The sequence below is a fragment of the Bactrocera oleae genome, chromosome 6, assembly GCF_042242935.1.
Source record: "Bactrocera oleae isolate idBacOlea1 chromosome 6, idBacOlea1, whole genome shotgun sequence".
Classification (NCBI taxonomy): Eukaryota; Metazoa; Arthropoda; class Insecta; order Diptera; family Tephritidae; genus Bactrocera; species Bactrocera oleae.
Window position 1 is genome coordinate 45842072 of NC_091540.1, and position 529328 is coordinate 46371399.

Genomic DNA, 529328 nt, shown 5'->3' on the forward strand with positions numbered 1-529328 from the left:
TGAAAGTGCCTAAGCTAGTGATAAAGCTCGAATAAAGCTCTTCAGTTGGTTCACCGGTAGTTTTAACCTAGTACCTTAGTACGTTAGCCTACGAAAAGCAGTGGCATTTGGTAGCAAGAAGTGAGATGAGATGGGACACACTAGATAATCAAAATTCCGCGGACCAATTAATCAAATGAATGCTCTCCTGTTCCGAACTGAGAGCTTTAGTTGTCCGGAATTTGTTCACAGCTCTAGGAGGATTTACATTCTTGTAAATACTTGAAAAGTGATATCTTTCAGAGCACTACACCTTTTGGAACCAAAAATATCTCCTGTTATTTGAAAATTTGAGAATGTCGGGCTTCATATTTATGGTGTTAGAGTCGGAAATATCAACAGCATTTGTAATAAACTGCAAAATTTCATATTCTTTGAGTGAGGCCTCCTTTGTTTATTAATTTAGTTTATATATATACGAATAAAGTGTACGAAAACCAACAGTAAATATGAGAGGGTTGATAAGAATTCTTACTAAATAACGGTAAATACAAAAGTATGTACACTTATAATTTTCGGAGCTCTTAAATCACCCCACCGATAGAGTTATTGCCGTCAGAATAGCTACTTAAAATGAACAAGAACATTAATCTCAACCGTTGCGTGATGAAAGCGAATAAAATATTATTAGTCTGAAGAATAAATTTTTCGGGTTTTCATAAAAGTGAAACCACTTTTCCCTGCTAAAAATATGAACTCATTTCTAAATTTTGATGATTTTCGACACATTCGTTTGATGGATTATTATGCCTAGCTAAATTCACAAACACGTGAAAAATGTGTAGCAAAATTCCGAGACACGCCATAAAATCCATTTTTAGTTGCGCTTTTGCTGTGAGCCGACATTTGGCGGCGGTGAAATTTCGCTCGCATTCCAGCGTGCAACAGCTAAATATTCAACATGTTGTTAGACGCCACAAGCGGTCTGTGTGCTTCTTAACGCAAATAAAAACTCAACCTCTTGCCGAACTTCACCATACACCGTTGGAGTTACTCGTAATCGATGTGGAATCGCACACGAAGGTAAACAAAATTACCGAATAGAATACGACAATAACGGTAAAATGGAAATATCAGAAAAGACACGTGTTGGGAAATTGCATTATAGAAATGGTATTTTGAGGAGACTTTGTCATTGACTGGTCTCTTCTACTCTCATATTGTTGTGTGTACTTGTATACATATATATATGTTTGTATACGATTAACGTAAAATAAAAGTAGGTAGTTATTGTGGATATGATTACGGTCGCATTATATCAAACATTTATCAAATAACGGAACTTCAGACTTTACCTCCATTGACGAAGAGTGATAAAATGCAATAATGCATTTGTTTAATGTCATCATAAAGTTCGAGATCTTCATTATTTATGTACTTTATTAAATAAGACCCTCGGTAAGATAGACTTCCAAAATCCAACAGGAAAAGTTTAAATTTAGCAAAATCCTTTGAAGTTTCGTTATTATTGCTAGTGCGGTGGCCGAAGAGGTAAAATTGAATTAGCGATGTTTACCGAAGAACGCTACCAACAAAAATGACAGGTTCTCTGAAGATAATGTCGAATTTTCCAGTGACTGTAAGTTATTGAATATGTTTGACAGATGTCATGCTAATCAAACAGAAAAGAATTAAGGCTTGTTCATACCAGTACATCTGGTATATCTTAACAAAAAGTTGCTACTTAAATTTAATAGTTGTTACTATTTACCGTATAATGTCGGAGAGATAATCCAAACAGGTAAGGAAGGAACTAACCTGGAGTATAAAAAATTCAACTTTTTATAATATTATCTCATCTCTGGCTAATCGGAGCGATCAATAAGTTCAGATGTGTTCTCAACACTTCACGTTCCATAAGGTCGTTAATGTAAATCCTGCCTTGAATTATGGCAATACTCACCTAATCCCACTTGGTAAGTATTCAATTGTTACAGGCGAGTACATAAGTTCTCACATAACACGTTTATGACCTCATCAAGGGGTGAAGTTTCTCACAATGTACGTGCACTCGGTACTTATAAATTTAGTATAATAATACGAGTACATATTTTCCTCGAACTTGGAAAAATGCGTGTTTGTGTTTAGATGCGCCACACCGTAGCAAACCAAATGCCAATTAAACTACGCCAAGCCAATTCACAAAGCTACAAACCAAGCACCTGGACAAGTGGGTGACTGTGCGACCAACTATTCAACAAGGCGTACGTACGCCTAATCTCTTGCGCCATATGAAATTTAAATACCTATTCTTCACCCAACTCCGTTTTCGCTCTTCTGCTGGCAGCCGAAGTGGCGGTTGTGGTTAGCCAACTGAATTGACCAACTAATTATTTGTGTGCTGGAAACGCGCGATTTAGTCGATTTCGTGACCACCTGAAGGAGCAGACGTGAACTATTTCATTGTCGTCCAAGGCGCATTTGAATTTTTATTAAGTCAAAGCCAAACTACAAATGTGTTGCTTCTCCTAGTGGAAATTTAGACAATCGACTTAAAAAAAAAATAATAATTAATAAATAAAAATAAAATAAACGAACTGTGATTTCAATAAAGCAAAATAAAATTAAGTTTTAATTCTAAGAGTTTCCTTAGTTTTACTGTAAGAAACTTAAGTAAAAATGGGTTGCGCCAGCAGTACCCCGATGATTGCCACAGCCGGGAGTGATATGTTGAAAGCAGCGACACATGCTGCTTCCGATGCAGCCAAGGGAGCTGAGCATGCAGTGGAAGGTAAACTTGTCCTTTAAAGTGAAACTTTAGGCAATGAGTGCAAGAAAATGTTGAAAATAAAAAACAGTAATAATTCGTTATGCGGTTCCCATTATTTAATGTGACGAGGAATTTAAAAATAATGTTAAACAAAGGAGTGTGTAATGTTTTCAAAAAGTCACTCAAAATTTGTACTCTTCGCGAACAAATTTCAGCTGACCACTTAATATTACTTAAATCCATTCCGTTACGAAAAATATACAAACAGGTTAAACGAAGTCATATATGGAAAAAAATAAGTTCTTCACTTAAGAGCCGCAGCTAGAGGTTCGAAAAAGCTGTGATGAAAGCATAATGAATCGACAGAGAATGTAGGTGTACAAAATTAAACGGTTTTTTAACAGAATATGAGCATGCCTTCAAATTGACAATCAGTAGTACCCGCGTCAATGACTATGCAGTTATTATTATTTGTGTGAAGAACTAGAATTATGTACCACAGTGCTAATATGGACCTAATCAATGTCTCCTTAGGCCGCCGTGGAGTGTTTTGTTAGAGCTGTACACTACCCCAACTTAGAACTAGCGCCAGCCAACGAATTTCGACTAACATTGAAGAACTTGGATAAAGTTAGCGAGTCTTTCTTCATTTGATCATTGGGAGAGTCTTCGCTTCCAGTTTCTGCGTTTGTAGTGAATTTAATTCATGGAAACCCGATTAGAAAGTCATGCCTATTTTGTTGTGATATGATGTGCTGATGCGTCTTTCAATCGTACACTCTGATAACTGTCTTATCGGATCTTACCGCAGTCTTTTTGTTCATCGATAGAGGACTGAAGTCGTTACTTCGAAATGGTCGACATTTAGGAATAGGTCTAGCATCACAGAGTTAGAAAGGACATTTAATTCTACATAATTTAAGAAAGATAGACGGTGCGGTTTTTCGAAGCTGTAGATAATCTGTTTTAAAACCTTAATACCGTTAACAATTACAGTTCGACACTTATTTCATTTTGTTCGTTGAATTTTCACCGTTGAAAAGAGAAAATAGTGAAAAATTCCAATATTCATGGGCTACAGGCAGCAGTCATTGAATATGCGCAAGCAAATAAGGGATGTGTGGACGCGCTCGCGTGACTGGCAGTCGATAAACTACACGTAAATGGTCAAATATTTATGCCGCTGAAAACGCCAATATTATGATGGAACAATTGCGATGGCATATAGCTGCTTGGCCAAGGCGGAGGGATCTTCAGGTGGCACTTGTCTGCACGCGAGTCTGCTGGTGCAACGACGCTGGCAGGGGTGTATAATCGTTGATTAAGCCACTCGTATAATTGATTACTCAGCATGTGCGTGCGTTAAATTTCATTGCAAAAAGTAAAACAAAACACAAGCATAAAGAAATGAGTAAATGGGAAATTCGCAATAATAATAATGGTTAGAAGCATACTTGCACTCATTCCATGAAGCCGTTACATTGCACACAAGCAAACATATGTGTGTGCATAATTGAAATTTAAATTGAAAACTGAAAACTTTTCTCTTTTATCCACAACCACAGAGGTAACCGAAACCGTTGGCAAAACACTGGAGAACGCCAAGGAGACGGTTGGCACCGCAGTCACAGGTATCGCGCACGATCTGGGCAATGTCTTCACCGAGAAGTCAGGCGAATTGGATACAGCGAAAAACCAACTCTTGGAACGACTGCATTTGGGTAACGCCACCAAGGCTCTGGAACACGCCAATGAGTCAGCGGTCAATCATTTGGATACGACAGCTTTGGAGATGGCTGCACGCGCACCCACACCGCCGCCCGATTTGGACAGTTTGAAGACGTCGACACCCGAACCAGAAATAGAACGTGCATTGGCCAATTCGCATGAGGATATGCCGCCAACACCAAAACCGACAATCGCCGAGCTGGAAAAGTTAACAGCGGAAGTAAAGCAGACGACACAGACAACAACTGCGTTAGCGGCGGCCGCCACCAATGTTGTTGCTGAGGCCAAAGATACGACGGAGCTAGCAACTGGAATAACTGCGGCCACTGAACCGGCCGTGGAGTGAGTAGGCGTCCATTTCATTTGTAACTTTATAAGCGTTTTGTGTTGAAGTTCAGCCGTTTGTTCTTTATTGTTTGTTTGTTGTTAATGAGTTGGTTGACATTTTGAGTTGATTAAAGTGTTTTTGTTGGCAGTAAATGCTCTTTTGTGTTAATGTTTTTGTTTTGTTAAATGTACTTTGCAAATGTGTATGTAGTTGTTTATAGTTATATTTATTTAGAAATGAGCATATGTTGAGAGCTAACCTGTATATCTGACTTAAGAGGTATAAGCCTTTCACATTTAATAATTAGTCAAATTTTTTGAGAAATATTCTTTCCTGATTTTGTTATGTTATGTTATTAAGCTATACAGCTCTGATATGCAGCTTCCTACAGCGATATGTATATTAAGTCTGATAGTTGAGCGACTATAATGGCTCTGAGCTCGCTGACTGTGCTTAAATCTACAAGTATTCTTAGTATACAAGCTTCAAGCTTCTTCCGTATTAGGTTCCTTTGTGTGCCCTATCACAGCAGCATCCCCGGAAATACATACATACACGAAATCGCATGGCCGATTACCATACTAGAGAGCCACCCTTACATTTATTCCGATTAGAAGCGAGTCGGTGCGCTGTTGTCCTCTGGCGCTCGACATATGGACCCCGCATTCAAGCGCTGGTCAATAGCCAGAGTTTGTGTGGCTGCGAAATCCTTCTCGTTCAGAGCGAAACGTAACAAGTCCTTTGAACTACTTGTTTTTAGCAAAGTCATCTCGCCGAAATTGTGGGTCTCATGTGTGCACAATGTCTAATTGGAGTTTACACGCCGTGCGGTCAAAAAATTTTTCGGACGCTTTTTGCCCAAGCTTTGTAGAGGAAGACGAGACGGAAGGCACTTTCTCCTATACTGCCCAGCTTTTACCAGCGAGGTTTCCAAGGAGGTTCCTTACATAAAAATGTACCGTATTTTCCCTGCGAGTTATGTTTTGATGTATATTGCTTTGTTAGTGATTTAACCGCAACTTAAGCTTTGATAATTTTGCAAATAGAAGAATAAATAATTTCACTCAATAACTCGTTAAAGATTTGTTGACTTGAGGACCTTGAAAGCTCTGTACCTCTTTACCTCATAAATTTTCGATTTAATTTCATTTTAATTAATTACATTCTCTTATGTTTGTAGTCAGTTTTGTAGAATTTGTAAATTGTAAATAAATAATAAAATACTGTTAACATTCAAGCACCAACTTTTCTTAGTGTTAAACACATAAATAAATAAATATAAATAATTACTTTGAAGTGCAGAATTTAAATTAAGTTAGAAAAGCCATTTATACGTAATTTAATTGTAGTTCAATGTTGACAATGCCTTTACATACTTACCTCTCTACTATACATATATACTACTTACTCGAGTACATATCAATAAAGTGTTATTTTTCGATACTATTTCAACTCTAAATGTAAATATTTGCCTTTTTATTTACGATTACATAAACATTTCGATGGATTTCTTTTCCGATCTATCTATTACGTATGCACTCGTATACGTCAAATAACGGCTTACGAACCGTAAACGAGCAACGTTTTTGTAAAACCGCAACAAACCCTGTAAAAAGTACGTAGTAATTTTGAGATACTCACACTTGCACACTTACGAAGGACTGCAAACTAAAATGGTTGATTATTTTCTGCTTCTTCTTTTTTTCTTCCTTCTTTGCCTCCCATACGCTCTCTTCACAGTATGATTGCATTATTGGCGGCGGAGAAACGACCGGGCACCACCGAGTGGGAGAAACACGCTGATCATCTGTCGAAAACACGCAAAATGAATGAGTTCAAAGGTGGTGGAAAATTTCGACGCTTTGGACCACCAACGCAACCGGCAAACTATCATAAACCCCAACCGGCAAACTATCATAAACCTATAGAAAATCTGAGGCGAACGCTGCTCGAAGATGACAGCTGTTACAGTGACGCTTATTATAATAGTAACAGCAGTCCGCAACATTCGACGGCGTCCGATAGTCCGAGGTTACGACGTGCTCGTTTACCAATCAATGGCGTACTTGCTGTGAACGCTAAGCGTATGCAGCGCGAATTCGCTACTTTTGTTAGTAATCGACGTAATGTAACTAGTGCGTTACGCTCACTAACGGTTTCACCCGCCATTAGTCGTCACTTCGACTATAATCCACAACGTCCACGTATTAGTTCACCTACACCTTCGGTTATTGGTTATACACGTTCTGGCTATTCGACGCCTGTTATTATGAAACCAGAATTACTTCCCAATCCACGAACTGCCAGTTGGAAAAGAGGTGCTTCGAGTTCCGGTTTGCATTCGCCTCCGTCACACATTGGCAAGGCGTTACCGCGTGTAATTGCACCACTAGACCCACAGTTGGCAGCAAATGTCATCTCACAATCGAAGCTAAAATCAACGAAAGCTTTTGCGTCGCTGAGAGGTGAGACGAAAGGACGATCAAGAATATTCGGACAAACACGCTCCGGTTCACCCGTTAATAGAAGAGTATTTGCGAGAAGATCAGGTTCGCCTCCTGCGAGTAAAGGTCGTATTCTATATGCTAGATCCGGTTCGCCGGAAAGAATAAGAGCGCTTATGCAGGATAAGGTGGAGACGAAAAATAAAGTAAAACCCTTAGCGGAAACTCCGACTAAAATCAGATTAGAGCGGAAAGCCAGTATAAAAGAAAGTAAAGAGGTTAATTCAGGAGAGTTGTCTACAAATGGATTTTCGTTAGCGGAAGCTCTATCACCTATTAAAATGGCCGCAGAGTCGCATTCGTTGCCACATTTGAAAAGTGAAGAAAAGACTACAACGCTTGTGGCACATTCCCTGATGGAGGTTGTTGAGCAAGCTGTTGAACGTGCAAAAAATGATGGAGATACCGTAGATGTGAAGAATGGGAAGGAACATGCACATAACGTAGAAGCATTGAAGATCAAGAAAGAGACGCCTGTGAAGCACGAAAGGCAGAAAGAAATCCTTGCAAAGGCTGTGAACACTGAGAAGAAAAACGGGGAAAAGAAAAGTGCTAACGTGAAGAGTGTAAATATTCAAACAGATGTTGAAAATGAGAAATCACTAAACAAAGAGCCTATTAAGAGAGGGAACAAGTCCAATATGTGGCTTGAAAATAAGGATACTTCTAACTCTAATACCAGTTCCAGTCGTAGTGAGAAACCGGTCCCTAGTCCTGTGCGGCGAAACTCAAAGAGTAGCTCAACTGTCGAAAGTAAGGGGAATAATAATGCCATTAAACTTAAAAGTAAACCCTCTCCTTCGAGACAGAAGAGTAATAGTTCACAAAATACTGAAGAATATACGCAAATGGAAAATTTAGCTATTAGAGGTCGTTTCAGCATGAGTCCAAAAAAAAAGTCCCCTGCACATCATGAGAAGACGCATAATTTGTGGGAAAATACCAGCCCCGGTCGAAAAGATCTATCAAGTAGCCATAGTCGAGCGCTAGAAACCAACTTTAGCACAAATGATGGTTCTACTCAAATTACAAGTAGGCTTACAGAAAGCCGTTCTCCCATCAATAATAAAGTCAGGGGAATCAGTGCACGTGGGAATCAATTGAATCAAGAGTCAAAAACCACTATCAATAATGATAGGTATTCTAACAAAAATAATTGGAACAGTTCCCGTAGAAGAAATAGTAAAGGGGAATATACAAATATTAGTAACAGATTTGAATATAATGCAACCTTGAGTTCTCTACCGAAGGAAAAACTTCGAACTCCTAGGAAATATAATACTTCGAGCCCCTATCACGAAAAACAGGGCCCAAAAGAAGTGGAGAAACAAAATTATTTTTCGCAACTCAACGGTGAGGGGAATAATGGGGTAAAAAAAGTAACCGGCAACGAATCTGTTCGAGGCACACAATTTAACCTTAATTATGCCAATAAGGGATACCATGATGAGCAGAGTTCTCTTCTTTTTAAAGAAAATTTAAATAATATTGAAAATATAAAATATCGTTCAGAACGTATAGATGGCCCACGACGGGAAATCCCCATAAACACATCTAGAACCAGTAAGAGTAGTCCAGTTACCAACTCGATAAAAAGCCATGAACAGAACAATGGTGAACATAGGTCTAAACACATAACAAATCATATGCACAATCTAAAAGAAACTCTTAGAGTGAATGACCATCTCAGCACAAATCAAACGAATAATGAAGAAAATGTACAAAATAAAGAAACTCCAACGAACCAATTTACAAACAGTCCAATAAAACAAATTAAGGATACTTCGTATTCTCCGAGTCATAAATCGCATAATAGTTCGCCATCGAAATCGTCAAAGTCTTCCAGCAGCATTGTCATACGCACGAATCTTTCTACACCCGAAACCGAAGACTACGATGAGGAGGCACTGAATCGTGAATTATCGCAAGAGCTCGAACAACTTAAACACTATGACGATGTAACCAGAGATGAACGGAATTTCTCGCGACACGCCAGCATAGAGGAAGATTCACAAACCGATTTGGAAGAATACTCTAGTACCGATCATGAGGAGAGTACTCGTATCGATTATGAAGGAGCTTTACACACCGACGCTGACGTGAGCTCACATGCAGATGTTGATAATTATTCAGCTGCCTCGACGAGTATGGAAGATCTAATTAATACACTATCTCCACAAACTGCCTACCTCAATTTGGATCGTAGCGCCACAATGATGCCGCTAAAAGCCAAAACGTCGATTCTCAAACCACCTTTAACTCTTTTCCACAGCCCGTCACATAGTTCATCCTACCGACGGCATTCGTCGTCGTATGAAAGTGATCAGTTGGAGAAAGTGCTCTTTATAGGCGAGCTTAGCAAGGTGGCGCGTAGTCGGTCCGCGCGTGTCCTGAATCCATACGAAATGAGCGATCGCTGTGATGTGTGCTACAACAAATATGTGATAAAGTAGCTAAACTGCAACAAAAGTCTTAGCGTAAGTGAAGAGATGTATTCAACTAATAAAAAATGGTGTTCATTTTTAAATTCAACACTTCTATATATTGATTCTCTGTGGTCTCCCTTTACTTATGTTAGAAGGAGGTTGACTTCTACAATATTTACATAGTTTGAAAGGTTCACCTGTAGCTTTTATAGATCACTAAAGTTATGAAATGTTTAAAGTTGAAGAAGAATGGTAATCGTTTCTCACGTTAAACGCAACCGAAAAGTACATTTCGATAACTGCATAAATTAAAGACATCAGTGGTCTCTTACAACTACTTTAATAAAGAGTCCATTCCTCAGACACTTGAGAGTTCAAAACTTAACGAAAGGGCCGAAAACCTTTGGACATGTCCGAACTAGTTCAGCTAGGCTAACGATAGTGTTTACTCGCTACCGCTCAGTTCAGTTCTAGAGAATTCACGGCTTAATCCTTATGTTAGTAACCGGGTACCCACCGCGGTGTATTTGTGTGAGTAGCTTAAAAAAATTCAATATTTCATTTTAAGCTCTCAAATCGTCGTTTTTCAACTTAAAAGAAAGCTATTTGTGAGTTCAATTAATTGCTTTATTTTTTATTTATTTTTTTTAAATAGTTTAAACTCTAGCCATCGCCCTATAAGCAACCGGCTACCCGCAGTGGAAAACATAGGAAAAAATTGTATATAATTTCTATTAATGCATGCAACTAAATTTTATTAAAAAAATAAAAAAATATTACACTTTTTTTTATAATTAATGACATTGAACACATTGTACACGATTAACTGAGTGCTCGTCACACACAGGTTGGTGACAATTGGCACAGGCCTTACGTGCCTTTCGCCGTCTTCTTATTGGCAAAGCATTGCAGACATGACAAGATCCTGTTCCGGTTTTATTTTTTGGAGTCTCTACACTAATACACTTTCAATGGCAATTTTCATAATAAATGTTGAGGAACATTGCCATTGGCCATCTCGAAGATCGTCGTTGACTGGTGTATCTCCGCACCATTTGGTCCATTGTGTCAACTCCAGCTTTATATTTATTATAAAAATTTATTATTTCTGGTTTTCGTTTAGCGTCATCACCAACTGATATATCTGAATGCATTGTAGATATCAGAATAACAGCTTTATTTTTTTTAGGAACGTAGGCACGCATGGTAACCTTTTCGTGAAATCCAAAAATCTGTTACATACTAAAAAATGCTCGAATCTAGTGCGCGATAGAAAACAAAGAGATAACCTTGAGTTTTTCTTTCTCTCTCGAACGGCATCTGCTCGGCTACGAACAATAAAAGCCGGCCGACTACCTGGGGTGTCCCAAATAGGTTTCAGATGTCATTCACGATTCTACGATGTTATTTTTTTTCTTTCTTTAAATTGTCACTGACTATTAATATTTAATAAAATAAAAACAAAATTTTTAATACTTTAATTTTACTATTAAAAAATATGTTTTAATTTTTTTAAATATATTTTTATTTGTTTTTATTTGGCATGTGATTAAGTACACAAATTACACAATTTAAATTGCTTTTCCAATAATTTAATCTAATTTGTTGCTTATACGAAATGTACACATTTATAAAATACACACAAATACATACATTCAATAATATTTTAAAGTAAAGTATATTATTGTGAGTGCTCTGCTTTTATAAATTTTTTTTTTTGTATGTTTATTTTCTATAATGAATACAAAGTAGTTCTTCATAAGTACATTGCTTGTGTTATTTGCTTTGAATTATTTGCATTATTTATTTTTTTTGATTTTTTGTTGTTGTTTTTTTTTTTTTTAACTTACATTGTATAGTTTATCCGAGTAATTAGGCAACAATTCACATGAACGAGAAACACCTGTTGAATGACGTGCTTCGAAAACGCTAGTTTCAAAAAAACACACTTATAGTTACGTATTACGTAACACTAAATATCAATGCTTCAATGTTTTCAATTGACACCGATCGCTGATATAACATTGAGATATATTTTTGTATTTGTGGAGATCCCAATTATAGTAAATAAATGTACAAATTCTTTTGTGATGCAGTGTAATGATTGGGAAATATTCGTGGCTCTTTTGTATATTTAATTTAAAAATTTTAATTTTAATTTTTGTTTTTTGATTTTCAAGATTTAATGGAAGTATTTTGATTTTTGATTTCTTTTCATAAAATACATAGTAGACAATAAAATTTACGTTTCAAAATTTTCAAATAAAGAAGTTCTTGATGAGTTGGGGAGAAAAATAGCAAGTTGTGTAGTTCGTTATATTGCGATATGTTCTTAAACTTAAATTTTCAACTACAGATATATAAGCATATACATATACTCGCAATTTAATGAATAAGAAAATTACCCTGATAGTGTCACAGTGGCCATCAACCGATATTATGTCAGCTCATAATCTAATTCTGTTTTCGTAAAAATGCAAGAGCTATATACCAGTATGTATTGTATATAGTAAAATTTCTACTCCACGCTTTTTGTGTGGAATTTGAGAAAGAGAACTAAAGGTTCTTTTTGGCCATTTTACTATACACCAGTTCAACTAACAAAAAAAGGTGTTTTTTGCCAGTTTAAATAATCCGTTGCTTCAATAAGATTATCTGTACTACCTATCACATTCGACCCTTCATATGATCATGGTCCTAATGATGATAAGTTACTTTGTGTATAAACTTATTATTTAACAAATTATACATTTATGAAATTTGAGGTTTTAATGAATTCATACCAATCATTATTTTGATTACAGTTTTCAGTTGATAATATTTGTTTCTACTGAAATTACACGCAAACGGTGTTCATTATACACATCAGTCTTCAATGTAAGTATGGTAATCTTAAGGTAAGTATATTTTTAAATAAAATTTGAATTGGGGTTGGTTAGAATTAATTAAATAGATTTAGAATAGGAAAGTCCGATTAGTTTCAGCACAATTAAATATATTTAGTAAGACAGTAATCTATTAGTTTAAACTTCATTTAAAAAATGGCATGATGTTTTGATATATTCGTTTCATTTTATTAGTTATTTGAGCAAATTGACGGAAATTATTTTTTAATCATAAAAAGATATGTAGACTCTGTTATTTAGATACTACTGGAACACATAAGACTATATAGTTATAGTAGGTTTTATGTTTAATAATTTGTGGAAGCTCGTTTAAGACTTATATACATATATAACTGAATTATTTTAAGATATCATCTCGTTTTTTTATGGAAATAATTCATTATATGAAAATAGAGTTTTTCGTAAAACTTACAACTCAAACGTCAAACCAAAAACTAGACTGCTTGAGACCCCAAAGGTCTTGCTTAGAAACACAAAAAAAGTATATTAACATTATTCGAAATAAAACTTAATTTCATAAAATCTGCAAGACATCTGCACAGCACGTGTCTATCTATGCGAGTGAGTTCGTTCTACAATTCTTGGGTGATTGATAGTTATATTTTATTGTTTCGTTGATGAAACTTCTAATCATTTGCTAACTTAACTATGCATAAGACAGCCATTTAACAACAACAATATTTAAATAACAACAACTTCTGTAAATAATTGTTTCTTAACAAGCTCATAGACCTAGTGTTTATTGCTTGACACTCTCATTAACTGAGTATTTAGAGGGAAGAGAGAGCGCTATAGATCTCTACCCCTATGTATTTATAAGTTAACCAAGAATATATAATATAACGTTAATAAGATAATGCTAAAGTATACAAATATCCTGCTGATTGAGCCACTACCTACGCATAAAATCTGTCAGCAGTGTACTTAATAAATCGATTTTACAGTGGTTCTCAAACTTTTCTCAGAAACTCACTAAATATGTAATACGAACTGATCTAACTGTATACTTACCAAAGAACATCACTACATACATATACTTGTACCGAAATATTTGTCTACAAAATATGTTTTCTGTGCTTTTGGTATAAAATATACTATTTTCTAGAGGTTTCTACACAACTTTTAATGTTTCCTGAACTCAAGAACGCTGACAGTATGTCAGTATTTGATTTATAAATATAACACTTCGATCACTCCATTACGCGATCTCATTTGTCGGTGGTTGGGTTGGTTCACTTTCGATTTCCACGGTGGTCTCATTTTTCAGCTGGGGATGCTTCGCCGCCTCGCTGGGCGTACTCTCTTCCACATCTATCGAATTATTTTGCGCACGCTCTGGTATTTCGGCTAGCAGTGAGAAACTGTTCGCTTTTCGCACATTATACAGTGCAGCTTCACTCTCCGCTCTCAGCAGCGTTGTTCGTCTTTCATTTATAACTTGCACTGAATCGTAGAGCTCATTACTATCGATGCTTTGTCGTTCGCTTGAGGAACGTATGTAGAAGATACTGTCGTCCAGTTCGTTGGGCAGTTGCGGTTTGGGTCTATAGAAAGTGCGCGAGGAGTTGCTGCGACAAAGAGATTTATTAATTTCACTCACTACGGCGGGTTTTGTATTGGTTGCGAGGGAAAGTGTGTCGGGACGTGCTTTCTTCAGAATGCTATTTAATTTCTTTGATCCCGGTGGTGGTGGTAGTTCTTCCATATGATTTGGGGTTGTCATGGATATGGTTTGAATGGCCACGTTTAGCGCATCCGGTGATAAAGCGACCCCATTAATGTTGGTACCCGGTTTTTCGTCCATGTTATCAATGGGTTCTTCGGGAAAACAAGGTTCTAAGCTCGATTGACCGGAAAGATGGTGTATGGGAGCGGGTGGTTCTGAGCAGACGCTTAATTGGCTTCTGAAATAGTGTATGAATTGAGTTAGTACGAGTATGAGAAGGGCGTCTTTTCTTACTTGAACTCTTTTTCTACCGACGGAGTAGCCGATGGTCCAGAGCTATAGCGCTTCGGTGAACGCAGTATGGATTTCGGCAATACTTCAGGGCTATGCAGATCTACTTGTATGCGTCGTGAATCGATGCTTGATGCGCGACTTGCCATGGAAGCGCAGCGTGCCGTCCAGCGGCCACTGTACGATGAGTCTGACATAGTAGAACTTCTGTTGGCGAGAAAATGATACCATTCGAAGTATGCATATATTTGAGTCGGATTTTAGTGATCGAGTAATAAACAAATCTCGCGAAGGGCATGTTATGTAAATCTGAAATGGACTATTTTCATTGGCCACACAATAACCGACTCACCTGCGATTGCCCAGCGGGCTGCTTTTGTCCTCTTCATGTTCGATGGGCTTCTGTCGTGCCAGCACATGACGTTTGGCCGTATCGGAGCGGCGAGACATGTCAGCGATTGTAGCTCTTGAAAGATGCTTCTCCCCACGAAGACCATCGTCGAAAGAGGCAGCATGCCAGTAGAGCTTGTTTGTCGCTGGTGGCTGTAGCAACGCACAAGGACCACCATTTTCACGAGTGTTACGTTGTACCAAACTGTTGCTGATGCGTGGTCCACGCGACTTCAATTGTCGTCCACTGCTGCTCGTGGGTGTTTGGCGATGGTGGTGGTGGTGCCGATGATGGTGGCGATGGTGACGTTTTTGTTCCAACAACAAAAGTGGTTTGTGATTCGGCGAAAGCAAATGTGAGAGGTTAGTGGAGTAAGCGATGGGATGGGGGACATGTGTGGAGAGATTTGGCACAGAACCAGTGTGGGTGAGGCGTCGTAGTTGTGGAGAAAAGCGAGCGGATGCGCTAATGGAATGAAAGCGAAAGCGATTTTTTCTTGATTTTAATGCTAGAGCTGAGAGCTGAGCTAAGTTTGATTTTGGCATAAATGTTTACTTGCGGGAAAGCGGATGCGATTGCATGCAGTTAAATGGTATGTATCATAACATAAAAACATAATATGAGAACTACATTTACCTGAGTGATTTTGAAAATTTGACTAGCTCCGCGGTAAGTGCGTCACGATCGAAAGGCTGCGGTGTGGCTTGCGGAGGCGGCTCAGCTGGGGATGTGCGAAACACGCCAAACTGTTGATCCCAACGTGAGGACTGCAATTGTATGCCTGTAAAATTGTAAGAGATGCTGTTACTTGCAGTCAACGTATTCATCAACAGTCAGGACTCACCAATGGCGCGGCGCTGTGAAGTTGCGCTGCTTTGATTACTACGCACCGTTGTCTTGCTACCACCCGCACCGGCACGAAAACGCGCTGGCACCACTTTTGCCGCCGAGTCGCGCGCCTCAAATGTCATAACACACGAAGCAACCACAATGAAACCTCCGAAACCCATTACAATTGGTCCGACGTAAGAGAGATTGTTGAGATGGAAGCCCTTCAGGTCATTTTTGACTCTCACCGTCGCATTGCCACGCAGCTCAGAGTTCGTAGAAAGGTGGTCCGCATAGTAACCTGGGATAAAAACAAAAGTATTTGTATTTGGAATTGCAGTCAGTCGGATGATTACACCCGAGCACACCCAATTTACCTATCGTAGCCATACCGGCGCCGAGTAGCATCAGTGTCAGACCCAGCACAAGTGCGCGACAAGCATGCCAAAGGCACTTAGATGACATTTTACCACGTACTACTTGCACATTCCATGTGGCACCCGAGGCGGGATGAGCGCGTCGCAAATTTCCAATTGAGTGCTTGCGTCGCACTGTGGCGCCGCCCGACCGTCGCGTAGGCATCACATCGATTTCAACCCGCTCTTTAGGTTATGTTTTCCGTTGTAATTACAGTTACTATTGATTGTTGTTCTTGCGGTTGTTATGGGTTTCAGTTACCGTTCGCTTAAATAAGGACAACTCGTTTTCGTATTCAATTAGTTGACGTCTCCTCTGTCAATTTGTTTGTTATATTTACGCATACTTGTGTGTCTATGTATGGGTTAGCATTGCTTTTGATATGAACTGAGCTAACTGTAAATAGTAAAATGTCAACAATAAAAGCGTATTCAAATAACGAAGGATGCGGTGTGCACGATAGGCTTTTGCGAGCTATCAATAACTGTTCCTAACTAGGTCTTTTGATTATACAGTTAGTTGGCTATTTATACACTCGTAAAATTGATTGCCCATGTGTGTATACATACATATGTAAGACTGTATCTCTATTCATACTAAACGTTCAATTGAATTATGCTTATTGAGAACACGCGTTAACGGCATTTAATAAATGCCAACGCAATTAGCTCTGGACATGCAGTTATGATATATTAAATTAGGTTGAGGTTTATTTTGTTATGCCTGCCTCTGGAATGCATTTCCTTATTCTGCTGGCCTCTAAAGTAGCGTACTTATGCAACTTGTTGGGAATAATCATTTTGTATAGATTTAGATTGAGCCAGATTAGCTGGATTTTATATTATTTCTTTGATTAAATTTTCTTTTGTAAACTAGTATTTGCTAAAAAATATAACTCTTCAAAATCTACTGCTGCAATGAGCACAGAAGGAAAGATTTCTTATGGTAAACATATGAATTTAAGTTTATTGTCCAGTTTTAAAAACTAAACCATCACAACGTAAACACGCGGTTTTCCCTTAAACAGTATCTTAAACCCATTTTAAACACTATTTTGCATTTGGTGTTTATGAAAAAGCAACAACAAAGCTTTGAAGTAATATTTCAGCCTTCTTAAAAAAAACCTAACAGCCTAGAAAGCTAGGTGATAGAACTGAAACTCCATGGATCTCGATGGGCACGAGAAACGAAAATACTCACCCTAGCCACCAAGAGATAGAAATATTTCCCCGATAACAGAAGCCACTATTCATTATTCTGGAATTTTTAAGGGTGTTAGGTTAATAAAAAGGATAGTTGATGTTTTCCCCTCCATTTATAAAAAATCTATTAATTTACTTCCATACTTTCATGTAAAGAAAATATATAATTAGTTTGTGGTATGAAAAATATGAAATGAAAACTCGTGATTGTAAATTATTTAAATATCTTGAGAAAATTGCATCCATGTCGTGCCTTATCTGGTCGTTGAGTTTTTGGGATTAATATTAATTTTTATACCATGAACAGGGTATATTAAGTTTGCCACGAAGTTTGTAATACCCAGAAAGAAACGTTGGAGATTCTATAAAATATATACATAAATGATCAGTATGATGAGCTGAGTTGATTTAGCCGTATCCGTCTGTCTGTCGGTCCGTCTGTATATATACAAACTAGTCTCTCTGTTTTTAAGCTATCGATCTGAAATTTTGCATCTGTCTTTTTCTCACTAAGAAGCTGCTTATTTGTCGGAACGGCCGTTATCGGAGCACTATTGCATATACTTAGCTGCCATACAAACTGAACAATCGGAATCAAGTATTTGTGTGGGAAACTTTTTTATTTGACGAGGTATCTTTACGAAATTTGGCATGGAATATTATTTAAGGCAATTATGCAATCTCCGCAGAAATTGTTCAGATCAGATCACTATATCATATAGCTGCCATACAAACTGAACGATCGGAATCAAGTTCTTGTAAGGAGCCTTTGTATTTGTGAAGGCTGTTATAGCTTCGCTACAACCGAAGTTAACGTTTTTTCTTGTTTTTTAAATTAAATTTACTTTCTAAAAATTGTACTGTTGGTCTTCTTTCAAGGCAAAAATTAATTTAAAATCCCCGTTTAAAATGATTGGAATAGTGTGCAAATCTTCTTCTAATTCTGCTGCACTAGATTGAGCTTATGCCAATAATGCTCTATGTATGAATTTTATTATATCGTTAATTTTTTGGTTCGGAGTGATGATTGCCAACACATTGACATTTACATTACTCCGAATCTGTCGCGTTTTCGTTTGTTTTCCATGTCTCCTTCTGTACGACTGCCCCACCACGCGCGTCATTCCCTCCCTTTTCATTCGATACTGGAATTACAGGCATAATCATAATGAAGTCATGGCATAATCCATTTTTTGGCCTAGAAAATTATTGCTTTTTGACTTTAATCGGCTCGGTTAAGAATTTCTCAGTTGAGCGGAAATGGTTTTATGGTAGAACCTTAATGTCTGCACAACAAAATGAGACTCGACCAAATATTGCATCAAGCTACTTGTGGATGTTAGGCTTTGAATTTACAAATACGCTTAGTAACTGATATTAGGTATTAAATAACTTATGTACTAAACATACATATGTATGTACCAGTTTGCTTCTTTCTTATGACATTCTATATTATAAAGATAACCTTCTTATTTTCACTTATGTTCTGTATATAAAATCGATTTACGAGAAAATGAAGGTAAAATGCGAGCACAATCACTAATTGGAAAACGGAATCAGTAGTTGTAGTCCTTCACACTCGAAATGTGATTGCCATTCGTTTAGTCGCATTGCGTTTCAACTACACCGGCACAGTTTGCCAAGCACATATGTACATACATACAATCATATATAATATAGTATATTTGTATATACTTACAAATATGTGTATGTATATGAGTTATACATAACACTTGTATATTTGCATTATGAAATATTTTTCTAATATTTTCACTTATGTTCAGACACACATACACACAAAATTGACAGTGTGTGCTTAAGATGAAAATTTGATGTTGAAAAATTAAAACATAGATTAACATAACATTATTTTTTTGTCTATTGATTCTGGGCTTTAGAACCGGTGTAAGCCCTGCCGTTCATTTGGCACTTGCCTTATCACTGAAATTCTCCAACTTTTTTATTTGACATCACAGAAATTTTCTGATGCCGGTATGTCAATTTTTATTGAGAACTAGTAAGTAGCCTAATGCGACAACTCTGAGTCTTCAAGCTACCTTATAACCTCATTTCTGTATTAGTATGTCTTAAGAGTACTTCGACATATAATAGGTATTATATAACGAAGATTTACAGTGTGGAGGAAATGGCTAGCAAAAGTAATGTGAGAAGACTAGATGCAATTTTGGATTATAATTTACGGAAAGTAATTGCGACCACAGCCGAGAGTCTAACAACTAAGATGCAGTTATGTATAGGAAATTAAAAGTGTCGTGGTATATACAAAATACTACATTTAATTGAAGTAAAAGGCCTTATGAATTGCTTTCATATTTTTGATAATTTTTTCATAAAGTAGGTAATACAAAGAAGCATATCTGGGCAAAATCAATTCTGGGGTTCCGCTTCTGAAATCTCCATTCATTCTTACTTCACCTCACTCTGAAAATTCGTTACCATTTCATACCGTTCTTTTTTTACTAAATCAATTAAATTAGTAAATTTTTTTGGATATCATATGAAATTTAAATGATGATAAATGGCTCTTCGAAATTATGGTTTTTACCGCGAAAACTTTTCTGACTCACTGTATAAAATATTATGCGTGTATACACATGAAAGTTACCGGTTTACACGGTTACATTCGGTTCACACTGCTGACAAGCAATTGAAAGAGTCCTTGCAAGTAGCGTTTCAACTAGCAGAACAGATGTGACAGCGACAGTGACATTGTTGAGGGTCCAGTGGGTTGAAACAGTTTTCAAAATATTATATAAGTGGGACTTTAAAAATAAATATGACACATGCATACAAACATATGTACATATGTACGTAAAAACATGCCTATTTCTGTCGAGCAATTGCACAAATGCGAAAGTACAGGAGCTGTTTTTCTTTTCCGCCCGCAACCTCTGCGCTCCGCTCTCGTCAAATTGCCTACTTAAATAGTAGTTTAGTAGCAAGTTGCCGGCGCTTAAGTGTTGTGCCACCAGCGCACTCATATTTGTCAGCAGTCAACTTTGCTTTGGTGGCGCTTAACTTAATCCTCGCCAAGTGTCGCGAGACTATTTTTAAAAATTGCGGCTAATGCAAGTGCATGGAAAAATTCTGAGCCTGTGTGTGTGTATGTTTATGTGCCTATGTGAACGCAGAAAGTTTTGTGAAAAACATACAGCGAGGAGTGGGCCAACAACCATTTTCGTTTGTTGCGAAAAATTTGTCAAATTTAAACTTTCAACAGTCGCAAAGCGAAAGCTTCATAAAACAGTTAAGCAGGCAGAAATTATGCGGAATAAAACAAACGGAAACACGCTCGTGTACACATACAGACAGGTACAGGTATGCAGGTAAGGGTGTAGTCGCGGTTGGCAATGTCAGCATTATAAGCTCATTTGACGGTAATACGGAATGCTGACACGGGCTTATGCAAAACAAGCACGTTTATTGTAGAATTGTCAGGATTTGGACGAATAGTAAGCTTTATGTGATGTTTGTAAGTAAATGCTTGGAAATATTATTTTTATTCTTTTCTCTACATAATATCGGCTGTACTGAAGCTAAAATGTTTTAATAGTTCTTTCTAGCGTCGTTGTTTGGTACAAACAATCTTCAGGTCGAATTAAAGTTACTTAAAAAGAAAGATCTTTTAAGAAGATAACTTTGTTCGGTGCTTTTGAAAGGAAGCGGTATGCTACAATATTCTGATCTGAACTTTTTATTCGGAGACTGTAGCATTGCTATTGATAGTAATACTCGTATATGTTCAAGTTTGTCAAACAAAAAAGTTTTCCATAGAAGCACTTGACTTTGATCGGCTAGTTTGTATGACAGCTATATGCCATATTGGTCCGAATAACAAACTTTGAAGACCACATCGCCCATGGGCAGCAAAGCAACCACCCAACTATTTTTCTCGGAAATATATTCACGATATTATTCGTCCGTTGGGGCGTTTTATAAGTTTCAACGCGTCACACTCCTAATCACATCATGGTGGTGGTGGCATTAGACAGACGTCGCCTACAGCGTAACCAGAGTGGCGCAAACGATATTGAGTTCAGGGAAACGTTTAAAAGGCATAATAAGCTCCTGAAGTCTGCGATTACATGCAGCAAAATAAATAGTTTCGAAAAGCTTTGTAGTGAAGCGAACATAGACCCATGGGGAACTGCGTACAAAATTTGCATGTCCAAATTTAAAAAGAAGTCCCAGAAGCCTAATAGCGCATCCTTTATGAGAAGAGTAGTCGGTTCACTATTTCCGACACACCACCCTATATCCTACGCTAAGCCACGAAACAATGCTGCAGAGCCACCGTTGTTGGTCACTGAAGATGAAATATTGACCATAGCTAAAAGAATAAAAACCAACAAAGCGCCTGAAATAGATGGCATACCCAACAGAGCCCTAAGGAAAGTCATGACTATAAATCCCAGTTTGTTTGTAAAAATGTACAATGCGTGTATAATAGAAGAGGTGTTCCCCGACCCCTGGAAGATACAACATTTGGTACTGCTCCCAAAGCCTAAAAAGCCACCGGATGAACCTTCATCTTATCGACCATTGTGCATGCTCGACACGATTGGTAAAGTGTACGAAAGCATTGTAAGAAACCGCTTGGAGTTAGCTATCCAAAAAGCCGGCGGAATATCAGAAAGACAATACGGCTTTACAAAAAAAGGTCCACTATTGACGCACTAAGAGAAGTCGTTGATACTGCGAAATGTGCAGTAAGAGGCAAAAGATGGAAAGGTGGCACAAAAAAATATTGCGCGCTAATTACTCTGGACGTGAAGAATGCGTTCAACTCCGCAAAGTGGGCAAATATAATCAAAGCTCTATACGACATAAGCGCTCCCCAATATCTCGTAAATATTATAACGAGCTATTTTAAAAATCGTATTTTGTTATTCGACACCGACGAGGGCACTCAGAGCTACACTATCTCGGGTGGAGTACCGCAAGGCGCGGTCTTAGGCCCCCTACTATGGAACTTGATGTACGACGGGGTACTAAGAATACATCATCCAAAAAACGTGAAAACAATAGCGTATGCGGATGATCTCATAGTGGTAGCAGTGGCTAAACATTTAGATGACCTCAGGCTCAAATGCAACTATTGCATAAATGGTCTGCGCCAATGGTTTGCTTAGAGCTGGCCGAGCAGAAAATGGAAGTTCTGCTCATAAGCACAAGGAAGGTGGAAGAAAGGCTGTCACTCACCATAGGGGAGTGCGAGATTACTTCACAGCCGCAGATGAAGTATCTGGGAGTAATACTAGACTCCAAATTAAAATTTAAAGAACACCTGGCGCATACTTCCGGTAAAGTGAATAAAATTTATAATATTATAATGTTCTATCGAGAATTTTTAATAGCAAAAGCAATAAGTTCGGTCATATTATAACCACCAATATGGATACAAGCGCTAGACATAAAATCATATGCTAGACAACGCAGTGAATAGGCTTTCTGCAATCCGAATAATAAGTGCTTTCCAAACGATATCAAGTGATGCTGCTAAAGAATTAGCCAGCATGCCGCCTATTGACATTCGCGCGACTGTACCAGCTCTCAGCACCGTCTTCAGGAGTAAAAAAAAGAGGAGAGAACCCAGAGCCTAACAATGTGGCAGCAACGGTTGCAAACCTCATCTAAAGGACGATGGACCCAAAGACTGATTCCGGACATTCATTCGTGGATAGGCAGACGACATGGGGACCTGAATTTCCACCTAACCTAAATACTGAGTGGGCATGGATGTTTTAGAAGGTATTTATTCCAATTTTATCATGATGTTAGTCCGTTTTGTCCGACGTGTACAGAGTGCATAGAAGACTCTGAACACGTATTTTTTCAGTGCCCCCGTTTTTTAAATATTAGAGAAAATCAACATTCGGTAGTCTAACGGTGGAAACCTTGACAGCACATATGTGTCAGTCCTCTGGTAAATGGAAAGCTGTCAGCGAAGCGTCAACTCTAATTATGACAAAACTGAGATATTTACAACAGATTCGAAGTCAGTCAGTCCGTACGGTAGAGGAGACTTAAATGTCCTTTTCTCTCCCATGAAGTAATACTTAATCCGGTGGTTCCGTGGGAGAGATATGAGATGGGAGTAGGTTAGGTTTAGCGGATTCAAGTTCCGCACTTCGGCTTTCGATGCTTCCCCCTACTAAAACAAAACAAACAAAAAAAATGGTGGCATTAAACCTTTCCAGTATTGTTTTGTTGTTCATTGCCGTTTACAACATCGTTGATTTATTTGGACGAAGCATTTTTTCTTTTGAATGGACGATCCAACATCTTTTCGTTTTATCATGTTGCTAATTCAAGTCTGCACAGAACATGATTTCTAAAAAGAGGTTTCCGGTCTTGCTGTCGAATGAAGATATTGCCACAATGGAACTGAAATAACTGCAAGAGTATTTCAGGGATTTTGCTATGTCCAAACTGTAACTGGGAATGTGGCAAAATGCATTCCCCAAAAAGTTTCGAGATATCTAACACATTTGAATTAGCTCTCATGAGCATTATTATGGATATGGAAAGTTTATGGATTTTAGTCAAATTTACTAACAATCTAGCGAATGAGAGGTCAATCATCGAGGAAGAGGGCAATCATCGCTAGATGATTGACTTCGCATTCGCTAGATTGTTAGTAATTAGATACGAAAGTTAGTACGAAGATACAAAACTGAAACAAATATTTTCCACGAACAACTTGGTCGGCCCATCATATCCTCTCAACGGTCAATGGGGAACACTATATGGCAGTTGTTTGCTGTATTTTTGAAGAAATTCATCGTGATCTTTTTTCAAAAATTGCATACTGCTTAAATGTAGACAAACCTTTTAACGAAAACACTATTTTGTTTACCAAACATTAAACATTGCCTACATTTAGGCTGATTGCTAAGGTGCGATGTGACACCCTAAAACACAAAGAAATATTAAAGCTTTTATTTACGCGAAATTGATTTAATATTTCGTTTGACTTTAGTAAGGAGTCCACACACTTTTCCGACACGGTATACAAGGTGAGTATCGAGTTATTAAGAAAACGTCTCCTTTTGTGTTTGTGGGTTGCTTAATCACAGTAAAGTTGGTAGGCGTTATTGTTGTAAGACACACAAGAGATAAAGTCACTTACTAACACACACAAATATCTGTACTTACACACACCTGTTGTTTGACTGCGAACGTTGTTGTATAACGAAATATGTCTGTACGTATGTGTGGCAAATATGAATTATATCTACCGTGCAACATTTAACATTTGCCAACTCGAAAGCTTCGAAAGGGGTCATGTCGCAGACAGTTCGACAATGGATGTAAGCAAATATACAAACAGAAAACAAAAACGTATGAAATAAAACACTTTTGTGTGTGCGTGTATGTGTAGCAAAGGTATGCAGAAAAGAAAAGGTCTCAGCTCGGCTCGCTAAACATTATAGCAAGTGACAGTAACATAAATGGCAGAAAAGTAACATGAGGAGTGAAAACAAAAGCTAAAGCAAAGAAAAACAAGAAACAATAATGCTACAAGTCTACAACAACAAACAAGTGGGAGTGATATTAAATTTTGCAGCAAAGCAGATGGCTCACACACGCAACCACACGCACACAGGGAATATTAATATCCCAAATATCGGTGAAAGTCGTTATGGGAAAATATGCGCAGCTTCTTTGTGGTAGGTAATTGCACTCCATTCCCACAGACACACGCACACATATTCACGCAAGGAGCTCACTGTTTAAAAAACTAAAAAAATTGTATTTTTGTTTGCAAGCTAATACACTCATACACACACTCACACGCACGAACCTTTTTCATTTCGAACAAATGAGAATTTACGCAGTTTAATGTGCTCTTTGTGTGCCATCGATATCCAGGCGAATTGGTATTTATGATTCTTGACTTTAACTAACAAAAGAGTTAACATTGTTGATGGATACACACAAATACACGTACACTCCGACACTGCGCTTAGCACTGTTGTGGTTTTAGTTATGTATTTGCGTGCGTGCAACGATTTTTTAATATGCTTTCAAGGATCTGTTGCATGCTTTTCGGCGTAACCAATACATTGAAGCTGAAGGTAGAAACAAAGCACTTTTTCATCTGCACATACACATACCATATCTTTTATAGCATTGTCTGCTGTCTACGACACTATTCGTGTTAACCGCGCTCACCTGCCCTCTACCGCCGCACAAACTGATTTTCTTCGCATTAAATCGCACTAAGTCCAGTTGTGTGTGTATGTATTTATTCGATTTGCACACATCTAGGCACTCGCAGAAGATTGAGTTTGTTTGAGCACGACACAATCAATACTCATATCAATGCATTGTTAACCGTTTTATAAATTATAGAAGTCCCAGTCAATGCTGGAGGGAAGGAGGAAAAAGCAGAAACGCAACAATTCACAATTTATTTAATGTTTTTTTGCTTTCCACACTTTGCCTTGTTTTGCTTTGCGTTGCACATCCGTCGAATGTGTGCGTACACAACGAGCTTTCCGAGCAATCTGATAAGACAGCATCCTGCCGTATCGGACACATCCTACGCGGTGCTCTCGACACATTGGGATGCTGTTGCTGTTATCAGAGCATGTCTTCAATGACGAGAATGAGGGCGCGAATGTTAAGTGAGTTTTTGACGAGCTTTAGAGCTTCGACGATTTTTGGTGTCGAAAGCTTTGTTTGCGTTTTTAAACCTTTTTGAAACTTTTGAATTGCACTAAAGCTTTACGTTTCTACTATTAAAAGTTTTTGCATTATAGTTTTAGTACTTACAGCGACATCTCTAGGGATATTTGTTCCATTTTATACCTATTCGACTAGTCCTCGCGAATTTCCCACCCTTAAACAAACTGTTATAACTTTCTATATTTATCTTGCTGCGGATATGGAGAAAATATGACCTTTATTTTATGTCCTTTCTTGCTTATTCTTAATTATACAATTACTGAGCACCCTATTCCACTACCATGGTTCTAAACCATTTTCAGATAAGTACTGTAACTGTCTTCGTCTTCGTTTTTTAACCATAATCGAAACTTCTTTATAAGAGCTTTTCAAAGTTTTAAAATGTAATAATTTCAGAGTACTGAAACAAGTTATATATTAAATAACGGGTATCAGCATTTTACTAAGCTATAATTAAGCTAGACGATAAAGAATATAGTCATCAAGACTGATACTCGATTTTAAGAATGAAGACGAGGGTCAATAATGTATGCTAACTTATTATAATTCCTTACCCAGTTTCCTAGTTATATATTTATGGGAATTTAGTAAAATTTACACAAAACCGTGCGCCCGATTTGGTATTAAATTCACTTTAGACTTCCAGTGGATTTGTATAACTTTAACTTTGCGTTCTTCTAATTTCGTTTTGACTTCAGAAGTATCTTTCACCCAGAGTCACCGAGTTATAATCAACATTGAAGGAAGAACCAGTTTCAGTAAATTAACGCATGATATAATTTCTCAATTATTTGTTGTTTCTCCTCTTATGCCAAATGTAAAATGTCTATACGTTGAATGCTTTCCCCGCTTCGCACAACTAGAACGAATATTTAACGAAAACTACAAAGGGTTGTTATGGTGAACACGCAACAGAGATGTGTTGAATATGAAACCACCACACTTCCCTGTGTGGTGTTTTAAGTGAAGCTAAAACTTTTCACCACCACTTGTGGAAAAGTGCCCCTTTTCATGAAGAACAGCTCGAACTAGCTGGTGGAAATGGTATTATCGGAGGTGATTCAGCCCATCCGTAAAGTTACGCCCACACACACCACAGATGAGACTGAGGCAAACACAAAGAGCATATCTGCAAAAGAACATGTGATTGAAAGCTTTGTGCAGAGTACGTCGTGCCAGCAACTAACCTACAAGCGACAATCAACACGCTGCGAACGAAAGAACCACTAACCAAACCGATAAGACGAAAGGACGACGAACGCACGAGGCGAGCCAACAATACGGGACGATGTGTGGACCAGTGCCAAAGCACAACGAACGCGAAAGGATTTTTGAAAAGGCAAAATCAGCGCCAAGATATTTTTGAAATAGTCATAAAGGACAACTAACGGCGTGTTGACGCGCATACCGCAACCGTACCGTGAATGTACATAACTGTGTAATTGTGTGAAACAGCAGCGCGACGCTCGTGTAAACATAACGGATTAACAATTCATACGAATTTTGTGTTGAATGCCGAACGATGGCTTATAATAAAAATAATAATAAGTAGGCGCAGAATGAAGCAATGAGTGCTATGAGTGATTTATCCGATGGCATCAATACCGCCTTTGACGGCAAAGCAAAGCCTGAGGCGAAAAGTCCAAAGTGTCAAACTGAACAAAAGTTGTAATAATTGCAATTTGTTTGAGCGAAGCACTGAGAAGTTGAGAAGGGATAAGAATGAAATGAATGGCATTATGCATTTGATATGCGATTGTTAATGTGGATTTATTTCAAAAGCTGGTAATTGACAGCGATGCGCTGAAGATTAAACAGAATTAATTGCTAGTAAATATAAATATGGTGAAAATATCAAAATATGTAGTGGAAAATATGATTGTTTAACTGAATTCGCGATTGCGAAAGAAATGTGACTAACACAATCCAGGAAAATTATCTCAAATGCACAAAAAAGCTTGCTGATATATATATCTTTTTTTTAATAATTAATACGTTTGGAGAACATATATTTTAAGTACCGTGCAAATATGAAATCATTAAAAAATATTAAAATAATTTAAAATAAATAAAAGCAAATACACAATAATAATAAATTGACAAATAAAAACAATGTTTTGTGAATTCCAGCTATTAGTTTTTTATTAATGCTAATATTTACATTAGTGCGAAAAGTGAACCACACGCACAATGCAAAATAAAAAGACACAGAGAGTTTTGGGTTGAAGGTAAAGGAACCACTACTACATATGACCGTAAACATTGACATTATAAATAATATATTTTTAAATCAACATTATTTCACTTGTTTACTCTACATGTAAATGAAATAACGCAGAATAAATAAATATTGCATACTTTTAGGATTCCATTTTATTTACAGTAACGTAAAAAAGCGTGTTATTTTTGTTTGATTCTAAATTAATACATTAGGCAATTATTCAAAGAAATACAACGACTATGAAAAAACTTTAAAAATATATTTTGCTTTAAAACTTGTTATTTTTTTTTGTTTGTGCAATCATACCTTGTAAATTAAGGCAAATTCTCGTTTAGAAAACACGCTGCATGCAAGTACTACTGATAGCATTTACTCATTTCAGGATGACATAAATGAGAAGTCTTTCTTATAAATATTTGTACTGTGGGAACCAAAGCGGAATTAAATTTAGTGAGCAGTAAGACGTGAATGTTTTTACAAGAACGGCAATTTATTTTATTAAGACCCCATAGGCACATAGTACTCATAATTAAATCTTCATTGAGATATTCAATTCTAATGCTATGAACTTCTAAGTTCAGTTTCACAATTCTATCAAAGGTATTTTTACAGTTGTGTGAGTTTTGTGTATGTAACAAAAATAAGGTAGTACGATTGGAAGGTGAGCATTCATTTGGGTACACTTTTATGTGAATATATATAACAGACAGGCCTTTTTATAAAATTTTGATGTTAATTTATTACCTTTAGCTTTAATCATTGTAGAGTGAATGAGAATTTGGTTAACGTTACAGAAATTTTATATGAAGACAACTTATGCTTCTCTAAGCTTTTTAAACAATATACTCTTTTCTAAATGTGTAAACATTCTGATTTCTCGATATAATATTCAGAAAACATATTTTTTCTTGTGTGTAAGTGTTTTTTGGTCAACTTCTGCTCTGCTTTCAAAATAACTCGATACATAAATGATGGAACAATTAAGACCTTGAAAAGGAAAGTATAGTCTATGCTGAACGGTTAATATTTTGCATGGACACATAAATAATAACGGGTGTTACATGTGACGAATGGTTTTCAGTAGAGTAATATTTTTTTAGATGTAGGTCTTTCTGACTGCTTGATTTATACATACTTGGGTTTGCCATTTTATAATGAACAGACTTACTTCGGAACAACGTTTGCAAATCGAAAAAAACCTCATCAGATTAAGCATTCATATAACCTCACAAACAAAACACGATTGAGGCCTGGGATTTTAATATTTCGCGCGCTGACATATGGCCCCAGCCCTGTCGGCTGGAATTTATTCAAGCTAGTCTGCCATCAGTCTACGATTATTCAACTGCATATTTTCACATAAAAATTATCTATAAAAAATCCATTAGCTAATAGGTAAGCTCTATGATTTTACGTTGAAGCTCTTTGGCTTAAAGTTATTGAAGTAGTATCTAAGTTGCTTAAGTCCACTTAAGTTAAAAGTGACAATTTGTGTTCTTTTGACCATCTAATTAGAGACTCGATGTTAGATTCGATACTTCGACACTACTTTAGAGTCAGACCATTTAAATTACGATATAAAGTAGATAAAGATATATATTTATGAATTTTCTTTCTTATATAATAGCATGTTTCCAACACAATTTTTCTAAAATAATTTGAACATTGTATAAAATAATACTAAAATTTGTTTCTTTACTTTATAAAAATTTGTTTCCCATATTCATTATATATTTATTTTATCTGCTAAAGAAGCTTAAAATATAGTAACCATTACAATTTTCACAAAAATTTTTCAAACATAAATTTGTTTCCAAATTTATTTTAAAAGTACTATTATATATCCGAGTAAGGCTTAGAGTCAGCCCTTTTTAAATTAAATTCTGTAAAAATTTAAAAAGTGTTTGAAATAAATATATAAAATATTTTGAAAAATACAAAATTAAAAGAGCAAACTATTTCAAAATCACACTTACAATATAATTTCAAATACCAAATTCAACGCATAAAACTTCTTACGTAAAAATGCAAAGTATGTTTTTGAAATAAAATGCCACTTCAACGAACCAAAATCAAAGTACATTCGCCTGAATATTCATATTTTGACTTTGTGCAATGTGACACGCGTGGCAATGCACGCACACAATGCACAAATCCCACACGCATTGACCCAGTGCGCTCGTATGCAGCGCAGTGTGAAGCGTAATCCCACAACATGTCGTTAAAAAACGCAAAAATAAAAACGAAAATTTAAAATGCAAAAACGGTAAACTACTGGAGTCGAAATTAAATACTTACAAAACCGAAACCAACCAAAACTGACCAAAAACCAAAATCGAAAAAGTGCAAAATAAAAAAAACCTTGCAACGCTGTAAAGTTGCAGAGAACAAACGAATATTAAAAACTGTATGACCATGAAGTGCGTGGAAAATTTTATGCCACACTGGCAATCGAAGCTGGCAACCAAGCGACAAGAGGACGCACCCACCAATGGGGCAAACAGCGCCCCACAGACGGACCAACAGACACAAAGCTGACTCAGTGACGCACCAACTGACTGCCTCACAGACTCACAAACCGACTGGTTGACTGCCTGACTGCTGAGCCGCCGTAATGTTGTTGAATGTTGAGTGCGAAAATGTGTGTTAAGTGCTGCTACTGCCGCAACAACAAGCCCTTTAAAATACAAGATACAATTTTCAAGCACAACAATAACAAATACATGAACAAAAACAAAAACAAAAAACAATGGCAAAAAGTAGAAATAACAACGAGCAACATGAAAGGAGTGAATAAAAATGAACAAAGTGCCAAATGTAATGTAGCGCGCTTCTAGGCGCATTCCGAGCCATGTAGCCATCTAGCTATCTCGCTATCTAGCAGGTTGACTTGAGTGCCAAAAAATGTGAAAGCTACGCGTCGTGAAGTGTACTGAATTGAGTTGTGACTGCAAGTGAAGAGGGCGGCAGATGCTGCTGAAGAAGTTGCTGACTTCAAGTCAACGTTGCAAGAACACTCCTACGAACGAGTAGGCCACTCAGCGCTTGGAGTAGTAAAGGGTTGTATGCGAGGTGTTAGGGGCTACGTGTATGATATACATTGCTGTGTATGTGAGTGGGTGTGGGCGTCTTGCGCTATGAGGCACTGCGAATGCGAGGCAACTTTTTGGAGAAGTAAGAGAAATCAAATGTAATAAAATTACGCACACATGCACATATATGTTGGAGTGACACATTTTGAAATAAAAATGAAAATCGAATAATATATGGTAAAAGCGACATTTAAATTTATATACAAGATTTGAAGTGCCGCAAGTTCAGTCGAAAGTTTGACTAGCCAAGTTGGCGCGCCTAAAAGTAGACTTGCAGAGCAGTCTACGGGATCAATTTAAAATCGTTCCCATGACAATCGTTTCTGCGCTAGCAAAATGACCCAAATTTACGCTTAAACACACATATATGTATTTGTTGGAATATGCCGACAAGTAGATGAGCGCTGGGGACCATGGACTTACACATTCGGAAATGTGCTGCCGAAATGTAAACTATAAAATTTTTTTTATATTCCCAAATAACTGTAGTTGTAAGTACAATAACAAGAACAGCAAGTATATTGGAATCGATGATGTTAAATACATGTGAACTTGGTGTACGCCTCGGTGAGCGGAAAATCAAGAGCAAAATCAAGTTAGAGTCCGACAGAACTGGGTGAAAATGGCCAAAACGCCGAAGGCTGGCAAACTTTTTTTCAAACTTTTTGTCTGATATTCACCTAATAGCAGGACAGCCATACTAAAAGGCTACTTTTGGCAAACAAGCGCACAGTGCTGCGCTTGATATACTGCAAATAAAGCCAGAGCGAAATTTTCGTACAATATATGCCAAGCACATCGCACACAGCAAGAACAGCCACAACAGTAATATCAATAACAACAACAATAGATCTATCATATCGAAACTATGTTGAAAAAATCGGCTATAAGCTCTCCAGCAATGACATGAATGCTAACAATGCGCATTTTAGCCATGTTAGTGTGTGTGTGCACACATATTTTGGGTGTGCTTGCGAGTGTGTTTGTCGGACTAAACTCAAATATGTAGGCATAACACATGTTTGCGGTAAATTCGAATGATTGATTGTACAAATCGAGTGCAATGACTAAATGTCTGAATGTCGGCGTTTGCGATTGAGCGCCAAAAGAAATAAAGAAATGCGAAAATTAAATGATAATAAAAATACGGCCTTAAACATGTAATCCTTAGAAAAGAAAAAAGTCCACAGCAAAGCAAAAAAGAGACTAATAATGAAGTCTTATCTTGTATCTAAAAGAAACAAGCATTTTTTTTACCCAAGGCATTTTTTGCTTAAAGTAAATTTTAAAATATATAATGGTTAAAAGTTAGGATATTCTTGCAACTCATCTTTGGAGCTAAGAGCAATGTAGGGTAGCTTCAATACTGGTATCGAGATTTCGGAGATCATAATTATAATCTTGCATCCTAGTAGAAAGATGAAAGTCACGGGAGTTTCTGTTGTTGCATCAAAGCTCTTGACTTGTTTAGGAGTTCTACTACGTTACTCCACTTGAAAATTTCGTGATGGTGTCTTTTTTTAGGTAAAAGTTTTTTATTTGCCATCCACTAGGTTGATGGTAGTGTATAAAAGAAAGTACGAGTATGTGGGCGATTGCTTTAACAACTATTACACTACATTAAATTTAATGCTCAGTAGTTTTTTTTTACTTTCATTTCCATTACTAATGTGTATACCAACTGACAACTAATAATTCGGACCCAAGTAGTGGTATTTTTTGATATATAGATCTATCGGTAGATCCAAATAAATAAACTTTTCGATGCCTGTAATAAAATGGATAGTCCACTAGATTTGGTATCTAACGGCGATAATGGTTTCTATTCTGAATCTTGTAGGAAAAATGATGGTTTTCATATTGCTTGCCTTGAATTAAATCACAGTTTTGAATTATGTTATTATTTTAACGCTCCATTTTTGCATCAAAAGCCAACATTTGAAATAACGAATTCTACGGCCTAAATTCTTTCCTTAATAAATTCACAATCAGTACAAATGGCACTTGAGAATTTTTTATAAACTTTTTGAAAAAATGTGTTTGAAAAAAAAACACTTTCAAATTTCTCCGGTCTCCTATTATTTGATTTGTTCCGACTAAAAAGGCCGAGTTGCTCCATTACTTGAATACGGCTAAAGCTTAGAATAATTCGAATTTCGAAAATTCCTTTTGAGGAGTAAGTATTGAATATTTAACTACTAGCAATTCAAAACTGCTACAAACGGCTTTATTCGAGCATGGTAGAGAATCTTTCAAACCTCTCAAAAATGTTACGACAACTCAAAGATGAATCCTACTGAATTCTGAATATATCTTTGTGGTCGGTAAAAAAAATTTTATTGCAGCTGGTACGAAAAAACTTACATACGACATTCTAGGTTATTTATTAAATACAGTAATCACAATCTTCCACATCCTCTGCAGTCGGGTGGTGGGTATAAAAATCGCTCAGCCTCCGAGTTCATCCTCACAGCAGCACGTAAATGTCAGTAGTCAGTGAAGTGTGTACAAATTTAGTTGTTTGCTTTAAAGTGTGTTAGCAGCAGCTCAAATATTAGCACACATACACAAATACATTCAAGTGGGCATATACCTACAAACACACCGTTTGACGGTTAAGGCGAAAATTAACTTAGCTGCCAAGACGTGTTAAAAACAAAGGCAAAAACAATGTTACAAACAGCACACCGGGCAATTGGCAGCGGGGAAGAAAGGGCAACGACAACATAGAAATTACATTTCGCCCAGCACATCGCGTTGGTATTTCAGTATAACTGTACACACAGACACATACATATCCACGAACGAATGAACATATTGACGGTGCTTTTAGTCATAGTTGGTGTTATTGTGCCGCCGTGCCACTACAAACTGTTGTACTTGCTGGTAGCTTGCAGTCAGGCGTGTGTAAAGCAACATGATGGGCTGCGTGTGCGCGCGCCTAAAAATATGCAAAGAATTTTAATGAGCTGCCAATGAACAAGCGAGTAAACAAACTAATTTTCGAATATTTCATCTAAAATGGTTTGTTGTTTTTGGCTGCAAAACAAAAATAAAGTGACAAAGCAAAAATAAAGATTACAAAATTGAGAATGACAATCTTTTGTGAGGATTGTTGCTGGAGCGAAAGGAGTTAGACGATTGCCATTTGGCTGTAAAATAAAATCGTCACATAACAAAGAGAAAATTATTATGCACTTAAGTCGTAAAATAGTTGTGTACAAATATTAACACATATATACATACAAATTGGTTTTAGAAATTTGCGTTAGGAGATAGAAAATTAAAAAAATGCTGAGTGTTCTGGTTGTGGAAGCACTGGTTATACTCATAATTGATTGTGTGAGTTGATTTTCGCACTTAAGTAATCGCGTCAATCAAATTAATTCTGTTCTGTTGTAAACAATAACTAAAAATCAATATATTTATGAGTTCCAGTAGTAAATAATTGCTCATTGGAATAAAACGTGAGCACTTTTTATTGTCGTTATATTAATTACATTATTGCATTGATTCCTCTATTAGATCATACTAAACTCGTTCGGTTTGCCAAGAGATGGCGTAATTTGAATATTATTCCATTCTTCCACTGTTCTGAACATGCGTTGGAAAGTTGCTGTCATTATACAACTTTTCCAATATATGTCATTCAACAAATAAACAACAATAATTATTTTTTCACTCAAATATGTCGAACTTTCCGGGGAGTTCTTCTTCCTTACTTTAATATGAAGAAACCCTCAAGCAAAAGTCATGGTATTTTGGTGGAAGTTTATGATGAACGTGTCAAAAGTGGTGTGTACGAGTTAAATGTGGTGATTTTGGCTTGGAAGAAGAACAACGTCCTGCGCGGCCAAAAAAGCTTGAAGATGAAGAACTGAAAGCATTACTTGATCAAAATTAGAGTTTTCATTTTTTGACTACTATTTGTTTCGGTCAATAGAGAACGGCATCACTGGAATACGGTTCATTCTTGGTTGGCGCAGTTTTATTGGAAAATGTTAGAGAGTCAGATGGGCAATACTTGGTACTTGTTTCTTAAATAAACGTTAAAATTTTGAAACAAAAACCGCACGAGTAAACCTAATTTTTAATATAGATGTAGTGCAGGAGAACATAGTACTCTTTCATGGAATTATTTTATTACATCGCTTTCTCATGACTACTACATGAAGATTTTCTCTGTTATACTATAAATTCAGTTTATTTCTACGATAGCTAATTTTTTCTTCTATAGCATAAACATAAAGTTATACACAAAAACATTTTTTTTCCGTACAAGCTTTAAGCAAAAAATGACTACAACTGGGCCACTATTTTGAATGCACCATGTAAAAAGAGTGATCAACTGCAAAAAATGTTGCCTACATATAGGCTCAACTCGTGCCAATGTTAATTAAGCATTCGTTATTTCGAAACAGATGATGTTCAATTAAAATTGGCGGTTTTTGTAGCTTGTAAATGAGATATATCAAATATTAAAAATAATGTTGCCTACAGTTAGGGACAGTTAAAAAAATATAATTGCTATAAAGGCGTCAATTCCTATAAAATATTTGAAAGTATAGAATTTCACTACCCAAAATAATTTTGTAGAATAGTTTGTAATAAATATTTTAATTCAATAAAAACATTACAATTTTACATTTACATATATTTATTAAGGCAATTATCAATTCTTTAATTTCATTTAGATTGACGTGCTTTAAAAGTTCACGACCTCAAATATGTTTCTGGCTTATTTATTTTGCGTTACCTTGGCGATATAAAGTAAATACAGGAAAATAAATACAAAAGCAGCTAATGCTATGTGTGTATACATATGTATATATGCTCACTTATTTAGGCTAAGACGAATGTTAGGCATTTGATTTTTGTAAGGACGAAAATAATAGAAGTTAGCTAAATAACTATAATCCTGCCCCAAAAATAAAAATAGCGGAGCAACTTTGAGCAAACGCGAAGCAAAAACCATTTTGACAGTTTGAAATTGAATACGAGCACAACGGTATGCAGCAACAACAAACCACGTACATAACAACAGAGCCAAGTAGTTAGCCGCAACGCACACACACACACACACACATGCAACTGCCAGCGAGGCAAATCATTACGCGCTATTTGTCTGAATAAATCGCATCAATGCGGTGCTATGTTACCGTGAGTGCCCTTTGCCACATTGTTTCCTTTCGCTTTTCACTGTGTGTCTTGCGGCATGTCTTGTGCGTATTCATGAGATACACGTATTTACGAGCTCAAACAACAAATCGTGTGTCACAAACAGTTGTAACAAATATGACATTGTAATCTATTAAGTGTATGTCGGCAGACACACGCGTTTACAGCGCACGTTGAATCGAACATATGTGTTGGGGGTCGCGGTTGCTGGTGGGTTGAGTGCTGGGCTTGCGCGTGCAACAACCAAATGGATGTCGTGTTACGCCGTTAGGCGAGCTTGACTAGCTGCGGCAGCAGAAATAGTTTCACAGACGCAGTGAGCGCGCAGAGAGAGTAAGTGTCGGTGAGTGCAATACCGGCAACGGAAGCGGAAGCATAAAACGTGGACTATAAATTTAAGTGTTCCACGTCCTGCGACCTGAGTGAGTCGGTAGCGGGGAATAAAGAAAAGGCAAAGCAAAAGCAAAATGTGCGCAGCAGACGCAGTGGCAGTGGCGGCGGTGGCAACAGCGGTGACTGCTTCGTCGAGGGTGACATAAAACGCTTACAGTTGCATCAGTCTGCACCCCAGCCGAGCTGTACAGCCCCGCAATCACCTGCTACCAGCAGTAGATAACTGCGTATATCTACTGGCGCAATAATACACACATGCGCATATGCACATATATGGCGGTGTGTGCTCGGTGCCCTTTGCCTTTGCTGGCTCATGCATGCCAGCCCATCGCAGTGAATTATGGTCTGAAAGTGAAAGTTATTACCATCCAACAACCGAGCAGGTGACCCACGATATGCGATGCACACAAAAATAAATGCAACAAGTAAGGAAGGGATAAATTCGAGTAACTGAACATTTCGTACTCTTGAAACTTGCAAGGAACAAAGGTGGAGAAACAACAGAAACAAAGTTTTATTCTGATAATTTTATAGATGTTCGATTTATATACTGTAAAGTTAAAGATTCAAAAGGAATTTAAAAAGTTGTTATATGGGAATTAGGAGTGGTTATCATCCGATTCGCTCATTTCTACAGTGCCTAATGTTTGGATAACCTCACAACCCAAATTTGGTTGAAATCGGTTGAGTAGTTCCTGCGATATAGGATTTCACCTAAAGGTGGGCGGTGCCACGCCCCTTGTCCAATGTCCACACCAGATCCTAAAAAACCCCACTGGTTGGGAAATTTAATACTTGTGGCTCATTTATTTAGTGAGTTATAGTACTTTTCAACATAACCGTTATACAGGGAGTGGGCGTGGTTAATATCCGATTTTACTCATTTTCTCAGAATTTAAAGAGGTGATAAAATCACTTCTTCTCAACAAGTTAGGTTGATATATCTGAAGCGTTTTAGAAAATATTTAAATTAGCCATTGTTAACCCACAGATGTCCCTGGCTACTGCGATCTTTTTTATCGTAATTTGCGCTTTAGTTATGGCACTTCAAAAGTTTTCATTTCATGGCGCTTTGTGTTCGTGTAAATGGTACGTTTCCGCCATGAAATGTATGTACCAAATTTCCTCAAGGTATCCATATTTGTCTATAGACAGTCAACTGGATTTCAACTCGTCTTGTCATCAAGATCATTTAAATATATATACCACTAAATCTATCCCGATTAGCTTTAGGTGATACACACACTCGTTGGGCGAACAAAACTATTATACTCTGTAGCAACATGTTGCAAGAGTATAAAAACAGACCCGTATAGAGTGAAAGCTGTAGCATTATTAAAAAGCGCGTACACGCCATGGTGCACATTTTCGACTAACATTTGTGTGTGTGTATGAGTAAGTATCTGTATTGCATTTTTTTGTAGCTAGCGAGTACATGTTGCTAGCATGAGTTTGCTTGTTTTCTTGTTAATGGGTCAATGCGACTGCAGCGTTTTTGTGGCGGCAGCAACGGGATATTACAAATTTAAACCAAAACACCACAAAAAACGGGGAAACTTCAATGGAATTAGTATGAGCATGTAATGGTTATAAAGCGAAAAAAAATGCTGTAAAAGTTGTCCGAAAATACTGAGATTCATTTCAGTGTTACATAGTTAAATTAAAACCTCAGAGAGATCTTTAAAACAGATCTTTTATGAATTTTTGTGATATTGAACGAGTAGTGTATTCTTAAATAATAATAAATACTATTTCTCTTGCTCTAATCTCTATCGTTAGAGAACAACTAACTAAGAAATAGAAATACATAGCGTTCTCGAAGAAATCGGGATATAATCCTCCACTCTAGGAAATCTTAGTTATGGTATATTTATATTAAGTTTAGAATGCTCTTCTTTGTGCTCAACATTATGCGTTATGCGAGGTTAAAAGTTTAAGCAGATGCCTATTTTTGAAGTAGGCGGGAATAAACAAAGGTACAATTGTCTCAGCACTTTCTTCTCAACAGCCTCACTTTGCGAAGCTAATGTTTTAGTAAATTGATTCTCAATTCTTTAGTCAGCCAGAAAAAGCGCTCAGGTTCTTCTGTCTATAGAAACAGATTTACTCCATCGTTAGGAAATTTCAGAGCCACATGCCCATCGGGAATCAGCCTTTAAGTAAACCTAATCTTATCTGGGTTGTTATGTTTCATTCTATCATCTTTATTTAAGGATTTTGAATGTATTTGACTTGTTATTAAAAGTTTCAATGAGATCGTACTAAAATCATGGCAACTTATTAAGGCCAAACTGAATACCTGCCTTAACGTTTAGAACTCATCTGCCTCTGCTTCCGTTTGCAGAATGGTTTTAAACGAGTTTTTCCCACTTTGAATTGCGTCTTGCCCCGACATAACTTTTGGTTTTATCACGGCCGGCGTTTTTTATTTGATTTCTACACAGAAGAGCTCTTGTTATCATATCACCATCAGCAGCCTCATTGCGTTGTTAACCAAAATCACATCTTTTTGCAGTTCATATATCATACCAAAATTCAGTCCAGCCTTTCAAAGCCATGTAAGTACGTCTTTCTGCAAATACGCGAAGTAATCCCTCAGTTTTTTAGATATGTAATGGATCTGAAATTTTCCACACGGTCTTTTCTCCCCTAGAAGCTGCTCATTTATACCAGATATCGCGCAATTATAGCATCTAGCTGCTATACAAACTGAACAATCAAAATCAAGTTAAAGATCTTTTTATACCCTTTTATGCTATAAGAAATGCACCTGTTAAGAGTATTAAAGTTTCAGTGCAGCCGAAGTTAACGTTTTTTCTTGTTCTTTTTTATATTGCTAACCATTATTATTATATAGTACTTCTATCCTCAGTAGATTATTTATTAACATATTTCTCATCTCAGGCTCCTACATACTTTCAAAGATGTGAGGTGAAGAAGTGTTTTCACAGCTGCATGAAGTCGCAATGAATACCAAAATAAATACAACAACGCAGTGTAATTAGTGCAAGCGTAAAGACCGGGGGCTGTTGAAAATGCTTGCCACTGGAAAATCCTTAATAAATTTCCGTGTAACCACCACCTCTTAAATGCACGCTAATAAGCCCAAAAAATGCGATTTCCATTGCGACGCAACGCGAATGTCCTAGACACGCTCCTCACCGAGACTCTGCAAATATTGGTGGTATTCAGCATAATGGGTTGGCCATTTAGTGGCATGCAACAGTGTGAAACCAAGGGCATGAGTGTGGAACGTGTACAACACCAACAATTGAGTAAACAGCAGCAGCTTCAACAACAACAGCAACATCTAGAATTACATTACCTGCACCACTTCCAACAACAACAACAACAAGAGAAAATGCATAAGCTAGCGCCGCACACACTCCAACAACGCACACAAACCATAGGTGGTGAACCTTCGCTAGAATTAGTATTCCGACACGACAAAATGGAATTAATGACCACAACTGTATCTCCTGCTAGATTCTCCCCTCAAACAGCATCCTCGACAATATCCTCGCCACCATCGTCATTATCCTCGTCGGTGCCATCATCATCATCATCATCATTAGACACGCATGACATGCACTACGCTACACCAATAATTACAAAAAATTATCAACACAAAAGGGCGCCCATAAGCGCTGCTGACGGCGACGCGGCGTATATGCAACCCATAACAACGACCGCATTAACGGCTAACGAAGCCACTGCTCGTGTCACTGCTACCGCTCCGATGATAAGTGTTAGCGTTGCAACTGGTGTGGGTGTTGAGCCTACGGACATGCGAATTTATCCAGTGCGAGCCTCCTCCTGGGCCCTGCACGCGCTGCATCGGGTTTCAAAGGACACGCAACATAACGGTGTTTACGCACAGCTTCCGCCTGTCAATAGTGACAGCGCCAACGGTGAGTAGCTGCTTGTTAAACACAATTTTCTTTTGATATTTGTCGAGTTTTTCGTTGTTGTTGTTGCTCTCTTTAGCTATGCCGTCAGCCGGCGGCCACCAATCACTCCCATATATTATGTTGAACTTAAAGAGAAAGTGCGGATGGACCGATGCCAGACATTTGCTTGCGTTTGAGTAGAGGCCCTAACTAACACGTGCGTCCTTAGACCTTGCATGCTTTGTTAGCGCTATCTACTTATATCCGTTTGGCCTGTAATTCTTTAGTTGAATGCCATTTTTTAAAATTATCTAATTTAGCTTTGTGAATAACATCCATAATTGCACGAAATGATGATAAAAACAAAATTGTTTTTAAAATGGTGGCATATATAAAATTTCATAAGCAAAATGTGAGCATATTTCCGAGATGCCGGGTCTTTAATTAAAATTTGGAATATTCCAAGCAGCAATCTTGTGCTTCAGTTGCCAATTAGTGATAATTGAGTACCGGAAAACTGTAGGTTGTCGATTATAGCTCTCCTTTTACCTAAAGATATTTTGAAATGAAAAGGTGAGGGAATATTAAAACGATAATGATACTGACACTGAAAATAAAGCGCTTCGAAAATATGACATACGCGGAATTTTATATGCATCTAAAACTTTTCTATTTATAATTTCGAAACGTTTGGGTTAAGTTTGACAAATAAGTTTTTCTTGTTTCCACAAATAGATAGAAATATTCGAGTAATATCAATTGTTCAGCTGGAGTGCATGGCCGTTTTTATATATATAAAAATATAAATGAAAAATGCCCTAACGAGTATTTAAGATCTCATATATATTCGTCAGTAAAACTAGTTTGTTCTTGATAACTAGTTTGTTCTTGATAATTTTTGAAGTAATATACCCAATAGAATTATAACGATCGATTTCTCATGGGTTCTCCAAGAGATCCCTTGTAACTGTCATCATGAATAAACCTTTGTCGAAGAAAGATTCTGTTGACTTTGGGTCAGTTGCAGAACTTCTTGCCTTAGTTTGCAATAAGGCTTAAGGGGCAGTCTAAACACATTTGGGAATTAAAAAATGTTTAAGGGTATATTTTAAAAGTATATTTGTACTTTTTTTTTAAATACGTAGTAAACATTTTGAAGAAAACAAAGAAAAAGAAAAAAATTAAATAATTTTCGAGTCAATCGAGGGAATCTCCAACGATGCTAAACAAAAAGATCTCCACCGCTGTAGTGTTTTCGAAACCTAAAAATATTATTTCTAGAATATATTATCCGCTCAATGACCTATGGTCGAAAAGGCAAATTGATAAAATGGCGGCGTTTGAAAAAATACCAACTTTACACAAGATTTTTGCCGATTTTGGTCTGCCAAAATACGACTTTCGACCAGAACTGAACAAAACTGCTAGGTCATTGTATGGAACTATATACAGAATCTGCAGAAGAAAATAGTGGTCGGATCATTTGCCCCCGAGTAATCAATCAAGCAAATTTGAAAAATGTAGTATTAAGAAAAACCGGATAAAGGTAAACTGATCTTTAGAAGCTTGTAACTCAAAAACCATTTGAGATATCGATTTAAATAAATTACAATCTGTCGAAATATGAAAAAACACAATCGACCTTTTTCATTTCACAACAGAACTATTATCAGGGAGAGAATTCTCTGCAGTGCACACCTGCTTCAAGGATGAGTGCTGGTTGGAATATTTTATTTATGCCGATCGCTCACTCTCAAAGGCTTATTAAACATCATTTAGTTAATCTATGCTGGGGCCTGAACATGTGAGGTAAAACTGAGTTGAGTTTAAATTTTTCATCAATTCCAATCAAAATGTAGGTAAACAAAAAACTGAAAGCTGCTAGCGTATGAGTAAAGTTGAGTTCAACTCTCCGAGTAATGCGATTGACCGATATGCTTTACCCGAACACACATACACACTACATACATTCAATTAAAAGCTTACGTGCAATTACATATTTATGAAGTTAACTCTTAATTCAGTCTTGACCAATTCCTTTTGATTCAATTAAGAGCAGACCCCGCATCGCAACGGCGGCTTCTTCATTTACTTACTTATTCAGCTGAGGCTGAAGAATCCTGTGGTTGCAACTTACTTGTAAAAGTTTTTGCCAAAGTTAGCATGCTTTAGGTGATTTACTTATTGCCGTTGAACAAATATTCGGAATTTTATGTGCGAGCATGTAAGCCGACGAGTACTCGTGTAAGAGTTCGAGGCAAAACTTTTTCCTGCTAAATCGCAAGTGGAAAAAACAAACATTTAACAGTTTTCAATTAACTTTTGTTGAAATTGAATTGATTGGTGGGCGGTGAGTGATGTGGTATGATGATGTATGTGTTTGTTAGTTGTTGTTGTTTCTATACAGCTTCAACTTTCTTATTTGAGTTTAAAGGGGTGTGAAATTGTTAAAGGAAGAGGTTGTTGACATTATTTGAAAACAGGAAATGTGTCAGCGTTTGAACGTTCACACAGAAGCAGGAAGCTTCGACGTCTTTACGGACGTAAAATATTTTACACTTACATATATACAAACAGTAAATTTAGGATTATATAACCGAGTGTTATTCGCAATTAACCAAAATTTATTCAATGGTAAGGTAACACGCATTAGAGTGTGTCCAAAGTGAACGAAAAGCCGGGTAAAATTTTAAGAAGGGAGGAAAGAGCAAAATATTGAGTGTAAAATATTTTTTAGGGAGTAAAAGCTTATTTTAAAAAATTATTTAAACAAACTCTGACTACATGAAGGGCCTTGGTGTAAAAATAATAATGTGACTAGCAAAATTTTCAATTCCGAATTTGGATTTAAGACCAACTTTGGATTAAAAGATAATTTGAGATATACTTTAAAATACTACTTGTAGTACTATCCTTGAAATAAATTCAAATAAAAAACTTTAAAAAATTTCCTGAAAATCTTTATCAAAAGATAGTACCAGCATACTAAGTAATCAAATTTGACCCGAACTGAGGACCCTAAATTCATCAAACAAGTCAAAGCGCTCCAAAAATTAGCCGAAACCGCTAAAACCAAAATTAGCTGAATGCACTGAAGTCCATCCCAATTTAAGCTTATAACAAGTATTTGGAAAATTAAATTAGGCCTTGCCAATTTAATCAGATGCTATATTGAACACGTAGAGATATCTATAAGAATATAAGATTTTGCTATCCCTAGAATGTCTCAAAATTTTTTTTAAAATTATATTTCAAATCAATCGATATAATTCACCATGGATTGAGTACCCAATTGTGCTATAAAGTCTTACTTCACGAAATTTAACATGCTTGTTCAGGTTTTAGACAAACGTAAAACTTTTTTATCCACGCGCAGAAACTTTGAAGGCCGCAAAAGAGCGTGAATAAGATCATAAAAAGTTGTGCGCCCAAAGCTGCGGCACAATGACGAAAAGTTTAAATGCTATGCGGCGCCTGTAAGCATTATTAATGCCTGCAGACACATACATATGTTCCTACATACTGCTATATTCACGAGCTACTAAATGCTGTGCGGCGTTCACAAATGTGACGCACACCTATAGATGTACATGGATCACAAGATACCCAGCGGGAAAATAGGTAATAAATAAAATATGTATGTATTTGCAAGTAAGAAAAGAAAACTATATATAATGAAAATGTTTTAAGACGAGCTGCAAGACGAAAAAAAAATTACCAGAAAAATAAAATAATATTTTTTATGGCAAAATATCAAAAGTATGGCAACACTATGATAAAACTAATAACTATAACTTTAAATTTATTAAATAATTATTATTAAAAATTAAAAAAAAAATATATATATATATATTATATGTATATATGGTATATTTGAACAAAAGCCACCGAAAGGAACAACGCATCAGTGTCTGATTTCCTATTGGGTTGCTACTAGAGTACTGTTAGTATTCTTGCATTCGTCCAATTTCGAACGAAATCAAGCGCACGAAAACGAACAAATGTGTGCCCTGCAGCCCCGATTACCTCTTGCCTCGTCGACATTGAAATACTCCAAAAGTTTTCCGCCCAACTTCCGCTTCGCACTGTCTTGCGCCTCCGGCACTGGCACCGTCCCACCGTCACCCCAACACACTTATCACTTTGTCGTTGTCATATGCCGCAGCTGCTGACAGACACACACACACATACACATGTAGGCATTGTGTGCAGCGTCGGTATAATCCGCTTCCGCGCGACGATTGCTCGAAATTTTCCGGCGAGCATCGCTTCATTTATTCATATGGCCACTTAGCCGACATGCGTTTGCGCTTGCTGTGTCCATCACACCCATTGCCTCTTGCCTTGTATTTTTGCCGCTTCCGCACACATGTTTATTCATTGTTTCCCCATCAGCCGGTCGTCTCGTCTATCTGTCCGTCCATCTGACATTTATTTGTTTATATGACTGTCCATCTTCAGGCTTTATTCTGTCAGCCATCTCGGGCAGCTGTTTGTGCGCCTACCTATTTTATTTGTTTCTGCGCCCTTATCATTATTAATGCCGACGATTTGGTGCTTCGTCTGTAAAGCGTGTGAATTGTTCTACTGTTGGCTCTCATTTGACTTCGAGTGCTTCATCCCCGCTAATGGCAAATCTCCGCATCATCTTCGTGCTTGTTGTTGTTTATTTCTTTATTTGTATTTCATTTCATTTTTATTTTTGTGGAATGTGTGCGGTTGTGAGTGATGATTGCAACTTTCTTTGATTGTTATTCATTGTCGCCTCTGCATTTGTTTTAGATATCCTACTCCCGCAACGAATTTGCGATAGACAGACATAAAGATTTGTATGCTCGTGTAAATAACATTGCATCAAAAATATATTCACTCAATGTCACGTGTCCCGATTACATACTAGGTATTTAACAAGCTTTATTTTTACAACAACATCTCAGGCTTATTATAAGCAAACTAATTACTTTTCGGTTAATGGTAGGAAAATAAACATCGGAGTGCTATGATTTTTTTCCATTTGTTCTTCTGACTTTTCAGGACGTGTGGAACTCGAAAAACTTATCAAATCTATAATCGGTATGATTTGATGAAATTAGCTAATCTTTGGATTTTTAAGCTGTTTTAGATGCTCTGTATTAGTCGATATTGAAGTACTCTAAAATTATTAATTTGAAAACTTGAAACTTTACTATATTCTATAGCGTAAATCGGTTTCCACAATACAACCGGCATACCGTAGATTAAATACTAATATATTTCCTTGTATATTTGGTTTACAATATATTTTTTCGAGCAGTTTCAAATAATTTTTACTTTAAGACACAGAGAAGTATGTTCAAAGTCGTTGAGCATTGTCACTGATGGGACACGGGACCGGACACAAAGACCATATAGACAGATAGTTTTGTTTCAGATACATATTACTACATCGCGATATTTAATGGTGTTTTCTGTTTAGAGTATTAAAGAGCGAGAAAGTCCAAAGAAACGCATGCTCATGCACATTTTCCTATAATTTTGGGTTATATATCTTATTTGAACAAAACTAAAGTGACTTCAATCAGTCAATCACCACACGACACAAACGCTCATATCAGCCCACCAAACATAAGTAATATTGTTAACGCACCTATCAAATTTCGGCTTTCTTACGTACAGGCCGCTTTTAAGAGCCTTGACGTGAAAAAGTCGGCAGGGCCAGATTACAGGCTTAATGATAATCAATTTACCCACTTGTGCTTTAAGAATTTTACTATTCATTTTTAACGCAATGCTTAGAATTGGTTACTTTCCTACCATCTTGGAAGATTTCTACAATTGTTATGATTCTCAACCCGGGAAAAGACGCTAGTCAAATTACATCATATAGACCTACTGCTTGCTACCAATTTTATCAAAAGTGTTCGAAAAAATTCTTCTCCAAAGTTTAGCTCCCTTCCTTCATAAGCGACAAATAATCCCTGAACATAAGTTTGGATTTCGAGATAATCACGGTACTATTGAACAGGTACACAGAATCGTAACTATCATTAGATCGGCTTTTGAAAAGAAGCAGTATTATTCAGCTTTCTTTATTGACATATTCCAGGCTGATCAGCAAAATAATTAGACTGCTTCCTGAGAACACACACAAACTTCTTAGAAGCTATTTAACTAATAGCTAGACCGACGTCTAACATGGTCCCGTCATACCGAGGCCGAATTAGCGGCCATTAAGCTGAAATCCGCTCAAAAGCGCTAGATTATTGGTTCTAATTCAACACTAGATCTTGAATACAAGGTTCTTCTATACAAGTGCATTATAAAGCCAATATGGATCTACGGAATTCAGCTTTGGAGCAGTACTTGTGCGTCTAATGTCCAGAAATTGCAAAGAAGACAGTCTAGGCTTTTACGACAAATTGTCTGTGCTCCATGGTATATTCGGTACGAAATTATCTATAGAGATCGCACCATTCCAACAATTCATGAAGAAATTAAAAAATACGCCATCGAAAACTGGTAAGGACCTGCTTTTAGTCGAAGGCCAAGGTGAATATAGAAAAATAAGATTATTGTGAGATTTTAATACATAAAAGTTGGCATGCTGGTGCTACATAACTCTAATTCTTAAAACTAGTCTTAAGATTTGAATATATTATTGTAAATTTCTAAAGGAAAGATTCAATAAAAAAGGAGAGAAAAAAATTAAAAAAAACGAGTCAATAACACAGTATGCTACTTCATAAATGATTGCGCTCACAAATCACATTCACATTTGTCTTCTATGACTCTTAGTAATGGCGCTGAAGTGCTGCAAAAAAGTGAGGTAGTATTTGCAGCGTCACCTTACAAATTGAATTCATTACAATAACACAGTTCAATTAATATGCAGCAATTTATTTTCAAATTCAAAACTTACTCTCACGGACACAGCTGAGGCACATGCTAAGCCTTTGCCATGACTAATGCTGCTTTTAGAACTCATTCACATTAAACATTAGCGGGTCACATATGTAGGTAAGCTGATAAGTAAATTTGTGGAGAAGCGTACACATATCTATACTTGTATATACACATTTTCATATATATAAATATATTACGTGGCATATATGGCTCTGAAGGTTGCTTTAATTAGCTGAAATCACTCATTTTTTATTTATAAATCAGGTCGACATTTATAATATGAGGACACTACTGGTAGAACCATGTAGGGCACTATGGAAAAAACTGTGTGCTTAGTACTAAACAGTAATGAATTTATATATTTATATATTATATATTAATGTTTTTTTTTGTATGTGTAGATGCAAAGAATTGAATGTTGTTACATAATTTTTCACTTTCATATTGCATATCTCCAAAAACTCAAACAATTTTTCCATTACCTATTATTTTATACGCTAAATAGGGTATATTAATTTTGCCAGGAAGTTTGTACCACTCAGGAGGAAGCGTCAAAGACATCGAGTTGAGTCAATTTAGCTATGTCTGCCCGTCTGCCCGTCCGATTTGGTTATGAAAAACCAATTACAGAGTATATGAAATTTCGCAAAAGTATTGTATTTCAACTAAAGTGATATATATTTAGTTCGACTCATCTATCTTACCATTTCAATAATTTTCTAAAATTAACTGCTTTTAATCTATTCAGTCAACCAACCCAACCAATCATTATTTTTGTTGAATTTTAAAGTGTGGTGTACCAACCATAGCATACTACCACTGTCAACCAAAAACAAATGCACATTGCAAATAACGGAGAAAAAACGCACAAAACAGCGGCAAACCTAAAACAAAAATTAACGCACGACCAAACAGCCTATAATTTATGCGAATTCTAAAAATTGTGGTGATTTTTCATTGCTGGTTGCCAACGCACCCCCTATGCCCACTATTCACCATAAATGCGGCGGTAAATCAAAAACGTGTACACAGACACTTATCTTGCTGGGCTTTATCGTGTTTGGCTTTGATTTGCTGCCGTGACTGCAATTTTAGTAAAGAATACAGATCCACTAAAACAGCAACAACAAAAAACGGCACCGTCAAGTGTGTTGTCTAGGCCACTTTTGCCGCTTTTGTTTTTGTTTCTTGTGAAATTTCGCATTTCCATTCATTTCGAACAAACGCCTACCATTTATTTGCATTATGCGTGTCTGTTTGTGTGTGCCGTCTTTCAACGCAAAATACGTGTAGGCCCATCATTCAAGCGGCAGCGCTCGTGTGTTTGTGCAGCACTTGAGTTATTATGCGAATTTCATATTTGCCTTTACCTCTCTGCTTCGGCTTTAAAGTGCGCTCATAAATATTTCATGCATTCATTATGTGCAATCATTATTATTGCCGCTGCTTCTCAGCCCCACGCCGCGTCTGAGCCATAACGCACAGCTGCTGCCGCCGCCGCCGTCACCTTCGCCTTCGTCATCGCCTCAGAGCATGTGTTGCGTATACGCAGTGGCGGCCGCAGGTGCACACATGTTCGGCAACCGCAAAACCAGAAAAAAGTTGCAATAATAGAAAAAAACGCAGTTAAATTGTGTACTTAAGCTATGCGAATGTCAGTGCGTGCTCGTTGGTTGTCAAACAACATTGGTGCATGTTACTATGGGGCGAAAAAAACAACAAAAAAGCAGCGAGACAATCACAACAGTAAATTAAAATAATTTGTTACGTGCATAATATCTCCATTGTTTATTGAAAATTGACTGTATTCGCCATTATTTGTATGTTAATTATGTTTGCATCGCTGCATCGTTTGTATGTTGTTGTTGTTTGGTGCTTTTTATAGTTGTCGCTAATTGCTTTGTTGTTTGTTTAGCGCTTTGTTGGATTTCCAAATAATTTGTTTTGGCTGAAAATGTACATATTTGGCAGCACATTGCAAATACTGTTTGCATTGATTGAATTTTTGGATTCGGCACAGGGTTGCATTTCAAGCATGAACTAAACACAAGCATCACGCGCTCACTAAATGTGTTTGTATTGATTTTAATCAACCAATATCGTTAATTTAGTCACATTTATTTGAGCCGCATAGAATTATGTGCTAAATTATATTGCGAAGCCAATTGAGTGAAGTATTAGCAGATGCGAGTGCAAAAAAGTAGGTCATTTTATAATGTATGCGAGGCAATTAATTTTAATTGATATATTTGCTCTTTATAGGCCAACTTATATTAATAATAATTTAATAATTGCTTTTTTTACGCAGAGAAAAAACCTTAATGTTAACAAAATAGAAACGTAGAGAGTAATAATTGCACATTTAATCCAATTTTAATATTTCTGGCAATTAGCTATTCGTCAATGATCAACATAATATATATATAAATAATTATAGCTGCACTTTATGCAAAAACTAAATTTATGCTATTAAGTAGAACTGAAATACTTTTTTTCATATATTCTATGCTTACCTTTTTTTGATTTTATTTAAGTACTGATTTTTTTAAATTTAAATTGTAATTAATTAAGTTAGTTTAACTTTTCTTTTTTAGTTGAAACAACATTTGTTTTTATTTTGTATAAAAAAAATGTTCACTTGACAGCTTGATTCTTAAGAATGTAGCATATTAATTGAGCAAAATTTAATATTTTACATTTATATGAGAATAGGTAGTATTTCTAATGAAAAAGTATTAATTAGTATCACGGAAATTAAAATAATATTGCTTCTTTGTAAAAAGAGTAATTTGATTAAGTAAACTGTCTAAAAAATTTTAAGTCTAAAAAATTGTAAAACAGAATCAATTGAATTGAATAATTAAAAGTCTAGGTGGGTCCTTGTCCTCAGCTACGTTAGCCTATCTCTAAAATTTTTTTTGGTGGCTAATCGTTGAACTTGTCAGGAAGATGGACATCAACATTGTCTTCTTCAACTTTACATCTTACTAGCTATAGTTGAAATCAATCACATTAAGTGATGCGTGATGCTTATTACTCAATTAGCAGGGTATTTAGGGTATTTTTTGATATTTATGATATAAAAAATCTAGTTTATGGTGTTTAGTGGTTTCCAAATAACATCTGCAAACAATTTCACATTATTCCGTTGTTTTCTTTGTTGGAAAGAAATATTTTGCTGTTAGCTTCTTCTTCTGCCACTTACGGCATTTGAGTGTAATTATCTATGCGATGAAAGTCTCTGTAATATAATTGACGCCATATACGAACAGGGTCGCTATCTCTTTGACTAACATTATAAAAATTGCATTTAATTGTCATTTCCAACTGTAAAATTTGTGTTACCATATGGTAAATATTGTAAAAATAATTGTTGCGAAAGGTATATACATATATTGAGATGTATTGGTGGTACTTAACGAAAGTAAAATGCCTCTATCATAAATAAAATTTAATGTCTTTTAAGTAGAGAAATTTATCAAATTGATTTTTAATGCAGAAAAATTTAATATATAGGTATGTAATTTTATAAAATGCCTTACGCAAATTTACTGGACTTTTTAAAGGCTTAATATAATTTTTTTTCAATATAAACGAGCATAATATCTGCTTTTTTTTTTGTTCTTTATATTAGCAATCTCTCCCTAAAGCCACACAATGAGCATCTCGACAGTTATTCCAACTATAAAAACACATTTCGCACAACTGAAACTCGAAACGGTCGGCAATAGATATTCCAAGTTCGAAATGTCACTCAGCCAACAATTTTCTTGTTAACTTCATATGGGCCATTAAGTCAATTACCCTCTAGACAATAATTTCATACTATGAAAAAAACAAAAAGAAAACCAAAAAATAAAAGTGAATGAAAAAACGTGGAAATTACACAAAACATATTGCAAAAGGATAACAGATGTTTTTTTTCCAAACGTAATTGATGCAAAAACAAGCTTGGTAGCGTTGGAAGAAATCGCAGATGGATGACCTCTTTCCCGTTGACAGCTACACACTTTTAGTTAAAAAATGAAGTAGAACTTCTAGAATTCACCATTGTATTTCCCCATTTTCTAAATAATTACATTCGTTATATGTGGCCATAAAAAGTTGTCCTTTTGTGCTAAATTGTGTCTATTTCGCAAATGAGAGATCATTTCAATACTCTGAGTGAGTAAACAAATTAATGTTAGAGGAAAATGTGCGAAAGATAATTATTTGCGGTGCAATTATTGTGTGAGTAGTTGTTTACTTCCGATATTTTCGTAAGACTTGCATGTTGTTTGCATAGATTTGTATAAAAATACAGAAAACAGAATGTTTATATAGTCTGTTTTTTTATTATACAAGTGGTTTAAAAAATTAAGTACACTCTTAGGGTTGCATATAAAAATCATGAGTAAAGGCACGCACCAGTATGGAAGTTTGGTTTGTTTTGAGCCCAAACTTACAAGTATTTATGACAAAAAAATTATTTTATTAGAATAATGGTTAGAAAAATTTTATTTTTGAGATATATTATAACATAAACATAGTTACAGCTTGGAGTTTTGAGAGTTTTGTAGTATTAAACGGTATATATAGCAATATTTATGTTATGCGCAAGTGCATATTTAATTTGAAATAAACGAGTTGCCACCTTTACAAAAACTTGTTGTATAATTTCTTATACTTTTTATATCTGTTCTAAAACTGATGAAGTTTGACATGAACAGTTCACAAATTCTTAATAAAATATTTCCAGATTTTAAAGAAATTTTTTGTGGTCAGAACTGTCAAAGAAATAAAAAAGCGATTGTTTGAAATTAAAATTTGGTTTATATGTACTGTCACTGTTTTTATTACACGAAATAGTTTATCAAAAAAAATTTTGTGATACCAATGATTTTATTATGCAGATTATAAAGAGCAACAACAACAAAATGCAAATGAGCTACCTCTAGATACACTTCACAGTTTTCCTTTGTAATCTGAAGAAGCACACCTCACACACAATTTCTTGCGCACTCCAAATACTTTGCTGTTTTCTTTCAAGCAGCGCTACACAAGGCATTTAGTCCTTCTCATATTTCAAAGGGTTAATTTTATATGGTAATCCGCATACTTTTAACATAAATATTACAATCATTAAATCACCATCAAGATGGTCAGTGAATGTGACACCACTACTGCAGCGCTTGCTCGTTCATGCATGTGTGTGTGAGTGTGGATGAGCTTAGCGCTAGTTAAGTATACGCCACAGCCTTTTCAATGAGGCCCATAAAATCCACACACACTAACACATACTTACATTGTTGGGTGGTTTTCTTTTGGTTTCATTTATGCTGTTGAACATTTCACTCTCATCCGCTTTATTAGCCTTTGGGTGTGTGTGTTGCTGCAGTTTTCTATAGCACTGAAGCCATTTATGTAATTTTGTCCATTGCTGTACTCAGCTTCTCCCCGGCAAGCCTTTCAACCGTTGGTTACTTTGCGCTTATACTAATATTGTAATACTTTCATCTGTATTTTCTCGTTGCTTTGTGGTTTTTATTATTACTATTTTTCTATTTCCTTTTTAGTTTTACTTAGTTTTTCTTTGGCTTGCTCACGTGTTGCACGCAACTCTAAGCCTGCTGAATTTATTCCACACAGATTAAGCCTTTTTTGTGCGATTTTGACCCCGCCACATACACACACACACACATACGTAACGTTATGACCTTCGTTTAATCCATTTGCTGAGCACACAGGCACAAAAGGCTCGGACTGAGTCTCGGAGTGTAACGGTAAACTATTGGATGGGATTAGCCAACTCGACTGCGCTCTACTATGTATGCTTGTGTATGTGTTTCCCGACCTGGCATTCTTTCTTTTCTCTGCAACAAACTATGCGAAAGTAGAAGTTGCGTTTCCACTTGGTTCCTTTGCGCCTGCTGCTGCCTAGTTGACCCTTTAACTTTCGTTGATGACTTTTTAAATATCAGCTATTGAAATCTCGTCGCAGAAGTAGTTTTGCTTCGTGTTCTGCTGGTGCATTGGTGGTTTGCCATCGCTGGGGTCATGGCATCAAATAATATTAAAAGTTCGCTCAGCCAAGTGGTTTGAAATTTATTCATATGTTCGTTACACTTTGTACGCATTTGCCGCAACGCAATTTTCATGCGAGTTTTAAACTTTCCTCTATTTTGCATTAATAAAATGTTTGCAACAACTTTAAATTACGGCATGCCGCAGGCGAGTATAGGAAATTTTATGAAGGTTGAAAAATTACACCGATAAAATCATTTTGTGATCCATTTGAATTATTTTCTGCCAGGTGTGGCATGCATGCGAGAACAATGAGAAGGGACTGCACTAGTGCCTAGTTGAAACAAGTGGCGAGTTTAAAGAAGTGTTTACGTTATTAACCATAGTTTAGTGACGAAACTCGACGCAAGAACTGAAACAATTAGTACCTCGATTCATAGGTTAAAAGCAGCTCTTTTTCTTGAAGAAGTTTTGAGATTTATGAAATTTATGTGGGTTTGCATTTCAATGAAACTTTATCACTTAGGTCTTTCTTATTATACTCGTAGAGTGATCGTTAGCGGGAAACAAGTATATTTTGTTATGGTCTTGAGAAAATTATGTTAAGCGAAAGAGATTACAAAAAAACATGAATCGTTAACTTTGGATGCACCGAAGCTATAATACCCTTCATAGGTGCATTTTTATTAGCATAAAAGGGCATAAAAGATCTTTTTTCTGATTTAAGCTATAATGGTGCGATCTGAATATCTAAACAATATACAAGTATTCGGTAATTGTAGCAATGCCTTGGATAATAATCTACGTCAAAATTTCGTGTAGATACCTTGACAAATAAAAGAGTTTTTCATACATGGACTAGATTTTGATCGATCAGTTTATATGACAACTATACGTTATGGTGGTGCAATATCGACTGTCTCGGCAAATAAGCAGCATTTTGAGAAGAGCAGGACGTGTGAAAAATCAAATCCCTCACGTATATACAAACGGAGAAACAGATCGACTCAGCTCGTTATGCTAGTCATTTATAAATACATTTTATAGGATCTTCGAAGGGTCGATCTGGGTGTTAAAAATTTTGTAGCAAACTTAATATACCCTCTTCAGGGTAAAAAAATTATATAATATATAATTTTATATTTATCTATAAATTGTCGCCGAGTCATTAAGCTAACTAACTGTTATTTTCCCTTCACCTCATTGGGTTGGTCATCCAGGTTTCGTTGAATTTGAGGCTGGGTAGCCCCACACCTTATTAGTTTACTGTCCAGAAGGGCTTTAAGCTTATAAGAAAATAAATAAATAAATAAATAAATTAAAATAAATTAGGAAGTTATGGCTGAAGGACTTTAACCAAACAAATTTACATACATCAGGAAAGCTATAGCCTCATAAATACAAGTTACAGTAACTGTAATAAGAAATTTATTGCTTAACTTGTCTAATAAAATGCTAAAGTAATTTAAAAGCTTGTTACCCATTGCCAAAACATATATTACCTATGCCGCTACATGCCAGCTCAGCTGTGTTGTCGTCCATTTTTCTATACAAGTGCTTACTATTTTACACAACATCAGCTTTTCATCAGCACAAAAGGGTCACAAGTGCGATAAATGTCGAAATGTTGAATGAAAAAATTTAATTTCATTTGCTTGCGCCTCGAGGCAAAGCAGGGACAGTAAGAACGAGTAGTTTGCTACTCAATCTGCTCAACTCAACGGTGTGTATATGCACCTATATATGTATGTAAGATGGACACATTATTCAATTATTGCACCAATCGGCTGTTGCACGTACTTAGGGCGCAAATTTTTTTTCACACTCTTCGTTTTGCCGCTATGAATAAAGGAAAAATCTCATAAATTTGAATTGTAGTTGCATGAAATTCGTAAATTTGGTTTATTTCACAGTCGGTGTATGCCAAGCTCTTTTCGTTACTTCGCAAAAATCAAGTGTGTATTTGGGGTCCCCTACTGCTATGCTCGAATTTCTTTCACTGCTCTTGTTGGCATTTTCTACGGCATGCCATCACACTTCGTCAATTTCATTTCGAATTCGTTGCTTTCACTAAACTGCACATAAATTTTACTATTTCACAAAAATCGACAAGGCACTAAATTAAAAGCTTCCACTGCACAGCGACACACACAAGCAACAGCCATTTTGACGCCTCCCCCAGCGTCTGTCACCACTCACACACATGCAACGAATGTGATGGCCGCAACAGTTACTGTCCCAAAGTGGCGCTGTGGTGTAGGTGTGGCTGAAGGTAGCAGCTGAGTGTGCTAATATTCACACAGCTACACACACATATACACACTTAGATACATTGTATTGTATATACATATTATATACACCTAGGCTTTGTTGCAACATGTAGCCAAGAAATTTTGTTACTTTGCCCCTTCTGCTTCACTTTTGCACATATTCGTATTTTTTTTTGCTCCTGTTTCTTTTGCATGTTGCTTTTTTGGTCTTGCCACAAGCCATGAAGCAAAAAATTAAAAATCATGCACAGCATAAATTGAGCAGTTCAGCTGACGACACAGCTCCACCTGTGCCATCAGTTTTTATATGGTTGTTGCCGTAAAACCCATCGCTGCAGGTGGAGTAAGTCGTCGTCGCTGTTGCACAAGCACATACACATAGATAAGCAAGAGCTTTTACCATTCTCGTTACTCCTGAGCAACCCTGCAGGGATGTATGTTTAATGACTCCGCCAGGTGGCAATCACAAACTCTAGCCTACAACTATAGCGAGCTCATATTATTTTATGAAAAAATGCAACACATGCGTGCATGCTAAGAACTGATTCGATGAGAAGGCTTTTCCTCGGGTATGGCTCACTAACAGATTTCCAGCAGGGTTGATTTTATACGTCGACAAAAATATATTCTGATATTCATTTTATGTCTGCGGTGCACAACAAATTTAAAAAACGAAAAAAACTAACTTGAACCTTTAATATGCCGATGCAAAGCGATCACTCTCCTTGAGGAATAGATGGTTTTTGTGTTTCTCCTAAACAGGTAGGAGTTGATTTAGAAAATTCGTATCTATATCTATGTCAATCAATTTTATTTTGGAATCCATGGTTTCGGTTTTCATAGCGCGAATAGTACAGGTCTATTGTGTGAATTTCTCATATAAGATAGATGATATTTTTTGTTTCATATTTCATTTTTGTCTCTCTCCTCTGCAATTGCAAAAATTTCATTTCTAAAAATATATAGTTTTCATAAAAAAAATCGATTAACAGGTCTCAAGAAGTCTATGCGTTTTTGAAAGTAGCTCCATGAAAATTAAATTTTTTTACGAAATTAAATTTGGTACTGGCTGATTATTGATTACAATATTTTTGATTCCCCAAGGAAATTTTAGACTAACCCTGATTAGCTTTCCGAACTCATCCTTATGCCTCATTTCCCCGTTCCCATATCTGCAAACACTGTTATGGATATAGAAAATGCACCAAATCATGAAAAAAGTCTGATCCACTACTGTCCTTGATTAAAGAAGCGTTCACTGTTTACCGGTTGCCCACCACTGACCTAAATGAAGCGAATATGTAATACAAGTTGCGCATTTCCTGTTTTCGCGATTCGTTCATATGCTGTATCTAATATCGTATAATGGATTGGCTGCCACAATACAATTCTTTTTGCCACACTTTCACTCTTGCTCGCTTCGCGCTACAGAAAAAAATGATCGGAAGTGGCAGAAAGAGGATACTCGTTCGCTGAATTATCTGCTGTGTTTTCGTTTTATTTTTTCACGCCGCGCATTGACTCTGTACCGTTACATTTCTAGCTACTTCTTCTCGTTATGTAAACGGGTATTGTGTGCGGTATCTGCTCTTAGCTTCTTGCCTCATTCCCCACTTTCCGTATTGTGCGCTTGCAGCGCTTGTACAGTTGCCAGGCGCAACTCAAAGTGTCGCTGTCGCTGCATCAATCGAAGTGTTAAGCTGATCCTGTCTTAGCTCGGCTAAGCCGGCGTACAATGTATGCACGTATATGCGCGCTTTAGCCACCACAACATAACTACAAAAGCAAACTTCAGATGTTGTAGACACATGCTTGAATTTTCCACACTTTTCTTCGTTTTTTGTTTCGAGTGCAATTCGTTGTTTCGGCGAATTCAGCAAAATGAAATTGATTTTCGATTTAAATTTTGTTGTTGATTTGAAAGGAGAAATGTTGGGAAATTCTCAAGGAGATGAAAGAGCGAAAGGATTTAACATCAATGCATTGTAACGAATAAATTGTGAGAAAAGCAAAAGCAAACAAGGTCCTTAGATGAAATTAGCAATGAAAAAACTAGAAAATTTAGTTTGCGGCTTGTTACTTGAGAACAAATTGTGGTAAGTAAATGCTTTAAAGATCCAACTTTAAGGTTTTTTTGAGCAAAAATTTGATCGTAAATTTGACCACCGTACATTCAAAAAGTATCATATGATGCATTAATATTATAGCCAAATCGCTAAAATTGCGATACGCGCAGTACGAAACTGTGGGAAGCGTAGGGTCAGCGAATTAAATGCCCGTTGCAGCTTACTTACTTAATTTAAGTTCTTATTCGGAATTCAATAAAGGAGCATAGCTCCAAAAATATATTTTTTTATAGAAACAAAATAAAAGTTTTATAACATATATACACCTAGAAGAAACTGTCTCGTCATTTTATGCATTGTGTGCAACTATTCAGCTTGGGCAAAACAAGGAATCTTTTTGGTTTGTAAGTCATTAAGTCAACTTCAACTTTGAGATTATATCACCAAAGTGGAAATGCATTTCATTATAAAAGATATTAAAATTATTGACCTAAGTGGATTTTAATACTATGCACTTTTCAAATAATGAACTCGTGTTTCTGCGATTTTTAGTTATTATTTTTTTTTTTGAAATAACACTTACTTACTTCGAGATTCTTTCTTTGGTCGTTAATTAAGAACGAATTTAAGTAGACTTATGAATCTTCAAAATATCATGCGAATTTAATTTATTTTGAAATTGCAAAATTTGATCTCTGTTTAATGCGAATGTTTTATGCCTTTAAGGCTAAAAAAATATACAAAAACAAAAGAAAAAGTTTCCCATTGATTCAGAACACTAGGCAGGACTTTAATTAATGCGCAATGCAAAGCACTTATCTCCGAGAATATTCCACTTAAATATGTCTGCGTGCATGTGCGTAGCAAAACAAATAAAATCCTCGTACACGGACAGGGAGAATCTAATCAAATAAATCAAATGTACTGCTCATTTAAGATTCCAAGCTTTCGGTGAAAGCAGAGTTTTTGTTTCAATCAATGCTAGCGCTGACGTGCGTAGGTCCAGTAGAAAATTTGTTAGTTGATACGTTCAGTGTGCACTAAATTACTTAAACTTGATTGCAGGCACAGGCAACGCTACTGGAACAAAAATTCTTAAACTTTATTTTAACTAAACGTTTTTTTAACTAACAAATTTATATTAAAATATTTTTTGAAATTATTTTTGGAATATGGTGGTTTCACATAATAAGCTGTTGTTATTATTTCCCACCCATTTGTTTTTAATAATTTCTTTCATGATTTCAAGAAAATAAGTTACTTAGAACGAAAATTCGTATTTGAGGCATATTAATATTAATAATAAATTTAATATTGTTTTTATGTTTTTAATTATAATTATTTAATTGATCGTTACAATTTTTTATATTCAACTGTTAACAATACATTTTTAATTAAATTTTTTAATTTTAGTTTTACTCTAAAGACATATTTTTCCTACATGGTCAATTCAATTAGGTGTAAAACTCATTTGATAGAAAGGGAGAGCAGTAAAGTAAATCAACTCCAATGGTTAACTCTTAGAAACTAACACACATCACATTGCAGCGTGCACTACTTAGCTGATTAGCAAAGCAGCCTGCAATACAATAAGCGAAGAGCTATTGGAAATGCCTCTGTGGTGAAGTGCCCTGCAATTGTATTAATGTACACTAAACAAAAATTGCAAAACAATTTTCCATTGCGCAAATAGTAGCTATTGAGAACGTACTCGAACGAGTAAAATAGTATTTCCCTATAGCGATTCGATTGCATTAAAAGAAGTAATTAATACTGAGTTTGAACAGATGCATGCCTGCAGGCAGAGTTAGATTCAAAGAAGTTAATGCAGTGGTTTTCGGAAAACGTATTTCGTATCAAAAATAAGAACATTATCGCTTTTAATTAAACACAAATAATTTGCAAAGAGATAAGAGGACTTGGTTTCATACTTCGCTAGGAAGTGTAGAAGCACTTCAAATAAATGATAGTTGTTCATTTATAAATCAAAATTTTTAATTATTTCAAATACTGATCAAAAGATTATAATGGCAAACAAGAAAATATTCAAGAAAATTTGGTACGAATTGAATTCTTTTCGAATGAAATAAATTTTTTTTACAAATACGCTCATATTTTCGAAACTATTTGTCGGATCAGCTTCAAACTTTCGAAGCATTTGCTCGAATATATATACAAGTATATGTACAATCGATACATAAGCAAGATATATTTGAAATTTACTAGTAAATATAACCCCTTAAGTACCATTTTACTAGATGTAATAACTCATATGAGAAGTGTAAGTAATGCTGAACGAATGACTTAGGGAACAAGAAGTCTAAAAGTATGCCAGAGATAATACAGATGGCAGTGAATGTCGATTGTAAGTTTTCGAAAATATTTTGACTCAATTATTTTTTGTAAGTTGTAATATGAAGGCATATTTACTAATTTTTATACACTGAACAGGGAAAATTCAATTTGCCACGAAGTTTCTAACAACTAGAGGGAAACAACTGGGGCCCTACAAAATATATATATTAATGATCTGCATGACGAGTTGTGTCGATTTAGTCATGCCCGTATGTCTGTCCGTATGTATATATACGAACTAGCCATTCAGGTTTTGAGATATCGAATTGAAATTTTGCAACGTTACTTTCTCCCCATGAAGCTGCTTATTTGTCGCAACCGGCGATATCGGACCACTATTTCATATAGCTGTTATACAATTTTTACGATCGGAATCAAGTAGTTGTATGGAAAACTATTTCATTTTACGAGACATCTTCGCAAAATTCGCAAGCAATCTTTTGTATCATTTAAGGGTATTTCAGCATCGGTGCAACTAAAGTAAAAGTTTTGTATACATTCACCAGACCTAATTTTAACGGCATGAAAATCAAGGTATTTCCATATATCTCTATATAATTTACTAGCAGGTCATTGGTCATACCACTTGAATGAAGAGAACCTGATATAGACGATCAGATGTGAGTATCGAACTTTTAATATTAGTTATATTCAATCCCACACACGACCACTTCATTGGAATCCAACTGCGCGAGTAATCCGCACTGCAGTTTATTTTTTGACGTTGACGCCCACATCGTAAATTATTTACATTTTAAGTTTCGTTATATCTTTCGAATGGAATCGAAATGTTATATAAAAAGATTGATAAAGCTTTGAATATAAAGTAATTAATTTTAAGAAGAATTAATACCAATGTACAAATAAAGAGCTTTTACATAGTCGGCCTTAAATTTTTTTTTAAATACATACTTCGTGTCACTTAACTATAGCAGTTAGATATAGGCTGTCGTGTCATTTTTGTATAAAAATTAAACCTTTTAAAATCCGAGAAGTAGTTTCAAAGCCTATTCAATTCAAATAACAAACAATAAAATCTCTGCTCTTTATAATATTAGTATAAATTACTATATACATAGATAAAGACTGTAAAATTTTGAAGAGTATTCTAAGAATTTCGCTTTTGATCTGATAATTTAGCATTCAACAGCTGCAATCATATTTATGTATATTAATGCTGGTTTCGTCACGAACTAAATATCCATAAAAAGCATAAACAAACACAAATTGACCTCTAAGCTACACCCTTTTACTTCCCTTGACCCAGATGCATGAATTTGTTGGCATTCTATTTTATTATATACAATGTTTCTCCTTGTAAATTTGTTGCCAAAATTTCTCAATTTGTTAAACACACAACTTTGTATGTAATTAGTGTTTTCATGTGACTGTGTGTGTTGCGAACGAAATTTAACTCACTAAACTGTGGCCTCAAACGGCAGCTAATTTACACCATTTAAATGGCACTAATGGTTTCCGCCTTTTGCTAGTTCGCCTACTTTCACGCCACTGCATTCCACTGACTTGTGGGTCAACGCTTAGATTTGCTAACCAATTTTGTAGGTCCTGACAACTTTTGGCAGCCAAATTCATAGTGGCACTTTCCACATTCCGTTTTCATTTTCTTCAGTTTCGCTTGCGCTCGCCTCGTACATACTCGTTTATATAAACATACACTGAATGCTATATATATATGTATATGCATATATATTTTTATATATATGTACTTATGTATGTGTCGGTAGGTAAACGAGTTTATTTACAGCATTTTCGTGACCTTTGCGAGTTTTTTATATTGCCTTTTTCGCTTTTTGCGGCTCTTTTTGCAACAAGCCAAATAAACCAAACCGAATTGCAATGAGTAGCACTGTAAAGAAAATGAAATTGAACAAAAAGAATAAAAAAGTACTTGATTCTATGGAAGTGAAGAGTTTATATTTTACGACCATTGCCCATTGCCGTTTAATTATTGGGGCGCGAAGGTCCGACCTTCATCCAGAGCAACTCATCCGCCTATATGTATGCTACCTTCTTCATGCGCTTATGCATTCGCTTGCTCATTTGCTCTGCTCGTACGTTCATCCATTCAAGATTCGCTCATTCATTCCGTTAGTCGTTTGAAAGCACTTCATTCCTGTATCTCGTTGATGTGCTTACCCCTTCTTGCACTTGCACACATATACATATGGTATACGTGTGTGTATGTCAGGGCGAGCATTAGATGTGGCATAAAAAGCACATATATTATATTTAAACATATACCGTTATATTCATTCATATCCATATATAGAGCATGTGCCAAGGTTGAGCTGCTCTTATTTTGTTGTTGCTTTTACAAATGCTTTCGCTGATCTTATTTGTTTTTTGGTTATTTTCGCTAGTTCGGTATTTTATGGTCGCATTCGAGTATCACTAAAAATCTAAAGCGCATAAAATACGAGCTTTCCACATTGGCGGTATCGGTAGTGCCATTGACATGGGTATTTGGCGCGTTGAGAGGTAAATGCTGGAATGCTACAGACAACCTAACGCTATAAAGTACACAAAAATATTTAGGTTTTGATTATTGCAAAATTTTGATATGTTGACCTTTTGAAATTCGACATTTTTCGCCATATTTCAACCCTTTTTATCAAAATACTTATATTTATGCCAAGTCGGCCGAAGCGAAATATACCTCATTTCAATTTTGAAGCTACCGTTTGATCAAATTTGATCCGGACTGACAAACAAAAATATTTTCTCATATTAATGCAAGTATTTATTGTCTTTCAAATAGGCCAATAGCCAATCCAATTTTTCATACACTTGTTATAAGTCTCGGCTGCTATGGCCTTCATTTTCATCGGCGAAGTTTGATTTGGTCGGTTTCGGATACCCTATATATGATATCTTTAAATATATGTAAATTTTTGAAAGTTTTATTTATTTGACTATGATTTTCTATTGAGTGACACTGTGCTGCTTCTCTCCTTTAAATTGCGTATAGTTGTGTGTGTGTGTGCGTTTTTATACACGCCCTTGAAACTGTTTGTTTTTCAACTTGATAGCTATTAAAAACATGCATTTTTTTATTTTTTATTTTTATTTTTTACCCCTAGCTTTACCACTTTTCCTTAAAGTTCTTTTGCTTTAATTGATTGACACTTCAAGTTGATACGCCAGCCACAGTTTCTCTGCTTCGTTTACTCAAGTGGTCCTTGGGGTGACCTTTCAACACACTTGCGGTGGATGCTCCTTTTGACTTACCTTCCCTATGTTTTGCTTGTCCCGAGCACTTTTTATACAATATCTTCTGCCTTTTCTGCACAGTGACCGCATAAACACACGCTAGAGTATAGGCGCTTTATCGTCACTTTCCCGCCTCCATTCATATAATTAATTTCAATTAATGTAATTCCCGCTCACTCTGAGTTCATTTCCAATAAGCCGGAGATGTGGCCAAACCTCATTCGCTCGTTTTTTGCACACTTTTCACACGTTTCTCGCTCTGAGTGAGCGTCCCGCCGGAAGTGGCTTGTCATGCTGCGGTGCGCTCTGCCCGGGTACGTGCCGCCGCGCTCCTTCAGCTTCACACCCGGCTCTGAGCGGCTTCTTGGCTGCTTGCCTACGGACTGCAGCGTCACGAGTCTGAGACTGGCTTGATTTCAGCATTAAATTTAATTTCTGAACCAACAACAAAAGGGTCATTTAATTAAAAACTTTTCGAAACTTTTTTCTTCTACTCGGCCTTTTTTGTTGTTGCTTATTTGTTTATCGGTTAACTTCTTTTTTCGCTTTTTGCGTGTGTTTTGTTTAAGTAATTTCCACTGTTTCAACGTGTACTTATGGTATTATTATTGCTAATGCTACTGTTATTTGAAGTGAAAATACTGCCAGAAGCTGTTTGTTATGCAAATGGTTGAATTGCGAAAAGAGAAAGGAGCGTGATGAGTCGAATTGTGGTAACTCTAATGAACCGCTTCGGCTTGTGTGGTAGATAAACGGTGTACTCTAAATATTGTAATTCTGCACTTAGTCGCTCTTTCTCCCCACAACATTTTTTTATTCCACAATGCTTTTGGGGTTTAAATCTTTTTTTTTACAACTTTCCAATTATAAGAATTGTGTAATGAGTGATGCGAATGAAGTTGTGTGCTGAGTGCAGATATGGAAAGTATGGAATCTACCTTACCTTGAATATACATATATTTTGCCAGATTTTGCAATCTTTAATCTATATTTAGGTAAAATTTATTCCTAAATTGAAAGTTATGCCAACTCTGATTAAATTCAAAGAGTAGAAAAGTGAAGAAGTGGAAACAGAAGCTGTCTACCTTTTTTTTTGTGGTATAAGTTTTAACAAATTTTGAGTTCCGTTTTCTTAATAATCCTTCATCTTTTCATAAAGAATTGTGAGATACCCTATAAAGTATATATATAAATTATCAGCATGATGAGCTGAGTCGATTGAACCAAGTCCGTCTTTCCGTCCGTCTGTCTGTATATATGCGAACTAATCCCTCAGTTATCACAGAGATATCGATCTGATATTTTACACTTGTCCTTTTTTCACCAAAAAGCCGCTCATTTGTCGGAATCGATATCGTCGACGAGATATCTTCACGTTTTGCAAGGGCTGTTGTCCAAGGCCACGGTGCAAGCTAATGCTCAAATCGACTTTAGCATATATCTACCTTGCAAATAGTTCGCTCAAAGTCTTGTGAGGAATTTTTTGTATTTGTGAAGTGTATTACAGCTTCGCTGCATTCAATGTTAAAGTGGTTTCTTGTTTTTTGTTTTTTAGTTTTCAGATTAATCAAGTTTGAAGCATTTTCTTTGAATTATACTTCTCAAAAGGGTTCAATGCGAAACATCTATTTAAATTGTAGACATTTTCAACTTATCTAGCTGTGAGTTATTTTCTCTATTGTCTTTCACGTTTCTAGTTAATTTAGTTTATGGCCGATGGGATACTATTTTGATTTTTTCATATTATCAAGAAGAAGTTTCCCGATACAGTCAGTCATAAAGTCCTAAAACGGTAAGGCAAAATAATACCATTTCTTTCAGAAAAACTTATGATTTTTAGGAAGTATTTTTGATAGGAATATATAACTAGGCATGCTAACGCCTGCATCTCGAGAACGATATTCTCAAATAATTCTTTCTCCACACTAATCTTTATAATTAAAGCTTTTACAATTTTTTACCGCCAAAAGTAATTTCGTATGATTTTCTCATCTCTAAGCTCGCAACCAGATGGCACTGAATGTGCGTTCCGCAAAGAAATTCTATATAAGAGTATGGTTCAGTAGACTGGAGAAACACCTTTTTATGAAAAAACAATATCAGCAACAATCAGTTTTATTTTATATTTGCAATCAGTTATCATAAAATATTGTAGCTTTCCATTAGAAAATAATAAAATAAATATCAACTGGAAAAATAAAAATAATTACGAGTGCGCAAATACTTCAATAAATATCTGTCTGAAAGAATGATATCATCAATACTTAATTCTCGAGTGTATCAAATACTCTACTTCTAAAGCAAAAATTAAAATCCCATCACCTAGATCTTCTTCTATCTTCTATTATGCTTTCCACTTTGAAAACTCCGCTTTGTATTTGGCTGTGTAAAAGTATGCACATTTAGTTAATGGTCGGCGATAATTACTTTCGGGTATTACTAATTTCCAATGAGATCAAGTAATCGTCACGTGTGCTGTAGTGTTGTCTACTGGCGCCAGGCAAGGAGCAACGATAGCAAAAGCAATATACTCGTCTATATTGTAAAATTCTCGACAAAATCCTACACTCATTCAACAGTCATTATCTGTTTTAGCTTTCCGCATCAAATTCGCTCTTTCGCCTCAAATGCTCACCGCGATATCGCCGGTTTAATCTCACATGAGGTTGTATGTGTGGGGATGTATGTGTGTGTATATGTGTGCACTTGTCGGTTGACGCCACAAATTAAGCAGCTGGATGTAGTAAATGCATACTCCATTCAACTGCTCCGACATTCGATATTCGATAGCTCAGCCAAATTGCATACATACATTCAAACACATACATACATATACTTACATACGGATATTTACCAATTTAGCCACCTATTGACACAAATATTCCCTCGTGGATTTGCGGCCTGGCACATGTTCGTGAAATCAGAGCTTACATGCAGGAAATATTATTCATAATAGTAAAGAGGGCTTGCCGGGACAGTTTGGTGTTTAATAAAGGTTATGGGTCATTGTAGGTTTCTTTCATGTGGAAAAATCGCCAACGAAAAATTCACAACAAAAATTTGTAACCATATGCTTGTAACCGTTTGCTTTTTAATCGTTTCGATCCCCTATCGGAGATGTTTCCCAAAATCTAATGCTAAATTCTTCAAAATCCTGGGCTTTGACAAATTTTGCTTGATATTCTTAAAAATTTTTACCAAACCACTCGTACATAACATAATTAATAATCATGACGATTTTTTAAGTTCGGTAATTATTAAAATAAAGTAATTTTTCACTCTGTTTAAAAATATTCTGTTCGAAAACAATAGTAATAGTACTACTCCCAACTTGTAACAAAATGCGCTCTAAAATTTATTTGCCTAAATTATATACATATGTTATATATAACTAGATAAAAGTATTCACTAGTATTGCTTTTTATAATCATTACTTTTTCTCTTAAATAATCATAATATGATTACTATTACTACTATAGCATATGATACTATTAACATGACTACTATTTCAACAAAAAATAATTGTGTCGGTAATTATTACTACTAATAACATTACAATTATTTGTCAAGGGAGTAAACTGTAAGTTGTATAATCTACCTATGTAGTATACTTCAATGACTGGTACGATACTAGGTATATTAATTTCTGCATTGGTGTACAAATTACATTACAATTTAATCAAAATACCAATCCTTAAACATGTTTGCTAGCATTATGCTTGAGTACTCCGACAGGGTGCCAACGTATTTCTGCGTGTTGTTGGGTTTATTGAGTTGGTAATTAAAAATTTTAAGCTGTTGCAACAAAATACTGTGAGAGAAACGTGATGAAAGAAAATTTGATTTCGTATCTCGATGTAATGTGAGCAGAAATGCTGAATCCATCTGTAACCGCCCATGTATGTATGCGTCTCCCCCATGTAAATATTATATGTATGTATGTAGCGGGCCAAATATACCGACATTTCGTACGTGCAATTTGTAAACGCAAGTTTGAGTACCCAATTAAAGTCTAATATGGTCATATATATGAGCACATCTGTATGTATTTCGGGTAACAGCTGAGCCATAGACATATGTACCATGTATATTGCTGGCATAAAAATGTAGATAACATTTATGTGCTCCACGGTATATCATTTTTAAATGGAAAATATTTCCTTTTTTACTTCTCAGTACCGTTCCCTTTTATGTTACTTGTATTTATGAGTCTCCCAGTATTTTTGCATTTCCAGGAATATTTTAGTTACATTTACGCACAGCATTGATTGGTGAGGGTGCGGATTTCTAATATAAAATTAAGTAAATTTCCGAAGCTCTTAAGCCAATCCTTGTCAGATTGATTCTATTGGCTTGGGTATTCGTGGAAGGATGAGAAACTTGGCTAATAAATATTTGAACATGCATGTTTAATAAATTTACTCTTTTCTGACTCTCTCTCACTGAAGTGAATTTCAGAAAAGCGTGAGATATATTTTGTCAATTTCCTGATAGATCTAAGAGGAACTGATAAGAATGAGCTGTTTAAAGTTACTGATGCAGATTGATTACGATATTCTAATGATTTCGTTACTTAAAGTAATCTACTCCCCAGCTATTCTCCTCTAATGGTTGTTGTGTGTATGGAAGAATATGCATATATAATTATTCACTCCATATGCAACTATATATCATTACAAAAATAAAGCATTCAGTTCCATCTTGTACATCTATTAGTGAAACTTCCCAGCTCGGTCATTTGCATTGGCGTCTATATTCTTCGCAAAAGTGGCCAAATAATTTTACTTACTTCGCCCTCTTTTTTGCCGTTAATTTTATGTACAACGTCCACGGCCAAAGTTCAATTAAAAGTAATTTTCGTACGTTTTTTCGCTTTCCCTTTTTTGTTTTTGCTTTGGCATATTGTTGTTGGTCGATGGTGACGCTGCTTTTGGCTCGTAATTCAATTATGTCCCAAAGTTGCTGTAAATATACACATACATATAAAAGTATGTATATTTATTTATGAGTGTGTAGGGTGCTCATGGTGACCTTCATTAAAAGTTTCTTTGTAGCAAGAAGGCTAATTTTCATTGAAGCGTGTATGGAGAGATGAAGGATAAAGTTGGATTTACTTTCCATCTTACTTTCAATTAAAATTTGGTCGTTGTAAAATCTACCAACACATATACATACATATGTTTATACATGTTCATTTGGGAAAATTCTCAAATTATGAAAATGTCAAAAAATATTAATAGGTGTATATGGTATAATAATTGATAGATTCTAAAAAAAAAAGGCTTGGAAAGCGGTTATTTTAGAAAACTTTTAAAAAACTTCGCCCGTGTGTGGGAGTATCAATTGTTGATTCGCAGTTTCAAATTCCAGTCGAGGAATTTTAAAATTTGTATTGTAAAAACAAACAAAAAAAAACATTTTCAATTTGGCTACACCGATGCATTAATATTCTACACAGATGTATTCCTTACAGCATAGAAGAGTACAAAAATATCTTTATCTTGATTTTAATCGGTCAGTTTGTACGACAGCTACACGCTATAGTAGACCGATCCAAACAATATACTCAGATATTATAGCTTGCTATGGACAATAATCTAGATCGAATTTCGTTAAGATATATTGTCAAATAAAAAAGTCTTCCGTACCAGAACTTGATTAATTTGATGGCAGCTATCTGATATAGTAGTCAGATATCAGCGATAACAACCAATGAGTAGCTTCTTATGAAGAAAAGGTTGTGTGAAAAATTTCATATCGCTATCTCAAAAACTGACTGACGCTTATACAGGTACACGGGCGGATAGACAGACGAAGATGTCTAAATCATCTCAGCTCGTCACGCTGATCATTTATTAATACACTTTGACGTTTCCTTCTGAGTGTTATAGATGAAAATTTATTATACTTGGTTTTGTGATATTTTCGTATATATATCTCTGTGATCCAAAAACTAATCAACCAATAAAATATTGAAGAAAAATTAGAGCAAGTTCTGTTAATGCAATTCTGCTAATGAACAGTGTTTCGCTAGATATAAATACATTTGTGTGTGTGCCAGTTTAGTTAAACATTAGTGCATAGCATTAGTAATTTTTGTTGTTTATTTATTTGTGAAAAATACCTTGAGAATTTGTTTTTACTATTTTATGAATACTTCTTTCTGAAAGTTCAAATTGCAATGCAAACAGCGCAGGACTTTGCAAAAGTGACTTCCTACCAAAATATTTTCTGTTTATATATATATAATGGTAAATAAATACTTTCGCTTACACATACGCACACAGTTAGCAGATGAGGTATTTTAAAGCTTTCAAAGTCAAAGCTAAATTGTCACTTTACTACTAAATTTAACATAACGTTTACTCACACATACACACACCTACACAAATAAAAGCAAACATAAACATACATGCATTCATGAATGCACATGCACATGCATGAATGAAAGGACATCTACTCATATTAGTAAAACTAAATTCTTTGAAATTTTTGATGCAATTTTGTGTAAAACCATTTGCTTCCTTACTTATAATGCACACACACACACACCGGCATATATATTTGCATAAGTGCATATGAACTCCAGATGCTTGTTGTACTGCCTCCTTCACATGTTTCAACATTGTGTGTTGTGTATGTGTGTATATATGTTGAGTATATGTGTGTGTGTGGCACAGGTGGTTTCATTTCGTTGACTTCGAATTTTATGGTTCAATGTTTTGAATTTACGGTCGGAAAAATATTGCAAAGAAGAAAAGGAAAATTTGTTGCTATTGTGAAAAAGTTTATATTTTAATACTTGAAAATATTCACCCCTTAAATTTGTTGGCAGCTCCCTCCATTAGCGAAAATGAGTTGCAAGTGCTATGTGAAAGGAATTATATATGGTACAGTCGTTCGCAGGCAGGGCGCCTAAGAATTAAGAGTAGTGGTAATTTTTTTAATCTGAAAATTATTTTGTTTTCCAACGCTTTTAAGTTTAATTAAAGGAGCTGTATATTATTACTTTATCATAAACGAGATATTTTCTCTTTTAACCCAAACAAATTGGTAAGAAAAGTTAATAGAGAAGATTTATATGTGATTTATCATTTACGATCTATAATTTATTATTGAAGATTTATGATTTATTATTTATGATTCCCGATCTTTGATGTATGCTTGATGATTTATGAATTATGATTGATGATATATTATATGATTGATGATTTAAAATTTATGATTCATGATTAAATATTTATGATTTATGATTTATGATTTATGAGTTATAATTTACGATTTATGATTTAGGATTTATAATTCATGACTAATGATTTATGATTTATTGATTATTATTTATTATTGAAGATTTATGATTGATGATTTATGAATTATGATTTATGATTTATAATGTATGATTGATGATTTAGGATTTCTGATTTATGATTAATGATTTATGGCTTATGATTTATGATTCATTTTAAATATAGACTAAACAGGTTCGGGATGATAGATGATTAATCAAAAAGGAAGAAATTAATATATATTTATTGACTGAAAAATTTGAAGTTAATTAATAAAATGTATGAAGTATGAATTAATTTGATTTATTATTAATTACCAAGATTGATTATTCAACATACAGAATTGAGGCAGACTCTTGGACAACAACTTAACGAATTTAATTTAAATGCGCTGTGTGAAAGCAGTTATAAATAACTGTAAAATGATTATCGTCAAAAAAATAAATTATAGCCTTATTTGGTTAGTAATTAATTATGAGGCAATGAGGATTAATTGTCGTGACTTATTGCCATTCATCCCCATTGATTTGCAGCAGACAGTCTGGTGTTTATTTAATTGTTAACATTATTTTTAAACAAAAAGAAAGAAATGTTCGCTTAATTTTCCATTTATTTTCCGACTTTCGGTCTGCAATTCTCCTGAATTTTTTTTGATTCGCCTTTTTATATATATTATATTATTTTCAGCCACTTTTATGTAATTTATGTTAATGCATCAATGAATACCTCGTAATTACTGTTGTTTTCGTCTGATCCATTTTCATTTTTACATGGTCATCAATTTACATTCAATATGTCATTGCAAGGGTTCGGCATAGCTGTGTTTTGTTTGGTCTACAGAAATTAATTTTAGGAGATTGGGATTTAAAAAGGGAGCTATCCGATATGGTAATCAATTACAGTTAACCATTTGTCTCTTGTGTACTACTTATGGAAAGCTTAGTATTTCCAAGTCCGTGTGAGTATGATTTTCATATGCTTAAGCGTTTAAGTGTGATTTGGGTATGTGGATTCGTATGTTAATACGATTTTTCTTCACAAATATGAAAGTATACAAATTTTTTTTGGCATTTTTATGGATGGATATACCACAAAGAAACTCGGGCATCATAAGAAAAAACCAGATTAAAATAAACATATGTTCTTTTATGATTTCCACTCAAACTTTCCTTGTTGTAAACAAAAGTATTTAAATTCCTTTCGATCTCGTAACAATATCAAATACTTACAATTTGAAGGAAGGAAAAGTACTCAGAAAATGAACATTCTTTACATTTTTACTTTTGAATTTGATACTCAAACTTGTAAAGATTATAAATATTTGGGGACAATTGTTTTCTTTCGTTGTTATCAGGATGAAAATGAATGCATTTAGAGTCTGTCTAGCTAAATTTGTAACATTCTGATTGTCAAAAGAGTTTCGCCATTATTACTCTATTATTCTTGTTTGTTATTTTTTTGAAAGCTATAACAGCTTTCATTCAATTCATCTTGAAGGTTTCAGCTTCGATGTATTGCTATTACCAAATTTTCCCAAAAATCTCTCATTTATTCTTCAATTTTGTCAAATTCAATTTTGGGTAGTTTTGTAAAAAAAAACACCTAAAGAAGCGCTAAGTTGGGGCGTAACCGAACCTTTTATACTCTTGCAACTTGCAGGAATCAAAGCAGGGAAAGAACCTTTAGGTATTGGCAATATTAAAATACCAATTTAATTTATATTGAGTGCCAAACCATTAATATAATATTATAACTTAAAAAAAACGTGATCGTTTAATTTTCTTAAAATAGCACACATTTTGACCAACCTAAACAGTTTAAAGTTACGTGGAAAGTCGGAAATCCTTATATAGGGTGTATTGGGGCAGAGAAATGAAAGGGCTGATTGCATAAGTTTTTCACATTATTCAGGTATTCTCGTACTTGGGAACTTAATTTCGAGCAATTTTATAAATATAGTTTTTTATATATAGGTTAAAAAGTTAAAAAAAAAGTAAGGACGAGTTCGCAGATAAGCGAAATGGGACCACTGCCACACCCACAAAAAAAAACCATTGTCCATTGTTCCCATTTCGCTTATCTTCGAACTCGTCCTTACTTTTTTTCTAAGGGTACAAAGTTTCATAACAATATCTACAAATTTTAGTCAAGTACAGCTTGCATAGACAGACGGACGGACAGAATGACATCCTTGTTTCAACGCGTCTCGTCATACTGATCATTTATATACACATAACCCTACACCTAACTCGATTAATTTAAGGTGACACAAGCAACCTTACGATAAGGTCTGAAAAATTTATTTTGTTTATAATTCGAACGCGTTGTTGTCTTATCCAAATAAATGAAACAAACAAAATATTTCTGAAAAAGGCGTGAGCGTGAAAGAGTTAAAGTAATGTTGAGAATATTTGATTCTAAGCTATTATTATATTATATTATATGCTAAAGTACAGCTTAAAGATATGTGCTTAAAGATTAAAGTGACCCACATGCAAAAAAGGAGTCGAATAATATTTTACTAACACCAAACACAAGCACTTAAATGCATTCGGCTCGGTCCCAAAATATTTGTACAAGTCTATGTCCACGCAAATGAGTACATTTTCGGTTCGCTGGAATTGTCAATATTAATTTTTAGACATATATAATGTTAAATGGGTAAATATATGGGAATACACATAGTTTTATATACATAAATGTACATACGTACACATCAATTGATGGCTTCTGCCTAAGCCACTTCGTAAATGCTCCCATGCTTTATTTTTTCCTCACTCAATCACTCACGCACCAACTCACGTTTTAACAGTTTTTCTCATCTACTGTGTGTATTTGCATTTCAGATTCACAAGAGATCGATAATATGGATTACGTCATGTCGGAACATATTGCTTCGCTGGCGCATACGACAGACGACGGCGCAACGAGTGTGAGCGCGAGTGCCGCACCGAGACTCACAGCATACACAAATAGTAATAAAAATCATAGTAATAATAGCAACAACAACAACATAAATATCAACAGCAACAATAGCAGTAGTAGTAATAATCAAACACAGGACGATTTAAGGTCCTTATCGTTGTTAAGCGTAAGCGACCATAATATGGAAATATCGGCCATGGCACAGGAAATGGCGGTGGATGCGTCCTTGACATCTTCCAGTTCAGCCTCAGCAGCAGCACCATCATCATCAGCATCATCATCATCGTCATTGTTTTCGGAGTCCGCGTCACTAACGGCGGCTGATCGAACTGCCAGCGATGCAAGTGGTGCCGGTGAAAGCACAAATACCATTAACAACAATAATAACATGCAACATCTTGGTACCCAGCGCATTGCATTGAAAACGACGGCGAAAACAAAAACAACGCTAGCCACCGAGCATCAGCAAAATGCGGCCAAGTTACAGGCGATTACAACAGCCGCCACCGGTGGCGCGTCCGGGCGTCAGCGCGGCGCAGCGAAAAAGGTGGAGAGCAAATATGTTCTGCCCAAACCGCAGAAGACCGATGCGCCAATGCTTAACTACATTTTCGATACATTTTCGACGGCGAACAAGCATCATCATCACGATCAGAGGTAAGTGCCTAAGTGCATATAAGCGCCTGAAAATATGCTTGTGCACGAGTCATTGGCAAAGCAATCGCATCTGCATTTGCTCTGATGGGCAGGGGCCGAGCGGTGTTTGGTGACGTAGCGGTAATGTGTATGCGGTGCACTTAGCGCAGCAGTTTGTGTTGGACAAAAGTGGTTACTCATGTGGTTGACTGCGGCAACGCCGCTGCGCCATTCCAGCCAACGCTGACGGTCGCGGCGCCTCTGGCACTTTGACTGCGCGCCACATGCACTGCCTCAAGGTGCAATGTAGCAGCTGCCAGGCAGTTGTAATTCAAACTTTGTACTTTTGTAAACCACCATTTGCTTGCATGTATGTGTGTGTGTTCGCAAATGTATTATGTTACAAGTGTATATGGTATACATATATTCAAGAGCACTCTTGCTTAACTGCATTCGCATGAGTACTCACACACACACAACCACACACACACACTACCATACAGCACATTGATGCTTAAAAATACAGGCAAATGCATATATTCATTCACATTGAAATGTTTCCTGTAAATGGAAATCTGTTTGTATATTTCGATTTGTGTCACGGCTAAATGATGCAGACTAACACACATTCACACACCGGCACTCAAGTTTTGAATGAATGAATGCGTGTAAATTCAGCAGCCCTGTAGGAAATGGGCATCCTACGATGCTTCAAAATTTTAACTTTTTACTTTTCACACATTTGTGTTAAACAAATATATGTTTTCGCCCTTTAGTACCATTTAAATTTATTTTATCATGCGGGCGTTTTATCGTTCTCTTTTTTTTTATGTTTTCATCCAGTATTTAATATTTTCCTTTGGGTTATTTCTATAATATTTTTTCTATAATCCCTGCTTGCAATTCCTGCTTTCCTAATTCTGTTCGAAATGGTTCGAGTCCAAGAATTTTTATTTTAGACCGTCGTGAAAACATTTCTTCATTTATGTTTGAATATAATGACTGTATGCTATGAAAAAACTTTTCATACATTTCCGTTTTTCTATTACCGTAGCGATCATTCGACTAATAATTTCCAAAAATATTTGACTCCTAGGAGCTATGAAGAACTATTGAGGGATTTGGCTCTTATCGGAAAAATCAAACTTTCAGCATTTCCTCTCATCATATTTTAGGGCTCAATCATTTCGAGCATGGCACCAATATTTGTGGCAAAATACTTGATTTCAAGGGATTCGTCGGCTAATGAATAGATAACAATAGAAGCAGAGAATATATACGGTTCTTGATAAAACCTCAATAAGTAAGATTTTTACTATTAATTCCATTCGCCATCTAGCAGGAAAAAAATCAGGAATATTTAGCTTCTTATTAGCAACATAAAATTTCGAATTGGAGCAACATCAGTCGAAAGAATGGAGTTTAGAAATATTTCGATCTCAGCGACCTCTACTTGGAATTGTAAATACTATGGGTGCGTTCGAGATAACAATCACGACAGCAGTGTTGCAAATTTGTCAAAGTATCACATTCTGCGTGAATTTTTGGCAACACTTGCAACAGTATCACGTTCTGCTGTCATTTTTTGCACGCAATTTAGGCAAATAATCGGCAACACTAAATTTTTGTCTGCACATTAGCAGAGTATCAGCAAATATGCAACACGTTAGTTGTACTGCTGCAATTATTACTTAGCTCGAACGCACCCTACATTAGTACTTAAATATCACTTGCAATCTCACCGGAATTGGCATAATGGTTACGGAATGTATAAAATCTCACCTGGACCATCAGGACCATCTTGGACTACGCGGAATTTTTATGTGACAGTAAAATCGACACATTTCTTCTGAGAAAGTCAATATGAAGCCGTGTTTAAAACAATAGTAAAGAGTAAAAGCATTGGGTCTTTGTTTTCAGACTAGGAGAAAGTTGAAACCCGTTTTGAAAATTTGGCTTCCTCCTTTGAGCTCTCCTAATGTATTTTGTTTACCATTGTCGTTCGCTAACACTCTATACTTGAGCGTGTTCTTTATAATCTCTATTAAGATGGTATTTCCAGTTGGCGTACTATTAATCGTGCATAAACAGATTTCTATCGATTGTTGGTTTGTGCGCTCGCACTTGTATATATATATTTACATATGTAACTATGTATTTTTACGTGCACTTAAGCAAATCCAATGAGTTACAGCACGCGACCGAAAAGGCGGGGAACGATTTGAACTCGTCAGCTGTGTTGTGGTGTACATATATAATATTGTGCACGTGTACCAACTGTGATGCACATACAAATGAATGTGTGTATGTATGTGTGTGTGTATGCGCATTGCAATGCGGTTTGTAATTGAAAATAAATATACAAAAGAAAAGTTGCAAAAGCATCGTTTGAAATTCTTGTTAAATCCAGTCAAGTGAAAATAAAAAAGTTTTTGTTTTAGGGAAATCCTTGCGTTTGTTTGTATGTGTTTTGGAAATATTCAAATTAGATGAGCTTTATCTCTTGTTTAATTTTCGCTAATAAGATTGAGACGGAGTTCTGCAGGAATCATGGAACTGCTTTAAATACACTCCGGTATTTATTTAGTTATGATCCGCTGTAAATGTATTATGCCAAGAGAAGCGTATTATGTATTAAGAAGAAGAAGAAAACGTCTAACTCTCCCTCAGCTTTTAACAGTATAGCTGAGTCTTGGACCAGAGGCAAGTGCGATTCTCAATGATTCGATAATAAAAGCAAGAACGCTAAGAAGAGTTTCCGTCTACCTTTGTCAACTTTACACAAGGTCTTTCTAGACCATATCTATCTATAAGTTCAGAAGTTCCCTTGAACTCCGAATGTACATCTACTACCTACATACGTTGGTTAGTTCGAATTATAACACGTCAGACTATCTTTCGGTTTATTAGCGCCGAAAACCATATATCTTATATTCCTTATGAAAGACTTAACTGCTTGTGCTTCATCTCTTCTTCTCCTCGGAATTTTGTGATTCGAACATAAAAGTTGGTAAAGTGATTGAAAAAACTTTAGATTACACAAAACTATACAAAATGCTCTGAGGAAATTTAATTATTTTTCCAGTAACCCTAAAATAAAACTGACATTGTTTTTGTAAAACTTAGAAGATGTTTACCCAATTTTACACAAATTTTTGAAGGAACCAACAAGCCAAAAGGCCAACGAGACAATAAAGCAAATACAACACCACACCAACAAAACTTTGACAGTAGCTGTTAAAGAGCCTGGAAGACAGCCAAATAATGAATTATTTATCACCCCTACAAGAAAAAATGCATGAGGGTCATTTTATTTTTCGCTGCGTTGGGTACTTGTATAAATGCCACGAAATTGTGTGCGTAATGTAAATCCGTCACGCAGACAAAACATGCCATCATGGTGAGAGCTCAACTGATTTCGGCCAATTTTTTGGGGTTCGCTGTACCTGGTTGGTTAAAAATAGAAAGAGAGTAGAAAGTTGCTAAGTTTATGATAATTTTAAGTTGAAAAATATATAAGATAAGAAATTGTTTTACAAGGAGTATTAACGAACAAATAACTACTTTAAATATAAAAAAAGTTATATTACTTTTACGTTTCTTTTTGAAGCTGGTTCTACACTGCTCTAAAAATTTAGCGCAAAAGTATAATGAATCAGAAGTTATTTAACTCATTTTGTCTAATTTTATACAACGACTGAACCGAAAATAACTAGTTATTCAAAAGTTTCAAATCAACTGTTTAATAATTACGCTACTGTAGCCACTTCTAATATGACTTTTTATTTTTAGAAAATGAACAATGAAGTCTTGTTTTACAATTAATCTTTAAACAGCTAATTTCCCTACAGAACGCATCTCAACAAAAAGAACAAACGCACACACACACACACACATTTGCTATGTATATTTGCATGCATTTAGGTATTCTTTTCTTTACATTTTGTGGCGAATTCTCTTTTACGCTCCACTTTCTGTTTGTCTTTTAAATATGTGGATATATGTATGTAGGTCATTTTGGCAAATAATTTGCAGGGAAATTGTTTGGTTGCGCGCCAAAGTTCGTTAGCCGGCGATTTGCTTGTATGTTTTGCGGTCGTTCATACCTTCCTGTCCTGCCACGCTGTGTTGCGTATGAGTATTTGCCAAAAATGCTCAACACCACAGCTACACATGACCGCAGCTCGCGTCTTGAGGATATGAAATTAGGCGGTCGCAGAGCGCAAATGTTTGGAAAGCGAACGTTAGCGGGAGAGAGAGTGAGGAAGCGAGATTAGAGCAAGCAGCAGAATACGCAGAGGCAAGTGCCACAACAAATGTGTTGGCATGTTTTTTATGGTGTTTGCCGCTTTGAATATTTACGCTTTTCCAACATTTACTTTTTTCCTGGTTCTTCGCTTTTATTTCAAAGAGATTTACATTTAACGCCAAAAACTGCAATTAGCTAGCTTAAAAGTTGGCACTTGTAATAAACAATTTTTTGTTCGCTCATATTTGGGAATTTTTAATGGAAGTTGAGAGTGAGTGAGTGTGTGTGTGTGTGAATTAGTTTTATAGTTTGCTAGCGCCCCTTTTAGGCGAAATTTGCCAACTATGAGCACAAAAGCAAAACAAAAACAATGCAAATAAACTAAATAGTAATTACAGTAAAATTAAAATGGGAATCTGTAAAAAGCCGCATGTCGAATTTTCTAAACTCCTGCCATGTGTTGCTGGCAGCTGCACAAAAATGTTTAACCAATTTACGGTCGAAAATTATGTTCGAAATATCCCGCTGTGTGTGTTTTCCTCAACATTTGGCTTAAAAGTTAATTAAAATTGAAGTCTCAACAACGAATGCCACGCCTGCCGCCCGCCTTGCCCATTGTTGTTGGCTTTGTGCTGCCACACATTTAAACACACACACACGCTCATAATTCACTGCCAGATTAGGCTTCAGTCCAATGAATAATTCACAAATTATTAATGAAAATTCATTACTTGGCATTTATGAGACTATCTATCAGGCGTATTATTTAATTTATAGCCCACTGAATATGCTGGATTTTGCTTAAACTCGGCCAAATGCCTGTGACCTGAACGTAGTGGCTTTGATTGCAAGATTTGTATGCAATATTAAGTCGCAAAGTTTAGAGGCAGCGAGGGAGTAAATTTGAAAGCTTCCTTTAGTGCCCAGAAATAAAACTATTTATTATGAGCTAAAAATAGAGTGATTTTTCAAAGCTGAGTTTTGGATAATGGAAAACTATTAATTAATGCACAAACATGAGTAATATTATTAGCGTATATATATACACTTAAATATTTTTAACTTCGAAATAACTTTTACTTTGGTTGCCACTTTCGCAAGTTGTTGTTAATGATTAACAATCATTTCAAAAACAATGGAACACGTTAACTTTGGTTGCATCGATGCTATAATACCCTTCACATATACTTAAACTTTGATTTGAAAGCTTGATTTTGATCGGTCAGTTTGTATGGCAGCTATATGGTATAGTGGTCCGATCTAAACAATATATTCGAAAATTGTAGCGTTGCCTTAGAAAATATTATGAGCCAAATTTGGTGAAAATATTTTGTCAAATAAACAAGATTTCCATACAAAAACTTGATTTGATCGATCAGTTTTTTTGACAGCTATATGCTATAGTGGTCCGATGTCGGCGGTTCCGTCAAATGAGCAGCTTTAACAGGAGGAAAAGAGCTGTGAGAATTTCAGAACGATAACTAAAAAACTGTGGACTAGTTCGCGTACATACAGATCAGACAGACAGACAGACATGTCTGACTCAGCTCGTAGCCATGTATATACAAGTATTTTATAGGGTCTACGAAGTTTCCTTTTGTCGGCCAAATGGCCGTCACAACTCCGTTTACGCCAATTTTTAATAAGCAGCACTTCGTCTGAAATTTCGGGTTTAGTGCACTGAATGTTGTCTTCGAGCTGCTCGAGCGTTGTTGGTTAATTTACGTAAACCTTTAATTTAATATACCTGCAGAGAAAATTATTTAGGGGCATTCAATCGCATCATCTTGTCGGCCATTTTACTGGGCCATTTCTAGAAATTAATGCGTCGCTAAACTCTACGCGCAATGTGTCCATATTTAAACGTGAAAAATAGGCTGACGCACCATTTTGTTGGAAATAGAGATCGTCCGCATCGATTTCATCAAATTTCTGTAAAAAAAAAAGTCAGTCAACATCGTGTTGTCCCGCTGCCTCCTCCGCTCAAAACAGTACACTTTGGTCGATGAATTTGCGTTCCGTGAACTACACGAAGATTTGACCTCCCTCAATAGCGACAATTTTGTTCATTGGGGAAGCCATTAGCTCTTATAGTAGCCACCGGAGAACATGATTAGCGTAATAATCTTGGACAATTTCCAAGCATTATACCGAGTGAAACGTGACATGATGAAATAGCAAACCTTGCTGAACACCGACCAAATTCGCTGTAAACAAAAATGATCTCCGTGAGCTGCCAAAATCACGCTTTCCCTTTTAGTAGACGCTTTATGTGGTACATAAAAAAAGTTTTAAAAACTTCTTGATCTCTAATAATTGAACAATTAGGAAAATCGCAGCAATTTAACTTCTCAGCACTATGATGTAATTAACTAATTGCCCAATTAATTTTTAATTTAAAAAATAATAATAATGTAAAATATCCATGCATTCCTGTTGAGTAAGAGTCAGGAAGCCCTCTTTTTAATGAGAAAACCAAAGGCCATGAAAAAGAGAGTGATGAGTTTTGTCTAAGTAAGGAGATAAACCCGAGTAATACTACATAATTTCATGTTACAAAAAGTTACCTTGAAATATTTTTTATTTTATCATGCGCCCAAATATAAGCAACATTTAACGATTATTTTGAAATGTTTATAGAAGCGTGCTGAGCCCAACAAGAAACACAAGCAGCAGACATAATTTTAATTCGTTTTAAAGAATTTTAAAAATTTTTTTTTCTGTTTTTGTTTTATCTATTTTACAAAGTTTTCATAGCATTACTCCCCCAAACGTTTGAAGGTAAGAATCCGCACATATCAACCTCCAGCTTAAAAGTTCATTCGTTTCGCTCGTAATTCTCTGTCACGCTCTGTAAATCCTTTTATCATCGCTGTTTCATTTGTTTGAAGTGTACTTATTTTTGATATCAATTTTTTGGTGGAATTCTCACAAGAGTCACTTTAACTATCACGCTTGCCTTCAACGAATTTTTTGACACAGCATTAAAATTGTGTTAAACTTGCGCTTTTGCTTGCAGCGCCCCTTCGCTCTGCACTTGTGCTGCTAACGAGTGCTAATGTCTGCAATTTGAGTTGCACTCTTCAAGTGTTTGTCCATTTGAGACTTTATGCGAAAGTTCAGCTGCTTATTAGCTGGCGTGAAAAGTTGCCAAAGTGGTAGACATTGTGCCGAGCAGCATTCGTGCAGCGGACTTAAGTCACAACTCGAAATGAGCAAGATAAATACTTAAAAAAAATTAAAAGACAACAAGGAAAACATCCACCAAAAAAGACATAAGATACGAAAGCAAGGCAAAGTTTATTTAAAAAGCGTGTGGAAGAGTTGTAAAAGTTCTGCGGCACAAAGCTTGAAAACATCAAAAAGGAGGAAAGAAAATAAATAACGAATGTAATTTGATTAAAAATTTAATTTTTTTGTGTTAATTTATTAGTTGCTCTTTGCCAACAGACTAAAATAGTCGGTACTTGACTTCCCTGTTAGTTTATATACAGCTTATATTCACTTTTATATACTTGTATGTGGGTAAATATAAAAACTTGTATATTTTGTATATTTCTGTGTTGCGTTGCGTTTACAAATTTTATGAGCGCAAATTAATTACTCCATCAAAAGTTCAGAGTCAAAATATCGAAAACTTTTGAATGAACAGGTAGCACACAGTATTGGATGCATTAGGGTGGAACCACTAAATTCGGTATTTTAAGAGTTTAAATTTATTCTAGTATTTCCTCATACTTGTAGTGTATGTCATTACCTTTTATTAATCCCATGGAGTTCAAGACATATTTAGATGGTTATATAGCCTAGGGAAACTTATTCAAATTAAGTTATTAAAAACTGCATATAGGTATTAGATCTACGTATATATTTTTGCTCTCTTGTTTTTCTAAAGGCACTTAGCGCTCTCAAGTGTTTTATAGATGCCGAATAATCTTTCTAGAAAATATCATTTTAATATATTGTACGCCAATTTTTAAAAAAAGGTGCCTTGCTATATTTTTTTATTCAGGATGGAATTTTTTGTAGTAATGGAAAATGAAACTTCTCCTTAGATCCTAGAAGCTCTGTTTAAACCACAAAACATGTTCAGGTCTAAAGAAAAGTAAATTTAAGTTTTTTCTACCAACCGAAATTGAATATCCCTAATGCGTGCGCATTTAACGCAATTGCTGCAGCTCAAATGACGGCGAAATTTTCGTTTCCTAAATATGGTTACACACCACTTTCATGAACAATGCATCTAACTACCAGTTTATTAAGCGATCAAAAGTTTTTCCCTAAAATTGATACTAGTTCGTTTGTGTGCGCATAGTTTTCGTTCTTTTTCTGCTGGTTTATTAAGTATGCATTATGAAATATTTTCCATATTTTCCAAATTTGACATTGTCGAAATATTTCGCTATTGAAGTTATCCTCATAAATTTATTAGACTCCTTTTGTAAATTGCTCTTTTGTGGTCGGTTGACAAATAAAGCTTGTAAAACTTTTATCACTTCACCATTGTTAAACGCCCGCACACCCACACTCACACACATATACGCGTCTGCTAGTCATACATAACGGTAGAGCTTTGTTAGCAGTGCATCAAAAGTGGCATGTGTGTGTGTGCGTTGTGAAAAGGTAGCAACCACATTTAATGCATTTTGAATTACTGTGAATTACTTCACGCTCCCACACGAGCGGTTAGGTCCTAAATGCAACTTAAGTGGTGTGTGCACTAAAGTTTGGTGCTTGTAATTTATGCTACATTCGTATGTGGGTGGGTGTGTTTGTTCATGTGTGATAGCTATATAGTGGTTGAAAAGTAGTTTCAAAAAAATTGCGCTGGCAATAAATGCTGTTAAGAGTGTGGATAAAAGTTGCAAGGTTTCAATAAAGAATTCCTTTAAACTTGAGCTTTATGAATTGTTGTTAGAATTTTTTTTATATTTCGTTAAAAATGTGTATAGCACTCGTTAACTTAAAAATAAAACAACTGAGAAAGAATTAGACCTTGAAGTAGTAAGAATGCTGAACCTATTTGTGTAGTTTATTATAAATATAACAATTCTGTCATATGTTCTAAACAATACTCAAAAACATCATCTCAAAATGCTTTTAAAAATCATTACGCTAAATTATTTATGATTTAAGTAAACTTCGGCAATAATACTTTTCAATGTGAGAATACCGACCAAAATTATTCATTCACTCATTGTACCTCAATTCTCGCATAACTCGCATATTACTCACACGCCGTGTTGCGCATTTGTACAAATTGTTAAATGGTTTCAAAAATAACTATAGACCAAATGTATATAATTATAATAAATTATAAAAAAAAATTGAATCATAGAAATAAAATTCACTATTCAAATTTTACAAATGAATTTTTTAAGAGCCAAAATTTTAACTTAACGCATTTTCATCACAATAAAAAAAATGATGTCTAAATATTGTGATTATTTAGGTGAAGTACTTCAATAACTGAAAAACTTATATTTTTATGATACGTTGTTAAAATTTCAAACAAACAATATCTAATATTTTAACGAAAGTTTAGCTTTTTAAACAATTTTTAGCTGCATTTTTTAACGAAACATAAAAACAACACAAGAAAAAAAGTCAACTTCTACTACACCGAAGCTATGATACCCTTCACAGATGCATTTTTTACAGCATAAAAGGGTATAAAAAGAATTCTATCTTGATTCTGATAGCTCAGTTTGTATGGCAGCTATATGCAATAGCGGTCAGATCTAATCAATTTGTTCGGAGATTTTAGCGCTGAGTTAGATCATGTATTAGGTAAGTTTCGTGAATATATCTCATCAAATTAAAAAGTTTACACAATGACTTGAGTTTGAGCGCTAAGTTTGTATGACAGCTATATACTAGAGTTGTACGATATCAGCAGGTCCGAGAAATGAGCAGACTCTTGAAGATAATAAATATTTAAATTTTCTGATTGATATCTAAAAACTTGAGGAAGTAGTTTACGTATATACAGACAGACATGGCTAAATCGACTCACCTCGTAACGCTGATCATTCATGCACATACTTTATAGGGTCTCCGATTATTCTTTTTGGGTGTAACAAACTTTGTGGCAAACTTGATATATTCCTTTGTTTGATTGTATTATGTATATATTTTTTTATTAAACAAAATTTATCTTGAAAGTAAGCATAACTTGTACACTATAAATAAAAAGCGTTGGAACTAGTAATTTAATGGAAAAAATAGAATTTGTAGCCACATGAAAATATATTTTATCAATAAAAAATTCTTGTATCAGTGCAATAAAAAACCGTAACCATAGTTTTTTAAGGGCTAAATCAAAGTCTGTGCTTGTAATGGTGATTGTGGTTTCCAAAACATAAAAAATACAAAAAATTTAGTAGTAATAACGTAGTAGTATATCGCAAGCTGTCACTGTAATTTAACAAATCAAATATAATTTTGGACAAAAGCGACTAATTGTAGAGAGATTTGATAACCTAGAATTCCAAAAGTACCTTTTATTAATCTTTCATTAAATTATACATTTTAAAATCTGGTTTGTTTTTTGTTTTCTATTTTAAATCTAAATCAGTAAACCGTTTAATAATAAACTGTTAATTTAGAGGTGCGCGCACTTAACTAATTCAACTATGCTACCTAAATATTATATTAAGTAAAATATTTTAACCGAATAAAAAATTGGATTCCACTTGTTGATAAAAAATGCTCTACAAAAGTCTATACATATGTATATATCTATATATATTTATTGTATATATAGTATATATTTATGCACAAGCAGTTGTGTTCAAAAATAATATATAAATATGTATATATATAATACAAAAATTGTTGAAACAATAGATGCGTTGGCGCGTAAATAAGCTCAGCCGCAGTTTGGTGTTTTAATTGAATATTAAAACGCAAAGTGAAATTGTCGCACATTCCCAAAATAAAAAACCTGCGCTACTATAAGTGTAGTTAAATTTAAAGTAATCGTTCACAATAAAATTTATTTCCATGCACTCAATTGGTGGCACAGCGAACTCAATTAAAATCATTTCAGAGCGTGCGAAGCCATAAACTTGTAAAGAATTGCCACATTCACACCAACATACACACGCACACACACACATGTATCTGCTGAATTTTTAAATGAGTTAATTTCAAACTTTTGTTGCGATTAAACGAATTGGCATAAAAATATTGTGCTTGCGTCGAACGCAGTTGCTCAGTGATTACTTTATTTCAGCTGCAGAAGTAGGTCACTCATACGCCCCTGCGCACCAATTGTGCTGGGTGCATCTGCCGCTATACAAGCTCTTTAATTTGATTTCTATATGTGTGAGCGGGTATGTGGAGAGAGTGTGCGTGACTTGTTTTGTAACGAAAGGTTTGTTCTTTAAATGCACATGACATCAAAAGAATTGTGTAACAGCTGTAATACACTTGTTTTATCCATCGGCAACTGGGATGAGGTTACGTATACGCCATGCTGTGCCACAAGTGGACTAAGAAACTTATTCAAAAATTCAGTTTAATAGTAAATGACTAGCAAATGCTGGAAAGAACTAGAAAACGCTTGTGGTGACTTCAAAATGGCCAAAGGCTATCCTGTCTCTATGATTCTTATATACTTATGCGCAGTGAAACTTGTCACATAAAATGGTAAATTTACTGAATTACTTTACTTTCTCTTTAATACAGGAGTGTTAGAAAAAGAAAAGTTAGAATTGAAATTTTAGGAATGCTTACCATTCGAGATAATTACTTTTTTTTGTTGTTTATTTATGCTATTGGTGAAAATACTACAGAAGTTTAATTAACGAACTGAACACATGTAAAGTAAAGTACACATCCGAATCATTAACATTATCGACCCTCATTAAGTCTTAAGTTAAATTTAGAGTGAAAGGGCTAATGCCTTAAACTAGCTTGTGAATATTTTAAGAATTTGAAATAAAATATGGCGGGAAATATTTATCATCTTATCAAAATTGACCCGGACTGACCAACTAAATACATTTTCACGTATTATTACAAATCTTTATTATCGCCTTCAAAAAATTTTCCTGAGCGAATACAAGCATGCCAATGGTTAATCCAATTTTCCATACACTTGAAACAAGCCTCGGTTGGGATGGCCTTCAGTGCCTTCAACGAGATTTGTTTGTTTCGGCTTCGGTTCAGCGATATTCGCTAGATTGTTGGAGAGTTAGGTTAGGTTAGGAGGTCGATCCCAAGAAAGAGCTCACTTGGAGTGCTTAAAACGCCGGTCTGTTGTGCTACCCAAAATCTCCTATAAGCTGGATCAAAAGACCCTTACATGTCGACAAAACGGTTTGTGCCTAAAACAAATTTGTTAAGACGGCCAATATCCATTGTTGGAGATTTGCTTTGTATTTAAAAGAGGAGGGATAACCATTAAGAATTGTATTAATGGTTTCTGACAGCTGAAGATTTTATTGAACATTTTATAAATCATCAGTAACAACTCTTCTCAAAAATATATTATGTAATTTTTACTAAATCTTTATAACCCCTTGAGTGGCAATGACGAATGACGACCGCAAACATTTTCTGTGACAAGTTTTACATTAACTGTTATGATATTTATACATTATCTTGGCTGTCTTTTTATCTCAAATTTTATTTATTTTGAAATAAATTGTATTCTCTTTTTATTCTTTGAAATCAAGTCGTAAGGCAAGGAGTTGATTAAACAAATAAAGCTTTTAAATAGATTATTTTATTATATTTTTTAAATTATTATACACATGACAAACCATCTCCTAAAATTGATTTGAGTTAAAAGTTTTCTAAAGCCTTTTTAGTTAGATACCCATATTTGTCTATATCAATTTATTCTTAGGTAAATCAGCACAGCCAGATACTGCGGGTGGAATGAGTAAAATACACTAGACAGTGTAAAAATTCAGTGCCAGCACTTTTAAGCTGCAGTCAATAATACAATAATATAAAATCATATTATATTTTTATTGGATACCCTTTTCCCTTCCTTTTGGCTTAGCATTCTTAAAAATGCATAAACTTTCATTTTAGTTGGAGCAAAGGTGAAGTTTGGCAATATCACTACGTCACCGAATAAGATTATGCCATATTTGTGAACATTTGTGCTTAATTCACACACACACACTTATACTTACACAGCTGAAATTTAACTCACTCAACTTGCTGTAATAACAAATAATCAACACATTTTATCGTCTCTTTTCATTGTTATTTGCTGTCATTTACCGCAATTGCTGCAAACTCAACAACTCGATTTGCACCTGCCACATGCAACCTGATTGCCACCACCCGTATGAAACTTTTCCAAATCTATGCACGCATGTGTATGTGTGCGCGCAGATATGGACCGCACTTTGAGGACGTGCAGCGCGTGGGACAGCCAACGAATATGACGGTGCAGGCGGGTAGCAGCATACATTTGAATTGCAGAATTTCGCTGCTGCAAGATAAGACTGTAAGTTGTTCAAGTAGAAATAAGTACGAATATAAGTTTCAGAAATATTTGCAAAAAAATATGTAAAATATTCCATAAAATAAAAAATTCGCGGGAAGTTTAAAAATAACGTTTTTTTATGATACTCATAATACTTATACTCGATAGTGAATTTTCGTCTTATATTCGGGATCCCGTAATCCAGAAAATTTATATTTTTCTTTTATTGAGTGCAGAAACTAAAAAATGTGTGTTTTTAGTAGGTAGTTCATTCTTATTGATATTGATAGATACTGCTATTTATGTGAATATACGCTTTTCATTGAGATTAAATTGAATAATAATAAAAAATTTATTAGTCCCGAAATTTCGGGATTCCCCGAAATATTATGCAACGGAATATATAACTTTTTACCTAAGTTCCCCTACTCACAGCTGCTGTATGTCATTAGTGGTGCCATACCTGTAATATACAAAAAACACCAGCAAAAACAACAAAAAAATTGAGCGTTTGCCAAACAGGTAGCACTCAAAGGCTTCTCCTCGTTGCAAGCGCCACATAAATGAATGAAATTCGCTTTTCTCCCCTCCGCTCTTCTGTTAGCGAGCAAAATAATAGCAGGTCTCAAGTGGCAGGCAGTCACAGTGATGGAAGAACGAAAGCGGCAAAGTTTTTCTTGCCACAAATATTTCATTTTTTAATACCCTCTTAACAGTTTCCACACGCTTCAAGTCCCACCAGTCCTATGTTCTAACGGCGCTTGCACAGCATTAACTAGTTGGAAAATGATGCAATGGAAACAAAAACAACATGACAATGCACATATACCGTTGTCGCACAACGAAGCGATTTAAATTTGATTGGGGAAGTAACTATTTCAATTTGAGTGTTCTACAAGCGAAGATATCAACTTAATTCCAGTATTATGATTTTCTGATACACTAACTTCGCTCTATTTAAATTCTGTATGCAGTTGAAGTTTGCTATAACGGTTTTTACTCTTATTTTCTGATAACGAATGTGGCACTCGCCGGTTTGTTATAAATTATCTGTTTTAAATTTGAGTTATAGTAGCAAATTGTGTTACTTTACAACAATGGAGGAGAATTAGAAGACAAAGTGAAGCTCAAGCATTGAAGTGCATTAATATTTTCCTTCTTCGTTTAGATGATATAATATATATTCTTCAATTAGATCTGTTTAAGTGTTGTAAATGATAGTCAGAAAAACTATATATCTATGCATCTTAAAGTTTCTCGTCGCTCGTTTCTTTTGAAAAGTCCAATGACAAGAAACCCTATCGTCAAACATCAATTGTATATATTCTTACACTGATCGAGATGTTTCCGACTATCAGTAACAGAGCACGTCAATTAACTTTGGAAAATTTCTTTATTTTAGAGTCCGACATTTATTTAAGTGGTTTATTGAACCGATTAGAACTTCTTTTCGTCCTATATGTGTAATAAAAAATTTAAAAAATGCTCCTGCTTAGAAGATTCTACTTTAAGGGGCACATCTAGTGTGAAATTAAAAAAAAAGACTTTTTCATATTTCGATAGGTTAAACTTTTTAAAAAATAAAAATAATATACAAAAACTTTAGGTTGATATATCACATAGTTTTTGAGCTAAAGCCTTCTAAGCCGCTCAGTTCAATCCGCTTAATCAGTTAATCTTTAAACGCGTTTTTCCTTAAACTAGGTTTTTCAAATTTGCTTGAGGGATTACTCAGAGACCTTTTTTAACACGCCACCACTTTATCAATTTTTGAATATTTTTCGACCGTACGTTACTGTACGGACAATATCTTCATTCACGGACAATGTGTACATCATTTCATACCTGATATAATATATGTTTTCTTTACAAATTTGCTGTGTATTCTTTAATAAAAAATATGTTAAAAAGTTTAAAACAATTGATACAGTAGTAATGTAACCGTCTGAGCACTTTCCGTATATTGCCTATATAAAACATTTTTTATAAGAGAAAAGCCTGTTCATACATATACTCGTATGTACAAATAGAACGCATAAATAGGTATTATAGCGAAGCATGAACTCTAAGAACCTTGTGGCTTCTTAGAGATCAGGAACAGCTTCTTCTATTTCAAAAAGGAAAATTATATTTGTATTTGCATAGTCGTAAGCATGAGATTCTTCAATTGTGTAATTTCGAGAAGAAAGCATCGCTTGAGCTTACCATTGTCCCTGGGTAAATAAGTCATCCCACAATCTTATGGCCGTCTGCAGCTCTTTGTGTTGCTGCTGCTCATATAATAAGTCATGTCTTGCAACTTCTTAATTATGCATGCGACAAAGCTCTTCATCAAATACAAACACGAAGTAATAAAGAAAGTGCAAATGTATTAGTGAAGTGTAGTTGTAGTAATGAAATGCACTACTCACACATGGCTTTGAGACTTTTACTTAGCATGTCTTTACTACAACAACACTTGACTTTTTTGCAATTTTTTCTAAGCTCTCAACATTTCTGTGGCTGTTAATCTAATTTTATGTCTTTTATGCTTTACTCACTTGCGTAGGTGTCCTGGGTGCGTCGCAATGCACAGGGCGAAAATGCACTCGACCTGCTGACGGTCGGTCTGCACACATACACGGGCGATAAGCGCTATAAAATGGAGTTTCAATATCCCAACAATTGGCGGCTGAAAATCATGAACGTGAAGAAGGACGACGAAGCGATGTACGAGTGTCAGATATCGACGCATCCGCCGCGAGTGATACAAATTAATCTCTTCGTTAATGGTGAGTGCTTATATGGGGGTGTATGTGTGTATGTGTGGGAGATTATGCAACATTGCGACCCAACGCAATCATTAAATGATCATATAATCAGCCGATGATGTGGTTTTAAGTCTTGCATTGCGTTGTGATGAGTAAAATTCCTCAAAAAGCAAATTTCATTACGTGTTGCACATACAGTGGCGGGCATGCAAATGTGTAGGTTTGCCGAGTATAGATTTTTAACGAGAAAAATTTTAACTAGGGTTAACAAAAAGAAAATGTCGAAGTACGAGTAGCAAAAATTACAGGGTAGCCAAAATACAAATTTTATATTCATATAAATGCATGTAGTTGCTTTCTTTATTGATATTTAATGTATGTAATTCTTAAGAGGAAATTGAAAAATTTCTTAAAGTAGTGGGGTAGTAATACAACAACGTAAGCACACAGAAAAAGCTCATTTTTTACTTTAAGAGTTTTGAGAATGATGAAAGTTTTTAACACCCAGCAGGAAATGTCGAAAATTCTACCATGTATGTAGTATGTATATGAATGATCAGCGTGACGAGCTGAGTCGATTTAAGCATATCCGTTCGTCCGTCTGTCCATACATTTGTTCCTCCATCTTTATATACGCTATTTACTTCTTCATTTTTTGTGAAATAAATCTGAATCTTTGCACATCCTATTTCCTCCCTAAAAAGTTGCTCATTTTTCTAATATTTGTCATATCGGATCACTATAACACAGAGCTCAATACAAACTGATTGGCCAAAATCAGGTCCTTGTACGGACAACATTTTCATTTGACTAGATATCTTCACGAAATTTGCCAAAGATTATTGTCAAAATAAATATATTGTTCGGATCGGACAAATTTAGCATTTAATTGCCATACAAATTGAGCGGTCAAAATCAAGGCCAAGATTTTTTTTATACCCTTTTATGCGATAAGAAATGCAGCCGTTATAGCTTCGGGACAGCCGAACTTAAGGTTTCTTTTTTTTGTTTTATGTAATATTTAGAAAAATCTGATATCTTTAAGCATTCTTTTAACATACTAAATATAAAATATTTATAGCCATTAATTTTAATTAAAATAGTGTTTCTACAATATATCAAATGCAGCTTAGAATAAAAACAGAAATCAAACAAAAGAAAACTTTTTTAAAATATTATATTAAAGCGTAATTATAGACAGAATCGCTTTCCGAGAAAACTAAAATGTCAACAAAATTTCAAAATTTAGGGTTACCATGAATTTTTGAATTATTTATATATATCTATTTTGCTTCTGAAATGAATTATTAAAAAAAAAAACAATTTTAAGTACTCATATTTTGATGTCCGCCACTGTAAACACTTTAATTATTTACAAGTGTGGATGTATGTACATATGTTTGAGTTACGATGTGGCAATGTAATCAGTGTGAAGTGTTGAGAGGTGCATGAGTGCATGACATTACAACACAGCATGTCATTAAAACGCTTGGCTTGAGTTCTTTTCATTTCGTCCTGTTGTTGTTGTACGACTGCTACAACTGTTGTTGGGCATGTTGTAAGTGTTTGAGGTGAACTCAAACAAATAAATGGCAACACGCTGATAAATATACGATTTAATGGCATGCGGTTATAAATCACACAGGCTATATATACAGTTATAGTAACATATATACATATAAACACTTAAGTGAATTCCATTTTTACACGCATATACCCATCACAATGCACACGCACACATATCTACAAGCTTGATAAGTGAATTTAAATTTCACAATTGGTGAAATGAAAATGATCTGTAGGGTATATAATTTATTTACACGTACTTAGATGTAAACGTGTAGATGTGTGTGAGATTGTGTATATGTATTATTGAAAACATTGTTTTTGTTGTCTCTTTAACTATTGCGCTTTACCATTTCTTCCGCATCCGCCAATCCCTTAGCACCGAAAGTGATGATTGTTGATGAGTTCGGTGATCCGCTACAGGAAAAATATTACGAAATCGATTCAACATTGCAGCTGTCATGTGTGGTCCGCAATGTCGCCATGGCCACATCGGTCGTGTACTGGAAGCACGGCGTCGACGTGCTCAACTATGATGTGACGCGCGGCGGCATCAGGTATGTATTCACATGCAACACACACATAAATACCCAAACATACAATCAAACACTAACACAAACATACAAACAGCCAATACATGCACACTAACGGTTAAACATTTGTAGTTGTCAGCGTTGTGCATATCCTGCATATACGCTGCGCCACCCGCGCGCTGTCAGTCTGTCTGTCACACGGCCTGGTGTTTCTCTGCCATGTGCAGTGTTGCATTTTTGCGCACATTCCTCATGGGGCGAGCATTGGCGGCGCAACAACATTTTATTATTAAAATTAAAATTTACAAAGCTCGTCTTAATGAGATGAGTTGTATGTGCGCGCCAGTGGAGGGCTGCTGGGGGAAAACTACCAGCGCACACAACCATTTTTTCGTTTTTTCTTCTGTAGCACTTTGTTCTAGCTTTTTGCTGGATTTCAGTTGAAACCGTCATTGTACTTGTAAATCTGTGTGTAGACGCATATATGCATATGCGCATGTATGAGAAATAGCAATGTAAATGTATGTGTGAAAGGCAGAATACATTATTGCTGCGAGCTCTCCTATTTGCATATAAGCACACTCACACACACAAAAGCAAATGTCGTCGTCGTTGCAATTTAATTTTCTCTTAAGTAGAAAGCGAGAATGAAAAGTAAATCAGCTATAAACCGCTTTATGTTAGCAGACAGCAACAAATTAACACTGTGAAATAAGTTATTAAGCAAGAACAAAAGACCGTTACGCAATTTGTGTTTTTATGAAAAGTTGCAACAGTTGCATGAAAGGCACTGCTGGGTATTGTGGCAGTCTCATATGAACCGAGATTAAGTTTGCGTTGTCGTTTGCTTTGCTCAGTGCACTGAAATAAAATAATTAATATATAATATGTGGGTGGATCAAACAGTTTTCGTCTTAAAAAGTTATATCCCTTTGCAGGTCAGAAAAAACGCCTTTTTTGTGAACTTTTTTGAAGAGGCGTTTTGCGTAATAAATAAATAAAAGTAATGTACCTTAATAATCGGCAATGCATTTTGAAAAATCTTCAGTTCCCTTAATCCCCTAGCTGATCCGAAAAGATCTGCGAAAAAAGTGTTTGGTGGTGACGAAAATTTGTCTGCTTAAAATTATCTCAAATCCAAGAATCGAACACATTTATTATTAATATAGATGAATGCAGGTACTGATTGAAACACTAGGCAATCGCGGCTTCCCCAAAAAAAAGTCGTTTTCGTGAAAAATTTTTTCCTTCAAAGTAACTTAAAATTATTATCAAAAATCTTATTCCTTAGTTCATACCTAACAAATATATCTTAGAAGGTCGTGTGAAATTTTCGAAATTAAATCTTATAATAAATGCTCTGTATTTTCTAACTATTGACTCCTAATGAGTTTCGTTAGCAAAATTTATATTTACAATATCTTTTTGATGTTTGCTTCGAACACATTTTTGTTTGAGTTTGTCAGCAATTCGCCTTATATCCAATTATCCAAAAAATAAAAAAAAAACCATTATAAATATATCCGGAACCGATAATTAATACTTTTATTATAAAGCAGATTCTACTGTTTTAGGAGCTTTTTTTATTATAATAATACCTTTTGCAATCTTGGGACAATTTTTTAATTAACCAGATAAAAATCTTAGCACATCTTTTTTAATAATAAAATATAAAATACACGTACAATAGTCGTAGCTTAAACTGTTTGCTTGCTGGATAAACTCGAGTTTATGGTACGTAAATTCGGAGTTTATAAAAAATGAAGTATTAAATTAAACTCTGAATATATTAAAAACTGAAGAATACTTAAGAATTAATACTACCCTTAAGCTCATGTTTACACCACAACAAGAGCAAGGATCAAAAATAAGTTCAACATATTACGAAGCAATATTTAAACTTCTCTAGCATTTATAAGCTAATATGAATTTATATTCCAATCAAATTTTAGAATAGAGTTTACCGTCTGTAAGTAGTTGTAACAACATATCTTCTTTTCTTAGGATAATAATTTGTTACCCCGAGCGTAATAAAAATGATTATCTTTGGTCCAGCAACTATTTGCTAAATGATATAAAATATAACTCGACCCACTTCTCTTATATATTTAAATCCTCTTCGAAATGGTATAGGAAACTTGTAAAATGTACTGGTCATTATAATGTACGGACTTAAACGCCCTCGAAATAAAAACCAAAAAAGCGAACCTTTTATATGCAAGACTGGCAAGGACTCTCCAAGCATTTTCTCTTTAGACATGATATGAATATAATATGATGCATTCAATTTTATGGCATGCATAAAAAATATCCTTTGAACTCACTACAAATCCTGCCAAATTTATATACTTAAAATGCACAAAAACAAAATAAATGAAATTACACAACGTAAATAGTCTGCTCACAATTTCTAGCCATTTTACTTTGGAAATATTTCATACCCCGAATCATTCAACTTCTTTATAAGTGGAGAAAAAGCAGCAAAAATATATGCTAAACCCTCAAGCTAACTCGCTAATAAAAACTTTAAACAAGATAAGTGCGTCAATTACGAAGAAAAACGTGAATTCACTTTTTACGAGCGTCCAAGCACAAAAACACTATTCATGCAAGTGCTTCTAAGGGCGCCTACTTCTCTGCAACTGAACGGCCTGTAGGAAATTTAAGCTATTTTCGGAAATTTTATACTTGTGTCTACTCTGCGCTGATAATATCTATAAGCTCACAACCTAAGATGAATATTTTCTGAGTTCAAATTGTTAATGGGGCATGAAGTACCTTGAGATGCGGTACAACGTACAAGAGTCCAGACCTTTTAGTTGTATGCGTGAATCGATTTCTATTTCTAGCAGAGTAGTATTGTTGAAAACGTTTTATCACAAGCTATAATTGAGCGTATAAATATGTTATCTATTGCAAAGACCCGGAAAGCCTCCATTTGAGTGGACTTTTGCTTGCTTTTAAAATCATGCTTGCACTTATACCATAAATGATCGAATCAATCACGCTAAAAATCCATTTTCCACTCAGTGCCTCAGACCCTTACTTCTTCGGTTTGGTCTGAACGTCAAGGTTTCTAAAATCCGCATATATTTATAATTATTACAGAGAGATAATTTTAAATTTAAACAATTAAACGTTTTAAAGATATTAAATCAGCAAAGTGTTGGATTAATAATCTGGCCCTTAAATATTGAGGTCTTTCAATATCGAATTTTTTTCATCAGTACGAAGTGCAAACGGTTTTCTTGGGTGCTACCAGATCTTCGATTTCTATAGCTTCAACATGTAGCAAAGATCGAAATATACAGGTTAATGCCTGGTTTCACCATCGAAAAATTAGAAGACCTGGTGTTCCGCAATAGAAGCGGTAATCTAAATGTAAATGAGTCAGGTCTAATAGGCAATTTGTGTTCCAAATCATCCGGTCATTACCGGCCTTATGGTTTAAGAATCAATTTTTTACTTCAAAAATTGAGATGACTAGATGTTAAATTATATTTTTCTCGCAGGGCCTGCAATGCCACTATGTACATAAATCTACATACTTACAGCAACAAATGCATTCGCCTACGAAAAGTGCTACTAACAAGCGCAACCACACCCTCACTACCGCGCCATGTGCAGAGATTTTGATTAACTTTTTTCTCACTTTTACTGTTACTCTTTTGCTGTTGCTCACACTCATGAGCGCATTAAAATGCTCATTAAAATTTAAGTGGCTCAGCATTGGATAAACGTGAGTGCGAACGAGGATTATGTATGAGTCTTACAAAGGCGCAATGTAAAGAGGAGAAATAATTTACGAAAAATATTCCGAAATATGTTAAATATGCCCCTCTTTAGAACTAATTTCACGCAGATGTTTGCATATTAACTTAGTTTGGAATAAACTAAGGACGCATTCGAGCACGCTCTCACCCCCTCACTTACACACTCATTCTTACATACAGCTATTTACTAACGTGTTCTTGTTTTCTTTTTTTCCCCGCTCTTGGCGCCAATTTTCAGCGTCAAGACGGAGCTGATGGACGACGGCGCCAATTCCACACTATCCATAGCGAAAATCAACAAGTCCGACTCCGGCAACTATACGTGCGCAATTAGTGATTTCCAAAACTTCAGCATAGTCGTACACATATTGAATGGTAAGTAGCCTGTAACCAAACATGTTCTCTAAATAAGTGGCAACATTGTGCATACATTTCTATGCAACCATGGAAGGCAACGAAAAACACACAAGGTGAAGCACATTCACACACGTCCATTTGCATGCTCCCAATTATGTGTATGTGTGAGTGTGTGTTCCGTCAAAGGAGCTCAGCCAGGATGTGCCACCTGTTTGTGTTTTTCCTGCTTTCCTGCCTTTTGTGGGCACTCAACATGGTACAGGAAGACACACACTTGCCACCTCTAAGCCGCACCGGCTATTATACAACTACTCTTTCACTTTCTATACACTACACGTTTGTGAACTTACTGCATCGCTCATAACCCACTTACTCTTTGCTTTTGCTTTCGCTGGAGTTTTTTAATTTTTTTTTTTGTTTTTTGTGTTTTCCCCCTTTTCTTTGTTTGATTGTGTGAAATCAGTTGTGCAAATTCAGTTAACGTCACAAGCATTTAACAAACTAATTAAATGGGGAAATGCACACGTTGCTCATTAAGCGAGCACATCCTTTCGGGGCGCACTCTCCGCCCTCTTGGCGTTACTGCGCCGCTACTTCGCTTATCTGCTTCAATGCTCCTGTCAATATTGTGCTCACGTTCATCAGCGTTTTATGGCTGCTGCTCATACATACCCAAACACATAGATTTGTGTGTATGTAATGTGGCTACTGTTATTGACTTTTATTGTGATTATAAGCGATTATAGTGACGATTATGATTTCTTTAATTGCACGAACAAGTGGATTGCTGTTTGGAAGAATATTATTGATATTAATTTTTATATAGATAACCCTGCCCCTGAAAAGTTTATAGTGCATGAAAAGTGAATAAAATTAGCTTTTTTTGTGAAAAGTTTTTATTAAATCTAATGAACTGTTTTGCCATCTTACTTTATCATTATTTTATATTTACCATATCTTCCTGAATTTCGATATAAATCGTAAACCGTTCCTTTTCCCGAACTCAAATCGCAGCTAAATTATTTCTTTAATGTTTGTTATTCTATCTTTCGTTTTCGATGCGTTTCATGCTACTATGATTTTTTTCTTTTCAAAAATTATCTACCCTGTTCTAAAAATACAATTTTTTTCCAGTTTTTATTTAAATTTACTGCATCTTTCAAAAAAAATTTTTTGTGTCCAGCGTTCCTTTTAGGGTTCACTTAATTCTAGATATTTTGGTGTACAGAACCAAATTTCAGTTTAGCGACGATTACTTATTCGATAACCCCATAGTTCCATATACTACAATAACAAAATTGCGCCCAACTCTTCAGACTCTTTTTAACGTCCATCATACGGGCGGTCGAAAAGGGGGTGCGAATTTTAGGCTTTAATAAAATTTAGTCCTCTTATTTATTTCCTCTTTCTTCATTACTATTGCGAGTCCACTTTTTTGAAGTATTGGTAGAGCTTCTATTTTTCACTTCTATCATTAATTTATGACTGCAAAATTTTCTACGATCTAAATCCATTTTTATAGAAAAAGATATCACAAAGTAAATTAAGACTTTGATTTTCTTATCAATTCTAAAACGAACAGAAGTTCATTTGGTGCCTAGAGAGAAAGAGATACTGTGATAAAATACATACATAAATGATCAGCATGATGAGGAGAGTTGATTTAGCCATGTCCGTCTGTCTGTCTGTACATATACAAACTAGCCCCTCAGATTTTTAGCTATCGATCTCGGTACTTTGATAGTAAATTTTAGATTTATTTGATAATACTTCAGTTGGGTGTAAAATAAGACGAAATGGTCCCTTTTTGCTATTATATTTCTTCATTTGATTATATCAGTTTATCCAATTTATGCTAATTGTCTGTTCGATACACCGCTCTCCAAGGTCTGTCAAATCCAAAACAGTTGATCACGCATTGTTTATGTTCGAATTCCCTTTGAAAGTACAATATATTTTAATCTTACGTGTTATAAATTTATCCAGTTTTTCATTTCCTTTTCTTTGCTCTACATTAAGTAAAAATAAAGTGATACAACCGCCAATTCCACTTATTATTTCATACTTCAAGCTATCATCACCCAATCATTCATTCCAAAGTATTGCGTAGCGAAATCCACAAATTCTTACTCAACTTGTATTATCCAACTATCATCTACCAAGTCAGATACTTGCCCATAGATATACTTATACTTCGTTAATTATGTATTTTCATAACTTATTTATAACAAAGCTATTTGCTTTCTTTTTGTTCTTCTTGTTCTGCATCTTCTCACTGTTCTGCATTATCGCATGCTGTTCATGCAACAACCGATTGCGTTGCTGTTGCACCCGCTGTTGCGACGACGATTTAATGCTCATCCGGCACTTCCGGCGCCGCACACACTTCGTGATACTCCGTTACCTCCGCGCTGACATTCGACTGTGTCTAGGTGAAAGTTTCGCCGAACTGCATCACGGCGCCGCAGCACCCACGGTTCCTAGCGCATTCCACCAGCAGCTGGTCGTGCATTGCGCGTTGCTCAGCTTGTTATTGCTGCTCTTGCTGCTGCACGCCCCACACCAGCCATACACACTCGTGCACAGGTAAAAGTTACTCAATTAGCCAAACGGGTTAGTGCAAACGAAGTCCTAACCAACAAGGCAAGTATGCATTGGCGGAAGCGTCAACTGCCTGGCAGGCGGCGGGGGCTGGCGAGCCAACACGAGCAGTGTTATAGTTGAATTTTTATAATTTCACTAATTAAGTAACTTAAGTAAATTAATGTGACATTTAATTGAAGCAATTAGTTAACGAAGCGATAATTAAGACAACTTACATACATATATACATAAATACTTATAGTCATGTTGTATAAGATAGTGGACAAAAAATTGAATTTATAAAGAAAATATGAAAAAAATGTAAAAATTAATTTATATTCATGATCAGTTGTGTGTTTGTGTATGCATCGAGGAGTGGGTGAAACCACAAAGTTCATTTATTATAAATTTGAATCACAATTTTTATAAAAACCAGTAGGCACACATACAAGTATGTATGGTATGTATGCAGATATATGTGCTTGAATATGCAAAGCATAAAATAATAGAAAAAATAACAACAAAAAAGCAAATCAATGACGAGAATTTGCTTTAAAACTCGAATTAAAATCAAAAATCGACTAAATGTTACGCCAAATCCCTGCAGAATCCAAACAATTTAAGTTGTTGCACAAACAGTTCGCCACCGAGCGCTGTCGAGCAGCCAGCCGGGTGAAATATTTTGACAATTTATGCACCCGAAGGGGATTAATGCAAATAATCGTTGCATTATTCAAGTGAAAAAGTCAAATATATGCACTGAATATTCCAACTGGATGGCAGCACTGGAAAAATATCAAAACGAACCAAATAAATAGCAACAAACCAACATGCAACTAATTGCAGCGCGAAAAACTGTAAATAACGGTAAATACGCGCATATGCAGCGCATGTGAAATGCAAAATAATAGAGTAAACAGCAAATTGGTGATGTTATTGTGTGCAAAATGCGAATTTGAATGTGTTATATTAAGTAAATAAAATTTATAATTGTTAAACAATTGTTTTGAGGTTATTTTTTTTATTGGTATTGCAAAAAAAACTGCATGCACATAATTTCCAGCGAATAACAGTTAAATAAATACCGCAAAAGGCAAGCAAATATTATTTATTGCATTATTTCTAAAGCTTAAAACTGAATTTGTTGCAAACGAAAATATTCATATTAGAACCACAGGGTTGAGGTAAAACCAATGCCTAGAAACAACTTGTTATCAGTATGGTACATTTCTACTTATTATATTTCCACTTTCGTTATAGGAACTCTGTTGGCTTCTCAAAAAGCTTGCTAGCTTTCTCAACAAGAAGGTAGCGAGCGGAGAAGAGAAAGAAAAAATTTTTGTCAGAGCGGTGATGTTCAAGGGTAAAAACTTTCGTTTTGTTTGGAAGTGCGTATATAAAATTCTTGAGTTCTAAATCTTAAAAAGCTGTCTGTACAAACTACTTAGAACATCATCATCTTACCAATTTACGAACAGAGAGAGAAGTATTCCATTAAACAAAAAGTATTTTCTGTAAGCTTTAGGTGTGGTAAATTAAAAAAAAAAAATCAACTTATTTTTGGAAAGCCGCCATTTTGTCAAAAATCAAAATTTTGACTAGTTCTTCGATCATTACCTACATTTATCTATAATAACAATAAAATGTTTGCAATTGAGATAATTTTAATCAGAAGAATCTTCCATACCACCAGTCACCTTTTTTTTGCAGGTTGTCCTGTAGATCGGCTGTATAATCAAGGGAACCCAAAGTTTTTGAAAATGAATTGCTGATTATTACAGTAAAATAAATCTTATAAATGTACATTATTTTTATTTATTTATAAATAAAATACCTCTTCAATTTTTTCTGACTTGCAAGTGGATAACCCCTTAAGCACTTTATAGAAGAAACGAGCTTTCGGTGTTTTCTGGTACTAGTTTTAAGACGATACATTATATTGCTGATGATTATTTTACCTCTTCTTCTTCCTTGCAAGACAACCTGGGGTGATCCATTGCCATTTCTTTTTTGAAGAATTCTTATTGTCGCTTAGAGAAATTTATAGGTTTGAATAATGAGATGGATAAAGTAGACGGGCGCAGTCCGTATTAAGCTTTCATTTATAGATATTTCAATTAATCTTGATTCGTGTTAAATATTTGCAGAACTCTAACTCTTGAAGTCTTTAAGAAATTCTTAAATTTTTTAATTGAGCCATCTGTTCGAATAAAAATCGGCTCACAACCTTTGCATTCCAATAAAATGCCACAATTCATAAAAAAGAATGCAAAATCTGGGCAGGTAAATTATTATTGTTAAATTCAGTGAGTAAATGTTATTGCGGTAAATGTGTGCACACATACAAACACAATTCAATTCCATGCAACTGTAGGTAAATTGTAGTTTAAAAACGATTGAGCAGTAAAATATTGCCAATGAAACGAAAATTACAGTTATAACTGTAAGCGAAACTTATGTATACTGACTAAAGAATATATTTTTTATTTATCGATAGGGAAGTTAACACAGACATAGTTAAATATACAAGCATTTATGAACATATGAAACATCACATCCACACATACACAAAAAAAACCGAACTTGCATTTGTATATAACCAACATTGCATGTTGATAAAATTGATAAGAACTCTAGTTATAAAAAGTATGAAATAAAATTTCTCCTCTATAATAAAATACAATATTTAAGCTGAAAATAGTTAAGGCGTAGTGTAAGAGAGAAAGGATGATGCGTTTACAAAACAATAATAAAAGTCGACTTCAAATTAAAGAGATAGCGCAAAGCATCTTAATATAGTGATAAGAAGAACGTTATAGTGGGTTTGAGCTAAGACACAAAGTAAAATAAATTTAAATAAAAACAGCAAAAACCAAAAAATTTCTGTAAAACAAAAATAATAAAAAATGTCAAAAAGATCAGAAAGCAAAATCCATAAATCTGTAAGTGTCTGTAGATATAAACCAAATGATTTGGCAAAATTAATATTTTGTTAAACTAACACAGAAGCAACATCTGCGCATATATACAAACTTAAAAAGTAAATATAATATGAACTGAGGGCATATTTTTTTGACACTTGATGTGACAACGAATTTATGAAAATTATTATGTAAATATATTCAGCCATTTTTGTTTTTATAATTTTACGCAAAGCTGCCACACTTTTAAATTTAAAATATTAAAAATTAAATTCAAACTAAAATGATGCATATGATTTTGCAAATAAGCAGAATTTGTCTTGCTCTCTCTCTCTCTAGTTCCCTCTCACACCCTAAAAATAACGATAAACCGGCAATGAATTTCAACATTTGAAAGCCGTAACGAAAATAATTTACATTAGTGTGTGTGAAATACATAAAATATATAGTTATAAAAATAATGAAATGCATATGTAAACAAAGAAATGGAAAACAAAAGAATTGAATTGAAATAAATCAAAAATAGAGTATAAATTATAAAATAGTAGTTTTACTCATTGTCAAATTTCACGGACTTAACTTTTTTGTTTCTTAAATCATCGTTTTCGAAATCCCAGTTTTGGAACAAAATTGTTTATTATAAATAACAAATGCGTATATTTTGGTAAAGTTCGCGCTTTAACTCCCTAATATTATTCGGTTACGTTTTAATGGATCCAACTGATATTCTTGCAGTAAATCATCAACAGATTAATAACAGGGCTTTAATTTAATCATCAAAATAATTTCAAAAATTTACTGAACCTCATCGAAATTTCGCAGGTTTTAGCTCAGAGCTTAAATCTCAACTTTAAGATATTATAATCATTCAGCTATAGTATGGATACTTTTCTAAATGATTTGATTTTTATTGAAAGTTTTCTATATACCATATTTTAATTTGCGCGTGCCATACGAAGAATGTTTGAACTTCGTATAATTACATCGAAAAACGTGTGAAACTTGTCAAATAATATACCTATAATAAGGGTCTTCTTCACCAAGTAATAATTGAGTAAAAAGTAACCTTCCTATGATCAGATTGCTACGAAAAGTTCACTTTACTTTGCTTAAAGGGTTACAATATATTATCCACTTACAGGTCCGAAATAACCGCGGTTTTTCTGAATTTTTTTGAAAGAGTCAATTTATTTTATACATAAATAAAAAAAAGTACATATACCGAGTTTAATGTATCAGAAAACAAGAAATAACGTTAGCTTAGTTTGCACCGAAGCTATAATACCCTTCACAAACACAAAAAACTCCTCACTTGATTCCGATCGTTCAGTTTGTATGGCAGCTATATGCTACAGTGGTACGATATCGGCGGTTCCCACAAATAAGCAGCTTCTTGGGGGTAAAAAAACGTGTGCAAAATTTCAGATCAAAACTGATTCAAAAACAGAGGAACTAGTTCGCGTATATGCAGACAGACGGACATGGCTAAATCGACTCAGCTCATATATATTTAATATGATCCGCGATGTGTTTTTCTGGATGTGACAAACATCGTGGCAAACTTAATATAACCCGTTCAGGGTATAAAAATATTATTAGATGAGTACACGTAAGGATTGAAGAACTAGTCAAAATTTTGACTTATGACAAAATAACGGTTTTCCAAAAACAAAGTCATGTTATCTAGATAAACTTACACTTCTGATTGGCTTAAAAAATGGAAAGTATTACAAAATGTACTATTTCTTTAATTATTATCTGACAAATATATCTAAAAAGGGAGTGTGAAAATATCAAGTCTTAGAAAAAGGTCACTTGCTGTGAGCTATTTATCCACTACTTGGCAAAAGTATAGCCGAAGGCTTATTTCAGGATTCTAAAGAAATATATATTTCCATAAGTATATCAGATAATTAGATGATCTATTTAAAAGCTATACTTATATTGCTCAGAAGGCACATTACGGTGTAAGACGTACCATGTTTACGTTATATCAATAAAAGTTAACCATGTTCTTTATTAACTGTTACCCTTGACTAAGTGTAAAAAGATATTTAATGTTAAAATTATTAATTTAACGAAAGTTTTAGTTTAGTTTTTAAAAGCAAATTTGGAATTAGCAATTTACTCCACTGTGTCGCTCGTGAAAAATAAAATTGATGTGTCCGCCGAAGAATATTCACCAACCTTATTTTCTGCACAAGAACTTCAAACTCTTATTTAAAGTTAAGCTCTGCCAACCAAGCTATACCGATTAAACTTCTTGATAACCACAGGGAGCAGCTAGCGCTAGTCTGTGCAGAATGCTTTTGCTCACCGATTAAATTCAAAAAAGTATTTTAAGTTCAATAAGTAAGACCAATAACAGTTTATTTGCTAATCTTATTTAAAGAATTTTAAATATTTTGTAAATTCAAATCGATTTCGTAATTACACTTTGTGATTACGAATTTAACAAATTAAAACGCAAACTATTGCAAATTACCTAATTACGTCGGCATTTCGTTTAACTCACAGTGAAGCGACTAATATTCTGTGTGCTCAGTTTGCCATAGCAATTCGCCATGGTAATGCCATTGTGTGAAGCAGAAATTTTCAATCAACCTCATTCAATTATTTTATATGGTATTTTAAAATATTTGCGTAATTGTAGAGTAATTAAATTTTTATTAGTTTATCCATTGGAATAAGCCTATTTGACCAATTAAAGAAAGTAGCGTGTTGTGTAGTCTACATACCCAACAACAAATTAGCAGAGACAATTTGCTATTCCACACATAAAAACACAAAAATAGTTAATAATTATCATGAGTGGATTAAAATTCTGCTCTCATAGCATATGATTTATTCGCTTCACAAAGAGAAAAGAGAAATTCAATTATTCATGAAATACTATAAATGTGAGAAAACGTATGCTTTTGAGAGTTAGTGACATTTCTCAGTCTTTCTATATAACATCTAACCTAATTTGCCAAATTATACGGACAAGTTATAAACCGATTACATTTTCCTCTCTCGAAATCAACAAGACCAAATAGAAGAACATTCAAAGATAAAGTTTGTTCTGTGCCAACAGAGTATAGTACATCATACTTGTATTGGTATAAAAAGAATCAATGCTTCGTAATAGGAATATTAACAAGACCATTAAAAGCCCTACTCTCTAACATTCACACAAGGTATTTGGTTATTATCAGCCATTTATGCTTTTGCGCACATCACTGACATCGCCGAGACCAGCAATTTCCGATTAATCCTCACCGAACCACATTAACAGTATCGAATGGCTTCTCCAAATGAGTCATCACTTTAATATCCGCAGACCTTATTCATTTGATGACAATAATTTCTCCTTGAACTGCACATTAGGTGCGTTGCTCGCTGTAAATGCCATGTATTTCGGTATACGAAATTCGATAATGAACTCCGTACATAAACTACAGGCGAATTAATTTCATTCGAAAGCCGAGCAAATGCTTTGCCTAATGTTTAGTAACGATGTGTTCATGTGCCAGTAACGTGTCAATAGTGCTAACTAAATTGGTGGATGAGTGAGTGCGCGGGTGGGTGGGTATGAATGACGTGTAGGAAAGTGTTGGGTGAAATATGTATAGTAGGTACCAGTTTGCCCTTAATTTACGGTAAATTAGAAAAAATTTTAACTTCGGCAACAGCGAAGCTATTATAAAATATAAACAGTTTTCCAAGGACTTGATTTTGATCGGACAGTTTGAATGACAGTGTAGTGGTCAGATATAGGCATTTGTGACAAATAAGCAGCTATTTAGGGAGAAAAGAAACAAAAAAGGTGTGAAAAATTTCAGATCCATATCGCAAAAACTGAGCGTATAGACAAATGAGCATGGCTAAATCTACTCAGCTCGCCATCATATATCTGATAATTATGGCAAACTTAATATACCCTATTCAGAGTATAAAAAGGTCTTGAATCGCTGCGGCAAGGAGGACCCGCCAGACTTTGAGGTTTATTTCAAAATGCCATGAAAACTTTATTATATTAGAAATATTATATCAAAAGTATGCTTCCAGGACAAATAAAATCTTTCAAAATCTGCTTCATTTTAAAAAAATATTGGAAGAATACGAATGTACTGGATCAGATCATAAATTTGAATGACCGTTAATAATTTGATTCTTTGTATAACTCTATTTGAAATGTCTGTGACTGTTTTCTTCGAAACTGTGTCTAATCCTATTAGGTGAATTTTTTCTTGTCAGTATTCTCTCTCCGCATACGAGGTTCATATTGTATCTGCAAGATTTACCGAATATTGAAACAAAGATTATAGATTATAGGAGCACTAGGAAGTCACAATAAAAATTACCCCTTTTCGAGTCACCAGCTGAGTTGAGTACGTTAATAAGATATCTCAGATTAATTATATAGGGTCAAAATGTAAATATCAGATCAGTTTCTTGTTCATTCACCAGCGGCTAACCCATCCTCTATTTATTCATTTGAGCTACAATTTACGTTGATCAGAGCCGGATCTAGGCTGCAATAATTTCACATCTCTGCATTCATCATCAGCAGGGCTAACTTTGGCAGCAATCAATATAACTTAGCATAACCTACTAAAATACCGAAGAGCCTTTTGATCACATTTCACTCACACCATTCCTACAGGGTTTGCATTAGCAACAAAGCCACGCGCGCACTTAACCGCATTAGAATTCGACAAACGACCGACGACCAAACGCGCTTAATCCATCGGAACGACCGCACACATAGTTACTCCACACACACACACGAGCAGAATACACAAATTCGAACCCACAATTTGCAGCGATGCTTTGTGATCCCCAACGGAATGTTACGAATTGATGAGCAGTACTTAATGCACGCTGGTGAGCACACAGCTAACAACAAAACCAACAAAGCCAGCAGAGCTACCGCAGACATTTACCACAAAAGCGCCGCAAAGGGTCAGACAGTGTACAAGGAGAGAGGGGGTGGAAGTGTGGGTACGTGTGGTGTGGGAAGATATTTCAGGAGCAATGGAAATGGCAGGAGAGCGAAAGAAAAATGGGAATAAAACAAAAACGGAAAGTCTGGAGTAAAACATATTTGCTCTTGTGAATGTATCTGTGATGCTCCGTTACGAATGGGACAGTTGGCTAAAAAGCGAGATATGGAAAACCAGAAACAAAAACCGCGGCTGACCAGAACCGCACAATCATGGTCAGCCGCGGAGTAATAAATCAGCAATGGAGAATATAATGAAAATCAATAAAACTAGCGATTGCAATCGTCAAAGCCACAATGCGTACATAAATGTGTATGTGTAATTGTGTGTGTGTTTATTTGGACATGCACTTGTTCGGTCGCACGCTTCTGCGATAATTGTTCGACGATTGGTGTGCAAAAACAAATACAGAATGTCAATGGTGATGCGGAAATTAAATTAAAATCAAACAAATGGAGCAAATGCAACAACAAAAACCACAAAATCAGCATTTAAATGCTGGTCCATACCACGATCATTCAAAATACATACACACATATGTATAATCAAATTTATTTGGTTAATTAACAACAATTTGGTACATATTCAAAGGCAAAATTTAACCATACAAATATTGTGTGCGTGTGTGTGAGGCGGTATTTAAATTCATTAAATAATATTATTTTGACATTTTTTCGGCTGTTGCGCATAATAACCACAAGTATTCACTTAAAAAATAGAAAAGCGCGCAAAAACGCGTTGCTGAAAGCTTCACACACACACCCACATATGTGCATACGCGCACGTGCATTTTTGCATGCCCACGCAATTTTTTTTAATGGAAACGGTTATGGGTGTGTATAGTATTACATTTACATTGAACGAAAAAACGTATGTACTTACATTGATTTAATAGAAGTCATAAATAAGATTACATAATAATACGTTTGCTTACATATGTATGTACATAATGGATGCATAAACACGCACATAACTACAAACACCACCACACTTTATTTATATCTTATATTATTTGTGAAAAAATCTCCATTGCAAATACGCAAATGTCCGCACGATCTTACTAATATATACTTAACAATCTACTATATATTTATACATATGTCTGTATGTATGTGTATGTAAATGAAAATGTGCCATAAACGACACGTAAGTAAGGTCACTTTGTAGAGTTGAAAGAAATGTGTGGAAAATAAAGAAAATTGCTAAAAATCGAGCATCGCAAGACACGAAAGCACGCCTGGTGGCCAAGTCCATATAAAAGTATGTACAAATGTATGTATGTATAACAACTAATATCTAAATATAACTATGCATTGTAATGCCGCTTAAGCGTCGCCACAAATTCCCAACGTTTAATGATAAGTGGTTCCACAGCGTTGCCATTGCCGCGGGCGAGGCCAGGAAGATACGACAACAGCGTGTGACAATAAACGGTGCTGCACAGTGTCTTAGAATCGCAAAATACTTGGTTAATAAGTAGCAAATACGTCATAGCAGTGCTTTCCCGCACTTCTCCAATAGCCTATATGTATAACCGCCAGAGCGTATGAGTTTGAGATCATCTCCGAGTTGATAAATTCTAATAGAGAATTTTTAATATATTGGAGAAAATAGCTAAAGTTTTTCACCTAAAGAAATTAATACACAATGGGTTTTCATGAATGCTTCCTTACTCCATATTTACCATATACTTGTACATTAAGACCTGAAAGTTTCCGGAAATTGTTGTCCCACAATTCCGGACGTTTACGACGGATGTTTTCGCGCAAACGCCTCAAAACGCTCAAATATTACTTTTTATTGACCGTCTGTCGTTTTTTTTTATTTTTATTGACCGTTCGGACGAGTTCATGATAAACCAAACCGCGAATATAGAAAAAAAAACTATTTCCGGAAGCTTTCTGATTGCTACAGAGATTACTGAAGGATTTTAAAACTAAAAAATCGTTCAATACCATCGCTCAACCACCGTATTCACCGAGCTTGGCCCCATGCGATTATTTTTGGTTTCCAAAACTGAAGTTAACACTCCGTGGAACCTGTTTCGACTCGATTGAGGCCGTTAAAGAAAATGCGCAGAGGGAACTGAAGGCGATCCCGAACCTGGACCTACAAGGCATGTTTCGATGATTGGAAAAAGTGGTGGCATATGTGTATCGCTTCAGAAGGAACATATTTTGAAGGCGACAAAATAAATATTGATGAAGATTAAACATTTTTGGTTTTATTTACAATTTCGGGAAATTTTCTGGTTTTAATGTATGTCCCTTTGGTAGAAAGTGGAACAAAAGGCGCGGTAAACTTCTTAAGTTGGTTTTTGATTTAGTGGAATAAACTGTGGGCGATTTTGGAATCAAGTACACACAGTAATTTGTGTAAAGATTAAAATTTTACATCTATCTGCCCCATTACTCTTTCTCTTTGCCCTTGAATACATAGTCTGGGGAAAAGTGAGAGATTGAATCACACACGAGTAATTTTACATGATACGAATAAGGGCTGATAGCCAATTACGCTCAGTAGTTGTTGATTAACAAATTCTTAGATGTATATTTTAACTACACCCGGCCTCGGATGAGCGTGATTACGCAGATACCTTTTGGTGATATATAGTTCGAATTTTGGAAAAAAACGTTTCTTCTAAGAGTGAAATCAAGGAAATATGATTTTGTAAATTGTTTCAAAATGGTCAAAATTGCATCGAATTTTTATTCCGATTTTATGGGTTTTAAGTGGTTATTTGCATTCATTGAGTAACGGGACACCTTCTTAAGAATTCGATAGTTTTAGAACTTTAAATAATAGAAATCCCCGTTTATAAATTTTTTTTTATACACTTTACAAGTAGCTGTTGGTAAACCTAATTTAAAACACTGTGCATCAATTTATAGTCAACGTGTAACCTACACCAGCTGTATTGAGCACTCAAGGCGCTCTCCTTTGCCCACTGGCTGAGCAAATGTGCGGTTGCTGGTCAGCAAACAACCAAGTAACCCATCGTTATCTTTAGACCAGTGTACCCAGCTGCGTGATATCCACAACCGGAGGAACCACAGGTGCAACCGAAAGTGCTGTCGGCGTCGTCGGACGAAGCGGTGCTAATATTGATGGCATGCTGAAGCCGGTATGCGCTCCCACAAGAATGGGCGTTGTCATGGGGACGGAAGGTGTGGTCCACGTTGTCGCTGAGGTGTGTATTGTTGCAGTTGGCTGTCGCTGATTGAGAGATTTCGGACCGAACATTTGTTTCTGCAGCGTTTTCGTGTGGGCGGCATGTGAGGGCGGTAATAAGTTCTTGTTGTTAGTATTGTTGTTGTTGTTGCTGCTGCTGATATCGCAACTGTTGTTGTTGCTCAAGCAGCTAGCATTCATGTAGTTCAAATATTGTCTTTGCGGCAACAATTGCGGTTGTGCCACTAACTGCGCTTGCTGTTGTTGTTGCGAGCTTGTTATATTTCCTGCGGAGTGCGTTGCTGAAGACGTTAAATAGGCGGCTGGCAATAGTGATGTGGCTGTTGGCAACGCTTGCTCAGGCGTTGCGAAATTTGCAGCTGCAACAACACTCAGCTGCGTTGGTAGCGTACTGGTGTCGTGTATAGCCGCTTGATTAATGCAACTAATTGGATAATTGTTTTGCGGAAGTGCCACGCCGCCAACGGCTGCCAGTGCATCGACGAGCAAGTCATCAGCGGCGACACATTGTTGTGAGTTATTGTCGTCTTCAGCCGCCGCTGGTAATTGTTTTTGCTGCGCTCGTTGTTGCTGTTCCAGTTGCGGTTGTTGTTGCAGATGCTGCGGCTGAAGAAGATGTAGTGCTGTGGTTTGTTTTTCATCCGCCAGCGACATAGCTGGCATCTTGCATACAGATATGGCTGCCTCTGCAGTTGACAGCGCATTTGTTGTTGTATCTGAGGGTGTTGTTGTTGTCGTTACGGCTGTCGTTTGTCTGGCTGACGATAACGATGATGCGGTACAACTTGTCGCTGTCAGTTTTGATACCAACGTCGTTGCATGCCTCAATGTCGGCACATTTGTTGTTGTTGCTATTTCGTTTTCTGCAGCTGATTGTATTTGAGTTGTTGTCATTGATGTTGTATTTGTTTGCGTTAGCTCACTCAATTCCTTAATTTTATTATCATGAGCGGCGGTTGCGTGCATTGTCTGTGGCAAGTCCATATTTTCATCTTGTAAGTGCCACACAGCTTCTTGCGTGCCACCACTTTGCTGTAACTGGTAACTTTCTTGCGCCGCTAGCTGTTTTGTCGTCTGTTTCGCATGCAACGACACATCAGCCATACACATCTCTTTCGGTCTTGCCACCTCAGTGGTAGGCAACTTTGTAGCAAGATTATGCCCGTCATTGTTAATTACATCTGGCATTCGATTAGCAGGCATCTGACTAACAACCGCCACCGTCCCGTCAGCCGCATTTGCATGGAGCACATCCTCTGCCGTCGGCGTCTCCATCGTCTGCAAAAACTCCTGACTCAGCCGCTCCAATACGCCCAGCTTCTGTTTCAGTTGCTCGTTGGACGCGTGCAATTTACTCTCCACGGCGCGTATGTCACAACATTGCAACGTCAACTCGGCATCCAATTTCTCAATTTGCTGCAACACTTCACGTTTGGTTTGGTAGGCACGTTTCACTTGATGTTTTCGTATTTTCGCGTGTAACCTCAGCAGCATCTCCTCCTCACGTTGCAGTTGCTTGTTGAGTGCGTAGATCTTTTCCAGCCACACGAGTTGTGCTTCAACGTCCGTCTCGTTGTCTTGACAGTTGGCGATTGGTTTCTTATTTGTTTCAATCTTGCCGCCTGTCACTGCTGCCCCTTCTCCACCATCTCCACTGAAATCGCCCTTTAATTTCTTTGAGTGTCGCGCATCCGAATTGAAATCTCTTGCTTTGGATGTTTCAATATCCTTTTTATTTGATGTTGTTATTTTTACTGCTGCCACGGTTGTATGCGCCCCAATTTTCCTCGCTGTCCGCTGATACGATTCATCTGCGTACGAAGAAAAGGAAGTGCAATTACTTTGAAGAAAACACAAGTGGAGTGAAGTGTATTAATGAGATTCTATAAATATAATTATATTCGTACCTATGTATTTATGTGTATGTATATATTTGTCATATAAACCAAAATATTACTCAAGCAAAAGCGTTACCCACGAAACGAAAGAAAAACTTTATATGCATATTGTTTTCTCCATACCCTTTTTCTGGTAAGCGAGTTGAAAACAAGCCCAACTGAGATGACATGTTCGTGAAGGTATTTAGTAGCACTGGTAAATCTCAACCGCCAAACATATGGTCTCGTTCATTTTTTCGTATTTTAGGAATTGACAACTATTCCGTATTTAATTTTTCAAAGGATCTCACTTAACTAGGATAAAATAGCCCATACATTTTATCACTTAAAAATTGTTATTGGGCCACTCGGTAAGAAGAGAGCTGGACTTATACAAATTACAAGAGAGAGACTGAAGCTCTTTAATGCTTTGATTTCTGTGTTCCATTTGAAGAACGTTTCTAAATTATGGCGAATTTGATGACCTAGCTCTGACTATGTTTGAGTATAAACAAAGTTGAATATAATGTCTTTGGAACAGATTGTAAGAAATTTGTTGGAAAGCTACCCAGAATGATATAATGTACCCTAGGAACTTCCGCTAACTAAACGAAACCAAAAACCGAACCGAACATCTGCTTTTTTGTTGGTGGAACGAATATAATGTTTTTCAAAGAAACTGTTTCGATGTATACTACGATGATTCCGAACAGTCCAGCCTTTTCGGATATTACTGCAAAGATCACAAAAGATGTGAAAACAAATTTGAATATCATATTCCTTGTGAACCTCCCAAAGTTCACAAACTTTTGTTTACTGGGTAGCAATTGTTTACATGGAAGTTTACGTCTGAGTGGTTTTGTTTGTGTGTACCGTAAGTCAGTTGTATTGGTTTTATTACTTGTAATTACAATAAACACACACAGAATCCGAATCGTATGTAAATAAATGCGCACAACCTGAAAAGGTTGTGCTTACTCGTACGTGTAATTTTTTGCGGTGTTGAAGTTTTTACCCCGCTTTGCCGCTAACCACACATGGCACATTATTAAAAGTGTTTATAAACAAAAAATAAAAATGGTTGCTTAGCAGAAAAAGCGGGAAAATTGGATTACTTGTTGTAAATATGTATGTATGTATTACATATTTATGTGCGTTTTATTTTTATATTTTCTGAATGTTTTCCGAATTTTTAAAGAGATTTAATATAAAATGAAAAAGTAAAGTATAAGACGTATGTTTATTTTATGACCGTTTTATTAATATATCTTTTAATTCCAAATCAGTTGGCAACCTCAAAACTTTTATCAGCAATTCCTTACACTGATTTTATAATAACTTTTTAAATTTAAAATTTTGATATTAAGAAGTATGACAACATGTAAGTCTAAGAAAACATTTACGTTACCATTTAAGTCCTTGTGTTGGTAGTATATTCAAACGAAAACTGAAGACTGTGTTTATATAAGAACGTAATTGACATTTAACTTTGATCTAAAGCAAGTGCGTACGGATTTGCCGAAGAAAATGCATAACTTGTCTGAGCTAAGGCAAGAATTGTTTCTTCTTACAATACAATCAGATTTTATAACGAGAACCAACTACTACTAAAAGTATGTTTTGTAAAATGATTAATTTTCAGTGTATAATGTAAGGCCCTCATCCTCATAATCAATACTTTGAGTGGTTTGTCTTATTCCAGGTATTATTATTTTTATATGGATGGAAGTACTCTCTATATGTATTTTTTAAGAAAATACCGGAAACTCTAACGGTATTTTCCTTGCAATTTATTATTCCTACTTCCTTGACGATAATCCAAAAATGTTTCCGTCCGAATATCTAATCTCTTCAGCATACATCCTTTGCTGGAGCATCTTTGCATAATGATATTTTATAAAGAAAAAAAGAAGATCTTAATATTATATGTAATCAAGAGCTGGTATCTAACGATATGTACCCTCTCTACTGAGTATTTAATTATCTTATTTCGGTACTGGATTAGCAGACTGATCAATGCAAATCAATTGAAAATAGATATCGCAAGCGGCTAAAATAAAAGTTTTAACTTCGCATACATACATATGTATATATGAGTATTTTCTTATTTTTATTCCAACCAAAATGTACTCTTAATGTGTACTCTTAAATAAATGTACTCTTAATGTGTACGTATGTGTTTGTGTGCATTCGCTAATTTTAAAGCGTTGAAAGCATTTGGTGTTTTAATGCAACACACTTGCAACACCACGCCCCGTCATCGCCATAACCGCATTGCGCGCCAGCCCTCGCGGCCATCTTTTTTCGCAATAATCTATGGGAGTGTATGTAGCGGTGTGTGTATGTGTGGCACATACGCATCGTTGCGTTTTATATTAAAATTTCAGTATTTTCGGAGTTTATTAAAATGATTTGCTATACGAACAACTTTTGTTGGCATTCAAATACCCCCCGCGCTTCACATTCCTCACACCAATCCAACAGCTCTACCAGTACAACACCCTGTACACGCATTGCCAGCATATTAGATCGCACAATATGCTTCAATGCATATGTTGAAATGTTTATATAAACACATACACGCATATATATTTGCTCTAGTGGTTTTTATGTGAGCATCCGCCCACATCTTTTTTGTTGCTGCATATTTATATTGAGCTTGTTTGCATTGTTGCGGTATTGAGGTGCGCGCGCGTGCTGCTTTGCATATGTTGACACGTGTGTATGTATGTGTGTGCATGTGGGAGTGTATGCTTGCTGAAGGATTCCGCAAATGTTATTTCAACGTAACGTATTTGAGTCGGCTTCCATTTGCGTGCATATTATTGTATTTCTGTGAGCGTGTATTTGTGGCAAAGCATATCAACGTTCCTTCATTTGTACGTGTGTGTTGCAGCATCATTCGTCGGACGTGTGCACATTTCAGCTATAATTTGTCCCGCGACTTGCCATATAGCTGTCTTTACCGTCACCGAATTTAGTTAGCGATTTATGTTTTCATTTCTCCGAGGTATACTTTACAGAGTCACTGTGTTGTGCGGTGTTGGTAGATCTTTGGTGCTTTAACTAGTAAAAGGATTTTCGCTTTTTCTTATGAAAATTGCGAAAATCGAACTAAATATTTACGATATTAGTTTCCGGAATAGCTGAGTTTATTTTATATATGTAGCTATTGGTTGGTATTTTTTTTTTTTTTTGTATAATTTGCACAGTTGTTCTTATGTTTAAACCAGTTCGGAGATCCCTAACTCCTGTGAACTCATAAAATTTGGAATATATTTTAGTGAGGAACAATTTTCGCTTTTATGGCTACACTTGTATCAAGATAGAAATTGTGGCTGCAGTTTAATTAACATACTTCAAAAATCCTGAGATAAAGGGTACTCGATCTATTTAACCTAATCTAGATAGATAATTAATAATCTAGCTTGCTATTAGCGGGCAGAGTGAAAAAATATATTTACCTTGATTTTAATCTGAAGGTTTATATTGCAACCATATGCTATAGATATAATAACTATAGCGGTCCGATCTCAACAATTTATTCAGAGATTGTAGCGTTGCCTTGGACAATATTTTGTGCCAATATTCATGAAGATATCTTGCCAAATAAAAAATTTTCCATACAAGGACTTGATTTTGATCGATCCGCTTGTATGGGATCTATATTTTATAGTATGGTGATTTGACCTCCATGGCATAATTTATCGAAATCTACATCGTCTCTTTTAACACCCTGAATAGGGTATACAAATTTTTCCACAAAGTTTGTAATACAAAGAAGGAAACGTCGAGGATCACATAAAACATATTGTATGTATATAAATAATGAGCGTGACGAGCTGAGTCTATTTAGCCATGTCTATCTGTCTGTTTGCCTGTCTGAATATACGCGAACAAGCCCCTCAGTTTTTGGGTTTTTGAAGTCATATATTTATAACTGATTAAAGTTATGGAAATGTATGTCTTCCACTAACCACCTTGTTGTTATATGTCATTAATGAAAATCTCAGATGACAATTTGCTTACCATTATACAATAATATGTTAGTAACCCCTATAGCAATATTTAAGTCCAAATCGAACATAATAATGCCTTAAATTTTGGTAATGTTTATTCGAAGGAGCATTGGTTACTCAGTAGGCTAGACTATTCGGAAATTTGAGCAGAAAATCTTGCACACATACTAGAGAGAGAGAGAGAGAGATAGGGAGAGTGATAACAAGAGGTAGAGTGATAACAAGAGAGAGAGAGAAAAAAGAGAGAGAAGAGAGAGCCTTCTCGACTGAAAAAATCAATTATGGTTTAATGTGGGAACAACGTTTAGGTCTTTTAGACAATGATCATGATGGCAGACACTTATGGAGCAGTCTAAAATTATTTTAATAAATAGAGTAAGCTCGTTACTGCTATGCCATTTCGTATATGATTTGAACAATTTTCCTGAAACTGTAAATATTTGTTGGCTTTCACATTTCGTTTTCATGGAGCTGAGCAAAGTTCAAGTGTCTTTGCAAAGCTTGGATCATTTACCGATTTTGTGCTGTTGCGTTTGCAGGTGTGACATAAAAGTCAAATAAAACCAAGTCACCTATTTCAGAACAAAATTTTAAAGATATAAGAGATGGGTTACGAATATGGAAAGGCAGCAGCCCGGCGATAAAAGTAAAATAAAAACAGGTGATTTATTATTCGCTTAGCTGTCACATAGTTAACGTAGACCAAACTTTTGTTATTTGAGTAGTTGATTTTTCTCTGTTCTTGTTTTTGTTGTTGTTATTGAGCGAATGCATAATGAAACCTAGTAGAAGTTGCCACGGTGATATAGAAAAAAAGACATGAACTCATACATATGCAAATAAAGGGCTTTTAGGGCTCACATCTATGCGTTACTGATAAGCACTCAACGCACACACACACAAACACAAACGAATTTTTATACTCTTGCTATTGTTGGTACAGAGTATAATAGTTTTGTTCATTTAACGGTGGTTTGTATCACCTCATACTAGTCGAGATACTTAGATATTGAGTTATATATATGTAAAGGATCAGGATGAAGAGACGAGTTGAAATTCGGGTAACTGTCTGTCCTGCAAGCGACAACTTGATTAAAAATTGAGATATCTTGATGAAACTTGTTACACATATTCCGTGGCACTCAAAGGAGGGTGGTTTTGCGAATCGTAGCATTGACACATCCACAAAACGCCATTAAGTGAAAGCTTTTAAAGTGCCATAACTAAGCGGGAAATTAAGATTCAAAAATGTACTTTGGTATAGGAGATCGCACCTAGAGGCCAAACATTTTTTAAAAGTGGGTGTGACACTTTTACATATCTTCCAAACCGTTTAAGATATATTAACCTAACTTGCTGAGATGAAGTCATTTTATCATCTCTTTAAACTTTGTGATCGGATAATAACCACGATCACTCCCCATATAACGGTTATGTTGAAAACTACTAAAAGTACTATAACTCACTGAATAAATGAGCCAGCGGTATTAAATTTTACAACCATGATGGTAGAGCTAGGCTTTATAGGATATAGTATGAAAATTTGACAAGAGGCGTGGCTCAGCCCACCCTTAGGTGAAATTCTATATCTCATGAACTACCAGACCGATTTCAATCAAATTTAGTGTGTCAGGTTACCCAAACATTCCTATTAGACACTGTAAAAATGGGCGAAATCGGATGACGTTCACTTCTAATTCCAATATAATAAACTTTTCAATATACATTTCTTAAATATATAAAATCACGGCGATACTGGCCTCAGTTTGATATACATTTTGCCAAAACCAGGTGTTCCTCCGCCTTTGTTCCTTGCAAGTTGCAAGATTATGAAATGTTCTTGTAACACCCGAACTTAGCCCTTCCTTACTTCTTATGTATGTATGTATTTAAGTATGCACGTAAGAATAATGAAAATATCTCAGTAATAACTTTCACAGGTGTGCATGTTCATGCGTGTTAAGCATTTTACAACAAAAAACCAACACATACACACGTACAAATGTGTCAGTGGGAGCTGTCAGTCGGGCGCGCACAAAAAATTCATAAATCACCCAGAGGCCAGTACAAAAAAATCAAGCGCCAGACACAAAAAATTCACACATGAGCATTTCAAAAATTTTTTTTTTTTATATTTGCCGAGCAAAATGTTTAAGTACTCCGCTGCAAAAAGTGTGGCAGCGCTGGGCGTGCGCGAGTGCGACGATTTTATTCATTCTTTATACATTATGCATTGAATTCTTGCACGTCTGCAACTGCCAACGATCCCATCTGCGCATGTGAGTGCGCGCGTGTGTGTGTAACGAACTTTATGTTTGACAATTTCATTGCAGATGCAAATTTAAGTCCTCACTAATTTAAATACATTCATATGACAGAAAAAATGCCTTTTTAATAACTCAATGTCAACGTGTTTCCATTTAAAAGTTACGGTGGCGCCACATTCGGTGTCACTACAAAGAGTGACCACTCATGGATGAAATAGGAATGAGGTTCCGTTAAGGCTCAGAGAAGAGTGAGATAAAATACTTTTTAAAACCATAAAAATCTATTTAAAACACAAGGATATTCAGTATTATGAGACAAAAGGGAATATTGGTTTGGCTCTGCCAAACATTAAGTGATGGAAGTGATTCAAATAAATCCGTTATACTCGACATTTATATCACTGAAAAAGTCAGCACTCAATTTACGATATTCCAGAGCTTTTCTTGGCTTTTAGAATAGTTATAAAAGTCATATCAATAAAACCTGACGGTCGTATTAGAAACGCATCGTAGTATATACAACTGTCCACATACAATTCGGTACCGGTTGTTTCGAGAACCTCACTCTTTGTCCCGAAAAATTGTTGTCTGAAAAAAGTTTTTTATTGGATTAAGTTTCGCTAAATTAGGTTAAAATTCGCGAGTTTGCACTCACCTATTTAAAGACCAATGTCAATCCAATAAAAATTTAGACAATGAAAGAAAGTAATGTACTTAAACCAAAGTTACACATAGCTCACCATTATAGAAGGGTGATGAAGTAATGTTATCTTCAGGATATATTTTCAGTGTATACAAATGAGAAGACATCTAGTATAAACTCCTTCCAACTAGAAACCAATAGTTTTAACACCAACTTTTAGAAATCTGTTCATCCTTTAATTCGAACCCATGGTGTTCTCTCATCCTATTATAGATATGTATGTCTATAATAGAAATTTATGTATAATAGATATTAATATATTGATACTCGTCCTTCCGGTTTACTTTACACATAACATATCGGTCAATATGAGAGGCACCTAGTACATATTGTAATTTGGAGACTCAAATGGGCGAAATTAGTTTAAACATTAACTAAAATCTGATGAGTGAAATACTAATCTTTGTTTGTGAATTTGACAAAGCAGATATTTGGGCGATCAACATTTCTAATGAAATTAAGAAGGCGCGTGGTGCATGGAATCTGTTAATATAATATCTTGAATGAGCGGAATCGGTTCATTACATCTTCTGATGATGGTTGATTTTATATGCAAACACTTTTATACACTTGCAACATGTTGCTACAGAGTATAATAGTCTTGTTCAACTAACGGATATTTGTATCACCCAAAACTAATCGAGTTAGATATAAGGTTATATTCTATATATAAATGATGAGGATGAAGAGACAAGTTGAAATCCGGATGACTCTCTGAGATTGAGATATCTTGATGAAACTTGCTACACATGTTTCTGGGCGCCGTTTGACGGCCATTAATCAAAAGCCAATAAATTCACATAACTAAACTCCACAATAATATACAAGACTGTTATTTCGTGCAACGAATCACATTAAGAAGGGGCATCCGCAGTTTATACATTTTTTAAAAGTGGGCGTCACCAAATTCACTCAGGACTGAAGAATAGTAGTCCTCATGACTTCCGTTCTCACAACAGTCGGGTCTAAGTAACCGAAACGGATGCGGTATTTTATCCGGTCAAGGACTGTCAACTCGGCACCGTTCTTCGAAATTACTTCAGGAATATTTTCTACCGCCCCACAACAACAACAGTGTGAAAATGGGTGAAATCGGGTGATAACAACACCCACTCCCCATATAATGGTTTTGATTAAAACTACTGAAAGTGCGACAATTCATTCAACAAACAAGTCAAATACGTTGAATTTTACACAGAGTATGGTACTATTAAGCTTTATAGGAGCCAAAACAAAAATTTTACAATGAGCGTGGCACCGCCCACCTTTAGGAAACCCCCATATCTCGAGACCTGCTCGAGCGATTTCAACTTAATTCGGTCTTCGGACATTCCTATGTTACAGTGTGAAAATTTGCGAAATCGGACAACAACCACGCCTTTTTCCCATGTAACACAATTTTAATTTCCATCTGATGCTCTAACTTTCTAGAATGTAAATCAAGCAACAATGATTGTATCGAGACAAAACTTTGCACTAATAATGATTTTAAAGTATACCCCCTTATAACCAAAAATTATACCAATCGAAGCAAAACTGTTCAAGCCCCTTTGTACCGAATATGTGTACCCCAGTACATATAGTTGATTTGGTACCCAAAAATCGGTCAATGTGTGAGATAAAATATAATATATATGTCAAAAATGTCTATATGTCAAAAATGGATTGAATTTAATCAATACTTCCCTTAGCCCCCAATACCTAATATAAAGTTTTTCGAGCTTCCGGGTGATATATGTGAAATATCTCACAGAAAATTAGAGAGCGTGTTTTAATCAGTGTATCCGGTGTGTATTCTTTGTGTCTAAATAATGTATCTTTGTGTCTAAAATGGATAAAATTAAGCGAAAACTTGACCTGGCTCCCATATAACTAATATAGGGATTTTCGAACATCCGACTGACTTGGTGATAGTATGTGAGGTACCTTAATGAAACCCTGGAAGCATTTTATTAGTCTGTGGTATGCTAGTAGTATGTGGAATTGGCAAAAATTCATAAAATCGGGTCAGTACTACCCCAACTCCCATATACTACTTATGCTAATTTTCGTTATTTTAACAAGTTATATGCTAAATATGTCGGTCAGTGAGTATTATTTATATACCTATATATCGCTTCAAAATATGTTCTCTGGTATATATAAACCTCATATCACTAATATAATGAATCCCGATCTTCCGGTTGACGTTTCCCACATCAACTCAATATATAATATTTATCCGGTTCTGTCGAATTAATATCACATAGATATACCTCATTTGTAGATGTTTTAATAGAATTTTAGCTGACGTGAACTAATATATAGCAATAAAACTAAGTCTAGGATTATGGCCTCAAGCATAAGTCAAGAAGATAACAAATTAGATTGTAATTTATTAATGATTTCTTCGAATAATGAATGTTGAATTCTTTCGCAATATTTTTGGAAATAAAATTTTGCCAGCACCTGAAGGAATTTTCCGGGCTTTGATTCTTGCAAGTTGCAAGAGTATAATTGTTCGGTTAAAACCGAACTTAGCAACTCCTTACTTGTTACAATATTATATCTTATGTTCGGCATCGTCCACACTCAGCCCTACCGCACTTAAGTTAAATGTTTCCAAACCCTTACAACCAATTGTCCAACTTTCCACAAAAGTGACAATACCCGGCACCGACTTAAGCCAAATGAATTTTCGCCTCAGCACACCCGCATTTAAGCATTTAAATCTACGCACTTCCAAAATCAAAGCAAATAAAAAATTGCGAAAACGAACTCACCAATATATATCTCCACGTCAGCATCACCATCACGGCCAACGCCATCTGCGGCGCCAGCACCAACGCCATCACCGTAATGAACGAGGCCGGTATCAGCAACGCGAACATCATTGAATTCATTAAGCGGACTATCGGCCAATGTCACATCGGTGCACGCCTCCAAATCGGGCTCAGCGTGCGCCTCATCCAGGCCATTCAGGTACGTTTCGAGTAGATAATTTTTACCCAATTCACGCTCGCGTACGCGATGCTTCTCCTCCTCAATTTTCGAAATTTGTCGCTCCTTTTCTCTGTGTGTGTAGGATGTGTGTTTTTAGCGAGCGTAAAAAGAGCAGAAAAGTGGAGGGGATGAGAAACAGTGAATGAGTAAACAAGGCAAAAGTAAACAAAATATGCAACAGCATACAGAAATGTGTTTAATAGCAAATACATATAGGAACTGCCGTTACTTACAAGAGTGTTCAGGAAAAGAGTAAATTTTTTTATTCTTTTTAACAAGTCTGGATGCATTGGACACCCTATACCCTTTTCTTGTGTTAGATCTCATAGTGACTTTCACGTCTCTAGTTTTAAATATTTGTGAGATCATCACCATTTGTCATCATTATTATTAAGGAGCTTTGAAACTCTACACATAATCTCAAGGTCGACCATTAGGAAAGTGACAATAACTATAAGTTAGAAATTTAGGCGAATTTCCTTTGATATTTGTGGATATTAACAAAAAAATCAGTGAAATAAAGCGGACAATCTAATGTCGAATATCGCTTTAGATTTTACTTCGACAGTAATTTGAACCCACAACCTCCGTAGGAATGTCATGCCACTTGACTATGTCGGGCGTTCTTTAAATTACCGCTGCTTAGATTAGATCAGATCTATGACAGCTTAGGATAATACATTTAAGAGTAAACATTATATTTCCATGGAGAAAATGCAGAAAAGTAGTTATGACAGAGATGCTCGAACAACCCCTCTACTTCTGTCCGGACTTTTCTAGAACTCGCCTTAGATATCTAAGAGCTTCGCAGTTCAAGAGACTAGATGAACTATAATAATTAGATATCAAGTCTCTTATAAACATTCCAAAAAAAACTTCAGCACGTATTAAACTAAACCTCCATATGGCATTACAAAGGGCCTGTAGATCTATGTATGTCATGTGTCGTGACGGCCAGCTAGTATAACCTAACGTAACCTATATCTTCAATGGACATAACGGATAACTATTGAAAAAAAAATAACACGCTAAATCTGTCGATTCCATTACATTTTCCCGCCTTTAAAATGTTCATCGTTTTTGGCCAGCACCTGCTAAATACTTTTCCTACGCACATTTTTGTAAGTGACTGTTTGACTAGGGTTACATGAGCTTACCTTAAAAGGGCCAACTGTCGATGAATGGTTTCGTCCTGCGCTAGAATAATTTTCAGTAGCCGCTCATTTGCACTTACGCCCCCTTCACCTCCATCGCCGCCTCCTCCTAAGCCATCCAGCGCATCCGCGGCCACATCATCCTCCTCGCCCATTCCACAGTCGATGACGGCGATATGCTTGCCACCACCTTTACTCTCCTGTGCGTTGTTCAGCGCGTTGCCGAGTCCGCTGAAAGCGGCCACAGCTCGTTGTGAGACGCGTGGATGCAACGTATTCGCCTGTGCCAACCAACTGACCGTAGCGGCTGATTTGTACTTGCGGCGACGTAACCGTGCACTACGCGAACTCCCCACCGGACTGCCCATGCCACTGTCCTTGTCTGTGGAGAGCAACGAGGAGACCTGTGTATTCAGATTGAGCGAAGGTGAGCTGGGGCGGTGCAGTGCATTAGGTAATGCTGTGAAAGTCCCATTATTGCTGTTCCCACTGCAGTTGTTGTGGCTATTGGCGGCAGTAAGGCGACGCAATAGCAATTCGCACTGGTGGATTAAATGGATGGTCGAAACAAGTCGTGTTCGTCATTGATGAGGTCGCAGTTAGAGTGTGGTCATATACGGTTGTTGCAGTTGAGGGGAGTATGCAACGGTGTTGGTGGATGTTGCCACAGTGCGTGCGTGCGTGCGTGCATACATGCATTTCATTCGTTGTTGTTGTTGTGGTTGTGGTGGTTGCGTTGCGTTATCGTTGTGTTGGTGTTGGTATTTTTCGTTGGAATTTTTTTCGTTGTCATGCAAGAAATAAAGAAAGTGGAACGGAAATATTGGCTTTGAGAAATTGCATGGTTTCTTGCGAAAGTGAAAAGTAAAAATTTTGCGTGACTCAACACTTAACACTAAAACGGAATTGCATGTCTTACAAATCGCAAATTGCGCTCACCGACAACGGGCAGCAGCAACAGCAACATCAGCAATAACAATAACCATAAGTAGGTGTATACACATGAAAGGAATGAACGCGGGCGCCCGTCAAGTGTTGTTGCTGCCGCAGGAAATTTTCAAACAAACTTTCTGCACAAAAGTTGAACATTTCGCAAAATGCCAACGAGAAAAGTGTGAAATGAAATGTGAATAGTGAGTTGTGAGCTGTGCGAGCGATTTAAAAAATTTTCGACATCCTGTCGGCAACAAAAAGGCAGCTCGCAACAATCAAGGATATGCTAACTACATATAAATATCGTTCGTCTTTTCTCCTCGCTACCCGCCCTTGCCTCAGCCGCTCCGGTAATTCTACATTTTTCTGTCTTCACGAATGGCAAGTAACCTCATCAGTTGTGGTACCTGCCGTAGGCCAACCAGTAGTTAGGCTATTAGCTGTTGTTGTTGTTTTTGTTATCGTAAGTCGTTGAGTAGGCATAGCGTGACTTGTTTGCTCGTCCGACAGCTACAACGCATTTGTTGCGAAAATCTTTCGCACCGCGCCAACAACTGTCCTTGCCACAGTCGTTTCATTTTGCGCGTAACTGTTACCAACTGTTTTTTGGAGTTGGAGCTCAACATCGACAACACTTTGCCAATTCACACCGATTTATTGGTGTGTGTATCACTGCAACACATCATTGTTCTCGAGTCAGCGTGCCTTAGTGAAGCGCAGGAAACGTGGGTGAAGGGTGTATGTTAAGCATGTGTATTTGAAAAGAAACAAGTAAGGAAGAGCTAAGTTCGGGTGTAACCGAACATTTCATACTCTTTCAACTTGCAAGGATCAAAGCCAAGGAATTACCTTCGGGTGTTGGCAAAACTTTATATTAAGAAATTTTGCGAATTTCTCAATTTTATTTAAAAAAAAACTCCCACATTGGCCGATATATGTGGTATATTTTATTTATTAGTTCAACAAATTTTCGACATAAGGGTGTATTATTGTCAAAGGAACATTTTTCCCGAATTTCAGTAATATACATATTTCATAGATTGACCGATATTATCGGTAAAAAGTCAGCTATAGGCTCTGGGTGTACATTTCCGGTATCTGGGTAGTTCCGAGAGTATGTTCCGAGAAATGTGATTTCACCTGAGTGAGTGCGGTGCCACGCCCATTCTCCAATTTTGACACCTGTTCTTTCAAAGCCATTTTATGTCATCTCGGATGTAAAATTTAAGCCTCTGCTGCATTTCGTTAGCTTGAATAAATTAAAAATTACGGTTTTGTATTTTAATTTTGGCTTACTATTGTATATTAGTCGTGGCAATTTGTACGTTTTCGACTAATATCGTTTTGTGGGCGTGGAACTGTCGATTACGCCCATCTACGAACTCTTCCTCACTTTTTTGCTAAGAAACGCTAGCACGGACGGAGGGACGGTCAGACAGACAGACAGTCACTCAAATTTCTAGTCGTCTCATCATCCTGATCATTATTTATATATATAACCCAATGTCTAACTGGATTTTTGTCAGTTGATAAAAACAACCATTAGGTAAACAAAACTATTATATTCTGTAGCAACATGTTGCAAGAGTATAAAAATAATTACGTTAAAAACTCCTGCTTTGTATTGTCACTGAGAAATCATATTTATATTGAAAGTTTACAATTTTCGAAATATTTTAAATGACTTACGTAAAACTTCAAAGATTGTAGTGTTGCCAAAGCTTCTGACGATTCACTTAAATAATGTAGCTTATTCACATGGACTAAGTTTATTTGGCCCAACTGAATAATCCCGTTTATCTGAGACACTAAAAAAGACTCTACCTATCGGCAGATGCGGAAAGTCTATTTGAAATATAACACGGAACTAGAACTAACGCAGTTAGTTAACGAAAAGAGAAACATAGTAGCACTTATAATAAACCTTCACTCCATCTTCAGTTTTAAGAAGGTATTTGCTTCAGAAGCAAATAAAACCAGACATAATTTTTTTCAGGACAAGCCTAAAGTCTGTTTAGGATTGCTGGTAGTCCTAATTTGACTTTTTCTCAAACTCACATTCGAGAGCTGGTTTAACAGTTGTTCATCTGAAAACTGCCATGCTTCCAAAAAAATTGATAGTAAATGAAGTTTTCCCCACTACTGATCTGGATCTGGATAATCGGCAGGCCATAGATTTTTATCGAGCTTGTAATTTCAACAGCATTCCCCAAACTATATACGGAAATGCTCTATTACAATGACAATGAAGTTACCTAAAACCAATTTTAAAGGGCCGGCAATCTTCGAACGCGTGATGTATACTTTCAGGTTTATTAGGAATTGCCAACTACCAACAATATATCCCATCAAAAGCCTTTAACTAGAGGCTTTCAAAAAAAGTTTCTCAACTCGCGGCAGTAATAATAATAAGCTTGCCATGATTATCTACAACATCTTACTACATGACAGCTCTTACCTCCTTCCTTGACGGGCCATCCTGCACCGGCATCACATCGAATACCTTCGCATTGCCATCCAAGTACTCTTCACAGTGGCGATGCTGCTTAACAATAACGTACTCAGTGGCGTTAGTCAGCCGGTTGCCACACAGAGGTGCGCCACCACTGGTCGCCGGCACAGTTAGCGCCATCGACACAGCAGCTGTCATGGGAAGGCAATCGCCAATAGTTAATTCACCGCTCGCAGCGAGCGATGGATAGCAATTTTCTTTGGTATGCGTTGATGTTTTTATTAACGCTGATTGATTGATGGCTGGATTTGGCGTGCTGTTGTTGCTGCCGGTGGTGCCTACGATGTTATTATTGTTGTTCTTGCCACTGTTGACATTAAACATATGCTGTTGTGGCTGATGCTGCTGCTGGTAGTGTTTTTCCTGCAATTGCTGTGCGTTTTGATAATTGAGCAACGCGCCAATCAAATCCGCACACGTCGTACTCGCATCTACACCCGCCACCCAGTGCTTCTCGCCGTCCACCCAAACAGCCACATTGTCCGACAACGTCTCCATCGAACCGAACGAGTCGCTCTCATCATCGTCCACATCAACGTCCACAGAGTCTAGCATAATGCCGCCCGTCGTCACACCTGTGCGCGTGTCAACGGGAAAATTAACATCACCAACAGCCGCGGCAGCTGCAGCAGCCGTGGCGGCGACACTATCTCTACGTTTATACGCATTGCCGTTGCTATCGACATTGGCCTCATCGTCATCAACAACGGCGATATCAACACATGCGGCAACTCGGGTCGGCCTGAACACTTCATTACATTGGTGCGCCCTTTCATGTATTATTCCACCATCGCCCGCATGCTGGGGCTCCGTCTGCGCGTGTGTGTAGCCAGCAAAACCAATATTTATCGCTCTGCCCATCGTTGTTTGCACTGTTGTTGTTGTTGCCGGTATTGTATTCACCAAAGCTGATGGATGCGAGTAAAGGGGCTGCCGCATTACATGGTGGTGGCTGGTGGTGTTGGTGCCGGTGATGTTGGCGTTGGTTCGCGTCAATTGATTTGTATCTTTGGCCGCCATGGTCGCTGTCATCGTTGCTGTCGCCACCGTTGCTCGGCGCTAGCTCCTGCTGGTCTAACTGTCTCAGTGCCTGTCGCCTGCCAATTTTTGCTGAAAATATAGCAGAAGAGGTGAAGAATAGGCAATGAATTACAAAAGCGATTCAGAAATGGATATAAACTCACATAAAATATAAATACAGGGTTACCCAAGTGCACGCCGAGTGGAAAAAAATATTTTTATTAGTGAGAAATAACCTCTGGGCTTCACGTAGTTCAACGGTCGTTAGACTAATACTAATAGATGTAAAATATCAATGGATCTGGGGCTAAGCGTCATCATAACTTCAGAAGGTCGGATAACGTAAGTGCAATTATGATGACATCGACCGACGCTCTGAGTTGTACCTAGCACAGTTCAATTCCTAGTTAATAAAATTTTCCCCATCAACGAACTTATTTTGCTTTTATTTAGGCATTTTAAGATGTGGGATCTTTCATCACTTCCTCAACATCAGATTGATTATGTAAACGTGCGCCTCTTGAAACTGAGGTTAGAGCGGGGTCCTATATCCATTGAAAAACCTGTAGAGCGTCTTTGTATGCATACTAAACCGAACAGAAATAGTTCTAATTCATTATAATGATGTGATTTAAAAAAAAAAAACTTCCAATGTGTTGTGTTTTAAATAAAGATTATAGTTCGTAAGTTCGTTTGAATAAGCAACCCGTGGAACCCTAAATATATGTTGCCAAGCTAAGTCTAGCGCCCTCAGAAACTAACCTTTTATAACGCGTATTTTTGGAAGTTTGGCCCTTTTAAATCGTGCAAAAGATGGCACCAATCCCGATTTTTATAAAAAATAGAGCCATGATTACTGATTTTTTCGTGCCTGAATTGGAGGATGTTGATGTGACCGACTTTTGGTTCCAACAAGCCGGCTACATGCCATACAGCTAACAACACAATCAATTTATGGAAGAAACTTTTTATGAGCGCATTATCTCGCGTCGTGAGCCTGTGGCGTGGCCTCTAATTGTATGCCTATTAACACCGCTGAATCATTTTTTGTGGGGTTATGTCAAATCGCTTGTCAACGCAGACAAGCACTAGACGATTTACGCCTTGGAAGAAAAATTCGGCGCGAGCCGGCGCGGAGGTCATTTGCCCGAAATCATTTTTAAAACATAATAACAAGCCCTTTTCTCTATAATAAAGCTAAATTCTAGATCATAACATTAAATTAAATGCATTTTATTCATTCCTAAAAACCATATGTCTAAAAAACATCCTTTACTAACTTAAAGGAAAACTCTCGAAAATGTGAGAAAATAGTTTCCACAGATTTTCTAATTCATGCCATCTAATATTCTGAAACTGTTAAAAGTGTACAAACCGATTAACCCTGTATATACTATCAAACACAACAAGGGCGTCATAAATCGCCTAGTGAATATACATAACAAAAAAAAAAAAACTCGAAAAAAATTAGAGGCGTTCACATGAATTGATTTATTTTGGCGTATTAACTAGAAATGTGAGCATGAACGGCCAAATGATGTGATGTCTGATTTGATTAGTGTATTGAAAGCTTGAACACCCGCTTACACGTTGCAACCACACGGACATATGCACACAGCGATACAACCATTTACCGGCAGACTCGCGACGGAGCTCGCCAACCAAATAACCAACAATAGAAAATCCGATTAATGGATGCTGAAGCTGGCGTTGTTGTTGTAATCACTGCTTGTTACAGGAAAACACACACACACACATACATTCAAATGTATTAAATTATATCGCCTTCAAATAGATTACTTACAAATTTTGATTGTAATATTGTGCTCGAATATGTTGTTGTTTTTGTTGGCGGGGGTATAAAATTGATTGGCTCTGTCGTTAGTAGTATCATTCTTAGTAAAATTCAAATTGGCTAGTGATTTCTTGTGTTGATGATGTGCTGAAATATCAGAGCATAATAAATCTAGAGCCTGTTCATTTCCATTGAGCGTGTCATAAAAGAGAGTGTAAAGAGACCATAACACTTAAGTGAGTTATATGGAGACACTTTCTCGGTAACAGTGATACTTTTGTGTTTTAATAATAATAAAGTCGACTTAAATTGATTAATATATACACTAAAACGCTTTTTTGCTAGAAACTGATTTATTTCTGTGAAAATTTACTTGAATGTGATAAATATCAATTTCATCTTCCGAATATTTTCTATATTCAATAAATAAAAGCTGCATAATTTTAATTATTTTTATTTGATCTGGCATATAACTGAAGGAGAAACTCAAAATATGCCGGTTTCCCTGATACTTAATCAAAGACGTTTTTCCTTAAACTTTAATTTCTAAATCCGCAAACAATATGTCATTCGAAGTACTCAATTCAAATTACATACATTTTTATGCCCCTAGGTATCATAAAACTCTGCTATCCATTTTTCATGAAAAAAAATATACACATCATTTTCCATATTTTGAACTAGTATGACCCTCGTAAATTACTGGCCGAAACTTAGTATTTTTTATTATTGTAAGGCCCGATAAATATTTCTTGAATAATATTGAAGAATTGTGTCGAGCTGACAGAGTTTGGCCGGATAAAATTGTGAGCCCGATCCAATTCCATAGAGAATGGAAGAACTTGTTGATCGGTACAGATTACAAATTGCGCTATTTGCGGATAGGTTTATAGTCATTTTAAATGAAAAACTAACCTTATGAAAAATAGCATAACATCGGCTAACTCGTTTGCTTTTGAAATTTCTCGTGATCTATTGCTACACAATTTAAACTTTTTAATTGACTAAAAATATTTTAAAATACTTTAGTCAAACCAAAAGTGATCGATTTACAGAGCCTTTTCCTCTCGTGCTTTATCTTTAGGTCCTCAGCAATTAAATAAGTGCCCATGTGACGGTCTGTTTCCACTATTTCCATGATTTTATCGCAATTTTCGGCGACAGGCCTCCCGACGCGTGGTGCTTTTTTTACATCAAAATTACCGGAACGGAACCTAGCAAACCACTTTTGTGCTATACGTTCGTTTACGATATCGGGCCTATAAACTAAATTAATTTTTTTAGCCGCTTTGGCTGCTTTTTCGCCTTGATCGAAGAAAAATTTTAAAATATAGCGAATTTTCTCTTTGCTGGTGTCCATCTTTGACGAGCGCTCACAACGTATTGAGTCAATCAATCGAAAAACTGTCAAATACAAACTTTTAGCTCAAATACAAACTTTTTCAGTGCCGTATAGTATGACATGATGCGACACGTAACACTAGTACTATGGACAATAACGCCATCTCTTAGATAAAAACCGTACGAATATTTATACCCTGAAGATGGTATATTAAGTTTTAAATTTGTAACACCCAGAAAAAAACGTCGAAAACCCTATAAAATATACCATATATATATAAAGAGTGTTGCAAAATTAACGCAAGAATTAAATTTCCCGGCATTTATGTTGTAAAAACCCTAAAAAACAACAGCTGATAATTTAGGCTTATTAAATTTTTTTTAGTTTCATTTAGTTTAGGTTTTTAATGGATTATTAAGCGTCAATGAAAGGATGCTGAATTTTCAAGCGAAATCATCCTAAGCGATCAAGCACATTTTCACCTGGATGGGTTTGTTAATCGCCAAAATTGCGCTATTGGAGTTCTAAGAACCCATATGTGATTGTCGAAAAACAAATGCATACACAACTTGTCACTGTTTGGTGTGGATTTTAGGCTAGAGGCGTAAATGGACCATATTATTTTTGAAAAAATTGGACGATAATAATGTGACCATCCCTCTGTATATACGTAAACTAGTTCCTCAGTTTTTGAGACATTGATCTGAAATTTTGCACACGTCCTTTCCTCCCCAAGATGTAGCATATAGCTGTCATCCAAACTGAACTAACGGAATAAGTTCTTGTAAGAAATCGTTTGTATTTGTGAAGGGTATTATACAAGTAGGTTTGATGCAACCAAAGTTAATATTTTTTTTTTTTTTAAGAATAGATCATCGACCCAAGCAACACAGAGCTAGTTTTTTTGCACCAATTGGTAATATACTCATAAACAACAGAAAATATATGTATATACGCAAACAAATAGTTATATTCGCAATTTTTTTTTTTTTTTAAATATAGTAATTAATTGCACAGTCCACAACAAAATTTATCGCCACCTATTAATTAGCCAAATTAGCTCAATTTTGAGGCGACTTGTGTTTTAGAGATTCAGATTCGGCAATAATTTTAAACACAAACTCCAACAATCTCTCAACAATTACCGCTACTTTTGTTTTAAGCACATTAACTAATGGGTGTAATTGGAAGAAATATGAGTTATATATATATGAATATTATATAACTATATAGTAAGCAAAAGTTGTAAAACTTTATTAAAATCTGATATATCGCGTTATAATTGAACAATTACTTATGAACATTAATCACCGTTAATTACAGTTAAATATGACTTTCCTGGGCGTTTACCATTATAGTTGTATTTAATTCAATAAAATACGAAAATTCAGAAGAAATGTCAAATAAGCGAACACTTTGCGTGTCTCGCTGGCATTATGCAGCTTAAGAGCATATTTCGAGAAATTCATCAAACGAAGCTAAATTTCATGAACTAAACAAATTGGTTTGCATGTGATATGCTTGGAATGTGCGCACACCAACACATGCACATAGCGAACGCATAACTTCTTACACCACAGGACATTCAATCATGTCCTTGCTCCATTGTAATGTGCGCACTTTACATACACGCATGCAATAGAGTGTAATATGTTCACATGTGTATGAGTGTGTATGTGTGTGTGTGAGCACTCACTGACAGCCTTATTATTATGAGGGAATAAACGCTGTTAATAAATTTCAAAATTCCCCTAAAAGGCACTCGACACTCAAAGAGCTATTCACTGGCCCACACACACACACAAATACAAACGTGAATACATGCATGTATGTATGAGTGTATCCATCAACACAACCGATGAAGTTTAATTTATTTTATTTAATTTCCCTGCACATACACATGTTCGCATATTTAAGTGCAGATGTTGTATTTGCACCTTAAACTTATCAATTGAACGACTCTTTAATGTCACGAGTGCTATTCACATTAATTTTTCCAATAAATTGTGTGCACTTGTGATAATTACATAATCCGAGCATTCTATAAATGATAGAAGAGCAAATTGATTTACTCTGTAAATTGTATATTCAAAAGTTTTCAAAATTAATTTAAATAAATCTCTCAAACAAAAGAGTTCAAGGTCATAATTTGAAGTTAAATTGTGAATTTTGAGGTTAGAGTTTTTCATGACTGTTTTTAGCTCAGTTTTTCATCATTTTTTTTATCAAATATTATAAAAGCTAAAAGTTTGATTATATTTAATGAATTTTTAAAAATTGTGGTTTCTAGCTCCTAGGAAATTCTAAAAAAATCTATAGACGAAAAGAATCTCAGATCCAGATTTATTTAAGAAGCGATAGAACCTTTGACTTATAGTGTCGTTGCAACTTGGCACGCTTGGTTTTAACTTTTCAAACGCCTTTTTTTCGAAACTGTTTTTTTCAAATCGATACCCACGTTTTCTCAGGTTCGACTTGACTGATTTACTTGAAATTTTAAGAGAGTCTTTTTTATAGACTCATCTATGTCTGGAACAAAATATATCACCACACTTCAATTCTTACTATTTTTAAAAAATTCGAAACAGTCAAAAAAAGTGGTAAAAATTGTTTTTTTTCAGGCAATCGCAATTTCATGAATATTTTTTTTAACTTTTCCGTAGGTCCAGACATCTGGACATGATTTTAGATTAATATTATTATTATTTTTTTGGTTTCAGATTACTAGAAGAGTTGAAATCGTATGTACTTCATGAGTTGCTAATTTTTAAAACTTTTAATTTATTTTATTTTTTGATTTTTTCCTGTATGTTAGTAGTACTGATAAAAAACCAATCAAAAAATGGATATAATAATAATATTAATTTAGTTTTATTACGAGTCTTCAAAAATTGCCTGAAATTCATGCCTCTATACTTAGCAGACCATTCGTTCCGGGACAGTCCGGATTCCGAGTTAACCGTCCCGTGCTTAGAAATTAAAAAATAAAAATATTTCTGAACAAAAGGGACCACAATTATAACAATTTAGATGGCCACCCTGTATGTTCTATTTCTATATTCTACATTCGGTTCATATGTATTGAATTCTGTGGTAGATTTTTGCGCGAACGTCGTTCGCTGTTCACTGAGAGCTCATTACTTTCATTCAACATTCAAAGTGAAACATACGATAATTTTGTGAATTTGAAGCATAATTATTTAATAAATAAATATTACTCTATGAAATGTCGAAACGAAAGTGTGTTTTCAGCAATTTTAAGAAAAAATATCCTTTTTTGAGAATCACTTATAACGATTCCAACGTTCGCTGCGACAAATGTAATGCAACTTTTTCGGTTGCTGCTGGTGGCGGCAATGATATTGAAAACCATTTGAAGATAAAAAAGCACAAAGTGGCAGCAAATGCTTCTCTTTAAACTTCAATCATATCAGATTGTTTCAACGGAGAGAAACCAGATTTGAATCTTTTGACGATGAAAGGCGTGTGGGCGTACCACATAATTGATGAGAATCACAGTTTCAAATTTATTATTCAAAAAATAATTTAAAAAACAGCAGTTATCGTCCTATTCAAATTTTTTAAAATTTTTTGCAATATTGCAGATTTAAGGACTGCGCAACCAAAATATTTCATAATATTCTTATGAAAAAGGTGAAACGTCTGATATGATTTTTTCATTGATTAAAAGAGTCTTGAAAAATTTTGATTTGACTGATAAATTGATCGCTTACTATGGTGACAATGCGCCAATTAATTTCGGTCGCGTTGATCGGAAAAGCGAAGGAAATGTTTTTGCAAAATTAAAGAAATTTAAATCGAACATAGTTGGTGTAGGTGGTGCTGCGCATATCGTGCATAATACGATTCGCAACGCATGTAATGCACTTGATGTTGAAATAGAGAGCATTGTTGTTCAGATCTCCACACATTTTTACATCCACACCATTCGCACATAAGCGTCTCGCTTGTCTCGCTTCAATCTGCGAGATTTTTGAAGACGAATACGATCAACTGCAAACTCGGTTCATTGGATTGAGAGAAGCTTTGCGGAAAATCATTCGAATGTTCCAATCTTTTTTCAGTAATCCACTATCGAAGCTTTGATTAATTTTTGTTCATGAACAGGTGAAAATATATTTTTATTAAATGAAATTTTTTCAAAATCGAGAAATTATTTAATTATTATCTCATTTATTTTAGGCCATGATTTTCGAAGAAACAATAAAGAAAAGTGAAGGCGATGATATTTCAGCACTTGCAATTTACCAACACGTGCAACATTTAATGAACTAATTGCAAACATTCAACCAACACAATTACTTTCCGTTGCAAGTAAAAGCGGACATGGAGAACCTGAAGAAAGAAAACTATGACTTGAGAAATTTGAAGTAGAGGCGAACAATTTCGAAGTATATATTTCATTTTACACCTCAATTTTCGTTTTCTCATGTTCAATTGTCTTCAATATGTCAATCAGGTGATTGCTACGAATATCTTGAGGCATGGACACAACAGTTTGCTCATGTAAAACTATTTAACTACGCTACGCACTGATAAACTCGAGTGGTAAAAAATTGAGAAAACGTTTATTTTCCTCACAGAAAATAATATTTTAAATCATCAGACACTACTTCAAATAAGTTGTTCGAACAATACACTTATATTTCTCAGTATATACAAGGTGACAAGCGAATTGATGAATGAAGCAAAGAGCAGACATCCGTTGACAAACGTTGGGTTCAATGTTTTACTTTTCTGTTGAAGCAAAACAATCCATTCGTTGAAATTTCAGAGGTCGTTGAATATGCTCTAACACTACCAGGAACGCCGGCACTAGGGGAACGCATATTTTCCACCATTAACAGATTGTTGACATACGAAAAAACCCACCTTCAAGTCAACACCCTGAAATCGATGTTATTTGCGAAGAATAATTTAAAATTTTCTCGTTTGGAATTTTTATAGCAATATGAATAGTTTAGGTCCACCATTTTTAGTTGCATGTTAGTTAGATGATGGAGGTTTTTCTTTTGAAATAAGTTCTTTCTAAAATTTTCATAAATTTATAAAGAAAATATTTTTAAATCATTCTACTATTTTATGGATTGGTTTCATTATCGTAAAATTTTCAGGGTCTACATAAGTCTTTGTGGGAATCTTTATTATGCCAGAAAGGCATTACAAGGTTATGGAATCGACTATTGAACTACTAGTTTGTAATTTAATTACTAAAGCCCAACAACAACAAGGTTGAGTTTCGAGCATGGGCGCACCATGTCATAGTTACGTGCCTAAAACTCGTGCAGAATCACTTACAGATCAGGAGGAATATTCTTTAACGTGGAATAATTTATGTTAATCAATGTGTGTACTACATGTACGTATATATCATGATTATATGTATGCTTTATGTATTTACGTATTGCATATATCATATGTATGTGCATAAATATATACGCATCTGCACATACATACATCTGATTTGACCTTTTCAGTATATTTACATGCGCTTGCCTTTTCGCTGTAAGCTTTTTAATCAACGCTTCAACAGAAATTGTAATTACAATTGCTCACACACATATGTATGTATATTACAACAACAACCAACTCTATAATAACGCTGAAACCTTACGTTTGCGTAATGTGGCCACTTAAATATGCAGCAACGTATAGTATTCATAAGGATATGTAATTTATGTATAAGTGTGTGTATGTGAAACATACATATTCTATATTTAAATTAAATTTCTTGCTCACAATCATTACGATCGACAGCTGCTAAAGTGTCCGGTGCAGCAACACAGCTTAACAACAACAAAAGAAACAGCAAACCGCTGTCAGCATTTAAGCACTTAAAATATTCCCCTTTTGCCAAACAGTTAAAACTCCATTAAATTTGAAAACGAATGCAATTTAAGCGAACTCAATTCTTATCTCTGCTCCGTTTCCCATTCGGCTGTGTGTGCGTGTCGCTCGGTATTTTTGTTCGCTTTCAGCGCATTTTCGTGTTTTTACAGCTTTTTATTTTTACTGCCATCGCAGCTCTACCGGTGACGATAAGCGAACACAGCGATCACTGATATGGAAAGATTGGGGGCACAAAATTGTTCGAACAGTAAATAACCCTTCGTATTTATCAGTCAGTCGTTCGGTCTCACAACTAGTCGGTCAAGATGGTCTGTCATTTACTTAGTTAGTCAATTGGAACATACCACAAATCAACCTGTACGAACTGTATAAAAATACAAACGCACACATATACAAGATATCACATATCCATACAGTCATACACATGGCATTATAAGCCTTTCTGACCAAATCGTTAAAATTGTAACGGTATGCCTTTAAACTTTAACCGTTTGAGATTTCTCCCCCGCAAATTGTAACACTCAACAAACTCTGCAAACAGCACACGGGAAATGGTATTGGCGGTAGTTAATGGTCTTTGGCTGGTTGGTCAAGGAAGAATCGTAACCATTTGTCGATGATGAATTTCCTCTTAAATATGCTGAACTCTGAAAAGGAAGGTGACGTTTTTCTTGTTTTATTGATGAAACCTCAAGGCTGGTGAGAACGGATGATAGATTTGGTAAATAATATTTTATTTATTCCGAATGATGTGAACAGTTTTCTAAGCTTTGATAGTTTAGATTACCTTAGATGACGAAGAACCAGAAAAAACTTTAACTTCGACTGCACCGAAGCTATAATACCCTTCACAGATGCATTTCTTATAGAATAAAAATTATAAAAATAATTTTATCTCGATTTTGACTGATTAGTTTGTAAGGCAACTATATGCTATAGTGGTCCGTATACCCAGATAAAGTCTTAAGGGATAGGAGCACCGAATCTTCAGTAATTCTATTATAAGAGAATTCAGAAGTAGTAATCTGTCAAAGTAATTTAAAATCCATTCTCAGAAAACGATTAGCAACAAAAGAAGTTCTACTTCTACTACTACTGACTGAAACACATTGTACATATCGAACATTCCTTCTAGAACTCAAGGTATCCAAATTCAATTTGAATCACTTTACTTAATATATCATATTTTAAAAATCCTGACCTCTCGAAAAACCGGGAGAGATAAAAAATATAAAAATCATTCCAAATATCGTGATGTGTCTTTTATGGCACTAAACAATTGTTCTCATGATATTCTACATTCAAATGACAGGAAGTGGTGTCAGCTACTAACACTTAGAAATCAAATAAGAAAACTTCACTTGAGTAAATTTTCCACCACTGCATTGGATTCCGAAGCGTTTTGTTGCAGCTATAAACTTAAAGTATTCGGCATTAAAGTGAAAGGCGATACGCATTTGACGCATTTAACGGTACGGTGCCATGCCAATGAAATTAAGATCAACATGCGGAATCGAAAATCAAAAGTTTAAACGCCACCAACGCCACAAAACTGTCAACAATGCTTGGTGGCTAAACAAAGGCGCTTGTGTATTTATAGCAACGGCTCATGTCATTGAAGAACAATTGCTGAAAACCTGCATGTGTGCGTGGATATGTGTGTATGTGGGTTGAGAAACGTAACACCATAGCAATGACATTAACAAATGCAATAGCAGCAACAACAACAACAACAAAAATGATAACATCAACGTCAACAAAGTCGAAAACCGATAGCGCGGGAAAGCGGGTGAGTGAGAAAGCCATCGTGGAAGTCAATGACGGTGGCGATGAAATTGCTTCGGTGCTTCCGCACACACTTAGCGCGAGCTAAACGAGTATTTATTCGTAAATACTCGCTTATACGGTGCGATTGCATGGGTGTGTGTATGTGTGTGTGTGACTATTTTCGACTGCGTTTGGGATTGATGTCGGTCATGAAGAGATATGATATGGTTTCAGTCTTTTTATAGCAGCTTTTATTTCCACTACATGTATGGGTGTGTGTGTGTGTGTGTTGGAATCACTCATCACTATTTTCTTATGGCGCGCTGACATTGTTTCTCTTAGCAATTTTTAACAACCTTTTCGGTCTTCACTTCGACTTGATTTCCTTTTGTTTGCGTATTACTTGCTTGAATTTCATTCTTCTTCTTATTTTTTATTTAACTATTGTGTGGCACAACCATGAAAAAGGGTAAATGCCCGGAAGTATGAAGCACTGCCTGACAATGATGAGCGGAAGTGAGTATACAAGTACATATATTAAGAAAAGTCAAAGAGCAGCGAGGAGTTGGAATAATGTGAATAGCGAATGAAGAATAGTTTAATGCTTAGATTTAGCACTACACTTTGCTACACTTTAACTTCATCACAGTGGTGTCTTCTTTGAACGCTTTGAACATTTTTGTGCGTCCTATTTACTAAAAATCATAAAATTTTAGAGGTTGCTGTTTCATCAAAGGAAGTTACTCATTTCTCTCACTGATATATTGAAGACCTTATTAAGAGGAGAGATGCCATCAGATAGACATAGGATTTTTCAGAACTTATTAACAATTATCTCATTAAAGTTAAAGTTAAATTTAAAGCCAATCTGTTCTACGTAAAAATTATATTTTTAAAGACGCTATTTGTGACGTCTAAGGAAAGCGTGCGCATCGATAGTTCCAGTATGAGACACTCCGAAATTTTTGGGGATCAATTGAGCCATAAACATTATCATCAATTGAGCCATAAACATTATAGAACCTCAAGTTTGGATACTTGTAGCGTATGAGTAGACAGTCGTTAAGGAAGCGGTTGGTCTGATATTTCATAACGTCGCCGCGGTCACTTCGAGAACAGGAAAATTATATAATGCTATCTCATAGCTTACTTCCTTACATTTCATTAATACCAAACTGTAAGCAGATGAAATTCACCTCGTGCTTCCGCTTGTAATTTGCACACTTTTTAAACCAAAGTAAAATACTGTGCATTGATTCGATCGCCTTGCTATTTGTCCAAAGGCTTGTACCACGTCTGTCCTTCTGAGCGTTTGTTCATTCGCTTATTTGTTTGTTTATTCGTTTGTTTGGTCGGTTGGCTGCACAGTTGTGTTGACCATCAAGTCAGCCATCCATCCGATGCAATAGCAGCATATACCATCCACATACATGCATACATATTATATATCCATACATATCGATACAATCGAGTGGGAAAAAATTTAGTGCAAAATGCTAAGCAACGATTTATTCTTTTTCTGCTAGTTCCACTGTTGCTGCCACTGCTGCTGCTTCAAGGAAATGTGAGAATGTCATGTGGACAAAACTGTATCTAAGTATCTGCGTCAGCGACCAAACAAGCACTTCACCGCACATCAATACACGGATACACTTATGCAAACGTCTATATCCCGATAAGGCCATCTGCACAGTCCAGTTGCGTTTTAGCTCGTCGACGCTTGCTGCTGTGAGTTGTAAGTACGCATTCGCTAAATGTTGCTACAACAAACACACGCCAATACCAAAGCGCTCGAAACCATTTGCGCGCCTGCTAGAAGATTTGGTCAAGCATGTCCATATGTTTGCATAGGGTGATCCACTTCGAGATTCCCTACTTTAAGATAAAAACATAGAAAATTCAAATTTCACGTGGAATGATTATTATCTTTCGAAAGAACATTCTTTGGCATTTATTTTTTGAAGATTATCTCTTTCAAATGTTGGCCGCGACTACGTCGACTCGTTCGAGCATTTCGACTGGTAACTGGACAATGACACGTGTGAAGTTTTGCTCCAAGGCCTAAATCGAAGCAGTAGTATCCGTATAGACTTTAGATTACACATATCCCCACAGGAAAAAATCTAACGATGTGATAACACACGATCTTGGTGACCAACCGAACGGCCCAAAACGTGATATTATCTGCTGACCGAAGTGTTCTCTCAATAAATCCAATTATTGGTGCGATCATTCCACAAACTCCATCAAATTATTTTTTTTTTCTGGATGAAATGACAGCTCTTGAATCTCTTCAGGTTGTTTTTCGTCCCAAATGCGGCAATTTTGCTTTTTTTCATTTTAATTGAGCCAGAAATAGGTCTCATCGTTGAACAAAATTTGGATCTTCTTGGAACTTTTCACAAGCGGATAAAGTGGAAGCGATGTCGCTTGGGAAGGTTAAGCGGCTACAGTTCTTGCGCAAGCTGTATTTTGTACTCTCGACGTAAAATGCGCCAAATTGTTCTATAGGTCAGTCCGAGTTGCTGGGAACGTCGCCGAATCGACTCTCCGCGGTCTTCGTGTACACTCTCAGCTACGGCCGCTATATTTTCTTCACTGCGTGCTGGACGTGGTCTATTCGGTCGAATATTATCCAATAATGAATGCTGGGTATCAAGATGGTTGATAGTGTGGCGAATAGTACGCTCAGTATGCCGATTGTCTTGACCATAAGTTGAGCGAAGTAAATACTACAATACTAAATAAAACAAGTAAGGAAGGGCTAAGTTCGAATGTAACCGAACATTTTATACTCTCGCAAAGTCAAATGGTATACTCGTTTGAGATTTCTTTGTGGATTGACTGATATTTTCGGTAGAAGGTCAACTATAGGCACTGGGGTCCACATATTTAGTACTTAGGGGCTTGAACAGTTTTGGTTCGATTTAGACAATTTTTGGTCACAAGGTGGCATACTTCAAACGTATTATTCACGCAAAGTTTTACCCCGATATAATCATTGTTGCTTGATATGCATAGTGGAAAGTGAAAGAATCAGATGGAATTGAAAATGGTGTTTCATGGGAAGTAGGCGTGGTTGTAGTCTGATTTCGCCCATTTTCGCACTATGACATAGAAACATGAAAAGAACGTTACGCACCGAATTTGGTTGAAATCGGTTAAGCAGATCTCAAGATATGGGTTTTCACCTAAAAGTGGGCTGTGCCACGCCCACTGTCTAATTTTGAACGCGGTTCCTATAAAGTCATCTTATACCATGTTAGAGATAAAAATTTAATGTCTCTGGCGTGTTTAGTGCTTGATTTATCGCGCTTTTAGTAGTTTTTAACAGTACCGTTATATGGGGAGTGGGCGGAGTTGCCACCCGATTTCAACTATTTTCACACCGTCAATAGAAGTGCTAAAAACATTTGCTTCCAGTGAATTTTGTTATTATAGCATTAGCGGTTTAGGAGATATGCACATTAAACCTATTAGAGGCGGGACCACGCCCACTTTTTAAAAAAAAGTTTTAACTGCAGATGCCCCTCCCTAATGTGATCCTGTGTACCAAATAACAGTCTTGTATCTTATTGCGGAGCTTAGTTATGGCAAGTTATTTGTTTTTGATTAATGGCGTTTTGTGGGCGTGGCAGTGGTCCGATTACGCCCATCTGCAATACCAACCGTCTCACGGTACCAAGAAACATGTCTACCAAGTTTCATAAAGATATCTCAATTTTTACTCAAGTTAGAGCTTGCACGGACGGACGGACGGACAGACGGACGGACGGACAGACAGTCACCCGGATTTCAACTCGTCTCTTCATCCTGATCATTTATATATATATAACCCTATATCTAACTCGATTAGTTTTAGGTGATACAAACAACCGTTAGGTGAACAAAACTATTATACTCTGTAGCAACAGGTTGCGAGAGTATAAAAATCATGACAGCTTAACTCGACTCTACATGTATCACCCGTTATATGTGCATGCACTACATTTCTTTAAAGCCAAAGCAAAGCTGATTGGAGAAGAGCAAGAAGCGTTCACCGAAGTCGATAGCTTAGAAATGTATGAGCACAATGTTGTTGATAGAAATAATTTTAAGAAGAGGAAGAAAACACACGAAAACTGCTTGTCATGTTTGTAGTGTGAAACGAAAAGAAGAAATGGAGCGAGTGACCGGTGGAAATAAAAAGTATACAGAGAGTGGGGCGCGAAGTGTGGATGCACATATGATTTCTACTATGTGGACCTAGTTAGACATAGGCGGATCTAAACACTGATCAAGGAGGAGAGTTACCAAAAAACCTTTGAGTATCCAACATTACAGCTATAAGATAGCGCTGGTCCGAACATACCAATGACCCTCCAGGGGGTTTGAGATACATTCTACTTAAAAAACCTGTGTAAATCAAGAACCCAACGATTCAGAGTCGGTTCGTTACTTTAAAGCGATCAAAAATTAGCATATATATATTATATATCATGTATTTTTAGATCAGAGACCACTGTGACCACCATAGAAATATGGTATATAAATTTTCGGCGAAATAACTTCTTAACTTGACCTTAAAAATTGTACAATCTAAAGAAGAATTACAGCCCCAAACCATTTTTTATCTAAACTCCCAACTCCGCCCTTGTCTGCAACCTAAATTTTTACACATCTACGTATGCATGTACTCAGCTGCCGATGCACGTAACGGCGCTGTGCGTACAAACGGAGTGTAACGTTGCATTGTCGTCGATGCATTTATGAATGAACAGGAAGTTGCCATCCAACAATGGCTATAACAACCCGAGTGCCAACATTGACAAAAAGGTAACGGCCACAAAGGCATACTAGAAGTGTTTGCAAGAGGAAGCAGCGAAGGCAGCTCTTTGTATATTGGAATATACATAAAATACACCCTCACAAGTGCGCAAACACTGTATTGTCAAAAAAACTGTGAACAATAGTGAACGAAATCGAAAGGCGGAAATGTTTTTGATATAAGATATTGCTTTTCGCTAAAACTATACTATGTAAAAATATATTTGTCCACTGTTTTTTTTTTTGTTTTTTTTTTTATAAATTTTTTGGTAAAAGAATATTTAGTATTATTGACATTATCATTTCAACATACTTTCGAAGCACACCGTATAAAAAAAGTTGCAAAAACACGAAACTTTACTGTTAAATTTGGCCTTTTGTGTACTTCAAACTTATTGGTGAATCATATTTTTCCTTGCAAATATTTTTGCGACCTAGATCGGCAAAGTCAGTAAGTTCAATTGCTCATTCACTAGGAATCGAGATGACAGTATTTTAGATGTTGCAAGAATGAGGTTTAAAGAAAGATTTTAGACATATTGAAACTGCGTACATGACACTTTTTATATAATAATTAATAATATTTGAGCTTGTAGAAACTATGCTAAAATTGAAATTCGCAATTCATTTTGTATCTGAGATTACTAGAATGAATTATCGATCAGTCGTCAGTTTGATCTTTGCTTGAAATCAAATATGAGAGCTTGAACTAGCATAGCGAGTTATGAAACTACTGCACACACTAGTCCCACAATTTTTGAAAACTTTCCATAAGTCCTTTCCTCCATAAGAAGCTGCTCATTTGTCGGAATCGCCGATAGCGGACCACTATAGCATATAGCTGCCATTCAAACTGAACAATTGGAATTAAGTGCTTTTATGGAAAACTTTTTTATTTCACGAGATATCTTCATCAAATTTGGCATGGGTTGTTATCGAAGGCAACAATGCAATCTTCGAACAAATGGTTCAGACCGAACGACTATAACATATATGTAGCTGCAATAGAAACTGAGCGCTCAGAATAAAGATCACGTAAGGAAAACTCATGTTTGCCATACAAATCGACCGATCAAAATCAAATTCTTGTACGGAATTTTATTTTTAATTTTTGAGTGTTGTTGTTTTTTTTTTTTATTTTGCAAATGGTAGTATTCACGGTGAATCCGAATTTAATCGGACATTTTGGCAATGCAGAATTTATTATGTTATGTTAGGTAAGGTTCTATGGCTGATATTCGAGATGGGGATCACATTTGAACTATTAAACACAAGTCCTATGTGAAGTTAGAAAACACCTATAATGGGCAATCATTTTGTGTAACAATACTGCAGTACAGGAAGAACTCAAGAAAAAACTTATGAAAAAACATTGGAAAGTGCTTCAAGGGTTGGAAAAGCCATGGGAACACTTTTACTACATACTTATATCTAAGAAGATTGCATTTATACGAAAATGTTATTTGGTAATTACGGTAAATGAGTATGTGCTTTAAGCAGAAACTATTGGTCTCACTACCGTTATGTTGGATAATTGAAATAAATTTTTATCTTAAAAAAAAACGATTTTTAGCGCTTAATTCCATATGCATATGTGTGTCCATAACGGCTTTAAGCGAGAATACAACAACAACAACGACGTTAGTTGGCAATGCAGTCCAGCTTTTGTGCCATTTTCATTGAACTGCTGGGTCTACCGGCCATTAACTCGCCGAACAAAGTCGAAAGTACAACTGCTCATATGCGCAGAATATAAAACGCGAATGTACAAAAATAAAATAAAAATGCTTTTACAAAAAATATGCACGAATGTATGAGCAAAGGTCGCTGGGCGGCGTAAAAGGGGTTATAAAATACTTTTTATTATTGCAACTCATTCATAAACTCGACTTAAATGGCGAAATATGGCAGATACAATAACAATAAAAAGAATATCGTCGCGGAGCGAAAGCAACGACAGCGCAGCACGCACATACATATGTACATACAAATAAATACATACACACAACATTTGCTGCGGCTGCGGTTGCTGCTACGCGCTTTTTTTATATTTGAGCTGCCAACGCTTTTAAGCTCTGTTGCTGTTGTTGTTGCCGTTGACTGCTGATGGCCATAATAATGAAATGAAATGGTTATAAATATGTATATATACACATGTGTGTGTGTGTGTGTTACGATCGCTATTGCTGCAATACCATAAGCAGCTAGTCGAGCGTTCGAGCGTAAGTGTGGATCAGAAGTGCTAACAACTAGAATGAAGCCGCGAACGCCGATTGCAACAGCCACGAAATAATTTTAAACAATTGCGCAACCAGAATGACTGCAAAGAATCAGCAGAAAAAGAAGAAAAAGAATAAGCCACAACTTTAATGAAACTGTAAAGTGACCAATAGCCGTCAGCTCTTGCTGCTCCACTCGCCTCTCACTGAAGCGATTCTGCCGATGTTATTGGTTGACTCTTCATGTTGCTAGCTGCTCTTCTACATCGTTTCACGCCGCACTAGTTTAAACTGAAATGATCGTTTCGTCTTTAACGTCGCCAGTTAGTTTAAGCAGAAGCCCCCGTTTTGCTTTATTGCCTATAATAAATGCATATGTGAATATGGCAGCTTTTAACGTCCAATTCCCCGTGCGACCACACACATTTGTACGTATATCCCCAAACACAAGCCGATTAGTGACCCTTCAGGAAATAAAGCACAATTTTCGCCTTCGAAATAAAGCAAGTCTTGAAATACAAGTATAAATCAAAATATTTGTAAAATATATACATATGTATAGTTCCACTTTAGCTTCCTCAATACCACATATAAGGTCCTATCGAACGTTCTGTGAGATATTAATGCCCACTGTCATCAACCTGTTGCTAGAGAAAATAAAAAGAGCAGTAGAGCTACATATAAAAGGTACAAAATTTTACAAATATATAAAATTCTGGCGTATACCGATGATATGGATATAATTGGCCTCAACAACCGCGTCATTAATTCTGCTTTCTCCAGGCTAGATAAAACAGTGAAGCAAATATGTTTGGTGGTGAACGAGAACAAAACGCAATATCTCTTCTAATGAAAACAGAAACGGTCAGCGCATGCGTTTTTTGGCTCCTACGTCACTGTTGACAGTTATAACTTTGAGTTGTAGACAATTTAGTCTATCTTGGAACCAGAATCAACAACAACAACAATGTCAGCCTTGAAATTCAACACAGAATGTCATTTACCAACAACTGTTACTTCCGACTGAGTGAGATGAAAAGTAAAGGCCTCTGTCGACGAACCAAAACCAAACTCTACAAATCACTCATTATTCGGGTCCTGCGAAATGGTGCTGAAAAATGCGTTGAGACGGCACTATGAGTTTTCGAAAGGAAGGTTTTGCGGAAGATTTGTGCTTTTTTAAACATTGGCAGACGATGGAACGATGAGCTGTTCAAGTTGGCTAGGTCATGTTGTCCGAATGAACGAAAGCACTCAAGCTTTGAAGGTGTTCGATGCAGTATTCGCTGATGGAAGCAAAGGAAGGGGAGGAGCTCCGTTTAGTTAGAAAGATCAGGTAGAGAACAACTTGGTATTTCCAATTGGTGCCAAACACGATATTGTTGACTCGGCTATAATCGCGTAAGCGGTGTCTACGCCAAACCGTAGTAGCAATAGTAACACTGACATAAAAATAATTGTTCCAAATTATTAAATTAATTGTGTTTTTCTTTTACCACTGACAACAACTCAGAACTCCGATATTACTTTGAATTACAAAACTCGGAATCCCGAAAGTAATCATCTTTCTTGAAATATTAAATGTAATAAAATGTATTATTATTTAGGGTATATAAGGTATGGTGTAATAAAGGTATGGTATAAACACGGATTGATTTGGATAAAACGACAAAAATACTAATGAATATAGTATGTTCATAGTATGTAATAAAGTATATATTTAAAACGCTTTTCGTTGAAAAAAAAAATTAACTATGTTTGTTGTTTGAATCTTGTAATTTTTTTCGGGTTGCAATTATTAAAGCTTGCAAAACATTATAAGCATTAAAGCAAATTACATTGAAAATTTACAAACATTTGAAATCGAATTCGTGATCAAATGTGTGCAAAAATGTACAGAGTTTTTGAAAATAACTTTTTTAGGATAATTTGATATTATTAAAAGTAAAATGGTTTCACCATATTTGCAACACATAAAATATTTATATATATAAAATAATATATTGATATTTTTCACCTTAACAGTTAACTTAACCATAACCTGTTAAATCTACAATGTAAGAAATATTGAACTTTTCACTGTCGTGCACTTGAACGTTATTATTTATGTTCAAAAAATGTGGACGAAATTAATTTAAAAGTTTGTTCAATTTCCTTCAGGCACTACCTCATACTCTTACATACACACTTTTATACATAAACATGTTATATGTATTGTATATGAGTGTGTTACTTATAGCTTTTGCTCGCAAGCAACTTTGTTGCCATTTCATACTTTCGTCGAGGTTGAGCGTGAATGATAATGAACAATAAATGTTTAAGTATGAATAAGTGTTAAAGTACAAATATATTTAAAGAGGCAAGTAACAATATAAGTTTCGCCGCGAGTGTGTAAGTGTGTATGCACGTGCATTGCGGCGTCTGCTTTATACATATATGATAATTAATTTTCCACACTGTAATTACGCTCTAGGTTAATGTGGGGAGAAGATAAAGCCGAGATTGATGTGGAAGTGGCTGGGGAAGTGGTGGCGAGTAAAGGCTTTTCGGCGCTGTCGGCAATGCCGGTTTTGCTCCAATTCCCGCGTAAATATAATGTTCGTGCGCTCTTCACGTTTTTATTACATTTCAACTTTATTTATTCACTTTTTTCTTTTAACTAAGAAAAATCTACAAACCAATGTGCAGACATACCTTTATATATAAGTAAAGGTTTATGATTGACTTATGTATGTATGTATGCGTATACTTGACTGTATGTATGTATCTTGGTAAGTTTATGAGCAACAAGTACATGCAGCCAATTACTCCAAAATGTACTATAAACGAGCACATAAGAGCTTTTGTGTCTACATACACATACCCCATTGTATGAGCAACAGCGAAACTCCAGTCCACTGATAAGCAAACTGCGTGCATATCAATATAACGAAACATATTGAATTATATGTTCCATAAAATTAAACAATCTTCTGAATTTTATTGAATCATTTTAAATACATTGTTCGTAGATGTTGTAGAATGTTATATGGCCCCAATCTTTTGAACTTTCCCATATTTATGAGCTTCTTGGTTTAATTTTCGTTTAGATTGTCATTCGAAAAAGATCGGTGCTTACAAAAAACTGATTAGCGTCTCCTTAGTTTTCTCTCAAAGCAACGTTATTTTGTTTTTTTTTTTTGTATATCATATGTATATATTATGCATTCCAAAATAAATGAGTACATACACTATACTTTCGAATTTCATGAACTTAATCTCATTATAAGTATCAGCTAAATAGTAAGCTTTAAAACGGCAAGGACTTTAACATGAACTATTTTACTTTAAGCAAAAATAAGGATTAAAAGTTACAGAAGGAACTTCCAAGTCCAAGACCATCCAGCCAGCACGACAGGTTTAGTTCTTAAGTGTTTCGAAAAACATTAAAGTTTTTCGGATACAGGTGACTTAATCTTTCCTTTGAATTACATAGACAAAGGCGTTGGAATTACAAACGAAAAAAGCTTGTCAATAAATCTTGAATGTTAAACACACAAATGTACCATGAAAAGTTAGTTCGGAAATTATATCGTTGTCTTTGCTAATAATCCATGCCAAATTTCGTAAAGATATCTTAACAAATAAATAACTTTTCCATATATCCTATAGTGGTCTGTTATCGGCGGTTCCAACAAATGAGCAGCTTCTTGGGAGAAAAGGACATGTAGACAATTTCAGATCGATATCTCAAAAATATACAGGGGGACTGACCAACTCACGGCTAAATCGACTTAGCTGATTATTTATTTATACACGTTTCACGTACTTGTAGAACGGACCTGCCACAAAGTAATTATTATCTGTTCCTACCTATAGCAAATTATTTTGCTGGTAACAAAGTTAATTTTAACAGAAGCTTGTGAAAATCGACTGTCCCAGTTTTTTAGCAATAGGAACTTCCAACCACCCTACAGACAATATTCGGTGACTGTGACATAATGAAATTTTGAAGATCAATAGGGTTGTAACACTGGAGTTTCAAGGCTATTATTTTCATACGTGCAACATTAATTTTTAATACACTATTAATCTTCTAGTACCCAGGCTGCATCAGAAATCTTTCTATCAGAGGTTGCCATTAGATTTAAGTATAACGTCCTAACAAGATCCGTGGAATTTTGTAAGAACTTTAAGCCAAAGAACGTCCGAGTAGGACTTCAATAATCATATCCTCACTCGGACATTCTTTGGATTAATGTAGCCACGTGAAAATAAAATAAATTAATTAATGCAATTAAAAACAAGAAAAAACGTCGTTTGATCCCTATCAGAACTTTGATCGGTCAATTTGTATGGCAGCTATATGCCACAGTGACAGTGACAGACCGACGCATGGCTAAATCGACTTAGCTGATTATTTATATATACGCGTTTTCTTTTTGGTGTTACTTCCTGGCAAACTTAGCCCTGTCAAGGGTATGAAAGTCAGTTAAAATATGAATGAATGGTATATCTAGCTAAAAACTTCATTTTAAATAATCTGACAATTCAATATGATTTTAAATGGAATTTCAAAAGCAAGTCAATGAAGTTTATTCTACCGTTGAGTAAATACAAACCTAAGAATGAGCTTATGCACTTGTATTACTCGTATTAGTAAATATTTGTGGGTAACCAAATACAACAATACATGCAATACAATTTGTCCTGACAACTTATATGATAATTAGTAAATAAATTTGAATTTGTCTTTTATTGCATTCCAACTGAAACTTCTACTCTCCCTTCATTTGCTATTCCACACTCAAACGCACACACACATACAGAAACAGATGCATACTGAAAACTTTCTATTTTAATATTTTATAAAAATGCGAAAAAAGTGCCGTATGAATACTGTTGTGGCTGCGGTGGGGCAGGAAACATATGGGCCGCGTCTCACTGTGGGCGCGATGAGCGTGAAAAACAGCAAAAGTACACAGAACTTTTTCATTAAAGCACACACATGTATGTAAGTACTTATGTGTATCGCTGTGTATGTGTGTGTGGTCACACAATCACATAAAGTATGAAAAGCCGCGTGAGTGAGAATTTTTTCCAAATAAAATTTTTATGCTTGACAATTTGTTAATTATACCCTGTCAGGCGGTGTTCACAATATTTACAATTCTTCCACATTTTGAGGTTGCCACAAGCTATAAATACGCATGCATGAGTACATGTGTGTGTGTGTTTGCTGTAGCTCATCAACGTACTTATATATTGTATATGTATGTTTTCATTTGCAGCTCATCAGGAGAATGCATTGGAGTTTGTATGGGTATGAGTGTGTGTGTTTATCTTGTTTTAATTCTTTGTCATATTATTAAATTGCCGATGCTGGTGGCAAATTTGATGTTGTATGTGTTTTGTTGTTGCGCATTGACGATAAAATTGCCACTACTTTTGTTACATTCTCTATGCATGTACTTATAAATGCAATGTACGTATTTATGTATGTTTGTATATTTATGTATTACTAAATTCTTGGTTATTTATAATTCGAACAAATCTGTCAACATTTCCTTTGTCACTAATGGCAACAGTCTGTACTTGAATGTCTGCATTTTACGTCGCTTTTGAGCTTCGATTTTGTTGTTGTGTTTTTTCTTCTGTTTATTACATATTATAATTTTCCACATCGTTGACTAGTATAGCATTCAGTGTGAAGGCACTTATGATTATGATTGCCACTTTTTATTAAACCTTTTCTTGTAAAGTGATTTTTAGGTAGATATTATCGTTGAAAGAGAATGAGGCCAAGTATCTAGACGGTAGAAGGACGCTTACTTTATTTCCTATTCGTACTGCTACTCAACCCCAGAATATCTTTTTACAGTATATACCAGGATCTTACGTAGGTCTAGTAAAAATAAATCCAACAATATTCCAATAGATGGCTTTAAAAATCTCTATTTCGCTTTGTGTAGCTGCACTTGGATTACGATATATATCATTAGAAAGATAAGATATTGCACTAAAAATTGACTCAGCATTGTTTCAGCCTGCGTCAAAGATCGACACTAGCAAAAGGTGTGAGGACGCTTAGGTCCTACGACCATATAGAACAGTCTGAAGGAAGCAATCACCCAGAAGCGGCCAGCTGCAGCAATTGGAGAGGAATTATGTTCTATCAAGACAACGCTAGGTCACACACACAGCGATAATGAAAGTGGTTCTTATGCATCCAACTTATAGTACGGACCTGCCACCAAGTAATTATTATCTGTTTCTACCTATGGCAAATTATTTTGCTGGTAACAAAGTTAATTTTAACAGAGGCTTGTGAAAATCGACTGTCCCAATTTTTTAGCAATAGGGACAAACTTAAGTGTTAGTTGTTTCCAACCACCCTACAGACAATATTCGGTCTGATAACTGTGACATATTGAAATTTTGAGGGTCAATAGTTTTATAATACTGGAGTTTCAAGACTATTACTTTCATATATGCAACATAAATTTTTTATACACTATGAATTTTCTAGCACCCAGGCTGTATCAGAGATCTTTCTATCAGAGGTCGCCAATAGATTCGAATTCATATTTTTATAATTAGACTTTAGTATTGCATTATTGTATATAACGTCCTAGCAAGATCCGTTGAATTTTGTAAGAACTTTAAGCCAAAGAACGTCCGAGTAGGACTTCAATAATCATATCCTCACTCGGACATTCTTTGGATTAATGTAGCTACGTGACATGCTTTCATGTGCTCTTAGGTGATTACGTAGTAATTACTACAGATGCAATAAACTAAATTAATAAAGCAATTAAAAACAATAAATACGTCTTTTGCTCCCTATCAAAACTTAGATCGGTCTGTTTGTATGGCAGCTATATGCTATAGTGATTCGATCTGAAGTATTTCTTCGAAGAATACACTGTCGCACTGGACAATAACCCATGCCAAATTTGCTGAAGATATCTCGTGAAATGAAAAAAATTTCCATACAAGCACTTAATTCCGATCGTTCAGTTTGTATGTCAACTATATGCTATAGAGGTTCGATATCGACGATTCTGACAAATGAGCAGATTCTTGTGAAGGAAAGGACGTATGGAAAATGTTTAAAAACTTCGCGTATATACAGACAGATAGGCAGACGGACATGGCTAAATCGACTCAGCTCATCATGCTGATCATTTATGTATATATTTTATAAGGTCTCTGAAGTTTCGTTTGGTGTGTTTCAAACATCGTGGCAAACTTAATATACCCTGTTCAGGGTATAAAAATCTGAAGTGAAGGGGTAAAAATATATTAAGAACAAATGAACTATTGAAATATTTACGGATGTAGAACTGGAACTAGAACGAATTTTTCAAACGAGTTCTGGGTTACGAATCAGTTTGGTGTAGTTGATTTTTAAAAATTTCCTCTTTGCAAACAAACTGACACAATTTTCAACTTTCCTGTTAAGGACTCAGCTTTGAATGAACAAACGGTACTTCTATTTATAATCTACATAGCTTTCCACTTTATAAGTAAAGGCTCTCTTAAAGTAAAAGAACAATGACTTCTCCCAAAAAATCTTTATTAAATACAGTTTCTTGCACTATCTTAAGGCGATCCCAGACAAAATATCACATCAAAAGAGCTAGTAAATTTTAGATGCTAAACGTGTGCGTTTATAAATGTAAAATTGTCAGCTTTTTGAAAATTGAATTACCTCAACGAGTTTAAATTCCAAAGATAACAGCTAAACTCAAAATTTATTGCCTAGAGATTAGGCATAAACAAAAACAAAAACGTAAACACGCTTTGCAATGAACTCGATATCACAGTTCTCGGCCGAAGACCGAATTGTGTGCCAGTCATATCCGTAAACCCGATGTCCTCCCTACACTCATGTCACACCGGCAGCGAGGTCAGTTTGAGTTACGATCCAAAAACTACCACGTCACACATGTTTTGTTTTTGTTCATTTTTTCGGGCTGAATTTTGCAGCGCATTCAGCTATGAATTCCAAAGCTCACGACTTATTTAGTTGGTTTTTGCCAGCCTTTTCATTTTAATACTGACTGCTGTAGTCCTTTTTCGCCAAAAATCAACAAAAACCAAAAAAAAGCCAACAATAAAGCCATTGTTTTGCTCGTAGACGCTGACAAAAGCGACGGAGCGGTGAAGCGGACAGTAACAATTGCTCCTGTGGCATGACATTTAGAATTGCCGAAGCATGAAATCATATACCACATTTCACATGATTTTTTTTACACACTTTTATTGTTCTAAATTTCCCTCCTCGACATTTTTATTTGTACTCGAAAGAATTATATTAACCAAAGAGTGCAATTGTGCTTGGTGCGAAACTCTGCTCGACTACACTGAACCCATCACCAGCACCGCCACCACAAACAGACCCAGCACATATGACACTTCGGGTGTTTTCACCAGCGGTGGGGCGCTGTCACATACACCTGCTCCGGTGCAGATGTGTGGTAGTTGTATTTGTATGAACATATGCGCTTCATTCTGCTGTTAGGACCACAAAAGTTAGGCGCTTGGTTGACTTTTACTAGTTGCTGCAGAGGTTGCTGTGGCTTTGTGGTGCTTGCGGAACTTGCGGTTCAGTGGTTGGTTGGTTATAAATAGTGCTCTACCTTAAAGTGATTTTCTCACCTGCAGCAATTGGTAGTTTGGTTCGTAGCGCACTTTAAGCCACCAAAAAATATTGAGCGTTGACTCAATTTGAGTTAGTCACACATAGCGGTAAACCAGACACAGTGTGTGCACCTGAGCGTATGACGCACACAGCCTCAAAATATGTAATCAAATGTTTCAGCACGTGTTTGCGGGTGAGCGAAGTGATTGGGCTTCTAGTACACTGTTAAGAATTATTTTTATAACTGAAAAGAAGAGAAAAGCGAAATTTGTGTTTACCCTTTAACGATGTCCTATAAGAACACGAAGATGTTGAGGTGATACAAAAAGCGCTTATCAATCACTTTGGCACTTTTTAGTGGAAAAAGTTCTTTGTTGTCGTGATAGATAGGTAAAGTTATGTTTTGAAATAAAAACTAGTCAATGGCCTGAATAAGCGCTCACAAAAATAATACAAATAATCGTTAATGCCTGGAGTGAGATAATGGTGCTTGTAACAGCTTCTAATCTCTAGATCAGGAGCGGTAAGGTGCTTCATCGACTTGGTAGAACCAAAGCCTTTAGTTAGTTTTCGAAAATATAAAAAAACAACATAAAAACTTTTAAATAAGCAACTCCACTTACGGCGGTCTATTATGTAATACTGAAAGTATTTCCTGCATATTTTTGCGGTACAACAAAAGTAAATGTTATCTTGCACATCTTAATATTTCCCCTTAAGCCTGATGTCAAAAACTTTAGTCAAAGAATAACTCTTTTGATTTAAACTTCGCATGCTCAATACAAACGAAGCTAATTATTTTCTTAAAGATAAAACAAAACAACAACAATTACACAAACTCAACCCACTCCGTGGAAATTTGGATTGTTACTCAACTTTGTGCGCTGTAGGTTTCATTATTTATAACGGAACATTCTTTATCTATTTTTATCTAATAAGACTTTAGTCGAGGACAGTGTATGGTTATTTCGGGAATATTTTAGTTCTAATTTTGGCGACACTCAAAGTCGAACTCATGCAGTGAATATAAGAAATTAGACTATATGTGTATGTGTGTTTATGTACAAATGTTCATAGGTGCAGTGAAACCCATGCAAACAATTTTTTATTTAAACAGTATTTGAATAATCTATTTATAATCTCTGCGGAGGTGCAAGTTTCCAACTATTTACATGTGTTGTAAACATTTAATTTAGAGAAAAAATGTATATACAGAATTTTAATTTTTTTTTGTATTAATATTTTCTACTCAATCATATATGTTATTTAGAGCGACTTTCGGGTTTGTATTCCAAACCGATTTTTTATAATAAAATAAATTTCAAAAAAAAAAACATTGATAAATTGTTAAGACAGTTAAAAAATGTGTTGATTTCTGGCTTATACCATACCTTAGGGTCCTAAACACATTAATCAATTGGTAGAAAAAACAATTTTCTGGTCCAAATCGCTTCATTTTTAAATCGGGAACCGATGGAACTCGGAGACCCACTTTATCATAAACAATTTACTGTCTAATTTTTGGTGAATTTTATTGTGTTTGTTTTTGAGAAAAATTTATGAAAAACTAAAAACCTAAGTACTTTACTCGTTAGCCTTATGTAGATTAATATTCCATTTTTCATTTCGTTTCGGAAATCACGAGTTCCTAGAAGCATAGCCGCCCGTAGAGGCCTTCTACAAAAATTAGTTCCTAAGATTGCTCTCGTAGCAGCCATTTTTTTTAGCGGTATATCAATATACATTTTTTACACATTCAAAGACATGTTTCTGCAAAATTAAAAGTGAGAAACTAAATTCCTCTTTACTCCCAGAATAAGTTATCAAAGTCGAGCCTTTTCCGAGGGTTGTAGAATGACCTAATTTCTTAACAAAGCTTAGAAATGTATACCTGAAGTTTTATTCACCAGAAAAATATAATAAAAACTTTCTTCAAAGAAAACTCTTGACCAAATATTTTTAATAATTTTTATAAAACATTTTAAAATAATACAAAATTAATAATTGCAATATAAATTTTCATATTTTTTTACATTCGACTTTTTTAAAGAAGTAGACCCCCTTACAAAAAACAAGTTAGAAATCTGAACTCGGTCAATTTTACCACAAAGCACTTTTTCTCCCAGTGCATATTTCGAGTTGCGCAATGTTGAAAAATGTAATTGTGGCTTGTCGTAAGCTTAAATTTAATTAGTTGACAACGTTTTGAAAATCTGCCGCGTAAAATCGCGTACTTTATAATTCAACCATCTCACCTACAAACACAGACACACACACACACTTGAAATCAGTCTCCCCTCAAGACGCTGCGCTCATTATCTCGTCAATTCGCTGAGTAAATTTAACTGTGAATTGGTTGATTGCATGCCTATGTGTGTGTTTGGTAGTGTGCATGTGTGCGTTGTTTTCTTAGTCCTACATATGTTTGCACAATAATTCGGGCCTTATTGGGTAGGTGTATGGGTGTGTGTTATAATTGTTTGTGCTGGCAATTGATTTCTAAGTGACAAGCAACATCTACTTCGACAACACCAACAAACGACACAACACAACATAACGGCAACATGAACTGACAACGAAATTACAATTTAATTTAAACCTCCCACCTACCCGCATCGTTACCTCTCCACCTCTGCATATCTTGATCTCCGTGTTATCGAGATGTGGTGGCAATCATTTCATCTGCCAGCTGACATATTGACACATTAGGTTAGATTGTGATTGTGTGAATATGACAGATGCGATAATGTGTACAATTAATTGGAGGCCCAAATACTACACATACATACATGCATTCATTCATATGTGAGACATTTTCGGGAAATCAATAGGTATCAATGTCTGATATGGAAATGTATGAGCTATATATCGGTCAATTTGTGACTTCTAGTATTGAAATTCGGGGAGAATATGTTTGTGCTGACAGGTAAAAAAAATGCCTAAAATAGGTAAAATCGGGTCAATACTTCCCTTAGCCCGCTTATACCTAATATAAATGTTTTCTAACTTCCGGTTGACTTTATTCCGCATCTCTCGTTCAATATGTAAGGAGTCTTAATAAAATTCAGAAAGGAGCAATAGTGTATATTCTGACTGTGAAAGAGAAGAAAAGAAAAATAATGTTATACTTAATTAAAATATAGACGAATTCGTAGTTCTTTGCTATAGAAAAATAATTATAGCAACATTGTAACTTGGAAAATGTTGTTTTAATGGAAAAATAATTATTTCAAAAATATAAAAAAGAAACCAACGTAAAGATCGGAGGTCCGATTATGAATTTTCTGATTTATTATATTTATTATTGAGTAATGTTCGAGAGTGTAACGCCCAGAAACCATTTAAAAATATAAACAATCCCGAAACACCAAAGCATATAAATATGAAAAACAAACATTTAGCAATAGATTACGTTCCTCACATGCGTACATACTCGTACATATGTTATTTCTATTTCTTCAAATTAATAACACGCAATCCCTTTAATATCTAGTTTAACCACAAGTGGCTTATTAATGTATATGTTTGTATAATTTCATCAATACTCATGTCTACGCAATTCCTAGAAGTCGTCATGAATATTGTTAGCTGAAATATTTGAATATACTTATATATGGTCTTAAAGCATGTATGAATATTTCCCAATTTGCTACGCATATGAATTCAGTTGAGATATTTGTTGACGGTTAATGTAACGGCCGTCGAACTGTGTCATAACGGCTGTTATCGCCGTTAATGTTCGTCTCCTGTCAGTTGACAGTTGTTGATTCATTGATTGGTATTTTGAGCCCTCAAAACATGACCGAGATATTGAGAAATCAACTGATAGCTGGCAAAGGCTTATATTTGAAATATGCCTGAGCATGTAATCTCAAAATCAAACTAATTCGTGTGTACTGGCATACATACAAGTATAGCATTTATTCCTACATATTTATTGGCTTATGGGCATATTTTAATGGAAGCTTTGTACCAACATTTGCTTCAACAAGTTCGAGGCATTATTGCACGTGTGCCGAACAAAATACAAATGTATTTGTATGTTTGTTTGTGTGTGCGCTTGCATATGCCATACATGCTGGCTGAAATTATAATAATAATATAATCAATTTCTCTTTATTTGCGAAATTGTAGACGTGTGCTTGGCATGTGGCAGGAGCGAACTGAGTGAAAAGCACTGCGAAATGTACAAAATGCGCAAAACATGTGGCTGCGAGCTACAAAAAAGCGAAATCAAATTCAAATTAAGCAGCACAAATTAAATTTCAATCATTAATATTAATCGCCGATATCATGAACATAAAAACAATACCAACAATTATGACAACGTTAATATTAAGAATAATAATGACCATAATTACTTTAACCAGAATATCAAATGAATCTGACTGAAAAATTAACATCATATTATTTGTGAAAAGCTTAATTTCTTTAATTTAATTATTAAAAAAAAATTACGTGCTTATTATTATATTAAGTTTTAATATTTCATATATTAATAAGAGCACTTAAAATTGAGTAAAATGGCAAAAAATTAGGCTTAGTTCAAAACCGCATAAAGGTGTGATTTATAGAGATATAAAACTTTCATTTCAAATAAACCACAGAAAAGTCAATAAAATTACCAAAATTCTGGCTTTATATTAGCAACAGTTTGAACCGAATTCCATGCACGTTGAAAACGATTCTATTGATTTAAATTCTTACTTCCCAAAAAACGTAGTTCAGCGGTTCTGAATCGCATGCCCAAAGTGAGCAAGTGACGAGGCACATTAATGTAATTCTGAGCGAAAAGTTCATTTAATATCTCTTGCTCGGTCACTTAGCCTTTAGAACTCTAGTACTGACGTGGGGCCCCCCACAATTGCAATTTATTTGTCGGTAGCATTTTCCACAAAAAAAATTTTAATTAAAAAAATATTTGAAAAAATGTCTCTTATCTACATGCTAGTTTAGACAATAATGAGGAAGTGAATGGCGATCGTTACATGAACCATCCAATAATGTTGCATTATCTTAAAGCGAATATTGAGCACATCACTCTGAAGATAAAAAGTATTCACAAGAACTTAAAAAAAGTTTAATTAATAAGTTTCCATGAATAATTGAAAACTTTGACTTTTCATTTTCTAATTTTCTACATAAAGAATTTAATAAATGGGTCTACCAGTTAACCCAAAATTTAATATAGTAATTCCTTATACCCCTAAATGTAGGCAACATTCTCAGTATCAACATTTGTAAAACCCAAAGAGTGAAGTGTTTTCTAACAAAACAACCAACATGAATTTTTCCGTTATATGTACGAGTACATATTCACATATACACATTATTAGAAAGTCTCACACTTCGAGGCGGTCCGTTTAACCAAAAGCAAATTTATTACGAATGTGCAGCATCTCACCTCTAAATACAGCGGAGCACTCATATATATTAATAAATATATAGAAATATATTTGTCTGTATGTATATAAGTACATTGAAGCTGTTTATCCCTAAATGGTAGTATTAATCGCTGGAAATGCCTACAAAAAGTTGTCACGCCAATGATTCCACTTAACGAACTGTAACGGCAGCATTAACCCATGCAACGCCAACAACAACAATAACCAACGTGTATGTTTACAATCAGCTTCACACTGTATAGACTTGTAGTAAGAGCCGAACGCTCGACGCTTAAATCGAGGCGAGACAACTGACATGTGTGGGAAAGACGTGATCAGTCATATTGACAATATGAACATGACAGCGCAGAAGTACGGCAGATAAACGGACACACAAATATGTATATGAGTATGTTTATAAATATGTCATGTAAGTATGAGAAGTATTTATCACCAAGTTTGAGATGAGCAGCGACACAATCAACTGCGAGTAAGCCACCATGGAGCGTGGCTTTCATGTACTCGTATGTATCTATATATATATATGTATGTGGGGCTGTATTTTTGTATAAAACTGCATAAATCTTTAATTGTAGCACAGGCAAAAATATATGAAGATATACATATATGTGTATATGTACATATACATATGCAATGTAAAGAGTTTGTACTGATAATATACAAGTATATGGATATATGTAAGTGTGAGTGTGTAAAACTTGTAAATCATTTCAAATATACATATGTAAGCGTTCATTTGTCCACCTTAATATCAACAAAAGCTTATAAATGGAAAATCGAAAAGATTAAAAAATGAAGAAAATGTGAAAATACTTTTCCATTTTTCATGCCATTTTAACCACACTGGCATGGTGAAAGTTAATAAATAATATGTTTTCTTTCGAGATTTTTCTCATATTTTTCATATTTATTTCACAAAGTGTAAATATGAACTGCCGTTACCTGCTGGCTGACAATTTTTTAATTATACTTTGCACGTTGGTGCGTGTGAGTCTTTCGTTCAAACTGTTGGCCAAGAATTTAAAATTGTCATGTTAAGAGCTTCAGTTGAAGGCTTCTTTAATATCTCAAAAAAATAGAAAAATAAAAGCCTTTTTAAAAGTTATTCTTATATTTTTAAAAATCCCAGCAACTTTTCCCTACAATAAATGCCCTGGTTGTGCTTTAATTCATGAAGCTGATGCTGGAGATGTACTCGGGAAACATATGACCCAAAGTATGTAATCAAAACGTAGGGATCCAATTAAGCGGCTCTGCCAACAAAGTTTTCTTTCTCAGTCTCCGATACACGATTACATCCCGTTCGTGTTTATTTTCTGCCAACGCACACACACACTCTTTTGATAACTATTAAATTTTCGATATTCGCTTCAGTTCACTAGCTTTAAAGAAAGCTTTTATTCAACTTCAGTTTGAACAGGAAATACACACACAATCCAAGCATTGTGCGCTAAATTTTAATGTTACGGCTATAAGGAAATTATGCAAATCGATGGAGGAGCCCATTCACTCACTTCATTTATGTGTTTACACCATAAATTTGCATAAAAACAAAAACATAGCCTTTGGATTATGAGAAAAGAGATTGTTGACTTTTGGCAAATAATGCTTAACGCGCTGCCAAATTTAGCGAATAAATATCTTGAGCAACGCTCCAATGAAGCAGCGGCACTTATCGGTATACAAAAGATAACAGTATTCTTATATAATGACAACAGAGGCGCTCGGAATGAAATCCCACACAGTTGAAAGACCAAAATGTTTTTTGTTTACATCTCAATTTGACATTGAAATAATATTACATAATGTTATTAGAAAAAAAAAATAATCGACAGATCGTTTTAGTGGTTATATGGACGAGTTGAGATGATATGCACTCTTGTACCCAAGATTTTGAAAGCTTTAAACGTTTGGCCAGCCAACTTTCTTATTAACTGAAATCGAATTCCGCTGTAACCATCTCTTAAAAATCTTATAAATGGAAATATCTCCCTTATATTTTACTAGTGGGAGCAGAGACTCAAGGGCGAGGCAAACAATGTTTTGGTATTTTAGACCAACTGTTTCCAGTTCTTCAAAATTCCTGAGAAATATAATATTATTCCTTAACAAGAACTCGAAGGTGTTGGTGACACAACTACGATACTCGTATATTCATTATAACCATTTATGATTATCGAAATATAGAGATTTTTGTGACTTGGAAATGGTCGGAATACTAAAAATTCCACTACTAGCTCACATGTTCTTTAAAATGGTTTTGATTTCTAACTAAAATACAGTAAGCACTGCACTAAGCAGGAAAATAAGACTATACATATCTTATAAAAGTTAAAAACACACAGTTTCGGTGAAGAACTTTTATACAATTTTTACTAAAATGTTCTGTGAGTTTTTGGATATGAGAAATCATCACTTATTTACCATTTATTTCTACCAGAAATGATCATGTTAGAATATTTAATACTTTTTGATTTATTTCCCAATCCAATCCAACCCAATTTTTCCCAACTTCCGTGAATTTAAGATCGGTGTGCTAACAATATCTAACGCCATGCCTTCTGAGTTAACCGAGGCTGTGAACGATGCTTAATGGAACAGGGCTCGCTTTACGAAACCGATTATGAATTGGTAGTATGGGGAAGAGAGAATAAGAAATGTTATGGTGGTTTCGGATTTAAAATTGAAAAGATAGCAATAGAGTTAATTTTTGTTCCCTTCGTTTTTACTAAGCTATGCATCCAAGGAGCTTGTCTCTTTTACACCTTCCGTAAGAAAACATTTTTTCTAGAAGTCAAAGTATTTTTTTATTTAATAGGTTATTGATATTCGCACAACTAACAGAATACGAAATATGGGGATATACAGTTGTCGGGAGCGATCATAAATAATTTGAAAGACAACAATACAGATATTAACAAATAATCTGACTTTGCACGATAAAAATAATTACTTAAGACACTTTTCTAAAGTTCTTTCTATAAAACTCACTAAAAAATAAAAACTAACTTAAATTTAGTAATTTTAGGTATTCCGGAAACTTGTAAAATTATAAAAACAATTAAGTTTTATAAAAAATCTCATCTGAAGTTTCTATAAATTGCATCAAAGTTGAAAGAAAAAAAGTTTTTTTAGAAGTTATACTAATTTATTTTGTCGACATCAAGCAGGCTGACAACTCTTCTATTTCAAACGATGGACACAGATTTAACTCAGCTTTTTTGTGAAAAATCACATCATTAACTTCCATGACCCATATTCTGCAACAACAGATGTGACATTTTAATTAATTTTAAGTAATAAACAAAAAACGCACGCCTCCAGCACGAGTGATTGACTTATTATGCAACAATTTGACAACTTCAATTACCGTAAACTGCAAGCAAGCAGCGACAAGTAGAAAAAACACTTTAACTCAGACACACAGTCTAACACATACACAGATATAATATAATATAAACAAGCCTTTATGTGGGTAGCAACAAAGTATGTTGTGTGTGAGTGTGTGTATGTGAGTGCCAAAGTGTCAAGCAACTGGACCCTTGAAGTGAAACTCAGCAAAATTGCTTGATTTATATGCAGAATAATGCAAGAGCGTGGAAATTAATCAAATAATGTGCAGGGTAAATAGTAGATGAAAAGCAAGAAGTTTAAAGACCAAGAAGTGGCTGGCGAAACAAGTTAGGCAAACAAACAGCCACAAATTTGCCATGCGGCATTCGCAATGCATTGAGCAATCAAAATTCATTGACGCACCGCGCGAAAAAATTACTAACTGCCAGCGGCGCGACGGCCAAGTTGTACAACAAAAAAAAAATTGCAAGAAAAAGAAGCCGTGGCCAGAGAATGAACAAAAATCAAAGAATTGAGCAAACAAAAATGCAAACTACTTATGCATAACTTACGAAAAACCTGCAGAAATGTCTGCCACAAGTAGGAGCGAGTAGCGATTGCGTCAAACAGTCAGCAAACAAACAGCGGCTGCCACTCCCTAGTCTGCGGAGGTGGTGCAATGGACGAAGCGACGCACCGAAGACGCTGCGGGGTTATGGTGGGGGTTGCGGTGGTAGCTGTGGAGGCGGCGCTGGAGCTCTGAGCCAACCAGCTGGTGCAAGAGGATAAGCATGTGCGCCGTACGGCATTAAAATTCTGCAGAAATGCAGAAAAAATACACCAACATATAAAAAACATAAAAACAACAACAACTACAGCAAGTACAGCAAATACACTTGCGTATGTCAACAGAGCGTTTAATGTGAAAATTAATTTTCCTTCATGCGAGCGCGTGCATATGTGTGTGTGTGTATGCGCGCCGTCTAACTGATAAGCATGCAAGTCAGGCACATAATATGCATCCCCCGTTCAGCGCTCCTTCACCGCGCACACATCAGCTGAATAAGTAAATCGTATAAATAAATGCCTTGCGAATACGCAAATAAACACAGCGTTAAAAGGAGCAAAAAATCCTTTTCCAAGCGAAAGTAAAAATTCATAAAAGTCAAGTACATAATGATCGCAGCAGAAAAAACGCTAAGCTAAGGACAGAGCAACGGCGAAGCTGCAAATGCGACGCACTGCAAGACGCTGAAGAGTCCAAGACAATTTGCCGCTACTAGAATATGCATGCAGCGGCAGCAGACCATTTCTGGAGCCATGCTCGGCACATAGAAATCAACACATATATACACATATATGTGAGTGTGTGCGAGTGTGCGTGCGCTTATATGGCCAAGAAATTGAATAGAAATTAAATTTAGTTGGAAAAATACGACGGCGACCACCAACACGACAGCGGCAATGCCAGCGCCTGTCGTCGCAGCCGCAACGCCAACGCCGCGCCGACACTTGCGGTAGCTAGATAAGACAAATGCCGCGCGCCGACAGCTAGACAGCGTAAGACAAGCGGCAAACATGGCATTGGAGCGAGCGTGCTTCATCGCGTCCACATGCTTGTGAGGTGGCGACAACTTTGTGACCAATTGTCGTTGTCGTTGCCACTGTCACTGTCGTCGCTGGATGGTCATGGTTGCGCATAAAGCAGCCAGCAACAACAAAACAGTCTGTTGGTTGTGTCGCCATTACTGGACGCTGGACGCGTGAAAGCATGAATTCATTTAAAATTCTGCGCACACGCATTTGTGCACAGAGCCACAGCAGCCATGGTCGCCGCCGTCGTTGTTGTCTACCTTGCCGCCACTGTTTTGTTGAGCGCTTACAAAGCTTTTGTGTCTGCCTGTGCACTTACTTAGAGTGATTGCACTGTGAGAAACTGAGTCTCTGAGGAGATTATAAACAGTGTTAATTTCACAAATACTATTCTGTACTGTTGCCGATCATCCTGTGGCAGGAATGCACGTTTTTTATAACGTGATTTTTTTTAGTTTCGGGAATCTACTAAATCTTGATAATGGTAATTTTTTTTTTTTAATTTTTGGAATCCACCAAATTTTGGTAATAGTAGGCTCGCGGTTCTCTATGCGAAACAGTAAAACGATTCTGGTTGAAGAGGAACCGAATAATATTTTTCCACTTTTAGTACAAAACATAATATCAGGTCGAGCGTACCCATCTTATTTTGTGAAATTTTCACATAAGCCGGCAAATGTGTACGGAGTCAAAGTGGTCGTAAGACGGTAATCACAATATTGGGCGTGGATGATCTAGACGAAGATATGAGCAGATTTCTCCCAATCACTAACAAGAAAGAACACTAGTGGGGGGCCTCAATTTTCCACCAGAAACTGATAACATCGAGATCTTTATTCTATTCTTATCGAAACTCAATTAGTAAAGAATAAATTATGAATTAGACAATCGATTTGTCAAGAGCTTATAAATAAAATTGAAAGATTGCACAAATAGTTCAAATAGATTGGTAGAGTGCCACCAAACAAATGCTACGTTTGTGAGTGTACATAAACGCAAAAAAAGAAAAACGTAAAATACTTACACGTTTTTCAGCTGCTGTTGTTGTAGTAACTTTTGTTAATTTCATTCAATTTGGTGCTTTAAAGTTTATATTGTAGTTTTTGCACTTTCTGCACTTTCATTAATACAATACGCATTAGCTTATTATTATTGTAATATAATTGTGTATTCTTGTTGTATTATAATTGATTTCTTGTTACCAGATTGCCACCGTTTTCGAACGCAGCTCTCCTGCATTTTGCGGCTATTAACGCTTTTTATTGCGAATTAGTGTTATGATTTATTGTTGTTTTTGTCGCAAACAGTTTTACTGAACTACAAGTATATATACAAACATGTCAAGCATGATTTTATGTACATATATTATCTTTTAAACCTTGTACACAAATTCATTTTCACTGCGCATAAAATTTAATATCACATTTTTTTCTATGCAAATTCATTATTTATTGCTTCACTTTCATTAGTCGGTCTTTAGTTTTGAATTAATTTACAATTAAATACATAAATAATTGCAAAGAAATTGTTTTGGCTTTTATATTTCTTTTTTTGCTTTTTGACATATTCACTATTTTATTGAATTACATTAATTAAAAAGCCATGTATCATGATTACTCGGATAAAATGAAAAACAGCGACTTTATTGAAGTAACACGCGCTCACGCGCATTTACCTTAAAACAACTGCACGAATGCCGACACGCATGTCTTGGCACAGTGTTTTATTTTAGAAACACCATCACACATACTCATGGCTATATGATTTTGTAAAGTACTGTTAGAGAACTCTTTGAATACTCTATAGTGGGCTGTTGGATCCGAACTATAAATTAGAAAAATATATACTCCCCCGAGTTTCAGTCGTACCTTGCTCGATCGGGCTTCTCCTCCAATATAGTATTTCATATGTGCTTTGATTCTACAAGAGTTAAATTGCTTTTAAGAAGATTTTTTCTTGCTAGAAATGCGATGAAGAGTTTGCCACTCTGTACCTTAATTTGTTTTAGAGGAAGCAATTTGGCCAGTTACATTTTCAAATTTAGTTTTATATTTAGTTGCTATAAGAAATATTTCTGTGAGACGTATTATATGGTATATACTTGTATGTAGCTTCGGTATAGTCATAGTGAACGTTTTTTCCTATTTCATAATTTTTTATCTCTGATATATCTTTAGAGTTGATTTCCTACCGACTTTATATTAATTGTTTATTGTCCCGAGTTGTTAGTCCTATTCTAAACAGGTTTACTAGACAAATTTTACCAAGTTTCGTGAACACGTGTTTTCTTCTCTGTAAATTAAAGAATAAAATACTTAAATTGGGTAACTCCAATGGACCATTAGCTTACATATTGATTACAATTGATTGATTGGCTTTTTTAAATGAATTGTTCAGAAAGTTACAACTCGAGAAAAGTTGATAAAAAGTTAAGCGCACTAATAACAATATTATTAAGTAGAAAAATTTTTTTTCGTTTAATTTATTTTTCATTACATTTTAAATTTATTCTTTGGACAAAAATATTGCTTAAGTTACATTTAGTTTTTGTATTACAATTCAAAAAACGGTTGGCCTCAAGGGCCATCCCTGCAACTTCCCGCTAATTTCATACGTTAACGTTCAAATTTCGCTTTTTTCACTGCTTTAGAGCTCTTCGAGCTCAAAAGTTTAATGGGAGTTTAATATAACACTATTTCCCAAATTTCTCAAAGACTAATAAATTTTTTTTTTATTTTTTTTTTATTTTGTAAAAACACCCCTTTGGGGAATTTATTTTATAGCAATCTAGTAAATTAATACTAATAAACTATTTGTTTCTGACTTAAATTTATACGGTTTTAAAATTACAAAATGCTTATCCTATGATATTCATTTCAGATGTTAAACTTATACATATGTATGTATTAGAGTCACTATTTTAGTGAGACCTGAACAATGATTATTTTATTTTATAGTTCATTTTTTTTTTTTTTTTTTTTTTTTTTTGTTTACACAAGTTCGAAAGGTTTTACTCGCTTTAATCTTCTGGTAAGGTGATTTCTTTCGTTAACGATGTCTCGTTTTTAAATTTTTTGTTTTCGATATCTCGCAAGTAAATCAACCGATTTCGACCCGGTTTGCGGCAAACGATGTGTTTTTTCAAGGTTTAGAACTGATTAGTTGGTGTCGATCGATCAAGTCGTTTGGAAGAAATACGAAAAAAACGAGATTTTTGAGATTTCTCGAAATCTACTGGTTCGATTAGGTCCAAACTTACACGTAATTCAAGTGCAACGAAACCCATTGGAATGCCGTTTAGTTTATTCAAATCGGTTGAGCCGTGTAAAAGTTATAAGAGGTTCACATACATCCACACATACATACAGACATACGGGGTGAATCCAATATATTCCCGATTTTTAGAAAATTTTCAATATTCTTAGCGGGAAGTTAAAAAACAATTAACCGAGTGTTCTTTTGCTGCATCATGTTAATCAAGTACCGATGTGATATGTCCACAAAGCATACTCAAGTTTTTAACTAAATTCTAAGTTTTTATTTTTAATATTCAAAACACTGATTAGCTTATGTATGTTTGTATGTTTATTAAATATGAGCATAACATGGTATGTACGTTGGTGTGCGTGTGCTCGTAGTTTTTCATAATGCGAACTGCGCATTTGCGCTGTGTTCGCGTTGGCATTGTCGCCCATTTGCTTAGTTAAATGGAAGTTAAAAGATTTATGGCTTTTGGTGTAGAATTTTTCATTACAACATTCACACATACGTATATATACATATATACATATATCTATGTAGTTGTGTATGAAACTGCAGACTTTTTTACATTTCGCATAACTTCAAAACACTACATCATCTATCGCTGGACACTGGCATACTTACATACTTATATATATACAGTACATATGTAAGTATGTATATAAATGCCATTTTTGTATAAGTTAGTACTAGTTTTTGTTGACTGCGTCACGAACTTGTGCAGCCAATTTCCATGAGTACAACTTTATTTTATTATTGGACATTTGACTTTATTTACTTTAGTTTTTTTAAATGTTTTTTGTAGTATTTATTTCATTGCCAGCGCAAAAAAATGTTGTATGTACATATTGCTTGTTTGCTACTAAGCTACTGTTGCCACGAGTATTCGCCGTTTTTGTTGTAATTAGAAACACTTTGTATTCTCTATTTATTCTATTCGACAGGCTGAGCAGCGCTTTCGAAACGAAAAAGTTTAAAGCAGTCATTTGCGTTTCAAACTTTTTTAAGTTGAGCTTAGTCTTCGGTATTTTTTTCGTCTCCTTCGAAACGCATTACCGCACACGGGCGACTCATTTGCTCGCTCATTAGCGTATTGCTTAACGCTTTGGTGACCGCTTAAAGCTTAGCAGCAGCTTAGTGGCTTAGCGGTGCTGTGTGTTTTGCAAATCGTTGCCGCTTAGGTTGAATGCCTGACCGTTAGACCTCTTGTGGCAACAGTCATACGCATACACATGTGAAGACATACAATCATAAATACCAGCATGGTATATGAATGGCTTTTCAGCACAAACTTTTTCCAACCAAACAAAGACGGACTTACATATGTATATGTCAGTGTTTGTACTAATTTGACCTGCTCTGCCTGCTGTGACTAAGCTAAACGCACTGCTAAGTTGAATAAACCACAAGGCTTTAAGTGCACAAAGTTTCGAAATTGTGTCAATTTTAGTTTAGAAGTCATCATTTGTGTTTTGTGCTCAGAATGCGGTAATTTTAAAGACGTTTTCAGATTTCAGTGTTTCCTAAACAAATTTTTATCCTCTCTAAAACGCAGAGAAGGTCCATCGTTTTCTTCTATACATTAAGCATGCATCAAATCGACAATTTGTTGTACAACACCATTTGGAACTATCTTAATTTACTAACTCTTGCGAACGTTGGAATAAGTACCATCAAATCAAGTCGAGACCCGTTGCGTGTTAGGGGTCTGTGGAACAGAGCCTCGTAAGGGAAACAGGATTATGTGTTTGAACCTACATACTTATACATTTGGTATTTTTTATCAGAATCCGAGCTCCGAACAACGCAATTTTTGTGAATTGTATTCTGTTATTATTATAAACTATTTTCAAAAATGTGGTCGATTTTTCGAAATCCAGTGGTATTTTACTGATCTTAATGAAATTGCTGGCAAGTGATCTAACTGTTTTTATCTGTACTTAGAATATTCTTAGATACCTTCAATTATGGAATATCAGCTGTCTAGCAAGCCCACTAGCCGGGACGACCATTTCTAAAACTTTTCCAATGAATTATAACACAAACCCGAAATGGCTGCTGTGATTTTGAATTGTGTTATCCGCGTTTTATGCAAATGTCAAAGCCGTCACCAATAAATCTGAAGACAGCCAGAGCTATAAATATGCGCACAAAAAAGCGTTCTTACAAACTACAGCAATTCGAAAAGGTGAAAGAACCAGCACAACTCCAAGAAGACACAAATAAAGTAGTAATAAAAGAAAAACAAGTCATAAAACTAGTGATGACAATAATTATCATAATAATAGTCCAGAGAACTAGCGGATTGAAATTACACGCTCACTTAAGTTCAACGTTTAAAAATTATGCCCAAACGTGTCAATGAAGAAATTACTAACGACACATTCCGAGCCAGCACACAAATCTTCAAAAACATGCTAAACAAAATAACAGTAATATAAGTGCCAGCAGTTTTGGTTTGGCAATTGCTTCATAAATAACGGTGAATTAGGTTGCTTTCACACCTGCTGCGAGAATTATTACACGTTGGTGGCGGAAATGTTGTTGTTGTATGTTTATGAGCTTATTACACAATGCCGAAACGTGCTGTTATATCCTTTATACGAGAGGAACCTTAGTTTTTTCCAACAAAGAAAAGAAACTTGCATTTTATACTATTGTGGATCTTTATATGAAACTTTAATACAATACTTCGCAAGTGAAATTTATAAGCATCTCAAAAAAATCAACATTTCGAGAATATTTGTTTATATTTACAGTACAGGGAAATGAATATAGCGACTAGATCACTGTCGAGACTTATTCGAGATGATGTCCACGTCAAAGCCAACCGTCGGTCAACTGGTCATCTTTTATCAACGCGCTTGAAGCAAATTGGCAAATTACACATAAATAAATTTTCCCTTTTGAAGAAGTTTTTAATAATCAAAATGACAAAATCTACGCAGTAACTTCCAAAGACGCAAAAAATGTTATTTCAAGGGGTCAACGTGGTCACCATCTAGTTGCTGTAATAGCTTGGTGGGGAGTCACCTGGAAAGGAGGTACATCTCTTAATTTCTGTGAAAAAAGGGAGTACAACTTAGACAAAAGTGTACAAGCAGGATGTTTTAGAAGCCGTGATAAAGCAGTTAAGCAATACTTTCTTCGATGGAGAGCATTAGATTTACCGAAACCACACAAAAAAGTGGCAAGTGGCTTAAAAGCAATATTTCTGGTTACATAGCTATAGAAGATTGGCCGTCTGAAAGTCCAGATTTGAATTCATTAAACTGAAGTTTATGGTCAGAGTTGGAGAACGTGGTCTGTCGAATACCCCACAGAAATTTGGAGAGTATCAAAAAATCTTTGGTTCGAGCAGAGCCGTTAATGCAATAGAAACTGTGCGTGCTACTGTTCATCAGTGGCCGAATCGTTTGAGGGCTTGTGTGAAAACAAAATACAATTTTGTGCCTCGCGTTTTTTATATACATATGTATTATTAAATAAAATTAACTTTTTTACAAAATATATTATAGTTACATATAACTGCCTGATTTTGTAATAGAACTTATGGCAGGACTAAGTATAACCGACTTAAGTTTGTTCTTAATTTGTGCTTAAAGAAAATACCAATATATCAAAATGAAATTACTTATGAATAAGAATGGAAAATTTTGAAATTGTAACCGAGAACAGATTTGTATGTTTCACCGATAAGACCAAAAAATGATTACCACGAAATGTACGAGTATAAATAGACCATACATGAAGCGCATATGAAAAGGAACATAAAAGGAACATTTATTTATATAATATTATATTTCTGCATTTTATGTTGCTTAACTGTTTACGTAATTGCTTTATATAAATATATATATATAGAATGTGTCTTGCAACTGTTTTGTATTCACTTCATCCATTTCATTGAGCCAAAGATTAATAGTTTTGTGAACAACTTATTCCCACTATTATGACAGATGTGTTGATATGTATGTTATGCCCATATATGTATGTGTGTATGTGTGGTTCTATAAATTATAGAGCAGTATCTGCTGCTTTTACTTATTCCAATGTATTTCGTTTTTATTTAATTTCTACTGTCGCTTTTTCATTGTTTATTGCTTTTGTTACGTGGGTATATACATTATTTTGCGATCTTGATTTGTGAACTTCTCATTCTCGCTGTAGTATATTCATATTTGTTACAGCCAATGTGGTTTATATTGTTGTTGTTGTGGTTTTGTTGTTACTGTTGCACTATTACGGTTTCATAATCGTAGCTTAAAAAGCACTCAACAGCACAGTTATTTAGCTACGGTTATATTGGTCCGTTGCTTGTCACACGCACACACACATGCGCGTTAAGCAAATTACCGCGCTGTAGCTAGGCGGCTATGCGGCCAGCCACACAACACATGGCGCGGCATGACATTTGGCTAAGCGGTGGCCAAGACGCGGCCGCGCCGTTTCTAATCGCGTCGATCAGCACCCGCAAAACATTCACAATAACAATGCCAGTCGATGTCGATGAGGTAAAAACAAAAAATGCAAAAAACCCGAACAATCATAATAACAGCACAAACAATAAAAACAACGACAACAGTCGAACGCCAGCAGCGCTGTTACACCTGTTACGTTTACATTGAAATCGTATGGCGCGGCAACGTGCTTTTTTCCGTGTTGTTATTTTACCTTTTACCTACTCTTTTTACTCTATTTCACTAAGCAGTTCACACACTCACACATGCGCATATGCATTTCCATTTGTAGTACGTTTCAGTTGATATGCATTCTTACACGATTACAGCGCGCGCGCGCCCGAGCACATTTCAATTTGTTCAACACTAATGAGCGCGGAGCGGTTGGGTTGCGAACGCTTTGGATTTGTAATTACGTAAATATATGCAGACATATGCAAACATATTTTTATGCTGTGTATGCTTGTACACACCTTAAAAGCATATGAAGACGTAGAAGCGTCGACAAACACAAATTTGTATTGCAAATGAAGACGGCAGCACTGCCATCCGCGCTGACACACTGTAAGAAACTGAAAAGCCCAACTCGAAGCAAGCGCTTGTGGAGGCCCCATACAGCGATCGCTCTGCTGCGGTCGCTCGCCATTTGCCACTGAGTGCAGAAGTTTGTAGAGCGCAGAGCGGTGGGGTATTGTTGGTGCGACGCGTTGTGGTGTGGTCGCGCTTTGGCCAAAAGCGTTGAAGAGGTTGTAGATTTTGAAGTTGGTTCACATACTCAACTAAGCGCGCCGACAGTTGAACTTAACGCTATAAAATGAAGCACAGCCGGAGCAAAAGCAAAAACAAGCAAGCGTTCAGAAGTTAAGCGAATGAGCGTGTGAGCGCTTGACGCAGCGCATTCGTGCTTACCATGTTGATCGACTTTGTGTGAGCCGGCGCTTGCGCTGCCGTTGTCGCTGACTATGGCGCTGGCATTATAGCTATCGCTGGCAAATGCTAACAGTCGGCAATGAGCGATTTGTAAGTTGCAGGTTATCTGCTGTTGTTTAGCCACCACATTTTTGCTGCTGCCCAAGTCGTTGGTGTTGTTGATGTGTTGATGGCACTATTGTTGGTTGCCATAATATTGTTGTTGTTATGGTTTTATTGTTGACTATTTCATTTTTTTTGTAGTTGTGTCTGTGCTTGGTTTGTCCGTTGTCATTTGTTTCGCTTTATTGAGTTGAAGCTTTTTATGCTTGGAAATTGCACGGCGGTTTATTCGGTTTGCTTTTGGTCTTTGGTTTCTAACAGAAAAGAAATTGAAACTTTCCTACATTAGAGTTGAACGTGCTGCCGCATTTACTGCGAAACTCGCCACACTTAAGTCGCTGAAGGAATTTCAATTTGAAATGAAATGAAAGCGGAAATTATTTGAAATAAAATTAGAGTTGTGAACACCGACCAACACACCCATACATACGTATATTTATACACTGTATAATCGGAGACGCTATAAAACATAGGTATATTTATATGTAGTATGACGAGCTGAGTTGTTTTAGCATTTCCGTCTGTCAACATACACCCGAAGTTTTTTGTGATATCGATGTGAAATTTTGCTCCCCAAAAAGCTGCTCATTTGTCAGGACCGCCGATATCGTACCACGGTAGGTTATATTTGTTATTCAAACGTATCGTTCAAAATCAAGATATTTTCTCTATATACCTTTTTATGCTATAAAAAATGCAACTGTGAAGGGTATTAAAGCTTTGGTGCAGCTGAAGATAACGTTCTTTCGATCTAAATCTGAAGTCAATTTTAGATCATTTATTATTTACTTGAGCGTTGAGACACTTGTCTTTATCTAAACTTTATTATTCTTGTAAATCTAAAAAGTTTGCACACAGAAATTTAATAGAAATCGCCAGCTTTATAAACAGTTGGATGACTTAACGAACATGTTTGTGATTATATGCCCACCTCGAATCATCTTCACTACAGTTACCTAAACCGATTTTGGACTGTCCAATGCAATACTTTAAGGCTACAGTTTCGAAGGTTGTCACCTACTTTAGAGATTTATACAAAAAAATTATAAAATAAATGAACTATACATAAGTTAGCAGTTAAAAATATTTTAACAGAGTTGCCATCTATTTAAAATTGTAATTTTATATAAAATAAATGAACTTTTGCAATATAGATATCAAAATGCAGAGATTTAAAAAAGCTGAAAGTTAAAAAAAAAATTGAGTAGCGTAGTCACCTGGTTAAATTTTTTTATTATACAAGTATAAATTTAATAAAAGTGAAATTAAATATTTTATTACCACTAACCAACTAAGGTTTAAGAAAATTTTCCATTCCAGATTTAGTTGTAAACGTGTTGCCAACTCTTTGAAAATTTGTATTCAACTAAATTAAATACTACAATATTGTTATTAAATGAAAGGAATTTGAAATTACTTCAAAGCACATATCAGCGAACTAGTTTCATATTGTATAAATATATAATATATCCGAGGAGAGATCATTCTTACGGGCTTGACACTTCTAAGAGTATGATTGAACTTTGCTGATCGTTGAAATGAAATAATCAATGGTTTCACCAGAATATGCTTTTGAATATATTTCTAAACTTCATTCGTTGAATTGTTGGAGCTATCCCAGCTATTCTAGTTCTTCACATCTTCAACTTATGCCATATATCTCATTTATTTCTTGTGTGGTATATTAAGACCAACTTTTACTAACTGCAATACTTGAAAACATTTCTCTATCCGAACCTATAATAAGGCTTCATACTAGGCTAAATGTAAAATGCTGATTCTCAGGGATGACTTTTGATAGCTATATGTAGTTCCGCTTACGTCATCATATCGCCTTGTGCCTTGAGAGGGTATTCTGGTTTAGAAATTTAAAAAAATTATTTTTTTTTTCGATTCTATTATTGTAGTATAACCCTCTAAGAATATGTCCCTAAAAAGGTGTTTTGAAATTTCAATTATTTTCGGAGTTACAGCTCATTTTCTGATGCGACGACAAAAACGACTGGCAGCTCGGCGGAGATTTAAAGTCGTTTTTCTTAGATTTATTTTTTTAGAAACGGTGTATATGATATCTCAAGTTCGACTCAATCGCTTTACTTGAAATTTTATACAGAGTTTCTTTATACATTATACTATCGCACTACTAGAAGATTTTTTTATATATTTTTTTTCTAAAACCCTCTCGTAGTGCTATAACTACATTCTTCCTGTTTAAGGATCACTCAACAATTTCGTGTTACTGGGAATCCTGATATCCTGCGCACCAGGACACGTCTTTTTTTTTTAGTCCCCCCTTTGCCAACATGGAATTTTTTGAATTGAATTGTACTCTTTAAATATCAATAAAAAACATTTTAAAAAAATGTGTGGTACAAATATTTTTTTATCGGGTCTAAAAAAGAGCGTAAAATTTGGCTTATAAATCAGAATATCCCCTTAAACACACACTTCAAAAAAAGGTTCTGAAAAGAAAAACGCCTTTTAAGCACTTCTAAGTGTTTTACGATTTTCGCCTTCAAATCCGGTCTTCCTTTAGTGAGTACTGAATGAGTGAAACAAAAACGGAAAAAAAAAATTCTCGAAACATGCAAAGTGCGCAAAATGAATAGTAATTGTGTGCCATTCATGCATTTTTCGCATTCAACTTTTAAGTATCAAACCAAACTTTAACATTTAAATAAGACTTCGCTCTTGTTGTTGTGTCTTTTTTCGTCGTTTTCGAAGTCACAGATGTCAGAACGGCTGCACAAGGGACGGATGAATATGCAGCACGCAGTACAGCACCTGAGCGCATGAATGGCAAAACATATGTAAATACTCGTGGATGTGCGCATGTGTGTATCTATATGCCTTTGGAAGTTGAATGGTGGTGACGGTGCTGCGAGCGGAATAGAGGTGGCAAGCTGTCTCACTATGGCGGGTAGCAGCGATGTCAATGCAAACACGACAGCATGCAACATGCGACAACAACAACGCAACCAGAATAGAGTACAAACGGTTGTGTTTGCATGTATATATGTAAATTGTTGCTAGCGCTTGCTACTTATGCTGCTGTCACAGCGCCACCAACAACAAAGTAGCGCATGCAACAGTTGTGTGCTTTGCTGTGTTTTGACTGCCACCGTGTCTGTGTGTTTGTTTGTGTTTTCCTATTTCGTTTCAGTTTATATTTACTTTCGTTTTATTTGCGCTTGTTGCTTTGTGTTTTTGTTTTGATACTCATTTTTGCCGAACCTCAGAATTTTTTAGGTGTAGCAAAGCGTCTGAATTCTTTTTTGGTTTTTTGACTTGCCACGATGAGAGAGGGCGAGAGGCCATAATCACACAAACAAGAAGTAAACACACCACGCTGTTGCGGACCGGTCTCGGCTTTGGCACAATGTTTGGGCTATCTTCAATGAGTTTTTGTGGTTTCGTTTCGGAGCCCACTTGTTTGGATTTTGTGAGCTTTTTATTGTCAGCTTTATTACAGTTTTGTGGTTTGCAGTGTTGCAATATAACAAATTCGATAAAGCCCCTTTGGCCTTTTGTTAATTTATTGTTGTTCTTTTTATTCTATTTATCGGTTGAAAGAGTTGCTGCTGGTGGCCGAAGGTCGGAGCTTTGTTTGTCTGTGAATACACTTTGTGACTTCTTAGCGGTTCTGCTAATATGACAGTTTCATGATAATAATAAATAAAAGATATCTTCAGTTGGACCAGCCTAAATGTATACCCTTCTGCAATATGTCGCTACTAACCTATTAGATCTAACACTGAACCTAGATATCTCCTGCGCTTAGCACCTTAGTCGAAGACCAGCTTCTGTGCGATTGCGAGATCTTTTTGGCCTAGAGTAGAACGCAGGAAATCTACTTTGCCCTCATTAAAGTTCATCTTACCGCAATCATATGAGTTCTTACTGGACATTGTCCAATAGGCATTCTTGCGGTAAGACTTAAAATCTTGTCGAACGCAAATCGTGAAAGTTGTATGGGTGAAGTTGATGTAGAAATATTCATGCTTTTCCAGCTTTTGCAAGACCGAGGTTGAAACATCTCGGCAGTCATACCTACGGCAAACCAGAAGACATAGCTGAAACGGACATTAGCCGCCTAAACAAATTTGTCGATTTTAAGAGGGCTTTTAATGATCAATTATGTATGAGTTTAAGGTACCACAACGGGCCATCGTTTTAAGCTGTCCAAGGTAAATTTTTTTAGAATCGACGCCTTAACCTAACCTAACCCATGTGAAGTCTAATCACTATAAAAAATATTATTTTTAATGAAAACTATTTTAGCTTTAACTTCCCAATATAACCAAAAATTATTAATTTGGAAAAAATTTTTAATACCTCCATGAGTTATATATTCAACGTTCCTAAAATCTAGAAAATAATCCCTCATTTATAGTATAGGTGAGGGGAGCCGTAACTTTTCGCGTCTCGTTTCCCCATTCCGACCTTAGGAAAACTATTTTGAAATGCTGCTGAGGTGACTTTTTCGTAGATTTCAGATCACATTACTTATCAATTAATTTCATAATCCCGGCTTGGTATTTATTCCGTATGACCGTATTTATTATTGGAGAAACAAAATTAATGTGATCCGTAATATTTTCAATTTTCGAAATCTAAAAACGTAGTACTCAGATGTGCTGAAGGACTTAACTCAGATTGGTACTTATACAATACAAAGCGAACCATTTCGCTTGTTGGATAGTCGGTTCGGATTTCAGTAAATTATATTCAATTAATGATCGCAACACTGATCTGTGATTTGGGGGTCCGCAACTAAAGATCCAATATTTATATAACAGCACTCGATCCCAGAGATATTTCCTCCATACCTGGAGCTTCCGCTTTCTGTTGACTTGATTTAGCAGCAAGTTGAATTCAAATCTAACCTCACGCCCGTTTGGATTAGCCCACCCAATGTGACCTACATACATTCCCCATAAGTAGTCTGCAATAGCATCCTAAGCAATTTACACATGTACACAATGGACAAACGTAACTGTAAATCGAATTAAAGTGAGTAAATCTCACTATGCGATAACAGTCTATTACAACCGGGAACGGCTAAGTGCTATGGTAAATACCATAAAAATTATACACTGCGTGATACTAAGCGCTTCCACGAGCACACCAACAGCCTCACAAAGCCACATACACTCACACACCTGCGCACATGCGATTACTGCCAGTCAATCGCAAATGAATGCCATCAGCGCAACCGCGGTGAGGGAAACGCCAAGCGACTGCGATGGTTGAGAAGCGATTATCCAGCGCCGTGAAGGAGGAGTGAAAGAGGCCAAAATGCGCTTTCGGCGCTTAAACACACACTCGCACACGTGAGCGCTTGCATAAATGCCTGCAGACACTTGTGTCGGCATCACAACAATTCATTGCAGCTGTGACGTAATTGCAACACAATGACGACGCTATTGATGATCATCATGAGCAGCGATGTTGTTGTTGGTTATTGCAGGTACTATTGATGATTACGATGACGGTGGTTAAATGTGCTGTTGGTGTTTTTGTTGTTACCGTCGCAGAGCGCTGAAGTGCCGAGCATGCGCGCCAGTGACTGTCATGATTGTTTAAGTATGTATCTTAAGTGGTATTCGTAGCCAAATTGCAAGAAACGGCAGCAGCAAAAACAATGCCAGACAACAACTCGCCTGCAAGCAATGCAGATAGTCGCGCGTACAAATTACAGTTGCATGTGGCAGGCAGCAAACGGCAAACGGCTCATACGCCAAATCGCTTAATACTCTCATGTCGGTTTGCAGCTTAACACAGCTCAGCTTTCTTGCCTGATCCAATGGTCGGTCGGTCGGTCGGTCGGTCGGTTCGCCCAACTTTGTGGCATTGCAACTAGCAATTGGTGTTTATTTTCCGTCTGAGTTTCGATTTCAGCGCTCGGTTGCCGTCTTCGGTTTCACGCCTGGCCACTCGCCTGCCCGCTTGCGTTCGTCCATCCGAGTTGCGGTGGCATAACAAGCAATTACTACTCGTTGTCCGACGCCGATCAAGCGTTGATCCCCCAAAACCGCCACTTGGCCGCGTCGCAGCGCAGTTTAATTCGTATGCACACAGCTTAAGTAATGCTGCAATCGGCGCACAGTAGCCAAGCAGTCAGCCAGAGCCCGTCACTTGCAGCGCCGCATGTTGCAAGTTATGATTTGAGTGGCAACGGCGCTTTTCCGACTTGAACGTGTTGCTCGTTGCTGTAATTTTAACGCGCTCGCATTTTAATTAAAAGCGAAAAACGCTCATTGCTGCTAGCCACCGGCATCTCGGTGTGGAGTGGCGTGGAGTAGCTGTTCGACTACTTTGGCAGTTGGTAAGTATAGCCGCGGCGAGTGGCAACCTGCCAAGCATATCGAACGTCAAATGATGTGTGTCAACAACAGATTATGCGGGAATGTATGAAAAAATGGAAAAGCCATCGAAAAGTTACATTTATATGCTTCGATCGGCGGTGTTGCAAAGTAATTGAGTACTTTATTTATGAGAAAATGCTAATAGCAGCGACAAAGGCTACACAAATATTATGTTGACTGCATTAAAAATGAAATGAGAAATCAGCAAAAATATACCTATACTTTGTGCTATATAAATGTTTGTGAAATTGAGATCTCAATTTTTTATACCGAACGCGAGCTTCTAAAGAATAGTAACTGGTCAAAGTAAAGTTTTTTTGGAAAACCAAGGAAGCTTAAACAGGTTTTAAAATAGGTTAATCTACTTTTTGATGCATCAAAGTTACAGACTGAGTCCAACTGAGTTAGCACTTCTTTAAAGTTCATACTAGGGTGGAACGAACACAATGCTCCTATCGGCAACGGAAACTTAAGTAAGTTTTTTCGAAACAATCATACACCGAATATATTCCTACATATGAAGCATGACATGAAGCTACATATATTGATTATGTAAAGGGTATAGAAGAACGAGAAGATCAAGGCCATGGGTTAAACGATAATTCAATCGCAATTCAGGCGTTGTAAGACCCCGAAAGCATATATTAAGTAAGAACATGTGCACATGAAGCCTCAAGTATAGCTACTGATGCCTTCCCCAATTCCAGTCATACCAACTCCATATTTTTTTTGTTATTACAGCGGCATAAAACCTCCCTAAAGTTATTTGGAAGAATGTTGCCGAGTTGACAGTTCTTGTACGGATAAAAATCGGGTCGATTCCGGTTACGTAGACGGTTGTGGGAACGGTAGTCCATATTTTTCTTAGTCTACAGCGATACATAAGAAGGTCAGAGAAAGCTTCATGAGCTTGGCAGGCACATTTATTATGCTTTTGTTTTTTAAAGATAATAAGCTACAGAGTCACAGAGACTTATAACTTAGAATGTGACCTTTGGGGCAGAATTTGTCTGCTTACGTTTCTAACTCTACGAATTACATTGCACTCGCTAACAGCAAGTGATCTAGAGTACGGACTAATTGAATGTTTAAAGCTTTTCTGAGCTTCCACTTTTGCAAAAACTTCATAAATTTGTCCATTTCGCTTTTTATTACATAACAATTCAATTGCAATGCAATAATTTGTTGCTCAATGGAATTTTGATGTGGCATTCTAAGTGCCCGCCGAATTAATTAAATACAATAACAACAACTATTGTGCAACAACAACAACAACATTGACGCCATCAACAAGCACAACAAGCCGACAGCAATCTACAAAACTATAACGCATTAAACAGCAATAAGCTAGACATAATCTATCTGTTCGATGGCTGTGTGAGTGCGTGTGTGTCTGTGAGTCGAGTTGTTTGCTATTTGCAACATTGCAGCGAAACATTGCATTTATTGATATGAAAATTGCTATGAAAAGCGAACAAAATAATTTATGACGAGATAACGCTTTGCATTTTAAGTAGTTTTAATAGAGTTTCGCGCAAAAGTGAAAGAGTCCAATCGTCCATTCGTTCAATCGGCCGCTGGCTGGCTCGTTTGTTTGATGGCCTTTAAATGGTGTTGAAAAGCATTTAAGTGAGTTGTTAATCGATCGCCAATGCGAAATTGTTGTCGGGCATAGGTGTCATACATATTTTCATGCTATTATTTATGTTTTTTTTGTGGAGCTGTTTTCGATCCACTTAATCGCAGATTTTAACATACTTTTAACAAAGATATGTGAGAATGTTGGAACGTGAAGTCATTTGAGTGCAATGTTTAACCCAAATGAACATATCATCTATGTATGTGTACATGTGTGTATGTAAATCTATGAACGCTTTAAGCATTCTGTACTTGGCAGATAGATTTCATAGCGCTGGATGTTGGCAAGGGTTCGAATTATTTTCTTCCTTCATCCCTTATAGTTCATGTACAGCTTCTGTCGCCACATAACTATTGATTAGTGACCGCAATATTCATTTTTTAATTAGGTTTTTTCTAACTGAAAGCTTAAGTCTGTCGTGATCTCAGAAACCAATTTGGTGTGTAATTGTTTTAATAGTCACCCTTGGGCTATTTAGGATACTTCAAATGGCATTTTCTTTATTATTATCGAACCACACAGTTTGAAGTGGAATATGAAGTTGAAAACGAGACAATTCTCGACGGAAATCATATCATTGTAGAGTAAATTTTATCTCTTTTGAAGATCACTTTCTTCTTTGATGTTTCAACGATTGCTTCTACTTCAAAATCTGTCAAATGGTTGGTCTGCCCCATAACTCGATGCTAAGGCCTCTTACCCCTTACACTTCCTTCTGAGGAATTCCACCCATTTGGCTTGATGTCTAATACATCGTCATAGATGTGTGAAATATCGAAGCAGTTTAGCACTCAGCCGTTGGCTTATTGCTCCAGCGTTTGTTAGTATAACTAGTACCCTTCTCTAAATGTTGACAGTGTATATGAGGTCAGAGTAAAGGGACCTTACTGGGAAGTAAAAGTCTGAAGGATATTGTACAAAATATGTATTAAATAGCTAAGGTTACCAGAAAATGTATATAATAATATAGAACGATTCCCAAATTAGGCACAATAAAAGTTCAGTTTAGAAAAGTAAATTAGTTCACAATAACGGTACACATACTTGCTATTCCGAGGGGTTATAAACTCTCGGACTCTCTAAAACTGTCTTCTCAAATCTAAAGTCCAAAAAAAAAACCAAAATTATTATTGCAATACTTGAATACAGGTAATGATCTAAGGACTAATGAAATATCGATTTTTCATAAAATGGCGGCTTCTAAAAAAACCGTTATTTTGGGAAAAACTTTACACTTCAAAGTGATTAAAAAATGATCATCGAAAATCATATTTTTTCAATTACTACCTGACAAATATGTATGTCTATGTATGAAGGTCGTGTGAAAATTCCAAGTCGATCGGTTCAGCCATTTTCCGCAGTGACTCTGATAGCATTGTTTCTAACAAATGCGCTCATGCCTTCGAAACTATTTGTTGGAACAACTTAAAATGTTTGAAGAATATTTTAAAATATATGTACATTCGATATACTTCCACTAGTATATGCTGAAAAGTCGATTTTTTGAAATTCACAAGTGGTTATAACACTTTAAGTGCTGAAACTAGCAGTCACACATCCATTCTCTCGATATCTACCTGTAAGTACCTGGTCTTTTAAGTCGTTAAAGGTTTTGAAGCTCAGCTAATATTCCAAATTGCTGAATATTAGGAAAATATCCTCGTTTTATATCACGCTGAGAAGTACATAATTAATCTGTATTACATATAGTATATAAAGTATGGAAAATCGTAACTTCCACAATAAATACTTATTTGTAAATATTTCGGGGTACCGGTCAGTCAAGACTTAGTTTTAAGTTGATTCAAGAAAATTCTTTGTAATTACCATAACTACCAGGCTTATTTTTGTTATAAAACATAACTACATTTATTTTGTTGTTGTAGGCCATTGTTAGAATCATATTTTTTTGTCTTTAAGGCTTCCGCCAACCAATTACGGTGCAATTTGTAGCAGACAAACCAATACATAAATAAATTAAACACTTATTCGACCGCCAGCAAAGACGCCGATGGATGATTTTCGAAAAAATTAGAGCGAAATAAAGAAATCAAGAGTGTGTTAGCTCGAAGATTAATGAACTTGTAGAAAAGCCACAAGTGCATCTAAAAAATATGAATGACTACATACAAACATGCACATATACTTGTACACCTAAAAACATAGAAAAACACACATTTGTAATAACATGGTAATTAGGGGCGTTAGAGCAGTGCTGTGCGCGCGCAGCCCTAATTATGGATGCCTAACAAACCGGAGACGGGTACACGAGCTACAATTTTATATACTCCATTTTCAACATTTTCCACATTTATAATGTTATTTTGCAGTTTCTTTCTCTTTTTGGAGCTATTGCTAATTTTGTTTATTGTTATTATTTTTTTAACTGCTTGGAGGGAAATATTGTTAGACTTGCGCTTCCGCTGCCTCGGCAATTAAGGCAAAAATAATTGAAAATAAAAAATTAAGCAACCAAGAAGACGAAATGGGAGCAAAATAGAAGAATGAAAAAGCACTAAATGGATGGATTTAATTAAACAAGTTTTAATTGCAAAATAGAAATTGAAAATTTTAAATTTTAATTCCAAAATCAGAATTGAAAATTTTATAACATATAAATCATGTGTTGTAATTTTCCGTCCACTGCTCTAGAGTACTGAATATGATGGCTCTGTGTCCGTTCTACTTCAAGATGAAAGAACACAAAGTACGCAAGCGCGAAAAATTGTAGATTCAAAAACAATTTTTTAACATTCAATTATAAACTAGTGATTAACATTTTTTTTTTAATATTTTAATTCGGCATTTGAAATTAGAAATTTGTGAAAATATTTTTAAGTAAGATTTTGGGGATTACAAAAAAAATTGTTTAAATGTTAATTCAATTATTTTTTTTATGCATTATTTGTAACGCTACTTTTATAAATATTTAATTTAATTATTTAATTATTAATTTTCGTTAAATATGTTCGCCTTCAGTCCTTCTAGCGCTGAAGTACGAAATCACATAAATTACCGTGTAATTGTGTTTTAAAAGGAACTTACCTCTAAAAAAGTGTCAAGATAATAGCAATAAAAACTCATTTCTTAAATATAATATATTTTAATTTTTTTTTTTTAATTTCAACATACACATTGACATACAATATTATGAGGAACCTGCTCGCTAAACGCGCAACAAATGTTTACTAAATATTACAATACAAAGTAGAGTATAATTGCTTTGCACTTTATTTAAATACTTTATAATATTATCTCTTATTATTGTGTAAATACATGCGTTGTTTGTGTTTCTAAACTTTATATTTGGTTGTTTTTTGCTTGCTACAAAATTGTTTGGCGTTTTTTCAATATTTGTATTTTACTTTGATTTCGGTTCTGCAGTTTTGCATTACTAATACAAAATAAATTCTATATGTTGCATATATTTGTTGTTTTACGACAGTATTATTGTATTTATTCCTTTTTTTTTTTGCTCTGTGGGGAGTACGGAAAAACATTTTAAGAGGTTGTTAGTTGTTTTTGTAGGGGCTTGCTCGCTGCTGGACTGCTTATGAATTACTAGCATCTTATGTATTTGTATATATATTTATATATATAGTTATATAACGTATAAACATTCCCTAATAAATTTATGTGTACACGTTTGAAAGCTTTTGAATATCGGTGTTTCGGCAAACTATAATCCTACTCGCTTCGACATTATTTATAGTTTGCTCTTGTTTTTGTAATGCATTTGTAAATGCTGGTTTGAATTTTACACACACACACGCATGGAATTTAAATGTGGCTGTCGACTTTCGTGACCGCCGTGTGTATGGCTTGGGCCACATAGTCGACATTGTTCTCATTGAGGCCGCACATATTGATGCGCCCCGACTTCAGCAAATACACATGGAATTCATCGATGAGCACGCGCACTTGTTTCTCTGTAAAATTTTCGGAAATGTTAAGTAATTTGAAAATTACAGTTGGAGAATTCTAATTAACGCACCATTCAAGCCAGTATAAGAGAACATGCCGATTTGCGAGACAATGTGGTCCCATGTGCCAGGTGTTTGCAGCTCGTTCAGACGATCGAATAGCGCCTTGCGCATTTTGATGATGCGACCAGACATCGTTTGGATGCATTCCATCCTGTCGAAGGTATTAAAAATTGGAAATTAGTGTTAATAAAAAGATAATGGCTCTCAAAGATCATGAATTGTTATAAAAACTATAAATTTTTTGAAAAATAAAAAAACGGATCGGACTTATAATTTTCTGTTATACGACTTTTTTTTTATGGAAATAAAGCCGAAATGAGCTATAAATTTCAATAATAACGGCATAGTTTTAAAAATAGATCTCATTTAAAATAAACTTTTCATTTTGCAATTGTAACAGTAAAATACATAAATTCAGGATATTAAAATATGTATTTTCGAACATGATTTCGAATTTCGAAAATAACTCACCATTCCTTACGCAGCTCTGGATTATTCAATACTGTGGCAACAATGCGACTGCCAAACGCCGGTGGATTCGAGTACATGCCACGCACCAGCCAAGTAAATTGTGAGGCAACAGCTTCCGATGAAGCAGCGTTACGTTGCACCACCGTCAAATTACCAACACGTTCACCTATAATGTAAATTACGCACTCATTAAAAATAAAGAAACTCTAAAAAAAAAACTCGAGCGGCTTTCACTCACAATAAAGGCCAAAGTTTTTGGCAAACGATTGTGCGACAAACAACTCGAAACCGCGCTCCACAAAGTAGCGCACAGCCCAGGCATCCTTCTCTGGATCGCCACTGGCGAAACCTTGATATGCTGAATCCAGGAATGGGAAAAGTTTCTTGCGCTCCATCAAGTCGGCAATTTGCTTCCATTGCTCTTGTGTGGGATCACAGCCGGTGGGATTGTGTGCGCATGCGTGCAAGATGATAACAGCACCCTCAGGCGCAGCATCCAAATCAGCCAAGAGACCCTCGAAATCGATAGTACGCTTCTCCTGATCCCAATAGCGGTACGAGCGCAGCGTTTCAAAGCCAGCATCCGCAAACACTTTGTGATGGTTCTCCCAAGTGGGATTTGAGTAGTAGGCAACACGACGATCGAGTATGACGCGCAAAAATTGTGCACCTATACGCAACGCACCGGTGCCGGACAGCGTTTGAATGCCGAACGCCTGAAAGAGTGCAACAATAATGGCATAGTGGTTTTAGTGTTTTTTCGAAACTTAATTAATGTTTACTTACGCGCTTGTCTGCGATAGCGGTCGAGTTATCACCCAACAACAAGCCTGTGGCGGCCTTTGTAAATGCATCATTGCCTTTAATTGAAATAAAACGATGTAAATTAGTCAATGCAACGTGTTGTTTTTGTTTGTATAAAAATTTAGTTGCTTTTGCATTTTTTTTACTCATTTCATATTTATTATAACTCAAAAAGCAATCGGTAACCATTACTTTATAATAATATATGAATGTGAAAATTTAATATATGTACAGACATATGTATGTATATGTGTATGTACATATGTACGCTTATTCCCTTTTTTAACTCACCCAATACTGGTAGATACTCGTGATTGATAGTCTCATCGTTGGTAATTTTGATTTCGGTTTTACGCACCACCGGCAGCACCCAGGGCTTGCCCTCATTAGTGCGGTAGGCTGCAAGTAAAAAATGTAAAAATCATTAATTCATCTATGGTAATTATATCACAATGTTTTTCATTTTAATAAATTACAGTTACAAAAACTGCATGATTTAAATGAAAGATGAGCGACGCAAAGCAATCATTTAGTACACTAATAGGTGAATGAATGTTGTTGTTGTAGTGAGAATAGGTAATTGAATCAAATGTTGCGGTGTCAGTAGTTTCTGCTTCATAGTAACAAAGTCGTTCTGTGTTTTGGAGAGAATTTTACAGAAACACCTATTGTGAAATATAAAAAGTCGACTATTTCTTATTATAATAGGTTATACCTTTAAAAATACCATGCCAACGCTTTTCATATCTTAAATAATTTTTGAGTTACAGCCTTCAAAATTGTAGCCGCTCACTGCAAGCAGCTCCTTCAGTTTATCTTTAAACGCATTTTTCAAATTTGCTCGGAGACAAATGATCCTATCACTATCAAATTTTTCCCGCATGTTCAGTATGAGGTTCTCCATACATTAGCTCACCAGTATTTTTTGAACGATAATCAAATTTTGACGGGTCTAAAAAGGCGAAAGTTTAGAATAAAACAAAAAATTTTTTGTTTTTTTCAACCGTAAGTCATTTGGAAACAATGTTTTTTAGTAGATACTTTTTTTACAGGTTTCATCCACGGTGAAGGCCGGAATCACTGCAGCAATAAAGGACCTACTGTTAGTACCGTCGGCGAGCGCGGGTAACCCGAAAAATATTGAATTTTTTTCTTAACATTTTTTAGTGTATTCTTAAAATATTTATTTTATTCTTAAATATTTACAAATATACCAATATACCTATATACATAAGAACATGAGATATTAAAAAAAAATTTTTTTTATGTCCAAAAATTTTCTTTTTTTCTAATCTACAGAGTTTACCCTTAGGCTAAGCAAAACAAAAAAAAATTTTTGTCGCTCCACCCAGCCACGAACTAAGGTTCAACGTAGTTTCTTAAAATTATTTGGAAAATATTTTACAAACAATAATTACACCGTGAGCCATATGTTAAATTTTCAACTGACTCCGGATTTGTGATTACCTATATGAGTATAATTCCGCTTTCGCTTTCAAGTAACTTGTTTACTCATTAAACCCTGTTTAAACCATGCCTAACCTATGCATTGCATTTTTATTGCAGTAAACAAGAAATAAATATATTCTTACATACTAAGTCTCAAACGTAGCACGACCCATTTCTCAATGGCAATTTGAAGTGCCGCTTAAATATGAATGACAATGAAAAGGTATTCATTTCATTCATAAAAAGAAATGCACAGCTATTAAGCTTGACATGTGATAGCCTTATTTCTGAACGATTTTTAGAGCTGTATTTATTTTTTATTAGCCACATTGACAGATGGCTGACATTAATGAGTTGGATTGTTTGCATGGGTGGCCGAGTGGCAATTCAAACATTGATTACATATGTATTTGAGTATACTTGCCTAGATGAAGGTTGTATGAAATAATACCTGAGCGTATAGAACCCTATAGCAGTCGGTTGCACCGAAGCTATAAAACCCTTCACAAATACAAAAAATTCCTTGCAAGAACTTGTTTTTGATCGGTCACTTTGTATGACAGCTATATACTATAGTCACTTTGTATGACAGCTATATACTATAGTGGTCCGATCTTAAAAGTTTTTTCGGAAATTATAGTATTGTCTGTAATAGTATTCTATGCCAAATTTCGTGAAGATATCTTCAAATGAAAAAGTGATTCGGACCCTTCAGTTAGACGTTTCTTTCTGGGAGTTACAAACTTTGCGGCAAACTTAATATACCCTGTTCAGAGTATGTAAATAATGTATTAATGAAATTGTAGAAAAAATTCACAATTAATAATTTTGATGGAATAAGATTTTTGATAGTAAAAAACAGGTATAATGAAACTTAGAATTTAGAAACACCCTTGTTGTTAAGAGAAAAATCAATAAAACAAATAATACTAATCTTAATAGATTACTTGAATTGGCTACTTCCAGCAACTTGTGTTCATTGGCATGTAGAAAAAAGATACAATGTATAGACGGGCTTATCAAAGTTGTTACCGAGGTATGAACATCAATAATATTAACCGCTGCAATAAATTTATAAACAATACCTATATGTAGTTGCTTTTATTTGTTTCCATCTTTAAAGACCCATATATAGACCCATATATAGACCCATGTATGTAGTTTTGAATGTTTGTATGTATAGAAGAAATCAATGTTGACAGCACTGATATTATTGTTAGATTCGTGTATACACCCATGTATACCTAATCATACATATATCACATATAATATGTATTACGAATGACGTTAATAGAATTATTTGACTGGTTGAGTTCGCATTTTTGCTGATTCCCAATTTAGCGCATAATTGCGTAACTAGCGATGAACATATACGCTCTCTCTTATCAACAAATATTAAAACCAAAAAGGAAAACAGTTCATTACTCAGCCGTAGGATCAAATATAAAATAAAAAAAATAAAAATAGACGCTTTATAATAAATTTATTTAACGGAAGGCTTTTCATAATAATTTAATATACTCGAATTGGTGTCACTGCCACTAGAGCTTTTTATTGGTAAGTGGACCTTGACATTGAATTTTTTTCAAAACACTTGAAACAAAACATAAATATATGAATACATTCATACTATATAAAGGAATGAAACGATAGACATTCAAAAAATTATTTATAATAATAATTGTTCATTGCTCATTTTGAATTATTTTTGTTTAAAATGTATAATTTAAAATGCATATTTTCCACTAAAATCACGTGTTTAGCCTTATTGATATTTATGTACATTTACAATTTTTTACTGTTGTTGCAGTTGTATTTTAATCAACATTTGAAAGATTTTATTCAACGAGCTCGTGATAACACATATTTCGCACTTTCATTGTGTGATTCGCTTGCGTTATTTTTCATGTAGCGTATTTAGAACTATTAAAAACGGTATCCCCAGCAATGAATTTTGAAATTATGAAAAAATCTGCTGAGACACATATACAAACATTGTGTACAAAATATATACATATGTGACAAGAGATTTGATAACCGTTATCCACATACTTCCCGCACTGAGATCGACTTTCCTAGGCGATATATCCTTAATACACGCCTTCACCAATGCAAAAACCTCGATCGAGGCACCTTGCTTGACTTTACTGAAGACAGATTGCTGCATTTGTTTTAATTTTTGTAATTTTTCTGTTGTTTCAAAAGTTAGCACATCAACTAGAAAATTCTAACCGTACTGCAGTAATGCTCCAACTACAATTATAAAATGAGCTAAAGTGCAGAGGAAGACAACCTATTAAATGTAAATACTTGTATTATCAAATATCCAATAAAACAAGTAATTAACAGCGAGTCAAGTACAAAGTGTTCATACCTATAATATACGAGTACAGTACTGTTCATATCAATAGCAGTGCGAGTTAGAAAATGCTTTAATACAAAACATTGACTAGTAGTACTCTAAACTATAATTGAGTTTATAACACAACAGCACGTTATAGAAAATAAATACTTTGGTCATATAATGCTGATCAACCTTTTTGAGTTGTTTATAGTAGTGCTGTCCTTAACGACAATAAATTCGGGTGATAGATACAGCGGTTTAATGAACACCATGCTACGAATATGTGCCGCCAGTATCCGGATTAAAGCCTATTCGACTAAATATAAAATGAAATATTGAGCTATATGTCGTAAGAAATATAGAATAGAAAGTAGTTTACATAAGTACATACGGAGGTATTCGACAGTATTTTAGAAACACGCGTAAGTACTTACATACTTGCTCATCACTGGTTAAGGTGCAGTAAGAGTACTAATAATTAATAGAATTGCGCAGCTACAGAAGATAAACGATACTAGAATATTTTATTCATATTACCGCTTTGAATAAAAATAATGCACAAAAAAATTAAAAAATATTGAGCTGTATATTACCCAAAGACAGGAAGAGCATTTAATAAAATTATTTATGACAAATAATGCAGATAAAAGGATCGCGCATAGAGTTATAATGCAAAGTTGCATTTAAAAGTTTCGAAATTTAAAATTTTAAAGTCAGCTGATCGCCAGAACGATTTTATTTTAATTTTTGCATATTATTTATATGTATGTATATATAAGAACTACATGCGTACATATATAAATGCAATACAATCCCGCTGTAATCAATTTACAAACTTAATTGCAAACTGGCAATGTCGCTGTTGCACCTGTTTATATCCCAGGGCAAGAAGCGCAAACAAGCGAAACACAGCAATAACAGAAATTTTAAATAATACCTACCTCATGAATACCTTAATTTAGATAAAGCGCCAGATGTTTGTTCCAACAGAAAGTAAAAGTTATTTGATTGCGGTTATATAACATACAATAAAAATAATAAAAAGCGACGAAGGAAAACTGAGACAACAAGCGTAATAAAATATCTAATATATTATTTATATTTTTACATTCAAATGATTTTAAAATCGAAAACAGCACTTTAATTTATTTTCCCCTTTACGAAATGAAATGTTTTCATATTTTTGCATTTTAGCTTTCAAGATATCTCTACCGTAAATATTCTTTCGCAAGATCAATGCCAAAAGGTACTAATAAAAGTATTTACTTACACCTACATATGAGTTAGGGTATTTATATATTCTTTCTACTTAACCGTAGCTACGAGTACGTGCACATCTTTACTTATAGATTCAAAAATAGAAAGAAATATTCTGACGACAAAGAGGATGTCACATTTCCACATATAATCATGCATAGAAGTGCAGGACAGATAAAAAGTTATTAAAAGTTATATATACGCATATAAAACATGTATGTACATACATAAGTACATACACATAGATGCGAAACATTTTTAATTTTCTGTTATTTCAATGCATACAAATCGATATTTTATCATAATTTATTCTAGTAAAGTCTGCTATTGAAGTCTACCGTTTTTTAAAATAGTTGCTCATGTAAGTATAGAAAATTTGAAACTGTATATAAACACATATACGATTAGAGGGCTCGTTTATAATTATATTAATAAATGCATAAAAATAATTATTTAAAATTTATTATATTTGCTTTACGATTACGAATAATAAACTTAGCTACAAAGCAAGTAATTATATGCAAATTAAACTAATTTAAAGAACATTGACCCAACCTGTAGTTAGAAAAAATATAAAAACCCCCATTTCAAGCTGAGCAAATTTAACAATATGCGTCAGCATATACTCGTATATATAGAAGTTTTAATTAAATTTTGGTAACTAGTCAGCAAGAAACAGGTTACAATGCGGAATTATTCCGCTACAACAACAACAGGTTACAATGTACATATGTTAACTATCTTAGCATGCCTGCTTATGTAATATTTTAACTCTGTTAGATATGAACTAAAAAATTGCTAGTTTCTATATTTGTATGTAAAAATATATATCTAAAACGTGTTTTTATGAATTTATCTCATGTTCGTATCTCATTAAAAGAATCTACGACATTACAATTGTGATTAAATTAATACTGCCGACAGGAAATTGTTTGTTTTGACTATAATAGCTGGCAAAACTAGCCCCTTTGAAAGCCGGCAATCAAACAAATTCAATCAAATATAAACGTATACAGGGCTACATAAGTGTATGTATGTCACAAGAAATAACAAAATTTAAAAAGGAATTTGTATACACAAAGTGCCAAGGATGTTTTGATAACAAGCTGAGCGAAGCATTAGGCAAATACAGTCTTGTTGGTTTACAGTACATTTGACCTTTGATATGACCTTTTGGCGATTCCATAAAGAACTAAGCAAATAGCAAGCTTCAAAAGCTAGGCGTTAATGCCAAAAAAGTCACGTAAGCAAATGATTTATTTAGACAAGTTTTTTTCGTTAAATCCAGCACTATGCAACTTCACCACTTCGCCAATAAGAAATACCTCATATATGAAGGTGTAAGTTAGTTAAATTGACAAGTTGAAACAATTGTTGCTTCGCGTGCCTATTTATGATTATTTTTACTACTGCACTAACCCATTCCCTGTCGCAACTTACCTCCCACTCCGAGATTAGCCTTTTTCGGTTCCGTATCCTCCAAGAATGCGCGATTTAGGGCGAATACCTCTATGGCTGGTCCCTTTTGAACAGCTTCGAACACAGAATTGGACATATTTATTTCAGTTAGGTAATATGTTCTGATGACGTTTAATAGAAAATCAACCGCGCGGCAGAAATGCTCGAGCAAACTGAAAATATAGTAAAGAAAAACGCTGTGTGAGAGTTGATGCCTCTCGCTTTAAACGTCTTCGTTAGATGACACAACGCGCGCACGAACTTAAAAGATTATCAAATGACTACAAGAACATAGTGAAATTTTCGATATTCCGCCACTTATTTAATAGTGTAAATTTAAAACAGATTACGATAGGAAGACAATATATAAATGCAGTATTTAATAGTACTTTAAAATTCCTATTCCAGGCGGAGTGGAATGTTTAAAAAGTCGCTTTGTGGGGGTTCTTAAATACAAACAAAAAATACACAAAAAATGTCAAATAAATCAAAAATCAGCTGTTTTGCGAATATAATGAAGGAAACGGACAAATTGAGAATAGGCACAAAGAGAACAGATTTTAAACACGATAATGATATTAACACTTTAACGGCCAATGTTCAGTCTAACTTACAATTGCTCTAATCGACATCTTAATTTCGAAATTATATCGAAAATATTATTATAAATTGAGTATGAGTGGGTTTTAAATCTTTTTATATGAAGTTGATTGAGATTCATTCAAAATTGCGAAGAAATTGCTAGTTGGAAAATATAGCGTTCTCTGCATATAGATTTTTTAAATATCTGAACACTGCTTGATTACAGAAAGCAACACTGCGTTATTTAGGTTTGTTGACATTTTACAAACAAAGCGAAAATCACGAAATACAAGGGAATAGCTTATTTTTCTTACGACAAGTGAAAATTAATTCAAGTGTAATTTTAAAAATTACAGATTTATTGCTAAAAAAGGAACAGATTTTGCCAAGAAATGGGAGCCGTTCTAGGACTATGCTCCGCAGCTCAAGTAAGTGTGGTTGCCATGAAAAAAACTGAAATTTCCCATCACCTCAAGAAATTACGTTCTTTCTTCGACGGTGTAAAAAAAACAAAAATCAATATTTGATGTAACAAGCTTAAGATGTAACTATAAATGAATGCGTTCAACATTTCTAAGAAGTTAATTGTATTCCAATTGTTAGTCATCTCTTAATATTCCCGGAAATCTACATTTTGGTTTTCCCATATGGACTTTTTTTCTATTTTTAGTGCGCATTATGTTGCACTGGTACAGCTGCTAGTTGCTGCTGTAGTGCTTGCCCCTCCTGCAAAAACTCAACCTCATCACGTTTTATGTATGCCTTCATGCTACTGGTGGGCACAGTATTGGGTGCAATTGCATTATCGCCGGGTCTTCAGGATACGCTTAAAAAGTTACCTTTCTGTATAAATTCAACTTCCTCAATTAGCAACAAGGCACTCTCTTTTTCTGGAAATCTACAAGTAGACTGTGAATATGCACTTGGTTACATGGCTGTTTATCGCCTTTGTTTTGGACTTGCATGCTTCTTCATGTTGATGGCACTAATCATGTTGGGTGTAAAGAGTTCACGTGATCCACGCTCGCATATACAAAATGAATTTTGGGGATTGAAATTTCTGATTTGCTTTGGAGCTGCAATTGGTGCTATTTTCATACCAGACGGCTCTTTCGGTCCCGCAATGATGTGGGTGGGATTAATAGGCGGCTTAGCCTTCATATTGGTACAATTGGTAATAATTGTGGATTTTGCACACTCTGTGGCAGAGAATTGGATTGGTTAGTGGTACTTAAATTATTAGAACGCTTGTTTAACTAATAATGTCTAATTTCTTCAGAAAATGCGGAAAATAATCGAGGATATTTTTATGCTTTAGTCGGAGTTACACTAGTAAGTTATGCGTTATCTGTGGTAGGCATTTCGTTGCTGTATATTTATTTCACGCAGGTAAGTCATAAGAGCATCAGTTGTGCTATGTTTTGCTCTAAATATTTTTACGTTTTTCTTCACATTCGCAGTCCAGCGGTTGCGGTCTCAACAAATTCTTCATTTCGTTCAATCTTATACTTTGTCTTATTGTAAGCATCATATCGGTTTTGCCAGCTGTTCAGGATCGATTGCCGCACTCAGGCCTATTGCAAAGCTCTTTAGTCACAATCTACACTATTTACTTGACCTGGTCCGCTGTTGCCAATAACCCAGGTTAGGCTGATGAATAACAACTTGCTAAATTTACGCTTTATTGACTTATGTATAATTTCTTTCAGAGAAGGAATGCAATCCCGGCTTGTATGGTGTTATCAGTGGCGTTACAGCTGGGAATACGACCACTGCACCACCAACACACAGCTCCAAAGTTACATTTGACACAACAAATATAATTGGTCTGGTGGTTTGGTTGTTCTGCATTCTCTACAATTGCATTAGTTCGGCTGTCGAGGTTTCGAAAATCAATAATGATGGCGAAAAACGTGGTAAGCGGTTTTCATTTATTATATAACTGAAGATATTCACCTTCTCAATTTACCACCAATCAGCTATGCACATAATATCCATTATCAATTTATTTGAAGCATATAAAACATATTCCTTCTGTAAACCATTAACATTCAAGAGCGTGCACCACTGATTTTACGCTTATTTCGCATACTCACATTACTGTATCACCGACGCATTTCAAATTTTCACACTGTAAAAGTACAATGAAGACTTTAATGCAATTTCCTAACACTCTTATCTTCTTCATTTTATTTCATTATGATTTTCAACTGTCGGTCATCTTTAATGTATGCGAATTAATATGCAACTATGCGAAATGCAACGGTGCAAAAATCGGTGATATGGATTTGGTTCTTTTGGTTCATTTACAATTTTTCATATTTTTGTATGTAATTTGTAATGTTGCATCTCTGCAAATTGTTGTACAAATGCACTAACAAAGTCTTAACAGAAGCTCTCTCAGATTCAGAAGCCGGCAATGGTGATGGCAAGAACGGAACCGATAATGAAAATGAGGGCGTTACCTATTCCTGGTCCATGTTCCATATTGTGTTTGTTTGCGCTTCCCTCTATGTCATGATGACACTCACCAATTGGTACAAGTAAGTATTCGTATGCGTATTTTTTTGTAATTGTGAAATGGTTTGCATTGATTTTCTAGACCTAATTCCGACATTGAGCTTTTCAACGCCAATGCAGCTTCGATGTGGATTAAAATAATATCCAGTTGGCTTGGAGTTTTCATATACGGTTGGAGTCTGGTGGCTCCTATAATACTAACTAACCGTGACTTTAGTTAAAGAGTATGACTTATAGATCTGGGGCAGAGAGTAAGCATTCCAACTCGATGCTGTCATGAATAAATTACTCATTGGCATGATTAGGTTGAAGTCAGTACTAACATTACTTGTCTGTGAGCTACATAAATATTTGAAATATGTCTATTAATGTGATGCATGCAATGATGATTCTCCTTATCAAACAATAATAAACTCTATAAACAGACATTCGTACATATATGCAAATGAATGTTCTTAACCAATACATATTCAAAAATTACAAGTGTACTATTTACATACCATAACTTATTATATACATAATCTAAAGGTATTAGTCTCAAAGCGTGAACGATAAATAATAAAATTTCGATGAACGCCAAGTTAAACACGCATTTGTTTCTCTTAAATAGTAGTTAACTTTTATTTGCAGATTAACAAGAACTATGTTTCTTTGACGGCTTTTGGCGCTTCTGCCGTGCTTGGCACATTTAAAGTGCTTCTAAGACGCTGCAATACAGAGTCCTTCCCAAGTATATCCATCATTTCTGCAACACCTGGACCTTCCTATAATTTGCCCATACATTTGATTAAGCCCGGATTATGGGTTTATTAATTATCTTTAGTATGGAAAACAAATACTTGCCTTCAAACCACTTAAAGCTGAACGGAGTGTCTTCATGAAAACAGCGAGTTTCAGGTGATTTACCTCAGCGAATTCCTTTAAATTTTTATTAAGATTGTCCTTGGTGAATTCCACACCCACTAAACTATCTATCAACGATTGCATTTGATCTAATGAAACACAAATAACTCAAATATGAAAATTCAAAAACAATAATTAATCATGCGCATACCATTCGTTATGTGCTTCAATTTAAAGTCTGCAGGACGAACCCAAAGAAAACTTAGCTTTGATGCAGTCAAATCCTGTATGAATGTCAAACGCATAGCGGCCCATTTTAAGACATTTTCAATGTGTTGGTCGCCCAAATCAAGATTTCGTCTACAAAAAACAAAAAAAAATAATAAATTAACTGTTGGCAGTTTTTACGCAAATTCAAATAACGTACTCATTGGGATAAGCGTGCCGCACCAACACTTGTACGCGTTGCACCAAATGCTCTGTATTAGTCTTGGTTTGCAGCATTTTGAGTATGTGCAAACGGTTGAAGTCGTTTAGCAGATCCGGATTTAAACGGCTAGGATGTGAATTAACGCGCTTAATATCAAACTTTCCTGCTAATTCATCCATCGAATATATTAGTTGCTTTTGTCCTGGTGTATGCTCGAATCCACCGCCAGCGCTGACTACATAGTTCACGAGCGCTTCGGGGAAATATCCCTTTTCGCGGAAATGTCTAATGCCAATATCACCTTGGCGTTTACTCAATTTTGTGCCATCGGAATTGACCAAAAGCGGAAGATGACCGTACAGTGGTGGCTGCCAGCCGAAAGCTCTGTTATCAAGTGAAGTATATTTAATCGAGGCTTTTGTTTTAAATTTAACATACACTCACTTGTAGAGCAATAAATGCTTTGTAGTTGATATTTGCCATTCAACTCCGCGAAATACATGTGTTATACCCATCAAATGGTCGTCTACTACGTTCGCAAAGTGATATGTTGGAAAGTTGTCGGTTTTTATAATAACTGGATCGCCTTCGCTTTCACTAACGTTATGCGATACTGGACCGTAAATTAAGTCTTGCAGTGGTTCTTCATGCGCCGTTAGTTTAAAACGTATGCAATATGGAGTGTTTTTGGCCAATAAAACGGCCACTTGTTGGGGTGTTAGGTAGCGACATTTATTATCGTATCGTGGTATTTGGCGTGTACGTAGTGCTTCCTTACGTAACAGGTCCAAACGTCGTTCGGTGCAGAAGCAACGGTAAGCCGTATCATTTTCTAGCAATGCGCGCACAGCGTTGCTGTAAGATATTATCTAATAATTAGAAGTGTAAGAAAACGAAACTGCTGACTCACTGGTAATATTTCTTGCGTTGACTTTGCACATATGGACCGCGTTCGCCACCAAACTCAGGCCCTTCGTCGATATGCAAACCTGCCCATAATAAATCTTCAACCAAACTTTCTGTTGCACCTGGCACCAGTCTCGTCTGATCTGTGTCCTCTATTCGTAACAGGAATTTGCCATTTTTATTACGTGCATATAAATAATTGTACAATGCTGTGCGAAGTCCTCCTAAGTGCAGGTGACCTTGGTGAACATGTATGTTTTGATTTATTATTATTTTACACAATTATGTCGGTATTCTCAACCACTAACCTGTTGGACTAGGGGCGAAACGCACACGTACTTCATTATGTAGCCATCTCTCGGTACTTCGGAAGCTGTATTGTGTTAATAATGTTACTAATCCGCGTTGGAAATACATTTATTACAAATATTTCATTCAAATCGAATAAAATGTATGTATTTTCTAATTGCCGGCAGTAACTGAAAAAAAATTTACGAACGTCAGCTGTTCCAAAATTCAAAGTTGTAAATTAGATCACAATAGATTCGCAGAATTCAAAGCAAAATAATCTTTGATTCGTAAATAAAAAGCATCTACTCTATTGCGAATTTATTTTATTAATTCACAATAGTTTGGTCTTTTGGCGGAAGCGTCATTTTTGTCTTCGGCGGTTTGGAAAAGGAAGTGAATAAAAGATTAGTTCATAGATAGAATATTAGTTCAAATATATCAAATATTTTACCGAAAACATTAGGTTAGTATTAGAGTTTTTGGTATGAGTTTCTAAAATCCGAAATCCATATATCGAATCATTTTCTGATGCCGTCTCAGCTCAATCTGGTATATAGCAAAATTTTTGTTATCCCAACTTACGGTGTTACCTGGACATTACTTTTACACGAAAGTTTATTTTTATAACCGCACTTAAAAAGTATTAATAATTAAATAATTTTATAACTAGGTTAATTTCATTACAAACTTTTTTTTCCTCAAATCAAAACATAATATTTTGCATATCCTGCCATAGAAAGCTCGTGTTTATTATGCCATACATAAAAATAATATTGCAAATAAATATTGAATCGTGCAAAGTAGCTAAGTATTATCGACTTTCAAAATTAAACCACGTGAAAACCCATAATTTATTCCATTTATTTAATGTTGCAGTTCGCTAATTTGCTGGTCAGTTTTTCTCCTTCGGATGTAAGTAAAAAGTTTTCTTTCCAGACAGCAACACCCTCGGCATTTGTTTTTAAATCCACAGATAGTTTCTCCCAGACCTACAAATACATATAGTAACATAAAATATAATTTGCTAATAAAATATTTAATTTGTACCTTCTTCTTGGGGTTTAATTGTTCATCAGGAGTACCACTGTAACCTTCGAAAGCCAAGCGACTACCAGGTGCAGCACTAGCGGGCACAATGATGGGTTCTACCACAGTATGTTCAGCGCTATATTAATAAATTGGAGTTAGTACATATTTTTAGATTCAAATACTAATTTACATACTTCGATGTGCAGAGCACCATGCCTTCGGATAATATACCACGCATTTTAGACGGTTTGAGATTGCACAGCACAGCTACTAATCTTTGATCTAATTCTTCGATTGTGACGAATTTCACTAATCCACTTATAATGGTACGTGGTTGTGACTCGCCTAAATCGATTTTTAATACGTACAAAGTATCTGCGTCTGGATGACGAGACACTTCGACGACTTTTCCAACACGAATATCCAAGCGGTGGGGACCATCCTCCTCAATAACTGCCGCGTTATTCGCATTATTTCCACCTTTCGTTTTACCTGGTGGTGGATAAGCAGCGGCACTAAGCTTTCTATAATTTGCGTAAAACAAATTTAATTTCAGGATTAATTTAATACGTAAACTTTCAAATACTTACTGTAGCTCCGGGCTATCGAAAGTTTTTCTTATCGGTTCCAAGAGTTTATTAATGTACTTTTCAACAGCAGCTTTTAAATCTCCAGGGTGTAACTCATTGTCGGCAAAACATTTCTCCAAGTCAGCATAGTTAAGGAATGTAACATCACCACCAAATTCCGCAGGACGAGTTATAGAAAAACCTATTTAAAATATATTATTATAAAAGATACATATGTATAAGCATAAAAATCATAGTAGATATGCTTAATCTGTGCTATAAATGAACTAAATTATTTTTTATACACACCTTCTCCTTCCTTAAAAAGTGAAAATAACACATGCTTTACGAATGACAAAAGACCGTTATCCGTAATATTTCCGGGCTCACAAAATGCTTTTTTCAACTTCTTTTTAACATTAGCCGGCGAATCCAATAGATCAATTTTGGAATCCTCTTCGGAAGAAGACATTTTCCCGCCTGCTAAACCGGGAACTATAAATGGCAGACAATTTTTATATATTTTTTGTTCGTTCAACAAATTTCAGATATGTACCTACCCATTGGATTCATGAAATGTATGCGCTTTTCATATCCCAATTGTGGCAGATATTTTTCAGAGAATGTAAATATTTTACGCTGGTCAACGCCACCAAATTGGGCATCCACTTTAAGATACTCTTCATCTAAAGCTTGCAGCCCAGGATAAAGCAACCCCGAAAGCAATGGATATTCTATTTGTTTCACTACTTCTGCACCAGCTTTTCTCGCGTCATGCTGTGTTACAACCGAGCTTAATTTGTATACGTCTAGAGTATATTCTTTCGATAACTGATAGTCGGTACCTTTAACGAACTTCAATTTGTCCAATGGCACACCAATGGAGCTGAGCATTGCCTTTATGACTGCTTCATAATATTGTGTTCGTAATTCGAGTAGTGCCCATGGCGCCTTCATATTATCTAGATAGGCGTGTAAATCAGCAAAAAGTATAGTGACCTGAAAATGAAGTTGAGTTAGTGGTTAAAAAATGCCTGTTTTAAGAGAAAGTTTCCTTACCTCACAGCCGGCCTTCAGAAAATCGGCAATTTTTGACATAGGCACAAAATATGCAACATGTGGCTTGCCTGTGGTAGCAGTGCCCCAGTAAATTTTCAGATCGCGTTCCTTGAGTATTGCATTCAGTTTATCCTCACCCAGCGTCTCCTGCAGGTTGCGGGTGATTAACTGTTTCTTTTCCTCTGGAGTTAGTTCGACCATTTTTAAGAGGCTTTCAAATCCAGGTACTTTTTTCTATTATGCCTATGAGTCAAAGTGTTTGCCACTTTCAGTAGGAGAATTTCGTGAAATAAATACCGATTGCAATGTAGCAACGTGCAAAATAAACGTCATCATATTTTGACAGCAGCTCAGCTGAGGTGCACCTGAACAGAGCTGCCAAGATTACTAATATATTACGATTTATATAACCACAATTGTTAGTTTCAATATTCATATCAATTTAATTAGACACTATATTTGCTTTTTCGCTAACTTAAAATTCTTAATAAAATAATAAGCACTTGAGAATAGAATACTGATGTGGTTGTAATATTTCAGATTTTCATTGTGTTAGTCATCAACAGCCTTGCCAATTGTGAATGGTGTCGTTTAAAATTTCACAAATTGGATGTAAACAAAAAACATCTGATTGGACGCGAAATTTCGCATTTTATTTGTCAGGGGGTGTAGTGGTGTTGCGCTTATTTACGAAATACTTAATAGTAAACAAAACACGTGCATATTAACAGTGCGACTGCAGTACATTCTATTTCACTTGTATTTGAAGTAAGCGAGTAAAAACATCGTTCATATAAAATTGTTTTTAAATATTATTGAGTAAAAATGCCGGTAATAGACCCAAATTCGTTGGTTAAACTGCAAACAGACATCGAGCATGTGCGTAATATCTGCATTTTGGCACATGTCGATCATGGAAAGACCACACTAGCTGACTCACTTGTGGCCAGTAATGGCATCATTTCTCAACGTATGGCAGGAAAGTTACGTTACCTAGACACGCGTCAAGATGAGCAGGAACGTGGCATAACAATGAAGAGCAGCAGCATATCGCTGTATTATAGTGGCAATGCTAAAAATTATGGCAACGAGCAAAATTATCTGGTTAATCTGATCGATTCCCCAGGACATGTCGATTTCTCCAGTGAAGTCTCAACAGCTGTGCGTTTATGCGATGGCGCAATCGTTGTGGTAAGTGAATCAGCTTTTCAAGTGCTGAAAATATTTTAAAATTTTATTCTGTGCACAGGTTGATGTAGTCGAAGGTGTTTGTCCTCAAACGCGCGCATGCTTAGAACAAGTTTACAAAGAACAACTGAAGCCAGTTTTGGTTCTAAATAAAATTGATCGTCTCATAATGGAAATGCAGTTTACGCCATTAGATGCCTACTTTCACATACTCCAAGTTTTAGAGCAGGTAAATGCTGTACTCGGCAGCATATTTGCTTCGGACGTGCTAGCAAAGGAAGATATCACTAATAAGGTGAGTGGAGTGAAAAATGTTAACACTTTTTTTTTTTGAATAAATTGCTTATGCTTGAATATACTTTTATAGGACAACTATGAGTCAGCTTTGGAAGATGTAGATGATTCAAGTTTATATTTCTCTCCAAATGACGGTAATGTTATTTTTTGCTCTGCATATGATGGCTGGGCTTTCTCTGTGAGCGACTTTGCCAGAATCTATGCAGAACGTTTAGAAATATCGCAAACGGACCTGGAACAAGTACTTTGGGGCGACTTTTATTATAATTCTAAAAAGAAATGTGCCATCGCTGGTGCTCAGGAAAAGGCAAAAAAACCCATGTTTGTACAGTTCGTACTAGAGAATATATGGAGTCTCTACGATATTATAGCAGTGCGCAAAGATAAGCAAAAACTGCAAACCATTGCGGAAAAATTAGGGATTAAACTGCAAGCGCGTGATTTACGTGTCACCGATCCCAAAGCTCAAATAAAAACTGTGCTCGGCCAATGGCTGCCCATCGATCGCACCGTCTTGGAGATGGTGGTGCATCATGTACCGGCGCCAAATGTAATTTCCGACGAGCGCGCAGAAAGACTACTCTTTCCACAAAATGTCGAGTTAAATAGTTATTCAGCTGAGACATTGTTGCTAAAAGACGAGTTCAAATGCTGCAACAGCGACAGTGAAAATATCATTGTATTTGTTTCCAAGGTATATTTTTATTTTTAACATTCTGCAAATCGACTTCATCTATCATTATCTTCAGATGGCACCTGTGCATGTCTCACAACTGCCGCAAAATAAGGAGAAGCGCTTGACTGAGGAAGAACTGAGTTCACGAAGAGAAGAAGTGCGTCGGCGCATTGAAGCGCGTAAGCAAGCGGCTGAAAATGCGGACTTAGAAAATCTTACGGCTGGCGTAAAGCAGTTGAGTGTTGCAGAAACCACCGTTGTACCCTCAAGCACCAGTGAATGCCAAGAAGATTCCAAACAAGAAGAGCCTGAAAAGTCTGATTATGTTTTTGTTGCATTTGCGCGCATCTTCAGTGGCACTCTGCGACCGGGCATGCGCTTGTACAACTTAACACCTAAACATGACCCACGAAATAAAGAGTATGTACTTATCACACACACACACATAACTTTTACTGTTAAAAGCTAATTACAAATATTTCAGTCAGTTGAATATGGACTCACCTTACATAAGCGAGGTGACGATCGGTGATTTGTACATGTTTATGGGCGGTGAATTACAATCGCTGAACGAAGTGCCAGCTGGTAACATAGTGGGCATTGGCGGCCTAGACCAGGATATCGTCAAGACAGCAACATTGAGCAGCACCATTAACTGCACATCGTTTAGTGAACTCAACCTAATGGCTACTCCCATATTGCGTGTGGCTATAGAGCCAGTGAATCCGCAGGACTTACCCAAACTCGTAAAGGGTCTTAAATTGCTGAATCAGGTAAAGTCATACCATTTGGAAATTGAATAGTATATATAACCTTTGCTACAAAAATTGTAGGCCGATGCATGTGTACAGGTATCGATGGCGCCCACCGGTGAGCATGTCATAACTACTCTGGGTGAAGTGCATGTAGAGAAGTGTGTGCGCGACCTAGAAGAAAGCTATGCCAAGATAAAAGTCAATGTCTCTGAGCCCATAGTGTCGTTCCGTGAGACCATAGTACCTGAAGCCACAGTGGACATGGTTAATGAAGCTATAGTAAAGACGGCCACCGATAAGGACATAACGAAAAAGATTGTCACCCAGCAAACAGCCAATAAGTTAGGCACACTGCGCATTATAGCGTTGCCGCTGCCACAAAGTGCTGTTAGCTTGCTGGAAAAATATCTCAGCCTCTTTAAGGAGTTGGCGGCGAATAGCAAAGGTGTTGCAGTGTCTGAAAAATATGTCGCGCTCATAGCGCAGCTAAAAACGCAACTAGCTAACGCTTTAACTGAATTCGATCTTAAGGGTCTGTCAGCGCTAACGCCAAACGAGTTGGTGGATCGTATCTGGGCGCTCGGTCCACGCAATTGCGGTTCTAATATACTGTTGAATTTGACCGACTATGAGCAACCGAATTTTTGGCAGTCGTTGACGCTACAAACGGACAATGATGCCGTTACTAAAGTGGCGAGCGACATGCGCAGAGATTATAATAGCTCATTTGTCAATGGCTTTCAGTTGGTAACCGCAGCGGGGCCACTTTGTGAGGAACCCATGCAAGGCGTTGCTTTTGTGGTGCTCGAGTGGTCGGTGGAGGCGGGAGACGATCTGAATTCCAAGTCTTATGGTCCATTTTCTGGTAAGTCAAATTGTTACTGTTATTAGTACGTCCATATAAATCTTAATGCGTTTTCTTCTTCAAGGACAAGTGCTGACTGCAGCGAAGGAATCTTGCCGCATGGCATTCCAGGCGCAACCGCAACGTTTGGTCAGCCCTATGTATAGCTGTAACATTGTGGTGAATGCAGAAGTTTTAGGTAAGTCAAAGTTTAAATTGTCTTTGTATTTCTGCTTAAATTATTTGAGGTTAAGCACGTAGCAGTATAGGAATTTGTGTTATTTTAAAACAAAGTTTGTTTGAAATCATTTCAAATGACGAGCATCACCTTTTTTTCGATACCTCAACCATATATTTTGGCTTTGCGCTCATCAAGTTTGGTGACAAAAATAATTTAAGTCCAAAGAACTGAGTGCGAGTAGCCTGTCTGTTCTTCATTGAGTGGTTTGGTAAGAACTTATTGTAGATAAATATTATGATTATGAGGGGTGCATTCTCTCATTAATATCTTCCATTTGTTCAAAGATCTAGATCTGAAAAGTGATCTCCATCGTCTAGTCGGTAAAAATTCAGAACGTAGGACAATGTATTGCCTAATAATCATATGCTCTTCTGTATGCCACATTTGGTTCTTTACGCTTCCGATTACTAATCCACCACCTGCGCTTGAGTATAATTTTTTTTTTGATTTACTTGGTATTCCAGGCTTTCTAACGTGGTTAACTTTTGCCGTTATAGAACTTATCGGCCTCTTCAGCTATTCTCTTAAGTTTTAATCTAGCTATATGCTAAAATTTCATCATTTATCTGTAATCACATCGAAGTATAGCCTGGTCCAACCTTGAAATTCCTTTGCTGTCTTGAAATCTTGCGATTTCCCGTTATTTAAACAATAAAAGACCGTCAGTTTTAGTTTTAGTAAAAAATAATTTATTACAAAGTACAAGCGGATCGTACAAAATGCAATCGATTGCGTTTCTGTCGTTTCTAAAATTAATTACTAATAAATGCAGCTTAAATGTAATATATAAAATAAATAATATTTGCATAATATAAATACTAAATCATGTTATGTTTAAGTTTTTCGATTTTCGATTTTCGAATTCGTAAACCTTCAAAACCGCAAGTAGTCGGTGTGTGTGTACGTTACAGTTACTGATTTTTCTTTTCTTTCTCATAGTTTTGTATGAAATAAAATAGATGTTTCCTTGGCGTTGCGCACAAATAAAACAAATTCATCGAAGCACTTCAATGAAAAGCGCGAAATGCTTCAATTAATTTGTTATGTGTATGTAATCGATATATTTAAGTAAATAAAAAATATGATAAAATAAAATGCTAAAATATAATCGCGCTAAAAGTAATTTACTGTATCGATAAACGTTTATCGATAGTGGAACTTAATTGGTACGATAAAATTACTTTAAGTTGCTTTTTAAAAATAATAATTTATTAGTACATTGTTGTTTTTTTAGTGTCGCTGAATAGAAACTCTCACGAATTGAAATATTTCTAGGTTAGTCACAAACATTTTAATTTTGGAGAACCATTTGGGAAAAGAATTGTGGATTTTGACTTGTATTGTGGTACACTTCTCACTGATTTGCTCATCAAGTCCCTTTTTTTATGTTTAAAAAATATTTATTTTCTTAAAAATTTAATTTTTTAAGGTTTTACTGAGCAAACACAAATTTTCCGTGTATTTCTAATATCTGTTGTTATACTCATTACGCTATATACTGCCGTTTACTACTGTTGTATGCTGTTATTATATAATATTAAAATTTTTTTTTTAATATTTAAATCATTTTTTAAAATTTTCTTATTTTTCATTCAGTCACAGTAATCGTTTGATTAAGTATTTTTGCTATAAAACTCGCCTCTTTCACTTTAAAGTTTTGTTTCACAAAACCTGAACGCCGCTTAGTACCGCCGGCTCTTACACGCTTACAGCTTTACTTTTATTTATCTGCTCCGTATTTATATATGCGATTTTATGAATTAAAATTTTTTACTTTATTTTATTCCTGCTTCTACCACTGAACTCGAGATCGCACTCGATCATTTCTATACTAAAATTTAAAAAAAATTACTCATACGCCACGTCCTCACCTTTCATCCAAGCTACTGTACGTTCACTTCAGTCCCAAACGATCGTTTGCTGAAACTCCATAACACGATCCCATGGGAACTCGGGTGTATCATCGTCCCAATCGTTAGCCGCTATATCGTTCACCGAACGCCTGGCGCGCAATTGTGCCAACTCTTCGTTTTGCTGCTGCGACGTAGCCGCCGCCAAATCACCGCTCGATGTTGTCTCCTCGATGCCGCCGGCTGCAGCAGCTGCCGTCTCCGCGGACTGTTGTGTGCTCGTATTCACCGACTTGTCCTCATCTTTGGCCGCCTCGATTGGTGTCTCGCCTTTGCGTTCGTTGTTGCGTCCATAGATGCCTGTTTGGAAGTTGTTAATCGAAGTGAGTGTATCCGGTCGATAGTTGCCGACATTAATGGCTGATTGATGTGGGTTAATGTTGTTGATGCCGCTGTTAGTGTCCGGCCGGTTCAAGTATTGATAGCCGCCGGCTTGGCCGTGTTGGCTAGCAAAGCCATTTTCCGAATGGTAATTGTTGCTGCTGCTCGCGGCCTGCGATGCGGCGGCGTACGATGATGAGCTCGGTCGACCATAGGTGTCTTTAGCGCCGTACTGTGGTACGTTGATGTAGGCGCTACTGCTTTGCGTGCCGGGACGGTAGAATGGCTTTTGTAACTGATAGCGCTTGGGTGGCTGTGCGGATGGCTTGCGCACCGAGTAGCCGGGCTTGACGCACATCATGCCAAAGACACGTATGCCGGGTACGCTGGCGTACTTGGGTTGATCGTGTGCCATGGGACCCTCTGCGCGTTCGGGGAAATAATGAAAAGTGTATTAGTTTAATTAAATCGGCATTATCCACAATTATTTCGCAATTTTGCAGCATCAAACATTTTATTGTTGATTGCAGTGCAAAATTGCTTATTAATTGCGCATAATTTTTAATTTTTCTGCATGTTTGCCTTGTTTTCGCTTACCCATTTTGAAGTGATCGGGACACCTGCAGATGATTAGGTAGTGCGACTTGCCAGTGCGTATATTCTGCAGTGCCAATAGAGACCAGTCCTTCGGTGAGCTGCACTCACGCATCTCGGTTGTGGCCTCGCATGTCTTTGCCAAAGTTATTGCCTGCTTGATAAAGGAGAGAGCGGAGTAGAGAAGTACACGCACTTTTTTAGATTGCAACAAAATTAAGGAAATGTAGAAATTAGAAAATTCTATAGAAATTTGCTGCGTGTGGTCTAAAAGTGTTGACTGAAAGACTGTCATATCTGGTCATACCGTTATTTTTCATGTGTGAGTGCAGTTAAAACTTCTGCTACGTCGTGACCCCTGTTTCAAACAGGGGATAAGAAAATGGAACAATTTTCTTTCCCAAACTATGAGTTGTCCAATTTGGTTCTGTGGTGCTTATTGGCGCATAGCGCGTAAACACGTTCCAATTTTTCGAAGATTATTTGATAAATCAGCAAAATGTTATATTTCCCGTGAAAGCAAATTTTCCTGTCGACGATTTCTTTAAAATGCTCACTTTATTTTCGGGTTTTCTATAGGTATACCGCTAAATAAGTATCCTATCTGATCTTCGAATACCATTTAGCTTATAACATACCTTTTTTGATATCGATAGCAGATTTTGTGAGACCCACAACTCGGCATAGTTACTTATATATTGCATATAAATCGCTCAGTCCTCTTTTTATCCGGTTCCGACTTCGAAAAATGCTTAGAAAACGTAGTTGTAATACTGTCGGAATTGGTTGGTCAAGACTTTTATTTGAAATATCATAATTTTTTTGTCACTGTTATTACAGAAATATGTTATTTTGTGATGTCTGACTCTGGTCAAGAAACCTTATCGGTCACCTCTGCGGCTCGGCTATTCGTTAATGTTAGCTGCCTTTGACTGCATAGTTTTAACATAACCCATTATTTTGAAAGTCATAAACTTGTGAACCCAGTTTTTGAAACATTTTACATCTTTCTGAATATTATATTTCTATAGTCCTAAACCCTCCGAGCTAATCTCTAAAACCTTTTATAAGATAGCAATAAAGATCATCTTACTCATATCAGAGATAGTTTTTTTTTTTGCTGCGCTACCAAGTCCAAGTTTCTCATATTTTCACCTGCTAGCCATAAAATATTAACTCTCACCCCTCTTGGCGAGTTTCTCGTTCCGCCAATGAACTTGTGTGGCGCAATGCCTGAAAAACGGGCGCCTTGCCGCGGCAGCACAGCATTAAAACCTCATTTAATGACAAATAAAACCGCTAATCACGATTTTTCCACACACGCTGCCGTGCGGCCGCGAAGAAATTGCCAGCGAGCAAAGCGTACGTCGCAACTAAAATGCATGTTAAAAGGCGAAACACCAGCCAAAACAACAACAAACAAAGTACAATAAATATCTGCACATACACGGCAGACCCAGAGCAAAAGCAAAAGCAACAACAGCAATTACCAAAGTGCAGCAGGGCGAAATGAAATAAAAGAAAACGCTGCAAAAAAGCAATGCTACAGTTCACCCAGCGGCAACAAGCCAGATCGCGCACAGCATGGCTTGCCTGCCGGCGCTTCGCCACTGCAACAACAGCAACAGCTCAACTGGTTGCAGAATAAGTCAATGCGCCGCCAAGCATGACGCTGCGTCGCACTTGGCCCACAGCAACGCGCTGGCTTGCCTTGAGGAGTGAAATAGCGAAACAGGCCAGCAATGTGCCTCGACCGCGCTGCCCGCAAGCATTGCTGCCACTGTGTTTTTTTATTTCCGACTTTGTTGTTGTTGTTTTTTGTGTAGTTTTTTTCTTCTCATTTTCTTGTGGCATCCGTTTTTGCATGTTTTCTGCTGCCTGCTGGCATTTATATATGTATGTATGTATATGACTGCGCTCGTTATTGTTGTTGTTGTTTCGTTGTTGCATTGTCGTGGCTGCAGCCACTTCCAGCTACCATCAAATTGCCGTCTAATTTACGCCAAAGCTGTGAGGCTTTTCTGTCTCACGCGATGCCATGCGATGTTGTTAGAACGGCAGACAACTGCAACACTATCAACAACAATAACAACGAGAGTAGCATCACCATGCTCGGAAGCATTGACAGCAGCGACGTTCGGCGGACACCTGGTGATTTGGGGAGACACACAATAATTTGCTTTATTTATGCAATTAGTGCAGATTCTGTTTGTCTGCCTCTTTGTGGGTTTTGTGCTCACATTTTTATTGCGGTGTCCTATTACTAATGTATTAATGCGTTTAAATTGTCGAAAATGAGATTCTGTAGAAGGCTTGTCATTGCGAGGTTTATAAGTGATACTAATATTTTGTAAGAGGTTGGTATTATCTCCAAATGAAATTCCCTTTGCATCATAAACTGTTTCGAGTTTCGTTTGTGGAGGGGATGTCTAACTAGTTGGTGGGGCTATTATGATAGGGTCAATACGATATTACTGTACTTCATAGTTGTCGAATGTGAATTTGTATTATATAAGCATGTAATGAGAAAGGGATTTTTGAACCATAATATACATATGTACATATTTATAAGCAAAACTATGAATTATTTGCTCCTGCAACAATTTGTGGACAGGAATGGAGAGCGTAAAACAGAAAATGTAAATATTAAAAAAAAAGTTTGACCTTACAATTTAATTAAGTTTTTCGTTTACACTCTGTAACTACAAACAAGCCTTACACCACTACCTTATTGCTGTCAGTGATACCCATTCTTTTGAGATGTATCTGAGTTTACAAATGCTCTGTAAAGAGTTGTCTCAGTATGTGAGCGCTTTATGGTGAAGAAAGTAAGATGCAATTAGTTTGTTTATGATAGATATAAAAATGTTCCCTCATATGTATAAAAGAAACTTAAGGTGACGTAGGTTGATCGATCACCGATCAAGTTTCACCTATTTTTACCATCTGATCAAATATGAACCGGACTGACTGCACTTTCACAAATTTTAATACAAATCTATACTATCGTTTCAAAATAGACTTCTCGGCACAACGTCTAATTCAATTGTCCATACACTTCTTATAAGCCTCGGTTGCGATGGTCTTTAGTGCCCTCAGGGAATTTAGTTTTTTTGATCCTCAGTTAAGCTGTCAAGCATGTCTTTTGCGACCTCTACTCGACGTTGTTTTTGAAAAAGTGTCGATCCATAAGAAGGGTTTCTAAGATATCTCTTTGATGTAACCTTTTCTATGTTGTCTTCGTTAATAGAGGTGCATGGATGACTCGTATGAGGCAAATTTTCGATGACTTCACGACCTTCACTGAATGCTTTTTACCATTGAAATACTTGCGTCCGTGATGACGTCTGTCAAAAACAGCTGATATGAAAATTTGATATTTGGACTTTTCTCCCGAAGAAAGAAAAATTCCTTTAAAGGTTAAAAATGGCATATAATTCCTACACCTATAATAGTTACTTCGTAAACAGCTGCGAGCAAACGGACATCTGCTGCGGTCACAAGCTCAGCGGCTGTGCGAGCAGTATATTGCTTCATATTAGTGACACACCTTTAATCGACTGACAGATTTCCGTTTCTTTGTCATCTTCGCAGCAGCTCTGGTGATTTGCATTGCCTCAACACCAGATGCCACTCAACACAAATTATTTGCATTTAAGTGTGTTCGATGCAAAAGTCTAATCTGAGTGCATTATTGCACTCACACACACACATACACAAACAAATGAAGTAGCAACACAACGAAACTGGAGCCACAAAAGTATATGCTTGGTAGTAGAATATCTCATTATAATCTCATAGACTTGCAACCTGATTGTGCAACACATGTTGCGCGTTCAACTTGAAGCAGATATGAAGCTGTTGAATGCAAAATACTCGCAATTATGCCTAATAAAGCAATTTCAGTCAGACGAAAATGCATTGCAGCGCTAAAATGTGTAGAATGGCTTTACAAGCCACCCTCGGGCTGCACTTATGATATATAATGCAATCATGGTGGAGTATTGCGTTCTACGGCAGCTGGTAATTGAATTGAATGCTCTTAGTGTTTATAATGCGTCCAGCTAGTGCTTTAATGATGTGAAAAGCGGTTAGGGAAAATTATTGAAGAATTGCACATAGAGTCTTGATTTAAACGCTTTAGTTAATAGCTAACGCTGGCAAGCTACTGGAGTCAGGTCATGTCAGCTGTAAATTCTTATACAGTTTTGTGGCTCATTTTATGTGAGTTAATTTTAATCTAATTTTCCTATTCTACAATAATCGGTTTTCAGATTATCCACGGCTTAGCGTGAAGAGATCTGCGGAAAACTGCAATTTTCAGAACGAGCTGACATCCATTTATTAGCATTGAATTGTGCACAAGATAACATTTGAATACATACAAAACCATAATGTATAAATACTCGTATAGAGAAGTTCAATTCAATTTTTATTAAATGTAGCGCAATCAGAGAAGGCTTATTGAAAAAAGTTCACTCTTGTTAAGGCGCTCAAGATCCAGATGAAGAACGTTGTAAAGTTGTGTTTCTATCTCTAATGACTTAGGCATATTTTTGCGTTACACATTTTTGTAACATTTTCTAAGCTGACTTTTTGATATTAAACTAAAAACAAAATCCTGATAAATATGAATGCAAGTCGCTTTGAATTTCCATGCAAAATCCAAAAGATATAGAGGTTGGTTGAAAAGTTTCTGCGCTCGAAATGAAAAAATACTGTTTTTGGTACGAAATATATTTTTTTATTCAATATAATCTCCCTTAACTTCAATACACTTATTTCAATGATCCTCCAATAATTTTATGCCATCCCTATAATGATTTTCCGAAAGCTCTGCAAAATATCCGTTTACGGCTGTAAAAGCTTCTTCATTTGACGACAAACGCTTTCGATGAAGGAATTGTTTCAGGTTTCTGAAGAGGTAGTAGTCGCTGGAAGCCAAATCTGGTGAATACGGTGGATGCTCAAGCAATTCGTACTTTAATTAGTTGAAGTTTGTCATTGTTAGAACACCTTTGTGAGCAGGTGTACTGTCTTAACGAAAAATTGTTTTTTTGTGCTGCAAACCAGGTATTTTCTCACGAATTTTTTCATCCAGCTGAGCCTATAACATTATCAATTTCACGCTTAGTCAAACTTGGATCTTCACTAACAATATTATGAACTTGCTCAATGATTTCTGGTGTGGTTGCGGCTTTTGGTCTTCGCGTGCATCGTCATCAAGCCTAGTACGACCACGTTTAAATTTGCCAGCCCAAAATTCAATTGTGCGTTTTGAAGGTGAGGACTCCTTACACACTTCTAACACGCGTTCATAAATTTCCTTTGCTCTTTCAAAACAAAGAATCTAATCACTGCGCGGTATTAAATTTTTTCCATAATAAAAAAATACTCTAAGACGTAAACTTCAAATGCCTTTTAATGTGTTCTCACGACTGATGTACCAACTCGAGAAAAAAATTTGGAGCTAGTCGTGCTATTTATTGGTGAGAGCAGAAACTTTGCAACCAACCTGTATAAATTTCTAATAATAAATTAACCTTCCAGGATTCATTATAAAACGAAATAGAATAAAAAGAAAGTCGGCAGCTTGTATTCACGGCATTTCACAAATTCAATCCCCAGTTGTAGACCATTTCTGGGTCTTCGTTTTAAAATTTATTTTCCTATTAAATCGTTTGCATTGTTACTTTTATTTTTGAGAATGATTTATATTTTGTATCCTACACTAAAAATAAAGTTGCTGCTACTATTTCGATCAACGCGCCATCCAGCGGAAGCACAAACATGATACTAAAATTATGGACTCGCGAACACCGTCTGTTCTTCTCGTTTTTCACTCGTTTCTTCTATACTTACTTAAGAAAAAAAATTTAAAAAAATCGATTTTTTGAAAATTCTAACTGTATGTAACCCCCTAAAAAATAGTTTAAAATATATATATATATATACAATAAAAAAACAATGTCCCGTATTACTGCTACGCATTTTCCGTCTTGGCCAGTCGTAATTAAGCAGTTAAGAACAGGGACAGAAAATAACAGTTGTTGCATAATTTTTGATTAAAAAAATTATTATGAAGGAAGGTCGGATATAACATATGTGCCACATATGATATAGGAATAGAAATTTTTTGTTTTTTACAAATATGTCAAAAACTTTTTAAATTTGATTTATATTTTTTATTCACAAAATAATCTTTAAATTTTGATTTTTATTTTTCGCTTACTTAATAAGAGTTATTTGATAACACTTTACTTAACTCTTACGCAATAGGAGTTGAAGAGTAAGCTTATTGTTTTGCTTTGACAAATAATAAAAAATAATTAAGTATTTTATATTATTAGAGTTTTTCACATACTTTCCTTAAATTAACTTCTATATGTGCTCTCCTGACTAACTTAATCTCCACTTAAGTCAGCAGAAGTGCAGGTAAATCTTTCGCCTAACTACTTATTTAAAATAATTACACAACAACAATAAAAAAAGAAATAGACTCTAACTGCTTGTAGATTCATCGTTTAATTTCATTTCTCACCGTCTGTTATTGTATTTACGAGCATCGAAAGCCGCAAAACGCAAGCTTACGCCTCGCTTTGCTTCTCCTACCCTTCTACTCTTACCAACTTGCGCTGCCGCCGCGCTTTTAGTAATTCTAACAATTCCTTGTTAGCCTAGTAGTTTTCCAATTTGCTGCTGCACTTCCGCACAACGCCAACACATTTAACCACACACACACACACACATATGTATACAGTTAACTATTAATTCAGCGAACTGCATGCGCCGCCACCCCTGCACCCCACCCACTTACCTTCTTCTTGCTGTCGCCCACCAATTTCGTTGTATGCTGATCGTCCTCATTCAGACTGGCCGAGCAGGGATCACGATATCTGTTGGACCAACATAAAAGTAATGAAACAAGAGAAACAATAAAACAATTGTGAAAACACAATTAAATTGCAAAAGCAAACAAAAAAAGAGCTCAAGCATTCACTTTATAAAATGAAATAATCAATTGTGAAATTATTTAACTCTATTCATGCAACAGCAGCATCGTTGTGGCGTGCACTTGGTGCTGGCATGTGGCATGTTGCTAGTGGCATGTTAGGCAGTGCAACTGAGCTTCCAGCTGCCAGCTTGCAGACGGTTGTATCCATTACACGGCTAGTCAAGCAGCGCCACGCCGCTTCGTTCCGTTCGTTCCGCTCGCGATCGCCTCATTCGGCCGCATCCCGCTTATCGTTCGTTTAGCTGTCAGTTTGTATATTTGATTGTCTGTTGGCTTGTCCATTTAGCCTTCCAAAGCACTGCTTCATGTGTCTATTCAAACCACGGCTTGTTGTTGTCGATTGAATCTTGCCTCACACGCACACACACACACGCGCGCACTCGCACTTACATGGATCCTTGCTAATTTAGGTTGTTCATTGTGGTACTCACCTTGATGGACAGGCGCATAATGGCTGTGTGTAATTCAGACGCACATAGACCGCATTGCAGACCTGCTGTATCGCGCACTCGGGCAGCAAGTAGATATGTTGATTGTGTGGATAGTAGTGATACTTTGTCGGTTTGGCGGTGGCCGATGGTTTCTGCAATGAAACAGCCAACAAAAAAACATAAAGAGAAAATAAGGTAACACACAATCAAATAGGAAAGAGATTAGTAATTTGTTTTACTACTTAAATGAGAAAATAAAACGAATGGCCTGGCTTCGGCGGCATGTATGGCATGGATGGCATGGAATAAATGCGGTGATTGGCTTAGCCACTTTGCATCGCATTGCTTGCATATTTGCTTAACAAATTAATCTCCATTGGAAACTTCTGCGAAATTGAGTGCTTAAATGTTTTTTTTATATACGAGTACACACATACATACTTTTATATATAATTGTTTTAATAAGTTTATTTAAAAAGCAGCAAAAAATCAATTAAGCTTATGTGCATAATATCTCAAAAATTTGCTGCTGTAAAAGAGATGTTAAGCTTGTGAGTAAATAACTTATATAAAGCGTAAATCTTAATTAGTAGACAGGTAGCATAGTGTAAAAGATAATAAGCGTTTAACTACTGTTTTTAGAGCATTTTTGATGGCGTTTGGGTTAGAGGTCCATACTACCGCTGCACACGATCTGCGTTCGATTTCAGTCTCTGCCCAACATAAAAAATGAAATTATATTTTGAGCGTAGGTAGATATAGTATTATATAAAATGCCTTTATTTGCTAAAGGGGTTCTGAAAAATTTTCGTTTTCTATTATGTTTCTACTTGATTATATCAGTATCTATTATTTATGAGAGATGTTTGTTCGGCTCGCCACTTTCCAAGTAGTTAGTATGTCGATATAATAAGATATATAAAAAAATTCTTCTAATTGCTTATTTTTGTCAAGAATCAGGCACAATAGAAAATTATATTAGAAACAATATAGTCCTTATATGTGTATGCATTTATGTAGCTAATATATATGTACATACATACATACTTGTACTCAGTGCGTATCACCACTCGCATCCATTTCATTGTGCAATCAGACAGCAACACTTAATTTGTTGCATCACTGCGGTTTGCAAATATCCGAACGCACTTCATCACACAGTAGTAATAAAATTCGCAAATATTTGCTTGCTTATTGAACGTTAAATGCAAGTGCAAATATTTGCAACGCGATGCATAAAGTGCCAATAATGCCATATAATACGAAAGCGACGCGTTGTAGATTTCCTTACGAAGACAGAGTTAATATTTGAACTTAAACTTGCAACATAGTACCAAATTAAGCATGCACACACATTTATAGACATAAATTAAAAAAAAAAAAAGAAAAAAACTTTACTTCGGTTGCACCGATACTAGACTAAAATAACTTTCACAAATACAATAGGTACCTTAGAAAAACTTGATTCCTATCGTTCAGTTTGTATGGCAACTATATGCTATACTGATTCGATCTGAACAATTTCTTCGGAGATTCTAATATTGCCTTAGATGATGATCCGTTCCGAATTTCGTGAAGATCGTTCAGTTGTTCAGTTTGTATGGCAACTATATGCTATAGTGATCCGATCTGAACTATATCTTCGGAGGTTGTACGATTGGCTGAGGCAATAATTCATGCCAAATTTCATGAAGATCTTGCGTCAAATGAAAGAGTTTTCCATACAAAAACTTGATTCCGATTGTTCAGTTTTTATAGCAGCTATATGCTATAATGGTCCGATATCGGCCATTCTGACAAATGAGCAGCTTCTTGGTAAGAAAAGGCTATATGCTAAATTTAGGATCGATATCTCAAAAACTGAGAGACTAGTTCGCGTATATACAAACGGACGGACAGAGAGGCGGACATGGCTAAATCAACTCAGCTCATCAGTTATGTATATATTTTATAGGGTCTCCAACATTTCCTTCTGGGTGTTGCAAACTTCGTGGTAAACTTAATATACCCTGTTCAAGGTATAAAAAAATGGGTCCACACAGTACTTATACATAGTAATGATGTTTTTTTTTAAATGGTTTGATTTAAAAAATCTGATAATTTTTTTTACGTATTGATGTTAATTACTTTGACTTGTCTGAGATTCTGCTTTTTTTTAGTCGTCGTTTCCAAGTATACCCCAATATCCACAAGTGTTTAACGGCAACATAAGAGCCGTTGACTGATACTTTTATCTCTGGGCTCTTTTTTCGTATTGGGCAGGGTGAACACCTATAGACCTATTAACTAAAATTTTGATCCTTATTCGTCGCTTGAGCTTTAGGCAAATAGTTAGCCACATATTCCAACTACCGAGCCCTCTTCGAAGTGATAAGAGTAAGGAAAAACTTTAAGTTCAACACAACTTTCACAAATTCTCAATTAAGTGCCTGCTTCATAAACAACCTCCTTCGAAATAGCACACTATGTGGAAAAGTCGTCCGCGCTTGTAAGGTGAGAATGATGAGGCTTCTGCTTGTAGTATTTGGCATTTGGGGGAAATGCGAAGTTTTTACTTTAACGCCGTTTGGCATGCCACACTTGAAATGAAGCCTAACGGCGGTGAGTGAGCCAGCTGCCACACATGTGGCACGAACATAACAGCTCATAAATATTTGCAAGCCTATACTTTTACTTCAACGACAGTCGCCGTGGTAAATGTTACGATTTTATAATCAAAAGTACTAGTTGTGTACCACTTCAATGTGACCTAATTCGTAAGTAGTGCAAAACGGATGTAATGTGAATCAGTTCAAGTACTATGGCAAAAGCTGTCAAAATGATTTATGAGATCACAAAACTAGAAGCGAAATGCAATCAATATTTATTTGTAAGCAGGTCAGTACTCAACCGAAAAAAACTAGTGCCACCATTACATGTATATATTTCCATACCATTACATGTATATGAGCATATGTATCTTTCCTTGGCGTGTTGTACAAGTGCTTTATATCAAAGAACGCCTCGAAAGTAGCCAGATTACATTGCAACACGAACTTGTCTAGGACTTGAAGCCGTCGGTTGTTTAGTATTGCTTATATTTACACACATATATAAATGTCTGATAGCGCTTTAGCCTGTCCATCTTCACTCTATCTATCTAATGCACGCATGCATATTATTGCTCGTTCGTCCGCCTGTCTATCTGCCACATCCGACAGTTGTTATCAGTGTGGCATGTGCGCGAGCGCGTGTTGGGCGCATAATTCAATTATTTGTTGCTATTGTTGTTGTGGTGTATTTTTTTCCTAAGTGCCTGCCTGCCTCATGTTGCATAAAAATGAGGTTAATCAAAATCAAGACCTTCACACACGTCTAAATTCACGTTTGCACGCGGACACACACACACACACACAGCTAACGATATTCGACTAGCAAGTTGCAAAGTGCAAATGCACTCATGTGAGTGATTATGTGATGTTGTATGTACATACATACTTTTACGTACTGCAACTGTGGCTCGCTGTATGTTTGCTGTTAAGCAATCACACATACATACATACATTCCTCTATTCATGTCAGTAGAAAAGATAGCAACGCAAGAGTTGAGAGTTGATTGTACACGCAGATGATCACGTGAAATTGCTTGTTTGCACACATACATACATGCATACATATATGTGCATATATGCTTATTGCAAAATGCAACATAACAATTTTTTAATCATATGTACATTCGATTATGCCTCATTGTGGCACACACCACACCACTCTACTTACCGGTATGATGTAGGAAAATACCCATTCTATGGCAACGTTGCACCACCTATTTATATAGAATATTTGTATGCACCGCGATTGTTGTGGTGCACTCACTCGCGTAATTGAATTTTTGCATGTAAACTATCAATCCAGCGAATTTCGAAAAAATTGTTTTTATGTTGTAAAAAGGGTTGTGTGTGTTTGTTGATATGACGAAATTGATGTTTACTCTAGTAATTATTGGCCACGATAATAAGATAATTAATTTTTTTTATTTAATAACAAACATAATTAAGGGGCACCTAGTGTGACAGCTTTAAAATAGGCGATTCGTTGCAATTAAAAAAACACTGTATCAATTCTTTTAAAATTTTAAGGGTATACTTATTATACATATATTTCAAGACAAGACAAGATACACAGTAAAATGCTTCAAGAAAGAAATTAAATATTTTTTGAGGTACACGCGATTTCCGAGTGCGCTAAAAACAAAAGCCCTTCACTGCTGTAGTTAATTTTGGCCTTCCCCTTGGACGAAATCTCTCCAAATCAAAAACTGCCACAATAGCGTCGTTCTACAATAAAAAAATAACCAAAACTTGATCGTTTTTAGCCTGCCTAAATTCGATTTTTGATCAGATCTGAAAGAGCAACTGATATGTCATTGTATGCAGAACAGAACATGCAGAACACTTAATAGAGTTCGAATCATTTGTCGCCGAGTAATGACTCAAGCAAATTTGAAAAATGTGGTTTTAAGAAAAACGCGTTTAAAGATAAGCATTACGCTAAACTGAGCTGTTAACTTAAAAACTATTTGCGATATCGATTTAAGTAATTTTTTTTTAAAGAATAACTTATCGAAGTATGAAACCGAATCGATTGTTTTTAAATTTCATAGCAGTTGTGCCCCTTAACTTCCGGTTTTGAAAGTATACATTTTATTTTCCTTAATAATAGCTTACTCTTTCACTCAAACTAACTACTAATGTTTGAAAGCATTCCATTCCTTCTATAAATCTTAATTAGCGGCGAAAGCTCTTTATAAAAGTTTGGAGTTTTTTTTTCTCAAAATTTTCTCGTAAAAATATTTTATATTTTTTTCATTAATTTTTTCTGAGTACCTCTACCATATTCAAAATTATCATCTTATCTTTGAGATGCCTCACATATGACCCCTATGATATGTATAAGGAAAGAAATCAATATACAATACTTTTATATGAGCTCTGGGGGAGGGTAGGGTCTTATCCCTTTTTCAAAGATATGACATTTACTAGATTCCAGCTTTATTCTTTGAGAAATATTCTGAATTTTAGTAGCTTTAAATAATAATGGCTTAATTGTATGTTATACTCACGACGAACCAGCGTTGCTCCCTTCGTGCCCAAAGTTTGAATGACTAGCCAAAAAGGAACTTTGAGCATTTTATGCTCGTAGCGAATTTCTATATACGTTTAGATATTCGAATCTGCACGGATTTTCACCACCTTCAAAGTTCAAGTGACAGACCTTTTGAATATCAGCTCAAACGCAGCAGCGGAAATGTCGCTTTCTTTTCAATCTCCGCAACAACAATGTTAGCCTGAACTTCAACTGCAACTTGAGTTTAAAAAGCAGCGAACGTGGAGTCAGGAAAAGTCCACAAACAACACAAAAATCAATAGTGAATGACAGAAATATCATCAAAAACGACATGACACGAAAGCGCGCCAAAAGTACTCGAACTGCAGCGCAGAGGAAAAGGCGGTCGTGTAAAACGTGGTCGTGGTCGTAAAAGAAGCAAACGTCGGCACACGGCACACGGCACACGAGCGGTTGAAAAAGCAACGAAATGTAAATAAGCAGCGCATAAAAAGAGTAAAAGTTGCTTGTGGCGCGACAGAATCAAACAGTGCAAATAATGGTTAGCGAACTGCCAACAGGCACCAATACTTCGGCAAGTGTGTGAATTGCTTGTGTATAAGTGGCTGCAACTTGAGGAACGCCAACTGCAATTGAAACTGAATCTGTGTGAATTTGTGATTACACGTTTAAATATACATAAAATATATGTATATCTGCCGAGATACATATATTGCTATATCGCTCCAATATATAGATATTAGTATTCGTTCGTGTTTAAGTTTTCCGCACTGGTTGATAATTGAGAACGCGCGCTGGCTCGTGTTTTGTTGTTTTTGCCATTTCGGTAAATAAAACCAACAACAGTCAGACACGATTTTATCGCTGCCGTGACAACAACAAATCCAACTGCAACACAACTTAACGACAGCAACGTCAATTGCAGCAAAGATTGAGTGTTGTCTGTCGATAAGTAAAATTCAAATAAAAAATAAAAGAAGAAAAGTAATCAATAAATATTGGAGAGCTCGAAAAAATCACAAAAAATTTACCAGAGCCACTGCTTGAACTCTAACCCCGTTTGGTGCGCGCAGCACCACTGAAATGGCATGCCATAAAACTGGCAAAAAACGCTACTAATGAAAAGAGAAAATCGAAACTTCGCACTCGAATGCAAATAAAAAAGCGAAAAGTGTTTGCTGAAGTGCCAGACAGGCGTTCGCAAGCGAGTGGAAGGCGGGCTGTGTGCGAGCGTTGTGTGTCGCTGTGTGGGTTGTGGAAACATTTTAATATGCAATTCGTGCAAATTTGTGGCAAAAGTCGCACTGCGCCATTAGCGACTACTACAAATGTGTATGGGAACATTTCAACGACCAACTCAACACTTTTTGCGCCATTAAGGAATGAGCAGCTCTTCAGTGAAATCAAGGAAGAAGAGTTAAATGTGCTGAGCAATGCGGCTCTTGTTGTGTGCTGTGTTTGAGTTTTATGGACTAGTCGAAAGACAAGCTTAAGTTCATGTTTAATAATAAACTGAAACTTATATATAAACTTAAAAGTCGCTTTGGCAGTGAGTCAGGTCCAATGACAATTTTGGACTTTATTTCCTCCACATGGTTTGCTCAAAATCTTTTTCGCTCTGTTCATTGATCTTAAAATGTCTGCTCGTTTTTGAAAGTATTTTTTTTTTTTTTTTGGAGTTAATATAAATAAGAACTATTAATATCTTTTTAACCAAAAGTAAAAAACTGTTGGAAATACTCACTAAAGCTAGGCACATAGTGAATGATAATATAATATATCAAAATTCTTGAAGTAACTGGTAGGTAGCCTTTCTGGGAGAACCTGGCTCATCTGATCCACTATGGGTTTAAACGAAAATGCTAAAATAGACTTTGAGACAAGAGCTAAAATAGACTTTGAAGTATAATTTTTCCACTTCAGGGATCGTAATTTTGATTGATTGATACGCCTAGTATTGGATCACGTCAACATTTTAGTGTGAGTAACTTGAATTTGTTCAAAACAATTAAATTTTTAAAGCAAAACATGGGTTAACATCCCTCAGAAAATATTAATGGGGATCATCTTAAGTATGCACTTAAAACTTACCTTTATAATATACCCTTATAGAGCAAATTCGTATGTATTTAATAATTGTTAATATTAATATTCAAAAAAATTATGAACTAGTTAGCTGATGCTTGCTGTTTGTCATTAGAATCTGCGATTAAATATTTTGTTTTCAGAAAGTTACGGTCTCCAACACATATATATATAATATAAATATTAAGGCGCCTAAGTGCATGCGGAGCAAGTGGCATGGCTTGAGGTCGTTTGCGTCAATCATTGCAGTAAGTGATTGTTATTGTTCTCTTGTCTCTGCTGAACCGCAGCGGCAAGTATTTTAAAAGCATGGAAAAATACTATAAATCGGACAAGAACCCAACTATTCCACTTAGCTACGAATATATGGTAATTGCAACAACAATGTTGCATTGTATTTCATTTTAGTCTCTGGTAAGTAATTATTGAAGTGCTGCATAATTTTTGCTCACTTGAACTGCGAGCCACCCCACGCTAGGCAACCAGGCGGTTTCTCTTTGATGAACGTTTTTCATGCATATGCATACGTTTTACTGTTGAGAAAAACTATTAGCCACAGTTGCAGCTGCAACATATGTACGCGTGTGTTGCAATTTTATGCTCCATTCATTTTCGCCTACACATATACATACACATAAGTGCGCTTACTAATAAGTAATGGCATATTTGATTGCAAACTTTCTCATTAGGTCTATAACTGAGTCTAACATTGCCATTGGCTCATCAAGAGAATTTATGGCACATCCGCCATTTAAAGTTGTATGTTTGCTACTAAGTAGTTTCGGTTAAAAACTTCGGTAGAGGGAAATATGTGTAGGTTGACTTTCTATATTAATTTTATGTTTTACAAGTAAATTAGAGACAAACATTTGTACTGATAATATTTTTTATGGAAGACGAGGTGATATACATACATGTGCTTAAAGTACGATAAAATTATCAGCTGTATCCATTGCTTACTTTGTCTCATATGTAAGCACTCTCTTTATTAGCGCAATGCACTCAAATAACGCTTTTATAATCAATTTAAACAGTTAAATGCATAAATGTATGCGTTTATGTAGAAATATAAATTTATTCGCAAATAAGTAAAGAGTCATTGCACTGGGTTCAATTTCTCAGGTTAGTTAATTATATGCCTCTTGATTATAGAGCTTTCCTCGGCGATTTTCAGTAATTTTCCCTTTATGTAATGCCTATTATTTACGTAAACAAACCAGAGACTAAAATGAAAGCACATTTAGAAACAAATGAAACTGAGAGGAAAAATTTCTTTCAAAACCTTCGATATAATTTTTATGTAATGCTGCCGCTAAACTATATACTATATCGAAAGGATTTAAAAAAATAAGAAGTAATAATATATAATAATATTGTTGAAATCGATTCTGGAGCGTCTTATTAGACAAAGAAAATGTACTTCCTTTATTGTTAAGTGAAAACTTTTGAAGGTATATCATTAGTTGAGCAAGAAATCTGTATAAATAAAGTCAATAGTAAATATTGCATCCATTTTCGCGTACTGACATATTAAAGTACTAAACCATAAAATCCATAAACAAAAACAATTTAATTGGTATTTACAATTAAAAATAGAGACTACTTTCCTAATCTATTGGTGCAGTGTTTTTCACTTCTTCTTGAAGTTCCTAAAATCTTTGTATATAATTATATGTACTTATGTAAATTATGTATGTATATAAATATCACTTTTTCATTTCATTCAATTGTAAGTGAAAGTGTGAGATATTGAACAATACACATACACCATACATACATACATATGTATATAGATAAATATGTATAATAATTTAATTAACTCCATTCAATCACTTTTCACACGCTGCTGTTGGCTACTATAAACTTTTGTTTTAATTGTTGTTAATTATTGTATATACCGCTTTGATTAAGCGAGCATTTTCAATAACAAAGCATAAACTCAACTTCCTCTGAACCACCCAGCAGGAAAAATTGCTTACAATTTAGTCTGTGGCATTATTGCACAAAAACACACAATCACTCCTTCGACCAACTAACGGGAAAGGAAAGGCACAGGCAAGGCAGGTTTGCTATTAAAATTTCCCACCAGACAGCTGATTAATTTGCTTATACATTGCTAATTATTGCAATATGAGCAATAATCGAGGAACAACAACAATATTGCGGCGTATGGAAAATGTTTCCAATCACACACCGACCTATCGACACACATACATATGTTACATATGTACATATTTATTATATTGTAGTGAAAATGAAATTTTGCACGACCTTACATTACAAAAGTAAACAAATTATTGTTTGTAAACACAAATAACAACAATTGCGATGGGTGTTTGCCTCCCAATACTTTCACACTCATATTTATGCTCCCATGCTTGGCGTAGTGAATGTGCTCCGTTAATTTGGCGTGAAATCTGTCTGAAGAAGAGACAAACTGAGTACAACGAAGCATGACAATCGCGATGAAAATAACTTCGGCTAATAGAAGCCGCATAAAAAAGGATGAAAAGCCTATTTACAGCAGCGAAAAATGATTTTTAATTGAAAGCACAATTACGAACGATATCGATGGCTGAGCACGGAAGAAAGCATGATTGTCTGGGTGCTGTTGTTGCAATACTTCGTTAGTGAGTTTGGGTGAAATTTGTTACTTAAGACCTTGTAGCGAAATTAATATATAATATAATTTTTAAATGAAGACGGTTACAGAAGTTAATTGATCACGGTATACATTTTTATTACAATTGGAGTTTTCTAAATGCTAATTGGTTTGGTTAACTCTTTCTTCAGTAATTTCGACTAATGTGGATTTGGACTATGAGTTTTATTATACATATATAATGAGCATGATGAGCTGAGTTGATTTACCCATATCCGTCTGTCTGTCCGTCTGTATATATGCAAACTAGTCCCTCAGTTTTAAAACTATCGATCTAAAATTTTGCACACGTCCTTTCCTCACTAAGAAGCTGCTCATTTGTCGGAACGGAGTTTATATCGGAGCACTAAAGCATATAGCTGCCATACAAACTGAACAATCGGAATCAAGTACTTATGGGAAACTTTTTTATTTGACGTAATATCTTCACGAAATTTGGCATGAGTTATTTCCTAAGGCAACAATGTAATCTCCGAAGTAATAGTTTAGATCGGATCACTATATCATATAGCTGCCATACAAATTGAACGATTGGAATCTAGTTCTTGAAAGGAACATTTGTATTTGTGAAGGGTATTATAGCTTCCGTGCAACCGAAGTTTTTTTTTATTGTTTTTAATTTGTTTTCGATTAACGATTTTAGTTTTTTAGTTAACTGTGCTTTGTTGATAAATTTTAAATAAATAAATAAAATTTTTCTGATTTGGAAATCAAATCAATTTATATCCTCAATCATCATATTATTTATATTATGTAATCACCGTAATGTGTTTGGTAGCCTATAGTATTTATGAATATAATTTCATTATATTTTTATAAATTTTAGTTTTAATTTATATTGCGTGAATAAAATGTATTGTTAATTTTGTTTTTAATTTATTAACAATTTCTAGTAATCCTTATCAAAAAAATATAAAAAGAAAATGAAATTAAAACAAAAAATTAATTTCTATAAATTATGTAACCTTCATATTATAACCTTCTTAATAGGTAAAAAAAACTATCAACAGCTGTTTGCTTTGCTGGTTAAACATTTCAAACTTATTAAGTTTGTTGGTAAAATAGTTTATTTGCTTCTTCTTAAGATCGCGATGTCAGCGCTTCTGCTTCTATTTATGCGTCAAAAATTCAGAAGTTTGTCGCTTAAGTCTTTTGTTGAGTGAATATCGGTAATGTCTGTATGCTAGGGTGGGTCAAAAAACGAAGTAAATTTCCTACGAAACTGAGTTTTGCAATTTAAAATTATTTTATTTTTCACTGAGTTATAAATTCATAAAAAATAGCTTAAAATAATCAAACTTCAACAGTTAATATCTTTTAAAGCGTAAGAAACAATTTTTTGTAGCATTCAATTTCCTATAAGATCTATGAAACGAGATAATTGTTCAAATTGTTGGAAGCGAGATATAAATTTTTCTATCTAATAGTAAGAAAAAAATAGAAAACTATTAGGCGGAGGACCTTTCCGTTGTACTTAAGAGCTCATACTTGGAGATATTTTCATAGAGGTGTCTAAAAACCTATTTTGTAGAGTATTAAGAGAAAACAAAAATTCGTTTTTTTCACCCACCCTAGTGTATGTCTTTGCTTTTTATCTGTTCTCTAATTAAATACTCTTTAGTCGGGTTTGCGTTGCCAAAAAATAAAGGTTTCTGTTACAATTACCGCTTGCCAAACAATTTACTGTTAAACCGCTTCTTTTTGTTTATTTGTCATATATAAGCTTTCTTATAATGATCTCTCACATTCATCAGCCGTACGTTTTACATAAAAAAAAAAAATTTGCAAAATTGGCAAGATTTGGCACAACGATTGGCATAAATGCGTACCAATTACGTTTTCTAGAGTAGAAATTTGCCGAAATTGTGGTATTTAGCATTGTCCATGATGAAAAATTATAATATATAAATATTTAGCTTAACGCAGCACATATTTTTTGAATTGAAATACATTTTTGAAGGAATTATTATGCATTTATAGCTGTAATGAAAATCATTGTACTTTTTTTTTAGTAAAAATAACATAAAATTATATGCATTCATAGTATGTATGTATGTATGTACTCAATAACCGCTTTCTATATGTAAACTAACTATATAATAAGTGTGGCATCGCCTGCAGCCATAACATTGCCCGCTGCGCTTAAGTGTCGCACGCATTTTCTGCTTGTAGCTATTTGTTTGTGGCATGTAACCGGCCCGCACTGGCTAGGCATGGTGCAAATAGCTACATGTGCAAACAACATATTAAATACCTACAACTAGGTGACCGTTGACAAGCGAGTTTGTCGCAGAAGTAACGTTGTTTTAATGTTGTCACACTTTGCTTATCGTTGTTGTTGTTGCTATGAATGCTGTTGTGCAAATCGTTTTGTGTCATAACAGTACTTGGTGTTGCTGCTGCTATATTTCTGTAGTACCTTATAGGCTATGTGTGTGTGTGCGTGGATGTTGTAAAAAACACGTTCCAAAGTAGTTTGACTCGATTCTTTAGGCAGTCACTTTATTACATCGCCGGGATGTTTTTGTAATATGCAGACACTTTTTTTATTGTACATGCTGCAGATATGTTTAAATACCATAATTGTTGCCATAATTATTATAGCTGCTCTTGCCTTAGTTAAGTGAACATTCTTGGCGGTTATTACTTAACTGAGCATTGCTCCACTAACAACTTGCCTTGTGGCTCGGCGGTATACAAACGCGCAAATGGCTAATTTGTCACTCCAAGTAGGCATTACAAGTCTCACCGTCTCATTTTATAATTCTACAAGATTAGCTAATTTTTATTATGCTTACATCGGTATTCATAACTACTAAATGAGTTACATTTGAAGCTTCGGCTGCGACTTTTCCTTTTGCGTTGTTGAATGCTGTTGCAATTTACACGTTACACGCATCACCGATATGCCATGCACCATTTTTGTACAACTGCGACGCACACGCGCACATGCGCAGAGGACGGGGTTACTATTTTGCCATCAATTCCTCTTCCAGCCAACTGGACTCTGTTGTTTATTTGAAGTGGTTCAAGGTAGTATCTGAAGTCGAATGTCCAGCTTAAAGCACGATTTTTGTATGGCATATTTTTGGCACCGTGTTTATAAAACATAGAGGTTGATCTTAAAAATACATATAGAGTTAGACAAAAGGTTCCAATAATTTTAAAGTGTTGGTTCACATCACTTTAAATTCTCTCTCACACTTTTTAGGTAAGGTTAGGTTGAAAGGTCAATCCAAAAACGGACAGCTGGGAACACCAATCCACTGTGATACCTAAATATTTCTAAGTATTGATCGAAAAGACTTTCAAAAGTCGACAAAGCGCCTTGAGCCTACCACAAATGTGTTGAGGCGCTGATATAAATTCCGGCTATTTTGCCAGGTTCGCTGAAGATATGACTGCCGAGACGTTTGAATTTCAGTCTTGTAAAAGCGCCACAACGGAAGAGAAGCGCCTAAATGGTTCTGCTTAATCTTCGTCCAAACCACTTTGAGAGTTAGCGTCGGACAAAATTTTCAGTCTTATCGCATGCACGTCTATTGGGTATTGAGAAGTGAGAACTCCTACGATTGTGAGATGAACTTTACTGAAAACTAGTGGTTCAGTGGACCTCCTAGGCCAGTGAAATCTCGCAGTCACACAGGATCTGCTTGTTGACCAGTGCCTGCTAAGCTCACGCGTAGTCCAGAGATCCAGCGCTAGAACTCAAGAGGACAATGGAGACCCAACTCGTTCTCAATGTGATGTAATCGATACTAGGGCGCCCACTCCGGCGAGCTCATCTAGCAGCTTCGGGCATTCTTTAACTAACTTTAAGCGCACAGTGAGCAACCTCAGAGCTCTTCTCTCGGAGTGAATGAGCACCTCCTTGAAAATTGTTGCATTTCGGAGCAATACATCGACTATTACTACCTTAATGGCAGCCACCTCTACTTGAAAAACGCTACAGTGATCCGGTAGTCTAAAACTATAATTGGTATGTGAGCAGAGTAAAAGCTGTCAGGAGTATACAGCTCTCTCGAACTTATGACTAATATCAAAGTATAAATAATTATTTATAAAAATTAAAAAAAAATCGTCAACAAAATCCTGCAAAAATACTCGAAAACGTCTGATTTTAGTGAAAAGCGATGTAAATCTTTATAAAAGAAAATTTCATCAGCTTTAATTTGATATATTGAACTTTAAAATTTCTTTGTGAATTGTCGAGAGATTACAAATTTTAAGAATTGTATTTTGTTTTTACATATTTATTTGACGATATCTTCAAAACGACATAAAAAGAAAAGAAAGAATATGTTGAAAGCAAAATTGTTTACTCAAAATATTTTGCAACATGGCAACAATAAAGTATTAACGCCAAATCATTTAGACAAATAAGCAACAATTTTAGCTCGGGTTTGCACTATTTAAAATTAATTACCTATTTGTGGATCACAACAAATCTAAGAAATTGATTGGCTTATCCATTTAAAGCCGCCTAGCCTCAAGAACATTCTTAGATATTTAACCACTATACTAATATTTCTGCTACAGAATAAACTGCGGTTACTTTCGCTTACAACTCTCTAGTCTTGACCTAATTTTATGCAAATCTAGTTGCATATATTATTGAATACAAGTTGTTGTTGTTATTGTTGCTCACTTAAGCCATTTTATACAGCTGTTCGCTTTGTTTATATTCAAAAAAGAAAGTGTTGCCCGAATTCCTTACCAGTTCGACCACTATGAAATCGGTTAATAAAGCAAATTGGTATTCAATTCGACCGACTTGAATAGATTAAAACGATGTTGTGCCATCAAATTCTACAAGCTCACCGCATTTAATTCATGCCAATCATCGGACTTGAGTTTCGGCTTTGTCTTATCACGCGTCATCTTACCTGTAATGAAAAGAAGATAAAAACAAATGGTAAATACTATTGAATTGAGACATGATGACGAGTGTATAATCAATAATCACATAAATTAATTTTTTGTTGTTGCTTAGTTGTTCGGCTACTGCTCGGTAATTGAAAGCAAACAAGTTGTGAGTTTGCTAGACACATCCAGCTATAACTTAATGTAAAAATATATGGTGTTTTATAGTATGCATATGTAAGTATATTTTATGTAGGTACATATATGTAAACAGGCAGAGTTCTACATATGTTGACCTAAAACTAACTTATTTTAATTGGTTAGACGAGAACGCATATGACAAGTCTAGGCTCCGTGAGAGTTAAGGAAGATAGGTAAATATTGGAGCAAAATATGTTTGAAAAAACAACCCTAATTTTAATTTACATGCCATAACGTATGCACAGTGGCTATCATTGTTATTTATATTGAGACATTAATTTTTTTGAATAATATTAATACTGATACACCTCAGATTTTCTAGTGGGCAACATTTAACCAAAGCGTTAAATAAAAATTTTTTTAGCATTCTTAAATTTTGCAACTCATATTGTGAATATCACAATTTGTTGTTTTTTGTCGATTTTACATTTAAACAAAATATTTAAAGTATCAAATATTGCAACTAACTGTATCAAGAGATACTTTAAATACGATTCCACTAAATTTAGCGTTATCGAAATGTATCGTTATCTTTACATCGGAAATCGGGAGATCCTTTTGGTTTCGGAAGTAGTTATTTAGATAAAAAAGAATTGATATATGCACCTTTTTCATTTCTAACCGAATTGTATTACAGAAATAGCCTGAACTAAAAATCTATCGAGTCCGATTCCGAAATATTTTATCATATCGGAACATACTTGATTTCTTCTCATATATTCTTAGTGATATACATTTTTTTTAACACTAATTGAATTTTTAAAGTTTTTTCTTTTTAATCAGATATAATTATTATTTTGTGTTTACGGTTTTGGTGGATTGTGTATAATATTTTGTATGATATTTACAGGGTTTTAATTTTTTTAGCAGAATACCAGAAAACCTAATGTACTGATAATTTATATTTTTATATCAATTCTAAACTTCAAAAGTATCTTTCAAAAATTGATTATTTAATATTTCGCAAGCAAAAGGTTAAAATTCACTAAAGTATAAAAGGCTAAGTCTTATTCAATCTCATTTTATATCGTATCTTCATAGCCAATTGTTTGACTAACAAAAACGAATAAAATTAATCTTCATATTTTTTGGAATAAAATTCCTTCACACTGCCATAGTTACACATTTGATTGATTGAGTCGAGCTAAATAAAAGAAAAGCTTAGAGCGAATTTTGAATGGAAATTCTCAATTAAATTCAACTTAGTCAGTCATCACCGTCATCGCATCGAAATTCGCTTCACCCGCTCCTCTACGAACACACCCAAATCGCTCGTTTTCACTGCGCTTGCAAATTCTATAAAATCCATTTTTGGCGTTGCCAATTTCTCGCACAGCAAAGCCAAAGCCGTCAACGCGCCATCATGTCGAAACGGCTTTTGCTCATTGACTATTGACCATATCTGCATAAAATCATCTGTAATTTTCCTGCAATTGCAACATACACATATGCTGGTAGTTGTGCGTCTGTGTGTGTGTGGTATTTTGTATAAAAAGTGAAAATCACCGCGCTGTCGGCTTTTGTGCGAATATGGAATTCGATTGGGCCTTTGGAGCTGGCACCAGCATTTTGCATTCGCATTGACACTGACATTGCATTATTGGCACCGTTATTGTTGTTGTTGCTGATAGTGGCTTTAGCAAGTCTATAATTTTCGCATCAAAAGCAATCGCGAATGCACAGAGGACAAATGAAATGTTAAATTCTAATTTCAGTTGATTGTCATAGAATTATACCCATCAAACATTTGTGCCACCGAGAAATTTGCAAACGCACAAATGCGAGTAAAACACACTAGAAAGAAACATTTGTATATATTCTATAGACGCTTCGTGAATTTCAAATTTATTTGTAGACATTGTTGTTGCAATATTTGCGATTTTCAGTTGGAGTTCACTGCCTGTAGGGCATACAAACTATTCGCAAATTTACATTGTCACATTTCTCGCTTGCTTTATTTTATTTTCTACATTTTCGCTGTCGCAAAGGCAAGCCCGATGTCAAGCGATGATGGAAAAATTGTTGTAACACGACAAACTTGTCGCGACAAAAATGTATGCAAAAATTGCCAGCTGAAAAAGGGGGTTAAAGTAAGCGCTGCCAGAACACAGAAAAGGAAATCTAAACGCTAGTATTGAGTGTCCGACTCGCGTGCCGCTGCTTGGCTATGAAAGTGCGAAAGACGCATCGAAATTTATGGGCATCGCGCAGCTAACAGCTAACAACTCGTAGTGCACAGCGCACAGATCACAAATCACTTTTCGCATTTCGCGTTTTATTTGCATGCTTTCCAAATATTCCGCTGGTTTTACTCGTATTTTTTATAGAGGTGTGCGAGTGTGTGTGTGTTTATGCTTGTTTATTCGCTTTGCCGATTTTCCTAGCTTGAGTTGAGTCTCAAGCGCTCAGTGCCTTATTCTGCAGAATCTTTTCAATTTGGACTTAAAAAATATTACTGTCTCTTATGACGAAAATGTTGTTTGCATTATGTATTGATATTAAATTAAATTGGAAAGGAACAGACTTAATTTATTGTAGTGCTCTAATTTAGTATAAAATTGTAAAATGCACTATAACATCTATGTTTGTATGCTTTTTACATATTCTTTCGAACACTATATACTTGTATGCTACTGAAAAGCCGTTTATATTGATAGTATTATAATTCTTTAAAAGGAATTATGAATATATCAACAATAATCACAAATGTAAGTTTTATAGATAAAGTGTTTCAAATAATTTGTTTATAATAAAACACAAAACAATTTCGAAAATATTCACCTTGCTTTTAACGCCAAACACTATTGCTCAATAGTGACGTTTGACCATATATGACTAAATGACTATATTCCAAATTATTTGTTAAAATCGGTCCAGCCGCAAGAATCGAACCGTTAAAAATATGAAAATTTGGAAATTTGTATCATCTACGAGGACTACTCTTCTAAGAAGTAGTTTCTCACCTCTCACCAATTTCGGCTTCGAATTAAGATTACTTTACAAGGAGAAAAGATCTTTTAATGAAGGCCTTAATTTTGATTTTAATTAGTCAGTTTGTATTGCAGCTATATGGTATAATGGTCCGAACAATTTGGAGATTGTAGCATTGTCTTGGACAATAATATATGCCAAATTTCGTGAAGATATCTTGTCAAATAAAAACCAAGGACTTGGTTTGAATCGATCTGTTTGTATGGTAGCTATACTTTATAGAAGTTCTATATTAGCGGTTTTAATAAATTATCAGCTTCTTGCTGAGAAAAGGACGTGTGCACAATTTCAGATCGATATCTCAAAAGCTTAATGACTATTTCGCGCTATCACAGATGGAAAATCGGGAAATAATAAATCGATTCAGCTCTTCGCGCGGATCACTTGTATATGTATACATATGTTTTCTTTTGGGTGTCAGGATGTGCATATATAATTCAATTCCGGCGCTATTTAGCGGATGCTTTTCAAAACAAACACTTTCCGGATCTCCATTAAGCGGCTTGAACATTTTATTAAAACCTTTTTATAAATGTGCGATGATTTTACCATAAATATTTTCCAAGATACTCATAAAGAAAATTTATTTTGGATGAGACATGTCAGCTTTTGCTGCTAGCCCTTATTTTCTCACTAACTTGGACATAATTGCATATTAAATTTCAATTAACTAAATTAAATACTTTATCTAATATAAGAAAAGTAAAACAAACTTTTTTTGGGTATGACACACCCCTTTTTTAAGTGATTTTTAATTTTTAAGGTTATAACATATTTGATGTACGAAATTGTTTTCAGCATTTAACCATCCTTGAGATGTTTCTAATGGTATGTTTGGATAAGTTAAGTCAAACAGTTTAGGACTCTCTAACTCTGTATAATCGCTTTAATTATTGGACATTTTTAAATGGTACATAAAACTTTGGATTAAACAAATTCGGTTCCTTATACGAAAAAGCTAAATCACCCATTTTCTGGTTTCTAGTAGATGACGTTAACTAACTGCCATGTTATTCCTTACCTTACTCCCAATCAATGTAAATATGTATGTACAATATGTACCGTATATTATATGCAGGTGTAATTGCGATTCATTTTGTGGCTTTTTAGCTTTTAAGTATGCTCGATTTGTAATTTGTACTCTTTAATTATGATTGATAGCTGTGAAATGGTGCAATGCTTTGGCAGTAGAAACAGCACTAATAACAATAATACAGTTAATACACGAGTGCATACGCACCCGAACTTTTGAATGCAAACACACACATACATACATAAGTATGGGGTCACACGCGTTCACATTTATAGGCGTGAAATAGCGTGTTGCTGTGTTGTTGTTTAGTTGTAGTCGTGGAAAAGTAGTTGAACTAACAGTTCGTTGATTGATTTGTTACGGTAAACTTAATGACTTTTCACCCCGCAACATTACCAAATATACACAGTAATGCGTTTAATTGTGCCGGGGGCCGGGCTTCATTTGCTTTCTTTAATTAAGTCAAAAGCAGTGTTTCTGTGTTCTGTTTTGTTATTTTTTTCGGTTTTTTTGATAGTAATTCAAGGCATTAAGTTGTTTGATGGAAAGCGTTTATGTGCAACAACAGTAAAAAAAGTAGTCTTAACCCTATTACGTAAGTTAATTACCTCTAGTTATCACGTTGTAATGCGTTGTAATGAGGCGATTTATATACATATCTAATACGATTAAAAATCTAATTAAAGCATTTTTGCGCCATGAAAATGCATTTCATATCGGTTATGCTTTCCACCGATATTATTGCTCCCATATTCGTAACAGACCTAATGAACTGTTGTTGTGTAATGGTTTAAATGGGCCGATTATCTAACGTAAAAGTTATGTAATGAATGGCGCCGCGTTGGTAATTAAAAAATTTAGTAAGGATGCGCTATGTTTGGGTAGAACCGGCTGTTAAGAGCTGAAATAGTTGAAGGCATATAAAAAATATTATTATTATTCTTACCAAATTGTAAGGTATATTCATGCAAGTTCAAAAATTACACAGCAACTTTTTTTACAAAAGATTAAATATTTTTGGAGTCACATGTGATTTCTGCCGGCGCTAAAGACAAAGGTCCTCTCTACCCTCAGTGATTGCAGCCTTTTAGTAATTTAAAAATAAAAATAAAAAATAAAGGGTTACAGAAACATTTTTGTACGCGAAAAAATAATTTTTTCAACAAGAAAGAATCTATTCCGCATGCGTCAGAAGACATGTTACTGCCCGCTTGTTTGAGCATGTGGTATATTTTGTTCGATTCGCTGGAGAGTAACGCTTGGCAAATCGAAGACAGCTAATATCGGGTTTCCCAATAGAGACGATATGATTTTTAAGAGTCGCGTAGGCCGTTTTTAATATTTCATGATCTGTAATATTGTATCATTGTATTTAGTAATCTTTACAATTTCATCATAGAAAGATATACGCAAGAACAACGTTTACAAATAATTCAATTTTATTATTAAAATAATCGTTTTCCAATTGCAACTTTTCGTGCGATTTTGGAATTTTATGGTCGTTATGATTGAATAACCATTACATTCACCTAAATTGACAGTTTGGTGTGGTTTTGGACTGGTGGAATCATCGGTCCGTACTTCTTTCGAAATGAAGCGGTATACATCGATGATAACCAACTTTTTATGGCCGCAATTGGAAGAATTTTGTTAACATCTGGTTCCAACAAGACATGCCACACAGCACGTGCAACAACCGAACTATTGCGAGAAAAGTTTGAAGATTCGATAATTTCAAGAAATTGTGACATTAAATGGCTTCCAATAAGTTGTAATTTAACACCATTAGACTACTTCTTGTGGAGTTATTTGAATTTATTGATCTTTAACAATAAACCAGACGCTTTTCAAGCTTTAGAAGTCAATATTTCACATTTTAAAATTTTTATGAGTAATGACTTTTGGTCTTTTCTGAAGATTTTAGCATTGATCGACCACGATGCATTTATGCTTGCATTCTAATGCTGATGAATCCCGAAAAGCTGTGTTCTAGTTAATGCAAATATTATCGCATTACAACGCCAAAGCAACACACACACAATGTTCTAAACATAACGGTACAGTTCATTGTCTTCCTTTAATTTTCTAAATTTTCTTATTGCTGCCGCTCTTCCTAGACCACCAGCATTCCTTTATTATTGCTGTTGCTGCTGCTGCTGAAACTATATTGCAGTTGTTGCTATTCCAGTTATTATGCATAAAGTTTTCGTGCAACATTCAACCGATGCCTACTTGCACTAACAAATGTACATACAAGTATGTATATAGTATGTAGGTATGTATGGTATGTGTGGTGGATATATAGGCATGTATGCTTAGAAACATTCGCTTGCTCATGCAGTTAAGTAGCGAGGAATGCGGGCTGCAAGCAACGGTTTCATAAATTTTATGCTTATTTATGCCACCATTCTTATTGCTGCTACCAACTGCTTTGATTGCCGTACTATTGTTGTTATTGCAGTGTGGAGCGAAGCAACAAGCCGACGTGGTATTTACGAGCATCTGCAGCAAACACACCAAACACATAATAACACCAGGATGTATGTATGTGTGCGCATGTGTGCCTGGAAGCGATTGCTTTGAATCCGCTTTTGGGAAATGATCGTCGGATTTCCGCATATACATACATATGCCTTTAAATTTGTTTGGTGAAGGGCAAATACCTTTATGTTGTAAGCATTTTGGGTTTATTCTAGCCAACGATAATGCTGCGGTTGTTGTTGTAGCCGTTAGGTCAGCACTTCATTCGTGTGCAATTTGTTATTTTAATGAATTCAATTGAAGAGATGTACAGTCATAATCAGGCGCTGAGACTCTGAACTTTGAAGTTTTAAAGGGTTCTAGTAACCGCTATCTTGGCTACCTCAAACTAAAAATATTCCAGGAGGAAACTATATATTTAAAAGAAATTCGTGGATTTGTACTTTTATGTATTTCATGTGGATTTAAACCTCACATCTTAGCTGAAACAAAGGAGTTTGCTTGATTAAAATCATCAATGATCGAGTCTACAGTGGTAATATAATTTATACTAGCTAACCTTAGGTTAATTACATTGTGAACAAAGAAGCACAAAGCGCGTTTTTTTCAACTTCCCCGCTTTGTTCCTTAAATACTGATGACCTTAACCTTACACGGTGCTCAATATGTATGAGAGCTTGAGTATTCCAAGTATTTGACTTTATAACTTTAGCCAGTCAGGTTTTGATTTCTAATGAGTGTAAAATCGATTTTAAAGTAATTTTCACACAACGGTATTTGAATTTGCTACTTCTTGCTTTCGCATGCAATTATTTAACACTACATATGTATGTACTTATGTGTATATTGCAAATAAAAGAATGATGTTCCAGCTATTTTTGCGGAAATTTCAGTGCTATTGAAGTTTTATTTTATGAGATAGATGTTTGATTAATTGTGTGGATACATTGAGTACTTCTTTTTGAACAAGTCGTACGAAATAGGGAAGGTTTTAAAAAAATTATTGGGTTGCATTCTTCAGACATGAGAAAGAATTGGTAGGTATATACAAGGTTTACCGCTTTTCACCAGCATTGCTCCCGGGCCCATTCACAATACTGCACTTAAATTTTAAATTATTACAATTTAAGACGGATATTCTTTTATCGACTCGCGCCCCATTGACAAGTCTTACCGGCTCAAAATATGATTGTTTAAATATGTTTATATGAGAAATTGGAATGAATTATAATTTTTTCTCCCAATATGTCGTTGCTGAGTGTTTTCAGAAAATTCTCGAATTCTTGCTGCGATTTTTATGAAAAAGGGTATATTAAATTTGCCATGGAACTTGTAACACTCAGAAGGAAACGTAGGAGCCCCTATAAAGTATGTATATGTATAAAGTATGTATATGTATAAAGTATGTATGTATATGAGCAGCGTGACGAGTTGAGTCGATTTAGCCATATTGGTCCGTCTGTATATTTGTAATATCGATCCGAAATTTTGATCACGATCTTCTCTTTCCAAGAAGCTACCCATTTGTCGAATTTGCCTGTATCGGACTATTACAGCATATGGATGCCATAAAAATTGACTTCCTTAGTCAAATGTTTGAATGGCAAACCTTTTTATTTGATAAATTATTTTTACAAGATTTGGCATGGATTAATGTCCAATAGACTAGAGAAGAAGAAAAAGAAAGAAACTCATAGCAGGTTGAAACACATTGGAAACGAAAGTTAAAATAGCAAACATTAAAGGAAAAATAGTTTACGGGCGAACTGTGGTCGAGAAAAGGAAGGCGACGGGTGTGTTTGAATATTTAAGGGCTAAAAACGATTTATCTCGATTTCCGGCAAAACTACGAGAGTTATATGGCAATGTTGTAGGTAATGAAAATATCTATAACATTTGTATATAGACTTTTTTCACATAACCTCAAAATGTTTATAAAAAATTCAAATAACCATGTTTTTAGGTTTTTAATTTTTGTCTTGTACAAAAATTCTTATGTACAAGTACTAAACATATCTACTGTATTTTTTTTATTTAAAATATTTATAATATTTGAATACAGCTAAAATTTTTTAACGTACTGCGAGTATATCAACATAATAAAAAAAATTTTGACAATTGAACTCTCCAAAGGCGCGAAATTTTGAATTTTAAGATTCCCTTTATTTTCTGAACACTTCTCTTACTTATAAAAATGCAGTCGAAGTTAAAATTGTTTCTTGTTTCTCGTAACCATCTACTAGTAACTCTCATTTTATAAAGTGGCTCAAGTCAACTGGCAACATTTCCTATAGGAGACACCTTTTAGCACAGAACTATTTGCTGTATAGAAGAAATGTTCGGATTTTATTATTTGAAGCATAGATCGTTTTAATCGCGGAAACGATATTGCCGGTATAAGAATCAAAGGAACTGTACTTGGTATTTTACTGCAAGTTATAATTTTTTTTTTCTTTTGATTTTTAACAATTACCAATACATCTACGATGTATTGATAAAAATGTTGTCTAAAATTGTTGTTATATATTTGTTTGTGGCCTTGATGAATTTTATTATAACATATTTTATTGCTTTTTATTGCTGGCTTTAATGTCTTTATTTGGTTTTACGCTTTTTGCTCTCTCCAATTTGATGAGAATATGCTCACTGCAAGTACTGTTTTTTGTTTTTTTTATTTTGCTTAATGCAAGTTTTTCTTGATGCTAGTGCTATAAAATTACGATTTTAATGTGCATGCTCGGTAAAGGTGATGATTAAATAGCAAAGTACCGTTATAGCATTTACATAAAAATGAAAGTTCAATTGAGGTCAAAGCGCACCAAGTACACGCGAGGAGAGGAAAGGTAAACAAATAACCGTGTTTCTAATGCAACAAAATTACAAAGGCGTTAAGTTAAGCTTCATTGTCATGTTGATGATAACACCGCAGCAACAACAAGAACAACAGCCACAGCAACAGCAATTGTCGTGACCGTGAATAGCGGTGCAAGTGTTTAGCGTTCTTTCGCCAGCATCACTGTTACAGGCCTGCAATTTTCCGCAACGCATACTCATATACATATGTATATAAATACAAGTATATATACCTACACGAAGTGTCGTTTTGTACGCAGCATTGTCGTTAGTTGGCTCATATGAATTATCTACTCCGGCGTTACTGCGTTCGCTGCAATTTGTCTGAGCGAGTGGTAAATTCATTGCGCTTGTGGTTTTTGTTGCTGTTGCTGTTACCTTTCGCCTTTCGAGATTATGTTGCGCGCGAAGCGCCCAACACACATTCTGCCCCGCCTCTAATTTTACTTTACACTTTCCGTGTACTTCTCGTTAGTTGTTGTTGTTGTTGGCAGTTACAAATGAACATAGTTTTTGCACTAAATTATTTGCGAATGCTGTCAGCACCATTCTGCTTCTTCCTCCCTTCTGAAGTTCGGTTTGTTGGAAATTGCAATTACTTGCGCCATTGCTTGTGTGCGTGTGTTTTTGGTTCACATCGCAAATAAAATGCAAACTTTATACTGTTGGCATGCAGTGTTGTTTTATGCTGTTGTTGTTACAAGCACAAACAACGCAGGAAAACTAAGAGTGTAATAATCACCGTCATTGTGCATGACACGCGAATTGTGTAAAACAAATGAAGTAGAAAATTGAGGAACTACGGAAATGAGATTTCACTTTTTATGAGTGCTGTGAATTTTGTTGTTGTTATTGTTATTGTTGTTGCAGTGTTTTTTGCTTGAGAGAAACTGAAAAAGCACATGCCATGCGCATGCATACATCTATGTATCATACATACAAAAGAGGTGCACATAGTTGGGTTCGTAATTTTCTCATCGCCTGAGAACTTCAACGATGAAAGAAAGTATAAACAAAAATTAATGCAGCTTTAATAAAAAAATGAATGGCGATATATTAGATTGAATTAATGAGTCAAAAAATTTATTTACAGCTTTTCCCATCAGCTGCATTGAATAGACTTCATTTGGAGATCACTTTCTATGAGTTTAGAGGAAACTATTTTCCTTTGTGTTTAAGCGTTAAATATTTGTATACCCTGCACAGTTAAAAGGGTATATAAAGTTAGCAACGAAGTCTGTAACACCCAAAAGGAAACGTCGGAGACTGTAAAGCATACCTATAAATGATCAGCGTGACGAGCTGAGTGGATTTAGCCATGTCCGTTTGTATACGAAGTGTCTTGAAAGAAAAGTGAATTTTGCATTTTTTTTTCGAAAAGTATCTATTTTGTAACCTTTTATTTTGTACTCTACCCTTCGGATATAATACACTTGTGCCAACGCTTTTTCCAATCCCCGAAGCACTTCTGAAATGCGCTTTTCGGTATGGCCATCAGATTATTTCTTCGATTCTGACTTGATCTCATCAATTGTGTGGTGGCAAAACGTTTTGCTTTCATTGGTTTCTTCAGTTTTGGGAATAGGAAAAAATCGCAGGACCAGTTGCGTCCCTTTGGGACAGACCCGGATCGTTGTTGATGTTATTCAACAACTCTTAAGCGATACTAATGCGACATTGCCTTTGCTCAAAATTTAGCAATTTCTGAACAAACTTCGCTGCCGCACGTTTCATATCCAAAACATTCGAGAAAATTGAATGGCATGAGCCGATTGATGAGCCAACATCCTCTGCAACTTCCCAAATAGTGATTCGATGATTTTCAAGAACAGTTTTTTTCACTGTTTCGATGTTTTGTTCGCTTGTTGACGTGGTCGCACCGCCAGTATGCTCATAGTCATCAATATCTTTTCGGCCTTCTGTACCACCGCTCGTACCACTTACAAGTATAAACACTTTTTCGAAACAAAGTGTACTCACCGATTGCCACAGTCAAAATTTCAAGTGCCTTGGAGCACTTTGTTCCATTTTTAAGGCAAAATTTAATGCATATTCTTTGATCCATTTCTTTTAAAAGTTAAAAATCTAAGAGCACACAAAAACGTGACTAACCTTTTTGGTTGCCAAAAACAAACTTCTAATCGAAATTGGCTCCTAATTCAAGCACTTGATAGACATATGTGTCCGTTTATAACAAAAACAAAATATCGATAATCGAATGTACACAGCCCGCGAAAATTCAAAATTCGATTTTTCCTTTGAACACACCTCGTATATAGTTTTAGAGACATCGGTATGAAAAGTTGCACACATGTTTTTCTCTTTAAGATGTTGCTCATTGCAAAATCAAGTTCTTATATCGAAAACTGTTTATTTTAAAAAATATCATCACGAAATCTAATCTAACACTACAATCTCCGTACAAGTTGTTTAGATCGGTTACGTGGCTAGAAAGAACTAGCAACACGTTTTCCATTGGATGCAAACCGGCCAACAGGTTACATTTTTAAATTTAGTTATATAAATGGTTGCTATAAGAAATTTATCTGTAAAGGGTATTATAGTTTCGGGAGTTAACGGTCTTTCTTGTTTTGAGTTATAGAAGACACTTTTCTGATGAATAAATAACAGTTCATTTTATCTGTCGTATTATTATGGGTAGCTCAACACTATTTTACTGCATTTATATTCTGAAGTTAAATTATGAGGTGAGTAAGCCACTAGGCCAGAAAAACAACCTTTTTGAGTATATATATTAAAGATTTATATCTTTTCAAAAATGCGCTATGCTATAGTTTATAAATTCGGAAATTTATTGTGCGTATTTATGCAAAAACACATATTTCTGTTGATTTCGTGTAGTATTGTTTCACGATCGAGTGCGACGGATAAAACCAACCAATCCAACTTTTTTTCTAAACCAAGCTCCAATTATGAGTTCTTAGTATAGGTTGATTTTGTTTCTCAGCTTTAAACTAATCAAAAGCTGTTGATATACATACACGTAACATAGAAATGCCAAGTGGAAAAAACAGCTTCGTCCATTCAAAAATATGTTTTAATTAGAAAGGTGAAGAATCTTCCCACTAAAACTATGGAAATCCTTCAAGATAGTAGCCAAAAATGTATCCTTCTATTTAAGAGCTCTCGTCAAAGCTAAGGACGCCTAGGAGGGAATCGCTGCCGCTCCTCATATATGTATACGTAAAAATCTTTGTAAACAACAACCTTACATGGTTAGATCAGAAGTGTAGAGAAGTTACTACAACAAAATTATTCTTGGTATGAGTTTCTTCTGCTCGGCTGGTTGCAATTTAGTGCCAGAAAATAAGCAATCGCCCAAAACAAACGACCTTTTTTCTTCACGCATTTTTTACGCTTTCCAACACTGTCGCCGCAATTGTACTGCATTCCGTGCGGTTTTATACAAAAGTAAATAATTTGAAATGCTAATTTGCGCGCTGCATTTTCTGCATACCAAAAAGCTTGTTTGCAACAACAATAACAATTTCTACATGCATTTCGTCTACGCGCAAAGGCCGCAGCTTTTCTTGTTATCTTAAAAGTAATTATATATACAACTATATCTATTTATATAAGTACTACTTGCATATATATATATATTAAGCATTTTTATGCGGTTTGCAACGCCTGTGTAATTGTGCTGCATATCTTTACAATCTTTGTTTTTGTATATGTATGTTTGTAGTATTTCCATTTGCCACACCATCAGCCATGAATGTGCAATTTCTCTTTTGCATTTTTCATTATGCCAGTGGCTAAGGTCAGATTGGTCGCGTCTGCGCCTCATAAACGCAAACATACAGCGCACTTTGCGTTGCCAAGGAGGGGTCGCAACTGCCCCATATAGCGTATAGAAAACAAAAACAAAAATAAACAGCGCTGCACTCGTCGTCACTCTCGAGAGTCATAGTTAGCGATTGACATACTCAGCGGTGGCCATCACCTAGGACAGTCACTCACCATCACCATCACCATGAACAGCGCCGTCACTGTAACAATTACCGTCAGCCTTATAGTGCTGCGCCGCGGCAACAACGTCACTCGATATGGAGGCGCAGTTACCCATTGTGATTTTTGTAATATTTTCTTTTAGCCACATTTTCATTTCTCTTTAAATTCAACTCATAAATACGAAATTTTATGCTGGCAACAAGCGTTTTAGCATTTCATTGCAACAACAACGAGTGCTTAAGTTTCAGCATATGCAACAAGTGCGCTCGAAAGCGCCACAACAGCATCCCGACTCGGCCCATTTTCGTTGCGCGCTGCGCCGAGCGGCTGATATATGCCATAAAAGTATCTATGGTTGTATGACAGCATTGTCTAGTTGCTTTGCGTTCAGTGTGGTTGCGGTTTCAAATTTGACTTTTTCCATCAATCAAAAGTGACTGTGAAAAATACGCCGATTGACTGTGACCGCCTGTCAGGCGCTGCGCTGTTGTGCCATTGACATTTATGTTTCCACCATGAAAACGCTTTAGAAAAAGTTTTACTAAATTTTTTGCAAATCACTTCGATTTGCGCGGTTGTTAAGCTTAGCTGGTCAACTGGTTATTAAATGGTGTTGAGAAGGCTATCTTCAAGTAAAAAAAAATCGGTTTATCAGGGATTTTTCGTAGTTTCTCCCGTTTAATGTTCAATAATGTTATTGCTGACTTTGAGGTTTTTTTGGTTGTTGTTTTCAAATTTGGCATATCGGGCTTTGTTTTGTAACAATAAGTTACATTCGTTAACTGTTATCTCAGCTAGAAATCATCCTGTTAACAGCTTGTATTTTAATTCATTTATGCTTCTAATTTTTGTTGTACGGCTGGATATTGGATAAATCTTATACTAAAGTATCTTTAATGTTTATAAGCCCACCTTTTTCTGGTTCTGAAATGCTTATGCATTTTAAATATACATATTAACAGTTGGTAAACCTGATTTTTTCAAATTATTTTATAAAGCATTATTAGGTATGTTTACTCAAACAATTTTCACGTTTTATTTCATTTTCCACCCTCTCTCTCACCCTCAGCATTAAAATCACCTGGCTATACAGCAACTAACAACAACAGCTGTTACTCTTACTTTCATTTCGTGTGTCTAAAAAGTAGCCAAAAGCGAAAGGTTACTAACTGCTCGCATAAATATAGTACATTTAACTCTAAGTATTTACATAATTACTTTTGTACGCCCAACTACACTTGTTAGGTTCGCAATTAAAGTGCAATTAGATAATGTTTGGTTATTTAAAGTTGGATTCAGTTGGGTTGGAGATGCTCAGCGAGTTTATTTACCTTTTCACTCACCATACAAATAATAAATCAAGTTAAAAAAAAAGTGTATTACAATACTTTCATTTTTCTTTGTCACAACGCTTAAATACATGTTTAAGTAATCAGTATATACAAAATATCTGACGGAGTGGTTGGATTATTCAAGCGCTGAGCGAAGATAAACCGAAAATGCTTTTTTATAATTGTAGCATATTAAAACGAATCGAGTGTAAATTAAAAACTTATTATTATAATATATATACATATAAGGTCTTTTAGGACTATTATAATTTTATTATAGGAACAAAAGCAGTTAGATCCATTGATAGCAAAAATCGATACTCACTTTCTTTGGGGATCAAAGTGACTACGAATAAACTGTTTTACATACCTGAAAATATAAAAAAAATGCATTTAAGAATTGGGAGAATACATACATATATATATATATAATCTATTTACTTTAATCTTTAGATTATAAAAACGTGGCCTTTCTATTATAAAAGCCAATGCGAAGGAATCAGGAAAGGGTTACAAACACCAGTATTAATTTTTCCAATGAAAAACTAGAAGTAGGAGTTTCAAATCCCATACTCCTTATTCTTGGAAAATTATAATTAATTGATTGGTAAAATAGTTTGTAACTCAGATAATTTTTTATCTGAAAAGTTATAGAAAACTGTAACCCTTGATTTTTTTTTTTAAATCAGTTAATGTTGATCATTTTAAGAGTTCCCTTATTTTTTGTATTCCCGCGAGAATGTATACATATAGCTATGTATGTATGCATTACATTCACTGCTGAATAGTTATTAAGTGCTACTGCATTGCATTCCATCGGCACGAAACCAGCAATTTGGCAGCCAAGTTTATAAATGGTAAAATACAAATACAATTGAAATGATAAATGAGCGCTGCAGGTCATTCAATTCGCTACCAACTGGGCGAGTTCTACACGCGTATTTGCTTTTCATTGTTGCCAAATCGATGCAATGAGCCGGGCGAAGCGGCAGTCAGCTAAAAGCGAAGCTCGTTTTCCGCCTCTGAACATGTGAACGACGCATGGCAATTAAATAACAAAGTGCAACGTGCAGCTTGCAACATGCAACCTCTATAGTGCAAATAGTAAATGCTTGTTGCACGGTGTGTTGGTCAAATTCATTGTCGAACTACAAATCGATTATGCCACTGCTGTGAAATTATAACAGCGCTAACTGATAGGCGCTGCGTCATGTCATGCCACACCTTCTTTCACTTGCCACACATTACTGCAGCGTAGTGTAGAAGCATTAATTGAAGTGCAAACAACAAATGAATGCTTGTACATAAATATATACATGTAAATGTGCTTGAAATGAGTGGGCCGGCAAATGGCAACTGAAAAAAAAAAAATTTTAATTTTGTGTGGAAGATATTTGAACAGGTTAATAATGATTAATGTGATGTACCTTGTTTGTTCATAATATTAATAGCTCAGATTAATAGTTTTACAAAGATTTTTGATGTTTATATGTAGACCGACCACTAGGTTATAAATGGGTATATCAATAAATATATTTGTTGTGTTGTTGATTCTTTTTTTCGATTTTTATACGAGCTATTAGGTCAATGGACTCCAGGAGCATTCTCCGAAGTGGGGGGGAAATCATGTTTTCCTTTCACTGTAATGAATAAGCTTTAGCTGTCTTCGATTCGCCACTTTTCTGCGCGTTCTGTTTGAAATCTCTTGTCAAAGAACTAGAAATATGTATATACACCAGTTGTTTGTTCTATTCGCCGTTGTCTTAAGGTTAGTGAATCGAATACAGCTGCTTCAATGTTTTGTGTGAGTTCAAAAATTGCGGTGAAATCAAGTACTAAAAGCAATATTTTTTATTCGCTAATTAACCCAAAATTAGCTGTTCAACTAAGCATGAGGAGAAAAATCATAAAAAAAAGTTATGACTTTATTTGCTTTCCCAATAACAACAGTAGCTAATCGGTTTGCATCTTTCAGAGTTTCAAGAATATGAAAATCGTACATTAAAGTTTCAGCTGCTGCATTCAATGACCGACCAACTCGGTAGCATTGCACTTTTATGCAATAAAGAATTTAACAGCGTTGTATTTTTTGATCATATTCCCCTGCATTATGCCAAAACAACTGCATAAGTGGTGGCATCGGTAACCGAACCGAAGATTAGAAATGTAAAAAGATTGCGGTAAAAAAAGTGCTTACAAGCTACCTTCTCGGCTTATCTGACATCAAACAACCATGGCTCATTTGCGCTACTCCCAAGCAACGGCAAGAGGCGCATTTGCAGGCCAACAACAGCAAAACGCCATAAAATGCCAATAAATATCTAAGCAATTTCTAGTGGTTGCTTATCGAGCGATAAGCCATCTACACACTCATTTATGAAGAGCGAAATAAAAGCAAAAACAGAAAAACTTGCACGAAAAAAAGCCAAAAAACAGACAAAGTTGTAAAAACCTTAAATCAGCAAAGTACACACACATACAGACAAACTCTGGAAAACACCGACCTAAGTAGCGACTTGACTGAAGTACCGATAGATTGCGAGGGGCAAGAGGGAGAAACATTCCACGTTGTACGCTGTCTGGCCAATGCCGCAATCAGCATGATAAATCTGGCAACTTTGAACTTTGCGTGTGTTTTGCTTTCGTTGTGCCTCGTCTCGGAAGCCGGGCGCAGAGCCTAAAACTAGGCATTCCTGCAGCAAGTAGAGAGTTCAACTAGGGAGTGCATATGTGTATGTGTGTGTGTAAGGTGTGTAAGGTGTGTGTGCTGGAAAGTTTTTTAAGCGAAAGAAAAAAGTTAATTTACAGAGTTACAACAACAGCAAATGCAACAAACTGCAAGTTTGTAATGATGTGAGCGCTGCCTCGGATAGACAAGGAGAAAGAAAACAAACAGAAAATAAAAAAAGCGAAAAAATAAGAAAAATAAGAAATCAAAGCAGCACTATGAGGGTGGAAAAGCTAGCGCTGGGAGAAAGATGTTAGCGTACAGTCTTACAAATCTACAAGACTACGGCCGGCGCTGGGAAAGAGCCGGAGCGCACAAATTAAGATGCAGCGCACTGATTAGGCATGCGTTTTTTTACGGCGCCGCGCCTTTAGAAACCATTTTATATGTTACACATACATTCATACATATGTGCATGTGTATGTGTGTATTATCAAAACAATAATGAGCCTAAGGGTTAAAGGTGTTTTGCCTATTCATTTTCGCTTTTTGCTGTTTTTGGCTGCTGCAAATCATGCACGACAGTTAAAAGCAATTCGAAAACAAAAACAGCAATCAGCCTTTGGTTGCAAGCAGTGAAAGAAGCATACGAAATTGGCTTTTATTAGACGTTAAATGGCAACCGTTTGTAGCTCATGGCATTCAATGAGAAAATCAATGCAGAGAAATCGGTGTTGAGTGCTTCTAAGCTACATTTTTGTTCTTGTTGTTGTCTTTTAACTTTACACACAAGCTCTTGGCTAGATTTTGTAGATTTCGATTACAGCAGGAAGACACGGACGCGGAAAAGTGCCGCTTTAAAGTAAAATAAAATAAAAACAAAATCACCAAATGGCAAGCAAAATAAATAAAATAACGTCAAATGTACGAAAGCCACACAGCAAGTTGCAGCGCGCAAGCAACAGGGTGCCGCCGCTGCTACTGCTGTGTTGTTTTGTCTTTGACTTTTGTTGTTGCTACATTTTTACTATTTTTTACTTTTATATATATATATTTTCTTTCATTACATTTTTTATTATGTTTTGGTTTTGGGTTTCCTTTTTATCTATATGTTGTTGTTGTTGTAGCTTTCGCGCAATTTTCTGCTTTTCAGTATCGCAATCGAAAGGAGCGTCTCTGTGCCTTATTTAGAAAGCAAAATTTATAGACCAGAACTAAAGAGTTTGGCATCGGCAGCAGCGACCGTCACTTTCATTCACTCGTGCGCTTCGCTATCGCGCTTTGTTAGATAAATCCATAAATACTTTATGCGCCTTATAAATAAGTGAGTGAGATAAACTGAGTGGAAAATAAAAACTTTTGCTCTAAATTTTGTGAATAAAATATATATTTAGTTTTTATATCTGTTTATAGCCATATAACTGTGTATATATCTGTAATTCTGCTTGATTTGAAATAATTGTGGATCAAGTAGTTTTTATTAAAGCTAATTAATTTTTTTTATTTTTTTTGCTATCGCTTTGAAACTAGGCTTCTTTTAATAAAAGAACCAATCTTCTAATTTTTATACATTTGTTCTGAGTATCGACCTCCTTTTCATTGGTTCATCGGATTCAGATTTAAGCACAAATGACGGAGAACCAATGTTTCGAATAAGATTTCCAAGCCATAATATATATTTGGAAGCCTTTTTTTTTGGAGACTATACTGGAATTTCCTTTCCAAAAAGATTAGGCATTGTCACTCACAAAGCATCAACCATAAATGTATGTGTTGGTAAGTCTCATTTAGATTTTATTTTTAGTTTGTATATAATGCTAACCCGATGTTATTGGCCTGTTAGCAGAGGTTGATGGTCGACTCTTACAAGTCAAGTTTCATAAAGTCTGACGACTCTCACTAAATGCTGATAAAAGTGATTACCAGAAACACTTTTACCAAGTTTTCATTAATTTCCAGCGGTTTAGGAAATGATTTTTGTATAACATAGCTAGTCTGACGAATATTATGAAATAAAGTATATATAGATATAAAGTTCTTAAAATTGGCAATCTCAGTCAAACATTGATTAGCAGGCGTGTTAAGGAGATCACAATCTAGGAAAGCTTTACCTATTTGAAACTATTACAAGTCTAATTTGATCAGATGCTAATGTGTACATCTATAGAAATCACCATCATTTATGAGCTGATAGAATAAATCGCCCAATTTGTTGAAAATTATGTACAGAAATATTGTTCAAAATTTCAAAAGGATTGGTGCGGTAGGAGTTGTGAAGGTCACTGACTTTAAAAAGGTAAATTGTGGGAAAATGCTTTAAAGTTTTGAACCTTCAAAAAGCGCATGTTTAACGTTTATAAGATACTTTTGCTTCAATAAACTTGAATTATACAATATTTCTGAGTTATTATTAATTCGATTAAAAAGAAAAAACATGAACAAATAAAAACTTAAATATCTTACTTCCCATCGCGCCTTATGATAGGATAGCTATTTCATCAGTATACTCCTAAACACAGAAATAGTCATATGCCCATTATAGAGGATGAAAAGTGGATGAAGAGCCTTCTAACCATATATTTGAATTTGAATTTAGAAATTAGAAACTTTTCATTAAAATAAAAGTTCCAAAAGTACTTTGCTAAGGCCTAGTGTTGGTATCATTTACTTTCTAGTTAAATATTATGAAAAATAGTCAAACATTAACGAAGTTATATTCCTGGCCTTCAATAGCTCAAATAGCAATCTTATATTCATTATTGTTTTAAATATGAAAGGCACACAATCTCAGGCACGCACTACCTACAACATCAATCAGAGACAGCCCACAGAGGAAACGAGTTTAAACACCCACCTAAGAAAAACTTACAATTTGAAAAATCTGCTGAAAGGCCAAAAATTCAAAAGAAGCAAAATACAATCAACAAACAAAAAAAAATATAAGAAATGCATATCTAAAGTTCGACAGAACACTTGTCACTACTTTTACTTAGCGAAAAGTGAAATTAGTATGCAGCGCCGTGGCGTATTTTATGAAAACCCAAGAGCGCATACGAAATCGCTTAAGACGCACTTGGCGGCGGCGGCAACAGCCCCAGCTCAGTTAACGCTGCCCTACAAAGCGTGTTAACATTGGTTGAAAATGAAAATGAAATAGCACGCCGGGTGTTGGAAGCCAAGTGCTCGCGTGGGCATTCGAAACGAAAGACTTAAGCAGCAAACTTTGTTTACTAATTCCCATCTCACACACAATAAGCACACATGGTAAACGCATATTGGGTATCACTTAGCTGCTGAGGCAGTGGAGGCGCGGTAACCAAAGCAATGCAAAACAAATGTAAACAAGATAAATTAGAAAAAGCTGGGAATTAGGAAACAAACCGATTTTATTGTAATTGTAAATTTGGTTAAATTGTATATCACTCATACATGTGTGTGCGTATACGGTAAGGTAACCCAGAAAGTCAAAACGGCGTTAAGCGGTGAGCAAGCGACCTAAAGCGTCTTGTATGGCGACAATCGCCAGCTAAGTCTCATATTCACTCGCTTTCAGCTCCAGCGCCAAGCAGTTATCGCTGTGACTGTTGCTTTGCATGCATAGACGGAAGCAATTCTTTGTCGTTGCAGAGAGGACAAACCAAGCGGTTGACTTTTTCTCAGCTTATATGGTAATCGTTTGGTGGAAATGATTTTAGTCGATCCGCTGCTGGTCGGGCTTATCGGTTTTTGTCCTCCAGCTCTTGTTTTTTTTTTTGGGTTTTAACTGAACTGATTTGTGGTTTCAGTGCACCCATTTGACATATTTTATATATTTTTTTCTTTTGCTTAGAGCGCTTTTGTTTTATCGCGTACCTTAATTTGATTCACCGTTTGTGCAGATCGTTGCATTTGATAGTAGTTGGCTGCCACATACTGTCCCTTTCTCTTCTCTTTCTATTCGTTCTATTGCTTTGAAAGGCTGAGAAGTGATTTGTGTAGAGTTTCAACGATACTTTCATTCTGTTTTCTTTATAAGGTGACATTTAAATGCCGATTTATAAATAAAATCGGAAAATAATGCTAATTTTTGGTTATATATATTGCACAGCTATATACTGCAGAGAAAAAATAAATAAAAGAATATCTTAAGCTCATATGCAAATGTAAACCTTAAGCTAAATTTAAGACACATCATAAAATAATCGATTCGTTCAGAAACCAATGTGTGAGCAAAATAAATTGTTTTATGGAGTTGCCAAATGACTACAAGGGGCACATCTAGTTTGACAGCCCATTTTTGTGTGTTTTTTTTTTTTGTTAACTTTTAGAGTATGTTTATACATATTTTATATTAAAATAAAAAAATAAAAAACAATAATACCCGTACAATACAGTCCAAAAAAAAAGTCAAAAATTTACAAAATGGTAGTGTTTTCAAAAAGGTTGAATTTTACCAAAATTTTTGGTGGCCTTTAACCTGTCAACTTCCATTTTCGATCAGATCAAAAACTGGTAGGTTATTGTATGGTATTGGAACTATATATGGAACATGTAAAAAAAATAGTGATCAGACCATTTGTCTCCGGGTAATCACAGCAGCAAATTCAAAAATTGTTGTTTCGAGAAAAACGCGGACTTGAGCGATTACAGCTTAAAACACTGTAACTCAAGAACTATTTGCGAGATTGATTTAAAACTTAGTAGGCTATTTTTAAAGGTATAACTTATCGAATTATAAACAAAAAATATTTTTTTTTGAATTCAACTCTAGGTATGTACGTTAAATATAAATTGTTAGAAATCACATGGTGATTTGAAAATCAAACTTTTGAGTAGCGTATAAATGATTTGGCTCAGATATAATTTAAATTAAATTAAGATTAAGATTAAATGGATTTATCTAAAAATTGGAAATTTTAAATTTTGTTATGAAATAAAGCATTTTGCTGCCAATCGAATCCATTGAGCATACATACTCGTATCTATAGTTTTACATTTTACAACACATGAAAAAGCTAACGGTTTATTAACTAACTACCACGCTATGAAAAAGCCGCAACAATTAGCAAGCATCATTTGCGCATGCGCAGCTAAAAGCACTCCATTGGCATTTCATTTTATTGGCTTTGACAGTTGCCAGTTAAGTGGAAGTGACATTGCGGCAAAAGCCTCCTTCTGCATTAATGAATCAACTAGTAGTTAGCCCGTTAGAATGTAAGTTTTATTGAACCATTATTTATTTTGCATTAATGCAACGGGACAGAGGAAATTTTCTATAGAAATTAGTACATTGTAGAAAGTCAGTGAGTTGTTGGTTTGTATTTTGATTGGCTGTCGACAGCGTTTGCAAATAATGTTGTTTTTGTTTTAATTCTTGTTCTGAGCATGATTTATTTTTGATTGGCCATTGATTGAGGCGAAAGTTCTACTAAATGGCGGCGACATGCGATCAAACAGTCAACTAACTGTGAGCATACAATTCATGGTGCACACATTCATACTTATCTACATATATATACATACACACATATGTGCCGCTGTGTGCCAAATGTCAAATCGCCATTTTCCATTTTACGAGACATAAAGCTTTGCTTGAAACCGCTATATGTGCGCTAGTGCCCACTCTTTGTTGTAGTTGCTTGTTTCGGCTGACTAACTGTCTAATTGTGCATTGTGCCAATTAAAATTCTATTCACTAGTAGCATTTGTTGTAGCTGCCGCTTATTTGTCCTCGCAATTGCTGAGTTATTTCCAGCCAGAATGTTGTTGCGGTCATTACTGCGCTTCGGTTGTTACGGTGAAAGGACTCGCTTGTTATTTTGCTTGTTAAATGAAGTGGTTAATTTAATTATTTCATTATGCTGAGGTATGCAGCGCTGCAATTCTTCAGCAATTACAAAAAAACTGTAAAATCATACATAACTTTTAGTTTTTAAACAAGAAAAACAGGGTCATTGATTTAATGAATGAGTCCTAGTGTTATGCCGTGCTAGTTTTAAATTAATTTTTTTTCTCAATAAGCTTACATTTATAGTTTATTTGGATATTTTATATGAAGAAGTACAATAGTTTTGAAGCTTGAAATATAATCTGTATCTCGTGTTAAATACGCGATCGGGTTACGCAATATGGCGTTGCAAAGATAAGATGTCGAAACAAATAGTTGTGTGTGAGCACCCGTCAAAGATGGCCACTAGCTAAAAGAAGATATGCCATATTTTACAGCTTTTCTTCGATAAAGGCCAAAAGGCAAGCCATGCGGCTGAAAATGTGAATATTATTTATAGTCCGTTTAAGTTAGCTGCCAATCACGCACAATTCCAATTAGAAGTTCAACTGTTCGCACTATTTACACTGCCAAGGAGCTAAACATCGCACAAAAATCCGGAAAGCGTTTAATATTATATATTTATTTTATTTTATTATATTATATTTTATTTAATTTTTTGTAATTTACACTTCATTCTAAATGCCATATAAATCAGAAAACCGAAAATACTTTCCCTCTCATGACCCTCAGAGCTGTCATTATTTAACACACCTCCTACATTTATAAGTATCTATGAGTTAGTGAACTCTAAATTGATTTTTTCACTATTTCACAACCCATTATGCAAACTACTTTGCAATCGCTCATTTATTAGCTTTATCTATGAATATTCCTTACTTGTGTGTGGGCGACGAACCCAGTCATCAGCAATAATTTGACGCTTTTATCAATCAACCGGGCATAACATAATTCAATATAAATGTATCCAAGCTCACACACACATATGTACATTTGCCGTGCCGAAGTAAAAAGTGCTTTGTCAAATGACACGAAATTGTAAAGAAAGTGAATTTGTTGACACGAAGAATCGAATAAAAACAAAACGATTGCCAGAGTCAAACGAACGGCGCCCACACATACTTGTATTTATTGTTGCTTTCGAGTGATTTCAGCTTGGTGGTCACACAAAAAATTATAATACAAAAATGCCATGCACATTTTCTACAATCTGCGCCCTTTGATCTTTGCGCGCTTGACATTTGCGTGAAGAAGAAACCGAAAAATGTTGAAATCTTAAAATAGTGAAATATGTTAAAGACCCACTAGATGAGTAACTTATTTAATTTTTTACTAAAATCGTTTTCTATTCACTTCTTCTTTTCTCACTCACTATTGTAAAACAGTTACTTCCGAACTGTTAAATACTGTAACTAAAAACTGCTTTGTCTCTGTGGTATTTGGGGCCCTGCAGTGTGCGGGGAGCGGCAGCGCGCTCCAAATACAAAACTCTCCCGGCCATCCAATGTGTTATTTGTAGCCGCACAGCTGGTGACACACTTTTGTTTTACAACACACATATATGTGCGCATCTGTGTGTGTCAGCTTTGACCATAACGGGTAGCTACAACTAAGTCTGCGGTTTCTGTCTACGGCGATCGATCAACGTGAAACTGACACTTTTTCACATTATTATCTTAGGCGCTGATTACTAGCACTAGAACACCGTTATAGCTAACATTATACTGATGATCTTCGCTATGTGGAAGACAGAGTGAAAATCTGTTGAAATATGCAATGCATAAACATAGAGATTAAGGTTAGAATGAAATATGGTGTTATGGCACAAAATGTAGGGTTAGGAAGAAGAACTTTTTTCGCTTCTTTTTAAGCTCTTTTATTGTTACGAGTTAATGTATAACTTTTTATGTCTGTTATTAGGTTTGGCTTGGACTAATATTATTTCATTTCTCTTGTTGATGTTGACGGGTGCCGTTAGCATATTTTAAAATATTTTGATTTCGTTTCCAATATAATTCAATAATAGTGAATTAAAATTATTTCAGATATAGCATCTACTTAAAAGGTGTTGCCTGACTTTAAATTTGATATCTGATTTATAAAAGAACTCGTCCACAATCTTCTCTCTTTAAATTAATGAGAATTGCAAACTACGTAGTTGAAGTGAGTGTACAAAGATATCTATAAACAAGTAACGAAGGGCTAAGTTCGGATGTAACCGAACATTTTATACTCTCGCAAAGTCAAATGGTATACTCGTTTGAGATTTCTTTGTGGATTGACTGATATTTTCGGTAGAAGGTCAACTATAGGCACTGGGGTCCACATATTTAGTACTTAGGGGCTTAAACAGTTTTGGTTCGATTTAGACAATTTTTGGCCACAAGGTGGCATACTTTAATCGCATTATTCACGCAAAGTTTTATCTTGATACAGTCATTGTTGCCTGATTTGCATAGTGGAAAGTGAAAGAATCAGATCGAATTTAAAATGGTGTTATATGGGAAGTAGGCGTGGTTGTAGTCCGATTTCGCACTATGACATAGAAACATGAAAGGAACGTTATGCACCAAATTTGGTTGAAAGCAGATCTCAAGATATGGGTTTTCACCTAAAAGTGGGCTGTGCCACGCCCACTGTCTGATTTTGAACGCGGTTCCTATAAAGTCATCTTATACCATCCAAGAGATAAAATTTAATGTCTCTGGCGTTTTAGTGCTTGATTTATCGCGCTTTTAGTAGTTTTTAACAGTACCGTTATATGGGGAGTGGGCGGAGTTGCCACCCGATTTCAACTAATTTCACACCGTCAATAGAAGTGCTAAAAACATTTGCTTTGTTATTATAGCAATAGCGGTTAAGGAGATATGCACATTAAACCTATTAGAGGCGGGACCACGCCCACTTTAAAAAAAAAAATTTTACTGCAGATGACCCTCCCTAATGTGATCCTGTGCATCAAATAACAGTCTTTTATCTTATTGCGGAGCTTAGTTATGGCAATTTATTTGTTTTTGATTAATGGCGTTTTGTGGGCGTGGCAGTGGTCCGATTACGCCCATCTGCAATACCAACCGTCTCACGGTACCAAGAAACATGCCTACCAAGTTTCATAAAGATATCTCAATTTTTACTCAAGTTAGAGCTTGCACGGACGGACGGACGGACGGACAGACAGTCACACGGATTTCAACTCGTCTCTTCATCCTGATCATTTATATATACATAACCCTATATCTAACTCGATTAGTTTTAGGTGATACAAAAAACCGTTAGGTTAACAAAACTATTATACTCTGTAGCAACAGGTGCCAATTATTGCTCTCAGTGCCCTCAATATAAAACAATAGACTCCAATGAATAGCAAATTAATAACAGTTAGCCGTTTTAATCGGTTTTTGTTATTTTAATTAAGAAATACTTTGGTCTTTGTCTTAAGCGCCGAACAATAAAAACCAAAGAACCGATTATTTTTATTATAATTAAAACATTTTGTTTTGCTTTTTCTTATTTATCACCATAAGATGCTAAAGATTTTTCTTCGCTTTCATCTCTTTTTAGGTAAGTCCAATAAAGACGTTTCTATGTCGGCAATAAACCATAAATATTATTTACTGCCGTTTGGCGGCCGACGAGCCAAGAATGTGGCATAATAAAACAGCTTCTGCCACCGACCAGAAGTTTACAAATGGCACAAGTAGGTGTGTGTAATTATATGTACAAGTACGTAAGTATGTGTGTGGTTTCGAATGGATGGATTGTGAATTGCGAATTGCTGCTGAGTGAGTGTGACTTGTTGACCAACAAAAATAATGCGAATGTCCATGCAATGACAATGGCAACAAGTGTAGGTGAACGTGAGGCATGCCACCATCACATTGACATTTTTATTAATAGTCCATGGTTTGCCACAATTGTGGCGATGTTGTTGCTGCAACAGTTGTCAGTGTTGTTGTTGTTATTGATGTTGCGATTGCATTACAATTGCCAGCGAGAGAATTTTCTATCGAATATCAAACAATGAAACTGCATTGCTGATGATGACGTTGCAGACACACACACTGTCCGCAGATATTGGCACTAATGTCCATTGAAGTGTACGAAGCGAGGAGTTCCACACACACAAAAACAATAATAGTCACAAAAAAATCATCGAAGATGTAGCTGATTTGTACACTACACTCCACACTTTTGTGGTTTTTCGCAGCGGCATTTGGTTTTGTTGCAGGCGCGCAGGCAGAAGACATGCTGGCTGCGGATAATTTATGTGGCAACTCCGCCACCACAAATGCCGTTGGCATTGACCAAGGCGAATGAATTAAATTTATAGGTCAGTAGTAACAAATTGCAAACCACACTTGGATTCGCAAAACAAAAAACATAAAAAACAACAGCAACAGCATATTAATACGCTTGCATAAAAATAGAATGTGCGCTAAACAAAGTGTGCAGTGGCTAATGGAAAGCTGGAAAAAGTCGTTGACGCTCTTTGCAACACCCACTGCGGTTTGCTGGATCGAAATTAGCGATATTTCTTGATTTCTGTCTTTGTTTTAATGTGCGCTGTTAGAGCATGCCAGGTGATTATGATGAGCAATAGCAATGACAGTTATTATAATAAAAGTGTTGCAAAGTAATGGCAGTGGAAGAAAATATTTAATTTTCCGAATTTTTAATAATCTCAACAATGTTTTTATATATACATATTTTATGATACAATATCGCAACATGTAAATTTAAAAAGCGATAACTTGAAAATATGGCAGCATTATGCATCATTTTACACTTTCAACTATAAAAAACTGACTTTGCGCTTCTTTTGTGGTATAGTTTTCCGAAGTACTTTAAACCCATTTTTGTGATAAAATTCTATATTAGGATGTCAGTAGCACTTGAAGTTGTTGAGCCGCAATATAGAACAATGCTCGAAGTCGGAGTTGCAGAAATGTAAAGAACGGATGACGATAAAAACTAGTGGAACGAATATGAAATACAAAAAAAAAGGAAAACTAAAATATTAAAACAATAGTCTCATTTATTACTATTGTTTTAATATTTTAGTATATAAACATGATAATCTAAATCTGCAGGCGATAGCCTTTATGTCAGTGGTCCTTGTCATAACTTTACCTAGGCGAAATTTTAATTTCATTTCATAATGCTCGTTTCAAGGTTTCATAGACTGAAAAGGTTTCAATACATCAAAATCTTCTCCACACGAAGGTCCTTCTGAATTCAGTAGTGAGAAGACAAACAAAAAAGTTTCCATATAAGAACTTGACATTAATTCGTCAGTTTGTATGCTAGCTATATGCTATAGTGGTCCGATATCCGATGTGCACCTTTTTGGTGAGAAAAGAACTTGTGAAAATTTTCAGACCGATATCTTGGACGTCACTAAATCGACCCATCACACTAAAAATTTACGAGTATACGAGTATATATATATACTTTATAGGGTCTCCGACCTTGAGAAACTTCATGACAAGCTTAATATACCTTGTTCAGGGTATCAAAACTTCTGAAATATATCTCTATTATTTATACATAACTCTTTCTCTACATTTCACATTTTGAACTTTTGCAATTTACTACAGGTGCTATACTGAAACACTATTATATCTCTTGGAGAGTTCAAATGTCGTTTCAAATACCATAATGTCACATCGATAAAATTTTCTAATATTTCTTGCCATGGAAATATTTGTATTTATATATATAAAAGTAAGTTATACCGTCTACAGTATGGCATAAACGTCTGATCAACCGTATTTCCACTCTTCTTTAATGCGGCGTACGATTTCTTTTATCATTTTTGTGCGAATTCTTCGCCGTAGACGAGTAGAAGCATATAATCATATAAATATAATATACAGACATACACGAGCGCAACGAGTAGCGAGTACTTGTCCTCAACTGTTTCATTACTGTTGTTTATTGATGTGCTATTATGCTATTTGCTGCAGTTGATATTACAATTGCCGTTAGTTCGCCAGTACAAACTGTGCTTTTATACGTACGTTCATAACAATTGCTTTGGGGCACGATTGCTGTTGTTGTTGGCAATGGCTATGTATGTATATATATACCTATGTACCATACATAAAGAAGTATATATGTATGTATATCCTCTTTTATGACAATCGATTTACTTTGAAAGCAGCAGCAGCATCACAGCGTTGCAATACATACTGTGGCACACACACACACACACACACAAATATGCGGCAAGAATATCTCTTCATAATTTCTACTTTGTTGCTACTTGGCGAGGCAGTGTGACGGTAAGGCCACGAGTTCAGTGCCGAGCAATCACAATCAATTCATACCAATTACAACAACAAATACATTGTTGAATTGAAAATACAGCAATAATAGTCGAATGCAGTTGCAACTATCTCCATAGCATTGGTTGCCTTCAATGTTTTTGTTGCTCATATGTTGTTGTTGGAGTACATGTTGTTGCTTTTGCTGTTGCTAATGTTGTAAAACGGTTTTGTTCGATTGCAACAAGTGGCATTCACCGAAACAATCGTTTGCTTTGCGCTACACGCATTTATTATGTTGCCAATGTTGTTGCCGTTGTTACACATATTTGTTGTATTACTTGACAGACAATCAATACTCGTGATACAGTCGATAGATACTGTTATTACTGGACTCGGGGTTTTAGTTGATCTCATAATTGCAACGAGATGTTTCGAATATAGGTACATACAAATAGGTAGATAAATATACAAGGCACATTGTGGAGTCTGCTGGTTCCTTTGGATATGGGTGCCACATTTTACGATTTTCGGTAAACTTGATTTACGTTAATTGAGCGTTTAATACATTTTTCAAATGGGATCTAGGATTGAAAATCTTCTGATGAAATCGCCGATATCGTACCACTGTAGCATATAGTTGCCATGCAAGCTGAACGATCATTATTTGTCGAAATATCTTCACATATCAGATCGGACCACTAAAGCATATAGCTGTCATACGAACTGAACGGTTAAAATCAAGTCCTTATATGCTATTTGACAAGTTAATGAAATTTGGCATGGCATATTATTCAATTCGAAGATACAATTTCCGAACAAATTGTTTAGGTCGGACTGCTATAGCATATAGCGCCATGCAACCGATCCAACTGATTAAAATTAAGTTCCTGTATGGAAAATTTGTTATTAATGAAGGCTATTTTTCCTTCTTTTTAAAATCAATTAACGATTTTCCATGCAGTTTTAAATTTATCATTAAGTCCTCATCATAAAAGTTTATTTTGAACCGTCTTTTTACCGTTTTTTCAAAGAGAATCAAACGCACTATTTTTTAATAAACAGTAAAAATTCCATAAACTTAGAAAACAAGTATTTGAATAGAATATTGACCCATATACTTTTTATGCTTCTTTTGGTTATGAATATCAGTTTTTTTATTTCAGAATAATTTTTCAAATCGAGAAAATTTTCAAACTTCTCAGAGACATATCGAATACCAAAAAAATTAGTTGTCAGTTAAAAATTCAGATGTTATTTTTTGTTTAGCTTTCATATGTAATTTTTCGGAACCGAGTTTACGGGATAAACTAGTTTGAGCGTCTTCAGTTAATTCAAAAGATCTAAAAGTTTGCGGGAATCGAATGCCGCTTTACATTATAAATAGTTATTATGTCATGTATTAACGGAATATTTTTGCGACCTTTACTAATCGATCTTCTCAAATATTTTCAAAAATGTCACCAATCTCACTAATTTCGTTATTTTATAATATATGTATGTGTAAACCTTCTAGAAAAGAGAGAAATATGAAATATGGAAAATGTACTTAATTTTGAATATTTATACATTTTTTTTCAAATTCACAAGGGTTTTTGACATTATTGCCGCAGTCGCTTTTCCCCACCTAATTTCGAAGCTTTCATTTATCGCGTGAATCGAAAATGAAGTCGCATTAAAAATATAGTTAATTATAATATATCAATTTGCTTAGCAAAAAAAGTATGAAGTATCTGCCATAAATAGTATTTATACCCATTAACGGGTGTGAACCTAATAAGACATACGAGTAGATGTGTGGACTTAGCACAGCCAACTTGACCTATCGCCGTCAGACATCTCAGCGAGTGTCCAATTGCCGCAAAGTGTGACACCATTTCACACATAAACGCGCACGCAACAAGCGGGCGCCGTACCCCTTATCCTCCATTGAAAACGCTGCTAGACCCCTTGCTAAGAGTACTGAACTCACCTTATCCTTGTTGCTGACGCCTTGCTTCTGCTGGTAGAATTCCTCGCGTGCATGATTCAGGCTATCAATTAACGCCGACGTATTCACTTGAGGCTCGTAGTCCATGTCATTATTATTATTATTGGCATTGCCATAGTTGTTGGCTAAGGTTGTAGTGACCGGCGTGGAGGAGTAAGTGGATGCCAGTGAAGCGATAGAGGCCGTTGAAGCTGCGGCGGCGGCAGCAGCAGCGGCTGCGGCAGCTGAAGTCTTATCGTTGGACTGTGTGGCAGGCGGTGACGCAGACACTTTGTGCACTTGGTACATGGGCGAGGAAGCGGACTGTGGCAGCTGCGCGGTTTGGGGTTTCTGATATTGCAGCTGTGGCTGTTTATGCAAATGTTGTTGTTGTGGCTGTTGTTGATGATGATAGGTTTGCAATGGTTGCGTGGTGGTTGTGGCCAATTTCTGCTTATTGCTGGCCGTGTGACGATGCAGGCTAGCAGTGGTGCCAGGTTTCTGGCCACGTTTCGAGGTATGTCCCGTTTTGGTAATACCGCCAGAACCGGGTCTCTTAGTGGCACGCGTTTTTGTCAATTTGCCGCTAGTGGTTAACGTGCGTTGGCTGCCAATTGTGGTAAGACCACCATTCAAGTCCTCCGGTTCTGCTTTGATTGAGGCTGCCGCTATGTTGTTGTTGGAGCGTGCTGCAACGAATTGGTCGTCGGAATCGGTGGCATCGGTGAGTGGATCAATTGTGGTGGTGGGATAATCAACGCCGGCTGCCAGCGCACCTTCAGTGGTATCATCATTCTCATTGCTATCTGTGGCACTCTCCGTTTGTTCGGCATCATCGCTGCTACCATTGTAGTTGTACTCTGTGGTGGTTGGCAGCTCGCGTGCTACCGAAGTTTGTGCAGTGACAGCGGCCTGTGCCGCAGCCAACTCATCCATAGAGGTCTGCAACTGAAGCAATGTAGTTTCATCCAAGACCAAAGTGGGATCTGTCTCGGCTTCTGTATTGATTGCGGCCTCTGTGGTGACATCCAAAGTTTTATCTGCTGCTGCTTCGCTATTAATATCCTCACTATCAACAGGCTTCGTAGAAGCTTTCAGATGTTCGCTTTCATTAATATCCAGCGACTCCTTGAGACGTGCCACACGCTCAACGATACGCTCTAGCATATCCTTTTGCGATTCTGGCAAATTTTTCGTATCCAGCGTCAGTAACTTATTGTATTTTTCGATATTCGCTTTCACCGTCTCGATATCAGCCTGTATTTTGGACGGTGGTGGCGCAAGTGTGGGACTATCGCCAACTGGCGGAATGTAGTGTGTGCGTGCGCGCCGATTGCTATAGCCTACTAGCTCGATAACGCCAGGATAATCGGCATTAGTGCTGCTGCAGAGCTGTAGTAAGCTGGTGAGGCATGTGGCAGCTACCAGCATGGCCAATGAGGATAAATGCGAGGATCTCATTGTAGATATTTGTTATACAATTTTGTTTAAGAACCCGTGGAATGTTATTTTAATTTCTATGCTTCGATAAATTTTGGTTTAGAGCACTCAAAATTTTTGTTTATAATATTTGGGGAAAGAACTTATACAATATTTTAATAAATTTTAAAAAAATTATATATTTTTTCACTCCGTTTTTAATTTATATTTTTATAAATATTTTTAAATTTTTATAAAATTCTTCTTAATTCACACGTTTTTATCTACTCAGCGTCACTAATTCCGTTTGTACTTCGCATTTACTTCGTCTCAATCACCTCTGACGTAGTCCTGCTGCCCAACTCACAGTTCTAACCACCTTTTTGCACAACTCTTTGTCTTTAGCTTCTTTCTGATTATTTTTCCAGCTGCTGTGAGCCAAACAAAAAATGAAAATAAAATAATAAAATCAGCGACAAGCCGTATTAGTGTCAACTAACTGTTCTTGACTTCTTTTCAAGCTTAAGCCTCCACCTTTGTGTTGGTCGGTTACTTCACTTCGCGTGCAATGCCGCAACGGCGTTACGCTTGCCACATCCACTTCAAACAGCCAGTCTCTTTATATATAAGTATGTCTGTAGCATTAACATTTACACACAATTCCCGTTTAATTCTTTTTCTATGTTTTTAAATTACTTTTAAAAATTTCTGGCATTATTTTTTTTAGTTCACTCGTTTAATCGGATTTTTAGCCTTAAAGTACCCGTTTGACCAACAGTCACAAACAAAAACGTTTTACAAAAATGTGTCCAATCAATGTTATGAACCGAGGAAGAAATCAAGTTAGCACACAAGCTTTTAAACACAAAAGAGTATTTAACTTAGAAAAACAAACGCTAAAACAAAAGACTTAAGCGACGAACTCGACGAGCTGTAACTAGTAGCACCGCAGCGGTACAAATGTTCAGCAAACAGATTTTACAGCGTCTTTTAAAATTTCTTTTGGCCCAACCAAACCCATCTGCGACGGCCATCTGCAACCAGAATGCAGCCAGGGAGGCAGCAGTGGCACCAACAGCGCCATCACGACAACAAAACGAAGCAGGCACGCAGCTGCTGAGCGCGCCAGCAAAAGTTGGCTGTGAGAGCGCGCAAAGCAAGAAATCTCTGAAGCAACAAACACGCACACACAAACATACCAAAGATCGTCAGCGTTATTTGTAAGAAAGCATTTTCTCAACTTTTTTGGCCGTGACCGCCAACTGGTCATGGCTAAATCAGCGCGCTCATTTCTACACCATTTCTATCACCGTTGATTGCCAGTTTGAAGCGCACATCGAACTTGTCGCTTCCAAACTATTGTCATATGTTCAGCGCAATATTCTGCATTTCTTTGTTGGTCCGCTTTTTGTGTTGGCTTTTCTTTTGATCTCGCCAAATCTGGGGTTGTGCCATAGCAAGTTATACAGGCTTTTCTCATTTAATGCTCTCCTGCAGAGATTGGCGGCTCTCATTTCCCTATCTTGCGAATGCTGTTGTACTTGTTGCTATCGCTTGGCAACTTTTGCACTTTCTTTTACTCCGACCTTGCGTGCTCTGTGGCGCTCTGAGCGCCAGCACTCGTCACACTTTCTTGCGCGCTCTCAATGAGCTACGAAATCAGTGTTGCAACAGAATATGTGTTTGGTGTTTTTAGCAACATTCGTGCGAGCGCATAGTTGGTTACGTGTATTGCGTTAGATAGGCATGTAGCAGTGCAACATGTTGCAATAAAATATATTTAGGAATTATAATTACAAAAATTGATTTCTTTTGAAATTTTATATTCAAAACAATAATAGAATTTTTGCAAACAAGCGATGTTTAAAGATTTCAGAGCTTTTACTATTAATTGCTTCTTAAATAGAAAGTGCAGCATGTTGCTAACAACATGGTAAATGCTTATAAAATATACTAAATTTATTGGAACAAAGGTACAAAAGAAATTTAAATAGAAAATTTTAGCGGAAAAACGAAATGTTTAAAACATTTTTGGGAGCGTTGCCACCTGTCTCAATTTTTGTTATTTTGAAAAATTTATTTTTAAAAAATGTTACTGATATTTCTATATGATTATTTAAAAAAAGGGAACCATATGTTTTATTTCAAACATTTTTTGTAAGGGCTGCCATATGTTTACTTATGCAATAATGTATTGAGTGGAAACACAATATGGGTATCAAACTAAGTAAGAGAACGAAAGTTTACAAGTTTCTTCTATAATCTACTTTATGGCGATATTTAAAAGCATTTTAGCTTTCCGGACCCGTTGAAAATATACGTATATTCTAATATTTATTGAAATTAATTTAGTTACTCGAAAAAAAACGAATGCTAAATCGATAAGCGTGCTCTATTTAGAAGACTCTACTTTAATTCAAAGACACAAAGCGAATACCGTTATGTGTTACTGACAACGTACCGCTACAAATAGCGCGCACAACCAACAAAAGCATAACTAAGCATTCACATAAATGTATATACATATATGTATGGTAAATAGCATAAAGCAGCAGCAATGACAATCTCGCGCCTCGTTTCATAACTTGGCGCTGCTGCAATATAGCATATCTTAAGTACTATGCTTAGCGCCGCCTCGTGCTCTATATGCCACATATTTAACTAAACTGTATCCGCTGTTGCCGCAGCAACGCTGCTTAATTGATTAGTTGAGTGCCATTGGTTGCACCACACGCAATTAAATGTCACCGTTTGGCCCTGGTGGTGGGAAGCACACTGCATAATGTCCATAAATATGCACACACATACATTCATACATACATTCCTCCACACATATGCGCGCTGCCTTTCTAACAACAATAAATTCAAAGATATATCTGCCCATATAACATATATCTATATCTACATATATTTGTAATAATTTATGAGCGCTCAAACACACACATATGTCTCGTTGTAGTGACATTCACTCATATGCATGTACGTTGAAGTGGCCATATGTGGCCAGCGCTAAATGCTAATGCTGTTTCGGCAGCGAATTCCTAGCATTTCAGCGCCGTTCCACGCCGCCATATTTCTTGGCTCACTTACCGCGCCATTTTTCCATGCTATTAACGCGCAATTTTGTGGTCAACTGCTTGTTCAGCCAACATCGGCGCTGCAGCGCTTCTTCCCTCTACCTTCTCCTCACCTTAGCGGCCATTACTTAAGCGCAAGACGACAATTTTCTTAGCGGCCGCTCGCATTAATCTTGGTCCTGTCGCATTGCTTGCACTTGGAGGCAGCTTCTTAACTTGTTTGCGCCCGTTTTGCGCTTCTTCCGCAGCGCCAACAACAAAGCAATAACAACAACTCTTGTGTGCGCAGCGCGTATGTTTATTAATGAAAATTGCTCGAGGCGAGCCAAATGACCGCATGTAAATATCGAGATGTTAGCACACACACACGCACACTCGCAAACAAACACATGCGGCATGAAATTGGTAATAAATGGCAGGCTTGGAGCGTTGCGCTGCGAAGCATTTCAATTGGGCGTTTGAATTTGTAATTTGTGCTTGGATTTGGTGATATTTGCGTGGGGTTGTTTCAGTTGATAATTGCCGATGCTTTCATAGAGATTAATTCACGATTTTATCTGCATACTTTTGATAATTTTTCCACGATTTTTTTTTTAGTTTATTATTTGATAGTTGATTTTTACCGTTTTTTAATAATAAGTTCATAAATTTTTCACCTTTGCTTTTTGGATATCTTATATTACAGCGTATTCATGGCTTGAGGGATTTCAAGTTGTTATTGTTGCTGCTATAAAAGTAGAAATTTTTTCCAAAAATATCTCGAAAATGTAGCGAGTTGGCAATTCCTGATAAACTCTAAATAAATATACACCATTTCTGGTTACACAGGTTGCTATTTTCACTGCAAGCTGCTATTACGAATTTTTCAAAAAGGAAGACTGCAATGCTAAAGAGGATAAAAATGGTTTTTTATCTTGAACTCTTAATGAGTAGTATAAATAATACTCAATCAATAATAATTCTATGAGATAGTGGGTCAAAAACTTTACACTGGCTTAAAACGGTCTGACATTCTAAAAATAATATGGAACTAGTTTCAGGAGTTGCTGCTCTTGTAATATGAAATTGTGTGCAAACGCGTTCCACATGTTCGTGATAATTTAATACCATGGATATCTTGAAGTTTTTCTAGAAGTAACTACCGTTTACTATTAACTTTAGAAAAACAATTTTTTCGAACTCTGCCAAATTGTAATATATTGTACTATTATTTTTATTGCTGTAGTGAAATAAAATTTTTTAAAAGTGGCAACCCTTTTGTTTGATGGACTGTTACATTTGATGCTGGTCCATTTTAGCAATTTACTCTAATAACAATTATTGACGGGTGGCAACATTGACATCAAATCCGAAACACGAAAATGTAGTTCTCAATTGCGACTTGGTCTCGTCAATAAATTTCAAAAAATTACCACAAAAAAATTCTCAAGATAAAAGTCACCACCCATTCAGAAGCAACAAAAAACTTTTCGATCGCGGACAGTATAAAGTAGACACCCAAAATAGGGGAAGAAGTTCGAACCAGCTGCCACTTTATATACGAGCAGGGTTGCAAGTAATGACAATGTATTAACATTTAAATAGATTTTTTTATTTTGTGATCCCGAAAATCTTACCATAATTAAAAATAATTTTCAAATTTCTTATACCGAATATCAGATTGAAACAAAAATTATTTTTTTTATTCCCAAGTTTATAATTAATAATTTAAGAAAAAATAATAATAATTGTTTTTGAATTTACATTTTTTCCACCATGTTCAATACTTTAGAGCAGTGGTCGGCAAACTTACACATTCAAACAATTTAAATTTAATACATTTTAAATTCATTGATTTTGGATTTAAGAATTATTTTCATTAATTTTTAATTCCAAATTTTTAATAAAAAAATTTGCAACCCTGCATACGTGTACAAGTATGAAAGATGTTTCTCAGCACAATAAATCTAATATTGCAAACTCAATAATAGACTCCATGCAACTGTACAAATTTATATAGTTTCTTAAGAGTAGATAAGCGCGTGAACTCTACTGTAATCAATTTTATAGGTTATCGAACTTCCTCGCTCACCAAGCTCGCACTCAACTACTTGAGAATGTTGTTCACAACAAATTGCTTGTAATTAAAGAAGAAAGAAGTGGCAGCCATAATCTTCCAGAAGCTCGATGTTGATTAAGAAAGCGCGATTGCAGCTAACGCACACACACACACATACACAAATGCTTTTCTGTGAATGGGGGATATTTGCAACGGTGAAGATGGCAATTTGTATTTGTGAATGTGGAGGTAAACCACAGCTTGACGCCGTCTAATTCTTCTATTTAAAATCATCCTCACAAGTTTCTTGCTTTGGCATAATTTCCATGCCAATTTGCCAGCCCATAAACCTCTAATACGAATGCAAGTGATTGGCTGGAAAGCGACAAGCGAGGTGCTGATGAGTGTTGCATGAGCAGAAGGGCTGGCAGCCGCTAAAGTCGAACGTAAGCGTCGATACCTAGCAAAAAATCACATTGTATTTGTATTTGTGTGCGTACGTGCAGTGCGTGAGCCGGTAAAGAGGCGTGTAAGTGGCACAATAATGAGCTAAAAACATGTTTGCATTTAGTTACTCGTATGGAAATTAGAAACATCAACAATATATATGTTTTGCAACACTTCTGCATTAACTTCATGCCGCAAGCATACGCGCGATTGCATCTCTACCGCCTACGGCTGCGGCAAATAAGCACCTCACGCATACGAAATGATGAGTTGCAACACGGCTGTGGAGTAGAAATAAAGCTGCCACCAAGCCATTCATAGTGAAATTGGTCGATCGGCCGGTTGTTGCCACATGGCACATGCTGGTGGGTTGGTTGCGCGGCCTTAGAATTAGTCGCTGTTTTTGGTGTGTGCTGCCGCAAACGCAAGTGGCAAGCCACATGCGAAATTTACCGACAACTGCCAAAGAAAAATTTCCATTTCGCTGACTGCTGATAAGCTACCATAATGACGGCGTCGTGGCAAAAGTTGGACCAACGACTTAATTTCCATATTGCAATGCCTCTTTCAAATTGTAATGGTTGCTTGCAACAAATGACTCGCAATACCAACTTTTCGACTTTCTGCGCATTGTGAACGCGTGCTGATTGCCGATGCGCTGAACGCTGCAACAAACATTCACTGTTTCTTGCTTTAGCAGACTGGTTGTTGTTGTTGCTTGGTAGTTCTTGATGACATAGATCAGCTGCCGCCGCCTGAAACCCGCACGCAGCTAGCGAGCCAGTCGGCCAAGTTGCAAGCTATTGGTCGGTCGGTCATCTCGCTGCTGGTTGATGACGATTATGATCGCTTTGCAATCACCACCAACAGCACCAGCAGCTCGTTGAATCCCCCGTTGTGTTTTTTTTCGCACCAATACGTTCTCGCCGAATGCTGTGGCTATCCACGCTGCAACTGCTGCAAGCGGCAAAAACTGGCGCGCGCACCAAGCATTGCAAGTTGCCGCAAACATCGCAACGCCTGACATGTTGTTGTTATTGTTCGCTTTGTATTTTTTCTCCTCTAAATTTTATTATAATTGTAATTGTAATTTCTGGTGTGGTTGGTTATGACGTTTTTATTGTTGTTGCTACTATCATTCTATCAATTTTGTTGTTGTTACATTGCATGTTGCATTAAGTTGCAGTTTGCAGTCTTTCTACTCGTCTATGCTGTATGTATTGCCACCGCACTCGTACTCAGCCACCTTTGTGGCATCTTCGTCGCGGAGTTAAGAAAGTTTGTAAAAAAGTTGATTATTCAGCTGGTCGGCGGTTGGATTTGTGGCTATAAAACCTGGTTGACTTTTTCAACGTTCTAATCGACCACTTAGCCTGCCTACCAGCTCGACCAGTTGCCTGCTGTTTGGGGCGTAGATGCCAATTGGAAATTGTTCAGAGCTGACAGTAATTAGATTGAATCTGGTAATGAGTGGATGAACTTTTCGTAAAAAGTGTATAACTCTTAGGAACCAAATTTACAGAAATCTAAATTCTTCAGGCAATGATTCTTTAAACGATCTCGAGAGCTATCGAAACTTTCCGAAAATATCAGAACAAACTTTTCACCTCGGACACTATAGCTATCGACGCACTTTGAATTCAGTTGGTTTGAAGATGGGACTAATTAAAGCCTGTTAGAAACTTTTTCATTTTGTCGCTTTCTGCAGAGAAGTGTCTGAAAGAAAATCCATAGCTCCAGTACAGATGACCTTGACTAAGTTACCATATAATACCTTCTGACCAAATTTTACCCGGGCTGATCCATTTAAACTGCGTGCAAACCGCATAAATACATATTTTTTCCAAGATTGTTACAACCTTTTCGTATGTTCATGTGAAGTTTGAAGTGCGAATGTTGCAGAAAAATTTTTTTACTTTATCACGAACACAAGTATTTGAGTAGCACAAAACATTCGGTGAAGGTCATGAAGTCGTCGAAAACTTGACTCAGGCGCGCTGTCTATGCACGTCTTTTAATAACGATGTCAATGAAAAAGTTTAAGAAAGAGTGCTTAAAAATCGTTGTGTTGGCATCAGAGAGATAGTACAGGAACTCAAAATCAAACTACTATAAAATTAAATAAACTTGTGTCAATTTAATTGAGTAATTTCAAAAACATTGCATACAAAATTATTATGGAGAATGTGATTAATTTTAATGGAAAATATGACATGTTAAAATTTTCTGACACTAAACCATTATTATGGCTTGGGAAAACTGGTAGATTGGGAAATCTTTCTTATATTTCCCTTGAGCATTTTCCCATATAATTACGATTTATACATTTTATATATTTGAGATCTTACCAAATGTTAACACGGTTAATCATGCGGTGTGTGAGAATCCTTTCTTGTCAGTATAGATCAGTCAAATTCAAATTGAGTGCATAATTGAAAGCATATATATTACCCTTCTTTTTATGATTTCAGTTCTTCTTCAGTAAAAAGTAATAAAATAATTAACTACAATATATACATATTTATACAGCAGTATAAACCACATTATTCGGCAGGGTTGCATGAGATTTACAATTTCCTGAGGAATGAATAAATCTTTTGCTATAACAGCTGACAATTTTGTCTAAGGTCTAAGCAAAAGAAAACTACATTTCTTATACCGCACCGATGAGGAGGAAAACCTATTTCCAAAAAAAGGAGTGCCTTGCGCTCCAAGTAAACGAGTCAAGTTTACACTATTTTTTCGTCTTTTGCTTCCTTAAGTGCAGGAGCAATGCATTTATTTTTGCAAGAAAGCAAAAAATACCACTCAGCAGAATGCAAACACTTTGTCTGAAGGTGCCGAACCAGGTTTATACTACAGGTCCTTAATGATCGTTTTCGACAGAAGAGCCTTTTGACGTGGAGGATTCAGCTTTAGGTAAACAAACAATGTCTACGTCTAAGTGTCGCCATTAAATATTTGAACATCGGAAAATCTTCAAATATTTGTTAATTTAACCCACAGAGGTGACGCTTATATAGCCTATACACAGCATATTATGACTTGTTTCGCTGACACCAAAGAAGATGTCTTATCTTTCCCGACAATTAGCCAGCCTTGTTGTAGGCAGCCAAGCAGTGAAATATGCGTGTTGGACGCACGATTTGCGCTGCTAATGACGTTACACGACGGCAATTAACTAATAAATAATTAGAAAATGCAGCAAACTCAAAAACAGAGAAAAAGTGCGGAAAAACGATGGAAAAGTAAAGAATGCACATTGTTCTCAGCATGCGTTCGTGCCAGCTTTCCTTGCTGCACAGCGAAATGCAAAATCATTGAGCCATGCATCCTGCTGCCGCTCGTCCGCCATCGCTTTGCTGCAACAAAACTATCGCGGCGACATGCAACACTGGACCCTCGAAGCGTTGCGCACAACTTGTTCATTTTTTTTTTTGTTGCTATTGTTGTTGCAGCTCCGGCGATGTGTGTAATGCGCTTATTGTTTTTGTGTAATTTGTCATAGTTGGTGTTGTCACAAATTTGCGGTGGCCCCCGTTGTTGGCTTTTTGTATGCCCACACTTATCTGTGCTTCGTTTTTGTGTGTGTCTGTATGTGTTAAGTTTTTGTTTCTCCCGTTGCTGTCAACAATTTTTGTCGTTTATGTCACACAATGAGTTATTAGCAGCTACCGATTGGTGGCATGAGTGACAAGTAATTGGTTGTTGTTCTATGCTCTGCTATGTTTTAACTCAATTAACGATACCCTCTTTCTCCCTTGTTATTTGTAGGCTTATGTATTCATGTGGAAATTTCAATTTATTCTGCGCTATGTTCGCATTTGTTGAAAGCGGTTATTTACAGAAAATAAAATTAACTAAACTTTTTAATGTGTAATTTAGGACGCATGGCATATATTATGCTATATTAAAACAAAAAAAATCGATTAAAAGTTTTTAAAAAATTAAAACAAAAAAAATCGATTAAAAGTTTTTAAAAAATCCAACAAAATACATTTTTTAAGATAAAAAAATATAAATTTTTTGTTTTAAATTTTTATTTTTTTTCTTACATATTTTTAATTGAGTAATGGTTACCAATTTGGTTAATTAGGTATTAAACAGTACATACATTTTAAATTTAATTATTATAGTTCCAAATCCTTCATCAACAGATATTTGATATGTAAAGTGGAGACCGTTTGTGTTTTTTTTTTCTAGAAAAAAACATATAGTTATAAATTTGTCTAAACAATATACCTGCGTTTATGGTAGAAATCCAAAAATATAATTGTAGCTATTACTTGTTAAGAAATAATGACCATTTCGTCTTAGAAATACTTAATTTACTGCATGAATCTACGATGATACGATTTTCCAAGTATTCACTAATAGCATCCGATCAAATTTGAGCGAAATATTTAAATACAAATCTTTATTGTCACATTCAGTATAAGGTCCTAATCAAATACAAACATGACAACGCCCAAGCCAATTTTAAATGCATTAGTTATACACCTCGACTGGGTTGACCTTCAGTGACTTCAGTGAATATATATATTTTTTCGTTTTCGTCTCATTTTTGCAGCGCCATTCGCTGAATTGCTGTATAGTTTCGATGTCATAATCATAAATCCATATCGCGTCACCAATAATGATACGTTTGATGAAAATAGGGTCCTTAGTTACGTTGCCAATCATCTCTTTTCCGACCTCTACTCGCCGGCGTTTTTGCAAATGATTCAGGCCAGGTCTTTTGGTGCAAGTCAAGCATTGCCAAGCTACTTACCCAAAACATAAACCAAAATGTCTTGAGTTGAGTGATGTTCAGATCCTCTGCTATCTCTCTAATTTTTAACGGCACTAGAAACACAAAATTTCAGCAAACTCTTTGTTCAATTTATTTTTCTACTGCCAAAATCGCAAGCCAAGCTTCTTGCGTAGAATGGATTCTTGAATGGATACATCGAATTTTTTACTAGTGTTTAATGGTAATTATCAACCTAATTTACTTCATATGCGTGTAAAAGAGATAAATATGGACAGCTTCAGAAGTATCTCCGAAAATTCGACTTATGGCGATTCTTATTCTATATATATATAAATATTTTCCAATACTTAACCTAACATAATTTTAAATAATTATACAAACATATAATATATGTATAATTCGTTATGAATTTGTAAAGACAAACATTGAATTGTTACCGAACTTCTAGTAAATCAATTTATATACATTTTCCAAAGTTCTTTTTAGATTCTTACTATATTTTTTTGCTGCTTCTAAAATCCTTTTATCGAAGACGTGTCATCGAGACATTCTTAAATAAAAGAAACCAAAGTGAATTTGTTAAAGTTGCTAAAAACAAAACTAAAAATTTTAAATCACATCGAAATGTGGTCAACTTCCCGCCGAATCTTCCAGCCCTCGGCATTTACAACAGCATATGTCGATATGTTTACGTTATATTGTTATAGTAATTGGTGTTTTTGTTGTTTGTCATGGTAAAGCACATGAATATGGGCCAGTGGGCTACTTGCTGTTCACACTTCCCTTTTGTTATCAGCAACGGTCAAACGGCCATCAAGCTCTACTCAAAGTCATTAAAATACTCACATAAATGTGTGTGTGTGTGTGTGTGCGCGTGTGAGTATCTGCAAACAATGCGATGCATATTGATGACACACTACCGGCATTCGCCTCGCAGAAATCTGCCAAACAAAATCTTTGTAGGTAACAGTGATTCAAATCAATTTAATTTTATGACATTTTTGTGTGAAAAAGAAAAGAATTCCTATTTCTCGCCATAGTATGTTAGAACATTTATGAGCGTATAATATCTGGGAGTGTGTGTGTGTGCTACCACTTTTGTCTTGTCTTTATCAGCGTGCTTGTTGTTGGTAAGCCAGCAGCACACGAAAAACCACTAAAATGTAAGCTTTGCTATTGCCAATTAGAAATGCGAATTTTATTACTCGCTGTTCGCTCGTAGCTCTTCAGCTTCGGTAGAATGGATGAATGAAAGAATGGACTAGCGTGGAATTAGCGTTAGCTTTGCGTTTTCTGTACGTATGTACGTGCATTTATAACTATGACATAGCGGTTAGTGCGAAATTTTGAAGAACATCGAATATTGTTTAGTTCTGTTGCTATTTGTGTGAAGATTGTTCACCTTTTTTTTCTGCTTTTTACCGCTTCAACTTATAAGTTGACCAACTGTTGGTCATCTTTCGTCCATTGTACTTCCTTCTTTGCTGTTAGCCATTTTTGCTTGCCTTATTTATTTGCCAGGTGAATAATAGCAAAAACAACGCTGTGATCTCATATATCGCTTGAACGCAGCAATTTTCACTAGAACTTGTTTTTGCTCTAACAGTATCTTCAGGTTTTTTTTTTGCCTTTGTGGTTAATGCATTGTCTTATTAGTATCATATTTATTACAATATTATTGGCGCAATAAATTTACATATTACTTTAACTGTACATTGCTCTCTTTGTATTTTAAAATGCAAATTTGTTTGAGATATGCGTGGCAACTTTTAGATTAGACTGCCAAAAAATGAGGTTTAGTGGTATGTGGAGCAGAGTAAAATGAATAAATATTTATTTGAAGCGAAGATGCAATTTTTTGTGGAATATACATATGATTTCGCTGCCAGAAGATTGGAATACAGCAATAATACAGCCCATTCTTAAAAATGGCGATAAACAAATTACAAAAATTACCGCGAATTCCATTTCTCAACACGGTATACAAAATACAATACTTGCGAGGATTGTAAACAGAAGACCCATAAACCATGCAGAAAAATTGAAAAATTTCTCCCTGAACATCAATGCAGATTTATATATGCTATTTATTGGTTTCAAGCAAGCATTCCATAGGATTAATAGGATGACAATCACCGCCATATTTTGGAAATGCAAAATACCAGAAAAAGCTATCAGAATTGCAATGATGTCTTTACGCAAAACCGTATCAAAAGTAATGATACAAGCCAGTAAGTCTAAAGTAATACAAGGAGATACGCTATCATCTACAATATTCAACATAATGCTGTCCTATGCCATTGAGGAAAGTGAGGGCAAAAGAACTGGACACATATTAAATAGAACAACGCAAATATTCGAATACACGGACGACATCGCTATAGTCAACAAAAACATATATGATTTTTCCAAAACGAATTGACCTAAACATCAGAGAAGATAAAACGAAAACATGATGATGCCCAGAAAAAACAAAGCAGCTCCAAGAGTGAAACTTGACCAACACGCATTTGAAACTATAAAAGCAGAATAAAACCAAACTGAAAGTCTTCGAAAGTAAGGTTCTATGAAAAATCTTTGGAGCAATAAAAGATAATGACGAGTGTCGTATCAGGTGGAACGATGAGCTAGAACAGTTCACAAAAGGTGAAAATGCCATACGTTTTGTCAAAGCGCAGCGAGTAAGATTGCTCGGCCACTAAAGCAAGGAAACGACCGCGATTGAGATGAATTGACGAACAAAATTATAAAGAAACACAAATGATGGAGATGTTTGGGGGCACATGTGCAGCAGCCCAAAGCTTACAAGGAGCTTCAGCGGCAACAGATGATGTTGACGTACATGATAGTTTTTTTTCAGATCTTACTGTTTTAATTCCGAATATCTCTTAATTGTCCTTCTTGAATTCGGTCGGCCATTTTCTCATCTGACATCAGGAGAAACTCACTAGAGGCCAAATCAAATAAGTGTGCTATCCAAGTTGCTAACGTTTTTATTGATTCATAACACGATGATATTGATAGAAACTTCTTTTCTCTTCTTCAAATTAGACCGTTTTTCGTGACTTCGTCCTTCAACCATTCCAATATCGCTATAGAATAGTCCCTGTTGTTTTAGACAAGATCTTCTACAATGATTCCTCACCAACGCAAAGATGACGACTAACTTCTTTTGCTACCACCGGTTGTATTAGTTATGCATACACATTCACTCTGTACCACTTCGCCTAGGCTGTATGTTGGTCCTGTCTCTATTATTTTGACATGGTATAAAGTTCGTAACAGCTCGTTTTTCCCTCTTATACCACGTCATAAGATGCTGTTACCCATCCCGGTCACCACAATGTTGCACTTGTTGGAAAAATTTGAAAAAATATTAACGAAATTTCAAATTTATAGTTTGGTTTTATTCACCACAATGTCAGGAGCTGATTAAATTTTCACAGTTCTTAGAGATTTTTAGTTTAATATCTTTGTGGCTTTTCACTGAACTAAAGACACGTAACGTATGTTTCTTGTATTTCTCACAATAAAGTAACGGTTGGTGGGAATAAGTAGCGCGTGATTAAGACATTCATTACTTAATTAAATTCTAAATGCATTATTTCTATGACGCCTAAATATTTAATTTGGGAAATCTTCCCAGTGACATAAACAGTGCCAGAGTTGCTCCAGATTTCTGTTATAAATGTCGCGACTGGCACTTCATTAATCTAATGCCGACTTCTCGCCCTTAATGAGTACGCAAAGCGGCGTCAAATCGTAAAACTACAACAATGAATCATTTTAGAATAAAATTATAACAAGAGCGCAGCAACAGTTAAGAATTTCTAGACACCGTGCTGCCATGTTTGTAGCATAAAAGTGCCGTTAAACATGAGTAGGCATTTTATTTAAATTTATAATGTCTTTGCAAGACTAAAATTGCAAGATATAATCACACATTTTATTACCTCATACTGCTCTCATACATGCATACATATGTATATATTATATATGCGCACTGTTCTTAGTATTTACATGCAACAAATATTCAAGCTCTTATAATTTAAAGCCACATTTGAACACATTTGGCTAGAAGCCTAAAAAGTTATCAATTATTTTACTATCTATAAAAAGACAGTAGGCAGCATTTAGTGGTATCTTTCTATGCACCTTGATTTACCATACTTGCCACATGATGATTTGATGCTCATTACTCACGGCTAGCAGCCGATTGCTGACTTTTAGCACTGCTATTGACTGATTGAACGGCTGACTGTCTGACTGGCTGCTTATGCGTCATTGCACGCTGTCATGAAATTGTTGAGAGAGAAAAATTATGGCAGTCATATAATTAAAATGTGCGCATAAAATGTGCCAACGGCACACGTTGCCGCCAACATGACTGTTCGATGCCCGCTTGCCTGCGCGCGCGCTTGCCTGTAGGGCCTCACTGTCTCATCATCAGCGCCAGCGTGCAACCACAATCATCCGTTCCCATTTGGCTGGCAAATGAAGCTGAACTGCCGACTGCTGCCTCTCAGCTGCTGGGCTGTTGGCCCCTCCTCTGCCCCGCACTCACTTGCTGCTGTGAGCCTAGCTGCCGTCTGCCATCTGCTTATGTCGTGGCAGTGAAAATCACTACAGTTATTACGGCGCATCCGTGCGAGTTGTGAGCGCGCCAGCAGTTGGTGTGCAGATTGCGCCTCTTCAACGCCCCCGTGCGGCGCGCTGCGCATTAGCATCGTTGCGGCACGTTGCCTCAATTTGAATTTCGAATTTGTATGCAACTGCGTGCCGCCATCGGTGGCGCGCTGATGGTGGTGATGAGTTGGCTGTTTTCTTTTCTGTTTTTGGTTTTGTTTCTGTTGTTTTCTGTTATTCTTGTTGCTAATGCACAGCTAAGCTTTACATCAGCATTGTTGCTTTCGGTGACTAGCCATTTTTCTCTTGGCCATGTTGTTGCCGCTGATGTTGCTGTTGGCGTTGGTGTTGGCGGAATGGTGTCGCGCAACCGCAACACATCACCAGCGACTGCTGCATTGCGTCGCCGTGAGAAAATCACAAATGTGCCACGCGGCATTCGTATTTTGTATGTAAATATTTGTGTGTGTGTGTGTGTAGTTGCGTTATTGTTGTTGCAAATTTGTGGTAGGCATTGTTACTGTTTATGTTGCATGCAGCCCTAATTGGGCCAAAGCGCATCATCAATTGTTTTTTGCTTTTCTATGCACATATCTATGTGTGAACTACCACTTACATGCAGACACACACATATACATGTAAAAAAAATCGCTGGAACTTAATCTAAGGTTTTATTGCTTTCTTCAAGCGAATTTCAACAATAGTTGGTGTTTTTTTCGTAGTTTTCTCACCAGTGTTGGTTTATCGCTACGTTCATTATAATACCATGAAATTTTGCCAATAAACTTTAGTCGCGGAAAAGCGAAAGTTTCTATGTCACAGCCATTAGAGTCTATTGATCTTTTCACTAATACCTACAGCTTTATGTTGCATGAAAAAATATGAAGCGTGTTATGCTGAGGACATGTCAGATAATCAATGTACCATTTCGATCTGCCTAAAACCATAGAAAAAATGCTGGAGTTGGGAGGAAGCTCTGTCTAAATCCAAAAAAAGCTAGCTAGAATTATGTTTCAATGGAGCGACATATGTTTCGCTGGTTGTTTTTGGTGATGGCCTACAATTAGGCGTCAAAAAACATTTTTTTCAACGTTTTCCGCAACCTAGTTTGAGTATTGAATTAGGCTACAATTGAATCGGATAAATTTACAAGTCACACAGGGTTGTTAACATTATTTTAGGAACTAGTCTGGGTTTTTACCAGAATGTTTAATAAATTTAACATATATCGTACGCTATGATTTACAATAATTTTAGAGATCAACATGTATCAGCCATCCTATAATTTATTTCGTGCAACCCTGGCTATATAGCTCGACAAATCATTTTTAGATGAAAAGGTGTGAAATTAGGAGGAAGTGTTAGGTTTGATGCTAGGGCTGATCCCTTGGATAGGAGTCGCGTTTAAACTTTTAAATACAAGTCGTTTTATTTAGTGTTAAGATGATTCCATTTCGACTTCTTCCAAAAAACTTCCGGAATGAATATAAACCTTACTTTGAAAAAGTCAATTGGACAATCAAACCCTCTATGACAATCACACTATTTTAATTTTCCCTTAAATGTACATAAATGATTATCATTGAAATCAAAATTTCGCAATAGCTTTCAACTTTCGCTCATGAACAAATAAGTTGCATCAACAATAAAAATCATGAAAGCCTCACTAAGTACACACGCCTGCCTATAAATCACTTTATGGTATTAGATCGGACCGCTACGCTAAAGTTGGCCAATGTATTTTTACTCACGTTCTTAATTACCACAACAAACATCCAACCAACCAAGTCAACAGCCACCAAAAAGTCTGAGGCTAAACGGCTTAACTGTCACCATCACGGTTTGTTTTAAAATATTGCCCACTTAGTCACCGCACTTCACATTTGTCTATCTTCCAAGCTTATCTGCTGCTCTTCATATCCATCTTATCTGCTGTTGCGGTTATTTTCGCCCGTGGCGTCTGTCCAACCTTTCTCATCCGGCGTTAAGAAATGTTTTAAGATTTTTTTTTTTTTTTTTTATTAAACATTGTTTTTTTGTGGAAGGTGTTAATTTTCGACCCATTTAAGCCAGTTTAAATTATAATTACCTACTATGTTCATGTACATAGTGCTCCTTAAGTTTGTAAAGGGTGTCAACATAAAACCTAACGAGCAGAATAATTATAATCTTTAAGCATATGAGAAAAAAATTAATTAAAAACCTTGGTTGGCTGTTAGCTCTTTTATGGTATTTGCGAGCTATAGTCTTGAACAATGACTTGCGTGAATGCACTTAAGCATGTGAATTTAGATTAGCATTTACTTAAGTGATGTTTAGTTCTTTATTTTACCAAGATTTATCTGCGTAAACCGTTTCGAGCAAACACATAAATTCTCCGCTTACTGTTTTTCGCTTTTTAATTAAAAGAATATAAAAATTGTTATATTAAAGGTGTCTCGAAGGGGGGGTTGCACCACTCTCTTAGCAGATAACCTCATTTATGCGTGCTTTTCTAAATGTTGCATATATTTACTGAAAATCTAAGTGCTCAGCTTATTTATGTATGTACATATGTAAACTCTTTAGCAATTCAAATAAATTAGTTACATGTGTATAGTTACGCTCTCAAAACATTTCGAACATTATGTCAGCCGTGCTGTTTTCACCTTCGCGCTGAAATGTAGGCCACGTTTTATACTAGTTTTTGGTTACAGCAGTGGAAGACGAGTATGTTCAGAGAATGTTAATAAATATTCATTAAAATTAATAAATATTCATTAACATTCTCTGGTAAAACTGTTTTAATTACAATAAAAATGATCGATTAAGATAGAGATTAAATAGTTATAACAATGTTAGCTTAAGCGTTTTATTTCTTCTACGTTTTATTAATAAATTAAAAAAAAAAAATTATGAAATATGTTGCAAATAAATGATAAAAATTATGTACTTTAAAAAGAACCTATGTATTGAAAAGATAACTTAGTGCTTCTCCTTCGAGAGAGTCATGTATATAAAAACAGTGCCAATAGATGGCGCAATAGTCAAATTTTTCTGTTTTTATTTTTCAAGAAGTTCATTGTTGACTTGAAGAATGTTTCCAACAACTAACTGCCAGCCTTGGCGGGTATAGTGTCGACTGTCATGTTCAATTTTCCGAACCTCAATTTGACAATTCGTTCGACAATTTTTCAACGAAATTTTCTTAATATGTTGATAACTTTAAAGAGACGCATTTCATTTCATTGTGGAGGTATGACTCTAAGCTTTTATCCAGATTACTAGAAGGAAAGAGCTGTTGAGGTTAAAATAATATTTGATTAAACAAAAATAGTATATGAATCACGCTGAGCTGTCCGTAATTATTATGAAAACGCGAAGACTGACGAATCACAATGAAATTACCCTCCGTTTGAACATATTTTATGGAATTCCGCAATTTATTTTACAGTTACAGGGATAAGAAAGTTTTCAGCATTGTTAAGTATTAATATAAAGCATTTGAATTATTTTTGAGGATTTATATATTATATATTTTTCTACACAACGACTATTATTTCCAGATTACTGACCAGCTTGTCATAAGTAAAGAAAGTGAAATTCCTATCGCTTGTCCACGACTGTACACAAATTTGTCAATAAGTTTTTAAACGCATCACAAAATATTGATTTGCATCAAATATCTTCATAAGACAAATCAAACCTTATATCTAATTATGGCAATAAAATAACGAGCTCTATCATCACACCTCTCACATGTCAGACACATTTCGGCGTAACAAATTAGGAGCGAAGCAAGTCATTAGTATTCGCGCACTCCCATATGCAGTCGTCCACACTTATATGTACATATATTGATTGTTTGTATTTGTGTGTTTGGTGTTATGTGCACGCTCGCCTGATTAAGATTGTAAATTAAATTAACAACTTTCATCCGCTAAAAACTTACACAAACATACACAGATGCTTAATTTTTTGCACTTCCATATCGGGACATACATATATTTGCAAGAAAGTAGATATCTAAAAGAGTAAAACACGTAAAACACAAAATACACAAACTTCAGAAAGGAAAGGTTAATAAGAAAAAAGTGCAAGCTATGCAAACTTCTCTAAATGAAAGTGTAAAATTCTGTCGAAAACTGAACGAAATTCCGTCGTGAAGTGTTAACATGAACATATGGGTGAATGCGTCAGGCATGCCTACACAGCGCGAAAATCTTTTATGCTGCGCTAAAGAATATATAAAGTTACTATTGCCTTAATTTCTTTGAGTAATCATTACAAGTTACTACCGCCTTTAACGAGGAGCTTCAAACATGTCATTTTTAAGCACCCAAAAAAGTGCTTTGATTGTTTCCTTGTTACGCTCAGTACCCACCTACTACATGTAGATGGGTGCATTTTTTCTACATGGTCGGCCGTGACTTATGTATGCTTCCTTGCTGATTTAAGTCGAGCAATATTAAGTACGTTAAAATCCATAACGCTTGATTGTTTATAGTTTTCGACTTCACGCATGCAGATAATATTTTGAGCTTTGTTCTTCTAAAAAGATGCGAGCTTGCCCACACGGATTGCACACACACACCGTCTAAACACTGTTCTTGCCTTGCTCATCCTACAGTTGTCATCCGCTTCTGCTCCTACGGCAGTTGTTATAACTCCTAAGAGGAGGCAAAAGCTCTCACTCGATTTCATTATTGTAAATTTTTATTTGACTTCTGCTGGAGTGGCGGACTCTTATCTCAAGTCGGACAGTACACCCACTCGACTAGGTTACTAGGACCTTTTCTTGTATGTCGGAGAGTTTGTGCGGTAGTAGGTAAATTTTATTTGCAAAGTTCAAATCCTCGTTTTTTCGTGTGAGATTTCATAAGAAGCCTGGTTTGACATAGTCTGGTCGTACCCAACTTAAAAATTAAAAGATCCATAAGTAGGGTGTGATATGGCCGCTTTTCAATGTCTGAGTCGCAAATTGAAAGATTGCTGTTAGCTGGATATGGCATTTTTAAACTGTCGTAAATCATTTTCCCTCGTTATTCGGAATATTATAAACCTTCAACGCTTTTTTTTATGAATGTTGGATTGATTGATAAAAGAGCAACAAATCAACTAATTTTTGAATCTTCGTAAGAATGGAATATTATTTTGTTTTGAAGTTTTGTATTAATACTCATTCTAAAATAAATTTTTCTTTTTAAAAAACCAAGTTCGTCCTAGAGTATGCTTTGATTGAACTTTCGTCTCGTACGAAGTTAAAAAGTGAAACGAACAAGGAACATCTTTCCCGTGTATATACATATGTATCTAGTTAAGCCACGCTGGTGCGTCGGCATTGATAAATTGCGAAATCTCGTGAGAAGTTCAAACCCAACTATTGTGCTAACTTTTCACTATGCTCGTTCAACTAAAATTACAGCAAAGCAAGCGGCTACTTGACCAACTAACTTTACCGCAATGAACTGCTATGTACCTACATATATTTGTGTATTGTATTTATTGTGTATATACATATACATATATGTATGTAGGAATGCCTTAATGTTGGCGCCTAAATAGCAACAGATGTTTCCCGAATTGCCTTGGACACCTTTTCACTTGCTGTTGTTCTCTAATTTTTCACACCAGGGAAAAACCATGAAAAAAGTAAGCAAAAAGGTACAAAAACAATTGCAAAGTAGTTAACCCAAAATTAAATAAAATCTATATATAAAATATATAATAGTATATAAATAGCATACCTCTGTTGGTGGGCCCACTACTGCCTCACTGTTGTTGTTGCAGCTTTTGCTGCGTAATGTCCAAAATATTTATGCAAAACTTTCTACCGCTGCTGCGGCAGACCCGGAGCCGCCCAGTTCACATGCGATTGCCAAAAACAATAAAAATGGGGAAATGGGAAATACGAGAAAAAAAAGCATTCGGACAAACAAAATAGTGGCAAAAGTCGAAAGTAACAGTCAAAATAGATGACGGATATTAAGTATATGCCACACACATACACTCAGAAAGTATATATGTGTGTTTATGCGTATATAGGTGGAGTAAGTAGACGGATATGCGCCATTTAGTCGATATTTTCATGAACACTTTTACTGCCGAAACTGAAATTGACGTCTTTGGCAGCTGGACTCTATGAGCTTTTGCAACATTTGCTTTTCTGATTTTTTACTTTGCCATTTTTCTCACTTTTTTTCTTGGTGATAATGAGTTGGCTTTTGTGGCCCTTCCGTGATGTCAGCAATTGTTTGAAGATCTGTGTGCTGTTAGAAAAAATTGTTGCTCAAAACTAATTAAATATAAATACATGCATACATACACGTACATATGCATATACAAGTGAGTACTTTTGTTTGCTAATCATTAAAGCCGCCTTGTGTACTCGTACAATTTGCAAAAATATCTAGATAAATGAATGTACATACTTACTTACATATGTTGGGCTATTTATGGGTGTGAATAAAGGCCTTTCAAATAGCTCCGAGTGAGAGTTGTTTTATTTTGAGCATCGCTGCTAATGTGTTGTGTAACAAATCTATGTCGAAGACTCAAAAAATATATAACAGTAAAATATTAAATTTGTATGTAAAGGGTTAGTAATTTGCAGCAAAAGTGGAAAAGCATAAAAAAGAATTAAATGAAAATTATTAAATTTCTAAACCATAAAAATACCGCTCGCAATTGTTGGTATAGTTGTGAAACATATTGGATAAGTTCTTGCGGGTATAGTAACATAATTTGGCCGCCAAGCTTCTTCTTTTGACAGAAGTAAAGAACAGAATTCGAAATCCTCTTGCTGCTGTATAAAACGGCACCCATTTTTATTGCGAGGTGTTAGTGTGAAGATAACCTTTGTGAGAGTCTAGAGAAAGCAAATAACCACTAAAAAGTGGTCAGGAAATTACTTCTGATCTTGGACTCTCTTTATAACTTTTAATAACACCACTAAATTGGAAATATAAATAGAATCCAAAATTAATAGATGCATATTATGATCAAATTTGACCCGCACTGGTTTAGGTATATAAACTGCGCGCGCAAACCGAACCGATAAACATTTTCTCGATCGCCATATACCAATTAGTTGTCAGTTCCTTGTTTACGACAATTTTTGTTCGAAAAATTTGTCGGGGGATTTTTACATTAGAAATGTAGAAGTATTTTGGGAAATCTACTTTATCACGAGAACAAGGGATGAGTTGCACGAAGTATTCCGTGAAGGTCGTGAAGACTTGCGTCATGCGAGTCGTCCATTCACCTCCGTTAAAATTAAAGAAACAGTGCTTCAAAATCGTCGTGTTGCCATCAGACAGAATAGAGTATCTAAATATATTTTATGGATCGACCCAACACTATTTGGTTAATTTTTTGGGTATCAAGCATGTAAAAAAGAATATAGCGTGTCGTTAAGGTATCAAAAGACATGAATCTTTTGCATCGTTTCAAATCCGCATTGAAAAAAATGGCGCCATTTTATTGAAAACTGTTGATCATAAAAAATAAGTATGTTATAAAATCATTTTTCCCATCCCTTTATTTTAGTTTTAACATATTCTCACCACCTTTAGCACTTTTAAGTATCTAATTTACATTATTTCCGTTCATTAAGCAGCAATTAGTCGTGGGTACCAACCAAATGCAAAAAACAAAAGCAATACGCGACAGAAACTTGTCGTAAAATGAAATCAATTGCTATAAACAAAGATCGGCGAAACTTTCTTTTATTCATAATTCATTATTGCAAAGTTGCTTGTTGTTGTTGCGCTGCACGAGTTCATAACTTAATGTACCGCACAGTCTTTGCTTCCCAGCAGAGCAACTAATTTGACTTCTGAAATGTAATCATCATTGAATGAAGCTGTTTTATTAGCGTTGATCTCCAAGCGTATTATTTCCGCGTAACTTATTTATTATTTTCCAAAACTGGGGTCACACTTTACTGTTATTGCTCGTAGTTTGAACGGCTTGCGCTTGACGGTGCTGTGATGAATTCAACAAGAAATTTAAGTGTTAGTGAAATTTTGAAACTCTTTTTCATGAAAATCATTATTACCATTTTCTTCGATAAACTGCTTGAAAACGGCTTTTCAGTATTGTATACATTTAATTTTTTCACTAACTATTTCATTCAGCTTAGAAATTTTGTAATGCTCGTCTTTTCTTGCTTTCTTTCACACTGCAATTTGGATTATTGGTGTCGCTCTGGATTTGTCTTCCCAGATTACTTTTGCTACTAGCGATTACCCAATTACCTAAGTGCTGCTGTCACCGTTTCAGCCAATTCGTTTGCCAAATATCTTCTTTAATTCACTTCGGCAACAAGAGATGCGCGAACAGTTGGTGAGAACTTCGCTCAGTTCTGCTCAATTTGCATTTTAAAGCATTAAATATATTTGAGCAGGTTAAACTGTAAAACGCGTCGAGCTTTTGCCACTGCATATCTACCATACTCTAATATAATATTGAAGAAAATAATTGTGAGAATTACTACAAAATACTTAAAGCTTTGAACTAAGAGTAAGTACTTATCAAGATTTTCTAAACAAATCAAATTTAATCTGATTCTAACTAAATCTGTAATATGTTCGTGGGGTTTGCAACGAGATGGCGTCACTTTATTATAATTCCATTGTTCCCATATTCCGAACATGCGTTGGAAAGTTACTGTGCTTGTACGTATTTTTCAGCGCATGTCATTCATTTGAATCAACAATATTTTTTTCACTCAAATATATCGAACTTCGTTCCTGAAAAAGTGCCTAGAGTTTTGGTATTTTAATGGAATGACTACACAATATGATTTTCCATCATGGCCTAATGTTGCAAGATCCTTTAAAAAATATTTGAAAACCAGTTCTCTTCGGATGTAATCTACAAATTGCCAAAATGATTGGAAAATCGTATAGCTTCAGATAGACAATACTTTGAATAATGTCATACATGATTTTCTTAATATTAATAATTTGAAGACAAATTTGGTACACTGGATTTATTTAGTATACTAAAAATTTAAACAGTAGCATAAACTTTTCTAAACAGACAGAACATATTCATGCTTGCTAATCCAAAGCATTTTGAATATTTCGATTTGCTGTTGCTCACTAATTTTCCAAAATAATAATGATTTGGTCTTTAACAAACTAATCATTAAATACACATTGAAATTTTAAAGTAACGGAATTGTGTATTAATTGCAGAGGTAATGAAGTCATCAACTCTGGATAATAAATAACAATATTTGATACACAATTAATAACTGCTCAAGCGGAAAATTTAGTTTCGTGCCTCTGAAGCAGCCCAGCAATCAATAAGTCACTGGCTGACAGTATAATCTGCATAAATATTTAATTAAAAGCCGCAAGTAACACTCACACACACATATATAAAGAGAATAAAGCGCGATGATCACTTTGGACTCGCCAAAGCACTTAATGATTTCCCCAAAAGACGAGGCATTCCTCAGCAATAAGAAAGATTAATGAAGACCAAATTAAAAAGTTGCAATCACAGACGAAATTTCACTTTCAGCAGCACGCCATTGGCGAGTAGCTGGTTGGATTTTACGACTGTTAAGTTAAAAACCACTACTTATATGTAAATAAATAAACACGCTGATTATGATGGCTTAAGGCCACCGCTCCACCGCTCACTTCGAACCCAGCCAAGCGCTATTAGTGAAAATTGGCAGAATTTGAGATTTCACTTCCTGCATATCAAATTTCTATTATTTCAAATTTTACGCCTTAACCCCGCCACTGCAACGCCCCACTGACGCCATGCCGCCGGTATTACAATAACGGCGTAGTGAAAAATCTTTTAACTTCGATCGCATAGAGTTCACGTAGATCAGCGCAGCTTGATAGATAACTTCATACCAACCGACAATGACCCCTGTCTAATTAAAGAAAAAAATCGAGTGGCGATTAAGCTTTAAATATATGCATGCCAGGCTATAATTTACCACGAGATGAGCCACCTTACCTACGAACTTAGCACTCATTCGCTTGCCTGGGTTTACTTCTCCCATGCACTTGTGGCTGGCCTGCCAGTGGCTGCCACAAAGTCAAGTTGAAGTGCCGGAGTGTTGGCGTCACTAAGGTACTAAAGTACTAACCAGCTGATTAACAGGCTGTCTGTCTAGCTCGCTGACTGACATCAACTCTAATTATGCAAATGTGCAAGTGAAGTCACAGCAATCAGCGAAAAAGAAAACAGAAGGAAAACCGACTGAATAGATGAGCAGCTATTAGGTAGTTATGGAGCTGTAGGCTGCTTTGAGTTGAAGTTTAGTGCAGTTAGCAGCTTGCGTAGCGACCTCAAGCATATCCTGCGGAGATCATGAGAAAAGCTATTTGCTCATGCGATTAAGTGATGGCAAAGAACTTAGTTTACTCTTGCTTTGGAGCTTACAGATCTTGAAAAATACAGCATGTGAGCTTGTGCGACTATAATAAACGGAGCATTAAATCCTAACTGGTAATCGGAAAGGAAACCGATTCCCAAACCGATTTTTAAATATACAATTGGAAATATACCTGAATCTATACAAAATAAGTAATCAGAGTTCACAAAACATCTTTCAAAAAACTTTCAAAAATTTAAAGATATCATTACAATTCTAAAATGTTTAAATGCTTCAAGAGTTACGCAACACAGCCATTACCCACCTTAGTTATGTTAGGTAATAAAGTTGCTCGCCCATATAAACCACTCGTGTTTGAAAATCACGCGTGTGCTGTACCTTAGTGTGTGCGTGTATGCATCTATGCATACCTTAATTACAAGGTAAGTGCAGCTAATAATAATTTTAGCTTTGCCAGCCAATAAGGGCGTTTTCAAAAGTGGCCGTAAAGTGGAGTCTATGGGCATATCCTCTTCTCTTTTTCTACGCCCAGCAGTGCTGTAATTTGTATGCTGACAACTGAGTGATTTTATATATACATTAAGCTTATATATTACTATATTAAAGGTACACTTAATTCTACGGGCTCGTTAATTAAACTCAAGCAGCCTTTATTGGCGAAATGAATGGTTGCTTGTAATGAATTCGGCGGGTTTTGGACATAAATGGGGGTTGCAAAGCTGTGTTGATATAACGGAATGTTTTATTCTATACATTTTTTGCTTGATTTAGTCAAGGAAACGGTTATAAGTTTCCTCAAAAGTTGATTTGTGGCGATTTTGCTTGGCATAAAATTGGATTCTACGTTCCTCAAAAAAAAACTCCTGAAAATCGCATCGATCGATGCTTTGTAAATAGGATAAGCCTACTCTCAGCAGCTGTACAATCATTTTCTCAGGGCTTAAAATAGCTCTAGTAAAAAGAGATCCATTATTATTCCAATAGATGGGTTTGGTAATCTGTATTTCGTTTTGGGTTTGGGTGACGCAATATGACGTTAGAAAGATAAGATTTCCTACTAAATGAAAGTCTAAAGCAGTTTTGTAATTGCTTATCTCAGTATTATTTGAGCACGCATCAGAAATTAACACCAGGCAAGAGAAAATGCGCCACATTTTACAGTTTCTTTTTGTTATATCCGAAAATGCAAGCCGGACGGCTGAAAATATAATAGATATTTATAGTACTAATACTGTAATATATATATATAATTTTGGTTTTATAAAAAATCGATACAATAAAAGACATCGTCCGAGCGTAATGTAAGCAATATTTCTATTGCTACTGCTCCCTTACGAACAAACGCTTAACTCGGATCTGTAATGTCAACAATTATACCGCCTGAAGAGAGCACTTGCTCAGTAGCGGCCAGCTGGGCCAATAGGAGAGGAATTGTGTTCCATCAGAACAACGCCAGGTCCCACACATCCATAGCGGCTCGCCAGAAGCTCCTGAAGTTTGGTTGGGATGTTCTTATACATCCAACTCATATTTTAGTCACATCAAGTGATTACTGTTTATGCTTGTCTATGACAAATAATTTTGCTGGTGAAAAACTCGCCTCAAGTGAAGCTTATGAAAATCGACTGTCCCAGTTTTTTGCCAATAGGGACAAGGGTTTATATGAGAGTGATCTTATGGAATTAAATTTGAAATACAACAAGTTATCGAACAAAACGGTGCGAATTAGACTTAATTCAGATCAAAAGACTTAAGAAACAAACACGCTGGTTAGCCAACATTTGTTAACATAATTACTGCATAAGTCAATACATACATTGCAATTATGTACAGATATACATACATGCTACTAAAACCACACAACTAGTTCTATTCTGTTATGATTATTTAAATTTTATTTCAAAACCGATTCACTATTACATAACCAAAGTGTCAGTCAGCAGAAAATATGGCCGCCGCGCATGCCGTTACTTAACATGCAAAGCAGCCAGTATAACAGTATGTTTTAGGCATTAAAAGTCTAAGTGAAAATATTTAATATGTGTGTTTGTTGCAAAAGGGGCGTGAAAAGTTCCGTAAGCGTATTCGTCACACTCTAATTTTGCCCCACATATAAATTTGTATGTTTGTGTGACTTGCCGGTCAACTATAATATTTGTTTTTCACAGACAGGTGTCAATGCCTTCTACACATGTGATGCATGTATAGTTCAAAAGCTGGCCGTCATTGTCGTATATAACACACTCAAACATATTTATATTCTATATACATTATATAAATACTAATGTGTCATAAGTTATGTCTTCGCTCATTTCGCTTGGTCTTGAAGTTTTTAATTAACCATAACTCTGGGGTCATTCCGGTTTAATTTTATTTATTTATATTTGTTTTTGTTGTACTCACAATTACTGTTACTTATGTTTTGATTACTTCATGCTGCTTCATTTAATCGCCGTGACTTCCGAAGCTTCTGGTGTTGGCATTTTATGTCATTCTTGTTTTTATAATTGTTGTGCTTTTTTTTATACTCATATTCTAGTTATGTTACACCGAAGCTTGGAATTAGTGCCACTGTACTCTTTTATGTCTGCGCGGGTTGCTGGTGTGACAAAGCGTGGTTTTTGTTTGTCACCTCACACACATACATATATATAAATATGTAACCTTATAAGAAAGAGAAATGCATGAAGAGCAAATGACATTTTTATTCTTGTTGTTTTTTTTTCTTTTCGCCAGTCATATGTTTTGTATCATAACCTAAAAAAAGAAATGAGAAAAATGTAATAAAAACACGCTTTTATTCACAAATTCCTCGCTAATGAAGGTCTTAACAATCCAGCTTAACTATTACGACTTCGTCATTTCCCATCAATAAAGTATACCAGTTCCCTAAGTATATATGTATGTATGTATGTGATTACTTATGTGCTTCCCATACTATCGTCGGGGCAGAAGATCAGTTACGATCAGCTTTTATTTGAGCTCTAAAGCTTTGTGGCATAAACTTGCTTCCATATACCCTCTCGCATCTACATATGTTGAAAAAAATAAACCACAACCACAACTTGTACGCTATAAACTAAGTATTACGGTAATCATTTCGCTTTACCACTCCAGAATTGATTTGATTTCATTCAATGTTTGTGCTCCCTGCACACATTTGGTTTGCTTCACACACATCCACCCATCGCCATGTCGTATTTACTTATTCACCCGGGCTCTAATTTAATTTGCTTCTATTTGCCTTTGGTGTGGATTTTGTCTTTGAGCCTTCGTTAAGTGGGTCAATGGTGGCTTTAATTGACTGGCGTTTGTTGTGCTTGCCACAGGCGCACTCCTCGTACTTCTTTGAACTGTCGTGCATTCTGACGGTGGTCTTCTTCGATTTCGCTCATCTGCCTACTGACTTGATTTGCTTCAGTTTTTGTCATTTTACTTGTTGTCTGCATTCATTTCGACATTTAGACACAGTGGTAATGGCATACCGGTACAATTTCCTGGCCTATTAATTTTCCTTCACCTCTTTAATGTAAGACAATATATTGTTTTTGTACTTGTGCCTAGTAATGTATGTTAGTCATGTGTTAAGGCAGTTCCCACTATAGCGGGTCTTACCTTATCAGAATAGACCCAGTTTTCATCCATCCTGAGTTTGGAGAGTTACATCTCTCTACGTACCACAGCGACTTTCGCCACTACATTTACAATACTTAGCAAGTTTCTAAAGTGGACAGTGGAGACGACCCGATCGAAGTTATATACAAATAACGCTAGCGGCATACTGATGGAAACATGGTTCATATATGGCTTATAAGAGGAAAAATGATATTAATTTCCATTTTAAACCACCTTTTATTTAAAACAGAGACTAAATACTATAAATACCATAAAAACCAAATTTGCAAAAATCGGACCAGCAGTAATATAATTTTTGTCGAAAATCTGATATTCAGCCCTTATAGCATCTGTCATATAAGTTTGAACGAAAAGTCATAAAAACCATTGAAATTAGAGCAAAACGTGGATGATGCCTCTATTTTTACGTTTTTAGTAACTTACATACAATAACAATTCAAAAATTCGGAAGCGAATATTTAAATTTTAAAGGTTTTAATCGAAAAGCGGAAAAATCACTTATTTTTTTTAAGACTCATTCTCAATATGACGATGAAAACGACAAAAATGTTTTTACTTTGCAAAATTCCTCAGAATGAAGCATGAATTAAGTTAGTTTCGCTCAGCAAACTCGATAGCTCCAAAATACCCGGCACTTAATTAAGCGATTATCAAAATAGTTATATCTATCCATTGTTTCAAAATTACGCTTGATATTTATCAATTTTAATAAATATAGGCAGAATCTTCCCTTAATATACATATATGAAATCCTAGTAAAGTAATCATTTAGGTTTCCATGATTTACAGTAACCTATTTATTTCTATTTTCCTCAAGCTCAAATATTTTTTACATACTCTCATATACCTGCATTTGCAGTCGCCATCCATTTCTTTGCTCACTTCTAGGCACGTTTTATGTTCGCCTCGACGCCGTAAAAGCGGATTGCATCTTTTCTCATAACTACACGAGCCGTTAGATGTTAGATGCTTTGATATGCAAAATGGCATCACAGCTCTGTTGTTATATGTTTGTTTTTACTGGGTGATGCTATGATTTATGAAGCATTGCGCCAACCACAAATCAAGCAATAATCCATCCATCCAGCTAACCATACCCCATTCAGACTCCTCATTCGCTCCAACTTTATTGAGACATCGAAAGCGTGGTGACCACATCATCCCACAGCTCATTTTCTAGCGCATTAACGTATCAGCGGTGTGGATTTTCTTGTCAATTTGCCTGCTTATGTGCTACTTTTCCAAAACCAAAATTGTCAATAATTCCATTATTTCCATCAACATTACTTACCCACCGTGACAGTGGTATTACACATATAGATTTGTAAAATGTACAAGCCATTACAGTATTATTGATGTCACTTGCGGTTGAAGAAATTTTCCCAATGTGCCTCGGCCGTCTAGAAATATCATGTATTCTAATAAAAGGGAAATATGAAAATATTAATTTCAATATGCCTAAAATAGAGTGGCACGCTTTTAGAAGAACATTTCACGCTCATTGACCTTATATCTTTCCTACCGATTGCCATAGCCTGGGCATATTATTTATGAGTGTTGTCAATGTTTGCTGAATTATGAAAATAACTATCTATTTTCTCTAAGTATGCAAATCTCTTTTGACAAATATGAGAACTATTCAGTGTAATATTAAAATGTTTTCCTCTTTAATTTCGGAATCCAGAAATTATAATTTGTTTTCTTTTATTAAAAAAAATAATATTTATTACCGCGATATTACAATACGCTTACACTTTACAAGCGATACAAGTATTTGTAAATCCAGTAAGCCAAAAAAAAAGAGAACAAAAATATCACGTCCACTACAAAAACAAACAAACGCAACAACAACAACCCGTATGAGATGTGTTAATAAAAATTGAAAATGGAAAGCCATAAAAGTTATTTGTGCCTGCGTGTTGCCGAAAATAAAAATATGTGAATGAAGAAAAAAGTGCAAGCAACAGGAAGCCATCGAGAGTGAAATGATTTTTTGATGCCGTTTAGCCGTCGCACAACTGGAAAATTGAAATCACTTCAAAGCTTTTTGAAAACATATATACATGCATATATGCACACATACATACATACAATCCATCCATACAAACAATGCATATGTCATAGGTAAGTGCTTGCACATGCATATATATTTAAATAAATGACGAAGTTCAATAAAGAATATAAAAAGTCATATGCATTATACTTCATGTCTGTACATGTATATTTTTTGCGTAAGCCCGTTGATGTTTTGCAAAGAAATTGAAAGTTGAAGTTTATTGGAATTATTATTTATTGGTATATAACTCGTACAAGTGAAGAGAGCCGGTTATTGTTGTACTCATATATATACATATGTATGAGTATGCCTTTGAAAATTTTTTAGTTGATTTATATACATATCTACGCATATGTGCTAAGTAAATCGACTTTCTGTGTTTAGAATTTATCAAGGCAGTCGAGGCTGTATTGATGGTATAAAGGATTCCCATGTTCTTACATACATACAAACATTATATATATAAAAGTAGTCTGCAAGTTCAGTATTTTATTTAATTTAGTTTATTTATTTAAGCAAATTTTCAAAATAATTAAGATATATACGTGAGATGACTAGAGAAGTTCTTCTACTCAGGGTGAGCAGAATTCATTGCGTAAAGAGAAAAATGTAAAAATTTGTATTTTTAAACGATTATTGTGAACTAGTACATTACTCGGGCTCCAGGTAAGACTACAATAATCCAATTTTATCGAAGAAAATTTCGGCAATATATAATATTTAAATATTACAACATTCGCATTTTCAAAATCATGAACTATTTGTATATTGAAGAAGAAACTAAATATTATTTAATTTGCAATTATATTATATATTTGCAAGAAGCAATTGCCTAATATAGGCTTCATTGAAGATTATTGCTAGGCCATCAAAAGTTGCACATAATCATCCTTCACTTCTAAAGTAAGAGTTAAGTTCTTAATGGCCACGTTAGATCTACATATTTCCAATACTCATTATGGATGCGCGAGAAAAAGTCATTATCGATGATGAACTTAATATTCCTCACGCAACTCTAGTAATATTGTTATAGTTATATGATTGTGATAGATCTAAAGATTTAAGTATCAAGACCTTACAGTGCTGTATTGTGGTTATGATATACTCGTACGTAGATCTAGTAGCAAGAGGTCTATGACGCAAACTAACCAAGCACATGGATGAACTAATCTGATGTTACTTGTACTTAACTATCTGATTCCGACTAATTCTTCGGTTTTCTCCGTGTAGCAGTGCCAGATGTCCATTGTAAATTTTTTTCGTAAAAACATATTTTTTTCTAATACAAAAAATATATACATACATATGTACTTGTACATTTGTCAATCAATGGTGAAGACAAATGCAAGTGAAAGGCCTCATTTGTTATATCTTTTGGTTTTTTGATTTCTTATGAGAAAAGTCTGCTGCCCTGCAATCCTAAAGTGGAGCGGAGTGCAGCAGCGGTATACGAGTGTGGTAATGTTATGCTATGTGATGTTATGTTGTATAGTGCTGAAGTGGAATGCAATGCGGTAGCACTTGAAGTGTTGTTTAAAGCTTAACTGAAGTGTAAGTTGTTCAATGACGTTAAGAAAAAATGCAAACAAAAGTGTAATAAAAGCGAAATTAAGAAGTGAAAATAAAAGTTAAAATTAAATTGTTAACAAATGTGCTTGCAATGAGCATAAGAGAGTATGCGAGAGCGAGGGGAGGGTTTAAAGCGAAGACAGAAATGCACAATCAAGGAAAAAATAATTTACATGCAACATAACTAATTGGTGTACAAATACATATATGTATTTAATATGTGAAAACTTTATAAATTATTATTTTTCAATATTTATGCAAAGATATTTCAAAGTTTGGCAAAACGAATAGCTCACGCGTGTGAAGCATAACTCAAAAATTAAAAAAATAACAAAAATAAATAAACAAAAATAAAAAAATAATTAAAAAATTAAAATATTTTAGTTGTTGCAATTTAATAATGTTATATATTTCATGTAACAATTTCACTCGGGCAACTTTTTCTTATTATATATATTATTATATATTTATTTTGGTTTTAATAAAGAATATTTTTGCAAATTATCTTGCCACTCTTGTCGAAAACTAACGTTATTTAATCGCTAAAAATAAATATAAATAAAATTGTCAAAGCCAAGCAAGCTTAAAAAAATCTCTAATAGAATTTAAAAAGCTGTCATGTAATTTAAGAAAATAATCAAAAAACGTAATACTTCTCTATTTTTATAAAATAATTGAAGAATTTTTTCATATATTAAAATCAACTTAAGTGTTTTAAATACTTTTAAAGCTGCTGGTATGAACCTTTCTGCTTAGACAACAAAGTTTAACTCCTCAATTTGCTTTTAGCACGAACTTTTAGACTAAATCATTACATTTTGAATTTTTTACTTTGTAATTTTTATTTTTTTTTTTGTTTTATCATTACTTGTCAGCTTTGTGGGTATGTGAGTGCGTGTGGGTAGGTAAACTTTTGAACTTTCTCCTCTTCAACCAATACTCGTGCACGGATGGCTGGGTTGTCTATCTGGCTGACCGGCCAATCTGTCGTTACTTTGACCGCGGCTTGTTTGACTTAAAATTGTTGTTTATTTCTTTATTAGTTTTGCTGTTTTGTTGTTGCCGTACCTATAGTTTATATTATTGTTGCCATTCTTAACCTTATAGCCGTCTGCTTAAAGGCTGATTGGAATTTTTCCAAAACCAACTGAGTAAACGTGGACATACGTTTTTGGCGAAAAGCGTGACGGTAAGTGAGTCTTCTGCGATTTGGCGCACGCTTCACTGGCCAAAAGAAGGTGAAAAGAGAATAAATGAAAATAAATGTTAAAACTGCTTACAAACGACAACAAACAAAAGTAGCTACAACAACAACTACTTCATGCTGAAGGTGAAGAAAATTTACTTTTCTTTCCTTGTTTAATTTTATTCCAAATTTTTTTGTTTTGTTTTATTTTGCTCATTTTGTGGCAAGAGTTGTAATTATTTATTTATTTATTATCGTCATTGTGCGCTTTGTGATTAACTTTCTTTGCTGTTTGGCATTCTTTTGTTGTAGTCTTTTTTTGTTGGTGTTTCACACATTTTCCCCCTCCTGGGAGCATAAAGTTACAACAAAGGGTCGCCAGAAAGCATCTCAGCGTCTTCAAGCAGAGTCCAGCAACAGTTCCAAGCGATTAACAAACTGGCTGTAGCGACTCTTACAACAAATTGTAACAATAAGCCCAATAAAGCAAAGCCATTTTCCCGTAAAGCTCCAACAAATGAATTGAGTTGCTCGCCGCCTGCTTGCCCTAAAAAGCAGAGCATGGCATACATGGCACAAGTCTTTGTTATACAGATGCGGCTCCGACTTTTACAGCTTAGCCCTTTTACAAGTAGTTAAATACAAAGTAAATACAACAACAACAAACAAACCATGGTAATAAACTATTTCATAAAGCTTAAGAATCGTAATGGAAAATGCGCACGAGCGCAGCTATCATGTCAATTATATACATAGATCTACGTGTGTGTGTGTACTCACGAGTGTATCATAGCTTTCCGCGCTCTCTCTGCAACTACGGTGAGATCTATTAGTACCTGTCATGTTGGCTTAATTGTGATATTAGTAGATCTCGGGTGCTAGATTAGAGCACAGAACGGCGATTGTTGCCTCGCCAGTCGCCTGGCATAACCCCGCCGCGAAGCAGCCAGGCACCCATCGGCAGCTAACTCCGAGTTACCCTCGCATTCTGTGTGGCAGACCTTTGTGGCAAATGAACCTCACTTGTGTGCGCGCGCAATTAGCCAGGCGTTTAGCGGCCAGTGTTCCTCAATTACTGCAGTGCTCACGGTGCACATTCATAGAGTCATTTATGACGTGCTCAATTCGTCTTTATTATTATGTAATCTTTGCATTTCCCCTCTGCATTCTTTCATTTAGAAAATATTGCATATAAATTGATATTTCAGCGCTTAATTGTTTGACATTTTTTAGGAGCGTTTTTGATGCGTTCTGATGCCCTTTGTGCGTGTTGGCGGTGGGATAATTGATAAACAACAGGTAGAGTTTTTTTAAGAAAGCAGTGCTGTAAAACTTGTTTAAGAAAAAACTTTATTTTTAACATTATTTCAGTAAATTCTCGAAATGTTGTTCGGGTACATAAAGTAGAATAAATCTGCCTACATCTTCTCCAAGCCTCTTGTAGCAAATATGCTGATTTCCATGTATTCGAACATGGAACTAACATTATAGTCTATATTTGAGATAATATGTTAAGTAATGTTATTCATTATATAATACATACAGATGTAGGTATTATGGTGTCTTAATTAACTAAAAAATAATCCTAATTAAAGAAAAAAGAACAGATCAGTTCAGAACTTTCCTTAAAAAACTTCACTGCTTCGAACGATCGATTTATCTAAAAAATCATTTGTGATTATAGAAAACTGAAATATACGAGGTACGTTCCAAAGTAAACAGTAAAAAATTAAATAAGTAAACTCTAGTGGCGCCGTCTACCTTTTCGGAAAAATGCATTTGCCGATGAAAGACAAGCGTTATGCAGACGTGGAGGCCATTCAAAAGGCTTGCACCGGCATACTGGCGGCCATTCCGGGCAACGAGCTAAGACACTCGTTCGACATGTTTTTGGACCGTGCAAAAAGCTGTATTAAAGCAGAAGGAGACTATTTTGAATAAAATTAATTGATTTTGCCGGTAAAACCATTTGTTCTGTCTTTTTTTTTTAAGTTACTTTGGAACGCACCTTTTAAATTTATTATGCGTTTCTTATAACGCACTTCAAATTTTGTAACTAACCCAAAAACAGAATTCACAAGAATGCTCAGCCAAACTCACAAATTTACTCGTTCGGTTAGCAATATGTTTTTATTAGGTGAAAAGGTAGCCCGACAACTTCTTTTCTTTCTGCAGAAATCATTTAGCTAATACTACTAAAAACAGCAATATGACATTGCATATTTGCTTGACAATAAGCTTGGTCCAGCTTCTTCTGTCGTTTTTTTGTGAACTTGAAATGCGCATCCTTGCTGATGGTGGTATACGCTTTGTCAATCGATACTTATTGAATAAGGTGCAATAATTTTAAATGAAATGCCCGAGGGGTTTCAATTCGTCCACAAAAAATCGAAGATTTCGGATGAAACTCTTTCTGAGTCAACGATATCATTTTTTTTTTTAACAATAATCTATATGTTTAAAAAAAATATTCAGTATTGCGCTACTGTTTTTAGATGAAATTTCTATACTTTTCTATTTCACTCACTTTTTACATAAAATATTTTTTTCAATGCACATTTATTTTTCTGCTTTCAGGTATGTATCCGTAATTAAAATCCGAATAACTATCTGAAGTATTATAAAAGTTAACACTGAAAATAATGTTGTAAGTAAATATTTATTATATTATACCAAAACTTGAAACCTCCTTAATATTTGCCACCAGTGTATCAAAGATAAATTTTTAGTTCATTTTCTAGCAGATCACAGAACCGCTGATCGTGTGATTGTATACACAAACAGCAATCAGCATTGCATACTTTTAGGTGCTCATAGTGTACACCAGTTATAATTAGCGGTGCTTTTCCAGTGTTAGCGCAATTGTGCTAAACTTTTTTCTCTGCCCCAACTAATGAGGAACAGAAGTGTAAACTGGCAATCTTTCTGAGTAAAAAAAAAATATATTTTTTTGCAAAAACGAAGCGAAACTAGTAAAGAACTACCCTGCCGAAAGTCTTAAACTGCCAAAAAGAATCTATAGTTCAGAATTAAAACTGGGTATGTCGCTAGAATGGAATTTATTTATTAGCGGGTAGAATATTTCGCAGTGAATTTAAAAAAATAGGGTTTCCTACATTTCAATATTGAAAAATTATATGGAATTTTTGCAGATTTCCTTAAAGCTCACTAAAAATAGCTGCTGAAGAAATTTTCTAAAACCTCTTCATTTTAGTGCCCAGCTTTTAAGCCGGCGGCAGCCTACCACGAAAGTATTCTAATTATGCGATTTTTCAAACCTTATGAGAGTATTTCACAATTTTCTAGATTCATAGTTTTCGAAAAGCAAATTTTTATGTTTTAAGCAATTCGAGTACTATTCAGAGCACTCTTACTTACCTCGCTATTCTCTAGTGGCTAATTCACAACAATTTTGTTTGTTTTCCTCAACTGACTAATGTAGTCAGAAATTATTGTCATCTAGGAAGTAATCTGGCGATCATCGTCGGCTCGGCTAAAAAATGATTGTTTCGACAGGTTTCAGAGATAGCAGTGGCATATAATCCTCAATCATATACGAATATATACATACATATTTTTAATAAAAGCAACGTGTATTATCTTCGATACATTTTTTATTTATTCATATTTTATTTCATAATTTAATAATAATAAATGTTATAAGTTAATCATCATTGGGTATATAATTATGTATAAAATTTCAAATCTCCATATAAATAGGTCTTTATACAAAAACAAAATATAAAAAAATATAATGTACATATGTATATATTAAGGCAATAGAAAGGAAACTCAATCACACCGTAACCTAAAGTAGAGTCTACAGCTAAATTAAATATTAATACACATGTGTGTCTATGAATGTATGTGTGTGTGTGTTACAATTAAAGTTAGCTTTAAATATTTTTAAATTATGCATTTTTGTATTACAAACTACTTTTGGTGCCAATTTAAATGTTTTAGTTTATGTGTGTATGTTTGTATTAAATAATGCTGCGCTCAAATTTTAAGAGGCTTAAAGACTTGTGGAAGCATTTCTGTGGCTAAGTTCTAGCGCGTATCGTAAGTTGCTTATTTTTTGCATTTTTTTTCCTTTTCGTTTTATATAAATGTAATTTAAATTAATCATTTACACATATAAATAGTTGCGTAATTAATAAAAACTAAACGAATAAGTTATTATTTGCTAGAATTGTAGCGTAATGTAGTCGTAGGCACAGTGGAGGCTAAAAAATAAGTATTTGAACTTTTTTAATTTTTTAAGTAAAAAAAGTTTTTAATTAAATATTGTTGTGTTTTTAATAGTTTACAATTTTGTTTTATTTTCCTTTTTTTTTTTGTTTTTGTTTTGAGTTAGGCTTAAACCATTCTTTATTATAAAAGTTATAGCTTGATTTTTATTTAAAAAAAAATTTATATTTACATATTAATATGTTTACTTATTTCATTTAATATTATTTTTTATTTTGCTCAAGTGTATTATTGTTATGGTGAAAACTATTTGCCTGTTACTTTATTATACGCGTTTGCTTATCTTTCGCATTTTGCCTTTAATTTTCCTTTAAAACTGCTTTCAGGTACAATTCAGCTTGTCTTTATGTGTTTTTTCGTTTTTCGAACAGATTTCTCGTTTTGCTTAGTAAGTTACTGAGTACCTGATTTTCATAACTAAATCGAATCACTTAAGACTGCACCCTGTAATTGGCACGCTTGGCCATTGAATAATATTATATATATATATATTTTTTTTTTTAATTTTTATGACTTTTTTAAGCCTTCTTTGTTTTTTTTTTTTTTAGTATTTTTATCAATAATAATTTAACTTTAAGAAACTTGAAATTATTTACAATTTACAAAACTCCACTTTCTCCACACCCTATATGTATATATATACCAACTATGTATGCATGTGTTAAGATATGTACTTTTTGTTGTATTTAGGTGTGTAATTACTAACGACTCGTCGTTTACTTTTCGTAGCTGCGCTTAGTTTACCAATAAAATAGCTTAAATAAATAAATATTAAAATATTCATATTTGTTCGTGTTCATAAATTAATTATAATTTAGCTTAAATATTTTAAGTAAGCAAAACAATTTTTAACACTAATTTGCATTTACTTAATTAGTTAAATTTATTTAAAAAAAGACGAGACTCAACTGGCTCAGTCAACTATTTGTTTTTTCTTTTTGTTTAACATTCTTCTTTTGACTAAATTTCCGCTTGTGGCTGCCTGCAACACGCACTTCTTATATAGGCATATATACCTACGTACACATATATTATATATATATACGTATATATGTATATATGCAAGTGTGTATTTTTATTTTATGTTTAATTTGTATTAAATATTTTTCTTTGTACCCTTACTCTCGCCTTCACTGTAATGCCCACATTTAACTGTATTTGGAATGTGGTCAGCTGCCCAGTTCTAAATTTGCTCTGCTCCAGCGGCTTTGCCTGTGATTGTTGCTTTTTATGTTTTTTGAATTTTTTCTTTCGTTGTTGTCGCCTTTTGCCCATCGGTACCGTGGAAGACCATCAATCGTTGGCCATGCAGTAGCCCGAATAGGTTTGGATATTATCCTCCAAAAAACTCTCGCCGGGTATAACACCCGATTGTGTGTGATGGCTGGGGCAGCGATGCCCTTTCGGGCACTGACATAGCGCATTGATGTTGACTTCGTCGAGGAATTCTTGACGCTTGCGTACCGTGAATAGTTTACAGGGTTGTTTGCGTTGGCAACGAATGCGCTGGAAGCAAAGAAGGAAGTTAAATTATAGGAACTCAAAAAATTAAAGTCTTTTGATTTAAAACTAGAAATGATCAGCGATTTATAGGAAAAAATAGTAAATCCTTATCAATTAACACTTACTGTTATGGGTGAACAAGCAAAGAGGTATGTGTAACCACTCGCACCATCTGTCGCCGGTTCCCTTTTCGTCAAATATGTAACCGAATTCTTCGGGCAACGACAATGCACTATCTGCTCGGTCACATTCAGCTCCGCCGAAGTGGTAAGCGTCCACGTATAATCGCGAAAATGTCTACAAAAAAAAGAAGAAAAATACAATAAATTTATAAAATGCTACAAAACCTTTGTTATTACTTCTTGCATCGCTCTACTTACTTGCAAACAGGCAACTTGTGCACCGGTTGGCACATCTTATAGTGACGTGTCTTATCGGCAATCGTGTGCCCATCCTCCACACCTAAACCACTGGGACAGCCACCAATGAAGTTGATTGGCTCCTTCGCACGATGTCCATTGTGACCCGAGTGCCGCATATGCGTCGTGCTTGGCTCCACGCTGTAGTAATTACGACGCGATGGCATGTGTGGAAAATCATTGTCGCTCAATTCACTCAGCAACTCATCCTCCTGCGAATTCGGCAGTGCATCATTGTCCTCGCCATGTGAAGCTACCGATGCTGCCGCATAATCACTTGGCGGCAGATGTAAATCGTCTTCGTAGACCGCACCCAAACGCTGTATTAGCTTCTTCAAATGCAATTGCTCAAACTTCTTGTCATTGTAATCGCCAACCAGCAGTCGTTTATGTTGCAACAAACGCTCCCGCTCATAGTAACTACGGTATTTGTCGTGCGCGGCGGCAGACGTAACAGTGTGTGACGTCAGTTCACCAGCACTGCCGGCGCTGTGGTGGGCGTGGTGGTGCAGCACGATGTGTGGCTGGCGATTAACTTCCGGGCAGCGACACTGGCGCTCGATCCACGGTGTCTCGTACAAGTCAATCTTGGAACAAACGGCGTTCGGCGCGCAAATGGGCAGATCGTCTTCAGAGTCCTGTTTTGGAGAGAGTGATAAAGATAGTGTAAATTTGTTAACTTTATTGAAAATCATAGTTTTTGCTCCTAAAATGATGATATTTAAATTATTTGACCCTGAGTTATGCACATTATACACACGTAATTTCACTGCATTTTCAAAAGTGGGTAAACCCACGCAAACCACTTGCTGTCATATTTATTTTATTAATAATTTACTGCACTCACTGCTGTCACATTGTTTAAATATAGCTCTGGAATGACCGTTTTTGGCTATCTAAAACGATTTCCTATCTGAAGGCCGCGTTGGCACTCATTAAAATCCAAATATGTACCAGCAAATACCTACATAATTTTTATTATAATATAATTCATATAAATATAGAAATGACCGCTTGCGCCAAAGCAAATTATTTAAAAACCATTTTATTTCACATAAATATCGCTTCATAAGTTTGAGCACGACCAATTCCAATTGTATTACAACAAAAGCGAAATCTGTAGTCACGCCTACTCTATGCATAGAGGTGCATAATAAATGCATAACACGTCGCACTAAATGAAAATATGAAATAAATGAAGGCTTTGCTATTTATAATTCAAAACGAAATCTTTACGAGTTTCTAGCTGTGACTATTAAACAAAGCAGATGTGATCGTGTTTTCACGTTCAACAGCATCACAATTCTTTAGAAGCTTTTTTATGTTTATATATTGCATTTTTATATGAAAAATGTCCAGCTATTTGTCTGAGTAGCACACGTCTGTCCATTTCAAGTCCACTTATTCGTGATGACTCGCTCAAGGCCTCTGAGTTCGCCACTGTTATGCGTCAGGTGTTCTGCTATACATATTTAAAGAATATGTCATAAATTATTTTGAAGAGCAATGTTAAGGCTGTAATTTGGTTAATAGATTTTTTTGTGATATTGAAATGAAGTCCCCTACTGTTATCTTTTTCGAAATGATTTCTTTGTTTGTATATACGCGAACTAGCTCCTCAGTTTTTGAGATATCGAACTGAAATTGTTCACACGTTCTTTTCTCTCAAACTGTTTAGATCAAACAACTATAGCTACCATACAAACTGACCGATCCAAATGAAGAAATGCCCTTTATGCTATAAAAAATTATATCTAAAAATGCTATTATAGCTTCGGTACAGCCGGTAGTTTATTTTTAATATATTTTAATTAAATTTATTTTTATTTTTTTTTAATCCCTTAACCCCCCTAACTTCCTTTTCACCCTGCTTCCCCTTAAATCACTTTTTGTTATTGTTGTTGCACTACGGCATTTCCCACCAGTGAAATATGCTTGGCATGAAATATGCAACTTCGTTGCGTTTTAGAGTTTATTTATTATTTCTTTCATTCATTCAGTCATTCACTCATCCAAGCATGCATTTACTCATTCATTAACGTGGCGAGGGGTTTCCCGTTTGCCGTTTTTGCCCCTCAAACGCCAACCATGTGTTGCAACTGACTCCACTGTTGTTGTTGTAAGTGTTGCTGCAACAACTCAGACCATGTCCATATACGCGCATTTAGTTTAGCTTAAGCTGATATGTGTATTTACGCGAATGGAGATTGTTTGCTTTCAAAGTAAACTGACAAACCAACACACACAAAGCCATAAACTTAAATATTTACAACTGCACGCATGTGTGTGTCTTGTATGTGTGTCTTGTGTATTTACACGTGCTTTTGGGTGCGTTCCCTTAATGGCCCATCACGCGCCTTCTCCGACGCCTTTTTGTTATTGCCGTGATATGCTCGCATGTGTGTTCGTGTATGTGTGTTAAAAAAAACGTTAAGTTTATTTAGAAGTGTACACACCTCCTTCTCACTTCTTAGTTCAGCTCCACTTTTTTTTATTATTCAACTAAACTTATACAATTGCTGCCATTCTATTCATGCTGAAGATGCTTATTTACATATCAAACGAAAAAAAGATATAAAGTGGGCATTGTTGCTGTTGTCGAATGTTATGCTTATCTAATTTTGTTAGCTGTTAGGCCATTGTTGATGTGGCAAGCAAAGAAATGTTAATTGATGAGGAAACACGGCATTTGAATGGAATGTGCCGTACCGGAAGTGAGTTTTCTTTTTTTTCCGAGTGCCAGCTGTTTACTTAGAGGAAGTTGTATTGAAAGTTAGAAATCGCTTTTTTGGTGTTAAAAATCTGTTGAACTAGACTATTTATAATTGATTTAATTGGCTTATCTAAGTGGAGCTCGTTTTGATATGATTTCAAAAAGCTTTTTTAGATGTTAATTTTTATTTGTGAAAACAATTTTAAATTTCTAGTTGGATGAAATGTACGGAATCGACTGAATTAAAACGAAAGATAAATCTGTAAATAATTTTAGTTTATATTATTGATAGTCCGGTCGAAAGTTACATACATTTGCAACAAGCTGAATGTTAGTGAATATGTTCAAAACACGATTAAAAATAACATACTAAAAGTCCTCAACGTTCCGATATGTGAATAATATATATAAAAATATACTTTTTTCCTAAGACCTACCGTTTCTGAGGTATAATAAGATAAAATGATCGTTATAATATGCACATATTTCCGCCCCACCTATGAGCTAATGTACTTAGCACGTTTTTTTACAACTTTTTTAAACAATTTTATGTATATTTTTTTTAATTTTTAATTAAAAAATGCCATAACAGTTACATAGCACGCACCGTATTACAGTCTTCAACTCCAAAACATCGCTGTTCCTCAAAAAAGTCGCATTTCACTAATTTTTTAGAGTTACAAGCAGTTGTTTGCTTGCTTAACTTGCGCGCATCCGAGTTATATCGGTAGGAGCATTAAGACGCCTAACCACACACACATATATTTACGTTCGCCTTGCGCGCGCATTGGCAAAGTGCGCCAGGCATGCGCAGTAAATCATTTCTTTTCAAATCCTCCTTGAGCCAGAATCGTTCAGCTGTTCGTCTTCTTCGAAGAACACTTGTGCCAGTTGGCCGAGAAGCGTGGGAAACTTGTTTTTTTTTCTGGTACACAAATTCTTGCTCTGTATTAAATAAGCATTTCCTGACTGGCGATGACTTTTAGATTTCCGTTTGAAATTTCCAAAAGCAAAATCTTTTTAATGATTTCTTGATTTTTTTTTTCTTCTTATTTCTCCTTACAAACATTTGCCTTTAGTATCATCTGCCCGGCGTCAAACGGTGATTATCAACGCTCGCATTGACAACTGTTGGTGCCGGTACACACCTACATTCCGCATTCCACACTTGTTCCACCTACATACAAATCACATTCGTTTTCTATCTGCTTTTGTTTTTTATTTATTTTCAATTTCAGTTTTAATTTTTTGTGCTTCTTCTTTCTTTTGCTGCTTGTTGCCTGGCACACAGCTGTTCTGACAGTTCCTGTTGTGTTCTTCAGCAGTTTGTTTGTCTCTCTGTTGATTTTGCCTGCAGCAACATTTGCTTAATGCACATGTGCATACACACACACATACCCCTAGCATACAAGTGTCTGTGTCTGTATGTGTGCTTGCATTGAGTTACGCTTGAATGGCAATATGTTCCTTCTACCGATGCATTGTTTTTGCTGTTGCATAGCAGCTCATATATGCATTTGTGTGTGTGCACTTCCAACAGCAGCAGGTCAGCGATTGTTATTGATATCTTTTGAAAATGAATGCTTTGACTGCAACAGGTGTTTTACTTAAATCGAAGTACTTGTTACTGACTACTCTGATTGATTGTTGGTTATCGAATGCAGTTTGCCTTATCCTTGGCTGTAATCGCATATGACATATGTATGTGTGTATGAATGTATATGTATGTAGTTGGTAGGATGGGGGTTTTTATCTCTCGATAAAATGTTTAAAACCATAACTGGTTTGTGGTGAGCATTGTAGATGAGTGTCAAGCCATCGTTTTTGATAAAACGCCGATATTTTTAATGATCAAAACAGTGAAATATTATTTAGGGCTTTAATATCGGTAAATTATAGCTTAGTTACTGCAGTATGGCCCAGAAACCTAGAGAAGACACCACAAACCTGTCAACTATGGGTTGAAGTGGGTTTCTGATCCATTCTTGGCCGAAACTCGCTCGAACAGTTAAAATCAATCTCGCTGAAAACAGTTAAAATCGACAGTTTACGAAAATCGAATGGCCCAAGTGCAGTTTTGACTGTTTTGACATACTTCGATTTAATTGGAGAGACATGAACGGTAGCCACCGTCTCAACGTACCAGTTGAGTCACACCGGATGATTTTTCTTAATAGAAACTAAAATATATTATATTTTCAAGCATGACAATTATTACAACGGTAATTCCCTAACTATGAGTTTTCTAACATTATATTTTAGCACTAGATATTTTTTAAGTTTCTCTATCTTTATTATTCTTTAAAAAATAGTAGCTTACAAATCTTTTGTCTGACATATAAAAAAAATATAAACTCACGGTTTTCGTAGGTGTTAGTTTTAACCGAATTTCCATGTTCTCTCTTTTTGTTATTATTGCCAAATAACTACCAATATTCAATATAAAGCTATCCAAAAGCATCCTTCCGGTTATCGACAGCCACATACATATTTATTAGAGTGAATCTATTTTAAAATGTTCGCGGAAGTAGCAAACTGAACAAGACATATGCATGCAAACAAACACAAGTATGCATTTATCTCTTTATGCTGCTGGCGACTGGCCACTTACAAGATAGCCGGCGACAATTTTCTTCACAGCAGCCAGCAACTCTTCTTCGGCTCACGACGACGACGGCACCGTACCATAAGTCTACTTCCTCGACCAGCGACTTTCCTTTGAGACGACTCGCAGCGCAAACCCACAGACACACACATGTACACATCTACATATGTAAGTATGCGGTTTGGCGTGGCGTCTCTGTGCTGTGGGAAATGCCCGCTCGTCGTACAGTCGTGTGGCCAACACACTTTTTGCCTTTGGTCCAAAGCACACACACTAACACACTATAGAGAAGATTGCTGTTATCTAGAAACGCTGTCTTGTATTAAAATAGGCAGCCGTGGGCAATGAAGAATGCCAGATTCTTTTCACCGCCTAGTCGATTGGCGTGCTTGCTGATAGAATTGCGGTTAGAAATCTACAAACCTTCCGGATGCGTCTCCAGCTTTGCTACATGCTTTAATGTGTGTGTGAGTGTGTGAATAATTGTAGTTGTGCGTGGAACGGAAGTGCGTCGCGGAAGTTATTAAGATGGAGTGAGTTGAAATAATTCTTCGATTTTCTGCTGTCAGAAACGTTTTGTCGATTGGTATTTCTCACGATTTTATTTGTTGTGTCATTGATTGTTTGGTAATTCTGCCTTTTTCTTATTTTTTAATTTTTATATTAAAAATAAATATATACAAATTTATTTTGTATATATTATATAATATACATACACATATATTAATCTAAAGTACTTGTAATTTATAAGAATTATTTCGTATGCTCTCATCCATAAATTACATACATGTTAAACATATTTTTTTAATATTCAGCCGAAATATTTCCGCTTTAAGGAATTAAATTTTCAGAAATATTTATCAATTTTTTTATATTCATATATAATACATATATATTTAATTTTTTTATTCATACTTTTATTTTTTATTTCTTTTTGTTGAAAAAATTATTATGAATTTGGCGCTACGTAGGAAAATTCTAAGTCTAATTCTATATTACCAAAGAGGCTAACACTCAACCAGAAGCTTAGTAAAGAAAAAAACTCAAGGCTCCCAACAAAAAATTTGCATTTGAAAATGAGTAAAAACCAACGAAGAGAGCATTAGTTAAATTCATTGGTGTTACCTCATTATATAATATTCAGTGTTAATTTGATTGTTCGATTCGCCACTCTCCAGATCTCATATACAGGCACATACATATACGATTACATATGTGCATAGGTATGATGAGAGATCATCGATTGTCTAACCATTTCATTGTAGCTAAATAACAAGCTAGTCGTAGCTCCATAAAACCCGTAAAAATTTACCACAGCCCACCAAAACCAACTAAGACGAAATGCATCACAAAAAAGCATAAAAATTGTTGAAATAAAAATAACAACAAGTCGTTCAATAGAACGGAAGAAATTTTGGTCGTTTAGAGCCGCTAAGATTTGGTTCCGGTCTTAAATCAAGCAAGCTGAGAATGGGTGTGGGAAAGGGGGTTCGAAGAATAAAAATCATTTTCTCGTTTCACAAATGACAAATACAACAATAGCAACAAAACGCTATTAAACAATACACACTCGAACAAATGGAAAAAAGCAGTAAAACGGAAAAGCGTTAAAGCAAAAAATGGGCAAAACAACAGTGGCCACCAGAATGCAACAACAAAAACTAGGTATGAGTAAGGCAACAATAAACCAAATCGAAAGAAAAAGCTGTCAAACATCACAGATCGCAGCAGCATGGCGAGGCTGGGGCGAGCGGGTGGCGCGCGGCAACAACAATGCGAAGATAAGTACGACTGTGGATGCTCTTGCCGATCTGGCGTGTTTTACGAGCGAGCAAGCGACTGCCGCGAGCGTGAGCGGGAGGCAGAGGAAAACAACAAAAACAAAGAGGAATTTGTGTTTACGGCGATTGATTGTATGAATGAACGAACGAACATTTTTATGAATGAAATAGTAGTGTTTGTATTTTGGCGTCGGCGTTTGTGTGTGTATGTGTGCAATGGACGATTCAATCTTATGAATGAATTGAAAGTATGTGGCGGTATGGAGGGGTGAAGTGTGTTGGTCGCACATTATTGAGGAATGTGAAGCGCGCTTACAACAACAACAATGCGAACAGCAATAAAATCAACAAAACGAATGGATATTTAAAAAAAATACAATAAATACACATAAAAGCCAACAAAACAATGAAAACGAGACGTGTACGCAGAAAAACTTATAAACGACCAAAGATGGGCCAAGAAGACTACAAAGTAAATTTGGTCTACAAGACATGCACACACATACGGACAGACAGAGCGATGAGCGGACAGACTGAGGAGGTGAATAAATGTTTGAATGAATGGATGATTGAACATTGTTTAGACGAGGAGCCTACGGGCCTATATCCCAATGCGGGTATAAAAGCCCAGTGCGTATGAGAAATGGACCGACAACTTCGGTTTTAATTTGTTCGATATTTTCAAAATATCGCAGCTGTCTGCGCCTCGCGCGTAGCAACTGCTCGTTGCATGTTGCTGCTTCATTCACAAATGTTGTTGCGATTGCTAAAATTTTATATAGTTTCGATGATTTCATTCATTCAGCTTATCTTCCGGGCGTTTTGTAAAGCGCAAAAATGTAAACAGCATACGTTACGTCGGTGCGACAATAAAAAAATAATCAAAAGGGCTTAAAAAACAAAAATTGACACAAATGGGTCAAAAATAAGAATATTTAAATAAAAACATGAAGTTTAATTCAATTAGGTGTGAAATTGAATTAAAAATGGTAAATTGGAGAAATATTTTAATAAACTATCTCTAACAAAAAAAAAATTATTTATATATCGATTTTCCATTAATTTGCAAATAAAATGAAAAATAAATATAATTTATGTGGGTAATAGAAATAATCAAAAAATTGGGAAATTAAATTCATAAAAATTACGATTCAATTTTGGTAAAAACCAGCAAAAAACAGAAAACATAACATTTTTAATACAAAAGCAAACACTACACAAAATTTCATTTATTGTATTCAAATGAAGTTTCAATAAAAAAATAAAACTTATTAAATGATAATTGAACTAAAATAACAAAAACAAAATCAAATCAAATAAAATATATCAAAAATAATAAAAGATAATAAAAACAAAAATAAATATGAAAATATGCAATAGTACGTGCAAAAAACACTTAACTTGCTGCACATTGCTGCAACAAAAAGTTCGTGTATGTCCTTGACTATGAAATCCTTTTTGAGCGATACTTCAATGCCACACCAAGTATGCTCGTATATGGAAAATTCCACCATAAAAAAGTGGCGTGCAAAAGCGGCAGGGACAACAAAAATGCATGTTATTTCGAAAAATTGCCAAAGCCGGAAGCAAAAGCCACTTATGGGAAAAAAATTGCAACACAATAACAACAATATGAGGCGTGTGAATGCAGAAGAAGTGAAACGTGCCGACACAACTGATTTTCAACTCAACTTTTAACTTTATGCAGGTAAGCATAGCATCGCATGTATGTACTCGTATATGTTTGCGTATGTGTGTGCGAAAACAATTAGCTTAAAGGGGCGGCTGTGACATAATCGCCTGCATGTGTGTGTGTGAATGTGCGCTGATGTGCACACATTGAAGGATTACGGCGGTAACGGAAGTTCCAGAGCTTCCCAGAACGTAATCTCACATACACATACACGTGCAGTTATATATATCTGGACAGTGGAGGCATATGCCTATGGGCAGCTTTTATGTGCTTTTCGCAGTGTAATGTCGAAAGCGAAAATATTTGTCTTGTAAAGAATTTCTGTTAAATTAACCCTGCAACCACTGTGCCAAGGTACTGGCGACTCGCTCACTTTAACGGCTATCGGATTCTAAATAAGCATTGTGTGTGCGAAGGAATTCTCACATACATGCAACATATTTATAAAGCTACGTAAAATTCCGCATTTGCTACTTGCAACACGCACCGGAAGTGCTCATCGTAAACGTACAGCAATGTAAAGAAAACCGCACAAAAGCTCATGCACATACATATGTACTGCATATATAGGCGCATATATACACATATCTGTATATAAATATATAAAGTACATCGATGCGTGTGTGTGTTGAGCTGAGCCCGCATTTTGCGGTTAATTTTAGTACAGCAACTAATCTTCAGCTCAACTAACAATCCTCACACATACATATTTACATACATACATGCATTGTGCCATGCTTACTCGGTTATGTTGTCAACTGCAGTGCTTGAAGTCGCTCAAAGTATGCCAGCAATGCAGGCGTTGCACGCACATATACGTATATATATTTTTTAATGCGTCATACATTCGCAAACATCCCCGCTGAACCCCCTCTGCGGTCTTTGGCCGTCCATTATCCATACATGTCCAGTTGTTGCGTCTAATTGCGCTCCAATATTCATAACAAATATATAAATATACATGAATATTGCACTAAATATACATATGTCCATATGTATGCATGCATTACCCACATTGGCAGTTGCTATCATTAGCCGCATTTGAAGTCCAAACTTTGCAACATCAAAAATGGTACACCTCATGACATTATCGTTGCTCTTATGCTCCGCCTCCGCTCTCCCCGCAAACTCTTCGCATGCCATTATCGGCGTTATGTATGTCTTATGTCAATGTCAAACTCAACTGGGGTATGCCACTGATTCACTTAGACGGAAACTTGCCTAACCGAGCAGCTAAAACGACTAATAGGCTGACTAACTAGCCGCCTTACAGGCGCACTGGCTGACGGGCGCGCTGTTTGCCAGTATCTACTTATGCGCCATCCATTCATTCTTTCATCCATTCAAGCCAACTGTTGGTTACTCTCAGACACTTACCGCTATTACACACACACACACACACAATTGCAGGCTTGACGCTTACTGGAAGTTTTGGTTTTAGTGGGAAATTGAAATACGAGCTCCATTATGGACAAACAAGCCAAGTAACAAAGTTTCATACACAGAACACACACACAACCGCACATAGTACATACATACATACATACACACATAATATGCGCATTCTTTTGTGTGTCTTATAGGAAGTAGTTGAACCAAGTTAACCATAGCCAATGTCAGTCTCGGCGTGCCTCTGCTGCACTCACTTACTAAGTCTAGCGAGTTGCTGTTGTTGTTACTGCCTAGTGGCATAAACTTCTTTTGGCTTGACAGAAAATACGCTGACTTCCATTCTGCATACGTCACTTTATCCTGCCTTTATTTTTATTTATAAGGGAGGTCAAAAAGTGCTGGATATATTGTACGATTATTCTTAGCTGTTAGTTGAAATCCAAATTAGATCCCTAAAAATTCTATAACTAGCTCCGATGAATTATTATCAGAGGTGTTTGAGCATTACATCACTAATATCGAAAGCAAATTTAAAATTTTCTAACGCAAATACACAATTCACACGGCATTTTGAGTGCGCATTAAGAGCTGATATTCATTTGCAAGTTAAAAAAAAACGCGTTTTCTGTGATTTTTTATAAATAAATAAATAAAAAATGTACTTTTACAGACATTATTCTTGATGCGCTTGATCACGTAACCGATCTTCAGGAAGACCATCGAAAAAAATGTGTCTCGCTGAGAAAAATTTTTCTGCTTAAAATTATTTCAAATCCAAAAACCACAAAAACTTATCATAACAATAGATGAATACAGGCAAAATTTTGATTTTTGTCCAATTGGCGACTTCCCAAAAAAGCATTTTTTTACTCTCAAAAATCTTACTTTTTCAATCATTATCTGACAAATATTGTACCAAAGAAGGTTGTGTGAAAGTTTCAAGTCATTCGGGCCAGATTGAAAATTATTTTTTGTCAGAATTTGTCGAGCCTATCAAGTTGGGTGTGACCGATAGATCAACCAATTAACACCAAGTATGATTATAACTGAGCAGTTCTTTAAGAAAATCAAGATAAGCAAATTTTAACAAAAATCTCAATTGAAAACCAGTCTTACCTAACTAAACAGATGTGATTGAAAGATTGTTGGAAAATAAAAGAATACATAAAATTTGTTAATCGAAAAGCTAAGGCACGATTTCATGATTTATTGTCACTCATGAGTACAAAAAAAGAGGCATAAGCACTATGTATAATTCATAAATTGTGCATTTAATTCCAAATTCACTCATGAATACTTCAATATATTCTAAGCATAAATTAGCCCCTCACTACAGCTCAATTTTTGAACTCCCCACACGAGCACAGTAAATTTGTCACTTGAAGACACGATAATATGCAGTTAATGAATCAGTTACTATTACTCAAGTTTCTTCTGCAAACACATATGCCACACATATAGAGCTGCTTTATATGAATGAATGAACCAGTTTAGTATATGGTATGTATGTATGTATGCGCAAGTAGTTGGCATATCAAATTCCTTTTACGGTCTCGGTCAGACCAAAAGAATGCAGTTAAAATTCCACAAGAATTTTGCTTTCAATTGCAATGAATATCAGAAGTTGTATTTACATACACACACATACAATTGCTCATAATTACTTGCCACATAAGATTTAAAAGAAGAGGTCTAAGATTATTAATAATTACATATTTGACAGATTAATGTAAAATATTTTGTAAATTAATAATGGAATGTTCGCACTTCAGAGTTTGATTTATGGTAATAGTTGAGGGACTACTTATTAGCACTGAAGCTTTGCAGTTTATCAAAAATTTATATATATATATATATGTGGATATTAATTAATTAACTCCTTATTGTAATTCTAATTTAATTTAAACATATGGCAACCAACAGCTTTCACACCAGCTATTCATTACACACTCATACACATGTACAAGTACATAAGTATTTACTCCTTCACATGGCAGCCAGAGAGGTTTGACTATACAAATATTTACAAGTCAACGATGGAAGACGGCAGACTTTGCACATCCTTCAACTTCAAATTCTTGAAGCAAACACCAGGAGCATATTCTCACGCTTCTTAAGTAGACAGACACTCCTTAAGTATACAATAACTTAATAGTGCTTCGATTAATACCCTGCTGCGCTTTGAAGTTTTCACTTCATGCGAAGAAATCCTTACATGCTTCTTCTACTTTTGCCTTGAAGACAAACAAACAACAATAATTCCAAATCACAGGCTTTCTCCCCTTTCTTATAGTAGTTTCACACAAGCATGTAAGCATACAGGATTATTTTATGTTAATTGCGTAATACTTGTATATAAAATATTAGGGATGCTCAGAATATGGGGATTTTTTAAACTATTCAATCTCCTTTTTGAGCTTTCAAAATTTTCTTGATATAAAAGATATGTGGCAACCCTGTACAAAATATATCTTATTAGAATGATTTATTTTGGACAACATACATAATTATGGTATTGATATTCTTTGCAGAGCTTTCGTATTCAGGCGATCGATCCTATATGGACCAAAGTTGGCTGTAAATCTTTCTCACAGAAACTAGTCCCTCAGTTTTTGTTATATCGATGTGAAATTTTGCACAACTTCTATGCGCACCAAGAAGTTGCTCATTTGTCGGAACCGCCGTATCGGACCACTATATCATATAGCTGACATACAAACTGAATGATCAGATTCAAGTTCTTGTATAGAAAATTTTTTATTTGACGAAATATCTTCATGAAATTTTTGCATGGATTGTTGTCCAAAGAAACGTTACAATTTCCGAACGAATTTTTCAGATCGGGCTGCCAAACAAACTAACCGATTCAAATCAAGTTCTTATATGGAAACTTTTTTTATGAAGATTATAGTTTTTGATTTTCCATTATAATTTTTAAACAAAATAGGGACATCCTTAATGTGTCATTATATAATACATGTGTAACAATCCCCAACTAACGCACGCATGAGCTCTTTCATGTTTGTGTTTAAAAGAATTTCATTATTAATATACAAATTGAAAAAACTCTTGTGAATTTGTCAAACACTTGCGGAAGGGGGAGTCCAAAAGTTCGCTATACTTTGCTTGTGATTCATCCTTGAAAGGAACCCTTCATGTTACGTAACGCTTAAAGAACCGGGAATTCATTATAATGCTGTACATATGTATGTGTTATTTGTTTGTCACAAGAATTGGCTGGCAGGTGTGTCCAACTCTATTGTATTGTAAGTCATGTATGTGTGTATGCGCATATGTAGGTCACCGCTACTCCATGGCGTGAGTAAGATCTATGAAAAAAGGTTGAACTGGCTGGCAGCGCAAGTGAGGGATGCTGTGGCGACGTTCACTATTATTACGTAAAAGAATGTTAATTTGAATGCACAAGTATTTGCTGGTATGTGTGTGCATATTCCTAGTATATAACAGGTGATAAGTATGTAAATACTATTTCCGCTCATTGAGGCAGATAAGGCACTCTATGCATATTTAGCTGCTGTATATAAAGTTGAAAGCCCGAAACATAATTATTTGTAAAAGAAAATATCACTAGAAAATGAAATCAATGAGCGGAAATAGTATTTACAGATTTATCAAGCAGAAAATTGTTATTGATTGATTGCATATAAATGTATATGGACATTAATGCTTAGCAGACTTGTATGTATGATCCTATGCGTTAGAATGAGTTTTTGGGAAAATTAACTAATCTACTTTGAAAACAAGAAAAAGCATTAACTTCGGCTGGTGCATTCCTTATAGCATGCCCTGGGTAATAATCTATTCTAAAGACGTGAAGACATCTAGTCAAATAACAAAGTTTTTCTTACAACTACTTGATTTTGATCGATCAATTAGTAATTAGGACATGGCTAAACCGACTTATCGCTTCACACTGATCAGATATACATATCGTCACCTAAAATGCAAAATAACGTAACATCACTTTTCACAAGTTTAGTAGAGAAGAAAAAACGAACTAGCGAAACGCATACAATTCAAGAAACGTTATTTTAAATTTTGGTTATACTTTCGTTATATCTGTTAGCATGAACTTAAAACTTTCTAAACATATCCATGTAACATTTTATAATGAATCGTAATCACCAAAAAACTCATTTTCGAATTTTTTAATGATACGTTATTTTGCATTTTAGGGGTTTTCAGAGCTTCCTTTTGGGGCAAACAGGGTATACTGTTCTGGGTATAATAACAATATTAATATATTGTATACCATTTCATTCTTTCCAGCATAGCAATTCTGCAAATACAACTCCTAAGCTCTCTAATAAGGTATATACCTACATATATGTACGTGTATGTCTGTATGTATGCAAATACAGAAAGTCATTTGGTTAAAACTACTATTTTCCTGACAATCTCACCTAACTAAAACGGCATAAATCCGGAAGTAATCGTCAACGGTGAATCTCACAAGAAAAATCAAAGAACAAATAAAGAATCGCAGCCAAATAGAAAAGTAATTAATACTGGAACTACAGTTGTGGCTGTTGATGATTCTAAAAGTCACAACAACAACAACAGTAAGAAGAGATCACAACCCAACCGGCGACAGCATTGACATTATGATCGGAAGTGAATGAGATAAAAACCGATTACATGTGTGTAAACCAAATAGGAAGGGGGAAGAGTGGTGAAAGCGGAAGTAGTAAGAAGCAGCGGCGGCAGCAGATCGAAATCTTTATATGCGCTGTACATGCGGAGCTATATATGCATACATATGTGTTTCTAGTATATGCAGCTATGTGTATGTGTGTGCAGCTTTGTGCAGCAAATGATGCTCGCTTATGCCACACAATCCGGAAGTGCGACGCTGCTAAGTAGAAAAAACACTACAACCAATGCACACACTTGTACATATACATATGCATATACAGTTAATAGTCGCGGAACCAAATAAAGAACAACGACATTGCATAGGGACACCTACTGACGAACAGCGGTAAACACTAAGTAGAAGAGAACATATGCATGTGTGTATGTGCGTAAGCAGCAGCCACCAGCCGGACGAACACAGTTCAATCCACTTCCGTACTTCCGGATTCTTGTTCCGTTGTTGTTATTGTTGCTGCTGCTGTCGTCTTCTAATTTTTCTGACACATTCCCAGCGTGCTTATTTGTTCTTTTTGTTTCTCCTGCTTTGTTACTGATTTATTTTATATTTTGTTTCGTGTTTTTTTTGTGTTTATTTGTTTCTTCCTTTTTTTTTTAGAAACCTGTTCGTTTAGCATTCTATCCACACATTTGCTGCTAATCTCCTTTTAAAGTGGCCAAGCGCTTTGTTGTTGCTATTTTTGTTGCACATGTTCTTCCTACTCCGTGCTTCCGGTTATTGTTGAGTATTTTCTGGTTGTTTTTGTTGCCGCGTTTGTGTATCCTTGTTCCGGGTACCTTTATATACATATATACCGCTACTAAAATATAACTCGGATATATATTTTGTAAGCAAGTGTTCTAAGCGTTTACTGCTGTTAGTGTGTTGTATCACTTTTTTGCTGTTTTGTTTGCTTCCTTATATTGAAGAATACATTAAATCACTTCCGGACTTCCGGTTTAACCCAGAAAACCTTTCGCATCGCACACAAGGGTACATGTGTGTGTGCAAGTGGGATTGTGTGTGTGTCTGACGCCGTCTGCCACAGCCAGTTCAGTACGTGGCAGGTGGCTGCAGATCTTCAGATACAAACGCTCATAGTTGTGAATATGTAGGTGTGCATGTGTGTATTAATGAAAAAATAAATATAAGCATGGACAAATAGAAACACAGAACGGAACTGCACTTTGCACTCTGCATTCTGGTACTTAGTTAAGTGTAAAACAACAACAATACCCAAACAATCTGTGAACCGTTTATTGATAGTTCTTGGCTTAGATGATGCTTACGGCACCACCTTGAGGCTAGCGTTCTCCTGGCGCAGTCTTTAAACACTTTGAATTCGAAAGTTAATATAATTTTATGAAATTTATTAAATTGAAATTGCAGTATTCTTGGTTTGGTAGCTTTTATTCCACTTCTAAAGGTATGGGAATGTATAGGTATACAAATATTTATATAATATTTACATACGTTCCCCAATGCACTTCTTTATTCATTTCTCGCTTTCTTAGCCGGCTTTAAACTCACATTTTAACTCCTAACCTCAAAAGGCCTCTTGCTGCGATGCATAGACCGTAAAGTTTCATTGAGACCACTTAAATTTTATTTGAAAAGGGACACTTAAATGCAGCGTGCCCGTAACCATCGACATTTATATAAAGTGCTATTGTAATTGTGCAATAAATATTTAATATCAATAAAAACAGATCTCCGTAGACAATTTGTGAATAGTTAAATGGCCATTTGTAGAGGACCAGCATTCAAATATGTGCACAAGATATTAAAGTTAGCTTGAGAGCGGAAATACATATTAAAAGTATTTAATAGAGGAGATTAAATTGACAAATATTATTTTATATTATGTGGTTAAAATTTAAGGTGATGTAATTATGGGTTTTATTAATTCGATTTCGAAACCTTTCAATATCATATTTAGAAGAAATATAGGTATAATTTTGAAAAAAAGTACTTGCACAGAAAATCGTCAAACATATATTCGGCATTGAAAATTAGTCTCTATTAAATCAGAAATTATTTTAAATTTTCAATTTTGAATTTAATCTCTAAAAAGAGACTTTCTTCAGAGCTAATGTGAAATTAAACAAATGTCCTCCCCAAATTCCGTACATTTTACATAAGAAATCTGCATTTCTGCTTCAATTCAATTGATCTATCACAACATTGAAATGAAATTTACGACCGCTTCGAGAGAATTTCGAGTATTTTCTTAACCCCCATACGTCGGCTAACCAAACAGTTAACGATAATGTGACCGAGGATTGGCCAAGGCTCGCAGCCGGCCTTCATGTGGTAACAGCCACCGCTACAGCTGTCACACCAAAGCACACACATGAGCAGTTACGTTTGCCTCTGTACAAGTATATACTTGTGTGCAGATGTGAGGCAATCAAAAGCGGCTGTTGTTGCATGCTGTGGCTTTTTGCTTGCCTATTTTGTTGTTGTTTCGACGCTTGCTGCTCGCTGGTTGATTTTTGGGGCAACGTGTTTGAACTGAAACGAATTTCGTTTGCTTTTCTTTCTTGGCTTTTCTGTTTTTGTGATTTTTGTTATTGCCTTTATTTTGCTCCGAGTTGTTGCCTTGCGTTGCTGGAGCAAATAATACTGGCTGCTCAGCCGTTCAGCTTGGAATTTTCCTTTACGTTCACATATTTTCTTCTCTTCGGATTTGACTTGTACAAATTTCTGGCCATACGTACCCCTAACCCCTTTTTTCATTACACATCGCTTTTGGTAAAACTGTTTCTGTTGTGTTGCTTTTGTTACTATGGTTACCTTCGTCCGGCATATGTTAATGATGGTCATTAAATCGAGAGCCCGTAACACCGGTAGCTGTTTTTCTTAGAGACTCCAAGTATCTCTCCAGCAGCGCGCGCTTACCTACACACTCACACACATACATGTATGTTAAGCATATGGGAGTAGGAATGTGTGCGCGTGTTTGTGCTGGCAGTTAGCCGTGGATTCATTTGGTAAATATTTGGCTTTCGCCGTGTGTACAGAGGATGTGCAGACACACACACGCACGCACATCTGCACACACATGTATATATAAATGGGCAACGGTTAAGCATGTCCATATGCAAATCTAACTAAACATTAGCATATATGTACATATAATTTTTACTCCAGCCGCTTGCATGCTTGCATGTGTGTGTATGTATGTATGATGTGTGCATTTCGATCCGCTTTTAGCCGTATGGCTCTGTTTACTTTAATTCCGTGAATGGCACTTAAGCGTCTCGGGCATCTTAACTCACACTTACATACACCAACACACACTTGTGAAAATAATAAAATGGACAGTTACTCGCATGTGTGTATACTTTTTTGTGTCTGTGCAGGTATTTGTGCTCGAGGGCACGCCGGTCAAGAATTCCACTCAAATTAAATTATTTCAATTCCACTAAAACAGATTACTTTTCTCCTCACAAGTATCTACATTCTTTCTTCATTTCATTTATTTATTATATTTTGTTTCTTTTTATACTCTTGCAACATGTTGCTACCAAGTATAATTGTTTTGTTCACCTTAACGGATCTTAATGAAACACGTATACCAAGTGTTCTTTGGCAACCTAGGAGGGTTGTTATTGTAAATGGGCGTAATTGGGCCACGCCCACAAAACGCCATTAATCGAAACCATATAAAATACCATAACTAAGCACTTAATTAAGATATAATATATAAAGTAGTATGGGGCACCTGTGGGCTAAAACTTTTAAAAAGTGGGTGTGGCCGCGCCCTCTAAATCTCCGAAACTACTAAAGGTACAATAACCACATTCGCCTGGGACAAATTATGTAAGAGCCCCTAGTACTCAGACAGTGTGAAAATGGATGAAAGCGGATTACAACCCCAACTCCCCTATATAACGGGTTTGTTAAAAACTATTAAAAGCGCGATATATCAATAGCTAAATGCTTCAGAGGTATCAAATTGGGTGATATCATGCCCTATTCTCCATATAACTAATATAAACATTTTCAAACATTTAATTGACTTTACTCCTTATATATGTATTAGTGATGGAATATGAGCCACCTTAATGAATGTAAGTTAGTAAGGTAAAAATTTGATTGTTATCCATTCACGATTTCGTCGATAATGAATGTTGAATTCTTATAAAGTTTTCCCAACAACTGAATGTATTTAGTCGGCTTTGATCCTTACAAGAGTATAAAATGTTCGGATACTCCCGAGCTTAGCGCTTCCTTACTTGTTGTTTTTATAATAGTCACTTCAATGGTAGTTTGTATTTGCATTGTTGTTGTTGTTGTTATTGCTGTTGCCCCGCAGCTCTTAAGTGCCCACTAATGTACCACTTTAGCCAAAGAAGTTTAGTTTTTATTACAATCTCAACATTTTTTATTATATTTTTGATTTGATTTTATTACTTCAACTCGAATTTCGTTCTTGCAAAGGTGTTTCTTCAATTTCCTTGCATCATTAAATCTGTTATTCTTTCTTTGTATTACCTCTATAGTAATTGTAACAGTGGGGGCAGGTGTGAGATAATTATTTTAATTATAGGTTTGAGCAGACTAAAATATTTAGATGCTTTATAGAGTCACTAGGCCTTCGCATAGCATCGCGGGTGCTTTTGATTGCAATATTATTATAAAAAACTAAAATAATGTAAATTTACAGAATTCAATGTACTTTCATAATTGGCGATTCATTTAACAAAAATTTGGACTTGCTTGATCACGCTGCCGATCTCCAGGAGGACCTCCAAAAAAAGATGTTTGACGATGAGAAAGTGATTTCTGCTTAAAATTAACTCAATTCTGAAATCCAAGAAATTGATTATTACAATAGATGAATACAGGAAACTCGACAAAATTACGATTTTTGACAAAAAAAAAATGTTTTTGTTTTGTGGAAAAGTTTACACTTCAGAAAAAAATTTAAATTAATATCAAAAACAAATACATATATCTAAGAAGGTGGACAAGCAAAAATTATTTTTGGTTTAAACTTACATTTATATAAAAATTACCGAAAGTGACAGTTTTTGGCTCAAATTTTTTTTTAAAATTCCAATAATGACCAAAAATTTTTTTTTTAAGTTGATAACTTTTAATTTGCCAGAAAGAGGACTCTCCACAGCTCCACTTATCAAATAAATTTTACAAAATAAAAATTTTAACTCGAAAATTTACTTTAAAACTTAGTAGGCCTCTAGATGTTAAATTTTTTTTTTGTCCAAAAATTTTATTTTTTTATAATCTACAAATTTTACCCTCAGGCTAAGCAAAAAACAATTTTTTTCTCGCTCCACCCTAATATACATACGTATGTAGAACTTATTTCCTCAAATTTTGCAAAAATTGTAAGTGAGTAAGTTGCTGAACTCAAAACTTTTCTATAAAAGGTGTTCAACCATCCTGATTTGCTGGCTTATTAACGGAGTACAAACGCTTGACTTTTCTTTCGCTTCGTTCACTTCACTTTTCCTTCTTGTCCATGTGTATTTTTTCACAACAAACTAACCGATCAATGAGCGGAAACGAATGCGCCACTTAAGTGGTCAAATGAATGGAAATTATGCTAGTGTTATTTCTGTTGTTTTTGTCGTTGCATTCGGTTTTTATTACTATTATTGTTGACACTGTTGCACACTTACTAACACACACACACTCAGTATGTGTGATTGTGGCAAGTGAAAAATTGCAAAAGTGCTCGCCGTTGTTGCAACTTCCACTCGGCCAATTGGAAATATTCAGCTGCTCAACAGCATAACAAAACAAACCGAAAACAACAAAAACAAAGCACCTAAAGGAAGTCAAGTCAAGTCAAGTGACGCACGACGCCAAATGCAACATTGAGGCATTAAAGCAAGCACCGAAGATAACAAAAAGGCGACAATACGCCATGCCACAACAATAACAAAAGCTCTGTCAAGCAGCCCAAAGCGTGATGGTGTCCCAACTGTTGTGTCGATTGTCGTTCGTGTTGTTGTTATTCTTGTTGCAGTCAATGGTTGGCCGTCGTCGCCGTTTTCGCCGTTTTTTAGTGTCGCCAACACCAATTCCAATCATGCAACATAACAAATATACTTGCAAGTCCATGTCGCTGCTTTGTTGCCATAGTGGTTATGTGCACAGCGTTGCGGCCGGTCGCCAGTTAATTCGTGTGGCAATCGGCGACGGAGAAATGGATCATTGATATTTCATTCATAAATGCATTTTTGTGTCGTCGTTTCGATTTTTCTTCTTTATCTTTCATTTTAATACTCTTGCAACATGTTGATACAGAGTATAATAGTTTTGTTCACCTAACAGTTGTTTACTTGTTTGCCTACTCCCCATATAACGGTTCCGTTAGAAGCTACTAAAAGCGCCTTAAATCAATAAATAAATACGCTAGAGACATTGAGAGTTTTTCACCTAGGATGATACAAGAAGACTTTATAGTAGCCGGTCCCAAAATTGGACGATGGGCGTGGCTCCGTCCATATAATACGAATAGTGCCTTTGAGATGCGCGACCTTATTACCAAAAATTGTCTAAATCGTACTAAAACTATTCAACCACCGATAAATGGAATAATTGGAATGGACCCCAGTTTCTACAGCGAACATTTTATCGAAAATATCTGTTAATCTGTGAGATATTTTATAGAAATTCGAAGAGAATCCTTTTCTGATAATAACATGCCTGTATGTCAAAAATGGGTTGTATGGGGTCAATAATTCCTTTAGCCCCCATATACTTAATATAATGATTTTCAACTACCGGCTGATTTCATATTGCAAACATCGTGAAAGAAAGTATAATATTTGATATACTATAGTTTAATGCCGCAAATATGTGAAATTGGATTACAAATTACCCAAACTACATATTATATATTGATTTTCGTTGTTCTACCAAACCTTATGAACCTGAACTTTGATCCTGGCAAGTTGTAAGTATGAAATGTTCGGTTACACACTAACTTAGCGCTTCCTTACTTGTTTGTATATGTCACCGCTTCTGCGCTGCCTTGCGCTCGCCACGCTAAATAGGGCGTCTGGCTGTAAGTTCGGATGACATGTTCAACCGGATAGGAAAAAAATGGTTACGGAAGTTGCGAATTTCCATAGTAAATTGTTGTTGTGGCACGTTGTTGTTTTATTGTTTTAATTTATTGCTGTTTGAATACTAAACTGCTGCATAATACTAAAAGCAGCTCGGAGATATGTTAGGTTATTTTAGAATTAGTTTCGAAATAGTTTTGAAAATGTTTAAAGGTAAAAAATGCTTTGCTATTAACACCAAATTTAAAATCTCTCTTAATCATTTTAAATTAAAAGTGAATAAATGGGCTAGAAACTGACACGAGGTTTTTGGAAGAATTAGATTTCTACATAAATTATAAAACCTAATTTTTCTTATATCTTTGCTGCTTAGCCAAATTTAATTTTCTATATATTTTAAAATATGTATTGCAATTTAATTAAGTCATGAGAGTTTTTGAAAATATGACTTTCCCGGAGTTCTAATTCTTAAAATTGTATATAATTTATACTGCAGCCTACTCAGCTTGTTGTGGCTAACTGGAATTTTTTAAATTAAGTTGTAAACATCGCCGGCATTACCCAGACCTATTTAGTCTAAAACACCGTTAATGTATGAAATATTTTAGGTAATCGCAACAGAGGACACACTAGCGGCCATTTTCGGTCAAACTTAACCTTAGCTTCATATTTCTTTCACATAAAAAACCTAAGAAGATCAAATCTGACTTAAATCCGCCACCTAGTAAAATGAAAAAGATATATTTCTTTCAAGTTTTTTAATCCTCAATTCAGCAAAGTCTAGCTTGAGCTCAACTATATTCCTGAAAGGAAACTGAAGTGTTATTAATTCCAAAGGACAACTCCTTAAATACAATTTATTCAATGCAAAACATTGAAAATCGGAAGATACACCTGCTTATGAACCAATTCAAGCCTTTCAGTCAATGAACAGTCTACACACATACAAGTATGTATAAACAAACATACTCAATCGCACTTTAATATGTTTATACCAAGTTGTTTGCGTTATTTGCTGTCTGCTTAGCCAGTCAAGTCAAAAAAGCATTGAACGCTATCACCAGACTCAGCGCTGATTGTTTTCATATAAACATATGTGTATAAGTATGTTTGTCTTTTAGCCAGCATCAATGGCAGATCAGCCAACTACTTTTATACAAACACACACACATAAATAGTTATACATATGTACAGTTGTTGGCTTTCGATTGCTAGTTGCCTGCCGGTCGTCGCTCGTCGGCGTGGTATCGGCCCACGCTCGTTGAGCGTTAAATACCGTAAACAGCCAGCAATGGAATGTTGTCTAAATAAATCATGAAATAAAACACGATTTGGCCGGCACACACAAACATACGCTCATATGGGCACACATTCACACGTAGCAAAGGTAAATATGCGCATATCTCGTTATTTCCAATATAAATATGCATATTTGTCTGCAGAAATGTTAGTTTCCAACAAATTAGCATAATTATCTCTGGCCTTTAATATATTTTATACTCGATGTTGTAATATTTCATTCGTTTTGACATGCTTGATGATAGCGGGATTTTGAAATTAAAAAACTAATTCTTCAAAAATTTTTTTTTTAATTTATGAGTTGTTGGCCGCAATTTATAGGCCTCAATTGGATCACTGTTATGTTTTCCAACAATTTTTCATGGGTCTTTATATTCACTTATTGATCTTCCTTTCCGCTATTTCTATTGCGGCTCCATTTGTTATTGTAATTGATTGCTGCTGCTGCTTGCAGCTGTTGGCGAAAGCATTGTTTATGACTTGACATTAGATTACTTGACGAAATGCAGCTTGCTACGAGCTTACATAAATATGTGTGTTTTTTTTATTTTTTTATTAATGCATTGCGCTTTGATTTCATAAATGGTTATAAATAACATTGGACGCACACAGATGAACGTATATATGTATGAAGATATAAATAAATAAATAAGTAGATATGTATGTAGAAAGATGTATTTGAACAGCTTGCGGTCTTAAAGTTTAGAGTAGGAAAAGTTGAATGGCTTAAATTCTAGAAACATCTCGAATTGTTTGTGAATGACTCTAAACTACTACTAACTTTGCGTGTGCCAGAGAAAGAATATATAATTATTATTATGAAAAAAGTTTCTATAGCTATTCAAAATTTTTTCTTCGCTAAAAGAAATTTAAAAAAAGAAGCAAAAATATTGCATGTGATTTAAGAACTTTAAACAACTTTTACTTTGTAAACAATTTTTTTTTTTAATATTTTAATTTATTCGAAATTTTTTAAACAAAAATTTTAAAAATTTATTTTACAAAGCAAGGAGGTAATAAAAACTCAATTTTCCTTTATATTGCCTACTTTTAGGGATATATAGGGTTCTATTTAATAAAGGAGAATTCATATTTTTTACCCTTAACAGACTATATTAGGTTTGCCACAAAATTTGTAATATCCAGAAGGAAACGTTGAAGACCCCAGAAAGTAGATATATAAATGATCAATGAAGGACTGAGTCGATTTAGCCATGTCCGTCTGTCTGTGTATAAACGCAAACTAGTCTTTAAATTTTTGAGATTATGTATTTTGTACACGTTCTCCCCGAGAAGCTGCTCATTTATCGAAATGTCCGATATCAGACCCTTATAGAATCTAGCTGCCATACAAACTAATCAATCGAAATATGTCGTTGTATGCAATCCTTTTTTACTTAACGAGATATCAAGACGAAATTTGGCATAGATTATTTTTTTACCATCTCCGAAGAAATTGCCGACATCTGAACCCTACAGCATGTAACTGCTATACAAACTTATCTATTAACATCAAGTTTTTGTATCGAAAGGCTTTGTATTTGACAAATTATAATAAATAAGGTATACATATTGAGTCCTCCACCTTGCTACCAAGTATTAATTTAGTTCTGTCATCTTACCTTACCCCTAACGCGCTTTTTTGTACCCGGCTTCTTTAGTCAGAAAACATTTGGAAAGTTTCCGCTATTTCTTGGAATAAATTCATTCTACACTTTGTATCATTGTGTGTCATCTTGCAATCGTCACTAAAAGTTTTCGAGAAACCCCACAATAAGAAGAAAAATACGCCAGCGGATAGTAAGCACCGATTAAAATCGTTAGAACATAGAAATAAATAAATATGTAGAAAACTTGAACTTTCGACCTCCGTTATAATTGGCCAAAGGTGCCTACGAGAAGAACAGTTGCTCGATTCGTACGTCGTCATATATTAATTGACAGCATTTAATTGAATAACAGAATATAAAAGAAAGAGCACACAAACATATTTACATGCAGACTATAATATGTGTAAATATGTTTGTATGAGTGCATGTGTGTGTGCGCATGTGTATAAATAACGAAATAGAACTTTTAGAAAACAACTTGTTGAGTAATGTTTGAACATATAGTGAGTATATAATATACATTGAGTATAAAATACACACATGTACATATGTATGTGCGTATATAGAAGAATTAAATAAATAATTACTTTGCCATTCTTTTTTTTAATACATTATCTCTTTCTTAAGCAGCAACTGCTACACTTTTTATTTTTCTAAGCTAAAAATAGCTAATATTGTTTTGTCCAAAGTTAAGCGCCCAAGCTCCGCTCTCAGTTAGTGCGTAAATTACGCTTGGGTGGGCAGAGAATTCAAATGCAACGGGCGCAAAGCAATGACACAGTCACTTCGTTCATGTTGAAGATCACTAATTGGGAGCAGACCATTAGGCAATCAAGCAACAACACTAACAACAACACTTTGAATAATAGATAATAAAGTGGAACATTAAAAATAAAGTTACAACAATTAAGAGCGCATAATAGCAAAGGCTCGTTAGCATACTCGTACACAAACACATACATGCAAGTATAAAAAATAGCAAAAAGCATATACACACAATTTAACTTCTATTTCCGACAAATTGGAACGAAGATGCAAGTCAAGGAACAGAGTCAATGGCCAACAAGAGCATCGTAGAACTGTGTTATAGAACTACATATACATTTGTACATATGCATGTATATATCGTCACCTAAAATGCAAAATAACGTATTATTAAAAAATACTAAATTGAGTTTTTTGGTGTTTGCGATTCATCATACTTGTATAATGTTACATACATATATTAAGAAAGTTGTAAGTCCATGCTATCAGATCTATCCAAAGTATAACCAAAACTTAAAATAACATCTCTTCAATTGTATGCGCTTCGCTACTTCATTTTTCCTTTTCCTGTAAACTTGTGAAAAGTGATGTTACGTCATTTTGCATTTTAGGTGGCGATATGTATGTATGTAAGCGTCCATCAAAATGTGAGATCGGAAGAAAGGAAGTAAATACTCATAATGACATACATTGCCGCTAGTAGAATAAGTTCACTGCAGGGTCAACGGGGTCCAAAGTTGGCTTATAATTAATGATAAGCCCATGAGTAATGCTGTGAGTTATTCACGTTTTCGGGCAGAATTTTCGTGTTTGTAGCACTGATCTATTTGAACTCTCTTTCTTACTCGGAAAAAAAGTACAGGAAGTAGAAAATCGAGAAAAAGATATATTTAACAAGATTAAGATTTATATAGTTTAAATGCGGGCTCTATTGTGTAATAGTGGTCTTTTCTTGATCGCAGCGCCATCTTTGAAGAGACTAAATACGTTGTAAAATTTTATAAGCACAGCTCCCTTAAAGTTTCATTGAGATCATGATATATTCGAATACCTTCTAGATCATTTTTGACTATGAATCAATTTTGTTTCCAAAATATTCCAAAAGATTCCCTAGATAAATATCATATAGTTATATAAGAGAAAAAAAGATTTACCAAAATATTCAGCGTTATTTAGACTTAGAGAATAAAGCGCTGAATACCAAAGCGTGTGAAAGTCTGATATGAAGTGGCTACATATGATCGCTAATCGGGCTGTTGTCGTTTCTATATAAATGCTTGCATTAATTACTTATATAAAAACTTTGTTTAATTTATTTTATTTTTTTCTTCAAAAAATACGCTAGAATCACCGCTAAACACTCAATGAATCAATTCAAGGACATTCAGTACGCATATTTCCTCGAAGATATGAGCGAGAGAGCAGTGCTTCTATTTATAGCACGATTAGAGCCTTTTCGTTACCAAAAATTATTTTCTCAAATAGGTCTCAAAAGCATATAAATAATTTATAAAAGAAAAAAAATTTCCTCAAGGATTAACAAGCTACTCTTAGTAGTGACTTACCCCGACTTGATAAAGCACACGAACATCCTGAGCGGCCACACGACCTGCGCCGTGCCTTTGCCTATTATAACTGTTGTTATCCTTTTCGTAAACTGCGAAGGGACTCGAGGTTTTGGAGAGCTTTAGCTGCTGTTGTTGTTGCTGTAACAGCGTTTCACGATGGAAATTGTGCTGCTGATGATCGCGTTGTTGCTGCTCGATGATCTCCAACATCTGACGCGAACGTCGTTGATCCACAACCAGATCGCTCGGTTGCTTCTCTTGTTGCTGCTGTTGTAGTTGCGTGTGTTGGTGTACGGACGGCGCACCTGCAGCCGCATAATGTGAATCCGTTTCAATCGCTTGTGCAAAGGCTTGTGTTGCTGTTGTTGTTGTCGCCGATACCGCCAAAGTTCTGGCTGCTGGTGCTTGCTGTAATATTTTCGCATTCACTGTGGCATATTCCAAATTTCTGTGTCGTGTATCGGTGCTGCTGTCATCGGCCGCGCTGCTGGCGGTTGCTGTCACCGTTGCGCTGGCTGCGGCGGCCGCCGTCAGCTCGTACACCTCGAGCGGCAGGCGTGTCGTCCGGACGGTGCTGAGGTGTTGGCAGCAAAGCAGCAGCGCTAGCAGGATTGTGTGTGGCAACATTTTGTTTGTAAGTTTTTGTAATTTAATTTGATTTGAGGGAAAAGTATATATGTATATATTTTTTTTATTTTTCGACGTTGTTTTTGAGCTGTTGTGGCATCGAATTTATTGTGAATTTCGTTGTTGTTGTTTTTGTTGTTACTTAAGCAACACTTTGCCGTTTGTAATTGACACTTTAACGCTTTACTCGTGCACCTTGAGCGTGTTTTGCACAATTTTGTTTATTTATTGTATTTTTCGTTGTCTTTTTTGTTGTTTGTAATCTAAGTGAGTTTGTGTTTGTTTTATTTGCTTATTTTAAATAGCGTGTATCGGCTGTTTCTAGCAACTAAGGCGCTGTTTGTCTCGCCAACATTTTGTGCAATTACAACGTTCAATTGGTAACTGACTGCCGCTGTGTCGCTGTGCCTCTGTTCAATCACTCATTTACACTCGATTCATAAGCGCTTCAGTTCATAAACGTTTTGCGCGTTTAGTTGGCATCGAAAGCCGTGCTTGACGTGTACATATGTACATACATACCATAAATGGAAAACTATATGTTATATGAGAGAGCTTTAAAGTAGTTTTTATTTGCAAATTTGGCAATTTCCTGCAATTTTCCTTCACAATGCGTTAACTAAAGACGTACTGAGTATTGATTTGCAGCGTAAATTTAAATATTTTTAATTTTTGAGGTATTGTTTTCTTTAAACGTGTTTTCTAGAATGCAAAAAATTTTGAAATTAAAAGTGTTTAGTATATTTTTTATAAACACTGAGTAACGTTTCTGTGTTTGTTGCGTATAATAATTGATGCACATAAATATGTGTGTGCATATGCATAAATTTATGTATGTATTTGTGTATACACTATATGTATGTATGTACATACTTTCATTAAAAATTTACAAAGTTACTTCGCATATTTGTCTTTCAACAAAAATATGTTTATTAAGATGTTCTTTTATTAAAAAGTCTAAATGTTCTATTGTCCATATTCTATTTTTTTATAACACTGATTTTGTTTCCAAATTTGTGTCAATATTTTTATTTGTTGCAATCGTGTAAGAGACTCCTAGAAGTTTTTCTAATCTCTAATTCTTTTTATTTTGAATTTTTTGATATTTTTATTTATCATATTTATATCTTTTTTATTAATTAGATTTAGCACTTTTATAAGTTTCGCATAAAAAAAAAAATTGCTTAAATAAAAATATATAATTTTTTGATGTCAATTTTTTTTTTACTCATTCGAAAAATTCGATTATATTTTGATTGTACATGTTTCAAAACTTTATTTCAATTTAGTATATATTTCCGAAAGATTTTATAAGTGAAAAGAATAATTTTTTTGATTAAATATAAAATTAAAGCAAAATATTACAAAATTTAAATTACTGCAAATCAGACAAACTTTCTGGAAGTAATCTGGCAATCTACAGTCACTTATTTATACAATATATTACATAAATTATAAGCATAAATATATGTTGTTTAATTAACAAACTGAGACGTATTTGATTTAAATATAAAATATTTGTTTTCTTTTGTTATTGTTGGTGACTATTTTAGTTCAGATTATTTATTTTTAATACCATCTCGATATTTTTCTTTTAAATTAGCACGCTCTCAATATACAAAGTCATATTTGTATATTGAATGCTATTATATACATATATATATTTTTGTAAAGTTTTTACAATTTACATTGACCCGTCGCTATTTTTAGTTTTAATGGTTTGTTTATTTTTTACAATTTTAGTTGTAAACAAAAAACCATTTTCAAATGCGTAATTGACTGTTTTTCACCAACGAGTCTTTTTGCAAACTTCCATTCGCCTATAAATGTTGTAATTCGCTTTTATTTTTATTTTTTTACTTAGGTAATTTTTTTCCCAACTTTCGATCGTTTAATTGCCGCGCTAGTTAACTATTTTCCGGCTGATTGACGGCGAAAATTAGTTGAAAATCACGTCATTCTGGCAACTTGTGAATTGAAAATTATTTAGCTATGCAGGCTAGAGAAAAAATACTAAAAAGCATATTTTTACGAGGAGATCTTTTTTATTGCACACAAAGAAATTTTATTTAAACAACATGTAAAACTCAACAGTACTAAAACAAATTTTACAAAAATTATTTTTTTAAATTATTTATTTACACATTGTTTCCTTTGTCCTCCTCATCTTATCGTACATGTACGAGTATGTGTATTATTTTTGTGATTTACAGTTACAGATTTTGCAGTTTCAGTATTCCACAAACACGAATATTCATTTTTAATTTAACAAAGTCAGTCTTAAAATAATTGGCATCAAAAAACACTTGTCCAAATATTCACGTACAAGCACACACATACATATATACAGATGAAAATTCGTTAGATCGAAATCACGCCCGTTAACGTTGTCGTCGGCGCATTTGGTCGCGAGCCGCGTAACTCGAAAAACTAGTCGGTGAAAAAATAACCACTGTAGTTATTACATATACACATACATACATATTGTGCATACACACAAACACATGGCAGTTTATGGGCAAGTATTTATTGAATGAAGTGCGCGCGCGCATTTACAACTTGTTTCCATTCATTCATAAAAAACTTCATTGATCGCGACTACAGCAACAACAACTACATGCATTCATACATACATACTTATGTATGTATGTACAAAATCGGCTGTTGATATGCATACGTAAATTTGTAACTCACTCTAACTGGCTGGTAGAGTTTTGACTCCCTCGTGTACGCGAATACACCAACTTCTCGGCGCACCAACGGCGTTCAATGGGTTTTCTTCAAAAACAGCCAACAAAAAAATGTCACACGAAAAACTTAAAAATTTTCGCCGAATCAAGGCTGCACCATGGAAGAGTCCTTAAAAGTTATGCATCGAACTACAGTTAGGTTTTATCCACATTAGTATATGTATATTTTTTCGTATTTTACTCGTCTTCGTTTTTTCTATATTTTTCTTTTAGTGCCTGTGGCGTTTTTCGTTCAACGCACAAAATATAATTTTCGCTTGCGACTTCGACTTCACTTTTCGAACTGATCAAACAAACTGAAAGATACGAAATCCAGCAACGTTCGCATTTGCTTATCGTTCGTCGCAAAGTGAGTAGTGTGTCTGCCGTCTTATGTCGTCGACGCGAGCAGCACAAGTAGAAGTCGAACGTCGGTCGTCTTGCGGTGTCGCAGTTGCAGTCACAGTCGTCGGTAGTCGTTGTCAATCGTCGATCATCGTTTGCTGGTTGTCGTGGCTGTTCGTGCTTGTGGTTAGCGTAGACGCTCGCCAACGAAACTTGAATGAAAACCAATACAGGCATACAAATGTGGCAGTCGGCAGACGTGCTGTTGCACGCACACAGAGCTGCATTTGTACGTGTGTTCGCTGTTTACCTGTTCGTTGCAATTGCAATGGCACGTATACCCTCCACCACACAGTGGTGGCTTGTGCAATGCTCGTGGTCGGAGCCGTCGCTGTAGTTTCAGGGTTTCAATGTGTGAGTACCTATTGTTGGATGGTCTGCAGGAAAAAGTGAATTGTCGACCATTATTTAATCAGGATCGTGGTGTAGAATTCCAGTTGATGTTACTTTTAAAGTTTATAAGTTTATATGTTTTATAAGATGAAATGGAAAAAGGAATAATTCCGTATTTTTTCTTAGTACAATTTTAACCTTCTTTTGAAATAAAATAAATCTTTAACTCATGATAAAATCGACAAGTCTGCTTTTAAGTATCTCCAAAGACAAAAAAACAACACAAGAACCGTTTTTCGAAAAGTGTAGCTCTAAACCCATCTGCCCCACTTTGCCCATTGAAATGTGAACAGTCTTAAGTAAATTCTACTTTGTCCCTTATTGTTTCCCTTACTTTCGTTTCTAAATAAAAATGCACAAATTGTGGTAAAGTTTCACAGATGAGCCATAGTCGAAGGCCTAGACTTCGATATATAATTTCAAGCATGAAAATCGTAAATATTTCCAACTTTACTAAAGAAAACTTAAATTTAAAATCTTTAATTTTCCTACAGGGACCACTTACTGCAGCATCAGTTTCGCTGCTCACGTACTCACATCACTTTGCGGTTACGTTTCCGCTCGTCTCTGCCACTTGCTTCACGAGCATTTCATGAATGAGTGCTCGAAGGTATGAATGAATCGTAAGCGGTCGCGTTGCTGCTTGCTTGTATCTCATTCGATCGGCACTCCTCTCCCTAAAAATGTACAGGCATTCACACAGCCATATTTCCATTCATACTGACACTGCTTCTGCTGCGGTCGCTGTTGGTGTACAGCATCCAACGCGTCGTCGATGCTCAGCTCATTCTAGAAACAGAGCATTCATTTCTGTATTGTTGTTATTGTTGCTTTTATTTGAATTGAGATTTCTGCTTTTTTTCTAGTTTTTATTTTTAGCCAGCCAGTGGTTGGTGGCTAGAGCTTACTTTTGCGCAGGCGTAAAGTGTACGCGCACAGGGTTGCCGACTGTTTGAGTTAAAAATTAATATACATTTATTTTTTAGAAATACAAATTATATATATATATATATATATATACATAAATATATTTAAAGGTGGTGGGGATTGCTTAATTTTGTCAAGTTGTTGGAGTTGGGATTCAATATGTGTATTATTACACTTTGCGAGGTAGAGCGCAGAAATCATTCATACGCAGATAAACGTTTGATTATACAATTGATCGTATTGATCGCCGCGCTTCACTGTCGAGACGGCAATCCACACTCACTTAACCGTACAGTCTTCGGCGTGCTAACTCAAACTTTCTTACGGCGGATGTCCAACGACTTTGGCTCTTTGGCTGCTGCTGCTGTGGACGAGCTCTTGTCGTGTTGTTTTTGTTATCTTTACTGCTTCGATATTATTGAATCGTCTTCTCTGAAACTACTCTGACTTCTATTTCTTTTTATTGTCATTGTTGTTGTCGTCAATGTTGCTGTTTTTGTGACTTGTTTACTTATCTGTAGTCCATTCATTCGGCGAGTGTCCGTCCACCAGCGACCCGACCCGGTTCGTTTCGGCCGTTGTGCGACTGTTGCTTCTTATTGCCCAACTACCCGTCCGTCGTGGTATTCTACTACTACGCGTTTCCCCATCTTTTTTTTGCTGATGTAACTGTTTTTGTTGCTGTTTTTTGTTAAATTTATGAAATGATTGTGGTTGTTGCTGTGCTGTTGTTCTTTTTGTATTTGTGGCACATTCTTGGCTTGTCATTTTTACTACGACCGGAAACTAGTTCTTTTTGTTGTTGTTTGTTTAGTTTCATCCTTAGCTGGTTCGGTTTGGTTCGCTTGCCGTCTTGTTTACGCGCTTTGCTTGTTGTTGTTATCACTGCTTGGCGATGTTTTGATTTTCTTTTTGTATCAATTTTTTTAACGATTTTTTTAACTACAAGTCATTCGCATGCCGCTCGTTCGATCGACCGCTGCTCGAGCCGTTCATATTGTTGCTGTTGTTGAAGTCTTCTCCATTTCATCTTATTTGCCTTCGATCTGAATGGTATGCTTACCTGTTGCGCCGCTCAGCGCCGCCGCGCTCGCCGACTTTGTCCATTCATGCACTGCGGCCGCGGTCAAGATGTCGCGCGGCAAGTTGGCGCGAGTACCAATCGGCCAAACAACGTCCGGTCCAGCGCCGGTCAACCTGCTTTTACGCTTTCGTCTCACTTTCAAGAATATTCTGACCACTATGCTGGCAGCGCGAAGCCGGCACTCAACATTGCTGGTGTTGTTGCTTTGTCGTATGCCTTCAAATGTACATGTGTGTGTGCGTTTGTCTTTTCTTTAGAGTTATAGCATACCGAGCGCGGTTGTGGTTGTTGTTTTAGCGCGCTCCATTGGCTCATTTGGAGCTTGGCAAAACATCCGAACCCCAGGGCTGGTGTATGTACATACATACCTATGGCAACAGTCCGCTGCTCTTCATCTCCAGCTGCGTTGATTTGTTGTTTGCATTGGCTTTAAATGTGCGCATGCCAAACCGGTCACAATAATAACAATAACCAAAACCACTTGGGATGGTGTATAATGAATGAATGAATGAAAAACAGGAATAGTTTGGTCGTCAAGCGCTTCCTGTCCGCGTGCTTAGACAGTCTCCTGCGTTTTTATTTTTAACGACTGCAAAGTCAGCATTTTCTCGTTCCTAAAAAATATCGACCTGAATTTCGTTAACAGTATTCAGAGATTTTGGTATGGCGATTTTGATTATAAAACACTTTTAATTAAGATTTCTACATGGTTATCGATTAAGTTCAATTTTAATATTTTATTGAAAAACTAATTGTCGAAAATAACAATAAAATAATGGTCTTCGTTGAGTCCGTCCGTCCTGTGGATACAGTTTTGATTGCCCAGCTGCTAAATATTGCAGAAAACTCGTTTGGAAACATTTAAATAAGGCTAGATACTAAAAAAAGATCTAAGTATGGGTACCACACAAGCTAATACAAGAAAGCCTCATGGACCGAATTTCCTTCTGTGAATGCTGGTGATTCCCAAAATAATCACTCAATTGCTGAAGGAATGATGAAAAGTGTGTCACTTACAACAAGGACAAGCGGAAAATGTCATTGTCGAATCGCGTTGGCTCAAACGGTGGCCATAGCAGCAATGACAGTTAAGAAAGGTTTTCTTTGCCGTTGATGGGATTTACAGGTAATCATCTACTATGAGCTGCACCCCTGCGTCCAATCTCTTAATTCTGACCTATATTGTCAACCGTCTGAAGTAAGTAATTGCTCAGAAGCAGCCATCTTTGGGGAGAGGAATTATGATAGGGTCTGGCCAGAAGCTCCAGGATAGCTTATATGAGAGTGGCATTATGATATTACCTTGAACATTGAAACAAGTTATCGAGCAACACGCGGCATATTTGATCTAAATCCGATTATTCTAACTATGCTAAATAAAACCTTAAATTTATTACAAAAAGTATGGATTGCTTTTTACTAGACCTTATCTTTGTATCTGATTAAACTGTAATTAAACCCCCATTTGCGAAAACTTATTTCCAAATCAAATAAGCTTAATGTAAAATATATCACTCAATAATGCCAATTTTTCTCTTCTTTCTCTCTTTATTTCAGGAAAAATGTACGCTGTGATTGGGCGGCGTCATGGCAAAATTCTCTCTGGCGATTTAACACAAGGCAGTGGCAATTTCTCTGTAATGGCTATATTACCAGTTATTGAATCATTCAATTTTTCCCAGGAAATACGAAAGCAAACATCGGGTCTAGCCTATCCACAATTGGTGTTCAGCCACTGGGAGGTAAACGCAAACACATTTTTTTCTTAATAAGTTTATTTGAAAAATCTCACGCCTTCATCTGTCTAACAATGCATCTTTACATTTATCATTTTAAGTTGAGCGCGATTGCAAGTCGAATTCATCTATCTAACAATGCATCGCTACATTTATCATTTTAAGTTGAGCGCGATTGCAAGTCGAATTCAATGCAGAAATCGGGATTCGTTCTGATTTTCTGCTCTTCTCTCGCAGATTGCTGTAATTGCTTTTTAATGCGGATTTATTGACGCAACCAATCATTTATGGCGAATTCTCACAATAAAACAACGCTTCCGTTCGGAAGCTGTTCAATCACGCTATTAACGCGAGTATATCGCATGTCGATTTGCCAATTTTCTCATTTTCCGCAACCAAGTAATAAATTTCCAGTGACTAATTTCTACATGAGTGGTTGTTGGTGCGGCTGTGTTCGGTCACGCTTGATCGATGAAAAGCCATTGACTTCTCCCGGAATAATTAAATCAGCTGTTCAAATAAATTGACCATATGAGCGAGACATCAAATGCTGGACTTATGAAAAAGTGAGCTTTTTTTTATCTAATTTTCTTACTGTCCAATCTCTGGAAACTTAATACCGTGTCGTAATACCATTTACCTTATTTCCTACTAATTATGGAAGGGCTAAAATTGAAAGCAGAACCAATGCTCTAAATCACCGTTGTGACAGTGTGGTGGCACAATCTGTTGTTCCGCCTTTATGCCCTTCTGTCGGTCCGTCGTTTCGAAGCTGGCAGCTGTTTTAATTGCCAGCGTCCTTCCAAGTGATTAACCAAAGGTTCTTAGCTCGCCTTTCGTCGCCCAAAGCCCTCACCTTCGGTATGCCCACTGATGTACGGGTATGTCTGTGTTGCCAAGCGATTTCGTATTGCAAATTAATGGCGCGTTGCTAATATTCTGTGCTTTTTTATGTTTGAAATCTCAGTTTGACGTCTGTAAGCTGCTTGGAGAGTTCTTAATTTCTTCTTATTATTTTCGTATAATATCGGTTAGTCAAACTCATTCCTGTTTGCCGTCTCGACATGAGCCCGATTATAATTATGATGATGTTATTGGTTTTTTTTTGTTTTGTCTTTTTTGTAAAAGTCAATTTTTTTTATTGATTTTATGAATTCTGATTCGTTTTGCTGGTTTGTTGTAGTTATATGAGCAAGACTAGTAACAGCTGTGAAATCTTCAAATTTATCGACTTTTACGGTTTCCCTGATTTGCATGTAGACACATACAAAATTATAGATATTTGAGCATTTACACACACATCTTTCAATAATTTGCATGCTCTAAGGTGTCAAAAGACCAGCCATCACCTGTTGGAAATGTTGGAAGAGGTGTCAGTTACAACTGAGAATATTAAGTTATGTCTATATTGCATACGAGCACCATTTCTTGGCACATGAATCAACGCAAGACCACTAAGGCAGTAAAAAATTCTAAAATGCCCTTTCAAAAACTATTCAAAATGTAAGCTGTATCCCAAGTGGCGACAGAATGGATTGTTGTTCTTAAATTTAACGCAGAGGCTTAGTCCATATGAACCGTGGGAGTCTACCGTGATTTTCCATAAATCCATTCGCGTATTTATCCTTTCCTTCCTGAAATGAAATGACAGATTCTACCGAAAATATACCTCTGTGTCAAGTTTAGAATGCGAAGTTTCCATTACCCATAAGGAAACTTTATGGACCCTATAAAGTATTCTTTTCTCCTCAAACAGCTGCTTATTAGGTAAAATCAAGATAAACATTTTCATTTTTATTTTTTGATTGATTTTTCATTTGGCATAAAATTAACACTTTGGCAGTCATATCAATAGGATATTTTTCTCGGTGTCCTATATACTTATGGTTTATAATTTGAGTTAACCACCAAATCGCTTCCACGCTCAGCCATTGAACTGCCCAGGTTTCATATCCAGCCAAGAACTATCAACTCCGCATCATTCCTCAAATTGTATAACGCTGCAAGTATATCAGAAATGTTGCTTCCAAAAGAGAGTCAAAAGAAAGTTGTACGAGTATACATATATATGTGTATATGAGACAAGTACTTATATACTGCACTCCATATAGACAATTTCTTCTTTCGATATTTCAATATGGTCAAAAGTCATCGGCCGATCATGAACACGTGATTAGAGGAACGCATAGGAAAACTGGTATCACATGTTTCAGAAAGTCGGATGCAACAACAATTATTATGATCTCAAAGCATGGTACACCTTAGACCAGAGAGCTAAAAATATTATCAAAATTACTTCGCAGAATACATTTGTATGTACAAATATAAAATTTTTGCTGCAAAAAGGAACTCGAAAAGTCTCCTCGCATACTCGTTTTTCTTCGTTCGTCCATCTATTGCTTGCAATAAAAATGTCACTTGACAGTGCGACAATCAGCTTGACAATTAAAACCGTTAACCAAAGCCATTTTGTATGCGCGGCAAGTTCATGTCATTATTACAACTGATCTCCTGTTATTATTATTGTTGTTGCTGTTGTTACTCTCCTGATTGCTCACGCTGTCAAGTTGTGAAGTTGTCGCGCTGCTGTTGTTGCTGTTTGCTGCCCGCGCGTAGGTGGAGTTGTCACGTGCGCCGGCCACGATAATTGCATTACCTCGCAAGCAAACATTGCAAGTGGCCGGGCATGCGCCGACATACGAGTGCTTGGCATGCGAGCATGTGATGAAGCCCCGAAGCAATTGCCAGGAGACGGTGTCGTTGTTGAGGCGGAGCTGGCACATGACGTTGCATGTTGCTTTTATTATTGTTATTAATGTTGTTGATTGTTTGCCAACAGAGCTTGTTTACCGCTGCTGCTTCTTTCTCCACGCTTTGGCTTTTTATTTAATTTAATTTCGTTGTTGTTTTTGTTTTTTTACTTCTTAAATATTTATGCTGTCCGCGATGTCGAGGTGATAATGTCGCTGATGTTGATAATGTTGTTTGTATTTGCATTAGCTGTTGTTGTTGTTGGCACATGTGGCACAAGGAAACGACCTCAGTTCGTGCCATACTGCTTTGCAATATGCTATTGTTGTTATATATGTTATTGTTGTTGCTGTTGCCTCATTACACTAGCGTCGTTCAGTTTTACTTATATACAGCCCACCAACAACAACAATAGCAACTGGCTTAAATTACCTGGCAGCAACTTGACTGAGTTTCTTCGCCAGTTGGCCCTGTTGCACGAATGCCATACACACACACACACACTCAGATATGGGTATCTATATGAATGTTTTTAGTATATGGTATATGCAGATAGTACACGTACCTTACTCTTTTCACAAAGTAAGCCAACTGTCGCTTAGTTTGCGCACATTGCATAACCATCACAGTGCCGCTGGGCGAAGTTTGTAAGAATTTACAAATCACTGTCCATCACTCGGCCGAACTGCCATCTGCTTGAGTGGCATTTGAGCTGCAGCTACTGCTTGTCGCGGACTTGAGGGCCAACTTGTATAATTAGAAGAAATGGAAATTTCTTTAAAAAGTAAAGCCTTTGCTTAGGGAGCATCTCTCACTAGTTTAATCACTTACTAGTGAATTTTGAGGTTTACATAATCGCAATCGTACATAATTTAAATATTCTTGTGCCAATTTGCTTGATTGACGCTCTAACCGCCCTGCAGTTTTGGAAGAGTCCCCGAAAGTGCATCGGTAATTTCTTACCTTCGATGGTTGCTTAGTCCGTTGTTATCAAATCCTTGAAGGTTCGATAATTAATGCGCTTTATCAAGTCTTCGGCTCCGCGGAGCTAAACTGGTACGGAGAGAACTCCATTTGTGTGTACTTCATGTGAAGAGTAGTAGTAGTGCTTTCAGATAGCCAAGTATCGAATTATTTTACTCTTTACTGTAGAGCTTTTTTTATATTGTTAAGTTATATACACATAGAACGCGCCTTGAATTTTTCAAAACTGTAATCAATTCGATTCGGGTCCTTTTGTAACCTGGTAAATTTTTCTGCCTGTCGAGGTCGATCAGTTTCAAACTGCTACCGGAAGTTTCGTAATGGAGACTGAGTTTTCCTCAGTAAGATCACTTTCTTTCATTTCGTCGTAGAAACTATTCAAGCAAAATTTTGATATCGGTATACTATATGGACACACGTAGTGATGATAAAAATAATGTACATTAGGGAGAGGTTTAATAATTAATTATGTGAGCTTTGGCGAGACGTAGTGAGCAACAGTACGCGGTGACGTCTATCTTTTTCTTTTCCCACCAGATTCCGAACCTATTGATTTTTATAAAAACCTTATTACTGGCAGAGAAACATTCGAAGGTTCAATTAAATTTTTGGTGATGAAGCTCCACCAATGACCAGTATTGATCGATGGAAATCAGGAAAACCAGCACCGAAGATGGATCACTCTACACCACCACAATTCGAGCTCTTATACATCGACTGAAACAACTGCATGTTTGAGCACTCAAAACATCGATTTGATGTCCTGACCCGGCACCGAATGATATTTTTTTATTCCCGTACGTAAAAAGTTAACTAAGAGGTCAACGTTTCTCGACACCTGAAGAGGCGGTTGATGGGTTCAGAATGCATGTTTTAGTGATACCTCAATCAGAGTGGCTAAAGTGCTTCGACAATTAGTTTAAACGCGTGCAAACGAGTATAAATCTTAATAGAGAATATTTAAAAAAAAAAAACAATAGAGCGTTTTTCAATGGTTAATATTTCTTTTTGTTCTTCAATACCGAAATATAAAAGGCAACAAAGGAAACAATTTTTTCTGTGATTTTATGCGTTTTTTTTCCCAGGATTAAAACTGAAGGCTAGATCGTCGAGGTATCGCAAAAATATTGCTTGACACTATGTTGATAAATCAGATTGAAGAGACGTCGGTAGTAGAACGATGAAAGCATAAAATTAAGGGCTCCAAGAAGCCCGATCGGACCGGATTAATTGACTTTAGATGAAATCAGCGTCTGTGAGTTTAATCTATAGCTAGAGTTCCTTCAAAAATGTTTACGACGTTGAGTTTCTGACTCAATTGAATCTTGGTACAGATCATAGGTCCAATGAGAAGTTTACTCCCAGAAATTGTTTACTCTAGCTGTACTATATGTAGACATCTACGAGTTTCAGTATACCTGCTGTTCGTAGCACGACATCCCGTTCGACGTTATTTACCAACTCTCTAACTTTAGTTTACAGTTTTTGCCTCGGTTCTTGCATTTTTCTGCGATTAATTTAGCATTCACCTTTGTAGGTGGTGAAGCCGAAAAAATCGAAAAAAATATAGGAAACTTTTCAAAAACTAATTTCATGAGTAGACAAGCGAAAGACAACAAACAAAACCGATTTTTTTTCACTGAGCATGCGCTTCATTGTTATTATTATTATGGTTTGCTGTGACAGCTACCGGTGCTTATTTTGAATGCTACTCGCAGATGTGGTTGTTGTTGGTGTTCATGTTGATTATTATGATTATTTTTTATTTCTTTGCTCGTTTGCCACGGCTGCCGGTCTTGCCGCTGTTGACTGTTACCGCTACCGGGCTACGCGCATGCGCGCAACACACGTACGACCGACCGCACTTGCATGCACCTCAAACACTACACACACGCACACATGCATGCAAACATACAAATATGCAGAGATATGAGCATATCACCAACAGCGTGCTTGTTTGTACAGATATTAACACAAAATATGTACACACACACACATATGTACATACATACATGTGGACTTGTGAGTGGATCCTCCGGCTTTGGAGCACAGGTTGCGACTCCACACGGCTTATGCTGCTGTGGTGTTGATTGTTTTAGTTATTGTTATTGTTGTTGTTTTTTGGTTGATGATGCTTCGCGCTGGCGATGATGACTGTCCATTTCGCTGCGCTCAATGCGATTTTCTGCTTTGCTTGTTGCTGCAGTTGTTTGTGTTCCACTTCATCTGCTTTCGGACAGTGTTGATGATGATGCGGCTTCTGCTCTCGCTGTTATTGTTGTCGTTTTTGTTGTCGAATCAGAATAACCGTCGTTTTTTGTTGCTAATGATACCTCTCAATTTTTGTTGTGATTTAACTGCTAGCATTCAGCATCAGACATGTGAATGTGTATGTGCGTATGTATGCATTTGTCATTCGCCTCGTGCGCAACACGAGTTGAAAGTTTGCAAAAGTCTTCAGAAGCATACGAGCCCCGCTAATGAAAGGTTATGTTTGTGCGATTGTAAACATGTAAGCATGGAATGTGGATACCTTAAACAGTACCTGTCATTTATTTTATACAAGTATGTTTCCCTGAACTCATTAACCAACGTGGGTAAAGATGAGCTGAGGCATAATAAATACAATAAGAAATCAAAAATAAGAAAATAGGTCAAAAGTGGACCCTGTTGCTTGTGAAGGATTGAAGGAAGGCTAAAGACTAAGATCAGATTGCATGGACAAATCGAAAAGAATATCATGAATTTAAAAAATATGTGTAGACCAGCATAAGACTGATTAAGATATTATATCCATTTTTGAGTCAGAATTAACGCGTTTCTTTGTATTATTATTATTATTTTTTTTTTTTGTTTTGAGTATAAATAAAATTAATGTACTTTTAGAGAATCAAATGCGCTTTGAAAATATGGATTTCCTTCATTCCGTAGCCGATCTCCAGTACGACCTCAGAAAACAATGTCAGGTGGTGAGGAAAAATGTCTGCTTAAAATTATTTCAAATTCAATAAATATGGTAGATGAATTCAGGCAAAGATCGAAGAACTAGTCAAAATTTTTATTTTTGCAAAAAGTGGCTTTCCAAAAAAAAAGTAGTTTCTTGTACCACTTCACAGAGGATTAAAATTTTAAATTATTATCAAAAATCGTATTGCTTTGTCCGTTCATCATTACTGATAAACATATCTAAAAAGGTCGTGTGGAAATTTCAAGTCGAACGGTGCAGTAAACAACATTTCGAGAAAAACGCGTTTTAAGTTTTGGGACCCGGTTGCATAGAGTTAAAAAAATCTTACAAATATGCTCATATCTTCGAAACTGTTTTCCGGATAAATATTTGAAGAATATTTTCAAATATATGTATATACTTTTATATGCAAAAAAATCGACTTTTGAAATTCACATATGATATAACCCCTTAAATGAGGTCTAAATAGAAAGGATCGGTTAAAGAAAAGCTAAGCAAGTTACCGCAAGTTACCGCAAATTCAGTGGATGATGAGATTCAAATGCCGAAAGAGAGAGAGAGAAAGGATGATACACTATCTGTACGTGAGAGCGGAAATAAGAAAAATTTATCGAGAGTAGTTATAGAGATAAGATAGAGATAGAAATGACGACCTATATAGTATAAGTAAAGTAGAAATAAAGATAAAAATTATCATGAAAATAGTGATAGATAGATAATAAAATTGAGATTGTGTTCGAAAATGGAGATAGGCGCGCAAAGGAAAAATTAGCGATAAAGAAGGAGATAGGGTGGGATTGAATTTTTTGCCAATGATATGCTTTCCCATGTTAAATATGGTTTAGTGGTAAAATGGGTTACCTACAGTCATTATTATTATTAGTGAGGTTAGATATACAAATATATACGAGTATGTTTGTATATAGAAAAAAGCAATAGAAAGGAAATATTTATTGAGGAAGTTGGTTGTTTGACTCAGAACATTGCCTTTCTACGATCTATGAAAGTTATCTAATACTTTGGTGTGATCTTGAAGTTTGTGAGCGCTATTTCCAAGGTAATGTTACGTTAAATTAAATCTTAGCACACGGCAATACTTACATACACAAACGGCTTAACGACTTATGTTAATTAAAATTTAATTTCGAGAAATAGCGATTCCATAATCTTCTAATTAAGATTCAAGTAGATAAAATCAATTTAAATGCAAATCAAGCGGCTGGTAGTGCCACAAAGGAAATGTTCGAAATTTCAGTTTCAATTTCGGTTCACAAAAAATTGGTCATTCCAATGATTTCCTCAAAAAGAAACCTTCACCTCATTGCTTCGCATATCAACAAGTTGGAGCGACTGGCCTAACGCTACGTTGCCGGAGGTTATAAGTGTATTTATGTAAGCATGTGTGTTTTGGTTTTGCTTTCTTGCCTCACGCTTCAAATTCGGTAGCTGCTACACTTCAGTTGACGGTCGGATTGCAATGCTTAGCGCGCTTAATCTCAACAAGAGGCCAACAAAGCAAAAAGACGCTCGTAAAAATCGACAACGGCAACAGCAACAACACCGCAGACGTAAAAAAGTGCGGAATAAAGAATGAAGAATCTGATAAGAAATTATTTGTGTAGCAGCATGTGTTCGACGCGAGGCAGGTAACTGCGTAGCAAAGCGACCGCTGGTTGGCTGCCCGCCGTCTACCTGCTGGCTATACCCAGAAGCGCTCTTTCTCCTTTTAGACATACCTTTTTGGAACCAAGAAATCAGAATTTTTATATTTGTATGCTGATTCATGTATGCTTCAATGTTTGTGTGAATACGTGCGTTGTTGCTTTGGTTGTGTGTATTTCAAAGCGTTGTGCTGGCCATTGTAAGCGGAGCACTAATGCGCTCCACAATCATTTATTATGCTGTAGTAGTAACGGCTTTTATTTAGTTAACAAAAAATCAACAACAACAACAAAAGCAATAACAATATGGAGCATAACTGAAGAGTAATAAAACCTTTCAATACAATTATAAGTGAGATTTGATTTTGTTTTCGTTTTTCCTGTCCATTTAACCACAATGGAGGCGATTGATAATACTCAAGCGATCACAAAACCCATACACATACACTTATGCCCATACATGAGTCGTTGCAACCACATGTGTATGTGTGTATGACGGTTCACGAAGAACAATAATCTGCACAGGTAATGCAGCATATTACATTTGTGTGTCTGCGCATTTGCGCATGTGTGTGTGTGTATCTGCATAGCAGCTGTCGGGCATTAAAATATTTAGATCAGTGCGTCCGAGCGCATTCGCAGTGCCAGCCAGCCAGTCAGGCAGCCACTTGAGCGTCTTCTTAACACCTGTGTGCGTGTTTGTGTTTGTGTACATGCCACCATTTGTTCAATACCCACACACACACATAGCATGCGCGTGCAGTCGTGGCTGTCAAAACGACATTCATGCCGCTCTGATCCGCGCGTGATAATTTCCTTCTAGATCGTGTCTTTGCCTTTGCCAACATTTCAAATCAGACCTACAAACATAATCATACATGCATATATGTGTGTGTGTGTACTTGAGTTTGTACATTCGTTTAGTGCGGCTAGGCCGATTATGATCTCCACGCTCTTGACCGTGCGTAGCCCGGTAGCTAACCACGTAAATTGAGCCTGAAAGCCGGCGGCGGTGGTGGTGGCAGCCCGTATACCGCGCCGGACAGACACATCTTGCGAATGCATATCTTTTACGATCGCTGTAGTTGTACAGATTGGAACACACGTTCTACATACACACACACATATACACAAGCGTCTGTATTATTTTCTCGTGTTTGCAATCCTCTTAATGTTGGTTTTCGTTGTTTGCAGTTGGTTGTTGCTGCACTCGTGAAGGACACACTTGCCTCATCCTCTTAAAGCGTCATACTTATCTATATGCATATATGCTTCAGTTTTTGTTTTAGTTTTTGTTGGACCTGTTGCCGATCCTATCCACATAATCTTCCGCCCGGTCACGTCGTTTATTTGCCGCATCTTCTGCGCTCGGTTGTTGCTCTTATTGTATTTTTAATATGCATACTCCACCTCATTGTGTATGCTTGCTTCCTACGTCAAACACATGTCATGTGTCCAGCGCGTGTGCTCTTAAGACACCACTCGGGTATTTTCGTTTTGCTTTTATTTATTATTTTTTTTAGAAAAATTAGGTTTTATGCAATATTTCACACCCTACTGTAGTAGATAATTGAAAAGTCTCAGTATCCGCTGATAGACGGTTCCAATAATATTCTCATCTTAGGAACGAATACAAATTGAACATATATCCCACCTTGATGCGATCGTGTAGTTTGGAGGAAAAAAATGAGATAATGAAAGCATTTGTTATTCTTACTGTAGTGGCGCAAAACATTTCCAGAATCATTGCTGGGAACACGACAGATATGACAATTCATAATCGTATATGTATATGGTTAATCTGGCTCCATTGCGATTAAGTTGATCCTCTGTCATGGAAACCTCAAGTTATGGCTTCGAATGCTTCACCGATATTTTGGGACCAATCTACAGGCATGATTAAATGGGTACTTTGAATTCTAACGATTTTTGAAGACATGGATATGTCATAGGATTGAAAGAATATAATGGCAGACTAGGGTTCGAAATCCAAATTCTCTTTCTTAGAGTTTTACTTCAAATCTGAAATTTCGAATATTATTCCTTTGCCTAGCTAAGCCCAAAAATGTACAAAAAAAAACCCTAGGTAATTCTTCACAAATGAAGAATGGTAGAACTCGACCTCACCCTAATGCATACAAGTACAAGTATATATGTAAATACTATAGAGGTCCACGTAAATGCGTATTTATGAAATAACTGCTTGGTTCCACTGTTATTGTTTTTGTTGTTAAGGCATTATAATGAAACCTCGTATAACAATCACGACTTGTCGAAATTTATGAATATTTACGAGCCACTTGATCACCTACTCAAGCTCATTTCAATTTCTCCCCTTTGGAATATCCTTTTCGCAACAAACATACGCACATATAAGTATACTAACATGCATGTTTACATGTGTGTGTGTGTATGTGTGCATAATTTTAGTTGAATTACGTGTTATACCAACGCTCGTCATTGTGCGCTGTCACGGTTCATCATTTTCTTGTATGCATCCTCAATTGGCTGATCTCATTGTTGTCGTCGTTGTTGTTGTCGAGTTTATTTTCTTACTTGCATGGCATTTACTACTCCCTTCAGGTGATTTTTGGTGTGATAAACAAGCAAAAGTGTTGGCAGATAATGATCAGTCGCCATGTGATGCCAGCTGGTGGTGGTGCCCGCAAGCAACCAAGTGGGCCCAATGACGGCACACCCGGATGGTACCCCTGTTCGTGAAGGTGTGCTCGAACTTCGACGAAATTGCGCAGCAGTAAAAATTCCACACTCAATTTCACCTGAACTCAAAAGGTTGTCTTTGTTTTGTTGCTTCGCTGCTCTTTTACCTTCTGCTCGCTGATAGGTCGGTAGGGATGTATGAGTGCCTCTATGAATTTGTACGCACTATGTGAGAGATGTCTTATTAGGATAGCCTGGTGTTGATGTCAATCAATTCTTATCTCATATTGATTTGTAGATATGTATGTGTGTGTTTGAGGATTTCAATGCAATGTTTCTCCCTAATTAGTTATTGAATACATAAAGATTTGTAGATTTGGTTCGTTTGACCTTATTTGCTTTTTTAATTCTTGGAAGTTATTTAATAGTTAAATTAGTTAAAGCTTTAGACTTACACTTAGTCTTTAGTTCATAAGATCTGTTACAAGTTCAGGCCGTTATACCAAAATAAACTATAATACAGTTTTAATGAAATTAATTTTATTTAATAATGCATTTAATAAATGAGCGATGTGCAAATTTTGTTCGAAATGGTCACCCTTTGCTTTCGTACTACACTCCTCAAACGATTCGGCCATTAATCAATAGCAGCACGAACAGTTTTCATTGGTATTGACGAAGCTGCTCGAACCAAAGATTTTTTGAGACTCTTCAAAATTTCTGTAGAGTATTCGATAGGCCATGTTCTCTAACCCTGATCCCAAGCTTTAGTCCAAAGGACTCGAATCTATACTTTCAGACGTTCAATAATCTGCAGCTATGAAACCAGGAATATTGCTTTTAAGCCACTGCTGTGTCGTTTTTGCTTCGTGTGTAGGAGATCCAATGCTGTGTGCTGGAATATCCAAAGATCTCTAACGAAGAGAGTATTGCTTAACTGTTTTATTACGTCTTCTGAAACATCCTGCTGGTACAGTTTTGCTCCAGTTTGAACCCCTTTTTCACAGAAGTGAACAGATGTAACGCCTTTACAGAAGACTCCCCAACAAACTATTACAGCCGCTGAATGGTGACCTCGGAATATGATTTTTTGGGTCTTTGGAAGTTATTGCGTATATTTTGTCATTCTGACCTGGCTACTCTTTCTGTCATCAACTCTAGACGTTTGGGAAAAGCAAGCAATTATTAGTGCGGTAAACAAATAAATAACGAAATATTAAGTTTTGGGGTATGCCGATGTTATATGAATTGAAATAGATAGATTATGTTGTACAAGGCTTGGTTTATATCGATTATTCCAATTTCAACACATTTGAGAAACCTTTAAATAAAGCTGACAAAGGAACAAGGTACATTTTTCAGTTTTCTTCCAGTTATTAACCATTCTCACTCTTATCTCATCAACCAACTTTTTTTTCTAACCCAAAAACATAACAAAGTTCAACTGTTTCGAATCTCACCATATTTTGACAACTCGTTTGATTTTTGAAGATTCTTTCAACAATCACATACGAGTATAATATAACAAAAAACATTTCCCGAAAAGTCGATGAGGAATAGTTGTCGTTATTTTCAGAGTACATTTTAATCTAAATCAATCCGTGCGTTTTTGCCCTAAATTAGATCCGATTATCAGTTTAAGCACTATTGGAATTTTCATTGTTATTATATCCTGAATAGGATATATTATATTTAGTTTGCCACAAAGTTTTTAACACCGAGAAGAAAGCTTCGAAAACCCAATAAAATATATATAAATGATCAGCGGGACGAGCTGAGTCGATTTGATCATGTCCGCCTGTCTGTATAAACGCTAGTTCGCTGTTAGTCCCACAGTTTTTGAGATATCGATCTGAAATTCTGAACACATTATTTTCTCTCTCCAAGAAACGGTTCATTTGGAACCGCTGATATCGATCCACTAGCTGCCATACAAACTGAACGATCAAAACCAAAAAAGTCCTTATATGGAAAACAATTTTATTTGACAAATTTTGCATGGATTATTGGCCCAGGCAATGGTGCATTCCCCGAAAAAATTGTTACCGGACCACTATATCGTATAGCTGCCTTACAAACTGACCGATCAAAACCAAGTTAATTTATGGATCAATATGTCTTAATAACTAGGATCCACTAAGGATCTAGTGTTAAGATCGTCTAGAATATCAATGAAATTGTAAAAAAGAAAATCAAAGAAGAAAAAAAAACTAGCTCTTCATCCAGCCAACACACAGCCTACGGTTCTCATTGGCGAAATTTTAATTAAAGAAAACCATTACAGTCACATGTGTCTGTTAAATACCGAATACCATGTTTTCTGGAGAAAGTGGTTTGTCTAAAATACCCTAATTAATTAATGACCTCCATTAAATGATGCTTTCAGTAAACTGCTTTAACGTGTATTAGTACTCTTAAAATGATTATCAAATTCAAGAGGAAAAAAGAGCAACCATACACTTGCTCCTCGTTGAGCGCATTAAGAAGCTGCAGATGAATGTTAAAAATTGTAAACGCTACAATAAAGTTTTTAGCATCTTTTCATTTTTTCTGCTAAGTGAATGACAATCCATTTTCCCTGAGTGCCTGTTTTGCTCTCTTTGATGGATCTCCTGCGGCTACTTGCTGCTGTTGCCTCAATAAGTTCATCAATCAATCGAAAATCACACTTTTATGCCATTCCAGAAAAAAAAGGAAGAATTAAAGTTGATGGCTCCTAAAAGTGCCAACTCACTTGCTTTCATAGATGAATTTATGTTTGCGCTATCACCTAGGCAAACATGCAACCCACGCACATAGAAACCGCTACGGTGCCCATTCATACAAGATAAGCTGTTTATCCTGTCATGTCCTATAGAGAGCAACTGTGAAAATTCGCTCGCTCACCGCGCGACCAACGCAGCTTACTCCATTGAAAGTGTACTTTTGAGATCGGCTATGGTCTATTAACCAACACATAGTCGTCATTCATGTTACACCCACCCGTGCATGCAATTTTGCAAAAATCACAAGAAATTGAATTCGTTTCGGCGTCATAGCTAAGCATTTCCGCACGCAGGACACTTGAAACGCACAAAGGACCTTAACGCCACACACACACACACGCTAGCAGCCAGCGCCGGCGAAATGTAATAAAGGACGACAATGGCAATGTGTCGAAAACAAACGAGCGTGGCGAACGGCACACACAGCTGGTAAGGTGCCAACACAGGGCAAGGTGATGCAGTATCCTTGAAAATTTACGAAAATCACGTAAATTCAATGAAAATTGAAAGACGGACACTTGAAAGCGTCACAGACGGCAATGAAGCTGTCCGCGTGCATATATGTGTGTGTATGTTTGTATTGACACGCAAATTCACACTCTCGCCGGTACTCCGTACACCTAAGCACCCGCAGGAAAAATGCATAAAAGGACACTTGAGCGCTAAGAGCCTTTGACAAAGCAATTCAATGAAGCGTGAAGAGTTCGAACATGAAAATGTGGACGAGAAGTGCCACTTCAGTATGAAAGACACACAAACGCGCATTAGCTTGGCTGCAGCCAAAGGAAATGAGGTTTTGCTGTACGTACAACACGTCACTAGGCGGCCAACATCAACCACTGTTACATCGGCTCGCATTTGCACTGGCACTCTTGCAACATGACTGCAATATTGTTTCCTTTTTTCATTCATTTACCGTTTCGAACATTCTCAACATTACCATTACCATTGCCAATCACCTTTGCGCCACATACCACACAATGCCAAAATCATTGCAAATTTTCACTTAATCCCATTCTCGCTTAGAAACGTTTAATACCAAGCCCACACACACACTCTCAGTTTACATTCAACTCTCGTTTTAGATAATCGACATTGATCCGTTCTGGGTACCGACCACCGAGGAGGAGATTACACATTTTGGCGAAAAGGCAGACTCAGCCAACCGTGCCAAAGCATACATGGACAGCGTACGCCGACGCAAAGGACTCTATGTGGATGAGAAAGTTGTGGAGCATGCAGAGAAGCAGCGCACTTTATCGAAAAATAAATGAGGCTCTCCGAGGATGTCTATGTATTCCATTTGTGTTTGTGTGTTTTTCATATAGATTGTAATTTTTCTTTTCAAATAAAAGTACAGAATATCTAAATTTATCGATCTATCGATGACTGACTACCTCCTTTGGATAGAGGGTTCAAATAGCGTTCTCTGTAAACAAAGAAAAATATTTTTTCAACTTTACATGGGATGGGCGAGGTTTCCCCTAGTTATTTTATTTTAGATAGAACTTGATATTCTTTTGAGGCGGGTCTATAACCTGCAGGTTTCCTCTCAGTTGATTTCGACAAAATATTCCAGGAAAATATTTTTTGCGAAGTAGTTCACTATACTGAGACATATCTTTGTTTAATCGAGGTTTAGGATAAATCAAGAGCCATTTTGCCTCTGCACAGAGCCCTATAGTTTCTGCAACTAGACCTACTAGTTACATGGATCCTACCGGCGCTACCTAATCGTTGACCGGAGTCCGATGCCGATTCTTAGGCCTTCTATTCGATCGGCTACGTCGATGGAGGATGGTAATGTGGGAACAAAAAGTGAAGACAAACTTCAAGACTACGTACCTAGATAGAAAACGTTCAAAATTTGCTAGTTTTCGACCCTCAAGCTATATTTTTTATGAGGCAATTAAACCCATGAAACTTTAATTAACTTATTTTGGGTAATAACACACAGGATAGGGTAATAATTATTCACCGTTTCATGAAGTGTCAGTAGCAATATGCATCAAGTTCTATGTTCTCTCCATAGCTGTTATACGTAGTTACCTTGCGATGTAGCGGTTATTAGTTCCGAAATGTGTATATATTTATTTTACTTCAAACCTCTTTAGCGAAAGGTAAAGACTTTTCTTATATAATAAATTATAACGATTTTAAAATTTGTATTAGCATTACATAAAATTTCCTAAAACAAAGTGTTCGTCCTGTCTTTCATATAGAAGGTCAACTTCTTATTCTTAGTATTACTAATATTATATTGTACTTTATTATTTGAATTCTACGATACTTCTCTCCCTTGTTATTGTTGCTAGTATAACAACATAAGGCCCTATATAAGTATGTAATTTGAAAAAGTTTTTGGCGTGGCAGCTCTTTGTCAGATGTAAATTCGTGTCGTTTCGATTACGCACTCTCGGCATTCGTTGAAATTTTCTTCTCTGCTATATTTGCGCTTATAGCAGGAACTTGAACGGGCTCAACAGCACTGCTGGCATTCTTAGTCGCGGGATTAGCTTTATTCTCATGGATGAGTTGAGATTCCTTTTCGCTAATTTCCGGAACGGCTAGTGATTGTTCACCAAGGATGAGATGAATAGCGCTAAAAATTTGAAAAAAAAAGAAATCGAAGAAATGAAAATATTATAAAAAGAAAAATAATTAAATCGACGTACAGTATCAGTGCGAAGACGGCTAGCTGTGTGGCAATGGTCAGTAAGAAAATACCCTGACCACCCTTGCCATCGTTATTTAAGGTAGCGCGATAGACCTGGGAATAAAAGACACCGCTAATAAACGGTATGGCATTATCGCAGACAGCGAGCAGAGCGAATACCTTGCCACGCTCGGATTGGGGCACAATTTTCGAGGTCATCGCACGAATCATTGGACCCACTATGGGACCCAAACTGCAAATGAGGGCGCCCACATAGAAAAATGTGCCAGTTTGTGCGAAGTAGTAAAAGACACGAGCAATCGCATGCGCCCAAGCACCGATGAAGATGATGGTCTGCAAGAAAAATCGAATAAAAACTTAGATTCTTAAGCAATTTGATCATCACAGGCGCACACACCGTATCTTTCCAATGGAATACTTTATTCATCAAGGGCACTGCCACCAACATGGCCACCACGTAGGCAGTGGACTTGAATGTTTTGAATGTGCTGTACACATCGACATTCCAATTAAATTTGAAGGTGGTGTATAGATATAAGTACTGATTTTCGTCGCGTTGGAATGTATACAAAGCCATAGCGATCAGTAAAATCATGAGAAAAGGACGTCGATGACCAGGTCGTTTTTTGATCAAAACAGTGAAAGAGTCCTTGACATGTTCTTTATCGAAGAAATCCGGAAAGAAACCGCAACAGCCGAGTTCGCGCAGAGAACGCTGCTTAGCGGTAGTTTGCCACTAAAATTGTTCCACTATTACTTAATCCACACTCAACCCCTATAACAGCAACAACTTACCTTCAGTACAAATATGGTGTAAATTATTGCAAGCGCTAATAATGAGGCATTCACGGTAAACATGTCCGCATACGAGTTATTAAATGCATTGTAGAAGAGATATGAACCTGAAAATCCCCTAATATTTGTAAACAAACACTAAATCCTACACCCTAATTTTACAAAAAATCTCACCTAACGCCACACCCGTTGGCATAGCGCTCAAATAACAGATGTCTAGTATGGTTACACGAAGCGTACGGTTCTTCAGCGTTGATATGTCCGAGATGTAGGCAAAGCACGATGCGAATATGGCAACGTCCGCACCCGTTAGCGCCGAAGGCAGTGTGGCTGTGTAAATGACGTACTCCAATGGCCAAGTCTTCATTCGTGCATTCACAACGATCATAACCGAGTAGATGAGTTTGCCGGTCAGGCCCATTAAAAGCGGAAATTTGCGACCGCGTCGATCGGAAAAAGAACCAAGGAAAAGCGCTAATATAATGGGAAAAACATGCGCCGAAATCGCCTCCGCTTGATGGAATTTCGCTGTTGTGATCTGGAAATAAGCGTGTTATAGTGCGTGGTGCTTATTACGTGCAATTTTTATTTTTAAAAAAGTACTGGAATGTAATTTTTTTAACAATTAATTTTGTTTATGTCAGCCGAATCAGTATTTAGATATTTATTTGAAATTCAAACAGTAATTTTATTTACCTTTCATATTTTTAACTTAATCGTATGCTCATTATATTATATTATAATATATAAATTATTATTATACTCTCGCAACCTGTTGCTACAGAGTATAATAGTTTTGTTCACCTAACGGTTGTTTGTATCACCTAAAACTAATCGAGTTAGATATAGGGTTATATATATATAAATGATCAGGATGAAGAGACGAGTTGAAATCTGGGTGACTGTCTGTCCGTCCTTCCGTCCGTGCAAGCTCTAAATTGAGATATCTTTAAGAAACTTGGTAGACAAGTTTCTTGGTACCGTAAGACGGCTTTTATTGCAGATGGGCGTAATCGGACCACTGCCACGCCCACAAAACGCCATTAATCAAAAACAAATAAATTGCCATAACTAAGCTCCGCAATAAGATACAAGACTGCTATTTGGTACACAGGATCACATTAGGGAGGGGCATCTGCAATTAAAATTTTTTTTAAGTGGGCGTGGTCCCGTCCCTAATAGGTTTAATGTGCATATCTCCTAAACCGCTAATGCTATAATAACAAAATTCACTGGAAGCAAATGTTTTTAGAACCTCTACCCACAGTGGGAAAATATATATAAAATTCTCACATTTCTATGTTATAGTGCGAAAATGGGCGAAATCGGACTACAATCACGCCTATTTCCCATATAACACCATTTTCAATTCCATCTGATTCTTTCACTTTCCACTATGCATATCAAGCAACAATGATTATATCGGGGTGAAACTTTGCGTGAATAATACGTTTAAAGTATGCCACCTTGTGACCAAAAATTGTCTAAATATATACTGAAATATGGACCCCAGTGCCTATAGTTGACTTTTTACCGAAAATATCGGTCAACATAGAACAAGGCGACAAGATCCACAAAGAAATCTCAAACGAGTATACCATTTGACTTTGCGAGAGTATAAAATGTTCGGTTACATCCGAACTTAGACCTTCCTTACTTGTTTTTTATCTACATTTTTGTCATATTAGATAAGATTTCATTTAATTTCGAAAACCTTACTTTATTTCCTTTAAATATTATTTGTTATTAATAATTTTTTATCAATTATATACATATATTTATTATATATAGGTATATATTATCTTATTTTTAATTAATTATGTATATTAATGGAAATATTTTTCTATTTTATTACATACATACACATAAGTACATATATATACATACATCTACGCATATTAATTTAATTTTTTTTATTTTTAAAGTATTGGCTAATTTTTCTTTAAAGCATTTTCGGTTGTAATAATACCATAGTGAATTACCTGCACTTGTCTTTTATATATGGCGTTCTCATCCGCCATAATGTTCGAACATATTTCATCGGTAAAATTATTGTTAACCCGACAGGCCTTCTGTACGAAAAAGTCCTGTTCCACCACAGAGGTTATCATGAAGGCAAACATATACAGGAACATTGTGGGCTCCACAGATATCTGTTACACAAATATTTCAAGGGTTAAACGTATTCCCTGCACACATACGAGTATTTACTCACCTTTTCATACCATGGGGACATGCAATTCTTTTTGATTTTTTCCCAACGGCTGTTGGATTGCTCAGTTCGCGCTCTTTCATCCTAAAAGTATACCATCATTTACTATATTGTACACATTAAACAGCTGTTATTTATGTTCCACACATTTGCGTTGCTCTACAAGGCATGCGCAAACAAAATTTACTCGGAGTTGCCATGATTCTGTTTTATAACCATGGTGGTGTGTTAATTTAAACAAAGTGGTACACAAATTTCTATTTGATCGACTTACAAATTGTTGTAACCTCAAATAACTTAAGTTCATAACTTAAAAAAATGTACGTAACCTATAGTTACCTTTAAAGTTCAAACTTTCGTTATAATTACTTGTATAAGAAACTCAAAATTGGTATTATGAAATTTATGAACAAATTTAATAAAAACTATAAGGCAACGTCCATCAGTACATGCTTATCTTAACTCCAAATAGGAGGTCTTTATTCTAAATCGCAGCCATAATATGACATCAACGTGACAGCTATTTAAACCAATAATAACTTTTTATAAAGTTAAACTTATTTAAAGTTTTTCTCTTCAATGCTCGATTTTTACTACTTTAACATTAAATTATAAATTTTTATTTTAAGGACTCACATTATCTGTGTTATCTGTGCTAGTGGGGCTGTATTTCACTCGTGGCCTGTTTGCCATTACATACTAAAAATTTTCGACACTTGGCAGCCCTAATGGCGTGAACACACAACTAGTGCGTCACTAAACAATGTTATAACTTCGTCAAGGAAAATCCACGTAACACAGCAGTTCCGCCACCAATCTCTGGTATAATGAGTGAATCTCCGCTTGATTATAATAAATTTGTAAATGTTAAATTTGAATCAAAATTTCTAAACAGAAATTTTTCACATTGCCGAGCTAATTCACTAGTTTGCCAAACGACTGACAAACTTCAAAGTATTAGATACGAGTATAAACTATTGAAGATGTTATTCGCGCGAATATTCTTCATGAGTGGTTCACTATCACTATCAATATCTATTCAAATATTTCTTCCTAAATCCCGGTATTTCGCAACATTGAATGTTTGTATAAAAGATGCACGCGTACTTGGATCTTCATTATGGCAAATATTTTTGCTTACTTTTTTTTTTTAATGCATAGCTACCTACATACACCACTCAACCAAACACAAGAATTATTATATTTTCACCAATGTGAGTAAATTGAGCGCGGTTCACTCTCTTTCTCTCTCTCTCTCACATTTATACTCACCTCGGTTGTAGTATCCATTTACCGGCAGCTGAAGTCAGCACGTGTGAGTTTTGTTTATTTTGTTGGCTTCAATTTATATAAAATCTGTTATTATGTACAGGGTTGCCGTTTATCTTTATATTTTATGCCGTTTCTTCGCTGAATTATGCCACTGAGAATATTTTCATGTTTTTAATGTTGCATTTACATTTTCCTTATTTCATTTCTTCTCCATACATTTCCTTAACCTACTTATGTTATGGTTAGCTGCTATTTAACTTTCTTGATCTTTTGTAGATTAAATTACAATGTTATTCGCACTATTTCCTAATATAATGAACTTGTAAATTAGAGGCAATAAAAATTTAATTAAAAATTAAAAACATATTTTGTTTCAAAACTATTTACTGCCAGCATAACAAAATTACAATTTTTTTTACAAATAAAACAAAGTTTACAAGAAGTCAGTAGTACTTTAGAGTACTCAGAATTCGAAACTGCTTTGAAGGACTTAATACTCAAATAATCATGACTATGTACTGCGTATCCTGACTGAGGGATCGCACCAGTAAGGGATTTTATCTTATAATATTGTACTAAATATATCCCTAAAAGTTAAGGGATTATGCTATGAACTGGTCCCCCACCAATTGTATTCACCAGATTTGGCCACCATCTACTATTTCCTCTTTCCCAGAGTCAAAAAGTGGCTCTTTAAGGAAAGATTTAACTCAAATGAGGCTGTCAGATAGCAACAAACGCATATTCTGAAAGCTTCGAGTTTCTACTGTGTCGAACCGATATCGAAATGTTGAAAGACCGTCACAAAAAAGCATTACGCCAGATGGTGGTCTAGATTCTCATAGTGTCGAAGGTTAAAGCCATATTTTCATTCAAAGATAGTTCTTTCCCTGAACTTTTTAGTCCTTGAAGGAAACCTCATTTCTTTTTATTACAACTGTATATTTAAAAATAACACAGAGTTGCATTAAAATTGGTAAATTACGCATGTAACGAACGTTTTTAACGGTATGTATGGTACAAATACGACCTGTAGTGTGAACTGTCAACTCTCTAACCGCCTCTAACTTTATTTAAATAAAAGTATTTAGTTTAAATAATAATATACACTTCTCCTTTCACTATTATATTAATTTTTATTTATTTTGAGATTATATTCAAATTATTATTGCATTATCTTAAGGGTACAAATTGTAGTACTTACATATATTGGATTTATATAGTCTATAATTAAAGACACTCTACAGACAAATACATAATTCATAAACAAAGATAACGCCTATAAACAAGCAATATTTGCTGATTGTAGAAGCTATCAGTGAATGATGACTGCTGGGTCGAGGCACTGTGTGATTGAGTCTTACTATTAGAGCTACAATTTTCCCGACATTATTGACATCTGCGATTAGATTACGCGCCTCATTTACACGTCGATAAGAGATAATCAAATTTACGTGCGAAACTCATACATATTAGCGTATGTAGGTAGAGCTTATGGAGGTAAATTATGGAGGCATTTTCCGTGAGTTTTTATACATTTTTAAAAAGAAAACTTAGGTGCAAACTGACAGAAATTTTATCTCCAAATATATAAATGATTTAGTCCAATCATAAGCTATATTTATAACATCTTTTCAGTTTCTCTACAAAAACTTAGCTGAACGCCACGCCTATTTCCAGTATAATGAAATTTTCAAGTAGCAAAATTAAAAGATTAGATAAGATGCACCGCTCTTTTAGTTGCTAATTGACGAGTTATCAAACTAAATGACACTTTCACGTGCATTTCAGCTTATCAGATACGTGATGTCATATTTAAAATACCATAAGCCCATAAACATAAGTATGTGCAAACATGTAAGTGCTTTGATACTACATATATAGTAGAGGGAACTTTGTTGTAAATTAATAAAGAGTTGTGAAGTCGTAAATTATGATTAACAATATCGTAATTATTTGAACAAAGTAGACACAATTGATAACTTAAATAGATTTTGTATCTTTAACGAAACAGGTTTTCATTTGGTCATGTTAAAGGGAGTGCACTGTATTTTAAATATTTTCTTGAAACTTAAATAATTTGAAAAAAAAGAATACAAATTTTGTAAGGAGAAAAAATTATTTTTCCATATTTTTTTATTTTAACACAAAAATAGCCGCTTTTAAAGCTTCGAAGTTCGCCAGAAAAAACTCATTTGAACAAAATATCACTGAAACAGTTTTTGCCGTCAACTCATACATAAAGCCGTTATATACTCGTAATATTAATTTATATTAATTTTGTTGTTTTTATTGTAATTATTCTGCATTATATTTCAACTCCTCTCTTCCGAATTATTTGAATACGCAAGTACAAAAAATGTAGTTATTTTTCTTTATTTATATTTATACTTTTTAGGCAAACGTGTTGAGTTTCCAAACTTAGCAAAACAAAAACAGCAATTGAAATTTTTTTCCCTTGTGCCGATATGCCGCACCGTTCACTACGCTGATCGCATTCCAACTGAACTTAAAATTTTAAATTGCCGCAGAGCGTCGTGTACAGCGATCTCAACAGCGATATTTTCATTCAAGCGATTATTATAAAGCTCTTAACTCTGGAAGTCAATTTATGATTCTCTGATTTCAAACACTTGGCAGCAGACATAAATAAAGTATCGAATGAGCTTCAACAAAATTATATTTACGAGTGATAGCTTTACTTCTGGATGATTTAGAAAACAGTTTCAAAACACAACTTATAGGCAAATTTTCGAATGACGAGTCAAACAAGCAGTCGCTCTTATTTCTCTTAGACCAATTCATAACCAAAGAACAAAAATATGATGGAATGCAAGAAAGGACTGGTCAAGGATCATATTTTTACTGCTTTTTAAAGCAATTCTTACACTGTACAACACTCGACTTAGTATTAGACTAAACAACTATTTTTTGAAAAATTGAGTCATAAGTAAAAACATTAAATCCTCCGTTTTTTGCAGATAGCCTCCATATTTATATTTTGATATCGAGCTTTTTGAAAATACTATTATTATTACTAGTAAGTAAGTTCGTAAAAAATTAAAAACATATATATCGTCCACGTTTTTCTCTTATTTCAAAGGTGTATAAATTTTCGATCAAGCTTATAAAACAAATGCTATAATTGGTTAATATCGGGCCAGTATTTTTGAAATTAAAAATATTTAATAATATAATTATTAAAATTTTACGAGAATGATAGTATACCTAGTTCTCATGGATCAGTTCAAAAATTTTACTATAGGCGGGACTCCGCTAAGTTTAAGGTTCATGTCTCACGAAATAGTTTTCAAATTTGGTATATAATATTCTCTAGTTGGTGTTTCATGCAAATTTAAGAAGATGTAAAATCAGACGAAACCCGCGCTTACTTCCCACAGAACATCAATCCTTTTCAGGTTCATTCATCTGATAATAGACAAATTAATCAATGAAACTTTCGCAAATTATATGTGTATAGCGACATAATCCATAAAGTAGAAATGAAGTACTTGTACATTTTTAATTTATAAAAATATATATTAGTAATCTACAAATGTATTGGTACTTAAAAGTAAATACATTTTAATAGCACTTAATCAGTGCGCGTTTTGAAAATTTAATTAATTTATTTTATTATTTTGCGGCGTTTGGCATTTGAAGTCCGTTCACAGCCGAAGTAAATAGTGATAACGCCAGATAGTAAAATTCGTGTTTTTCTTTTGCAAAAAATGCAATCGAGGTGAGATCGGAATTAAAATACAAATATCCATAAAGTAGAAATGAAGTACTTGTACATTTTTAATTTATAAAAATATATATTAGTAATCTACAATTGTATTGGCACTTAAAAGTAAATACATTTTAACGTTTTGAAAATTTAATGAATTTATTTTATTATTTTGCGGCGTTTGGCATTTGAAGTCCGTTCACAGTCGAAGTAAATAGTGATAACGCCAGATAGTAAAATTCGTGTTTTTCTTTTGCAAAAAATGCAATCGAGGTGAGATCGGAATTTAAATACAAATACACAAATATTAGAATTAAGAGCAGTCGTCGAGACAATTTATTCTCATTTTATTGAAACATACAATTACATTTAGCAATGTGTTGCTAAGTTGTGAATACAGTTAATAATCGATAGTTTTGATATAGTTAATATTAATGACATGGGCGGTAAATTGGACAAAAGCTCAGTTAATCCGCTCATTTCATTGAAAAAATCCCACCGAAGCAATGGTCGATTTAACAGGCTAACATAAATTCAATGTACAAAACTGTTGATTAAGTGCAATCGGTATAACGTCTTCTTCGAATACCTGACAACGATTTTCAAAAATTCAGATGTTGAAGCAACAACAAAGTTATCGTGTTGACTTAATACAAGCTGGTTTAAAGATTCACCATTAATGTGGTATAATCGCTACCTTTGATGCTGCCACGTTTTGTTTTACACATTTTAGGCTAGATTTACTATTACGAATGGTTTGGTTAGATTAAGTTAAGAAGTCGTTCCAAACAGGAGTCTCACTTGGATATCATAGTACGCCGGTCCATTGTGGTACCTAAAACTCCTATATAATATCATAAGACCCTTACAAATCGACAAAGCACTTTTAGCCTATCATAAATTTGTTAAGATGGCCAATGTCAGTTTCGACTATGTCTCCTGGTTCGCCGAAGGTAAGACAGCTGAGATGTTTCAACCTCAGTCTTGCAAAGGCTGGACAATGGAAGAGAAAGTGCTTGAATGTTTCGACCTCACCCTATTCCATACAGCTTTGACAACTTGCGTCTGCCAAAATTTTTAGCCTTACCGTATGAATGCCTATTGGACAATGTAAGAACATCAATGATTACGGCAAGATGAACTTTGCTAAGGGAAAGTAGTTCAGAAGATCGCCTGTGTTGAACTCAAGGCCAAAAGAATCTTGCAGTTGCAAAGCTATTAAATGCATTGCGCGGATTGAGTTGTTCGTTGCATACTGAGCAAAGTTATCTTTCGGCATTTGCCGCAAACTCTTAAATCACTATGCCAACATAGCCAATCGTTTGTTTAGTAATTGATGGGTCGTTGGTTCAAACCAGGTTCGAGGCAAAATGACGAAAATTATCATGTATGTTCCATCTACATGCATTAGCGGTTGCTTTGAGTAGGCAATTTCGCCTACTCCCTTGTCTACCGGACACTTGGAGTAGCCGTTGTATTTTGAGAAATATGTAATTCATGTCAAAACGCTTTTGGCTTTATCCCCAAATAGTATTTATGGCACCCTAAATCTAATAGAGCTGATCTCTTGTAAATCTGTTCTTTCATAATTAGGTCAGTTGCAGCTCGCTCTCTCTAGACTGTCACATTTCCAGCAAATGACTGTTATGTTGAGTGGTTCCAAAAGAGCTGCTTAACAAGCCGTTTGGCATACACAGGTGACAAGTGTGTACAAACAAAGGTATATACTTAGATATCCACATAACAGTTAGAATACCACTCAGGCGTATCTTCAGACTGTGGGATTAGGTGATAGACGTGTGTTTACTGTTGAGCTTTAGCCCAAAGCAAACGACTCAATGATACACACACACTTACTGTGCCTGCAAGCCGTGAACGCAAGTACGTTCGCATATATTTAAATATGTTTTCCACAGATCCGTGTGTTTGCCTCACATGGTACCTAGGCAGCTTCGAAGAAACCCCACAATCAGTTGTTCGCCACGCGCGGTACCAAGCAAACACGCGAGCGCTGCCAGTACACGTTAAACCACTACAAATGAACACTTGACGGACAGGAGTGCATGTGTGTGTGTGAGTCTGCTGTGAAAATTGTGCAAAGTGAAAGTGCGGCAAAAATAAGACAAAACTGATAAATCCCTTAAGGATACAATAAAAATGTCAACAGATAATCTCATCTCAATGGAGCAAACCCGCAGCGTTGATCCGCCACACGCTGACTACACGACGAACGTGAAAACCTGCCCCAACGCCAACAACAACACTATCCACATGGATGCTGCTGAGCAAATTGAGTTGCAGGATGTTGTTGGACTACCGAGCAATGGTAATAATAAGCACAGCAATGATAATGGGCGTGCTAGGAGCAGCAGTGTGAATGGCAACAGCGGCGCCGAGGGAAGTCCTGTTGCGAGTGGCGCCGGCAGTCGAATTGCCATCACCGACATTTCCACCACGCCGCCGCGCACCGCCTCAACGCGCAACAGTTCGGAGCGCAGTTTGCCCCTGCGCAGCTACAGCAAGTGGTCGCCCACCGAGCAGGGTGCCACATTGGTGTGGCGCGACTTGTGCGTCTACACGACGGGCGAGCCGAATGGACCGAGCGGTGGCGGCAATTTAAACAAAATGAAGCGCATCATTAACAACTCGACAGGTGCGGTGCAGCCGGGCAATCTGATGGCGCTAATGGGTTCCAGGTGGGTGGACATATGTATACGCACGAGTAACGGTACTGTTTGTGGCGCGTTAAGTGAGCACCCGTGTGTGTGTTATGGTTTGTGCTGCGCGCAATAAAGGACTCTTAACTTGTCACTGGTGATTCGCACCTTCATCAAGATTGCTTTTTGCGGCTTTTTGGTGACCAATGCGTGCGCTTTATACACCAATGGCCTAGCGGCAATATACGTGAATATGTGAACAGCAGAAAATAATTTTAATCTTCATGAAAATGAAAAAGGTCTAAAATTTCATAATCCTTGAAGTTTGAGTGTTTGTTTTTCCTATCTCCGATCTCACAAATACTTACACATCTGCACTGAATGTGTGAGATAAGCTCATTTGATAATCTAACTAGTTAGCCCTGAGATGTTTTCGCTGTTTGTTTGTTTTGCATCAAATTCCACTAGACAGTCGTATTAGATTATGTATTGTAGAATCAGTGAAGTGAAGAAATCAGTTGACGCTTATGTTGATAAGCGTTTCGCTTGTAATTAAATGCACAAGCAAACGAATTTGCAAATATAGAAAGAAAAAGTGCAAATAAAAGTTATTTAATTTGCTATAGTTTTATGCAAAGTAAGTTTAAAATTTTCCACTAATATTTCAAAATCTTCCGAGCTTCACATATAGTGACAGTCTAAAATAACTCGATTTTTGGGAATTAAAAAAAAATTAATTTTAAGGACATATATTTTAAGAAAGTATATACTTAGGAATACACAGTAAATCTGTTAAAGAAAAAAATTAAATACTTTTCAAAAAAAGGGTGCTCCACAGCTGCAGTGCTCTTGAAAAACAAATTCTCTACTAGAAGATACTGACCATCGTCAACATACGAATCAAATTGCTTGGTCATTGTACGGAGAACTATATAAGAACATGCAAAAATTGTGATCGTGATTGGATCATTTATTTCAGAGTACTCACTCAAGCATATTTGAAATATATCGTTTTGAGAAAAACGCGATTAAAGATAAACTGATCGAGTTGATTGAAGTGAACGGCTATACTTCTGACTGCACTAGAACCCTGGAACTCAAAAACTATTTTAGACATCGATTTATTTAATGCCAGTATGCTATTTTTAAAGCTATTACCTATCGATACACATATTAACGAATTAATACGAATTATTTAATTACATATCAAGTTATTTAAAAAGTAAAGTATTTCACCGTTAACCGCTACTGCCGTTTTCTGTAAGAGAGTTTCTTGACTTCGCACAATTTTCTTCTCCTTTAGCTTTGCATTTGTTGCACAAAATGCGGTCAAGTTTCGAATTACATCTGCACTACTTATTTATATGGCTTCTGGTTAGTCAGCAAAAGAGTTAGCGTTCAAACAAGAAGTCACTGGCTTTTTATGCCGGAAAATAACTGTAGAATAATATATAAAATATAAAAGAGTTTTAAACGTACTCTGTATTCGTTAAGTTTGACAAAAACGAGTTTGATTTTTTTTTGTTAGAAAATAAATTTGAAATAAAACTGCATTGCGAGAGTAAAAATATATTTTATACTTACAATCGAAATAAATCGCCTGAGAGCTTGTTTTTTTAAATATAACATCTGTTAAATAACTGAAGGCTATATTTTGAAAAGCTCTAGTGAATACTAGAACGACTCACAGTATAGCGAGCGCCCGTATTTTGGTCTCATACTGTGACTCCTTTAGAAAAAAAGCAGTAAATATCCAAACCATGCTAGAAAACACTTAAACATTTAATCTGCGTTAAATGAAGAGAATTCTCTAAATGCCATAAACATAAGTTACTTTTTTATTTATGCTCTAACATAAGAGATAACGGTTGTGATAAGCACTGAAAGCAGTTGAAGCATCATAAAAATTAACAACCTGAAAACATGAGTGATGCCAATGAACAGCGAGCGAACGAGCAAGCAAGCAAACAAACTCGAAAAGCAGTTAGATAGTGAATATGCAGCGCTTCTGTGAATGCACCGAAAAGGCCATGCAGCACGAGTGTAATTGTTGTCAAGTGCTCTTCAATGGCGTGCGCCTCCGAGTGTGGCAAATGTTCGTGTATATAAATAAAATTTGTTTTATTTACTTTTTGCATTGCAATATGTGTGTATGTACATATATGCGTGTTTATGTGTGGGAATATATAGAAAGATTTATATATGCGGGTCAATGTATTCTAAGTCTTTTATTATACCCTGAACAGGTTATATTAAGTTGATCACGAAGTTTGTAACATCCAGAGGGAGCCGTTAGAAACTCTATAAAATATATACATAAATGATAAGCATGATGAGCTGAGTTGATTTAGCCATATCCGTCTGTCTGTCCGCCTATCCGTTCGTGTGTATTGTGTATATGCAGTCCCTCAGTTTTTAAGCTATCGAACTGACACTTTGCACCTGTCCCAACTGAACGATTGGAGTAAAGTGCTTGCATGGAAAACTTTTTAATTTGACGAGGTATCTTCACGAAATTACGCACGAGTTATTATATAATGCAATAATATATTATCTGAAGAAATTGTTAAAATCAGATCACTATATCATATAGCTGCCATACAAATTGAACGATCGTAATCAAGTTCTTGTAAAGAACCTTTGTATTTGTGAAGGGTGTTGTTGCACCGAAGCTAACGTTTTACTTGTTTTCATATGATTTTTATTTACACACTCATACTTATATGCACTTCTAAACGGCAATTCAAATACTTCACTAATTACTTACATATACATATTTACAAATGTATAAATATAATTTACTTACATTGACAGTGGCTCTGGTAAGACGACACTGATGTCAACACTCGCCTTCCGTCAACCAGGTTAGTAAATAAATATTATATAAAACACATAGAAAAAATATATTTGAAATCTTTAGGTATTAAATTTTCATTAGGGGTGCCCATTTTGTGGTAAAGTACTTTAACTGTTATATTTAATAGGACCGAATAAAATAAGGCGAACTATCTAAATTAGTTCTAAATTGATTTCTATGAATCAGCCGTACAGAAGTTCTGTTATTTGCGTTATATTGTTATATTTTCGGTCCAAACTCATTGAAATTGTAGAACCCCAAAAACAGATAACCCAATTCCATTGATTATATATAGTGATGGAAACTCAACCATATCCATAATGCCAATGGCAGTTTAAAGTATGCATAATTAATCTATGGAGAACTTAGAGTGGCAGTTCGATGTTCTATCGTTTTTTAAACCCAGTATTCTACAATATAACGATTTTTGCTATTGTAAATCTGGAAAAAACTGTTTTCTGTCATAAATGGGTAGCAAGCAGGGTTGCAAATATTGCAATAAAAAACTAATTGAATTAACATTTGAATTAAATTTAAAAAAAAATAAAATTTAATTTTTAATGCAAAATTATTTAATGAAAAAATTTGCAACCCTGGCAGCATGGCATAATTTTGTATTACAATTGAAAATAAATTTTTTCAACAAACTCTACCCTCAAACCTAAGCGCAAAAATATGTAGTAACAAATTATTAAGAACAGGACACCGCTAACGTTCGAACTTACCATGAACCTCATTTAACTAACGCTGTATATCTTGCATGTTCATGGCTATGTCTAAGATAACACAGATATCGCTTATTTCCGTTTGCATTTAACTTTATCTCACGCATGCTATCTTTAGCCGGCACGATTGTTCAAGGTGATATCTTAATAAACGGCCGTCGCATTGGCCCATTTATGCATCGCATCAGCGGCTATGTGTATCAGGATGATTTATTTATCGACACTTTAACCGTCCTGGAGCACATGACATTCATGGTGAGTAGACGCAGCTTAAATTTATTTAGATATCCGCTTTAACTATTGTGACTCCTACTCCATGCAGGCACATCTCCGTTTGGATCGTCGTGTGAGTCGTCGTGAACGCAAGGAAATTATAAACGATCTATTAGAACGCACCGGTCTTCTGTCCGTTGCACATACACGCATCGGTTCCGGCGATGACAAAAAAATGTTGTCGGGTGGTGAGCGCAAGCGGCTGGCCTTTGCCGTAGAGCTGCTTAATGACCCGGTCATCTTGTTCTGTGACGAGCCCACCACCGGTCTGGATTCGTTTAGCGCTCAGCAATTGGTGCAGACACTTTACGATCTGGCCAAAAAGGGCACCACTATATTGTGCACCATACATCAACCCTCCAGTCAGCTTTTCGATATGTTCAACAACGTTTTACTCTTGGCCGATGGACGTGTGGCCTTCACTGGTTCGCCACAAAATGCGCTCAACTTTTTCGCTGAGAACGGTTATCACTGTCCGGAGGCTTATAATCCGGCGGACTTCTTGATTGGCGTATTGGCCACGGATCCGGGTTATGAACAGGCCTCTCAACGTTCAGCGCAGCATTTATGCGATATGTTTGCGGTTAGCGGCGCGGCTAAACAACGCGATATGTTGGTTAATCTGGAGATTCATATGGCTCAAACGGGTGATTATCCTTTCGATGTGGAGGTAGATGCTTTTCGTTCAGCCGCTTGGTACAAGAAGTTCCATATGATTTGGTATCGTGCTTCGCTGTCGTTGATGCGTGATCCGACTGTGCAACGTATGCGATTTTTCCAAAAAATTGCTATGGCCGTTATTATAGGCGCATGTTTTGCCGGCACTATAACGGTCTCACAGCTGGGAGTGCAAGCCGTGCAGGGTGCACTGTTTGTCATGATTTCCGAAAACACCTATCATCCAATGTATTCCGTTTTAAATGTCTTTCCACAGGGATTCCCACTATTTCTACGCGAAACACGTTCTGGGATGTATTCCACGGCACAATACTATGTGGCCAATATACTCGCAATGGTAAGTGAATAAACCTACTTACCATATATGTCATGCATTGAACTTCGTAAAATATAGAGTGATTTTTCGGTTTTTGTAAGTAAACGTAATTCTGAGAAAAGCGTTTACTAGGTATGTGAGGTTTAACCCTTATAAAAACTTTTTTTCCGGCCTGTTTGTTCAGAAGAAGCCTTTTGAATATTTGTCATCCGTTTTTGGATGAGAGGAGTAAATGATAAAAGCAATACCGATAGTAGCTAAATATCCAATAATTTTAAATGGATCTATATAAGAGATACTCACCTTTGTTGTTTTTAAGCGAAGATATAATGTTGATCCTGAATACCAAACAAAGTTTTATGTATGGATATATCAGAGCTGATCTCAATCCAAATTATACCAGAACTAGTTTGAGCTCATATCGCACAGAATTCCATTTTAACTACAAAACTTAATATTTTCTGAATAATTGTTCCTATTATAGTCACTTAAAAGTGACAGTATAAGCCGACGTTTTGGTCTGTAGACAAATATTATTCTGAAAAGATTAGTCTAGGATATTCTGTCATAGGCACTGAGACACTCTTCTAAAGCATATTCTTATGTTAAATGATTGAGATAGCAATCGACTTTATTCTCTGTAGATTTTACAGCTTTTTAATGGTGTCATAGTTTATTTAACAGTATTCCTTTTGAAGTGGAACGTACTTAATAGTATATAGAGAATTCATGTATAGTTTACCACCTTTCCTTTGGTTTTAGCTACCCGGAATGATCATTGAACCGTTGCTGTTTGTAATAATCTGTTATTGGATAACCGGTTTGCGTGCCACATTCTTCGCCTTCAGTATAACGGCCATATCAATTGTACTGGTTATGAATGTTGCAACAGCCTGCGGTTGCTTCTTTTCTACAGCGTTCAACTCAGTTCCTTTGGCCATGGCTTATTTGGTGCCCGTCGATTACATTTTCATGATAACATCTGGAATTTTCATTAAAATTAGGTGAGTTGCTGTCAGTGCCCAATGTACTTACTTGTCTCGCATACACACACATATATACATTTATTTGGGTTATAGTAACACGTATGCAAATAAATATTTAATGAGGCATGTGTATACATATGTTTGCCGTTAACTTGCAGCACTTTGCCAATGGCGTTTTATTGGACACAATTCCTGTCATGGATGTTATATGCAAATGAAGCTATGACGATTGCACAATGGTCCGGTGTCCAAAACATAAGTGAGTATGAATGTGTATATTAATAAAGTTTACTTTTAAATTAACACCAATAATGCTTGAGTGTATTCATATTTACTTTGAGTTATTTGCATCATATTTGCGCGATATACGAGTATATACATATGTACTTTCTTTACCTCGTAGTAGGGGTGGTATACTTGTATATTTTAATAATTTTCCGCAACAATTTTGGAGATAACTATTTATGAATATAATAATATGAAGATAGGAAAAATTGAGAACGGATAATTTACATTTGCACAAATAAAAACAATATTTGAACATATTAAGGTTTAACTGCCGAACCATCATATTTCGTAGCTCTGAACTAACTTCTTATTTGCGAGAATAATATAACTTTTGGAGTAACACAATTTTGCTTTTTTAAAATTGAAAATTAATTAAAAATTACATAGAACAAGAATTCGAGTGCATTGAGAGTAGCATACTCTTCACAAATACGTACCATACAAGAACTTGATTTTGATCGGTCAGTTCGTATGATAGCTATATGTAATACGAAAATGTTACTAAACGGGATGGCCATTTAATTTCAAAAATATAGTTGCGGTTGATAAAAAAAAACAATATGTAACAAGTAACGAAGGGTTCCGAACATTTTATGCTCTTGCAACTTGCAAGGATCATATCTTGCCATATAAAGTACATACAAGGTTTTAAAATACCTTTACCTTACTTTGTATTGCAGCTATATCTAATAGTGGTGCGATATCGGCTGTGAGGAGTTTCTTGAAAAAAATGAAACGTGTAAAACTTGGCTTAAATCTTATGAGGTCATTGTTCCTTTTGTTTACATTTTATTAGGTTAATAACCCTTTTGTTTACATTTAGCCAAGTCAACAACCTTTGTTTACATTTTCGGTCAATGACCCTTTTGTTTACAGATCATATTGTCAATTACCCCTTTGCCTACATTTTATTGGGGCAATCACTATTTTGTTAACGATTTATGGGGTCGATAAGCCCCTTTATAAATTGTTCCGATCGGATTACTTTAGCATATAGTAGATGATCATTTATATATATATATAATTATGGTATCTTACAAATTGACCGCAACCGGAAGTTAAAAAAATGTATATTAGGTATATCTGAGAACGTGGTAGTGTTGACCCTACTTTATCTATTATTGGCATTACTTATTATAAAATTAGCATTACATATTATAAACCGAAAAGTAAAAAGTCAGCTATAGGCACTGGAGTCCACATCTTCGGTATCTGGGAAGTTGAACAGTTATGGTCCAATTTTGATCATTGTTAGACCTGAGATGGCATACCTTAAAGGCACTATTTGGGTTATTCCGATATATTCATTGGTGCTTGATTCATATACTGGAAAGTGAAAGAACCATATAGAATTTAAAGTAGAGTTATATAAGAAGTAGGCGTTGTTTTTGTTCGATTTCGCCCATTTTTACACTGTCACCTAGGATTGTCAGGATAATGTCACCAACGAGTTTGGATGAAATTAGTTAAGTAGGTCCGGAGATAAGGGTTTTCACCTAAAGGTGAACGGTACCACGCCCCTCGTTCAATTCTGATATCGGCTTCAATAAAGACCTCTTTTACCATATTGGTTATAAAATTTTATGTCCCTGACACATTTCTTTATTAACTTACCACATTTTTAGTAGTTTTTAACAAAATCGAGGAGTGGGTGGGTTTATTATCAGATTTTACCTATTTTCACACTGTCGAATGTGGAAAAGTGTTTAATTATGGAGATATACACATTCGACTTATTAGGAGCTGGCACCACGCCCTCATTTTGCAAAAGTATAAAAATAATATCTGATATACACATACTGTCCTTAGTTCAATCTATTTTTGGGGTTGCCGTATTAATTGGAAAGTACAAAATAAAGAATGGGAATTAATGGAATATATAGGAAAAAAGTGGAAAGTTAAGCTTTCTTACTATAAAAACTTTTTGCAAATAATACATAAATTAAAAATAATTTTAAGTTACTAATATTTTTTAGATGTCAATGACTTAAAGTTTTAATTTCTTTTTGACAATCTATTAATTAATATCGAAGCGTTAAAGCTAATACCATAAGTTGTATAGAATTGCAGACCGTATTAAATTGACTTGAGAATCACCCCAAGAATATACATTCGTCTATACTTATGCAAACACTCTGAAAAAAATTTAAGCTTTCGTATCAAAAATCACTTTCACACATACTTAAAGTTTACCTTCAATTTCTGTACTTGATTTATAACTGAAGTATTATTACCCACTTAGATAAATCCTACTTTAAATCAAATTTCTATTTCTTTAATGGTTTTCATATTTTCATGTTTGGCCAACCTTAATTTGGCTCTCCCTTCCTCACCTCGCTTGCCCTTCAACTTATGTAAAAGTCTTGTTTACCTTCGTCCATAATTTCACCTTAAATTTCAACGTATTTGCCGAAGTTTATATATTTTTTGCCTTTAATATATTCGGCTCGAAGAAGTCGCCACTGGTCCATCATCTGTGCTTGTAATGGCCATTGGTTCTGTGTATTTTTGCCAATTTAAAATTTACTTAAGCTGCTTTGCCTTATTTGCATATAAGCGTTGCCACCCCTACAATTTTACCACACTTTCACTCACACCTGTAGCACCAGCGTCCCTACATTTTTAATTTGTAATTAATTTTCTGTTTAATTTTTTTTCCCTCATTCCACAAATATTTTCTTAACCTGCTTTGCAGCCTGCTTCGAGGAGAGCGAGAACCTGCCGTGCTTCCACACCGGTCAGGATGTGCTGGACAAATACAGTTTTAATGAGTCGAACCTTTACCGAAATTTGCTGGCGATTTTGGCTATTTACTTTGGCTTCCACATTTTGGGTTACTACTGCCTGTGGCGTCGCGCTAAGAAGATTTAATATTTAATGGAGCGTCAACCGCCGAAAGCTCCGTCGCTGCGTCGCTACGGGGCGAAGCTGAACGCAAGACTTGTTGATGTAGGCGCGTGGAATTTCACCCCTTCTATTTTATTGCTTAGCTATCACATACTTTCTACAATAATATTTTTATATTTACATTTTGCGCGTAAACTGTCTCCAATGTGCTTATTGTGCTTATTTAAATGAGATTTATGGCCATCCAAGGTGTGTATTATTTTCCTTTCGCACTTCTGGTTTGGTGATATAATTGTATTCACTTCTTGAAGTTCATGAAGAAGGTCAAACAAATTTGGAAATTATTATGATAAATAAACAAAACATGGAATTCACATTTAAATAACTTCGGATTTTATTATCTAAAACGAAGGTACTGAAAGAGCAAGGTATGGTATTATTGTACTATACTTAAACAACTTACGGGAAAGTTTCCAAAAAGCTATACCTAAAACTATTTCGGAGTTGAAAACAAAAAGTTATACTTTCTCCGACACTTGGTGACCTTACAAATTCAGAGGTCTATAAAACAAACTTCAACAAAATAAAATGAAAACCGTTTGCCTCTCCCAAAGCCATTGAGATCATTCTTGGCAATACAATTGTTAAGGACAATCTTTTGTGATGCGAGAACTGTTTGATTTTTAGTTTAGATAAAGCGTCTTGAACCCATCATCGATCTGCTTCGCGCTGATACACCTAAATAACTGAGGGTGTGACATTTAAGAATATCTGACATGGTCTTGCAAAGAAAAAAATGTTAAAATTATCCTACTTCGTCTCTCTCCAAGCCATTTCTGAAGCAGATTTTCGTTAGCATTTTTAGTCAGACCTCGATTTCATGATCAACAAGCTAAAGGCTAGTAGTGCTGTCCTATTATCGGAGTGGAAAGTCACTTCTCTGAAGAAGGTGCGCTACGGCTCTGCTTGCAAAACATTGAAATGACACGGATACCTAAACACCCAACAATATACTCCTCACCAACGTTGACCCAACCGTAAAACAGCTGACTGGCCCTCTCTTACGCCGGCTTCTTTCCACCAATACTTCTATCGAAAACATAAGAGTAGAGAAAAAACAAACAGAGTTAAGCTCGACGACGCTCCAAGTAATCCGGAATGAAGTCAAAGTGTGCAGCGATTCCGGAGCGTTTAAGCACAACATTATCTAGATGCTCAGCTTCTCTGAGACTGATAGTAACTTTTGCGGCACCAGACATGCTGATGAGAGCCGCTCCCAAGCTCCTCAGCGTGTGTAACTCTATAGCAGACTGCTGAGACTATCGGTTAACATGTTCATCAATAGTGGTGCATCTGTATTTTTCTTCACTAATTAAATTAAACTAAATTTTTTTAAATATTTTAGTTTCTTTATTAATTTGTAAATATTTTTAATTTTTAATTAACAGTACATTTAATCTTAAATTTAAAATTTCTTCATTTATAATACAATAGTACTTAACAGTTAATAAACATTATTGCACAGACATTTATTTATAAAATGATACAAATATAGATAACTTTTATATGAGTTTAAATATTTTCCTTGTATTCTGCACTTAAATTATATAATATAAACATATACACCAATATAACAGTATTATATACATACAGATAAGCTAACATACATATACTATTAATATTATTCTATGAAATATTAATTTATATGAAATATTTGTTTTTGCAAACTTTCATTTGTGTGTCTGCCATATTAATGAAAAATTATTGAAATTCCAAAAAAAATATCTAGAAATATTTTTTAATAATAAAAACAAAGTTATGGGATAAATAATTATTTTTTAAAAGCGCAAATCCGAAATTAATTGCTTTGAGAGTCCTCAACAAATTGTTTTGAAATTTAGATTATTAATTGCTAAGCATTTAAGCTATGCTAAATATCTGTCAGTCATTCGTGAGGAGATTTTTCGGAAAACTCGCTGGAATTGTATTTTATTTATTTGGTTCAGTCATACAAATGCATACCATATTCATACATACATATGTACAATATGTATCATGGAAAAAGCGTGAAATTCTCTAATACAGTTGAAAATCTCAGTGACCAAACATTTATTGCCTGCACATACATACATATGGTATATACAAATACACATACGCACGTACATATGAATACAGATATGTTTGCCTCTCAACTCAGGCATTGTGTGGCCGCAATGTCATAGTGTCCGCTATTCATTTCAATTAGTTTATAAAACACTAATTAAATTCCATTAGCTGCTGGTCACACCTCATAGACATTTCAGCAATATCTAAGTCAGCAGACACTCGACTCGACTCTTGTGCTGCCTGCGAGCGCATAACTCTGTTAATTGAAACTTTTAATGGCCACCAAATATATATTGAAAATTTTTTTATTTATAAAAAAACCTCGCTTTAGCCATCGTAATTTCCAGTGATCGAATTTACATATTGTTTCAGGAAATCTGATACAGCCACCATATGTGTCTTCCAGAAGAAAACTTTACAGTGTTTACTTCTGTGATTTTGTTAAAAAATTTATATAAGAATACATAAAGAATGGTCTCAATCGAAGAATTTCCTCATTGCAAACAGTACCATTCACGGGCCAAGACCTCTTGTTGCTGCTAGCACGGACAAATTGAAAGGTTTCTTTGTAAATTTGTCGGGATAAACAGCATCATTATGATGTGTATGTATTTGTATTTCGAGTTGTAGTTTTGAGCCCTACAGATTTCGTAACTGTTTCTGAACTGGTGCGAAACGGATGTGAAATAGAGCAGGGGCGATCTCTGTATAATTATTTTTCTACGCGACTGAGTGGGTTGAATAGGCGAAACTTAGAAAAGCAGTAAAGTAAGAAAAATGTATTGAATAAGCATTGATAACTTGTCCGGTACTAAATAATACCAATTTTATTCAAATAATTTCAATGGCTTCTTTCAGCAGGTTAATAAAAAATCTAAAGAAAATTCACTTCATGTGTTTGCGCATAAATTTATTTGACTTAACATCGAGGCAATTTTTATTATACTCGTATTCTAGTAAATAAACGCATGTGCACATATGTATATGCTTTATTTATATATATATACTACTGGTACATAGATACAATCACAGTAAGACATTTGGTAATTTAGACATATTTTTTCTATTTTAGGTGCTTTTTTGTACATTAATGCTTCGATAGCGATTTGTTTTGTTGTTGGTGTTTTTTACAACACTGATTACTAGTAATTACATTTACATACATTTATTTGCATAAATTATTTTAATAAACAACTTTTGTTTTTTCGGTTAAGACTTGAATTTGCATAATTCACAATTAATTTGATCAATCAAATCAATTTATGGTCTCGTAAATAAAATAGTCATTTTTAACCAACGCAAAGCTATAAGTGGCATAAATAATGAGTACAGTGTGCGACAGCCAAATAAAAGGTAAAAATATAAACACCAGGAACAAAGTGCTAAGGGTGTAAGAGAACTAATTGAGACAACGGCTTTATTAAGTTTTTATAAGTCATATACTATATTTTGTGTCAAATTGTGTGTTTTGACCAATATGAGTAATAGGTATAATATAAATTAGGTTTAAGCACATACTTCGTAATAAAAAATAAAATAAAATAATATCAAAACAGTTCCAAAAAGCCAACAAAACTCATTTTAAACTTTTCTTATATTTGCGAAATGAAAGAAAAAATTGTTGTTTGAAAAAAGTGTGACATTTATTATCTTGAAAGCTCAGGAACCCACTCACTTCATTATCTCAGAGTTAACTGAAATTCTTATTGCTAAGTTCGGTTTATACGTCATTTTTGGAATTGCGCGAAAAGTTCCGGGAAGAACTTCGACGACAAAGTGTACTTTTACACAAATGTAATAGTACCATCATGGTCTATATGCCTAAAATAAATATGTTAAAAGTATCTCTGCAAATAAAATAGTTTATGAGTTTATTACAAGTAGGACCATGATGTTGGTAAAAGTCGTAAGCAGAAGATTTCAAGCATATTTCGGATCTTGAATCTCTATTAAACAAACAGCCTTCTAAATAATCAATCAGCAATGCAACAATTCCACACAGAGATACACATACCTAATTGTATTTGTGAAGTATTTGTTTCATGTAACCTTTCATTTGACGCACAATGTAATCACTCGTTGAAGAATAGTTGCATAAAAGAATTTCTATTTTCACATTATAATAAATTGGGTGCAGGTATGTATGTGTATATTGATGTAAATAAATGCAATAACCGAGTATATAAAAATTGAATAATATGCATAACATATGTACTTGTATGTTTGTAAGTATATACAATAATTTGTAATTTATTTTGTACACATTTAATTTTACTAAATCTATTTGCACACACAACCGTGCATGTATGTATGTGTGTGCACTCTTTTACTATAAACTTAGATATGTTCTTATGTAAGTAGGTGTATTTATGTTTGTTTCTTGTGGAAATGAACGGTAAATGTTTCGTATACAGCCGCAAATTGACAGAGTTGCATTTTTTCAATATTATTATTTACTTAAATTTGCCTAAAAAGAGCTTAGCTGCCATAAATATTTTAAAGCTAGTTTTAAATAGTTAATGCTTATACTTATTTAACACACATACATACACGTAATTATAAGTATATAGTATAACTGTTTAAATACTTAATGAATGTGGATTTTAATTTAAAAAACTCACTTATTAATGCATTTTCAATTCACTTTTAATACAATTTGTATCCGAATGCTTATTAATACTTTTTGGAAACAATGATTTTCAATCATTCTAATAACAACAACAACAAACAATTAACTACTCAAGAATCACAAAACATTGACTAACTTAAATTAACAGATCTATACTTATAGATATTTATATATATATATATGTATCTGTCGTTTTATTGCAAAACTCTCTTTTTTAGAAATGAAAGCCTTTCATTGGCATCAAAGCATTAAAATACTGATATATGGGTTTCCTGCGTATTATACTGATATTAACTGTATCGAAATTACAAAGATATAATATAATTGAAAAATTTTATCAATATTTGTTATTCAAGATATTACTTAATCAAAAAATAAATTTTGTTTGAATTCCATTACAATTTTGGATATTTTTTTTTCATATAGATTTATTCGATTATTTTATTGTTTAAAGCTTAAGTTTTAATGTTTTGCAAATTCAAAGTAGGTTTGAAACCATTTTGCTTATAAGTTATTATATATACATATGTAAGTATATAATATTTACAGTTAATTTGTTTTTAACTTTTAATGAAAATATAAGATAATATTATTCGATAACAAAATTATAAACTTTTATGGGATATGTGAGTTATACATATTGTATATATTTACAAACACAGACACTGCCATTTTGCATAGAAACTGTTGTCAAATAAACAAATTTAGCTCTATATGTATATTTCGATTTGCTGTACCTATAACTTTGAGGAACCTCAACTACCCTCTTATTAACCATTAAGAAAGGTGCCTTGTGAATAAAGCGCATAAATCAGAATCACGTAATTTAATAATTTTTAGGACTCTCAAACCTTTAACTTTGCATAAAGTTAATAAACTAAGAATTGAAAGCCTACAGAGAAAAATATTGCCATAAAAACACAATTCTGGTCGATTCAACACCGGATCATTCAAAGCTCTGCGGCGCCGAACTACTTTCTGTACAAGAATAGAAGAAAGTATTAGATAAAGCAGTGTCTCTCATAACCTATTCTCTAATTTCTATATTTCTAATATGCAAAAAGACTATTGTTTACTTTTAGATCAGTAATAGCATTTTAACTTTGTATCGTTAAAGCGATTACAACAAATTGGGTGAATACCGATTAACAGCTTTCTTGTCACTAATAAAGACTAAGATCTCGTTTTAGTAACTAATGAGAATTTTTGTTTTTTGAAACCACCAAAATTTTAAAATTCCCGTTATTTTCTGAACAGACCTCGTACATTTGTAAAACGATGCATTAAATAAATAGTCGACGCACTCGTGACTTGGGTCACTTACCACTATGAGATTCATAGTATACTCAAGTCTTTAACAACTTCGTTGATTGTGACACAAACATAAACACCGAAAGCAAAACCGAGATCGAAAACCAATATATTATAGAATAACTTTCCACTATATAGGCAACTATTAAACAAATTTTGCTCTCGATAAATGAAGTCATCTCTTGATTTGGTGCCACCAAGTCTGGTGGTTTTGAATTAGACCAATCTGTGAATCACAGACGATTTCTTAAGTGATTATTTAGCTAACAAAAGGGGAAATATAAGGGAAACTCATAGTAAGTAAAGTAAACTAAGGTACAGTAACATCCAGTTGGCTTTTATGTACATACACAAATATAAATCTTTAACAATATATGGCGCATTTCAGAGTATTTCACCGTATTTCAGAGATCTCTAGTTAACTAACCACTAATGCAGAAGAACATTGACCTATCACTAAGTATGCATGTAAGTATATTTTACATCCTATTCAACTAATGTACCTGCACTTTTCCCTTTGCAATTTGATTACTTTGTTCATTATATATACACGATCGATAATTAGACTACTAACTTAAATAGCATTATACATACTGCATTCTTCTTATTTTACTTAACAGTATTTGAACCACTTCTCTGTACACTAGCTCAAACAATAACATTGACAACAATTACATTTTAAATGCCAACTTTGGAAAATTTACAGCAAATAACAGTAAACTTACAACTTGGTCTATTATTTCTATCACTTCATCACCCTCCAGCTCGGTAGCATTATATCCGTGGCTTAAGTGCTCACGTCCTGCAGCATATAGGCGATCGTGCTGTCGGCGGCCGTGTTGCTGCTCTCACTGCTGGAACTGGCGCCGTCGCTGCTGCTGCTGCCACTGCTACTGAAGACGATCATACTCCGGCTGTTGGGCAGCACGAATACTTCGCTGCCGGTGAGACCGATGGGGCTCATCGACTGTGAACTCCTGATGGGGCTGCGATGTGTGTCGACGCGCTGACGACCCGACCAGTCTTGTGGACGCTGTTGCGGACCATTATGCAACGATTGCTTATTGTCCGTTGAGTGTTCGGCGCTTTTATGGGCGCTACCATTTGTCCACGGAGTATTATTGGAAGTGCCAGTTGCTTTTGTTATTGGCGTTGTCAAAACAGAAGTGATGCATTCGTCAAAACTACGCAGCCGCGTTGTCGTGGCGATCGTTGTAATCGAATTGCGTTGTCGGCCGGCAAGTGTTTCTGTACGGAATGTGACAACGGTTTCCTTTTTCAGTTGTTGTATTTTGGAGTCGCTGGGTCTGAGATTCAATTGTTGCTTATTGCTGAGGTCCGACAGACTTATATTGTTTTTCAATAGAATTTGTAGATTTTCAATGGAGTCCTTGAGCGGCGCCTTGTCGCTGTCATCTTTGTATTCTTCTTTAAGTTCGTCGACGTATGTGCGCGGCTGACTATTGCTCCGTCCATTCGTCGAGTTGGCGGACGTGGCGGTATTTAGGGAGCCGCCCCCCAAATTACCCTCCGTAGAGTTGTCCATGGACGAGGAAGCAGTCTTGGCAATTGCGGGCATTACGGCTATTGTGACCACACTGGAGCTGCTTGACATGGTGGGTGTGAGTGCTGACGTCGAGCTGGTTGTAGCGCCGAAGGAAGATGATATGTTGTGCTGACGACAGAGTGACTTGCGACGCTGCGCCGTGGCACTCTGCATGTAGGAGTTCAACTCCGAGTCGGGTGAAAGATCGTCGCCAGAGTCTGTGCTGGTCTTGTTGGACTGACTTTGTATAACGCTGAGCGGCTCAATCGTTTCGTTGGACTCCTGCACTGTGGGTGGCAGTTCCGGTTTCTTATCAACGAGCTCGGTGTTACTTGTTTCAGTTTTCTCTTGCTGTGGCGAGGTAATTGGTAGACTAGTTGTTGTGTCAATGAGTTTTTTGTTGTTTTCGACACTTTCAGCTTTGGTCTCACTCAGTGTCGTCACTGTATTGAAATTTCTCGTAGTGACTTCCGGTATTTGCGTCGACTTTCCTTTCAGAAAATATGTAATCATAGAGCCTTTACCCTTTACATTGACGCTGCCACGACAGGTGAGCTCAAAGCCACGTCCAACCAATATTTGATACATTTCTTGTGTCACCTGCATGAGAAGCGAGAGGGAGAGTGGCGAAATAATGTTAAATATGAAAGTGTGTAAATTGTGTAAATGTGTTGGAAAGTTGATTGGATCTTTTATACATTAAGTCAACAACAATGATGGGAAAATGTGGGCAGTATTGCAATAAACAATGTCACTCATACATCCCTGGCCCTCTGATGAAATAAATAAATAAGTGGGAGTAAATGAGTTAGCCTCGCTGTGAGTAAATACAGCCGCGCGGGAAAACAATAAGTATGTCGCAGATGGTGCCAGAAAGCAAAAATGTCACGTAAATAACTAATATGACATGTTGACTGTATTGGATTGGTTTCGTCAGCACAAATTGAAACCGAAATGTAAAAGTCTTTATATGTCATAAATATGAAAGTATGTATATACGACAGGCGTGTGAGGATGGTTTACGAAGAGTAATTTAATGATTACTTTAGTTTATATGAAAAAGTGTTCAGCAGAATCATATCACATGATCAATTATGCGGCAGAACATCAAAATCGCTTTTCATAAGATTTTATGAGGAGATATTGTTAAAATTTTAACTCAAAACCCTTTGAATATTAAATGACCACAAATTAGTATTCTATAAACTTTGTTATGAAATTTTTTTGTAGAAAAAAAATTAAAATGGCAAATAAAGGCGCATAATTACATTGTTATTATATCAGATCAGATCATATCTGTAACGGTAAGTCTGATACCGGTAAGTAGTACCGAAGCAAATCTAGTACCGTTCGCAAATTCGATGAATGAAAAACAAGAAACAAAGAAAAAGAAGAGTGCTTTTGGTATTGAAATATAGGCTTCAGAGAAAAGATTTTGCGGGTAAGTAGTTCCGTAAACCCTTTTAACAAGTATATAGAAAATTTGACAGATCGTCTTATATTGCTCAAAGAAGTGAAATACCTATGAGCGCGTTGTAGCCATTACAAAGTTTTTTTTTCAACAATTTGAAACGAATACGAAGATATGCTTCACTTTGACGAGATATATTGCTGGCCTAATTATTTTTCCCAACAAAGCAGTTGAACTTACAGTACATATTTTCTCAAATATTTGTGGGTGTATATATGTACGGGAAATATTAAAGCTTATTTGTTGCCTTAACCAAGAAGTTCTTTGGATGCAGACCACAACAGAATTAATTTATGTGTGTGATTTGTGCTTTGCACTTAAATGGGAATACTTGTACCTTATATACGTTCATACATATATATATATAATGTTGGCAGCTGCAGATAGCCAATTGTATATTATATGATTCATCGTAGTAACTATTTGTTAAGTGTTTGTTTGCATATACGTGTAAGTATATTTCCTTCCTTTCAATTCATTCACTTGTATTGGATACATTTATTATTCACAATAGACAACCGACAAGGGCATTTTCTTTTGTATTATTTTACCTTATTATAAATATTTTATCTTGTTCTAACTATTCAATCCCGCTTTTAAACAAATTTTTGTATATTAATTTTCACGTTGGTGGTGATTAGCTTTCAGACGGAAGTATTTCTATTGTAGTAAAAGGAATCATCACGATATATGTCTTAATTTTCCTTGAAGGATAAGTACGAGTATGTATCAGAGAAATACTATTCAATTCATGTGACTTTTTAAATTCGCCGACGAGCTTTTCGGTGGTCGCTCCTTTGTGTTAATTACACGTAAGTGTATGGAGAAAAGGAAGAAAAAGAGATGTGTGTCAACAACGTTTGATCCCAAAGCGCTTAATATCGATCAAAATAACCGTCTACCATTAGTAGCTATGGAATGACGTAAAGCTGATTTGTTCAAAAGAGTTATAACTTACGATTTACGCAGCTATTAAGAACGTTATGTTAGCAAATGAGTGGCTGGATAGCCCTAAGCTAGTAACATATAAGTAAATTAGGATAAAATTCAGCAATTTTTGAGCAAGTATATGTTCCTGGTTTTACTTTAGACTATAATATCTTAATATTGATTTTGCGTGACCTTTATTATAAAAGGTGATTCAGTTTTAATAATACATTCCTTGTGAAATTTGATATTTTTTGGAAACATTTTTGGAAATCGTTACCTGTATATGATCTGGTAATCCAGTGGAATCCATGCGCGATGCCACATTAACAGCATTACCCCATATATCGTATTGTGGTTTACGAGCGCCAATAACACCGGCAACGACGGGACCGATATTGATACCTGTTGGAAATGAGAGCCAAAGATTTTCATATAAAAGTTCTGTTTATCAATGAGGCTCCTTCCATTTATAAATAATTTACACCATAATATTTTCTTTTAATAAATTTTATACTTTTTTGAATTTTATCGTAATTTATATTTTACAACTATTTAATTAATTTGGAACTCTTCTTACCAATTCGCAAGCGGAAATTATTGAATGAGTGCGTGTTAACCTCCTCGATTTTGTCGAATAACTGCAGCGCATACTCCGCCATAGCGGTAATATGAGCGAAATTCACTTGATCACAGGTGTTCGCCGTTAAACCAGAAGCAGCCATGTATGTTGCGCCCGTACTCTTGATTTTTTCAATATATCTGTATAGAAGGTACGATATGATAGAAAAATATTTTTTTTATTTAAAAAATACATAAAATAAGGTGAATAAATTGTAAAAACAATTATTTATTAATTTATTTAGGTATTTGTAAATAATTTGATATTTGATATTCATTTCGAGGATTAATCACAAAACTTGCGACGTACATGCAAACACCCACCTACTCAGGCCAGACTAAATTAAATTATTCTTAAAAAAATTCACGCACACATATAAATAACTTGATGGTTTATATGTAAGCGTGAATATAATTCTGTGCTTAAAACTCACCGAAAACGCTCCTCACTGAGCAGTTCATCGAAATCGGCGATAATCTCGTTGAGCAAACGTAAGCATTCCACGCCTTCATTGTTGCCCTCGAGCTCCACGTAGAACTCCGAAAAATTCGGAATTGAGGCAAATAGTATACACACACTATCGCACTGCTCGTGATAGAGATCCTGCGCGTCGATTGCGAGTGGGTGTGGCCAATAGTGACAGCCGGTGTCGACAATTGGTGCGATGGCAATGATGGTGGCATTGTGTATATGTATATGATGTGGCGGTGTTAACGGTCCATCAGTGCAGGCAACCGCACACAATACAGAATATGTTGAGCATAGCGGATGTAACCGTGCAGTTGTTGTGGATTATTCGGCATTTGTTGGCGTTAGTGGCGTTCATTGAGTGGCAGCCAAGTGTTGATTGTTGATTTAGTGGTCGCAGCGCCGGTGGTGTTGGTGGAGGCGAACATGGAAGTGTTGTAGCATCATCACACATACACACACATGCACAATGGTTGGCAATTGTTTGTTTGCCAGCGTAGGGGTAAAATGTAAATAAAATAATATTAATATTTATTGTGCTCAGCAACGGAGTGACAGTTATGCCTGAACAATTCGTATGTGTTTTGATTTTATACTTTTCTGCATATAGAAGTACTATATGTTTTATTTGTATGGCAATAAAATTACAACGACGCCAGGAAGATGCAATCGGTAACCTAATTTTGATTATTTGTTGGAGAACACCGGAAATAAAATGGAAATTAATGCAACCACGCAGTATGCCTTTTGCCAGTATTAAATTGAAAGACACTTTGTTTTGTTGGAAAACAAAAGGAAAAGGCTTGGAAATCCGTGCTTTCGTGTGTACCATTAATACTACCTACAATAAAGATTCATGAACATACTCTCTCCTTTATAATTTATTAATACATTGATTCATGGAGCCTTGTCTAAAAAGAATATTTGATGAAAGGACTTCTGATGTTAAATTTCTGAAAGCGCAGTAAGGTAGTAATGTCTCTATAACACTTGGAAAATTAGTTAATATTGAATTGTTATACTTAATTCGTAAAAGTATTGAATTTCCTAACCAAGATAGTACGGAATGACTTTATAGAATCTGTTATAAAAATTGGACAATGGGCGTGACACTATCTACTTTGAAATACTATACCACATGAACTACTACTAGCAATTTCAACAAAATTTTTTATCTAACATTATCCTGACATTTTTATTTTACAGTAAGAAAAGGGTTTTAAGTTCTATCTCTTTTACTTAACAGTATATAATACGAGCCAATGAAGATATCGCAAAAAACATTTGCACAAATAGTGCCTCTTACATAAAAATTGTTGAAATGAGACTCAAAATTTTCAGATATCAATATGGGAATCTCAGTGCGTATGTCTAACTATGGTGTATACCCAAAATATCTTTAAGACATTTTAATGAAACAACATATTTTCCTGATAATACTGTGCGCTTTGTCAACTTTGTTTACGGTAGGGCATTAATGACGTTAAATTTAGTTCCGAGGTGGACGACAGCGAGGTATTTCGAAACGTCTTTTTTATTGTGCTAGCTGAAGGGTATTTTAAAGTTTGGAGCAGAAGTATATAATTCCGTCAAACCATCTCAAAAATTAAAGCCAGTGTAACACTGTGTCTTTTAGCAAAAATATTTATATGCCTTAAGGCGGTTTAATTTGATCTAAAGGATTTATAAAATATTTTTATTATCAACACTGAACTTAGAGATGGCTTGCTCAGCACTGCCACACAATTTTATCAAAAATGTCGCATCACCTTGTGTATTTCCTGTGACCTTTCTTCTATCTGCTAAAATTTATTGTCCCCAAAGAAACAATTTTAACATAAATGCATAGTTTTGGTTATGTAAAAATGGCATTGTGGTGATGGAAAAGGTAACATATATAAATATTTATATGTTGCAAGTACTTACGTCGATATTTTTGTCCCGACTCAAAAAATGTTCCGCCACATGCACAGGCAATATATTCTCCAGCAGCTTGCGATTGTACGCCTGCAAATGTTCCATGTCCTCTTTCTCCTCTAAATAGCATGAGGTTGCAACATCACAGGCGGGTGCAGGGTTTTCCGAAACGTCGACGAAGCATAAAAGAGAAATTTGAAGAAAAATATGAATGAAAATATTTTTGTGTAAATATGAGCGATGGCAAAAAGATCTTAAAAATAAATATAAACGAAGAAATGCTGAAATGCGCACCGCTGCACAATATTCACGCATTTGTACATTTCTTTGTACTTGTATGTATGTTTATATGTTTCAGTTTGCATGTTTGACGCTGTTGCTTGGCTGCATCAGCATTTAAATGTTGCGTCAAGTTGAGCAAATATATTCGCCGTTGTTGTTGTTTGGATCGCCCGAAGGATTCACTGCATTTCAATGTGGGGTACAAGCGAAGGTCGCACGACGCACAAGTATTGGTGAATTGGTGGCTGCATTGATGACATGAATGACGACGACGATGCTGCTGAAGAAATGGCTTACAGCTGTTGCCAACCATGGTTGGTTAGTTACTGTTAGACTGACTCTGTGGCTGACGGTTTGACTGGCTTACTGAGTTGACGGTGGGGTTGGCTGCGTGCATGCAAATTAAATAAGAGTTCTTGTGCTGCAGTTATGCAAAACGAACGTCATAAATAGTTGTCAGAGGGAATGCAATAATGTTGTCGCTGCGACAACTATGAGCGGTGCAACAATAATAAGCGTAACGCACGACAGCTCTTTGATGCGTGGCAGAAGTCGCAAATAATTTCGCGATTCGTTTTCTCATCCAGTGTTTTGCCATGACACTTTTATTTTCAGTGAAATCTTTATTTCTTCGTTTCTTTTTGGTTCGTTGTGACAGTTTGCGGAGCTGTTTTACTAGTTGCTGCTTTGTAGCATGGCGCCCGTAATTGAATTCCAATAAAAAGCGTGAAATAAAATCAACTGTAAACAACGCAGCTTAAACAACAAATGTGCTTCGAGAAAGCGGAGTACACCATGGCGTATACGCGACACCTAAATATTTAATACGATTTGTCTGTAGGTACTGAAAGTTTGTGTAAAATTCAATTGTCGCAACTTTCGCAGTGTTTGTGCTACAATGAAATCTTAATTAGTTAAATGTTGGCATTCTACGTGGCAGTTCAAAATGTTCCCAATGCTTAGAACAAAGTTTTTCGAGCGAGAAATCGCAGTGCCAGAGAGCTTTGATAAATATTTAAAGCAGTGATGTAGAATTTTATGGACAAACGAATATAAGTAAGAGCAATAAGAGTAAGTAGTCTTACTTGCAATAAACTTTAAAATCTGTTGGATTATTTATTTATATACAACGTTGTGTAGACTCAGTCAAAACATATAAAATCAAGGGAAAACGCTTTTCGCTTCTCTAAAATGTTACAATAGTATATGTATTGGAAATTAGTATTGCAGTTGTTTTTAATGTTTTAGAGCTTTCGATTAGCTTCTAGTTGAATATCCTGCGAATAAAAGGAAAAAGCTTCGCCTTACAGACTATTGACCTTTTATTGATGATTTTTAGTTGTATATGTATATATTTCATATTTCAAAATACTTCCAGCGCTTAACTTTTATAGTTTTACACTTGGTCAACCACACTTGCAAGCGTATACCTGATTTATATGCGCAACAACTTTTGGGAAGCGAAGTTTGCAATAACTGTAACATGGAATAGTAAATAGTCAATAACTTTACCACTAGAGTCAACTGTTGCAGCTATTAAAATAGTGTTGGAACTTTCGCTAAATAAACAGTACTTTAATAAGTTACGTGTACGCCTTGTTGTACTATGATATTAACTCAATTTACGTATGCGCCATGCTGCACTATTTTGTGATTTCACCGCTACAACAGAATTTCTTTAAAGTCATTGAACAAACTCTTCAAATAACAAACAACATTCATCAGTAATTTGAAGCAAAATTCCTCGCAAATAATTACTTCCATTTCGCTGTGTGTCTTCGCTTACTCACCAGTGGCTTGTAATTTCCAAATGAAATCAAGACGATAAGTGGCCTCTGTCTGGTGACTGTGAAAAATCAGCGCCAACATAAATGCAAACAGGAAAATGAAATCAATTATATAGCGCAGCAGAGCCTCTTCCATGCTGGTTAAAGACAACGTTTCGACATTGTCAAGTCGTGTGCCAAAGGCAATCCGTTCGTTCAATAAGAATCCAACAGAGTTGTTGGTGATAATTATGGGCATACGGACACGTGCCGTTTTGCGTTGCAGGCAAGATGTTAATTGTTAAGGAGATTACAGCGTTGATAAATAGTAGGATAGCAGATCGCAGGCGAGTGAAATAGTATATGAAGTACATGTGGAAAAGAAAACAGAAGACGGTCAATTATATTATTAAGTTGATTACATGATAAAGGTAATAAGTATTGTAAATGGTGTACGTTGTTAAGAGTAATTTTCTTGTAAAAACTTTTATATCAAAAATTTATTTTAAATATTTGAAATAAATTAATTCTGCGCAAAATTTGAATATATGTCTCTGTCAATTAAAATAAATCATTGAAATTGGTACTCACTCCAGCATGAAGAGCACATCCCTGCGCATATACAAATACAGCGAGAAGCCGGTGTAAAAGGCAGCAACAAGCAGTAACAACAACAACTTCAATACAATTCGCAACACCTGGTAAGTGGCGCAAGTCATCATCGAAAGCAACGTCAGCAGCAAGAAAGTCTGTCAAGTGCGCGTATACAAAAACAACAGAGTCAGAGAGAGGCGACAAAGAGAAAAAAGTTAAATATTAACATATCTCAAGTTGAGAATAGAGAGTAGACAGGAAGCGTCGTCTGAGTGGGGCTTAGGAAACTTATTGAACTACAAAAGGCAATCAATAAATAACGAGCAATAAGCTGCAACAACTTGTTATGGCAATTGACTGTCTTTGACGGACTTCATTGTGTTACAATTTAAACAAATACTTTCGATACACTAAATGGCAAAGTTAATAAGATTCTGAGAAATAGTTTATATTTATTTTTTTAATCTTTACTATTTTTTTTTTTGTTTTTAGTTTATACTTCTTTTGTTCTTTTTTATTTAAGAAATAGTAATTTTGCCCTCAGTAAGGCTAGTCACCTCCTAGTTGTGGGATTCTAACAGACCTCTGTCCTATCGGCATTCATGCTGAAAGCTTGGCAATCTTACCGAACGCTATCTGCAGAAGCTTTATATAAGAATAATGGAAACATATCAACATTTCCTTCTAGATCATTCCGCGTTATCAAGATTTAAACACTTGGAAGTTCATACTTTCAGACTTCCCGCCTAACTGGTGGGCGTAGAAATTAAACGCCTGCGCATATTTGTATGGTCCACTAAGCGCTTTGTTGACTTATAAGATCTGACACATAAGTTCTTTTTTTATCGCTTCACAAAGGACTGAATATTGTAGTCCAAGTATGATCTCTGGATCAGCCACCTAACCTAACCTAACCAATTAAGCACAACTGTTATTTACTTACATTTATAGCTAAAAAATAATCACATTTAAAGTCGTCTACGCCGGGACTAGTTGCTCTCTCAAACGTTTCAAAATTAGTATCGAAAGCAATGACGTCAGCTGCTCTCATTGTAGAATTGCCTAGGAATATGGGTGTATTGGCTTGGCTACTCATTGGCGAAATATCGAAACTAATATTGTAGAAGATTTCATAGGCCTGTAAATAAAATGAAAAGAAATAAAAAGTTAGTATGTAAAGGACAATGGTAAGTCGTTTGTATGGGACACATGCAATGGTGAAGTATATAAAACTTAGAAACAATAAATGAAATGTAATAAATTTAAATGGTCATATTGTACAAAATTTTTTTTTTAAGTCTAGTTGATCTTCTGGGGAACATATAATATTTTTAAGCTTGTAAGAATTTTTGTTATCTTTGATGAGATTCCCAAATCCTCCAGCAGTCAATTCAAACCAAAATAAACCTTAAACCAAATTTTTCCTTTGAAAAAATGTAATTCAACTCTGAGGTATTGATCACCACAAAACGTTTTATCATATTAAAAAAAATAGACAATCTGATCGCAAATTTGATTCTAAGTCGATGTGGACAACGACCTAAGACACTTTTAACTAGCCGTGTGTTTAGCAAAGTCGGAAAGTATAAACCCGAGCGCAATAACTGCAATGAACCTCACGCTAAGTGCAAACACAGTTTTTTATAAATCTTGAGCGGAAATTGTTTGGCCTTACCAAGAAAACATAAATGACAAGAGGAAAACGTCATAGTAATAAAAAACAAAAAGCTTTAACAACAACAGCAAAATAGAGGTTGACCTAGAGGCTGCAAGAGCAAACAAGTTGCCATAATAGAACTTTCATTAAAACTCCATAAAACGGCGATAACAACTATTATGGCGTACTCTTAAGCCATAGGGGTGTCATTGTTGTTGTAAACGAAAGCTATTATGGCTATATGTTTGTAGTAAAGATGGCAAAGTTTGCGTAATTTCTGTTAAAAGCACACAATAATGGGCTCCGCTGACAATTTGTACGTGGTGCGACAAGCAATCCCGTTAAATTACCAATTTGCGTATCGCACTATCGCTCCTCGCCACCCACTCTTGCTGACATTAGCGCCGCTATTAGTAGCTCTGTGTCGCAAATGAAAAAGCGCAAGTCTTCATGAAGGCACTTAACAGTTTTTAGTAGACTTTAAGAGTTAAGGAAGGTTAACCATATTTTTAAAAAAATGCTCGAGATGGGGTTTTAACATCAAAAAAAGTTCTCACTCGTCATTTCTTTACTTTTGGGAGTTTAATAAATACGACTAATGCAATGCAATGCATGTTTCTGTGTGAATTCTATTACAAAGAAAAATATATAGATATATGTGCGTTTAAGTTAAGCTTTAAATTAATTTTCTTTTTATTTTAGCACTACTCATTACATATGTATGTCTTCGATATGATAAACCCACTTATTCGACATTTTGGTTTAGAGACAGAAAGCTTCCTTCATTTTCGATCGGCTGATTGAAATTCATAACAAAGGCAAATCTTCTAGTAGCATAAAAATTTTATAAGTAATTTTTTCAAAATATTACAAATATTATTGCATCATTATTATTATTATTAAATATATATATAGATCATATAAAAAAACTATGATGTAGCGCAAAGAAGTTTCAGCGGATAAAATGCCACAAGCAACGAAAAAGATTTATGTGAATTAACAAAAACATGTCTATATAAAAGTGGGTAATTTGCTTAAGGACTAATACAAATGTCATACGAGTTGTAACAACAAAGAAAATCAAGTGTGTGCGTTAGCTTTGACATAAGTGTTCGTCCCTGCTTCTGACTGTTGCTTTTGATGTGCGATTAAGTGTACATTTCCTTGGAGGAAAGTCAGAGTACATTGTCATTATAACTTGAATATTTTTTCTCAAGATTTTATAACCAAGTAGTCCTTTTCATAAAGAGTACCACCAAAACATTATATAACATAAATATTCAAATATAGCATAGCTGAATCGCAAATGCCTTTCTGGTTACTTAGTAGGCAAGTGAATAAGCACATTTAATTACATGAGTCATAGTTTCTACCTTTTGATTATATTTATATACATCCATGCGCATTTGTCTGTTTCACAGCTGTTGGTCAACAGCCCTGATGGATATTTTTGCTTGACTGTGATTAAGACACCAGCGTCTAAAGGTTAATGTGTGGTCTAACCATTTTGCCACAAAAATAAAAAGAACAAGTAAGGAAGAGCTAAGTTTGGGAGTAACCGAACATTTTATACACTTGCAACTTGCAAAGATTAATGCGGGGATAATACCTTCTGGTGTTAGGAAAGCTTTATATTAAAAAGTTTTGTAAAACAATGCAACATTCATTATTTGATGAAATTGTAAATGTATTAAAATCAAATTTGGCATTTTATTAAGTTTATTATAGGTCATATACTCACTTAGTTTTATTACTATAATTTACTTCCCGTCAGCTGAAATTGTATTAAAATCATTTTCAAATAAGATATATGGGATATAAACTCAACTGAAGAAGCTCAATTTAATAAAATGAGCTGATGTGAAAACATCAACCAGAGGATCGCTATTCATTATTTTTGGGTAATAGGGTTTGGAATTTTAAGAAAACTTGTTGATTTAATTTTATTAAAGTATCACATATTTTGTCGGAAATTATTATACAGGCTATTTTGGGGACAAAGAAAGAGATGGACTAATTGAGTTAATTTTGACATTGCTGATTTATTGAGATTATATTTTCCAACAATTTTTATAAATATATAACTCACACATTGAACGACATGTTTGGCATAAGGTTTGATACCTATAACGAAAATTAATATATGTAGTGGCCGGAAGTTTCAAAATCTGATGCTAGGTATATGAGAGATGGGGGTAGTATTGACCCGATTTTTATCTAAGTATTTTTGGTAATACAGCATACTATTAACAAAATTAAATGCTCTTCGAGTTTCGTTGAAGTACCTCACATACCGTCACCAACATAAATGGACTAAAATCAACCGGATGTTTGAAAATTCTGTGATTAGTTATATGGAGGTGCAAGTTTTCACCCGATTTTATTTTAGGCACAAAGATACAGTGTTATTAGGAAAATACGCTCTCTTGCTTTTATTGAGATAACACGCATATTGGCTGAGATAAGTGGGATAAAATCAACTGGAAGTTCGAAAATCTTTATATTAGGTATATGTGAGCTAAGGGAAATAATTAATCAAGTCATAAATTATAGGCACTGGGGTCCACATATTCGGTAGCTATGGGGTTGAATAGTTTTGGTTCAATTTGGACAATTTTTGATCATAAAGTGACACACTTTAGAGGGACTATTCGTGAAAGAATCAGATGGAATTTAAAATTTTGTTATATGGCAAGTAAGGGCTTCTGCTACGAAATCCTCCATTTTTGCTGTAACATGGGAATATTGTAAGAATGTTATGTAATGAATCCGAATTTCAGCTCGTCTCGTCATCTTCATCATTGATATTTATATAACCCTTTATCAATCTGGATTAGTTTTAGGTGATACAAACAACCGCTAGGAAAACAAAATTATTATACTCTGTAGCAACATGTTGCAAAAGTATAAAACAACAAATGGAAACTATAAACGAAAAATAGGAAAGCAGAAATGAAAAGACACCGTTAGTCATTTGTGTAACATCATTGTGCTTACAAATCAAGTGGAAAAGTGAGAAGAAAAGTTTGACAGCAATGTGTCTACCTCTCGAAGGTTTTTCCACAAATACTTTAGCACACTTTTGGGCGCGCACAAAGCTTTGCGAGTGTGTTGTGTAGATTTGCTAGAGTTATATAGGTATAAAGCCTAGGGCAAAGTGTCTGTTGCCGCGGTGAATGCTTAATGGAAAAACTTTTGCCGCTACATAAAATTTTAACACAGACTTTGTTGTACCTTTTTTTTTGTTTGTTTTCACTTTCTATATGTTTATTTACACAATATGATGACTAAACATACACACATCAAATATATATAGTATAGAATATTTAGTATATTTGTACTGTGTTTCTTTATATCACTTCTTAAACCCGGTGTATAAATATGTTTGTAAAGTAATATTACAGCTTTGACTTTATATTTATATATTTTTGTAACTACTAGGACAAGTAAAGGAACAAATAAATTTTAATTAACGGTAACCCTCTAACAATCAACTCTATCAGGTAGTTTTTATCATTTTCTGGAAAACTTACTAAAACAATTTTGCTAGAAAATTTCAATAAAGTCGTCGAAAGCACATATGCTGCATTGTGAAAATTTGTCAAAGTATATTTTTTAGAAGTGGAAAAGTTACTCTATGTACATAAACCAGTCAAAAGAAATTTTTCAATCGAGCTAATGAGCATTTTTCACATTAAAATTTTGTTATTATTTCCTTTTTAGGATTAAAAAAACCATGAAGTTTTGATTCATTGGAAAAAATGAAAGCATTTTGTTTGCACCGTTTTCCGAAAATATATTCTAAGCACAAAGCGGGTGTGATTCTCCCACATGAATTGAATAATTGGCGCGACCGAGCTCATATGCATGCTAAGGCTATACGCTTAAGGTGTATTAAACATCACTATACATAAATTTAAATATATGTGTATACACTTTAGACCAAAAGCTTCTTTCATACACACACACGCAACGGCCATCATCATCCGAACACAATCACACAAAATATTTGTATGCTTTGTATGATGCACAAATTATAGACATACATTTGTATGTGTGTAAAATTTGAGGTGTTACAAATTGATATATGCTCGTTCGAATTGAGATTCATTCATTTCAGAACTTTCGCATTTGTTTTGCAAAAATGCATAAATATGTGGCAAAGTAGTCGGCAGCACCGAACTTATATAATATATGTAGCACAGCTTACTGTTTTATCTTTCTATTTAAATAAATTTATACATACATTATTTATATACATACAAGTATAAATATATGTATACGAACGCACATTTTTTCACTTATTTGCTTAAGCACAGGCTCGTCTGCCATGTGCGGAAGACACGACTTAAGTCGGCTAAGAATTTTGCTTTCATTCACCGGTAAGCCTCCAACTTCAATTCTGCATGTATTACATATATAGAAGTAAGTCAACAATTTTTGGCACAAAAGCTTTCAATGTCTCAGCTTAAGAGTTTTCTTAGCTTTATTATTTACTTTTAAGATACGAGTAATATACATAGGTATTAAGATAGAATCAAACAGGAAATCTTGCATATAATAAATATATATGTACATACATAATTTGTATTAATATAAGAGAAAACACCAAATAGAGCTGCCCATTATGTGCCTTTATTATATAATATTTTAAGCTTTTTCTAGAATAATTTTTTTTAACTAAAAATCTGAGTAATCACGTATTTTTATTTCACTTAATGCTCTTATTGGCGCAACGGAAAAGCACTTCTTTATTTATTCCTTCCACAATATTACCAAACAACATTTCTCACCTATGTATGTTAATATAGGCATAACTAAATAATTTTTGGATCCGAAAATTTATTGAAACCTGGTATCAATTGTTTTTTTTTCTACGAAGGGCAAGGCCGGGATATTTTGAGCCAATAATTTAGCCAAACTTTGCGACTGATTTTATTTCCCCCCTCAAATTACATGAAGTCCTTGTCTACCGCTCAACTTTATAATTATTCACGTCAAGGACTGGAGTAGATATAAAGGGATAACACAAAAGTGAATAGAGAAATTTAGTGAATATTAGCCACCGCTTAAAGACCAGCCTGCAAAATATATTAATTTTCATTAGTAAATAATATTTTAAACAAACTTGATCAACCTACATTTATTCTTGATACCTAAAAATTTAACTAAATATCTAACTGAAAGTACAATATTTTTGGAACTCAACGGTGCTAAAAGCGAACAAACATTTTTAACACCAGCACATTTTTGAACAAACCAATATTTTTTGGGAAAAAAAACTTAAATTATTTTTACTGTTACACCTTTTCACTCTACCACGAAACATTATTCCAACACATATTCAATTGAAATCACTAACGAAAGGTGGTTCTTCTGTCATGAATTTCAGAAATTGTTTAAAACAAATATCAACAACAAAAATACCAAAAAGTAAGCTAAAAAATATTTACAACAATAAAAACATGCATGCTTAATCAAACATCCCATTGGGGAAAACATACACAGACCATAATCAATGCATATTTGCTACTCACCATTGTCAATATGGTAGTGAGGGCAATCAGCGTAACGGTTAAAAAAGCAAAACACTGCGCCAACAAGCGATCGCTATGAATACGTGAAGAGAATCTCTTGACACCAATCGGTAGCTGCAAGTAAACACAACAACAGAGAATTGTAACGGCTTCAACAATCGCACAATGATTTTTTTATTTTTATATGTAAATGTGTGCGTTACATTGCTTTAGCATGTAACTGTACAAAGGCAGAACTAAGTTGCTGGTATCAAATTGAATAAAACGGTATTTCCAATATAATTTGATTTGCGCACAAATGGTATGGACAAAACAACGGTCTTATGTATGATCGAATGTATGTGCACACAAATATTTATTTAAATGCAGAAGTGTGCTTTAATCTAACAACATCTGATATTGTAAGCGCACTCAGCAAGGTGCGACAGGCTGTATGTATATGAATGTGAATTTTTAATGCCACTTGGCTGCCATGGCGTATACGTACTTTCATATTGATAACATGCGAGGCGACGAGCAGCGAAACCAGCAGCACAACAACAATTGTTCCACATGAAGTGATGACTGTGGGTAAATTCCTGAAATGAAATATTTTTATATAAAAGTAATACCATAAATTTTGGTGTATTAAATATATAAATTTCTGACTTGCAAATATACTATATTATTATTTTTATTTAACTTCTCTAGTTAACTGCATTACTGGTGAATTATTCATATTAAATTAATTAATATGAACCAGAAAAGTTTGGGGAAAACGAATGTAAATATTTCTCTTGAAGTTATTTACTTTAGCTCATAAGTTTCAACACAAAAAAAACATAACTTCTTTGCCCGCGTCAAAACCCCAAGTCCCTCGAAAAGTTACACACGCGCTGAAAAACTGAGTTATCACTCGAAGAAGGGAGCCGAATTCACAATCTTTATGAGCACAACAACAAGTCCATTGGGTGACAGAACTCTAGCAATACCGAATTTTATTTGTTGCTATACACACAATCACTAAGCAATTGATTTCAGAAAATACATTTTTCCTTATGCAAATATATAGAATGTACATATATTTGATAATATTTGTAAGAATTGTTAGCTTGGTGTAATCGGCTCCTAAAATTTTAAGCTGGTCTCTGCGGCTGAACCGACCGTCTGAAATTTACGCACGACTTTCTTAGATTTATTTGTCAGGTAAAAAAAAGCAATAGGATGTTTTAGAATAATTTCGATTTTTTAAGCCACTCTGAAGTATAAATTTTTTCACCAAAATCTAGTTTCCTGAGAAGCCGCCATTTTATCAAGAATCAAAATTTTGACTAGTATTTTGTTCACTACCTATATTAGTCTATTGTAATAATATTTTCTTATTAGGTTTTGGAAAAACTCTGGCACCCTCCATCACCGTTTAACGTATTTAAAAAAAAGTGTACGAATTAATTAATCACTTAAATTACATTTAAAATATGGTAGCTTTAAGCGAGTTTTTCTGTATTTTAAAAATACCAAAACTCTACCACCATCATCATGTTTATTTGTTAACTTGCGGTACACCACAAAGTATATTGCAACTTACGGTTTGAATATGGAAAGTCTTATAAGTGTCGTCGCAACCAGCACAATGAAACTGCAGTAGAAATATACACCCAACATGCGATCCGGCTCCGAACCATACTGAAAATAAAAGCGACAATGAGAAAAACAAAATGATATCTCGCACCTTAAATAAACATAATTTAATTTCATACATATTGTCTAGTCACAAGTGTTTTGTTGTTGTCAGTACACCGACTTACCTTCTTTTCCAGCGCTTCGTCCTTGAAGGACAACAACACCGACTGACAATGTTCCGCACGCAAATGGTCAATGCTACGCGCATCAATCGCACGCATCAGATACTCATTCACCTCGTCTTCCGGATCCTTGGCTCCCTCCGAGCTGTCGCCGAAGCCAAATCTGTAAATTTGTAGATTTTCACACATTCATTACTTGGAACAATTTCCGAATCGAACAAATGCGATTTCACAGAAAAATCGGCGAATAGCAAAGAAAGCAAAAAGGTAAGGGGAATAGGAAAGCTTACAAAGGGCGGTGTATAAAAATGAGCTGCTCGAATGCCAAATCATTCCTATTTCGTATCTAAATATAAGTATATGTATACGTGTGCGTGTACTCACTTGGATGTATTCTTCTGTGCGCTAGCATGTCCCATCATTCGCAGTTCCTTCGAAATATTGCCATTCACCTGCAGTCGGTTGCGTGATTTCTTATGCTGCACACACACATATGCACACCAACAAGCCAATATGAAAATAGAAAATTTTTATAATGTTTTTGTTATAAAATTATTGCGTTCGTGAGAGTGTGTGTCGCTCAGCTCGCCATGTGGCACAGGTGCTTCTCTATTTATATACATATATAATATATATTTGTATGTCTGTATGCGTGGATCTGTTATTGTGCTCGCAGCTTATTTCTTATTATATTTCCGTTGTCATTTTAGGCGTTTATTTCATTGCCTTTTGACGTTTTACATAACTCACCCCCCTCCCCCGCCCCCGCGCTTGCCACCCTGTGTGTCTGTGTGTTTGTGTGCGAACAGTCATGTGAAGTCATAACTTATTTAGCATATACGAGTATTCGGTTGCGCCACTGGAAACACGTACACTTGTGTGCGTGGACGGTCATGCGTGTGCAACACGTGCCTCGTGTCGAGGGGCGGTCGTGTTCACAACTTAGCAATCGTCAAATAACTACTTCTATATTTATTGGTACATTTGTGTGTATTTACACACACACACACACAACTACACTTACCGGTCGATAAATATCACCTGGCACTATGAGATAAGTTTCGATTTGATGATCCTTCAGATATGTGTTGCGCTCCGCACCTTTGCCCTCTTCCACTTCGTAATCGCCATCCAAGCACTTGAGCGTCTCCTTGGTGATGTGCACGCGTCTGTGTGTATGAGTGCCGAGATCGAGTGAAAGTGGAAAAGATGATATGGAAAGTTATGTTAATAAGAAAACTGCCACAAATGAAACAAATTGGATAAAGTCACAAATTTCTACTTGATAACGTACACAATTTTTACACAAAAGTGCATATATACCATATATACGAGTATACGAGTATATATGTAAAATAGGAATTTTACTTGACCTTCTTCACATTTGAGTTCGACCGACTATTACCAAATTATGCTCAACTATTTTAAATTCAAATATTAATATTTATATGTGATGTAATCCAACACATCAGAACAATTTTGCTTGCATATGCGCCAGGAATTGAGAAAAAAAGTTACGATAGATGGCGCTGATATTTAATGAGTTAATCTAGATAATTCTGAATAGTTATTTTAAAACTTTTGATACAAATTCGAAAACTAAAAAATTATCATATAACTGTACAAAATATTTGAATAATTATATAAATTTATGGCACAATCACATTCAACTCTATTCACTACTGGGGAAATAACTAGAAAAGTGCCGAAACTTTATATATTATGAGTTCTCTTCAGATGGTGAAAAGGTTTGGATTTTGAAAACACAATATATATTTCACAAGAAAGATTAATGCAAATCCTTTACTCACTACCTCAATGTGAGACTAACCGAAACTCAATCTTCTACCGTCTTATATGATCCCCTCCGTACTACCGAAAAGTTTTGTTCAGAAGACGGCTTGAGCATCAGGCGTACACTTTATCTTTTTGTATGAAATTTCAGGAACTCTTCTTAAGATCCTCGTCAGTATTTTAAGCACCCAACAACAATTAATTATGTACTTTTAATAGTAAGTAAGTTCTTGTTATACACTGAATTCAATTGATGTCTTATTCGAATATCTCCGACTTCTCTCCTGAAATTTTCAAAAACGTAAGAACATCAACATCTGTTTGTAAAACCCCAGCTGGTAGTCGTTTGGGATGTTTTTGGATACTTTAGAACTTTAATATCATATCAATATGCGTTCGCATATGCAAGCTTGGTTTATCAACACGACGTTGTAGACATTTCAATATACGATAGACTAAGTCTTGAGAAATGATTAAGAAATGTTTTCAAAGTGCCTCCTGTTGTAGACCCTTTAGCCCAAAGCTAAAGATATTCTTATGCCTTTGAAAGACACAGTATGTGGACATCCGAAGTATAGCGGCAATAAGAGAACAATGTGGCAGGGTTAGGTATAAACAAGTAAAAAATTTCTAGTTGTTTTGAAGCACAAAAGCATTTTTCGTTAGAAAAACTGGCTATATAGGTGGCAACACTTCAAGCTGTTAAGCTGCAATTTTTTTAGCTGTGTACATTTGTGTTTTTATATTAAAAAATTCTCGAAGTTTAACTGATTTTTATTACCGTGTTAATACAAATTTTTAGTGATTAAACTCTCAGTTTCATGATAAGTATTTTATGTTCTGTTTTGTGCGGTATTAAAAAGTATTAAAAAGTTTAAACTTTCCAATTTTTGGTGTCGAGTCAGCCTTTCTTTCATTTTGTTTTATTTTATTCTATTTTCTCACTTTGTTTATTTTATTTACTTCTTTATTCACAGCTGTGTTGCGTTTAGTTTTTTATTTGTTACAGTGCTTCTAAAACTGCTCGCTATATTGCTTCTTCAAATTGTCTTGGTTTTAAACTTTGATAAAAAAAAAAAATTGTTCTTAATTGAATTTATTATTATTAATATTTTATTAACACACTAATTTATTATTAATCTATTAAATTTTGTTCTACCTACTCTTTTATTTGATCTTCATTCTTGTGGTTTATTATGTCTTGTAACTTCCCCAATTGTAACATTAAAGGCGAGTCAGATCGCTACGTTTCATGCTGGCTTTGTGATGGGCTTGCCCATATTAAATGTGCTGGACTGACTGGTAGAATCTTAGATTCTATTATCGACTGTAAGGGATTGCGTTGGTCCTGTTTAAATTGTAGATCTATTGAAATCGATCTATTTAAAGTTTATAGGGAGACACGCAATGGCTTTAACGAAATCGGTCGTGATCTTGTAACCCTCACTGAAAAATTTAGGCACTATGAAAAATTGTTCAAATCTTTTAAGTGCCTGAATGATTCACGCGAATCCTCTAAACCTGCTCCTAAGCGTAAACGTCCTTCCGATGAAGTAACACTTAGTTCTTCTGTTCAGAAAAGAACGTCTCCTCCCAATGACCTAATAAATCTCTCTTCTCCTTGCCCTCAAGGTGATAAGCCGTCAACTTCCAAAGAGCTCAATTCCCCAAAAGCTCTATCTAATAGTAATAAGTGTCTCACAATTCCAGAGGCTCCCCCTATTAACTTAGTAGCATCAGTTAATAACTTGATAGTTATTCCACCTAAAAAGTCTATATTTATTTCGAGACTTGCCAAAGATACCTTGGTGGAGGACATTAAATCTTACATTTCGTCACGTTTAAAAATCGATGATATCAATATACGTAAATTTAACTTCAATTATGATAGAAGTATATCATCGTTTAAAATAGACGTATCTCTTGAAACATTCAAAAAGATCTTAGATAGTTCATTCTGGCCACCTGGGACTTTTGTACGCGAATTTAAACCTAAACTTAGAAGTCAAACTGAGGAAAACAGTGTTAAATTACCAAAAGCAACCACCGATATAAAAAACTGATTGGTAGAAATTCGCTAAGCATTTATTATCAAAATGTTAGAGGTCTTAATACAAAATTAACTGACTTGTATTTGAACAGTTCCAATTTTAATTTCCATATAATTGGATTTACAGAAACTTGGTTAAAACCTCACATTTTTGATAATGAGATTTTAAACAGCGAATTTCAAATTTTTAGATGTGATCGACTGAACAGAATCGGTGGAGGTGTTCTATTTGCCGTGCATTCCTCTATCCCATCTGAAAATATTCTTGTTCCAGGGACCGACTCATTTGAATTTAAATGTGTTAGAGTATACGTTAATAGTTGCTTTATTTATTTAACCCTATCTTATATACCACCCCATTCCGACTTATCTGTATACATGCAGCATGCTTCTTTAATAAATAGTGCTACCTCGATGGCAAATAATGCAGATTCAATAATTGTATTAGGTGATTTCAATTTACCGTGTGCTTTGTGGAAACCATTCGATGACTATATCGTGCCGATTTGCAATCGGTCATGTTTTAATGAGTTTTTCGAAAAAATGTCCGAGTTGGGTCTGAACCAAATTAATTTGATTCCGAATAAATTTGGTAAATGCTTAGATTTAGTATACGTTGATACCTCTGCAAAGTGTTCCGTTATTCAGAGTGTCTCTCATTTTAATAATATTATTATGAAATTATTTGAAAAGTATGTTCCAATAGTTATTGTTAACAAAAACAAAAGTATAAGTCCGTGGTTTTCGAAAGAGTTATATAAATTGAAAAACAGAAAAACTCGAGCCTTTAAACATTTTAAAAAAACCGGTTCACTTGTCGACTATTCTAAATATTCGCTATTGCGTCGACAATATTTTGACCTAAACAAAAAATGTTATAATAATTACTTAAATAAAGTTAAAAAAAATATTGTAAGTAATCCAAAATCGTTTTATGATTTCGTCAACTCCAAACGCAGGATTTCCAAATTTCCGTCCGCAATGAAATACAAATCTATCATTTCAAGTGACAATGATATTATATCCAATATGTTTGCAGAATTTTTCAAGTCAAACTACTGTAATAATTCTTCCAAAACTTTTTCTTATCAGCAAGTGCTGTGTTCGAATACTTTAATTAACGCCCCAGTTATTTCAGAAGAAGACGTCCTTTTTAATTTAAATAAGTTAAAACCATCTTTTAGTTATGGCCCAGACATGATACCCTCATGCTTCCTAAAAAATAGTGCCAAATATATTTACTTGCCTTTGACAAGGATATTTAATTCCTCTCTTAAACACGGTATATTTCCTTCAATATGGAAACAGTCATTTATAATCCCTTTGCATAAAAGTGGATTTAGATCGAACATTGAAAACTATAGAGGTATCGCAAAACTATCAGTTATACCTAAACTTTTTGAAGCTATCATCACTGACCATATAACCTTTTCGATTTCTCCGTTAATTTCCCCATCTCAGCATGGATTTCGTAAAGGGAACTCGACTATATCAAACTTACTTGAATTTGTAAACCATGTATCATTGGGTTTTAGGGAACATAAGCATACGGATGTTATATACACAGACTTTAGCAAAGCTTTCGATAAAGTAAATATCTCGATTCTCATACATAAACTTGATCTTCTGGGCTTTCAGCCAAGATTCCTTCAATGGGTATCTTCCTATCTTTATAATAGAACACAACGAGTGATATTTGAGGATACACCTTCAGATACAATTAATGTTTCTTCTGGTGTTCCGCAAGGTAGTCATCTTGGCCCGATTCTGTTCTTGTTGTTTATTAACGATATCTCTTCAGTAATAAAATTCTCAAAAATTTTATTATACGCTGACGATGTAAAGCTTTTTAAATCATACACTTCAACTGAGGAAAGGTGTCTGTTGCAAACAGACTTAAACAATTTGGTTGCATGGTGTGATAGAAATGATTTGCCATTGAATCTCAATAAATGTAAGACGATGTGCTTTTCCCGTAGATCTGTGCACCCCTCTTCTTACGTAATAAAACACCATATTCTAGAGCAAGTTTTAAACTATGTTGATTTGGGAGTTAATATGGACCCTAAGCTTAATTTCAGTCTTCATATTGATACCATGGTCTTGAAAGCAAAAGCTGTCCTCAGTTTTGTTAAACGTTGGTCTAAAGAATTTAGAAATCCGTATATTACTAAAACACTTTATACAACTTTGGTTAGACCTATATTGGAATATGGCTCTGTGGTATGGAACCCTAGCTACCAAATCCATTCTGACAAGTTAGAGTCGGTTCAAAAACAATTTTTACTTTTCGCCTTAGCGCATTTCCGATGGGATGCTAGGGTAAGTCTACCTCCATACACAAGTCGTTTAAAACTTATTAATCTACCTACACTTTCTAGTCGTAGGGAAATGCTTGGCATAATATTCTTAGTGAAACTTTTGAATGGAACTGTTTGCAGTTCTTTTCTCCTGTCTGAAATTAAATTTAATATCCCGGTTCGCCTTTCGAGGCAGTTTAGACCTTTACTGCTAAAATCCTGTAGATCAAATTTTGAACTAAACGAGCCATTCCGCCGTATATGTCATGATTTTAATTCTCATTCCAGCACATTTGACTTATCTGACTCACTTTTCAAAATTAAAAAGACTTTATTGTTTTCTCTTAATAAATGAAAATGTAACAATTTATTATATTGTAACTTTAGATCTTAGCTGTTGAAATTTTTGTTTCTGTAGCTGAGCAGTTTTAGATCTCAACACTTAAAAAACTCTCTTGCCTTTTCTGACTCGGCTAATTCCGCACGTATGCGGATTGCGCCCCTCGCGTCGGTTGGGCGGGAGGAGGGTAATCGTTGGGTTTATTATTATTATTATTATATTTTTGGATACACAATTTTACGACTTTATGAGAAACCGGCTCTATTCATCTGTTCTCCACTGACTATGTAACAGCACTTTTAAGTAGACTCCTCGAGATCAGCAGCATCCACTTTTTTGAAAATTCGCATATCGGTTCCAAAGTGCTGATGCCAGTGAACAGGCAAGGGATACTTTATACTCTTTTATGATTTAAAATATATATTATATTAGAAACAAGCCAAAGTTTACTATCTGCACATAAATTTAAAATTTATATAGTCGTCAATGAAACCACAGCAGAGACAGAGAGAAATGACCAAATGCAATAAACCACAGATTTCAGGGAATAAAAATACGATAGTATGGTCAGCTCAATAACTGCGCCATCTTCTCAGTTAGCCAATGTTAATATAACGGGATTGCTATGCAGCTAAGCACATAAATAAACAGAAGTGACAAAGCAATAACCGCAAAAGTACAATCGCTGGCTGTGAGGCATCTACGAGCTTGACATACATATGTTTCTATCTTAATACATTTAGTAATTTATATATTCTTACTGCTAGTGGATACGGATTTTACATGCAAACATACAATTTACATACAGATGTACAAAAAAGTCGTACATATAATTTTACTCACACAAATAGTTAAAGCGAATGACAAGCTACTGCGTGCTTGAAGTCAACAGGACAGATTTGATCGCAAAGTAAAATATTATTTTTCTTTAAGAATTATTAACTTGTTTGAAAAATTGCTTAACGAATAAATTATCGGACTTTAAATGCGCAAGCTCGTCAATTGTGGCACAGCTAATTTTTTCATAAGTCGCAAACTTTCCACTAAAACGTTTTGAGGCCACGAGATAAAAACGCAAAATTAATTTCAAACTATGCAAAAGAAGAAGGTGAAGCACCCGAAAGTAGTTGTAAAGTCCAATCGAATTGAAATAGCTATCTCTACCATAAATTTTTACTCGAACTTTTTCATTCTAAGCGACGGAGAAAGCAAAAGCAGGTGTATGCTACATATAAGCTCTTAGTGTCACTGTATGTCAGCGAACTTAAAGTCACTGTTATCTGCAATAACGGTTTACGCCACAATCGAACCCACGCACACACACACAAAGAACAGCAGAAAACGAACTTAAAGAAGAATTTAATCGCAGTTGCACCAGTTCCATTACATGGTCGTACTAAAAATCATGGAGGCATTGTTGAACATGGAGTGTGAACGAACGAGGGACAGCGCAACCGGCGAGAACGTTGAGTGAAAACGCGCAAACCCAAGCGGAAGCATAAACAACTTCGAGAGTTCTTCAACTTTTCACATAACAGCGTGACCATGTGGTTGCTGAGCTCGCTTTGCTGCTATTGCTTTTGTTAAGCGGCGTCGTTAAATTGTGTTATATCTCGTCTTTTATACTTTAATGGCCATTAAAGCACTCGAGCGCCCAACAAGGCAAGAAATTGATTTCGTGCCGACAACGCCAACGAATCAAACAGAGTTCGCTGAAGGGCTGGTTGGTGTGCCTGTGTTTTTGATCTGTTTGAATTTTAAGCTACCGAAGTGTGCGTGTCGTGTTCAGTTTGCAAAACTATGCTAGTTTAAAATTAAATTAAGCTAATGAAAGTGAAATCAAACTAGTTTAAGTGATTGCTTAGATTTCTTCACACAGACATGCTATAAAGTCAGCAAGTATGTGATTGTGGTATAACTGTTCTAATTATTTTAAAGTATGCTTGAATTTTCCAAACTAAAAATCGATATTGGCACACGCAAGCCTCCATTCGATGGGAGATAGTCAACGATTACACACTCACACAACAAAGATAGACACTCTGAAATGTTTTGTTGTAGAAATATTGATAACCGTATTGTAGTCGTCTTTATTTGTGTGAACATTAGAAAGACAGGTCAACGACCGGAAAACATAAATTTAATAAGGGAAAAGCCCACTTTACCGTTTATTTTAGTTTTATTAAAAACGAATTATTAAATCTTATTGATTTTAGTAATGAATTAATTTTTTTTTTGTAAAATAGTTCTTTGAATTTTGTTATAACGCTATGGCTTTCAATATTCTTTGCTTTTACATTCAAGCCTCGACGCATTCTTTCTCGAGTTCTCGCTTTGAACTTTACATTCTCACTGGCGTTGATATTTTTTTCAGGTCTATAGACCTTGCATAATGCAAAATGAGACTACCAAATATTGGACTCTTCATTTAAGGGGTTATATCTGCTTGTGAATTTCGAAAACTCAATTATTTGTTTGCATATATAATATATCGAAATTGAATATATTATATTTGAAAATATTCTGCGAAAATTTGAATTTGATCCGACAAACAGTTTCGGACATATGTTCGTATGTATTTGCAATCACCAAATACTAAAGTACATTAAATTATGTAAATGTACATTATTTTTATTTATTTATATAAAATTCCTACCGAACAAAAACACGCGAAAAACGGTTTTTTTTTACTTTCTAATGGGTATAACCCTTCAAGTTATGAGATCAATCCATTAAATGAACATCTTGAGTTTATACTTTTTACAATGCAGCCAGAGATTGCGATTGATATACCATAATGCCTACAGCTAGCTATTCTAGTTAAAGACTTCCATAACGCGGATTTTGTATACCTTGTTTATTCTTTTAACCTCTTAGCTAGAAGTTAGCTTTTGACTCTGTCAGCAATTATGTGTAACATGAACGAGTTAAAGAATTCCGTAATGAAGGCATGACTTGCCAGTATTACTCTCTTGGAACGTCTACGGCAGAGTAAGGTAAGTTACTTAAAATACCAAATAAATTATAATTTAGTTTACCTTAATTACCCATATTAAATTCTTTGTTCTACAAGTATATCAATATATCATAATACCAACTCCTGCCAATAAGTAATTTTATCTGTACACTTTTCCTTAAGTTCTCCCACATGCAATTCTTGAAAAGCGTTTTTTAAACTTTTACAATTTTCAATTATTAAATGTTATATAATTCACGTTTGAAGACCCCACGCATATTTTGTCTATGATAATTCGAAAGTCGTACTCAAAGTTGAAAAGTTTAAAACATAAGTGAAATAATTTTTCGAAGAGTGTGTGCCAAAAACTTTTTCTTTGCACTTCTCGTCTAATACCCAGTCACGGCCGCCAAACTTAGTTCAAATACTACAAAATAATTCAGCTTTCTCTTTGAGGTAATGAAAAGGTCACTTTGCTGATTTCATTTTAGTGGATTTCGGTTTTTATTATTTCTTAAGCAAAGCTGATGGTACCTTTCAATTTCGGCATGATTTTGTTATTTCAACAGTGAAGCGATAAGCCAAGGACTTAACAAATTGGAAAAAGATTAAAAAGGCAACATACTCGCTTGTTGGCTGAGCCTAAAATAACCAACCATAATCAGGATTAAATTTTCTTTGTTGTTGCCAAGTGTTTACAATGCCATTTTTTAGTGTATTTGTGGCCTTTTGTTGTTGTTGCAGCGTTAACCAGTACTAATTTCAGTATTTATGAACATATGTCTGTCGGTTTTATCTTGTTATCGTTACCGTTGTAAACGCCTGTTGCGGTTGAGTTGCTCGACAGCACATTGTAAATCAACAAAAGCACACTTATGCACGTGATTGAACTCATATACACGCATGACCCCGTTACATGCACTCACACACGCAATCGTAAACTCATCTCGCTTCGGCACGTACCACACAATCCATTTGGCCAATACGTTGGCCTTATTTCAGTTTCACGCTTAATAAAACATGAAATTGAGTACTTTATAGTAAATTAGCTGAAATTCATACATATATTCACAGGCACATTCCATTATGGCAAATATTTGAAATGCGGCAGCAAAAGATCCATGTGATCCATGTGAGCATTTTTTACAGCACATGTAGATTAAATACAAGGATATATAAAATTATGTACCATGAGAATACGGATCTTGATGGAATTTAAAATTCATTTGTTTTAAAATTCATTGGAAATGAAAATTAAAGCCGACTTCGTTGCAACCTTAAAGCGGTTTTGGCAAACAAAAGCGCAATTAATCCAATACGTTAATCAAATAAAGCTCAGCGAATGAATAATACAGTCAAGAGTATTTATCTGTAAACAAAAGAAATATATTTGCATATACATTTCCACCTCGTGTCCATGGCAAGAAGACACGCGCATCATGCTGACATTATGCCACTTAATTCACGATTAAAAAATCGCATTTACGTAGCATGTAATCGCCGCCACTAGCACGAGCTGACCAATGAGCTGTAAGCGATTTTCTTTGTGAGCAAAAAGTGAAATTGAAACGGCTTTATTTTTTCAATTTAATAAGAAAGAAATTTAATCGATTTTCATCCGTCAACCGAACATTTTTTTGTTTATCGGCCACGTGACAGCACCCGCATCGTAATATAGTCACACGGCTGTTGCATGACAATGATTTTATTTCACAACTCCACACATTTACAACCATTTGACGAGCGTTACAAAGCAACCTGTGTTAATAAAAAATTATTATGTACGAGCGAGCTTTTTATGCTCATAACGCGTATTAAAAAACGCTGCATTTCACACAACCACCCACCTGTGTGGATATTGAAGCGTTTGTGAAATCACGCGAGCTACATTTTGTTTTGTAGATTCAGTGGAATAATTTAATTCTACCATTGGTGACTTAACATACAGAGTTGTTACTGGTCGATTGCAGGAGATTACGGAAGAAAATCACCAAAATATATTCTTTGTATTATTGAGCGATTATATTATACATATATATAGGTATATATAAATATATACAATATAGATTTATGTAAAACTACACTGGAGAGAGGGAAGGTAGTCTACGGGTGGGCAACAGTTAAATTTAGCTGCACTATTTTAGCCTGAAGATATCTTGCTGCTATCACGAAATCTTCAACAATTTTGCCTTAGGTATCTTCAACCTTGGTTGTAATTTCATATCGCCAGAAAAAAGATAACAAATTATGAAAACTCTTCAAAGTAATGATAAATTTTTCCCTACATATATCTAATATAACAAAACTCCACATCCATTTTCTATCAAAGTAAAACTTCACGTACAATCTTAAACAAATTTTTAAACTCCACTGACCTCTAATCTGAAAAGCAGTTTTTCTTTGAAAATTTACTGTGCTTTGCGAGTAATCGAACTAGATCACCCATTAATCTGTCCATCTGAAGTAAGCAACATTTTCGTACAACAATAAGTTGAGATAGGTGTTACAATTATCTATCTATTTTTCATAGTACAGCTGACAGAAATCGACTGGTGCTAATTGAACTTTCGTGGGTATCTTCGAATCTACAAAAAGTCAAAGAAACACTATTATAGAGTTTCTGAATGCGATCTTGTCAAAAAGCAAACATATTCTCAACTTGATGGAGAGAAAGGTGCGCTGCTCTCAGATATATAGTTGATAATCTCTCGTCGAAATTAGGAACCAAAAATTGTATACGCCAGTTATAGTTGGAATGATAATTTTGAAAATTGAAGTCCTTAGAAGCTTTGCAATATCCATCATTTTGTCCGAAAATGCCATAACATATCATTATTTAATTAATAAAAATTCAGTGCACTGCAAAAAATGTTGCGACCTTTTGGTGTGAATTTGGTGACATAATGGCGTAATCCCCATTATTTGGAATTCTCATTATATAGTTATGCTATAGCATTTTATATTTTTAAATCAGACAGTTATAAAAAAAAACTTATGTAAGTACTTGTTGTCTTCTCCATCCAAATGAGTGAGTGGGAAAATTAGGTGCGAAATTAGTATGAAATTAGCATGAAATTGCTGAATTACAGCGCGTGCACCTGCCACCTCGTCTACGCCAATGCGTCACTCCACGGAAAAGTGTGCTCTACTTTGCACTAAACTGCGAGGCGAGGTATTTTTGCGCCAGTTTATTTTGGTTATTGTGTTCGCTGTCAGTCACACAAGATGGACTGTTGTACATGCGTGATCCGTGCATTTCGCAAAATTCTCTTAAGCATACAAAATAAAACGGTAATTTTATATGAATTGAAAAACTACTTTTTATAAATTAAATGATTGAGATTGATGTCAAAATTTAGCGTTCACTTTCAATATTATATTAAATTTGTTTGCACTTACTAATCAAAGTGCCACCGAACTTCAGTTGCATACATGGGTATATATGTTTTTGTAAGTATATGTACATGTGCTATGTTTATATATACACAGTTATGTTGTTTATTTTGTGCAAATTTCTGGCGTTAAACACTTACCCCGGTATGCCGCCGCTTTCCATGTGGTTGGCCAGTGTCACATCATTCGACCACACATCAAATTGCCACTTGACCAAACCAAGTACACCACAATGTACACGTCCGGTGTGGATGCCGACACGCATATTTACATTGACAGCCATCACTTCGCGAACAAGCCTACGGTTTTGAGTAAATAAAAGCAATGTCGGTCAGAAAAAATGTATACAAAAACTTTAATTTCGACACAAAAAGGAAGAGCTTAGGGCGAAAATATGAAAATTCGAGAAATTGAGACAAAATTTTATATTTTTTGACAAAAAAAAGGTGAATAAAAATCGTTCCTTTTTTTTTGGTAAAACAAAAGCAGTCTACATAATTATAAAATATATAATATTTTGTTCATTAAATTTGCTTTAATATTTCTAAATTTCTTATTTGATAAAAATACTAAAAAATATTCACAGTAAAGCTTGCATGTCGATGGAACCTTTATGGCACTGGTGTACCATATTCAAGTGTCAAAACGTGCTCAAACGCCTAATTGTATGTTACAATTTCAATCATTCTTATAAAATTCTCCCTAATCACATGCACGACTTTCTGTTTCTTTCTTATTTTCTTGGAAGATGTTGATATAAGCAAATTATATTTATAAGCCGCTTTGCACTTACGCTATTGCATCAATCATATCCAAGCCCATTTCTACGGCACAGTGTGCGTGATCCGGTCGCGGCTCCGGTAGTCCAGAGACACAATAATAACAATCGCCCAAAAGTTTAATGCGCAGACAATGATGCTCAGCGGCCAATCGATCAAATCTACATGATTGGGAAATTTAAAAAAAAACGGTTATACTGATAAATAATCGGGTAGTAGAGATATCCAAAATTATAATATACACATATACATTTTAATATACAAAGTGAAGATTCACTATGATTTTTAAGGTAACATGAAAGCTTTGATTTTTAATTTGTATATTTTTGCTGCAGAAATTTTCTCATTCATATTATATAAGAACCATCCTTATGCACTTATTTATGAGTGTACTGAACATTTTGGCCTCTATTGTTGCCTTTTGACAACTTTTCAAATGACTTGTGCATCGTCTCGACACACGTCGAATTATTAATCATTTTGCAATGCCGAAGGTGGCGATTAGACAGCTTAACTCACACAAATGGATTTTTACCTTATGTGTGAGCGACATATGTGACTTATTATTTGTGCGTACACCTGAAACAATTTAAAAGCAAATTATGTTTAATTATTTGTTATCGCGTGTTATTACGGTATAACAATTAATTATTTTGCTTTGTTGATCAAGATAAATCGTTTTGTGTATTTAGGGCTCATGAGTGCTTCAACACACACCTGCCATTAAAAATGTGTGTGTATACGCTGGTAAACATTTAAAGATGGAACTAACAAAATATTTACAATAAATATTATCATTTCTATTGAGGATGAGGCCAAGTAGGATTCTGAGAACTATTTTGAGGTAGATGCAGAGTAAGTTGTCAACAATTTTATAGTGATTATAAAAAAGCGGAGATCGAAAAAAACTGGTCTACAATTAATTAACTGTATATTTATTCACATTTTTTGATCTATCTCCTCTTCCTTTGCCAAGCTGCATTTGCTAATTCTTCGCGTTTGGCTGTATTCCCGAATAAAAAAAAAACTAAATCAATTCCTTATATATGTTATTCCTTATATAAATGTATTTCCAAACCCTTTTATTGAAAATAACAGTATATAATTTTACCTGGCAAATAATTCGTTGAGCAATCGGACCAACTCCTCAGCGGTGCATTGATCAGAGAGACTGGTGAAACCACAAATATCCGCAAAGAGAATGCTATTGCGTAAGAGAAAGAAAAAATCTAAATAATTATTATGTATATTTTAGCAGAATAATGGTCTATGATAGTCTAATATCAATAATCAAAACAGTGGAAAATCTTTATACAGTTATACAGTCCGGGGTTAGGTAGGTAGGTAGTGGCTGTCTGACGACGTACCTTGACCTATAGGAGGCCCATTGTGATACCACCGGGAGTAATTTTCCCTCACTCTATTGTTTTCTATCTGAACCACTCCGTAATTTTTACGATGAAGTTCATCAGTACAAATAGTTTTGTTTGTGCAACTTCTGAAACGTCGTGCAGAAACCCTCGACCGATACTTGAAATTCGGGGTACTATAAGAGTTCTTAAGCAGGATGCACCATCTTAGCTTGGAAGTATACGAGGTGTGTTCAAAGGAAAAGACGAATTTTGATTTTTCGCGGGCTGTATACATTCGATTATTGATATTTTATTATTGTTATAATCGGACACATATGTTTATCATGTACTTGTATGAGAAGCCAATTTCGATTAGTATATTGTTTCGGACAATAGCAAGATTAAGCACGTTTTTGTGTGCTCTTTGATTTTTGACTTTTGAAAGAAATGGATTAAAGAATATGTATTAAACTTTGCGTTAGAAATGGAATAAAGTGCTCCAACGCAATAGAAATGTTGACTGTGGATTCGGTGAGTCCACTTTGTTTTAAAAAAAAGTGTTTATAAGTGGTACAGAAGGCCGAGAAGATGTTGAAACAGTGAAAAAACTGTTCTTGAAAATCATCGAATCACTATTTGGGAAGATGCAGAGGATGTTGGCATATCAATCGGCTCAAGCCATTCAATTTTCTCGAATGTTTTGGACATGAAACGTGTGGCAGCAAAGTTTAATTCGAAATTGCTATATTTTGATAAAAAGCAATGTCGTGTTAGTATCGCTTAGGAGTTGTTGAATGACGTCAACAACGATCGGGGTCGTAATTGGTCCTGCGTTTTTTTCCTATTCCCAAAACTGAATAAAGCAACGAAAGGAAAGTGTTTTTCCACAATTGATGAGATCATGTCAGAATCGAAGAAAGAGCAATACCGAAAAGCGAAGTGCTTCGGGAATTGGAAAAGGCATTGGCATAAGTGTATTATATTCGAGGGGGACTACATTTAAGGGGGAAAATAGATATTGATGAATAAATAAGTGGTTTTCAAAAAAAATTCAAAATTCACCTTTTTCTTTGAACACACCTAGTATATGGTAAAAAATTAATAATTATAAAAAAGCTTATATTTTATCTTTCAGGTATTTTTACTTAATTTAGTCCTTTAAAATTCGTTTCGCCTATTTTCTGAATACAAGGCCAAAGTAGACCTAAGTCTAACTGCGTTGTCTATTACTTTTTCGAACTTCTCAAGCGGTAAGAGAATGATTTAGACACAAATTTTAACCAAATTATCATTTCCGAAGTCATAGGTATATGAAAAATTATATTTGTATATACTTATCCGCGTTAAAATAATTTAAAAATATGCTACGCTAAACTCAAATCAAATTTTTAACAATTTTGATTTCTACATGTTGGGGAAAGAATAATTTTTCCATTGTTTCCTACTTTGCATACACAGCTACATACACACTTCTTGTGTTCTGCCATACAACAACTCTTGGAGTACGTATAATCAATACTTAATTGCTTGGAAAAATCAAGGGTTTGGCTTGGAAATTGAAATAAGTAGCAAATCACCTGAAAGGACATGAGTGGGCCTGGAGCCAGCACGACTGTCTGTATATACTGTGGCGCCAACTATAATTACAAATGACTAAACAAATCAGCGAACATGCTAAATATAACCTAAAGTTATTGGCAATATAATAATGTATGTGTAATATACTCTGTATTTGTGTATTCATGCACACACTGGGCAACAGGACAACTGTGCCACACAAGCCTTTCTAAATATAGGTATTCTTCTAGTTATAGTTTTTGGAATCAAGTTTTGTTAATATAACACGTGCTAAGGCAAATAAATATTTGTTAACTCAGATTCCCACCCATTTGAAGGCTTTTATCATAATATAAAAATCATCGAGCAAACAAAGTCTCTTTAATTTATGGATCGTCCAGCCTTTCGCTAAGAAAAGTATTTGGACTTTAGATTTTGTAATCCTTAAATCACTGAGCTCACTGAGATACCCAGCTTTGAATTATACGTATTGGTTTAAATGTCGACATTTCCCTCCAAACTTCCCTTCTTTCCTACACACATGCAATGAGCTTTCTTTTAATTAGTAATGTAATTAGTGGATGGGCCACTCATAACTAATAAATATTTCGAAACTGAAATATTGAACAGCTTAATAGGTATACATATATGATCCGCATTTTAACGTACAAGATTCGCAGACGTAAATTTATCTCAGGCACTTCTTTTGCGACTACATCTCTCACGAGATTTTTGTTGCTGACACCCACTTATCCACAAATATTCATGAATGCTCATTCTCTTGAGTTGCCTATGGCGTCGAAAGGGCGTCGTTGAAATTACCTATCTACGAACTTATTTGTGTTCTCCCCTCGCGCATATTCAGTTTTCTTCCAAAGTGGCAATTCCGAAAACAGGAAAAGAGCAATTCACATAGTAATCACCTTGACGCGTTTTATTTTGCGCTTTTTTAGGCTCCCCACTTGGCGCCCTTCCCACATGGCGCTGGTAAATAGGCGAAATGTGTGTGCCATGGGTCATATACAGCTTAACTCATAACACTTTTGTTGTTGAAGTCGGAGAGTGTTGCGTGGCAATAGGAAATTGTAAGAAAATTGTTGTTCACGCCACCAAATTGGTAAAAGCGTGTTACGGTACAGATACCTCAGAGGGAGTGTGTACGAGTATGTAATGGCACTATAGATTTGCTACAATTTCTCTATTCAAGGACTGTCTTAGGACTATCACGAAGTTGATGAAATTATTATCAAATTTTTTAAGCTGGAAAAGGACATTTACTGGGACCTCAGGATAACTGTCTCACAAAGTTTCAAATCAACTCGGCTTTTCTCTTTCATGTAAAAAACTATAATCAATCATCTTCTCGAGCGAGAAACAACAAAAAATACAGATTCTTTTGCAACTGTTCATATTTTGGTTTGTATGAATCTGTTCTGGATCATATAAAAGAAGATAATTTGACCAAAAATTTACTATATATAATTTTTTGTTGTTACACCATCGACTCACCTGACATTCTCGTGTCGTTGTATATAGATTTTGTGAAACTGCGTATCACGTGGCTGCCCTGCAATGTCGTCCTTCATTTCCATGGCAACGTGACGCGGCAACACCGACAGCAGCAGACGTTCCTGCGGCAATGCAAAAACAAAAAACAAACTCATGAAATTAAACAGCCTTTGAAACCAAAATAAATTCAATGGAGGTTGAAGAGGGGAAAATCAAATCAAAAAAATAATTTTTGTACAGAAATGCATGTTTCATGAATCATGACAGAAATGTAACAAGTAACGTTTATTAAATATTGAAAGAGTAAAGAAAAGCGTTGTTTTTCTTTGTGAATGCAAACAGATGCTTACATATTACGAAAAGAACAATATATTGACGAAGAAAAATTCACCAGCAAAAGAATGGTGAAACTCTTTTTATAACTTGTTTTACTTTTTGTTGCAGCGACTTTTTAAAGTTTTATTTGCTTTCTGAACTTTTTTACTTATGTACTTATGTGCTTTCGCGGCAACTTGGCGACTTTTGCGTCTTTTGGTACACTTGGCTTCAGGCAAAACTGCTCAGCTTACGCGATCCCATACCCACAAAACCCACACATGTACAAACATTTCTTCATATATCATATACTCGTATACGCTATGCAAGTTACTTTGTATATTCTTTTGCGCTACCTTCTCATTGTTGGTTGAAACCAAATTGCAACACCATCGGCGAACCAGCCGCTACTGCACTTTTGTTTCGTTGAACTGTGACTACTGGTTTCGTTGTAGTATTATAAAAATGGGCTTTCGGGTTACATGTGAAACAAAATATGGCATATCAGGTACTTGCAGCGCCTTCAAATTTGAAAAGTCAAGGCGAAGTGAAGGTCAAGCAAAAATCGCTCACATACATACACACATAAAACTTTGAACACTGAGGTGTATAAATATGAGTCAAAATATGTAAGTGTCATCAACTTATTCTGGGAGTGGTGCAAGTCTTGACTTAAAAATTCGCAAAAAATAAAAAAAAACAGCATATTCTTCTTAATAAAACGGAATGAAGCTACAGGGGACGATTTTTGATCAAACATACTAGAAATAACAAAGTACAAAAAGCCGTATATACTATGACATTGCTCCCTCTTTAGAAGCAGAACAGAGTTAGGCAATATAACCGGGTTTTTAAGGCTTATCAACTTGCTAAACTGTAAAAAACTATTTGGTAAAAATTGACTCCAAAAACAAACACATGACTATAACTCTTTTCCTATACTTAATATACCAAATATGTTCAAAAACTTATTGTTGTTGTTCCTCTTTGGCACTCTACATTATTTTTGCTTTCGAAGAAGCTGACCAACCACCGACAGAGGACTACGAGCAACAGAATTTGAAAATCCAATAAATCACATATATTTATAGTTTTTTCACTCATTTTATTAAAACATATGATAAACATAAACTCTAATAGCAAAAATTTTATTTAAAATTCGTTTATATTACAAAGTTTTATACCAAAATATGTGGAATCAACGATTTGAGTGCGACAACTAATTAGAAACGAAAAAATTTTATTAGCAAAAAATAATAGTACTATATAAATTTGGTTACTTTCAGTTAGTATTTTGTTGCATAACCCTTTTGCTTTAATACTGCTTCACATCGATTGAGCATTGACGTAATAAGACTTTGACAGCGCACCACTGGTGCACCGTGTGCATGGAATCGTTATCTTGTTGGAATTTCCATATAACAGGCAAATTTTCCTCAGCCCACGGCAACATGACCTTTTTTAGGATGTAAACGTATGTCTCCTTGTTTAAAATTTTTATATTTATCAATATAATGTGACTATTCAAATTATATTTTGAAGCGAGCATTAAAAGCTCACTAAATGAATATTTATTACTCGTAAGCTCTAGAAAACTCCTTGACTTCACTTCCTCTGAATGCACATCTCTTGTATATCCTCTTTACGCATCCCTTGCATATCCTCTGCAAATCCTCACCGATAATTTGGTTAGCTGTGTATATGCAATGTGACATAAAAGCCAAAATGGTGGCATGAATAGCTGCAAACATGTGTTAAGCTGCCGGTGAATGATGTGTAGTGGAAAACCGCAGATTTGTGCACTGCGAGGTGTCAACTGTGCGGAACCCGCCCGCACGCCCTGAGGCAGAATGCACAAAAGAAGAATAGAAAGCTAAGCTTTTGAGCAAAAACAAAAGCAAACGCACATATGCGTGTGCGTTGAAAATTCCCACATTTTCACGCCCACACGCACAGATGCTCGTATAATCACCCACGCGCTAGCGATGTGCATTCGTACCTGCTCGCCCAGGGAGCAATGCACTAAAACAATGTGTGGCTGGTGAGTTTACCAACCGGCACCACTGACAACAAACAATGCCGAACGAAAGAGCAAAAAATTGCAATCGACGTGAATGGAACGCAAGAGCTCAGAGCGAATGAGGAAAATTACTCCTAATGAAGGCCTTGCAGAGAAATGTGGATTTAATTTACTAGCTGTTGGCCAGTTTAGAGGAATCGGAAAGAAAAAATAATTTGTTAGGTCAACACTCAAATTTCTCTAATAGTGTAGCTTTATTTACAAAAAAGGCAAACCATTGTGCGGTTAAATATATTCGGTTATACCCAGTATTGGTTTTCAAGGTTCTTACGTTCTTTTTTCATAGGAAATCTAACAATTGAAACGGAAATATTTTTCTCAATTGTCGTAAGATTCCATTACTTTTTCAAACGAAGACTGGTAATATCTATGTAAAATGCTTAGAGAAAAACTATTAAGTATATTATGTTTCAAATGAAGACTGATCTAACTTAAATATACTTTTCGAATTGCTTGGCGTCATAGTCGAATGGTTTAAGAGGTTATATCAACTTGTGAATTTCGAAAAATTGATTTTTGGTTTTACATATATATTGGATATATAAAATTTTTTAAATATTCTCGCAAAATTTGAAATTGATCTGACAAATATTTTTGGAAATAACAGCATAATTGTATGAACTTTTTTAACTAATGTAATCGGCAACCAAAACTTGAAACGCGTTTTTTCAAAACGCTGTTCGGTGAAAATTTCTCCGACCGACTTGAACACGACCTTCTGAAATATATTTGGCAGGTAATGATCGAAGATATAAGATTTTTGATAATAATTTTTAAGCCACTCTGAAGTGTACATTTTTTTCTGAAATAACGACTTTTTTTTGGAAATCAAACATTTGAATAGTCTTTCGATCATTACCTATATTCATTTATTGTTATCACAATTTTTCGTTTTGTGGTTTTTGGGTTTAAGATAATTTTAAGCAGAAACATATTTTCACCGCCAGACACCTTTTTTCGGAGGTCTTCCCAGAGATCGACCACGTTGATCAATCCAAAATTTTACAAAATGCATCAGCGATTATAAAAGTACAATAAATTCTGCAAATACTTTTTTTTTTTGTAAGTTAAATACAATTTTTTTTTATTTTGTTGCACTGGATTCATAACTAATTTTTATAAAATTTGAGAGTTATTTAGTTAAAAAATTTCTACGAGCCACTTTCAGAAGCTCCCCGCAAGCACTATCACTCCTACTGTTTGCATGTTGACAAGTGGCAAACAAATATAACACTCTCACCGTTTTTAAGATGTGAGACCTTTTTGAGTGAATAAGAATTGCGACTACTCACCTGTTGCTGATTCTCGCGCTGCGTACGCAAACGCGCCTCAATGCATTGCCGCGTCTCGATGAACGCCTTTCGTTGCGCCTTCTCCTTCGGCCAATGTGTGTAGATGCCCGTCAGATTAGAGAGGAATAATGCCAAGAGGCTGCAGAACAACTGTTGCACGTTGAGTTGTGACCAAGAAGTGGAAAAGAGAAAATTGTTATAAAGTAAATGAATAAATGGGTGAAAGCATGTGGAAATGTGTGGCAACAAGGAACAATTTATCACGTTTTATTAAGTGTATATATGCAGCTATTATTGCAACTAGGCACACACAGCTCGAGTGTGGCGAAGCATTTAAGAATAGCTTGTAGAGTGCTACTGTGTACACATTTGTAAGTATGTGTGTATACAGACACATGTTTGTGGCAAAGAGAAGCAAACACAATTGCCTTGTGAATGGAAACCATGCATGTGGCATGCCACAAGCAATTGCAATCGCAAGTGAAAGCTTGTGGCGGTGTATTTGTCGCTCTTACACGTGAGTTTAGTCTCTGTGGATGTGTCTACGCCCGTTTTTTGTATCCACAACCAGAGACCTATTAAGTTAGTCTTATGCATGTAAGTGCTTGCAGCATTCTTTACAAGTGCACGGAGCATCTTTGAGTGTATACATTTCTGCTCCACGTAGTCCTCGTTTAACAGATTTTACCGTGCTTATTGTAATTTCCTGTCAGTTTCCATTGTTGTACATCTGTTCTTGCCGCCAACAAATTGTATGTCTCCCCTTCACTTATTATTTTCTCTTGTAGCTTACTTGTATGAGTACTAGAAGATTCACTGCTTTAGTTTTTATATTGGTGTCTTAATGTGTGTGGGCTACTCCATACACTTCAAGTGCGTTTTATGAAAAGAATCGTATCTTCTGTATTTTCATAGTCATTTTAAATGTCTTTAAGGATGAGTATACTTAAGGACCAATGATTGGAGTCGCAACATTTCAATCAATAACACACATCTCTTTATCCACAATTTAGGCAATTTGTACACTGATTTACGTTTTCTCGAAGATGATTAGGTTTTCTGAGTCACACCAGATATAAATCAGAAGTATGAGAACTGAATTCAAAAAATAATCATCTCTTTATCCACAATTTAGGCAATTTGTACACTGATTTACGTTTTCTCGAAGATGTTTAGGTTTTCTGAGTCACACCAGATATAAATCAGAAGTATGAGAACTGAATTCAAAAAATAATCATCGACAGCTGAAGGTTAAATATGGGCAAAAAATTTAAGAGGGATACTCAATCGCGTTACCCAGTGTATGTAATATTCCGGTAGTTCTTAAGTGGAATTACTCTTTTGCGTATATTATATAGTCTAATATATATTGTATACATTCAAACAATATCTACGATTGTGTATACAATTTTAATGGTCAATAATAATTTCGTCTATTAGATTCCTCTTTCAAGACCAATGGTGAATGCAGCCGAAGCAGAAGAATATTTTAATAGTGTGGGCCTAAGCTACCTATACCACTTTTGACACAATATCAGACGTAATTCAGTTTCTGACGATGAAGAATATAAAAACTTCATAAGTATACTAAAGCTGTATTCAATTCGTCAGACATTGAAAAGCTGTGAATCGAACAAACAGTTGGTCGAAATGAATAAGACTCGCATAATATATCAGAGAGAGAAAAGCTGGTAATTATACCCCTTTCATTGAGGTATCCTTTCTTTTCGACGAAAGAATAGAGCTCAAGCATAATGAGTGAGAAGTGACAAGTCAAACACACTTTATAGAGTTAGTCAGAGACATAAAAAACTACAATTTTAAATAATTTTTTTGCCAGTAAATTATTTTATTTTATAAAAATAAAAACATAGCAAATAATTTCAAAAGTATTGGCGGTTTGTGTTGATACAGTTCCAACCGAAGCTCCGTGCGGTGACCATCTTAAACCTTTGAGAATCATCTAAAATCAACCGGACAAAGAAATTAGTTTTGTTAACAGATAATCTAGCGCCTTATCGAACTTGTTTTTTTTTTTTTTGTTAAATTAAAAAAATGGCGGTCTTGGGTAAATCTATTCCAGATTTTCGGGAAAACACAACAATTATTTGTTTATAAAAAATCGAAATTGCATAAAAAAAAATCCCTCGATCATACATTAGCTTTTCATGTTTAAAAAAAACTGTATACATTTCATTGAAATCTACCGAGTGATTTTCAAGTTGCAGTGGTCACCAGTTCGAATGACATAGTTTTGAGAAAAACGAATTTGCAGTTTTACGCTCTAGTTCCTGAGCGCCCGAGAACCCTTTACAAATTATTGAATAATTCGATACTAACATTGAGAACGGTCTCAAATAAAAAAAACAAAAACAAGAAAAAACGATAACTTTGGTTGCACCGAAGCTATAATACACTTAACAAATACAAACACTTCCCTACAAAAACTTGATTCCGATCTTAGAAAGAAAAATACGAGTATAAAATTCCATAACGATATCTCAAAACCTAAGGGGTTAGCTCGCGTATATACAGATAGACAGTCAGACGGGAATGGCTAAATCGACTCAGCTCGTTATGCTGATCATTTATGTATATATTTTATAGGGTATCCGACGTTTTCTTCTTGGTGTTACAAAAAAAAGGTAGTATTTTTTCGAATTAGTATCTAAACGTATACTGTTATTTCTTTTTTCATAATCTTGCAACATGTTGCTACAGTGTATAATACAAGTAGTTTTGCCTCATCTAAAAATATTCAAGCTAGATATCAAGTTATATATATAAATGAATGATCAGGATGACGAGACGAGTGAAAAAGTTAGTGACTGTCTGTCCGTCTGTCCATGAAAGCGATAACTTAAGTAAAAATTGAGATTTCCAGATGAAACTTGGTACACATATTCATTGGCACCCAAGGGAGGCTGATATTGCAAATGGGGGAAATCGGACCATTACCAGTCCATTAAACTGTAATTTGTTATTGGAGATCGCAGTAATCAGAGACACTTGTTGGCTAAAAAATTTTTAAAGTAGGAATGGCTCCGCCCCTAAATGGATAAATGTACATGTCTTGCAAACCGCTTAAAATATATCAACCTTACTTGCTGAGGATAAGTGATTTTATCACCTCTTCAAACTCTGAAAATGGGTAAAATCGGATAATAACCACGCCCACTTCCATATAACGGTTATGTTGAAAGCTACTAAAACTACTACAATTAATACAACAAAAATTAAATTTCACAAGAAGGATGGTAGAGAGAGCCAGATCCTAAGGTGTAAAAATTCGAGGAGCGTGGCACAGACAACCTTTAGAGAAAATCCTATATCTCAGAAACTACTTTACCGATTTCCACCAAATTTAGCGTGTAAGGTTACCCAAATATCCTATGAGACACTGCAGAAATGGGCGACGTAGATGATATCCACGCCTAATTCCTACATAGGAAACTTTTACATTATTTCGGATTCTTTCACTTTACTGTATACAAATCAAACATCAATAAAGTTATCAGAATAAAACCTTGCAAAAATAGTGCCCTCAAAGTATATCACCTAACGTCCAAAGAATCGCAATATAACTTGTACCAAAAATGGGAAAAAGCAGGTCAACACTTCCCTTAGCCCTTATAACTGATATTCATGATTTAGAAACGTTCAGGTAACTTTACTTCATCTACAAGTATATGTTTATATTTATATATTTATAAAATTGCTTGAAATTTAGTTCTAATGTATACCTTAGCAATGTCAAAAATTAATTAATCATCCCTTTCATTTCTCTGCCGCCAATGATTTTAGTATAATTATCACAGACGGAAAGTAGAATATAGTAATAAAACTAAGTGAATCTATGACCTTTAAAATAAGTTAATATAATATCAAATTTGATTGTAATCCATTCAGCATTTCGTCAAACAATGAAGATGAACATTTTCGCTACATTTCTTAATATAAAGTTTTGCCAACACCTGAAGGTATTTCCCCGGCTCTGATCCTTGCATGTTGCAAGAGTATGAAATGTTCGACTACACTCGCATAATAGTCGTTTCTTACTTGTTCAAATATACATTTCAAAAAAGCCATCAAAGATATCTACATTAGGGCGGAGCGAAATTTTTTTTTTATATTTTTGCTTAGCCTGGGGGTAAAATCTGTAGATTATATTTAAAAAAGAAATTTTTTGGACAAAAAAAAATTTTTTTTACATCTAGAGACGGCGCACTCAGTTTTAAAGTAAATTTCGAGTAACAATTTTTTTTGGACAAGAAAAATATATTTTTGATTTAAGCTCTTTATATTTATATAAAAATTACCGAATGTGACGGTTTTTGACTAAAATTTATTTTAACGCTTAAGGAAAGCATGTTGTCGTTTAAGACTTTTTTTTAAACTCCAATAATGACCACAAACATTTTTTTAAGTCTCCACAGCTTCTAGAACACTTATCAAAATTTTTTTACGAAATAAAAATTTTAACTTGAAAATTTACTTTAAAACTGAGTGCCGCCTCTAGATGTTAAAAAAAAAATTTTTTTTGTCCAAAAATTTTTTTTTTTTATAATCTACAGATTTTACCCCCAGGCTAAGCCAAAAATTTTTTTTTTTTTATCGCTCCACCCTAATATACATATATATATACTTATATATACATAGGTAACAGTTTTAAAAATTTAATAATAAATCGCAATTTTTTACTATATTTCTTCATAATCGCCACAGAATCATTTGAAATTCAATTGAGGTACTAACTCGATTCAGGTTTTTAAACATGTTCGCTTTACATGGTTTAACCTTTAACTTCCAATAGTGTTTTTATATTCGAACAAGCACACATTGTTCGCGTGCTAATTCCTACTTATGCAGGCATTATAACAGCATTTCGCAAACAACCGTTAATACCTGCGTTTATAAATACCTCCAATACATAACCTGGAAATGAGTTTAATATGTAATTTTTAATTACATTCACAATTGATTGATTTAAGTCAATACAATTGCAAGGGATCAGAGCATATAGTATATAAATAAAAATATATATATGTACATATGTATAAAAGTATTATATACGAATATATAGATGTACGTATATATTTGTGCACAACTGTTTAAATCAATGAAAAAATAACACTGTTTTTTATTTATGTGTATTTTTTGCGATATTGACTGACTGCGGTTATATCCGTTTATTATTAAAAATGATTTTTAAACTTGTTATTTAATATTTTTACAGTGACAAGCTCATTTATACACGTACAATACTACGAGTATGTGGTGCAAATACATACATGAGCTGGCAAAACTTAAATAGGATGGCTTTTATAGCAATTTTCTCTTAAGTGTATCATATAACGTATTAGTATTAATTCGAATTTCTTTCGAATCAAATCGTAGTAACTGTTATGTAAAAAAAACTTATATTCATTTTCTTTTATATACTGTTCATGTTCTTTTATGTAATAGCTTAATTATAGCCAACATTTATTGACTATATTTAAAATGAAATGTATATTAATTTCGATTAAAAAAAATTTTGTAAAGCAAATATGTCAATAGTAAACAAATTATATTCGAAAAAAATATAATAATCCCCAATTCAAATAAAGCGCTTTACTATTTCAATAATTATAACTTTTTTTACAAAATAATTTTTTGAATATTGGTACAACAAGCAGTAGTTTTTTTGTTAAAGTCCCAAAGTCAACATCAGAATATATCCAAACAATTTTATTGTTCTATAAGTCTACAACTTACTGAATTGAACCACCCTAAGTGAAGTATATTTGAAAATAGTTCCCGTCGAACTAAAATGTACAAAAATTATTAACAAGGAATTTAATTAAATCATATTAAAATTATTATTTTAATTCACGACGCTTTGTACTGATAATAGTGATAAGTTTAAATCAAAAAAGATAGAAAAATAAATTTATACAAACAAGGAAGTTCTGAGTTTGGCTATAACCATACATTTTTTACTCTTGCAGCTTGCAACAAGCAACACCTGCCCTTCAGGTGTTGGTAATACTGTATATTAAAAATGCTTCGAAAGAATTAAACATCCATTATTCGTTGAAATCGTGAATAAATTACAATCCAATTTGGTATATTCTTGACTTATGTTAGAGGCCATAAACTTAGACTTATATATTGTAATTGAGTGCTAAACCACATAATTTTTTAAAAAGAAAAGGTATCCATTTATTTCACTAAAATATCACACGTTTTGACCAATCTAAACGATAACAAGACAAGTGGATAGACAGAAATCATTTTATGGGGTATATTGGCGATAGAGAAAGTTACGGGCTGATTGCATTAATTTTGACATTGTTAAGGTATAATCGAGAACATAAAACTTGTTATAATAACAAAAATCATTATAAGTAGTATATGTAAGTTGAGGGTAGTATTAACCAGAAAATAAAATGCTTCCAGGGTTTCATTAAGGTCCCTCCCATACCCTCACCATATGGAGTAAAGTCAGCCGGATGCTTGAAAAACCTGTTCAAATAGCTTCGAGACTAGTGGTAGTATTGACCCGATTCAACCATTTTTTGACATACAAAAATACTATTATCAGAAGAGGATCCTCTCTTAATTTCAATTATAATGCTCACACATTGACCGATATTTTCAGTTAAAAGTTAACTATAGATTTTGGGGTCCACATTTTCGATATCTAAGGCTTCAACAGTTTTGGTTCGATTTGGGCAATTTTTAGTTATAAGGTGGCATACTTGAAAGACATTATTCGTACAAAGTTGTACGCTGCTGCATACATTAGTGCTAGATTTGCATACTGAAAACTGAAGGAATCAGATGTAATCTAAAATGGTGTTATATAGGAAGTAGGCGTGATTATAATCCGATTACGCCCATTTTCATACTATAATATAGAGATGTCATTTGGTTGAAATCGGTCGAGCAGATCCCGAGATATGTTATTTTCATAAAAAGTGGTGGTCGACGGATTGGTGGACCGGATTTCAACTCGTCTCAACATACTGATCACTTATATATATATTTTTCACCCTGTATTTATCTCGATTCGTTTTAAGTTATAGAAACAACCGTTAGATGAACAAAGCTATTACACTCTTTAGCAACATGTTGCAAGAATTAAATCTTAATCTAAAAATAAAATAAAGAAGGCTGGAGAATACGCTGAACGATAATAAAGATATTATTTTGTTTCCCTCAAATTTTTACTAAACTGTTTCTCTATTTAGAACAAAACCATTCCTTGAAGAATAACTAGATAATATCTTAAGCTAATACCATCTGATTAAATTTGTCTCGGACTGTTCGTCATGGTATCAGATAGCAGGGGACTTATACATCACTTATGATTTGACTTAACATATTTTGGTTAACGTTTTAGGTATAAAGCATGTCAGAGCTAGACTCATACCAAAAGATCTTAATTTTTTTGCAAGAAACGACGTCGAGTGACATATAACATCGAAAACTGTGCAACAATCTAGCGAATGACGCTCCCAAAAATTTGCCGAAAGTGCTTTGAAAATTGGATTAACCGTTGGCATGCTTGTATTGGAACTCATGAACTCATTTTGAAGGCGGTCATAAAGATTTATATTAAAATACGTGAAAATGTAATTTTTTATTTTTCAATCGGGGTCAAATTTGATCACATGGTATAGCATTGCTCTGACCGTGGTTGGAACCATATGAGTTAGGCACAACTTGTTATCATTAAGACTTTTGTAAAATTGGATTGCTGTAAAATAAAAATCTGCTACGATCGGATGACATCTTCTGTTTTAACTCAAACAAGCTAGCAAAGCACTCCCGTTCAATATTTCAAGCATATAATTTGTTACGAATACATTCTGGCATTTTTAACAAAATATTTCTGTATAAAATAGATAAATTTCATTCCTGCAAGCGCCACTCATCACCACCAGCTAAGTTAACCGTAAAGTATATGGTAATAAGCTCTTGTAATCTTATATAAGAATACACTCCACTATAAATATGCTGCAGAGCAGTGAATATCATCAATTTAATTTGTCGTCTTCCAACATATTTTTCTAGCGACAAAAATGCAACGTTCATATATACCGACTAGTCCTGCAGCGATCGCATTACGACATTTCTCAACAGCGACGGAGACAAACAGCCCTAGATGTCATGCAATGTGCAACAAACACACAAAATAACTAAGCCAAAGCAAAGTCAGTGAAATAAGAAGAAGAAGAAGCAACTGTGTGCCAGTTGCCTCCCCGCAGCGAGTGAACTTCATTAAATAGAAAAATTTTCACTCATTGTTCATATACCCACTTCTAGAATGAGGTAACTGCCTGTGAGTGCATGTGTGTGTGTGTGTTGTCGCATTCTTGCGAAATAATAAACTACATCAACAAATTGACTGCACTCACTTCAATACTGCTATATTACTTTATTATTATGATAAGTGTGTATATACCTATAAACATATATAAGTAATGTATGTATGTGCATTGCAACTCACCTCCTGCCAATGAATCGTCGCTTCTGTGTAGCGCAGACTTGTGTAGATGTGCATGCACGACAACACGATGCCGCCAATGAGGGCTTCACGCAGACGCAGCGGCAACATTGTGTATGTCATGTAGATGAAGACAACACAACAGGAACTACCATTGTATGACTTGCTGCAAAACAGAGGGAGAAATGTAAGTAAACACATTCACCCATACTTGTACATACCATAAATATAAAGAAATAAGTGAGATAAATCGAGACTCCTGGGGTAAAGCGCAAGAAGTAATAATTTAATGAGGTATGCTTGTATATGTGTGGAGGAGTGTGTGTGAGTTTATACTTTACAGAGTGAGCATATGCAAGAGCACACATACTCTGATACATGTAATACGAGTATATATAGCCAACAAGCAGCGCATGTTGCGTATACGCCACAGGTGCCTGTGCGTTTGTTATTCGCTTTGGAAATACAATGTGCTTAAGAACGAATTTTTAATAAAAAAAAAAATGTAAACCAAATTTTTTTCGTGCGAGGGATTCTATTTGTTCGTGTTTTTGCTTTGGAACACGAAATCACAGCTATTAATTAGACAAAGCATAAATGTATTATGAAATGCCTAAAATGTAAGTGCAAATAAAATCCGCTAATTAATGTCAACAACATTAATACCCCTCACTAATAGACAAGTTTGCGATAAAAACAATTTTTTCGGAGATTGTAGCACTGCCTTTAAAAGTAATCTATCCCAAATTTCGGTAAAATATCTGATCAAATAAAAAAGTTTTCTATACAAGGACGTGATTTTGACAGTTCAGTTTTGTATGGCAGCTGTATGCTATAGTGGATGGATATCGGCGGCTGAACAGCTTCTTAGGAAGAAAAATTTCCAAAAAACTGAGGAACTATTTCGCCAGTATAACGACTGAAAGACAGAAAGCATGGCTAAGTGGACACAATTCGTGACGCCGATCATTTTTATGTGTATACATATATGCATATATATTGTAGGGCCTGCGACACTTGTTGTGACAAACTTAATATACCCTGTTCACGGTATAATTATAATAAAGCAGATACAAGTGTTCAACATCCATTACTCTTTTTGCAAATGAAAAAGGCAAGCTATGGCATAATATAAATATTTAAAATTGTTTATGTAATAAATTAATTATATTGGAATTTATAAATATTTTTTTCAAATATAAATAATTAATAAGATTTTATGTTTTTTCCTGGAGGCTATTAGCAACACATTACTGTTTTCTAAAAAAAAAATTAAGTAATTTGGTATACTCGTAGAAATGAGGTATTTTAGTAGAGAATTTAAGTTTTTTGCCTCCATTTTTTTATTAATAATTTAATTAAAGTAATTATTTAATTAAAGTAAAATTCAACATCGAAACTCAATCAAATAAGATATTAGTTTTAAAATACGCAAATTCAGCGCACTTAACTGAAATGCATCTAACTTCGTAATATATTTGCATATTGCACCAATTATACACGTATTCTAATGAAGCATTGCATAAATATATGAAATAGCATAGCTGAATTGCAAAGCGCTGCTGCCTATTAACTTTCAATGTGCGTTATAGTTTAAAGTTCTGTAGACAAGCTGCCAAAACTACTAGCAGTGAAGCATATTAAATGCAACCAAGCGCAGTCAGGAGCTTATTATGCGCACAAACTCTGCCCACACTTGATTCGTAGCGAGTACAAAAGTGCTCAGAAGGTGAACACGAATGCACTATTTTTAGCAGCCAAACAAGTCCAACTTATACATAAATCCATACAAATATACATATGCATCCACGATCGACACACATAATGGAAGCATTGTTTACGACAAAGCAATCGATGTTCAATACTCAATATACTCACCTTGGCAACGTCGCATAGCCCACGGCGATTTCGATGCCAACAAATGTGCCTACAATTACGTAAGACACCAGCACCAGGAAGATCTCATTCATTGCCGGTTTCGAGAGTATGCACAATAGTGCTGCAACAGATAGCAAATAGAAATTAAATTGAATTAATTAAATAAATAATATTGTACAATAATATTTTCCATATGATTTAATTGAGTTCACTTGAATTAAGTTAAGGGTTCCGCATGTTGCAAAATGGAAATTAAATTAATTAAATGGCTTCTGGACGGGGATGTGTCGAATTTTCATCGATTTGTACAAATTTTATTAACTTGTATTACATTCAAAACTTTGTGCGGTAATCTTTTACTAATACCGCCCGATTTTTAAATGTGAAAGTAGACGCAATAATTTCCTAATACCGGTTAGTTTATGTAGTGGCTAACCACTAGTACTACTCCAAATACAATATTACTTACTTCAATCAATCTTAAATACAGAAAAGCGTCGGTTATTTTGAGTTCTTTTAAGTTTCTTCGAATATTTTTGAGCCTTTTCGAGTCCTTTCTAGCTCTGATATATATTCAAAATTTCGTAGGATGAGCAACATAAATATAATACGTTCTAATTAACTTAGTATTTATGCTGTGCTACCATGTGATCAAATTTGACTTGGACTGATTCATTTAAATGACGCTAGCAAACCGAACAGATAAAATAAAAACTGGTACACACTTTTAAAATTGGATTGAGAATTGGCAGGATTGAATTGGCTCCGGAGCCTATTTTGAAGGCGATAATAACATTTGCATTAAAATACGATAAAATGTAACATCTTTGCTAATCCGAGTAAAATATGATATCATGGCAATTCTTATTGAGTTTATAGATCGTAAAAAGTATAGTAAATTAATACTCAACCGAAGTCAATCACTTTAAAAATTCAGGGAAGGAGTCAGCCATGTGTGCTTCGGTCGTAATTAAATACCTCACGGTTAAAAGAAACTAAGGTCTACATTTATATTTGCATTTTCTCCTAGAAAAATAATGAACATTTAACTGGCATCAAATAAAAACGAGCAGTAAGTAACAGTAAACCACGCTTTGTGCTAAAAGCAAAAGCTGACATTTTAGAAATTCGCTGCCAACTGATTTGTGACCCTCACAGCCTTCATTGCCACTCTAACCCAACGAGCTAACCACTTTTCACTTCTTACTGGCGATACGCTTATTGATCCTTCGACATATGTACTACAATACTATGTACTCACATGCATAGACCAGCACACAAATTGTCATCACCACAAGAAAGACCAGTACACGTTCATCAATTGCTGACAGCGCTTCGAGCAGCAGACGCAAGTCGGGGTAAGCGCCGTTTCCGGACGCAGCTGTGATTTCTTCCACATCACCGGGCATTGCCAACGGCTCGACTTGCTGCTGTTGCTCTAATGAAGCTTTCGTAGCCAACAGATTTGCCATACGCTTGCCACCGCCATCATTTTCTGGTATAGACCCATCTGCTGTCGCTGTCGCCGCCACAATTGTGTTGGTTGCATTGTACAGCGTGTGCTCATTTATGGTGTCGTGGTGCCCGGTCGTCATCGTCGTTGTCACATTTCCATTGCTGCGCACGTTATAGTCCACTTCATCAACTGTACGTGCCATATGTTGTTTGTAATTGTTGTTGTTATTATTGTTTATATAAATCTTTTCATTATTTTTTCCAGTGTCAAGTGAATCCTCACCAATATTTGTTGTGACTTCCGCTGTCGCTTCACTTATACTAGGTCCTGCTGCCAATTGTTGGTCGTATTTCATGGGCACAGCTAATCGGCTCGTATATCTAGTATATTCGGGCATTGATGGATCCTGTTTCCGCGCAAAACTTCGCACATTCCATGGCATTCGCAGAGCGCTGTCATGATTTCGTTTGCGTCGCATAATTCGCACTCGCCTCCTTTTCGGTCGTCGAGGTTCCAACTCCACACTTGCCGCTGCCTTATGCTCTGCTTGCAGGTTGTTGTCGTAATGTGATGATTTCAATCTGTATTGATCGAGGTTGGAAAGAAAGAGCACCAAGCACGTAAATCAGATTTATATATCATTGTATGTAGGCATGTATGTGTGTATGTAAGGGCATATAAATGAATTACTGCATCATTTGTCATAACATAATAAATAAAATTAATTTCATACATTTATATGGTATACCATGGCATATTTGTTGCAAGAAAAATGCTGAGGAGTATGTTTTACAGAGCAATTACCAATAGCATTGAGTTTACACCTATGGATTTAGATATCACAATGGACCGGCTTTCTCAGATCTCCAAGTTGAAACCGTTTTTGTACCTTTCAACCGAACGTATGCGAACAAAAATCAAGATTATGGAATTTTTGAGAAGCTTGAATGTTTAAAAAACGTCTAAAATAGCTGTTTCTAGGCAATGTTAACGGAACTTCAGTGAGTCATCCATAACCGAAATTTACAAAATCATTACAGTCAGACTTATATAACACAGAACCAAACGCCATAGGAATGAGAATGTTGGGCCAGCATGATTGTTGGTTAATGGTTCTGATATATTACAATAAACTCGGTCATACTATAGAAAATAAAGTTAAGTGAGTGCCGAATAAAATATTAGCTGATTTTCAAATTGTATGACACATCTCTCTCTCTCTCTACCATCCTCATAACTTATTGAAATCATATGTTGATGTTATTAGATCTGATCTCTACTGCGATCGGTGATATTCAGAACAGGATTGAAAGCATGAAAAGAGTACTGCTCAGCTTTCAATTAGAGATTGATACCAAAATAAAATGTCGAACAAATATTGAATATAAGGAAAGATCATAACTTGTTCAAAAGAATAATATGCTAGAACTGGAGATTGGCTTGGAGGGCTCACTAAATAACTTCCATATGAATCATATGAAACCATTCGTTTCTCTGATGCAGTTGGGACGACACTTCCATAAACAATTCTTTTTTGGAAACTTTAAAGTAAGTAAAAGGATGGAGGCACTAATGTTCAGGCGTAGTTTTCCTTTAGACGGAATACATTAAAAGACGCTTTGAGGGAGAATTGACACTGCCTCAATCCACTCCGAATGAATCAATTTCATCAATGTTATAAGCTGTGGCAATCATGTTCAATTAAGACACCTTGATAAATAAATGAACAAAAGTACACAAACATTAGCTGTATTTATTTTTATTTTGAAATTTTAATGAGCTTATGAGCCAGAAAATTGTATTCTATTGAAAATCAAAGCCAAACTAATACCAAATTGAAACTAAATATATGAAGAAAAAATATAATTTTCTATTATCTTTTTTACCCATGCCAGTATTACACAAGCACGTGCCTACAACTATACAAGTACAAGAGACATATCCGTTGTTAGTGGTAACTAATAAGACACAACTCCAAACATGTCGACAAAATACAAAAATATTTGTATCAATTCTCCAATGAACTCTACAACTAGAATTTCCTTACAGATATGAACTAGTTCGAAAAAGACTAGACTATAACTTCATATTATTATTTAATATAGTTAAGGACACAGAAAAATATGAAATAAAATTTATTGTTGTGAATATTTGCTCAAATCATTAAGAAGTCATAATCAAACCATAGATATAGAATCTGAGCAAATAGCCAATGAGTACACTGCCCTACAAAACAAGTATTTTTTCTTTTGCTACCCAAAACTACTACAAATAATATTCCAAAACATGGAGAGCGTCCTGAAGGCATTAATAAATAATTCAGCTTTGTGAAATGATGCCAGATACACAGAAAGCCAAATGTGAAAGCCTAAAAAAGTCTGACACTGAATGTGCTCACTGGCTATTGTAGGAGTTGCTGGAGTTGATGGAGAAAGTGTGCAAAAATAGAAAGCTTGTGATATGTCAGAAAGTTAATTCTCACAAGAAATTATGACCAGTTTAGTTCGCCAACTGACATGCACAACAACAGCAAATACAAATACATGTCTGCCCTTTCTGACCGGCTTAAGATATTAAAGCAAGCCTTTTTGTAACGTTTTGTTGGTTATTTGTATTTATAACATAATGTTAAAGCAAATATACTTGTATGCTGTTTGGACGCTGAGCCTATGCATGTGTTTGATATAGTTGCCTGGGCCATGCACGTAAGCGTCGCACTTCATCTGAATTTTGGCATTTTTAGTGATAACATAAAGGCTTTGACATAATTTTCTGCCTATGGGAGTTGGCTTGCTTTGAAACAGGTTCATTGCCTTTTCATCGATTGGCTAGTCTCAAGTTAAGATATTAAAGGCAAATTACAACTATTATGTGCTTTGTTCTTGCTTGGTTACATTTTATACTCCTTGATGATTAAGCTGAGTAAACTAGTCTCTTTGGGTTGATCAAAATAATCTCACTTTAATATTCAGCTTAGCATAGCTTCCTATACCATTATTTTAAATGCAGAAAAAGTTATATATTTATTCAGCTTTTTGATTTAACCAATTCCATTGAAAATACATTTAACTTTCATTGCCTTATGGTGTTTATATGTCAATAGCGATTTGTAACCCCAACGTAAGGTCATATTTTATACGCATTCTAATTTTTTTTCCTTTTATTCACAGTTATTCAAGTCAAAGTAAATTGAATTATTGTCTGTTCCGTTTTTCATTTTTCACAACATTTCCTATTTGATGCGCCATCATTGCATTTATTCATGTTTTTCACTTTAATTCTTTTTAACGGCCTTAATGTCAACCTTTTCTGGAAGTTGCTTTGCCGCCTAATATTTATTGACGTCTCTGCGGCATTTAGAAACTTATCGCAAAAATTTATGCGCGGGCTCCCACGCTTGATGCTAACTTTTGTTGTTGGTGTAAGAAAGAGAATAGAAAAATAGATTTTTCATATCGCGAAACTCATAAATTTGCTTTAAAAGTCAAATTGTACGCGTAGAAACCCCAATATTTTTGCTTCTCTTTGCAATAAATGGTTAAGCTCATGAAATTCTATATAAAGCAGTGTATTGGTATTTTGAGTGAAATATTTAAAAAGATGTGATGTATTATTTCGTCAGAATCGTTTTGGTCGGCCTAATGGTCTCAGCGCAATCGGTTGTTGCGGTAGTGGGAATTTTTCTATATAGAGCTATATAGAGAGAGTATCTATGTATTTTTATAAGTAGAATTGGAGTTAATAGTTCATGGACTGTTAAGTCAGTGTTTGGTCATAAATCCCATCGTATAGCTCAAAACCGGGAAGTATTTTTGTAAAATTTCAAATAAGAAAACCAAGTTGTAGTTGCTCGTGTTGGTGGTACCTACATCGTACCGCGACCGAACGAGAATTTGGTTAGAAATTTCAAAATTCACTCACTACCACTACGCAGAATAGGCAATGGTTAATCTCCTAGAGTGTTGCTGACAAAAAAAAATTCTCCTACAACCTAGTAGGTATCTGCAGTCGGCTTGAATCTAGTTGATTCCTTCATTATTCGTTAAATCACCACTGCAGCTCACTGAAAAGGGGAGAAGAAACTCGTCCAAGCATACAAATGGGTTGAAAGCACAAATAATATTGTATATACCATAAACAAAGACGAATTCCCAAAAATCTCAGAAATGTTATAAAATAATTGATCCAAATCAAATTCTTTGAAAGAACACTATAAGAAACCAAGCTGACTTAACTTCAAGTACTCCTGAAGTCTCTGAATTGTAACGCCGTATATACTGATAACTCCCTCTTGACAGCTAAAGAGCTAAAGCTACTGAATAATAAGGTTCAATAAATCCTTACAGTGTAAGCTCACTGCATTATACAAGCCAGATAAATCACTTGCTTTGGTTCGTTTTAACAAATTCAAATTAGAAAACTATAAGCAACAATAGTTTCCATTATGCAATCTATAAATGAGTACTCACCTGGAACGCTTGAAGCGATGCAACTTCGGCCAAGGGCTGTGCTGATGGTATTTACGCTTAAGGCGCTTAAAAGCCGCTGGCGCTTGCAGCCACCACTTCGAGCTGCTTCGTCGGTCGATTGCATAAGCAACGCGTTCGCTGAGAGGCAAGGGTGCGATGAAAATTTGCGGATCACGCCAGTCTTGCGCCGCATAGGGTAGGTAAGTTGATGATTTCGTGGTTATAGGCGGTGCAATGGTGGTGGCTGGGCGTAACGACGGCAATGTAACCGATGATAATGTTGGTGGCAATGTTGGAGTTTGCTTGAATGCCGCACTTGCCACAAATTGTTGTGCGCTAATTTCCACCGTCGTGCCTAAGTCGTCAGCAACATCACCAACAATTACATGCCCGAACAGCGGCAGCGTTGAGGACCCGCTCAGCGTAGTGGCAGTCGGGGCCAACTGTCGGCTTAAGAGTTGCGCCTGGTGATTGCCCATTTCCGTTAATGTTAAAATTGAGGTTGCCACCGTTGCGCTGCCATTACTCGCGCCGATAACAACACCACCAACGCCACCGCCACCAGCAACAGTGTGGCTGCCATCATCGTCGCTCATGCTGTTAGCCGCATTATTGCGCGTGTCGTTCGTTGTGGCGAAAATTGTTCCCGTCGTGCTGCGACGCAGCTGCAGTGTGGTAAAGGCGATTTGCGCACTCGACAAAGCCACAATCAACGCCAGCAGCAACGCCAGAATGTGTGTCGTGTTGCTCTGATTCATGCGCAGAAAGTAGCGCTGATAAAGCATTTCCACCTGCAATGAAAGCAAAGTGCACGATGCGGTGAGCTCCATCGGTACATACATACAAAATACGTAAAGTGGAAAAGTTTGAAGCAGAAAAAATGTGTTGCGGAATTAGTAACACGAAAAACATTTCTGGCGGCAGCCCCTCACCCGTCTCTTAAGCCACTGACTGCCAATTGCGTTAAACTTTCGCAATGAAGTTAGACGCTTTTGAAAATATTTACTCTACGGGCTACTTGCAAACTACATAATAGAATAGACAGCTTTGTAGATAAACTATCTGGGAAATTATGTGAAGCGAGGCATAAGTAATTGAATAGCGAAAGGGCTGGCAAAATATTGGAGGGAAGTGAGGCGAAGAAACTTTACGTACCAGTGCAAAAGCCTTTGAAAATAGTAAACACTGAAAAAAATCACAGAAGGACGAAACCCATTGCAAAAGAAAGATGAAATAACAAAAACGGTAGGAAAACTAATTTATGGGCGATCTGACGTCGGGTAGAGGACGGGAGAATTTTCCAATGAAAATTAGCGTACATTTTCGAAAATGATGTGAAAAAAATAACTATTTTATAAAACAAAAAAATGCAATGTGCTTGGAAGATAAAAAGGTAAGACAAATTTCTTTAAAAAAATATTGGACTAAAATAAATCATGAAAAACTTGGTTATTTGAAATTTTCACATACATATTGAGATTATGTGAAAAGGTAAATACAAAAGTTATAGAAAGAAACCGTTTTTATCTCTTAAAACTTCAAACACTCCCTTCCTTTACTCTTCCCAACCTCTGATCGTCCTTAAATTATTTTTCCCTTATTTTTTTTTATTTTACAGGACAAACCTTTTCAAGTACGCTGCAAACAAATTTAGATTCATAAATGATTGCGCTACTAAAATTCACTCATTTCGACACATGTACACTTAGAAAACATTTTTAGCAGTTATGAACAGCTTTGCTCTACACTCAGCCCACAATCTCTACCCTACAATAATCAAATGACAGAAGTAGCTTCGGCTTCTATAATATAATCGAGCGCTCGTTAACGCCCACTTCAGTTGCCCTTAGGCTACTGCTATGTATTCGTGCTAATTTCAGTAACACCATTAATATATGTTTATATGCGTTAAATAGTGCCCGAAAGTCCCACTGGAAAACACATACACATTTGCGGTCGCAAAGGTAAACATGTTGCGGTGCAGGCCTATTATCCTTTCACGGAGCACGTGCTGTGAACACATTAACGAAATGTAATTACATTGGCGAAAGCATAAGCTCAGTGCGGAAATTGGTTTTGCAAAATATTGCCGACGTTAATATATACTTGTATGCAGTATTTGTATTTACATTTGAGCTTGTGTATGTGTGAAAATAGTTGTCAGCCCAAGCTATGCAAATGAGAGTATACCTACTGTACTGAACTCTTGGCTTTATAATTTCTTTTGGGTAGCAGAATTTCTACATTTCTGATAATTTTTCTAAAATTTTTAAGTAACTTTTCATAAATATTTTCTTTTCATATTCCTTCAAAATGCATTTAAGAAACCTTTAACTTTAATATTCTAGTTTGTCGGATCTCCTTCAGACAACAACAATTTATTAACGCTCAATTGCCAACTGCCAATTTGCATGCACATTACCGGCGGCACTTCAACCGTTCCCCCCCGGCCGCGCGGCGTTTCAATTTCGCTCCGTGCGATTTGTTTTACATATTTTTTATGCTAAATAGTCTCGGTTGTGCATGGTAAATAGTTGATTGGTTGGACGAGCAAGCGCGTACCCTATATGCAAACACACGTGCACCGCACACATATGTACATACATGTGTTTGTAAATACGTACCTGTAGATTTTTAAATTGATGTGTTGTACAAAGGCGTAGGATAACACGATTCAAACGAAACCAAAATGAAATCGTCGGACTTAGGCCGCCCACGCCGCCACCGGTGCCATTTGCATTGCTGCCCACCTCCATGTTGCGTCCATCCATCGATTCAGAATCTGTTGAGCGAGAAAGAAGTGGCAACTATACAGACAAGCAAAATAACTAGCAAACATTAGTGGATATAGATATATGTGTGTATGTGTTAACTAAATCTATATTCAGAGCACAAGTACGCCTGTTCGATTATGTATGAGTTGCTATATGTATGGTATATGTTCTTGTACAAACTCTAATGTAAATACGAGTTAACGGTATACTTCAAATTTTCTACTTTCGCGTGTAATTGCATATTTGTATGTTTATATATACGAGAACGCGTATAATTTTAGCCACGAAAGCAATTTGGATCAAATCCAATACGGTTATATGCTTTAGCGACTTCATTTGAAAATCCTAAATGAGATTGAGTTCAACTGTGTTTGGCCATTTCCCTATAGAAAGACTTAGCAATTTTCTCAATGCTTGCAATGAGCTGTGAACGCTTTCGTAATTACGAAGAAACCACACCTAATTTGAAAAATTCTAGTAAAGACAATACAATATATGAAAATCGTAAACAACCAACTTTGAACTAGTTCATGTCAAAGTTTCTTTGAGGATTATTTATTCACTAGCTTTTGCCCGCGGCTTCGCTCGCATCGAATCCATCAAATAAATAACTGATATCATTATAGTAGATATGGATCCATATAAAGAATATATTTTATTGCTTGGCTTGGATTACTAAATGCAATGAATTTTCAAATTTTAAAATATACTTTATTGAATCAATACAACAAAGATATATTTCATTATAACGAAATTACATAATTTAGAAATGGAACAAAATAAGAGTAACTAATAATATTTGTGTTATTTCTCTGATTTACGTTTTTTATACATTTATGTTTTCTTTCATTTTTAATTTTTTCGACAAACAATCATTTCTGCCAAACTTTTTTTTTCAATTTCAAAATTTTCAAATTTATTTTCCAAACATATATAATCTTCCAAAATAATTTTTTTAATAATCCGTAAAAAATTTATAAATTTTGTAATTAAAAGTAGTATCCTATGTTCATTCTGACACCTCTAAGAGTATATGTACGAAATTTCATGATGATCTGTTAAGTGGGTTTTGCGTGAAAGCTTAACAAACAAACGGACTTTCGCATTTATAATATTAGTATAGATTCTTTAATAATTGTTATTCAAAATACTTAAGTAATAACTGAAGATCGCTGCCAACATTTAGGCTGATGTTGTTCTTATTTCCGTGCATGCAAAAACTTGATAATTTACGGTATATTTTTTTAATAATTTCTTACTTCAACAGAAATTTAAAGCAAAAAGTTATCACGTTAACAAGTTATAGTACAATGCAAAAAAATTGCTCACATTCAACCAAATGAAACGTAGATGGGGTTAAAGCCTAATGAGTTCTAGGTTTACTCATTAGGCTTTAAGCCTTTTCTAGAGCACAAAGTGAAAATCTAAAATGAGTAAGAATATTGTCAGGGAACAAATTGGTCTCTCTACTCGAAAACGAAGTAGTTATTACCCAAGAAATACTGTAATAATTTTTTCACAAACACTTACATCTCTGCAACACTCATAGAGCTCCAGAAATACAACCGTAAAAGTATACATACCAGCTTAACAAAAGTAATTTAAAATTCCTCAGAAAGACTATATACATTTAACAGCGCTAATAACCTTCAGGAATTCTTTTGAGTCGTAGCAAACTGGTTTAAGAATTTTACAGTTTTTTTCGAAATCCTCAAAATTATTCTAAAAGAGTACTAACATAATATAAATTATATTTTTTATAGGAACAATTTTTGATAAATAGGTAACACAGCTGTAACACATGATTTTAAATACGAGCTTTTTACAATTTGCCATGTCAGCAGAAACCATAATAGTTTCCTTTTTAATTTCCTCGAGTTATAAGACTTTGATGAAACTCAACACTTTCTTCAAATGCAACAAAATTGCAAGAGTGTAAGAACACTAATGCAAATGGAAAACTGATACTATCACAAATAATAATCCAAGCAAATGCAAAGAGAAAGAGCACATGGAAATATGATTACGTATACGCCCTGTAGGACGGATTACTTCGAACTGCATATGCATACTCTCCAGTAAACTCGAGCAAATGCCAGAAAAACAAACGTGCAAATTTTTGGCAAGCAATGCAGGACAATTTTTGTGTACGATATACACTTGTTTAACATTCGATACTCGAATTTTCCATAGGAGAGTTCCACCACAGCCTAATATTGCACTTACTCCTATAAGTAAAATTTCAGCAGTTCAGCAGCATCGTTGAAAAGGATAATAAACTCTCCCTAAAGCCTCTTGTCACTATTAGCTGTGAGCAATTTTAATTTTCCGAAAACGACCAAACTAATCACTGTAATTTACACTGTACAGCAAGACGAAGTGTGTGTGTGGCTAGCAGCGCTTCCTTTGCAATGGAATTAAGTTTATTAAAATTCAATCATAAATTGCTACCTTAATTTGTTATTAAAACACCAACACAGCAAAAATCCGGCAAACGGTAGATAAACAGAATGGAAACTCATACAAATGCATACTTATATAATATGTTTGTATGTGTGTGGTTTACTGACAGTATACTTTCAGATATATGTACATATATTCTCTATATTCATATGAGGTAAAGCATCTGCCGCCGCAACTACAATAGTTGTCTTGGGAAATATGCTAAACAATGGCATATTGTTATGAGGATACATGTATCCTGTCTGCTACTAAAGTTGTGAATTAGTTCAGGCTGCACATCCTTTAGCTACGCATGCGTGCATAATTTTAATCTGTGGAAATGTGTATGTATGTATGTGCATGTACTCGTTCTAATTCTAGACTTTCATTTTATTTATGCTATATGACGCATTTGTTTAAACTTATTTCCAATTAACCATCTCTGGATTACCAAAATATAAAGATAATTCATAGTTTAGAAGAATTTCAAAAGAATTGAACATACAAGTGTTTAACTATACAAATAATACTTTCTCTTATTTTAATTTTAGTGAGTTATAGGTGAATTTGACAGAATTTAATATACAAAAAGTGTTTGACTATACAAATAATATTTTCTCTTATTATAATTTTTCATCACCAAAATTCAAGTCAGAAAAATATGTTAAACTATTTTTTTGCGGGTAAAAAATTATGAAAAAGCAAATTCAGAGTTACTAATTTTTGATCAAACCAATTAAAAATCATGTGAATATACATATATATGTACACAACGTATGCATTCAATTCATAGAACTAAAACAATAAAAAATCCGACTACAAAAAAGAACGGGCGCGTATGTATGTATGTAGAAATAAAACATACTTCATGCAATATATTCCACAATCAAATTGTTTGAATGTGTTCGCTTACTTTGTTGCAGTAAATGCGCTTCATCGCGCTGATACACCATGGGACTGGGGCACGTGGAGCTAGAGTTGGTGGAATCGATCGATTCGTCTATGTTGCAGCGCGTTATGCCGGCCTGAAAAAAACAAGAAAAAAATATTTCTTTCAATAAGATAAATGTTCAATAAATATTTGCATTCGAATATGGTTTTTAATTTGAATCAAAACAATTGCAAAAACTAGTAGTTATTCTAAACCATTACACACCGGATTAATATTAGTAAATTGCTGCTCAATAAATTTCATAAGTAAATTCCCAACTAAATGTTTTCAAAAGCATATTAATACGCTTGAGCGTGTTAATTTATAAATATTGAACTAAAAATAATTTTAAATAAACTTAAACTTTAAAGGACTTTATCACAAACTCCTAATACTTGTAAAGGAATGAAAAGAGAAAAAATTCTCGAGATTTGTATAACTGTTTAGCGAAGACATAAACTGTCACTTGGCCATAACTACATTTCGTAAATACTTCTGTAGCCTTAAACAAGAAATAATGTGAACTTTGGCTGCAACAAAGCTATAATACCCTTGACAAATGCGTCTTATAACGAAAAAGGTTGTGGCAGCTATATGCTATTGTGTTGCGATATAGTAAATGTGTTCGGGAATTGTATATTTGCGTTCCAAATAATCAATACCAAAAATACGTGGCAAATAGTATACCCTTCTCACGGTAAAAAAAAATAAATATGTAAGAAACAAGCATATGTATTTTCTCAACTACATTATATAAAAGAGTTAGGAGTACCGAATATAAACAAACAATAAAACAATGTTTTTGGATTTTAGAAACCTTAATCCATTGACGGATATTAAATAGCCTGAATCATAAATACACAAATTTTATTACCAGCAATTTCTTGGAAATTAAATCTCCATGAAAAGTTAATCGTATATCAATTCCATGAATCTTTTATCTGTATACCAAAAACAATTGTGTTTTCTTTAAAGATTTCAACAAAAATAGCTATTTTTCTTCTGAACTAGTTGGTTACTCGTGAGAGGGTTATTCAAGTTTCACGTACCACGCCATCATTCCCAGAATGAGAGCTAGTGGATGATTTTACTGAAGCTCCTTGAATGATGTAAAAAGACGATATTATATAAATTTCATTCACTTTAATAAAATTCCGTTACGCTATGAAACCTTAAAAAAATTTCAGCCAAGAAGTTAAGTGTTTATAAAAGATCTTGTGCTCTACAGTAGTCACGTAAATGATTTTTCTGTCCCATTGATCTACGAGCGTGTAAATAAAAAAAAAATACTTACGCGGCTTATCACTAGAATTCTTCAATCTGCTTATAACACATTTTCTTTAAGCTCGAATCCTTCAGACACATTTTCAATCTTCACTTGCCTTCCCAGCATACTATTATTTTAAATTACCCAACAACAACAATTATGAACACCATTATAACCCTTATAAGTTGCTGTTTAGTAGCCAGTTTGCTTCTTGATTGTTTTTGTTGTTGCCTTATTTGAACTGTCGCATAAGTTTAGCAAATTGCTGTCATTAAATTTTAATAAAAGTCAATTTAAATTTGTATAATATGCTCATCGTTCGTTACACCTACTGTCATCTGCGTGTCATCACACAAGCACATAAACATAATTATTTACTGTGTTCACTGGCTCATGGCTGTGTATGTGTATAGAGTCTCGCACACGCCCTTAACCAATCTCAGCACACTTCAATTACTCTGCTCCCGCTGCGCCGGGTAGTTATGACCTTGGGAAATGTCTGTCAAAACTTGTTAAACTTTCGCACAGCTTGCTTAAACTACTAACACATACATATATACATACATATATTGAATTGCTGTGCGTATGACTGTGGAAGCAATATGTGATGTGAAAATAAACAAAACTTGGCAGCTGTTCAACAAGTTGAGACACTTTGCCGACAAACTCTTTCTGTTTTGGGTCAAGCTTTGATTTAGTTGCAAGAAACTGAGATGCTTTCACGGTCTATTTTTTATTTTGTGCATGCAGAGTGAGAGAAGTCAGCTGATCCAATTATTGAACTGATGCACAAGCTTCTCGGAGACAAAAATATTAGTTCTCACTGTAGCTAAAGGAATAGCTTAAAACAAAATAGGTACCCTTGTTTGAACTGCTCTGATAACTAATAAGGCTTCGCCTATTATGTTGTCCGTATACTCTTGGACACCTGAATCTCCCGTATGCTAAGAAAACGACCGGATATCATCTGTACAAGGTTCTTCGAATGGTTGAAGAAATATCTTTGGTAATAAGAACTCTGACTCAGCCTGAACTTCCATTTATACACACGTGATAAGTTCTGAAAATTTTCCGATCTAAGTGGGGAGCTGGAGTCACTTCACTGTTCCCTTAAATTCTAAGCAAAAGTTTAGAATAGTAAAAATTTGCTTTTACAACTATTAATATAAAAATTACATTATTTTATGGTATGCATTTGATTAACCTACTTACCGCTATTAGGCTGCTGCTCACAACCGCCTTGCCGCCTTTGGTGCTGCTCGTATTGAAATGTTCGATTACCTCCCAGTTTGACTTTTTCGGCGTCGCAGCTGAGTTCTGTTGTGACAATTGTTGGTGTGATGTTTGTTGTGATGGCGTTTGAAGTTCCATTGTGGCCTTTGAAGCACTGGCATGCTTCAACGAGGAAGAGCGATTAAAGAATTTGTGCTTGAGCTTCGGTTCCTCGAGAGAATAGATATGAGAATAAAGCAAAAGTTAATTTCTTCGAAAGCTTTCACTTAAAATTTCTACAAATGTAGAAACTTAACTGACAAATCGACATTATTTGCAGACAAGGTCACACAGTGCTTCTACTGTTTGCTTGTCATGAGTCAAGAAGTAAGATAAAAGCGAACGCGAACGTCGCTGTGAAGTGGGAGAGGAATCGACAAGCTCGCCGAACATCGTAAAACATATTATGTGCAGGCTTGTTAATGGTATCTGTGCTTTGGAGTGCACTTTCCATTAAAGCCGATATATAAGTGTATGTGTGTGTGTTTGTATGTAAGTACCTACCTCTTTGCTGATGTTGCTGCTGCCAGCACTGCCACCGCGCCGCATACCGCGCAACGACAAGCGCTTGGACCAATCATTTTTCTGGCTCTCCGATGACAACGAACGAAAGATCTGTGCCGAGGCTGCGGCAGTGGCGGTTGCGGATGTCGTCATGCTGCTGTCAAAATGGGTTGGTCGTATTCACGAACAAGCGCGCCGTCCTGAGAGTAAATGAAAGCGGAAAATTGCAATGAGTGATGGGCCAATGCTATTTTTAGCGATTGAAAGTGAACACTTAATAAAAAGATGAAAGTCGCGGTTGGTTTAGGGAGTGATGCACGGTGGAGCATAACATTAATTCTTTCAATATATTTATGCGTAATTACATGTTTGATCCTAACAAAGCAAGCCTCATAGATTGTGAGCTCTTTTAAGCCGTATGCTTTTGGTTACTTATACGCAGTGTACAACACGAAATTTCTATGATATACTTGTACAGTGATATTCACGTTGCCGGAAAAGTAATATAGTATAGATTTATATATAGATTTATTTAAAAAAAATATTTTACAGCGATTTTAAAGGGATTGGAAATTACAGGTTCCTAATTTTCAAACCGTTTTGGAATACAGCAGAAAGTTGAAGAAAAAGCCCAACGATGTTCGGTACAACAAAGCATTTTAGTCATCAGTTAGATTTTAGAAACTGAAATACAGATGCCTTTAAGCCTTTACGTAATCTTATCCGATCCTACATGTTGCTTATGTAATAAAAAACTCGGCTTGAAACGAAGCCAATGCCTCCGACAATATACGACATTTACATGTTTTGCGCCAATCACCATACCAAATTAAAGAATACAATCGATTTGTGTGTCACATTAATAAACATTAATTACCATTAAATTTATTTTCATTAGCAACATTAATTAAAGTACTCCTGGGCCAAACACACGTAGTATTCGACCAATACACAAATATTCGATTACAGCAGACATCACGATTAACCGTAAATATCAATAAAAGCAAACATAAATTTTCTAAACAGCGATAACGGTATAAATTACTACGCACGAATAAGTAAGGTAATTAAAGTCAATGCCTACGAATGCGAGTGTTATTGCTTTGAGTTCGGAATGCTACACACTGACTCAAAGGTATGTAATATTATACCATATATGTGTTGTTGTGTTTACACGGCACTCAAGAGCTTGTAATCTTGTTGTTCCTACACATGTTTGTGCCGCTTAAGAAGGCTTTCCGCAGTGCAATTGTTGTTGCGCTGGGCCAATTTAACGAACGAGCAGCATACACGCGATTGCCAAAATAATGAGAACACAATGCGAGTATTTGCAATAATCTTAGATAACGTTTTATGCACAGAAAAGGAAAGCAATTGCGTTTATATAGTATGATATTGTATTCAGGGTTGCAAATAATGCAAAACAAAAATATTTAATAGTTATTTTGAAGACATAAAATATAGTTTTTAAACTCTCATGAAGTTGGAAAGCCAATTTATGACGAACTGTGCCTTAATAAAATACGAAAATGCATGCATAAGTATTTGTGTTTTCCACCATTATCCGCTCTGAATATATAAATTTATTTATATGCACACGTGCCTCAGTATGAAACATATTAACTAGTTTTATGCTTTTTAGCCGTGGCTTCAAGCTGATATCATATAAACTAATTGACGTTGGGTATTCGCCCAACTATTCAATTATAAAGCGCACTCACTGTGTACTTAACATACACATATTGAAACTATAATTACATACCCCAGCAGGAGTTTGATGGGGTGTGGAATACGATGGAAAATATTTATAAATAAATTTATGTGTGAATTGTGAAAGTGTAGTGAAATATAATGAAAAGGCGAGAATAAAATTTCAATTTAATGGCAGATTTATGTGATAAATTTATTAAGTATAGTACGATTGGTACTTTTATTAGAAAGTGTCAGTAAGCAATGCAATGTTCGGTAAGGTTTAAGATATTTTAATGCTTTTAATGCCTACATGGATCTTATGTGAATTGCTTTATATTATAAGTAAAGCGACGGATTTAATTTACTATCAGCGCATCAAAAACTTTTAGTCTATCAAAAAAATACAATATGTAGCGTTATTGAATCGGGAAGTGTTTGCATCTTCTCTAATAAACAAAACAAATCGTTGAGACGTACTTTTCTGCTAAAGGTTATATAAGTAGTGCCATAATGACATTCCTGTCCCTTCAATTCCGATAGACCGTTGATGGACTCAAAATTGCATTTTGGAACCATAATTAATTTAACGATAAAAACATATATCCCCAATATTTCATTTGGAACCATGATATCGGTATATCCCTGGAATATGTTAGTATCAGATTACCAAACGACAAGTATTCTAAAAGCATATACGTGGTAAATTTAATTCACGCCTACTACAAGTTATCATCAGTCTAAAAGAACCAGTTTTAAAAAAATTATACCAAAATGTTTTTCTGGCGCCAAATAAAACAATAAACAAATTGAAGATTAGCCAAATGAAATCTTAGGTATTCCTGTTTAAAATACGCGCGTACATTGTCAGTTGATGTCAGAATCACAGTTGTTACATCTGTATTAAATCAACAATTTCTCTTAATTTGTTGCCTACATTTAGGTTTATCACCCCAATAATGTGCTAAAACAGAAAAAATACTCAATGCAATATCTTGTCAAAACGAAGCAAATGTTGGTTTAAGGGGTAAAAAATCGATTATTTTGAATATATTTGATAATGTTCTCCGAAAATATGAAATTAATTCGGCAAAAAGTTTTGAAGATTTGGGCATATTTGTAGAAACTTTATAATAAGAGTAATCGGCTCCTAAAGCTTTAAACACATTTTTCTGGAAACGCTGATTTCAGAGTCGATTATGAAAATTTTCCGAAACAGCTCGATATCAACTCTTAATTTTAGCAAAATTAGATGTAGTGTTAGTCAGGTAATAATGAAATTAAAAAAAATTTTGATATTAATTTCGTTTTTTGAAGTGTAAATTTTTTTCACAAACCCATACTCTTTTGAGAAGCCGACATTTTGTCAAAAATTAAAAATTGTAACTACATCTTCGATCATTACTGGCATTCATTTATAGTTATAAATAAATTTTTTAGGATATTGAGTTTAGGATAATTTTAAGCATAAAGATCTTCCTCAACGCCGAACATCTTTTTTCGGAAGCTCTCTAGGAGATCGGTTCAAGGGAATTCAATTTTTTTTTAATAAATCGCCGACAGTACATTAAATTCTGTAAAAAGAAAGGGAGTATGGATACTGGATATGTATACTTGGATACCATCTTTTTCCATATTTATGTTAAGTACTCATCTGGTGTGATCTTTATTGATGGTCCAATAAAACTACCACGAGTAAATGAAATCTTGTACGGATTACAAAAAAGTTGAATATTTCCAAAAATATATATTTAGGCAGAGCATGTTTACATAACACAGATATGTAAACCATATCATGCCAACAAAGTGAATTGACATAGTTCTATAATAGTTATGCCTATCAAACAGCGGCATATAACCCAGCACTACTACTCAATTTACTTCAAAATATTGTATACCAGCTCGACTATGTGCAATTTTTATTATCCGTAAAGTATGTGTATATAAATATATATGCACATAATATAGGGATATGCACGGCTGTTTGATTGACATTTTAATGGCGCACAAAATTGTTGGCTGTTTATTGGTTTAATATTCAGATAATGTTGATGTAGCTGCTAGACGAACAAAGCGCACATAGTTTGCTAATTCTCGTCAGCAGGTATTGTTTATTATAGTTAACAGCTATGTTGCTTTACTTCTCTCATAGATAGATGTAAATTATTTATTATTACTCTCCCAGACGGCGGCGCAAAGTAGTTAAGAAACGGAAAACTAGTCGAAACAGCAAGTAAAGTAATGAAAGTAATAAATTAAATTATTTTCAAATCGATTCATGTTAATATAATTAGTTCATTATTAGATATACCTAGGTCTCATTCATAATGTTTACTCACTTCAAATATTTGCAATTAATCAGTTTGTTCTTTTCTGCTAGAATTGCATAAATCCATTTGAGCACTTGTGTTTCGTGTGTTTGGGGATATAAAGCTTTTAATATTCTCCGAATTTGTTCCATTAATAAATTAAATATTAAGTTCAGTAAATACTTTCTAAAAGAGCATCACTACGTACATTACAAAAAATATGTACCCTTTTTACAAGTCAATTAACACAAAAAAAAAAATTCCCAGCCACTACGATGTTAGAAACGCCTTAAGCTTCATTACATACTTTGTTGTGCAGAAATCTAAATTCATTGGCAAAATATTACTCTGTCTTGCAATAAATAAATTTTCATTCGCCTTTGATTCACTGAATTTTATTCTCCTTCTCCTTTTACCATTTCCCCCCACCCGATTGATCCTTTTTCATTTACCGCTCTGGCGTGCAGTTCAACCTTCAACCTTCATCTGTTAACTGCTTTTGACTTTTGCAAAAAGCAAGGATATTTCCTCAAAACTGTAAGTACCTTTTCCATTCTATCAAACGGTAAAACAACTAAACGAAACGAGTAAGAAAGGGCTAAGTTCGGGTTTAACCGAACCATTTATACTCTAGCAACTTGCAAGAGTCAAAGCCGGCTAAATATCTTCAGATTTTGGCAAAACTTTATATTAAGAAATGTAGCGAAAATGTTCAAGTTCATTGTTCGACGAAATAGTTAATGGACTACAATCACATTTGGTGTTATATTAACTTATTTTGAAGTTCATAGATTCGCTTATTTTTATAACAATATTTTACTTCCAGTGTGTGAAAATTATACTAAAATCATTGGAGGCTTAGATTATTACATCAATTTTTGAAATTGCTCAAGTATACATAAGAAGTTTTTTCAAGCAATTTTATATATATAAACATATACAATTAGATGAAGTAAAGTTAGCCGGACGTTTCTAAATCATGAATATCAGTTGTATGGGGACTAAGGCAAGTTTCTGTGCGATATTATCCATTTTAGATACACTGTTTTTAGGAAAACATGCTTTCTTAATTTCCTTAAAATAACTAGCACATTGGCAATATACATATGTGGTATAAAGGCAACTGGAACAGGTTGACCTATATTTTCGGCTAAAAGTTAGCCATACGCACTGGTGTCTACATATTTGGCGTCTGGGTTTTTCAAAAGTTTTAGTCCGATTTGGATTATTTTTGGGCGTAAGAAAAAATACCTTTAGAGCACTATTTGTGCAAATTTTTATCCGGATACATTGATTGGTTCTTGATTTATATACTGGAAAATGAAAGAATTAGATGGAATATAAAATTGCGTTACATGGAAAATAGGCGAGTTTTCTCTGATTTCTTCTATTCTCACACTGCAATGTACAAATATCCGAATTTGGTTAAAATCGTTCGAGCAGGTCCGGAGATATGTGATTTCATCTATAAAGTCCTCTCGCGTCATCTTGGGTGTAAAATTGCATATCTCTGAAGCATCTATAACTAATGTATCGCACTTTTGGTAGTTTTTAACAAAACAGTTATATGGGGAGAAAGCGGGACTATAATCAAATTTCATCTATTTTCACACCGTCGGTATAGATTCTTAAAGGATTTGTTCTAAGCGAATTTGATATAGCTTGAATGGTTTCGGAGATATGTACCTAAAACTTATTAAAGGGCGGACCACGCTCACTTTTAAAAAAAATTTTAGCGCACAGGTGCCCCTAGCTGCTGCAATCCCCTGTACCAAATTGCAGTTTGAAATCGTAAGTTTAGTGCTTTTTTATGGTATTCCTATGTTTTCGATTAATGGTGCTATGTGGTCGTGGCAGTGGTCCGATAACGCCCATCTATAAACTCGTTCTAATTTTTTTTTCCAAGGAACGCGTGTGCAAAGTTTCACTACGATATCTAAATTTTTACTTAAGTTACAGCTTGCACGGACAGGCACTCACCCGGATTACGACTGGTCTCGTCATCTTGATCATTTATATAGTATATATAATCCTACAAATATATCTAACTCGATTATTTTTGGGTGATACAAACAACCGTTAGGTGAACAAAACTATTATACTTTGTAGCAATATGTTGCAAGAGTTTAAAAAGGAGCTGATGACGGCGCTATAAAAAGTGTTGACAAGGAGCAGCTAGTGTTGATATCTCTGTACTTGTTTACTGTTGTTATTGCTGTTTTCTACTACTTACTTCTTTCTGTTTTCTACAGTATAAACAAATAAGCATTTTGTTGATTTAATCAGCTATTCGTTGAAAATGTGAAGCTACTTCAGATTTGTTTGCCCAGCAACTCTTAAAGATTTGCACATTCATTGTTACAATTCAACTCAACTTATAGCTCAATTTTACCTGGTGCTAAAATGATAAAGACACATGCTCCTAAAAGATTTTATAAATATATATTTAATAAATACATATCTTATTCTCCCTTCTATAATCCCTACCCTCTTCCCTCCCTTAAATATAAATTCTTGTGTTTATGTGCTTTGTTACTTTGCAGTAATTAGAGAGCCCAGGATTTTAAGTCGTCCAAAGGGCTGATTAATTTTCCCAGAAGCTTCTTCAAGTCAGAAATACAATCTTCTATACTTCATGAAAATTAATAGTTATTGTTTCGGGCGTAATTTTGACTCACTAACTAAGGAATCTTTAGCACGCTGTCAATGCACACAGCTGAACTGGTTGCATTACTTTACCTTTTTAAACAAAATTAACATTTTTAATTCACTTTCCAAATTGTCATATATATATATATATATATATATATACAAGATTTGTTCAAAAAGTATCGCGAGGTTTGTAGTTCCATATATTCGTGGTCTACGTGTATCGCATCTTCACCGATATCTACTTACCTAATATCGTAAGTGTATTATATCTAGAGGTGATATCTTTGATGGGGACAATATATATATTCATGAATAAATAAACACTTTCTTAGGAAACACAAAATTCGAGATTTTGAAAAACCCTCGCACACACCTGACCGATTTCAAAAATTAATCTTCTTATTATACCTGATCACAGCCTCAGAATTGCGGTATTCAGACTACCATTTTAGATAATTCGCTTTAATCTCTTTAATTTGCAATATCGTTTTGTTACTGTTGAGATAAGCTATTAGAGTAGTAGAAGTAGTTGTAGATTCTTTTCAAATCCCATCCTTAAATTTAAGCACCCAACACAAGAGCTGAACAAGATAAATATATTAAAAATCTATTTTTAAATTCTACACGTTTCCGCCTCAATTCACTTGTGAATCATACACCTAAACAACTGACGCTAACACTGCAACCAACGGGACAACAAATATCTACAAAGTGAAAATATTTTCGCGAATATATATGAAACTGCTGACAGGAAACAAAAATATTTCTGCTTTAAGCAAAAAATTTGTTTACAAAAACTACGTGCATACATAAATCATGTAAAGAGATAAAAAAGAACCATTCCACCAGAAACGCTCGCTCATTCAAATAAGCACTAAAATCAATTGTTAGCGGCAAATAATCATAAAAATTCCGAATGGCCAAATGAGAGCGGGCAAAATCGTTCAATGAATTCACACAATGAAAATACAGAATACATTTTCATGCGAAGCGATTTCTTGTGTGTAATAAACTCGTATAAAACCAGTAATTAAAAAAATTATATAAGCATTGAAAAAGAATCCATGTGGAAGAAGAAAAAGTGAATTCCCAAATAACGCCCAACTTCTGGCACAAGGTCAGGTGAGTAGGCGAACTGGCAGTGTTGTAACATGTGGGTTCAAGAAGAAAGAAGATTCCTAAATGAAAATTTTAAGCCGTGGCCGGATGAGCGCGATATAACAAAGCAAAAGGGCTGACGAAAATTCCAGCAACAAATCGTTAAGGATTTTTGAAGATTTTGCTGTCAAAAAGCGGCTTTACAATGAACAAAAATAGAAATACCCAGACGGCTTAGTTTCAGCGCAAGTAAACGAAAAGTTCGCAATACACAAAGAGCTAAATTTAAATATATTTTTACATGTTTATATGCAATGTCTATATTACGCTGTTACTGACACTTTTCGCAACTGCCAATAAAGTTATTCAAGAAATATGTTAGTGTGTTTCTATGTGCATATCTTGTACTATTATATAAGTATGAGTCGAACACGCACTGAAATATTGATAATTTTTGAAGATTACAGTGGATGCTTTTAGCCGATTTGATTTTCGTTGCTCAATTACTAAAATTAATGTGTTAAGAGTTTTGAATGTGAAATAAAGAGTTTACTTTGTAAACGTACTCGTGTTGAAAGAGCAGAAATATACTTTCGGAATTTTTTTTATGAATATTTCACAATTGAAAAGTTAGCAAAATCAAAAGTAATAGCTCTTTACTTTTAAAATTAAAAAAAAAAGTATTTGTTATATTACCTGTTTTATTACACTCTATATGATATTTCTAAAGTTAAGAATCTCACATATACAAGAATGTTTTGTACTTAAATTAAAAATTTCTTGAACCACTAAAAATCAGTTCAATACAAGTCAAAGCCCCCAACATGTCATTTCAATTAAAATTGCTAGGTATACACAGACATTATTCACGTCAAAGTCAAAAACAAAGTGTTTGAACAAGTGTTTGTGAAAGCTTCACAAAAATCAATATTTCTGCTTAATTTAAGGCATTGTTTTTCTTAGCTCATTTACCATAACACTGAGTAGCCGAAGCAAATTGCAACTGGGCGCTGTGCCAAGTGAGCAGCAAGCCAGCACACTTAACATTGAACTTACAGAAGGTGAAAAATTGATCACACACACACAAGAGCACATGCAAAATATACCCAGTTGCACCATTGTAATGGGCGTCAATTCAATATATGATATATGAACTGAAAACAACCGGTAAGGCCTTAAATTGTCCTGACACCTGAACAAAACTGATTAACTTTTGTTGCTGACGCAGCTTTCGACGTCAGCCATTTACCACCACAGATGTGCAATCATATATACATATGACTATAAAGTAGATATATGCGAACATATGAATACATAAACATGCAAGTCGTAAAACAATACAACAACAAGGCAGTTTGTTCGCTTTTTCTGCAACCATCCTTCCGTATACATTCACACTTTCAAGTGAAATTCTCGCTCACTAGCAGACGCTCACTACTTGTTAAGTCATGACCAACAGAGCGTATGAGCAACAAATATACCATAGATGCAGATACGGGTTACACAGGAAGTGAAATCGATATAAAAAGTAATGAATGTGATTTATTGCGCTTATTAATGCAATAGAGAATGATAACACAGCAAAGGCAGATGATTTATGGACTATTGTGGAGTATTTTTATGAGATAATGAACTTAAAAATATTGTAATAGGTCATAGGTTATATAGTTCAATATTTATTAAGAATAGCGGCATAATTAGACATAAATTACTTCTAGTTGAAAATAATTAGTATATTATTGATTCATGTTCTTATAATATATATGACAATTTGTAAAAACGTTTCATCTTGTGATACTCGTTTTACATTTCGGCTTTATAGTTGTCTGCGTCAAAGATGTAAACAACATTGTTTACATTTAGGCATATTTTAGCAAAATCATATACCATACTAATAAAAACATAGTAAGGAAGTTCTAAGTATGGATGTAACCGAACATTTTATACTCTCGCAACTAGCAAGGATCAAAGTCCGGATCAAAGATGGGGCATATGGGAATTAGGCGTGGTTGTAAATCTATTTCGTCCATTTTCACACTACCTTATAGAAATATGAGAAGAATGTTATGCACCGAATTTTATTAAAATCGGTTAAGCAGATCCCGAGATATGGGTTTTCACCTAAAAGTGGGTGGTGCCACGCCCACTATTTAATTTTAATCACGGTTCTTATAAAGTCAATCCAGAGATAAAATTTAATGTCTCTGGCGAGTTTAGTGCTTGATTTATCGTGCTTTTAGTAATTTTTAAGAGTACTGTTATAGTGGGATTGTTCGGGATTGTCACCCGATTTCGCCATTTTCACAGTGTCGATAGAGGTACTAAAAATATTTGTTCTCAGTGAATTAAGTTACTATAGCTTTAGCGGTTTAGGAGGAAGGCACATTAAATCTAATAGGGAGAGGGACCACGACCACTTAAGAAAAAAGTTTTAAACTGCAGATGCCCCTTCCTAATCTGATCCTGTATACTAAATAACAATATTGTAACTTATTGTGGAGCTTAGTTATGGCACTTTTTTTGTTTTTGATTAATGGCGTTTTGTGGGCGTGACAGTGGTCCGATTATGCCCATCTGCAATAACAACCGTCTTACGGTACCAAGTTTCATAAAGATATCTCAATTCTGACTCAAGTTACAGCTTGCACAGACGGACGGATGGACGGACAGTCACCCGGGTATCAACTCGTCTCTTCATCCTGATCATCGATTAGTTTTAGGTGATACAAACAACCGTTATGTGAACAAAACTATTATACTCTGTAGCAACAAGTTGCGAGAGTATAACAAGAAAATCTTTAACTTCGACTGTACCGAAGCTATAATATACTTCACAAGAGCATTTCTTATAGCATAAAAGAATATAAAACTATTTTTATCTAGATTCGGTTAGTTTGTAAGGCAGCAATATGCTATAGCGGTCCAATCTGAACAATATGTTCGGAGATTGTAGCGTTATTTTGGGCAAAACCTGCGCCGAATTTTTCGTACAAGAAGTTGATTTTGATCAATCAGTTTATATGGCAGCTAGGTCCTATAGTGGTCCGATATTGGCGATACCGACAAATGAGCAGCTCCTTGGGAGAAAAAGATGTGTGCTAAATTTCAAAAACTATCTCAAAAACTAAAAAACTAGTTCGCGGACATGGAAATCGGCTAAGTTCGTCAAACTAATCATATATATATATACTTATATATATAAAATGTATATTTAATCCCAGTTAAGCCGCAAACTTATAACTGGTATTAACATATTTTGCATATCCTAAATATTTCATGTATTCTCACTTCAAAGAAAGTTTCTCATATATTTCCATGTAATTTTACCTGCTGAAACCGAATTTAAGCCCTACACCCTAGAATTTTGAAAAAACTGTAAAAAACCGAAAAAACACGAAAATTGGAAGTTTTGGTAATTGAAAAATTTTTATGCTTGTGCCTGTAACCAGGGCCCCTCCAAGTGATGATGGCGGGCAATAGGACCGTCTGGCAGGGTCCCTGGGTGAACGGCTTGTATGTCGTCATGGCAGGCACAAGTAATAAATGTTTTACGATGCAGGAACACGGAATCCCAGTATCGGCATTTTTAGTATTTACTTAGACTTTTAATGGCTAGTGGTCTGAATAAACTTCAGGTAAGTATTGAGCGGATCTAAGAACATGAAAATCATGCTTAGTTTAAATCTAAAAAAAAATTTCAATTACCAAAACCCCCAATTTTTGTGTTTTTTCGGTTTTTTACAATTTTTTCAAAATTCTAGGGTGTAGGGTTCAAACGGGCCTCAAATTCGGTTTCAAATAACATGGGAATATATGTGTCGCATCCCAAGTACAGTAGATTTTATTTTTGTTGTGAGCCGGTGTAATTAAAGCTAATTACACATTTTTTTTCTTCGAATTTCCCTTCCTACATGCCAACAAAACACTCCTACTATTATATTTTTTTCATATCATAAAAGCAATGAGAAAATTCAATCCAATTAACAACACATAATCCATGATTTCATTTATAACAATTCGATTAAATCAATGAGAGAAATTATTGTGAGAATTGTTTTGCAAATGTCCATAGCGGCCAATAATTTTGGCTCGCAAAAAATTTAGCCCAAAGCAAATCATTAAATCTTATAAATAAACAGAAATGAATATTCACACGTACATGCAAACTAAATATCTAGAAACACTAATTTACCAAACGTTTTGGTCATTTTTCTTGCTCTACTCTCCCCTCTTGCCTTTTCCGATTAATTCTATTTTTTCTCACTTTCGATTGAATAAACAACCGCCGGCACATATAAGCATGACTAGTCCTCTGCGAAAGAGAGGAAAAAATAGAATAATTGTTTTGCTTACGCCCAAATGAATTTTTATCGAAATTAATCATTCAACCACTGGTTTTTTCCTTCTCACGCTCTGCTCCTTTTCTTCTAGTTGCCACTTTTTGCCCAAAGCTTAAGAAAAAGTTTATTGCAATTAAACAAATTTTGTTCACACGAGTATTTGTTGACCACTGTTTGGCTTAAGGAAAGAAAATATCTGCTTTATGTCTTCTCTCCAAACGTTTCCTTTTTTCCAAAGTTTGTGGGTAAGCTAATACAGTATGTGTTATTTGTGTAGTCTCAGTAAAGCATTCAGTCTTTTCTTTAGTTGTTGGCGCTATTCTACTTCTGTTTTATAAATCATTTTACCAGAGCCATTTTTCGCAATCTCTCATTCGAAAATCCTTAAGTGCAGGCGGCTTAAATTTGGTTACAGAGTGTTAAGGCTTTGCATAAATATGTTCATTTGTAGGTATGTATGTGCTTATATGTCCATGTTTAGTCTAATGCTCTAAACAAATTTATTTAAATTTCTAACACCAAAATGCTTAAATCAATGCTGTATCTGCATTTTGAATTCTATAATTTCCAAAGCACAAAATGCTTCTATATTTCATGCATTCACTCTTCAATATTTTAAATGCTTAAAATTTTGCGTCAAAAGTTGTTTGCCAATTTTTGAAATTAGATCCGTTTGTGAAATCATTTCATGCTATCAGATGTTAAGCGTTGAAAGCTCGCTTCGCACAAAAATCCTATGATATAGACCTTAGGCTGTCAATGAAACTCAATAATAATAAAAGGAGCTAACATTAAACTTTTACAAGTATTTTCTAAAATATTAAATATAATATACAATAAAGGTATAATTCCTGTACATCACTCTGTTTGGTGTATTAAATCATTCAACATGGAAGCTTGACCGTTATAATAAATATGCATTCTTTGAGAATTAAATTTAATTTAGTTTAATTCAATTCACAAACAATTTATGGCAGTCGCAAGGGAATTAAAGCAAAGAATTTTCATATCCAACAGCAAAAACATGAAACTGTGCAATGCTCGAACCAACTAACAGCGTTGGCAGACAGACAGGCGAGCAAACGAGTATAACTTTCGCAAGTTTATTTCATATCGCCAGTTTGCCCAAAAACAATAAAAAAAACGGCATGTAATAACAATGAAATAATGACACTCACTTTTCACCTTTTATTAAGTGGATGTTTGCAGGTATTTAATGAAAATTTGTGTTTACAACGTAAAACAACAACAACAGTAAAAACACAGCTGTCAGAAAAACATTTTAATCAGCCAGGCATGAGGCGTAAAAGCCAGGCAGAATCACACAGGTGCCACCCCCTTCTATGTACACACACAAAAAAATATATCGGCTTTTGCTGGTATATAATCGGCAGTATTCTCATGCACATTATGAGTGAAACTCACAATCAGCATATATTTTTGATGTATGTGTGCAAGCACAAAAGCTTAACCCCACATTATTTCATCGTAGTAGTTACCACAAAATCCGAGTAAAATTAGAAGTTATGCTTTGTATACATATATAGATATATATGTGTGAATGTATTTATATTTATTTATTAGCATATTTTTTTGTTTGGTTTTTCCGTACTTTTTTACCATAAATTAGGTTATTAATCACTGTCAGCGCACTTTGAGAGCTTGTTTGTTGTTCTCAATAGTTGTAGCTGTGCTCTCGTACATAAATACACACGAAAGCAAAATGTACATAAATACGTCAGCAATTACCGAAAATTCCAAATATGCTTCAGCAAGAACAACAACTACCCGTTCGGAATATTTGAAGTTTACAAAAAATAAATTAATTATATTTATGTTAATTGAAGTTAAACATATTTTAGCGCTATGTTCGACGTGGAAAGTTGCAAGAGCACTGTGATAAAACTGTAATCTAGCCAATTATTTCACTAGCTAAACTTACGTAATTTAAAGGGATGAAAAAATTGGATTCTATCCAGTACGACCCTGAAATGATAATTTTTTTTGCTAGATTACCAAACTTTATCATAACAAATTCTAAATACTATTCTAAACAATACCAGAAAATAGTATACATATTAAGTCTTGCACATATATAAGTGCGAAGTTTGTAACCACAAGAGGAACCGTTGGAGGAGCTAAAAAATATATACACGAATGATCAGCATGACGAGCTAAGTTAATTTAGCTATGTTCGTCTGTTGGCCTGTATATATGCGAATTAGATCCTCAGTTTTTCAGATATCGATCTGAAATTTTGCACACGTCTTTTTCTGCGCAAGAAGCTAATCATTAGTTAGAACCATCAATATCGCACCACTATAGCATATAGCTGACATACAAACTGAACGAAACCAGTTCTTGTTTAGAAAGCTTTTTTATTTAACGAAATATCTTCATCAAATTTGGCACGAATTATTGTTTAAGGTAACAGTACAATCTTTGAAGAAATTGTGCAGATCGGACCACTATAACATATAGCTGCCATACAAAATATATCTACCATGAAGAATGTCTACACGCAGTCAAGCGAACATCACTGAAAGGCAATGAAATGATATAAAATAATTCAAATTGGTGATAAGCAGATTAACTACTTCAATATGGGCAGAAAAGTGAAATGTGAAATGCGACAAACAGGAAGCGCCATAAAATGTTGGGTGGGAGCATATTTCTCAATAAATGGCTGACAGTAAAAATAACAAAGCTAATGACGGCCGATAACATCTAATACATAAATTATATTGCCTAACACTTGACAACAAGACATAGCAACATGAACGCTTCAGCTTCGCAACAAAGTGAATTCCCCGGTTGATACATTAAGAATTTAAAACCAACTGTTAATCGTAGATTAAAGGCACAGGCATTTAAGTCTCCTAGAATTACACAAATCAGATATTTGGCTAATGCTTTGCAGCTGACGTTGAGCCTTTGGAGAGTAGGCACGCCGAAGATGGATTTTTGTGACAGTAAAAATAGCACAAAAATGTATGTGTATATTTTAATAATTCTAAGCTCATTCTGCTCCTTTGCTGCCAATAGTAAAACAGCTGCTTCGTTGACACGCATATACTTACTCACAAAAATTACTTAATTTCAAGAGAGAATTTGTGTTTCCGTCGTTAAAAGCAAATATGTAAATATTTTTGTGGGCCTAGGTATATATATATTTACTTTGCTATTTATGCTCCCACATCTGTCACTTTAACTAATTTGCATGTGGGCGGTCTTTTAAAGTGCCTATCATTTTTTCAGCAGCTATAGTAGGTATGATACTTGCTGAGAAAGGATGTTGCGTAATTTTTTATTCACTTTTGTATTCTTTTTCATCCCTATTTTTTCGCGGAATGTGATCATAAATGTATGCAATTTATTACATACAAAACTAATCATAAAGCATTACAATTGATAGTTTGCCTATAATTAGGCATTTTCGAACTATGGTTACCCAAGTCGCTCACCGAATTATATTGTAGAATTCTAATTTTTTAATGATCTGATTTTTAAAACTCATAATAAAAAAAACATTATGACCAATGAAAGTAAAACCATCTCTTGCAAAACATATCCGTAAAATTATCAACTCCTGTGTGCATTTTGACACACCCTTTATCGCCTTTTAATATTTGCACACAATTTTACATGAGCTGCTGACAAATATTTTCAGGTTAATACACAAGAAATGCTAAAATATTTTCACAAACCCCACACATTAACTTAACAAAAGAAACAGTTAAGTCAAAATAAAGAAAATATTTACATCGCTTTTATAAACATACTCGCATTTCTGGATTGTATTTGCTATAAACCTTTATCAAGTGTGAAATCTGTTGCAAGCATTTCTCAATGGCACCAAATAAGTATGTGATGCCAGCATGGCTTACAGTAGCTAGCATTAAATCTTAATTCGAACATGTCTTCGCATTAAATTTAATTTCATTTTTAAAGGATTTTGAAAAATCTTCTTTTCAGAACTCTAGCAATTTTTCGTCACATAGTTTTTAAAAATAGAAATCTTCAAATGAAGCACACTGAAAATATTAACTGTCATCGAAACAAATATTTTATCAAAAATAATAGTTTTAAATTAATATCTGAATCACTATTAATATGTCAGTTCACTTCTATTACAATTACACTTCGGTTTTCATCAAATCTGGAAATCAAACTAGTCATAAACACAATCCAATATGAATATTTTGGAAATGATCCGAAGGCAACTCAATTACCTCTACAAATCGATGTTTATTAAACTTGTAGAAAAACAAGAAAAAGCCTTGCACCGAAGCTATAATACACTTCACAAATACAAAAGATTCCAAAATAATAAAAAAAACTTTATTGCGATATTTCAGTTTGTTTGGCAGGTCTCCGACGTTTCCTACTGGGTGTTACAAACTTCGTAGCAAACTTATTATACCCAGTTCAGCATATAAAAATACAGTCCACCGACAAATCCACCGAACTGTGGCTTTTCTAGTTACGAAGGAAGCTACCACTTGAATTGACTGCAAGGTATGAGCATTCCTGGCCCAGCACACACACAAAGGTAATATTTCAATTAAATGGCAATTAATTAATTAAAAGCAAAAAAATGAGAATTCATTGAATTTCAATTATCAAACGGAATTTCTAATACTCTAATGAAATAAGTCAGGTTTACTTAAGTAGCAAGCAATTTAAATGACAATTGATTTGTCGCTTTGCTGTTGAATTCGCTCTTTTTTACACAGAAGCATACTCGAATAATTAATTTGAGAAATCATTTCCTAATATTTTTCTCATCCACTTTATTAGGAATTGAAAGTATTTTAACCGCAGTTGATGCTATAGAATATAGTTCATACATACAAATCTGTAGTGTGATTGTATGGCTTAAAATTATTCAATTAATGCCCTGATAGAACGACAGTGCTGTCAAAAAGAATCAAGAACGTATTCTATGTACTATCACATAATCGTTTACTATTTATCAACTAAGGAATACATTCTTCTTCAGACGCTCAGTCGTAGGTACTCAAACGAAGAACTACGAAGTTCTTGCGTCACCTTAGAATTCCGACAAAGAAGATAGATAGAAAAATTTAATTGTTATTATTCTTTACATTGTCGTTGTAAAATTAAATAAAACTTTGAAACCTCTACAAACTGTATCCTTCCAGACATTCCCAACTGTTTACTAAGATTCAAACTTTCAACGTCACGTTGTCGGTAAGGACCTAATGATTTCATCAGAATAGAATTTATGCGTGCTGTTTCAGAATTTTGTACCTCAACTGGTTCTAACACCCTTAGAAAAATGTTTATGCCATCAGTAATATGTATGGTATAGAATATTGCAACTCAAAGGTATTACAACATAACAAACATGCAACTAAAAAAGTATTTATATAAAAATACAATACTCATAGTTTTGAAAAAACAGCAAAACCCTTAAATTTAAATATTTTTTTAAACTCGCAATTTCCACTCAAACAAATTAAAAGGCATTTATATTTAATTCTTTTGTGCCAAATGATAATTTAATGGTAATTTTATGTCTTCATTTGGAAATGATTGTTGGTCGACACCAGAAAAAATCAAGCTCCTGCACAGCTTTTATTACAATACAAGTTTCAATTCGTTTCGCATTAGCATAGAGTCACTCCCGCACATACTCGTACATGTGCCTTTGTAAGCGTGAGTTTGTGTGTGTTTCGCGAAACCTTAAAACACATTTAAATGCGACCGGAAATGTGCGGCGAAAATAAAAATTAGAATTATAAAAAAAAGGAAAAGAAAGATGTTGTTCAATTTGTGTTTTTGTCGTTTTGAGCTTAACAACAATACAAGCACACAAACAAGTAAACATAATTGTGAATATGTGTAAATACTACATTTATATAATATATGCTCAACTGTGTGTATGTGTGTGCGGTCTTAGCAGCCCTATTATTAGCATTTAAGGCGTTTGCATAGAAATTTACTTAACGTTTGTTGTTTTTTTTTGAGGATGAAATTTTTTCCATTTCTTCTTATTTGCGGATTTTGGCGCTTCACCTTCATTTTCCTTACACTTACGTTTTCACTAGCGCTGCGTCAAATTCAAAGCAGGATAAATAGAAAGAGCCGCTTGTACCGTTTTTCATTGTAGTTGTACGTTTCCGCTTATTTTTTGCTTTAATAATAGCAACAACAAAACGTAACACACCCGCTACACTGGCGGGTCAACTGTAGTATTAAAATGAAGCCGTTCATTTAGGATTTTTTCTGGTTGACAGAAGAATGTTTGTAGCGGCGGAAAATGAAGAAACACAAAAACTTGTCACTCGATCCAAAACCAACAAAAAAATCTCCAAAACGAAAACGAAGAAATCAAGAATACGGAAATGTGGTTTTCCTGGCAGATTTTCATCAACTCCCGCATGTATGTGTGTAAGTACTAGTTGTCAGCTGCTGGATAACGAAAAATGCCAACAAAGTGTGAAAAGAAAAAAGTAAACAAAGTGCAGAAGAAGCAACAAGAAACCAAACGAACGCACAGAAAGGCGCGCAAAAACACCGTAGAAGGATTCCAAAAGCAAATAACACACACAAACCAAAAAGGCGATACAAAATCCCAAATAAAAACCAATTATTGCGAATTTTATGATGTTCAGTGGGAACTGGATGCCAACTGTGGCAGATATGGGGTTTCAAAGCTGCTCTCGTGGTGGGATGCCAAGTAAAATTAAAGGCTAAAGGACCTTCAAAAGGTTCAAGTGCGTCGGCAAACGAGGCTGACGGCAATTGAGTTGTTGGATGTCTAGGCAGCAGACAGCAGGCACCAGGCAACAAAGTAAACCCCCCCGTGACAAACTTGTTGTATAATTGCAACAACAACAACACAATACGGGGCCAAGCAACAGTATCTGCGAAATTAATTTTTTTTTTGTATTCTACGCTAGCGCCCCTTTCTTCTGCATGGCGTTGCGTGAAATGAGCAAGCGGTGGAGGATTTCATGAATTGATGGGATTTGTGGTGTCGTTTTTGATGTTTTACATTATTAATTTTTTTGGCGCTGCTACATTTTTAAAATTTTTGTGACATGTCTGTTTTCAATTTGTATTGTACTGCGAGTGATTTTAAGATTTAAGATTTCGGTCAGAGGTGAATGTTTAATAATTGAATTGAATAAAAATTTTAATTTTTTTATATGTTAATATTGGCTATAAAAAGTACGCTGGAACTTTGCAAGTGATATAAAAATATGTAATATATAAGTATAAATATCAGTTTGTATACTAACTAAAAGCTCCAAAGCTCCTTGGTCGTTCGTTTGAAAATTTAAACACAATCTCTGTGAGTCAGAAATTTTTTTTTTAAGTTATCCTGTTTTTCTTTATTAAGATATTTTTTGAGTTTGATATAACTTAGCAAACTAATCTGAAATGTGCTCCAAACAAAGGAATTTAAGCTGTGCACTAGGAAAGATATTGTCCGTTTATGCTATCAACTAAAAAATATATTTTGAAAACGGCTTTTTATAGCCTCACGATTCATTTGAATCACCATCTCTTTAATTTTTTTGTACGGAATTTAACAATATAGATATTTCTACTTTGGCTCAGCAATTTTCCTAAAATTCAGAAATCGCCAGACCCTTTCAGATTCTTCCAGAACAAATCCATTACCAAAGCACAACAATATAAGGAAATTTCGCCAAAAATAATTAAATTATCCACCTTTTAGTGTAATCGATGTATATCTGAGCAATAATAAATTTCGTATGTAAGAACTCATAATGTTTTTATTTCGCTTTAAATGTTTCTACCCACTTAACTTCATTGTGCATACTTAAATCTTTTGTGTCCTTATCCCTGATCCTGTGTCATTGATGCGTCAAGTCAAGTATCACAATGAGGTTAGCTGAAAGCGTCTATGCATAAGCTCATATATTCCACAAATTACCTCAATTCGCCTTCCTAGTCTTCGTGCAGCCCTCCTCCCGCAGCCAATCACAAGCACACATGCGCAAACTCACACACACGCTTCACCTCATAGCCTTTTAGCTCGCTAATGTTGCGGTTATTTGGTTAACCTTGCCATTCAGTTTCAATAGATGCTGGATGCATTTATTGCCACCACCATCCATATGTTTGCGTGTGTGTGTTTGTGTAGTGGTATGTGCTCGCCGTGTGCAAAGTATTCCCTTTTCAATATCTCGTCTGCGTTTTAGTTACAATGTTTTATGGTTAGTGCTTTGTTGGCTTGTGTTTTGCTTATTATTATTATTGTTGCTGTTAGTGTTTATGATAGTGGCTGCGTTACGCTTGCTTTTGCTGCTCTACTAAGAGACAAATTGAGTTTGGTAAGCAATTTAAAATGTAAATTCTAATGTTGTGGCATGTGGTGCTTCGGAGACTCGCTCCTGTGGATGTGGTCGCGAGTTTGTAAAAATAGTGTAATGGCAGCTATAGTGTGGTTACCTTATTTTGCTTGAGTCGTCTTTAGCAAATGTGGAACAGTTAATTTACTTGCATTTATGTTAGTATGTGTTTGTAGTTCGCACGAATATGTGTAAATAATAATTGTAGTGGAAAGTCACTTGGTAAATACTTTTAGTAAACAATGTGTATATTTGTGTTTAATATTATAAGTGTTTGTGTGCTTAAAAATATAGAAATATGTGTATGTATGTGATTTTATGAATTGTCAGAGGGAGCTTCTTCTGCCCATTTTCAAAATAATTTCAAAAATATATGAAACCAACACCGTGGCAAGTATTCAAACAATTCTTTTACTCAAATTACACTGGTTTACAGTGGTTTTATTGCCTTAGATATTAAATCGATTTTGGATATATGTATGTATGTGTGCTCTCAATTCATGAAACTATCAATGATTTAGTAAGATTTGCTCTCCTTCATCATATTTAGATTCTGGTGGAACCCGCACCCTCTAGTCAACACTATTGTTTCCAAAATTATCCGACAACTTATCCAGATGAAAATACCCATGTTTTCTTTTAGGTTTTGTAAATTTTTCAGCATATTTTTCACTATTTCCTCATAATTTGGTGTTTTATAGTTACCGAGGAAATTATCCAGTATCAACACAAAACTTTTTCAAAATTCATTTCTGGTTTAGTCGTAACCTTAAAAAAATCTGTACCTATCAATAATCATCAATGTCATCAAATATTCGACCCTTCAACTTTTCCCTACTAAAATTCGAATTTATACTACTACTGTACTGTAATTAAAACAGTATCATTTCACGTCAAACGGTTTAAAAATTGCTTCATCCTTTCTAACTTGATCACGTATTAAACCACTCAACTAATTTTCAGAAAAGAGCTTTGACGTAGATGTTTCACTCTCCCATTAACTTCCATTGGTAGGCTGATTTGTGGGAAATCGGCGACATCATAGTTTCCGAGGACATGCCAATAACTTTGGAAACGTAAAAGAAGGTTTTCATTGAATAAAAAATGACATTTTGTGGACTGTAAGTTTTCATATCTCGATGTTTGATTTTTATTAAAACCTTAAAACCTTTCGAATAATTTTTAGAATATTTTCGGTAAGAAACCTAAAAGTGGGAATGAAGCTAAGTTGTCGATAATGTAATAAAATATAATATCTGTAATATCATAAAAACAAAAGCACATTCCATACTAAATTCACTGCACATTAATATATTCTTAATCTGGACACTTGGAAACATTAAATTTTGCTAAGATATCCAGGACAACAAAAAAAAATATTTCTCTGTAGAGCTATTTTCTATATATATTTTCAAAAGCCGTTCTTCAATATATTTTTATTCACAGAAACATTATTTGTGAATACTGATAAGATATTTATAGATTAGTTTTCTTTTAACCGCATTCAGCGAAATTACTCATACGCCCAGGTGGTCTCACTTAAACGCAAGCAACGTAAATGGCAGAGATTCAAGCAATAAATTATAGACGAGAGAAAGAAAATCTAAAATAATAAGCAAATATCTACCATATATTGTAAAGTTCTATTGACATTTTCTTATAAATCAAATCAATGGAAAACTGGAATTTTTAAATGACAAATATTTGAGATGAATTTTAAGAAATGATAGCATTAATTTATTATTATGTGTATTTTCTGCTATTAAATATTAGCAGCCAATAAGATTTTATCTACAATGAGAACTAAGAGTACTTTTTCAACGAAATGCGTGTTTGGAGTTTAAATACACTTAGATACATGTATATACTTAGTTTCATATATTATTTTTTTCAATATTAGATTATAGTGAAATTATTATTCATATTTTAAATATAAATTGAAAATATATACATATTCTTATTAATTTTTCATCAATATTTCATTTAAGTGTTTTTCGAAATAAAGGTCGTCGGTTTTCAAGAATATTATATAATATAAAAATCTGACAAATAGGCCGACTGTGTAAATGCCCGCACAATTTAATGCAAATAGCATAAATGCAAAGGAATTCAAAATGTGTATGTATTTAGGTACGTGTGCGTGTACTTTGATGCTGTAATAATTGTATTATCACCGCTCATTTACAACAGTACCACATCCGCTACATACACATAGTCAAGAGACTTTTGTTGCGTATGGTATATGGTATAATTATGTGCCTGTCCTTATATACATATTCATTTACATATCGATCGCGGAGCAATTTCTCCCCGCCTACGGCACATCAAGCCAATTAATTATCAACAACAATAACAAATTAAAACACCAACAAAGGCAAGTCTGCATTTGTGTGTATGTTTGTATGTGCCTAAGCAGTTGGGTATGAGATGGTGTAGAATAATAATGGCGACAGTAGCTTAAAGCAATTGCACATGTTTTCAGCATCAAATACTGAATTTGGTATACAATTGCTACTCATAAACGAATACAAAGACAATTTAATGAAAAGCCTGCAACAATTTCCAATATTCAGTCAGACATTTTCCCCAGAGAAGGGAGGAAGAGATAATGTATTAATTTAATTTTCATACAGACAAGTAAACAAAAACATATATACACCTACTTAAGGTTTTAAATTTCAAAAATATTTACAGATATTAGAGTAATCACGGTTGCTTTTGTCATAGTCGAAACAGCTTGGGTTGTAAAAAAAAAGCGCAAGTCCTCAATAATTCTGCAGATAGTAATTAGCTCTTGAGTTTCCTTTCCGGGTCGCAATAAGCTCTTGGTGGCAAATGAGCCAAAATGTGTTAAGTACATCCACAAAGATTGAATTTCTCCCAATTGTTAGCACGACGATTTTCTATGGCTCTCACTGAATGCTTCATGCCACTTGAATACTTTCAATCTATATAAAGAGAACTTGGTGAAACACTTTTGTAGTATGAGTATTTACACCAAAGCAGTACGTCAAGTGCAAAAACACATGTTCAAAGATGTTTTTAAAAGAAAATATCACCACACACATATTTTTTACTAAATAAATAGCCGTCAGCTCAAACTAATTATCATATTACTTATATATGAAAAGTTGGCACTTTTCTTTAAGTGCCTAGTTTAAACGAACCGATTAGACAAATTCGATTATGCCCTGCACATATTATATCTCTTAAGGCATGCCACTTACTCTATAAGAAGTTTCTTGCATTTCAACGCAAAACGTGCTTGCAAATTTGTATATCTAACCTCACAAAATATTTATATGTATAAGCAAAGGGTTCCATAAATAATAATAAAACAAAGTAGCAGCAAACCGATTGAAAATTGTCGCCTTGATAAAGTTTCTAGTGGCACAAATTCGCCGCCTAACCCTTTGACACACATACGAGCTTTGCCAAAAGAACGAGTAGCTGGTAAGAGAGCGTCAGACGCCATTGTCTGCAAACCGAAGTTAAGAGTTTGTCGCCGAAGCGCTTTGAAATTTACTACAAAATCTTTTGGTAATTTGTAGACAGTTGCAATTACTTTGTGTTGTTGCGCTTGCAATTCTTTAGCCGACACAATAACCCAAATACACAAAGTCGTTGCTGCAAAAGAGGGCAAGCGGAAATGATTGCCAAGCATGTACGAAAGCAGGAAACTAACAGTAAGGTCTACATAAATAAAAAGCCGATGGAGAATGATTATCCCAACCTTACAAATACAAAATATTCTTAGAACTTTGAAGGAGAACTAAACCGTTGTATGTTGGTAGCGCAAATTTAGGGGTCTCTTTCAAAATCAGTGTGAAGATAAAGAAAAGAAATAGATAATATAAAATTGTTAAAGGAGCTAAATTAATTTTTCAAATAAACTTCTAATAGAGTAATAGAATAGTTCATCCGTGCTTGCACAGTTTGCTTTTGTCTAAAACCCCCTGAATTTATACCAATCGGGAGAAGATTTAAAAGATATAGTAAAAATGTCGAAAAACTTCAATTATTTTGAAAAAGTTTTTGTCCTCTGCATCATAACATTTTCGTTATCAAGAGCAATTATTGTTACCTTTCCTTTGCAAACCCCGGCTTTCATATGACAGAAGTATATAATATATGGGACGTCTCCTATTTAAAGCACATTTAGTTTAAAAAATTCAATATTAAGTAAAATCGAATGATGATGTACAGTTACTATTGAGAAAACTGTTGATAATCAGCCCAATAGGCTTAAGTAAGTTATTAACATAATGTTAGTACTAAAGATAATGGTTTATAGTTTGCATTGAGGCCCTCATGCACCAAAGAGCTATTGCTTGTTGTGTTTGAACGATTAACTGGAACACAAAGCACAATGATTGGCAATTCTAAGCCCGATTGTTAGGAGCACATTTAATACACACTCATGCATATGTGGTTGTTGTGAAAGTACTACAACAACAAACACAATAATATTGCTGTAAATTTTGCAAATGTGCAAATAAAGCAAATATGAGCGCTTCGCATTAAAATAAATATTTCACGAAATGTAACAATCAGTGCAACGAAGCAATCAACCAGAAAGCAACCGAGTAATTGTTTTGCATGCACCGACTTCTGACTTAGCGTCAATATATTAGCAATCATTTTCGTATGTATGTATGTATTCGTCTAGCTCGTGTAGCGGAAAGGTAAGAGCATTCATATTTCAGAATATCGAGATTGGAAAATTAAAATCACTAACAGTTGGTGTGAGGATCGAAGCAATCAATATAATGAAAATGAAAATTTGAAGTGATTGTTGAAAGTGGTTGGTTACTGGAGCATACACGCGGAAGCACATGTTAAGAGTGGCGTTCGAATGCACATATGTACAAAATCACGTAGGTGAATATGTTGAACTTGTGTAATATTTCATTTGACTTGACAAAGCCACGGAGTTGAATTTGTTAAATAGGCAATATATACGAATATGGGACAGGATAATGTAGATATATATGTATAACTGCGACAGTGAGACGTGAAATAAAGATATGAAAAGTTACTTCTGATCATATATCGGTACGAGAGATTAATTTTAAATCGCTCAGTATCTCAAAAGAGTTTCAATTTATAGAATCAAGAGATAAATAAAGTTGATTTAATATAAAACTCTGTTTTCTTCCTTTGAATCTGCCTTAAGCTACCTTGTTGAGAAATTTTACATGCATATACAAGTATGTATAATGGGTTTTTGCGAATCAGCCGGTCATAACCATACCTCAGTAACCAACGACATGTTATATAAAATTGGTCGACTGAATGGGTTAGAGAAACTATAAAATACCTTAGCAGTAATTATTTTTATAACACCTTTAAATCTATCTAAAATCATATATTTTCCACGCGGTATGATAAATTTAAAATATGTAAGTAGCTGAAGAATTTAATGTCACTGTCGCATAAAGTAAACTCAGCTAGCTGTATAACAATTTGTATTTGAAATTTTAGTAGAAATACCAATAACTAATTGACCACAGACAAGCGAATCAAATCCAGAGCCGCTAAAGGCAACAGATTCGGCCGAGTGTAAACAACTTTTAAATTAACCTGAAGTAAACGGCACCATAAAGTCACTACATTTTCAAAACAAAATTTTCTTAACAAAGAATAATGTCCCACCATTACACTCGTCATCTGAGTTTTCAACCTATAAAATAAGTCAGTAGCATATAACTAAAACCAAATGCCAAAACATGAAAGCGGCAAGAAGAAAACCAGCAACATAAAGCACATACAAACTCCCACAAACACTGATCACTGCCGTCTAACAAACTATATGTGCGTTAGTGTGTGTGTCTAGTTAACTTATAATGAAGCGGGAGTGCAAGCCGATATAGGCATTGGTATGTGTGTATTTTCCATATGCATTTCAACCTCGAACATGCAGGCGGACAAAGCCGGAAATGTAAGCTGTGAATACCGGAAAAACCGCAAAGCCAAGGCAACACAAAAGGCTGGTTTCGTCAATAATGCACGTGTGGTTGTGCAAGGGAAACAAAAACCAATCAATATAAGCGAACAAATGGCATAAGCAGGAAATCTCAAAGGATATGTTTAAAGAGCGATGCGAATTTGTGGTGTTTCACGGGAAACGCTGGGAGAGGAGCGAGAGCAACGCTTTGTGATATTTATTTATAGAGTTGACGTCGTTTTAATTAACAGCAACAGATAATAACTGTGTAATACCCATGTACAGCGGTAATGTCGTGTTGAAAGAAAACAGCAACAACAACATGATAAGAAATTGGAAGACAAAAGGCGACATGCGAGTGCCTCTTTATTATCGCTTTTGTTGTTTTACGGTTACTTCCTTCTTAACTGCATGAAATATTCAGTTGGTTTTGTGAAAAGGAAAATCAAAGAAAGTTATTGTTTATGAATTTTTGAAATATAAGAAGAAGCGCAACAACAACACGAAATAACGGGTAACGAGAAAACAAAGGGACTAGTCAAGATCACTGCTTAAGATTTTTTAAGAAGAAAATTCAATATACATTTAAATTAATTTGAGAGAGAGAATCCAAAGAAATCCTTTCAAGAATTCTTAAAATGCTTGCCAAAAGTTGCCATTAGAACAAATAAAGTTGGGAAAATGTTTTGGGATCGGTTTTCACCCAAAGTGTTACAATTCGGAAGAGAATATTTTTAAAAACAATATAACATTTACCATAACTGTAGTTTGTTGTGTTGTTGCTTGCGATTTTGTGGTTAAAATCCAGTTACATTGAATCGATTGTTTTGTATTTGATACAAATAATTAAAAAATGATGTGCACTTACACACAAATGCAAGCAGATAGGTTTACATTCGTAGAAAAATGCATAAGTTTGCACGTATGTTGGCATGTAAATTTGTACAAAGATTTTTCGAGCAAAAACCGCATGCATTCATGCATAAAAATATTTCCTGCCTTTCAAAAGAGGTGCAGATGTGTATGCGGAATAAGTTTTTGTGGCAGGCGAGTGTGTATGCCAACACAATGAGATTTTCAATTATGTTTTCTAAATAAACGCAAATAATTAGGAGCAAAGTTTCACATAAATTTGAACAAAAAATTGTTAAGAAAACTAAATAAAGAACCCTCTGCATTTGTATATGTATTTTTGAAAGTTAAACTACGGTTTTAAAAATAGAAAAATATAGTTAGTATATTTTGAAAATAAGTTATATATCAATGAAGAAATCAACGAAAACGCAAATTAGACATTTGTATAAGCAAACTAAAAGCAACGATATTCAAACCATCTAAAAATATACTTCAGAAAGTCAGTTAGAGTTTGGGGTATCTCTTTCTATTTTACCTAGTTTTTAAGCCTATCGACACTGCAGCCTTTCGTATTATTTTTTAATAGCGTTTACAGTTTCTTGCAATTTCCGCACGCTCAGTATATTTTGCATATTTAATACACAAATTGAATATGAAATTAGATTGCAACGTGATACGATGATATGAAGGTCAAAATATACAAATTCTTAATTACTTTATTAGTAACTCTCTAATTGCTTGATGGGGAGTACAGCATTTAATTAAAATTTGATCAATCTCAGATGCATTGAAGCAGCAAAATGGAGGCCAATACATTATTAATGTATGCAACAATTTTTCTATACATTTTCAACAAATTTATTATTTATATATAGGGTACATAGGTAATAAAAGTGCCACGGTGCGTATACGCAAATAAAAATTAATTTAACTTAAAGAATCACACTTCCAACTGCGCTTAAACAAATGACGCAGACTTTTCTTAAAACGGGAAGTTTTGTAAAAATCAGCTCATTTAATTAAATTTAAATTCCATCGGTTTTAGTTAATTTATTAACACTGCATTATACTTCACTGACTAGCTTTATGGAAGCATTCATATTTGTTAGTGCACGATTACATTTTACTAATGCAACAACCGTCATATTTTTTTCTTATTAATTGAAAAAGATTATGTTTGAAAATCCTATTTGATTTAACTAGCTTACTTTTTTAAAACTAATTATGCCAATACTTGCAAAATAATATTTATTAATTTCAAAAAAACAAAAAAATTCAAAATCGCACTAGAACGTCAGGGCGTATACATAACAGTTTTAAGTGTACTTTAAAGTATCGGCAAATCAACTGAACGTTAGTTATGGTAGAAAATCTACTAGTTTCCACAAAACGTACAATAATTACATTATACAACTAATTGGGAAATCCTAAAAATAAATATCAAAATAAATTACTTGATTGCGACAGTGCGTATACGTAACATTTCAATAAAGCTTGTTCAAAGAAAATCAATAACAACAAAATTGTATTTCAATCATTAGAAATTACCATAAAATATAAATACATATTAATCAATTTCGATAGTGTAGCTATAGAAATATGGAAATTTGATTCAAAAGGCAACGCAGAAAATTACCAATTTTAATTTGTGGAGTTACATTAGCATTACTGCAGCAACAAGTGTCGCTTATTGTTATTGCTTAATTGTATATAAGCTATTGAATTTGTGATATCAAAGCAGCATAGGCTTTATGGCTTTAAAAGTCTCATAAATTATTATTTTTTCCAAAAAACTGGATGCCAGCAGATTCAAATCTTCTACCTGGAATGTTAATTGAGTAAATATTGAATTGATCTATTCACACTCCATATGAACCTGCCGCTGAAAAAGTATCCACTTGTTATGAGGAGTTCAGCTATTAGGGGAATTTTTCATAGATTAAGTTCCTTTAAGGGCTTCAATGTATGTGCGTATGTTTGTGCCCATATTAAATATTCATAAATTCACTTTCATGTAAACAAATCAGCATTCACAGACAATTGTCTGTTCGAACTCACTTCAACAAAAACAAAATTGTAGAATTTATAAGCGAACATACACAGCCACTTGTCAGTTCATGCAAACAATTTAAGAATAATGGGCAACGAACCTGAAAGTATGTAAATTTTATTGTAAATAAAAATGTGTTTGCATTAAGGCTATTAGGCAAATCGAATAAAGATTCTATTGCAACATTAATGGCTGCATTAAGTGATTGCAGCAACAAAAAAATAAGAACATTTGAAACTTGAGGGTGAATATAAAACAAATTCGAAATGAAACTCTGAAATTCGATCTTTAATTATATGCATGTTCTCACCTACATTTACACTCGCCTAAAAATTTTAATATTCCAAAAATTTTTTAACAAATTTATTCACTTTCACTGACAGCTGCTTTCATTGCTTATGAATAATCCTGAAGAAACTTGGAAAAATGTTATTTATGACGTTATTTTAAGATTTATTTTGCTTTACACTTTTGCTCTTATAACACTGCTGTTAAGAATCTTACACTTTCATAATTGGTTTTGCTTTTTTTCTCATGAAAATACTGTGAAATATTTTTAGTAGCAAAAAATCAAAAAACTGTATATAGTTTTTCTGCAATGAAATTATTTTTTGGTTAAGATTTTTTTTTAAAATATTTAAAAAAATTGCAAATATATTTAAAAATATACTGAAATTTTTTTTCAAATTTTGCTTTTAATTTTAATCTTTATAAAATATTCAATTTTTAGTGCTCAAAATAAAAAACATAAAACAATTTAGGTTATATATCAATAATATATTATTAATAAAAAGTAAATTGTCTAGAAATGAAATCCAAAGCGCGATATAATAATCATGTAAATAGTATTAAAAAAACTAGTTTTTCGTTATTAAAACTGAAATTAAAATAAATAATTAAACTGAACTAAAAATTTTAAAATTTATTTTTTGGCAGAATTAATAAATTAATTGAAATCATTTCAAATAATTTTCTTATCAAAAACCATGAAACCACAAAGTTTGATATTCTATTTTCTTATAAATATTTTGAAATAAGAAAAAAAAATTTAATAAATTTAAGCAAATTTGGTTACTTTTGTCTAATTTTGTTGAACATTCAAAACTTGATTTTTAATTTTTTTTCAATTAAACTAATGGTGGGCGGTTACTAATTTTCAATTTAATTTATATGTATTTATTTTAAACATTGCACTTAGTTACACGTATGCCCATTAGAATGTAATTACTTTTTTCTTGCTTGCATCAATATATATAAGCACTTTTCACTACTTCATATTTCATATAAATCTATGTATATACGTACATACACACTACATTATTAGCTAAGTAAACACATTTACATTAATTTGCATTAAAGTATGTATGCAGCTGTAAGTATAATATTTGTTTTTGTTATTTATGTTTGACTCTTTTTTTGTTAACACTGCGTCCGTTTACCGTTAGTTAATTTTTCGCACCGTTCCGAACGCTGTAAAATCCGCAACTGAAGTTGCTCCTCGTCGGTGCCTGAATTTATATGCTGTCGGTGAATAAGGAAATTTTGTTTATGTGTGCGAAAAACTGCGCAGTAACGGAAAAGCTCTCACATGTCGTGCGTAGGCTCTTCGACAGTCGGTTAAAGGCGCTCTTATACAATTGTGCCGGCAAATTTTCGCGGTAAAAATTTGTTGATGTATAGTTTGGCATTTGTTATAAATTTAATAGAAATGTAATTCAGAATGAATGGAAATAAATTAATAACAAAATTCTTAAATTCCTTTTTTTTAATTTTTCTCATGTTTCTTTTTTCGTATTGTTCTAATAATAACTTACTCCTTAATATATGCAACAAAAAACGATTTTGTTTTAAAAAAACGTCGTTAAAAAATTGTACATTATGTAATTCTTTTCCCCATTATCATTAAAATATTACAGCGCTTTCTATTTGATAGTAATAATTTTGCCGCCAAAATTTCATTGCAACACACACAAAAGTATTTATATCAACACGCACACCCTTCCCTAGCAAATATCCCTCCAGCCGCCTGTACTTGTATAAGAGAAAATACAACGCTGTGAAAGCGCAACAGCTGTCTGCCAGCAAATGCCGCTAACCAGCGTTGGGAAATTAGGCAAAAACAAATAAAATAGCAAATTCCGAAATTTCGCTTCTCTCTCAGTAAATTCAGAAGCTAAGTAAACAAAATATTGTAATGCCATGTGCTCCTTCGCTATTTGCCGCCTCCAACGCGACCCACTTGTTGATCGACTGCTCAATTATTCAACTATGATATGCTTGACGATAATTTTATACTTGTAAAATGCGCTAAATAAAAGCATTGCATCGGTGGAAATTTTCAAAAATTATTAAAAAGAAAAAGATCAGAATGTTTGGCATTTTATTAAAACTCATGATAGTACAAAAAATCTCCCATGACATCTCATTTTAGGTAAATATTTAAAAACACGAAAACACATTTTCATCATTAAAGTTTATCAGTTAAATTATTTTGAAATTCTTCATAAAAACTTTGCCAAAAAACAATTAGAAATCGCTTTTTCGGCTTTTGCATTTATTTAGTAATTTCGCCCTGATATTAATGTTAAAAATTTTCAAAAAGATACTTTTCCCTCAAACTTTGATCATTTAAATCCACAGTACAATAAGATGTAAAATAATATTTTGAAGCTCTAAGGAGTAATCTAGTCTAGCAGTAAAAAAAATATATATTTTTGTTTACATTTTCAAAGTTAAACTATTGAAGAATATGTCTACAAGAATTTTTGAAATTTCGTATTATTTTCGGAGATATACATAGGTATTTTGCTCATCTGGCATCCAAAATGTTTCGACCGGAACCGAAACTTTAATCGCGTTTTTCTCCAAACTGGCTTTTTCAAAACGATACTCACATTTTCTCATTCTACTGGACCGATTTACCTGAGACAGAGTCTTCTTAATGGTCTGATCTATGTCTGAAATGATCCATATCCGCAAATGTCAAAAATTGTTTCTAACTTTTTCTTACTTCCAGACATTGCAACATTATTCTAGATAATAATTTTTTTATACTCTTGCAACATGTTGCTAGAGAGTATACTAGTTTTGTTCACCTAACGGTTGTTTGTATCACCTAAAACTAATCGAGTTAGATATAGGGTTTTATATATATAAATGATCAGGATGAAGAGACGAGTTGAAATCCGGGTGACTGCCTGTCCGTCCATCCGTCCATGCAAGCTGTAACTTGAGTAAAAATTTATATATCTTTATAAAACTTGGTACACATGTTTTTTGGTACCGTAAGATCGGACCACTGTCAGGCCCACAAAACGCCAATAATCAAAAACAAATAAATCGCCATAACTAAGCTCCACAAAAAGATACCAGACTTTTATTTGGTACATAGGATCAAATTAAGAAGGGGCATCTGCAGTTTAAAATCTTTTTAAAAAGTGGGCATGGTCCCGCTACCTAATAGGTTTAATGAGCATATTTCCTAAACCGCTCAAGCTATAATAACAAAATTCACTAAGAACAAATGTTTTTAAGACCTCAATCGACAGTGTGACAACTCCGCACGGCAGAAACATTAAATTTTATCTCAGGGATGATATGAGATGACTTTATAGGAACCGCGTTCAAAGTTAGACAGTGGGCGTGGCACCGGCCACTTTTAGGTGAAAACCCATAGTTTGAGATCTGCTTAACCGATTTCAACCAAATTTGGTACAGACCATTCTTCTCATATTTGTATGCTATAGTGTGAAAATGGGCGAAATCAGATTTCAACCACGTCTATTTCCCATATAACACTATTTTAAATTCCATCTGATTCTTTCACTTTCCACTATGCAAATCCAACAACAATGATTATACCGGGGTAAAACTTATATATATGTATAAAATGTACGAGTACACCCGAACTTAGAACATCATTACTTATTTTAATATTTTTATCAGATTGTTAGGATGGTTAAAATCGTGTTTTAGTCACGTGCTGTTTTATTTTTTGATTTTTGTTTGTATTCTGGTAATGTTAATAAATAAAAATACCTAAAATACCTAATAAAAAATTCAAAAATTACCTGAAATTCATGCCTCTAAACTAGTATACCCCCTTAATTTTCAATAGTAACCCATCTTTGAGTATTATCATTACAAAATATAATAATAAATAACAAAAACTCACAAAAATCATATGAAGCAACATATCCAAAATAAAATCAACCCAAATTGAGTTAACATCAAAGATTGTAATTTTAATATTCCAACGATTTTCAATTTTTTTTTTTTGATAATTAAAAAGCTTTCACCCAGAGTTTTCGCCTTGCGGCCACAAATGTTGAAAATTAAATTGTGGTACAGTTTCTTTTAATAAAATTTAAACACACAATTTCCACTTTTTCTCTTTTTATGACACATTTTTGACACATGTATGCATTATGCATTATGCACGTTAATTATATAATCATTTTTCACCACCGAATAACTGACCAGTTCGCAATAGCGTCAATAACGACCCTTAAGCGCTCTTTGCGCCATCCTTTTCCGCCAACGCTGCTTATGTGTGATTTTAATTTCATTAAACTTTAAGTTAATTAACAGCAACAACCAGCTGCTACCAGACTGCCATATGAACATGTCAATATATACATACATACATATGCACATTACAAAGCTATGTTTATGATATGACCATATGTATAGTATGTGTATGTATGCATACAAACCTATCGACACGACGGCTTTATGAGCATGTGAAAATATGATTAAAATAACCGACAGTTGTAAAAGTTCCCAGTTTTCGGGGCTGTCAAACTTTAGTAATCATTTCGAGTCGAGATAATCAGCTTTTTAATATGAGTGTGTGTGCGTGCGCATATGTAGTTTTATAGCAATATGTTAAAGTGAAGTAAATCGGCTTAAATTATTAGGAACAATTTAGTTTATTTCGACCAATTTATTGAAGACTCGATATTGCTTTTCAAAATTAAAGAATCTTTATAATCGGTAGCTGCAAACCACAATAAACAAAAACAAATACAGAGATCAATTTTTTTTTAGAACTCATCGTATGTAACTTACCGTAAGCGTACTTAGCTTATTTTAACATATTGACACTAAATTAATTATCATGCTTAAATGGGATATATAATTCATTGAAATATTATGAGATTATTGCTCGTTTGGCTCTGTTACGTAAACATATATTTAATATGCTTTTTGCTATAATTTAAATAAATATAATTATTTTACGCTGCATTACAAACGCCTCATATAAATTTAATTTGTCAACTTGGTCTTAACTCTGAAGCATTTGGTTTTTTTAATTCAACGGCTTTTTAAAAACATACATGGCCATAGTTGCTACCTTCCAACTAACATGAAAGTCGATATTAAGACGAGTCATCAAACATCAAATTTTCTATTCCTACTAAGCCACTGAAAGTTCTCTTTAAAGAATCAAGCATCTTCTTTGGCAAAATAATTGACTTTTTGTTGTAGGTAGGTCTCAGTCTACCTACAATACAATATACAATATATACATATATTTTTAAGGCGATGATAAAGATTTTATACAAATATTTATGTCACTCTAGAAGCATATGCGGAAAAGTAATTGAATATAAAGTCAATTTTGCACATCAAGGATCCCAGACCTGTTTTCGATATTAGTTTATACTGAACAAAAAAGTCAGTATTCAGACCAAGCATATAAGGCAAGCCTGATCAACCGTCAGTTATTGAATTTTATTAGTCTCATCTAATATGCATGCGAGCTTGCTATACATACAAGTATGTACACATCGATGAGCTACAAACCAAATTGAGTCATAAACCCACTGTATAGTAAAATGTTTCTTTTTAGAATATTAAGTAATTTAGATATTAAAAGAAAGCAAATACATTTATTTGTCTTGTAAATATATATTTGTATTTTTCATATATAAGATGAATAACCAATTTCATTAATTAAATATATACGTGTTGGCATGTTTGTTAAAAATGTGTGCTAAAAACAAGTCAATAATTTATGAATAAGAAAAAAAGAGTAAAATAAGGTCGCGACATTTTAATATTCTAATAACTGTCCCTATTTGCTCTAAAACAATCTAACACGTTTGACGACACGATAGTGATAGCCATCATCGAGCAATGTAGCTGTCTCACCATCGGGACCCTCAGCTTCGACCACACCTTCTTCTAGCAGAGGCAAGTAAGCGCGTTCGGGCTCGGCAGCAATAACTGCCCCGGTGTCTTCAACTGGTTCGGGCTCTTGCACCACCGCTGCTTCGGGTTCTGTCTCAACTTCTGCTTCGTGCAAAGGCTCTGTCTTAGTTACAGCAGCTGGTGCTGCGCCTGGCTCAGCTACTTTAACCAAAGGCAACAAACCCAAGTCTGGCAACACTGCAGGTGTTCTATAATGATAACCGTCATCTGCGAATACGGCTGACTCCACAGGTGCCGCTTCAGTTGTGGTTGGTGCCTCGGTTGTTGTTGTTGGTACTGCAGTGGTGGGTGCTTCTGTCTCTGGTGCTTCAGTTTCAACTGCCTCCGTAGTGCGCTCTTTAACTGGAAGCTCTTCATTTACAGGCGGCAAATATTCATTGGCAAGTTTCAGTTGTGGAATCCCCTCTGGCACATCTAATTGGGGCGGCAAATAACTGTTAGCTAACTTAGGAGCTGCTACTGGTGGCAAGTAACCCAGATTTAAATGTGAAACATCACGACGTTGGCGGAAACGAAGCTTGCGTACGGTGCGGTATTCGTAGCCATTCTCGCCGAGGACAGTGGCATCGGGTACTGCTTCGGTAGCGGCATCGACAACTTCAGTTTCTACAGCGCTGTTAACTTCTGCAGTAGGAATTTCTTCAGCGACTGGCTCTGCTGGTTCGCTAACCGATTCCACAGGAGACAAATAGATATTTTGTGGTTCAGCAGCCTCTGATACAGGCGGCAGGTAATCATTTAACGGTTCTGATAAAATTTCGGAGATATCACGTCTCAGTCGATGTTGTTGGAAAGGAATAGCCGCAACAGCTGCCACAAGGCACAAAGTGATGAATGCGATTTTCTAAAGTTGCCACATAGAGTAAAAATTATAATATAAAAAAAATTATTGAAACACTTCTGATTTTTCGAAATGATTAATTTATAATTAATAGTTAATTAGCACTTCTTACCATTTTCGGTGTAACCAAATTTAAATGATCAAAAATTATGATTTTTGTATACTGTTTGCTTCTGGTCCACTGAACTGAACGCAATCGAATGATGTTGATGTTGAAATTGTTATTTCTATTTATACGAGAAATTAACGAATCAACGCAACTGTCCCAAAATAAGAAATACGAAATTAAAATCAACAATCGATCACTTCGATCTCTGCCATCATCCACATTAAACTCTTCCTATTGCGGACTATTTGCGCTCTGAGTTTTCTTTTTTCATTTGTCGCTACAGTTTCACACTTCGCTCAATAAGCAAACAGCCGGTAAAAGCACCGACCAAACTCTTAAACCAATTGAGCGCCGTGAAGAGCGTTAAAGGTGAGCAGAGCATTACTGAAATTGTCTGCAGAATGTACGCATGCGCTGCTGCAAAGTGTTAATGAATTCAGTCAACATCCATGGTTTACCGATCGCTACAAATCGATCACTCATCACGCACGTTTTGTCAAGCACACAATTACTTTTCCCTTCGCTTAAGGCCCTATAGACACCTCAGCAATCTTGAATATGACGCTGTAGCTATTGCCTGTGTGCCAATGTATATACAAAACATAGTTGAGTGCAGTTAAAAACGGAATCCCGAATTTAGTTTCAAATATTATTTTAAACTGTTTTCGTTGTACAAAGTCTTTCTCTTCAACTCGGTATTATTCCAATAATAAATTTGATCTTCAATCTATGCTTCATTTTATTTTTAATCTTTCCATTATTTATTTCGAAATTAATCATTTATAATCGGCACTTTAGAAAATATGAAATAAATGCAAATATATCAAAAGCTAAATATTCTTAAACGAAAACAAGTAAGGAAGTTCTAAGTTCGCGTGTAACCGAACATTTTATATTCTCGCAACTTGCAAGGATCAAAGCCCGGGAAATGACTTCAGGTGTTGGCAAAATTTTATATTAAAGGAAGTATTGATCCGATTCAACTCATTTTTGACACAAGAACATACTATTATCAAGAGTTTCATTTATTTATTTTATTATATGAATTTGAATTATATATCTTACACATTGACTGATATTTGCGGTAAAAAGTCTACTATTGGCACTGGGGTCCAATTATTCAGTACCCATTAGCTTGAACAGTTTTGGTTCGACTTAGACAGTTTTTAGTCACAATGTGGCATACTTTAAACGCATTATTCCCGCAAAGGTTCACCCCGATACAATCATTGTTGCTTGATTTTCATAGTGGAAAGTGAAAGAATCAGATAGAATCTAAAATTGTGTTATATGGGAAGTAGGCGTTTTCGGCCATTTTCGCACAATCACATGAATATATAAGAAGAATGTTATGTACCGAATTTGGTTGAAATCGGCTAAGCAGATCGCAAGATAAGGGTTTTGCGCTTTGTGGGCGTGTCAGAAGTCCGATTACGCCCATCTGCAATACCAACCGTCTTACGGTACCAAGAAACATGTATACCAAGTTTCATAAAGATATCTCAATTTTTACTCAAGTTTATATACGGACGGACATGGCTAAATCGGCTTAGCTCGTCACGCTGATATACATACAAGTAGGAGGGTCTCTGACATTTCCTTTTGGGTGTTTCAAACATCATGGCAAACTTATTATACCCTGTTCAGGGTATAAAAATAGTATGTATAACCCTTTTCGGGATCATAGTATCTGATATATGCTCACATGCTATGTACACACGCATGTATGTACATACTATAATATATAAGCACTCATTGGTCTGCAGCATCCATCAGCTGCCTTCTGCTTTAGCACTCGATGAACGCTCAGCTTAGGTCCGAACAACACTTTGACGCTTTGACAAGCGTGTAATGGCTTGGCTTGCGACCTTTGAATGTCACAATACTAAAAATTGGATTTTGATTATTTTAAATGTTTGGCATGTAATGCAGAACCACGGTCATAAACACACTTGGTACTTAGTGCACATTATGCAGTAACGTACGAAATAAAGGTAAAATAAAAGTTATTAACTATCAATTAAACGCTTTAATTATGTGACGCATGCTCAGACACTTTTTTTGTTTCTGCAATATCGTTCCTTCCACACATTTGGCGGCATTTTTGTCTTATGGCATCTAATTATGTTAAGATTCTTAAATGTTGCTGCATAGTCTTTTATTTGATTGCCATTCATAAGCACGCGCAAATATACGCTCTCATCTTCTTATGCTATTCTAAAATTAACATTGTCAATATTTCCACTTGGAACTGACAATAGTTTAATGGACAGTTATTAAAAAGTTATATTTGTATCTAAAAGTGTTGTACTGTGGTACAAAAATATAAAATTTTCCTCTTTCAACCAGTTGCAATACAATTGTTGAACCTCTTTAACTAATTGTTACTTAATTATATATTTTAAACACCGCAGTTTTCGGAAATCATATACTTAGCTTAATGTTGCAAGCTACATATTTGTCAGAAAAATAATGTAAAGTAAGCATAAAATCCAACACATGAGTAATTCGAATATTCGAACATCCCATTTTCTATGAATTTATTTTCATCTTATATTGCAGTCATTTTTTATGAAACTTCTTTTATTGGCTTAAATATGTGATATTTTTATTCCACTATAATATTATATAATTGGCAATATTTCAGGAAGTAGTGCGAAGAAGGGATTATAATTATATTAAGAATATAGATGGAACCTACCTTCGACTCTTAAATTATTTTATATACTATTCCTTAGAAAAAAAAATTATCACAGATACCAATATCAGCCCACTGTATACACATTTTTTTATCTTATTGATTTTGCTATTACTGTGTATAAAACCTATGATACCCTGTTTGTGTTGGGTATTCAGCACTAAACCATAGAAGCTGATACATTGGATTTTATGAAAGTAGCGATCGATGAGTATGATCTCCATTCATCAAAAGAAAAAGTCTTAAAACTTAATAATTTATATTTAATTGAACCAGACTCAGAAGCATATAAAAAGTATTCGAAAATTCCTTGCACATCTACCATCAAAATTAAAAAATATATTTGAGGCAATAATAAATATTAAAGAAAATAATATATTTTTATCCATAATTCGTTTGTAAAACACTCAATACCGCACATTTGGAATACTTTGAACAAGTCAATGTCAAGCACAATGAGCGTTATACTGCGTTAAAATTCAATGTCAATAGTAGTACAGCCGGCAAAACGGAGACAAATATTTGTGTGTATAAAAAATAATGCTTTACGTACTGTATATGTGTGTGTATGGCATACCAAATCACAGTTATGAAAGCGAAATATACGAAAAGCGCAGTATCAAGTGTGATAGAACCGCAATGAGACACGCGCTTAAGCTGAAGAGGCAAACAAAAGTAGACGACGCCAAAAAGAACACAAAATAAAAACAAAAACTAAGAAACACAAAAATAAACAAAAATTCGAAAATGAAACACTTGAGCAGTATAAAAAATAGACGGTTCAGCTTTTTTAAAAATTTCAAACATCTTTGATATAGGCATATATTTGTTCAATTACAAATATAAAAATGTATAAATATTAATAAAGCTCAAATGATCCAAAAATGGTTGAGTCAGCATGTCATCGCCGAGGAAACACTACTTAAGTAATTTTAACAAAATAACATTGTTAAAAAAATATTACTTAAGACAACATGAATGTGCACATATTTCCTCATTTTTCAATTACTTAAAAATATTTTATTATTTTTGCTGTTATTACCATTGGCCTATGACGCACCAGCTTAGATCTATGCAAAAGTTCATTGTCATGTTGCCAATATCGATAACCTCTTTTATTTGAACACTTAAAACAATTTGTTGCAAATAATAAAAAGTACAATGTTTGTAGAATGCTTGTTAGCGAGCTGAAATCGTGACCAGCTTTAAGCATTGCTGAGGCGATTGAAATCTTCGCCACCAATTTGTCGGAAAACAAATAATCAAAGCCGGAAATATCCATATCAAAATAATGTACAGATAAAACAACTTATTTTTTGGTTAGCTTTATTTAAACTTTTTTTTCATTCTGCGATTGTATTTATGAATAAACATACATATTAGCTGTGAGAATTTAGCCATTTAAGAAATATAATGCGTACACAATTTTTTTATAGATTTTCAACTATAATTACATTATTAATACATAGTTTCCCAAGAATAACTGATGTAAGAATTGATTTTGCATTTTTTGCTTTCGATATCACTTCGGTTTCGACAAGCTTCTTGTTGAGAAAAAGACTTGTGCAAAATTGCAGATCGATATCTCAAAAGTAAGAGACTAGTTCGCATATACAAGGGGTGTTCCAAAGTAAACAGGACTTTAAAAAAAAGACTGAACAAATGGTTTTATTGGCAAAATCAATTAATTTTATTCAAAATAGTCTCCTTCTGCTTTAATACAACTTTTTGCACGGTCCAAAAGCATGTCGAACGAGTGTTTTAGCTCGTTGCCCGGTATGGCCGCCAGTATGCCGGTGCAACCCTTTTGAATGGCCTCCACGTCTGCATAACGCTTTCCATTCATCGGCTAATGCATTTTTTCAAAAAGGTAGACGTCGCACGGTGCCATATCAGGTGAATACGGGGAGTGCTTGATTGTTAAAATGTGATTTTTGGTCAAATAATCGGCCACAAGCGTCGATTCGGGCCGAAAACGTCGAATGCGGCGCACCAAACGCTTCAAAACTCCAAGGTAGAATACCGCATTAACGTTTTGGCCGGGTGGAACAAATTCTTTGTGGACAATACCCTTGGAATCAAAAAAACAAATCAGCATTGTCTTCACTTTTGACTTCTCCAGGCGCGATTTTTCATTTCTCATTTATGCACTCTGCTACGGGATAGGCAATCATCGCCATAAACTTGTTTAATCAATTGAAACGTTTCGGTAAATGTTTTACCAATTTTAAAATAAAATTTAATATTGGCTCTTTGTTCGAAGCTCATTTTCGCATCGATGACAAAAACATACTGACACTTTAAACGCAATAACTTCACTTCCAATAAATGAAATGTCATGAAATTTTTACTGGAAGTCGATAAAGGATATCAGTTTCTAACGCACTAGACGACATATAGATGGATTACGTTGTTACTTTTTTACTATTTACTTTGGAACGCACCTTGTATACAAATGGACATCGTTACGCTGTCCATTTGCTACGTTTCCTTCTGGGTGTTCCAAAACTCGTATTAGACTTAATATACCATGTTCATTTGTTTTGTGGTTTTTTTTTTGTTATGCAGAAAATGTTATGCCATTTATGATTTGAACAAAATGTCGGCCGAATGGCCACTACTGCTCCGTTTGTATATTTCCGACCGTTTACGGCAATTTTCGATGACTCGGTGCAGCATTTCGGTTGGAATTTCGGCTATAGTGTGCTGAATGTTGTCTTCGAGCTCCTTAAACTTTTCTGGTTGATTGCCATAAGCTTTTGACTTAACATACCCTCAGAAAAAAAAAAAAGAAAGGGCCGTTAAGTCGCATAATCTTGGCGGGCATTGGATTGGGCCATTCCTCGAAAATAACGAGTCGCCCACTTTTGCACGCGATTTGCCCATGTTTAGATGTGAAACATGAGGCGGCGTACCGTCTTGTTAAAAATAGAGATCGACGCGAACGATTTCATCAAGTTCTGGGAAAAAAAAGTTGGTCAACATAATGTTATAATGCTGACTATTAATAGTAACGGTATTTCCTGCTTCATTTCGAAATAAATAAGGCCCAATGATGCCGCCAAACCACAACCCGCACGAAACGACAATTTGTTTGGTGACGAAGCTATTAAGCAAGAAATGGGCCTCATCTGAAAAGCTGATTTTCAGGTGAACGTAAATTTATGAATTTTTTTGAGAACGCGAATTTGCGTAATAATCTTGCGTTGTACCAAAATGAAACGTGACATGACGAAACAACAAAAACAACACAAAATTACAGAGCACACTGACAAAATTTGACACAAATCCGTAAACAAACATGACCACCACGAGCTATTAAAATCACATCATCCCTATTGGTGGACGCTGTGTTCTTAAAAGACAATTGGCAATTTTGCGATTTCTTTGTAACAACACTAGCTCGGGAGGTTTAATTAATCTAGTTCAAAAAACAGCTTAGTTAAGCGTGAGTAGATATTGCCATCTGCGGATAATATTGAAACTAGTTGGATACCATGCTAAATATTACGATTGGTAACCTGGTTAAAATGTTAAAACTATTTTTCAAACAAAATTTTTGACGATTGTTGAGATAATACCCCGTCAACCACTGTTGACTATTTTGTTAACTCACTTCGCACTCAAAATATGATTTCAATGCAACTCAAAATTTCCTAAACACCCTACTAAGAAAATATCTTCACAAAGCCAAAAACTTAAACCCGAGCATTGTGTATGTACTATAACTAAAACTTCCTTCAGTTATATTTTTTGCACACAACTGTTGCTTGATAAACTTTCCTTCTAAAACCATAACAAAATACCATACTTAAATGTCTCATCCTTTAAGAGTTCGCTGCACAGCTATTTGAAGCTAGCAAGACGCTAAACACAAGTTAGCAGCTTCTTTGTAGTTTAAACTTTTGCGTAAACAGCAATTTGTGGCAAAGTTGAGTGCAGCAGCGCTGAATACCTGCTGTGTGGCCAATTTGCTGCCACAAATAGCTATTCGGGAATATTTTGCAACACGCATTAAGCCAAGTTGGCTGTGTGGGTAAGAGGAGATGCCTGTGGCGCGATTTCTTTGTTACTTTTTGTTTTTGTAATTCAATTTCTATCTTCCCCTTACAATGCCAAATGACAGTTGCTAAGCAAAAGAAAGCTATGAAGTTTTGTAAAATAAAATTGTATGTAACTATACACCTCATACAAATAACTAAATAAACTAAAGATACAGCCAGATGTATGTAGGTATATGTGTGTGTGTATGATGCTGCAAGTGGAGCCAGGCGAGTCAATCCGTGAAATTGAAAATTTACTCACGCAAAACTCTTAAATTCAATGTTTTGGGATTTTTTCCCAACACACACACACACACGTCACTTATTCGCTTGTTATTTGGAACGAAAATAGAAGTTTATACTGGCATTTACGCAGACCGAAAGTATAAAAATAGAAAGTCACTGGCGCACATTTGAATCACGTGCTGGCATTTCATGTGCCGCTGTGCAACACGTGAATTTTGCCACACATACATACACCCACACATAGCAAACTCATATGAACATACACACAGCGTTTTTCTGCATTTTACTTATCGCATCCGGGCACATATCCCCACCCAATCCATCCCGCACACCACCCTCCCACAGTAGAGGGGAAACTTTTTCAATTTACACTAATCCAGACCATCATGTCTGCCGAAGTAATGCAAACCCACAAAAACAATCGAATTTACTCGTTTCACTATTACTTTTGTCATTTTTGGCACCGCCGTTGCACGCAAAAACCAACATTTGGTGGCACACGCAATGTGGCAACATCAAGCAAACAACTCACTACAACAAACACATAAAAATCTCGAATTTATTGTGGAGCTTATGCGGGTTTATTGTGTTCGATTGAAATTGTTTTCGTAGTAGTTCTGAAATTGTTGGCTGTAAACAAATAATGGCATGACTTGGCGTGACATTTTTGGCAAAGTATCCCGCTTGTTGAGCGCAAAGGAAAATATTGTTAATGGCCAATATGCAGTGTATTTAGTTGTTAGTTTTTGAAGCACTGTAAAAGTGACGAAAGGGCTGAGGAAATCGATTTAAAGGAATAGATTGAGCTGAAGATTATATTGGGATAAGGTGAAATGTACTTGAGTGGGATATTGGCAAAGAAAAGCTCGAATATAACGCTTCACTAAGCGCTTGATCTGCTATCTAATAATAACACTGAAATAAGTTGTACAATTAACTATTTAATATTTCGGAGAATAGAGGTTTAATTTAGTATAGTGTGTTCTCATTTCGAAAGTGCTACACATTCGAAGTCTTATCTCAGTATACCTATATACCATGTACTTAAACTATGCAAAGAATAAAAAGGCTTGCAAAACAAAATAATGTAAACATTTCAAATACATTTAAATTTATTGAAATTTTAAATTGTAATATAATGTATCTTAAATTCACTTAATCCACGAAGGCGCAACTCTATTTCATCACCTTTAAAATAGTAGTAGTAAGAACATTTTTGCAATCAACACTACACGCTCTGCGCCACACATTGCAAAATAATTATATTACACTCAAATTGTGTTTATTTGCGAAACGAATGTTGTTCATACGCCACAGTCATACTGCACGTCAACTGAAAAGAAAGAAGTGAAGAGACAGCCCACCTTGTTTACAGCGCCAAGAGTTAAGAGTGCATTACACAGCATTTGCACAGTTCACAATATTTACTTAACTGCTTACTTTCTAACTTAGTTTTAATGAAATGTTTTACTTTCCATTTGTTCATATTTAAGCATAAGCTTACGCGCAATTTGCCAACACCCACCGCTCACCCTAACTATTATCGTGTGACTGCGGTTTTATTAATCCTCGCACTCGTACAAACTGCTGATCCTTGTAAATAAGTATTTAATTCACTTTATGTTGGCAAAGAAAAGGAAAATCGTTTTAGCCAACAGACTTTTAAATGAAATTTAATTTTTCACGCAATCATTTGTTTTGTTTTGTTTTGCCGTTGTAAGTAAGCTTTTTGTTGATGGTATTCAGTATTGCGGTTGTTTTATCCTTACTCCACTTATTTATGCCTTTTGTGTAGCAGACCTGTACGTACTTGAATCACTAAAGCGTATTTTATTCCGAAATGTGTCAGCACTTTTGTGTTGATCCCTGGCACTATGTAATGCGAAACCCTTTTTGTTTCTTGTTTGTATTCTTCGTTTTTGGTTTTCTGTTCCTTTGAGTTCGTTAAGATTCGCTTTAGTGATGCAGAGTTGCTTCACTGAGCTTGTACCGTTAAGCCTGCCACGCTCGCAGATGCTTGCTAATGAGGCAAAAATGCGTTCAACCGTGTGCAAAATAATGCAAAAGTATTAGCGCCAGGGGTAGTGACGACTGTCTTGGTGTACTAATTACAAATTGTTAAAGAGTGGCTCCTGTAAGAAACTACAATTTATAAAATTTACTACCTTCATACATGTTTAAAGAAATTATTTAGACTATTTTTGTATTTGTTCAATATTGAATAATAGTTTTTTCAGAGTTAAGCAAGCTTCGAAGAGTGAGTGAGTAATTTGCAATAAAAGATATCATGAGTCAATCAGAAACGTAAATGCTTTCTGTACTATCATTACCATCCATTCCATCTAGTCAACCTAAGCAAATCTCTATAACTATATTTTATTATATCCTAGCCTCACCCACTCTGCAGTCTCTCAATCAAGCTTATCGAATATTAATTAGTGGGTATAAAATTCTGTCATTTTGAAAATCTGGAAAATATCACACTCCAATTTGAATCTTATTGTTTTTGTGAAAAACTTTTTATTTATCAAATTTGAAAAACACGAAACTACAAAGGCGGCTTCATCCTCTCTAAATTCATGTAATTCCCGTCCTACTTGTATGCCGCCTGCAAACTCAAGCATTTTAACTTCAGTAACCAGTCGAGCATTGACTTTATAATGTACAAAATAGAGTAAATAAACTGCACAGTTTGAATAAATGCGCGAAGAATTCAAATAAAAATTATTTTGCCTTTGTTGCTTTTGTTGTTTACGCTTAGAACGCCGCGGCGTTGTGCACTCAATGAAAGAAATTATGCGATGCGTATATAATTTTCTAAGCCATTAACAAATTGAATTGAAAAACAAAACATAAACTGCCAGCAGTGAAAAGTAAGCAAGTTGATAAAGCGAAAAAGTAAAGAAAAGAAAAGGCGTGAAGAAAATGAGTGAACTGCGTAAGTATGCTGGCAAAAGGTTGCTGAAAGTTTGCGGTAACATTGCGCTTGTAATTGGTACAATTAAGACGGCTTTTCAAAAGTTAAATTGCAGTGCAAAATATATATGCGCGAAGTTGGTAATTATTTATGCTTGAAGAAGAAAAAGAAGAGAGGAATGAGATGGTGCTCAGGCTAATCGAATGTGTGAGATTTATTTTCATAATAAATGTCATACAAAAAATTTTCCTAGACATAGAGAGAGTCTTAATTTTTCAGTTAAAAAAATTAAAAAAGTCACAAACACTCACTTTCTTCAGCGGAGGATCTTGAGGTCTATAGATTTTCTTATGGATTACAACTATAACGCCAGCAAGACCATTTGTTTGATTATTTAGTGTATATGAAACGTTAGACCAACAGTAAGTATTCTAAAAAGGCTGTTTTGGTAAACTAATTACTTAATGGAATAACTTTATTCAATCATTACTCCAAGTGCATGTGTCTTAATTTTTCGGGGAATAAGCTGGCATTCTGATGTTTATATAAGAAAATATTGCCACATACTTTTTGTTCATCCATGAATTTCATAACTTGATAAACATCAGTTACAATTGCAATAGATGGCGCTGCAAACTAAGAAGTCCTGAAAAATGTGAATTTTATATTTTCTACTAGAAGTCAACGCATAACTTAGCGCCAAAAATATAATGTTATAATTTTGCTTTGCTATGAAATTAAAAACTCGTGGAAATTTTCTGAAGCAAAAATAATTACTCCAATGATTCAAAAGCAGATACTGCTCGACTAGAATACAAACATTTGTCAGGTGCTTCTTGAATTCTTTCCCTTGCTTACCCCTACTTTTAAATTCCCACACCCTTGTAATCCCAAACACAGCATAAATATTTCTGTGAAATTGTAACTAAAAACTTGCTTACCAAGATTATAAATAAGTTTACCCAGCGCATTCTTTAATTAGAGCATAAATTATTAAACAAAAACAAAAAAAACAATTAAGGAAGTGCTAAGTTTGGATGTAACCGAACATTTTATACTCTCGCAAAGTCAAATGGTATACTCGTTTGAGATTTCTTTGTGGATTGACCGATATTTTCGGTAGAAGGTCAACTGTAGGCACTGGGATCCACATATTGGCTTGAACAGTTTTAGTTCGATTTAGACAATTTTTGGTCACAAGGTGGCATACTTTAAACGTATTAATATATAATATAATCATTGTTGCGTGATATGCATAGTGGAAAGTGAAAGAATCAGATGGAATTGAAAATGGTGTTATATGGGAATAGGGTGTAGTCCGATTTCGCTCATTTTCGCACTATAACATAGAAATATGAAAAAAACTTTATGCACCGAATTTTGTTAAAATCGGTTAAGCAGATCCCGAGATATGGGTTTTCACCTAAAAGTGGGCGGTGCCACGTCCACTGGCTAATTTTGAACGCGGTTCCTATATTACGCCCATCTGCAATACCAACCGTCTCACGGTACCAAGAAACATGTCTACCAAGTTTCATAAAGATATCTCAATTTTTACTCAAGTTAGAGCTTGCACGGACGGACGGACGGACAGACAGTCACCCGGATTTCAACTCGTCTCCTCCTGATCATTTATATATATATAACCCGATATCTAACACGATTAGTTTTAGGTGATACAAACAACCGTTAGGTGAACAAAACTAGTATACTCTGTAGCAACAGGTTGCGAGAGTATAAAAACAAGTTATTTACGCATTCTGCACATGTCCGACCGACTTTCGAAGAAATTTAACTTTATTTGCAAGCGGCTCCTCATTCTTCCATTCATAACAAATTCACTGCACCTATTTTGATTATAAATTACTTCTAAACTAGCATCTAGCATTAGAGGAGCAAAGGCCGGCTTTGCATTTAATGCGATGGTAAAAGTTTTATGCATGCCTTGCTTATGTCAAATACACGCAATGCAAGTAAGGTACATACGAGCCGTATAACGGCATCTGCTGCACCAATGGCCACGGCAAAGTGGAAACTGGCACACACCAGGTCATGGCGTTGCATTCGAAATTGACATCGAAAGGCAGGCAATAAATAGGCAACTCAACGAAATGCATGCCAGTCAACTCCCTGACAAACACACACACACATAAAGGTACAAACATAAAAAGACGTGCAGTATACTTGCGTGCACCTGCAGTCTCAGTTTCAAATAGCTGATGCCTAGGCAGGCTTTTCAGGCGTAGAAGAGAAGAGCTGCAGTTGAAGGCATATGACTAAAATTCAACATCCGCTCAGCAGCCATTTGTTGAAAGGCAAAAATCGTCACATTTGCGGTGGCAATTATACAGCACGCCCTCTTTCTCTTGGAAAGAGCAAAAAGCAAAATACGCGTAATACAGTTAAGCTGACCAGTAACCCGTGCTCACACATACATACATATGTATGTACGCATTTGTTTGTTTGCTTGCAAATTATATAGGCGCCACATAGAAGTGTAATCCAATAGCTGGGTGATGCATGATATTAAAAGTATAGCCTAGCAGCAGGCGCAAATTACGGAGCGGAACCGTTAATGACTCTGCCGCTTTCACGTTGTCCAGCTGTCAGAAAAGTCAAAGGCAAACATTTTCGTACGCTACGCTATCTTCTTACACTTGGCAGCCTGCTGTAATCCTTGGCGAATTGGCAATTCGATATTCCGAAATATATATACATATTATCATTGTAGTAAGAGTTGTTGAGTTGCCAGGCAGATTAACTTCTTTTATCCAGAACATGAAAACTCTGTTTCATAGTTTATCAGCGTTAGCTTTTTTGTAGTCAAAAAAAACCAATGCGCATATTTGCTTGATGTGGCTAGTGTTGAGATGACTTCGATTAGCGCCTATTGTGTCGGTGTATTTGGTTTGTGAATAAGACGGCAAATATCGAAAAGGCAGATGTGAGCGTTTGCCAAAAGAAAAGGCTTAGGGCTTCTAAACTTTTTTTTGTATATTTTTTTACACTGTAATAGACATATCTCAAAGTAATATTACAGTACATTATTTTTTTAAATTATTTTGTATTTATTTGTAGAAATAACTCTGAGTATATATACACAAATATATATAATAATAAACGTAAGGAAAATTTAATTAAGCAACCGCGAACTTGAAAGAGTTCCTTCAACTACATACCAATATTTCTTACGCGATTAATATTAAATTTGGGGAAGGAGCACACAGATACCAAATTCACAATGGTAAAAAGGGCACAAAAATTCTAAAAATAGCGCGAATACCAAAATAAAATATAACTTAAATTTCCTTAACGGTTTTCTTTTGACCTTTTAAGATGTACTTTTATTCTTGGTCTTGAAAATTATCGAATTTCCTTATGAAACTTTTCTTGTACATAATTACTGAGATTTGCATTTGGCGGATCTCTTTTAATTAGAAGCCATTAATTGCAAAAATTCAATACTAAAATTTCTTAAAAATGACTCAATCATAACATGACTTTGATCAGACACTGGGAGCTGTAATCATTAACGGCTTTAAATTAATTGAGAAGCAGGAACATTTACGGTAATAAAGGCAGAAGTAAATTTAAATTGGATAGTCATGAAATTTAGAAGTTTTAGTTTAGTAAACAAAAAAAAAATTTATTTCCTACAATTTTTATTATATTTTTTGACCTAACTAAATGAAGTGCTGAAAGCAAAAGGAGTTTATAGAATTTGTATATTAACCAAGTAGGTATACATTTTTTTTCTTATTTTTCAACGCATTGAAATATTTTATTAATACAAATTTAACTTAAATTTGCTTGAGATATTAAGCTTTTCCTTTTACTTTCACTATTTCATATAAATTCAAAAAACAAGTGAATATTGATATTTATATCAAAACACACTTCAATTCAGAGTCTCTTCCACACTCTTGAGCACAAAACATTGCGTATTAACGTTAAATGCATGGGACACATCAAAGATTATCCGCTAATGTTCATGTAAACACATGCTTGTATATGTTTATATCCTGTCAATTTTCGTGCATTTGCATAAATTTCAGAGGCGGCGCGAAGCATTTAGGAAAATGTGTATTGAATTACACCATTGATGGAGAACAAACAAACTTAAAGTCGAACTGAATTGTAGAAATGCATGAAAAGTATGAATGCGAATGATCACGTGACCTTAACTCGTCCTAACAAGAGGTCTACGGGCTATAGCCTTAAAAAAATTATATGATCTCATTGTGAAAACGAGTTAAGAGATATTTCAATATTAAATATACTTCCTTAACAATTTCTAGTCAATGCATAAGTTATCATTCGCTTTCTGACAAAATAAACGCAAAAATGTCAGACATTCATGGTGATATTGACAGAGAAGAAGGTCGTTATCAATTTCGAAACCTTTGCTTCGAAGTTTTCGTGTGTATACATGTGAGAAAGTTTTGTAACGCAATTTGAATTGAATTATTTTATGCGGAAGAGCCCAAAACGAATACATAAGTTTTCATTGAAAATAAAGTAAAACTGTAAATGAATGAAACTATTTTTTTTGTTTATTGTATTTAGAAACGGATATACCTACATAAATTTTTTGCATACCGCTAAGAAATAGCTGTAAATTGTTAATGTAATTTGAGCACTTTCTAGGTGTATGCATTTGTGAAACATTTTCATTATTTGTATATGGTTCGAAGCATACCATTAGGCGCGCAAACTGATATTACGCATATTTTACATAATTGATTATATATTTTCACTGCAAATATGAGTATTTTTTATGATAATTTATGGTTTACTGCCACGAACTTATATATATATTTGTATATTCAAAATTACGTGCAAAAAAGTTAAGGAGTGAAAAGAGAGAAAAAGGAAAAAATTGCGCAACATTTCCATGCAGGCATTTACGCAAACGAACAGCAGAATTTGAATGAATGTGAAATTTTCCGAAAAAGTTACTTCAAATACTGTGACCACAAACACAAGTTTCGCTTGCTCTATTCAGTTGGCCGTTAAAAATTTTACATAGCATTGGTATTCATCAACATCGTGCGAGTAAGATTGTTGTATGGTATGTTCACATATACCAGCTGAAAACAAGGCAATTTATTGACTTCTCCTGCACTTTAACTTTCATTACAGTACAGGTATTTATTCACAATTTAGTCACTATTTGCCTTTTCCGCGCCGCAGGACTTATTCATGTTTATGATGGATGTATGGAAATGAAATTAGGATGTCAGTGGTGGGATGCTCATACGCCAAGGGTTACACATCGGCATATGAGCATTCACTGCTTTTTCATAATTTGTTTATGACAGTTTGCAGAGATGTAACAACTTCCATATCTTCATATTTACTTTCATCAGTCATACCAACAACAAGTCAATGAATAATAGCGCTGCAGGCGAAAGAAGCTGACTGAACTTGGCTTTAGAGTAAAATTCACTTTTGAACCTTTTATGAAATAACTCGAATATGTAGCCCACAATTTAGGCAGCTGTACTAAATGTGTGTTGGCTCATAAAGATACTGATACAAGGCGTTTGTTGGTGGTTGTTCACCTCAGACACCCTATTGGTCAAATTGAATTAAGGTTAGTCAACTAAAATGCTTAGGTTTCTAGCGAGTTAGCGGCTAATCTTTATTTAAATGAATAGATAGTCTACTAAATTAATAGTAGTATTTTTACCAATATCTTCCTCGATAATCCCTTGAATACTATAGGAGCTGAGAAAGAATTAAATCGAGAAATGTCAGTCATAAGAAATTTTCGTCGGAAGATTGTGAAGAAATAGATAAAACACAATCCCTGACTGATCACAAGATTGAAATTGATAAAAAGTACTGTAGCTCTCTATGCATTAAGTGTGAATGAAGCATCACTTACTTGAGAAGTTCGTTCCCTAAAATATTTTTTGACAGTACTTACTACACCTAATTCAGCACTCACAAGCAGGCAACGAAAGCTCAGGTGTTTAAAAGGAATAAGCATTACTTAGACCAAACATTTCACCTCTCTACTCTCCTTGCTCCATGCTAACACAGTTTCAAAACTTTACATAATTGAGTAAGCATGACAAACGGCAGTCATTTGTTGTTATTTCCATTACATATGCTTAGAACAAAAACAAAACCAAATCATTGTAAATTCTACACGATTTTCAGCGCATCGTAAATAAGGGCTGATAACATTCACTCGAAATCTTTTACATAATTTATGTATGCTACTTATGTATGTGCTCAAATTTACTTGTTATGTCTGATTGAATATATTCGCGTATATCAATTTTTGCTCGCGCACAAATCAAAGTGAAAACACGAAAATCCTTTTAAGCAGCAAATGCTCGTGTAGACGCCACAAATGGAAGAGCATTAGGCGTGAATAAATATACATGCGGGTATACATATATTTGTTTGCAGTAGTGTGGGATTATCAAAATAACTTCAAGTGTGTTAATATGCAATAAAACGTGCCGCTGAAGTCGTTAACACCAATGACTTTTATTGACTTGCATGCGGAGGTCGAAGTGAGCATGACTTTGTGATCTACTTGCGTGTCAATGTTTATATACTACACACGATTACATATGGTGACACACAGGTCTGTGAAAGAAAGTTAAAGCGGAATACGTAATGATATTACTTCGATTTGCTTAATATTTATATAAGTATACACATATTAATTTGATACAGAAAAAAATTAGCTCAACTGATAATCTGTGGAGCATATAATTTGACCACACTAGTTATAATCCCAAATAAGCGTAGCCGTGCATATTTTATACTCCAATATAGCAGTGGAAGAATATCTTATCAATGTAAGGAAGGTTGCAAGGATTTTTTTGAAAACCGATGACGCTAATAAAACAAAAAACAATTTAATTCCCACCATTACCATATTTAAGGGAAATCTTGAGCACTCATACATTCGCTTATTTGAAAAAAGAAAACCTCGACAATGCATAGTATTTTTTAATTCTTACTTAGAAAAATTTAAATCTTTAAAAAAAATCCTTAAACATCTTGGATAGGATCAATTCATTTAAATTCACCAAGTTTCTGTAAGACCATAATCTAACCTATTTTCAAAGTAGCATTTTACTTTTGACATTTCTCCTTTGAGCGATGCACGAGAAAACTCTAGAGTTGCTATACAATAGTTACAGTTCTAAAATTTTTCTCGCGTCCATTTGAGTTCCTTCGTTGAAGAAATATTCAATGTGCATTTACCCTGGTTACAATAATTTGTTCTAATTCTTATCGTGAATATCGTTTAGTTCTCTTGTTTTTTAAAGGAACAAGTGAAAAAAGACACAATTACAACAAAAAAAGCATAACAAATACTTAAATTCAATTTACATATAAAATTTTCTCTAATCAGTTTTGCCCGCGTCTTTATCACATCGCGATAATGCTAAAGGGAATAACAGCTAATGAACTCGCTACAAAGAGAGTCCAAGCGCCACAAACACTTATCGGCTGATGATGTTATAATTACTCGCTATTTCAAAATTCAAATAAACCGCGGCGGGTTGCCACGTAAGGTTGTATAGCCACTCGGCATAACCTTTGCTTCGGCGAATAGACGGCGCTTAACTTTAATCTGCAAGGCTTTGGCAGGAAACTGTTGGCATTTGCCCACAATTCAATCTTTGCTCTACCTGCAAACACATACAGTGACAAATGAATATGGATTTGCATATGTGTAAGGCTTAGTGGAGCGCTTTGAGGCTCGGCTCTGCGCATTTACAACGGACTTTACTTGCAGCTCGAGTGCTTAACAGTTAATTAACACCCACTTGCACTTGACAAACTACACTTATGCCCGAGTTTATACAGTAAGTATTCGACCGAAGGGCAAGTATGTAAATTTGAGTTATATATGACTATCCACAGTTCTATTAAAATTCCGGTAATAGATGATTACTGTCATCTACAAAGCCATAAAACCAACGATTTCAGTAGCAGCTGCTCAAATTGTACTCATTAGAGCAATTGACTAATTGTAACAATATTACTACTGGATAATAAGACATGGAACAGAAAAAAAAATTGGCTTCTGCTGTTATTTCTCTAACAGGAATACCAGGAAACCCTTGAAAAAAGTACTGATAATTTTGACTTTTCAAACCAAATGAGCTTTTTCTTAAGGGAAAGTATGGAATTAAATTAGCTCACAGAAAATTTCTTAAATTGCCATCAAGCCCTTATATTTTAGAGGAGAAACTCACCTCAGCGCCTTCACTTTTTTAACTTTTTTCAGAAAGATATAAAAATAAGAACCTTCAGCAACTCTTATGGAAGAGTTCTTGCTGTAACATAAGTTGCTTGACAAAAATCGAATTTTGACGTTTAATTTCCTCATAACTTTTATTTTTACAACTCTAAACTAAACTTGTATAACATTTTACAAAAATAGAAAGCTTTAAATTTTCAAAGCATAATGTTAGTGCCTCTGCAAATATAAGTACATAACTACGTATGTACGGCCCATTACAATTCCATCAACTACTCGTTCACTCGTTTCACAGCTTGCCAACATTTCGCACAAAATTTACATGCGATTATCCTTCTATCATTACAGCGTAACAATTTCTATTTCCGTTATTTGCATAATACCAAAAAGGGTCAAATTCACTGGCAGCCTAAAAATTGTTTAAAATTCGGTTTTAATTTGGTCCTATGGTAAAATATTGGGTAAAACAACTATCTATGTATGTTTTTGTGTCAACATTTATAACCATTTTGAGGTATTCAAATACATTAGTTAAAGGTGGACATGTGGTTGAAACGAATACCACAACCAACTGATTTTTTTCTAATTATTATAATTTGTAAACTTTTCCATTCAGATTGCGGTTTTGAATTTCAGAACTATTTTCATTTTACCAATAAAAAAGCTTTATTTAATAGGTTTGGTGTTCAAGTTTTTTTCTTTATAATGACGGTTGTTAGTCACTAAATGGGTATTCAATTTATATAATTTTATAACTTTTAAGAAAACTGTGTTTACATAATTTCATTAAATCAGGTCAGTTTAAAATCAGTTTAAAATCAGGTGGAAAGTCGCAAATCTTTATATTGGATATAATGGGGGCAGAGGAATGGAAGAGCTGATTGCATTAATTTTTAAAATTACTCGGGTATACTTGAGAACTTATTTTCAAGCAATTTTATAAATATATAAATTTAAACATATGTATATATGATGGCTAGGGAAAGGCTCCGATTCAAACCTTTTTTAACACAAAGGTGTTAATAAATTTCAATAACATATGTCACAGATTGATTGATATTTTATCATACAATTTCATCCATTTATACCATGTCAGTAGGGGTGCTTAGGAGATTTGTCCTGAGCAAATTCGGTTCTTGTAACTTTAGTCGTTTAGGAGATATGTGCATTAAACCTTTTAGAGGGCGTGGCGACGCAACTTTTTTTAATTTTCGGCCTATAAGTGTCCCTTGCTATTGTGGTCCCCTGTTCCAAATTCCAGTTTTATATACTAATTAAGTGCTTAGTTATGGCATTTTATAGATTTTCGATTAATGGGGCCTGGCAGTTGTTTAAATGAGTTAACACAACAATGATCATCGCCCTCACGGCATCATTCGTTTCCGTCTACGGGCCTGAGTGCCACATCAACCTTAAACAGTCAAATCTCAGCCACGTCAACTTCTTTTTCTCCGAGTACGACTGGCGCAGACGGCGAAATCCTACGTACATTAGTTTCCTTATCGCTTTTGTATTCGAATAAAATTAAATTTAAATTTGTTTCGGTTGAAATGATTAGTGAATCTAAATAGTTAACAAAATAAAATGAAAATAGTGTACACAAGCGCATTTTCCTTTAAGTTGTTCGTAGTGTTAATTCATAAAAGCTCATAAAAGGTGATTAGTGTTCCCCAATATATGAGATACAAATTGTTCAGCAGTTATCGATTTCAACACGTGTACCAAGTTTCATTAAGATATCTTCATTTTTACTCAAGTTATTGCTCGCTCAGACGGACAGACAGACAGACAGTAACTCGGATTTCAACTCATCTCATCATTCTGATCATTTATATATAACCCTATATCTAACACAATTATTTTTAGGTGATACAAACAAACGTTAGGTGAACAAAACCATAATACTCTGTAGCAACATGCAGCAAGAGTATAAAAAGATTGTGTCATAAAAATGGCTACAAACGCTTAGACGACTGCTTGCTTCAATATTTAACCGTATAAAAATCTATTTGAATGGAGAAGTGTCCGTCACAGCTTAGACTTTCTAATTGACGCCACCCAAAGCAAAAACAGGTATTTACATAGGACGCACCATAACTACACTGAAAGGTAAATGCATACAAATTTTGACAGCAAAGCACAAAATTACACTTCCACGCGCCGTGCAGGACTTGCTACACAGGTAACTATGTTCTCGAGAAAGTTAAACATGAAAGTAAAAGCAAACAAAACCGAAAACTTCAGTAGTACAAAAAAATGTGTTATATTATTATGTTCAGCTTCTGTAGTGGGGCAGGGCGTTGACCCATGGCGGTAAGAAAGTGTGGAATTTCATCAAGTATACTAACTAGTAACAACAAAGAATCTCATAAATTGCGTAAACATGACAGAATCAACATTGACAATTGTTTATTGTTTATTTTTTCTTTTAGGTGTAAACAAATATTGCTGACATAGTCGACTTTTTCATTTTCCAGCTACCCTGTTGTTGTTGTCTGTCCAATGTTAAAAAATTGTATTGCTTTCTTCTGTAATTGACTTGCAATTTGTTTGTGTTTTTATTGGTTCTACATAGAGGTGTCAAGGGAAATTATATGCATTGCACTCGATATCAGCCTGGGAGTTCACCTTTTATTGGCAAAGGATCGAGAGGTTCATGGGGTTTCACTATATGCTAGTTTAATTTATTTTATTCTGCTACATACTTACATGTACATGTATATGTGTGTGCAGTTATATATATAAAGACTGTTGCTTGAAAAACTACAGGAGTATTATTTATTAAAAAGATTGAATTAATTGAAATTCTCTACCCGTTTAAAGCTAATAATGATCATTGTTGTTTCACAACTCAAATGAATGGGATTTTCATTTTTTAAGCAAAAAATATTATACTCTTTCCTTAAGAATATGAGTAAAGAACTTTAAAGCATCATACAAGAACTTCTGCAGTTAGTATAGCCCTACTTAACATAGCTGTCAACATGTTGAAGAAAAGGAACGATATCTAAACGTTTCAATTCCAAAGTACGCACTCTACAAAACCGGTGGTGTCATTACCAATCACAAACAATGACTTTCATGACCAGTCTTTAAGAAAAATTTCTAAAAATTCGACATTTTACCAGCATCTACGAGCAACTTCTATAATTTTTATTCATTCCCGTTATTTGTTTCGATTTTATGGCAATCAATTCCTTGCTAATATAACTTAGGCGCTTGTGTTAGTTTCTTTGTTATTTTGCGGGAAATTTGGCATTTTTTATTTTTTTTTTGTTTGCTGACTTCCGAAAATATATGTATGTTAACTAATATCTGTCTATTCACGCCGACTCACCTTTTTCGTCCTTGCGAGTTAACGGCAAACACTAACAGTATTTTTATTGTCATTTTATGTCTCATTTTCCATTGTTGTTGGTTTTGCCGTTTTTATCTTACTCAATTGGCTTCTTCTTGGGTCAATACAATACAATACAATGCATTTTTTATTAGCCTCCTCACTTATTGCGGAAATAGCACGTGTCCAAAGGAGAATCATTAACTTTTATAATTTCAGGTATTGACCTTTGGTCACAGCCTGTTTGCGCTTGTATATAAGTATAATAAGGTGGGATGAGTAAAGTGTGCAGTAATTTGTTTTATTGTAAGCAAAGATAAACGGTTATTTGATGGTTTCATAACAATTAAATGGACCAACAATAGCCGAAATATTATTTGATTGAACTAAGCATAAAAGAAAACGCATTCATTGTTGTAAATTTACGGGTAACAATTATAAAAGTAGCTAATTTTGAAACAAACGGTATGTCGTAAATTTAATATAAATAAAAGATATGTAGATTGGACTAAACGAAAACACATCACAGATCTCTTTTAGAAAAATATCCAAAAATCTTCGCATGAACACCTAAGAAATATTGAAAAAACAGCAACCAATAACGGAATCATTTAGGTGAAATAAAATGGCAGAAACCGTTGAGAAAGATGTTGTAAAGTGAGTGGTAAGACAAAATCGTCATGACGACTGGATTGGCCCTTTTTTTAATCTTTCTATTTGATATATAATTTGTTTGTTATTTAATTTTATTATGAAACACAAAAGTTAATGAAATGATAAGAAATACCAGAAAATGTGAAACTAATTTTCTCTAGAAGAATAAAACCCTAATAATATCTGCACAGCAGTGAAGCAAATTTTTCAAAGTAATGACGAGAATAAAATTGAGAATATAAATAAAAACGCAATTTCAATAAACTTGTTTGGGTTTGTCATTAATCGTATATAAAAACCACATGAAATTATATAAACTTTATTCAATACCTAAGTGCTTACCAATATGTGTAAATATGTACAGTAACCACGTTTTTAGAGTCAATTATAATCCATTAATTATGTTTCACCCATTGAGCATGTAGCGCTCATCCGTTTCCGGTGAAATAATTCATGGCGGGATTTAATGTTTTCTGGTCAAAATATAGGCAACTATACACAAACCGCAAAATGGCAATATAAATGTGCGAAATTTCAAATAAATTACAATGTAGAAAAGCAAACCGGTACACTAACGAGGAATAAAAATGTATTTTCTAAATCTAACCATGTTAGTAGAGGCAGATATTTTAAAATTTTTTATAGGCAACAGTTTATTATTTCCAAATATTGTTTTTTTTTCTCATTACCACTGTAGATGGTATACCATAGATAGCGGTACGGTGTAGTACCTGACAAGTCCATTTGTTTTTATTGGCACTGGCATTCGCGACGTTTTGTAGTTCATTCAATAAATAAGTGAATTTACTCAAATGCAACAAGCGCAAAATGATGGTGAGGTGGCAATATGTATTGTTAACCATTAATACATTTATTTTATACACATAAAACACGCACACATACATATATCCCAGGAAACTCGCCGATTTGTTTGTGTATATAAATAATTTGGGATGCTAACGATTTATTGTGTTTAAGCAAAATTTACTTGTTTATTTGCCTTACGTTCACATAAATACAAGTAGTTGCGTTGATGTAAACACAAATTTGTGACTATATTTGCATTAGCACATAATTAATTTATACAGTCATATACAATGGCTATATATTTAGTGGTATAGTAAACAAATATTACAGTCTATTTACTATATACATATATACACATAAACATGTGTGTATGTTAAGTGGCGGTTGTTTCAATGCAATTTGTGGACGCAGACGTTTTTGATTTTTTCTGGTAATAGAGTTACTAGTGGTGATTGGACGAACTTCTACTCATTATATATTAAGTAAGTGTGAACTGGAGTTGGAAACATCTCAACGTCTAAACATTTTTCAAGAAATGCAGCAGTCCTTCCGAAACGTCTTAACACCCTGTCCCTCGCCCTATCCTTATCTGGATAATATCAAAACAAACGGACAAGCTTTTCCTATATTAAGATTTTACTTTGGCTAGATTTGAACACATCAACATTAGCCTGAGAACTCTGCTATCTCCCTTTTAACAGAGATATAGGTATATGTTAAAAAATATTAGCCGTACACTTAAAACTTAATAGGGACTGGACAATACAAACATTGCTCGACACAGCATTTTCATCTGCGCCACTAGTTTCCAAATGGGAGGGTACGAATCTAAAATAACAGTACAATCTGTACTTATACAAGAAGACAATAATGCGGCTACCCAAACATACATACAAGTACATGCATGTGAGCTGATGCTATTGCCTCAGTGAACGTAATTTCTAATTAGCGTCAATTTGCTGAGTAATTAAATTGATTTTTCCGTACATAGCACATACATAACAATAAGAACTTGCATGAACCATTAGACTCATGTGCAGCCCGTAGAACCGTATGAACATAATATGAAGCTATATAGTTAAACAGTTATATAGTAATATAAAAACACGCAATAAAAGAAGTTCAAGGCAATTTGTTTTCATGAACTCAACCGTTTGTACTTTATGTAATCCAAATCTCATGTTACCAATTAAAAGCAGATAACTAATTTGCCTCAGATTTGTAATAAAAAGGCGATATAAAGTTTAATTTCTTTTATAACATACTTATAATTATATTTTTTATACTCTTGCAACACATTTCTACAGAGTATAATAGTTTTGTTCACCTAACGGTTGTTTGAATCACCTAGAACTAAACGAGATAGAAATGGAGTTACATATACCTATGTACATATATTATATAAATGATCACGAAAACGAGACGAGTTGAATTCCGAGTGACTGTTCGTTCGTCCGTCCGAGCAAGCGATAACTTGAGTAAGAATTGAGATATCTTGATGAAACTTGGTACACGTGTTCCTTGGTAAAAATGAATGAACAAATTCGTAGATGGGCGCAATCGAACCACTGTCACGCTCACAAAACGCCATTAAACGAAAACCTATAAATTTACGTAACTAAGCACTAAATAAATATATAAAACAGTAATTTGACACAGGGGATTGCAGTAGCTTGAGGCATCTGTCGGTTGAAACTGTTAGAAAAATGGGCGTGGCCCCGCTCTCTAAGAGGTAAAATGTACCTATTTCCTAAACCACTCATGCTTTTATAACCAAATTCGCTCAGGACAAATACCCTAATCACTCCTAACGACTCTGTAAAAATGAATGAAATCGGATGATAACTCCGCCCACTCTCATAAGAAGGTTTTATAGGAGCCGCTGTCAAAATTTGACGATAAGCGTGGCACCGCCCACATTTAGGTGAAAACCCATGTCACGGGATCTGCTCGACCGAGTTCAACCAAATTCAGTAAGTAACCTTATATATTCTAATTCTTATGTCGCAGTGCGAAAACGAGCAAAATCGGACTACAACCACGCTTACTTCTCATATCACATAATTTTAAATTCATCTAATTCCATTTAATTCTTTCATTTTCCAAATGAATACAATTAAAAACAAATCAATAAATTCGGAAATCCTTGCACAAATAGTGCCTTTGAAGTGTGCCAACTTATGACCAATAATTATCCAAATCGGACCAAAACTGTTCGAGGTGCCGAATATATGGACCCCAGTTCCTCTCAACCTGTGAGACATATTATAAAAACTCAGAGAGAATCCTTATCTAATAATAATATGCTCGTGTGCCAAAAATAGGTTGTATCGGATCAATACTTCCCTTATATGGATGCATATACCTAATAGAAAAATGTTCGTACTTCCGGCTGACTTTACACCGCAAATATAGGACAATATTTAATATTTCTTATACCAATGTATCTTTGTGCTTAAAATGGGTTAAATCGGGTGAAAACTTGCCCTAGCCTCCATATAACTAATATCAGGATTTTAAAACATCCGTTGACTTTATTCCACATACATATAGGTATTAGTGATGGTATGTGAGATACCTTACTGAAACTCAGAGATTATCTTTTCTTTTAATAATATGTGGTAATGGGAAAATAGATAAAACCGGTTCAAAATTACTCCTATCTCTCATATACCTAATATAAGATTGTCAAACTACAGGTTAGACTTATACCGTATATAGGTATATCGGTCAATATGTAAGATATCTTAACAAAATTAAGTGAACGTATAATACTGGTACCACTATAGTTTAATGTCGTATGTTATATTGGATTATGAATTAACCGAACCCCCTTATACTAGATACATATTATATAATGATTTTCGTTATTCTAACATACCCTATACTGAATGTATCGGTCAATGGGTGAGGTACATATTTACAAAATCGCTTGAAAATATGTTCTTGAAAATACCTGATCAATGTCAAAAGTTGGTGAAATCAGTCCTGATCTTTACTGCCCCTAATATACACTATATAATTATTTTGGACTTCCTTCCTGTCTTTAAACCGTTTAGGTTGGTCAAAATGTGTAATGTGTAATTTTAATAAACTTAAGTGGACAAGCTTTCTTTAAAAGTATGAATTGGTTTAAGTAATTCCGATCTTCTGGTTGGCGTTTTGCTCATCAACTTAACATATTAAATGTTGCCTTTTCGGTTATTTTAATGTCAATGTATCTTACTTGAAGATGATTTTAATATAATTTTCGCTGGCGGGGATTAAAAGATAATTATAAAACTAAAATCTATAAGCAATAATATAAGTTAGTAAAATACAAATTTGATTATAAACTATTCAGTTTCGTCGAACAAAGAATGTTGAATTCTTTCGCAACATTTTTTGAAAAACCTTTTTGACAACACTTGAAGGTATTTCCCCGGCTTTGATGCTTGCAAGTTGCAAGAGAATGAAATGTTCGGTTACATCCTAACTTAGCCCTTCCTTTTTTGTTTTCATTTAGGAATTGTGCAAAGCTTAGAACACGCTTAGCAAAAATTCACCACAAAGAAAAAGACACTCTAATATATAAGAGTTGTGTTTAGTCCCTACAATGAATTGCAATTAGTAAGTTGTTCTCAATTTCGAGCGACTTTAAAGACATAGTTGCGGTTTCTTACAATTTTAAGAAATTCCACAAATTGATAGCTTTGGAGATTTTCCACCGATGGGCGACCGCTATTAAAAAAATTTTCTCCAGACCGTTACGTTTTTGTTTGCCTAACCTAAAAGTTCATCCAATTAGTTCAGCTATATCATTTCTATTATGACTTATGGTGTGGTGTGTGAGCTACAAAACTATCGATGGTCGGACCACTCGATAGTTAAAAAATACTATCGATAGTTTTTCCTCTTCAAATCTACTTACTTTTCGCGGTACAAAATTTGACATTTTCAACACAATAAAATATAAAAATATGATGTAGTTGTAATAAAGACCTTGAAATTTATGAACTTTATACTTAAAATACGTTTCGGTAGATTACTTTATTTCCACTTATCCAAGCCATCTATCTGTTAAGTCACCGGTTAATTACCCAACAGCGTGATCAGAGATTTCTATTAAAGTTTTTATGAATTTCTTAAGGTCCAACTGACAATTCTAACCGAAACTCTTGTATACGTCAGATCGTTCATCCCTTTCTTACGCACTGGGCTTATGAGTTGCACTAGTCTCCGCGCTAATTCCTTAAATGATATCATTATGTAGCTTTATTAAGTGAAATTTTGAAAATTTATGAAAATTAATGAAAATTAATGGTAAATGCAGTTAAGGCATAAACCATCGATGGTTAAAATAAACTATCGATAGTGAAACGAAAAAAAAACTATCAATAGTCCCATCGACTGTTTTGCAGCTCTAGGGTGCATATGTAAATACTAACGGAATAATTTTATCGTAATTTCAATTAGATCAATAAAATCTTTACATTTATTATTATTTTATGTACTTATTACGTTCAAATTAATAATTTTCTGTGTAACAGGGCGCCTGCATACGCCATTAATGCACATACTTTTGCAAAATATATCATCCGAAAATGGTCAGAACAATGCAGGCTAACGTATAACATAAATTCTATTATTACTAAATAGTATTAACAGCTACTAAAACGACAGCCAGCATACTCACCGCTATATACCCGTGTGTCAGTAGTGGTCAAATAATGTGAAAACACGATAAACACCGCGATGTTTTACACCAAGAGATTATAAATTATTGTAAGCCAATCGGTCAACGCTCCAGTCTATCTGTGCTTTGCCACAACTGCTGCAATTCGTCATGCTGCTATCATGAAAATTATTCAGTACAAAATAAAGACATAGTGTGGGTTAATATGATTTCTTTCGCTTTTGATGTCAAGAAAAGAAACTCCCACAACATTGCCAATAACTTGATTACAAAATCCAACATAATTTCTATATATGTATATTTATAAATGTCATATAATGAGTATCAACTTACGAAATACTTATAATCGTGTATAAAAAGAGAATAATATTCAAACAGCAATAAAAAACTACTTTTGAATTACGTAGGAAAATGGCCTTCTTATCATTGAAAACAAATCTGGAAGAAGAACAATGTGTTTTATTTGGCTTTGCCACAAGTGGTGCTCTTGACATTGCAATAAAAGTATAACTAGACCGTGAACACGTGAATACATGATAATAACTGTACAAACTAACATACAAAGTTTAAATACAATGGTTGGCACAAGTATATGAACATATCTACATTTGTGGATGTGTATTGAGCCCTAAACACCGTAAATACTGACTACAACCAAAACTACGATCTCATGCCAAAAATCTATACAATTGCAAGTAAATAAAGCAGCAGAGTAAAAAATATGTTTGTATGTATGCATTTTGAAATTTGAAATATTTTCGTGTTGAGTGCGACTTAAGTGCAGCCGAAGTGGATACTTCAACTTCAAACTTTCAACCGGAGCAATTGAGCTGCAAGCTTTATGGTATCGATGAACAGGTTGCGCTGTTTTGTTGTTGTTCTTATTTCACTTAGCTTTTCTATAGCTGAATGAGTTGAATTTTCGACTATTATCGATGAATTCTTCCTTTTTACGTTGGTTTTTGCCTTTTCAACTGGAACTTTATTTGGTATTTACTATTTATTTTTAAATAATAATTTTGAGTGTCATATTTTAGTATAAAAACGTTTGCATTTGACGGTAATCATATCATTAGCAAACTGTCGGTCGTAGCGACACGCTCTCAAAGCATTTAAATTTAATAAAAGTTGAAATAAATTGTGTGTAACAATAAAATGGTGTGTAAACCACAGATTAAGTTAAAAGTGCATTTTGAAATTCAAATTGAAAAGTTTAAATTCAAAAATATAAAAGTTAAGAAAAAACTATTGCAAGAAGTTGAATCACATATAATGTCAAAATATTATGTTATTATAAAAGAATACTTAAAAAGAAGGACTAAAATCAAATCCAATGATTAAAAACTTGGAGCGCAGTATGAAAAATTAGTAAAAATAATCTGGAAAAATATAATCACACTACACAGCCTTAGTAAATCGACAACTATCTGATTACTATATTTCACACGTTTTTCTTCTGCAGAAATTCACTTTGGTACCTTGTTTAGTGCTGGCTGCAGCCACAGCAATTGCTTCAGCACTGCCGCACCAGCGCTTCCAGCGAGACGTTTCCGAGTTGGCAGCAGCACACCAGCCAGCTTACAATTATCTGCCACCTGAGCCTAAATTAGTATTACCCGAAGAGATAACCACTACAACTGAGGCTATCATTGCTGAAACTGAAGCACCCGTCGCCATCGCTGAGCCCGAAGCGGTACCAGAAAGCGCTGTACTCGGTACCGACGGTTATGAATATCGCACTATACGCCAGCTGAAAAACCGCCAACGTGTACGTCGTGACGTCTCACACTTATCACCAAGCTATTTGCCACCCAGCAAATCATATCTGCCACCAAATGCCGACGATACAGAAGAGGTGAACGCAGTCGTCCCGAAAGTGGCTTCAGTCTACTTGCCCCCTACGGCTGAGGAATTAAGTACTGAAACGCCAGTTGTGGAAGAAGTGGAGACCGAACCACCAGCAGTACCAGAAGAGGAAGTACAGCAGGAGCAAGAAGAACCTGCCCACCCAAAAGTGCGTTTGCAGGAAGAAGCGGAGGAAGTCCCTCAAGATAGCGCTATTTTGATGGATGATGGCTATCATTACAAGCAACCCGCAGAAGAGATGGCTCTGCCGAAGGCAGTCGACAGTGATTACTTACCACCACTGGAGCAAGGCCAAACTGAGACCGAGGGTCCTGAGGAGACGGCTGTATTGGCCAAAGATGGCTACCGCTACCGCGCTATTAAACGTTTAAGATTGTAAAAGTTTTACTAGTTTAATTGTAAAAAGAAAATAGCACAATTTATTAATTTGTTTATTCATTAAAATATTTCCACATTAAATTCATACAAACTTATATATATATATTTTTTTTTTTCTTTTTTTTTTATATACTATATACAATAAATATATGTATATCCTTTTATTATTTTAAAAATATATATATACTTGCATTTTTATTTATATCTATCCATCTAAAACAAGGACAAAGGGTTGTCCAACTTATTTCAGTGAGAGAGCACCTCAAATTTAGCGTTTTTTTTACATTTTCCATTGTAGCAAGATCGGAAAAAATAATAATATTTGGGCATTTAAATTAAAATTCCCAAGATTTATTAAGATGTATTATTATACACGTATTCGTTAAACGTATGCAAAACTATTTAAATCTTTTTTTGTGATTTTGTGATATATTAAAACAACTGATTTTTAAACTTTCAATTCTTAATGAAGTAAATAAATGTATTAGCTCTCAAATCATAAATTTTATTATCATTTTCAATTGAAAATTAATACTACGCAGCAAAACAACACAAAAGATTATACATCACATACATTTTCATTTCGCGTTTTTTTTTTAATTTTCATTGTTTTCCAATTTTTGTTAGTGATCTTCAACAGCGGCAACAAATATCTCTGTTCACATATTTTTTTTGGTAAGATTTCAATCTGGTCGTCCCTCTTTTTCCAATTGCTAAACGTCAGAACCTCCTGAACTTTGACAGTTGACTGAGTTCAGGACGTTTCTTTTTCTCTGTATAAACCGTCCTACAAAAAACGTTAAAGTGATCAACAGTAGTTGACAACAGAACAACACAATAACACTGACTCTTAACTGGAATTCAACACCTCGAAAGAAGCTTGCAATAACATGGTCTGAATTTAGTATCTTACAAAAATTATGGCACGCCGTCAAGTGACGATTATTTAGATATTGTGAATTTGACACTACGAAAACACTTGAATGCTATTCCGGAAATTTTATATGCAAAGCTTATACATAGTTGTACACTATATTCGTGTATGACAACGATGAATCAGCAACAACCTGAATGCTTTCGAGATGATTTCAAAGATGACTTGGAACCTCTGAGCCCTGCTATATTCATGTTAAAGGATGAAATAAATAAGAGGATGCCTCCTTAAAGTGGTCTAGCCGCTTTCTACGAGCTAATTTTCCCGCTTTATTTCGAAGATATATTATACATAATGTGAGCTGAAGTATAATGTTACTAATTTTATAAATTGAGCAATTTATTTATCCCGAGTGTAAAAAACATCTTCTCAAGAGCAAATCAATTATTTAGTCGGCATCGATATCAAATGACATCATTAAATTTCGACAGGTTTTCAGACAACTACAAATTTCCATCACATCCTTGAGGTAAATTACACTTCTCTTGAGTAATGCAGTTTCGGAGATAATTACACTTAATTATTGGAAAATTAGCCATTAACACGTAAACACATAAACATAAGCACACCAACAAAGACACTTGCTGCGTCATAACTTCGGCTACGCCAATAACAAAACAGACAATATCGCCGTCTGTTGTCAACAAAACGATGTCGAAACAAGAACAAAAGCAGCAGAGAATATACGATATAAAATGGCATACAGTGGAACGCGCGACACCAAATTGTTGCATTTAGTTTGTAAACATCGAGGGTGCGAAGGCAACACTTAAATTCTTAGTCATACATACATATAAGTAACATCCGTGTGTTGAAGTCACAAGCCAAAAGAGACAGTTGTGAACTACCAGGCAACAACAGCTAGTACATAAGTACTAATGACATACATCTTACCGCAATTACTGTGGTACCACAGTGGGTGGTAATCAATTCCTTAAGCACTCAGCGGAGGCTATAACTTTTTTATGGTCATGCGTAAAATAATTTACGGGGGAATAATGACTTTGCTGTAGTGACGACAAAAGCTGAACTTGGACAGAATTCAAATTGCGAATGCAAAGTCAAAAGTGAGCTGTTAGCCCTACAATATGTCCTTGTATAGGGTATACATTTAAGTATGTGTCTAGGGCTAAGACCTGTTGCGAATGGCAGCCATTTATTGCATATGTATTTTTGTCGAAGAGTGCGAGTATATCATAATCAAATACGAGCGATTTTAGAGGGTGCATTTCGTTGGCTAAAAATTCGACGAGGAAGTTGTTAAAAGGTGGCCATAAAATGAACGTGAGTGAAATTCTTAAATCTCTTAAGGAATTGCTACTCCATTACGACTGCAGATCTGAAGATATTTAAAGCGTTAAAGTTAATTAATTACGTTTATTAATAGAAACACAGATGCGATCGACCATCGTAGTCAAGTACGTTGCATGCGTGACCTTCACTTAGTAAATACTCGTATTTCGAATATCAAAATGTGATTGTTATATCTCCTGTTTGTACCCCCTACCATAGTAAGACTGCCTATCTGGATGCTTTGCTATTGAGGAGTAACAAACACCCAGGTACGAAATCTGACCTTAACTAGATACGTCACCACATTGAGGGCGAACAGTTACCAGCTTGTCCCTACGTTGTGATACTGTGGTATCTATTACCACCCTCGGGGAGGGTTCAGCGGGGGATTTTCTCCGACCATCTCTTTTACAAACTGCCAGAAATAGCTCGAATGTGTAAGTTTTCGTTCAATAACATTTTTTTCATATGAGTTCCGAGGGTTTTAAGGAATTGAGGGCAGCCGACTGAACAGACTGAGACATAATTTAAACTCCGTTGACTCTACATCATTGGTTTGCACACTTGTTTATCTGTTTATGGTCATTATCTTGTTGGTATACCCATATAAATGCAAAATATATTCCATCAGGCATTTGAAAACATTACCCATCTAATATTTTAACATATGCCTGCACTCAAGAGAATTGCACCAACTCCACTATGTGAAAAGCTACCCCTTACCATGATTTTAGCAAAGAATCTTTGTAGGTATTTGTTGTAAATCAGCGATTACTTTCCGTCTTAGGTGGACCCCAAACAAACTTTCTAGAACTTTTACTAACAAATAAATATTTCAATTTTGAATTCTTCTGACCACAATATATTTCGCCATTTAAACACGGGCCAGGAGACATGCTTCTTTGCAAATTGTATGCGGGCTTCTACGTGTTTCTTTTTTTAGTAGCGGTACTTTTCGTGGACTTTTTGTTGTATGACAATCATTCATAAAGTCGTCTGTGGAATGATTTCCTCTACCCACTGAAGAAAAATACAATGATAAAATTTACCATAACTTTTCTAATCTTGCGAATATTTTTAAGTTAAGTTTATTTTAGTAAAGAAATGTCTAACATTCCTATTTTTTTGTGAAAAGCAATTTCAATGATCTCCTGAACGAGAATAATAAATCATCGCATTAAAAATTGGTTTTATGTTATAATGTGAATATCCCATTATGTGTGCTGCTATTGTACCTCGTCATTTACATGTGATTCAGAAACGTTATGTACCCAAATATATATTTCATAGTGGCACTCCTCTTATTTTGTGGACAACTGTATATGACGTGTACCGTCAGTGATTACCGTTCCTTTAACTTGTGATGCTCTCCAAGTGAATGGAACCCTACCAGGGATATGATTGTTACGCGCATTCTTTAAAATACTCGTTCGCAATTTCATTATTACATGTATTTTTAAATAGGCACTTGGGTTAAATAAGAGTGCGTTAAATATTAAAGCTCTAAGACCATGAGACCTTGTTGCCAGACAAGAGAGAAAATGCTTGTGAAGCTGATGAAGTGCACATTTAAAATTAGATGAAATCATTTTTGTTTTTAAATTTTTATGTATTGTATGTGCACATAGGAATTCGTAAGAGCAGATTACAAAATATCCAAGCACCTTAAGTAAATATTAGCTCAAGGTAAATATGAGCCAGCATATATAATTTAATTTAATATTTATAAAAAATTTACCTACAAATTTATTAAAAAGAAACATATGAAAAAAATTATTTTGCAATCTAAATACAACTCAAACGAACACTCGCTAAAGGACCATTTAAATATAAAAAATCTGAAACTCAAGCGACGAAGAAATATATAGTAAAGAAATGGAAAAATAAGAAAAAACATTAACTTCGGCTTCACCGAAGATAAAAAGATATTTATCTTGATGTTAATCGTTCAGTTTCTTTGGTTGCTATATATGATAAAGTGGTTCGATCTGAACAATATATTCGGAAATTGTAGGACTGCCGTGGACAAGAAGTTATGCCGAATTTTGTGAGGATATTCCATCAAATAAAAGAGTTTCCCATCCAAGGACTTGATTTTGATTAACCAGTTTGTATGGCAGCTGTATCGTATAGAGGTTCGATATCGGCGATACACTATATGTGTATAAATGTATATACTATATAGAGTCTTAGACGTTTCCTTTTGGGTATTGCAAACTTAATGCACGCTGTTCAGGGTATAAATATCCCTATATGTATGTTCATAAATAATCACATACACCAATAATACGAGAATACAACATATATTTACAGACATGTAGTATGAATGTATGTTTTTACGAAGTTCGCGAAAATATGCAATTATTTTTTAATTTATTTTGCATGTCCTCCACATGTATTCCTTTCTTATTTACATGTTTTAAGACAATGAAAACATGACAAAAACAACCATAATATTAATAAATACAATTTTAACAATTTACTGCTTGCGGCTCTAATTATATTTTGAAATTCTCGTACAAAGCAACGCAGCATACCCAGGGCTGAGCTGATTTTCGTGCGAAAAATATACAGGAAAATACAATAAACGACGTGAAATTAAAAAAAAAATCAGATAACCCCTGGGTGTGCCATACAAATACTTCTGTATTTTAAATTTCCTTTTGACAAATATTGTTATTGTATGCTTTGGTAATACGGTAAATTGATTAGAACATGTAATTCTGATTTCTTTATTTTTTCTATTTAGCATTCAAAGAAAAAAGCAGAGAGTTTATTTCATAACAATAGACTAATAGAAGGGATCTATTGAAGTTTCAGAATACTTTTTTACATATTGCCTTTGGCTTTATCACAGTAAGTTGTAATTGTTTTATCGTTTTCTTGCAACTTGCATAAATGTTATAATAGAATTTACACCAATTAGTAATGCATATGTACATACATATGTATGTACAATCGTGTTATATTTAAAACACTTAGGTTTCCATTACATGTGACAATTTTATATTTATTAGCTTAAAGAAATTACCTTCATTAGAGAGAATCCGCAATACTTTAAGATAAGTAATAAATAAATACAAAATAAATTTTATTGTCACATATACTATGTAGTTCATATACGTGATTCTATTTTCAGCTAGAAGTGAGCTATTTTACCAACAAAACATTAATTTCAAAGGAACTAATCGATATGTTATTTATTCCGGTAACGTTCAACTGAAAAACAAAATAAATACCTATCTATTCATAACAGAAACTCGAAACAATGCAGAGCATTAAAGTAAACAAAATGGAAAGAACGCAAAATTTATGTAATTTCTGAAAAACTTTGACCAAAAGTTTTTATGTGTTTATCAATCAGATCTGTCTCCTGAACGCATATATTCTTAATTGTGTTTTCCATTTTTTATGCATTCAATAATAGTAAATCTCCATTTGCCACTGAAATTTAAAGATGAAATGTACAGATGCATAAACATGATGTTGAACTTCGCTGATGTTGAACTTCGCCAAAATAGCTAATTCTACTTAGTCAGGGAAATTACAAAAGTCAGCGTGCATATCAGATATGCCAGGAAGCTTGTAACACCCAGAGGAAAACATCGGAGACCCTATAAATGCTCTGTCTGTCCGGCTGTCTGTATATACGCAAACTAGTCACTTAGTTTATGAGATATCGGCCAGAAATTTTTCACACGTCTTTTCCTCAACACACTTGCAAATATTTACACAATATATGTTAGGTTAGGTTAGGTTAGATATATGTAACATACATATGATATTCTTGACCTGGAGAACATCCTTGATAGATATACATATTGTATATATTCTTGATCTGGAGAACATCCTCTATCCGCCCATTTTATCCCCGAAATCCTGTGACGGTATTCTAAAGTGTTCACGGAAACTGTTATACAGTTGTTTCGGCGGGAACAAAAAGTTGCTAAATGCGAGTATGTTTTAGAAGAAAAAAATGTATTCAAAGACAAAGCAAATTGAAATTTGTATATATTTCATGCTCCAGTGGGAGATACAGCAAATGATGATACTTTTCAAACAAAGGCTTTGTCCCACTAGCGGATTTTTTGAAATTAATTATTAATATATTATGTTTATTATTAATACTATATTTTTTCGAGTAAAATGAACAATAAAAATCTGTTTTATGGGAACCTTGCAACTCTACAATGTTACCCATAAATATTTTTGTATGTGGTTTTCTGCCATTTCATTAGTTGTGACATTTCTTATCGTTGTTGTCAAATTTATACGTTTGTTTTTATTTCAAAATTCTTAGAAGCAGAAAAAATAGTAGAAGTCACTTTTATGTGCATTTTGGATATTTCTGCTTATCATATAGCAATTATCAATTAGAATTTTAAATTAGTGGCTTTGTTAAGGTTTAAGGTATAATATTTTACACTAATTACAAAATTAATCATAAGAATTGCTTAAAAAATCAGTGCATTGCCTTGATGGCCTTGAAAATTATTGATTCCATATAATTGTATCTCTAATGTGAAATATATTATTAAGAAATTTTAGAATTTTTGTTCAATCGAAGCGAAAGGAAATTATTATCTAATAAAATAATATCATAACGCCATTTTTCCAGATTGAATAACATTGGTGTGAATAAAGCAGCGTACATAAATATCAAAAAAGCTATTGGAAAATGTTATCTACATTTTACCGAAAAAATAATTTTTCCACTTCAAAATAATCGACAAATATAAAAAATGTCAATATATTGCTGGGGTAACACAGAGCATGGCGAACTCGGTCTGGGCGGTATTGTAGATGAAGAGGTTAGTTAATAATCTTGAAAACGAAATTATAGTGATACATATATTTCTTAGATATTGGAAGCGCGTGAAATACCCTGGTATCCAGAAAGTTCTGTAGTGAGCATAGGATGCGGACTCAAACATACTCTGTTTTTAACAGAAGACGGAAAAGTTTATTCAAGTGGAAGTAATGATTATGGTCAATTGGGTCACCAACAGATGACGAAGCGGCCACGTATGTGATATAAAAAACTTTAATATTTCCATATTTTCCTTGAACGTATTGTTCAACAACTTTTAGCAATGTTAGCACCATAGCTGAGTATGCAGGTGCGTGGTATAACAAAAGACAATAGTTGAATCAATGCTTCGGTCATCCAAAGTTATGATTGGAAAAATGTGTCCCTCATTTCTAACAAGGATTAGTAGTTTATAAACATATATACTAACAAAAAAATAATTCAACAACCTAACAATGAAAGAAGAATATAAAAACCACAATAACCACATCTTTCTTCTTTCACATACTGTGCCTAGTTATTTTGCGTATTGCACTTGCGTTTGTCTTTGTCTAAATCAACATATTTTCGTCATCTAATACGTATATTTGAAACCGCAAATTATCTTTTCAAGCAATTATTTACACAATGAGTGTTATTTCAACAACAAACTAAACAAACTTTCATATTCCAGAACTCATAAGTGACCTTGGAAATACTGTCATTACGGATTTAAGTTGTGGCGCTAGTCATTCTTTGGCACTCAGCGAATGGGGTCAGCTTTATAGCTGGGGACATAATGACTATGGTCAATTGGCGCTGCCAGATTCGTCCGATGTTATACGTTCGCCAAAAATTGTGAAAAAACTTGCTGCTCAAACCATTATTCAAATCTCCAGTGGTTATAATCACAGCCTTGCGTTAACCAATTGTAAGCAATTAATGATCTTATTATAATATATTTTCCATTGTCATTTATAGGTGGTGCTTTATACGCTTGGGGTTCAAATATTTATGGTCAGTTAGGTATATCACCGCCAAATGAATTGGCCCATTCCACTTCTCCTCGCCTGGTGGATTCATTGCTTGGTATACCTATAGCTTTTATAGCATGTGGTGGCAATCATTCATTTATAATTTCGAAATCTGGTGCTGTGTTTGGTTGGGGACGCAATAATTGTGGGCAATTGGGACTCAACGACTGTACACATCGACATTTTCCAACCCAGTTAAGAACGCTTCGTAGTCTGTGCGTGCGTTATATAACATGTGGCGAACAATATTCCGTATTTTTGACCAACGACGGTGGTGTATTCACATGTGGCAAAGGGTCACATGGTCAACTTGGACATGGTGGTAACTTGAACGAAGTACTGCCTCGAAAAGTATCAGAGTTAATGGGAAGTACTATTACACAAATCTCGTGTGGTGCGCAACATACTCTAGCTTTAGTGCCTTCTCGAGGGCGGGTGTATGGTTTTGGTTTGGGTTGTATAGAAAATTTTGGCACACGAAAAGTGAATAGCTGTTCTGTACCGCATGTTATAGTTGGACCATGGGTTTGTTATATATACTTTATGTATGCGAACGTTCTAATAAAATTGTAATGCTCTTAATTTCAGGTATGCCCCAATAGCTCTAAACTAGTAGATACTGATACCAAAGAAAATATAGACAACTCCCCCTTAGTACGGCAAATCTTTTGTGGTGGCAATCACTCATTCGTCTTAACCACAAAAGTCGGTGATAAAATTCCTGCCGCAGATTATCGGATTAGCGAGTAAATATTTAATGTTAATGCAACACTTTAACGCCTTATATTAATGATAATAATTTCAAGACCACGGACTCAAATTATGTGCTTGACTAGAGAGTTGGCAGAACAGTGTGCTATAGTCGAGAAGGATGCGTCAATTGATATGGACTTATTAACAACCATTGAAGTGATATTTAAAAGTCAAGCTTGCCTCAACGGATCATTTTTGGTAGAAAATAAGCATTTCTGTTGTACCTCAAAACAGCCCGGCGTAGATTTGTTGCAAGTTAAGCAAACTTTTGATTTCATACGCAAAGTGGAACATGAAAGCATTAAGCAAATCGTAAGTAACTTAAATGCAAGTATGGAATTACATCTGATATTGTTTGCATTATAATCTATTTTAGATTTGGGACAAAATATGCAATGAAATAATTGCATCACTTATGCCATCGCCAGCAGACGTTGAAACTTTGAGACTTTATCTGATTTTGCCGATATATCATGAATTTGTCAATTCTAAAAACTATGAAACCCTACATACACCCTTCAGCAATGCTGTGCTAAGACTTAAAGAAATACCTAGAAAAATTGTTGTAATGTGGTGGGCGCAGACGCCGATAGATTGGTTCGAAAACCTGGTATCGAACTATAAAAACGTGGTAGCTCATATAATCAGTTTTAAAATTGCTGCAAACTCTGGCGGAAACTTTGAAAAGAAGGTAGCCAGTAGTAATTATGAAATCAATCATTTCATACTTTTTACATACACTTTTTTATTTACATGTAGTTGGTTAGTTATAATTCCAATTTGTCAGCGGCTCTAAACCTATTAGTCGTGCTACATAAAATTAATCACAAACAGCGTTTAGAGAAAATCGAGTATGACATTTTCCACTGGCCAGAGCTGACAGATTACGTTGACATCCAACAAGACTATATACATTGGCTCTTCGAAAAAAATGTAAGCGAAAGTATCCTCTACTGACTACTCGCAATATAAGTTTCATGGTGATAAATTTTCATTTCAGCCTGAAGCCTTTAACATCTGTAATTATCCGTTTTTATTTAACGCATCTGCTAAAACCACACTTTTACAAACAGATCAAGCCATACAAATGCATACCGCTATGCAAAATGCTGCCAATTCGGTAAAATCAAAATTAATTTTGATGACCGTTAATTTTTTTTTAATTTTGACGATATGTTTAGGGAATCCTCTCGCTGCTTACATTTGGAACACCTATTTCGCAATTTATCGTGCTGAATGTTTCACGTGAGAATCTAGTGCAGGACACTTTACGGGAAATTATGCAGTATAATCAAAGCGACTTGAAAAAGCCACTTAAGGTATGTACGGCTCATTCAAAAAGTAATTTATACATCTATATATAACTTATATCTGCATAAGCCACATTACTTCTAATATAAATAATAAAAATAATGTTCTTCTAAATTAATTTCATTTGAAATAGATCAAATTCCACGGGGAGGAAGCCGAAGATGCCGGTGGTGTGAGAAAAGAATTTTTTATGCTTTTATTAAGGGACCTCTTGGATCCGAAATATGGAATGTTCAAAGAATATGAAGACTCACACGTACTTTGGTTTGCGGATATTACATTTGAAACAGATGATATGTACTTCTTGATTGGAGTAATTTGTGGCTTAGCAATATATAATTTTATAATTATAAATCTACCATTCCCGTTGGCGTTATATAAAAAACTGCTGGACGAACCTGTCGATTTAACTGACTTGCGTGACTTATCGCCTACATTGGCAAATTCTATGGAGTCCATACTAAAATACGACCAACTTGATTTTGAAGAAGTATTTAATTTAAATTTTGAAATATCTCGCGATATTTTCGGTGAGTCACAAACGGAGGAATTGAAACCAAATGGCAGCCAAACACCCGTCACTTTGGATAATAAGTTAGTTATTCGTCTTTTTTTTTCAAAATTCTTCTTAATATGTAGTATATTTTTCACTACATTAGTTTACTTTTAATTTTTACAGAAAGGAGTTTGTCGATTTGTATGTTGATTTTCTATTTAACAAAGCAGTAGAAACTCAGTTTAAAGCTTTTCGCAAAGGATTTATGAAGGTAAACAGCCAAATGAAATCGTATTCAATGAAATAATGTATATTAACAAATAAAAGGTATGTTGGGGACGAGTGCTACAAATATTTAAACCAGATGAATTAATGGCCGTGGTTGTGGGAAACGAAGAATATGACTGGCAAGCGCTCGAGCTACATTGTGAATACAAAAACGGTTACAACTCTGGAGATCAAACAGTTAGTACATTCATATACAATGAAAAAATTGTTGTACGACATGTTCATACTGATTATTAATTTGTAGATAAGGTGGTTTTGGGAAGTATTCCACGAGTTGCCGGAGAGTGAAAAGAAAAAGTTTCTACTATATTTGACTGGAAGCGACCGAATTCCCATTCAAGGAATGAAAGCGATCAAAGTAGATTATTACCATTTTTATTTACCTAAAAATTAATGTTATGTATTTTAGATCTGCATACAGCCAACAAATGATGAACGATTTCTTCCTGTAGCCCATACGTGCTTCAATCTGTTAGATTTGCCTCAGTACAAGACTAAAGAGCGTTTAAAATACAAATTGCTTCAGGCTATTCAACAAACTCAGGGTTTTAGTTTAGTATAACTAAAAACAATATTTTAAAAGAAAAGCCTACGTTAAGAATAATGAATCATATTCGTGAAAGAAAAATTTTCTACAAGTAACAATACATGTATTGCCCAATTTTTCATTGACTCAGGTTAATTTCATAATTTTTTTTTTGTTTTATCCAAATTTTTAATTGAACCTACTGCATGTGTGTACATATGTTATTTAAACATATTATCCATAAATAATAAATGAGTTGAATGAGATTAGACGAAAAGCCGTTAAGAATAATGAAATTTATTCGTGAAACAAAAATGGGCTTCATGTATTACGTATTTTCTAGTTTACTTAAGTTGATTCCATTCTATTTTTTATTGTCTTATCCAAAATTTTAATTGAAACTACTGCATGTGTGTACATATGCCATATTATCTACAAATAATAAATAAATTGAAAGTTTGTGTTAAATTAAAATTATTTTCATGTATAAGTATATTTTGCTTATGATTTACACTAGCTTGTACCTGTATAATAGCTGTTTAAAAAAAATTCGTCCTTATTAACCACCTGTATTGGTACACTTGTATATAAAAAATTCTAAGAAATGTTACTGTTAAAAATACTATTTTCCTGCCATCAGTGAAGTTTTTGATATTTTTATAAATGCTTCGAAAAATGCTATAAGTGGGTGGTCAGAAATACACATCTGCCTTTTTTCATGATACTCTACTTTCAACATAAACACAAAAACATATATAGACACATATGTATACAATTTCTTGGTATTTGAAATAAAAAAAAGAATAAATCCAAACTATTTTTGTAGTGTATCGAATCAAAGATTTTTCTCAGATACATCGAATCTCCAAAAGTCCACATTGATGTCAACGCTTTTGCTTTTGTGAAAGGAATAACTGGTGTCAATATTATATTTCAGTTCCGCAACGACATTCCCTTTTACGTGCCAATCTTTAACCTTTTTATGAATGTAATCCCTGTGAAAATAAAAAGAATAATACAGTGAATAAATTCAAAAAATGACGATTATGTGTGTTCGGTGCTGTCAATGTCACTACTCAAAATTAAAAAAAAATAAACTTATAATACATATGTACATATATTTTGAGGTTATGTTAAATAAAACTTAAAGGATCTTGCAGCCATGAACACAAATATGTATTTGTACCGGGTGGAACTTTTATGAAATGAATAAACAGCTCCTGAAGCTAGAAATACACCAGTCTGAACAAACAACATATCGATTCCACAATTTTTTTTCGTCCCGAACGGGGGATTGGTAACAATTGTGTCAAAAGCATTTTCCCACTTTTCATTGTTAGACAACGTTAGTACGTCACATAAAACACAATCTATACCAGGCAATTCCATATCTGTTACATTAGATTGAAAAATCTATGAAAATAAAAAAAAAAACTTAAAATTATTATACATATTTTTAAAATTATATGTTTTACATTAATTACGTTTAAAGCATCGTCATCAATTTCAAAACCTGTGGTCATGCCAGCACCAAGTAAGAATGAACCGATACTTAGCATACCACTCCCACACCCTAAGTCTCCTATATATTTTCCTTCAATATCACCGTATAGTGTCTAAAAAATGGAATACATTTAAACAAAACACTTTCAACATTAATTGTGGAATATTAAATAAAATGGGAAAGAACACAACCACGACATGAATGTACTCGTATTTCCTAAAATTGTAGAATTATTAATTAAAATTTAGTTGTTAGAAGTACATTTCTATAAAATATTTTTTTTGACAAAATGTGTAGAAATTCTGAGCATGCAAAACTTTGAGACATTTTTCAGGCAGCTTTTCATCGTTCTAAGCAAATTACTATCCTTAAGAATTATGTTAAAAAATGTTCAACATGGTGGTTGCGTTCTTACTTATTATTTAAGAGTTGTTTGGCTTCCGATCTTGACCTGGATGTTGTAAAGCACACAACTAGCTATGTGAGGAGGTGTTATGTATTGTTCTAATTTGATTTTCGGCTTTTCAAATTTATCCACACTATGTAAGTACTCCTCCAACTTTTTTAGCTTTATACAAGCCATTATTTTAATTTAGAGGCACTGGATCGAGTCGTGGTAGCACAGGTATAAAAGTATTTCCGTAATAAGAGTCCTGGGAAACGAAATACCCTAATGTTGTTGATGTAGTTGCATTAAACACCGAACGAGGCGCAGTTGCTAATCCACCACTTTGAGAAAAATCCGACGATGGTAATAGTTGACTGGCAGGAATCTATAATTTAACACCAGGCAGGCATGTTTAGCCTATGCTATTTTTATAAAATATAACTTATATACCTGGTAAAGTGTATTGGTGGATATTCCAGTTCCTAATCCTGGAATGTTACCTTTCTGTAAAAGTTGTTTTTTTAACTGCAGATCCTCCAGAATTTTACGATTGGTTTCTAAGCCGCAAGGAAGCAAAATTTGAAACTAACTTCAAGAAAATTATTTTATCAAATTATATTTCACCTTGCTGAGCACCTAAAGTAGGAAAATTCGCCATTTATGATATTCCTTACAAGCTTGCAATTCACAAACAAGCAACATCAAGAAAATGTGCTGCAAGTACCAGTTATATTCAGCGTAATGGAATAAAACTATCTGAACTAAAATATGTTTAATTGTTTTTTGTATAGTAACCAAACATAAAATAAATTTTATACCTGAAATAAATATCTAAAAATCAGAACTTTTATCTGACATCTGATATTTAAGTTAAGAGTTTACAACATTTTTTGTTACGGCTGTACAATGGGGACTGCTACACGTTCAATATATATTGAACGCTCTCCGTTTATTTATTGAACGTGTAGCATGTAATATTGGTGTATTGCGATTCATATCACAAAATATTTAAATATATTGAAATCCGGATCGTATGTTAAACGTTCAATATTGATCAGTGGTCCACGATATTTTGTATGTAAATTTACGATACGACGGAACAAAGTATAATTTAAAAACATGCGAATTTTTTTAAAATTGTATTATATTTTTATACAAATTTTAGTATTTTCAAAATATCCGGTGTTTTCTTTACAATGGTTGGTAGAATTTTTTTGATCCAACGCTTTCTTAGAACTTTTTTCTTCAAAACCTTAAAAAATTTTCTTCAGTTTTCTTTCGACATTTTATAATAAAAAACGCCGGCCAAAAAATTAAAGAAATAATAAAGTAAAATTATTTTTTAACATATATGTTTCAAAAACTCGATTAATTTCGAATAAATACTGACGTGATAATTATTGAACGTGTAGCATTCACTCCATCCATTAATCATCAATATACATCACGATCCAACTATCAAAATATATATTGAACGTGTGACAGGAGCCAATATATCATCAACCAAGCATTGCTTATGGGCATTTGCAGCAAGGCGTGGGACAGAGAATAACATCAAACTTTCAAGTAAATTGGAAACTAACATGCACACCACGTAATGAATGAAATGAACGGCCATAAGAACTTCGGTTAGACTTATTAATTTGACGTTAAGAAACTCATAGAAATTTTGCCACAAATCTCTGGTAGCGCTCTCAGATAATTAAACGGTGATGAGAAAATAGACAACAGAATTTTTTCAGTGTAACCATGCCAGTTGATAGCTCTTCAAGCCTTTAAGGTTGCCATATTTTACTTTCGTATATAGGCAGATATATTTTAAATTAATTAATTTTTGCAATTTATTTATGTGAATTAGTTCAAAACTATTGACAAATAGATATGAACGAGTACCACGACGCAGGTAAAATGTCGTAAATTTAATTAAATGTATACTATACAGAAGTTTACAAGTGCTTTCGGCAATTATCCTAAAAGCTATTTTTTCGGAGGGGTTAAATAGTTGTGTATGTTTGCCGGATGTTGGTAAACTACGCTGTTCGTCTTCTTATTTCGTTTGTGAGAAATATAACTTTTTATTGACATTTTTATTTCATTTGGAAATTAATAAATAAAAAATAGCTTCCCTATGCAAAATCACAACATTTTCTGTACCAATAATGAATTCAGCAGTATTTAGACGGTAATATTTTATTGTAAACAGTCCAATATTTCTCTCGAAAGTTTTCGACTTTTCTGTCAAGTTAGTTATACACATATTTTGTAATAAACTTAATATTAATTTCCTGTATTTTATGGTAAATATCTGTATGTGGACAAGCTTACCTTTTTTCTTTTGTCTTTCTATATTTATTCACATCAAAAATTGTTCCATTATGATGATTTATGTAAAAATACTTTTATTTAGTCATCCAGGTAATGGTTTTTGGACATCCAATTGTATTCTCTTTCTTTCTGCTTGAATTAAAACTACTAAATATATATCTTTTACATTTCCTACCGCAGTTAAGTAGTTTATAATAGCAGAAAACGATTAAAGAGAAAACCAGATTTATAATAGTTGTGATTTATGTATATTTGAAAAGTTGTACAAAATACATACTTAAATACATACCAGGGCCAATTGAATTGTAACATTTATTAGAATTTTCTTGTCCACAGGTTGTTAAAAACTCTATACGCAATAAGACAGGTATTTCATTTCCCAACCATATTAATATTTCATAGATGGGGGCTACAAAAAAAACTCAGTTATTTTTAAATAACTGTTGTACTTCAAATACATACCCAAATTCCCAGGAAAGAGGATACTATGTTGAATTTGGTTTAAGTTCAATTAGGTAGCCGGTGACAATGCTAATGATGTTAAAATCACTTTACATAATGAATTTTTGTGTATTTGAAGTTACTACATACCATCAGTAAAATATGTACCAGACAAATCATTTTAATTAGAATGTCAATTTGTG

The 529328-nt window shown here is 35.1% G+C and overlaps 19 protein-coding genes and 1 long non-coding RNA gene across 38 annotated transcripts; 7 read left to right on the forward strand and 13 right to left on the reverse strand.

Annotated features, from left to right (window-relative positions):
* The first annotated feature begins 2333 nt into the window (after positions 1-2333).
* Positions 2334-9784, forward strand: LOC106620252 (uncharacterized). The gene is made up of 3 exons (XM_036372208.2): positions 2334-2770; positions 4315-4819; positions 6546-9784. The coding sequence occupies exons 1-3, from the start codon at positions 2659-2661 to the stop codon at positions 9760-9762; spliced, it is 3834 nt and encodes a 1277-aa protein (XP_036228101.2). The 5' UTR covers positions 2334-2658; the 3' UTR covers positions 9763-9784.
* Positions 9785-11297: 1513 nt separating this feature from the next.
* LOC106620241 (uncharacterized) lies at positions 11298-25955 on the reverse strand. 5 transcript variants are annotated; one of them, XM_036372234.2, is made up of 7 exons: positions 25636-25955; positions 16195-16630; positions 15834-16118; positions 15626-15770; positions 14951-15454; positions 14602-14805; positions 11298-14545 (listed from the first exon to the last, which is right to left on the reverse strand). In XM_036372234.2, the coding sequence occupies exons 2-7, from the start codon at positions 16397-16399 to the stop codon at positions 13840-13842; spliced, it is 2049 nt and encodes a 682-aa protein (XP_036228127.2). In that variant the 5' UTR covers positions 16400-16630; positions 25636-25955; the 3' UTR covers positions 11298-13839. The 5 variants fall into 5 exon arrangements, with proteins under 5 accessions (XP_036228127.2, XP_069967564.1, XP_014094151.2 ...); XM_070111463.1 differs by having other exon boundaries at positions 14608-14805; positions 25578-25955; XM_014238676.3 differs by having other exon boundaries at positions 25578-25955.
* A 1362-nt stretch (positions 25956-27317) lies between these two features.
* Positions 27318-103304, forward strand: dpr20 (defective proboscis extension response 20). Its single transcript, XM_014239815.3, has 8 exons — positions 27318-28379; positions 39940-40946; positions 73865-74600; positions 88186-88300; positions 90828-91050; positions 92975-93152; positions 97140-97276; positions 99691-103304. The coding sequence occupies exons 2-8, from the start codon at positions 40148-40150 to the stop codon at positions 99846-99848; spliced, it is 2346 nt and encodes a 781-aa protein (XP_014095290.3). The 5' UTR covers positions 27318-28379; positions 39940-40147; the 3' UTR covers positions 99849-103304.
* A 4982-nt stretch (positions 103305-108286) lies between these two features.
* LOC106620999 (uncharacterized) lies at positions 108287-173655 on the reverse strand. Its single transcript, XM_070111310.1, has 6 exons — positions 173361-173655; positions 166191-166483; positions 127336-128499; positions 123948-124486; positions 122571-122860; positions 108287-112753 (listed from the first exon to the last, which is right to left on the reverse strand). Exons 3-6 carry the CDS (start codon positions 128419-128421, stop codon positions 110757-110759), a joined length of 3912 nt encoding a protein of 1303 aa, XP_069967411.1. The 5' UTR covers positions 128422-128499; positions 166191-166483; positions 173361-173655; the 3' UTR covers positions 108287-110756.
* An 11354-nt stretch (positions 173656-185009) lies between these two features.
* Positions 185010-194184, reverse strand: Got1 (Glutamate oxaloacetate transaminase 1). 2 transcript variants are annotated; one of them, XM_014238897.3, is made up of 8 exons: positions 194085-194184; positions 193678-193868; positions 187479-187586; positions 187170-187243; positions 186622-187099; positions 186384-186549; positions 185921-186063; positions 185010-185855 (listed from the first exon to the last, which is right to left on the reverse strand). In XM_014238897.3, exons 2-8 carry the CDS (start codon positions 193790-193792, stop codon positions 185707-185709), a joined length of 1233 nt encoding a protein of 410 aa, XP_014094372.1. In that variant the 5' UTR covers positions 193793-193868; positions 194085-194184; the 3' UTR covers positions 185010-185706. The 2 variants fall into 2 exon arrangements, with proteins under 2 accessions (XP_014094372.1, XP_036228206.1); XM_036372313.2 differs by lacking the exons at positions 193678-193868; positions 194085-194184 and adding an exon at positions 190689-190874.
* A 347-nt stretch (positions 194185-194531) lies between these two features.
* On the forward strand, positions 194532-197383 carry Serinc (serine incorporator TMS1). Of its 5 annotated transcripts, none has more exons than XM_014240569.3 (7): positions 194532-194705; positions 194948-195497; positions 195557-195666; positions 195738-195921; positions 195987-196193; positions 196661-196820; positions 196880-197383. In XM_014240569.3, the coding sequence occupies exons 1-7, from the start codon at positions 194670-194672 to the stop codon at positions 197016-197018; spliced, it is 1386 nt and encodes a 461-aa protein (XP_014096044.1). In that variant the 5' UTR covers positions 194532-194669; the 3' UTR covers positions 197019-197383. The 5 variants fall into 5 exon arrangements, with proteins under 5 accessions (XP_014096044.1, XP_014096052.1, XP_014096069.1 ...); XM_014240577.3 differs by having other exon boundaries at positions 196670-196820; XM_014240594.3 differs by having other exon boundaries at positions 196682-196820.
* Positions 197384-197389: 6 nt separating this feature from the next.
* On the reverse strand, positions 197390-199484 carry GluRS-m (putative glutamate--tRNA ligase, mitochondrial). Its single transcript, XM_014240557.3, has 7 exons — positions 199285-199484; positions 198981-199215; positions 198515-198925; positions 198068-198454; positions 197852-198000; positions 197641-197789; positions 197390-197561 (listed from the first exon to the last, which is right to left on the reverse strand). The coding sequence occupies exons 1-7, from the start codon at positions 199391-199393 to the stop codon at positions 197439-197441; spliced, it is 1563 nt and encodes a 520-aa protein (XP_014096032.2). The 5' UTR covers positions 199394-199484; the 3' UTR covers positions 197390-197438.
* Positions 199485-199983: 499 nt separating this feature from the next.
* Positions 199984-202251, reverse strand: TyrRS (Tyrosyl-tRNA synthetase). The gene is made up of 7 exons (XM_014239084.3): positions 201925-202251; positions 201426-201864; positions 201175-201360; positions 200887-201067; positions 200491-200820; positions 200315-200432; positions 199984-200256 (listed from the first exon to the last, which is right to left on the reverse strand). Exons 1-7 carry the CDS (start codon positions 202123-202125, stop codon positions 200128-200130), a joined length of 1584 nt encoding a protein of 527 aa, XP_014094559.2. The 5' UTR covers positions 202126-202251; the 3' UTR covers positions 199984-200127.
* Positions 202252-202559: 308 nt separating this feature from the next.
* LOC106621279 (elongation factor-like GTPase 1) lies at positions 202560-353962 on the forward strand. Its single transcript, XM_014240063.3, has 9 exons — positions 202560-203115; positions 203174-203407; positions 203480-204103; positions 204159-204505; positions 204570-204858; positions 204919-205705; positions 205770-205883; positions 338624-338808; positions 353678-353962. The coding sequence occupies exons 1-9, from the start codon at positions 202750-202752 to the stop codon at positions 353864-353866; spliced, it is 3135 nt and encodes a 1044-aa protein (XP_014095538.2). The 5' UTR covers positions 202560-202749; the 3' UTR covers positions 353867-353962.
* Positions 206592-264837, reverse strand: dsx-c73A (doublesex cognate 73A). 2 transcript variants are annotated; one of them, XM_036372225.2, is made up of 5 exons: positions 262451-264837; positions 216197-216348; positions 215568-215646; positions 208754-208904; positions 206592-208579 (listed from the first exon to the last, which is right to left on the reverse strand). In XM_036372225.2, exons 1-5 carry the CDS (start codon positions 263906-263908, stop codon positions 207825-207827), a joined length of 2595 nt encoding a protein of 864 aa, XP_036228118.1. In that variant the 5' UTR covers positions 263909-264837; the 3' UTR covers positions 206592-207824. The 2 variants fall into 2 exon arrangements, with proteins under 2 accessions (XP_036228118.1, XP_036228117.1); XM_036372224.2 differs by having other exon boundaries at positions 208754-208907.
* On the reverse strand, positions 301238-334806 carry aos (protein argos). Of its 2 annotated transcripts, none has more exons than XM_070111646.1 (5): positions 334223-334806; positions 330899-332063; positions 303737-304413; positions 303482-303653; positions 301238-303359 (listed from the first exon to the last, which is right to left on the reverse strand). In XM_070111646.1, exons 2-5 carry the CDS (start codon positions 331526-331528, stop codon positions 303147-303149), a joined length of 1692 nt encoding a protein of 563 aa, XP_069967747.1. In that variant the 5' UTR covers positions 331529-332063; positions 334223-334806; the 3' UTR covers positions 301238-303146. The 2 variants fall into 2 exon arrangements, with proteins under 2 accessions (XP_069967747.1, XP_014095563.2); XM_014240088.3 differs by having other exon boundaries at positions 330899-332230.
* A 694-nt stretch (positions 353963-354656) lies between the features above and the next one.
* On the reverse strand, positions 354657-362082 carry LOC106621467 (lysosomal proton-coupled steroid conjugate and bile acid symporter SLC46A3). Of its 6 annotated transcripts, none has more exons than XM_036372279.2 (9): positions 361940-362082; positions 359549-359867; positions 358280-358360; positions 358047-358217; positions 356239-356602; positions 356065-356171; positions 355667-356005; positions 355268-355602; positions 354657-355194 (listed from the first exon to the last, which is right to left on the reverse strand). In XM_036372279.2, exons 2-9 carry the CDS (start codon positions 359564-359566, stop codon positions 354999-355001), a joined length of 1611 nt encoding a protein of 536 aa, XP_036228172.2. In that variant the 5' UTR covers positions 359567-359867; positions 361940-362082; the 3' UTR covers positions 354657-354998. The 6 variants fall into 6 exon arrangements, with proteins under 6 accessions (XP_036228172.2, XP_036228173.2, XP_014095844.2 ...); XM_036372280.2 differs by having other exon boundaries at positions 359549-359854; positions 361940-362067; XM_014240369.3 differs by having other exon boundaries at positions 359549-359815; positions 361940-362060.
* Positions 362083-365233: 3151 nt separating this feature from the next.
* Positions 365234-375290, forward strand: st (ATP-binding cassette transporter scarlet). The gene is made up of 7 exons (XM_014240348.3): positions 365234-365974; positions 368750-368799; positions 369636-369772; positions 369840-370805; positions 371547-371788; positions 371929-372029; positions 374754-375290. Exons 1-7 carry the CDS (start codon positions 365436-365438, stop codon positions 374927-374929), a joined length of 2211 nt encoding a protein of 736 aa, XP_014095823.2. The 5' UTR covers positions 365234-365435; the 3' UTR covers positions 374930-375290.
* Positions 367041-367709, reverse strand: LOC138857816 (uncharacterized). Its single transcript, XR_011397013.1, has 2 exons — positions 367520-367709; positions 367041-367372 (listed from the first exon to the last, which is right to left on the reverse strand). It is a non-coding gene; the product is annotated as an uncharacterized lncRNA (long non-coding RNA).
* Positions 375291-376370: 1080 nt separating the features above from the next.
* Positions 376371-476597, reverse strand: LOC106620232 (uncharacterized). The gene is made up of 28 exons (XM_036372201.2): positions 476328-476597; positions 446727-446926; positions 446163-446393; positions 443666-443777; positions 440161-440318; positions 437537-438327; positions 432873-433648; positions 431612-431732; positions 429737-429899; positions 421240-421389; positions 417553-417674; positions 414246-414338; positions 413149-413295; positions 412496-412654; positions 400547-400691; positions 399907-400001; positions 399526-399685; positions 399306-399403; positions 398226-398316; positions 397739-397852; positions 391488-391682; positions 390542-390699; positions 389975-390108; positions 387912-388021; positions 385951-386120; positions 385476-385657; positions 385176-385300; positions 376371-383097 (listed from the first exon to the last, which is right to left on the reverse strand). The coding sequence occupies exons 2-28, from the start codon at positions 446877-446879 to the stop codon at positions 381739-381741; spliced, it is 6312 nt and encodes a 2103-aa protein (XP_036228094.2). The 5' UTR covers positions 446880-446926; positions 476328-476597; the 3' UTR covers positions 376371-381738.
* Positions 476598-481891: 5294 nt separating this feature from the next.
* LOC106620970 (calphotin) lies at positions 481892-483329 on the reverse strand. Its single transcript, XM_014239649.3, has 2 exons — positions 483187-483329; positions 481892-483077 (listed from the first exon to the last, which is right to left on the reverse strand). The coding sequence occupies exons 1-2, from the start codon at positions 483187-483189 to the stop codon at positions 482106-482108; spliced, it is 975 nt and encodes a 324-aa protein (XP_014095124.2). The 5' UTR covers positions 483190-483329; the 3' UTR covers positions 481892-482105.
* Positions 483330-511854: 28525 nt separating this feature from the next.
* LOC106620222 (titin) lies at positions 511855-513112 on the forward strand. Its single transcript, XM_036372366.2, has 2 exons — positions 511855-511957; positions 512262-513112. The coding sequence occupies exons 1-2, from the start codon at positions 511955-511957 to the stop codon at positions 513042-513044; spliced, it is 786 nt and encodes a 261-aa protein (XP_036228259.1). The 5' UTR covers positions 511855-511954; the 3' UTR covers positions 513045-513112.
* Positions 513113-519528: 6416 nt separating this feature from the next.
* Herc4 (HECT and RLD domain containing E3 ubiquitin ligase 4) lies at positions 519529-525131 on the forward strand. Its single transcript, XM_014240283.3, has 16 exons — positions 519529-519680; positions 519889-520081; positions 520133-520295; positions 520754-520990; positions 521041-521618; positions 521682-521839; positions 521900-522158; positions 522223-522537; positions 522606-522779; positions 522847-522966; positions 523028-523165; positions 523291-523751; positions 523837-523924; positions 523981-524118; positions 524186-524299; positions 524351-525131. Exons 2-16 carry the CDS (start codon positions 520013-520015, stop codon positions 524501-524503), a joined length of 3165 nt encoding a protein of 1054 aa, XP_014095758.2. The 5' UTR covers positions 519529-519680; positions 519889-520012; the 3' UTR covers positions 524504-525131.
* Mettl5 (Methyltransferase like 5) lies at positions 524729-526559 on the reverse strand. Of its 2 annotated transcripts, none has more exons than XM_070111873.1 (4): positions 526423-526559; positions 525952-526083; positions 525654-525880; positions 524729-525462 (listed from the first exon to the last, which is right to left on the reverse strand). In XM_070111873.1, the coding sequence occupies exons 1-4, from the start codon at positions 526552-526554 to the stop codon at positions 525303-525305; spliced, it is 651 nt and encodes a 216-aa protein (XP_069967974.1). In that variant the 5' UTR covers positions 526555-526559; the 3' UTR covers positions 524729-525302. The 2 variants fall into 2 exon arrangements, with proteins under 2 accessions (XP_069967974.1, XP_069967973.1); XM_070111872.1 differs by having other exon boundaries at positions 525943-526083.
* Positions 526559-527315, reverse strand: LOC118679705 (SOSS complex subunit C homolog). 2 transcript variants are annotated; one of them, XM_036372386.2, is made up of 4 exons: positions 527178-527315; positions 526984-527120; positions 526810-526916; positions 526559-526744 (listed from the first exon to the last, which is right to left on the reverse strand). In XM_036372386.2, exons 2-4 carry the CDS (start codon positions 527015-527017, stop codon positions 526559-526561), a joined length of 327 nt encoding a protein of 108 aa, XP_036228279.1. In that variant the 5' UTR covers positions 527018-527120; positions 527178-527315. The 2 variants fall into 2 exon arrangements, with proteins under 2 accessions (XP_036228279.1, XP_036228274.1); XM_036372381.2 differs by having other exon boundaries at positions 526984-527115; positions 527178-527295.
* Positions 527316-529328: the final 2013 nt, after the last annotated feature.

Excerpts from the sequence above, each read along its gene's own strand:
- Got1 (XM_014238897.3), bottom strand. The coding sequence starts at position 193,792 with ATGTCCAATTCTGTGTTCGAAGCTGTTCAAAAGGGACCAGCCATAGAG. Across the intron at positions 186,550-186,621 it reads CAAAAACTTTGGCCTTTATT|GTGAACGTGTTGGTAATTTG; the intron begins GTGAGTGAAAGC and ends TTTACATTATAG. Across the intron at positions 185,856-185,920 it reads CTCTTATACTGGCTTGAATG|AGAAACAAGTGCGCGTGCTC; the intron begins GTGCGTTAATTA and ends AAAATTTTACAG.
- LOC106621467 (XM_014240361.3), bottom strand. The coding sequence starts at position 358,969 with ATGGCAAACAGGCCACGAGTGAAATACAGCCCCACTAGCACAGATAAC. Across the intron at positions 358,361-358,912 it reads GCACAGATAACACAGATAAT|GATGAAAGAGCGCGAACTGA; the intron begins GTGAGTCCTTAA and ends GTATACTTTTAG. Across the intron at positions 356,006-356,064 it reads ACACCATATTTGTACTGAAG|TGGCAAACTACCGCTAAGCA; the intron begins GTAAGTTGTTGC and ends GAACAATTTTAG.
- Mettl5 (XM_070111872.1), bottom strand. The coding sequence starts at position 526,554 with ATGGCTTGTATAAAGCTAAAAAAGTTGGAGGAGTACTTACATAGTGTG. Across the intron at positions 526,084-526,422 it reads GTGTGCTTTACAACATCCAG|ACACTATACGGTGATATTGA; the intron begins GTCAAGATCGGA and ends TCCATTTTTTAG. Across the intron at positions 525,463-525,653 it reads TTTCATAAAAGTTCCACCCG|GGATTACATTCATAAAAAGG; the intron begins GTACAAATACAT and ends TTATTTTCACAG.
- GluRS-m (XM_014240557.3), bottom strand. The coding sequence starts at position 199,393 with ATGTATTTCCAACGCGGATTAGTAACATTATTAACACAATACAGCTTC. Across the intron at positions 198,455-198,514 it reads AAGCATTTATTGCTCTACAA|AGCTTTCGGCTGGCAGCCAC; the intron begins GTGAGTGTATGT and ends ACTTGATAACAG. Across the intron at positions 198,001-198,067 it reads CGGCACGCTTATCCCAATGA|ACGAAATCTTGATTTGGGCG; the intron begins GTACGTTATTTG and ends TGTTTTTTGTAG.
- TyrRS (XM_014239084.3), bottom strand. The coding sequence starts at position 202,125 with ATGGTCGAACTAACTCCAGAGGAAAAGAAACAGTTAATCACCCGCAAC. Across the intron at positions 201,865-201,924 it reads TTCTGAAGGCCGGCTGTGAG|GTCACTATACTTTTTGCTGA; the intron begins GTAAGGAAACTT and ends CTTCATTTTCAG. Across the intron at positions 200,257-200,314 it reads AATTAAACCCCAAGAAGAAG|GTCTGGGAGAAACTATCTGT; the intron begins GTACAAATTAAA and ends ATGTATTTGTAG.
- LOC106620241 (XM_036372234.2), bottom strand. The coding sequence starts at position 16,399 with ATGCCTACGCGACGGTCGGGCGGCGCCACAGTGCGACGCAAGCACTCA. Across the intron at positions 16,119-16,194 it reads CGCCGGTATGGCTACGATAG|GTTACTATGCGGACCACCTT; the intron begins GTAAATTGGGTG and ends TTTTTATCCCAG. Across the intron at positions 15,771-15,833 it reads TTCACAGCGCCGCGCCATTG|GCATACAATTGCAGTCCTCA; the intron begins GTGAGTCCTGAC and ends ACAATTTTACAG.
- Herc4 (XM_014240283.3), top strand. The coding sequence starts at position 520,013 with ATGTCAATATATTGCTGGGGTAACACAGAGCATGGCGAACTCGGTCTG. Across the intron at positions 521,619-521,681 it reads ATGTTATAGTTGGACCATGG|GTATGCCCCAATAGCTCTAA; the intron begins GTTTGTTATATA and ends TCTTAATTTCAG. Across the intron at positions 523,752-523,836 it reads CCCGTCACTTTGGATAATAA|AAAGGAGTTTGTCGATTTGT; the intron begins GTTAGTTATTCG and ends TAATTTTTACAG.
- LOC106620999 (XM_070111310.1), bottom strand. The coding sequence starts at position 128,421 with ATGACAGCGACCATGGCGGCCAAAGATACAAATCAATTGACGCGAACC. Across the intron at positions 122,861-123,947 it reads CGACAGTTGGCCCTTTTAAG|AGAAAAGGAGCGACAAATTT; the intron begins GTAAGCTCATGT and ends CTACACACACAG. Across the intron at positions 112,754-122,570 it reads TGACGTGGAGATATATATTG|ATGAATCGTATCAGCGGACA; the intron begins GTGAGTTCGTTT and ends CTTCGTACGCAG.
- LOC106620252 (XM_036372208.2), top strand. The coding sequence starts at position 2,659 with ATGGGTTGCGCCAGCAGTACCCCGATGATTGCCACAGCCGGGAGTGAT. Across the intron at positions 2,771-4,314 it reads AGCTGAGCATGCAGTGGAAG|AGGTAACCGAAACCGTTGGC; the intron begins GTAAACTTGTCC and ends CCACAACCACAG. Across the intron at positions 4,820-6,545 it reads GCCACTGAACCGGCCGTGGA|TATGATTGCATTATTGGCGG; the intron begins GTGAGTAGGCGT and ends CTCTCTTCACAG.
- Serinc (XM_014240569.3), top strand. The coding sequence starts at position 194,670 with ATGGGAGCCGTTCTAGGACTATGCTCCGCAGCTCAA. Across the intron at positions 194,706-194,947 it reads GACTATGCTCCGCAGCTCAA|TGCGCATTATGTTGCACTGG; the intron begins GTAAGTGTGGTT and ends TTCTATTTTTAG. Across the intron at positions 195,498-195,556 it reads TGTGGCAGAGAATTGGATTG|AAAATGCGGAAAATAATCGA; the intron begins GTTAGTGGTACT and ends TAATTTCTTCAG.
- dpr20 (XM_014239815.3), top strand. The coding sequence starts at position 40,148 with ATGCGATTTCCATTGCGACGCAACGCGAATGTCCTAGACACGCTCCTC. Across the intron at positions 74,601-88,185 it reads CATCATCATCACGATCAGAG|ATATGGACCGCACTTTGAGG; the intron begins GTAAGTGCCTAA and ends GTGTGCGCGCAG. Across the intron at positions 91,051-92,974 it reads AATTAATCTCTTCGTTAATG|CACCGAAAGTGATGATTGTT; the intron begins GTGAGTGCTTAT and ends CCAATCCCTTAG.
- dsx-c73A (XM_036372224.2), bottom strand. The coding sequence starts at position 263,908 with ATGAGATCCTCGCATTTATCCTCATTGGCCATGCTGGTAGCTGCCACA. Across the intron at positions 208,908-215,567 it reads TGGGCGACAGCAAGAAGAAG|CAGGCAATAACTTTGGCAAA; the intron begins GTAAGTGGGTGG and ends TCCTTTATCAAG. Across the intron at positions 208,580-208,753 it reads TCCCGATCACTTCAAAATGG|AGGGTCCCATGGCACACGAT; the intron begins GTAAGCGAAAAC and ends CCGAACGCGCAG.
- LOC118679705 (XM_036372386.2), bottom strand. The coding sequence starts at position 527,017 with ATGGCGAATTTTCCTACTTTAGGTGCTCAGCAAG. Across the intron at positions 526,917-526,983 it reads TACTTTAGGTGCTCAGCAAG|AAACCAATCGTAAAATTCTG; the intron begins GTGAAATATAAT and ends CTTGCGGCTTAG. Across the intron at positions 526,745-526,809 it reads CCACCAATACACTTTACCAG|ATTCCTGCCAGTCAACTATT; the intron begins GTATATAAGTTA and ends GTTAAATTATAG.
- LOC106620232 (XM_036372201.2), bottom strand. The coding sequence starts at position 446,879 with ATGACGACATCCGCAACCGCCACTGCCGCAGCCTCGGCACAGATCTTT. Across the intron at positions 431,733-432,872 it reads TTGTGTGCTGGTCTATGCAT|CACTATTGTGCATACTCTCG; the intron begins GTGAGTACATAG and ends TATCTGTTGCAG. Across the intron at positions 391,683-397,738 it reads TCACTACCATATTGACAATG|GCCTATGAAATCTTCTACAA; the intron begins GTGAGTAGCAAA and ends TTTTATTTACAG.
- st (XM_014240348.3), top strand. The coding sequence starts at position 365,436 with ATGTCAACAGATAATCTCATCTCAATGGAGCAAACCCGCAGCGTTGAT. Across the intron at positions 368,800-369,635 it reads ACTCGCCTTCCGTCAACCAG|CCGGCACGATTGTTCAAGGT; the intron begins GTTAGTAAATAA and ends TGCTATCTTTAG. Across the intron at positions 371,789-371,928 it reads GGAATTTTCATTAAAATTAG|CACTTTGCCAATGGCGTTTT; the intron begins GTGAGTTGCTGT and ends GTTAACTTGCAG.
- aos (XM_070111646.1), bottom strand. The coding sequence starts at position 331,528 with ATGTTGCCACACACAATCCTGCTAGCGCTGCTGCTTTGCTGCCAACAC. Across the intron at positions 304,414-330,898 it reads GTGTGCTTTATCAAGTCGGG|GACTCTGAAGACGATCTGCC; the intron begins GTAAGTCACTAC and ends TCTCCAAAACAG. Across the intron at positions 303,360-303,481 it reads TTGCTTGTTCACCCATAACA|CGCATTCGTTGCCAACGCAA; the intron begins GTAAGTGTTAAT and ends CTTTGCTTCCAG.
- LOC106621279 (XM_014240063.3), top strand. The coding sequence starts at position 202,750 with ATGCCGGTAATAGACCCAAATTCGTTGGTTAAACTGCAAACAGACATC. Across the intron at positions 203,116-203,173 it reads GCGATGGCGCAATCGTTGTG|GTTGATGTAGTCGAAGGTGT; the intron begins GTAAGTGAATCA and ends TTCTGTGCACAG. Across the intron at positions 203,408-203,479 it reads AGGAAGATATCACTAATAAG|GACAACTATGAGTCAGCTTT; the intron begins GTGAGTGGAGTG and ends ATACTTTTATAG.